Here is a 576,716-nt window from a genome sequence, read left to right as displayed (position 1 = left end):
TGATGTAGTTCCCTGTATTAATTTTTTCCTTTGTTTCTCTTAGGAGTTGTATCAGTGAAAATTCTACTGTTTGTGATGTCTGAAATTTTGCTGCCTATATTTTCTTCTAGGATTTTTATGGATTCACAAGTCACATTTAAGTCTATTATCCATTTTGAGTTTATTCTTGTGTATGATGTAAGTTGGTGGTCTCGTTTCATTTTTTTTTTTTTTTTTTGCATGTAGCTGTCCAGTTTTCCCAACACCATTTCTTAAAGAGGCTCTCATTACTCCATTGTATGCTCTTGCCACCTTTGTCAGATATTAATTGAGCATAATTTCTTGGGTCAATTTCTGAGTTCTCTTTTTTGTTCCATTGATCTTAGTTCTTGTGCCAGTACCAAGCTGTTTTGATTACGATGGCTTTGTAGTATAACCTTATATTCAGTATTGTGATCCCTCCTACTTTGTTCTTCTTTTTCAAGATTGCTGTGGCTATTGAGGGTCTCTTTTGATTCCATATAAACTTCTGGAGTGTTTGTTCTAGTTCTGTGAAATATATCATTGGTATTTTGATGGGGATTGCATTGAGTCTATAGATTGCTTTGGGTAGTATGAGCATTTTAATGATGTTAATTATTCTAATCCATGGACAAGATATATGCTTCTACTTTTTTATAACTTCCTCTATTTTTTTTTTTTTTTTCAATGTCCTGCAGTTTTCTGTGAAGAGGTCCTTGACTTCTTTGGTTAAGTATATTCCTAGGTATCTTAATTTTTTTGTTGCAGTGGTAAATGGGATTGGTTTTTTTTATTTAAGTTTCTCTTTCTGTGTATTCATTTTTGGTGTATAAAAATGCCAGTGATTTCTGGATCTTGATTTTGTATCCTGCTACTTTGCCAAATTCACTTATTAAATCTAGTAGATTTTTAATGGAGTCTTTAGGGTTTTCAATGTACAATCTCATGTCCTCTTCAAATAATGACAGTTTCACTTCTTCCTTTCCAATTTATTTTTTCTTCTTATCTGATTACTGTGGCTGAGACTTCCAGTATTATGTTAAATAAGAGTGGTGAAAGTGGACATCCCTGTATCGAAAAAGCTTCTGCACAGGAAAAGGAACAAGCATCAGATGGAAAGGGAACCCACTCTATGGGAGAGCATATCTGCCAATGATACATCAGATAAGAGGTTAATTTCCAAAATGTATAGAATACTCATATAACTCAACAAAAGGAAAACAAAGAATCCAATTTAAAAATGGGCAGAGGACCTAAATAGACACCTCTCTAAATAGAACATACAAATGGCCAAGAGACATGTAAAAAAATGCTCAACGTCACTAATTATCAGAGAGATGCAAATTAAAACGACTGTGAGGTATCACCTCACACCTGTCAGAATGGCTGCCATCAACAAATCATCAAACAACAAGTGCTGGTGAGGGTGTGGAAAAAGGAGACTCTAGCATACTGCTGGTGGGAATGCAGTTTGGGAATTAATATTCAAAAAATTAAATACTAAGCTGCCATTTGATCCAGTGATCACACTTCTAGGAATATACCCTAAGAAGCCTGAAACACAAATGAGAAAGAATATATGTACCCTTATGTTCATAGCAGCACTATTTACAATGGCTAAGATGTGGAAACAACCCAAGTGTCCATCAATAGATGAGTGGATAAAAAAGCTGTGGTACATATACACCATGGAATAGTATGCAGCTGTAAGAAAGAAAGATCTCTTATCCTTTGAGACAACATGGAGGGACCTGGAGAGTATTATGCTAAATGAAATAAGCCAGAGAAAGACAAGTATCACATGGTCTCACTTACTTGTGGAATATAATGAACCAAATACGGTGATGAACAAAATTGACCCAGAGACATAGAAGTAGGGTTCAGACTTACAAACTTCAGAGGAGGGTGCAGGGAGGGAGAGAAGAGATAAACCAAAGAACTTATGCATAATCAGTGGACATAGACATCAATGCTGGGGGTCGGGAATGGAAATGGGAGGAGGATGTCAATGGGGAAAAAAGGAGAAACATCTGTAACAGAAATAAATAAAATAAATAAATAAATAAATAAATAAATAAATAAATAAATAAATAAAATAACATTCACCAAGAAAAAAAAAAAAGGAGGCAAATATCTTGTGGCCAATGTATAATATGTGCGTCATATATCAAGTGGCAAAACAGAGTAGTATCATCTCATTTGTGTTGACAAAAGAATAGACATAAATGTATGTTTACATTTGTGCAGAAAATCACAGGAAGGTTATGCCAAAAACTGCTAAGTACATTTTTATTCAGGAAGGTAGTTGCATGATCGTGTTCTTCCTTTTTTGAATGCAGGGCATTTTACTCTCAATCCAGTGCTCACTCTTTCATGATACTTTGCTCTGTCTTTCCAGCATATCCATCACCAATTATCCCCAAGAGGCAGCAGTACTATTATTTTACTCAATAAGTGTATTAATTTCTTAGACCTATCAAAACAAATTACCACGAATTTTGTGGCTTAAAACAATAGCGGAGACTTCTTCCTTGCCTCTTCATAGCTTTGGCGTGTTGCAGGCTCTCTGTCACTCCTTGGCTTAAGGTTACAATGTCTGCCTCCTTCGATTTCTGCCCTGCTGTTCTCTTCTCATGTGTCATGTTCTTTCTTTAAACCAGAATTCCCTAAAATAGAAAAAACACCAAACCAGGAGAGTCAGGAAAGGTGTGCCAATTCTATTCCTACCACACTGAGTAGCTGAGTGACTTGTACCAACTCAACGACTCGTTTTTATCATTTAGAAAATAAAAATGATTTCTAATGTTCATCCAACTATTAAATTCTAGGTAACTAACTTTTTACTTTTACCCTTTGGTCAGTGTTAAACTTATTTGTCACATATTAATTTTACTATCATTTCTTTAAATTTAGGAAAAATAGAGGTCAGTTTCTGCCAGTACTTTTGCATTGGTGACAGGGAGTATTTTGGAAGGGAGGGGTGCAATTGGTCTTCCAGATTTTTCAGAAGAAGATCTGCCTTTTAACTCCCCAGATTCTTAAAGTCATGGGGAATGCAGACAAGCCGAGACCCTGAGAAGTGGGATATTTGAAAGCAGAAAGGAGTGAACCCTCACATAAAGCCATTAAATTCCCACTGGTGTGCTCCCAAAAGGGTGTGGCAGGGACAGTGTGAACCACAGTGTACATAGCCTGTTTGGGTAACCTCTTCTCCCCAGCCTAACAGTGTTGGCCTCGGTCGGCCATCACACATTGAAGGGGGCAGGTAGTGATGAGAAGCCTAACTCAAAAGCACAGTCTTTGGCATCTGGGGGTATAGGTTCCAATTTGAGCTCTGCTGCTGACTAAGTTAGTGATGTGACCTTGGGGAGGTCACCTACCCATTCTAAGCCTCTAGTTCCTCATCTGAAAAATGGAGGTGACATCCTCTCAGAGCATTGTCCTGAGGATTAAATAAAAGGTGTAAGCACTTAGCATAGAGCCAGGCACATACAAAGTGCTCATTAGATGGCAGTTTTATCATTATTTCTGCTCCCAATTTCATTTCTACTATGTTGCTATAGTTAATGCGAGTTATTCCAAGCTATTAAAAAGCGATAAAAGTAATAATACCAAAGTAGTGACACAAAGTAATGCTTCATAAAAAAGATACCGAATTTCATTTGGATTTTGTTCAGTAGAGAATCATAGAATTTTAGAGCTGCATGGAGCTTGCACTTCATCTGTTATTTCTTAGATGCAAAACCAAGGCTCAGAATAGCTTGCCAAAATTGCATAACTTTTAAGAGGAAGAGCTGGAGCTAGAAGTCCACTGAAGTAGAAATTCTGATTTCCAGGAGAAGAAAAAAGCATTATTTGCACTATGCAATGTTAAAGAAAACCCTTATCCTACTAGATCCCAACTGGGACAAGAGGGTCAGAATACTGAATAAAATCTTCATCTGTACTGACCTGTGGCTTACACCACAAAAGGCTCTAAATGAAAAGCCCTTCCTTTCTTCCTTCTTTCCCTCTTTCTTTCTCTTATTTCCATGAGGCTACTGGGCATAGCTTAATCAGGACTGCCAAATTGTAGCTGCAAAATGATTGCCAACACAACCAATGAATGGTCCTAAATGAAATGAATAATAAAATATTGGACTCCGTGATTAAATGGCAAGGACATGAACCTTATAAATAGTATTGTGCATTGAGCAATGAGGCCATGTCAATTCTTAAGCATACACACAGGCAATAGGAGCGCAGTATTAGTGCTTAATTGATAGTATTGGAAGATAAAAGCTTCCCTGGGGGTACGAAGGGAAAATGCCAGTATTTGTGAGGACTTGTATTATAGGCTCCTGCTGGAAATTATTGACATCAATAGCATATAAATCTGAATTTTAATATTGAGATCATTATATGTTTTCTAAGGAGCAAATACTGATTACATTGTGGTACAGTGGGTAGAGCTTTAAACAAGAATTGTTGAGACCTGAATTTTGATCCCAGGCCTCCACTGACTTTCTCATTTCATAATTCTAGGTAACTTGACTTGTTATCTTCTGATCTAGATTTCTAATGAATAAAACAGAATAATTTCCTGGATAAGGAGACCTATATAACATATGAAAGGATCCATTTGGGTCCATTCTTCATCTTACCACAGTCCACCTTCTGAGTGCTTTATCCCGAGATGACTGTGGATGCGGGGGAGTATTGTTGATAATGATCATGAAAATCCTTAGAAACCCTGGGCCCTCTACCTCTTCTAATGAGTGGAACTCCAGCTTCTCAGGGTCAGTGTTCTTAGGGCAGGTAAGCTTGTTGGCTCCGAAACGTATTTGTCCCTATTTGAGCTAAGCAGTCTTGTTTTGAAGGTCTATTTGTAACACCTTAGAGAATTGCTGAGAATCATTAATACTTTGTTCTAAGGATCTATTTTTAGACTTCCCTAATGATCTTGCACAAAGCAGAATCTTTAAGTATCCGGTTTTTATAAATTGGTTTCTATGAAAATCTTTGCCTCTCTGTTATTCTCTGCGAAGTGCTGGATGCTCAAGCAGTTGTTAGCAGAAACGCTGTGTGGTGCCAAAGCACACTGACTCTCTAACCTGAATATGCTGCCTGTGGTTTCTTTGGTTCATTTACAAACGCAATCAAATGTGTGATGTTGGCTCCCTGAAAATATCATCCAAACAACCTGTTAAAGAGACAAAGATGAGTTTATTCTCACCATGGCAAAGGTAATAGTTCTAGAACAAATACTCATGTTAATTACCGACCACTATCTTGACAGAATGTTAGTACATCTTAGAGGGCAGAGGGCAAAATCAGGATATTTAGGAAGTTTTGCAGTCCAGTTGAAGGCCAGTCTTGCAATATGGAGTATTGGTTAGGACTGGGTGACAATCATGATATAGCTCAGCCTTGGTGGACACGGCAAGGCAAAGCCCTGGAGCTAAGTACTCAGAGAAGCATGGAGAGTAAGCAGCCCTGTTAGCTGCCTGATGCTGTCTATTGAAGAATTGGAGAATTTAATATTTTTATTTAAATGGTTTCTTAAAGGAAATTCTGAAACAAGACATAAAGTTATTTACAACTTTATTGTCCTGGGCAAGATTTTCCCATAATAATGAAGCCATATTGATTAAGACAGTGGCATAATAAATTTATGTTAATGTAGACAGTATACTGTGTGGGTATGGGTGATTTTGGTTTTCACAACAAATATTTTTTGAGCTCCTGAAGGTAAATCTTACAAAAATAAAGGGGGCAGGTGGGCAATGACTAGTTCCTTTTGAAGTTTTTAACTCTCAGAGTGGTGCACATTAAACTCCCAATAATTTGTCAGTGACATTTTAGGTGTTTCTACCCCTGAGGCGCCCCTGCAGCAGTTTCTGCTCCACTGATTTCCAATCAGACCTTTCTGCTCATGAGTCTGCTCCAGGTAAGTTGTTATTCCCTGTGTGAGTCTGTCTCCCCAGTCTTGGACGCAGTGGTCTGTCCTTGACCGCTGTCTTAAGGATCCGAGAACAGTTGTTGATTTCTCAGTCTGTTCATTATTTCACTTGTTGTTAGAATGAAGTGGTGACTTTCAAGCTCCTTATAGGAATTGGAAACTGCAAGGACCAGAAACTCAGGTTATTTTTAAAGATACTTAGATATAAGAATTTTTCAAGTAAACTTTGGATCTCTGTAATTTGATTGGAGGTTTATCATTATGAAGGGAACCAATGTAGCTATTTAATATACTTTTTTCCCACAACGTCTATGAACTCAGCCTTTTGTTTTTAGAATCAGAATAACGTAGATTCTAAGCAATTTTGGCTACAGTATCATCAGACGGAATTGATTATCATGCTTTTTTCCTATCATATTTCTCCCATTTAGCTGCCCTTTCCTATTTTAATGTTAAAGTTTTGTTGTTGTTGTTGTTGTTGTTTTAGCCGCTACTTAAGATGAAGGCTTTGCTTCATGGACATGCCAGAAACATTCGGTCTATGGCTAATATTTTTAATTGTCAAGTGACATTTCACTTTGACAGTATAATTACATATAGTATTATTACAATGATTATAGTATTATGAAATGTCAAATGACATTTTATTTGGTAGTATAATTGTATATAGTACTATTTTTCACATTTAAAAAGAGGCCTTATGTTATTAGTAAGATAAATGGTTTATGTACCTTACATTTTGTGTAACTTTTGTTATAACATTAAATATACAGAAAAGTTTCAAGAATAGTATAAAGAACTCTTGCATACTCTTTATCCAGATTCACCAGTTGTTTAAATATTGCCTCGATTTACTTTATCATTCTCTCTCCTTACATGTATATATTGAGAATAAGTTTGCCACATCATGCCCTCTGTCCCTAAACACTGAACTGTATATTTTTTAGATAAGGCCCTTCTCTTAAATAATCATAGTTCAATTATCAAAATCAGAAAATATTTAACTTTATATAATATTATTATTTACTCTACCATCTATATCTAAATTTCATCAATTATCCCAATAAAATTTCTTATGTCTATTTTTGATACGGTTAATTAAAGATTACACAGTGCACTTATTATTATTATGTTTCTTAAATCTTCAGTCTGGAAGAGTTCTTAAGATTTTGTCTATCTTGATCTTGACACATTTCAAGAGTATAGGATAATTATTCTTTAGAATGTCCCTCAAGTTGGATTTGTCTATTTCCTTATGATTGGATTTGGATTCTACATTTGGCAGGAGTACTACAAATGTAATGGCCTCATGTATTTTTCACATTTTGAAGTGGAGAATTATACTAATTTATTTGGTCTGCTCCAGTGCTGAAACCTCTTACTTATCCAGATCTCAATTATTGAGACAACTATTTTACCTGGAATACATTCAGTTACCAAAAAGAAAGTTTAAAAGGGCATGTGTGCCAACAACATCAGTGTTATATCATTCATGTGTTTCAGATTTTTTAGTGGCTCTGATTGAATTGTGTGTGTAGCTGTAGAGGAGGGGAGAAATATCAGTGTTATTACACTGGAAGTTTGTGCCAGTACAAGAATCTCCGTGCCAAAGGGTTTAGACTATTAACTTCTGCATCTTCGTGTCTCAGGTTAAGGCCAAAACAAGCTGTCCAAGATAAAAATGTGAATTCTAGTGGTCATTTTGCAGATTAGTTTTCAGGAGGTTTAATACCCCAGAAAAATCAATTTTTGAAGATGTGTTTATAGAGTAAATTAGCAGGAACTAAGAATACTTTTCAATTAGCTTCAGATTTTTAGAATGCCCAAGCATAGACAAAATAGGCACAAAAACCTCAGCAAAATCTAGGACCAAAGATCAGCCTACCCCAGAGGCTCCTCCTTAGGTCATGTGGGATAAGTGTTACATCACCAAAAGAAGCTGAGGATTGATACCAGAACTCTGGTGGGCAATCTTTATAATTTATTGATATGTTTTTGCACATGTTAACTATATTTTAAAAGTATATGGCTCTTTATAGAGAGTTTGATTATTAGTCATTCCCAATGAATATTTTTGTTGCCATAATACCTAGAGTTAAGGAATTCTTTGAGAGCCATGGGGTTGGGTTCAAATCTAACCATTACAACCAAGAGCCTGATGGCTAGACTAGGCTGAATCAGGTAGGCAAGCAGCACCTCTTAGAGGTGACAGATGTAATAAACAAAAATATAAATGTGCTTGCATATTATTCCTAGCAGATCCTCTCTTGAGCCCTGGCTGAGTACCTTTTTATCCAAATGGGTCATTTGGTTTCTAAGCTTGTAGAATATTTGAAGTATTGCTTTGCAAGAGAGAGGGGACTCTCAGAGGTAGCTCTGTAACATGAACAAGAAGTAATTGCTTGGCAGCAAGAAAAGAAACAGCAACTCTAAAAACACAGGAATGAAAACAACACAGGAGGAGAATATATGACCACCACAGAGTAAGAGGACCAAGCATGCTTATTTTCCCAAGGACATTGCCTTATTATAGCCTCATACTGTTACTGGTGTTTGATATGAAGATTGTGAAATTTTTAAAAAGTTCAATATGTTTTGAACATAGTTTCATAGTTCTCTGAGATCTTTTTTTGAAAGTGTTCATAGAATAAATCATAACTAAATAAATACTGCTTAAGAAGGCAAAGCAATGTATATTTGACAAAGATCTTAAAACCAGCTAAATTTTCAAATAAAAACGTTTGGCTATTTAATAAAAGGAAAACCATTGCTATATGGAAAACACAGCTTTCCAAAACAAATTATTTCCTGTAGATGGTTTCCTATTATTTTATTACTGGTGTGTCTCAGGTGAGTGTGTTAACTTGGTTGGAATTATATGAATAATTTCCTTAATGTCTTATTTTCTTTGGCATGTGGGGGCCCGGTTCTCTCCAAACGATTAGCCTTAGAGATTATAACTTCAAGTGACTCAGTCATACCTGTTGCCTCAAGTAAGAGTTTATAACATTTTTAGAGACTTTGGAACTCAAAAATGCTTTCTAAGTCATTTTATTGGGAAGAAGGAGTGAGTGAGTGTGGGCAATTTTAATTTCCAGGAGAATCTTTCTTGTTCAAAAAGATTCGCCCCGGGAGTCTTTTTAAAAAGCTGAGTAACTTACCCAGACTAAAACACCATTTAATTAATACCCATGTTCTTTACATTTTTTATGCCTCCTCTTTGCAAAGAAAGATAATTATGTCACAAAACTGGGCTGTGCAGATGGACAGAATTCTCTTCAAGTAGGTCCTTAAAGAGTGGAATATGGATATAGACACAGTGAGACAGTCAAGTGTCAAAAGAAATCTGTCAGCTTTTTAGCAGTTGAATAATTCAGATGTACATTAAGCCAACTTCTTAATTTCCCATTTCCCCCTTTCTAATTCTTTCCTTTTCATCCTGTGATCTTTCTTCTCTCTGCCTCAAAGCTATTTGTTGCAGTGATGTCCTGGAAAGCAGGTGGTCTTCCTTATACGAAGGCATCTGCTGCTCGGAATGAGAGGCTAAAGATCTAAAGGCAAAGGAAATGAAACCCACAGTCCTATAAATGCCTTTTTAAAATAGCCTTGTTTGGGTTATTTTTTGTTGAATCAACTGGAACACTTTTATTGTTCACGATAAAACAAGTTGTCTAAAGGCAATGATCCTCCTCCTTTTATATTTCTGATGCTGGGGTTTGTTTCTTTCCAACCATTTTCTGGATCAGGTTTCTTCCTTAAGATTTTACAAATGGTGTGGGTGGCTGCAAACCCTCTGAAGGGTTTTCTTAAGCCATTTGTTAATAATATCCTCTCAGTATTGACTCCAGCCTTTATAGTTGTGATTGCTAGTGAAGCTTCAAGGGAACGGTGGTGTTTTTCTATTCTTCTAGCCCTAGGGGTGAAAAGAATTCCCAGGAGGACGTTTGGCTGGCTTATTATCATCCAGAGACAAGAAATCAGAGCGCCTAAGCTGAAAGGCTGAACGTTTTTTAAACCACCCCTACTTGAACGGGCAGTGTGGTATAATGGAAAGAACAAGGGCTCAGGGCTCCTAAGGACCTGAATGAAAATCCCAGCTCTGCTGCTCACTCAATATGTAATACTCGTCACTCAAGATCATGAGCCTGAAGTTCTTACCTGTATATAATGTGTATAATGTGTAATGTTACTATTTGATAGGCAGGGAACATTTTTGAGCCTCAGTTTCTTATCTGTAAGGTAGGTTTAATCATACCTATCTCAAGGTTGCTGGAGGGACTAACTGAAAGAAAAGTGCCTAAAAGTGCGTGTCCTGTGTCCCGTGGTCCTTGAGAAACATTCTCTTCCTCTGAGCATCATCCCCCCTTTTTCCCTTCCTTCCTCTGCTCAAGCCACCTAAACATCCACACGCGCGCACACGTGGAATTAGCATCTAATTTTATTCTCTGCCTTTTACAGGGAAAAATATGAATGAAATATGAACCTGTCCCAGCCTGTCACACTGTTGAAGTAAACTTTGACTCACGAATAAGACCCTTTGTCTGTTGGGGCGATTGCAGGGGTAGGGCTGTCTCAGACCCCACTCTGGGCAGGCGGGCTGTGCAGAGAGGAAGCTCCAGTGACTTGGTTTGACAGGCATTTCCTCTTTGGACCCCTGCCCAATCTTTCCTCTTCTGGTTTTCCCCAAAGCTATGAAATGTGATAGTAAGTTTCTAGGATTCACTGTTTTAGGGCCATGAACCAAATGTTTTCAGTTTATCTGATAATACAAATGGCCCTCACATGTGTCTAGCAGCTCATCAGTTGGATGCTGTGTGGAATAACAGAATCACCAGTAACAAGGTTATTTGCTGACAAGTGCTCTCTCTTCACTTCCTCCAGTCTTCTCTCTTTCTTTTCTCCTCTAGGCTGGTACCTCTTCCCTCACACAGGCTGATGGGCAGATGCACTCTGGTCATCACAGTGGTATTCCCACACTGGGCTCTTTGGGGGCACTGAACAGTTCCTCGAAGCACACCTCCTTGGAATTGTGCATTGTTTGCCTTTGTTCTGTTTTGCCTTCTGGCCCTTCCTGATTTCTGCCTCTGGTTTCAGTGCCGGGTGCTTGAGGTGTCAGTTGTCCAAGACTGATACACTCCACCTAAAGACCTGATGCTGAATAATGTCCCGAATAGTTACCAAATTAATCCATTGTGCTTCTGTTTACATTTCTGGTAGGGAATGTAAGTCAGAGATTCAGGCAGCTGATTTGAAATGAGTATAATTAAGAGCTACAATAAAAGTAAGCAGGCAGACTATGTGATTAAAGAACAGCTTAAGCTTAATTTCTTTTCTTTTTCTTTGCTAGCTTTTTGTTGTTGTTGTTAATCCTCACCCGAGGATATTTTTTCATTTCTTGTTTTAGAGAGTGGAAGGGAGGGAAGGAGGGAGAGAGAGACACCAATTGGTTGCTGACACTCTAACCACTGAGCAAACTGCCCAGGGCTTCTTGGCTAACTTTTCTTCTCTTCTTACAACTTAAAGCTTTACTGGGATATAACATAAGTAAGTATACAATTTAGTGATTTTTAACAAACGTATAAAGTTGTGCAATCGTCAGCACAATCTGATTTCAGAACTTTTCCATCATCCCCCTAAATTTTCCACAAGCCTATTTGTAGTCAATCCCCACTCACACACCCCAGTCCCAACAATTATTTATCTACTTTCTGTCTCTATAAGTGTGCATCTTTGTACATTTCATATAAATTGAATCACACAGAATATATTCTTGTGGATCTGGCTTCTTTCATTTACTATGTTTTTGAGGTTCATTCATGCTTTAGCGTGTATCATTGTTTAATTTATTTTGATTGTTGAATAATATTCTGTTGTATGGCTATGCCACATTTTATTTATCCATTCATCAGGTTGATAGATATTAGGATTGGTTCCAGTTTGAGACTATTATGGTAATGACTCTATGAACATTTATGTTCAAGTTCTTGTGCACAGGTTTTTGTTTCTTGGGTAGATTCAGTCTTAAGAGTAGGATTTCTGAGTCCTTTGGTAAGTTTATATAACTTTTTAAGAAACTGCCAAACTGTTTTGCAAAGCAGATGTGTATTTCCACCAGCAATTTATAAGGATCCACTTTCCAGTTTCATTATATACTCATCAACACCTGATGTTGTCTTTCTTTTTAATTTTGGCCATTCTAGTACTTATGTAATGGTAATTTAAAGTGGTTTTAATTTCTCCAATGACTAATAATGTTGAACACTTTTAAATATATTTGTTACCATTTATATGCCATTGTGTTCATTTTGTAATTAGATTGTCTTATTATAAAGCATTAAGAGTAGTTTATGGCCCGGCCAGTGTGGCTCAGTGGTTGAGCGTCAATTCATGCACCAAGAGGTAGCTGGTTCAATTCCTGGTCCAGGCACATGCCCAGGTTGTGAGTGATCCCCAGTGGGGGCATGCAGGAGGCCACTGATCATGTTCTCTCTCATCTATGTTTCTAGCTCTCCCTCCCTCTCCCTTCCTCTCTCTTTAAAAACAATAAAGAAAAGAATTTTTTAAAAGAAGAGTTCTTTATGTATTTCGGATATAGGGCAAAAATAGTTTTACAGTTGTGAGTATGCAAAACAGTTTATTCTTGTATTATAATTTATTAATTATTGTATTATTTTCCATTCAAAGAACAGTAAACCTACTTTTGCCTAAACCTGTATATATGATTTGCAAATATTTCACCCACTCTGTGGCTTGTCCTTTCATTTTCTTAATGGTGTCTTTTGAAGCACACAATCTCTAATTTTGATGAAGTCCAATTTATCAGTTTTTTTCTCTTATGGTTTGTGCTTTTGGTATCATATCTAAGAGCTCCTTGCCTAACCAAAGGTCATGGAGATTTTCTCTTGTGTTTTCTACTGGCTGTTTTATACCTTTAGCTCTTACATTGATATCTATGATCCATTTTGAGCTAATTTTAGTATATTGTGCTAGTACAACTGTTGAAAAGATCATATTTTTCTCATTAAGTTGTCTTGATGTCTTTGTTAAAAACCAATTGACCATAAGTGCCGGGGTTTATTACTGGACTCAATTCTATTTCACTGATCTACAGGGCTATTTTTATACAAATATCACACTGTATTGTGTAGCTTTATAGTAAGTAAACTTTGTTTTTTGGTTCTTTTCAAAATTGATTTGACTTTTCAAGGTCTTCTCATTTTCATATAAATTTTAGTGTTATCTTGTCAATTTCTACAACAGATTCTTAAATCTTCTAATCAAGGTACATATAATTTTTCTTTATTTATTGATATGTCCTTTGATGACTTTCAGCATTCTTTTGATTTTATTGTACAAATATTGAACTTCTTTTGTTAAATTTACAGCTAAGCATATTATTCCATTTATTTCTTTGTGAATAGCATTATTTTTCTAACTTTACTTTTTAAAGAATTGTTTGTAGAAATACAAGTTTTGTATATTGTGTTTGCATCCTTCAACCTTGGTTACCATTGTTCTAGTAGTTTTACATTGTGTGTGTGCATGTGTGTGTATTCCTTAAGAATTTCTACATATAGAATCATATATATTATCTGCAAATATAAAGTTTACTTCTTCCTTTCCAACCCAGTTGCCTTTAATTGCTTTGGTACACAGATGTCTTCTTTATCCATTAAGTGTGATTTTAGCTGAAGATTTGTCATAGGTGCCCTTTATTAAGTTGATGAAATTTCCTTATATTTTTGGTTTGCTGGGAGATTTTAATCATTAATGGGTATCAAATTTTGTCAAATTTTTTTTCTGCATCTATTAGATAGCCGCCTGGATTTTGTCCTTTGTTATCTACAATGACATATTATAGTGATTATTTCATATATTAAGCCAACCTTGCATTCTTGGGATAAAACTCACTTGACCATTAACCATAATTCTTTTTATATGTTGTTGAATTTTGTTGGCTAATAGTTTAAAAATCTTTGCATCTGTGGTTATAAGAAATATTGGTCTATAGTTTTTTGTTTTGTTTTTTCTTGTGATGTGTTTGTCTGGCTTTGGTAACAGATAATGCCTTCCTAGTAGAATGAATTAGTAAGTGTTCCCTCTGCTTCTATTTTTTTTTTTTTTTTTGGAAGATTTTGAAAAGGATTTATGTTACTTCTTTAAATGTTTAATAAAATTCACCAGTGAAGCCATCTGGTCTTAGACTCGTTTTTATTGAGTGGCTTATGATTACTGATTTAATCTCTCTACTTATAATTATATTCAGATTTTCAATTGCTTCATGAGTCAGTTTTAGTAATTTGTGTGTTTTTAGGATTTGTCCATTTTATCTATGTTATGGAATTTGTTGGCTTACACTTGTTGATAGTATTCTCTTATAATCTCTTTTATTTTTGTAAGTTGATAATAATGCTCCCAGTTATATTTGTGATTTTAGTTACTTATATTTTCTCTTTTTTTTCTAGTCAGTTTAGCTAAAGATCTGTCAAGTTTGTTGATCATTTTAAAGAACCAATTCTACTGTCTATTTTGTTTTTAAATTTTTTTCTGTTTTTTAATTCATTTATCTCTGCTCTAAGCTTTATGGTTTCCTTCCTTCTGCTCACTTTAGGTTTATTTTTTATTTTCTAGCTGTTGTTTTTTACAAACTTGAGGATATGTTTTTTATTGATTTCAGAGAGAGAGAAAGGGAGAAAGACATGGCTGTGTGAGAGAAACATCAATTGGTTGCCTCTTATATGTGCCCCAAGTGGGGCTCAAACCCACAACCCAGGTATGTACCCTGACTGGGAATTGAACTTGCAACCTTTTGGTGTATGGAACAATGCTCCAATCAATGGAGTCGCCTAGCCAAGGCTTTTTTCTAGTTCTTTGAAATGTAAAGTTAGGTTATTGATTTGAGAGGTAGGTTATTATTTATTTTTATTGTAAGCATTTACAACTATAAATTTCCCTCTGACCACTGCTTTTGCTGCATTCCATACATTGTGTTTTCATTTTCATTCTTCTGAAAGCATTTCTAATTTCCCTTCTGATTTATTTTTTGATCCATTGGTTATTTAATAGTGTGGTGTTTAATTTTCACATATTTGTGAATTTTCCAACTTTCCTTGTATTACTGGTTTCTAGTTTCATTCCGTTGTGGTTTAAAAAGGTACTTTGTATGATTTCAATTTTTTTAAATTTGTGGAGACTTGTTTTGTGGCTTAATGGTCTATAGTAGGGAATATTCTATGTTTAGGTGAGAAGAATGTGTATTTTGCTGTTGTTGGATGGAGTGTCCTATAAATGTCTGTTAGATCTAGTTGCTCCACAGTACATTAGCCCACTTGAGTAATTCAGGATAATCTCCCCATCTCAGAATTCTTAACTTAATCACATATGCAATCTCCCTTTTCCTGTTAGGGTAACATATTTACAAATTCCAGGGATTAGGAAGTGGATATATTTGGGGGGCCATTATTCAGCCTGTTATAGTAATTATATAGTCTTGGTTTAAATACTTATCTACAGTTAGCACACTCTTAACTTCCACGGTAGGACAGCAATGACTCAGAAATAGGGATAAGAGTGTGCAACTACATTAGCCTGAGGCAAAATATCACATCAAAGTTCCATTTGAAGAGTTCCAGAATTATCAGAATGATGGTAATTATTTCATCAGATTAAAATGGGGCTTTAACTTATAAGACAATGGAAATTAGGCTGGAAAATTGAATTTCATGTATTTATTGAATTAATTATATTTAATGTGACTTCATAAGAGGTTGTACATGGGGGAGTTGTTTTTTCTTATGCTCTAAGATAGAGACAATCTGAGTCACCCACAAATATTTCCAGGTTTTTAATTTATTTAAAGGGCATGGGTTTGTATCAGAAATACACTTTGAGCTTCTATATAGGAGTTTTACGGTATAGTGTTCTTTCCAATAATAATAGTTGTGGGCCTATTCCTGTGTATATCACACAAAATATGCTTCACAGTTAGGAGATTTTATAAATTAGGAGTTATGTTTTCCACTGGGGTCTTTGTAACTGAAAATTTTTTAAAGTTGATTCATCTGTATTTCTGTTACTCACATTATGTCCAGCTTGAAAAGACCTTGATCTGACTTCTATTCAATTAAGTTTTACTGCTTTGTACTCTAAAGCCAAACCATAACTATAAACCTAGAAGAAAAGTTATGGCTGAAAAACAGAACATCACAACATGTTAACTGCCCTCTTTCCATCATTTAGAAATCTCTAGTCGTGAGCCAAGAAGTTTCTGACCAGTAATTTTAATGTTCAGTGTTGAGCTTCTTTGTTAGATTTTAGTTTAAAGTTTTTGTTCACCAAGATAAGGACTTTTGAAGGATAACTAAAAATTTCAATAGAAAATAACATGGTAATAATTTTGTTTTTTTTAAATTAATTTATTTTTGTTACAGATGTTTCTCCTTTTCCCCCCACTGATTCCCCCCTCCCCCACCCTCCCCACCCTGTCCCCAGCTTTGTTTTGATAACCTACTAGAGTATAGTCAAAGGGTATGGTTTTATATCCCGGATATGGTCCTGATCCTTGCAACCTTTGTAACCTTGGGGAAGTCAAATACTCTCTTTGAGCCTCAATTATCTCATCTGTAAAAAAGGATAATAATATCTACCTCAGACAGTTTTGAGAGTTATTAGACCATGCTTTGAAAAGTGTTATGTAGTAAACAAATGAAATGTATTACCATCCCTCTCAAATGAAAAACACTTCATCTTAAATAGTAATAATGAGCTTGTACAGAACTGAATTGTCATAATCAAGAATGTATTTTTGGGGGAACAAGTGCTCCATCCAAAGGTATGGTAGGTTTCAGATATCTAGATTATGGGGCCAATGGAAAAAATACAAACATTTTATCTCCATTTATCTCCATGTAAGCAAGTGAGATTTCCCTATACATTTTTTGCCATAGCCCAAACTCTGACCAGCCATCTCACAAATCACTGGTAGCTGGTTGCCAACACTGGATGGATCTGACAAATGTGCCCCTGCTACAGAAGAGAGAAACTGAAGACACATATGCCTTCATTGATAAGTCATACATGCCATGTTCATTCCAGTAAAACCAAGTACTTTGTCAAGTACACCAAGAGGCCAGGGATATGATCACTAACATTTATAGATAATTATTTAATAATTTATAAATGATAAATACTGTCACATTCACAAGTTTAGTCTTTTTTAAATTGATAGCATTAAAAGCAGCATGAGCAATTTGGATATTCACAGAGAATATGAATCTTATGTAAATATGTGTGATGTATACACACACATACACACACGTGTGTTTTGTTCAGTTAAGTGAACAAAAAGTTACTTGTGATTTTAAAATTATGTCCTTAATCTCCATGGTAGGTTTAAAATGAAAATCAGATCTCTAGAGCGAGATAATTTCTCCTAGTACTACTGAAGAAGAACTAAGGGAACTGTCTCTCTCCAAATAATTTAAGATAATTTACAGAGAATGTAATGCTGTAGTAGAGAAAGATTTGTTGTTTCCATTTTATTTGAAAAAGGAGAAAAAAGAGAGAAATATAGTTTCTTTATTCATTAGGGTTATTCAAGTGCATGGAAATGCACATATCACATACTGGCATTCCATTGCCGGAACAAAGTCATATGGCCACATCTATCTGTCCTTATGTCTTGGTGTCACCCAATCAAGCTTTAAAAACCAAGAAAGATTGAATTGCCTGAGGTCATGTCATGTACCCTTGCTTTGATTGCCAGCAGATTTAATAGTGGAAAGTAAGTATCTGATTTCCACTTAGATATATTCAATAGGGGATGCTCCCAAATTAGAAAACTTTTGGATACCAATGAGCCAAAATAAAATAAAATAATAAAATAAAATAAAATAAAATAAAATAAAATAAAATAAAATAAAATAAAATAAAATAATTTCCCACTGCTTATTACATAATTAATTTGTTAAGAAAAGGTATATAACCAAGATAACCAGACACTGAGACCTTCAAGTGACTAATGTAAGCATCTGTTGGTCTGCTCATAAAATTGGGACTAGAACATTGTGTGGCAAATAGTATTTTATGATATTTCTCATCCCTCACCCTTGTCAAACAATGTGACCTTGATACTCCTCTCATTGATAGCTGAGTCTTTTCCTTCCCCTTGAATTTGTAAGAAATGCTTATTTGTTTATCTGTTTATTTAATTATTCAGCCAGCCAGCCAGCTATTCATCCATCCACTCATGCATGTGTACAGTATTCAGTTTGCCTTTTGTATCTTGGGAAAAAATAGATGCTATATCAAATGACAGGCTCTTTGCTAAATATGTTAGATAATTTAAATCTCACAGTTTCCTTGTGATAGGTACTAGTCCCATTTTACATGTGACCTTTGTGTGGTAAATATCTTCTAGAACATGTCTGGTTCTTTTTATAATTTGAACACTAAATTTCAACTTCTAAACATTTAAATAATTTGCATATCTTCTATCTCTAAGATAGCATAGCAGTATAGTGGAGTGGTAAGAACATAAATTCTGAAACTGATGTACCTAGGTTAAAATCTGGGCTCTGCCCCTTAAAATGTGTGACCATGGGCAAATTTCTTAATCTTTCTGTGTCTCAATTTTCTCACCTGGAAATCATAGATAAGAACGATACCCTTACTGAAGGGTTGTTATGAAAATTATATATATTAATATTTGTAAGATGCTTAGACTAGTGCCTGGCAAATAGTTGAGCACTATATTAATGACTAATAGTTAAAATGTTAAAAATAAAATAAAATATACTTTAACCCCTCTCATAACATGTTTTATTTTCCTTTAATTTTATCTAATTTTTTTTTTTTTTTATCCTCACCCAAGGACATTTTTGCATTTATCTTCAGATAGAGTGTGAGGGAAAGAGGGAGGGAGACAGAGAGAAACATCAATGTGAGACAGACACATGAGTACTTGCCACCCACACGACCCCAACCGGGGCCGGGGACAAACTAACCGAGGTACGTGCCCTTAGTGGGAACTGAAACCAGGCCTCTCTGGTCCCCAGGCCTATGCTGTAACTGCTGAGCCAAACCGGCCAGGGAAGTTTTATCTAAATTTTAATTTTGTGAATCACATAAAGGAAATTTTACCAAAGAAGTAGCATTTCTTCTTTTACTCTCCTATAGAACACTTGATCTCTAGATGTTTAATGGGTTCATTATGGGATGACAAAGGGCTTGATGAAGGGTAGGAAATGTGTAGGTGAATGAAAAGGAGCTTAACGAGTACCTGAACTTATCAGAATGTTCAGACCTGTAGCAGTCCTAGCCCCCAAATATCTCATATCTAGCTTAACATACTCATAATTGATAAAATTATATTGCTTTTTAGCAGAATGCTTCAAATGTGCTAAAGGTGAACAGAAATGATACTAATTCACTGAAGTAGTTAAAGGAAAATTACTTAGAAAACTGAGTTAATGCAGTTATGGTCAGGGAGGGAAGCAATATTAATCAGAGTTGCTGATTGTCCTATGGACTGTATCTGTTGTGGGAATCTATGTAATTCAACACTTCATTCAGTTTCCTCAGGGTGATAGAATTTCATCAGTCTTGTCTACTCCTGGCACATACTCTGTGCTGTGCAATTGGAGATCTCAATGTAGTCACTCAGCTTATGCCTACCAGGGGCTGGCTCTGCTCTCTGGAGACCTGCATTGAACTGAGGCAGTATAGGAATAGAAAAAGGCTCCAACTGTGAGGATTCCATTCCGGACAGTGGATAAGGGTCTGGGAGAGGAAAGCATGGGACCCTCGGGCATATACAGTAGCAGATGGAGATAAAGAACTTCTATGATGGGGAATTGGAAAGAGCCAACATGGCTGGCTACGGAGAACTCAAGTGGGAGAAATACTACTGGAAATGGAGACCAGAGCAAGAGAATAAAGTAAAATCTAGAGTGTCTTTGTGAAGAGAGTGAAAAGTAAGGCAAACAAAATATAGGAAAGTAAAAAATGTCCAAAAAACGTGTTCTCTCCTCAAAGTTTTTAAATTTTTTATGCTCCTTTATTGTGTAACTTTCACAGTGTGTTGGAATTCCCTGGTTATAAATAACTCTGTCACCTCTCTAGATGTGAACACAGGTAGGACAGAGTGGTGGCCAACATGTCGCTATTTCTAGGACAGAAGGATGGGACAGGCTGGGGGTGTTAATAGGGACTTACAGTGAGGAGGGAAAACCTAAAGGTGAGAGGAGAACAAGGAAGCCGAGCAGAAATTAGCAAGCATGTCATCACTAACCACAATTATATAAGAGACAAGAGGACTATCAGGTATAGGAAAGTGTCTTTCACTCCAATTTGAAATATCTCATTGTTTCAAACATTTTATATCCAGTGAAACTCAGATGCTGAGTTTCTACTTTTAAAAACGTAGAGGTAGTTAGGGAGGATAAAATCCATGTGTTTCTGATTCATTTACACAAATCTCATTGAAATTCTGCTCAGTGCAGGGTGATTGAATGTCATATAGGCCAGTGCACAGCATAGTAATTGTTTTAAACCATTTTTGACGCTCCAGGAAGTCTGCAAGAATAAGCAATATGAAGCCCCAAAGACCTAAGAGTGCCGTCTGAAAGGGAAAGCCAAAAGTATCTGACAGAGGGTCTATATTTTCAAAGTCAACAGTCTGCTGTGAAGAATCCAAGGATATTTTATGATGTCCAGGAGCCCAGGAAATGGCAGTCATGGCAGGACACGTGGGAACCAAGCAGGGGTCTCAGTCTCACCAGCAAATGTTAAAAGGGAGAATTAATAATAGAAGATGAAGCAAAATCCAAAAGGAGGAGAGAGTGAGGCTCTATCTGAAAGTATTCGGAAGTGTATTAAAGCAAGGAGGAGAAAAAAAAAACACAGAAAAAAAGATCAAGATGTTAGAAACATATCCAACCTTTAATGAATAAAGCTTCACAACTATGGTGGTGTAAAGAGCAATTATTTATTCAATGCCTCTTTCTATTTATCTGCTGGTTCAGACATAGCCAGTGCAGACATCCTTTCCATACTTCAGATAATCCAATAGCTTCCTTTTCAGTTGGGGAGAAGGGTAATAAACAAAGGAGGAGGGCCAAGGATGAGTTGGATTCTGATTTGAGCAATCACAAAGGTTGTTGGTTATAGTCGTCATGTTTACGTTCACCCAATATTTATATATCGAAGCCCTAATCCCCAGTGTGATGGTATTTGTAGATGGAGCTTTGGGGAGATCATTAGGTTTAGAAGAGTTAATAAAGGTGAGAACCCCATGTTGGGGTTAGTGTCCTTATGAATAGAGGAAGAGACTAGACTTCACTCTCCCCTCACCATACGAAGATACAATAAAAAGTTGACCATCTGAAAGCCAGGAAAAGGATTCTCACCAGAACCCAACCATGCTGGCACCCTGGTCTTAGACTTCCAGCCTCCAGAACTAAGAAAAATAAATTTCTGTTGTTTAAGCCATTCATCCTATGATATTTTGTTATGGCAGCTTGATAAGACAGTGATAATTAACTCAGTGATTAATCACTGAGATAGGGAAGAGTAGACATGTTATATTTGAGCTGACAGGGATACATCCATGTGGAGATGTTAAAGAAGTGATTGGTTATACACATTTAAGTACCATCAACATATCAAATCAATTATATTAAAACCATGAGAGTAGGTGAAAACTTCAAATAATAATAGCTAATATATATTGAATGCTGCAATGTACCAGGAACTACTTTGGGCATTTGAGATGGATCACCTGGTTAATCCTTACAATAGCCCTGTGAGCTAGGAACAATTGTTATCTGGGTTTACATGAGAAAGGAGATTAAAAGATTCTTATTAGTGAAACTGAGTCACCTCAGAGAAAAGACCATAGATAGTGTCATGAGGGGTCCCCTAGTGAATGATGAATCCTGTCTCCCATATTCAGAGCTTAAAACCAGCTCTCCAGTGTTTTACTCCTACATATTTTAAAAGAATGCCAACGATGACCATACATCAGAAATTTTCCAAAATGCAATACAAAGACCAAAACAAGAAAGCTTAGAGGGGGGACAGGAGGGTATGTAAAATAAGAGAAAAAAAAAATGAAAGAAAAAAGAAATAGACCCACTGTGACAGAGATAAAAAGAATGCCTTTGTCTTAACTTATGGTTTAGTATATAGTAACTTTCAGTAAAATTTTAATGTGTTTCACTAAGATGGGTATGTTGCAGTTGTTGGCAGTACTGTTCTTTATATATCCATTATGTCAAGTTTGTTAATTCTGTGATTCAGTTTGTGAATTATGTTGTTCACATCTTCCTATCCATACTGATTTGTTGTCTGTTCTATTAATTACTCAGATGGGTAAATGTTCTAGAATTTTGATTATTGTCTGTTTGTTCTTGTACTTATGTCAATTTTCTTTATGTATTCTAAAGGTTTATGTTAAGTGTACAAAAAAATTAGACTGATCTCTAATACTGATTAAAACTTTATCATTATGAAGTATCCTTTATTTTTATTTTATTTTTCTGATATTAATATTACTGCTACTTTGGTTAGTATTTACATGGTGTACCCTTTTTTATCCCTTTACATTTAAACTATTTCTATCTTGTTTTCTATGTGTTATTATTAGTAAACAAAATATTGTTGAATTTTGTGTCTTTAGCTAGTTTGATAATCTTTATCTTTTAGCTGCTACTTTAGTCCATTTACACTTAATGTAATTAGTGACATATTTGGGCTTAAATTTATAAATTTACTGTGTATTTTCTAATATTTATTTTACATATTTATTTTTTTCTTTTCTTTCCTTATTTTGACTATTCAAAAAAATTTTCCATTTTCCTCTGTTAACTTGAAAGTCATATACTCTTATGTTATTTTTTTAGTTTAACTTGTTCTTTTCCTCTTTTTAATCACTATAACATTATAATAAATAGCATAATGCAAAGCAAATTAATAAGTTACAGCTTTGTATCAGTTGCATCTCAGGGTATATGTCGTCAGTGTAAAATGTTAAGTCAGATCCACCTATATAAAACTGGACTCTAATATTTACTTCTTGTATTTTCCTGGACCATGTATTCACTTCACTTGAGTTTCTTCACTTGTGCAATAAGGTTGATATAACATTCTAACCTTAAACTCTGTAATAAACCAAAAGGCTTAATGTGAAGATAAAGTGAAATAATCTTTGAGAAGCATCAAACACCGATTCTAACACATGGTAAGAAGTTTACCATAATAGAATTTAGTTTCTATTCTCCCCTTTCTTTTTCTAAGCTTCTCCTTGACCATATTGAAAGAGAGCACGCTGGATTCTTAAAGTAGACTTGGAAAGTTTAATTATTTTGAATGTGGATGGCCTTATTTGTTTCACATTGATTCAATTAGCATCAAATTCAAAAGGGTACAATTTTGATGTGGGAAACCAAGTTTGTGTGTGTGTGCATGTGTGTGTGTGTGTGTGTGTGTGTACACATGTACTTATATATGTGGGTATATGCTTATGTCAGTTCTTGGCCTGTTGATACCAGGTATGTTCCATGCCTCTTTCCTGCTCTGCTCACTTCTACATGGTGACTGATAGCTGACAGCTGTCTTTCGTAGGGCCTCTATCAGCTGGTTTCTTGCTAGGTTTGACCAATGGGATATACTAGTGAGATTGTGGGCAGAAGGAAGGAAGAAGCTGGAGTGTTTTTCTCCTCCCTCTTTTCATCTTGCACCATCTCCCCTGGTGGCTGTGTTGGTTCCATTGCTCATGGTCTCTGAACAGATGCAGTGCATTTCTAGCTTCCACTCAGTGGTTTCTGCCTCTGGTCTCTGGTAAACCTCCTTTAATTCCTCTAGTTCAGAATGGCAGCAATTTCCTTGTATTGCTAGTCTCTCAGTTGCTTCCATGTCACCCATGTGACTTCTCAAGTATTTCATATTTGTAACCTGTCACCCTCTTGCATAAACGCTTAGTGTGGCTTCAGTTTTCCTGGTTGAACCATGATTGAAGCCATGTGAGTGAGCGTGTGTTTGTGTGAGAGAGAGATTATATTCAGGAGTGAGTTCAAGTAGCATCACCCACTTTAGTGACTGTGGCTTCCTATGCACTGCTAAGAAAGGGTAGCTGCTAAGGTACCATTCAGTGAAGGGTGACACTGAATGAGTGAACATTTTCGTAGGTGTTCAAACAAATAGTTGCTGATTGATTAATTGATGTGATGGTTCTGGAACAATAACTTTTACAAAATAGAAAATACTTCATTTTCTGCTTGAACTACGTCCTCATTCTCTGAAAGAAAATAAAATTTGATGCTCATCTTAATATCTTTTCAGTTGCTAGATAATCCCAGGGAAACCCTTGCCACATAAGTATAGTTTCTCTTCAATGACATCTGTCCTTTAAATGGGATAGAAGATCACAACAGTCACCTGACACCTGAGATTGCTGATAAAATACCATTAAATAGTTAAAAATAGGACTGGGATGGGGGGAAATTTAAACCTAAATTATTCTGAGAGGATTTTTAAACTTGTTTTGCTACTTATAAAATTCTTTCACATTAGAAATACTGAAATCCTTGTTTAAAGACAAATGTGCCAAGAGGAACTACGTTAGAGAATTCCATTTTTTCTTCTTTTAGAGATAGCTCTATTAATTGGCCCGTCCCTGTCCAGCGGAGTCTGTATTCTTATTTTGTCTCCATACCCGTTTCAGATTTTCACTTTCCTGTTTTGAATGTTGACTCCTTTAATTACATTGTTATTCATTTGCCAAGAAGAATGTTTTTCAGTCTAGCCCTATGTCACCGTAAAACTTGAAGCAATCTCTCAAAATAATATCTCCTTTGACACATCACTGGTGTGCGCTGCTTTTTTTCCATCTAGGCCAATGTCAAAAAGCCTTCTCACCAACATAGAAAGACCTTGGTATTTTATATATGTTATCCTGTGCTTCAGGTGGTTAAAAGGAAAATGCCTATAGTATTGCTTCCATATTTGAATTGCCAAGCAAATTATATGTATGCAAAAGGGATAATCTAAGAATGCTGCCAAATGTTTCAAAATCAACAAATATTTAGTGAGCATCCTATGTGCCAAGCACAATGCTAGACATTCCAAGGATGTAACAACTAAAGTCATAGTACTATGGGGATTATATTTTTTAAAGTTTTTGAAAGTACTTAACATTGTTCCTGGCATGTAGTAGAGCTCAATACATGGTACTTATCATTAATAACCTGGGGTCTTATATCCGGATCATTGGTTTTCCCTGCTGTAAGAAATCAAGCTAGGCTAAGTTTATATGCCCCATGATTCTGCCCCTACCTATGTTCTCTTCCCATACTCTCTACTTTAACCTAACTCCTAACCAACCTATCTGCTTTATATACTAGTACTATTATCTCTCTACTAACTACCTAACCTTTGACTTTAACCTAAGGTTCTAGTTACTGCTCTTAATTCCTTTATCTTAATAATCATAATAGCTAACATTTAACCCAACTTTTACTCTTTCCAGGTATAATGCTAAGTTTATTTCATTGAATCTTATGCAGTAAGTCCTATTGCCCTCCCTTTTTCACTTATTAGAACCTGTAGTTTAGTGAGATTAAGTGAACTGCCTGCATATCCACACAACTGCAGAACCAGGAGTTGAATTAAGGCAAGTCAACTTCAGAGCTTGTGTTCTTCAATGCTAGGCCATTTCGGTTCTGGTAGGCTCTTGCTAAACATGGCCCCTCCCAACTTCAAATGCTATGCACGAGAGTTATATAACTACCTAGAGGCACAGCAGTTCCATAAGAAACAAAGGCTTCCAAAGTGGTCTTCCTGGTTGTTACATGTGGACAATGAAATGAATTTTACGGGAAAGTAGATAGACAGGATAACACCCTGGAGATTTACTGTGAAGAAACACTGTTTCAAGGGGAGAGAAAACTTTGCTTTAAAAAGTGAAAAGGTAATAAGTGAGGTCAAATAGCAGATGAGACTATCTGGGGATGGAAGAAGATGAGTAGAAACTACTGCAAAGTAGCTTTCTTCTCCTTCACCATGGGCGATATAGGCTGCTTCTAGCTTGCAAGTTCCTTCTTTCTGAAGATTGTCGAGGTTCAGTTGTAACTCCTTGGGTGTTCTCTTTTCCTGTTACTGCCCCCCTTGATTACCACCGAGTACTTGCTCAGCTGTAACCAAGTAAATCCTGAACAGCATTTCCAGCAGGAAAAATGTTGTTCCTACCCCAGAGGACTTATGGCTTCAAGACAAAGATGGGTTTAATTTATATTTCTGTTGACAACACATTGTAAGTGCCCTAAAAAAAACCCTTGGTGTTGCCATCCTGGCTGAAGGTCTGGCTTGGCTCGCCTAAGAACTTCCTATTCTGGGACTCCTGGTCACCCAATGCAACAGAGAAGCCTGCTGGGTCAGCCTTTCCTTTTCTGTTCTTTCTTCTCTTTTTCCAGAAGCAATTAGACATATGGAGATGGAGGCCAACAAGCCTCCTTTTGAGATACTTCCTGGCCACTCCACACAGTGGGCACTTGTCTTTGCTCCTTCATTTCTGGTCATTCATGCTCAGGACCTTGGCTCTAAAAACATTTGTTCATTAGGACCATGAAAGGTGCCTTTCAGATAGAACAAGGTGGAGGACATTGCTCATGCTAGAATTATTCTTAGGGGAGGAGAGTTGTCAATGTTGGAACTGACTTGATATGATAGCAACTGGGAGCCTGTCTAGCTGGGAGGTGAGTAGACCTATTCTTTGTTGCTCACTAAGGCACAGGCCCTTTACATAAGCTGTTCTCTCCACCTTTGAGGAGCATGACTTCAGGGCCAGTTACAAGGTTTAAACTCCATTATTTACTGTCTCTGTGACCTCGGGCAAGTTTTTAACCTCTTCCACCTTTCTCGCCTGTGTAATTAGGTGTAATGATAGTAGTTTCATCCTAGGTCTGTTGTGAGAATGAAATGAGTATGTATGTAAAGCAAATAGAACAATGTGTGGCACATAGGAATTGCTTGTCATTGTTCCTTTTTATGTGTTCCTTCACCATGTTATGTTCTCACCTTAGAATCCCCACATAACTGTCATTTCCTCAAGGAAACCTCTCCACTTTACTTTGTTACATGTTCTCAGAGAAATCTGTTCTAGTTTTACAATCACATGTTTCTGAATGTACTCACTTGGTGTATGTATGTCTTCTCCACTGGGCTGTAAGTTCCCTTTGATCATTGTATACCTAGTACATGGCACAGTGTCTAGCACATTCTAGGTTCTTAAACTTTTGCCAAATGCAAGAGTGAATGAGGTACACATAGAAATGGTGAAAGCAACTAAGTAAGTTTTACCTAATCCAACAAAAACATACTGAGCACTTGCTCTGTACCAGGTGTTGTGTTAGGAGCTGAACGGGCAGAAATGGAAAAGATGGTACCTGCCTTCAGAAAACCCAGTCTGAGCTCAATGACCATGAATTGGGTTAATCACAGCACACAGGGATGAAGCCTGTAGAAGTCACGTGTCTACCATATGCAACTCATTCTAACAACAACCAGGTAGTTGTTGTTGGGATAATTCTTGCTTCACTGGACGTAATGGAAGCCCAATGTGTTACTAATAGATGTGTGTATGGTGGCCTTAGGGCCTGTACACAAATAAAACAGGATAATCAGAAGAATTCTAATTGTGTAGTAAAAAATAATAATTTGCATTTCTTGGAGTTTTATAGTTTTGTCGTTCCACATCAGTTTTCTCTTATAATCTTCTGGGTCATTGCACAACTTTTATCCCCAATTTACTAGATGGGAGAAAACTTTCCCAAGAACCCAGCGAGGACCTAAGCCCAGACTTCTCCAACTAGACCAACTGGCCTCTTGTGACCCCGCAGATGGAATTTGGATTGGGCAGAGAGATGCCTTCACACCCCTGAACACACCCTGCCTCGAAGTGTTAAGTGAGCCCAAGGCTCCTTGCCCTCCCCACAGTTCTGTAGGGGACCAGAACCTGGCTTCATAACCCTGCTCCTGCCTGAGCCAGAGACGACAGGTTTCTCCTCTTGTGCCTTTAGCCCAATAGGCCCTAAAGGCCTTTCTGCTAAAGCTGAGCATATCGCCTTAGTCATGTTGGGCTTCAAAGAACAAATGACAGCATAGACTCGGTGACTTAAAGAACAAACACTTATTTCTTGCAGTTCTGGAGGCTGGAAGCCCAAATTCAGGGTGCCAGCATGATTGCAATCTGGTGAGTACCCTCTTTGGGACTGTAGACTGCTGACTTATTGTATCCTCACATGTGGAAGGAGAGCTAGCTACCTCTCTGACTTCTTCTTATAAGGGCACTAAAGCATTCACTGGGGTTCCACCCTAACTCTATCCTTATGACCTAATTACCTCCCAAAGGCAGCCTACCTTCTAATACCATCACCTTGGGATTAGGGTTTCAAAGTATGAATGGGGAGGGGGAGAGGACACAGACATTCAGTCCATAACCTATATTCCCCATTACTGAAGTAGGGGGTGTTGGAAGACCTCAGCAATGAGTCCTCAGAGCCAGAAGGAAGTCTGCGCCATCTCACTCCTACCTGGAAGAAGGGAGACCTCCTCCCAGAACTCAGTCCCAAAGGTTAGGCAATTTTGCTTCTGCTTCCTTCAGGGACCATAGTTCTAAGGATTATAGAATTTAACTCTAGGCTCCAAAAGTGCTCTCTAGTGTTTCATCCAGAAGGCTCAAATGTCCTCACACAAATGGAATTCCTGATGCCTTCTCAACATCCCAGAGTTCTGCAGGGGATGGACTTAGTTCCAGTTTCTCTTGGGACACTATCTTTAAATGAGCTGTGCTTTTCCTGTCCCTGACACCACAAATTTCCACCATCTCTTCCCTGTTTGCTATATAAATATGCTTAGAGGCTGCCCTCAAGAGAGCGCTGGACTAGTGGCAGGTTGGAGATGCCCAGAGCTTTGCCCTCTTGACCCCAGCCAGTTCCTGCCTCAGTCTGCCCACCAGGGACAGAGCACCCCCTCCATGCCACACTTGCCGGCCCAGGAAGCACAAACAAATGCCCCGCCACAAAACAACAGGCTCCCCACTGTAAGTGCCAGACTGCCCTCCTTTGTCTCGTGGTAGTGCTCAGAGCTGCTGTGGCCAAAGAACAGAGTCTGGCACCTGACGGGGATGGGGGGGCTCTCGGCATCTAGCCTACCTGTCAAGTGCTTCTGGGATTAGGAGTGCCCGTTGCCAGCACTCCCTCTGGAAGAACTTGATGGGTGGGCGTCTTGCCAAGAGGCAGAGCTCAAAGCCCTTCTGTGCCTGTGCTTCTCAGACCCCCAACTGGCTACTTAGCCATTTGGCCAGATACCAACATTTCCAGCAGTGTTTTTGAACCCCACCCATCTTTGGCTTGGCTGGACTGAGCAGACCCACTATCAAATACTATCAATTTTCCTTCATATGCATGCGGCTGACCCTGAAGCAGTTTGTTGGGTTGGGTCCATGTCTTTCCTCTACTCTCATTGCCCCCTCTCTCCCCACCAGTGATTTTGATGATACAAGGCTGGTTTTGTTCTTTTGAAACAAAGCCTCTGTTCTGGGTGGATGTTCCAAGTCAGAAAGCCTGGTTGTGTTTATCCCAGGCCATTGGCTGGGCATTCACATGCTTTTTGTATTTGGTAAGTGACAGTATTTGCAAAAGCTGATTGCCACAGCAGGCGGAACAGAGACAAGACTAGCAAAAACATGTGTCGGTAACATATGCTGTGGTCTTTTCTTCTTTGCTTGGAGGACTGACACTTCCTACAGGAAGAAGTAATTATTTTGCATGTGCATAGATTACACTGGAGTAAAAAAGAGTGGGGAGGGTCTTCTTTATAGATGAAAGAAATCTCTCTCTCTCTCTCTCTCACACACACACACGCGCACACACACACACACACACACACACAGGCGCACGCGCATGTCTCATGCTGGCATGCATACACCTTTAGATGTTGCTTCTTTTTAAAAAGTAAATGTCCTAAAAATTCAGAGATGTCTTTATAGGAGAGATAAAAGCACCACCTTGGGAGTTAAACAAGTCAGGGTCCAAGCCGTCAATCTTTTAGGCTGTGTGATCCAGAGGAAATGATTAAACCTGTGAACTTCATCTGCCACCCTTGGATAAATGACTGAACTCTCAGGTTTGTTGTGAGTATTAAAGAACCAAAATGCATGTGGAAAGCACCTCAAGTGGGCTCTGAGTAGAGTCTTCCTCTCCCTTCCCTGGCTCAGCTTGCCAGGAGGGATGATGATTATAAGGAGTCCTGATGTTCGACCTGACTTGCATCTACACTGATGAGTAGAAGCCCTGGGGAACACTGAGCAATCCCAGATAGGTCTGGAACCACTAAGAACCTCAGGTCTTCATGTATTTTCATGTAGCCACAAAGAACAAGTCTGTCTGAAACTGGAACTCAGAGAGGCAGACCCACACAGAACTCAGATTCCTGTACTTTAAGCAAGTTTTGCCTCGGTCATTTGGTGCAAGTTCAAAAGAACTGGATGACGCACATTGGGATGGAGCCGCAAGGCCCTCTAGTGTCTTGCTGTCAGCTCAGAGCTCCTGGCAACAGCACGGCCAACATTTGACTCATTATTCCATCTTAACCCACCCTCCTTCCCACCCTAAACTTGGAATCATTCTGCACTGTGTGCATCAGCATGTGTTTCTCTGGCTGCTTTATGCATTCCTCAAGAGCAAAATATCTCTGAAACTTCTCACATATACCTGTTTTTATTGTATATAGCGTCAAGATTTCAATAAAATAACAACAAAAAATGTTCCATTTCTCTTGAATTAGACTCATGAGATGGTAAGGATTGAATAAATCTTGACTGAATGAATGATGATAGCTTACGTTTATTAAGCACATACTTTGTACTAGGGTTTGTGCCAAGCACATATTTAGAGACTTCAAAATAACCTTATGAAGTACTCTCAACCTTACTATACAATTGAATGTTAGAAATGTTAAGTCACTCGTCCAATGTCACAAAGCTGGAAAAATAGATGACTCGACTGCAAGTTAGCACAATATTTCATTTTCGCCCTATACTGAGTGAAGGAATAGATGAATACTGTAGCTTGCTCTCAAGATCCCCATATCTGTCACCCTTGTTCCTTGCTATTTCTTCCCTATGGTTCCAACTCTGCCATCTCCTGATGTAGGACAGACTTTTATCCTCATTTCTGTGACTTAGTGCCTACCTTACTCTTCAGTTCTTCTAGCTGTGTCACCATTTCTTCCCCTGTACCCGGTGCCTCTATATTGCCAGCACAGAGTTCCAAGCTGCCCCACCAGTAAGCCAACCCCAGGTAGTGGAAATGTGCCTCCAAACAAAACCTAGGAACTGGGGTCTTAAGGCCAATTAATACAGTGCCAACCTCCTACCTGTCTCATCTGCTATAGTTGGATTACCTGTAGAAACATCTTTGTTATAGCACCTTCTGCCCCCTAGTGCCCATCATTGTTCTTGCACCCTCCAGATACTTGGCTGTGCCCCAGACAGGACTTCCCCTTCCACCTTTTCATCCAACCCTCCCCCTAGCTGCCCCAATACCAGATTACAGCTACTCCTGATCTGACCAACACTCCTGAAATTAACCAGGACAAGTCCAGGGTATCCCTAGATATGGCAGAACCCATCTAGTCCACCCCTCATTTGGATTGAAGGCAAAGGAAGTTCAGGGATTTCATCAAGGTCACAGAGGGACACCCACCAGAGAGAGGACTCAGGAGTCCAGACTTTGGTTCAGCATCTTTCCACCACACCATGCTGCATCCTTTTCTCACTCTGCCTATAGTTTTCTCGTGCTTTCCTTTTCTCCCTCACCCACACCTTTTTAATTTAAGTTTTAACATCTGTTCTCTCTTAGTCCATTATTTCTGTGACATTTTATATTATGTTGAATTTCCATTTCCATTTAAGACCCATTCATTTTTCATACTTAAAAAACACATTTTGAGTCTGCTTTTACAAAATTTTTATATAACTTTTTACAAATTCGGTTTGATTCTTTCATTCTAACACCTTTCTTGGCTTATCTTTCCTGCCTCCCTAGCAGCGAAAATTATTCTCTGCCTTCCTGTGGGTTTCGCTCCTATTACCAGGCCCTATAGTCTCAGGCCTGAAATCCACCAATCCATTTTTGCTTATTATCTGTGAAATTCGTAGTTTTAAATGCAAATGAGGAGACTAGTGGTTTTAGTTTAATTCCTGATATTATATTGGGGGGAAGCCTTTTTTTCTGGTACTTTTTCTGATGTTGCTGAAGGTAGATCATAGAAGGGGGGAGGTAAGAAAAAGTGCTCCACCCGCAGCATTACTGAAAGACGTGTGGATTCTTAGTCATGGGGTCACCAAGGAGCACTGCGTTGAGAGTCGGGCTTCCAGTCTCAGGCCTTCCACCTTTGACTCTGCATAGTTCTGTCCTCAGGAGCAACCAAGGATCAGTCAAGGTCCTTACTGGGGTATTGGGCACAAAGATACTTTCATAATGAAAAGGGTAAGTGCGCATATTTCAGGAGCACTTATACTGTACTAAGTATTGGGCCAAAGACTTTATCTTGATTAGCTCGTTCATCTCTGACAACTTCCTAAGGGCTTTCTCATGATCTCCATTTAACAAACGAAGAAGTTGAATCTTAGAGGTGGAGTAGCTTGTCCAAGCTTAGACAGCAAGTAAAAGGCAGAAATGGAATTTTTCTTACCTCCTCCCTTCTATGATCTACCTTCAGCAACATCAGAAAAAGTACCAGAAAAAAAGGCTTCCCCCCAATATAATATCAGGAATTAAACTAAAAGTCTAGCGTCAGAGCCAGTTCCCCTAATTATACAAGAATATTTTGTGGAGACTCAAATTTAAACAGTTTACCATACTTTGAAATTAAGATGAGATCAAGGGGCTGTAACCCTGGAGTATCCAACCTTTACATTATCAGACAATGGAGAATTATCACATTTTCTCTGAATCTGCCAATTCTGGTATTTTCAAACCTAGCCTTTAATTTGGTAGTATTACATATATTCATAATCCAAAAGTAATATTTTGAGGTTGCATTTGGTCAGGATTTCTAACCTTGGCACTACTGACATTTTTGCTGGATAATTCTTTGTTGTGAAAGGCTGGGTTTATTGTGGGATGTTTAGCCACAACCTTGGCCTCTACCCACTGGAGGCCAGGAGCACGCCCCGTCCATTGCCCTTCTTTTCCCTCTTCCCAGAGTCATGAAGTCGTCATAATAAGAGTCTCCAGATACTGGCAAATATTTCCTGGAGACGGGCAAAATCATCCCTGTTGAGAACCACTGTGTTAGACCTTGCCCAAATCATAAGCCCTCGACATGCAAATGGTGTGTATGGGACCGGTGTCTCACTCACCCTTGCCCCAGAGCTTAACCAAAATGTTCTTTTCACCTGGGCAATGGTGTACACAGCTGTTTGAACCTTTTTCTCTTGATTTTCACAATTTCTTCCCCTCAGACAGAATCACTTAGTTCTTACCAACCTCATGCTGTCCCCACATCCTTTCCCTTTTTCTCTTTTTCAATTACCTTATGAATCATTTTATTTCTCCCCTTTTTTTCTGCTGAGAAGTCTAGCTTCAGAGCCAGTACCCCTAATTATACAAGAATATTTTGGGGAGACTCAATTTTAAACAGTTTATCATACTTTGGAATTAAGATGAGCTCACGGGGCTGTAACCCTGGAGTATCCAACCTTTACATTATCAGACAATGGAGAATGTCTGATATCCTCCCCACTCCTATCTGAGCTAAAATATAACCTAGCCATTTTGGATAAGGCATAACTGTTCTGCGACTGATAATTCCCTTTCCAGGAAAAGGAAAAGCAGATATTTGGACATGAAACTGGGTGAGGTGAAAGCCTCTAGTGTCATCAAGCTTTAAACCTTTTCAAAGTGGACAGGTGTCCTTCTCAATACCTTGACAAAAGGTTTTTATTTTCCAGCTCCATTTTTCATTGCAAGTCTGCTTTTCCAGGAACTAGCATATTCTTAGAAACCTCTGTATCATAATTAAATTTTCAACAGTCCAAAATGAATAATATTGGTATGATGGACACCCTAAGTGCTTTACAAGTCCTGCCTTATTTAATCATCAAAATTTAACTTAACAAAGTTACTCAGAACATTATTTTAGACATTGAGTTAAGGTGTGCATACTTAAGCATTGTGGATGTTCTGAGAGCTTAAATGTTTTCACAAAGTCAGGAAAAGTCGGAATGAGGACTCAAGCCCTGATCATCAGTATTCCACTAAATTCAATGTTGCTATTTCGCACCTCAATTTCTGAAAATAGCATGGTATTGTTTTTCTGCTATTTTTTCTATTTGGTTATATAATATTTAACTACATTCTAGAAAAATGAATCATTTGAGAAAACCTAGGAAATATCTTAATTTATGATATTCCTATAGAAGAAAGGCAATATCATTTTGTACAATAAGCTCTCCTAACATAGAGATTTTTTTTTCCTATTGAGCATTCACAGACAATTACAAGATCAATGCTACTTCAATTTTAAACATTAGCTACTGGTTCTTGAGTCTTAAAGAACCAAAGTGCTTAGGAATAAGCACATTTCCCCTAGTAGTTGAGTCAACTTGTAATATTTTGAAGAATGGGATGAAGACAAATGTAATGCAGTGCCTTAAATAAAGCGTTGCCCCCAAATTGATACAGGCATCTTTTATTTTATCTGAGATGTAGTTCACCAATGAAATTTGTGTAGAACAAATCTTATGCTTTTACATCAACTTCTTTTACAAAACCTGAGCAATATTCCGACAGTAAAGGAAAACATGTGTAAGGAATGAACATGTCCATAACCGAACATGGAGGACTGCCGGTGTAGAGTTGAAAGTGCTTCTGAGACATTTTCTTTTCTTTTTTTTTTTTACACTTTATTGTGAATGTATTACAGATGTCCCTCTTTGTTCCCCCCTAACCCCTTCCTCCCCAATCCCGTCCCTCTCCTGCTTTCCCCACACAGTTGTCTGTGTCTATTGGTTATGCATATATTTATGTAAGTTCTTTGGTTTCTCTCTTTCCGCCCCACCTGCCCCCTTCCCTCTGAGGTTCATCAGTCTAACAATTAATTTGTACTTTTTAATCCCTTCATCTTTTTCACCCAACTCCCTCCCATCTGGCAACCAACAAAAAGTTCTCTGTATTTATGAGTCTGTTTCTGTTCTGCTTGTTTGTTTTGTTTGTAGATTCAATTGTTGATAGATATGCATTTATTGCCATCTTATTGTTTATATATATATATATATATATATTTTTTTTTTATCCTCACCCGAGGACATTTTTCCATCTTTTGTACAGACAGAGTGGGAGGGAGAGAGAGGAAGAGAGAGAGAGGGAAACATCGATGCGAAAGGGACACATCGAGTGGCCGCCACCCGCACGACCAACCAGGGCCGGGGACAAACTGCAACTAAGGCACATGCCCTTAGCGGGAACCGAACCCAGGTCTCTCCGGACCGCAGGTGGGCGCTCTAACCGCTGAGCCAAACCGGCCAGGGCTTATTGTTTATATTTTTTAATCTTTTTCTGCAAGAAGACCTGTCAACATTTAAAAAATTTTTTTATTATTATTATTTTTCTGTTACAGATGATTCTCCTTTTCCCCCCAATGACACCCACCTCTCATTCTGCCCTGCCCGCATCCCCAGCAGTGTTGTCCATGTCCATGGTCACACGTGCGTGCATGTAAGTACTGTGGTTTATTTCTTCTCGCCCCCCAACACCCTCTTCTGAGGTTTGTCAGTTTGTACCCTACTTCTGTGTCTCTGGGTCTATTTTGTTTGTCAGTTTGTTTTGTTCATTTTATTCTACAAATAAGTGAGATCGTGTCATATTTGTCTTTCTCTGATTGGCTTGTTTAACTTAGAATAATACTCTCCAGGTCCCTCCATGTTACCTCAAAGGATAACAGATCTTTTTTTCTTACAGCAGCATAGTATTCCATTGTGTACATGTACCACAGCTTTTATATCCACTCATCCATTGATGGACACTTGGGCTGTTTCCAGATCTTAGCGATTATAAACAGTGCTGCCATAAACATAGGGGTACATAGATTCTTTCTGATTGGCCTTTCAGGCTTCTTAGGGTATATTTGGAGAAGTGGAATCACTGGGTCAAATGGCAGTTCAATTTTTAACTTTTTGAGGTAATACCATGATTTCCATAGTGGCTGCACCAGTCTGCATTCTCACCAGCAGTGTACTAGAGTCCCCTTTTCTCCACATCCTTGCCAACATTTGTGGTTTGATAATTTGTTGATGGCAGCCATTCTGACAGGTGTGAGGTGATACCTCATTGTTGTTTTAATTTGCATCTCTCTGATGATTAGTGACATTGAACATCTCTTCATATGTCTCTTGGCCATTTGTATGTCCTGTTTGGAGAGGTGTCTCTTTATGTCCTCTGTCCTTTTTTTAATTGGGTTCTTTGTTTTCCTTTTGTTGAGTTGTATGAGTACTCTATATTTTTAAAATTAACCCCTTATCTGATGTATTGTTGGCAGTTATGGTCTCCCATATAGTGGGCTCCATTTCCATTTATTATTATTATTTTTTTTATCCTCACCCGAGGACATTTTTCCATATTTTGTTCAGATAGAGTAGGAGGGAGAGAGAGAGAGGAAAAAAAACATCTACGTGAAAGGGACAGGTTGAGTGGTTTCCACCCGCAGGATGCAACCAAGGTTGGGGACAAACTGCAACGGAGGTACGTGCCCTTAGCGGGAACTGAACCCAGGTCTCTCTGGACCACAGGCTACGCTCTAACCGCTGAGCCAAACTGGCCAGGGCCCTTTTCCATTTTGATGCTTGTTTCTTTTGCTGTACAGAAGCTTTTTAGTTTGTTGTAGTTCCATGTGTTCATTTTTTCCTTTGTTTCTCTTGCCTTAGGCATTGTATCAATGAAAATTCTGTTGCGTGTGATGACTAAAATTTTGTTGCCTAAATTTTCTTCTAGGATTTTTATGGATTCACAAGACACATTTAAGTCTTTTATCCATTTTGAGTTTATTCTTGTGTGTGATGTAATTTGGTGGTCTGGCTTCATTTTTTTGCATGTAGCTGTCCAATTTTCTCAACACCATTTATTAAGTAGGCTGTCTTGACTCCGCTGTATACTCTTGCCATCTTTGTCAAATAGTAATTGAGCATAGTGTCTTGAGTGAATTACTGGGTTCTTTGCTCTGTTCCATTGATCTATCTGCCTGTTCTTGTGCCAGTACCAGGCTGTTTTGATAACAGTGGCTTTGTAGTATAACCTGAGAGTTGGTATTGTGATCCCTCCTACTTTGTTCTTCCTTTTCAAGATTGTTGTGGCTATTCGGGGTCCTTTTTATTTCATATAAACTTTTGGAGTATTTGTTCTAGTTTTGTGAAATATGCCATTGGTATTTTGATGGGGATTGCATTGAATCTATAGATTGCTTTGAGTAGTATGAACATTTTAATTATGTTAATTCTTCCAATCCATGAACAAGGTATATGCTTCTACTTTTTTATATCTTCCTCTATTTCTTTTTTCAATGACTTGTAGTTTTCTGTGAAGAGGTCCTTGACTTCTTTGGTTAAGTTTACTCCTAGGTATCTTGATTTTTTTGCCACACTCGTAAATGTGATTGTTTTTTTAGTTTCTCTTTCTGTGAGTTCATCATTGGTGTATAAGAATGCTGTCACTTTCTTGACATTAATTTTGTATCCTGCTACTTTTCCAAATTCATTTATTAACTCTAGTAGATTTTTGATGGAGTCTTTAGGGTTTTCTATGTACAAAATATCATATCATCTTCAAATAATGACAGTTTCACCTTCTCCCTTCCAATTTGGATTGCTTTTATTTTTCATTCATATCTGATTGCTGTGGCTAAGACTTCTAGTACTATGTTAAATAAGAGTGGCGAGAGTAGGCATCCCTCTCAGGACTGCTTTTGCTGTGTCCCATAGATTTTGTGTTGTGTGTTTGTTTTTACTGGTTTCCAGGAAGTTTTTAATTTCTTTCATAATCTCCTTAATAACCCATTTGTTGTTTAATAACATACTATTTAGCTTCCAAGTGTTTGAATGTTTTTGTTGTAATTGATTTCTAGTTTCATGCCATTGTGATCTGAGAAGATGCTTGATATGATTCCAATCTTCTTGAATTTGTAGAGACTAACTTTGTGTCCTAACATATGGTCTCTCTTCGAGAATGTCCCATGTGCACTTGAGAAGAATGTCAATTCTGCAGCTTTGGGGTGAAATGTTCTGTGAATATCAATTACGTCCAACTGATCTAGTTTGTCATTTAAGAACTCTATGACCTTGTTAATTTTTTGTCTAGAAGATGTATGCAGTGGTGTCAGTGGGGTGTTAAAATCACCCACTATTATTGTATTGCTATTGATCTCTCCTTTGACATCCTCCAGAATTTTTTAAATATATTTTGGTGCTTCCATATTTGGTGCATATATATTTACCAGGGTAATATTGTCTTGTTGGATTGATCCTTTTAATATTATGGAGTGACCGGCTTTGTCTCTTATTATGGCCCTCATTTTGAAGGCTATATTATCAGATATGAGTATTGCTATACCAGCTTTTGTTTTTTTGTTTTTTTTTTCATTTCCATTTGCCTGGAAAATTTTTTCCATCCCTTCATTTTCATCCTGTGTGAGTCTTTTGTTGTGAGGTGGGTCTCTTGTAGATAGCATATATATGGGTCATGTTTTCTTATCCAATCAGCTACCCTATGTCTTTTGATTGGAGCATTTAAGTCATTTACATTTAAGGTTATTATTAATAGATACTTATTAGTTGCCATTTTTATTTTATGCTTGTGTTCCTCTTGCTCTCTCTATTTCTTCTCCTTACAGCAGTCCCTTTTGCATTTCTTGCAGTGTTTGTTTGGTGGTGGTAAGTTCCTTTAGTGTATTTTTATCTGTGAAACTCTTTATTTCTCCTTCAATTTTAAATGATAGCCTTGCTGAATAGTGTAGTCTTGAATTCAGACCCTTGCCTTTCATTCCTTTGTACACCTCATGCCACTCCCTTCTGGCCTGCAGAGTTTCTATTGAGAAATCAGCTGACAGTCTAACAGGAGCTCCCTTGTAGGTAACTTTCTGTCTCTCTATTGCTTTCTTTAAAATTCTTTCTTGTCTTTAATGTTTACCATTTTAATTATGATGTGTCTAGTTGTGGGTCTTTTAGGGTTCATCTTGCTTGGGACTCTCTGTGTTTCCTGGACTTGTGTGACTTTTTCCTTCACCAGTTTAAGGAAGGTTTCTGTCATCATTCCTTCAAACAGGTTGTCTATTCCTTTTTCTGATTCTTCTCTTTCTGGTACCTCTAGGATGAGAATGTTGTATTGTCCCAAAGCTCTCTTAAACTCTCCTCCTGCTTTTTAATTTTTTCCCCCCATTTGCTGCTCTATTTGGGTGTTTTTTTCTACCTTGTCTTCTAATTCGCTGATTCAGTCTTCAGCTTCTTCTAATCTACTATTGAATCCTTCTAAGGTATTTTTCATACCAGCCATGTCATTCTTTACTTCCTCTTGATTTTTATGCAGAGCTTCTACCTCTTTTTTTAAACTGAAGTAGTTCTCACTGAGCTCTTCATAATTCTTATTAAGTTGCTTGTAGTTCTCACTAAATTGTTTGAACACCCTTAAAATCATTGCTTTGAATTCTTTATCTGACAAATTGCTTTCTTACATTTCATGTAGTTCCATTTCTGGTGGTTCTTACTTTTCTTTCATCTGGGTGTTGTTTCTTTGTCTTGCCATTTTAGCAGCCTGATAGTTCTAGGCCTGGCGAAGGATGTTGGAATGTGTAGGTAAGTCGATGTATATCAAATAAGGCTGCTGTGCCTCCCAAACAGTGTTGGTGTGTGGTGCCTCTTGCCTGCTGTGGGTTCTGGAGGATTGACAATTGGTGGCTGGTATTGGTCTGTTGTGTTAGGCACTCTTGGGATATGTGAGTTCAGCTGATGTGATGCTGGGGTGCGATGGTCTCGCTATTGCACTGCTGGTGTGCGTGGGTTTCGCTATTGCTCTGCTGGGGTGTGTGAGTCCCACTGTTGCACTGCTGGGTGTGTGGATCCTGCTGGTGTGTTTCTGGGGTGTCCTGCTGCCTGGTGGAGCTGAGCTTGTGATCAGTCACTGCTGGGGGCGAGTGTCAGCTGCCGTTTTGTATTGCTACTGCTACTGCTACTGCTACTGCTACTGCTACTGCTACTGCTACTGCTACTGCTACTGCTACTGCTACTGCTACTGCTATTGCCATGGGTTGCTCTCACCCCCAATCCTGTGCTGCTGTTGGGGGCTGAGGATGCTCAGCTCCCAAGATTTTGCTGCTGCTGGGGGAGGGACTCCACTCCAAATTCACTGCTGCAGTTGTCAGAAGCAGGTCTTGGCTGCCCGAGTCTTGCTGCTGCTTGGACTGGGGACTGCTCCTGATCAGCCTCTGTTGATGCTGCCGGTCTCAGCTGCTGATCTCTGCTGTTGCTGTCTGGGGACAAATGTTCGCTCCAGAGCCTCTGCTGCTGGGGGTGTGTCTCAGCTCCCAAGCCTTAGCTGCTGTTGAAGATGGGCTCCACTCCCTCCCAGTCACTGCTGCTGTAGGGGATGGTGCTTGGCTCCCAGCCAGTTGCAGCTACTGCAGCAGGCACCTCGATAGCACCACTATTGTGTGCTGGTCTGCATTGACACAGTGGGGTCCACTGGTCTGATGGTGCAAGGCACTCTGGTGGACTCAGGTTGCTCTGCCCTAGCTGCTCTTCACTGCCTCCTCCCAGAGAAGACCAGGGATCTTCCAAAATGGAAAGGCCTCCTGGCCATGCAGGGAGAAGCACCCTGATAGGTCACTTACTGTGGTAGCTGGCTGCTCCTGTCCACAGTACAAGAATCCTCTGCCCCACGTTTCTGCACTGCTCAAGGTTGGTCGTCCACACTCATGTCCACTCACACACTTTCACACATTCACTCTCGCTCCAGTTCTGCCTGCCGCCATCTTCCCAACCCCAACATTTCATATAATACTGGTTTGGTGCTGATAAACTCCTTTAGCTTTTTCTTGTCTAGGAAACTCTTTACATGGCCATCTATTCCAAATGATAGCTTTTCAGGATAGAGTAATCTTGATTGTAGGTCCTTGCTTTTCATCACTTTAAATATTTCTTGCCACTCCACCTCACCTGCAAATTTCTTTTGAGAAATCAGCTGACAGCCTTATGAGTGCTCCGTTGTAGGTAACTAACTGCTTTTCTCTTGCTTCTTTTAAGATTCTCTCTGTCTTTAACCTTTTGCTTTTGATGATGTGTCTAAGTGTGGACCTCTTTGGGTTCATCTTGTTTGGGACTCAGTGCTTTCTGGACTTTTATGTCTGTTTCCTTCACCAAGTTAGGGAAGTTTTCTGTCATTACTGTTTCAAATAGGTTTTCAATGTCTTGCCCTCTCTTTTCTCCTTCTGGCACTCCTATGATGCAAATGTTGGTACACTTGAAGTTGTCCCATAGGCTCCTTATACTATCCTCATTTTTTTGGCTTTTTTTTTTTCTCTTTGCTGTTCTGATTGCGTGGTTTTTGCTTCCTTATATTCCAAATTGATGGTTTGCTTCTTGACTTCACCTACTCTACTATTGATTCCCTGTACTCTACTATTGATACTACTATTATTTCAGTTAGTACAGCCTTCATTTCTGACTCATCCTTTATTATGTCCCTGAGGTCCTCACAAACTTCCTTGAAATTCTCACTAAGTTCATTGAGCATCCTTTTAAGAAGTGTTTTGAATTCTGCATCTGTTGGATTGTTTATCTTCATTTCATTTAGTTCTTTTTCTGGAGTTTTGTTCTGTTCTTTCATTTGGGACATGTTTCTTTGTCTTCTCATTTTGGATGCCTCCCTGTGTTTGTGTCTATATATTACGTAGAGTTGCTATGTCTCCTAGGCTTCCATGGGTGGTCTGTTGTAGAAGGTGTCCTGTAGGGTCTAGCCTCCCTGATCACCCAGCTGGGCCCTCAAGGCACACCCCTCCTGTGGACTTTATAGCCTTTTGTTGTAATTGAGTCTTGATTGCTGTTGGCACATCAATGGGAGGGTTTTACTCAGGTTGATCATCTGCAAGGACTGGCTGTGCCCACTAACCACTGACCTCTGACTACCTTGGAAGATCAGCTGTGCAGGGGCCCACCACACAATGCAAGACTTACTTCAGCAGTGCTCTGGTACCCCCTGAGTCCATTCCTTGAGTGTGTCACTTGTGGAGGTGGTTGGGTAGTGTTACTTTGACATGCTCCAAAGCTACCCACTGAGTCTTCTGGCTCTGGGGTCTCCCAGGAGTTGCAGGCCAAGGTCAGCCACTACCTGTGTTCTATCCGGGGCCACCAGGCATAAACTACAAAGTGATCTGCCAATGGCTGTTTCTTATGCTGGGCTTGGAGGTGGCCAGGCAAAGCCAAGATGTGAATCAAGGATGGCCTCTTCTAGTGCCAGATCTGGGGCCACTTATCAAGAGGTAGGGGGCTTGCTGTGGTCAGATGCTGCTTGTTTGAGACAATTAAAAAAAAATCTAAAGCAGGAGCCAAAACCACTGGAAACAGTTTGGGTGGGCCTAAATTTTGGGTGTGGCAGGGCCTCAAGGAATCACCAGGGCAGGGCAAACAGTGTGAGCCAGGTTGCTGGAGTCCCAGATATGGCACCTATGTGCTGGGCCTGTGGGGGAAGGGCTCACCAAAGAAACAATGGCCTCCACCAGCACATCTGTCCAGGAGAAAGCTGCCTCTCCAGTCCTTGCCCCGATGTCAAACCGCTCAGTTCTTCCCTATATGCTTTTGGTGCCTTTCAAGGTGCGTCCCCTCCATGCTGGAGTTCAGAGCCAGCGGGTCTGAGTAAGTCCGTATGGGCCCTTTAAGAGGAGCTGCCTGAGGCTCTAGCAGCCTCAGCCTCCCTCAGCCTCAGTTCCCACTGGTTTTTCAGCTAGAAGTTATGGGGATTCTCTTCCTGACACTGGAACCCTGAGCTGGGTGCCTGGTGTGGGAAGGGGACCCCTCACTCCTCAGGGAGGACCTTCCCAGCCGAGGTGTCCTCCTGATTTTATCCACCACGTGTGGGTGTGGGATCAGCCCATCCACGCCTCCTCCCCCCTACCAATCTTTTTTTTTTTTTTTTAATTTATTTTTTATTGATTAATTTTTGTTACAGATGATTCTTTTTTCCCCCACTGATTCCCCCCTTCCCCTCCCCTCCCTGCCCCTTCCCCAGATTGTTGTCCATGTCCACTGTTCATGCATACATGCGTATAAGTTCTGTGGTTCATCCCTCCCCCACCTCCCCACTCCCCCCTACCAGTCTTAATGTGGCTGCTTCTTTAATTTTGTAGTTGTAGGACTTCCATTCAGCTTGAGTTCAGATGGTTCTGAAGGATGTTTGTTCTGTAGTTTAGTTGTAATTTTGATGTGGTTGTGGGAAGAGGCGAAACATCGTTTATCAGTGCCACCAACTTGACTGGAAGTCTTCTGAGACATTTTTCAATTCCTTTCAGATCTTTGATTAAAGCACTCCCATGTCCATAACTGTCTCTTTGGTCAACTTCATTCTCACCGTTTCAGTCTAGTTTAGCAAAATAGCTACAGCACTAAGATGTTTCCTAATTTTTTGAGCCTAATACCCCTCTTCCTTGACCTGAGTATTTATAATTTACTGTATCAAGGCGAGAATGATTTACTCAGACCGCAGATGCTGCCAACACATATGAAAAGTCATGCGTGTCTTCAGCAACTATGCAGTTTTTCACAGGCTCTTAAATGAGAATTCTTTCCATTGTTACAAACTCTTTCAATCAATTGTGCAGCTTGTCTACTAAAAACTAAAAGGGAGATCACACACATTTCTTATGCCAGCATTTCCCAGTTTATTTTCTTATTTATTTCTCTTAGCAGTCCTGCTGCTAAGTTAGGTATTATAACCATTTCACAGATAAAAACAAAACAAAAAACTGAGCATAAGAACAATCAAATGACATGTTCAGCAATTAAGTGGAGAAACTTGGCTTTGAAACCAGGTCTGTCTGAGTCAGATGCTTTTTTTTTTGTTTCTCACCATTAGCATTCTGCCCAAGAACTTTTTGAAACACTAAGATGGGTTTTTAACCTGCAGAACTACCGGTCATGTTTCTCAAACACATCAGAATTCCCTTAACTGCTTGTTTAAAATATAGATTTCCAAACCCAGAAAATCCAGATCTGTGGGTGTGGAGCTTGAGAATTTGCATTTTAATATGGATCCCCAAATGATCCCCATTTACACTCAAGTTTGAGAATCATTAGATTGGGGTTCATGGATGGACTTCAGGGGTCTATGAACTCTGAAATTGTATTCAACCTTTTGTGCAATTTTTCTGTGTACATTTATTGAGAGAATATGTTTCAGTGAATTCTCAAAAGGGTCCTTGAGCCCGAAAAGGCAAAGAATACCAGCTATGAAAGAAAGAAATTGGAGTTGTGTCTCATCATTTTCTACATTTTGATCCACTGCTGGGAATGAAGAATGGTTAAGTTAGTTTGAAATAGGAGAAGTCCTCACACTATGTGTATTTCCACACCCTGATGCCTAGCCTTACCCCACTTTACCCTACTTCTCTCTGACAGAACAAGCTCCCACCACCACCTCATTCACAGCAGGACATTCTCCCCAGTGACAGAATTTCTTCTATAGCAAATGATGCAGAATTCTCTGTCCCCTCTTCTACATTAACTGCACTGAGTTAGTTGACTCAGTGACCCAGGCTGTTTAACACTTTCCTGTAAACAAGATACCATTTATGTGAACACAGTTACAGTATTTTTCTGTCATGTGCAGTCTGCAGACAACAAAAAGCAATAGCAACCTGACTCTTGGGCAAAATGCTAATGGCTACATAATTGACTTAGCAGATAATTATAAAACACAGTTCTATATTAGAACACAAAAGATGTAATTATTGCACTTTATAAACTAATTAATGGATACTAATTCAATTCAATAATTAATAATTCCTTATTTAACATCTAATTAAATGATCATCCTTCCTTCCCCTGTAAATGTTGCTAGTGGCTTAATTGCTCTGGGCCAAATATACAAGAGAGCTCCCCTTCTCTGTTAATTAAACAGTGAAAAGATTTGAAATCATTGTAACAAGGAGAATTAGGGAATTTAAATTGAAGTGTTTCCTATTTGAAAGCAACAAGAGCAGCTCCGGCCTCAACACCCACCCAAAGGAATAATCGATTAATACAATCCAGGGTAACACACACTAAAGAACCTGACAAGACGGTTGCTTGACAGAAGGGTGTTCAAGGTATAGATTAGGTCTTAGGAGCAAGGCAGGAGCCCTTCAGACTGGACACATAGAGTCCCAGGAGGCAAATGGTAAGGCCTGAGAGCAAAGTCTATGACTCTCTTCCCAGCTTCATTCTTCGACATCACTTTAGCAGCTTGAAATTAGTCTGTGGGAGAATTTACACCATGGAAATTGGGTACAGTACAAATCAGAGCTTTTTCTTTTAAAAATGTTTTTGTTGAATGCTGATTGTTAAACTACAGCAGCAGAGATGACTTATGGCTGAGTCCTAGGTTGATTACGTACAAGTGCTTCAGTCCTAGTCAGCTTTGGGGCTGGCCTGCAACCTGGCTCCTGTCTCTGGGAACCTGGGAGCCAGCTCATGCTGCTGGGTCTCCACTCTAGGCCGGTCCTGTGGCAGCTCTTTGCATCTCATCTCAGCAGATCCACAAACAACTCTGTGACCAACCTCGTGACTGCTGCTAGCAATCTTCTGATTTAAAAAAAAGTACATCCCTCGCCATTATCCTTTATTAATTTCAAGTGTTTATAATCCATTTGTCAATGTATGTTTTTAGTTCTTCTGTGTTTGCTGAAGGCAGAGCGGCGGTGAGAGAGCAAGGCGTTTCTGCACGGCCGAGGGAGCGGGCAGTCTAACAAACACGTTCCTCTCAGCAAGGGTTTCCTTTGGCCAGAAGTGCTAGTGAGGTGAGGTGGGAGTAGCCGACTTGGCAGGGTCATCATTTTGTCACTTAGCTACACTGCCTCACGTTCTAAGAGGTCATACATCCGCTGCCTCCCCGCCTTCCTCCGTCCTCCTGGTTGTTCCTCCGCAAGCGCTCAGTTTGCAGAGTCGTTACTAACGGTGTCCGCATCTACACAGTTGTGATCATGGTAACACCTATTTCATACCTACCTTCAAAGGACGAGGCGGGTTAATGTTTGCAAAGCTCAGGGCAGTGCCTGGCACACTGGCAGCTGCGTGAGCCGTGCTGTCAGTGGCAGGAGAAGAATGCGGTGGAAGCAAAGATAGGGAGCTGGCAGGAACCAGGATGGTCCAGGATGTGGTAGAACCCCCAGGTCTCACAGGAGCACAGAAAACGTGATGAATGACCAGACGACTGGCTCGCCCTGAGGGTGCAGCCAGTTGCTTCCCTCCCACTCTTTATATGGTCTTTGAAGTCCTTCTCAGGAAAGCAGGTGCATTCTCCCAAGGCATTTCTGCGTGGCTGTGTGAGGGGCTCAGGTCCTCCTCCCACTGCCCAGCGCATCCCTGCAGCCGCCCATTCCTCGCCCCACCGCTCCAGACCTCAGGTATCACTTCCTCTTTTGTCTACTCCTTAGATCGTTTAGCTAAAACACCCACGTGACCACCCCACTCCTCTCCTGGCACCCTCAAACTTTCAGAATGGAACGGCCTTTTAGATCTGGCCTCTGCTCCACTCTAAAGCCACTTGTGTCCCGTGATCCCCTCCAGCCACATTGCACCAGCGCTGTCTTAATCCTGCCCGTGGTGCTTCAGGCCTTTGCACACGCTCTTCCCTGTGTCTGAAATGTGCCCTCAAGACAGCCCCCATTGCACATTGCAAGGTGGTGGTTTTTCTACTCCTCCCAAGTTCGCCTCCAACATCACCCGCTCTGTGAAGCCAATCCGAATAGCCTCAAGGTTAATGTAGGTTCTATAGCTGAATGTTTGTCTTTCCAAAATTCATAGGTTGAAACCTACCTTCCAATGTGATGGTATTTAGAGGTGGAGCTTTTGAGAGGTAATTAGATCATGAGGGTGGAGCCCTCCTGCTGGGATAAGTGTCCTTATAGAAGACACCCCTTCACCCATGTGAACACACAGCAAGAAGACAGTGATCTAGGAACTAGGAAGGGGGCTCTCACCAGACATGGAATCAGCCAGCACCTTGATCTTGGACTTCGCAGCCTCCCGAACTGTGAGAAATAAATTTCTGTTGTTTATAAGCCACCCAGTCTATGGTATTTTGTTATAGCAGTTGGAACAGACTAAACAATAGGCCTGTTTTCTGAGCATTCAAAACACCCTTTGTATAACTTTCCCATGGTATTTGTCGCCTGTTATATTTGTCACGCTGTTCACTTGTTTCACCCCACTCCCCCAACACACACACACACACACACACACACCCATATATCCTAGCAATTTTAGTTAACATCAGAAATAAAAGTCATATTGTCTGGGTTCAAAGTCTGTTCTAGATAAAATCACATTTCCAGATTCATCCAATGGAGCTCATAGCGTAATCTGTCCTAGGATTGTTGTGAGAATTAATGCAGGAATCTATGTAGGTTCTCAAAAACTGCCTGACATTTCATAGGTGCTCAGTAAATTTGATGATTATTTTTCCTTGTGATCAGGCACTGTTCACTCAGCACTATGAGGTCAACACCCTGGGTCACGTACAGCACAGCTCAACAAAGACCGGGCCTAAGAGTGCAGACTCTGTAATCACATGGGCTTGGGCTGCAGGGCTGAGCTGGGGCTTCGCTAAAAGTTGTATAACAGGAGTTCTAATCTCACAGGGTTGGTGTGGACAACAAATGAAATGAAACAACTCACTTTGCTCATAGAAGTACTTAGTAAAGGTTAGGGATCATTATAAAGTTGGAAATGAATGGTAAGCATGCCCAGGTGGACACACATCTCCCGCGGGCAGTGACTGCCTGAGACATAGAGACAACTGTCCCCTGATCAGGCAGTGACCCAGAGTCTCTACAGGGACCTCAATGCTCAGCTGTGCAGATCATGCTAGTTTGGCCCCTTTGCCTTTTGAAAAGCTTTGGTGACAAAGATCTGGCTCCTGCTGCATTTGCGCCTGCAGCCCCCACGCAAATCACAGCAAATGATAAATTGCTGGGGAGGAGGAGAGATGGAGGGTATGTGTAGTCTGGCTGAGAGACTCACCCAAACTTTCAAGTAGCCTCCACAATAAATCCAGGACTGTTGTTTGGTGATTAGTTAGAGGAAACAGAAACTGCAGGACAAAGCCAGGAAATGACCTTAGAGACTAAACACGGTGTATTTTATTTTAGGGCTTTTTCTCACTTAGAAGTGCTGCCAGGTTGTTTAAAGAGAATGAGTGTTATCAGGGAAGGATTTGGGGATCTGCCAGGCTTTTGACAACATGTGGTAAAAGATTTACAAAGCCTGGAAACAAAGGAAGAGGATGGATAGGAGGATGCGTACTTGAGAGATGCTGCAGGTGGGCCTGAGATTGACATAAACTTTTTATTGCCCTTTGGGGAGCTTTCTAGTAAGCCCAATGGACCCTGTGGGGTGGGGGCAGTAGCCCGAGCACATTTCTGTGAATGACAGCAGAGGGAAGGTGAGAGCCATTTGGGTCATTTGGGACCCAGGGGAGTTCATCAGGGAAGGGAGTGGAGGGGTGAAGATTGCAAGACAAATGAGACTTTGGGCACTGTCCTGCCCCCCGTATTTAGGCAGATGGAATCGAGGAGATGTTTGTGCACAAAATAACCTGTAACAATTTAAAACCATTCACAGGAAATGGAGAGGAAGGAAGGTTAAAAGTATTGAGCTCCTCTTGTGCTGCTGAGTGCTGGCTGGACAATTAATGCTAACCCATTAACATCCTTCACATAACGGAGGAGCGCCTGAGAGCAGACTGGTTCATTCATCTTGGATGTTGCAAGAGGAGGAAATGGGGATGTACCCAGGTTCACCTGACTCCAAGGACTTCTAATATTTTGCCCTGGAAGGAACAGGCAGCAATTCAATACCAGCTAGCAGGAATTCGCTCTACTGGACTTCTTTAAGCGACTGCCTTGCTATGCCTTGTTGCAGTAGTAGACGGCTACCCAAAGCATGGGCCCAAGGGTCTCCTCGCGGTTTTCCTGCACCCCAGGGATGGTTCTGGCATACTAAACATGAGTCTATTCACATTCTCTCATCTGCAGACAATCGACTGCAGTCTTCTATCCCTGCATTGGCCTAAAGCCCACTTATTTTTAATGATGCCATTAATTGAGGCATGCAAAGAAGTAATTCTGAGGCCATTTATTTTCTCTTTTAAAGAGAATCTGTAAATGGTTCCAGGGATTTTTAAAATGTGATAAAATACTAGCTAATAATAGTTCCAATTTATGGAGTGCTTACTATGTGCTAGGCACTGTAAGAAGTGTTTTATGATCACTGTCTGATGAATTGCGAACTGGTGGCATGCAGGAAAATCTGGCCTTAGGTTGAAGCACAGTTTTCTAACTCTAAATGTGAATGTCTTTACATGGGGTCTGTGCTGTTCGGTTTTCTACCGTCCACACCATTCCCTAAGTGTAACCTCCTTCATTCATTTGTACTATCACCAGGCCCCTGTAGGCCATTGTATTTGTGACCTCTGCTTTCAAACAGTCTGATGACACAGATCATAGATGGTCCCCATTTTGTTGCTGAAGCAAAGAAAGAATATGCAGCTTGGCCAATGCCACACAGTTGGCGAGTGGGTAAGGGTTTGAAAACAAAGTCTTCTTACCAGAGGACAAGCTCTTAACCACTGTACTGTATTCCTTTACTATCATGGTAAGGTTTCCACAGGATGGTATAGTGTCTTTCTTTAGGGAAAAGAAAAGTTCTGAAAATGCTTCAATAACCACCATGCCTCTCCTACTTCTTTTGTAGCTCTCCACTTCTCTGCTCACTGAGTCGCTGTCTATAAAAACTACTGGCTCACGGGTGTTGTCCCTCTCATCTTTACCTCACTTAGAGGCATCACTTTCATTTCCCATACAAGCCAAGGCTCTCATATCGCCTGTGATTAGAGTCCCAGGGCATTTGGTTTTTGGATTGGGAGATGCATGAGAGGCGCACCATAGAGGGAGCTTTTCAAGAACAAAAACTAGTGGCATCCACCTTCATAATTCCATCTCCTGGCCCAGAAACTGGTACATGGTAGTTAATCAATAAGTGTGGGCTATCATCATTGCTATTGTCAGAGCTGTTATTATTATCACTATTACTACCAAGAAGCTGGCGAACAGATAATAATATTCACCCAAATATCTAAAACTACCACTTGAGAATGGCATTTCCTTTTATTTTATGAGTGTATCTTTTCTAATTAATTTGTAAATTAAATAATTTTCCAAGTTGGCCAATATTCCTGTTATTACATATTGAATATAGAGCATTAGCTTTGGTGTATTAATTTATTTCCTCACCACTTATATAGTCAACAAATACTTATTGACGTGACCAAGCATGAGGAGTTGGGATGCAGAGAGATTAGAATTTCAGCACTTAAGGTTAATACATTCTCCTGCCATGTTTTCAGACAGCAGGACACAATTCATTAGTGAGACGTAAGATTAATTTAGTAAGTCATGACAAGCATAAAAAAATAAAAGAGAATGGAATAGAAAATACTGAACTGAACTTCAGCTCTTATGTTATGAATTTATTTCCATAATATCTGTGAATGCATTGTGAATATCCTGAGTGGCATCGCAAAGAACATTCTTACAATAGGCTGACAGATCAAACAGCACTGGAAGCCATTGGCCTGGTGGTCTATGGAAGAGGGTGCAGAAGAACAGATGCTTGAACAAGAAGATGACCAGATGGCTGCATGACAAGAGTTTCCTTTGCCCCTCAGGTGTTTCTCAGTAAGTCAACAGATGTCCACAGATTAAAAGACACTTGAAAACACTAGTCAAAAATTCTCTGATGCTTTATGCTTTGAGACTAGAACTATTTTCTGATTTTCTGGCCTTAAAACCTTCTCCCTCCCATTTGATAGTGCCTGAAATTAGCTACACACACACCACACCACACACATGGGCACATGCACATGCATACATGCATATATTTTTATAATTTTTAAAAATGTATAAGCCCCCAGGCTTCCATATTAGAGAATCCACTCATTTTAATCACATGATCACATTCCCAATGTCACAGATAGCTTAAATATTTACAGGGTGGAGTGGGAATCAATAACTGTAAAAGGCTGTCAAGCTTGGCAGCATTGTCAGTAATTCAGTAGTGACCTTCTTGCTGAAGACCAAAGCCAGGAAAACCAATTCCTGTGCCAAATGTGGGTTCTAATAATGTTTATATTTCTATTCCAGTCCCATCGCTTGTGTGCATGTATTTGTTTGTTGATGAGAGTTCATCGATTGTTTATTTTTTCCAAGCCCTTTGTGCAGCCTCTTGCAAATCGTTTTCCAGGTCTATGCTTGGAGTCTTCTGCCACACATTCTCAAGATTTTCAGCCAAATCCAGACAGCACAGTCCCATTTTGTTTAGATTTGTTTTCCTTTAAGCAGTCCTCCAACGAGGCTTTGAAGCCCACACCCTGGGATGATAAATGGGAGAAACTCACACCTCTGGGAAGGGCTGTGATTCCACTCTGTCTGCCTGGAGCCCAAGCAAAGCGGCTCTAAATTGATTTATAGAGACAACTGGGAAAATGGGAAAGCGTTTCCGTGGAGATGCAGCTAATTAAAGGCTAGAGTAACCAGCTTGGTCTTCTCCGGCTCTTCCTTATGCCTGAGCACCATATTCCTTTACAGTAAAGAAGTTCCCAGATCTCAGATGTCAGAGCTTTAACTCACTGGAAAATATCTTCCCAAGCAGAATGGTAGGCACTCCTAACGTACATCATTTTTTAAAACACATTGGCCAGCCATTGGCCTTTCCCAGTTGAGGGGCAGGAGTGGCAATGGTTCTCCTTCTCAGCTTGTTTCTGAGGAACAGCTGCCTCTCTGGGCATTTGGCTAATTCTTCTCTAACCTGAACAAAATCACCAGGGGCCAAGAGCTGGGTAAACGGAAAAGTAGGTACCTTAAGGCTAAACAGATTGTGCCTTTTCTCCCACAGTGGAGTGTTCTTTCTAAGCAGTATCAGAGAAAAGGTACTTAAATATATCCTGGATTGAAAGCAAATGAAATAAACCAAAACCCTATTTTCAGTCCAAGTAAAATCTGAAGTCACAAATGAGTGACAGCTACAAAGATTGTACAATTTTCAAAAGCGATCATTGTTACCCAGGTAATTATTAACAGTAACCAAGACTGCTAATTCTGTCTACTTTATTACCTCCTGCTCACCTCACGATGGAGTTCCCTTTGTGTTCCCATGGTAATACAGAGTGGTTTACATGAAATATTTCTTAAAAGCAAGCTAGGGAAATCTGTCCTTTGTGTATTAACTATGTTCTGTTGTATCAGCTTGATATCAGGTTAAAATGGATCCTTTCAAACCTTTGAACCATGCAATTTATTTCCATGTCCTCATTCAAATTTGTTGTAAAACTATATACTGGGTGTGATTTAAGAGTCAGTCTGTTGTAGCTTTTATAACTGAGTGGACTGATTTTCAGATCCAGTGTCTAAAGGGCAATAGGTCCACCGTGCCCTTTCATCTTCCCTCAGTCCTTCATAAAAGCTTTAATACATAACGAAGGGGGAAAACTCCACAATCTATTAAATACTTTAAAGAACAAATATAGTGTACACACACACACACACTTCCCTTCTAGTTTATGTAACTTTAAAAAAAATTTTTTTCTTTCTTTATTTTTAGAGGGAGAGGGAGAGAGATAGGAATATCCATGAGAGAGAACATCGATTGGCCGCCTCCTGCATGCCCCGCACTGGGGATTTGGCCCACAGCCTGGGCATGTGCCCTGACCAGGAATCAACAGTGAACTCTTGTTGCATGGGTCGATGCTCAACCACTGAGCCACACTGGCCGGGCTTATGTGACTCATTAAAAAATGAAAATTATTCAATTATTTGTATAAGAATGGTTACTTATTTTAATGTAAAGATGTTTATTTTTTAGGCTACTACTCCTGTATTTAGATATGTGTATACATATAAACATATATAAATATGATATTTATATATTATTTCTATGCATACAGCATGTGGCCTCAAAAGTATATTAGTGTGCATGTGATGGGTGAACTCCCAGTCTCCAAGGGGACAAATTAAAAAATAAAGACTAGCCTGGCCAGTGTGGCTCAGTGGTTAAGCATCGACCCATGCACCAAGATGCCACTGCTTTGATTCTGGGTCAAGCACATGCCCAGGTTGTGGGCCAAATCCCCAGTTGGGGGCATCCAGGAGGTGGCCAATTGATGTTCTCTCTAATTGATGCTTCTATCTCTCTTTCCCTCTCCTTTCTTTTCTATCTAAAATCAATAAAGGGAAAAAAAATTTAGATAAATAAAGACTAGTGGGAAAGAACCATGTGGAAAATATTTTTTCAATACAGTCTTATTTAAATGATGTTGATTTTAATGGAGTCTTTGATTTCAGTGTCTTTAGTTGACCTTCCTAAAATGTAGAGGTAAAGCAGCATAAGAGGAGGAGAAAGATCACCTGCAATTTCCACCTAGAGATGATCACTTTAATGTTTTAGTGTATGGATTATGCTTGTGCCAGTTCCTCTACACACCCATGCAAAAACACAAGCGTGCACATACTTTCTAAAAAGATAGATAGATAGATGATAGACTTGTAAAATTGTAATCACTCAAAGTGTGCTTTTAATATTTTTTTACTTAATTATGTATGATAAATATCTCTTCATGCCCCCAAATAGAAAAGTCCATTATAATTATAATTATTAATATGTATACAGGATTATAAATTATTTTATTTTATTTTATTAATTTTATCCAGATCTGTGCCTTTTAAAATTAAAATCTATCATCTTTTATTTAAAATAGTGTTTGTTTCCTTAAATATACAACTAGGACATAAATACACGTGCATTATAAAAATTGGAAGTAAAGCCTTTGTTTATCTCCCCTACTAGTAAACCATCCCCCTTCCTCTTTTATCTGTAGTCTCACTCTCTACAAAAAGAACTTCTGCTCACATTTGGGAGTGCATCCTCCCACACACTTTTCTAAACATGTATGTGTGTGTGTGTGTGTGTGTGTGTGTGTGCATGTGTGCCTGTGTAGTTGGAGGTTTTCATTACATTTCTTTTTCAGCAAATCAGTCACTGAATTTAAATATATCCTCTATGATTTAGAAATATTTAGTACTTAGAGAAAATATTTACACAGCTTTAGTTAAAGAGTAAAATAAATCATACAAAGTTCCTAGTTTATTTATCTTGAATTATGCATAGGATTAGGTTAAATCTAGAAAATCAGTCACCTCACAGCCTTTGGTAGTGGATGGATATGGGTAAATGCAGCATAAATTGTAAGCAAAACCCACTCAGGAAATCACTTAGGAATCAATGTAAAATATAGTTTATTTAACCTTATAAACTATTTCATAAGTTTCTCTACCATACATCTACATGTATGTCCTGAGTAGATGTCTTTCTAATCCAAACCCTAGCATTAAATATTGTATGTAGAGATTACATTTTCATCTTTTTTTAAATAATAATATTCAGGTGAAAGGATTCTGAATTCTTTAATAATAATATAATCAAATCAAGCTAAGAATAAAATGTTGGTCCCATAGAAATATGATATTTCTAAGCAAGAGGATGGAACATATAGTTAAGATAAACATGGATCTACTTGGTGTGATTTTGTACACTCCTCTCATAACTGAAAAAGCATTGGCTTAGATTTTCCAGTCTGTGGTAAAGAGTTAAATTAGTAAAACTGTCATGTATACTTTATTTATTTATTTATTTATTTATTTATTTATTTATTATTAATTTGTTTTTGTTACAGATGTTTCTCATATTTCCCCCATTGACACCCTCTTCCCCTTTCCTGCCACCCATCCCCAGCTTTGTTGTCTATGTTCATTGGTCATGCATACATGCATGTAAGTTCTGTGGTTTATCTACCCCCCCAAAAGCCCCATCTTCTGGGGCTTGTCAGTCTGTACCCCACCTCTATGTCTGTGGGTTAATTTTGTTCAGCAGTTTGTTTAGTTCATTATATTACACAAATAAGTGAGATCATGTGATATTTGTCTTTCTTTGCTTGGCTTGTTTTGTTTGGCATAATACTTTCCAGGTCCCTTCATGTCGTCTCAAAGGATAATAGATCTTTCTTTCTTACAGCTGCATAGTACTCCATTGTATATATGTACCACAGCTTTTTTATCCATTCGTCTACTGATGGACACTTGGGTTGTTTCCAGATCTTAGCTATTGTAAATAGTGCTTCTATGAACATAGGGTTACATATAGTCTTTCTGATTGGTGTTTCATGTTTCTTAGGGTATATTCCTAGAAGTGGGATCACTGGGTCAAATGGCAGTCCAATTTTTAACTTTTTGAGGTAATACCATATTGTTTTTCACAGTTTGCAGATGACATGATATTATACATAGAAAACACTAAAGAGTCCCTCAAAAATCTACTAGACTTAATAAACAAATTTCACAAAGCAGCAGGATACAAAATTAACATGAAGAAATCAATGGCATTCTTATACACCAATGATGAAATCACAGAAAGAGAAACTAAAAAGATAATCCCATTTACCATCACAGAAAAAAAATTAAGATACCTAGGAATAAACTTAACCAAAGAAATAAAGGACCTATTCGCAGAAAACTACAGGTCATTGAAAAAAGAAATAGAGGAAGATATAAAAAAGTGGAAGCATTTACCTTGTTCATGGATTGCAAAGATTAACATCATTAAAATGTCCATACTACCCAAAGCAATCTATAGATTTAATGCAATCCCCATCAAAATACCAACGATATACTTTACAAAACTAGAACAAGCACTCCAAAAGTTTATATGGAACCAAAAAAGACCCCAAATAGCCACAGCAATCTTGAAAAAGAAGAACAAAGTAGAAGGGATCACATTACTAGATTTTAGGTTATACTACAAAGCCACTGTACTCAAAACAGCCTGGTACTGCCACAAGAACAGGCATATAGATCAATGGAACAGAATAGAGAACCCAGAAATTGACCCAAGACAATATGCTCAATTAATATTTGACAAAGGTGGTAAGAGCATACAGTGGAGTCAAGACAGTCTCTTCAATAAATGGTGTTGGGAAAACTGGACAGCTACTTGCAAAAAAATGAAACTTACATCAACTTACACCATGCACAAAAATAAACTCAAAATGGATAAAAGACTTAATTGTGACTCATGAATCCATAAAAATCTATAAAAATAGAAGAAAATATAGGCAACAAAATTTCAGACATCATATGTGGCAGAATTTTCACTGATTCATCACTTAAGGCAACAGAAACAAAGGAGAAAATGAACACATGGGACTACATCAAACTAAAGAGCTTCTGCACAACAAAAGAAACAACCATCGATCCCACTATATGGGAGACCATAATCACCAATGGTGCATCAGATATAGGGTTAATTTCCAAAATATATAGAGTGCTCATACAACTCAACAAAAGGAAGACAAAGAACCCAATTAAAAAATGGGCAGAGGAACTAAATAGACACCTCTCCAAACAGGACATACAAATGGCTGAGAGACATATGAAGAAATGCTCAACATCACTAATCATCAGAGAGATGCAAATTAATACAACAATGAGGTATCACCTCACACCTGTCAGAATGGCCATCATCAACAAATCATCAACCAAGTGTTGATGAGGATGTGGAGAAAAGGGGACTCTAGTAGACTGTCATGTATACTTTAATATTCCTCCTTAGTGTTGTGAACATTTTCAGGTGGTGATAGAAATGTCTAAACTAACGCTATGTTAGCATGGTCCAGTTCCAATCCCTTCCCTCCCCGGTGATTCATTTAAAATATACTTTTATGTAATGGGGTTGTAAAATAGAATCTTATATAATGCAATAAAATACAATCTTATGTAAATATAATTTTATATAGTGGTACTTTTTCTACTGCTTTGGAAATGGTGACTAGGGCCCAAAGTTAAGAACAGGAGGAATGAAGGACCCCCACATTCAAATAGCTGGGGCTAGTTCCCATCCAGGAGTAGTACTAAGAGATTAGCTCTACTGTCATTTTCCACCCCAATTTGATCCTCATCTGAGTTTATATGGGAAGACTGGAAGTGGGTGGGGAATGAAAGAATCACTGGGGTTAGAAGTCATATGCCTTGGGGTATTTTGTACTGTGTCATCCTAGCTAAGTTGTAACTGTGTTTCCCAGAATTCCCTTCTTGGTATGGTCTGGGCTCAGGATGGCCACAAGCAAAATTCTCATGAAAACATGAAGGCACAAGACAAGCAGCAGCTATCTTGACTCTCAAAGGGTCAGTTGCTATGACAGCTTGAGCATATTGTTAGGAACCTACTAACTTATCTTACATGCATAAAGCAGCAGCCCAGCCCAGAGCCCTTCTATTTCTCATCATTTCCTCCTTCAGCTCAACTCCTGAGTCAATTGTGTGTTTAGGTCTGTGATGGAGGTCCTATAGGACTTCCCCTCTTTGAAGTTAGAGACTTGAGGTGGTGAGACTGACATAGGTTCCAGTCCATTCTTGTGGGTTGCAGTTTATCCCTGCTCTCCCCCACTTTACACCCATCCTTCTTTTCTAATTCCCTGATCTGCTGATGTCAGGCCCAGTACCAGATGCAGAAAGCATGGTTCTTTTGAGCTGGGAACCTGAAGACCACCCTTGTTCCTGCCACTGTGGTGAAACAACGGGTGGAGAGGGAGTAAATGGGAAACGTTGATGCATCCTCTGGAGTTGGGGCATAAACATGGAGTCTGGATTCTACCTTCTTCCTAGGGGTCTCTGATAATAGTAAGCTGGCCCACAACTGTTTAGTGTGCTGAGAAGATGGCAGCAAACTCCCACGCCCCTTACCTGTGAGAGTATATAAGAGGACTTACCTAGGGTTCCAACTCACGAGGCAGAAGCCATGAGGCTACCCAGGTAGCTACCAATGAAGATTGCCCCATCTGGAGATGGGATTGGAGATGAGAAATTATATCTATAAAGGTAGATACAATCACCCTTGAGCAAAGGAGAGTGAAGGTGAACATTACCTCTTAAAACCATCTGCATACACAGGCCGCCAGTGGCGGACAGAACCAGCCCAAACCACAGTGAGACCACAGATGCCTCCCAGTACAGACAAGCACCTGGGGACCCGTCTTCTCCCCTGTTCCCCTTCCAAGTGAATCCAGAGACCCAGAATGGGATGGAGCCATGGAAGAGAAGGCATTCCAGAGCCTGACCTAGGAGAGAAAGGAAAGAGAGGAATTAAAGGACATGCCCACCTGCACTGACTTTTCTGCAAGTCTCTTGAAATACAGACCACACCTGTGCTGCAAAGAAAAGAAGAGGGGATCTGCAATAGTTTTGGGATAAAATTTTCAAACTAGGAAGAACTAATTTTTTTTAAGTAACTAATTTTAACAAAGAGTAATGGGATATGCCCAAAGAGACCTCTGACGTAACAGTTGAGAACAGTGATTAGTGGAAAATAAAGCCATTTCATGTTAGAATTCCCATTACATTCAGATTTTTCAGTCAAGTGGATACTTTACAGACACACAGGTTTTGTACACACATACATTCACATATATCTAGACCCCTCATTTACATGAAGATAACTGAGCTGGAAAGCTTAAGAACCTAGATTAAGCTTAGCACATATCTGGCACATGTGCCAACCACCTCATCCTACCCTCATCCCTTGACCAAGGCTGACATGACTCCTTGGCCATTGCTCTCTTTCACACTGAACCAGCAATCAGGTGCAGATCCTTCCCACCCAACATTGCAGATAGCCACTTCCAAAAGATCAGAGTTGGCATGCAAGATAAAACCTGTTCATCATCCCTGTTCCAGATTCTAGAGCACCGGCCATGAGCAGGGAGTCTGGTTGTAAGCAATCATGAAAACTATGCCTTTTATTTGCCCACAGCCTATTTATTCTTACTGTGCGCTTAATTCTAGTAAGCTTTATCAGCTGTCATCTGATTTATCCCTCCACAGCACGAAAGAGTAAGCTAATTAAGAGTTGGGATTTTACTGGAGTAAACAGCACTAACAGTAGGAAGCCAGGATACGGACAAAAAAAAAAAAAAAGGTGACATAATAAAAATAATTTCTATTTACTAAGCATTTTTAACTTGGTTCCAGGCCCTTTATTTATATTTTCTTTTATCCTCACAACAATGCTCTAAGGAAAGTGTTACAATGTATTCCCATTTTATAGATGAGAAAAACTTAGGCCTACAGAACTCAAGTGACTTAAATAAGAACACACAGACGGGAGTCAATTTCAGGTCTTTAAAGCTTTAGACCCTCCACCCCCGCAAAATTATAGGCTTAAGATTTCCAAGAGCATATTCCCCTGCTGTCATGTAATATAGGAGCAGAGTCCCCTGGATCAGTGGGACCTAAAGGCATGAATTCAGAATAGAATAATACATAATGTTTCTGATGATTACTCTGAATCATGAAGGAAATATTAAATTAATATGTTTTGTAAATAAGGAAGGTAGGTAAGTCTGACATATATTTTTAATTTTTTAATCTAAAATGCTTTAAAATATTATTTAAAAGGTCTATTACAGGTATATATTGTATTACACTATATATAGTAAATCATGTAGTCATTATTAAGCCAGACGAATTGGGTGACTGCACTTACGTTGCATAAGCACATGCATGTACTATAACAGAAGAAATGTATAAATTTCTTAAGAGAAGCTATTGAAATGTTAGTTACCAACTAATCCTAAGCCTTCACCCACCTCCCACCCAACTTCCAGGTCATTTCCATATAACAAATAACCCTAAGTTTTTTGTTTTTATGTGGCTTTATGTTTGATTGGTTGGTTGGTTTTGTTTTTTTAAATATGTTTTTATTGATTTAGAGAGAGAGGGAAGGAGAGAGAGATAGAAACATCAATGTGAGAGTGAAACATCAATTGGTTGCTTCCTGCACGCCCCTACTGGGGAGGGAGCCGCAGCCCCAGCATGTGCCCTGACCAGGAATCGAAGGCGGACCTCTCAGTCCATGGGATGTTGCTCAATCCACTGAGCCACGCTGGCAGAGCTGTTTGTTTTTTAAGAATTAATGAATGAGATCCTAGAGTTCCTGATTGCTGACTCTTTATGTTTTTTCCCATGTCCACTCTACCTTTAGCACCTGATTAAATCACTGATCCTCAGTTTTATAGAACCCCTACCTGATAGTACATTTTTTCTGGGAGAACCCTCCTTTGAAATGCCCCCCTTCCCAATCATTTAGGACCTTTTCCTTTGGCTAGGCAACATACTGGTTGTTCGTAAAAGAGGTTCTAGAATCCCAGAAACCCAATTTCAAGTCTTTGTTCCATAACTTAGTAACTTTGTGACTTTAGTCAAGATGCTAGACTTACTATTTATTTCCTCATCTGTAAAGTTGGTACATTATCAGTGTCCACTCCTTGGGCTACTGTGAAGACAAAACGGGCTAACATATGCAGATCCTAACACACTATTTGGCACAGAGCCAGCCCTCAAAATGTACTTAATTATTATTTTCTAAACCCTTTTACTTTTAGCATCGTCAGGAGATTGAACATCTTTGTCCCAGTGCTTTTCATGAGATAAATTTCTGGACCCAACAATTTGTACAAAAGAGAAGGCCTCCTGATTTGCCCAACTCTGAGACCAATAGTACATAAAGGGAAGATTATCAGATGCATGCAGATTCAAACGAAACAGACTTCTCCACGTACTCTTCTCTCCATGAGTTTTACTGTGACATTTTAATGCTCAATGTGAGTAGAAGGCAACTATTTCTATGACAACCGATAACAAGAGGTATAGTTTGGGAAATCATTTCATTGTGGTAACAGACTGGAGCACTAGAAAGAAAATCTCTTATTCAATATTAGAACTTTCAAGGGAAGAGAAAAAAAATTTTTTTTTTTCAAAAATATGACATTGTTTTCAAGTTTGCCTCATTCAGAGATCTTTTCTTTACATCAACTCAGGTTCAATTATGCAATCCCAAAGAAAGAAAAGAAAACGCATTGTCTTCAGCACATTGTTGGGCCTGCTTACTAAAAGCAATGCCTGCTTTGTTTTGTTATAATCCTTCATTCTTTGGGATTTAATGAGACAAGATACTGTATTTTGAAATGAACACATACACAAAGTTAAGTCGATTTCCTTTGGGGATAAATCCCTTATAAAACTCCGGCTTAACAAATTTAAATATAATAATGACTTTGACTAAACCTGTATATGGTGAAATCCACTAATGGAGACCACCCCATAGTTCAATAAAACAAAATGCAACAAGGGAGTCTTGCAGGCAGGTGGTCTCGTAACGTAAATTCATGATAGCTTATGTTCAGTTATTAACTGGAAGGATTCACGGTAAGAGAGTCGGCATTGTTCTTTTTCCTTCATAAAGAATGTCACTTCTATTTCCTGTATTCCCCACTACAGATTCTTGGGTGCTCTGTGGTGTGCAGAGCTTCCCTGGAAAAGGCCAACACCAGGGTGGCCACAGGCCCAGCTGAGTGAAGGTCAGCAAAGTTGTCCTCCTCTCTGATTTTAGGCTAATTGGAGGGAAACCTCCAAAGGTAGGGGACTAAAGACTTGGGGAACAAAGGCTATTATGCAAATGGAGATTGCATGAACTCAGTCCATACTTTCTCATCATCCTTTGGAGGTTTGGTAAAGAGATGTTATAAGGAAACTGAATTTATGTCTATTTTATACATATTCAGCATTAAACATATGAAAGAGTATTAAGGCTGAGAAAAATCTCTCTCAGAGCAAAGTAAAGAAAATCACCCCATAATCCTAGCTCTCCAGCCCAACGACTTCTTGCAATATGTATATTTTCTTTCCAGATTTTTAAATATATGTAGACTCATACATATACACATATGCACAGTTGGAATCAGTAAAGATACAGTTTTCTCTCCTGCTCTTTTTCATTAACTATCCTGTGTTAATACAGTCTTTATAATTGTTATTTAAATGGTGGTGCTATGAGTTGGCAAACCACTGCTCACTAGCCAAATCAGGCCTATTGCCTGTCTTCGTGAAGCAAGTGTCATGGAAACAGCCACATCTATTCATGTTTGTATTGCCTGTGGCTGTTACAAGGGCATAACTGAGCAGTTGTGACAGAAACCCTATGGCCTACAAATTCTAAAAGCTTTACTCTCTGACCCTCTATGTAAAACGTTTACCAACCCTGGCATACTTCCCATCATGTCGAGCTCCATAATGTAGTTACCCATCCCCCTATATCTAAACATTTGGTTGCTTTCTCTTCTTACTACCACCTCACTGACTATCAGGGATAATATTTGTTTCTTTTTTTTTAAAGGATTTGCTTAGCCTAAATTCCCTTATGTAGAATTACTGCATCAGAAGATATGTACATATTCCCATATATACATATCAATATTGAGATAGCTCATAATTTCTATATAAAACCTCTTAAAACAAAGCAATTTCTCCAATAATGGTACATTTCTCTGACAATAAGGTGCTCACCATTTGGACACAGAGAAGAGATGTGGGTTTGGGCAGACCTGTGGATATAGGGCTAACTGCTAGAGTAGAGTCTTAGAAGCATTATTCTGTCTGTTGTCATGGGCTTAGTTTTCTAACGTGAGTATATATTATGTGTTCAATTGTTTGGCCAGTTGTCATATATCATTTGCAGTGACCATTCTCTATACATTTTGGGGAGAATCCTCTCATAGAGGGTGTGTATGGAAGCCACAGCAAAGAGGGACCCTGTTCACTAAAAGACCACCCTAGCTTTTTAGCCCTCCTGGAACTGTCAGATATACACAGTGGGCAGAGATAGCATAAGAATTTGAAGAAAATATTTTGCTGCTCTGCATCTGGAAGAGAGAGCATCAAGCTACTCTGTGGCCTCCTCGGTGGCAGTCACTCTGAGTGTACCAAAGTGGAATCTTATCACTTACCTATCCCATTGATAGTTAAGAGCATGGGGTTAGAGTCTAACTGCCTGAGTTATCCCAACTGTGACTTCCTGTGATATCCTGGAGAAGTTGCCCTCAGTTTCCTCATCTTTAAAACGGGTCTTATAAGAGTATCTGCTCAGTAGGGTTTGTTTTAATGGTAAGTACTGTGAAGGTCCTTCTGTTTTCCTGTCTGATCATGCCCTTGGGTCATTTATAGATTTCCCTGGTGCTATACATGATCTCTTCAAAGGGATACTAAACGGATAATTTTTCCTGACAAAAGGAGTTGAGATATTGCAGCAAGGCTCTTTGCAGAAGAAAATACTGATTGTTTTTCTAACGTGGAAGCAAAGTGTGTTGCTCAGAGGCACCTTCCAGCTGCTGGACTGTCTCCCGTGCAGACGCAATGCTGATGCGAAGATGGAGTAACAATGTCGTTGCTCTTACTGTTACTCCTCTGGTGTGGAAGTCTTGTGGTGAAAAGCCATGCCTCCTTCTGCACTAGAGATCACACTGCAGAAGATGTCCTTCCAGATTGTGTCAGCATTTACTGACATATGTTCCACAAAACCAGGGCTGAGGGATGCCTCTTGATGTTGAAAAGCAAAGAGCTCAATGAACAGAGAGGTTTGGGAAATACTGTGTTAAACTCATGTAGATAGTATTCCCACCTTTGATAGACTGACGTGTGAAGGGGCTGTATTGTATGCTTTCCATGAAGGACATTTTTCAGAGATTAAATCATGGGACATATGGTTCAAGAAACATTTTGGGAGATAGCGCTCTACTACATATTTTAGTGCTGGATGCGAAAACTCGTTTCTTTGGAACAGGTTACTCTGAGCCAGTGACCTCATGAACAGGAGACATAACTACATAATTCCCAAATCCATGTAGCAAACTGTCTTAAAGACTCAGTAGGAAAATACTCACCAACACTTGAAAATACTCAGCAATTCGTTTTGTGGTGAGGCAGATATCAAAGTATCCACTGCCATTCCCATCCGAGGGGAGACTGGAGTGCCTTTAGTTCGAGTTGCACAGGGAGTCCATTTCTGGTTCTCATGTGATTTACTGAAAAGAAGGCAGGTCTTGGACATCCTGAGGACAGTTACGCTTATTCTCAGCAGAGCAGGCTGGGGGAGAATGATTGGAGCAGCACAGGACAATTAAGTGGCGGCACTGGCTCCTTTTCCTTCCTGACCAACCCCCATCCAGGGTTCCCCCCACAGGGTGGTTCCTCTCTCCCCACGCAGGGCTGAGCTCAGGCTGTGGCTCCCCTGTGGCTGAAGCCTGCTACAGGGCCAAGCTCAGCCAGCGTTGGGGAATAAGATGCAGAAGGGTCAGTGGGTGCTCTCCCTTTATGAATGTGCAGCTTCTCAAGAAAGGGGTTCACACTCCATCAGCCCTCAGCCCCATTCAGTGCCAGGATCCAAGAGGACAGGGTATCTTGCTTAGCAGAGACAAGGTAGACTCTGCCATTGGAAATCAGGGGCTGCAACCCTCATCTTCAACTTGCTCCTTGGTGACCTATGAGATGCAACTGTCACCCTTCATGTGGTTACTTATCTTTAAAGGGAGGATGGGGACCATTAGAGCAATGAATGGTCCTCTCTGCTCTTGGATAACAAGATAACATTCATTTTACTATCTAGTGGGGTCTGGTGATCCTTTTAAACTTAAAAAAATAATAATGGCAACTTATGCTCCCACCTCCGTCTTCACACCCTCTTACACACAACCTTCCTGTCAGCAGTGGTTCTGGTTTTCCCATGAAACATTTATCTGTACATGGAGGAGAAAGTCTCCCATTTCGCTATTAACTCTGTCTCACTGGCATATTTTCTTTCTTTTTGCTTAAGCCCAAATCAAGCTTCATCCTTTAGTTCAAGATTAGAGACTTAAAATGATAAAACCCTGACACTTGAGAAACCCCAAAGCAACAAAGGTTGCAGAAAAGGAAGCCGAGGGGCAAGGGACCCGTGTCTCTTAGAAGGAGTTCCCGCCCTTCTTCTGAGCTCTGGGGAGGTTATTGTAGGTTTTTACACACGTGTTGTTTGCCTTCTGATGCTTCGCTCTTGCCCTGTGACTCGAGACCGAGCACAGAGTGTGCTCTCTGGGCCCCAGTGGAGGACGTGTCCCTGTTACAGCTCTAGCAGAGTCTGGATCCAACCCGCCTGGGCCAAAGCCTGTCTCTGCTCTTTACTCGCTCCATCCTAGCAATATATGGGCAAGTCAGTTAGCCTCTGTTCCTCAGTTTTCTCATCTGTAAAATGGGAAGTTGTTGTGAGTAAAATCCATGTAATGTACTCAGCATAGCCATTGGCATATCACAACACTTCGTAAATATTAGCTATCATTTCATAAGGTGGAAAAATAACATTTGCTAAGTGCCAGCCACCTTCATGCACACTAGTTTACAAAACTCTTTTGAAGTAAGGATATCACTCCCATTTTGTAGCTAGTAAAACAGCAAACCAGACAACTGTTATTTTCTTCTCCCAGTCAGTGATTAGCAAAGCTGGGATCCAGCCCCTGAGACCAAAGTCTCTGCGCATCTCCACACTGTCCCTCAGGCCCCAAGGATTCTGACTGGGGCAGACTCCGTCTGGTCCCTGTCACCTGCCAACATTGCCACCAGTGACCAGAATAAGGAGGGAGAAAACGGGCTCCTTCTAGATGTCACACTCCCAGCTGTGGGTGCTGACTGCTCGCTGTTTGTCCTGGATCTCATGATGAACATCCTTTGCGACTCTGGCTTGGGAAGCTTTGGGGCGGTGGACCAGAGGTCAGCTCTGTAATTCCATCACTGCTCACTCACTGACTGCTTAGGGAGAAGCCACGATGACAGCTGGGATCCTCTCGGTGTTGAGTAATTGCCCCGTCATACAAATCTGTTCAGACCACGTCTTTCTGGTACACAACCACCAGTTGATTTAAGATGCAAACCTTTTGCAGCTCATTGCCAGAAGGATGAAATATAGAGTTTACCCAGACTTTTCTTTGCTGAAGTATTTATTGTAAATCATTAGTTACTGTGAGTTGCTACCCATATATCAAGCAATTCCTACCCAGCTCCGGGTGCTGAAAGAGTTCTCTGTGCTTTTCTACAAAATGTACCATTTGTCCAAGAATATAATTACTGTGTAGTTTTTTAAAATCCCAAGCTCATATATTTACATGGAGAAACTCAGGCCCAAGGACACCCAATTAGCCTGGAACAACCAATGTGGTTTTTAATTCAGGAACCACAAGTCTTTGGGGATGTTTAGGAACATGGATAATAAATGCTTCATCTCCCGTCCAGGCCTACAGCCAGAGGTGGAGGGGAAGGCACTAACATTCAGACAGGCCGCCCTGCTGCAAGCCTTGTGCTAAACCAGTTTATACAACTCCTTTAATTCTCCCAGCAGCCCCACTGGGTGGCTATTATCTTCATTTCATAGAGGAGTAAACCAGGGACCAGCATCTCATGCCATAAAGCCATGGAGCCACAGTCAATAGAAGAAATAATTAACTTTCCCAAATCTCTCTGTTGAGTCACCACACATAGAAAGGCTCCCAGCGTCACCTCGCTGATTCCTGGCTTCTGCTGGTCTGAGTCTCCCGTGGGTGGCTCTCTGACACATAGGGTGGCTGAGGTTCCCCATCAGCGGGGCAGCCGTTGAACATGAAAGAGGAAAGCTGCTATGTATAGCAAGCATTTTCATCTCGCCACCAACAAAGATCAAGCACATGAAATCTGAATCCCCCAAGGGGTGGGAGAAAGAGTGAGCTCTGTTTCCCCCTGACCATGCTATCCAGAGCACACGGCAATATGGGCAGACAATTAAGTATAAACAGATTTGAGCAAAACACCAGATCTGATTGATACTGAAAGCACAGCCATGCAGGAGCGCACAAAGGGGTGGCCAAGGGAGAGACCTGCTTAAAAATTCTAATCCTCGTAAGCTTCTGAGGAGGCTGCTCTTTTCACTGGGAAAGTTTTTAATATTTATTTGCTGAAGGCCCTGTGAATCCTAATGAAAATAGCATGTCCTCAGGAAAAGAAGAGCTGTAGCTAGAAAAAACAAATGTGGCCCCGGTATGTAAATGTTTCTCAAGGCTCATGAAAGTTCGAGGTAACTGGGAAGTGAATCCCTGAAAGGCTTCAGGAAGTACTACCAGAAGGAGGAAGTTGAACTAAAAAAACGGGCATGCATGGGCCAGGTCTGGCTGAGTCACCTGCATGGAAGAGCCATGCTTCCTGGTGGAAGAGTAGTCAATGTGGCTCACAGGTGAAGAGACAGGCTCAGAATACATCGGCCAGGGTTTGAACCCCAGCTCTGCCCTCTCTAAGCCTCAGTCTCCTCATCTGTAAAATGGAGGTGATGAGACTCACATACGCTGTTGATTTGTTGTGAAGATCATTTGAGACAATAAATGTAAATCACTGATCAGAGACTGTAGCACAGAATAAATGCTAAATGAATGAGAGATACATTACTTCTACTGTACTTTTCTTACTGTCATGGCTTATCCCCAATGTTATTGGTTTGCTTTAACAAAAATCAATCAATCAATAAATAAATAAATGAGGAAGCCAGACATGAATGAAAAGCAAGCAACTAGGAGGGCCTGTTGGAAAGAGTCAGAGAAAATGAACGATGCATCTTCTATGGATAAAATTAGGATTCAAATCTAACTTAAGCTGGAAAGGGAAACGAGAGCTTCTCCCTTGTAGAGAAGGGCAGTGGGAAATTAACTATTTATTCAAATAGTATTTTCATTGGCAGATAAAATGTATTGCTTGAATCCAACCATATCATCATGTGGGATCTAAACAGAGTTAAACCTGTGTGGAATTGCAAAGCCTAGAAGTATGTCTGCCAGGCCCCAGCAGCTGTAGTATGCCAATTATTTCATCAATGCAACCATTCTAACCACCTAGTAAATTCTCTTTCTGTGTTTTTCTCTATCAGTAATAGTATATTGGCGATTGGGGAAAACCTTCTGTCTTTGGGCGAGTCCTAGCCTTGAACTGAGTGTGCACACTAACTCTAACCCCCTTCTCTGGTCTGCTCAGGCTCACAAAAGGGGAACTAAGCCACCTCCCCTTATGGATTAGATTAGGAGCTTAAGAGCATCATGTCCTGAAAGATTATAGCATCCCCCCATTTCCATATAAAAATAAAAATGAGCCTGGCTGGTGTAGCTATGTGGTTGAGCATCGACCCATGCACTAAGGGGTCGCTGATTAGATTCCTGGTCAGGGTGCATGCCCAGGTTGGGAGCCAAATCCCCAGTGGGGGGCATGCAGGAGGCAGCCAATTAATGTTCTCTCTCATCGATGTTTCTATTTCTCTCTTTCTCTCCCTTCCTGCCTCTCTAAAAATTAATTAAAATTAAAAAAAAATAAAAATAGTAAAAAACTGTTAAATAAACTCATCTTTTAAAGTGACATACAGCTAAAATGCATGATGACATTATAGTTTTATATTTCTAATTTCTCACACACACACCCCGTCCCCATGGCCCTGCTTTGCTGGTGCCCTAAACTAATGTCTAGTCTGACCTTTGAGAATCTGGCACCAAGAGTATGTGCTGGTGGAAATGCAGACTCGTGCAGCCACTATGGAAAACAATATAGTGTTACCTCAAAAAATTAAAAATTGAACTTCCATTTGACCCAGTGATCCCACTTCTAGGAATATACCCTAAAAAGCCCGAATCACCAATCAGAAAGAATATATGTACCCCCATGTTCATAGCAGCACTATTTACAATAACTAAGATCTGGAAACAGCCCAAATGTCCATCAGTAGACGAATAGATAAAAAAGCTGTGATACATATACACAATGGAGTAAGTACTATGCAGCTGTAAGAAAGAAAGATCTCTTATCCTTTGAGATGACATGGAGGGACCTGGAAAGTATTATCCTAAGCGAAATAAGCCAAGCAGAGAAAGACAAATATCACATGATCTCACTTATTTGTGGAATATAATGAACATAATGGTCTGAGGAATGGGGTAGTCCCAGAGACGTGGAAGTGGGGTACAGACTGACAATCCCCTGAAGAGGGGGTGGGGGGGTGAGAGATAAACCACAGAACTTATATGCATGTATGCATGAAAAATGGACATGGACAAAAAAGGTGGGGATAGGGTGGGGAGGGGGAATCAGTGGGGGGGGGGGGAGAAACATCTGTAACAAAAAATAAATTAATTAATTTAAAAAAATTTGCAATTGCAGGAGAAAGGATAAAATATTTTTTCTACTTAAAAAAAAAGTTATTAGAAAGAAATTATAAAGCTCTCTTCTACACTAAATTCTAGAAATTTTTTCCAGCCTTTAGGACGATGACTCCCTCTGGTTCTTATTCTCAAAAATCACACCCAGCCAGAAGGGCTCTGAATATTTGCTTTCTGATTTTTATACCATCTTTTGCCTATAACATTGGCATAGTCTCCTAACTAGTTGTCTCCCTCTCCCTTGCCTTGCTTCCCTCCACTCCATTCCCCATGCTGTTAACACAGAGTACTTTCTAAAATTCAAATCCAATGATGTCACTGCCTAGTTTAATACTTTTCAATGGTTCCTCATATCTAAGGCTATGATTCTCAAGCCAAGAAATGAGTACTTCTTGGGGTAGAGAGCAACATAAACTGTGCAAGGGCATGGGACAAACGACAGATCTTCTGCAAAGTCATTGGAGATAAAGGTAAAACACTGTTTTTACATTAACAAACATGAATATATTGTGGAATAGAGCACATAATTTTCCTGGGTATTAAAGATGAAACATGGGATTCTAGCAGAATTTCACATTTGGAGCTGCTGGCTCCTGACCCATTGTGGAAATATGCACTCACTCTCCTAAGACTTTAGAATGGAAAATTGGTGAAGACCTGAAGGATAAACTCAAAAGTCTTGATGCAAAGCTCTCCAAGAGGTGGACCCGGCCTTCTCTTCCCAACCTCATATTTATTCCCCCTCCCCACTCTTTCCAAAACTCCATGTTTCCTGCAATTCATGCACCATGTCAGTTACAAGTGTCTTTATTAATTTCACTCTTTCATCTCTATATCTCTGAAATTCCTGTCTTTAGGCACCCATCTTATTTATTTATTTACTCACTGAGGATATTTTTCCATTAATTTTCAGATAGAATTAAAGGGAGGGAGTGGGAGAGAGAGAGACACAACGATTTGTTGCCTCCCACACAACCCCAGCCAGGATCAGGAATTGAACCTGCGTCTCAGGTATCTGCCTTTGACCAGGAATTGAACTTGCAATCTTTGGTTTGAGGACCAATGCTCTAACCACTGAGAAAACAGGCCAGGGTGGAAACCAGCTTATTTGAAAGTTGGAGTGTGATACTCTCTTCCAACCTTTCCTTCTCCTCACCCCAAAAAGCTAGTCCAGTTCTGGCCAGTTGGATCAGTGGTTAGAGTATCAACCCAAACACCAAAGGGTCTCGGGTTTGATTCCCACTCAAGGGCAAGTACCTGGGTTGTAGGTTCAATCCCCGGTCCCAGTCAAGGTGTTTGTGGGAAGCAACCAATCGATGTGTCTCTCTTACAATAATGTTTCTCTCTCTCTCTCCCCCTTCCACTCTCAAAAAATCAATGGAAAATATATCCTTGAGTGAAGAGTAACAACAACCAAAACCAGTTCAACTGCTTCCTAACAGTGGGATCTGAGAGGTTAGCTTAGCAGTAAGCATGTGCCTGTTGATCTCTAAAGTGGGGAGAAGCATAAGCCAGGCTGCCTTGACTAAGCTTATAGTGCCCCATCTTTTGAACATTAGGAAACAGTGAGTGACAGAGGACTGGATGCTGGGTTACTCTGCCGAGGTTTGCACATGGGCTCCCCCACTCACCACCTGGATGATCTTAGGCTAATTAGTTTAGCACTTTGGGCTTCAAATTGTTCAACTGTGAAATGGAGATTAGAGCAGAATAATAATTTAGAAATGAAGGGCAAAGAGTTCAAACATGTTAAGTGCTTCAAAAACTGTTTGGCACCTGACTGAACATCAGTTATTATCATCATAAGCACTCCTTCTATTGGGAGGGAGTTTGCACAAAATACCTAGTGTCCTGGTGCCAAAGATCCTGGCCCCTGGCATCCTCACATGGCCTCCTCACAGCCTGGGCTGGGTCTGGTGTGTGTGTTCACTGTACAAGTGTATTCTGGGGCATAACTTCAGATTTTTTTTTCTTAAGCACATTTTCTTTTTTCTAATTTTTTAAAATTAATTAATTTATTTTTGTTACAGATGTTTCTCCTTTTCCCCCACTGATTCCCCCTCCCTCTCCCTCCCTGCCCTGTCTCCAGCATTTTTGTCCATGTCCATTGTTCATGCATACATGCATATAAGTTCTGGGGTTTATCTCTCCCTCACTACCCCCTCTTCTGGGGATTTTCAGTCTGTTCCCCACTTCCACGTCTCTGGGACTAACCCATTCCTCAGACTGTTATGTTCATTATATTCCACAAATAAGTGAGATCATGTGATACTTGTCTTTCACTGTTTGGCTTGTTTCACTTAGGGTAATACTTTCCAGGTCCCTCCATGTCATCTCAAAGGATAAGAGATCTTTCTTTCTTACAGCTGCATAGTACTTACTTCATTGTGTATATGTACCAAAGCTTTTTTATCCATTCGTCTACTAATGGACACTTGGGCTGTTTCCAGATCTTAGTTATTGTAAATAGTGCTGCTACAAACATGGGGGTACATATATTTTTTCTGATTGGTGTTTCCGGCTTCTTAGGGTATATTCCTAGAAGCAAGATCACTGGGTCAAATGGAAGTTCAATTTTTAATTTTTTGAGGTAACACCATATTGTTTTCCATAGTGGCTGCACCAGTCTGCATTCCCACCAGCAGTGCACTAGAGTCTCCTTTTCTCCACACCCTCGCCAACACTAGCTGTTTGATGCTTTGTTGATGGCGGCCATTCTGACAGGTGTGAGGTGATACCTCATTGTTGTTTTAATTTGCATCTCTCTGATGATTAATGATGTTGAGCATTTCTTCTATGTCTCTTAGCCATTTGTATGTCCTGTTTGGAGAGGTGTCTATTTAGTTCCTCTGCCCATTTTTAAATTGTGTTCTTTGTCTTCCTTTTGTCAAGTTGTATGAGCACTCTATATATATTGGAAACTAACCCCTTCTCTGATATATCATTGGCATTTATGGTCTCCCACACAGTGGGTAGCTTTTCCGTTTTGATGATTGTATCTTTCGCTGTGCAGAAGCTTTTGAGTTTGATGTAGTCCCATGTGTTCATTTTCTCTTTTGTTTCTCTTGCCTTAGGTGATGTATCAGTGAAAATTCTGCTGCAAATAATGTCTGAAATTTTGTTGCCTATAGTTTCTTCTAGGATTTTTATGGATTCATGAGTCACATTTAAGTTTTTTATCCATTTATTCTTGTGTAGGGTGTAAGTTGATGGTCTAGTTTCATTTCTTTTGCATGTAGCTGTCCAATTTTTTCAACACCATTTATTAATGAGGCTGTCCTTACTCCACTGTATGCTCTTGCCACCTTTGTCAAATATTAATTGAGCATATTGCCTTGGGTCCATTTCTGGGTTCTCTGTTCTGTTCCACTGGTCTATATGCCTGTTCTTGTGCCAGTACCAGGTTGTTTTGATTACAGTGGCTTTGTAGTATAACCTGAAATCTGGTAATGTGATCCCTCCAACTTTGTTCTTCTTTTTTCAAGATTGCTGCAGCCATTCAAGGTCTTTTTTGGTTCCATATGAACTTTTGAAGTATTTGTTCTAATTCTGTGAAGTATCCCGTTGGTATTATGATGGGGATTGCATTGAATCTAAAGATTGCTTTGGGTAGTATGGACATTTTAATGATGTTAATTCTTCCAATCCATGAACAGGGTATGTGTTTCCACTTTTTTATGTCTTCCTCTATTTCTTTTTCAATGACCTGTAGTTTTCTGCAAATAGGTCCTTTATTTCTTTGGTTAAGTTTATTCCTAGGTATCTTAATTTTTTTTTGCCGCAATGGTAAATAGGATTTCTCATTTCGGTGAGTTCATCATTGGTGTATAAGAATATCATCGATTTCTTGACCTTAATTTTGTATCCTGGTACCTTGCCAAAATCATTTATTAAGTCTAGTAAATTTTTGATGGAGTCTTTGGGGTTTTCTACGTATAGTATCATGTCATCTGCAAGTAATGACAGTTTTACTTCCTCCTTTCCAATTTGGATCCCTTTTATTTTTTCTTCCTTTCTGATTGCTGTGGCTAAGACTTCCAGTTCTATGTTAAATAAGAGTGGCGAAAGTGGGCATCCTTGCCTTGTTCCTGTTCTTAAGGGAAATGCTTCTAGGTTTTGCCCATTGAGTATGATGTTGGCTGTAGGTCTTTCATATATGGCCTCTATTATGTCAAGATATGATCCCTCTATTCCACATTGCTGAGTGTTTTTATCAGAAATCGATGCTGGATTTTGTCAAAGGCTTTTTCGGCATCTATTGATATGACCAAGTGGTTTTTATTCTTCATTTTATTTATGTGGTGTATCACGTTTATTGATTTGCAAATATTGTACCAGCCTTGCATCCCTGGGATGAATCCCACTTGGTCATGGTGAATAATTTTTTTGGTGTGTTGCTGGATCCGATTTGCTAGTATTTTGTTCAGGATTTTGGCATCTATGTTCATCAGGGATATTGGCCTGTAGTTTTCTTTCTTTTTAGTGTCTTTTTCTGGTTTTGGAATTAGAATTATGCTGGCTCATAAAATGAGTTTGGAAGTCTTCCTTCTTCATGAATTTTTTTGAAGTAGTTTGAGGAGAATGGGTGTTAGTTCTTCTTTGAATGTTCGGTAAAACTCCCCCGTGAAGCCATTTGGGCCTGGGCTTTTGTTTGCTGGGAGAGTCCTGACTACCTCCTCAATTACTTCTGTTGTTATTTGTCTGTTCAAGTTTTCTATCTCTTCCTGGTTCAGTTTTGGGAGACTGTGTTTCTAGAAATTTGTTCATTTCGCTTAGATTGTTGAATTTGTTGCCATATAATTGCTCATAGTAGTGGTTAACAATCTTTTGCATTTCTGTGGTGTCAGTTGTTACTGCTCCTCTTTCATTTCTGATTTTGTGTATTTGGGTTCTCTCTCTTTGTTTCTTGGTGAGTCTAGCTAAGGGTCCATCAATCTTGTTTATCTTTTCGAAAAACCAGCTCTTTGTTTCATTGATCCTTTGAATTGTTTTTTTTTTTTTTTTTTTTTTTTGGACTCTATGTCATTTATTTCTGCTGTGATCTTTACTATTTCCTTCCTTCTACTTGCTCTGGGGTTTTCTTTTTGTTTGCTCTCTAGTTCTTTAATTTGTGAGGTTAGATAGTCTATTAGAGATTTTTCTTGTTTTTTGAGGTAGGCCTGTAGTGCTATGAACTTCCCTCTCAGAACTGCTTTGGCTGCATCCCATAGATTTGTGTTGTTGTGTCTTCATTTTCATTGGTTTCCAGGAAGTTTTTAATTTCTTCCTTGATCTCCTCGGTAACCCATTTATTGTTTAATAACATGCTATTTAGCTTCCATGTGTTCAAATGTCTTTGCATGTTCTTGTTGCATTTGAATTCTAGTTTCATGCCATTGTGATCTGAGAAGATGCTTGATATGATTTTAGTCTTCTTGAACTTGTAGAGATTTAGTTTGTGACCTAACATGTGGCCTATCTTTGAGAATGTCCCATGTACACTTGAGAAGAATGTAAATTCTGTAGTTTTGGGGTGTAATTCTCTGTAGATATCTATTAAATCCACTTGATCTAGTGCTTCATTTAGAGTCTCTGTTTCCTTGCTAATTTTTTGTCTAGAGGATTTATCCAGTGATGTCCGCGGGGTGTTGAAGTCCCCTGCTATGATTGTATTGCTATCGCTTTCTCCTTTGAAGTCCTCCAGAAGGTTTTTAATATATTTTGGTGCTCCTATATTGGGTGCATATATGTTTATCAAGGTTATATCTTCCTGTTAGATAGATCTTTTTAATATTATATAGTGGCCTTTTTTGTCTCTAGGTATGGCCTTCAATTTGAAATCTATTTTATCAGATATGAGTATTGCTACCCCAGCTTTTGTTTTTCTTTCCATTTGCTTGGAATATTTTTTTCCATCCCTTCACTTTCAATCTATGTGAGTCTTTTGTTGTGAGGTGGGTCTCTTGTAAACAACATGTAGATGAGTCATGCTTTCTTATCCAATCAGCTACTTTGTGTCTTTTTATGGGAGCATTCAATCCATTTACGTTTAAGGTGATTATTGATATGTACTTATTTATTGCCATTTTTGTTTAATGTGGTTATATTTTTCTTCCTATTTCTCCTGCTAATTACAGCAGTCCTTTTAACATTTCTTGCAGTGCTGGTTTGGTGCTAATTGATTCCCTTAGCCTTTTTTTTTTTTTTTTTTCTGGGAAGCTCTTTATTTGACCTTCTATATTGAATGATAACCTTGGATTCAGATCCTTGTTTTTTATGACCTTGATTACCTCATGCCATTCCCTTCTGGTCTGTAGTGTTTCCGTTGAGAAGTCAGATGATAGCCTTATGGGGGTTCCTTTGTAGGTAACCTGTTGCTTATCTCTTGCTGTTTTTAGGATTCTCTCTTTGTCTTTAATTTTTGGCATTTTAATTACTGTGGGTCTAAATGTGGGTCTGTTTGGGTTCTTCTTAGTTGGGGCTCTCTGTGCTTCTTGAACTTGAATGCCTTGTTCCTTCACCAAATTAGGGAAGTTTTTTGTCACTATTTCTTCAAATATATTCTCTAACTCTTGCTCATTTTCTTCTTTTTCGGGGACTCCTATGATGTGAATATTATTAGCCAGTTGTCCCACAGTTCTCTCTTAAGCTGTCTTCCTGTTTCTTAATTGTTTTTTTCCTTTTGGTTTTCTGATTGGTTGACTTTTTTCTACCCTGTCTTCTCATTTATTGATCCAGTCCTCTTCTTCCTCTACTCTGCTGTTTAGTCCTTCCAATGTGTTCTTTATTTCTGCTATGTCATTCTTCATTTCTTCTTGGTGGATTTTAATTTCCAATTGGTTGATTTTCAATGTTTCTATGTCTTTACTCATGGTGTTGATGTCCTTACTCATGTGGATGAGCTTCCTGAAGATCATGGCTCTAAATTCTAGCTCTGTTCACTTGCTTAACTGCATTCCATTTATCTCATTTTCGGTAGAGGTCTCTTGTTCTTTCATTCGGGATTTGTTTCTTTGTTCCACTATTTTGACTATCTCAGTGGGTTTTGGAGCCTGCTAAATTTTTTCCTGTGGGTGTTGATGTTCTGCTATTTGTAGCTCCCTCTACTGGGTTTGGATGAGCTTGGGAGGACCCACATTAAACACCACTGTCAAGTCTTACTTTCCTGGGTAGAGTTGCAAGCCCAGGAATGCTTCAGTTATTGTCTAACTTTTTGCCTGGAAGCTATTAATTGTGGTTACTTGAAAAACCTTGGTTTCTCAGTTGAATAAAAAATTCCCTCAAGTGTTCAGCTTAAGGGGATTTCCCAAGGGTGGGGCAGATGCTGGTTGTTAATGAGCTTCAATTTGCATTTCAATGGCCACTGGGTGGGGTTGAATCTCCAAGAGAGGGGCCGCTGCCTCTCCCCAGAACCCTGGGAAGGAGTAAGATGGCCACTGTCCTGTGTGGCCACAACTCAGCAAAAACTCTGAGTGCCCTCCAAATCTCAAGTATCCCCACACAGTTCCAGTCCAGTCCGTCCTCCCTCTGCTGGAGCCCAAGGTGAGTGGCTGTCGCTATTTTAGCACTCTGTCCCCACTCTGTGTTGTGTAGCAGGCTGGGGAGTTTAACCCCCAGGGCACTGCTCACAGCTAAAACCACTGCTGTCCGTGGGCTCCCAGCCCCCCTCTCCCACCTCTGTAATTCTACCAGGATCGATTCAGTGTCCCTGATTATATGGTCCTTGCAAGCTGCTTTTCTGTTGTTTTTTCCCAACGATTGTTTTTATTTTAGTTGTAATTCTAGTTTGGTCCTGGAGATGGTCTGTGTAGCTTCCATTTACTCTGCCGCCATTTTGGGATCTTAACTTTAGCTTTTTGAACATGTTTTTTTCTTCCAGGAGACCAGGGCATTCTGATGTCACACACAACCTCCACCCTCCCATTTCCCCTGGGGCATGTGTGGTTAAAAGAAAACAAAAAGAGAGAAGGAAAGAAAAGAAAAGAAAAAAACAAAAGATAAAGAAGAATGGAAGGAAGGAAGGAAGGAAGGAAGGAAGGAAGGAAGGAAGGAAGGAAGGAAGGAAGGAAAGAAACTGAAGAAGGAACATATTTCTACCTAAGGTAGAGGTCATTAGGGAAAAGTTTTATGTTGGACTGATTAAGTTAGGATTTTTTATCTGAGATATATTCATACACCAATCTTATTATTTTTAAGTCTAAAAGATATTCATAGAAGAAAAAATAAAAAGAAGGGAGCTAATATTTGTTGCAAGTACATGTGCCAGACTTCAATCCTCACTCCCATAATAATCCTGCATAACGAAATAGTTATCCTTATATGGAGGGGGAAAAAAAACCAAAGTCCTGAAATATTAGCCCACACAGTGATTAAGTCTTTTCACCATTTCCCAAATTAAAAAATAATGGCATTTTCTCCTACTGAAATTCAATATCCTTGATATTTTAAAGCAAAAGGTGTTTTTATACTTATTTGTAATTAATGAAATAAATCTGCATTCTCTTAGAAATAGACCCCTCAGGTCTCACCCCTCTGTCTGCATATTTCAAGAGACCTTTATAGTTAAGTGTGTTTCTCTTTTCGAAGTGAACCAGCATAGGCTGGCTCCAGGGAACACTAAAGGAAGAAGCTCTGGGTACACAGGGCCACACTGTCTGCAGGTCAGCAGATGGCAGTCAGGGCCCTGTCCTCACACATGCTGAGGTCCTCAGGGGCCCCTGACAAGTTGCTCTGCTCCCTGCTTGGACATTCCTTTATAACTTGCCAACTCCCACCTGACGTTCAATCCAAGAGTGTTAAGTAAGGCTTTGAACAGAGTCAAGTGACTGGTCATCTCTCCCTCCCAGGCATGACTTGTTAATCCACTGTGAATAAGCCAAGATGAAAAACTTTGCAGCTGCTGCACCCACAGGTGCCCAATCCATTCGAACATAAACCAATTTGCCATGCTCTAGCTGGGAATTTGTATGACTCAGAATGGAGAATGAGAGCCTGGTCAAGACTCTTGCCCATATAATTTATTGTGTTGACGGTTCATTACCCTGGTCATTCATGCTTAGGCTTTCTTTCCATAGTCTTTTGCCAATGGTCACAGTTTGTTATTGACTCTGAATTTAGCACTTAGCAGCAGAGGACTTTTATGTTTTGAGATCATGAGAAATTGCAGCATCTTTCCCTGATGGAGAAGGTTGTGTTCACCCCTTCTCCTGAAGTGTCTTGTTCTACTAGAAGCAGAGTGCAGAAGGCTGCTGCGGTGGAAAAGCAGCTCACCTGAAATCAGCCATATCTTGATTTTGCTTCCAGCTCTGCCATCTGCCAGCTGCATAAACTTTCGCAATCTCCCTGGCCTCTCTTCATCTCAGTTCCCCCACACACACAGAGCTGCTGTGGAGATTAATTACTAATGAATAAGATAATGACAGAAGGGTTCTTGGCATGCAGTGGGGGCTCAAGTACTGTGTCTTTCTTCTTCTCTTCCTGTGTTTAGATCTAATCATTCTCACCGTGGCCGTTAGCGATTGGTGTTCTATCAATCACTAAGCGCAAAGTTCAAGGCTCTTTATTAGTGGTTACAAAGTAATGGTAATACTCTGGAGGGGTTTAACATCTTGGGAAGACAAGACATAATTAGAGAGTAGGACAGTCTGCTGTAAAATGCTCAATTACCTAGTGCACACTCTAGGCCCAGGGTAAAAGAAAAACATCTGTGTGGGCTCTGGTTCTCGGGCTTGGCTACACGGACAAGGTGATAAAGAATGAGGAATTGACATGGCGCACTGCCCTGAACATAGCCGCAGGTGCTCTATAGCTGTTAACTGTGTCGAATAGCTATACACATGGAATGTTTGAAACTTTCTGGTTTACAATGTGAGCTGTTCAGAGGAAAAGTGAATGCTCGTGGATGGTTAGAGAACAAGTTTTAAGAAACACAAAGACAAGACTTTAAAAGAGTTATGAATTTATTTTCATGTGAATTAGAAAAAAATTAACTCACATGAATTATGTGAGTTTACATATCCTATATTCTACATTAAATAAATATTGAAGGTAGTATGTGGTGATATCAACATCAATAGTATGTGGTATGTGAATGACTGAAGTTTGGGCAACTCTACTAGAAATAATATGATTCATCTCTGCATAGCCCATGGATACAATGTATGAACTAAAATCATGTCTCTGCTGTGCAAGGCTGTGTGATTTAGGTGAATGCTTTCACCTCTCTATGCCTCATTTTCCTCATTTATTAAATAGGGATAATTATGATGTTATCTTGTGGGGTTGGAGGTTGATATCTATAAAGCTTTCATAACACTGCCTGGAACATGTTAAGAGTTTAATTAAAATAAAAAATAAAAAACAAGAGGATGATACTGTTAGGGAGCTGTCATTGACTAAGTGAAACAGGGTGGCACTAGATGTTCTAGTGGGTCTTTGAGAATAAGAGTTGAGCTGCTCCACACTGATGCAAAATGCTAGTCAACAGATTGCACTGTGGTTGCCAGGAAGGGATTCCCAGCTCTGGCATTCAAACCCTGTGGGTTAGTTAAGGTCACAAGTCCTTTTACCGTATGACCAGAGAGACCGCAGACTTGGGCAGCTGGGAGCATATTTCTGCCAATGTATGAGAAGCTCACATGATTCAACAAATGATGGCATGGGTGGTTTTTCCTGTGGGGCAAATAAGTCCCTAGTCAACTGAACTTACTCTGAACCCTCAAGCCTACTCCAGTGGAGTCCTGGCATCTCCTGATTCTTTCAGTGGCATGTGACACAACTAACCAAACCCTGTCCTTGGTTTTCTTATTAAGTTGATAAACATTTTATTCCAGCAATTGCAAAAGTTTCGCCAATTTGAATTGGATGGTACATAGTTCATATATAAAGCTAACTGGTTCCACCCAGAGGCAGATTTATTTTAGTATCCACCTATATTGCATTTCCAACTCATGATGTATACACACCAGTTTTGGAATTGTAAAAATATCTTTATTTAGCAACTCTTTTCAAGTGAGCAGTCACTGTGACAAACACAGAAATGTTATAATCAAAGATCTGATGAAGAAAATAATCCTCAAAACTCCACCTCCAGGTCACATCTCTTGAGCATCAGTCACACATCGCCAAGGCTCCTGGGTATCCCCTAATGCATAAGGCATTGTTCTCTGGCTGATTCTCAATGCATGGTAGTGTTTAGCCATGTTGGTAGGTCCTGAATCAAACAATCCTATTTAACCCAATCATGTTTAATAATGGGTTCCTTTTGAGTGATAACCTTAATATTTCTGTTCCCTAATGACAGAATAAGAAATATTGCCCCAACATAGATGGTAGCCATACCATCCCCTCATTTATTGATCTAAAAACCTGGTTGACTTACTCTGCTTCTCCTTTTCCCTCATCCAGCCAGTCCCCGAGTCCTATTGTTTCTACTTGGAGATGTTTCTAGAGTTTCTCTCCACTCTTTGTCACTGCTGCCAAAGTCTCAGGTCTATTTTGATGTCCAGGCTGTTCTTCTTGTCTTCAAGATCTCTCCTCTATAATCCACTGTTCAGAATTATTTTCCTAAATATAAATATTATCATATTACTTTTCCATTTAAGACCCCTTCTGGCTCCTCACTGCCCACACAAGCAAGTGAAAATGATTATCATGGACACCAATTCTATGGCAGAGTATGGCGTGGTGGTTAAAAGTATAGAATTTGAAATTAAATCATCCTGTATAGACCTTGGACAATTTATTTATTTAGTCCTCTCAAACCTAAGTTTTGTTATCTAAAGAATGGGTATAATGATAGAACAGATTTAACAAGATTGTTGTAAGGATTAAATGGGATGATACATCTACAGTGCATAATATAACACCTAAAATATTGAAAATACTTATAACTTTAGCCATTTTTATTAGCATTATACAATACTCTGAGTCCTAGCTCTCCCATCTCATGTACTTTGCTCTACAAGAGTCTTGTATGTTTTTGTTAATCCTCAATGAGGATATTTTTTCCATTGATTTTTAGAGAGAGTGGGAGGGAGGAAGAAAGAGAGAGAGAGAGAGAGACATCAATGTGAGAGAGACACATCGATTGGTTGCCTCCTTGACCAGGGCTTGGAATTGAACCTGCAACCCAGGAATGCGCCCTTGACTGGGAATAAAAACTGTGACCCTTTGTTGTGTGTAAGCCAATGATCTAACCACTGAGTCACACTGGCCACGACTATAGGAGAGTCTTGAAGCTTTGGTCTGATTATTTAGAATTGGGTGGAAATTTAAAGCTACCGATTTAACATGTAAGATTATCCAGTTTCCTTAGTGAGTGGAAGCAAACTGTTCTTAGTTAACAAGGAGATCAGATTAAAAGCAGTAAAGGGAAGAACTCAAAATAAAATATGCTAAGAAGCAAAGCTAAGAAACAAGGCAGATCAGAACAGTGACAGGTCACTTAGCATAAAGCATATCCTATAAGAACATTACAGTATTAACATCCACTTTAACACTTACGTGGAAGGACTGACTGAGCTAGATGCAGTAATTGACATCATTGTGATGACTCCAAATTCATCACAAATAGGTAATATCAATAATAATGCATTCATATCTTTTAGTAAGTTCTTAGGATGTGCCAGCATTATGTTAAGTATTTTTTATATTAAGAGTTTTTTACTCACTCTCATCATAGGAAATATTATCATACTCCATTTTACAAACAAACAAAAAAGGCTTAGAGAAATTAAGAGACTCTTCCTAGGCACTCAGTTGGTGAGTGACAGAGTTCTATTATATCTAGAGCTACTGATCCCAATGATTTATAATATTCTTTTCTTATGGTGTTTGATAAATTGTTTAAACAGACATGGAATAATATCAACATATAGTATGTATTAGCCTTAATGTATATGATTAAAATGAATTGTATTTAAAATATTTATGTGGCATTGTTTACATTTTAAAAATGTTGGTGTGTTAACAAATTGCAAAATTAATAGCTAGGATATCTCATATTTCTCTGCTGGTGGACGGATGACACTTCAAACAGATGACTAACAAAGTTAGATTTCCAAAAGAAAATCTAATGGCTGTGAGCATCTTGGTGCTTCACATGTCTATTGTGAAAATTAAAGTATTAACCAAAATTTTAGGTTTTATTTCCTCCTAGGAGGTTTTCCTTAGATCTGGAGTCAAAAGGATGTGTGTGAATGGGAATGAGTGGACTCAGTGTACTTGTGAGCTTGCTTTTGTTTCAGAGCCAGATTGAGTGTGTGTAAACTTGTTTCTCTCCTGCCTTCTTGGTTCTTCTGCAAAAGCAGAACCATCCCTGTGGAGCACGTCGCCTATTCCCTGTCCATTCGAGCTTGTCCTTAGGGTATCAACCTTTAAAGCCAGCTCTTGCCTCTCTTCCTATTCAAGCCAGATCCTCCCTCCCTTGTCTAATTCTTAGCCAAGCATAGCAAGGCCAGCTGGTGAGAGCCTTAGAAAAACAATGGCACCAGACTCTGCTTAACAGAATGCCGCTTGTGCCAGTCGAAACTTCCTGGGTTGGAACAGTTGATTTTGAGTTGTGGCCCATTCTCTGACCCACATTGTAGCTCTATGTTCAGTGGGGATTAAAAGCCTGTGAACTGGAGTAAGAAGAGATGGAAGAAAGAGGTTATTGTGGGTCTATAGGGAATCAATATTGTCTCTTTGAAAAAGCCTGTGTCTGTTCTCAGACTGACCATCTGGGGCTGTGTGGCTCAAAATCAGCTACAAAGGAGGGAAACAGAATTAAGTTGGGACAGGGGATCTTTGCAAGGGCAGGCTTCCAAGGTGGCTTGACTGGGAAGACTCGGGAGGAGCCAAAGACATTGTAGAGAGAAGGGATTCAAGAAAAGGAGAAACACACTTAAATTCCTATATTTACCTGTAGTTCATCTGTCCCACCTATGCCCCTATTAAATGTTCTCCAGATGTGAATAAAGAACTATTTCTACAGTCCTCACAATTTCTTCAATTCTTGAATGCCTCTTTATCATAACTTTACGAAAGTGTTTTTGTTTTCAATGAAATAGACGTTACTAACGGAGTTCAAACTTGAAGTTGATGGGGGCCTGAACACAGGGTGAAGAGTAGTAAGAATTTAGAGAGATGATGTTTCTGCTTCAGTGCCCCTACAGCAAAGAAAGTGTTTACTCTACTTGGGGATTCATGGCTTCACTTTTTCTTGGGGTAGGGTGTTAACCGTGTGAAGAAAGAGCAGCAAAAGTGGCCGGAAGAAATTGAGAATACAGGTGTGTGATACAGAAGGATGCTATAACTGAGTTTGCTCAGAGCAATAAAACCTGCTCCAGCTAATTTTCTGGAATTGGAAAGACTTTTAGGAAAATAGGTACATTTTCCCAGGAAGCCAACCAGCCTGAGGAGTGATGCAATTCTGGGTCTTTAAATCTGGGATTTAGTTTGATACTGCTGTCAGCAGCGAAATGGTTCCTGGCGAGTGTGATATTGAAGCAAGAGTGGTGAGAGCTTAGTGCTGGACAAATTCTGGCCCTGGGATGGATTTGCTATGTGTCCCTGGATGAATCCTTAATATTATATAATCTCCAGTCTTCACTAATCAACTAAATGGCAAAACTGAATCTACTGAAAGGATCTTGTAAGATAGCAGTAGGAAGGGAGGAAGTTGATAGTTTTGTGTACATGATCAATATTTTGGTTCAGAAAGGAGTTTCCCACATCAGGTCTGTCCACCTGGGTATCCAATAACTCTTCTCCATTATTTTCCAGGAGCCAGTGGTCCAAGTGACTGTGACACTGCTCCACATGCACTTCCACAAGCACCCGCAGTCCTTCTGACCCACCTAAACTCATCGTCTCCACATTTCAAACTTCATCTTCCTCCCACATCCCCATCTACAGCAACACAGCATCTACACTTCCTGGTGAGAAGTTTCCGCATCACCCTTGACTCCCTCTCTCCCACCCTTCACTGTCCAGTTCCACCGTCGTGGTCTGCTTCGTGTCCTCCTGTGTCAGTCACTGCCTCTGCTTGAATTCAAAGCTGTCATTTCATCAGGGCAGCAGCATCCTTTCTTTTTTAGTTGAGTTGAAATATACACAACAGACTTTTAGCCATTCTATTTATTTATCTTGTATTTTTGTCTGTGTATTGTCATTTTTCTCCAGCTTGGTTGAGGCTTAACTGACAAAATTATACAAATGAAAGGTTTACAACATGAATAACCATTTTACAGTGAAAAGTTTGGTATGATCCCAATATTGTGCAACCACTACCCTTACCTAATTTCAAAATATTTCCATCACCCCAAATGGAAATCTGTATCCAGTAAGCAGTCCCCTCCCATCCCTAAACCCCTGGCAACAGTCTGCTTTCTGTCTCTATAAATTTATCTATTCTGGATATTTTGTATAAATGAAATAATACAATCTGTAATCTTTTATCTGGCTTCTTTCCCTTATAATGTTTTCTATTTTCCTCTACATTGTGGCATGAACTAGTGCCTCATTCTTTTTTGTGGCTGAGTAATATTACATTATATATTTACACCACAATTTGTTTATCCATTTGTCTGTTGATGGACATTTGGATTGTTTCCACTGTTTGTCTATTATAAATAGTGCTGCTTGAACATAAATGTACATGCATTTGCTTTGTGATTCTTTTGGGTATATACCTAGGAGTGAACTTGCTTGGACAAATGGTAATTCTATGTTTAACTTTTTGAGGAACTGCCGTACTACTTTTTACAGCAGCTGAACCATTTTAAAGTCCCACCAGCAATGTCAAGGGTTCCAATTTCTCCATATCTTTATAAACACTTGCTATTTTTCAGGTTTTTTTTTTTTTAATTATACTGATGCTCGTAAGTTCTCTAATGGCTAATGATATTGAATATCTTTTCATGTGCTTTTTGGCCATTTGCAGGTCTTTTTTTGGAGAAATGTTTATGCAAGTCCTTTGCCCATTTTTAAATTGGATTGTTATTGTTTTTGTTATTGACTTAAGTGGTTCTTTATTTATTCTGGATATTAGACTATTATTAGATATATGATTCACAATTATCCAACTTTGTATGTTTTTCTATTTTTTTGTTTTCTTTTTCATTTTGTTTATTAATTTATTTTTGTTACATATGTTTCTCCTTTTTCCCTCATTGACACCCTCCTCCTGATCACTCTACCCCACCCCATCCCCAGCACTGTTCTCTATGTCCATTGGTACACATACATGCATATAAGTTCTGTGATTTAGCTCTTCCCTCCTCTCCCACCCCTTCTTCTGAGGTTTGTCAATATGTACCCTACTTCTATGTCTGAGTCTATTTTATCCATCAGTTTGTTTAGTTCATTATATTCCAAAAATAAGTGAGATCATGTGATATTTGTCTTTCTCTGATTGGCTATATTGCTTAGGATAATATTCTTCAGGTCCTTCCATGTCATCTCAAAGGATAAGAGAACATTCTTTCTTACAGCTGCATAGTATTCCACTGTGTATATGTACCATAGCTTTATTATCCACTCATATATTGATGGACACTTGGGCTGTTTCCAGATCTTAGCAATTGAAAATAGCGCTGCTATGAACATGGGGGTACATATATTCTTTCTGATTGGTGCTTCAGGCTTCTTGGGGTATATTGTTAGAAGTGGCATCACTGGGTCAAATGGCGGTTCAATTTTTAACTTTTTGAGGTAACACCATAGTGTTTTCCATAGTGGCTGCACCAGTCTGCATTCCCATCAGCAGTGTACTGGAGTCTCCTTTTCTCCACACCCTCTCCAACACTTGTTCTTTGATGATTTGTTGATGGCAACTATTCTGACAGGGTGAGGTGATACCTCATTGTTGTTTTAATTTGCATCTCTCTGATGATTAGTAAGGTTGAACATTTTTTCATATGTCTCTTGACCATTTGTATGTCCTGTCCTCTGTCCATTTTTTAATTGGGTTATTTGTCTTTCTTTTGTGAGTTGTATGAGAACTCTATATATTTTGGAAATTAACCCCTTATCTGATATTTTGTTGGCAATTATGCTCCCCCATATAGTGGGTTCCCTTTCCATTTTGACGATTGCTTCTTTTGCTGAGAAGCTTTTTAGTTTGATGTAGTCCCATGTGTTCATTTTTTCCTTTGTTTCTTTTGCCTTAGGCATTGTATCAGTGAAAATTCTGCTGCAAATAATGTCTGAAATTTTGTTACCTACATTTTCTTCTGGATTTTTATGGATCTACGAGTCACATTTAAGTCTTTTATCCACTTTGAGTTTATTCTTGTGTATGACGTAAGTTGGTGGTCTAACTTCATTGTTTTGCATGTAGCTGTCCAATTTTCCTAACACCATTTATTGAAGAGGCTGTCTTGACTCCACTGTATGCTTTTGCCACCTTTGTCAAATATTAATTGAGCATATTGTCTTGGGTCAGTTTCTGGATTCTCTGTTCTATTCCATTGATCTATATGCCTGTTCTTGTGCCAGTATCAGGCTATTTTGGTTACAGTGACTTTGTAGTATAACCTGAGAGCCAGTATTGTGATCCCTCCTACTTTGTTCTTTTTTTTTTTTTTTCAAGATTGCTGTGGCTATTGGGGGTCTCATTTGGTTCCATATAAACTTTTGGAGTATTTGTTCTAGGTCTGTGAAATATATCATTGGTATTTTGATGGGGATTGTGTTGAATCTACATATTGCTTTGGGTAGTATGGATATTTTAATAATATTAATTCTTCCAATCCATGAACAAGGTATATGCTTCCACTTTTTTATATCTTCCTCTATTTTTTTAATTACCTCTGGTTTTCTGTGAAGAGGTCCTTTACTCTTTTGGTTAAGTTTATTACTAGGTATCTAAATTTTTTTGCCACGATGGTAAATGGGATTGTCTTTTTAGTTTCTCTTTCTGTGACTTTATCATTGGTGTATAAGAATGCCATCAATTTCTTGACATTAATTTTGTATCCTGCTACTTTGCCAAATTCATTTATTAAATCTAGTAGATTTTTTATGGAGTCTTTAGGGTTTTTTATGTACGTTATAATGTCATCTACAAATAATGACAGTTTCACTTCCTCCTTTCCATTTGGACCCCCTTCTATTTTTCTTCATGTTTAATTACTGTGACTATGTTAAATAAGAATGGCAAAAGTGGGCATCCTTGTCTTGTTCCTGTTCTTAAGGAAAATGCTTTTAGTTTTTGCCCATTGAGTATGATGGTGACTGTAGGTTTTTCATATATGGCCTTTACTATGTCAAAATATAATCCCTCTACTCCCAAACTGCTGAGTGTTTTTTATCAGAAATCGGTGCTGAATTTTGTCAAATGCTTTTTCAGCATCTATTGATAATTTCACATGGTTTTTATCTTTCATTTTGTTCATCTGTTGTACCACATTTATTGATTTGCAAATATTTTACCATCCTTAGATCCCTAGGATGAATCACACTTGCTCATGATGAATAATTTTTTTGATGTGTTGCTGGATCCTATTTGCTAATATTTTGTTAAGGATTTTGGCATCTATGTTCATCATGGGTATTGGCCTATAGTTTTCTTTCTTTGTAGTATCTTTATCCGGTTGTGGAATTAGGATTATGCTGGCCTCATAGAATGAGTTTGGAAGTCTTCCGTCTTCTTGGATTTTTTGGAATAGTTTGAGGAGAATGGGTATTAGATCTTCTTTGAATGTTCAGTAAAACTCCCCCGTGAAGCCAGCCGGGCCTGGGATTTTGTTTACTGGGAGTTCTTGATTACATTTTCAATTTCCTTAGTGTTATTGGTCTGTTCAAGTTTTGTATCTCTTCCTGTTTCAGTTTTGGGAGACTGTGTGTTTCTAGAACTTTGTACATTTTGCCTAGATTGTCCAATTTGTTGGCATATAATTGTTCATAGTATATTTTGATGATCCTTTGTATTTCTGTGGTGTCAGTTGTTACTGCTCCTCTTTCATTTCTGATTTTGTCTATTTTGGTCCTCTCTTTTTGTTTCTTGGTGAGTCTGGCTAAAGGCCCATCAATCTTGTTTATCTTTTCAAAGAACCAGCTCTTTGGTTCATTGATCTTCTGAATTGTGTTTAAGTCTCTATGTCATTTATTTCTGCTCTGACCTTTAGTATTTCTTTCCTTTTACTTTGGGTTTTTCTTTTTGTTTACTTTCTAGTTCTTTAAGTTGTAAGGCTAGAAAATCAATTAGAAATCTTTCTTGTTTCTTGAGGTAGACCTGTAGTGCTATGAACTTTCCTCTCAGGACTGCTTTCGCTGCGTCCCATAAATTTTGTGTGTTCATTTTCTTTGGTTTCCAAGAAGTTTATAATTTCTTCCTTGATCTTTTTGGTAACCCATTCATTGTTTAATGACATGCTATTTAGCCTCCAATTGTTTGAATGTTTTTGTTGTTATTGAGTTCTAGGTTTATTCCATTGTGATCTGAGAAGATGCTTGATATGATTTCAATCTTCTTGAATGTGTAGAGACTTAGTTTGTGTTCTAACATGTGGTCTATGTGTGAGAATGTTCCGTGTGCACTTGAGAAGAAAGTATATTCTGCATCTTTGGGGTGAAATGTTCTGTAAATATCAATTAAGTCTAACTGATCTAGTTCACCATTTAAGGACTCTGTGTTCTTGTTAATTTTTTATCTATAAGATCTATCCAGTGGTGTCAGTGGGGTGTTAAAGTTGCTCACTATGATTGTATTGCTATTGATCTCTCCCTTGAAGTCCTCCAGAAGTTTTTAAATATATTTTGGTGCACTGGTTTTTGGTGCATATATGTTTACCAGGGTTATATCATCTTGTTGGATTGATCCTTTTAATATTATGGAGTGATCTTTGTCTCTTATTATGGCCCTTGCTTTGAAGGCTATCTTATTAGATATGAATATTGCTACACCAGCTTTTTTTTTTTTTTCATTTCCATTTGCCTGGAAATTTTTTTCCATCCCTTCACTATCATCCTGTGTGAGTCTTTTGTTGTCAGGTGGGTTACTTGTAGACAGGATATATATGGATTGTATTTTCTTATCCAATGTCTTTTGATTGAAGCATTTAAGCCATTTACATTTAAGGTTATTATTGATAGATACTTACTAGTTGCTATTTTTATTTTATGCCTGTGCTCCCCCCCCCCCCTTCTTCTTCTTATAACAGTTTCTTCATACAGTGCTGGTTTGGTGGTGGTAAATTCCTTTAGTGTTTTTTTGTTTCTGTTTTTTGTTTTTGTCTGTGAAACTCTTTATTTATCCTTCAATTTTAAGTGATAGCCTTGCTGAATAGAGTAGCTTGGATTCAGACCCTTGCCTTTTATTACTTTGTATACTTCATGCCATTCCTTTCTGGCCTGCAGTGTTTCTGTTTAGAAATCAGCTAACTATCTAATGGGAGCTCCCTTGTAGGTAGCTTTCTGTCTCTCTCTTACTTTCTTTAGGATTATTTTTTTGTCTTTTGTACTATGACGTGTCTAGCTGTGGGTCTTTGGGAGTTCATCTTGCTTGGGACTCTCTGTGTTTCCTGGACTTGTGTGACTTTTTTCTTCACCAATTTAGGGATGTCTTCTGCCATTATTTCTTCAGATAGGTTCTCTATTCCTTTCTCTGATTCTTCTCCCTTCAGCTACCTCTATGATGCAAATGTTGTTATGTTTTATGTTGTCCCAAAGCTCCCTTAACTCTCCTCCTGCTTTTTAATTTTTTTCCCATTTGCTGCTCTATTTTGGTGTTTTTTTCTACCTTGTCTTCTAACTCACTGATTCTGTCTTCAGCTTCTTCTAATCTACTATTGAATCCTTCTAGGGTATTTTTCATACCAACTACGTCATTCTTTATTTCCTCTTGATTTTTATGCAGAGCTTCTACCTCATTTTTTTAAGCTGAAGTAGTTCCCACTGAGCTCTTCATAATTCTTATTAAGTTGCTTGTAGTTCTCACTAAATTGTTTGAGCACCCTTAAAAATCATTGCTTTGAATTTTTTCTGACAAATTGCTTTCTTCCATTTTCTGTAGTTACTTTACCGGTGATTCTTCCTTTTCTTTCATTTGGCTGTTGCTTCTTTTTCTCACCATTTTAGCAATCTGGTAGTTCTAGGCCCAGTGAGGGATATTGGAGTGTATAGGTAAGTTGATGTGTATCAAATAAAGCTGCTGTGTCTCCCAGATTGTTTTGGTGTATGGTGCCTCTTGCTGCTGTGGGTCTTAGAGGATTGACAACTGGCAGCTGGTATTGCTTTCTCATGCAGCTCTCGGATCCCTGAGTTTTGCTGCTGCTTGGGCTGGGGCACCACCCCTGATCAGCCTCTGCTGATGCTGCTGGTGATGGGTCCCAGCTGCTGATCTGTGCTACTGCTGCCTGGGATGTGTGGGTCTTGCAGTATGCTGTTGGGGTGCATGGGTTCCACTGGTATACTGCTAGGGTGCATGGGTCCCACAGGTATTTTGCTGGGGTTTGTGGGTCCTGCTGGCATGTTTCTGGGGTGCATGGGTCCGGCTGGTGTGCTTCTGCGGTGCATGGGTCCTGCTGGTGGGGGTCAACTCCGGATCAGTTTCTGCTGGGGGTGAGTGTCAGCTCCTGGTTTGCACTTCTACTGCTGCTGCTGTTGCCAGGGGGTGCTCTCAGCTCTCAGTCCAGTGCTGCTGTTGGGGGCTGAGGATGTTCCACTCCTGGGACTTTGCTGCTGCTGAGGGGAGGGGCTGCACTCCAAATCCACTGCTGCAGTTGTCAGGGGTGGGTCTTGATTGCCCAAATCTTGCTGCTGCTGCTGCTGCTGCTGCTTGGACTTGACTCCTGATCAGCCTCTGCTGATGCCACTGGGGATGGGTCTCAGCTGCTGATTTGTGCGGCTACTGCCTGCGCATGGATATCCGCTCTCAAGCCTCTGCTACTGGGGGTGAGTCTCAGCTCCCATGCCTCAGCGGTTGTTGTGGGTGGGGCTCCACTCCCACCCAGTCACTGCTGTTGTGGGGGAAGGTGCTGGGCTGTGATCAGGCTTCTGCTGTTGGGGATGGTACTTGGCTCCTGGCCAGATGCAACTACTGCAGCAGGCACCTCCATAGCGCCACTACTGTGTACTAGTCCACATTTACACAGTGGGGGTCCACTGGTCCAGTGGTGCAAGGTGTTCTGGTGGACTCAGGTCGCTCAGCCCTAGCCACTCCCTGCTTTCTCCTCCCAGAGAAGACCCGGGATCTTCCAAAATGGCGGGGCCTCCCACCCCTGCAGGGAGAAACTCACTGATGAGTGGCTCACCGTGGTAGCTGGCTGCTTTCTGCTCACAGCACAGGAACCTTCTGCCCTGCATTTCTGCACTGCCCAAGGTTGGTCGTCCACACTCATGTTCACTCACACTCTCTCACTCTTGCTCACACCCTCACACACTCACCTTCGCTCCAGTCACACTTTTGCTGCTGCCATGTTAGTACCTCTCCAATCAGACTCTCATTAACTTGATAATGCCCTTTGGTTCACAAAAAGTTTAAATTTTGATAGTCCAATTTACCTATTTTTTTCTTTTGTTGCTAATGTTTTTGATGTCAAAGAATATTTTGCCAAATCTAAGGTCATGAAGATTTACGCCTATGTTTTTATCTATAAATTTTATAGTTTTAGCTCTTATAATTAGTAATTGATCAATTTTGAGTTCAATTTTTAAAAGTTTAAAAGTAATCCTTATTAAAGTATAATTTACATATGAAAACTTGCATTAATTTTTATTCCACAACTTGGTGAGTTTTGACAATTATGTAACCGCCACCAAAGCCATGATTTGAACATTTCCATTACCCCTTGCTTCCTTTTATGGTCACCACCCTCTCTGACTCTAGCCCCTGGTAAGAGCTGATTTGCTTTATGTCAATACAGTTTTGCCTTTTCTAGAATTTCATATAAATGCAATCATGTAGGATGTAGTGTTTATGTTTGGCTATTTCACTTATAATAATACTTTTTTAAGATTCACCAAGTTGTATATATCAGTAATCCATTCCTTTTTATTCCTTTTTTTTCTCATTGTATGTTTATACTACAATTTGTATATCTAGTCACCATTTGATGAACAATGGTTTCCAGTGTTTGGCTATTATGATTAAAACTGCTATGCACATTTCATAATGATGTTTTTTTTTTTATGAACATACGTTTTTTATTTCTCTTGGATAATTCCCAGAAGTGGGAGTGCTTAGTCATAGGATAAGTTGTATGTTTAACTTTATTTTTAAAAATTACCTGTTTTCCAAAGCAGGTAGTATATAATTTTTAGTTCCCATCAGCAATGTATGAGAATTTCAGATGCTTGACATCCTCAACAACGCTTGTTATTATCTGTCTTTTTTCCATTTTAGCTATTCTTGTAATGTGTATTGCTGTCTCATATGGAGGGTTTTTTTAATTAAACTTATTTTTTAGAGGAGTTTTAGGTTTACAGGAAAATTGCACAGAAAGTAAAGAGAGTTTTCATATGTTTCTTTCCCCAGTCCTCAAATCTTGCATATGTATAAGGGGGGTTCCAACCTCATTATTTTGCCTGTGCATATCCAGTGGTCCCATGACCATTTGTTGAACAAAATTATTTTCCCATTGAATGGTCTTGGATCCCTTGTTAAAAATAAATTTTGGCTGGTATACAAAAATAAAACTTACTTTTGGGTCTTGATCTTGTATACTTCAACTTTTCTGAAGTGCCCACTAAGTGCCAGAAAGAGTCATTTATGTTATTTCAATTAATTCTCCCTTCATCTAACTCTGCCCATTTTCCTGCATCATCTCCCATGACTCCCTTTACTGAAATTGATGGTCCAATCATTCCAAGCTGACTATTCTCCAAACACACCAGACTGCTTCTTAATGTCACCTCTGTGCTGGTATTTCCTGAATCTGAAATGTCCTGCTCCCTTCCTTCTCCAGGTGTGTGACCAACACTACCAGTGTTACTTAGAGCTTGTTAGAAAATGCAGAATCACATGTCCTGCCCCAGGTGCTAAGTCAAGTACTTTAATTCCAGTGATTTGGATGCAGATTAAATTTGAGAAGCATGCTCTATTCTTCCTTTTTCTGCTAGATAACTCTTCCTACCCTTCAAAGTCCAGCTGACCCTATAAACCTCTCTGGGAAGACTTCGGCTACCTCATTTCCTATGCTATTTCCTTTACATACTGCTACTGTGTCTGATTTCTCTTCTAGGCTGAGTTCCTTGAGTCAATAAATTGAATCAACTTCATTTCTATGTTCTTTGCAGGCAATCGACCTACAAAAACTATTTGCTGAATTAGGTGAATAGCAATCCACATGAGGGAGGCATTATTGTCACCATATTGCAAATGCAGAAACTGGTGCTCAAGGAGATTAAAATTGTGTGTTACGTGACAGAGTTGAGATTTTAGCCCAGGCCTCCTCATTTTAATACTCATGTTCTCACCTCTTTGCCACTCAAGCATTGTAAGAATTTCAGAAAGTAAAGAGAAATACCTTAAAATACTGGGATCATCTTTGGCATGTAGGCAGCTGCCTGTTCTAAAGCCTGCTAGCAACTAAGAGTGAGGAAAACAAGGCCATTCAAAGAGACTGGTTCTGGAGAATGATGGCATGGCTTGGGAAAGCAATATTTTTTAAAGAGGTCCATTTGCAAAGATTAGTCCTAGAATGTGTTCTCCACATGTATATCTATATGTGTACAGTGACTACCCTAAAAAAAGCGCACTCAACATTTGCCTAAATGAATGAGCGAATGTCTTTCTTTGCTCCTGTATGTGTCCAAGTACATACGTGTATGGGCATATTGCACATCTTTGAATATCTGTGTATGTGTGACTGTGTTCCAGGCCCTTGCTCCTCAAAGTGTGGTCTGAGATTAGCAGCATTGGCATCACCTGGGAATTGGTGGCAGTGCAGAAACTCAGGCCACTTCAGATACACTGAACCAGAATCCCCATTTTTAATCAGCCTCCAGGTGATTCATATGCACATGAAAGTTTGAGAAGCACTATTGTAAATAGTTCAAGGTACGCCTGGACAGGCTGTCAGGTCAGGTCTCAGCTGAAGGGCTGCCAGGAAGAGAGACGTTTCAGTTACTCACATTATACTGGGATCATTATCTCATGCCTCTGCTCCTCACGCACCTGTAGACAAAGATCTAATTTACCATTTGGAAAGAGAGAACACATGTGCCACCACAAGCGCGCAGAGCATATTGGAACCTTTGTTGATAGTTTATCATCCGGTTTGGCCTTAAAGTCTTCCTCTGCCAGGATGTGGTAATTTTTCCCCAACATGCAGAGAGACTTAATGCTTTCATTCAGTAGAGATATTCACCTGCCCCTTTCTTCCTCTCTCTCCTCTCTTCTAATTTTCCTTTATCCTCCTCCCCATTCAGTTACCAAGAAAATAACTTTTCACTTGCCTCTCAATTCTGGCAATCATAGAATTATTCATTTTCTCCACTGCCCCCACCCCTGAATGAGATGTTTTGTTTAGAGGGAGTTGGGGAACAATAGATATGTCTAAACTTGTTAAATAGTTTGAAGAAAAAAATACATGATTTTTTTTTCTTGAATTTGTCTTGGGACTCATAACATTAGTTGACTGAACTAACATGTCCACTTTCTTCATCTATTGTCCCCTACACTAAACCTTTTTCTAAGACTGTATAAATAATACTGGGGTCACATTTTCTCTCTCTGCTGAAGTGGCACACTCTTCAACGTGAAAAAAGGGCATTTGAAGCAAGCTAAAGATGACAACTAGGGGTTATTTCTGAACAACAGTGCAATGAAGCTTATCATTTCTTTCTGAAGTTCTCTTCTTAAGGAACTGATAAAAGTGTTTTCTATCTTTTTTTTAAGATGGCATCAAGCAATCATATGATGCAGGTGGTCATAAAATATTATACAAGTATTACACGTAGTTATAAAGTTGGAAAACCAGCTTAGAAAATAAATAGGAGCGCCCTGGCCAGTTGCTCAGTGGTTAGAGCATCAGCCTGCAGTCCAGAGAGACCCGGATTCAGTTCCTGCTAAGGGCATGTATCTCAGTTGCAGTTTGTCCCCGGCCCTGGTTGGGTCGTGCGGGAGGCAGCCACTCAATGTGTACCTTTCATGTTGATGTTTCTCTCTCCCTCTCTCTCTCTCTCTCTCTCTCTCTGCCTCCCTCCCTCCCTCCCACTCTATCTGAACAAAAAATGGAAAAATGTCTCCGGGTGAAGATAAAAAAATAAAATAAAATAAATAGGAGCAAGTATCTGATGTAAGATGGAATTTTATTTGAAAAATACAAGAGTACATGAATATTCACTCCCTATTCTCTGCAATTAAATTAAATCTACTTTTCAGCACCCATCTATCTATCCTGGCAGAATATTTGTTATTAATAAGACTCTCCTGAGGGTCGTGCAAAGACCTAAGGTCTTACACAATAGAACATAATCAGGGAGATCCTTCTGGCCATCACTGTCTGTCCACCCTACCTTGATACACCCATTATGCCAGGCACATGATTGTTTTCAGTCCAATTAGGACATAAGACTGTTTGGTGGCATTGAGAGCACTGAGTCTAGAGCCTGTCTGTTCCAGATCGCTTCTTCCTCCTCTGACCTCCAGCTTCTTTTCATTTTAGGTGAAATCCCTCCCTTTTCTCTCTAAAAACCCTCAAATGCTCTCCTCAGCTAAATCTCCTCATTGGGTTTAGGCTTTTACAAGACAGGAGGTACAAGTGTTTTCCAATAGCTCTTCTTTTTGCCCTGCAAAAATCTCCAAAGCTAAAAAATATCAAGGGGCTGGCCACATGCTCGAAACACAGGGGAAAAGGACAGATTCAGTAAATCAAGTCCAAATTAGTATCTCAGAATAGTTTCCACACTACTCTCTGTCTACGTTCTGGGAGCCACTCTAGCCAATTAATCCAACTCGAGGAGGGTGCTGTGGGAACTTCTGATTTATATCAAATTGGTCAGAAGCACAGGGGATGCGATTGTCAACCGAAATGGGGGATGCGGGCGTCTTGTGGATGACTTCTTAACCTGACAGGGCTGACACCATCTGGGGCAGATAGTATAGAACTGAGTTAAATTGTAGGACACCCAGCTAGTGTCATAGCTTGCTTATTTGAGGTGTGGAGCACCCCCCACCCCTCCCACAGTGAATCCAAATATTTACTCTCCTGTTAGCTGTGCATGAGCATTCCTTTCCCTGAATTCTCACCAACACTTGGTATGACACAGTTCTCTAATATTTTCCCAACTAAAGAGGAAAATGTATATCTAATTTTCCTAATGAGCTGGAAAATCTCTTATGGTTATTTAAGTTTTCCATTTTTAAATTGAGTTTCCATTTTCCTATGGAGTGTCTTGTATTTTTATTACACCCCTTGTATGGTCTAGATGCCTCGTTTATCTTGCACTGCAAATAGCTTGTATTCATCTCCATTTGTTTAACTCAGAGTGCAATGTCCTCTACTAAACAAAGAGGGGCCCATATACTTATAGTATAGAGGGGAAGCTTAAAACCAGTGACGTGAACACTTCTGGAGATATGAAAAACTCTAATCATGTTTGTTAGTTATAGACATTTCATTCTAATGATTATTTATCTTATTTTACAGATATTAAAAGCTCCTTTAAATGCATGTATTTGGGACCTGCCAGACATGAGCAGGGGCCTAGACTGAGGGCTTGTGGCTAGGGAAGTTATCTTGCTGCAGTCCTCCATTACTGATGTACTGTAGACAAGTCACTTAATATATCTGTTGCTCAGTTGCTCATTTAAAAAACTGATATATTTGACCTATTATTTTGCAAGTAATTATTGGGAGGACAAATGAAAATAAATTATGTAAATATCTTTTATAAACCATAAAGCACTATATATGTATAAAGAGTTATAACTGCTATTGATCATTAGAATTATAAAAAGAAGCATTGCTAAAGAAGGCTGGCCTTGAAAACAGTGTCACAGGCTTACCTTTCTATACAGTCCCTCCAGCTTTTTCCCTCAGTTTGAAGGCAAGCAAAGCACCCTTGTGTCTGTAATTATGTAGGTCATAAAATGACTTCACACTTCGGGTGTATGCATGACTGCATGCTTTCTCAGAGCATTATCACACATCTCCATGCATTTTGTTTTTGAGTAAAGTATAGCTTACTTATTTTCACATGAAAAATAAAAAAATCTTTATCAAGCTTTTTAAAATTTCCTGACAAAATCCATAATTATTATATCCTCTGTGATTTGTTTAATTCTTTATACCAAGTACTATCAAAGATCTAGAAGCATGTGGCATAATGCTTAAGAATTCAGACTCTGCAGAATGTACAAGTTTGAATCATGTCTGGCAATTATCTGCTGTGTGATTTTGGAGAAGCTACTTTACCTTTCTGTTTCCCAGTTTCTTTGTCAATGGGGTGGCCATAATGATACCTCAGAAGGTTGGAGTGAGAAGTATATTCATTAACACAGCTGAATGCTCAATGAAAGTTTGCCATTATTATTATGATAATGATGATGATGATTTAGATATAATGAAATTAAAGCTACTTCTCTTGGGATTCCGTGGAAATGAAATTGCTCTCAGATATGATGTTTATACTTGTTTTAAAAGTTAGGGAGGATGAAAATACTAAAGACAGAAAAAAGAAAGTGTTTTCTTAGCAAAGACTCAGTACATAGCTTTGTCTTCACTGTCTCATTATTGAACCTTGTCTTTAAGGACTATGGATCCCAAGAAAGTGGAAAGTTCTGGTGAAATATCTGTTCTCTTCCACTATGTTTTTCCACTATTGAAAATGGAGGCTGTACTAAAACTGAGCTCAGAATCTGGGGAGTCAGTGGAGCTGAGAAGCAGGTCAAATTCTGAGTTTGAAACTGGGAATGAGACCTGGGGGTAGACTGGTACTGAGGGCAGGGATCCACCAAGGATGGGTTCTGTTGGGAAGAAGGCAGAAGCCAGTGAGGAGGGCAAGGTCCAGAAGGCTGGTGACAACTGGAAAGAGACCTGTATACTTGTAATTGAAATCAGAAGAAATGTTGCCACCTAAAACCAAAAGATACAAATCTCTCCATAAATGGTCAGATGAGAGATAGAAGACCCTGGTTGGCAATCAAAACCAAATAAAAGTTACTCTTCAAAAACATAAGATCAGCCCTGGCCAGTTTGGCTCAGCGGTTAGAGCGTCGGCCTGCGGTCCGGAGAGACCCGGGTTCGGTTCCCGCTAAGGGCACGTACTTCGGTTGCAGTTTGTCCCCGGCCCTGGTTGGTCGTGGGGGTGGCAGCCACTCGATGTGTACATTCACATCGATGTTTCTCTCTCTCTCTCCCTTCCTCTCTCTCCCTCCCACTCTATCTGTACAAAAAATGGAAAAATATCCTCGGGTGAGGATAAAAAAAAAACAAAACATAAGATCAGGGCAAAATATAAGGTTAAGAAACCAGTAATCAAGATTAGCCAAGGTCAAGAAACCAGTCATCTCAATTAGTTAAAGTCAAGAAACCAATAATATGGATTAGCCAAGGGCAGGTGTGCAGTCAATTCTCAACAACTTGTGTGGGGCAGAATGACTAGTGTGCAGAATCCAGGTAAACAGTCTAGAATGTTAATGAAAGGACTTAATGACAATGACCCATCTGTCTTATGCTTCTGCTTCTAGGTTGAGCACTGAATGCAAGGTTTCAACAACAGGTGAGAAAAGGTAAATATTTGTAAGACATTTCACCTCACCCTAGCTCTGTATGGGAAAGAATCCAGATGAACCCAACCAGGGATAATCAATGTCAAAGAGCCAAATTGAACCCTATTAGACATTACTAAACTTCTTTTGAGAATCTATATATCCAAAAGCAAAATAAAAATAAATACTTGATGTAACAATACATACAGCACGAAAAAGATTATAACATAAATTGACTATGTAACTAAATTAAACAAATACAGCTAACTGTGTTTCATTATATTTTAAAGGAAATCTATGGAAATGTGTATATCTTTTGGGCTTCCAGGTCTTTTTTCAGCAGTTCATTTACCGCAATGGCTTGGGTCATGCCCAAGTCCCTCTCTCTTTTGATCCATTGTGTTCTCCTGATCTCTCTGTTTCTGTTGCTCTCTTTTACTATACGAGAATATTGTCCTTTGAAGTTTTAGTGTCCTTGTTGCTATTCATGTTGCCAGAGCCTATGTCACCCATTGCAATAAGCAACCTGTCTAGCCTTTGTTATAACTTCAGTTGGGCTATGCTGATCCTTATTGCACTTTCTCATATGTTCATTAAATGTATTTTATTTTTTCATTTTCACAAGCATTTATAATTGCTATGTCTTCCAGCTAGAGCCCAGAACTCCAGGCACCTCTCATTCATAGTTGTGTCAGAATCAACAAAGAGCAGAATATCGGAAGCAATGAGCATGTTTTAAAGGAATATAAATTAAAGCCAGAATAAGTCATCAAAAACCAGGCCTCCAACCCAAGTGAGCCAAGGGAAGAGTTGGAACCAGTCTTAGAAACAGAGCAATCACAGAAAAGATATGTGGTTTGATAATAAAAACAACAATAAATGGATCACTTATTTTGGTTGCCTATTAGGGCCAGGTACTTTTCTATCCTTGTAATTGAACCCTATAAGGCAGATATTTTTACCTTCCTTTTACAGAACAGTTATTGGAGGTCCAAAGAGGTTCAATACTTAACTAAGATGTGATGGAGCCAATGATTCAGATTCTGGTCCATCTGATTCCAAAGCTCATCATTTCCCCCCAATTCCACATTGCCCTGAATAGACGAGAGTTGCAAAGAAGGAGACATACATAAAATAATTAATATGGCAGAATTCAGGCACAGTTGAAGGATTTTTTTTAAGATTGCCAAGCTTCCTTCATGGAAATGATAAGTATATTTTAAGAGGAAAAATCAGAATTTATAATCAAGATGTCCAAGGAGTGTTAAGATGAGAAAAGTATCCATATGGAAGCAGGCTAGAAGCCAAGAAGTTAGGGAGCCCAGAAGAGCCAAGCTAGGCCTTTGAATCTGACCATTTGTGTCCCTTTGGCCTCAACCAATCATGATAATCTTGCTTCTCTTGCTTGAGATGGGAAATTTCATTATCTTCTCTTAGGGATGAATATGTGACCTAGTTTGGGCTAGTGAAAGTTTATGGGCAATCTATCTGCTGGGGTTGGGGCTTCAGGGAAATATTTTCCTGTCTGATAAAAAAGAAAGAAATTGTTGAGAAAACCTCCCAACCCCTACCTTCCTGCTTGGGACATCGTCATATATGTATGTGGCAGTCAACTTGTAACCACAAAGGTGGTTACAAAGGTAACCACAAAGGAACCATGGGAAAGTAAAAGTATCCTATGAATTACAGTGTCTGACCTTTACACATCTTTCATATATTGTTGATAGTTTGGAAAGTTCTTTTATATACTTAATTTCATTTAATGCTTAAATCATTCTGTGATCTGGTTATTATATGTGCTCTGGAAGGATCTAAAATCTGTAGATCCAACCAAAGTGACAGTGGATGATGAAAATCAAGTTACCCGATGTTTCCAGGTGGTTTTCTAACTAATCTTTTATAGTGTTCTGAAATAGTTTCCAACGTTGCCTGAAATGAGCTCCTGAAAGAGGCTTTGGTCATTTGACCCCCAGGGTGTTTCAAGGAATATCAATTAATGGTCTAAAGCACAGGTTTGTGTTTTAGAACAGAACAGAATATTGGAATGGCTAAAGGCAGAAACAGTCAGACAAAACTATAAAGGCTACACAAGCACTTGTTGACACAATTTAGGGGCCAATTACTGAGGAAATGCCACAGGCTCAATACCACTTCAGAAACTGGTTGGAGCACAGACCTTCAGAATCATTTATCATAGAGATTTTATTATTGTTCATTTGGAAAAATTTCAAGGCAAATTCATAGTGGCTTTAAATCATAGATGCCTGAGTACAAAATATTTTATTTTGTTACGTCCCTAAGTAAAAGAGTCAACAAAAGTACTAATCATTGTACATAATCAAATGCTCTAAAGTGACATTGACCTTAAAACAGTAGCACTTGTGAGTAAAGTGGAATACAGGGGAGTTATATTTAATCAGTGCTTATCATGTACCAGAAACTATATTACATGACCTACTTTGACTCTTCCAACATCCTTATGAGATAAGATTATCAGCAATCTATAGAAGTGAGTACATCGCAAATTTAATAAAGCAAGTTTTCAGTGGACAATAGACCAGAATATCCTGAATTATTAGACTCTATTTGGAAATAAAACATGCAGACCATTCAGTTAATTTATTTTTTAAAATTGAGTCAAATGACCTTGTTTTATTCCTTGCTGGAAAAAAAAAAAAAAAAGCGACTTTCTGAATAACTAAAAAACAACAACTTCTAGTTAATTATTTTGAGATTGTACATTTGGAAGGACCTCAAACAAGCTGGTTAAATATATTTGGTTTGGGGGCATCTGATATAATTATCCTCCTACTTCGTACTTGATGAGAACAGTTTATATGAGTTGCCTGATTAAATTATCCCAAAATCCTATGAGGTATGAATTATTCACATTTTACAAATGAGGGGGAAAAAAGTTCAGAATGTTAGCATAATGCCAAGTTTTCAGAGCAAGAAAATTGCAAAGGCAGGACCCAAGTCTAAGTTGGTCTTGCTCCAAAGCCCATATCTATCTACTAGTTCTTGCTGTAATCATTGCATGATTTTATTTTAACAGATGAGATGAAGAAAGTCCTTTGAATTTTAAACCACAAAATGAACTACTTCACTGAATGTAGGGCCTGTTAGACAGTTTTTCTTAAGGGAGAATTTAATATGCTTCTTATTTTTTTGCCTTTAGGGAATTGTAGAAGAAGCAAAGGAAAAAGTTGTGTTGTATATCCAAGTGATACTGCATGAATCGTGTCATGGCTGTGTCGACTACACGAACACACTGAGAACATCATTTTGATTTTTAAAGTCAAGCTCTAACGTCTTGTTTCTATGCTCTGTAATGACATGACTGATCTTTAGTAGAAAGGCCCAATACCTACCACTCTGCTCCCAGCCCCTGACATGAAGCTTAGCATTATTGTTTGAATAGGCAGGTATAGCAGACACAGTATCAGCCAAGTTGGACATTAATTTTCATAAAAATAAAGTGATTTGATGGTCATTGGGTTAAGACAAATTTGAATCCTGCCCTGCCTCTTAATGACTAACGCGTTGGCAAGTTACTTAATTTCTCTGAAACTCAATTCTGTTATCTAGAAATGTTTCCCAAATTGTATTTCTTAAATTTCCCATATATTTGAGGAAAAATACATTTGTAAGATGCATCAAGGTAAGTTACCAGGAAAAAGAAATAGAAAACATAGATTTATAAATATACACTTGCCCCTGCCAGTTTGGCTCACCGATTAGAACATCAGCCCCCAGACCGAAGGGTCACAGGCTGGATTCCCAGTCAAGGGCATGTACCTTAGTTGTAGGTTTGATCTCTGACCCTGGTCTGGGTCATGCGGGAGGCAACCAATCAATGTATCTTTCTCACATAGATGTTTTTCTTTCTCTCTCTCTGACAACCAATAAATGTGTCTCTCTGGAAAAATATCCTCAAGTGAGGATTTACAAAATAATAAAAATATATAAAAAATAAAATAAATACTTATTTTTTAGAGTATTAGATTCAACAGGCAAAAAAACAACAACAACATCACTCTAATTATTAAAAGTTTGTAAACACCCACTTTCGATTTCTCATGTTACTGTGCACTGGAAGGAAAGAGTTCACAATCTGCCACCAGTCCAAAAACTGCATTTTGAATAGCGCTGATCTTTATTTTTATTTTTTATCCTCACCCTAGGACATTTTTCCATTTTTTGTACAGATAGAGTGGGAGGGAGAGAGAGGAAGGGAGAGAGAGAAACATCGACGTGAAGGGACACATCGAGTGGCTGCCACCCGCACGACCAACCAGGGCCGGGGACAAACTGCAACCGAAGTACGTGCCCTTAGCGGGAACCGAACCCGGGTCTCTCTGTACCGCAGGCCGACGCTCTAACCGCTGAGCCAAACCGGCCAGGGCTGATAGCACTGATCTTTAAAAGTAAGGATAAAAATATCTTTAATCATTGAAATGTGTTGTCAGAATTCAATCCATAATGCATATGAAATGTTTAGGAAAGTGCATGGCACATACAAAACATACAGAAAGTCTACTCTCTTGAGTAATACTAAACCCTGAACCTCTATGGAAACAGCATCAGGCAGAGAATCTCCAGGAGAAAGTGAGTGAGGTAAAGCTCCTGTCTAAGGACACTTGACTTTGTCCTGCATCTTGACCTTCCCCTCAGGACTTTCTTTTTGCTCTCTTTCTTTCTCTCATTCCCGCTCTAGGTCTCTCTGTCTATTCCTTTCCTGATGCTACAATGATATTGGCTTCATGTTGGATGAAATTCCTTCCCGTGCAGAGGCAGAAGCAGGGTACCAGCTATAGCAACAATCCAGCTTACAAAGTGTAAAGTTCTGGGCCCACCCCGACTTGTCAGCTCTTTGGTTCCAAAGCCCTTTGGCACAGAGGTTCTTGAGTGAGATTGGTGACCACCCAGCTCTACTCTTTAACTACTATTTGTCTTTGGCAAGTTAACTGAATAGCTGTGGGCTTCAGTTTCCTCATGTATGAAACGGAGAAAAAGTTGTACCTTGTGGAGGTGTTAAGAAGATTCAGTGAGCTACTATATATCACGAGCTGAGTACAGCAGCTGGGACATAATAAGCAACCTTCTCAGTAAGTGTCACCTGCTGTCATCATCACCACAATCATCATCATCACATGGAAACTCCTGGGCTTTCTCTTCTGAGCTCCTGGTCAGTCTCTACACAGCAGAAGTCTGAATAGACCCTAGAGAAACACCCTCCTAAACAAAAGCTCCTGCTTAGGAGAGATCCTATCATATCGCCGTCCTGAATGACCTCGCTCTGAGATATACTTTCTACTTGGAGAAATACTACTTTTCCCTGAGTCACTGGTGCAGGAATGATCTCACCTTTTAAGTGAGAATACTTCCCCTACTTATTTGGATGTGGCTTACTCAGGTAGGACTACAGTCTATTTTAACCCAAATCCCTACTGCCACTTTCATATAACATGCAGCATAACTTATACTTGTTTTGACATCCAAAAACCATTTCTTCACTGTAGGTTTTGTATCAATTATCTAGTGCCACAATGATACTGCATAACAAACCATCACAAACCACAAAACAATAATCATTTATGACTCGTGCATCTGGGCAGTGTGCTCAGAAGCTTTGCTCATCTTGGTTTAGCTAAACCATTAATTCTTCTGGCCTTGATGGACTTGCTTACCATCTGTGGGGAGTGGCTGGTTGTTGACTGATCTAGAATGGTCTCAACCCGGATGACTGGAGTGACTGAGTTCTGTTCCGTGTGTTTCTTATCCTCCAGCAGGCTAACAGACATTTGGCCAAAGTAGGTCACAAGGCTGAGCCCAGAGCAGGAATGGGAGAGGGTTAGAAAGTAACATGGAAATCAGCATTGGTAGTGTGCCCATTAAATGTTTGTTCTGCTGACATTTCCTTATAGTCCTGTCCAATTAGATCAGGAAAACCACTTACTGGTTCATATTACCAAGTCAGGGCCTTATGTCCAGCCAAGATTTTATTGAATATATACTCTAGGAGTTGGTTGGCTGGTTGGTTTTAATGGACTCTGTAGGGTATGTTTTCTTTTCTTTTTTCTAGTAGGCAGAAAAGTAGCAAAAGAAAACAGATTTTTTTTTTTTTAATAATGGCTATCTGAACATTGCATGTCATAATCTTTAGGATGACTTATAACTCCTATTGGGACCAGTCTTGATCCCGTGGAATTACGCTAGCCTCACAAGTGAATTTAACACTCAAGGAGTAATCATCAAATGACTACTTAGTAGAGTGGAATGCTTTTCTCATAAAATTTGCAAAATATAAAATGAGCTTTCCTATACTGGAGGTAAACTCCAGGGAGATTTCCTGTTAGAAATGTGATATTTTGCTCTCAAATAAAAATTAATAATACTGTGGTTTTTCTTTCTGAAAATGTTTCCTCACTAAGTGGAGAATTACTATTTCCATTTCTTGAGGGACAACATTATTTTCATTTGTGTGGAACTTCCCAGGTGACATCCTGGCCAAAGGGAAAGAGGAAATCCTCCTGTAGTAGTTAGCTCTCCGGTGGCAGGCTTGCTGGGAGTTCCTGGACAGCTCGCTGACTAGAAGGGGGCCCTTTCCACTTCAAGGGCAAAACCAGAGTCCCCTCAGGCTCCTTGCAGTAAAGGAACTACTTGGGCATATGTGTGAGTGCGAGGAGGGAGGATGGGGCAATGAGAGGTGCAGGTCCTTGCCAGGCCTCCAGCTGGCAGATGCTTGTGGCCCATTATTTGTGTCGCATCGACAGAAGCGTGCAATGGTGGGATGGTGGTGTTGTATAGAGGCCCTCCCACTCTTCCTGTATTTATGTTGCTGACCTCATATCCATGCATAAAACTTGGACTCTAGTATCAGTCTTAGCTCTGTAACCTTGAAAATTTGAAGTGATTTCTATAAACGCAAGGCTACTCATATGCAAAATGAGAATATGTTTCTTACACCCACAATGATACGTGACATATAGAAAGTCACTATCCAACTTTCTCCTGCACCCCCTTCTTGGTCTTTTTTTGTCATTTTAGCCTCACAGGCATTGAGAGAGAGAGAGAGAGAAAGACTAACTAGCTAAAGCTTGAATTGGAAGCCGAATGCTTCTACAAACATCGCTGAAGAAAAGCAGTCATGTGCTTGAAGTGGAGATGCCAGAAGAAAGGAAGAGGGAGTGTGGGCGCCTTCTGAGAAGGGAGTATGAATTGTTAGTGTTGCCCTGGCATGAGACCCAGGCTTTCCATGAGAGAGGGACACTGAAATTACTTTGATTTTCATGGAAATTATCATTTGACTTTGATCTTGAGAGAATGTCACTGAGCCAAATTATGAAGTTTAGGTTTTGGGGGAGGGAATACAGGTTGTGGGAAAGGATAGATGAAAAAGGAAGAGTAGATTTCATTCTGGGAGCAATAAGTGTGTGTGTGTGTGTGTGTGTGTGTGTGTGTGTGTGTGTGTGTGTGTTGAGGGTAATGGGGCTGTGGATGTAGGAACAGAGAATTCCCTTTTCTTCCCTGCCTTAAGGAATTCAGTTTTAAAAGAGCAGACGTCTTAGAGAAGCTGAAAGAAGACTGTTCTTAATTCCCTTAGTTCCGAACTAGTTATAAACATGGAAAAGAAAATGGGATTGAAGAATGGCTGGTGAAACAGGCACTAGAAACTTTTTATTATCATATTTGTGGCTTCTGGGGCATGGTGTCTTGTTTTGTTTTTCTTTACTAATTTTTAAAGAGAGGTAGAAACATCAATGAGAGAGAACATCGATTGGCAGCCTCCTGCATGCCCCCCACTGGAGATTTGGCCCACAACCTGGGCATGTGCCTGACCTGGAACTGAACCAGTGATCTCTTGGTGCGTGAGTCGACACTCAACCACTGAGCCACACCGGCTGGACATGGGTTATGGTTTTAATGCCATTTTTAAAGATGTTGCTCACTTAAAGCAATCGTGTTTAATTTTAAATTAAATAAAAATGTGTACCAAGTATTTCTTTTCTCCCTTCAATTAATTTTCCATTGAAGTATATGATTTCCTTGCTTAAGAAATTCATGCCCTGAGAGGAATGCATAGTTTAAGTATTTTCATGCCTGAAGATATATATTAATTATGTAAAATAATATTAAGATAAAAAGCAGTGCATTGCAGGGGCAGGAATCCCTGCAGATGTTCTGGTCCGGGCTGGTCATAATTGGCTGGGTGACCTTGGGTGAAGTCCTTATATTCTCTGAGCCTTAATTTTTTTGTATGAATTACATGACGTGTAAAGGTCCTTTCAACTCTAAAAACTTTTATCATAATTAGTCTTGAAGTGAATAAAACATCTAAAATAAAGGCTCTTTCAGTTCTAAAACTGATCAAAATTAGTCCTGAGGTGAACATAACACCTAAAACAGAGCTAACATGAACTATATAAATTCCATCCACTTCTTAGAGTCTGTGGATCTTAATTCTAGAAGCAAAACAGATTCTCCAAACTCCATTTTCCTCATCTATAAAGTAGAGAGTATAATACTGTCTATCCTGTTAGGCTTTTTGTGAGGTTTACTTGAGAAAATGTTTGCAAAGAGCTTAGCATAGTGCTGGCACTTAGGACGTGCTCCAAGAATGTAAGTTTTTTAAAAAGGCAGAAGAAGCTGCTATGCTTTGGAGTTAACTCACTGTTTGTGATTCCATTTTGGGGTACAGTGGGGTCCCCATGTGTTTAGATGAACAATGTAAAGCAGAGTTATATTGACAAAGAGCAGCTAACCAGGCTGTGTTCAAAGTCCTCTATCTGTACTAACTCATTAATCCTCATACCAACCCTATGAGGTAGATAAAATCATCGTCCCTGTTTTATAGATGAGGGATCAGACACAGAGACACAGAGAGGTTAAGTGCCTTGCCCAATGCCACACAGCTGTTAAAAATCACCCTCTGGTTAGTGAAATTCGAAAGTGACACTGTTCCTGAAGTATCTGGAGAGAGGAAAAAAACAGGAAATTAATTCTATTCTAGCCTTTTTGTTTCTTCAAAGATGCTCAGGAAGTTGACTGATTAAATGATGCATAAGCTTGAGTCATCTCCAAAAGTTTCACGCCTGTCTAGCAGTTTATTCCCACCTGGCACTAATGAACATGCAAAAAAGATCTTAACATTTGTTTAATGACATTAAGTAATGCTGCCCCTGCATGGTGATTATGAGCGGAGCTGTGCTGTGGCTTTAGCAAGCAGGTGGTGGAGACTCTTAGTGACGATTGCATACAGATTATAGCATTTCGATATATTTTATGATGAAATTCGCCAAGGGTTGAAAACCTTTCCCATTGGCTGACTTATCTGCAGGGCCAGCACAAGGGCTTGATGAAAGAACTAAATATAAACTGTATTAGAACTACCTCCATGTTGGGGGACCGACTCAGAATGCTAATGAATAAGGCTTCCGTGATGCTTTTGATGAAAGGAAATGAAAGGAGGCAAATAGGAACTCAGAAGACCAATTCTGACTAAAGGGTATTGGATAGATTGAGACTTTTTTTTTTTCTATTGGAGAATAGAAGTTTGCTAAGAATTAAAAACTATCTACACCTGATTGTATATGTAACTGAACATGTGAACGTGTTGAAGGATTGGATGTAATTAAGAAAGATAAAGAAAATGGTGAATTGCTTTCAATACCAAAAGGAGAAATTTATTTATTCTAATGCATGGGAATTGAACTATTGAAAAATAGTTTAATAACAGTGGAACAACTTATTATTTATTCCAGGGAAATAGAATGCAGAGGAATAATTCTTCTTATTCTGTTCTGCTTTGTATACTTCACAAGCATGTTAAATGTATATGTTGATTTTTCTGCCTATGTTTGAATAAGAATATTGAAGCTCAATGAAATACATGTATTTGCTAAATAGGAAAACAAGATAAGCAGAAAGGATAAAAAATAATCTACCTCATCAAATTTTGTTTTTTGCAAAATTTTCCAGGCTTAAGAAGGAAAATTTGCCTCATAGTAATTTCAAAAGCCTTAAGATTTTTATTTGTTTATAGCCATCTCTGTTCAACTCTTTCCCATTAATTTCTTCTACTAATTCTATTGCTTGAGAGGAAGTAATTTGTATTTAAAATTCCATGTTCCTAGCAATCGCGTTCCGACACCACCATTTTGTTTGTCTGCATGTCCACTTTTTGTTTGGATTTAGAATTTTGTTTTAAACCATAGTCCAATATTTTCTTGTGTTTATTTGTCCGTATAATGTTCAGTTTGTATTTCTCATCTTCAAAAAGGGCAGTAAGTTCCACAGGGACATATTTATTAGTAAGAGTGGTCTGCAAAGTGACAGAGCCCAACTGCCCTGCCTCTCCAATAAGAAGAATAAAAATACAGGGTAGGGCAAAAGTAGGTTTACAGTTGTTTGTATGGAAAATAGTACAATAATAAATAATGCAAGAATAAACTCTAAGTTTCGTGTACTCATAAAAGTAAACCTACTTTTGCCACACCCTATATTATTCACCATTTTTTTTTGTTTATGATTTGAATTTTTTTAATGACAAATACTAATTTCTGGTAGTTTGAGCCCATCTAAGAGATATTGGTGGCTCAACAGATGCTGAAATGCTCTTTGTATTTATCCTTACTCATAATTGAACAAGATTGCCTTTTCATTGGAAACAAAATGAGTTAATTTATATACATAATTATATGTTTACAAATACTATTATGGACCTGCACACACAGGGATCCAACTCTATTAATTATTCATAATACAGATGTATACACTATCAAAAATCCTTAAATATTTTAATTTAGAATGTCTTGCTTGATTTACACTTAAAACAGGAAAATTTATAAAAATGATGTATGACTAAGTATTTATTAGGCACCTGCTATATACAGATTTCTAAGAACCATGAAATATTACAGGATATAAAAGGAATACTCAGCCCAGCCAGTGTGGCTCAGTGGTTGAGTGTCAACCCATGCACCAAGAGGTCACTGGTTCGATTCCCAGTCAGGACACATGCCCAGGTTGTGGGCCTGATCCCCAGTTGGGGGCACGCAGGAGGCAGCCAATCGACGTTCTCTTTCATCAATGTTTCTATCTCTCTCCCCTTCTCCCTTCCTCTCTCTTGAAAATCAATAAAGAAAAAAAAATTTTTAAATAATATTCAGTAGATCATTTGCTGAGAGATCAAGGAAATCAAAAGAATGGATAAACTTGGGATGCTATCTAGCAAGAGTAGGGCAATAATGGATCAACTCAAATCAAGCAATTATCAGGCTGAAGTTTTGGTGAGGAGGCAGGAGGTATGCAGCAAGCTTCTTGTTTAAAATGCATCTTGACTACAGAGTTAAGACATAATAGCTGTAATTTAAGGAATGAAAAAACTTTTCAGGTCTCCAAAAAATCACAGACTGGAAAGCCCAGGTAATGTCACTGCTTTCTGGCTTCAGGATGGGCCATGGTAAGTGACTTGCTCAGGTCACAGTGTGCCAGGAGCAGAACAGAGGCTAAAAATCGTTTTCTGCTCTTTCATGCAGTGAAGGGATGGAGTCCTGGTCTTCTATAATGGGATTAATTTGCATTGCTCTATAGATCTGTTTTAATAGCTATTTTGACTATGGCCACATAAGATACAACAGGTTAAATCAATTTCATCAATTTTATTGACTTAAATAACTGGGGTTTCAAACTACAGCCACATACCAAGCCAGCCAATGTCCCAGCCACATTAAACAACTTGCTATTCATCACAATTCCTCACATATCTTCTTCTCAGACCTGGCATTCAGTTGGAATGCATCAGTATGATAGTACAAGTTGTTAAAATATTAAAACATTTCTGCTATACCTGGTAAACAGTCACATCTCTCTGCTAGACAACCCCCCTCAATATCCTTAAACACAATAGCCACCCAGACTTTTCCTCAGGAAGTCTTCACAGTCCAGTAAGTAAAGGGGAGCAGCCAGGGTCCTTAAGGAACCTGCTTCAGCACTATGGCCAGCATTCTTTTCATTGGTCAGTGCTGGTACCACCATTTATTTTGGTTGGTCAATGCTGGGGTCAGCTTTAGTCTGAATAGTCAGTACCAATGGTATGCCAGTCATTAAGCACTATATTACTTCTACCTTTTCCCTTCTATATATTTTTTAAATTATTTTTTCTTTATTGATTTTAGAGAGAGAAGAAGGGAGAGGGAGAGATAGAAACACTGATGAGAGAGAACATTAATTGGCTACCTCCTGCATGCCCCACTACTGGGGATTAGGCCCACAACCTGAGCATGTGCCCTGACTGGGAATTGAACCGATGACCTCTTGATACATGGGTTGACGCTCAACCACTAAGCCACACCTGCCAGGCTCCCTTCTATGTTTTTGTTCACACTATTCCCTCTGCCTGAATGCACTTTTTCACTTCACCTGCTCACCTTTATCTCATGTCTGTCATAGGACACTGGCTTACACAATGGTGGGAGCTGGTGAAGCAGTCTCTGTAAGTCTGTTGTCTCCACATCTGAGGCAGGAGCTTGAAGTCCGTGGGGCAGTCAGTCAGGAAGGCTGGCACAAGGAAAGATTGATCCTTTGTCTCTCTCTAATGATAGCCCTCTATCAAAACCACATGGTGGCATTTAGCATGCACCCAGCATTATTTATATATATATATTAAATTAAAATATATATATATATTAATTTTATTTTATTTTTTTAAATTCTCACTTGAGAGTATTTTTCCACTGAGTATCTTTAGAGAGAGTGGAAGGAAAGGGAAGAGAGAAACATCAATGTGAGAGAGACACATGACCACTAAGCCAAACCAACCAGGGCTGTACCCAGCATTTTAATTGTTAGTCTGCCCATTGAATTTCCACCACTAGACTGTAAGCTCCCTAAAGTTAGTCTCTGAAAGTAGCTCACTAACTGCCTGTCACATAAGGAGAAATTCATAAAAGTTTATAGAATGAATGAGGGAATGAATTAATGAATAATGAACTGACTGACCTAACACAGAGGTGCTGTGGGAAGCAAGATTAAAGGTGGTGTATTCACTATATAGTACTATGAAACAAATCATCCCCAAAACTTAGCCACTTGAAGCACCAGCAATCTCACAGTTTCTGAGGGTCATGGATTTGGGAGCAGATAAGCTGGGTAGTTCAGGCTGGGGCGCCTCTGTTGATGTCGCAATCTATTGACTGGGGCTGTAGTCATTTGAAGGGGCTACAGGCTTAGTTTCCAACCTCACTTATGTGGGTATTGGCAGGAGACTCTGCTTCCTCATCACACGAGCTTCTGCTTGGGGCTGCTTGTTACATGCAGCAGGCTTCTCTCAGAGACAGGGATCCAGAGGACAGAGAGGTGGTGCCACACCGCCTCTTATGACCTACCCTCTGAGTCATGCACTGTGATTTACACCTTATTCTGTTGTTAGAAGTGAGTCATTGCCTAGCTGGTGTGGCTCAGTTGGTTGGACATTGTGAGTTCAATTCCTCGTCAGGGCTCATGCCCAGGTTCTGGGCTCAGTCCCCAGTGGGGGGCATACAGGAAGCAGCCAATCTATGTTTCCTTCTCACATCGATGTTTCTATCTCTTTCTCCCTCTCTCTTCCTCTCTCTCTAAAAAATCAATAAAAACGTATTTAAAATAAAAAAACGTGAGTCGTTAATTCAAGAGGAGGGGATCCACAGAGCACGAATACCATGAGGCTTTGATGTTTAGGGGCCATCTTAGAGGCTGCCTCACGAGCGTGAGAAGGAATAAGGCTTCAGGCAGCAGCTCATCCCGTAGAGTGCTTCAGCTGAGCTCAAGAAAATTAAATCACTTCCCTCTACTTAGTGTATAGAGTCATGTTCTTTCTTTTTCCTTAACTATTTTTTTTTTCGTCTTATCACTGAAAAATAGGTCTTTAATATCAAACAAAAGATTGGATTTTGTGGAAAGACTTTCAAAGAAGAACAAAGAGAGGAATCCAATTTGGGTCTCACCTTTCTTTATTAAATAATTCCTTTGCTGCAGCCAAGTCTGATTTGGCCTCTAGAAGATACTGATGAGCAAAGTAAACAATCTTGATTTCATATGTACACACATACATGCACACTCACAATCCTGAGTTTGTCTCATCAAAATAGATATTGTTTCTCTGACCCATGTGGCTCAACAGTTAGAGAGTCGGCCAGCAGATCAAAGGGTCACAGGTTCAATTCCAGGTCAAGGGCATGTACGTGGATTGCAGGTTCAATTCCTGGCCCAGTCAGGGTCATGCAGGAGGCAACCAATTGATGTATCTCTCTCACATTGAAGTTTTTCTCTTTTTCTCTCCCTCTCTCCCTCCCTTCCACTCTGTCTAAAAAAATCGATGGAAAAATATCCTCAGGCAAGGATTAGCAATAACAAAATAGATATTATTACCTAGTCTAGGGAGTTCCAAGCTAGTCCTTAGTGGTTGGATAATAACAATAGATATACTTGTGGAATAGCTGATATAACCAATAATTTATTGAGCACTTTCTAAGCACCAAGCACTCTGCCAACGACTTTACATGTGTTATCACACCAATTCCAAATGACACTGTGAGACAGGTATTACTATTTCTCCCCTGTTTTTACAGATGAGTAAACTAAAGCTTAGAGAGATTACATGACTGAGAGAGAAGATTAGAGAGGTTTCTTACCTAAGCTCACACAGCCAGCTCATGCCAGGGCCCACCCTCTCCATTCCTAAATGTCTCATTACATTGCTGTCACTTCTGTGAGACACACTAGGTGCTAGAGTAGGCACCTGTGTTCCCTGCCTACTCTGCTCAATGACCCTTTGAGGTCTTGGTATCCCATTTATGGAGAAAGTTAACATTCCAAAAAGATGTAATTGGCTTTAGCCCACACAGTTAATACACTAGCAGCTCAAGCTTCAAGTCCCACAACTGTCTGAATCCAAAGTCCATGTTTCTACTGCCAGTTGCTTTCTAGCTCAGTGGTTTTCAAACTGTAGATCAGCATCTATTCGTGCACAGTGAAGTCAGTTACACGTGTCGCAATCAGCACTTAAAATACTAGAGTAGAATAGAATGGAGAGAAAGGGGAGGGAGGGAAAGAGAGGAAAAGGTTACAGAAAATATTAGTCTGCATCATATATAGCGACAGTAAGCATGGCCTAGTGCAAGTGTTATTTCAGTTATGTACAGTGTGCGTGTGTGTGTGTGTGTGTGTGTGTGTGTGTGTAAAATGCATTTCCTACTTTGGTTGCTCTCTAAAGCATTTGAAAGCCTCTGCCTTTGCCATTCCATCTGTTCTTCAGGTGACTGCCAACAGGTAATGCTTTTAACAATAGTTTGCCCTCATTGTGCACACTTTCTTCTGGCCTTAACTGGTTATAAAAAGGTGGTTATAATTCTTCCTCCACTTCCTAGTGCCCTTTCTGCTAAAATAAAATTGTTTTTTAAAAAAACCATATGCTATTTGTGAACACAATCTCAATATACTAGCTGTGGGATATTTGGCAAGTTATTTAACCTTTCTAAGGGTAGCCTGAATTTTATTTTCCCCATCTTTAAGGTGGGGCACTTACATACTCACTTAGGTTGCAAAGACTGACTGAGATTATGTGAGCTCCTTAAAACAGTGCCTGCACAGCAGTCATCAAGTAAGCACCTGCTATTACTACGTTATTGACGTAGACAGGAGGAGTCTTGACTGAGAGTCTCATGAAGAAAATGAAAGAGTAAGGAGGAAAACTGGTTCTTCCTCCGCCTTAAACCCATCAACCCCATGAAAACATATCAACAAATAGGTCTGCATTCTTTTAGTTTGTTATTCATCAAACATGTATTGAGTGCCCACTGTGTGCCAGGGACTGGGTCAATGTACAATGACATAGGAAGAGTTTCTAAAAGTGAGACCTGAATTTGTAGATGCTTCTTAAAGTTGGGGTATATTAGAAAATCAGAGTGTAAATCACCCTGCCACCTTATCTTTTGTTGTGGGCAACAGTGACTATCACTTGACTCTCACGCGGAAGCTCCTTCAAGTGAAAGTCAGTGAAAATGGCCTCATTTTTCAAAGACTGTGTCCACCTGGCACTCAGTTGACTGAACCTGAGGTCCCCACAACCCATCTTTATGGGTTGGTGCCTCCTGTCTACATGCCATAATCGTAAGGATTGATTTTCCTTGTGTATCGTTTTTTCTTCTCTCCAATGCCCATGTCCCTCCTTTTCTCTTCTACCCTCTCTCCCTCATTTACTGATTCACCTCCTGTGTGCTACCAGTTAACTCTAGCCCAGGGCTTTGGGACCAACATTTTTTTTCTTATGAGAGGTGACTTAGCAAGAATCAAAATGGTGATATTTCGGCCTGTATTTATTATCAAAAAGTCACAGTCATTTTTACATTGGTGTGCCCCTTTATATTTTACAAGATATTTTCACATGCATTTTTTTACTTCACACCCGTATGTTATGCCTCCACTACTTCATAAAACCAATGAGAACAATTGTTTGATGTGATAAGAATCCTGTGAAGTAGACAGAGCAAATATTTTGTCTTTATTTTTCAGACAAGGAAACTGAGGCTCAGGGACATTGTGTCTTGCCCAATGTCACTTGGGTCTTAAAGAGCAGAATTTATGTTAGAGCCTGTGACATGTGGTAGCCAGCACTGTGGACCCATGCCTGAGGCCCAGACAAGCTCAGTGCTCAGCACTCCATGGTTTGGGTCTGAAGGCACCACATCCAGTGACCTGAGCCTTCAGACAGGGCCTTTTAGTGCTGGAGCTCGGGCCACAGGCAGCCCCATAATGACAGAGAAGCAGAATCTCTAGATAGACTCTTCCAGGGGAGCTTGGCTGATTTGCAGCAGCTGGACAATGTTCATGGTCATGTTTGTCAGCACGGTCATCACCTGATTCCCTGTGGTGGCTGGGCCTTACCTCCCGAATTCTGCATACTGAAAGCACCTGAATTCCAGTCAGTGGCTTTGGGAGAACCCAAAGGGCTCACTCTTAAGCCAAGTGGGCCTCTAGACAAGACGACCTTCCCCATCGGGGTGTGCTGCCAGGCATTCAGCTGTGACGATACCTCCAGGACTCTGCCCCATGCCTCCTCCCCCATCAGTCACGACAGCATCCTAGTAACACGGGCAGCATCCAGAGCACAAGTATCATGACCTTGCCAAGGCAGACGAAGAAGGGGCCAGCAGGCCCTCTGCTGCCATGACCCTCCCTTTGGCACCGACAGTGTGAACAAGGTGAACCAGGTCCCAGTGGTGAAGGCTGGAGCTATCCCTGTTATTGTGAATTTCCTGGTCACAAAGCAGACTCAGAAGAGCATTCAGTGTTCTAAGCAAAAAAGCAGGGCTGAGAAATGCTGGCGGCACACCCCACTAGGGCCCTCCCACTGCAGAGATCAAATACATAGCTTTGAGTGGCAGAAGCACCGCACAGTGAAGCTACCTGGTGGAGAGACAGCAAAGAAAGAGAGGCAGCCTGAGTGGGCCCAGTGCACCCCAAGCAGCCTCCCCAAAGGTTGGTACACTTATAATTCTTCCACAGCCTTACCTGGCCCAGTCCCAATACCATGAATTCTAAAAGTGGTATAAGGACAGCAACTCACCAAATAAATGGAGTTATTTGAACCAAGACCCCTCCAGAAGTCTGACTCGAGTTTTACCATCCAGGCTCATAAAGGGGCCTGCAAGTTTCTCCAGTGGGACTGAGCCAGACCCAGGTCGCCTGCATGGCTGAGTATCCAGCAATGTTCAAGCCACCCAAGATGGACATCACAGTGGCGGAAGGGAGGACACAATGACCACAGGCCCATAATCTCAAACTTGTCTACATTCTACAGCTCTTTCTATTCCAGGGACTCTGGATAGAGGATATTTTGTTCCCTTTACCATGGTTCTGACATAGGAGAGGTATGTTTAAAAAACAAAACAAACAAACAAAAAATCTTGTTAAACTGAAGCTAGAGCTGGACACATCATTGGCTTTTCAGAAACATTCGTGCAAAGCTCGTCCTTATTGTATGGAAGACGACATGATCTTAGCAAGGATGTCAGAGGAAACCTCATTATCTATTTTTACATAATGTACCCTACAAAAGAACTTTGATCATTGTTTATCAGTTAAATAGTGTTTGCGTTGTCCCAAAAACCTAAGCTTCTTCATTTCTGTACCCCTGTCAATGCCCCTAAAATCATTGGCAAATCATGGAGTGGAGATGTCCACTGGCTAGTTGGCCCTTTTGACCCTGTGCTGGTCCTGCCTGCTCCGGCCTTGTCAGGGAGGGACATCTACGGTCTGGTTGAGCTATGGGTAGCATTAGAAATCAGACGTGGCAGGGAATTGTGTGCTGACACCACTCCCTGCCCTCTGAGAAGACACAATAACGGGTCACCGGTCCTGCAGCCGGTGCTCGCGGGCCAGTGCTGTCGGAGGGCTGCTCCTCTTCTGCGTAGCACAGAGCCGTGCCAGCCGGACATGCCCTTTCTTTAAAGTGAGATCAATTTCATCTTGATTTGGTTGAAACTTCGCAAGGGAGAAAAGTCAGTGTACTGGCTTGGTGTATACAAAAGGATGCTAAACTTCTTTAAAGTAAAGAAAATGGTAACTGCAGTTAGTTTATCTTCTTGAGGTTCGTGTGAAACCTGTGTCACCTTATTTTGGTTTTCTTGTTCAGCCCAGGGATAAAAACTTTTTTAAAAAAACTTTTCTGGAGGACGGAGGAAATTAAAACTTTTCGATGTAATGGCATGTTCCTCCAAATGAGCCTCACACCTGTATGTACACGTGTGCCTTACTGAGCCAAGAAAATGGGGAAGCTGCCTGTTTTATTTCTCCTCACTGTGTACATGTTCATCATTGTCTTAAACATTGTCTCAAATGCCTATAGTTTTTCAGATATTTTGTCTACATAAGTAACTAACCTTTCCATACAGAGACCCTGAAGTCTAAAATTATTAGAACAGCCTTGGCTGGTTTGGCTTAGTGACTAGAGTGTCAGCCTGCGGACTGGAGAGTCCCAGGTTCAGTTCCCGCTAGGGGCGCGTTCCTTGGTTGCAGTTTGTCCCCAGCCCGAGGTTGGGGTCATGTAGGTGGCAGCCACTCGATGTGTCTCTCTCACATTGATGTTTCTCTCTCTCTCCTCCGCCCTCTCTCCCTCCCACTCTATCTGAGGATAGATGCAAAAATGTCCATGGGTGAGGATAAATAAATAAATAAATAAATAAAATTATTAGAACAATTCATTTATTTTTATCTTCTGTTATGCTTGTATCTCTTATTTGTTCTGATAATAACATCCTTCTTACTTTCTGAAAACAGAAACAAAACAAAACAAAAAGCCCCAAGACTGTCTACTCCTATCCCAGCTTTTTATTTACTCACCACATTTCCCACCAGCAAACAAAATTTATTGTTGAAATTTTACATCACTCCACATATACATTATTATCTTCTTATCACAGATGAACAACTTTATCTCTTTAAATCTAAGACACTGTTAAGCATTACTTTATGTGCAGCCAATCAAGCTGTGACCTAGCCCCAAATCATGGCACATTCCTGACTTCAGAGACAGCCGAGTGTGAAAATACACGTGTCTCAGAATTGATGAAGGAGGATAACTGAAAATGCAGAGAAATGAAATCATTTCTGAGAAGTAGAAATGTGTATGTGTTCGGGATGGTTAATGGAACCAAGAAGAGATAACAGCATCCTGTCTTTTTCCTGGAAAGGTAAAGACTACCAGGCCTCAGAAGGCACAGCTGCAAGAGGCGGGGGATGGAGACTTCTCTTTAAATCTCTGAACTAACAGCCCATGTGAAAACCATTGTACTTGTTAGGTGTCATTCATGGGCTCAACTGGAGCCATTCATTTATTCATCACTCGACAAAGATGTACTCATCCTGTGCCGGGCGCTCTTCTGGGCATCGGGCAGTGGTGCATTGAGTAAACAGGTAAACAGGTACAGTCCCTGTCCTTCTGCAGCCTACAGTCCAGGTGACCAACCTCGGAATAGCCATCCAGGTGCGCGATTTTGTGTAAATTACTTATACTTCAATTTACTGATTTAACAAAATGTAATCGTTAACTTATGGGGTTGTTGTACATTACTAGTTTCAGATTTTGTTTCACACAGATGTTGGCTAAAAGAAGAGAACTTCTCCCAACAAAGAGACAACAACTCTGCATCTCACAGAAGGAAGTAAGGGAGGTTTTCTGACTGAATGGACATTCTGTGCAAAATAAGACCGGGTTGTATTGCTTCCTCCAGAGAAAGGGTTGGAAAGCCCAGGAAAACATTCCAATATTCTTAAAACCAGAGGCAAACATCATTCAGACTTTCTAAATCCCAAAATAAGAGTGAGGAAGTCTAGTGGAAAATGCTGTTTTATTGGCCAACACATGCGTAGTCCTATAGAAATTGCAAAATCAATGATTTCTAATTCTTCTCCGGGGAACATATATGCTTGTTTGCCTGGGCCTGCCCATGTGTACACCTGTCTTCCTAACATTACTAACATTTATATCAAATGGAAAAGGACTTAGAATAGCCAAGACAATTTTGTAAAAGAATGAGGTCGGAGAACTTACAAAGGAGAATGAATACATTTCCAGGTTTGTTATAAAGCTGCAGTAATCAAGATGATGTGATATTGGTGTAAGGATAAATATATAAATCAATAATCTGGAAATAAACTCTTCATTTGTAGTCAACGGAAAAGGATGGTCCATTTTACACATTGTGTTGGACACTGGATATCTGTATGGGAAAAAAATTAACCTTGACCCTTACCTCACACATTACACAAAAAGTTAACTCACGCTGTGTCATAGACTTAATATTAAAAATTCTAGAGGAAAAGTTAGAGGGAAAGACCTCTATGACATTAGGTTAAGCTTTATTAGAGAGGTCACAAAACACCCAAGCCATAAGAGAGAAAAAGAAAAATATAAGTTGAACTTGATAAAACTTAAAAAATATTTACCTATCAAAAGACACTGTTAAGAAAATTAAAAGATAAGTCACACATTTGAAAAAAGAAAATCCAGGGTATATAGTAAACACTGAAAACTTTAAAAAAACAACAGAAGTTTAAAGAAAGGAGCAGAAGATTTGGACACTTCTCAAAAGGTTTAATAAATGGGTTCTTATCACGGTCAAGCTTCTCCATGAGGAAGTGATACTTCCTAGTGATACTCACCAAAGGCCTCATGCAGAAGCCCTCTGCCTGCTCTTCAGCAATGGGTAAGCCTGAGCAGGGACCTTAACTGGAGACAGACCATCTCAGATCCACATTTAGTACAGTCTTCTGACTTTGCTTTGGAATGTAGACTTCCTGTGGTCACAAGGTCTCTCCTTTATGCAAGAAACCTGGTGTTCCCTGGACAGATTTTGTAATAACCACAACCTCAGAGGTCTTAGGAGGTTTCAATCTTTCTCACTTCTTCTTTTCATGCTGCTTAAATTTTCCAGGCTAGTAATCAGAAAACATTTTCTGAACCACCTGCTAATGAGACCCAAACTTATTAGATAATCCCCATTCCTTGCCACTCCCCTCTCTTCCCCTAGAATGTAAGCTTCATGAGGGGGAAAGTTTGTCAAGTTTCTTCACTGATACACCCCAGCACCTAGGAAAGTGCCTGACACATAGTAGGTGCTTAATAAATATTTTTAGATGTAAATAAATTTTATTGTAAGATCATCTTGAAAGAGCCAAGACATATATGATTGTTCTAATTTTTTAAATGGACATAATGTCTACCCTTCTCCAGATCTTCCCACATATCTATTACTTTAATAGTGGACAAAATTGTTAAGATGTTACTTTGACAGCTTTATCAGGGACAAATGCCTTAAACAAGATAGAAGTTAATCTTTTGTGATAATAATAATAGCAAGTCTTTATATAGCTCTGTACCAAGCTGTTTACCTTTATTAACTGATATAATCCTTACAATAACCCTATGAGGTGATTATTAATATCCCCATTTATAGGTGCGAAAACTGAGTCATGGAGAGTATTCATTATTTGCCCAAAATGACACAACTAATTAAACCACAGATTTGCATTTGAACTCAGGATCTGGCTCCAGAATCAATGCTTTCAACCACTAGACCCATGCTTCTCAACTTTAGTGTGTGTACAAATTGTTGGGAGAGTCTGTTTACTGTGATTACAGTTCAGCAGGCCTGAGTTGAAGGCTGGGATTCTGCTTTTCTAGTAAGTTCCCAGTGCTGCTGCTGACCTGAGCAGCACCTTTGATGAGCAAGGCACTGCGCTGAACCGCCTGTCGTGAACATCCCCGCTAGCAGACGGTCCAGAGGCAGATCTGACCCGTGAGATGGTCTAAAGATCCCGGTTTCTTCTTTCTTTTCACCGCTCACGAGGGATTGCCCTCATCTCCCTGGTCAAATGTGAACCACGTCCGCATTTCAGTCTTTGGGAAAGGGGAGAGAGCAAGCAGCCTCTTTTTAAGGGCATGGCCAGACGTCACAATCACTCTGCATGCTGCTCATCAGCCAGACCTTGACACCTGAGCTGCAAGGGAGGCAGGGCGTGTCATCTCCAACAGTGCAGACACTCTGCTAAAACTCAGGATAAAATTCTATCACTAAAATAAAATTTTAAAAATTGGTAGGTGTAGATCGCTGAAACAACCAACAGCTTCTGCCACGGTCGATTTAAAAGTCTTTATTTCATCACACTTGTCTCTTTCTTCTCATGGTGATCCAATCCAGGACCTTCCCTTTCCCTCCATCTTCTGCTGACCTGCACACAAATTCCTTTGTGTCTAGAAAAACCCATTTTACCACTAAGTCATCTCCCTTCATGTTATTCTGATTAAATGGAAAGGAGGAGTCCATTCTTGCATGCCCTAGAGATTGTGGCTTAGGATGAATAAATAATAAACATTTTAAACATCTGAGTTCCCCCATCTTTCTTTAACCTAATCTCTTTACTCCCCATCTCTACCTGAACCTCAAGGAAACTCAATGAAGTTGGAAATAGTGTCCTTGAATTTATTTGTTTTGATTACTTTTTCTTCTTTTTCTCTCACTGGAAATGTTGATAAGCAGTTTCTTGGTTTCTTATCTCTATTATAACCAGAGGAGGGCCTGAAGAAAATATTGTGAAGGTAAAATTCATTCTAAGTAGATGTGATTTAATTTAAGTTTAGGCAAAGACTTGGAGTCTGCCTTCTCTTTTATTGCAAAGGCTGAGCCTAAACCTAGCAACTCAGAGACAGTTGGATCACACAGCTCACACAAGGCATGTACCCTGCCAACAGTCACAGCTGAGTTGGCTGGAAGTAGGGAATGCAGTGAGGGGCTCTGGTAGCCTAATACATCTAGTCACTGGTGCAGGTTGCAAGAAAGGGCTTAGGACTCCTGCATATCACTCTGGAACCTGGATTTTTCTAAGAGAATTTTTATCTTCACAGTTGGGAAATGTATTTAGACTATTGCTTTGTGTACATGCTTTTGATTTAAGTATAAAAGTAAAAGATAGCCAAATAAGAACAAAAGAAGCAAGTTGGGGTGAGGCAGAAATCATCATTGTTGTAACCTGGCACCAAAGTCCATAAACTTTGAGTTTCCGCAACAAGTCTGCAAAATCTACCCAACAGAATATATTGAAATAAAGTGAACTAACCCTTATTATTGAATTTATTGGTGTGGCATTGGTTAATAAAATTATCTAGGTTTCAATCATACAATTATACCGTACATCATCTGTATATAGTATGGTATGTTTACCACCCCAAGTCAAGCCTCCTTCCATCAGAACTAATCCTTTTTGTAGCAGCCAAAATGTAGCAGCACTTTTCGATGGACCCGGGAGTTGTTTCTAATAACTGGTTTTCAAAAGATGACACCTGTCTGTATATTGACAGAGGCTGGAGCTATTGAATTGGGCCTTGGCAGACAGCATGGTCAATCCATTTGTTTCAGCTTTCTCAATAACCAGTAGTATCACTGCAGGCTCAGTTGGTCTGGCTGATTGATTAGAAAGACAGCCAAAATGAACAGCTCGACCATCTCACAATCTGATTTTCCTGCCATGTATTGACCCAGTCCAAGTTACATATGTTACAGTATTTGCAAAGCTGACACTGTTATAAAACACTTATTGGGTGCTTGCTATTGACAGGGCCTTTATGTGAACCCTTTAAAACTAGAAAACAACTCACCCTAGCCTGTTTGAGCTTGAAAACTTCTTTTAAATGGGGAGAGGGAAGTGGTTTATTAGACACCTACACGTTCATACAAACATAGCAGTAAAAACAATGACAAAACAGATAGCTCTTTCTGAGAAGTCCCTTTGATGGGATTCACTGGGCAGTGACTGGGAATGAAAGCAGATGGAGAACAACCTTTGAGAGAGAGAGAGAGGGAGTTGCTTTTAATCTGTCTTTATTTTTTAAATCTCAGAATGTGTGGAGTGGCCCATTCTTATCCAAGAAGAGGAAGTGCTGGCACCTGCTGGCAGAGGTGGAGACTGTTCCTCAGCACCAATTGTCTCGTTAACTCAGAAGATGACCGGGTCTGTCTGCAAACTCTGCATCTGGGACCCCTGGACTGATTTATGGGTAAAACGAGATGGGTCGTTCAAAATTGTGGAGCTAGCAGTTCGCTTTCATTTGTCTTTAAAGCCTTCCGTTGAATTCAGGATAAATCAGAGAGATCTCTTATTGCACTAAATACACTTCTAACGGTACTGATTGAGCTCATCAGATGGGACACTATGGGAATGCAGAAAACTCAAAGCCCATTAAATCACTGAGCGCACTTAATTGAAATTATGATTCTCTGGTCACCCATAGCTAAATGAAGAGCAGAGGTTTAATGAGTTTACCAGGTTAAAAATGAGCCTGTGTCAGGCATGTATCAGACTCATTAATTAGGACTTCACTTAAACTACTGAGTAGTTTTACTTACTAGCAATACTCAGGTGGTGGGAGGAGGGAGAGACTTGGTGATGGGGACAGCCACCTTTGCTCCTGGCCCATTATGAACCACTAAATGATGACTGAGAGGGGACAGTGGTTAGCTAGCAGACCATTTTAGCCAATTTTCACCACTATTCACAATAAACCTGAAAATCCAAAGCCCTCGCAGTTTTACTTTTAAAACTGATTGAGACCTCAGAGTGACTGTCTTCTGCACTCTATTTGCAGGCCATTCACAGAGCATGGACGATCTCTAAAGTGCCTGGCTCCTTTCAAAGCTGCAGCTGCTGTGCAGTGGGAACTTGGCAGGCTCCTTTGGAAAAGATGGACTTTCCTTAGTGCCCAAGTCCCTGAGGGACATATGGAGAAACCACTCTGTTCATACAGTAATGGAAAGGAACTTGTGTTTCAATTGTCTGCAATTAGTTGAGCAGGAGAAACTCAGGGTGTGGGCTTCAGAGAGATATTGGCTCTGCCTCACTGTGAGGTCTTTGAGCCTCAGGCATGTCTTCATCTCCACAATAAGAGTCACAATAACCTGACTCAATTGGCTGTTGTGAGTGTTCTGTGGAGAGATCTGGGTGAGGAGCTTAGTTGGTGCCTGGCATTTACTAAGCATTGCTTAAAGGAAGGTGACTGCTGTGGTCCACCCTCTACAACAAGGGGTGAATTGCTCCTTTTCATTTCTTGTGCAACTGTATAAAGCAATGAAGATGGAACAGGAAAAGGATAGATGTAAAATGTTTGGGGAGTTTAGTCTGATGAACAGCTGCAGGGACCAAGGAACTGTTCTTACATGGAGTCCAATTCCACACACTTTCTTTGCTTTCGCTCCCTCTCCTCTCCTCTTCCTCCTCCTTCCCTTCTCTGCTCCTCTCTCCTCTTTCTTTCTCCTCCTCTCTCTCCCACACCACTCCCCTCTTCTCCTCTATCCCTCCGCCTGCTTTTGTACCAGAAGACCCTGGTCCTGCTAGCATTTTCTTATTAAGCAAAGGCATCTTGTCCCTGATAAAGATAAATTGCAAATAAAATTGTCATAGCTGAGCCTGCAATTTAATGTCTTTATGCTTGTTCGTGACAACTCAATGCTGTGTTAAACATGCTAGTCTTGTGATTTGGGTGTCCTGATTCTTTAATTCAAAGAAAAGCAGCTGAGTTCCATGTGTATGAGTTTACTGGTCGGGACCACTCTGTATGCACACAGGGATATGTGTGGGGAAAAACCAGTGCATCTGTGGAGAGATTACTGAGGGAATATGTTCGGGTGGATCAACCTTTTTCTCCAAAAGGAAATCTGACTAAATGATTCTTTAAGTCCAGCAATTCAAAATGGTCTTCCTCTTCTCTGTCCCCCCCCCCCCAAACTATCAAATACACACACACACCTTTGACCAGATTAATGAGGACAAATAGGAATGAAATAAGGCTTCTGGCTTCCAACTCACCTCCAGCCCCTTGACACCTACAGGCGTATTATACTGGAGTGGACACTGCCTCATGGACCAATAAATACAAAGGGGTCCTGAAACTTCAAGGGGTGCTGTTCCATATGGGATGTTGCAAAGGAATAAGACTGATGGAAAATTTACATTTTTATCTCGAAATATATTCCTGTTAATGAGAAGAGCTATATTATAAGTTAATCACTCTTTCTGATATGTGTTAAACATTATTTTGAAGTTGAACCTGTTCTAATAGCTCAAATGTATTGATTCTCTTCCATTTCTTCACCCTTATTTAAATGGTGTATTGTTTAAATTCGTAGAAAAATGTGGTTTTAGAATTAAGCTCTCTGAGCAAGGATTTTTATTTATTTATTTATTTTTAATCCTCATCCGAGGACATTTTTCCATTTTTTGTACAGACAGAGTAGGAGGGAGAGAGAGGAAGAGAGAGAGAGGGAAACATCGATGTGAAAGGGACACATCGAGTGGCTGCCACCCGCATGACCAACCAGGGCCGGGGACAAACTGCAACCGAGGTACGTGCCCTTAGCGGGAACCGAACCCGGGCCTCTCCGAACCGCAGATGGACGCTCTAACCGCTGAGCCAAACCGGCCAGGGCTGAGCAAGGATTTTTAAATCGTTTTTGTATTGCCAACTTCTAGCTCAGTGTCTCACTGAGTGGAACCTCAACATAATTAGGATAAGTGAATGAAGGGTTATGTTGTGTTAGCTTTCAAACATCAGTGAATAAAATAGGCTAAGTAACTTTAAAATTCTTTAAATAAAAGGGAATGGTACCTTTCTTACCTGAGATACTGATAAAACTGTGAAATGTTGCTAATAACCATTTCGTGTCTTGGATTAGCCAAAAAAATTATACATAAACACACACATACATACATGTATCAGTAGAGAATTATCTGTAAAATGTTCTACTTCACAATTTCCAAGGAGACGCACAAACACACTCACACACCCTCGAGGTTTCTTCCAGTAAGATTCTTGCTGGCAGCTAATAGTGTGTTTGGGGCAGTGGAAGGGCTCAGAAGTGCTGTATATGCTCTGAAACAATAAAGCGATGGCTTGAGTTGCAGTAAAAGAGAGAACTAATGAAAAGGGACATAAGAGATATAATGAAAATAAATAGTTCCTCTTCCAAGTTCCCTCCAGGGAGCAGGTTATAAAAGATAACTAGAATAGTAGACTCTGGAATTAAATTCTTCCAGGGCAGAAAGTAATTAGGGGTGAGTATATGAAAGCCCAGGTTTAATTGTTCTTTTTAATACAGTGAAAGAAGGCATTCATCATACAACTTCAAATGAGCGTCCGATTAATGGAGCATACCCCCAGTAGAATACTATAAATTAATATTTTTATATATCCTGCAATTATTTTGTGAGTAGCACATTTGTTGTGCGTTGTACTTAGGGGTATGTGTTAAAAGCATTCACCAGGGAAATGTCATCGTTTAAAATACACCATAATTGTTGATACCCCACTTAAGCATTTTAAAAATATTTTAGTATTCTAAGACCCTCATAAAGATGAACACTGTTTTCTTAAGCATCTGAAAAGACCCGTTTCTAGCTCTAATTCACTTTCTGATATCAAGTTCTAGATTTCTCTAGAAAGCTCATTTGGAGCCATTCTTTGGATCCAACCAGTGGACGAGATAGTGAATTTTATTTACAACTTCACCTTTCTGTTGGCTCATCAATGCCTGGAGGCTGCACCATCAACCTCCAGGACATCCCCTAGTTACTCCGGCCCAATGGGCTTCACCTGCCTTTGTGTCTAAATTCTTCTCTGGAGTAAATGGAGATTTTGTGACACAGACGACATCTTCCTGAGCACAGTGCCATATGGACATAAAGGGCACTCTAGACAATCTGGCTATATCTATCTTCTAAATTCTAAATACACAGCTGACAAGGTGATTGTGTTAGCTAGGTTCAATTAAAGATACAATATGTTGTTTAATCGTGTTAAGCTGTCCTTTTCTTTCCCCGAAGAAATTCTCATATTCTTTTGCAGTTGGTATGAATGTGCCTACAATCTGGACTGTGACTTGAGATGCAGTTTCCATTCAAATTCATCCTCGAGGAAACATGGCCTGGATATCACCTCGTCATAAAACCTGTACAGCCACTGACTCTCCATGTGACCTTGGGCAAGTTATTTAACTCTCCTGTGCCTCAGTTTGCTCATCTGCAAAATGGCAATGATAACAGTATCTGTATCTTTGAGACTTGCTGGTTAAATTTAATAGTTAATTTTTTTAAAGTTAATATTTGTATTGGGCTCAACATATACTCAGCCACGTAGAAAGGCAATAATATTAGGGCTTACTATTCTTTTTCCCCAGCTCTAGTCGCTAAAAATTATCAAAAATTCTTACTAAATGTTAAGGTTCTCAGAGTGTTGATAGAATGAGATAAAATATGTTACAAGGCTTAGAAAACTATTCAGGCCTATGTAAAGGCTTGTGAAATGCCAACCAAAGTAAAGAATTAGAGTAGTAAATAAAACATAAACTAAGAAATTGTTAAGCTGCTAAAGTAATTATTCTTTGTTTTAAATCTCTACATTTTTGTATTTTATCTTTTGAGAGAAATGCTTATTGTGTATACAAACGTGCACATGCGTACATACATAGACAGCCACAGAGTACTCTGCATGGGATCAAACTTCGAATAATGATTTCTTGTTAGTACTTCCTTGTGTTTATCATGTTTTTAATGGACTAGAAACAGCCCTTTGTGGCAGGTATATTCATGCCATATCTTGTTCTACACAATATCCCTATTAAACTATATTAAAACAAATTTATTTATCATGTGCCTATAGTGAGTAGGGAATTATCAATGCCATATGACGGGCATTTTATCCCAGACGTGTTTAAAAAAGGTGATGCCATCCCTCCTTCCCACAATACAACTCTCTCTTACACACACACACACACACACACACACACACACACACACTTCTCTACAAACCCTGGTAAATAAACTCCCAATCCTCTACAAAATTTCCAAGCAGTTGTTGTGGGGTTTAGAGGGGAGCGGCCTGGGTAGCTTGATTATACGATGTCTCTATACTGAAGTGATTCCTAAGGTAGTCCTGGAGAAAGACGGTGAACACGCTAAGAGCAGACAAAGTGGAGACTGTCGGGGCGGTGCCATCAAGCTTGCTGTCGGTGCATCAACACTAACGATGCTCATGAATCAGGATATCAGCGAAGGCTTCACGTTTCAGTCTTCCGGGACAGGTTGGTCTCAGAGATTTATTTTCAGATCTTTTTTTATTTGTCTCTGCTGCATAGTAAAACTTGGGTGGGCAAAATTCTCCCCATTCCAGGGACCCTGTATAGACTGCTATAGGATTTTATGGGACTGATACTCTGGTTTTTTTAGAGGGCCATTTATGCCCAGTGTCTGTCCTCCTCTTAGCCAGCATACATCAGTCTCTAAATCTTCCTCCCCCACCTTTGAAAATTTATGGCAGCTTTCAGCCAGGCTTGGCTTAAAGCCATTGACCTCTGTGGCCTGCGTTATTGACCAGAACACAGCATCTTCTGCCCACATAATATATGTCTCTTTATCTCCCTGAAAGGAAAGGAAATGACTCTTGGAATGGCCAGGAACACAATAAAAATAAGAGAGGCTTTCCCGTGTTTTTCTTCTCTTCTCTTTTCTTTTTTTCCTCAAAAAGCCACCCTGGGACCAGCATGTGTGCTGGGCAGCGCTTTGAAGGGCGCTTTGAGAGGGCGCCCTTGGGAGCAGGCACTGTAGGACAGAGGCCTGTCCCGAGTAAAGTCACCATTGTGTAAGCTGCCACCTTGAGTGTGTGCAGAGTGAACAGCCCGTTAGCAATGCCTCGGAACCGAACCTGCGGACTCCCTGACACAGTAAGCCCCCGGAGACACTGGAGAAAGACGCAGGACTCACAGGGCCCGAATGCCCTTTGGCAGAGAAGCCCGGAGCTGGGCGAGCCATGAGCACTCATCTGGTTCAAGCTCCTGAGTTCACAGAGGAGGAAACGGAGGCCCAGAGACAAGATGCGGCTTATCCAAGGCAGACAGGTGCTAGAAACGGAGCCCATCACGAATGCATGACTTACTTTGTCCTTAAAAGGACTCCCTATTAATTCGCCACAAAATAAAGACACAACATATAGTAGCAAGGCCTATACAAAGCAGTCAGCAAAAGCCTTTTCCGTTTCCTTTTCAGATATTATTTCCGAAATCCTGTACTGAAGCATCCTCAGCTGCCCTGAAACCGCCACACCAGACGCTTCTCACCGTCACCTTCAGACAGAAGCTGGGAGCAGCCCAGAGGAAACGCTGCAAATATGTGGCCCTTACAAACAGCTCTGCAGCCTGAGACACGTTTCTTACCCTCTCGCCCTTCCCTTCCCCTGGGGACAAGGGGTCTGGGAGTGCCACCTCTCCCAGGGGTGTTGTGAGGAGCGAGATTGCTGGCAGAAGTGCTCAATCAATGCGAGCACTATCCCTGCAGCCTGGGGTTAAGAACTGTCTGAGCCCTGTGCTGCTGCAAAGCACTCACAGTGAGCAGGAGCATATTATCTGAGTGTGTCAGGACTTTCTGGAGAAGACTTTCACAGAAGTCATAATTTTTAGCCTAGCTGTAATTCACTGAGGGCTGGCGGCTTCTGTTCTCCCTTCCTGGAGCATTAGTTCTCAGAGAGGTTTAAAGGGCAGAACACCCCGGGGCGCCATCCTCATCACAGAACATCAGGATATGTTGATACACTCAGTTCTGTCATAGAAACTAGAATCCAGAAACAAGATTACTAGCAGAAGACATACACTAGCTGTTTATATTTGTGATCTACCACAAACAGTCACTTGCATCCATGAAGAAACAGTTAATAGGACTAGCCAAAGCAGGCTCCTTATGAGTTTTCCCATTTTCCATCAATATTTAATCATGGTTTTGTTTATAAATTTTGTAAGGAGACAAGTTGCAGCAGATGCCAAAGTTTTTAGTAAAATCTATGGAAAGAAAACTTTGAAATTAGAATATTCTATCTGGCCACTTTTTTCTCCAGAAATTTGGAGGAAACATTAGAGTATTGAATTTTTGTGATGAAACATCTCAGCTCAGCTCTGGAACACAAAGGAGAAGGATCTATGGAACAATTTAAGAACCACTCACTAGAGTGTTAACAAACCAGGGTAAGTCATCTTTCCAAAACCTTTAAGCATTAAAATAAGGGAAAGGGAACGGGAGACTTGTAGGTCCAGATGAGTGTTCAGTGTTCTGACAAACCGGTACCAGTACAAAACATAAAGCAGAAAGGGCCTCTTTCAGGGTCTGCAGCTAATTCCTTACCTAAGGCATTTTAACAAGCCATACTTCTATTTATAACCGCGAATTCTCTCTCAAAGTGGTAACAAAGTATCAAAGTACTAGGACATTCTACTTAAAACTATGTCCATATAAATCAAATGGGACCTTTAAATATTTTTATCCTGTTTAGAATCTCATTTAAGATTTCACAAATTTTTCTTTTGGGGAATAGCATATTAAATAACTTACCAGTTGAATCCTAAACCCTGAGTTTTTATATCATATTTTTAAAATTGGATGTCCAACAGTAAGGGATAGGCTGAAAACCCAAAAATATAACAAAATGATGGGTGATGCAGAATTTTAAAAAGATATTTTGCATGAATGTCTAATGGCATGGAAAGATGGATACTGTGTTAAGGAAAATACCCTATAAGAGTGGACCTCCAATATTATTTCATTTTTAGTCTATGCAGACAGAAAAATCTTACCAAATGGCCAGAAGTATTAATGCTATTACAGCTATTTTATGTTCCCCTTTTTATATATTTGCATTTTAATAAACATATTGCTTTTGTGATAACCAAACAACAATTGTTAGAGTAAAAATTAAATTTGAGTTTTTGTTCAATGTTATTTAATTGCTGAAGTACTGGAAATATAACCATTTCACCTATAAGGTTGTCCCACCACATGTATGCTGAAGACACCATTAGAACACAGCTTTCATGTCCAGAGACAGCCACAGGAAATATGTATACATAAATGTGGTTGTGTTTATAGTAGTATTTGATGTTTTCACAGACACAAATGTCATATACAAAATATCAGTCTCTCAGCTTGATTGACTGTTAAGATACAAGGATAAATTCCAACAGACAACATTGATTCATTGTTCTCTAGGTGCTCACTGGAAGCTTAGTTTCAAAGCTCATTGTCCAAATAATTTTCAGTAGCTCAGTTGAAAAATTAATTTAATTTTTTAAATTAAAAAATAACTATTCTGCTATTACAAAACAAAATCGACTTTTCCAAATATTCTGTCTATCCCTACATCAAACAGAAATTATTAATCTGATTGCACTTAGGTGTGAGACCACCTATCTGGGTTGAGCATCATTCTGAAGGAAAATAAAATGATACAGTTCAGACACTGTTAATGAGGTTAACCACCTCTCCATGTCTTTTTTAGGAAGACCTCAGGGAAAAATTCTAATCTGGTGTTTCCACAGTAAAGAGCAGGCAAATTGTGCCCCAAAGAATGGGTTTGTTTCCATCTTGTGGACATTATGAATGGACTGACCAGGGGCCCTTTTCGATTGCTCTCGTAGAACTCAGAAACAAATGTGTGGCCCAGCTGTGACAAATGTTCAACCAACGTGACATGTGTATTTTTAAACCCAAGTCTTCACTTAATTTTATGTTCCCACCGTGTTTTCCTTTCTCTCTTCTAACTTTTTGTTTTGTGCTTTAAAAAAATCCACTGAAATAATATATGGGCAAGGAGCAAATCAACAAGGAGAAAACTTAAGGTGAAACCAGCAGCTTCTTGCCCCCCTCCCCCCGCACTCTGCCTCCACCCCAGCCCACTCCCCAGATTCAACCTCTCTTAGCTGTTTGTTTTTAGTTCCTTTAGCAGTTACCTCCATAAATCCAGATAAGAGGCTTAACCTCTTTATCTCCATTCATCAACTTGAGATAGTATCACTAGACACGTTAATATGAAAAGGGAGGATTTGGCTCATTTATTCTAAGCCTCCCCTTCTTCCAAGTGTTCTATATTTACGTTATCATTTTCAGTTCTACAATTCTTATCTTTGCAACTTTCAATTGTATACAAATTTTTTCATCAGAGACCCCAGACTCCCTGCTTTTGGCTAATCTGCACTACTGTGAGCTGCCTAATTTTAAAAAGAGAACAACTAACAGCAAATGCCAGAACAATATGGCCCGTAAGTCGTCATGATGGATCCAAAGCTAAATAATTAAGGAGCCCTAGAAAATATGAAGAATGGTAACACAAGCTAGCTTCATCTCAAACGTCACAGTCCCTTCTAACTTTTATCCCGGCGTCATCCTCATACATTGTTCAACTTAACATTAGGGCTTAAACTGAAGTTTGAGCAATGAGTTGTAAGCATTTACCCTGATACTCAGGTGAACTCCTTTTAAAACATTATGTGGTTTCTTGAATCCTTAGCTTTCAAGGTTTATCTTTCTGAAAAAATTTAAGTCACTTGTTAGATACTCCTTCTTTCCAATACAAATGTTTTTTCATCTCCTGCTGCCTCCCACCCAGATGTTGCTTCAAGGGCTCAGGGTGCTAGGTTGTGTCGACTTCAACCAGTGGGGTGGGGTGTACAACCATGACCTCCTCACCATGGTTTAACGTGGTGACACCCCTCCTATGTGTTCGTCACACTGGGTCACACATCAGACACAGGGTGGCCTTGCAAAACAGCAGTTAGGATAGCTCTGGCCAAGAGAACAAGGGCAGCAAACTGGATTTAGTGTCCCATGCCAATGAGCACAGCCATGCCCGGGACAGACGATATGCCAGGTCCTGACTTCAAGTACAAGGGCTGCTAATCAGACAAAAATTAACCTTCACTCTTGTCTCATGACGAGTAGGTGTGATAGGCAAAGGTGAGAGGCAGTAGAAAAGCAGCAAGGGAGGAGAGCCAGGGAACAGTGGGAGTTATTGCCCAGGAGTTATAGTAGAGGGGCGGGGAGCAGAGGAGGCATGAAAGGATGGCAATAATTCTTAGGTGGGGATATGCATGGATTTGAAAAATTATTTTTAATGTTATACCATTATTTTATGTATGAGAAACAATGAAAAAAGAAATATATTGAACACCTTGCTCAGAAATTTCTTGAGTGAAAAATCAGAAGTTACAAAGGTTTGAGAAGCACTGCTCTGGAGAATCTGTGTAGTTCATTTGAAATACCTAAACAAATCCTTTGACTCAAAACTGCCATAATTGATTCTATTTGCCTGCTCCTGGAGTTTATAATGCATCATTTTAAATACCGAAATATTGCTAAAAAAAAAAAAATAGTATTAACCTTGCACCCAGTCTGAACTTGTTCACAGAGCTGGCGAATGAGAGTGGAGGTGACCGAATGGGCTGGGGGTGGCTAGGGTATGTCTGGTGGCAGTTTTGCTTCGCTTTCTAATTTCTTTTAATAGAATGGGTCATTAGTTTATATTTTCTACTTTTAACACTGCTCTTAAGTGCTGTTTTTGCTTTCTGTTCCTTCACACCCTCTTGAACAACCCTCAGCTTACCCAGAACTAAAATCTTCAGCAGAAGAACGTAGAGCCCAGCAGAGGCTCTTAACTTCAGTTTGCCTAACAACCAGAGAACAAAACTGAAAATGCACATTCTTGTGATAGAACCCCTATCTGGCCCTTCTTGATCTCCAATACAGTAGAGGTGAGGGTCGAGGCTGGGGAACCTATTTCTGCAACTCCAGGATACAATCGGTCCTTGGCCCAACAAGGAGAAATTGTTTTCACCTGACCCTGTTTTACCCCACCTCCCTGTCAAAAAAGGAAAACCAACATTTACCACCAGGAAAACCACATTCTAGGGCCACCAGGATGACTACATCTCACATCTCTGAGATCCCTGCCAGTGTTCTTTCCTCAACTCCAAACCTCCACATTTAAAATCTTCTCTTCCACTACTCCCTCCTTCTCTCCCTAGAGGAGAAGAAAACAAAAATAGACACACCACTCTGCTCCCTGTCAACAAAATGTTGCTGCCACCAGTCCAATAACAACAGGAGTCCCCAATCTGGGGCATGAAAAAAGGAGAGACCTGGATCAGATAAACAGTTTACAAAGTGGAAGCTGCTCCTCTCAGAGGGAGCCCTCTTCTACAGTGCCTGCCCTGGTCTCTGATTGGTCCATTTTTATGCAAATGAGGACTCCAAATTTCACAGTTTGATTCAAATAGCACTGTCCTGATTGGTTTGAATTGGGCATTGGGATTGGTAGTTATGGAGCAGCTCTGATTGGTCAGTAAAGTTGCAACTATTGACGCACTTGAGCAGCTCCAACTGGAGGGAACAGCTCTCAGCCTATTTATCAAAATATATAATTCCAGGAAGCCCTAGGTAAGGTCAGCTCAGAGGCAGAGCCCCAGTGCTGGAAGCTGGTAGCTTAGTCTGTGGCTTTTCCCTGAAATGCAGAGTGCAAGAGAGACCTCTGGCAGCAACGGCTACTAGACTCCGGTTATGAATTTGAGCCCATTTAACCACAAGGAGTCCTCTTGGCAGATATATTCCTTCCCAGGGTCATCACGTCACACACCACACCCCCAGAAGAGCTCCTCCTCCCCAGCCTCGGTTAATTAACCACTGTTAAGAGGCTTGATGAGAATCAAGCAAAAGAGAAAGTTCCCCGTCTTTAAAGCTCTCCGGGCAGTCCAGGGTAATATTTCCTCTCGGAAAGCTCTTTGCCACAATTTTCCCAGGGCTGCACTTGAGTGAAACCCCCAAAGGAAATTACCACTTAGATTAGGCAGGATGTGCCGGCTGCATGTTTGGCCTCTGCTGCGTATGCAGCCCAGCAGGCAGCAGGGCTGGAGCCCAGCGAGGGGCCCCCAGGCTGCAGGCCCCGGAAGGGAGACGTGGCTCATGGGCCTGGGGCCTGGTGGGGGTGGATGCACTCCAGCAAAGTGCCAGCAGGTGTGGTGGAGGTGAAGGTGGGGAGAAATAGGCCTGCGTAGGCCACCGGGGAAAACGGACCCGGGGCAATGAAGCCATCTCCTCCTTTCGGGCCAGGTTCTTCACTGGCCTGTCAGGTGGGGGGATAGAAAAAATGATGGGCCTGCTTTGGGGCCCAGGCACCCGATTTTGAACCTGCCCAGATCGATGCAGAGGCCTCCAAAAAGCCGGACTAGAGGCTCCTTAAGAGCGAGAATACAATCTGGGGTTTTTTCTTCTCATTTTTTCAAAGCTATAATTCAAATACCATTAAATTCACCCTTTTAGAGCATATTATTCAGTGGTTTTCAGTGTATTCAGGAAGTTGAGTTACCATCACCACTCTAATTACAGAACATTTCATCACCCTAAAAAGAAACCCTTCTAAGATTAAGAAGTACAAATTGGTAGTTACAAAATAGTCAAAGGGTAGAAAGTTCAGCATAGGGAATATAGTCAATAATATTGTAATAACTATGTATGGTGCCAGGTGGGTACTAACTTATCAGGGGATCACTTTGTAAATTATATAAATGTCTAACCACTATGCTGTATACCTGAAGCTAATAGAAAATGTTAAATGTCAGTTGTAATTGAAATATTTTTAAAAATTGAAAAGTAGAAAGAAGCCCCTCTATCCATATCAGTTATGCACAATCCCTCCTCCCCCAAACCACTAATCTACTCTCTCTATATGTAGATTTGCTTATTCTGGGTATTTCATATGAATGGCTTTTTGCATCTGGCTTATTTCACTCAGCATAATATTTTCAAGATTCATTCACGTTGTAGCGTGTGTCGGTACTTAATTTCTTTTTATTGTGGAATAATATTCCATTGTATGGATATACTAATTTTGTTTATTAATTTATCAGTTGATGAACATTTGGGTTGTTTCTACTTCTTGGCTCTTATGAGTAATGTATGTGAAGTTTCATGTACAAGCTTTTAAAGAAACATGTTTTCATTTTCTTTGAGTATACCTAGGATGTTCTTCCTGGGCCACATGGTTATTCTGTGCTGAACTTTTGGAAAGGATCTGTTTTTACCCACTGCGGCAGTTTCCAGCTGATAGCCCAGCCCCCCCCCCCCATATTCTCTGACAAGTGGGTGAATGAATGAAAGAAATTGGGAATCAAATAAGTGAGATGAGTTTTGGTGTGTAAGCATTTTACTATCTATGAAGAGCAATACAAATGGGATTTCCTGTTATTAATTAGTAATATCAGAATGAAGTTCCTTATCTGAAATCTATGGGAGAGCTGCAAGAGGGTGGCGAATCCTCCGAAATTGCATGTAAAATTGTGAGTATGTGCACATGTGGTGTTGCCTTTAGAGCAGGCAAGAGGGGTGCTTTGAGGGCCCTGCTCTGGCTGTGCCCCTCTGCACAGGGCAGGGAGTCGAGAGGCCCCGGGAAATACCCACTGGAAGCCCGTCCCCTCCTTCTGTGGAGCGCTGTTTTGCTCCTAAAGCCCGGAGCTCCCTGCCTGAAGAGCCCGAGCCCCTGCCCCCGGTCTGCCCTCCTGAGGGCAATCCCTGCTACTCTGGGCAAAGGGTGTTTGTAGACAGAAGCATAGACAGAAGTAGAATCCGCAGAATAGGATTTTATATCGCAGGTGCCGAGGGGGCTGCACACGGGGAGGGAGGAAGCCAGTGATGGGAAGAGAAGCAGGGAGGCAGGCAGTGGACCGAAGGCAAGAAGCTGAGGCGTGAGGACCAGCTCCCCCCTGAGCCATCACTTTCCAGAGAGAAACTTAAAGAAGCCCAAGATTCTAAGTTCAAACCTAACTTTCCAGTCTTAGGTTCCTTCGAAGAGTTTAGAAGTATGAAGCATCAATGCATTGTGGGCAGGGTCGGCCTGGGTGGGATGAGGAAGAACCTGGTGGCACATGGCATGTGGACTCCGTTCCCATGTGTGCTCCTGTCCCAGGCCGGCCGGTATTAGGAGGAATTGTGCACGTGGATCTCTTTTCAAGCACAGGGTATGTTGCTGTCATTAGACTCTCAAAGGCCTCACAAAGTCCAACCCACAGTGGAATGACTGGAAACTGAAAGGAACACCAGAACAGAAGTCAGGAGTTCTGAGTTCCAGCCCTTCATCCTCCACGGACAAGCCGGATGAACTTGGGTAACATCTCTTGATCTTAGTCACTCACACAATGAAGTGGAAATCATTGTTACCACACTAAGTTTTGCCATGAATCATGAAGGAATGTAGGGTGCCACTTTAATATCTACTTCCTCACCTTTTTGTCTACAGCTCCTTTATTAGCAGACCCATAAAGTTATTAATTTTGGCTCATCACTGCTACAAGCTAAATTTCACTACAATATTGCAAAAGACCCATGTCATACAAAATTGGATTACATAATCTGTCCAAAGTTATTCAGCACTAAAATAGTACAGTGTATATAACCAGGAATCCCAACATTTCTTTTAATAGTACTCTCACCTACGACAAGGCAACCTTCGTGTTTTTCTGATAGCTTTCACAGCATAAATGGTTCCTCTTTTCTCTTATTGTTCAGAAACACTTTTTAGAGTTCCTCCAAATGAGTTTATTCCTAGTATTTGTTTATCCCCATACTCTGTGTTTAATGGGTCCATAAATGACAAATTTCAGCTGCTGGCCATTCTGGCTGATCGTAAATTAACAAAAGTGATTTTCTTAGGGCTGTTCTCGTTATGAGGGGTTACTGAGCCACATCTTGGAGGATAGTCAGGAAGTGTCAAGCTGAGAAGAGGGAAAAGAAGTAAGGGTGTGTGGAGAGCCTTTAGGGTGTGGGAACTCAGCAGAAGGTGGGCTGCAAGTCAGGATATGAGAAAGATGTCACTGGTTAAGTACCTTCTAATGAAGGGCTGCACCATGAAGGGTCATCTGTGCTATGTTAAGGAATTGTATTTCAGCCTGATCCATGTGGCTCAGTGGTTGAGCATCTACCCATGCACCAAGAGGTCACCAGTTTGATTCCCGGTCAGGGCACATGCCCAGGCTGTGGGCCCGATCCCCAGTGGGGGGCATGCAGGAGGTGGCTAATCGATGTTCTCTCATCAATGTTTCTATCTTTCTCCCTCTACCTTCCTCTCTCTCAAACATAAAGAAAGAAAAAAAAAAGAATTATATTTCATCCTGCAGATAAATCTTCGGGAGGATTTTAAACCAAGGACTAATAGAACCAGACTTATAATTAGAAAGGTCATTCTACGTCTTTGGCAATTTCCCTAAATCTCTATTTCCTCACTGGTCAAATGTCAATCATACCCACCTTACAGAAGTGTTCTGAGGATTAAATGAAATTACTATAAATGTTGAGCACTCTGCTCAATTAATTTTGGTGGTTACAATTATTGTAAAGCCTCGTCCTCACTGTAGTCCTCGCTGCACACGAGGTATAAGACATGTTGGGCAGGGTAAGAGGAAGAGCTGACAGGGAAATGGAACACATGGAGCCTCAGGGGGCTTCAGTGACTTGCTCAAGGTCACTCAGCCATGAGGACTAGAAGCCAGGATTCAAGCCCAGGTCTGTCTGACTCCAAAGCTCATTCTCTTAACCCTCTACCCTGAAACTTCTCCCTCCAACTCTTCAGACTCTAGTTCTGTGTTAGGAACATCATTTCAGAATCTCCCAGAGACCATACTGGCTTTTCAGACACTAACAATTCCCTTTAGCATCTCCCTGTCCTGGCCCGAATTCTCAGTGTGCAACAGCTTTTCAGTTCAGGAGGTATCAGTACTTTGGGAAGAGCTAGAAGCTGCTTCCCAGCTGTGGACGGAAGGCCTGCCTAAGCCTCTGTGAGCCTTCCAGCAAAGCCTCACTTTCTCCATGTAACCAGCTCCTTGGAATCCCCAAGACAATAGCCTGCCGGGCCCCTGAGGGCACTGGCACAGGGCCGGCGCCTGGGCTGAGCATTCACTGGCCCTCTGCTCCCAGCCAGGTGCAGCAGAGCCTTTTCAGGGAGCTCAGAAGTGGTACGTTCTTTGTGAGCTGCTGGAGCAAGAGGGAGGAAGGTTTGGTTTCATTCGGTTTGACCCCGTCCTGAGCTCAGTGCGCTGGGCTTTCAGAAGCTATTCTTGAGTTTCAGTTCACACCCCATTGGATTTCACTTCAACCTGAAAACTCGCAGGGAAGGTCAGCTGAAACAACCGAGTTTGGTGGGCTCGCCCCGCTGAGCCGTAAATCACACCGCTGCCACCTAGGAAAGGAAGAGGCCAGATGAGAACCTTGGCCCATCCTGGCCGAATGTACCCCATGCGTGTGTGTGACGTGGGGCGCAGGCAGGGCCTGTCGGAAGGGGCAGGGATTTTCCTTTCGCAGCTGCTTGGGTTTTCACTGTGAAATGTTTCCATCATGGCACCGAGGTGTGTTTCCTGAAAACCAGATTCTGCCTGATACGAGTAGCTGCCAACACCGGCCCCAGTGACTAATAATCACTTACATGCACTTTATATGGGCCAAATAATGCACTAAGCCCTTGACTTTCATTATTCCATTTGATCCTCAAAAGAACCCCATGAAGTGGGTCCCGTTGTTATCCCTGTCTGACAGCGGGGGAAACTGGACGTAGCCAGAAACTGAGCAGAGCTGGGATGCGAACCGAGGCCCGAGAGCGTCACCGCTCAGGGAGACTGCACGGGGAATTCGCTGGCCCGAGGCCCGATTCGAAACAAGGGGCTAGGTGGCCGTGGGCCTGGGGTCCCTCACCTGGGCGGAGGTGCTGATGAAGGCCACCTGCTAAGATCTCTTCTGACTTGAAGCCCCCCTGATGCTCTGGCAGGTCCAGTGGGAGGAGGGAGAACTTTGTCTCTCTTCTTCAGCCCCCGCATTGGGAATTCAGCCCCTGGTCTTCCCTAATCTCGCTCTTCGTAAGCATAAATTCCATTAACATTAATGGGAGTTCCCCCTCTGCCTCACGGGGAACATGAACATCTAATTGTTGGGAAAAGAGGCCCTGGAGACACCACCCGCTGGAGGGTTCCTCTCCTGCTCTCCACGGGGAGGTGGGGCTGCCCGCCGCCCTCCCAGCCTCCTAGTCGGGTGGGGTGCTCAGCATTTGGTTAGGTTTCTTCGATTAATAAGTTATTTATAAAATAAAACTAATGTGCTCTTTAAAGTACCTTAAAAAAAAAAAACAACTATCACAGCAGTCTGCTTTCTCCAGTCTGCTCTGAGATCCCTCCCAGAGAGAGGCCGATTCCTGTACAATGGAGACGGGGCAGATCTGGGACCTGTTTGGTCTGCATCCCCTCTGCAGAATCTCTCTCCTCTCTCCTCCGCCCCCAATCACAAAATTATAATATTCATATTCACAGTCTAAACTACCTGGGTTTTTTTTTGGGGGGGGGGGGGACATTAATACCTGCATAAATAGCACCACCCCTAAGTTACGCAGAGCAGAGCGGTGGCCCATTATGCGGTGCGGACACCTTGACCCGGGCTGGTGGCATCGAACTGCGTGAGGATCTGGAAGCGAACGCTTGCGGGGGGCAGTGGAGCTGCTGTCACCGGAGACCCAGGGTCATCGCAAGAGCCCAGTGGGCTCCCAACCCGCGCTGGCCGGGGCAGGACCAGGCCGGCTTTCCTGGAACTGGGGTGCTGAAAAGAAAGCCACGTAACTACAACGGAGAGAAAGCGAGACAAAAAATGGTGAAGTCGAACAAAGGGGCAGGAAGAAAAAGCAGAGAAACAAAAGTGTCCCTCCCCCTGCGGGGTGAGAGGAGCCGCCACCCGGGCCTCAGCTCAGTCCCCTCCTGCCCCCTAGTGGTCGAGATTCGGGACTGCAGCCCAGACTGCGGCGGGCGATCTCGACTTGGGGAGGTGCTGGGAGATGCTACCTTGGTCAGAAGAAAAGACGCACCCAACAACACAAAGGGTAACTGGAGCCAAACTCCTGACCAGGAGAGCAGACCCTTTTCCGTGGAAAAGACTTGTTTTGATTCAAAGTAACTGTGCAATTAAAGAGCAGATGTGTGTCTTGCTCCATCTGCAGGTTAACGGAGGTTGGAGCTGGAGATTCCCCAGCCCCTAGCAATTTCTTTGAAAGGACCACATGTGTAAGCACATGATTAAAACCTCCCTCAGGAAAAGCCAGTTCTCTATTAATAAAGACAATTTGTTACTTCCATGTCCGGACACTATCCAGAAGTGGGACAGTCTTAAGTTTGGCAGAGGAGAGACCAGGAGTGATGTTACATGGATTCATTGTCCAGAATCCACTCCCAACCCCAGAGTTTGTCCTTATCTAATAATTAGCTCTCTTTTTAAAACGCAGATTCTGGCCATTTTTTTTTTTTTTTTCTGCATGATTTTCCATTCTCAAATATGAAGTCCTTCTGGTTTCTGATGGTCAGTTCTTGGTACTGGTGTTCACAGATGAAGTAGTGTTACAAAATGTAGAGCTTTTTAACAGCAAAAACTGAGGTACTTGGAATAAAATGCATGTGTACATAAAGAGTTGCACTTCTAGAAATATATGTGTATATCCTGAATGATTACGCTTGCCACAGACTTTGATATCTGTCCCTGTCAAAAATTCTCAAGTGGGTTAAATTCTAAGAGATTATGACCAGGAAATGCAGCCTCTTAAAATTGTGTTTCTCTGGACCTGTACATACAAGTGAACAAAAGGTGGAGATCTGAGCATCAGTCTGCTTTCTCCGGGCTCCTCCGTGTTCTTTCCTGATCACTATAAATGTGTATGTTTTTGATTGCCGGACAGATGAAGGTGCAGCCTAGACCTGTCCATACAGAGAAGGTCAGATGTTTGTTCCACAGCACATCCGTGCAAGTCTCTGAGGTCGCCATTCTGGGGCGATCATGTATGCTCCTTTATGTGAGGCAAGCTGTGTTTTACTTTGGTACTGGAGACTGAGGGTCTCAGGGTGCTATAGAAACTTCCAGTTTGATGCATTGGCTTGCTCGGGGCCAAAGACCCAGTGGTAATTGACTCCACTTGAAGCCTGACCTCCAAGAGCACTGAGCGTGGCACGGTCAGAGGAGCGGGCCTGGTTCCGTCTGTGCAGCATTCAGAGGCCTGATTCTTTGCTTTAAGAGCCAAATGAGCTCAAGGACAGCAATTATAGAGCAGACAATAGGTTCTCACAGAGATGGGAGAGGAGGAAGATGCTAAGGGGTTTGGCAGTTGCTTTAGTTAAGAAGTTATTTCATTTTGCATTTAACCCTCAGAGATTTTGTCTTCTTTTTCTCCTCATTCATTCACCCTGGGCCCAACCTTACGAAATTAACTTCTGCAGGCAAGAAAAGGTATTTATCTCGAGCCAAGTGACTTGGGATCCCTGCTGGCTCTTGGGTAGCAGTCAGTTTGGAAAAGAACTCCTCAGAAGCAATGCCCATGATAGATGACTTGATTCACAGTAGCACTTAATTTAGGCTCTTGCAAATCCATCTTCTCATATTTCAGCCTCAAACTGAGCACTAATAAGAACCTGGTATGGCACGACTCTTGATATAAGTACAGACAGGAGTCAATCCCTCTCCCACCCTCCTCCCAGGTGCCCCAGGATCACGAAAAAGTCCAAGTGACCAGGAGGAGGGCACCCTCAGCAGCTTCTGCTGGGAACATATTTGGAGGCACTGATGGACACAGCCTTCTAGCGTAGTGATGCAGACTGGACCAAGATAATATTCTAGAAGCCAAAGGGGTATAAGCCACGGAGAGGAGAGAAGTCGCGGGCAAGACCACTGGTGATGGCAAGAGAAGTGGAGTGGCAGAGTCCCCCCAAGGCAGCCATAATGGCAGAGCTCTCGGGAAGGGAACGACTGATGTGGGAGGCTTTGAATGACACAATAACACAACCATCCTAAGTCACCTTTCCCACCTCTGTTCAGCTGACTGAGAAGGACATTCTATGACAGGCCATGCTCTGTCATTTCTGTTTTCCTGGCTCCTAGGCAAACATCGTGCCAGTAACCCCCATCACCTGAGCATTCTGGGTGTGTGTCCCTGTTTTTTAAAGAACCAGGGATGATTACAGAACAACCAAATGGGCAAAATGTCACTACTTCTTGTTCATGACCCTTGCCACCCTCTATTAATGTGACTCTTTGGGGATGTTTGGCAGATTGCACTCTCCAAAGGTGTCCCTGGTGATCTTCTACCCTGTGGCCCTGCCCCTCCCCCACGATGTGGGTGGCCTGTGACTGCTTTAACCTAAAGCACAGCAGGATTGCTGCTGTGTGGCTTCCAAGGTGGGGTGTAAATGGCAAAGGACTCGCCTCTTGATGTGCGGCTGGGTGGGGAGGGAGGGTGGAGAGCCAGGTTCAGGCCTAGGGTGCCACATCCTTTCCAATTTAAACTGCTGCATATGTGAGAAGTGTCATCTCCCTGCCCTGGCCAGTGTGGCTCAGCTGGTCGCAGCGTGGTCCTGTGCAGCAAAAGGTTGTGGCTTCAATCCCGATCAGGGCACATACCTCGGTTGCAAGTTTGATCCCTGGCCCCAGTCAGAGTGGATATGGGTGGGGGGGCAGCTCTCTCTCTCTCTCTCTCTCTCTCTCTCTCTCTCTTTCTCTCTCTACAAATCAGTGGAAACGTCCTCAGGTGAGGATTATATAAAAAGTATCATCAGCTCAACGACCACCACTACCATGGTAAATGTGTCATCCAGCGTCTGATGCATTGTAAGAAACGTTAAAATATGAAACAAGTGCACAAAATTCAAAGAAATATGGTAAGTCCTTAGCACATTTGGACACCTTTCAGTACAAGGGAGGCAGGGTTTCTGGAATTAATAACCCCCAACTTCTTTGTGTCCGAGCAAGACTGACTCATCCGCAAAGCACAGTGCTCAGGGCCCACAGGGCTTCTGGCATCTCACAAACATGTTTGAATGTTTTTAAAACCTAAAGAAAAAAATGAACTTTTAGATGGAATAAAACATTTAATATAAAATAGGAATATATATTTCTTACCAACACACTGATAAAATATAATTCTAATATTCAAGATATTTAAATACTTATAAATATTTAAAATTGAATATGTAATGTCCTTTGGGGGGAAGGTCATGGTGCAGCTGAGTTGTCCTGCTCACCTGCTAAAGGGGCTCCGACATAGCCAAGCTTCCCTTTCCCACGCAACACCTAGATTTCAAGAATCCTCTAGAAAGGAAACCCAGAAGGGATCTTTTCCCTTCAGCACTTCCCTGTTTGGACGGTAGATGGCGCCGTTGCTCTAAAGTTAACCCTGCGAAGTGCTGATTCACGCTGACTTCCAGAGTCTCCTGTGGAGCAGGCAGAGGTGATTTCTGGGTACAGATAGTATTCTCTGTGCAGGGCTGGAGGCAGGTCTGGGATTTCCGTGGCTGTCATTCTTTTAAACCTTCGGTCCCCAGGGATAATCCATGGAAAGTAAAATGTGGCCATTTTAAGCTGTACTTGAATTATTGAGCATGCCAGACTACATGAAAAATTTAAATGTCTAGAAAAATAAATAGGATCTATACAAATATTTTATTGAACTTCTCCAAATCAGGAAAGAACAGTAAATGCCTGCTTTCTTTCTCCTTCCTTCCTTCCTTCCTTCCTTCCTTCCTTCCTTCCTTCCTTCCTTCCTTCCTTCCTTCCTTCCTCCCTCCCTCCCTTTCTTTCACATCAGAGGAAGTCCCTGCAATTTGTTAAGAGATTTCTTGGCTGCCTTGAAAATAATTTACTCAAATATTTAGGGACACACTAGCAGAAAAAATACAGCTCCATGAGGCAATTTCATACTTAGGGAGATGGTTATAAAATTTTTTAATGAAATACTAAACTTTCCACCTTCAGGATTTTTAGCCCCGTCTAGATGGTCTAGATCAGTGGTTCTCAACCTGTGGGTCGCAACCCCTTTGGGGGTCGAACAACCCTTTCACAGGGGTCGCCTAAGACCATCGGAAAACATATTTCCAATGTGTGCGAGCAAGACTGACTCATCCCCAAAGCACATATTTCCAGTGGCCTTTGGGACCGAGATATGGTTCCTCTATCCATCTCCAGAAGATACGCCCACATACAACATGAGGAGCTGTCTAAAAGGGTCACGGCATTCGGAAGGTTGAGAGCCACTGGACTAGATGAAACAATGAAAATGACCTACATCATTCAGCCGTACTTTCTCCTGCTGCTTGGGAAGGAAGTGCATGCACCTGTGTGTGAACAGAAGCAGGGGAAGCACAGGACGTTTAAATCCACTCCCAGCATCCTTGGAACAGAGGGTCATGTGTTATACATCAGCTTTTAATTTGTGTCTTACATCCAGAGAGGGTTCTTATCCCCTTTATTCCCTCTTGGCCACTTTGAAAAATGATTTGCTCCTATCAGATTAAATTCAAATTCCATGTAAATAATAGATGTGCTTTCTGTAATGTGAATAGCCAGTGAGACTTGGGGGCTCTTACCTGCACAGTGACAATGATGGAGGCTAAAGGAACAAGGCAAGGGGCCTGCAGCCTGGGAGCACAGGGCTCTCTGTGGAGATGCGTGCCTAAGTATTAGCTCCTGGGGAAAAAATGAGAATCAGCTAAACTTTATCAAAATACGCTCAGGTGAGGGGGTTAAATGCTTCCCCAAATTATGAATATATGTTTATGGGTATGAACAAAAAATGAACTTTATTTTCCAACTGAGGTGAGTGGTTCAATACTGCACATGGCATGGTAGGTTCTTAGCAAAGATATTAAAATTGTCCAAAGGTGCCTCATGTCATTAAGTGAAAGTGAAGGAAACACAGGTGAATGGTAGTTGTTTACTGCAGACTCACTCTTGGGAGCAGGTTGTCAATTTACTTTGGAGTCCCAATAATATAAGAATAAACAGCTCATGCATGTGTCAACACTACTCTAAGCTTGTTCCCTGTAATGAATCATTTAGTCCTCAAAACAACCCTATGAGGTTAAGTACTATTGTTACCTCCCTTTTACAGATGGAGAAACAGGCACAGAGAGGTTAAAAGACTTGCCCAAGGTCACAGAGGTGTGGGGCATATCTGGCCTGAATCGAGTTTGGGTTCAGACTCCAGCCTTCCCACTGCCATCTTCTGCCTCTCAAATGTAGCTCCAGAAAGTGGCTGTGCTGTCCGGGTCCCCCGCACTCACAGCTCTTGTCCAGGGAACAGTTCTTCACTGCCCGAGGGTCTCTGGCCAGAGGCACTTGACACAGAAGCCTGGGGGAAGTGCTGGAGAGTGAACACCCACCACGCCCCAGCAGCTTTCCCAGGGACCAGCAGGCGGCGGTGGACCACCAGCTGCAGGCCTGTCCGCCTCCGGCCCCTCGGAGGCTCCCAGCAGCACGCAGCCCACAGTGGTAGCCTGGTCTCTAAGGTACCGTGTCCTGTGTCCTGGCTTCCGGTCCTTCCCTGCCTCCCATCTCTCCCCTGGGACTCCCACCCCCCAAAGAAACATCTTGCACTAAAGTCCTTGTCTCAGAGTCTAGACCTAGAGAACGTGGGCTTTGTAGTTTGAAAAACCATAAATGCTAAATTAATCATTGGCAAGAGTAAGAAACTGTCCTAAAACTGAATATGTTTCTTTGTAGCATGATCAATGTATTCCCCCCTCCCAAAAAGGATCAAACTGCAAGAAATGTCAAAATCCTACCCAATGATCTTAAGCATTCTTAGTAGATAATTTATTTCCAAGCTGCTGTTCTTAATGAATTTGGTAAATTTTTTTCTTAATATAAACTTAGCTTTAATATAACTTAAAAAAAGGGGGACTTTAGCAAATATTGCATGACCATATCCAAGGAACCCAAATTATGTTTAGCCTCTGACCTAAAAGGTAAGAACATAAATACCCATATCAAAGTAAGAAATACCACATTCCATTAAAAGTCTTCCCATAATATATTTTATGTTATTTATTTATTTTTTAAGTGGCAGAGCTTGGATTTTTTTTATTATTAATTTATTTTTATTACAGATATTTCCCCCCCGCTCCCATCGATACCCTCCTCACCCACCCTGTCCCCAGCATTGTTGTCTATGTCCATGGTTACGCATACGTGCATACAAGTTCTGTGGTTTATTTCTTCTCTCCTCTCTCCCAAGCCCCTCTTCTAAGGTTTGTCAGTCTGTACCCTACTTCTGTGTCTCTGGGTCTATTTTGTTCATCTACTTGTTTTGTTCATTATATTCCACAAATAATTGAGGTCATGTGGTGTTTGTCTTTCTCTGATTGGCTTGTTTCACTTAGGATAATATTCTCCAGGTCCCTCCATGTCATCTCAAAGGATAACAGGTCTTTCTTTCTTACAGCTGTACAGTGATCCATTGTGTATATGTATCACAGCTTTTTTATCCACTCATCTATTGATGGACACTTGGGCTGTTTCCAGATCTTAGCTATTGTAAATAGTGCTGCTATGAACATAGGGGTACATATATTCTTTCTGATTGGTGTTTCAGGCTTCTTAGGGTATATTCCTAGAAGTGGGATCACTGGGTCAAATGACTGGGTCAAATGGCAGTTCCCATAATATATTTTTAAATACTTTGGTTTTTTCCCCACAAATTATAGGTTGTGATATTTAATTGTCTTATTTTGTTGTTGCTGTTAATCCTCACCTGAGGATAGTTTTCCACTGATTTTTAGAGAGAGTGGAAGGGAGAGAGGGAGAGAGAAACATCAGTGTGAGAGAGACATATTGATTGGTTGTAGGACAACTGGGGCAGGAATTGAACCTGCAACCCAGGTAGGTGCACTTGACCGGAATCAAACACGAGACCCTTTGGTCTGCAGACCAGCGCTTTAACCACTGAGCCAAGTCAGCCAGGGCTCATTGTGTTTTCACTTTGCCCCATACCTGTTGGTACTACGTTTATTTTGCCAAAATCCCATGTGAACTTCTTCCACTGCTTTTTAAGCTCTTTCCTTTCCGTCCATTTTATCTTTAATGGACAACTATATCAATAAAAACAAATTACAACTAAATCTAAGATTTAGATTAAGCGGTGCATTGCCATCACCTTCCACAGCACAGTTAAGTGGAACATTCTAAAAGTCACTGTGGAAGAGACAGCCAGGAATCCCTCTCAGCATCCGCTCTCCACTTGCCTCTCTTTGGGCCTGTTTGCAGCTGGGCTGACCTTGGGGGCAGCGAGCAGAAGCCAGCACGAGATTTTCCCATAATGCACCGCCGTTCTGCTCTGTGAAATCAGTCCTCTGGATTCGAGCTCGGGTAGGTTGCATAGCTTCCTAGGTACTTTCTGGTAATAGAAGTCCCCCTGCAACTGTTAAATAATTAAAATGTCTTCCAGTATAATATCAAAACTCCAACCTTTGTTTAATTTTGATTTCCTCACCCCCAGTAATGGCAGAGAGAGGCACAGGTGACTTTTCATTCTGCTCAAGATTCAGCTCCTGGGTAAGGAAGAAGGGAACCTGAGGGCTTACACAATCTCACTGGCTTGGGACGTTGTGCCCCGGCAGCGGGTTAGTGTGGCATTTGTGGAGTGGCCTCTGTCATGGGGCTTTGGTGGTTTCCTTGGGTTCTTCCTGGGGGACATCTGTAAGGACAGCTTTCTTGCAGCGGACAATGCCACATCTGGCTGGCACGTCGACAGTCCCCAGTTTGGGGGCTTCTCAAGAACTTCCTGTGGTTGATCTCTGCCTCTTGATTCCTGTGGTCCTCTTGGTGAATGCCTCTAATATGGCTCACACTGGGGACTTCTGACGGCATCGTGATTAGACTCTGCCCGTTTGCAGCAGGGGTTACCAGCCTGCATCTGGGAGTTGTCGTGATCCAAAGCAGCGACATGGGTGAGAAGAGAATAAAAACCAGAGGTGCAGGAATGGAGAGGGGAGTGTGACAGAGGACCAAGAGAGAGGAAGCCGCAGTAGCAAATCTAAAGTCCACAGCGTGTTCCAGAGCACAGGAAAAGACAGTGCTTCCCTGTGTTTTAAAAAGCAAGGAAAAAAAAAAACCAACGAATATCAAACATGACACAAGTAATACCACCACCAACACGAAACCCTCTGGCCAATCTCCTTATAAATGATATTTTTTCAAAAATATCTTTTAGCAAGCCAGGAATAGAAAGATGCTTCCTTAACACAGGAAGAATATTTAATTTAAAATAAGAGCCAGCCATTTTCTTAACGGCAAAGCAAGTACTAGAGGCATTCCCATTAGCAGCATGAATAAGGTCAAGATTCTGTTCCCACTATTATGCAATACTGCCTTCAAGCAGCATATTAATATTTGAAAAATAAAAGAGATATAGCTATTGGAAGTGAAGAGACAACATAACTCTGTAAATAGTATCACCTCATATAACCTTAAAACTCTAAAGCACCTACTGAAAAACTCTCAAGGTAGAGATTTGAGACAAAATATAAATTGAAATATGTATTGAATATCAGTAAGAATATATTTTAAATAGAAAAACAACAAAAAGCTTCTATTCATTATTTTAATGCAACACACAAAAACCTTAGAGATAAGCTTCTGTGCATGACCTTTATGGAAAAAAATCACCAAACCAGGCTATGAGACATAAAAGTAGAAAGATATATGATATTCCTAGATGGAAAAGTTAATATTATATAAATGTCAAATTAATTTAGTATTCTAAATACAATCCAAATCTAAATCTCAATGTGATTTAAAAATATTTGGCAGTGTGATAATAAAATTTATCTGGTGGCAAAAATGCACATGTAATGCCAAAAGACCACAGAAAGGAAGAATTATCAATGAGCATCAACCCTACCAGATATAAATTTTAAGGCCATAAAAAATAAAACAGTATAGCTATGTCACCTTGCAGTTGCAGTGACCAGTGGCAGAGGGATCCCAGGCTATAGAATCTGACCGGCCTGGCTTAAATCAGATATCTCTCTGGTCAAATCAGCTATACCCTGATGGATAAGGTCTCATGGCTGCTATTTATGGGCTGTGGGAAGGCACATTCTCTAAGGAGAGAGTGTTGGCAGACAAAAAGTGACTGTATCTCTGATATAAGGCCGCAGCCAAACATCAGGTGGAGATAAGAATTTGGGGCCTACATTGTACACAGGGCGGCTACAGACCTTGGGGTCGTTAGCAAATAGATAATGGTTGAAGTCATCAGTTTAGAGGAGGGTTATGTAGAAGTGATGGAAAGTGAGTTCCAAGAAGCAGAGAGAAAGAGCCAACGAATGAGGAAAATAATTGACAGAGAGGTAGAAAGGAAACCAAGAGAGACAGACTATAGACTTAAAAGAAGGAGAGAACAGTTTCATGCTAATTTTTTTAAAGGATTTGTTGATAGTTTCACAAGCCTTCGAGTTGAGGAAAAAGTTAGATACTGCTCCGGATATCAGCCAGGCACTTGACAATGTCTTTCATGACATCATTTTGAGACAAGATAGAAAAATAAAAAATGGATGAAGTTCAGATGGAAGGATTATTAATCAAGCAAATGAAAAATCAAAAGATACAGGTAAATGAGATAGAGTCCACTGTTGGAAGCTCTCTGGTCTTTGCAAACATTTTATGAACTATGTAAATATAAACAGGATGATTTATTTATATAATTTATGAATAGCATAATGCTTGCGTGAGAAGAATAGCAAAAAATTGATGTGATAGTCCCACATAAATTTGGGGGAAAAGGGTGGGAATTGTTCATCATTAGATAAATGAAGGGAGGCTGTGTGGTGATGTAGAGTGCGGAGAACTGATGTTCTTCTGACTGGGATGGGAAAACTTGGCAAATCACTGAAACTGATGATCTCCAACCTACACTTGAGTAAAATCTCTGCTGATGGGATGGGAATTGGAAACTCGTATTTGTAAGTCTTTATCCAGGACATTTGAGTGCTTCCTGGCCATGAGCTACATCTTGATGGACTGAGGTAAACACTCTAATAGGCTCAGTTCCTGAATCTGTAAATACAGAGTTCACCAAGACGATCCCTAAGGTCCTTTCCAGCTCTCACATCTGTACCTGTGCTTCTGTAAGAAGAAAGTGCGTCTCTGCACAGGGTTGCCTGGCCTCTAACTGCTGGCCTCGGTCCCACGCTAGGGATTTCAATACCTTCATGACATTACCTAGTCAAGGATCTTCACGCTGTGATCATAGTGAAGCAAGGTGGTGGCTTTAAAAGGATGCTTAAAATGTAAATACATATTTATATAAAATTAATTGAGTGATTGGAAAAATAAAACCTTAGGTCTCAGGCACTTAAAGGCTCAATGACGTATTACACAGATGACTTCTTTCTCAAATTTTTCCATATCTGTGTGTTGAACCCAAGTTGATCTTAAATGTCTGATTTTATTCTCATTGGAAAGAGAAGCCAATGTGCCAGGATAAGGCCTGAGTAGGAATTAAAAACAAGTGATCTCACTTATTTGTGGAATATAATGAACAAAATAAGCTGACGAACAACATAGACCCAGAGACATAGAAAGGAGTACGGTTCAGACTGACAAACCTCAGAGGAAGGGGGTGGGGAGGATGGATGAGATAAACCAAAGAACTTACACGCAGGTATGCATAACCAGTGGACATAGACAACAGTGCTGGGCTGGGGTGGGGGGATGGGGTGGGATGGGGTGGAGGGTGTCTAGGGGGGAAAAGGAGAATCATCTGTAACAAAAATAAATTAATAAAAATTGGAAAAAAAAACAAGAGATAATGACTGCATCTCCCTGCCACAGGTCAAGTTGATTTCCTGCCACAAAACAGGCTAATGGAGTGCTGATCAGAAGGCTAAGGTAGAGGGGTTAACGTTTTATCTGTTGGAGGAGACACTGGCCATCTAATGAAACTGTAGGATAAAACCACAGTAGCCAAGGGAATCTCATCTAGTTGTAGAAATGCTCAGATCATGGCTCACTTGGGTTTCATTCCACAAACAATTACAGAATTCCTTCTATGAGCCAAACACTTTTCTGAAGATGATTACAGCCCAGTGAGAAACACAAATAGCTATAAAATAATATAAAAGCATGGTAATAGAGTGGCGCACACACAGCCACTATGGAAGCATATAGGATACCCATCCCTCCCTCCAGGAAGGGAGACTATCTGGTAAGCATTTCTAGAGTAGACAACAAAAAGCTGAGGCTTGAAGAATAAAGCTAGGAATCTCTTCAGTAAACACAGCTAAGTGTCAGTGGGCACGAAGAGACCAGGACAGAGTGTTCCTGGCAGTGATGAGCTAAAGCACAGACACAAACTGAGCTGTGTGTGAAGACCTTCAAGCACAGAAAGCAAATCAGGGATCTACCAGAGTGAAGTCAGAGAGGAAGGAAGCAACAAAAATGTGAGGTGCCACTGAGGAGCTCGGACTTTCTCCTGGAGGAAATGGAGAGTCTTTGAGGTATGGAACGTATGGGACCAACCACTAAGAATCCCCTCTGCAGGAGGGGTTTCATGGAGCTGAAACCAGGGGCAAGAAGACCAGTTACAATGACAGCTGATAAGGCCAGTCTAGAAATGTGGCAGTAGGAACAGAGGAGGGGAGTACTTTTTTTAATAGTTAGGTAATAGGGCCTGGATTTGGTGATATGTGGGGTAAGAAGCAGGAGGAAACAGATGAATTCCTAGGTTTCTGGTTTGGATGATAGGATTGCACTAATTTAAGGATAGACTATACGAGAATGAGTTAGTGGAGTAGATTACCCCGAGGTTTGGATGCAAAGGAAATGATACTTGATGGTAGCTAGAGGTGGAGATGGCAGACTATGCATTTCAGGAGGACAGGGTCTATGTCTGTATTATTCGCCCACAATGTCCTCAGCACCTAGATCAATGCCTGCTCTTGGTGAGCCCTCAATAAGTATTATTTTGAAAGAATGCAGAAGGGCCACCGGAAAGATCATTGAGATGAGAAGGATTTGAGCATATCTGCAAGAAAAAAGGAAGAAGCAACTGGAAGAGGAAAAGTTATAACAAAGGGAGGGTGTGCTTGATATAGAGAGGGGGGGTTAGAATATGCCACCCCTAAAAATGCCACTCTGATATAAAGATTATTTTGAGCTGAAGGCCATTGAGAATCAACCGGTGCAGGAGGAGTTCTTTCCCATCCTCTTATCTGCCTAAAAGCAGGACCTACATGTCCCTTCAGGAAGGTGCCCCCACCACCACCAAGAAGAAAAGAGCAATTCTTAAACCAGAGGTGGAAAGCAGACACCAAGAAGAGATTGCATAAACAGGCCTTACTAAAATAACCCTTACCTTCCATTAGTTCCCCCAGGTATTTCTAGTCACTTCACTTTTTATCATACATTGAAGCCCAAGCTTCCTCCCCTTTGTTAAAATGGTAGATAAATCTCTGAGTACAATAGCTTTCTTCCCTTTTACTTCTTTTCTGCGAGTTCTCATATATGTAAATATTAATAAAAGTGCATGTCTTTTGTTAGTTTAATTTCCAGGCCCCCAGACACTGAACCTAAGAGGGCAGGGGAAGACAATTAGCAAGGTCCCTAAAGAGGTGGGCAAGGATAGAGTCAAGGGCTCAGGTATTTCATAAAAGGTGCAACATCGCATCTTCTGAGACAAGTTTCCAAGGATGGGTGCTTATAAGGAAATACTGGGAAGTTGAAGGAGGTTATGCCTGACGGGCTCCCCTTTCCTTTGTGAAGTAAGAGGCCGTCTGAATGAGACCCCCCCCTCTGACGCTGCATTACTGGCGGGAATCCTCGGAGCCAGGAGGACTGGGCTCTGCGTCTCCTCCTCCCTGGCGCTTCCTGAGTCGTGCCTCCCTAATCCTACCTGAGACCCAGGAGGCCTGTCCCCTGATCATGGAATGGGAGTTAAAGAAGTTTTTTTTTTAAAGCCGAATTCAAAACTTGCTATATAGTTCGAGACTCAACAATCCTTCTTTCTTCACCCTTACTGTAAGGTAGCCAGGCGCCGCCGGTGGGAGGTGGGAAGAAACCAGAGAGCCAAACAGCCGAATAAGCAGAAATCAGGCTTTATTGGGTACACTCTGGGCAGGTTCACAGACTCGGGGGGTCGAGTCCGAGAAGCCGCGCCCAATGCTGGGGTTTGTGATTTTTATATCCGCGCCTGTGGCAGCGGGAACTTGTTGTTAGGTTTAGGTCCTGAGGGGCTACGCATGGGGGCCCCTGGAATGTGAGTCTATTGTCCTGGAGCAAACAGTTCCTGGACTAGGACAGGAGAATGGGACAGGAGTTGATCTATGAGTTTGGGGCAAACAGTTCCTGAAACAGGGAGGGAGTTTAGGTTGGGTAAGCAAGGTAATGGCTGAGCAGTTTGCCTGGTGCCAGTTCCCAGGCTCTCGGACATTCCTGACTCTGTGATATAGGAACAGGGGCCAGGTCGTCTTTCTGACTACTTCCTGCTGGACGGGGGCGGCGTCAGGGGTGGGGGGTGCCGAGTCGGTGTGGTCCGAGTTCGGGGGACTGGTCAAAGGCTGGTAATGTTGTAGCATCATTTGGTGGACCTCTATTGTCCGTGTGAGCTGTGCGAATTGGTCCTGGATGAAGCGGAGAAAACAGGGGGCAATTAGCAGTATAATTATTATGATGATGGTTGGGCCGAGGAGGGGGAGGAGTAAGGAGTACATGGAGAAATTCCACCAGGAGGAGGCGTCTACTGAGAACTTTTGTTTTTTTAGTTCTGAACTTAGCTGGTGGAGGGTTTCAATGCGGGTTTCTACCAAACCTGATTCGTTGATATAATAGCAACATTCTTCCCCAAGAAAGAGACAGGTTCCTCCGTGTTCCGCTGTGAGGAGGTCCAGGGCCCTTCGATTCTGCATCGACAGCTGGGCCAGGGAGGTGATCTGCCTCTGGAGAGAAGCTAGGGACTCAGCCGAGCTGTCAATAGCAATCTGAAATTGAGATTCTAAGCGTTCTGAGGTGACTAAGGAGTGTGCTAGGGCACCCCCACCCAGCCCAGCAGCGACAGCCGAGGCTGAGAGGGAGAGTCCTACTAAAAGGGGTAAAAAGATTGCCCGCTTTTGTTTCGGGTTGTAATATATGTATTTTTGTTGGAATTCAGCAGGTGTGTAGACCATGAGTTGGGGGGTTAGGGTGACAGGCAGGCAGAGAAGAGTGGGATCCAAGGGGGTCGAGAGGGTTTTCGATAAGGTATGATTACACCAGAAGAAATAGCCTTTAGGGGCAGTTAGGTTGAAAGTGGGAGATTGTGTGACATTGCAAAGGTTGGAAGAACTGTTACTGTAACAAAAGGGAATTTGAGAGAGATCAGGAGGCATATATAGGGCTACATCGGCAAGAGGAGTCATAAGTTTTGGTGCGGTGGATGTGGCAGGCCTCCTGGCTGTTTGTCCTGGAACAGGTAGAGCAGGAGGAATGGACAGCTTGAATGGTTTGCTGGAGGCAGTTGGGGTGGAAGAGGGGAGAGAGGAAATGATAAAGAGCCTTAGGTCCAATATGTAGGGACTTGTGGATGTCAGAGATTATCTGGTATCTCTGAGAATCTGGGAGGATGAGGAGGTTGTCCTTGAATGCCCATCCATCCTTGAGCTGGATTTCCGGGGAAGATTGAAAAAGGTCTTGTTCTGTGGAGGAATATTGTGGTCTGTATGTTTTTGAAAGAAAGCATATAGCAGAGGTGGGGTGTGCACGCGCTATGGAGCGAGCTGTCTTATCGGCGAAGGCGTTTCCCTTAGCAACAGGGGAATTGGAGGTCTGGTGGCCTTTGCAATGCATAATGGCCACCCGCAAAGGGAGTTGGATGGCCTGAATGAGCCTAGAAATGAGTGTGCCATTGAGAACAGGCGTTCCCTTGGTCGTGAGGAAGCCTCGTTCCTTCCAAATCATACAGTGGGAGTGTGCGATGAGAAAGGCATATTTGGAGTCTGTGTATATGTTGACTGTCTTATTTTTGGCCCAGATGAGGGCCCGGGTCAGGGCGACTAGTTCGGCCTGTTGTGAGGTGGTCCCTAAGGGGAGGCTGTTAGCTTCTATGACCTGGGTGTCAGAGACGATGGCATAGGCGGCCCGCCGGGGCCCCGGGGGTTCGGAGATTGAGCTGCCATCTATGTAAAGGGTATGTTGGGCTTCTGGCAGGGGATGGGCCATTAGGTCGGGTTGGGGAGATTTAGATTCCTCTAAGATTTCGAGGCAGGAGTGTGTAGAGACGGGCAGGTCAGAGACAGGAAGGAGGGTAGCTGGATTGAGAGGGCGACAGTTGGAGAGGGTGATAGAGGGGTTTTCTATAAAGAGGAGGTGGTACAGCTGGAGTCGGGAGGGCCCAAGATGGGCCAGAGCCTGGTGTGAGAGAAGGTCTGTAAGGCGATGGGGGGAGAAGACCTGTAATGGTTGTTGGAGGTTGATTTTCAGAGCCTCGGTGGTGAGATCGGCTGCAGCTGCAAGAGCTCGGAGACAGGGTTGCCATCCGTGAACCGTGGGGTCCAGCTGTCTGGAGAGATAGGCTACCAGGACCAGAGTTGGACCCGTCGGTTGGGCTAAGACTCCAAGAGCTAAGTGGTGTCTCTCCTCAGTATATAGGACAAAAGGTCGTGAGGGATTAGGTAAGGCCAGGGCCGATGCTGAGCAGAGGGCCTTCAGGAGGGCCAAGAAGGCCTGGCGAACAACTTCGGGGGATGTCAAGGGCCCCTCGGGCGTTTCTTTGGCTGCCAGATAGAGGGGTTTGGCTAGAAGGGCAAAGCCTGGGACCCAGTGGCGAAAGAAGCCTACCAGTCCCAGAAATGACTGGATTTCAGCCGCCGAGTTAGGGGGCTGCAGGCCCCGAAGAGCCTGTAGCCTGTCGGTGGTAATGGCTCGATGGGTCGGGGTGACTAGGAGGCCAAGGTAAGTGACAGACGAGGTGGCTATTTGTGCCTTCTTGGCGGACACCCGATATCCCTTGCTGCAAAGGAAATTCAGTAGGAGGGTGGTGGCCGTGAGGCAATCGGCCTTGGTTGGTGAGCAGATCAGAAGATCGTCTACATATTGTAAAAGGGTGGAGGGAGTTAAATTGCAAGCAAGTAAGTCTGCAGCTAATGCTTGTCCAAATAGGTGAGGACTGTCCCGGAATCCTTGGGGGAGGACCGTCCAGGTCAGTTGTTGAGCGGTATTGGAAACAGGGTCCTCCCAGGTAAAGGCAAATAGGAAGTGGGAATCCGGGTGGAGGGGTATAGTGAAGAAGGCATCCTTGAGGTCAAGGACCGAAAAATGGGTGGTGGTAGGGGGAATGTGAGAGAGAAGGGTGTAGGGATTAGGGACTACTGGGGAAATGGGAACGACCGCCGCGTTGATGATGCGGAGGTCCTGAACAAGGCGATACTGTCCTGAGGCCTTTTTAACGGGGAGAATGGGAGTATTACAAGGTGAATTGGTGGGGATCAGGAGGCCTTGTGTCTTAAGACTGGTGATGATGGGCAGGAGTCCCATCCTATGAGCGTGTGAGATGGGGAATTGCGGGCGGTTAGGAAAAGAAGGTGGGTCTTTGAGTTTAATTAAAACAGGAGTGTGGTGGGAAGCAATGGTGGGGGTATCCGTGTCCCAGACCTCGGGGTGGACTCCAGGTAGGAGCTGGACGTTGGGGTCTGGGTCAGGCTCAAGGTCGGGGCCTGGCACCAGTGCCAGCAAGAAGGTCTGTTTCGGGGAGAATGAGATGCTTGCCTGGAGTTTGGACAGAATGCCTCTCCCCAGGAGGGGGATTGGACATGAGGGCATGACTAGGAAGGAGTGGGAGAACGGGTGACCCTCAAATAGGCAGTTAAGGAGGGTCGTCCGCTGTGGGGTTGAGGGTGATCCGTCAATTCCTATGACCGAGACCTGGGAAGGAACCGTAAGGCCCGAATGAGAGGGAAGGACAGAGTAGGTAGCCCCCGTGTCTACCAAAAAGGAGACAGACTTACCCACTACCTGGAGCGTGACCCTGGGCTCAGCGAGGGTAACCGGAGTCGAAGAGCCAGGGCCCCCTCAGTCGTCCATTAGCCCCAGCAGTTCTAGGGCCGGGAACGTCTGGTTCTCAGTCCCCCTGCATTGAGGTGCCGAGGGCTGAGCCAGGGTCGGGCAGTCCGACTTCCAGTGGCCCATTTGTTTGCATTGAGGGCAAAGCTTGGTGGGGGGCCTGGGCTGCGGACAGGCCTTCGCCCAGTGGCCTTCCTTTCCGCACTTGAAACAGGCGCCCGGGGGCGTGCGCTGTCCTCCTTTGGAGGTCAGTCTTTTTGCCGGTTCCCCTGCTGGCCGGAGGGCCGCTACCAAGGCCCGGGTCTGGAGGCTAACTTTCTGTTGCAGCCGCGCCTGCCGGGCTGCTTCAGCCGTCTCCTCCCGGGCGTTAAAAACTTTAAAAGCCATTTTTACCAGGTCTCGGATGGGAGTCTCAGGGCCCTCTTCAGCCTTTTTTAGTTTTTTTCTGATATCTGGGGCGGACTGAGGGATAAAGTGAGATGCTAGGATTGTGGCCCCGTTGCGGGACCCCGGGTCTAGGCAGGTATAGAGAACCAGGGCCTCCTGCAGGCGGTTGAGAAAAAGGGCCGGGTTCTCTTCGGGGAGCTGGGTAATTTCTTTCAATTTGTCATAGTTAACTATTTTATTGGAGACTGCGTCCATACCCCGAAGGAGGTATTGGAGCATGAGGTTCCGGCGCGGAATATTAGATCCGGGGCCGGCCTGATAGTTCCATGCAGGATCGTCCTGGGGAACTGCTTCATTGCTTCTCTGAGGAGGGTTGGGGGAGGCGATAGGTGATCAGGGAGGTCATCAGGCAGAGAGTAAGGAGGGGGGTCTATAGGAGGTGCCTTTGGAGGAGGGGAAGTCTGGGCTAGGAGAATCTGGAGAGTGGAGCAGTGTGAGCAAAGGTCAGGGCAGGAGTGGAGGTCCCAAAAAGCCCGAATGTATGGGATCTCAGAGTCCTTTCCGGTCCGCCGGCAAAAATTGGCCAGGTCCCGGAGGACGTTGAAGTCAAAAGTACCCGTAGGTGGCCAGTGAGACTGGTTGTCTAGGGTGTATTGAGGCCAAGCAACCTGGGACAAGAAGATGAGTTTCTTCTTGTGGAGGGTCTGAGAGTATCCCAATTTGGAGAAATTTATAAGAAGACATCCCAAAGGAGTCTTAGGGTCTATTTTGGATTCGGAGTTTCCCATAATTTAGTGGCCTTCCGGAACCCTAAGTGTCGGAGGAGAAAGGGTATGAGGGAGGCGTCCCTTCCAGATACCCGTCTCCGGACAGAGATAGAGGGGTGAGTGAAAGGCGTCCCTTTCAATCAGTCCCCCTATATAGACTCCAGGAGTCGTGGGGGGAGGGCTCTCGGCTCGGCCGAGTCTAGGACGAGAGATCCCGCCGGGGACACAGGGGTCCGACAGGAAGGGAAAGGGATTGAATTACTTACGGTTGCAAGCCGTATCTGCAGGAGCTCCGAATTCAAAGCGGTGGAGGGCGGCACGAGGCAGGGAGAGAGAGAGGGGGGACTCTCGCCTCAGCCTGCAGGGACTGAGGCGGGTCGCAAAACCCCTCTCCCGGGTTTCGGCACCAGATGTAAGGTAGCCAGGCGCCGCCGGTGGGAGGTGGGAAGAAACCAGAGAGCCAAACAGCCGAATAAGCAGAAATCGGGCTTTATTGGGTACACTCCGGGCGGGTTCACAGACTCCGGGGTTCGAGTCCGAGAAGCCGCGCCCGATGCTGGGGTTTGTGATTTTTATATCCGGGCCTGTGGTAGAGGGAACTTGTTGTTAGGGTTAGGTCCTGAGGGGCTATGCATGGGGGCCCCTGGAATGTGAGTCTATTGTCCTGGAGCAAACAGTTCCTGGACTAGGACAGGAGAATGGGACAGGAGTTGATCTATGAGTTTGGGGCAAACAGTTCCTGAAACAGGGAGGGAGTTTAGGTTGGGTAAGCAAGGTAACGGCTGAGCAGTTTGCCTGGTGCCAGTTCCCAGGCTCTCGGACACTTACTCTCTTCTTTTAAGATGAATTCTTTATCTTGGGGAGCTTCAGTCTGTCAAGTAGTAATCTGCGCAGACATGTCCAGACATGACTAAGTCCCAGGGCAGGAAAAACGCCAGGCTTTCAGCTGGGCCCCCGCTATGCAAATTTATAAGAATATTTCATGCCACAGACCCATGGATTCACTCATTAAGAGGTGAGTTGAAAATGATAAACATATAAAGACTATAAAAAGAGGTGAGTAACATGAAGTAGCAAGCGAGAAGCCACCATGCACGCAGATTCATCTTGTCTGATGGAGAAAGAGTCGTGACTAATAAAAAAAAGAGACAAACATGAAAATAATCTTTATTCACCCCTCAAAATGCATTGATCAAAGGAAATGTAGTTTCATTGTTTTCTACCACTGATTTAATTTTAGGGGCCAATTTTGGTCCAATCCAGTAACCTTGATCCAATTCAAGAATTCAGACAGCAGCATCCACATCCAGACTGGTAGGAGGGGCGGAGGTGCGAGGGGCGGTGGCTGCGGTGGTGGCACGACGGGCTGGTCCCACACCCACGTGTGGCGGATAAAAATCAGGAGGTTCCCGCGGCTGGGAAGGTCCTTCCTGAGGACTGAGGGGTCCCCGCCCCACACCAGGTGCCCCGCTCAGGGTTCCAGTGCCAGGAAGAGAAGTCCCCATAACTTCTGGCTGGAAAAAACAGCAGAAACTGAGACTCAGGGAAGCTGACATGGCTGGAGCCCCAGGCAGCTCCCTAAAGGGCCCGCACACGGACTTATCGGACTCTCTCCCTCTAAGCTTGGAGGGGAGGCAGCTCGAGGGGCGCCAGAGTCATACAGTGAAGAACTGAGCTGTTTGGCACTGGAGCGAGGGCTGGAGAGGGGGCTTTCTCGGGGACAAACGTGCTGTAAGAGGCCTTTGTTCCTTTGGTGAACCCTTCCCGGGGGCGGCAGACAGAAGCCATATCTGGGACTCCAGCAACCTGGCTCACACTGGTAGCCCCGCCCTGGCAACTCCCTGAGGCCCCGCCCCACCCACCCAACTTTCAAGCCCACCCACCCAACTTTCAAGCCCACCCAAGCTGTTGCCACTTGCTTAACCATAGGATTGGCCTGTCTTGGATCCTGCTTCAGGTTTTTCCTACATTCTTTGAAACGAGCAGCATCTGGTCTCAGCGAGCCCCATACCTCTCGTTAAGTAATACACTGAAACAAACACAGGGAGACAGCCAAAATGAGGAGACAAAGAAACAGGTCCCAAATGAAAGAACAGAACAAAACCCCAATAAAAGAACTAAGCGAAATGGAGATAAGCAACCTAACAGATACTGAGTTCAAAATACTGCTTATAAGGATGCTCAATGAACTTAGTGAGAACCTCAGTGAATTTAGGGAGGGCCTCAAGAGCATAAAAAAGGACCAGTTAGAAATCATGGATACACAGTTAGAATTGAAGGAAGCATTAACTGAAATAAAGAATCATTTACACAGCTTCAATAATAGAATACGTAAATCCAAGGAGCAAACCATCGATTTGGAATATAAGGAAGCAAAAAATGCCCAATCAGAACAGCAAAAAGAAAAAAGAATCCAACAAAATGAGGATAGTGTAAGGAGCCTCTGGGACAATTTCAAGCGTGCCAACATTTGCATCTTGGGGGTGCCAGAAGGAGAACAGCGAGAACAAGAAATCGAAAACCTGTTTGAAACAATAATGGCAGAAAACTTTCCTAACTTGGTGAAGGAGACAGACATACAAGTCCAGGAAGCACAGAGAGTCCCAAACAAGATGAACCCCAAGAGGCCCACACCAAGACACATCATCATCAAAATGCAAAAGGTTCAAGACAAAGAGAGAATCTTAAAAACAGCAAGAGAAAGGCAGCTAGTTACCTACAAGGGAGTTCCCATTAGGCTGCCAGCTGATTTCTCAAACAAACTTTGCAGGCCAGAAGGGAGTGGCAAGAAATATTCAGAGTGATGAAAAGCAAGAACCTACAACCAAGATTACTCTATCCTGCAAAGCTGTCATTTAGAATCGATGGCCATATAAAAACTTTCCCAGACAAGAAAACGTTAAAGGAGTTCATCACTACCAAACCGTTATTATATGAAATGATGAAGGGTCTTTTTGAAGAAAAAGATAAAATGTATGAACAAACAAAATGGCAATGAATACATATCTATCGACAATGGAATCTACAAACAAAATGAACAGGTAGAACAGAAACATTCTCATAGATACAGAGAACATTTTGTTGGTTGCCAGTTGGGAGGGGGGTTGGGGGAATGGGTGAAAAAGGTGAAGGGATTAAGAAGCACAAATTCATTGCTAGACTGACAAACCTCAAAGGGAAAGGGGTTTGGGGGCGGGGTGGTGGGAAGAAATAAACCAAAGAACTTATATGCATAGCCAATGGGCACAGACAATAGTGTGGGAAAAGGTGGGAGGGGGGCGGGAGTGGGGAGGAGGGGGTCAATGGGGGAAAAATGTGGAACATCTGTAATACATTTTACATCCAACAATAAAGATTAAAAAAAAAAAAGAATTCAGACAGTCCCTTTATTTTTGTTTGTATTAAATGTATTGGGGTGACATTGCTTAACACATTCATATAGGTTTCATGTGTTCATTTCTATAATACCTCCTCTGTATATTGCATTGTGTGAGCATTGCAAAGTCAAGTCTTCCGTTGGATCCCCTTTACCCTTTGCTACCTCCTCCACCCCCTTTCCCTCTGGTAACCACTATGCTGTCGTCTGTGTCTATGGGGGTTTTTGTTTGTCAGACAGGCTCTTTAGGTAACAGTCTGTTTTGGCTCAGACTCAGTCTTTCACATTTTCTCCCCCTGCTTTGCTCCTAAGGGAGCATGTGGCTACAGCATGTGGTTGTGGTATGTAGGCTCTTGGTGGGTTATAAGGGAGAGACAGAGCCCTGCATTCACACACTGTCTTTTTGATCAGTGCTTCTGAAACTGAAAACGTGACATAAATTATCTGTGTATCTTATTACAGTACAGATTCCGGCTCCCTGGATCTGGGGGATAACCCGAGGTTCTGCATGTCTAACCAGATCCCCGGTGATGCTGATGCTACCGGTCTCTGGAAACACTTTAAACAGCGAGGTCCTAGATTCTGGCAGGTCTCTGCCACAGCATGCCTGGTCTGCTCTGCTGCTAGGCTGGAGACCACTGAGGTGTGACTTGTCCCAGTAGACCTTTTGAGGTGACGTGCTGCCTCTCACAACTGACATCCATAGTCTCAGCCACCTTCCTTCCATTACGAAGTCTCTGCACATCGGAGCTTCCTTGCCTCTCCATAGCTCTGGTCCCCTCCCGGAGCACGTGTGTCCACTCACTAGGACACGAGCGAATGTCTGGGCTCCCTGGGTGCCATACAAGGCATGGCGCTCAGGGCAGAGCCTCACACTCACCTATCGAGCTCCTTTCCACCACTTTTGTGCCATCTCCTGGGCCACATTGGAAGAGGTCACATAAGAGACTTCTTCAGACTGACACATGTCCTCCAGCTCCATGCAGGCATCCATTGCAGAGGAGGAAAAATGTATCCTCCCACTGCTCTCCTGGGCTCTCCAGCTGGGGCCTTGGAAATCGTGCTGACAAAAGATGAAGACCCAAAGAAACGGTTAAACCTGAGCTTTGTTTATACTAGGTTAGAGAAAGAGTGAAAAGTCTTGGGGGAAACAGAAGAGGACAAATGAGGTATAAGCTGAGGACAGTAAACTGGGGGAACTTAGCACAGGGTCTCTTCATCCAGACTCCTCTCGTTGCCCCTCCATCTTCAGAGACAAGGATGCTCCTTTCCTCCTGTTACGGGGCAGGCGCCTTTTACATGGGGTCTTATGACCTGCCTCAGCAGAGAAGGGGGGTCAGAGAGTCCTTCCTGCTTCTGCTGTTTCTCAGATTCTTTCGGCTCTAAGTGTCCACTGGCCAAGGCTCCGTATTTTGGTTGCGGGGGGGCATATTCTGAACCCTGTTACCATCCACCTCTAACTCCAGAGTTTCCTCATATGTTGCTGGATGCTTTTGGAGTCTCAGACCACAGTGCAGCTTCAAGACGGGGAAAAGAACCACAAATGCCTCCTCCTGGCCCTTCCTCCGCGCCTCCTCCTGCCTCAGCCCCCCTGAGCTGGAAGGGCTGGGCGCGGTTTCCTCTGCACCGTGTCCTGAGTTCTGCCTCCCTGCTATGTTGAAGGCCCTCAACTCGCAGGTTGGGTCCCTCATCTCCAGTGTGATGTGATGGTACCGGCTGGGGCCTTTGGTAGGTAATTAGGCTAGATGAGGTGTGATTAGTGTCCTGCTAAGGAGATGAAGGAAACACAGCTCTCTTTCTCCAGCATGTGAGGATGGAAGAAGGAAGCGGCTGTGAACCAGAAGGAGGATCCTCACCAAGAACCCAACAACACTGGCATCCTGGGCTCGGACTTCAGACTCCAGAACTTCGAGGAATAAATGCTTGTTTGGTGCCTGAGCCCCCCAGTCTAAGGTATTCTATTATAACATCCTAAGCCGACTAAGACTCTCCCTCAGCTTAATCAAGTCCCAGAAGGTCTGACACTTAATCTGTCGAATAGGAGGCAAAGAAATTGGAAAACTTATTTATTTAAAAAAAACAAAAAGCCTGATTTTCAAGACTTACTATAGAGTTGGCGACTCAACGGCCCTCTTTCCTAGGCAGGATCTATTCTCTCCTTCCTGGGAGTAATGAGCCTTAGAGGTGGAAAGCTACAAGGAAACCCAATTTAAGGAGGAAAATTAAATTATATTGATTTACTAGATCAAATGTATTATCTCTGCAACCATACTCATACATGTCATAAGTGTTAGTTCACGAAGCCCATTTCTGTTCCTCCTTCCCTTCTGACTTAATTGTAATAAAGTGTTTACCTTACCCACTCCTGTCTCCTATTTCAGAAATCTAGCCCTTTCTGGAGACCCAGCTTTCCAGTATCATGTTCACTGATATTATGATCCTGACAGTAGGAGTGTGACAATTGCAATAGGGACACAATCAATAGCCCCTTCCAGAGTGCGCCGTCATTGAGTAGAGAGAACACCTGCTCTTCCTGGACCCCAGTCCTATGAGCCCCCCCTCAACAGCTCTACTGGTATGTTAGTAGTTGCTGCTGCTGCTGCTGCTGCTGCTGGTGATGATAATGAGCTTTTTTTTTTTTTTTTTAAGGTGTTATCCATTTTTAAAATATCTGATTATTGATTGTCTGGGTACACTGATTTCTGTAAGTTCAAAATTAATCAGTTGTAAGGGGAAAGGCTTTTCTCCTTGTCTAGAATGTCCTTTCCCCACCGTCTGCCTTGAAAATTCTATTTTTTAAATATGTTTTTATTGATTTTTTTAGAGAGAGAGGAAGGGAGAGAAACATCAATGTGAGAGAGAAACATCCATTAGCTGCCTCCTGCATGTCCCCTACTGGGAATCAAGTTTGCAACCTGGGCATGTGCCCTGATCAGGAATCAAACCAGGACCTTCTCAGTCCATGGGATGATGCTCAATCTACTGAGCCACACTGGCCAGGCTGCCTTGAAAATTCTTATTCTGTCTTTCAAACCCAGCTGCACTGTTGCCTACTCTGGACAGCCTTCTCTGAGTCCTCCCCTCCACCCAGGAACACTTAAGTCCTCCTTGTTCTGTGCCATTGCTTTATCTTATAAGCACCTGTATTGTCACACCATGCAGAGGGAGTCAGGCGTGTGTGCCTGTCTCACTGACAGGACTCTCTGCACCATTCACGCCAGCTCACTGGCCCCAGTGGACAACCCACAAATGCTTGCTTACTGAGTGACTGAATGAATAAATGAGTGGATCTCAAGGGTCAGGGCCAGAGATCCCACAATAGTGAAAGAAATGCCAAAATTCAACGTCACACTGTGACCCCAAGGCCAGCTTGGGCCCTCCTCCACAGTGCTTTGTACTTTGGGAATTTCAAATTGAGGAAGCATATCATCTACCTATGGTGTAGAGGAATGAACTGCTATGCTATGCTTTCCCCACCCTTTCTCTACTCTCTACCCTTCCTTTGATGAAGAGCAGATGTCTCAGACTTGCCACTGGGACTGGTTTTTAGTGTGAGTGTTAGCAAAAGAACAGAGAGGACTGTCACCAGACTGAGCCCTAAAGAATGAACAATAACAAAAATCTGAGATGTCCTGCCCTGGCCAGTTTGGCTCAGCGGTTAGAGCATCGGCCTGCGGTCTGGAGAGATCCGGGTTCGGTTCCCGCTAAGGGCATGTACTTCGGTTGCAGTTTGTCCCCGGCCCTGGTTGGTCGTGCGGGTGGCAGCAGCTACTCGATGTGTCCCTTCACGTCAATGTTTCTCTCTCTCTCTCTCTTCCTCTCTCTCCCTCCCACTCTATCTGTACAAAAAATGGAAAAATATCCTCGGGTGAGGATAAAAAAAAAAAATCTGAGATGTCCTAAATTAAATTACAGCAGGTTATAGAATGGGAGGAAAAGACAAGAGAGCTTAACAACTACAGGGCAAAACCACCAGAAGACTGCTTGCATTCCTGAATGTATGTATATTGGAACTTTGAATTAACTTCCAGGTGGCTACTTGCACAATTATCGAAAGAACAGCCAGTAGCTGACCACTAGGTACCATGAGCCTCCAGGCACCTGCACATTTTGTTATGCATCATCTTTTCAGACTGTTACCCACAACCCATCATAAAGAGCAAACACCTCTTTCTTATGGACTATGTACCTATCCCAGAACTAGCTCTGCTGTACCTTCTCCCACCCCCTTTATCTGTAGCCAGTGAAAATTCTTCGAAAAAAACTCACATCTTTCTTCCCCAAACTTGAGGTATAAAGAAGCCCACCAGCTCCAGGACGGTGGATGTGTTTGTCTTTTCCACCCAACCCTACTGCCGGTGGTTCAGACTGCTGGCCCCAGGACCTGGTCCTTTTTCTGGCCAGCATATGACTCAGTAAGCCCTGTCTTTTAGAGAAACTTTTGGCTGTGAAAGTTTTTTGTTGAACAAAATCAAGATCAGGATAGAACTCCTTTCCTTGAAGTCTTCCTATAAAAATTGCTTGCCTTTCTTAGATGTTTATTGTGTGCTTGACATGTTGGTAAGTTTTTACATACATTATTTCATTTAATCATAATGATTACCCTTTGAGATTAGTTTTGTTAGTAGACTTTATTTCCCAAATGGGGAGCGGAGATGCATAAGACATAATGTTAATTGCCCAAGGCCACGTGCTTTTAGCAGTTGCAGAACTGCATGCGACCCAAGCTTTCCCAGGCATGCCTGATGCCAAAATCTACTCTCTTAAGGTAATGGAGCCCACCAGAAATAGACCAGTAAGGAAGAGGGAAGGCAAATTAATTATGAATTAATATTTATTGGGGGTAATAGATATCTATCAAGCTTTGTGTCCATCCAACATTTTTTGACACCTTACCTCTATTTGGATAATTTTCCATATTAAGAGTCCTGCCTCCCAAAGGTAAAAGCCAGACATTGGCTCTTGGGTGAAAATGGAAAATGAACACACACACCAGGATGAACTGAATGAATAAATAAATGGAGCTCACAAAGATGGAAACAGTGGCAGGTATGCAGGACCCTATTATCCACTGTACTCTAAGATAGTGAACCAAGGTCTAACAAAGCCAAACAGAAGACTCAGAGAGAAATTCCAGACTTGGGCCATGGGGCTTATGAGCTACATGATCAGGGGTGCACTGATCCCTCCTTTGGGTAATGAGAAATGAGAGTACCATCGTAATGTGGCATGGTAGAACACTGGTGCAGCCCTACCCTTTTCCATGGCTTTGGGGAATATCAGGCTTTCCTCAGGTATAATGTAGCAGCTGGGGATCAAGGCTTGCCATTGTAGTTGTATGATACAGTTAGCTACTGGCTTGCACCCCAGCAACGAAGTAGCGTTCCAGACTGAAGAAGTCTGGACGTGATCAGAGTGCTAGGCACTTAGCCACATGGTTGACCAAAATTGACTGCCTTAAGCACCAGGCTAACACTAATTTCCATTCAGTTTGCCGGGGAGCAACTCATTTTCCAGAAGGCAGCCTGCAGAACAAATTTCCCCTTTCTCTTCCTTCCTTTCCCAGCCTCCCTTGCAGCAAGGTCACAGATGTGTGATTTAGGCTCTACTAGTCAGACACTCACATGTGAGATTTTGATTTAGATGAGAGTGGGGTAAGAATACAAGAGCATAAAATCCATTTCCCGGAGAGGCTGATAACAGAGGTCCCTGGTTTCTGAGAACAACAGTTGTGGTGACTCTGGAGTCCAGGGCACAGCCTCAGCCATGTCTGTTATGGGGTCTGTGCCTAGAGGACGCTGCAACCCAGAGGGTTGTTTCTGAGACAGAGCCATGCTGTAGTTTGATGTCATTTCTGTCCTGTCCACGTGCTCTCTGAGCTCATCTGGTCCTCCTGGAAATTCTCTGAGTTACCTAATAACCTGGAATAAACCTATCCTCTGCCCCAACCAGCTAAAGTAGGTTCTGTTGTTTGCAATTTGATCATCTGTTTTGACTGAGGCACTGTCCCATTTATCTCATGAATTTTCACACGAAACCAACAAGATAAATCTGATTTGCCCTCCTGAAGAAAAATGTTGGTGAGGCAGTGCATGGAATGGGGTCGACAAGATCGACAGAAAAGAAGGCTCTTGTCTGCCAGCTGATGAGTCAGGGTTTCTCCCATAAGCATGCTGCATACACCCCATCCTGCACGTGAGATGTACATCACTACCTGGCTGGAGCCATTTCCATGGGGCACCAGCTTCCACAGACCTTTCCACATGCTTCTCCTTTGTAATCCCACGTCAGCAGCTGGACTTGCAAATCCTGTCTCAGTGCTTGCGAGGAAGTAGCTAGAGATTGTTCTCTGACTGATTCTTTCCTCCAGGCCTTCACACAACTCCCCACAGTCATGCAAGTTCTAATTCCTACACGGAATTCATGACTTTCAAAATACATAGTTTTTCCCTGACTGAACTGTGACTGATACAATCAGTAAAATAAAAACTGGAATAGGCGATAACGTGAGGTAAGAATAAATCTGAATTGCACAATTCTGTTCAAAGCAACCTAGGACAATGGAAAAGATCGGGGCTTTGGGAGTCGTAAAGGATTGGGTTCTACACCCAGCTTTGCCTCGTATAACACTGGGATGTTCTCTATGTCAGCGTAAGAAACATCCAAACCTGTAGAGAATATTTATGGGTTTATTTGAGACAAACTGGCAACAATGGACAGGAAGTCAAATCTCATCGGTCTGGGAAAATGCTCCAGAGAATGACAGTTTGCAGCTTATTTTACATATTGGAATCCTAGGAGGAAATGGAAGGGGGGTTACATGAAATTCATTGGTGGTAAATTAAAGAGGTGGGAGAAAGCAAAATGGGAACATTTCAGAGACTGGATAAAGAGCAAACTGGAGAGACAAATCCTTCCTTTACATTGGTGGACACAGGATAGTTAATAATGAACATGTACAGCACACAGAGATGGAATGTGGAGAATAGATAACAAGGAGGGATTCTGTGGTCTCCGGCTCTGGTGACGGCTATGCCCTGAAGGGTGAGTCTGGAAAATGTCAGATTACTCTGACATTCCAAAGGTAAGTTAGCTTAGATACAAAAAGACAATAGACAGGCACACTTGAGGTCTAGACTGACCTTTGTCAAGGAAGCTACTGGCTCAGCTGTGACAGCTCGCTGTGAAAAATTTTAGTGAGAAATGTTTAATTTCAGACCATCACGTGTGGTTACTTTCAGTCTCTGAGGGTGTAGGGCTGCCATGCAGGCCTCCCCTGAGCTTGTCAGGCTGAGGATGTGGCCCCTTTTTCGTCCACAAGTCAATGAATCACTCAACATCATTGTTAAATGATCTTCATAATACTTACTTCATGGGCTTGGTGGGAACATACTAGACTCAAATCTCAGGCCCTTTCTATGTGCTTGTGGCCCATTTTATCTAAGAATTCTCATTTTTGTACTTATTTATAAAGATTTTCAAGGTAAAAATGAATATCTTTAAAATACATTCTTTTATTTATTTTTTATTTATTTTATTTTTTTACAGACAGAGTGGGAGGGAGAGAGAGGAAGAGAGAGAGAGGGAAACATCGATGTGAAGGGACACATCGAGTGGCTGCCACCCGCACGACCAACCAGGGTCAAACTGCAACCGAGGTACATGCCCTTAGCGGGAACCGAACCCGGGTCTCTCCGGACCGCAGGTGGACGCTCTAACCGCTGAGCCAAACCGGCCAGGGCTAAAATACATTCTTTTAAATAATATGAATCTTCATAAAATTGTGATTGTTCTGGATTTGGACTCCCAAATACTTTTTAAAGTATTCTGTGCTATGCTTTTAATATACTTCCAAATGACGTGTAAGTTTTCATAGGTTATAGGTTTTTGAGTTTTTAGAAAGTAAAGTCTCATTTTTTACTTTTATAAATATAAAAACAATATGTTGAACATAACATATCTTTTATTAATTTATTTTTCTTACAGATGTTTCTCCTTTTTCAACCATTGACACCCTCCTCCTCTTCCCCTCCATCACCCCTTCTTCTAAGGTTTGTCAGTCTGTATCCTACTTCCATGTCTCTGGGTCTATTTTGTTCATCAGTTTGTTTACTTCATTTTATTCCACAAAGTGAGATCATGTGATATTTGTCTTTCTTTGCTTAGCTTGTTTCACTTAGCCTAATACTCTCCAGGTCCTTCCATGTTGTCTCAAAGGATAACAGCTCTTTCTTTCTCACTTTTTTTTTTTTACCATATTAGACATTTTTTATATTAATTAATTTATTTTTGTTACAGATGTTTCTCCTTTTCCCCCCACTGAATCCCCCTTCCCCTTCCCTCTCTGCCCTGTCCCCAGCTTTGTTGTCCATGTCCATTGTTCACGCATACATGCATATAAGTTCTGTGGTTTATCTCTCCCACCACCCCGTCCTCTGGAAATTGTCAGTCTGTACCCCACTTCCACGTCTCTAGGACTACCCCATTCCTCAGACTGTTATGTTCATTATATTCCACAAATAAGTGAGATCATATGAAACTTGTCTTTCTCTGTTTGGCTTGTTTCGCTTAGGATAATACTTTCCAGGTCCCTCCAGGTCATCTCAAAGGATAAGAGATCTTTCTTACAGCTGCATAGTACTCCATAGTGTATATGTACCACAGCTTTTTTATCCATTCGTCTATTAATGGACATTTGGGATATTTCCAGATCTTAGCTATTGTAAATAGTGCTGCTATGAACATGGGGGTACATATATTCTTTCTGATTGGTGTTTCAGGCTTCTTAGGGCATATTCCTAAAAGTGGGATCACTGGGTCAAATAGCAATTCAATTTTTAATTTTTTGAGGTAATACAATAGTGTTTTCCATAGTGGCTGTACCAGTCTGCATTCCCACCATCTGTGTCCTAGAGTCCCTTTTCTCCACACCCTCACAGCACTTGCTGTTTGATGATTTGTTGATGGCAGCCATTCTGATAGGTGTGAGGTGATATATCATTGTTGTTTTAATTTGCATCTCTCTGATGATTAGTGATGTTGAGCATTTCTTCATATGTCTCTTGACCATTTGTATGTCCTGTTTGGAGAGGTGTCTCTTTAGGTCCTTTGCCCATTTTTCAATTGGGTTCTTTGTCTTCCTTTGGTTGAGTTGTATGAGTACTCTATATATTTTGGAAATTAACTCCTTATCTGATGATCGTTGGCAATTATGGTCTCCCATATAGTGGGTTCCCTTTTCATTTGGATGGTTGTTTCTTTTGCCGTGCAGATGCTTTTGAGTTTGATGTAGTCCCATGTGTTCATTTTTTCCTTTGTTTCTCTTGTCTTAGGTGTTGTATCAGTGAAAATTTTGCTGCATATGATGCCTGATATTTTGTTGCCTACATTTTCTTCTAGGATTTTTATAGATTCATGAGTCACATTTAAGTCTTTTATCCATTTTGAGGTTATTCTTGTGTATGGTGTAAGTCTAGCTTCATTTTTTGCATGTAACTGTCCAATTTTCCCAACATCATTTATTGAAGAAGCTGTCTTCACTCCACTGTATGCTGTTGCCACCTTTGTCATATTAATTGAGCATATTGTCTTGGGTCAATTTCTGGGTTCTCTGTTCTGTTCCATTTATCTATCTGCCTGTTTTTGTGCCAGTACCAGGCTGTTTTGATTACAGTGGCTTTATAGTATAATCTGAAATCTGGTATTGTGTTCCCTCCTACTTTCTTGTTCCTTTTCAAGATGGCTGTGGCTATTTAGGTTTTTTGTTTTTTGTTTTTTGGTTCCATATAAAGTTTTGGAGTATTTTTTCTATGAAATATTTTGTTGGTATTTTGAGGGGGATTGCACTGAATCTATAGATTGCTTTGCGTAGCATGGACATTCTGATGATGCTAATTCTTTCAATCCATGAACATGGTATATACTTCCACTTTTTAATATCTTCCACTATTTTTTTTCCTAACGACCTGAAGTTTTCTGTAAAAAAGTACTTTACTTCTTTGGTTAAGTTTATTCCTAGATATCTTAATTTTTTTTGACGCAGTGGTAAATGGGATTATTTCTTTAGTTTCTCTCTCTGTGAGTTCATCATTGGTGTATAAGAATGCCATTGATTTCTTGACGTTAATTTTGTAGCCTGCTGCTTTGCCAAATTTATGTATTAAGTCTAGTAAATTTTTGATGGACTCTTTAGAGTTTTCTATATACAATATCATGTCATCTGCAAATAATGAGTTTCACTTCCTCCTTTCCAGTTTGGATCCATTTTATTTTTTCTTCATGTCTGTTTTCTGTGGCTAAGACTTCCAGTACTATGTTAAATGAGGATGGTGAAAGTGGGCATCCCTGACTTGTTCCTGTTCTTAAGAAAAATGAGTTTAGTTTTTGCCCATTGAATATGATGTTGACTGTAGGTTTTTCATATATGGCCTTTATTATGTTGAGATTTGATCCCTCTATTCCCACATTGCTGAGAGTTTTTATCAGAAATGGATACTGGATTTTGTTGAATGCTTTTTCAGCATTTATTAATAAGATCATATGGTTTTCATCTTTCATTTTGTTTATGTGGTGCAACACATTTATTGATTTGCGAATATTGTACCAGCCTTGAATCCCTGGGATGAATCTCACTTGGTCATGATGAATAATGTTTTTGATGTATTGCTGGATCTGATTTGCTAATATTTTGTTAAGGATTTTGGCACTTATGATCATCAGGGATATTGGCCTGTAGTTTTCTTTTTTTTTTTTTTTTTTGTAGTGTCTTTTTCTGGTTGTGGAATTAAAATTATGCTGGCCTCATAAAATGAATTTGGAAGTCTTCCGTCTTCTTGGATCTTTGGAATAGTTGAGGAGAATGGGTATTAGAACTTCTTTGAATGTTCGGTAAAACTCTCCCTTGAAGCCATCCAGGCCTAGGAGAAACGCCCTGAAGAGCTATTTACCACGGTAGCCAGCTGCTCCCCACCCATAGCACAGGAATCTTCTGCTCTGCATTTCTCCACTGTAGGAGTTTACTGGTCCACATTCACATCCACTCACACTCTCTTTTACACTCGCTCACTCTGTCACACACTCACCCTCCCTCCATTCCTGCCTGTTGCCATCTTCTGCAATTGAATATAACATATCTTTGATGCTAACTAATCATTTACATAATTGCACATTCAAGCAATAAAATAAAAGCAGAAGAGTAGATAAGACTTCACTGAATTCATGTGGAAAGGTTCATCAGCATCTTTGAAAACAGTTCTAGCAAGGGAATGGTACTCTCAGTGTAAGACCCCAAGGATGATTTGTCTCTTTGGGTCTCAGTTTCCTCATCAGTTACTGCAAAGAAAGATTAATGGGGAGTCTTCCAAGTTTTATCAGTCTAGAACCATTAATGTGTTGGCAATAAACAACATACTCACCAAACTAAAAGACTGGGTGATAATTAGTCTTCCCAACCCTTGAATGTAATGATTTGAAAGAATAATAATACCACTGTTTGTGTAATAATGTTTTACATCCAGTATATAATTCAATCCTCACAATTTCAATGATGCAAAATTATTTTTGTTCCCCTTTTTCAGTCAAGAAATTTAAAGTAGAGAAAAGCCAAGTAACTCTGGCAATGGCAGCCAGTTCAAAAAGGCAACAGCTGCAGGAGGACCACAGTGTGATGAAGGATATTGGCTCTGGAAGTCAGACTGACCTGGATTCAAATCTTGGCTTTACCTCTTAGTACCTTTGTGGTTTGGAATTAAATTACTTAATCTTTCCAGCCCTCTTACCTTCAAAGATTGCTGTGAAGATTAAATAAAATAATTTGTGTAGTGTTCAATAAGTGATAACTATGTTGGAGATATTAATGATTTATATTACCTCCCAAATCGTTTCCTTTTACCAATGCCTGGTATCCTAAGCATGCTGGCACTTAAAACCCAAGCACCATGCACTAATGTTGTTAGACAAATGTTAACTTTTCTTTTTTTTTTTTTATCCTTTGACATTTTTCCATTTTTTGTTTAGATAGAGTGGGAGGGAGAGAGAGGAAGAGAGAGAGAGAGAAACATCAACGTGAAAGGTACACATCGAGTGGCTGCCACCCAGTGATGACCAACCAGGGCCGGGGACAAACTGCAACCAAGGTACGCGCCCGTAGCAGGAACCGAACCCAGGTCTCTCTGGACTGCAGGCCAATGCTCTAACTGCTGAGCCAAACCGGCCAGGGCAGACAAATGTTAACTTTTCACTGATTAGAAAGACTAATGATGCATAGTTACGCTGTTTCACATTGTATATGTACTCAGAGACAAAGTCCAAAAAGGCTAACTCTGACAGATTGCCATACATCATATTTACAAACATATTTCCCATCATTCATTATAAGGCACCTGGCAATCCAGAAGGAACTTTTTGACATGCTAATTAATGCAGTTAATGAATTGTCCCTGCATTCAAAAAGGTCAGAGAAATGCATTAGGTCTCTCTTCATCAATTAGAAAATACTGGCATCTTCTTCGGACTTTTCCCCTGCTTTTACCAGAAGAACTGAGGATGCTGTTAGGAATTAGGAGATAATCCTTTACCCCATTGCCTAATAGCACAAATATCTTGATGCCTTTGAGCTCAGCTGTTCTCATTAAGTACAGAAATGCCCTGAGAAGATAGTGAATGTATTTAAATTTTTATTTTTCTGCAGTTTGATGTAACAGTGTTTTATTTTGGGCTCCCAATTGCTCAGCAAAAAACAAAAACAAAAAACCTTGGCTAAGCTACTGATTTCCTCAAAATCACTGAGCGCCGGGATTGTAGCTTGATAAAGTCATTTAGTTGCTGAATGATTATAGTCAAATCATGCCAACAACTCTTACTTTTTATGAAGTTGAAATAATTGAATTTACCAATACTATCTTGCAAGGAATTCTTAAAATTTTATTTTATCTTTAGGGCTTCGAAATATAAAATTCTATTTAGATTTTTAGTAAAGAAAATATCACAGAAAACATATGTAAACTTACACTGAATAAAATTAGTTGCACTTCCTCAAATATTCCTAAATTCTGAAACATTAATACACTGGTCATTAGTCTTCAGTGCAGCATACTCAGGACATCACAGCTGTGCTTATCTGAAATCAGGGGAAAGAAGTTGAAATAGAAAAGCTGCTGAGTTTGCAGCCAGCCAGCCAGCCAGCCGTCTACTCAATAAACATATATTTGTGGAACATCTGTAAAAATGCCAGACAATAAGTTAGAGAAACATAAACAATCCTGGGTTGTTTATTAATTCAGTCATTTATGTAATAACCATTACCAATTAGCCGGTGTTCGATTCATAAAAATCGAAAACAAATAATTATAACATATGGTATGAGTGTATAAAAATATTCAAAATGCTCAGAGTGCAAAAGCTGAGGAAATAACTGAGACGTGACCTGCAATGTGTGCGTGTCGGAGGCTGAGTCTCAGAGGCACACAGCCTCCCCCAGGACACCAGGCAGAGCTGTCTGGAAACCTCAGCTGCTGCCGTGCTCAGGTGGCAGAGTGTGGGATGACAGGTTATGGTCTTCACAACTATACAGCCTTGGATTCTGTCCACATGTGGCAGACTGCTGATTGTCTTCTAATATCCATTTCTTCTTCTTTCTCAATAATATGCATTTTCAATTTAGCTGAGCACATGGTCACCCAGAATAAATCCGTTTTCCAATCTCCCTTGCATCTGAATAAGACTGTGAGATTAAATTCTGGTTGATGGTTTCAAGTAGAAGCAGTGCTGTAGATCGAATGTTTATGCCCTGCCCCCAATTCATAAGTCAAAATCCTAACCCCCAATGTTTCTTAGGAGGTAGAGCCTTTGGGACGTGATTAGGGCATAAAGAATGAAAACCTCGTGAATGGGACTAGCGCCCTTACAAAAGAAGCCCCAGAGAGCTCCTGACCCCTTCTGCCATGTGAGAGCACAGAAGGAAGTTGCCTGCCTAGGAACCAGGAAGAGGGCTCTCAGCACACATTGAATCTGCTTGCACCTTATCTTGCACTTGCTAGTCTCCAGAAGGGTGAGAAATAAACTTCTGTTGTTTATAAGCCACCAGTTTATGGTAATTTGCTATAGCAGCCTGAATGAACTAAGACAAATAGTTTTGTAACTTCCAAAAAGTGTTTTTAAGAGAAGTGGTATTTGTTTTCTCTCTTTCCTTTTTCTTCCTGCTGGCAAGTGGGTAGCCATGAAGGCTGATGGCAGAGCGATCATCTGGGGCCATCAGATGGATGGAAGCTTTGTGTGGAAGATGGAGAAGGAGCATGAAATGAGGTCTGATGGTTGTGAAGCCACCATACCCGCCCTGTGTGAAAGGAAAATAAATCTTGCTTCTTGTTCTAACCACTCTTTGTCTCTGGACTCTTGGTTTCCTGTCACTCATAGTCTAAACTAATCCTACCTGATACCAACGATGAGACCTTAAGCAAATACAGCCTTACACCCTCTGGGAGTCAGTTTCCTCATTTACAAAATTAGGTAATACTATCTATTTTTATAATTGTTCACCTAAAATAATACCATGTATCCAGTGGCTAAGTGTATACCTGTAGTGGTGATTATAGTAACAGCAAACTCTAACTATTATTATGGTAATGTTCATTGTAATATTATTATAACAAAGTTCTTGCTCCACAAGTCTCTAAAACTTAAATAGAATCCAAACTCCTCTTTCCTGATGGTTACACCAACTGTCAACAAGGCCAAGGACCAACTGAAATTGAGGATGTTTTATTTGAGCAGTAGGGCACACTGAGGTAGGAAATGATGGGAGAGGAGGGTAGAGTTGGGAAAAATTAATAGTTCTTTGAGATATGTGAAGTTTGAGATGTTTAGCAGATGTATAAATGGAAATAAATGTTGAATAACAGTTAGATATATATATATGATTTTGTAACTTATGAGAAAGGAACTAGAAGAGCCACAGATTTGAGACTTGTCAGCATATAGCTGCTGTTAAAAGATATGAAGGCCCTGGCTGGTTTGGCTCAGTGGTTGGAGCATTGGCCTGGGGACCAGAGAGTCCTGGGTTCGGTTCCTGCTAAAGGCACGTACAAAAAAAAAAAAATATATATATATATATATATATATGTATATATATATATATATATATATATGAAGTAGAATGAAATCAACTAAGAATGTAGATATCAAAATGAGAAGGCCAAGAACAGAGTTTTCAGGTATTCAGGTATTCCAATATTTAGAGGTCAGTGGAGGAGAAGGGACCATTAATGAAAAAAAATAACAACATAAAAACAAACAAAAAAAATGTGCTCTCAGAAACCTAGAGATTCAATGTTTTAAAGAAGAGGCAATCAATTGTATCAAAAGCCACCGGAGGGTAGGAAATTGCCTATTGTCCTTGGTGAGGTATGGGTCACTGGCTACTGGGATGCAGTAGGTAGCCTCTAAAATGTCCTTCAACAATCTTTGCCTTTTAGTATTCATGTTCTTATGCAACCTCTTCCCCTTGACCGTGAACTGCACATATTGACTTACTTCTAATAGAATACCAAGTAATGCAATGTCACTTTTGAGATTAGGTTACAAAGAGACTGTGGTTTCCATCTTGCAATTTCTCTCTCTCTCTCCAGTGTTTGGCTTGCATGCTGATCTAGATTAAAGAGTTAGATGTGTAAGGCTTAAAAGCATTTGTAATGGAGTAATTACATTGGTGGTCTCTAGACTCTAAGCTGCATACAAAGAGGAGTAGGACATGAAGTACATGGTGGGAAGAGAAGAAATAGTAGAACAAAGGATTAGAAACTCAATGAGATGAGAACTTGGTGGAATACTGGAATAACTGAGGAGGAAGAACAGAGGTAATGGGTAGAGAGAAGAATGCTTCAAATAGATATTTTTAAACGTTTTTGGAGAATGTAATGTCTATAGTACCACCTTAAGAGTAAGTGGCTCAGATAGAGTGAAGGAAAAATATAAAAAGAAACTAGATGCAGCCCTGGCCAGTTTGGCTCAGCAGTTAGAGCGTCAGTCTACGGTCTGGAGAGACCCGGGTTCGGTTCCCGCTGAGGGCACGTACTTCGGTTGCAGTTTGTCCCCGGCCCTGGTTGGTTGTGCGGGTGGCAGCCACTCGATGTGTCCCTTCACGTCGATGTTTCTCTCTCTCTCTCCCTTCCTCTCTCTCCCTCCCACTCTATCTGTACAAAAAATGGAAAAATGTCCTCGGGTGAGGATAAAAAAAAAAAAAAAAAAGAAACTAGATGCAGAAAGAATCATTGGGGTAGGTGTGGAAATCACCCAGGATATAGACAGTAAGACAGATGCTAGTGTAATTAATGTGTAATTAGATGTGACTGGCAAATTGGTAGAGACAGGAGCAAGAAAGGGTTGTAAGTCAATGGCATATGTTTAAGAAGCTGGGGTTGAAAAAAGGAGAAAAAAAAATGGTTTGGAGGCAACACTGGGACTTCATCCCTAACCCTGAAAGGGCTGTAGGGAAAGGAGTGTCCTCAGGGGGTAGCCTTGGTGATTGGTGAGCAGGAATGGAGGTTTATGGACAGTTTTGGAAATATTAAGGCATGGAGTTATATTTTCTTTTGAGAAGTTTGTGCAGGCCTTGGAACGCAGAAGTGGACGCTGGACTCTCCATGAGAAGCTCACCAAATTCTTTGGCAGGGCACTTGTATCACAGGGGTAGGTGTAGTGAGAAACAGATCAGGTTCCAACTGTGTTTGTAAGTTCAGTTCCTGATTGTGCTCATGTGTTCCAGTTATTCTTGCTTCCCCTGTTCCATCCCCTTGCATATCAAGCTTTTCTTCCCAACTGCCCTGCTGGCTGGCCTACAGGGACTTCGAGCCACCACCAGATTCAGAGGTGGCAGGCTCTATAACCAGAGTAAATATTTTATTCCATATCAGTTAGGGTGGATCTGCTTCCCTGACACCCAAATGAGAATCACAAGGTATCTAAATACAAGTCTTCCTCATTTCTACTCTTCCAGGATACCTCTTAAGCCTACAAATAAATAGTATATTTGATAAAACACCACAAAAATTCAAATTAAAAAGCTCACAGATAATATTGGTGCTGCTAAGATTTGATCACTCCAGACAAGGACAGTCACATCATACACTTGAAGTTGAAGATATTGAAGAAAGAGAAGAAAAATTTGAGCTGGTTGATGCATGCTCCTCAGTCATTTTAGGTTTTGACAGTGAGCATGAAATATCAGGAAATAAAGGGACGGTAGAAGGGAAAATAGAAAATTTGGTAAAAGCAGGGAAAGGAAGGTTATGAGTAAATCTTTCAAGTTATTTACACCTGCCCAGGAATGAACTTAAAAAATATACAAAAAACACTGTTACATTATATAAATATTTTTCAGAAATATCAAAATATAATAGAGCTACATTTGTTTATGGGTGATAAGGTGAAAAGCCCACTTAAATTTTGAAAGGATATATTTTAGTTACCCTAAATCTTGATTATTTAATTACCACTACAGAGTGTGCTAGCTGCAGAATTCTGAGCTTGTTTCTTCACCTGTAAAGTGGGGACAATCTAATTTCATAGAGATAGCATCTACAATGAGGTAAAGATACAGCGTTTTATGGACGAAGGAACTGAGTTCCCCAAAGGTGAAACAACCTGAACAAGTTCACACCATTTGCAGATAAATTAGGTCAAGATTATTTGCTTATAAGATAACTCATTGCTTTACAAACTATTACACTATATTTTTCATTTTAATTCATACTTACACTAAGACTCTATTAAATTTGCAAAAACTATTAAATTTGTAAAACTCTTTTAAATTTGTAAAATTTTGATTTGCACACAATTCAGGAAAGTATTACAGCTGCATATAAAACCAATTTGGATCCACTACTTATGGTACCAGAAATTTGGAGTCTTTTCAATGAATCAGTGTTGGGATAGATAAAGTGGTTTATAGATAGCCAAATCTCAGTGTCTTGAAGAAGAGACATTTGCCTGGTAGAAATAATGATGTTCCTGTTAAATGTTCTAGGAGTTCTTAAAGTAATAGATGAAGTCCTCATTGTTGTACCTCTTGGGTAATTTTTAATCATTTCATATTCCAAGTCACAAACACTTAACAACTTTCTCTTAGAATATAATTATTTGCACCAATCTTTCTGCATATCTGATGGAAAAGCTAGAGCCCCAACAGGAATCATACGTCAGCCACTTCAGTGAACTAGCCTTTTCAGTCAGGGGAGCACAGCTCAGTCAAGGAGAATTTAAAGGATGGCATTCTTACATTTTTCATTTTGCTGTTTGCTGTTATGTGAAATACTGAGCTCAATTCTTCAACCAGTGGGTTAGCTTTAGTATATCTTTAGAATGTATTTCTGGGTGAGAGATGATCCTCAATTTTTTGCCACCTCCTATTCCTCTGTTCCTGTAAATTCTCAGAAAGCCACTGCAGAGGGACCACATCTCCAGTGAGTTATAGCTGATAGTGAGTAATGTTGGATATATATTCAGAGCTGTGATTTCTGTATGCTTTCTTGGGCCAACATTTCTTCCATTGCTTGTCAGAAGACTAAGGAAAGTGTGAGGGTTGGGGTAGTACTAGTCTTAAAAGCTATTGATCACAAGGAACAGATGTCATACTTATGTCAAGATAACATATAGCCATAGATACCCCAAACCAAAAAGGTACAAAAGAACAGGAACAGAAGAGTGTCAAAAGAAAAAAATACAATGATTAATAAGCAAATAAAGATATTAGACTTTGGATTGAAAATTAAAACAGCAGTGAGATACCTTTTTTCATTAACAGAAACAGCAACAACTTACATATGTTCAACACTGACCAGAGTATGACAAGATGGGCATGCTATATGTTGGTATATCTTATATCAGTTTAATATTTCTGGAAAGCTATTTAATAGCACACATCAAGAGTCTTTAAAATATTTATACTTTATACCACTTCCGAGACCTTCCCTCCTTCCACCAGCAAGAAAATAGAGATAAGGGCAAAGAGGAATGTATTACTTTTGTGTTATTTGCAACAATTAAAAGCTGTAAACACCATCAATGGGCAAAAGAACTGTTAAATGCATTATGGAACAGTCATAGGCTGAATTATTAAATACTTATTAAAAATGATGGTTCTGAAAAATTTAATAACATGGAGAAATGCTCATGGTTTCACACCTCGGAGAAATTAGGGCACAAGGCAAATGTACAGCAGAAGAGTCCATGAGACCGAAAGTTCCTGCCACTTCCCAAGCTCCAGTTTGAGGAAACCACCCTGAGCAGTTGTTTATGCCTAATGTTACCTTAGCTTGTGATGAGGTAATAGTGTCACCTCATTGAACTCGTGAAAATTTAACTCTGTGCCCCCCATCAGAAATAAAATGAGAAAAATAACTTCTGAAACAGGGCTATCAATGTTACCTGCCTTTCCATTCAATAAATTTATTATTTGCCCCTAAGTGAGCATTAGATGGGAATTGTGAATTTGCTGTTCCATGGGTCAGTTTCAATCTCAAAGGAGTTGTTATTGTGTGGGCACCTTATCAAAATGAGTTAAATTTTAGTGTACCTTTAAAGATACAATTCTATAACATTAGCCTTTGCGTATGAACTCTGTGTTGTGCTGTACTTCTCATCGGGATAGCTCTTTTAAACACCCCCTAAGATGCTGCTAAACTCAGTGGGTGATTCTCAGGCTTTATCATATTAAACGTGTCAACAGTGCTAGATATTTATCACTGCTTCCTCCTAGAAAATTTTCACTGGACTTAAGGGAACACTATTCTCTCTTTCTTCTCATCATATTCACCTTTCAATCCATTCTATTAATTCCTTTTCCTCTTCTTTCAATCTAAAGATTGAAGTATCTCTTAAAAGCTAGTGGTCACAAGGAAGAGATGTCATACTTATATCAAGATAACATATAGCCATAAATACCAAAATCTTTGAGTCTCTTCTCTAGCTAGACCCAGGTACTCTTGATGAGTACCATGGCTTTAAATATCAACTATACTCACATGATAAAAATAGGACTAATGGCTTACACTCCTACTTTGTACCCCATTCTAAGTATGTTATGTATACTAATCAACTCTCACAATAGCACTAGGAGACAGTTTCTACTATCGATCCCATCTTAGAAGGAAAACTGAGGCACAGAGAAATGAAATAATTTGCAGAGTCACAGTTGGTAGGGAGTAGTACCAAACTTGAACCCAGGCATTCTGGCTTCAGTTTGTCTATTCTTAAGAACTATTTTCCCCTACACCACCCACCTTCTCTATGACTCCCAAGTTATACCTCTACCTGTACCTTTCCCCTAAAATCCAAGATTTATACATTTGACATCTTTGGTTTGATGTTTAAGATGAATTTTAAACTTGATATACCCAAAATTAAATTCTTATTCCCTCCAAATCTCTTCTTCCATAGCTTCACCCTCAAATAAATGGTAACCCCACTACTCCAGTTGCTCGAGTCACATTTGACTTATCTCTATCTTTCATTTCCCACATTCATTCCATGAGCAAATACTGCTGACTCTGCCTTCTCAATAAATCAAAAATCCTGCTACTTTTTTCAACTTTTCCGAGCTACCACCCTACAGCACATACTTCTCTCGCCTGGACTCTCACATTGACTTTCTAACCTAAATTCCATATGAGGTGGTGGATCACCAACTTTATCAGATGGTAACTTTGGGGGTTATATAATGTACGCTTGCATACAAACCAGTGATGAGTTACTTCTCTGGTTCTCTGAGGCCTGTTACATAAGTCTAGTCTTACAAGCAATGGATCCCTGTTTTTAGGCTAAGAAGATATCTCATTTTAACTCATTCCATTACACACTTACCATAAATTCTCCTTAGTAAAGTAATCCTATTATCGTGCTTGCTTATCATTTTAAATAGTAAAGTGTGCATGGTAAATGCACAAGAAAATAGTGAAAGAAAATAAATCAAAACATAATTAGTATTTGACTTAAGGCACTCCTCACATGGGTTTTTGTTCTGCTTTGGTTTGGTTTTTGATTTTTGGCTCTACTCTGCAGATAACATCTGGTTTTAATAATCAAGAAAAAAGTTTTAAGAACCAGGTGTAAGAGGAACTATAGAAAATGCATTTTCTTATTCAAAAGGTGGGAGGGGGGTCAGCGTCATTATAAAATACATTATTATTTACTTACTATTATTATTTTTAAATGTATTCATCTTATATACAGATACTTGAGTCCTACAAGTAAACACCTCAGAACCAGCCTCATCCTGACCTCTGCTACTTCAGCAATATTCCTTCATTGCAAACATTGGGTGATTTCACACCTGAGGCTAACTTCTAGAAGATATAAGGCTTTACAAATAAATTTCTATATAGAAAAATAAAAATTTTAGTTAGATATTAAAATGATCACTGCCTCTAGAATCCATAGGCTAAATCCAGTTCAGACCCCCCTTCCCAGCTGCCCTCCTGCTACCAGAGTCAGTCTGGTGGCAGGCTCCGGCTTACTTCCCAAGTCAGAATTTTTACACTAATTTCCTTATGGAAGTTCAAGACCCCAACCTCCACCCAGGGGGGGAAGAAAACCACTTCTTCCTCATCCTCAGCCTCAGGACCATCTTCTAGAAAATAGCATAATAATCTGGTCAGAGGCGAGAACCCTAAAGGAAGGCAGTTTCATTTCAGCCTTCAGAGAAATTTATCTCTGAAATTGCCTGAAGTTCTCCACTCTGAAATAAGATTTTGGCTTTACCTGTGCAAAAGATAAATGAAAATATTTTTTCTAATGTAGAAAATAGCCCTTCTTGCTAGTGAATCAGAAAACAGCTGACAGCTTTAAAATAGCAGCTTGCTCTGACTTAGAGCCATCAAGATTTCAAAAATATTGTCTCAATATTTTTGGTGGGCCACAAATATGGTTCTAAATCTTCTTGAAACCTCTGTAGAGAAAAACATGATTCACTTTGTGTTTCAAAGTGTCCATAAGACAAAAATAAACTTTCCCTGTGACTATCAGGGAAAGAGAGATAACTGTTCAGTGTAATGGAAACATCTTTCATAATATTCCCCTAGTTAACATAGCAACGCGCTTTATGAGGCTGGTTCTTACAGGGAACCACACTCTCAACTGGAGGTGTACTCATTCAATAGAAGCAATTCAATGGAGAGCCAATTTGTTTTTATTTATTTATTTATTATCCTCACCCGAGGACATTTTTCCTTTTTTTCTTTGTTTTTTTTTTTTGTTCAGATAGAGTGGGAGGGAGAGAGAGGGAGAGAGAGAGAGAAATATCGACGTGAAAGGGACACATCGAGTGGCTGCCACCCACACGACCCAACCAGGGCCGGGGACAAACTGCAACCGAGGTACATGCCCTTAGCGGGAACCGAACCCGGGTCTCTCTGTACCGCAGGCCGACGCTCTACCGCTGAGCCAAACCAGCCAGGGTGGAGAGCCAATTTAAAGTGACTTAAGAACATAGCTTGCTGTTGATCTACCTTAATCCAGAGGTGGATTTTTAAAAATTCAGCCAGACATTATTGACCCAAAGTTCATAGCCTTTATGGATAGCTTCTAAGAGTCCTATGAATTAGTACACACACACACACACAATCATTTTCTAAAAGTTTTTTTCCCTTTATTAATTTTAGAGAGAGAGGAAGGGAGAGGGAGAGAGAGAAACAGAAACATTGATGAGAAAGAACATCAATTGGCCACCTCTTGCATGCTCCCCACTGGGGATTGGGCCCACAACCTGGGCATACGTCCTGACTGGGAATCGAACCAGCGACCTCTTAGTGCATGGGTCGACGCTCAACCACTGAGTCACACCAGCAGGACACAATCATTTTTTTTTTTTCACTTCAATTAATAACTATTTCATGATGGTCTTTGTTAAAAACATACATCTTAATATCAATTTATAACGAGATATTTTTCATTCTAAATAAATTTGGGATGTCAGATATTATTGTATAACCTCTGAATCAAAATCTGTGGTGATGTCTCATGATTTCCTATTGCATATGCTCTGACATTTATGGTTTTGAACATTCTTTCTATGTTTATGTGAGCTCTGGATTAAACTGGAAAATATTTAAGAAAATAAAGTGTAATAACACTAATGTGTCCTTTGATTTGGCATTCATAACCAAATTTGCTGGAGTTAAAAATGTTAAAGGAAAACCTTCATTAGCCAGATAGTGGGTTGTTAGTTATTTTTAAGAAAAAGTCTTGGGCTTCTAATAAATTCTGAGATTTTCCCATACATAAAACCTTGTTTTGAAACATTGGATAAGGTTGCTTATGACATTACCAAGCAAAACTGGAGAAACCTCGGCTAACCTATGTATCTTGGAAATAGTCTTGCTAGTGTGTGACTTGAAGCAGAGAAATTTGAAGCAGTGTTTCATTCAAGTGACTTCATCTACCTCCAAATTCCTCTCATATTTTTAAGCACATCACAGAAGAATTGGCAACTACTCATTCTTTTCTTTCAACATGCAGCTGGATGAAACCATTGCCTTTCTCCCTGCATTCCACCACTCATTTTTAGCCTCTGGGTGCAGGCCTGTACTTCAAAAAGGAATTCTTCTTTCCTGAGCCCTGTTTTGAAACTTCAAAGCCCCTCACTATTTTCAAAATGGTGACAAGTTTATTTGCCAAGAAAATGTTCCCATGAGGGTAATCTTGATATTCTTGATATTCTGGGCACAGATGGAGCTCTTGCAGGACTTGGTGAAACATCTGGTTTGCTGCTTTGATGAACAAAGACACTCCGTACATCATCATGACTCATCGCTGTCTTCATCAGCAGGCATTTTGCTCAAAGACTCTGCCAACGGACTTGAAAGAAGTTTTGTCATCATCTACTTGAAATAAGTCCTCAATTTCATCAGACCCAGGGCCTTTGTTCACCTCATTTTCAAAATGATTTTGTTAAGAAATGAGAGCAAAAGAGAAATGTTTTCTGCTAAACAAAACTTCACTGATTTTCTTGAGGACAAGTCTTGAAAGGATTGACTGCAGCATCAATGAGAAATTTCAGCTTCTAGAAAGGGAAAAGAAAAGCCTGTTCAGTATAATCTGTTTGTTCAGTATCCTCTGGAAGGTATTCGTTCATGATGCATTCATGATTTGATTTTCTCAGCAATACTTTTGGCCACAAGTGAGAGTAAAATCTTTCCATTCAATACTTCACGGTCACCATTATGAACACTAGTAAAAACAAACAAAACAAAACATTTTTGGCCAAGCTCTTTTTTTCCCTTCTGGAAGATAAAATTTGACATAGAAAACTGAGCTAACTTTTTAAAACTAGAGGGAGTAGTTCTGTATGCTGAGGAGATAAAGCTTTAGAGAATTTGCTAGAGGCAGAAATCTGAAGACATGAACATCGCAGAAAAATACTTCTACTCAGATAATTACATTAAAATTTTGAAACAAAGAGTCAGAAGACATCCTTTCCTTGAGATAGCATCAATAATGACCTCAATGACTAAAGACAAAGAAAATTATGCAATGTGAATTCAACTGGAAGAAACTTGAGGGAATTCACATGCCCCCAAATAAATCTCTCCTTGCCGAGCAAAGGAAGTTATTGATATACATGCATTTCTAAAATCTTTCATTTTTCTAAAATGGAAGGTTGAAAAGCCTTGGGGTCAAAATCATACTATTCAGAATCATTCTACCTTTCCCCACTTCTTATACAGGAGAATAACAACCTCCTTTATCCTGATATAACCTTTCAAAATTAAATTCTACTTTTCATTTTGATGCAGTTTGGGACTTTTTATAGCAAGTATTCAATTAAACTTATATAAAACATGAGAATGAGAGATATAATTTTTTAGGGGCAACATTTTTTTTTCTATTTATCTATGTGAAAGAAGTCAATTTCCAGTACAATAAATTGTACTGATTGCAAAATGTTGTATGTACAAGTTTACAGAATTTTTGCCTGGAGTTGGAAAATGGAGCTTTTGGTAAAAGTTCAAAACAGTCCATGACTCCAAAACATTTTAGAATTGCTGACTTAGAGAAACAGTTGCATTAGTTACCCCTAAACCAAGCAGTAAATACTATCTGTAAGCTGGGACTTTGATGGATATTGGGAAGTAGTGATTTGGGGTACTGGGAAAGTATAAGGAGTTCAGTCAGACCATCTCACAGTTTGAGTACTGTACCCCTCAGCACTTGGAATTAAAATCCTCATAATAGAACTGAGCTGTCTCTAAGGATTTGTACCTAATAGAAGCCCATCCCTCCTCCTATCAGGTGAGGATTTCCTTCTGAATGTAATTTGGGTTAGCTGTACTGCCCAGACAAATAGATGATTGAAGCCTGAAAAGTTCCGCATCACAGAATACAATAATTTCATCTGGGAAAAATTTTTATGATTTTTCATTAAAATAAAACGGTAAATCTTCTCTCTAATATCACAGAGCCTGAAAAAGAAGGTCTAGGAACGTTTGTGAAATTAGGAAAAGAGTTAGCTCTCTATGGCATGTTGAGTTTGTCTAAATTAAAAGTTAACACTTGGACACTTTCATCACTGGGGTGTAAGCTTGTGGTCAAGTTTAAGGAAGGAAGGTGGAATTCAGGGAAGCGTTGAGTTTTCTATTTTAAGTGCACATTCACTTTGCATAGCATCCAGGTGCAAGATGAGCCTGCTGGTGCAAATAACAAAGGATAAGATGTACATGGCGCACTTGGTGCTGAGAGCTATATGTGTATTATTTCATCAGTGCACACTCCTTAATAAATACACCCTCAGCTCTCTGATTCCAACATCCAAGCCTTTCCCACTAAGACCATACTACTTCTTGAGGCTTGCTGATTTCAGACAACTTGGTTTTTAATTATTATACTTATTACTGTAAAGCTCTGACTCCCTTCACACTTCTGAGTTATTCATCAGAGGGATCTTCTCCCAGTACAGCAATCTAAGGAGTGCTGTCCCAGGTGTCTCCAATGCTGAGTACTTGCCTGGCACTCCAAACAACTTCTGCCTCTATATTTCCCAGGATTGTGGTTTGCCTTCTAATTACCAAATAATGAGACTCTCCAGTGTCCTCTGTGACCCTCCCAGCTTAATCACCAGGTAGGTTCTGCAACTGGGCCTGACTCCCAGGGAACCACATCTGCTGCCACTTTAACATTACCACAGTAAGACTGACTTTGGATGTTATAAGACAGTAAGTTTGTGTTATTTTAAGCCACTAAGTTTGTGGTGATTCGTCACCATTGTTAAGAAGGCAGTTCTCAAACTGATTTCTAGATTCAACAAGATCTCAACATGTTTTTTTGTTTGTTTGTTGTTTTTGTTTTTAAAGAAACTAGCCAGCTGATCCTAAAATTTCATGGAAATTCAAAGATTCTAGAATACACTGAAAATAGCTGAAGGGAATTTGGAGGGATGACAGATATGGTCTAAAACTGGATTTTGGTGATAGCTGCACAAATTTATAAATGGCTAAAATTTATTGACTTATACAGGCATTTATATAATTTTGAGAGAACATTCTTATGAAGGATTGAGAACCAGGCCCTTTCTTACTCAGAAACGTAGCCCTGTTTTGGAACATTGCTCTTATTTAAAAAAAAAAAAAAAAGTTTTATTTTTATGATTTAGACTTGGGCCTCCTCTCTGGGAAAACAACTTGCTGGGAATGTGTTAACTTTTGAAATTGTTCACGTATATCATCTCTCTCTCTCTCTCTCCCTCTCTCTCTCTCTCTTCACAATAACTCTTTAAGAACTTCCTATAAAAATTCACTATAGAAACATTCACTTTAAATATGCTTTATTGTTGACGAAATATCATCTCAGTGTAGTATTCACAGTTTAGGTCGGTGCCTTCTATGGCCAAGGCCATGTGGACACCACACAATGGACTAATGGACTGCAAGTAGCCTAATGTTAGCCCAGACCCAGCTCCACCATGGAACGGAATCTCTGGGTGCTGGTTTTGATTCTAGCTATTCTGAATCCCCAGCTGCAGATCTTCCAGGACTGGATCAAGGGAAGTGGGACATTTCAAAACCAAGGAGTGTAATTCCATGAAAATAAAGCTTGCTACCACATATCATCCTCCTGTGGGGGTCTCTGGAAATGCTTATTCCAATGGTACCCCAAGAACTCCACTTCCACTAGCAATGGAGAAAGACCATCTACACCTTTCTCCAATAACAGAATGTCTTCTTAGAGTCATAACATTTCAAACATAGAAGGATAACAATGTTTCTTGGTCACTTGACAGAAAATCTATCACATAAAAATAAACACATTTCTATGTGATAGCCTAAACATCAATAAGTAACTTTTATTTTCGCTCATATTCATGACTGTTTTATGGCAATGCAACTATTTTTAAGAATAAACATATCTTTCCACTATAGCTTTGTTGATTGAAACATTCTCAAACTAGGGTCATAAATGTCATGATAGTATAATGTATTTCATTAGTTAATATCAGCAGAGTCTCTTCATATGCACACTTAAGTTAACTGAATTGAATGATACAGCCTCAGCAAAAATAATAATTTTTGAAGTGAAAATACTGTAAAATATCACTCGTGCACTTATTATTATATACTTTAAATTACCAGAGACATTTTACATGTGTACAGATATATATTTGTACAGATATATATTTGTACAAGATTTATTCTATATATACTTACTTGCAGACAATTCGAGATTTTGCAAGGATAATGGGCCCTATACCTACGTGGCCTTTTCTTGTCTTATTTGCTGACTTTAGTACTGAAACCCCAAATGCGGAGCAAAGAGAAAGTGAAAATACAAGGTCATACTACCAGGAAAAGCTCCTCTGACACCCCTTCCCCAGGGGCCTCAGTGCCCTGTCCGTGCCCCCCAGACCCTGTACATTACTCACACATGGCGCTTCCCTGGGGATGCAGCTGTCTCCTTACAGGTCTGCCCCCCTGACTAGGGTGTGCTTTCTTTTCAGGCAGAATCCATGGCTTATTGATATTTGCATTCCCAGTGCCTGGGGCATCCTCGGCTCCTTTGAATAGCAACTAGTCAGAATTCAGATTTTTTAGGGTCATGATTTATTGAACATCTAATGTTCAATAAATGCTCTGATCAAGTGGGGAATGCAAGAATGAGTGGATGCATTTTTATTGATGGCAAGGGACTGGAAATGTGTCACAATTCAAATGATCTTTTAGGTTTATAAGATTTCTACTTCTTTTTATCACAGCTACTGCCCTTTAAGTAAAACTGCATGTGACATACGTATTTAGAAAGTAATTATAAAAATATCTGTTTGTGATGCTTATTATATATGATCCTGCATCTATAGTTTAAAATATTAATGATAGCTAACTCCTGCTGGGGACCATCATAAGTACTTTACACATGATACTAGACGTCATTTACACACAGTACTTTCTTTACATACACTACTATGCATAATATATATTCACATTATATATATGTATAATTATATACAATAGCCTCCTTATCAATGGGGGATACATTTCAAGATGCCCAGTGAATGCCTGAAACTGCAAATAGTACCAAACCCTAGATAAATAGATACATAGGTAGATAGATTTAGATATAGATAGATATAGATATATAGATATAGATATAGATATAGATATAGATATAGATATAGATATAGATATAGATATAGATAGATATTAAATGTCTCATCCTATACATACACACCTACAATAAAGTTTAATTTATGAATTAGGCACAGTAAGAGGTTAAAAACAACAATAATAAAATAGAACAATTATAACAAAATACTGTAATAAAAATTATGTGAATGTGTGCGCTCTCTCTCTCACACACACACACACACACACACACACACACACACAACTGATCTGATCATTGAGACAGCTACTAAGTGACTAATGGGCAGGAAGTATGTACAGCATAGATGTCTAAACAAAGAGATGGTTCACATCCCAGGAAGGATGGGGCTGGATGGAGGGAGATTTCATCACCTTACTCAGAACAGTAGGCAATTTAAAAGGTATAAATTGTTTATTTCTGGAATTTTCCATTTAATATTTTCAGAATGCAGTTGACTGTGGGTAACAAACTATGAAAAGGAAAAAATTGCAGGTGGAGGAGGGGGGCTACTATATATATATATATGTATATATATATCGTATATACATTATTTACCTACACTACTATATATTATTTATTCTCCACACAAATACTCCCATTTTGCCCATTTGTAGATGGGGAAACAGCAGCATGGGAAAGTTAAATAACTTGCACGAGTCATTTAACATAGAACATAATAAAGCCTACATTTTAATCACTTGTTTTCTTCCCTGAGTTTTAGCATAAAATTTTCAGCAAATCTACAGTTTAAATTCTTCTGTACATGTGGAAAATTTAATGTTATCAAGTTAACTTACACCAAAATTCAGAAATATCCTTTTGTTCTGAATAATTTAAATAGCAATGCAAGGGATTATAACACAGTCTGACCCACACAAGAATTGCAGTCACAAGGGAGTTGCTGATAGTTGTCAAATTTGAACTGCAGATCCCATGGAAAAAGACAGTCCTTTGACCCTCAGATTCAAAGCCAGGATCAAGTTCTATAGCCCAACCAAGCCTCGCGCTTCTTTCATCCAAACAGAAAATCACCAAATAATTAGTAGAAACTCAATGGACTCACCGTCTATTTGTTCTGAGCAAATTAGGCCACTTTTGTTCACTGGTGTGAAGAAAGAAAGGAATTGCTGAGAATAAACGAATGGGGATTAGGAGGGTGTGCGAATGCTGACACGGACGGGCTCAGTGCGCGCCGTGCTTGCTTTCCTGTAAGCGCCAAGTTTTCCAGCCTATGGGATAGTTCTGTTTATTGGTGATGTGTTTATTATTTTACCTTTCCTAGTCTCTGCAAATAATTGAGACACGTTACCTTAGGAACTCACATATGGTCCAGCCGGTGTGGCTCAGTGGTTGAGCATTGACCCATGCGCCAAGTGGTCAGTGATTCAATTCCCGGTCAGGGCACATGCTCAGGTTGTGGGCCAAATCCCCAGTGCAGGGCATGCAAGAGGCGGCCAGTGTTCTCTCTCATCAATGTTTCTCTCTCTCTCTCCTCTCCCTTATTCTCTCTAAAAATCAATCAATTAAAAAAAAAGAACTCATATATGTAAGGTCAGTTTTTAAATATCTGAAAGAGAGACTAAGAACGAGAGAGAGAAGGGAGAGATTTCTATCAGCAACCACTGAGAAGATAGCTTAAAGCAATTTGAAGTTACATTTAGTGTTGAACTTCTTGGCAGCCAAGGCTAAAAGAGAAACATTATAAATTATGTAGTTCACATTATCTGATAAAAGAATGGAGTTTGTTCTTTGGAACACATACCATTTTTTCTAACATTAAATTCTAAGGAAAACTTCTCCCAAGGATATATAAGTAATGGACAATATTACATTAACAGATGCATAGCAGTTTTGTAAAAGATTCAGAAATTTATACTATTTCTTACCTTCTGAATCATTCTCTATTTTCTCATGTATTTATTTGCAACTGTGTAGCATCAGTCCCTTCCCAAATAATCCAATATAACAATTATATAATGTCAAACAATTAGGAAAGCCCTTTTTCCTTCTAATGAATGATCTCAAAATCATATGAACAAAACCCATGCCAGATTCACACTTCTGTTCCAACATTCAATGCAAGTGGAAATTCCTGAACAAGGACAATTTAGGGTGCTAACAACTCCTTGAGGACAAGACTCATTATTAGTGAAGTTCCAAAGGAATAAACACATCTTAGACCATAATTCTCCTAAAGCATTGCGTTAATAGCTACAAGTGTGCACTATTTTTTAGACTTTGGGGTTTGTTGAGGATTATAATCCCTCACATTTGGGTTGATAGATATAAAACTTCTGATTTTTAAAATTTTGTCATAGAAATGTTTCCAAAAAACCCTACCACCTATTATTAATGCAATATCAAAGAAGAAGGAACATAAGGACCCCAGGAAGATATGAAGGGCATAACTTCAAAATAAAGAGCAGTCCCTTCACTTCAGTATATGAGCTTTTTAAAAACCTGGCTACATAACTCTTATTTTGTTTCCTCTTTGCTGCAGACTGCTGACCGCAACCACATACCTCCTCCCCAGACTTCCTGTCACCAACATTCCCATCCTGTTTAGGGCTCTCTACTGACAAAGCTTCAGTGTGAGCTATCGAGGAAAAAGAAAATATTTAAAGAACGCAGATCCGATTTCACAAAGCAGGCCCAAAAGGGTGAATTCAGAGCTAAGAGGCAGTAAATTGGTAACTTACATATCATCCTACAGATAAGCCCTCTTCCAAATCCATCATCTCGTATGGTTCCCTTCAAGTCTCACTTCGCCTATGCACGTTGAACATGCCAGGTGCACACCTGCCTCAGGGGCTTTGCCTTGCTTTCTTCTACCTGGAATGCTTGCCCCTCACCTCTTGTCAGGCCTTTGCTTAAATGCCACGATCTCAGTGCTAGTGTCCCTGGCTGCCCTAACACCCCTACCCCTCCTCTGCCTTATTGTACTCTATAACACTTACTGACACATACGACACACACATATATATTTCACTTATTCATCCTGCTTTTCTTTAGTCTCTGCTCTAGAGAACAACCTTCACAAGAATAGAGCTTCTTCTGTCTGTTTTGTTCACTGCAGCATGCTCAGAACTTAGAACAGTGCCTGTCTCAGAGCAGGTACATAACAAATATTTGTATAATGAACGGTCTCTTAAAAACTCAATTTTTGGTATACATTTATGTCAAGAATAATGAAAACAATATATTCAAATACTAGATCATGCATGCAAAGACTTATATTCTTGCTTACTACTTTATCTACAATAAGAAAAAACTGTACACCGCCTACCTGTCTATCAACAAAAGAGTTGACACACATTCTTACCATGGAATATTACTCATCAGTAAAAATGAATTAACTACTGATACACAACATGGATAATTTTCAAAATATGTTGAGCCAAAGAAGCCAATTGCCAAATGTATATACCATATGATTCCATTTACATGAAGTTCCGTAACTGGTAAAACTAATCTGTGATCATAGAAATCAGAATAGTATTTGCCTAGAGAGATGAGAAAGGAGCACAAGGGTACTTTCTGGGGTGTAGAAATGTTCTTACCTCATTTGGGGTGAAGGTTACCCAGAAGTACACACTTATCAAAACTCATCAAACAACACACTTAAAATGAGTACATTTCATCCTATGTAAATTTTACCTCAATGAAAATTTCAGTTATAATTTTAATTCAAAATAAAGTCACAAAAACCGTCCGTAATCCCCATTTGATGATAATCTGTTAAATAAACCAAACACTCATGACTTTCCCATCACCAAAAAGACTAAAGCAAAAATATAAATTTTGACCTTATAGAAGGCAAGAATTGAGCTCATTGTCCAGAAGTCAAGTCACAATAGAAAGTAGCTGAGGGACCAGGTTAAAATCATCTATAGCTGAATAGGGATGTGGGAAATCTAATTAAGTTCCTTCGAATCATTAAAAGTTCAAAGACCTATAGTTGCCCTTTCCTTTTCCGGTATGGCTCTGGCTCTCCCAGTCTTGTTATTTCCGTGATGGCTACTGCCATTCAAGGCTGGGTACTGGTTTAATTTTTGAAAAAGGCACAGTAATAAGGATTATAAACTATTGAAAAGTGGTTACCCAGGGAGATGATAGAGTTTCCCTCCATTACTTTTTTTTTAATCCTCACCCAAGGATATGTTTATTGATTTTAGAAAGAGAGGAAAAGGAAGAGCGAGAGGGTGAGAGAGAGAGAGAGAGAGAAACATTGATGGTTGTCTCCCGTACACTCCCCAACTGGGGATCAAACCTGCAACCCAGGTATGTGTCCTCACCAGGAATTGAACCAGCAACATTTTGGTGCCAACTGAGCCACTCCAGCAGGGCCCTCCATTGCTTTTAAAGAAAATGCTTCATGGACAGTACTGTTACAAGAGTCTTGCCCTGGATCGATGTTTCTCTCTCACATCGATGCTTCTATCTCTCTCTTTAAAAAAAAAAGAGAGAGAGAGATGTCCCTCGGCTGTAACTGGTGATAAAGCAAACAGATCAGGCTTTTTAAAATCAGTAAGAAATTTATATCTGTTTATATCATCTTTTTGGCATAAATCAATAATGGTGTCTGAATATAGGTTCTCATAAACCCTTCTTTCAAACATGAAGGAAGATTGATTAGATATAGGCTTGTTCATCACTTAATCTATATCTGCGCCACTGTAGACATCCTACACTAAAAATCCTGTTTATCTGCACTTACACGATGTTTCTCAAGCTTAGAGGTTCATGGAATTTTTTTTAAAAGCCTCATCTTTTAACATTCTAATGAATTGACGTTGCACTGAACTGGCTTTGGAAAAGCCTAGTCTACACAACATGACTTGATCAATCATTCTGACAGAATCAGTTACTACGCACTTCTTTAACTCACAGCTGACCTATACAAGTTTTAAATAGGTTTGTGCATTGAGTGATAACCTTCCTCTGATATAAATGGAAATAGTTAGCAATTTAACATTAACCAAATGATTCTAGGTTGTGGGCCCCCTGTTGAATTTCTAAGTGGTACAGATGTTTGCGGTTACAGCTAAAATCTACTCTTGAGACCAAAATCTAGGATTTCCTCTCTTTCTGTACCAATCGGATTCTGCCTGTTCTGAAGCCAGTATTCCTGACTCTGCTTTGGCATTGAATCAATGAATTGTGGGAATGATTGAGTAAGACACTGCAGACAGGCATAGATATGATCTAAATCTAGCCCCTCGCTTAGAAAAAAAAAAAAAAATAGGTCAAATATGCAACTGATCTTGAATTGGCAGTGCCGTCTTTTCCATTATACTAGAATATTTTTAATTTGCTGTGTATCATGGGCAAAATGTTTGCCTCCAGAATTGCTAATGCTTTTAATGCATACATTATTCTAGTCTAAGTTTAACAAAAAAAAGGGCAATTATGATTTGAATAGAATAACTTTGCCGTAAATGGTTTCCTTATTTAAAAATCAATAACTTTGTTTCAGAAGAAAAATAAATATTTGGCATGTTGATGGTTTGAGATTGTTTTCTCGCTGCCAGAAGACTTTGTCCTTTTTTTCCCTTTGTTTTATGAACCACTGAACACATTTTAAGCAATATTGTATCTTCCTAGTTAAAAATTATTTTTAGAATTCAGTTGGAGAAATAAGAGCCTATGAATCAAATGTAATTGAGAAACCAATGACATTTGTAGCACTACAATTGTTCAAATTGATTTGATTTCAAATTTATTTAGGGACATGTTTTAAAAATGCATGTTTATTTTTTTTCTTCAAACTTCAACATAGCTTAGAAGTGGCTTTATTTTCTGGTCTAGCAGAGAGGAGATATTTAGGTAGAAGGGACAGTGAGAGAGAGAGAGGTGCAGGAATTTTAAAAGAGGCATAAAAAATGGTCTTGATTTTTCACTCTGACTTCTAGGTGAGAGATATGACAAGTAGACCCCAAATGGTCCTCTTCCCAGGCAGCCAGACTAAAATATATAAATGTACTTAACATAGCTGGTGACCAGAATTCATACAGTGAAGCATATGTCAGCCATTCAATGTCCTCTGCTTGGCCCTTTGGCTCATGAGTCAATATCCAAGTCTCTAGAGTCCCTTTAACATCCAGGTAGGAGTCTGGAGTCCACTGGGACTGGATGACCGCCACTTTGCAGAGCTGCTCAGGTGAAACTTTCGAGGCCTCACTGGCCCCCAGAACAGTAGACTCCAAGGAGGGTCAGCTATCACCTTCTATCCTGAGATATCCTAACATAGTTGGGGGTTGAAGCTTTGAATAGATGATTCAGGGCCCAACTCTTAGCTGCGTGATTTGGAGCAAGTTATTAAACCTTTCCTGAGTCAGCTTTCTGATTTGTAAAATGCAGCTACTAATACTTATCTTGCAGTGTTATGGTGAGGATCTAATAAACTGATGCATGTCAAAATCCAGCACAATGCCCAATGACAAATAAACACCTAGAAACTGTTATTGCAAAAAATATGTTAATTAAGGAAAGCCTCAGATTCCTCAAGGCCTACATAGTCATCCTGGTGAGGTGACATGGCACTCTGATGAAAAACTACCAGATAGACTCATCCATCTCCATTGTAGACTACTCCCTCATCACCCATCTACCTCTTCCTCTAGGTGGCCGAGGGAGCCAATTAAGCTAATATTGTCCCAGGTTGTGTTTACTAAAAATATTAAAGTAAGAATAAAAGTGCTGCCCTGACCAGTGTGGCTCAGTTGGTGGGCAGTGTCCCATGCACTGAGAGGTTGTTGGTTCAATTCCTGGTCAGGGCACATACCCAGGTTGTGGGCTCAATCCCCTATAGGGGGTGTTCAGGAGGCAGCCAATTGATGTTTCACCCTCACATTGATGTTTCTCTCTCTCCCTCTCTCTCTCCCTAAAAATCAACTTTTAATAAGTGTTATAATTTTACAAAAGAGAGAGAGAGAGAAGACAGAAAGGGAGAAGACAGAAAGGGAGAGGAAAAGGGAGGGAGGGAGGGAAGGAAGGAAGGAAGGAAGGAAGGAAGGAAGGAAGGAAGGAAGGAAGAAGGAAAAACAGAGAAAGGGAGGCAAGAAGGGAGGGAAGGAAGACAGAAGCTGAACTTTCCAATAGCCAAAGCAAAGTGGGAAAAAACTAAAGATGTAAGTTCCATTCTCTGCTTAAAAAACATTGACCAAATCATTAGAGGAGATACACATTTCCTGGTCTCATCCTCTGAGATTTGTTTATCAGGTAAATGTCAAAATAAGAAATATTGAGCAACATAATATATGGGGCCTCAACATCAAGTTTGGAGTTATTTTTTCAATAAAATGTATTATGTACGACACACATGGCTTTCCTTTGCTTCTACTCAGTCTTCATTAAAAGCAAAAGACAACGTCATAAATATAACTCTATAAATCTAGGGTTGTGGAGAGGTGGATGAAGTCCACATGGAGATCATCAAAGAAAGAGCCAGGGTTCAAGGTCTTATAGGGGTTGAAGCTGCTCAAGATGAAGGTAATTAAAATAGAGGATAATAAAGAATTGTGGAGCTAAGGAATAGGGAGGGCCACCAACTTGGATGTTGAAATACCTTACCAACTCATGAACCAGATTAAAATCACCTAGTTCCCAGAAATCAAAAAAATTTCTAGGGCCCTGACTGGTTTGGCTCAGCGGTTAGAGTATCAGCCTGCAGACTGAAGGGTCACAGGTTCAATTCCCAATCAAGGGCACATACCTGATTTGCAGGTTCAATCCCCGGCCCCTATCAGGGCTGTTTGGGAGACAACATATCGATGTTTCTCTCTCACATCGATGTTCCTCTCTCTGTCTGTCCCTCTCTCCCTTCCACTCTCTCTAAAAATCAATGGAAAATGTCCTTGGATGAGGATCAACAACAACAAAAAATTTTCTAGGAATTGTGCAGATGGCAGAATCGAGAATAGAGGAGAGAGGGTAAGTGAGAAAGTGAACTGAAGAAATATACTGAGTGCTTGCAACATTGCAGGCTCTCTGCTAGACACTTCTCAATAGTGAGTCATTTAATCTTCACAACCACCCAGAACAGTTTTACAGAAGTGGAGGTCAATGTCAAACACATTTGTGCTCCAAGCCACGCTCTCTGCACTCCTTGAAGTGGATCCTAGAAGTGACCCCCTGGACTACCCAGAAGGAGAATCTCAAGAGAGAGAATAGAGCCAGAAAGAAAGAGGCATAGAGGAACAAGAACTATGCAAACCCTTATATCCTATGACTTTCGGGTACACGAAGAAAGTGTGATCTCTACATAAAAGAGCAGCGGGGAGAGCAGAGCAGGCAGTGTGGGGATTAGTGGGCCATGCAGGAAAGGGTTTGGGGAGGCCCATTAATGATCCGGAAGGATAATTGTTGAATTTGTTAAAATAACTCCACCAAGATTGCAAAGAGAATGTTGGTGTAGAGCCAGGGTTTCTCTGGTCCTGAGCAACAGACCCTTCCCTCTTTTTCATTCTTTCTTCTCCCCCCAATTCAGCAAAGCAGCTGGTGCTGGGTTCCCTGCCAATATCCCCTCCCCTCCTCATACCCAGCCCCTCAGGTCATGTGTTCTTTTATGAGACCTGTTCACTTTTTTAAATTCCTTGCATCTGTTCAATCTGTATACTTCAACTATCTAGTTTTTAAAACTCATGAGAAAAAATTGAAGGCAGGGTTAAAAATATTTTCCTAACTCCCATGGAATCTAGATATGAGCCCCTTTCATTCATAAATTTACACTTAGAATTCTAGGGAAACAAACTCATTTCCTATTTTTTTAATATTTCATTCATATTCTGTGTTGTGGGGTATAAAGTCCTCTACAAACATTGCCCCTACTTCTACTTGTAATTGTATCATCATAGGACCATTTGTACATAAAAAAATAATAGCCATCATAAAAAGCAGTCATGTTTTTAAAATTTACTCCCTTGCTGCTCCCTGGGGACAATTAGATGGCAAAAGGATGGGAAATGTTCTGGTGAGACTGGGATTGCAGAGGAAGGGGCATCGGCTCGCAGAAATAGTCTGGACATGTCTTATACATGGAGGAATCCAGAGTTCACAGAATCCTCTGGGAAGAATACTCAACCCTCAGTAGGAAATTTTAAGTGATGACTTTTCCTCACCTAGCTAATAAGAGACAGGAGTGAGGGTTGGAAAATATCAACCTATTCCCTAGATTGAGAGACAGTGATTTAATAGGAGCTTTCGGCTTGTTATTTTGATTTGAGGAAGGGGAAGGAAAGTACAGGGGAAAGAAAACAAAGAGACACTAACAGTAAATACTCCTGTTGAATGTGAGTCATGCTTCTATTTCAGAAATGTCAAAATGCATGAAGATGTGTATCTAGGAATCAAGAAAATATGGTAATAAAGCTAATAATACCTTTTGAAAAATAGTCTTGGTAGGTATTTGCTCTACCTTTATGGTCATTTGAATGCCCCTACAAGAAAAAAAATTAGCATAACTTTTCAGAGTAGCCTTAGTTTGGCATTCTCAAGAAGAAAGCTCTCCTATGATCTCAGATTCTAATATGTTCATCCAAGTTATGTTGGGTCTAGAACAATAATACATTGGGAAGTGAAGGCAAAGAGCACCTTCCATGCTGAATATAGACCCTATACTCCACAGTAGATGAGTCCCCACCGAATCTCCCCACAGACCACACTGCAAACCTCACTCACATGCCAGGTACTAGTGTGTACTCCTGGAGTGGATACGAGCTCCTTAGACACAGGCTTCTTCCCCACCTGAGTCTTTCAGCTCCAGCCTAATACTTAGCAGGCACTTAATAGTTATTCATAAAATTACGTTTCAGGCAAAGTACAACAAGGGAAGACTCTAAAGCCTGATGCATGATTTTCTATCCTGCTAAAAGATATTACAAAGACAATAAGAAAGATCTACTAGATAATAGACTTATTATCTAATAGAATCAAATCAATGTCTATCCTCTGAAAACTGTACTCTATCTATGTAATAATTTTTTTTATTTTTAGAGAAAACACACTGAAGTATTTCAAGGTAAAGAAACATCATGCCCGAAACTTTCTCTTAAAGGATTCAGAAAGAAAATGCGTGTGTGTGTTAACATTTGTGGGATCTGCATGAAGGTATTCAGAAATTCTTTGTGCTATTCTTGCAACTTTTATGTAAGTCTAAAGTTATGTAAAAAGAAAAAAATGGTAGGTGGAGAGGAGGCTCTTTTAGACTGGCCAAGAATCTCTGAGGTCCCCTGCCCACCCTTGCCTTACCCTCAGCAGTAAGAGAGATTTTCAAGTGCAAAGGGCACAAAACCCAAGGGCAAAGAAACCCTACTGCAGGCAGCTGCAGTGAACTTGGACTCTGACCAGCCTGGGATTCTGTGAGGTTTCTTTCCCAACCATATTTGGGAATTCAGAGCCCCTCCAAGTAAAGGTAACCTCCTCAACTTTCTCCTAAGCAGAGAATTCCAGAAGCACTGAAGGATGGTAATAATAATAGTGACACTTATTATTCATTGACAACTTGCCATGTTCCTCATAAAACACATAGACCTTAAATACTATTATTTTACCCATGTTACTGCCGAGAAAGTCCATGTTTATAAAGATTAATCCAAGCTAATAAGTGGTATGTTAGTCTAGGTCCTCCAAGAAGCAAATGCCAAAAGGAGATTAAACATGGAAGAGAGTCTATCGGAAAAAACCCCCATAAAAGATAAAAAATTAATAAACAGGAGTGGGTAGGGTGAGCCTTCAGACCATAATGCTGACAGGTCAGACTCCCGGAAGGAGAGGGAGAAAGAGACTTCCGCCATGGAAGGCTCCCTAGGTCCTCTTCCTTCCCCATTCTTGGATTACAGTTCTGAGATTTTTGCATGAGTAAAAATAAGCTTATCATTTTAATGTGTTAAGAAACTAGGATGTGGCCAGCTGGTGTGGCTCAGTGGTTGAATTCCTGGTCAAGGCACGTGCCCAGGTTGTGGGCCCAATCCCTAGCAGGGGGCATGCAGGAGGTGGCCAGTCGATCTTCGCTCTCATCAATATTTCTCTTTCTCTCTCCCTCTCCCTTCTTCTCTCTCTAAAAATCAATAAAGAAAAATAAAACAATATTTTTAAGAACAGGAATCTAGGATGTGACAGTACCTTTCCTCTGGCTGGAAGCACTCCCTTCCATCCTGCAATGCAATTCTTGTACATTGCAGTCTTATTTTTAAATTCTGGGTTTGTGCTCTTATTTTGCATAAGCATATACAATTACATCATTTCAGAGATACTGCAAAGTAAGCTGTAGTCCAGCAGATTTCCTAATTAATGAATCAGGCCTGATTTCTTTCCTAGCCAAGCCCTTGGTGCTACACAACATGAATCTTTAACCACAGCCTCTTGGGGAAGAGTATCATTCCAGCGATGATAGGTCCACACAGGGTTACCAAAAGTCACATCTAGCACCAGGAAAAGATCAGGCGTCATCGGGGGGGTAAGGGCCAGCATCAGGCATGGGCCCTAAAAGAAATGATTTTACTTAATGCTTTCAGGACTTTGTCAAGAATAAATTTTTATAAAAACTCAAAAAGTTGTTCATCAGCAATTGTATATTTTTATTCTAAACCAGTACTTTCTGGTCTGGCGTCTCGTAGCCCTTGAAGGGTCTACAAGTTTCTACAAAGGCCAAGCATCAGTGGCATAAATAACATGCCCATCATGCACAGGTCTGCTAAGAAACATAATAATATTGTAATGATTACTAACATGAGAATATATTTTAAAGCATGGCTAAGCTCAAGAATTATTAATATCATTAGGTTATTTCTCAAGCCATAGATACTAAAAGTACAGCTTCTAGCATGCAACAGCTTGTGATGTTTCTCTGAGTATCAAAAGGAGCCTTATATACAAAAAGACTGGGAACCTGTACTGTAGAAATGATTCCCTGTTCCATTAAATATAGTGAACACTATAAAGTCCCCCAGTGTCCTTGGGCCAGGCCTTCTTTAAAAGTAATACCATGTTCTCAATAGATTACTTTAGGTACTTGCAAATCCACCCTTTAAAGACAAAAAGTAAATCCATCTACAATATGTAAGATAAATAGTAGTATGGAGTATTATCACCAGTATTTTAATTAATGAAGCGAAATGAAGAAACTGTGTATTTATTTGTGTATTCTAGAAGCAGAATCTAGATTATAAATTCTATGTGAGCAGATTTCATTTGGGGGATCAAATCTGATTTAGTACCAGTCTTTTCCATCTATTTACAAATCCTCACAGCGCAGTATAAATTGGAAACACTCAAAGGGATACAGAAGTGTGGACAGTTAAATTGGTCTTTTTCACACATGTATGTAAAGCTCGTCAATGTTGCAATCATTCAGAAACCACCCAGTACCGAAAAAAACAGAAAAATTCAAAAATAAACCAAAGCTATTCAGAGAGCATTTAAGGTGTTGAAATAACTAGAAGTACTTTTCCAAATATATAACTTCTGAGAAAAATTTTTTGGTTATTCAGTAGAGACCTCTTTATGCAAATATGAAGCTGGGGGTCTAAAATTCACTCTTATCTACATCATAATGAAGCTGCTGCTTCTCCAAACTCTGTACACCAGATATAAAATTGTTATATTACTGCTTGTCACAAACTATTTCAAACAGTTGCATTTATTCCACAAGTATTTATTGAGTACCTACTGGGGGTCTGCCATTGTGCTAAGTGCCAGTGGTACACTATGGTGTGGCAGAGATGGGTAGATGCCACCAAAAATTCATGATCCCTCTTCCAGTATTGAGGTGTACCTAGAAGTGGCTGCCCAACATGGAGTTACACTTCCCAAACCCCCTCACACCTTAGGTGTCACCATATAAGTAGTTCTTACCATTAGAATATGTTTGCAAATGATATATGTCACTTCTGGGTCTAGGTGATTAATTACAAGAGGGTATCTTCTCTATCCTCTTTCCCCTACTGGGAGCAGAGGAGTCTGAGATCCTAGAGGACAGCAGAGCCACAAGATAGAAAAAAGACTGGATCTCTAAATAACTGTGTGGAGGGAAGCCACTCACCACCAGGTGAGAATAGGAGGATTTAATTATGCAAAGAGGGAAAGACAGGCAGAGGACAATGCACATATAGGATGCTCCTGCTAAGAAAGTACACGTGGGAGGGACTAAAAGAGACCACATGTCTCTGTTGATTTCAGCAGCTGGTTACTACACACCATGCAAGACTGGAGAAAGTTATCAGAGCCATCACAAAACAACAAATTCTGATTAAAGTAAAAAGTAGGACAAAAACTAAATGGATAATAATATCTGTCACAACATGGAAGTCTTTGGTATTACGTGTAATCCATTGCTCATTACATTGCCTACCATTGTTTTGTATGTTTCTTTATGTTGTTATCCAGTATGATCTTATGAAGTTGAGATGTCATAAAATAAAACGCTGAAAGTAGGGATACAAAGGAGCCTGATTGTTACAAAGTGTTCAAAATCTAATAAATATATGTTAGAAAAAAAAATGAAAATATGTGTTATCTCCTTTAATTTAGAAGATATAAAATCAGTCCTTGTTCTAAGGAGTCTTCAAATCTCCTGAAATTACAGGCAAAAGTCTGTGGGTTTGTGCGTAGAGGCATTTATCTAGGGATAGATATACCACAGCAAAAATCTGAGTTTACAAGGTTCAGAGTTAAATTGATTAGTGTCTAGAAGTATTTAAAGGGGGAAAAGAGAACCAAACAATACAAATGATGCAAAAAATAAAAATAAAAACAAAACAAAACAAAAAACAACATTAATAAAATTGTGAATTTTAAACCAGCTAGTAATTAGGCAAGTACAGGTTTTAGGGAAGTAAGCTCAAAGTCCATCCAATGAAGTCAGGATCCTTCCAGTTATTATTTCATTAGTAAAAGCAACATATCCTCAGAGGTCAGATTTTAGCTTTCATAAAAGATTGGAAAAGGAAGAAATTAGAGTTAGAAAAATTAAGTGCCCTTTTCAGAATTTGTAGGATAATCCCAAAGACCTCTCCAATTACTTTTTTTTCTCTTTATCATCTGATCATTCTCATAAAATTGAAATGGGCACCAAGAGGGCTCTTCTGTGCATTAGAGCCTGCTGTTTGCAGTGATTAACTAAATAGGGAAATTCTTTCATGTTAGCCAATATGTACATTATGCTCTACCTTGAAAAAGAAGAAACATTTTTTATAACCCCTTAAAGTTCAGAGCAATCAGTCTGAGGGATAATTTTTTAGCATTCTCTGTAATATTCTTTTCCCCAAATTTCAGGATTACATTTTCCAACTGCATATCTGACATAAGTAGAAAATAGTTTTCAGATGTGACCTTTCCACTGCTGTGCTTCATCTCTTTATTGAAAACCTAGATATAATTTGCAAAATCTTTCTAAAGCAAAGATTCATCTTTCATTCCACACACAGGAACCTGCTGGTACACTTAGAGATGCCCAACATCTAAATGTTGACAGTACTTAATCAAATTCTGGAAAATCAAGAGACTACATTTTGTTACTTCATCCAAGGTGAAGTGGGCTAAGAAGATGGGTTCAACATGCAGGTCATGACACTGTTTTTTATTATTTAGCTTATTTACCCAGAGAAATGTAACTGCCAAACTAATTGGCAGATTCATACTTGCTGATTAGTACCTTCTCTCCAAGTCTCTAAGGAAAAGCCAAGTCACTAGCTGGAGGTTGTTTGGTAACTATGGATCCAAACATAGGGAGCTGAATGATCAAGTTATGATTGTATTGTGAGCACACCTAAGGTCACAGGTATGTTCTGCAACCCACAGCCTCAGTGTATGGGAGGACCACGCCTCATCTCACCCTGGAACCACCCATTTTGCAGCAGAGTGCCAGTTGTTTACCCCAACACCCGTTCTTCCCATCTCTCCTAGGGACACAATCCTGATTTTTAATTGGTCATATTGTCACTCAGAATTTTAAAAATTACCATTTGCTGTATGGAATGTGATCATATGACTAAGTCTAAACAATGGTGGGTATAATGGAAAGGCTTATAGCAGACCAACAGTCCCACTGAGAACTATTAGCAAAGCCAAATAAAATTACAGAATAAACAAACATGAATTTATGTTTAAAGCCATTAAAAGGCCGCTAAAGCAACCAGAAGTAGAATGACCAAGACTTCGGAGAGGTGGAAATGACAGAAGTCAGTTGATCATTTGCAACTATTTTTTCTCTAAGGCAATGGTTCTCAACCTGTGGGTCACAACCCCTTGGGGGTCGAACAACCCTTTCACAGGGCTCGCCTAAGACATAACAGTAGCAAAATTACAGTTATGAAGTAGCAACAAAAATAATTTTATGGTTGGGGGTCACCACAACATGAACTGTATTAAAGGGTCGTGGCATTAGGAAGGGTGAGAACCACTGCTCTAAGGGTATTTATCCATTCTGACCTAGAGCAAGGGGCTGAGGATCTATGTTTTGCATACAAAGAGGGCAACCAGCAGAGATTTTGATGGTTTTGTGGGACAGAGAATTAAAATTAGAAACATCATTGGCCAAGATAGAGTGTGGTGGGGGAACAAACCATTCACCAAGTTCTGAAACTACAGACTGCAGGTTGAAATTTCTATGATGACTTCAGGAAAAAATAATGAAAGAATGTAAAAAATAAATAAATAAAAGTGAATAGAGGGGAAAATGAAATGATAAAAAAAAAAGTTTGATTATTTTAAAAGAACTCAAGAAAAGAAAGAGCCCTGGCCAGTTTTGCTCAGTGGTTAGAGTATTGGCCCTGGGACCAATGAGTCGTGGGTTCAATTACGGTCAAGGACACGTATGTTGGTTGCAGTTCCTCCCCAGCCCTAGTTGGGTCCTGTGGGAGGCAGCGAGTCAATGTGGCTCTATCACATTGATGTTTCTGTCTCTCTCTCTCTCTCCCTCCCATTCTATCTAATGATAAATAGAAAAATGTCCTTGGGTGAGAAATTTAAAAAAAAAGAAAAGAAAAATATAGATATGTTGAGTAGAAATCTAATATATATTACTGAGAAGGCAAGCCAGGTGCAGACAACCCCCTTACAGGGACCCTGCCCCTGGCTTTTGTAAGTCCCTTACATCGCCAATTGCCTAAACTACAGCAGAACTAGAAAGCCCCCAAATGCCCAGAGGCTTATCGTGTATAAAAGGCAGCTGGAACCTGGGCATGGGGCTCAGCCTCTGGAGGTGATTCTGCTGGGCAACATTAAACAGTCATTTTCTAATCCTCTGAGTGTGTGCAATCTGTCTCTTCCCACCGACCAAATTTCTGCCACAACATTACTATTATACTAAAATACAATAGTGCCCGGTCGGTGTGGCCCAATGGCTGAGCATTGACTCATGCACCAAGAGGTCACCATTTTGATTCTGGGTCAGAGAACGTTCCCATGTTATGGGCCCGATCCCCAGTAGGGGGCATGTAGGAGGTGGCCATTCAATGTTCTCTCATTGATGTCTCTCTCTCTCTCTCTCCCTCTCCCTTCCTCTCTCTCAAAAATCAATAAAGAAAAATTATTTTAAATAAAAAGAACATGCTACCCACCTTTTAAAAATAAATAAAATAAAAATATAACAATAATCATAAATTTGCAATTAACCTACTACAAATGTAAGTTCAATCATGAAAATGAAGTGAATATTCCAAATATTTGGAAAGATACACAGGAAACTGCTAACCTGACACCTCTGGGGAGAGAAAAGTGTTTGGGAGAGAACAAGAAAAAAGATGTTATTTTCCAAAATTGGTTATTAGAAATGTTCCCAATAAGTGTATTTCATTTTGAATTTAACAGCAGAGAAAGGCAATACCATATTTTATAGACCCTTTTATCTAGCCAAGTAGTCTATAAGTTTTATCCATTTCTTCCTACAGAGCTCACACATTTCGTCAAGATTATTATATGGTTTTAAAAATTATTATTGTGATAAGATTTCATTGTCCATTTTGTTTTCTAACAAGTTACTGCTTGTATACAACAGAGGTATGAATTGTGTCCTGTTTTTTCTTATAACCAGCGACATTGCTAGATTCATTAACTGAAGTAGCACTCTTTCAGACATGAGGACACTCTATCATCTTGGGCATAGCATGTGCCCCTCTTTCCACTTGGTTAGGAATGTGTGTACTGCTGACGAACTGTTGGAACCCATTTCTTCCTGTGACCATTAGCGCTGATCAGCTCTTCGTGTTCTTGACACAGTTCCTATTTTTTCTTGGACTGCTTGGCTTAATCATAGTTCCCTGTGTTCTTTTCTATTTACACAGAGTTTTTAAAACCTAGTCTTTATAAGCAGGCACTTTACTAATAGATTAAGTAAAATATCCACATATATGAACTTCATCCACCAGGTGGTCCCTCGGGCTCTGAGGTCCCTCTGCTCTGGATAGCCAGCTCCCTGTGTTTGGTACTTGTCCTCCTGACACTTGTCTTGCCTGGCTACTGCTCCTAGAGGAGGTGGGGAAACCCGGGGTTGAGGTTCCAAGCCAAACTCACCTAGTACCCGGAACAATCTCTCCCCATTCAGGCCTTCATTAGGATGTATTACTCACTCAGGGATAAATTTCTTCTTGCTGCGTCCTATGATTCCAACCAAATATCTGGTTTCCGTGCTCCAGGGGCTAGAGCAGTTTCCCAAGCTGTGAAATATTCTGGGGAAAATAAGCTTCTGCCAGGTATGTAAGTTTTCAAACTCTTTAAAAATTTTAAGTGTTGATTTATTTTTATTCTGTTATATCTCAGAACATTTCGTCAGTGCCTGTGCGATGTTAGAAAATCCAACAGGGTTTGGTGTTTTCTTAAAAGTACATTACTGATGGATGTTTAAAAACATATATAGGTATAAAGAAGGAAACCCAACACTAGCTTATCATTCTAAGCCCCAGATAAATCATGTGGATATTTTTTAAAAATTAAAGTAATACATGTAATAATTAGAAATTAAATAACAAGAAAAAAAAGGTGAAGGATATATTTATTAATGCATTTATTTGCAAATATATAAGTAGTAGATGTGAATGGACCAGAAGTAAAACTGAGATTCTGCAGTCTTTGGTGGTCAGGGCTTCTCCTCAATAGGTCCTTGTGGTCTGGATGGAAAAACCTTATTAAATAACCTTTAAATATTCATTCCCCACATTGTATAAAAAACAAATAAAAAATAACTTGTTCTTAGAGTTGTTAATCATTATTCTGAAGACAGGCAAAACTTTGGTTCCCTTCAGGTCAAACACTCTCTAAGTAAATGTCATCCATTTCTTTCATGGGATATAAAGTAGTTCCAGTTTCATTACTCATACGCCTTTTAAAAAACAGAATACATTTATGTCCTTTAAACTTAGCAGAGATGAGGAAGAATGCTGCATTAGATTCGAGAACATCTGTGTACTCTGGTAATGCTGACGCTGTCGTGGTGGTTTTATTTCAGGCACCTTCCAGCATTATCTATATATAACTACAAGAAATGGTGGCTATTTCTTTTAGGATCTTGAAGCAAGAGCTGGAAAGAACCCAAAAAGATTACTCAGTATAACTCTTCGTATATAGTGAGTCTTCTGAGAGTAGAACTCAAATCTGCCTACCTGAGTTTCTCCCACAGTGCCTAGCATTTAGTATTTGTTCCATAAATGTTCTCTGACTTGACTGAAAGTCATGATCATTCAGAAGGGACTACTTACACCTTAAAGATTTTTCGGGTGGATCATCATGCTCTTCATCATAAGAAAAGGGTCCCCGGCTCTGACTCAACAAATGAAGAATCAGTCACAAGGTTGGAACTGTGGTAACATAGCCCTTACACAAGGGAACTCAAAGTACTTAGCAATATCACAGGGCAGTAGTTTTCTTTAAAGGATATTCCATCCAGAAGCCACAAAGTACAAGAGGAGGTGTGGGGACTGTCTGCAGTTTGAAATGACAGACTTCCTCCAATTGCAATTAGCATTTAAAAGACTTTTATATCCATCTTTATTCAAATATACCACCTTTGTAGTCATAGTAACACTTTTACATTTAAATTTGGTTACTGCTGCAAGTCTACTTGAGCCACTCATTTCATTTTTCCCTCCCAAATGTACCAGTTCCTTTCCCCTTTCTTCTTTCTAATAGAATCCATTGTTGCACTTTTTTTATTCTAACATATTGCTACTCCCTAAAGGATGTTAGAAAATCTAAATAAAATATCATATGAATAAGGAAAGAGTTCCCTGAACTAATAGGAAAGGCTAGACAATGTTGCTACATTCAGATATATGGCAGACTTCAAGTTCTTACACAAATTCAAACTTACTGCCTCCCTTTTGTTCCTTACTACCACAAAGACACACAACTTTACTGACTTAAATTCCTGGGATTATAAATGGTCCCATTTGGGTTATAAAATTTGAGAATCAGGCCAGCAAGTTTGTTTCCAAAGGAAGACAGAATCCAAATGCTGAAGAGACTTTAAATGTTTTTTTGTTGTTGTTGTTTCTTCTTACTTATAAATGAAAATCTCAAATGAGATATGACGTTATGAAAAATTAGCATTTTCCCTTTTAGGCTCTGTTTTGACATCTGATTTTCTGATTACAGAAATGGATTTTCAAATTTGTTCTATTTAGAAACAGGCATCAAAATTCAGAGCAGAAATAAACCTCAGAGTTTGTCTAGTCCAGAGTCCTTATTTTGCAGGTGAGAAGCTGTGGCTGCAAAAATATGAGAAACCTACTCAAGGTTGCACATCTAGTTAATGGCTCAAGTCAAGCCCCCTGATTCTTGATCTGTATGTTACTTCTATGGTATATCAAGTTTTCACACCATGCTGAATTTCTTATAACCCTAAATTTCAGGATTTTAATTTTTGCTATGATTTTTCCAGATAATTAAATTTGAAAATTAAATTAAATAATATCTTTTAATCTGAATTACCCTAATATTTAATAAATAGCATGCTCTTTCTAATGTCATGCAGTTCAGCCTCCAAAGCCAGAGTGAAATGAGGAAATAAAAAAGTTTGATTTAAGCCCCACACGATGTGGCTCAGTGGATAGAGCATAAGCCCACACACCAAAGAGTTGCGGGTTCAATTCTCTGTCAAGGGCACGTACCTGGGTTGCAGTTTCTATTCCTCCTCCCAGTTGGGCGCATTCAGGAAGCAACCAATCAATGTGTCTCCCTCACATCGATGTTTCTTTCTCTCTCTTCCTTCCTTCCTTCCTTCCACTCTCCCTTAAAAAATCAATGGAAAATAATATCCTCAGGTGAGGATTAACAAAAAAGATTTAATATTTAGGAGGAAAAATTCTTGATTTGTTCATTAGTTATACTAGCATTAACCCATTGTGACACTTTAGAAAGGCACTTTATTGGGAAGCTGTTAATGCTGAAGCCTCAAGGACTCACGCTTGCCCAGGTCCCTTCTAAGGCCCTATAACTACGTTTGATTTGGGGGGGGGGGGGCATGAAAGTGTTTAAGCTTCAGGTCACACAAAACCTGGACTTAGCAAGGAAAAAATTATTGAGTTCATAATTTGAATACACTTGAAGGCATGAGTTCACCAAAATAATCATGGGAACCTAATTTTTTAACCTCTTGGTTGAGTACTAGGTTAGTTCACCAAGGGGTTGAATTCATTCAGTCATATAACAAACGCTTATTAAGAGCCTTTTCTGTGTGAGGCGCAGTTCTGGGGTTTGGTAATAACAACAGTACAGTGAAATTCATTACATATATCTTCATTTAGAGTACCTATCCTAAAATGTATTTTTGAATAAGATACAGTAATGTGCTTTACCTGGTAGTGTTGTTGGGTGGATTTCTTGTTAAAGGAATGGCCGAGCGTTAAAGTACTCATTAATGGATTCATGTAAACTTGGACAGTGGTCTTTAGAGGAATAGCACAGGAAATGTCAATCTGTGGCATTGTCTTGTTCATTTATTTTACTAATGACCTGAATCTAAACCAAAAGCATCCTTATTAAATGTATAGATGAAGATGGTAAGTCAATATGAAGACTTGTCAATATTTTCTATAGAATATAGGCGGGCTTTCATAAAAGGCTATTCCATTATTAAAAAACACTATACCCCTTTGTCATGTTGCGTTGACAGGTATCAAAAGTAATATGATAATATGTGTTCAATCACTGTGATAATTTTTCCAATTAATATGTCAGCTTTAATGATTGAAGCATTTCACTTTTTGTAAAGTTAAAGTACTGGCATCTGTGTTAGACTCTCACTTATTAAAACCAAATCTCCAAACATCTGAAAATCATTAATGTAATATACCATATCAATAGAATAAAGGAAAAAAATGATACAATCATCTTAATATAAGCAGAAAAAGCATTTGAAAAAGTCCACCATCCCTTCATGATAAAAACACTCAATAAACGAGGAATACAAGGGAACTTCCTCAACTCAATAAAAGCCATCTACAAAAAAACCAAAGCCAGCATCATACTTAAGGATGAAAGATTGCATTTTTCCCCTTGAGATCAGAACAAGACAGTTCTTGCTACTTCTGTTCAACATAGCACAGTACTGGAGGTTTAAACCAGGGCAATTAGACCAAAAAAAAAAAAAAAAAACTAAAATAAAAGGCATAATGATTAGTAAAACTCTCTACTTAGAAGTGACATGATCTTGTATATAGGATATCCTAAAGAACCCACTAAAAAAAACTATTAGGATTAATAAACAAGATCAGCAAGTATGCAGAATGTAAGGTAATATACAAAAATTAATTGTATTTCTATACACTAACAGTGGACAATCCCAGAATGAAATTAAGAAAATAATTGCATTCACAATAGTTTTGAAAAGAATAAAATATTTAGGATCAAATTAATAAAAGAGATACAAAACATGTACTCTGAAAAGCTATAAAACATTTTTAAAAGAAATAAAAGAAGACCTAACTAAATGGAAAGAATCCCCATGTTCACAGATCAAAAACTTAATAGTGTTAAACCAGCAGTCCTCTACACAGTCAACACAATCCCTATGGAAACCCCAGGTGGCTTTCTTGCAGAAACCTGCAAGTTGTTCCTTCAGTTCCTATGGAAATGCAAAGGGCCCGGAGAAACCAAAGCAACACTGAGAGCAGCATTCCAGAACTCACACGTCTCTATTATTCCAGAGTGTTAGATGTTCCAGATCATGGTTGATTCTCACTATAATTCCTTCTTCACTAAATATCATTCTTTCTCCACTAAAAACAATTGACTTGTACATTTAAAAAAGATGAATGTAATGGTATATAAATTATATATCAATTAGATCTTTAAAAAAAAACCTTCATTCTCTAATTCATGGAGAATATTTTTATATCTCAAATATTTAACTATCCCCTTTCACAATTCCTAATAATGGCATAATTTTCTAACTACTTTTCAGTTCTGGCACTATAAGCTTCCAATTGAGACTCAAATATTTCTTTAATTTTTATTATTTCATTTCCCATCTCTTCTAAAATATTAGGTAATTCTCTCTGATGTTTATTTGATGAATAATAATAAATAGAAAGTTATCAAGAAAGCATTTATTTTATATCTTTAAATGCATCATCCAGAAATGATTGACTATGGTGGCTTATTACCAAATTAAAATATTCAGAGTTTTAAAAAATTATGGTTAAAACTCCAGACTTTCTCCCTAACATTACATGGTACATCTGTATGCAGTTCGGTCAAGTTTTTATATCAATATATTTCACTGAAATTTTCTTTGTCTGGTGCCACGAACATAAACTTTTATAGCATTTGAGATCTTTTTATGTCAGCTCCCCAATATTAAAAAAAAATATTTCAACTCTCTTCAAAGTATTGAATTTTTCAAAGGAAATTATTCTACTATATTTTCATAGAGTAAATGAAGTTTTATCACTACTAATTGAAATTTTATTGCTTTATGTTTTCCAAAAAGTAGTGTTCTCATTTCAGTAGGTAGATGTCTTTAACAAACCAGGACAACAAATATGGATTATAATTATGTACTTATATTGATATTATTCTTTTATTGTTCTTGTTGAGGTCCTATGAAATATTCATGTCTAAAATCATCCATTATTTTTAAGGATATTCAAAAATTTGATAATTTGAATTTTTTTCTTTATTGTGATTATCAATTTTCTGTTTGAATTATGAGATTTAACACAATTTCTAGTCTAATAAATATTTGTATTTAACATTTTTACCTTTTATTTTTTTTAATCCTCACCCAAGGATATTTTTCCATTTTTGTTCAGATTAAGTGGGAGGGAGGGAGAGGAAAAGAGGGAGGAAGAGAGAAAAACTAATGTAAGAGAGACACATCAACTGGTTGCCTCCCGCACGACCCTAACCAGAGCTGGGGACAAACCACTACTGAGGTATATGCTCTTAATCAGAATCGAACCCGTGACTCATTGGTCCACAGACTGACACTCTAACAGCTGAGCCAAACCTGCCAGGGCCATTTTTACCTTTTAATAATATCATTTTTAGCCCTTGCTGGGTGACTCAGTTGGTTGGAGCGTCATCCTGCACACCAAAAAGTTGCAGATTTGATTCCCAGTCAGGGTACATACCGAGGTTCAGGTTTTGATCCCCAGTCAAGTGTGTACAGCATACAACTAATCGTTTCTCTCTCACATCGATGTTTCTCTCTTTCCCTTCCACTCTCTAAAAATCAATAAATATATCCTCAGGTGAGGACTGAAAATAGTAATAATAATAATTTTTATTTTATTTCTTCTTATACTCCCACAGATCTAAATTATTTATGCTAATTATATTTAACAGAAATTTGTATGAGAAACATACAAATTTTGCTGTACCTTCATTCTAGGTATTTATATTCAACCTTTTGTTATAAATCCTTACATTTCAAAACATTGTGTACATTTGCACAAGAATTACAACACATTAACTATACAAGATAAATAAAAAAACAAACTATTTTAGATGGCAATAGTAACTATAATTCCAGGATGAAAATAAGCTGGTGATACTCCCAAAGCATAAAATGTTTTGTAAAGAATACACAATCTATTTACACTGCTCACTGGACATTGGCCAGCTGGCTGGAGAGTGACAACTATTTCTCAGATGTTGTTATGACAGGTGGCCATTTATCAAGGGTTATTGAGACATTCTACAATATTTCCCTAGAATTTATTAATTTATATTATTGATTATGTTACAAATTAACTTTACTGCTGATCACTGTTACTGAAATAAAATTTACCAAGTGGCATAGGAATACTGCAATATTTTAACGACCAGTCTGACATTAACTATCCACCCTAAGTCTTCACTGGGCCTCTCCATGTAGGGGACAAGAGAATTACCCTAAATAAAAGGACTACCTTCATTATAGTCTCATGTGTAGAGAAGACTGACAAGACAGGAAGTATTTAAGGAAAAATACTTTTGCTAAGAACTTTGACCAAGACAAGGCTGGAGGCCCATTTGTCCTCCCTGCGGATTAATCACAAGGCAGAATCACCACTGAATATGGGAGAAGTGAAGACATCTGTGGAAGAACATCAGCAGAGAAGACTCATTCTCCCACCCAGCTTGTGAGAGGAAGATACACATGAATTCCCAGAGTTTCTAACAGGAAGAAATATAGTTCAAAATAAACAGGAGGGTCCTTCCACTCTGAGTCACATGTATAATAGTGTCCATTGCAGTGTTATTTATTGGGAATCAACAAAAGAGTAATAGGGGAATTGTTAAATAGAGTATGATCCACCTATAATATTCTATAGCCTTTTAAAAAAGTACTTTCAGTAAGGTAGTATTATAAATGCATATTTTCTTTATTTGCCTCACTGAAATTCCTCCAAATCAGTAATAAAACAATAGACACCAACAACAGTATGGTGATTACCACAGGAAAGGGGGGTGGAGGGAGGTAAAAGACAGTGAAGGGGGAATAAATAAATGGTGATGAAAGGAGACTTAACTTTGGGTGGTGAGCACACAATACAATATACAGATGATGTATTATAGAATTCTACACCTGAAACCTATATAATTTTATTAACCAATGCCATACCAGTGAAGTCAATAAAAAAATAAACAAAATCATATAGTCGAGGGAATTTCATCTACAATGAAGCCAAATTAATGTCCACCTAAAACCTCAAAACGTGATCTTCTTTAGAAATAGGATCTTTGCAAATAATCTTTACTAAGGATCTCAAGATGAAATCATCCCAGATTTAGAGTGGATCCTAAATGCAATGACCAGTGTCCTTATAAGAACAAATGACACAGAGAAGAAAGCCATGTGATTTCAGACCATGATTTCAGACTTCTAGCCTCCAGAACTGTGAGAAAATAAATTTATGTTGTTTTAAGCCCCCAATTTGTGGTCATTTATTTTGGCAAAGAGAGGAAACAAATATACCACATCATATGGGCTGTGATGAAGGAGAAAGGGGAGTATTAAGCAGATTTGTAGTGCTGATCAAAGTAGACTGAAAAGAAAGAAATATCAAATGATTAAACACAAATCCCTGGGATCTATTACCCTTTATTATGAGCCCTAAAGAGAGACTGAACCCTGCCCCCAGCAGATAGCCAGAAAGGAAACAAACACCTTGGTCCTGTAACTGCATGGAACTGAATCCTGCCAACATCTGAATGAGCAGGAAATGGAGTCCCCCTGGAGCCCCCAGAAAAGGTGCTCTGCTGACACCTTGATTTTAGCCAGGTGAGACTAGACTGGACTTCTGACCTACAGAACTGTAAGATAATAAATGTATGTTGTTTTAAGGCACTAAGTTTGAGCTAATGTGTTATAGCAGCCATAGAAAACAGAGCAGGGGTGCGAGATGGGGCTGAAAGTAGGAAGCTTAGTGAAAGTCTTTAAGTCACAGTTAGTTCTCCAAACACCCCTGCCCATCCTGTGTAGCCAAGAAATGGCCCCTTTGATCCTGATAGAAGACTGTAGAACAACCCTTTGAAGAAGCTCAACTGGTGTTCTAGAACATTGGTCATAGCTGTGTTCAAGTGTGAGCAACCTTAACGTCTATAAATTAAATAATGAAATCTCTCAAGCTCTTTCCTTGCTCAGCTATCATAATGCTGGCAGCCAGGAATAAATACCCCTGACAGGAGTTTGAAGAACTCCCTGTGGGAAAATAGATCAGCCCAAGAAAATTATGTAGAGATATTGGCACATGTGTTTCTCACAATGGAATGCTTAGGCCCCCACTAGATTACCTACAGTAGAGCCCTCTTCTTGACTGGTCCCATCCAAACAGAAGCTTTGAATTACCATTTTAGCACTTCACTCCTAATTATTAAATAAACAACAAAGTAGCTTGGCCAGTGTGTCTCGGTGGATTGAACAGCATCATCCCATGTACTGAGAGGTCCTGGTTTGATTCCTGGTCAGGGCACATGCCTGGGCTTTGGGCTTGATCCCCAGCAGGGGGTGTGCAGGAGGCAGTCGATCAATGTTTCTCTCTCATATCGATGTTTCTATCTCTCTCTCCCTTCCTGTCTCTTTAACTAATAAATGAAAACATATATAAAAAACCAAAGAAAGCATACCAGACACTTTAGAAAGGCTGTGATATGAAAACTAAGCCATAACAAATAACAAAAAGAAACTTGTAGGAAACCAAAACTGCAGGGAGAAGAAGAAAATATGCAATAGCTATAATAAATATTCTCATTTATTCAGTTATTTATTGAACACCTGCTATCCTAGGTAATCATTGTTCTAGATGTTGAACATAAATGAACGAAGCAGGAAAAGTCCCTGGCCTCATGAGGCTTACATTATCACAGAGATTGACCTAAGATATAAAAACAGAAAACGCTATATAAAATCAATATGCAAAGAAGGAGATGGAGCTTTAAAAAATTTTAAATGTGATAAGCTGAAAATTTTTAACACTAGAAGAGTTCAATGATAGAGTTGAAAATCTCTCAAGAGTTGGAACATGGAAAAAAAAATTCTTAATTACAGGATCAAGCAAGGTTAAAATCAAAACAATGAGATTCCAGAAAAGACAGAGCTAATTGACAGAAAAAAAAATATTCTTAATATTTTTTGTTTTTTTCATCTTCACTTGAGGATATTTTTCTGACTGATTTCTAGAGAGAGTGAAAGGGAAGGAGGGGAGAGAGAAAGAGAGAGAAGCATCAATGTGAGAGAGACGCATCAATTGGTTGCCTCCCCATTCACCTTGACTGGGGCCGAGGATCAAACCCGCAACCCAGGTATGTGCCCTTCACTGGAAATCAAACCTGTTACACTCTAACCACTCGCAACACCAGCCAGGGCAAAAATGATTTTTAAATAAAAATTAAAGTAATCTTCCCAGGTATATATGAGTTTCTAGGGCGGAAAATAACAAATGAGGAAAGACCCACTCAAAGGCACATTATTGTGAAGTTACAGAATGTTGTGAATAAAGGGAAGGTTCTAAAATCTTCTCAAAAGATAAACCAGATCCCATCAGAAATGACCAGGTATTTGAATGGCATCAGGCTTCTCTACATCAATAATGGAACATCAAAGAGGGAAAGAAATAGATGCCTTAAGAATTCAGATGGAAGACCATCTCTAACCTAGGAAGGTACACCAGCCGTACTTTGAATGGAGTGTGGGGGTAGGATAAAGACATACAGACACACGCATTCAAAACTTGTGCTCCCATACCCCCTTCTGAGGGAGGTACTGGAGGTTGTGCCTGATGAACATGGGAGTAAATAAGAAAGAGGATTTAGGAAACAGCTTTAAACCAAAAGCCAGAGGCAAAGGGAATCCCTAGGACGCCCACCACGCAGCAGGCCTAAGCAGCTGTCAATCCATATGACGGCAGGAGGGCAGGGGGCTTCAGGAGTGATGTGTCCTGAAGGGGAAATCATGAAACTGGTAGATCAGCTGATACCTTGGGAAATACTGAGAGAAGCTGACAGTTCTGTCAGAGAGTTTGGGATGGACTAGTATACTATGCAGCTCACCTGATTGTTATGTTTGCATAATTGAAAGGATATATTGCTAAGTACAGAGTGTTAATATTAATTTACTCAAAATAGTGACACAACTATATTGAAAGGATGAAGAGAGGGTTATATTGAGATGAGGGGTTCAGGGAGTTAGTGAGTGGGGGGGGATATTGTAAGAGGAAGAAATCCTTTTCTTTTATAATAGAAACTTTTTTCTTTCTTGTTTTTTTTTTTTTTTTTTTTTTTTTTTTTGGTATGTGCCCCTAGCGGGAACTGAACCCAGGACTCTCTGGTCTGCAGGCCGATGCTCCAACCGCTGAGCCAAACCAGCCAGGGCCATAATAGGAATTTAATAGCTAACATCTAGATCAAAAAATCAAGAGATAACAAAATGAGCCTACTACTTCAAAAGATAGTTGTAAGTACCAGAAAGGGGATAAAAAGCAACAATTAAAACCTTTGAAAATTATTACTTCCAGGGAGCAGGAAGCAGGAGTTGGGGAGAGAAACAATAGCAGTTTTTCAGTATAAGCCATGTAGTGCTATTTGGAGTATTTGGGCAGCTCAGAATGTATCATCTGTCTTCTATCTGGATTCCAAACAAATAAGAAATAAGCAAAAAGGAGTGGCAGGTAGAAGAGAAACTATTACTATTATTTCCAATAAAGGCTGATTTGGGGAGATGGTGAGCGTGAGCACCAAACAGACTTAGTAACTGAACCCCAATTCAGCAGGCCAGGGGAGGCCTGCTCTATGGTATCAAGACCCTCACGCCACACACGTATACATTATTTGAGGGAGAAGGGTGATTGCTGAAGTAGGCAGCTTGAGGCTCCTGAGCTGGGAAGATGACTAGTGATGCATTCATTTCACTGTTACGAATCGAATAAAACTAAGGAACTTATTTCAGCGTTCAAAGCCAAAGATACGGTAGTAGTACATTCCTTATCACACAGTTGAGGCTCAACACAAACACATCTCTTCTTTCCTAATACTTTGAACTATATCTTATATTGAAATTCAGAGCCAGAGATAGATAAAGAGAGAATGTAGTTGAAGAAGGAAGCCAGTAGGAGCACAATTTTTTTTGAGCTCTTAGAAAGAAGTGCTCTTTCTTGCCCTCTGAACGGGCCGTCCTGACACTGTGCCTTTCCAGCCCGTCTCCTTTGCCAGTATTATTTATCCTTATTTCCTTGCTGATGTGGCTCTGAGAGACAGAGGGGGCACCCTGGAGGTCACTCAGGAAGTCATTGCTGGAATCTGGAAGACAGACAGGGTTTTAAACTCCAACTCCCTTGATGAAATCAATAGAGTGTGTTCCCTCCCACCCTCCTCCCAGCCCTGTCTCAGCACTGCTTCTACTTTGGTACTTTGGAGCCCGAGATAAGCTGGTATTGCAAAGAGAAACTCAATTTTTGTGCTTCCTGAGCATTTAAGCCCGGAAAAATTCCTGTCCCTAATATAAAAATCACAGGCATTCATCCTTCTCATCTCTTAAATAGAAAAGAAAGAAGAAAAAAGAGCAATAATTTGGATGTGTTGCTTAAGTGCTGTTGTTGAAAACACCGTCAAACACAAAGTAGTCTGTACTTGTGACCCTCAACCCCACAGAAATTTCTCCCTACTTTTATGATTTTCATTGACCTGGAATAAGAATTCATTAAAAAAAAAAAAAAAAAGAGCCAAATGCAAAGGAAAACAGAGTCAACTCAGGATTGGGGGCCTGGGAAAGACATTTTTTAGAGAACACCAGGATTTTATTTTGATATTTACAACTGTGATTTTTAAATAACTGAAATGGGTCTTCTTCTAAAGTAGATAATTATCCTAAGTTGTAGACCAGCTGGTGGTAGAAAAAAATCCACAGGAATCACCTAAGCATGCAATTCCAAGAGGAAAATGCAACTAACTCTTGATTAGGCAGTGACTAAGAACTTCAGTCATATATAGTGAAGATTAGTAGAAAGAACTTGGCCTTTGGAGCCAATACTGGGTACAAATGAGACCTGCTTGATATTGGGTAAGCTCCTTGACCTAACTGAGCCTCAGTTTCTTCATCTGTAAAAATGGGAATAATGATAGTGATAAAAGTCATGAGAATAAAGAGATAAGTAAAAAAATCTAGTTCATGGCAGGTACATAACATGTTAGTTGCCCACCCACCCCCTTTTTTTGCTCCTATGGTCCATTGTGGTAATCATTAGTGCCAGCCACCAAATCTTTTAATTCTTCTCCCAAGTACACAACAACTGCACTTCCTTCCTCCTTGAAGATAAATATGGCCATGCGATTTGCTTTAGGAAATGAAATTTGAGCAGCAGTAATGCGGCACAAACTGAAGCTTTAGAAACAAATATAAGATTTGCCATGCATCTTTTCTCTCTAGATAGCAACTGGCAATGTTGCAGATAGTGACCTGCATGGGGTCAGGAGTGAGGATGACACAGCAAGATTCACAAAGGATGGGTATTGTGAGTGAGAAACAAAAACCTTTGTTGTTTTGAGCCACTGTGATTTTTGAGCTCTTTGTTACTGCAGCATAACCTGCACCCTCCTGTTGACTCACTACCCTTTAAATAACTTCATCTGCCTGCAACTCATTAATTCATTCCACAGATATGTACTGAACAAATCCCAAGCACTGTTCTAGATGCTGGAAAAAGCATTATCCTGATTCTAGCCCTCCAAGAGCTCACGATAAGGGAAGAAGAAGGTCATTCTCAAGAATCTTTTAAAAATATCCCTTGTTGATTTTAATGCTTAACCAGAGTCAAGGTTGGGAACTACTGTTTTTGTGCATATCAAGTTCTTCATGTATGTCCTGACTACCTGCAGAAATTGATAATAGAGATGCTGGAGATTATAATAAAAGGGTGGTAATGTGGAGGGAGAATGAAAAAAGAGGTGGTTAAACTAACAAAGAACTTAATGCTTCATCTTGTCCCTTGGTTGCCTGCAACATAACTAGATTTAGCTTTCTCCCACCTTTCCTTCATACAAATGTACCAGAATTTTTGTTTCCTTTAGACTAAAAGTCAAGTAAAAACAATGTAAAATTGTTTATTATTATAACTCTAAAGCCATTTACTTTTTTTAAATCCTCACCTGAGGATATTTTTCTATTGATTTTTTTTTCTTAGATAGAGTGGAAAGGAGGGAGGAAGAGAGAAAGAGAGACATCAACGTGAGAGAGACACATTGATTGGTTGCTTCCAATCAATGCCAGGGTCAAACCTGCAGTGGAGGTATGTGCCCTTGACTGGGAATCAAACCTGTGACTCTTTGGTCCATGGGACGATGCTCTAACTGCTGAGCCAAATTGGCCAGGGCAAGCCATTTACTTTTATAAAAAATCCCAAAGATGTAAAAGAAAAAGCCAAAACAATACATTTCCAATGGCTTATGCACAGTGCCAGCTGGGGATGGCATTTTGGTATGTCATCCTATGTTTCTGTGTGAAAACGATATGGGTGCTTAGTAAATTATTAGTATCCTTTGGCAATTTTCATTAAGGTTTTATGTCGTTGGTTTTCTCTTGAGGCTTTGCTTCTTTTTCTTTTTTGGCTTGGGACATATTCCTTTGCTTCTTCATTTTGCTTGACTCTCTGTGTTGGTGTCTATGCATGAGATAAAACAGCCACCTCTCTGGTCTTGAAGGAGTGGCCTCATGAAAGAGATGAACTTTATCGGTCAACCCTTCCCTAGACCATGGTTGTCTCTCAAACCTTAGTGATTGTTCAAACAGCCCATTTTATTTTTTAATGGCTCCTAGTAGGTAAAGACTTGCCAAGAACTCTCAGTGTTCCAGAAGGAAGGGTTTCCATCTGTACTTAGATTCAGGCTAACCGGAAGCCAATCCTCACTCAGGCAGCAGCTTTTCAAGTGTGTAAATATGCACTGACCTGTGGGCCTGTAAGCATAAGCTCCACTGGCCACAGTGCCAGCCAATCTAGAGCATCCCTAGGCCGCAGTCCCCCAAATCGGGGCTCCACACTAGTGTATAAACTCCTCTGGGAGACACAGGAGCTGTATCGAGGCAAAGGGAGAGGGCAAAGATGATGCACACTGGCCAATATTCCCTAGAGCGCATCTGTCTGGAGGCCCCTAGACTTGTGGCAAACCCGAAGCCTTCCCCTCAGGCAGCAGCTCCAGGACCAGCAAATAGGTCTCTTCCAGACAGACTGGGGTGTTTCAGTACGCAGTCTGTGCAGTGGCCTGAGGGTGGCAGCCTGCCAAGAACTTTCTCTCCAATTGTTTCAGTTCCATGGACTTAAGAATGCAAGTACCCCTGGCCCCCAGAACCAGGCAATCAAGGGGCATCCCCAGGGCAGAAGTAAAAATCGTGGCACCAGATACATGTAAAGGCTCCACTCAGGGAGATACCGGCTCTGAAGACAATGCTCACCATTGGAGTGAGGCAGAGGGGGAGTGCAGAGAAAGCATCCCAAGAAAAAAGGGGAAGGAGGGAGGAAGAAAATAAGAGAGGGAGGGATAGAGGGAAGGAGGGAAGGAAGGAAGGAAGGAAGGGAGGGAGGGAGGGAGGAAGGAAGGAAGGGAGGGAGGGAGGGAGGGAGGGAGGGAGGGAGGGAGGGAGGAAGGAAGGAAGGAAGGGAGGAAGGGAGGAAGGGAGGAAGGGAGGGAGGGAGGGAGGGAGGGAGGGAGGGAGGAAGGAAGGGAGGAAGGGAGGAAGGGAGGAAGGGAGGGAGGGAGGGAGGGAGGGAGGGAGGGAGGGAGGGAAGGAGGAAGGAAGGAAGGAAGGAAGGAAGGAAGGAAGGAAGGAAGGAAGGAAGGAAGGAAGGAAGGAAGGAAGGAGGGAAGGAAGGAGCCTAGAACTTAAAAAGAGATGGCACCCTTTGGCTAGAGCAAGGCAGAGAGAGCGCCTAGAGCTGGCACCAACCATTCTGTCCCTAAGAGCATTCCAGCAGGCCCCACCTGTGAATGTCAGTCAGATGCCTGCCCCTTGGGGCAAAGCTCCAAGACCAGCAAAGTGTTCACTCCACACAAACTCTGGTCCTCCAGGCACTTCTGCTGGGCCCGAGGCAACCGAGGCCAGGGAGCAGGAGCACTTCAGGTTTCTCAGGTCGTTGTAGCTAGAGGGTCTCATGGCTGCGAGCCCCACTGGTTTTCAAAGCTAAATGTTTTCGGGGCATCTCTCACATGCAGGTCTTAAAAGTCAGGGATTCCCAGTGTGGGATTCAAGCCCTTCCTTCCTCAGGGAGAAGCCCCATGTTTGGAGTTCCCTACTGGCTACACCAAAGGAGAGATTTATGGTAAGATTGTGTCCCAGCCCCTCCAAGTTGATGCATAGGAGTCTTGGGCGGGGCCAGTGTTTCAGTGTTTATCACAGGAAGTTGTTTCATCTATAGTGCAGATTCAGTGTTTTATTGGGACGAGGTGAGTTCATGATATCTTACTCGTCATCTTGAATCAAAACCTGGTTCCTTTCACCCCCCTTTTTTAACTATTCAGTTTTCTATTCAAATTCCCTTATTAGTTTAAATATGACCCCCATGCTTTTTAAAATTCATTATTATTTTTTAAAATCTCTTCTCTCGAATTACAAAAAGAGCTCTACATTCTTAATTGATAATCACCAATGACTCCCATGAACTCTATGTTCAAATGAATCATACAGTTAATAGAAGAGTAAATATGATGATAATCAATGTTTATACTTATGCAGGTATCTAAAAATAAATAAGGAGCTGGCTCTCTAATAACAATATACACAGAGAAACCATTTAATACTTAAATCTCTTAGCAAAGGACTTGGTCGAGGACACTGATAACTCGTCATTCGGTTGTAGTAAATTTTCTCATAAAGTTCCCTTTTTATTCATGACCAGACAATAAGGTCTGTGAATCTGGGAGACCTACAGTTACAGGTGTTGTTCAGATGTACTATTTTCATACCAGATGACTTAGATAAACGCTAAGCCATGCTACTCTCCATTACTCTGATAATGGCAGTTTTAGCCTTCTCAGCTGTCATGCAAGTAGAACGCCAAATTCAGCTGCCAAGTTTTCCGTTCAATGTGCGTCTCACCCAGGTACTCTGGAACTGTCTACCAAATACTGCTAGTTGCCCACCAACATTTGTTTCACCCTTCTATATCACAAAGAGAAACTTGGTTTTCTAAATGGTGACTAATAGCCAGTTAAAATATTCTTTTAACTCCCTTGCAGAAAAGTCTGACCATGTGACTAAGTTCTGGCTAGTGACATGTAAGTGTCCCTTCCTAAATAAAAAGGCAAAGCCTAGCAAGGAGGCCTTCTGCCTTTCACCCTTCATCCATTCCCTCTTTCCTGCCTGGAATACGGATGTAATGCATGAAAAAGGCTATGAGGATAAAAAATGATACAACAAGGAAGACAGATCAAAAGATTTGGGCTTCTTGATGGCATCGTTGAGCTATTATATAGACCCTAGAAAGTCTGCATTCAGACTTCTTTTTACATGAGACAAATAAACTCCTATTTGGTTAAATCACTAAATATGAGTTTCTATTATATGCAGCCAAGTACAAACTCCAACCAATACAACTTGAAAACTGATAAAGTCTTTATCTGGACCTCATCTGGGCCCCATTCCCCTTCCCATCCTTGGAGATTCTGGATTATTTCTGGGCTTCAGGAGGAGTTAACATGATAACATTTATAAAGATCCTAGTAGAAGGAATGTTACATGGTTATGCGGACAATAGTGTGGTGAAGGCCGAGAGGAGGTGAGGCAGGGAGTGGGATGGAGGGTGTCAATGGGGATAAGGGAAGGGGGGGGCATCTGTAATACTTTTCAACAATAAAGAAAAGAATTTTAAATATATTACAGTTTTTCTTTTAAGGCGAACCTACAACATCTCTCCTGCCCCACCCCACCCACCCCTATGTGGCAAGAGCCATCTACTGCATTGAGAAGATTAGAGTTGTTAGACCAGGAAAGTAAACACAAAGGCAAGGTAAAAGGAAAGCCTAATTGGTTATCCTGAGGTCCAGTTTGAATAGAAAAGGCAGAATAAATACATGATTGTTTTCTTTTTTAAAAACAATTTCAAAATAATGAGTTAAGTCCCTAACCCACCAACAGTGACCATCCTTGCCTAGTGGGAGCCTATTTGAATTGGTTCTTAGTCTTTTTGAAACAATCCTAGTGGTTGATACTTTCCTTGCTTTCTGTAAATATTAAAAATAAGATGATATGATGTCTGGTAGTTGATAATTGTTCAAGCTGGGTGGTGGCCCCATGGAGGTTCATTATACTATATTCGCTTACATTTGTAGATGTCTGAAATTTTCCAAAATAAAAGGTAAAGATAAAATATGTTCAGCCTATGACTTCCAAAAGAAGACCTTGCAATCCTTAACAAAATAATGGTCTTAAGTGCCTGACTCAGATGGGAGAAAAAGAGATTTCTGAGGCTTCTCTTGACGTATCAAGAGTAAGTGTAGATAGAGGTCTGAGTATATACTCAAATTCATAGGGAACAAGCTTTCTAGATATGACCCACATTCCCCCCAGATCCCAGGAAGGCATTTTTTTTTTTTTTAATGGCTGGCTTGAGCTCATTGGTTCCTTCCAGTCAAGCCTTCATTTGTCAACCACTCTTGCTTACCAGGGTGGTTCCAGACTTGTAGGCACCCTCCAGCCCTAACAAACACACACACACACACACACACACACACACAATCTTCCTCAAAAGCCCCACAGGTTTCTCATGGGTATCTCTTGGTAGTTTTGGTGGTGGTCACACAGCTGAGTAAAAGGGATATCCCTCACCAACCGGTTTGGCTCATTTGCTCCCACTCTTTGGCCCATATTCTTGCCTCTAATCTCCAACAAGTGTGACTCGTTTTCTTGTGGTCAAGGGGCTTTTGCTTTCCAGACAGGGCAGGAAAGAGCACTGAGCTGGGAGTCCAGAGGCCAGCATATGAACCCTGTCTGTAACTCAAAATGACACTGTGTTGGGTCTCAGTTTCATCATCCATAAAACTGATGAACACGTCAGTGTTCCAACCATCCAAACCCGAGACTGCAGGAACAGACAGCCCTCTCGGCCTTCATGCCATTTCACCAGACACTTTTCCACCTTTACACATTACATCACCTGCTAAAGAAATATGTAACTGTCGTCACTTTTTGCAGATAATTGGAGAGGAGGTGCCCGGCGGCGTAGATGACACCAAAGTTGGCAGCACTCTCTGGCTTTGGGAATCAGGTACGACATCGACCTGTACGATTTCTCCCCTCTGTCCTTGCTCTCCTGCAAATCCTGACCCCAGTTCCCACTGCGGAGAAATCTCCTAAGAGACGGCTGCCTTCGTCTCCTCTGCTCCCAAGAGGCGTGGAGCACAGGACGCGGGAGCTGAGTGCGCGGCGGCCACGCTCCCCGCGCAGAGCGGGAGGGAGGGGCCGGAGGGGGCCGGGCAGCTCCGGAGGCGGCGCGCGGGACTCGCGGCCGCTCAGTCTCCTTCCGAACCCTGCCCGGGCTGGCGGGTGGCGGCGAGCGCGAACCGAAGCCAGAGCCCGGGCCTCCGAGCGGGAGGCAGAGGGCCGGAGAAGACGGTGGGCTGGAGCGCGGAGCGCTTAGCTCCCCGCCGAGTGCGCGTCCTCCGGGCGATTCCGGTAAGTGCGGGAGGCCGAGCCTCTGCCAGTCTCCGGGCTTGATGGCTGCACTGGTCATTGTCCCCGGATCCTGCTTGCGCGCATCCCGTTGCTGCGCTGCAGGCTTACAGGTGGCTCCGGGATGGACGTGGGTGCCTCAGGCCCCGCAAGGAGTTAGCCAACTCTCTCGGTTCCGGGGTGCAGTTTCCGAGCCTTCGCTTCTCCCACCCAACCGCCCTTGCTTCCGGCTTGGGGTGGGGAGAGCGCAGAGGGGTGCTCCCTTTCCCCACCTACCCACGAACGATTCGGGGAGTTGCGGGCCAAGCGCCTCCCCGAGCTGCTTCTCAGCTTCTGGCTCGATACTGGGACGTCTGTGCTTTAGTTTATTTTCCTATTAACCCACCAGGGAAAGTTTGGGACCACACAAGGCAAAGTTGGGGCGCGGCTGGGGGCGCACTTCACCAGCGGAGGCCGCTCCCATGGAGCGGAGCGGTGGGTTTGCAGGTCCAGCCGGGCTCTGGCTGGAGATGATAGTGCACCCTGGGAGTTGAGTGGATCTCTAGCGGTTGCCCAGGCTCAACGCTGTCTGTGACAATCTCCAGAGAGCTATGAGTCGCTCAATTGTCCCTATTATGAGTATAGACGTCTGCCTGCCAGCCAGCCGGGAATCTCTGTGATGGCTCGGTTTATCTTAGGGATAAACAGCATCTCCACCTGGTCTGACTTGTGCTCTTGCTCTGCAAACCCGAGCTCCAGCTAATCTCTGTGTTTAACTGGCGTGTGTTTAATTAGCTTATTTTACACCTGAGATGATCTCAGCGAATGTCACTAAAGTGAAATTGTTGATATAGGGGGGAAAAAAACAAACACTGTTTTTAAAGAAAGTTAGAGAGAGGAACCTTCAGAATATTAGCCGTGGTGTCTGGATATTTTATCCATCTCCTCTGTGGGCTAGAGAATGAAAACTGCTTGAATATCTCACTGACTAGGAGTGGTGTTGGGGCTATTTTGGGCAGATTTTGTGGATGGAGGTATTGCTGCAACTTGCTTATTGTTATGAAGTACACATTTGGTCTCTTGAAATAGCTTACTTGTTAAGAGTTGTTTGGTTTACTAAGTTGTCTTTTTAAATTATGACTAAAGATTGTTTTTTAAAATGACCTTTTAGCTGAAAACAATATCTAGATGTTCAGGGAAGACAATTTGTTCATGTCGCTAGAACATTCTTTTGTAAACTTAAGTGTTTTAAGGGCTACTTTTCTGCATCGGATGTAGGAGGAGCTTTTCATGAAAAATAGGATCCTGAGATCTTTATGTGTTCAGAAAAAGATTGCTACCTCCTCCAACCCTCAACCCTTTCCGAATGATAGATTAATTGAGAAAGGTGTACCTGCATCTGAAATTACATAATCGGACTAAAAGAAAACAGTGAACAATTGTTGGTTGTCAAGTACATAGGTAGTTCTAAAAGAAGTGTATATTTTTAGCACTAGGAGGTTGTTATATGATTTAAGGTGGAATAAACTGATTGGTTTTTATCTGTAAAATGTTTATACATAACACACACATCTACATAGTCTATACCTAATGTTGGATTTACCAAAATGTTTGGGTTTGTATATACATTATTGTAAGTGCCTACTATGTGCCACATCCTGCTTCTAGTACTTCGTGCGCTTTAACTCATCCTCAAAGCAATCCTTGGTGGTAGTTGCTGTAATTGTCCTAATTTTTGAAATGGCATAACTGAGGCACAGAGGAGTTAAGTAACTCACAGAGCTATAGGATAGGACTGTGTCATATCTACAAAGTTCTTTTGGTTAAAAAAAACAAAAAAACAAAAAACACCACCTATTTTAAGATTTACTTATCCTTGTTTTTATTTATTTTTTTTTAAGCATAAATGTCAAAAGTATTTCCTGTGAAGCATAAGAATCCCTGACTGTGGAAGTGCCTCACAAGCACCATTAACTATAAAGTGAGGCAAAGTATGAAAGAACCATCTGGTTGAGCTTACAATTGGAAGACCACCGCATCCACCAGAAGACCCAGGATGGATCTGCACCAGAGCGCCACCATCACTTTCCTTGAGAAATGGTGTTCAGATAAGTCACCATCTGTCTACAGGAAACATTATAATGTCAGGAAAAAATTGAAGTTAATTAGAATCTTAGGCCTTTTCATGGGCCTGGTAGCCATCAGCACTGTCCCATTTTCAATCGGTGTCTTTTCTGAGACAGAGACACAAAGCACAGGAGAGGCCAGGGGTGCAAATGGCCCTAGGGTAGCACAAGGTTACCATCAGAGAACTCTCTTAGATTTAAATGACAAGATTCGGGATTATACTCCATTGCCAACTCATTCTCAGGAAGGCAGATCTGAGAATAGTACAGATCATGACCAAGGAAACTACCCAACAGATCTCTTTTCCCTCGAGGATCGAAGAAAAGGTGCCATCATTCTCCATGTCATTGGAATGATCTACATGTTCATAGCCTTAGCCATTGTCTGCGATGAATTCTTTGTTCCTTCTTTGACTGTCATCACTGAAAAGCTGGGCATCTCTGATGATGTTGCTGGAGCCACCTTTATGGCTGCTGGGGGCTCAGCCCCTGAACTTTTCACATCTCTTATAGGGGTGTTTATTGCTCATAGCAATGTTGGCATAGGCACAATTGTGGGCTCAGCAGTGTTCAACATCCTCTTTGTTATTGGCATGTGTGCTCTGTTTTCTAGAGAAATCTTGAACCTGACATGGTGGCCGCTCTTTCGGGATGTGTCATTCTACATCATTGACTTGATCATGCTGATCATATTTTTCCTGGATAATGTCATCATGTGGTGGGAAAGCTTGCTTCTCTTAACAGCTTATTTTGCTTATGTGATCTTCATGAAATTCAACGTCCAAGTGGAAAGATGGGTGAAGCAAATGATAAATCGCAATAAAGTCGTCAAGGTGACAGCACCAGAGGCCCCAGCAAAGGTTGGTGGTGGTGAATGTTATTTTAATGTTCTGAATTATTATGTTTTGGGATCTGCCTTTTTTTTTTTTTTAATGTGATTGTATTTGGGGCTGCAGTGGTTAGTAGGTTGCTTTCTATAGTTCTCTGATAGCCAGACTTGCAGTGAGAAAAAGAATGTGGGAATATTCTTGCGAATGTTTACTAAATTCTCAAGCTGTTCGCTTCAGAGTAAAGCACTTGTAAATATAGGTTACATAAGTACCCCAGAGCAGCCTCAGCAAACAAAATAACTTGTCTCTTATTTTCTGCAAGTAGGTGTAATGATTTTGTGAGCAATTTAATTTCCATGGGAAAATATGTTGTGTGCCTAGTGAGTGGCAGGGCCTTTTCATTTTAAGTGGGCACATGGCAATTATCATGAACCATTTCTTTAAAAGTGCTTAAGGAAGAAAATGTGTTTGTGTCACCAAAGCTATACCTTTAAATCTACAGCCTAGGACCTAGCAGGACTGGTCGTTAGAGAAGGTCATGTCTATTCATTATCCACACAATAATGCTTCAGACCACTTGGCCAGAAACTGATCCTGATTCATTAAAGAGAGTCATTGGTTGCATAGTATTTCATTGTGTAAATGTACCACAGCTTTTTTATCCACTTGTCTATTGGTGGGCATTTGGGCTGTTTCCAGATCTTAGCTATTATAAATAATGCTGCTATGAACACAGGGGTTCATATATTCTTTCTGGTTGGTGTTTTCAGGATCCTTAAGATACATTCCTAGCAGTGGGATCAAGAGGTTAAAAGGCAGTTCTATTTTTAATTTTTTGATGAAACTTCACACTGTTTTCCATAGTGGCTGTAAAAAAGAAGGATCTATTAGCTTTGAGACAGTGTGGAGGGACCTGGCGATTATTATGCTAAGCGAAATAAGCTAGTCAGAGAAAGACAAGTATCACATGATATCACTTATTTGTGGAATCTAATGAACAAAATAAACTCATGAATAAAGTAGAATCAGAGGCATGGAAGCATGAAGTAGACTGAGGAATCTCAGAGGGAAGGGGCTGGGGGCAGGAAGAGATTAACCAAAGAATTTATATGCATATATGTATTGCTCATGGACACAAACAATAGGGTGGTGAAGGCCTGAGTTGCCATGGGAACCAGGTGGAGGGGCACAATGGGGGAAGGGGGGGAACATCTATAATACTTTCAACAATAAAGTAAAAAGAGAGACAGAGAAAGTCATTGGCAAGCCCTGCAGACTGCTTTCATAGCTCCATGGTCCATTTTGCACACTTCTGTGATAAACATGACCCAAAATATTTTTATGGTAAACTTTGAGGATTTTTAAGGACAATAATGGTCATCCTGCCATTTAGATGGTAAGCCAATTGATAAAGAGCTTTGAAGAAATTGATCTGCAAAAATGTAAATCCTAACATTGGAATGTTGTCTCTGAATGTGATTTTAAACAGAAAGCCAAAATACATATGTAGACTTCACAATAGCATCTGGGGAAATTCTCATGTATGTAAAATACAGATGTTGAGTGGAGGGTGAGATATTTTGTTCAGCATGAAAAGGGAAAAAAATTATATCAATTTAGTGTAATTCCTTTATAGTCAAGTTTGATAACCCATCCATCTTTTTTTGTAGCAGCCATGAAATGAAAGCAAAATGCAGGGAAAAAACCACCAGTAATATTTCTATTTATTACAGGCAAAAGAGAACTGTCTTTTTTTTTTAACATTTTACTCGGTGTATGCTTGTTTGTTAGGAACTAGTAACAATAATCACTTCGCAATATACGTGCAACTAACCATTCAGATTTGATACCTGAGTATACCTGGGGGCCTAAGACAGGGTCATCACTGGCCCCTCTCCCTGTTCTAATTTTGTAACCAAGAGGGTGACCCTCAAGCTCTCTCTTTGAGCCTGATTGTTAGTTTGAGTGGTTTGCATTAACAGTCTGTGTGTTTATTCCAACTATAGTACTGAACAATTGCCAAGGGAAAAGCATATTTTTTAGGGGCAAGGAAACGGTTTGGTGTCATAGAAATATTCTGGGCACATCAAGGGTAAAATGTCTTTGTGAGAACTGAACACTTTTTGTTCTGTTACCCCATGGTGGGACTTCATTGACTTAGATACAGACTCAGCTTAAAGTTATGCTGGCAACATTTATGAAAAAGGAATTTGCAGGGCAATGCAATGGTATATTTAAGATTGCAGCAGCATTTTGTATTCTGATGGGTTACTTCTGTTTCTGACGCCCCCTCCCCAAATGTGTTCATGTATTATTTTCCTTTTAGTGCCAAATAGCTTTAATTTATCACTTTTAATTAGTATTATTTCCTTCAATATTCATTAACTAGGTTGGAATATAAATATCATGGAAACAGAATTTTTTAAACATAGCTATGTCTTGTTCTGTATTCGAAATGCTCATTCAGTAAATCAAAAATGCTAGCCCTGGCCAGTTTGGCTCAGCAGTTAGAGCGTCGGCCTACAGTCCGGAGAGACCCGGGTTCGGTTCCCGCTAAGGGCATGTACCTCGGTTGCAGTTTGTCCCCGGCCCTGGTTGGTCGTGCAGGTGGCAGCTACTCGATGTGCCCCTTTCACGTCGATGTTTCTCTCTCTCTCTCTCCCTCCCACTCTATCTGTACAAAAATTGGAAAAATGTCCTCGGGTGAGGAAAAAAAAAAAAAATGCTAGAACACAGTTAAACATTTTTAGTAGAACAATGCATAATGGTCTGTGATTTCCTTCAGGAAATTTGACTTTGTCAATTTCCCTTTTTGAATTATTGCTAAAAAAGTTTTTTTAGCACTTTGTTTTTATCGTACACCTGATTTTAGAATCTTATGGAGATATTGTTCCCCAAGTACTAAATATAAGGTGTTCCAAAGACAGATGAGTCCTTGAGTGTGGCCATGTAATTCTCTGATCTGCAAAGTTGACTTCTGGCTGTGCACACCACCTTTCCTGCAGAAGCCAGTGCTTCTAACATCATTAGAACACTCAGAAAGCAGACCTTGCACTGGCCGGTGGGGCTCAGTGGTTGGGCGTTGTCCATGCACCGAAAGGTTGCTGGTTTGATTTCTGGTCAGGGCACGTGCTCAGGTATCAGGCTTGATCCCTGGTAGGGAGCGTGCAGGAGGCAACCTATCAATGTTTTGTTCTCACATTGATGTTTCTCTCTCTCACTCTCTCTCCCTTATTCTTTCTCTAAAAATCAATTTAAAAATCTTTTAAGAAAAATTTAAAAATTAGAAAAAGAAGACACTAAGCCAAAATGCAGCCTTCAGTGGAATCTTCATAGAAAGGAATCTGCTTACATGAATTTAAGAAGCAGAAATACTAACCATGTTTCCATGCAAAGCCACTGCATTGTCTTATTTGCACAATTATGGGAATAGGAGTTTGGGGAAGTAGAGGAAGCATTTTAGATATTCTTATACAAATCATCAAAAGTTCTTGCTGAAAAAAAAAATCATCAGCTCTGCTGGAGTCTAGTCAATGAAATATCTTTGAAACTATTTGCTTTATAGACAAGTTGAAAATCTTAATTTGATTCTATTATTGGTGATGTATATCATGGGGCAACTGGAAAACATGGAAATGTGAACTGGCATTTTTTTCATAGTTAAAGTGATAGTTTATCATCTTCTTTATTTGCTTCACCCTGGGTATGTTTTATTTGTAATTATTTCTTTTAGTGATAATATTATCCTTTTAAAAAGTTGTGTAGTGCTATAACATAGTAAAGGTACCCTGGGCTTTGACTCAGTGAAAAAAAGAGGTTTAACCCCATTTGTGTAGAAGTCACATAAACTCTCTGAGCCTCCTAATGAAAATAATAGCACCTACTTTAGAAAGTTCGGAAAATTATTAAATGAAGAATGTTAAGGAACTAACATAGTCTTTGGCAAATGTGTGTTGTTCACTAAAAGTTAGCTTTCTTCTTTTTATCTTTCATTTTTAAATGAAAAGAGAATCAGGATAAATTATTTCAAATTTGAGAATTTCAAAACATTTGTGAAGGTTGGAATTTACCCCAGTGAATCACTGAGTTAAACAGGCTGTCGTCTTCCTTAGATACTATTTGTCATACTATTTATAAGCCCTAGATCACATACAGTGAATATATGCAGACCACATATTAATGCCTTTGTTGCCCTAAAATTTTATTGTGTAGAATTTTGCTTTAAGTAGTAGACCATTAGCTGGGGTTTAGAAAGATCTATGCTAAGCAGAGATTTTTTTTTTTGTAAGGGTATTTTTATTTATAAATGAGTGAGATTCTCATCTAAAAACCTCTCCATAGCTGGTTAGGAATAAATCTGAATCCTGAAAGGATATGAAGCAGTGGAATTTCAGGCCTGCAGAAGTATTTTGCAATGTGCCTGTCCGGCTGCTGAGGTCTGTTGATCTGTTATGGTGCTAGGCTGTCATTGGCCTAGAAAGCAGCTGTCCATGGTATTAAATTCTTAGACTTGGCACTGTAATCTGACAGCAACTCAGCACAATTGTAATGAAGGGAATGGTCTAAATAAAGATGCTTAAAGCTGGATAGTTGAGGAGCAGGCTAGTTAGTAATTTAGGTGTGCCTTGCTTTATTCACTTTGTGTGTTCCCGAAAAGTTGTCTGGAAGCAGAATTTTTGCAATTCAAATTGTTATGAATGTTCATGTGAAAATTGTAATTGAAATAATGTTATAAATATTCCTCATACAATGAACTATTTCTTGTAAACCATAAATAATTTCATAAATACAAATGTATAGTCCCAAGCTTGCTTAAAGCACAGAATATTTTATAAAACTCAACCTTTGCTTCCCCTCCAAACCTAGTAAATAAATAGTAAAATAATTGTATACATTTCAAGGAAGGTAAGGTAAGATCCTCTTTATAATAATTAAAGGATAGTATTACTTAATAGACTTAGAAACTGTCCTTCTCAAAAGAAAATTTTGGCATTAAAAATCTTAGCAAACTAGCCCTGGCCGGTTTGGCCTGCGGTCCTGAGAGAGCCGGGTTCAGTTCCCGCTAAGGGCACATACCTCGGTTGCAGTTTGTCCCCGGCCCTGGTTGGTTGTGCCGGTGGCAGCCACTCGATGTGTCCCTTCACATCGATGTTTCTCTCTCTCTGTTCCTCTCTCTCCCTCCCACTCTACCTGAACAAAAAATGGAAAAATGTCCTCGGGTGAGGATTTAAAAAAAAAAAAAAATCTTAGCAAACTAGATGCCTGTGGATGTACCTTGTTTATCTAGGGATCAGAGTGGCACTATTTTTCTTGTTTTGTTTTCCTCTGCTTATATTAAAAACAAACCTTTCAGTTACTGCATGTGATTCAAAGAGTGGAAGAGCATTTTGAGAGATCCAGAAAGCCAAATGGATTTTAATGCACAGAGTCTACATTCCCTTCACTGTTTCTCCAGCCGGAAATGACCTAAACGTTGTGACTCTTTCTGGCAATGGTCAGAGGAGGCATTACATACCTTCTTCCCTCCCTTCCTCCCTCTTCCTCTCTCCTCTGTGCCTTTATCTCCTTCCTCCTCAACCCCCTTTTCTTTCTTCCCTTTTCTTTTCTTTTCTTTTTTTTTGTGGAACCAGATAATTTGTATTTTAACTTTAACAAGAATTGGGATTGTTATGTTAAACTGCTCTCTGGCTGTTGAAGAGACAAGTACAACTACAGTGTGGATTTGACTGTTTGGTTTTGTTTTGTTGTTTTATTTTTTTACTTTTGACACTCTTTTGTTTTAGGTAAGTCTCTAGTAAACAGAGGAGACTGGCATTTTGTTTAATTCAGTTTCTTTTTTATTTAATTCTCACCTGAGGATACTCTTTCCACTGATTTTTAGAGAGAGTGGAAGGGATGGAGGGAGAAAAAGAGAGAGAGAGAAAAACATCAATGTGAGAGAGACACATCAGTTGGTTGCTTCCCACTGGACCCCAACCAGGGCGGGGGGGGGGGGATCAAACCTGCAAACCAGGTACGTGCCCCTGACCAGAACCGATCCCACAACCCATTGGTCCAATGCTCTAACCACTGAGCCAAACTGGCCAGGGCTAATTCAGTTTCATAATCATCTTTTACCTGGAAAGTTTACTTAATCTATTAATCTACATTACTGTGATTAGTGTTATATTTGGATTCTTTTCTATCATGCTACTTTATACTTTCTATTTGTTTTGATCTTTCTGTTTCATTTTGTAATTTTTTTATTGCTTTTTCTTTTGGATTTATTTTTTCTAAATCTGTTTTTCCCATTAATAGTTTGAAATTTATATTTCTATTCTCTTAGTGTTTACCCTAAAATTTAACATGTATATTTAACTCAACATAGTATAAAGTAAATATCTTTATGCTCCTACTAAACAACCCTAAGATCTTAGAACATTTTAATTCCATCATCTCTTCCCCAATGTATCAGATTAGAACTGCATGATTTAAGTTCTACCTTGATAATTTTATAAGAGTTTTATTGAGGTATATATATAATCTTTTAACCCTACTAATTAGACAGTGTCTTTATGCATCAATATTTTTATATTTATCCACATTTGTACCAGTTTTCCCTTCCTCATTACTTTTGTCTTGTCAGACTTTTTTCTTGATTTTTTTCCTCTACCAACCTTCATTCTTCATAAATTCCTTTAGTAAAACTCTGTTAAAGTAAATGCTTCTGGTTTTTATTGCTTAAATGTATTATGCTTTTGTTCTTGAAAGACAGTTTTGATGGGTAGAAAATTATTTTTTTCATCCTAGTTTGAAAACAATATCCCACTGACCTCCATTTTGCTCTTCAAAAGACTGCTGTTGGTATAAATATTGCTCCTTTGGAAGAAATCTGTCTTTTCTTTTTGACTACATTTAAGGTGGGGTTTTTTTTTCCTGTTTTTGGTGTTCATCATTTCCCTTATGCTAGGACAGGTGTACTTTTTTTCACTTATTTATCCCCTGTTTGTGATTCATTAGCTTTCCTGAATTTGAGGATTAGTACCTTTCACCAATTTTGTCTCTACTTCACTCTTATAATCTTCTAGAATTTTGATTAGATATACCATCTCAACCTATACTTCATGTCTTTTAACTACTCATCTTAAAAATTTTTTTTTATTAATTTATTTTTGTTACAGATATTTCTCCTCCCCCTCCCATTAACACCCTTCTCCCTATGCAACCCCCCCCCATCCCCAGCATTGTTGTCTATGTCTGTTGTTACACATACATGCATATAAGTTCTGTGGTTTATCACTTCCCTTCCCCCAACCCCCTCTTCTGATGTTTATCAGTCTGTACCCTACTTCTGTGTCTCTGGGTGTATTTTGTTCCTCAGACTATTATGTTCATTATATTCCACAAATAAGCGAGATCATGTGATATTTGTCTTTCTCTGATTGGCTTGTTTCGCTTAGGATAATACTCTCCAGGTCCCTCCATGTTGTCTCAAAGGATAAGAGATCTTTCTTTCTTACCGCTGCATAGTATTCCATTGTTATATGTACCACAGCTTTTTTATCCACTCATCTATTGATTGACACTTGGGCTGTTTCCAGATCTAAGCGATTGTAAATAGTGCTGCTATGAACATAGGGGTACATATATTCTTTCTGATTGGTGTTTCAGGCTTCTTAGGGTATATTCCTAGAAGCGGGATCACTGGGTCAAATGGAAGTTCAATTTTTAACTTTTTGAGGTAACACCAATATAATCATAGTAGCTACTCATCTTTTTTTTTTTTTTTTTTTTAACCTGTATTCCTTATTGTGGTCATTTCTTCAGATCTGCCTTCTAGTTTCTAATTTTCTCTTCAAGTTTGTCTAATCTGTTCTAAAGCTCATTGTTTATTTTCTAATGTTAATTATTATATTTTTCATTTTTAGAAGTTTTTTGTAGCTTTCTTTCACATTTGTCTAGCTGATTTTTATTGTTTCTTTTTCCTTCATGCCTTTTTTTATTTGTCTAACCATGTTAAATATATTTATATTTCATCATTGATATTTCTAGTATCAATATCCTTGCAAGTCTAGTTTTGTTGTTTATTGAGTCTCAGTTGTGTAAGGTTGCTTTTTTATTTAGTGGTTCTTTTATAAAATTTTGAACTCATATTTCTTGAAACTTTACCTGTGGGAAGTCATTGAGACCTGAGTTTTAAGTGTATTCCTCCAGAGAGGACTATATTTTTCTTTCATCGAGTGTCTGGGAGCACAACAAGCCTGGATGTATTCCAATTTAAATGTATTACTTTTTTTACACAGGCATTGTGAATTCAGACAACAAACCTCCCACATAAGTGAGTCTGTGGTTAGAAATTCTTAAGAGAAACTCTTTTTCTTTTTTTCAGTACTACTCAAAACCAAGACTAAGCTAGGCACATCTTGCTATCTTCCTTTGCTAGGCAGAATTTTTTCCTTTGTTCACCCTCCAAAAGTGTCAGCCCTTCAAGATTTTCAGCTAATCAGGAAAGAATGTTGCTGAACTACCTCCCCTGTATCAGGCCTTATGTTTATAGCTTCAAAAACCTAGATTCCAGGCAACTAAAGAATGGCAAACACCTTGAAGGCAAAGCAGTACTTGTGTTTACTTGGTGTTCTGGGTTCTGTTCTAAGAAATTCCTCATTCCTCATTAACATAGTTGGGTCATTTAAATATATATGTGTGCAACATGTTTAGATATAAAGGTTTCCCTGGATGTCATCATATTATCAAATCTGTACTAGATTTGTGAAAAGATAATGCTTATAACAAGGGAAACTGATATAGAATTTTAATTGTGTCCTCTCAGAATGTTTAGTACATCCTGAGCATCATCTCACAGGTCCTAATCAACAAAATGCTGCCAATAACAAATTCTGAGTCAAATAAAATCTAAGAGGTAATTTTGATAGTAAGTTATATAGGGCCACTTTAAATTTGCCTTTTAAATAATATTTTTTACCAAATACTAATATATCTAACATATAAGATTATAAAAACACATCAATATAAAATATTAAAAAGAACATTTAAAATAGTCCTTGATCTCTCCATCGTACCATCCAAAATAACCATGCACATTTTTGCATGTATTCTTCCAGATTTCACTCTCTGTTTCTCACACACACCTTTACATATATCCCTATATATTTAAATAAATTGGAATGATATTGGATATGCAAAACTTTAAACTTGTGGGTAATAACATTTTAAAAATTTTTAAATAACATTTTAAAAAAATTTCTTTATTGATTTTAGAGAGGGGAAGGGAAAGGGAGAGAGAGATGGAAACATCGATGAGAGAGAACATCCATTACTCACCTCCTGCACATCACCCCACTGGGGATTTGGCCCACAACCTGGGCATGTGCCCTGACTGGGAATCAAACCGATGACCTCTTGGTACATAAGTCGACACTCAGCCACTGAGCCACACCAGTCAGGCATGGGTAATAACATTTTAATAGTGTTTTTAACTTGACTTATTATGAGCATTTTCTCATGTCATTAAATATTCTTCTAAAATGTTATTCACTATTTAACATTATCATAAGCTAGAAAGTCATTTTCATATTATAAATTACTGCAACATATAAATACTATGAAAATGCTACAATTAGCCTTACACATGATTTATGATGTTAGAGAAGCAGAAATTCTGAATCAGAATTTATGAGAATTTTAGTTTCTGCTACATTGCAACATACTTAGTAGTGTTGCCTATTGTGTTTTTTTTTAAAATATTTTTTCTTTATTGATTTTAGAGAGAAAGGAAGGGAGAGGGAGAGAGAGATGGAAACATCGATGAGAGAGAACATCGATTGGCTGCCTCCTGCATGCCCTGCACTGGGGATCGGGCCACAACCTGGGCATGTGTCCTGACCGGGAATTGAACCCATGCACCTCACAACCACTGAGCCACAATGGCTGAGCAACTATTACAGTTTTTAATATTTTTCAATTTTATAGGTGAAACATAGCATTTCATTGTTTCCATTTGCATTTATTTGATTAATTGGGAAGTTGAGTAACGAAAAATGTTTTTTGAGAGTTAAATTCACGTGATATAGATTGCCAGTTTCCTTTGTGTCATCTTAAAAGTTTGCTGTGATGACTCCGAGATCTCGCAAATATATGCTTCCTTTAACTCTCCTCCCTTCCCACAATTCCACACCTAACTAAAGCCAGGAGGCTTTTGCATTTTTTTTTTTTTGAAGGATGAGTTATTCTGAAGCAGGAGGCTCCGTGACCCAAGAGTTGGGAAACAAGGTTCCAAGAACTGGGATGTGCCCCACAGCATATGACCTTGGAGGATCCTGTACCAATTAGGGCCTCTGTTTTCTCATCTGGAAAATGGGAGATTTGACCTAGATGACCTAAAAGATTGCTTTCAGCTTGTCATTGCTGTCCGAAGAGGCTCTAAAACCTACTATGTTATGTCAAAGTAATAACCGAATACATTACCTAAAACAAAAGACCAGATTCTAACCATACTCATATCACCAAACTCTTTTTCTAAACTGGCTTACATGTATTATTTTCATGCAAGTGATGTGTTGGCTTGGCCAAGCAATAGTTCTAGCGTAAGCGTATGTGGGAGGTAGCTCTTCCAGACAGACAGGAGAACAACGTGCATGGGAGAGAGTCATTTAAAGTTTACTGCAGGATGCTGGACCTCCTCAGCATTTGTGGTTTCGGGCAGTGAAAACCCCAGTTGGCAGCTGCGTGTGCTCCCTGCACTGCTGGTCTCTCTGGAGCCGAGAGAAGAGAGGGGTCTGAAAACCATGCCTGTGCTTAGCACCAGGCCCTTGAAACATACATCTCATCAGGAACCTGAGCATCAGAACACAGAAATGATTGCCTAAGGTCCAAATTTAGTGGTATTAAACTCCATTTGAACTTGGGTCTGTCTGACTCCTAAACGCAGGCTGTTCTCTCGGTGCTTTCTCACTGGACAATTGGAAATGAAGACAACACAAACCTCCAAATTAGATTCGCATTTCATGTTGGGCTCTGTTAAGTCAGTGACTTTCAAATATTTGTTACCATCACCTCCACTAAGAAATATATTTTATATCCCAACTCAGAATAGACATGCTCATGCATGCACACATGCATATATACACATTTACATTCACATACAAAAATAAAATCTAAGTGTGAAACATTTTATGTCTTATATTTTGTATTCTATTAAGAATACTAGTTTCACCTTGGCCAAGTGATTCAGTTGGTTGGAGCACTGTCCATACATCCAAAAGGTTGCAGGTCGATTCCCAGTCAGGGTGCATGTGGAAGGCAATCGACTGATGTTTCTCTCTCTCTCAAAAATCAATAAAAACATATCATTGGGTGAGGATTTAAAAAAAAGAAAAAAGAATACTGCCCAGCCAGTGTGGCTCAGTGGATTGTGTGTCATCCTATGGACTGGGAGGTCTGGGTTCAATTCCCACCAGGGCACATGCCTGGGCTGTGGGCTCGAAAGCCAGTAGGGGGCATACAGGAGGCAGCCGATCAATGTTTCTCTCTCATATAGATGTTTTTCTCTTTCTCTCGCTCCCTTCCTCTCTCTCCCTTTTTCTCTCAAAAATCAATGAAAACATTTTTTTAAAGGATACCAGTTTCAGCCCTCTAAAATAATTTCATGACCCACCAATGGGTTGTGACCTGAGTTTTTTTAAATATTATGTGAAGAGATTTCTTTTTTCTCTTCTTCCTTTCAGCAGGGCTGCCCTGCAAACCTGTGCTAGTTTACTGCACCAAGTCATCTGTCTGATCAAAGGGATGGAGAGGGTCAGAAATCCAGACATCACTCTGCTGGACAAGCTGTGTTCTTTAGTGGGGGACCGAGGGTGCCCAGAGGAAAGGGTGTCTTTTCTTCATTTAACAAAGGTGCCCTTTGGGCTGGTGGTAGCCTTCTTCTTACCCTCAACTTCTCCCTTCTATACTTGACTAATTAGACTTTCAGAGCTATGGATCCACAGGGACCATTAAGTACATGTTGCAGTTTCCTCCCCAAACACACACTATGTCTATGTCCAGTTAGGTAACTGACCAGTGCATATTTCTGCAGAGCCCTCATGCCAGCATCTACCAAGCGCTCTTGCTCTCTGGCTCTGACATAGATTGATTGCAGCGTAAGGAAAGTGCAGATCGGAGCATGATGTGCTCCCTGAACCTCAACTCATCCTTAGTCCCTGATAAACTTGTCCTCAGGTGGAAAAGAAGTGTGGCTGAAACAGGGAGGTATGAAACCAGAGAGAAGCAGAACATTGACAAGACCGAAGCTGCATTTCAAGCACATGGGATTCCTTTTTATGGCAGATTGGATTTGTAAACCAAATAATGTACACGGTTCTTGTGCTAGAAAAACTGGTGGGTTTGGACAAGGTCTGGGCACCAGGCCATGTTAATACCCTGTTTACAGCTTTAAAGGGTGCACCCAGAATCCTGCATTGGCGGGAGCCAAGCCGAAAGAGATGCAGTCCCTTTCATCCCCACACTGGCTGTCTAAACCTGGTCTAGCCCCTTCGCCCCAAGCATCCTCTCTTTAAAAACAAAGGGGTTACTTTATCTTCAAGGTCCCCCCACCAGCTCTGATAATTCTGTGCTTCTCTGTTACCGGGAAAGAAACAAATATATGTCTGCAATTACGGACTGGGCAATGAAAGAGGTGATCAGGTAATGAAGCCTGGAACTTGCCTCCTTCAGAGTTCTTCTCCAATTAAGAAACCCAATTAAAGGGGATTAGTTTCTTTGGATGGGTTATCAGGGCTTCTTTACCCATCTGTAGGACCTTCTTGGAAAAGGGCCAAGGGAGTTTCTGGTGCTCTGTAACTTACTTCCTCTTTTATTGCTTGATGGACACTGAGCTGGGCAAGCAGGTGGAAATACAGGTTTGACCCTGAGCAGCCCTATTTCTCCCACTTAACCTGTCATCTGTTTCCCTAACACTCACGTAGGCTTTCGGCTTCATGTCTCCCTGCCACCTGACAGCAATTTAATAGATGCTGAACTACTTCTGTTTTTTTAGGCCCATGTTATACACTGAATATTAGTACGTTCCAAGAACTTGTGATTTAATTTTCTGAGAGGGAGAATCATGATTAAGGTTTAACACAATGGAATTATTATTTAAGCCTGGAATAGTGTGACCCTCCTAGCTGTTTGATCTTGGGCAAGTTACTTAACCTCTCTGGGTTTATGTTTGCCAGTTTATAAATTAAGAAAAATAATAGAATTTCCCTTGTAGAGAGGCTGTGAATTTTAATGAGTTTGCACAGGAAAAGTGCTTAGCAGAGGACGAGCCCAACCACCTACCCAAAGATACTCTATTCTTGGTCTCTTGTCTTCTAACCGCTTGCCTGTGGTACTAGCCTGCTCTCCCTGAGTCCTGTGTCCCCCTCTCCCCGACTTTGTTTTCCTCCTGCCTCCCTTCCTGGGCTGTTCTCTCTATGCCTCCCATGCAGCCATATGAAGGTGCGATTTCCCCACTAATCCTTAACTAACAGTCAAATCCTCAGTGTTCGGATTTGAACCTGCTTTCCTGCTGTTCTTGCACAGGATTAAGAGAGAAGCAATTTCTCCATCTATGAAACTGAACCTCACTCAACCATGAAATTCTCTTGAGCCCTCCTGTCACTGTCCTATAAATGTACTTACTCTTTTCTTACACACATCATCAATATTTCATCTAGCTTGTCACACCTCCATTCAGTGCCGGCTATGCTGGAGGTTGGTTTGCCAGTGCCTGTGTTTCCGGCCTTGGATTAAACCAGTCCCCTTGAATCAGGGACTAACCAGTCCCATTTGCAGTGTTTGGTACCTGGTTCATGGGTAAAAGGGCAAAGGACCTTCAAGATGTTGATAATAGCCCTAGCCAGCATGGCTTAGTTGGTTGAAGCTTCGTCACCCTGTGCACCGGAAGGTCAGGGGTTCAATTCGTAGTTAGGGCACATACCTAGGTTCAATTCCCCATCAGGGTGCTTAAGTGTGGCAACCAGTCAACTTCTCTCTCTCACATCGATCTCTCTCTCTTTCTCTCATTCTCTCTCTCTTTTTCCCTTTAAAAAAAAAAAAAAAAAGAGCCCTGGCCGGTTTGGTTCAGCAGTTAGAGCGTCGGCCTGCGGTCCTGAGAGACCCGGGTTCGGTTCCCGCTAAGGGCGCGTACCTCGGTTGCAGTTTGTCCCCGGCCCTGGTGGGTTGTGCGGGTGGCAGCCGCTCGATGTGTTCCTTTCACGTCGATGTTTCTCTCTCTCTCTCTCTTCCTCTCTCTCCCTCCCACTCTACCTGAACAAAAAATGGAAAAATGTCCTCGGGTGAGGATAAAAAAAAAAAAAAAAAAAAGATGTTGATAATGGTGGTGATGAGTGTTCAAGATAAAAAGTCTGGACCTGAACCAGTCACAAAATGTATGGTTTATGTATTAAAGTCAAATGGCAACAAATTTCCGATTTAGGAAATAGGAGTCGTAAGGAATTCCCTAATCCCCTCATGGCAAGTATGGGCGGCAGGGCACGTAAGGGCTCTCAATAAGAGAAGCCGATCGCTCCAGCTGTGTCCTCTGAATAGTTCTTGTCTTCTAGCATTATATAGTGTTTCTCTATTGACTCTTTAACAGCCGTTTTTTTTGAGATTTAATTTACTTGCCATGGAATTTCCCCTAAGTGTACAATTCAGTATTTTTTAGTATATTCAATATCTATTCAAAACTATCACCACTATCTAATTTTAGAAAATTTTCATCACCCCCCAAAAGAAACACTGTACCTATTAGTCTTTGTTCCTCTTTCCTCTCTTGCCCAGTCCCTAGTTGCCACCTCTCTATTTTATATTGCTATAGATTTGCCTTTTCTGGACATTTTATATAAATGGAATCAAATAATATGTGGCCTTTATGTCTGACTTCTTTCACTTAGCATAATGTTTTCCAGATTCATTCATGTTGTAGCCTTTCTATGGCCAAATATTCACATTTTGTTTATCCATTCATCAGTTTACTGACATTTGGGTTATTTCCAATTTTTGGCCATTCTGAATAATGCTTCTATGAACATTTGCTGGCACGTTTTTATGTGGATATATGATTTTAATTCTCTTTGATGTAACTTAAGAATGGAATTGCTGAATCATATGCTCATTCTATGTTTAACAATGTCAGGAGCTGCCAAACTGTTTTCCAAAGTGGCTGAACCATTTTACAGTCCTACCAGCAGTGTATGAGGGTTCCCGTTTCTCTACATCATTACCAACATTTGTTATTATATGTCTTTTTTATCATACCCATCCCAGTGGATGTGAAGTAGTGATTTGATTTGCATTTCACTGAAGATGCTGATGTGGAACATCTTTTCATGAGCTGACTGGCCATTTGCATTTCTTCTTTGGAGAAATATCTATTCAAATTCTTTGCCCATTTTAAAATTGGGTTATTTGCCTTACCGTTGAGTTTAAGAGCTCTTTATGTGTTCTGGAGACAAGTTCGTTACCATATATATAATTTACACATATTTTCTTTTATTCTGTGGGTTGTTAAGGATTGTGCTCCATGGAACAGGCAACTCCTTGACTGAGAATCCCTGGGTCTCCAAGTTGTTCCGTATTGTTCTCTTGGCGTTCTAGCATCTAGAGTGACTTGGGATCCTCGGATCAACCCTAAAGCTACCTCTTCCCTTGAGTTGGTTTTGGGAAAAGATTGATCCATTGAAGCTAAGGACTGGAAGAAGATTCAAGGTATGGTTGGGGGCCAGGAATTCTTGATTAGGGGCAACCAGGGAACATGAATCTGCTTGAACATGGGACCCAGGATGTTTGTCACCTGGTGGCTGCATCACCCTTCTTTACCTGCTCCCAACTCTTCTCTGTGCTCTCTAAGAGTCCCTTGCCCTATGTCTTGTTCAAATCCCCTACGTCTTGTTCAGAAGCCTGTCAGGGAAGCAGTTGGGCCACCATCCTTCACTTCCAAATGGGAATTTTGCCCATTTTGCTGTCTGGACCTTGGCACTTAGCTTTGGACATCTTGGTTGTGGGCCCATCCACTGCTCTCCCTCAGTATGGCCACTCCCACTCCAGGCCCTGAGAATATTTGCATCCATCTCAAGCAAAGCTCTGTAAATGTTTGGAACTATGTACAGTAAATAATAATACTAGTAATGATCTACTTCGTCATTGTCTAGCGTGAACACTAATTACACACCCCTGATTAACGAGCACACACCCAGGGTAAAGAGAACTTACCCAAGATACCATGCTTTGTACAAAAAATTCACAATTGATGGAAGCTGCCATGGTTTCCAAGGTGCCCAGGAAATATCCTCTCTCTGGCTTCTAGCTGGCTTCAGCAGCACAGTCACGGGTGACATGTGGGTGCAGCTCTGTGGCCCCGAACAAGAGGCTGATCTATGTAAATAGGCTCAGAAGCGCCAGGCTGCTCTTTTGATGCTTCCTTTGAAGGGCTGTGACAAATCGGCTGTTTTCTGCTGCCTTTTATTTTAAGACCAAGTAAGTGGATAGCCACAAATAGCTCTGACCTTGAAAGTCTCCGTGAAGGTGAGACGTGAGAACAGGATTAGGAAACATATGTTTTGGCACGTTAGTGCTCTGCAAGTTACATACACTTAAGGAAAATAAATAGAATAGGACAAGATAGTGTTGTGTGTTAAGAGGAAGAATTCGAATGCCCTAGAAAACAGCTCCACATGCTTCACTGGCAGATAATCATAAACTGTGCTAAAAATTAATCCAACTCCCTCTCACTTCACTGTGGCTCTGGGAGACCAGCCCCAGGTGAATGGTATCGCCACTGACGTCAGTGCATAATCACCACGCCTGAGCAGTGCTGCCTTCTTCCCTGCAGCCCATGCATGCCTTCAGTGATTTATTTTTAGTAAACAGTGCTGGGAGTAACACACCACCATTTCAGTCCAGTTTCCTGCAAATGTGGATCACAGGACAAACTTTCTGTAATTGAATAGGTTGTTTTAAAAATATTATCATCATGGGGCCTCATATTAAAAATTTTAAAGTCCTGGAGTCGAGCTATAGAGGTTTAAAGAGATTTTTTACAGCATCTTAAAAAAATAAGATTAGGTATTTTGTGATGTGCTATGAGTTGCTTTTCTCTCTTTTTAGCCGCAACCTAACTAGTCCAGAGGGGGAAATATTTGCTGGTCCAAGAATTGTATTGATTCACTGGATGGTCATTGTTAAGTTTTAGTTCTTATACACCTATTTAAAAACATTTTTATGTTCCTACTGCCTCATTAAATGCTCCAGTATCTCATGAGTTATATATGTGTTGATCTGTCCCCAATTTTCTACATCGAGAAATGGGAGCAGATGGCTTTTCCCTCGTCTCGTGGGATAGTGTGATAATTAATGAGCTGATAGGAACGGATCGCTGTCTGAGCCCACGTTCGAATGAAACTGGAGACACGGTGGCAGTGGCAAATGCTGAAGGAGAATATTAGGAAATAGGATTAGAATGATTTCAAACACATTTTTATTGCAGGGTTCAAATAAACTGTCTTTAGAGAAAGGATTGCTCTAATGTGAATATCCTGAAAAAATATTCACATAGTCACCTTGAGAGTAATAGGTCACTTTCTGGCAATCTGTATTTGTATATGATTGTGATCTCACAAACTTACATTTGTCTGGAAGTCCTGTATCCAGATGTCCAGAACAGAACCAAGATCCAAAGCCACAAGGACTTTTGAGCGGCCAAATAGATACCAGAAGATTAATGCTCTAAATTTTAGGCATTTAACATACAACAACTTCTTGAGACTCTATAAAATTCTGTTTACTTTTGCCATATACAAAATTAAAATAAGTTAGGTTGCTTGGTTTTTTGTTTTTTTTTTATCCTCACCCGAGGACATGTTTCTATATTTTCTCCAGATAGAGTGGGAGGGAGAGAGAGAGAAACATCGACGTGAAAGGGACACATCGAGTGGTTGCCACCCGCACAACACAACCAGGGCCGGGGACAAACTGCAACCGAGGTACGTGCCCTTAGCGGGAACCGAACCCGGGTCTCTCCAGACCGGAGGCCAACGCTCTAACTGCTGAGCCAAACCGGCCAGGGCTAGTTTGCTTGGTTTCTAAGCACACAAAGAAATTGAAAGCAGCCAACATGGTCTTATTTATGGGACACAAGATGGTAGACTCCTGAGTTGGTGTAGGCTCCTTTGTATGCACTGATAGCCTGAACTGCTGCTGGCCTATTCACTGCCTTTAAGCAGATTTTGGAAGGCTTCCTGCTCTGAGCAGACCCATTAGAAGAGGCACAGACCTTCCAAGTATGAAGGACCCTATGCGTGCGGAACGTGATGAGCAGAAGACATCTTTGTGCAAAGAGAAAGGTGCCATCTCCTGTAGGTAGGACTCACAGCTGGGCTTGGAACACAGGCTCCGCTCGCTCCTCAGTCACACACCTCTGGACAGTGCAGATATGCAACGCATACACCGCTGCCCCACAGATTACATCAGTAAGACAGCCGAGGGCAACAAGAATCAGAAGAACTATAAAACCACTCATAAGTACACCTGTCTGGGGTAACTATAGGTTCAGAATAGTACTTTGCCTTCTCATGGCACCTGTGAGCTTAAAAGTGGTAAAGTAATTAATATTGACAATGTCGATAGAAATGTTGAGTCTGAATCATGTCCACTGTACCTTGTGCTAGAACTAATGGAACTGTTGAGACAGATGGTGGGTGTGAGAGGAGTGACCTACATGTTCGCATAACTGATTCAGGTGGGTGATAGTGGCCTGGCCAGGGTGGTAACAGAAGCAGTGAGCAGTGATCGCATTCTGGACACATCTTGTAAGTAGAACTAACACCATTTGCTGATGCATTAGATTCAGGGTGAGAAAAAAAGAGAGAAATCAAGAATGATACCAAGATTTTGGGCCTGAGTAACTAAAAGAGTGCAATTGCCATTAGTTGAGATGGGGAAGACTTCAGAAAGAGCAAGTTTCCAGGGGAAGTTCAATTCCGGGTTTAAGTTTGGGTATAAGATGTGGAAGCAGCCACATCAGTAGATGACTGAATAAATAAATTGTAGTAAATTTGCACAATGGAATACTACTTAGCTATAAAAAGGATGGAAATCTTACCTTTTGAAATAGTACAGATGGACCTGGAGAGCATTATTGTAAGTGAAATAAGCCAGTCAGAGAAAGACAAGTACCATATGATTTCACTTATATTTGGAATTGAATGAACAAAATAAACTAATAAACAAAATAAAAACGGACTCATAGAGAACAGATTGACAGCTATCCAAAGGGAGAGAAGTTGGGGGACTTGATGAAAAAGGTGAAGGGATTAAGAATAAAACACTCAGACACAGACAGCAGTATGGTGATTACTGAGGGAAAGTGGGGTTGGAGGGATGTAGAAGAAGGTAAAGGAGCATAAATGGTGATGGAAGGAGACTTGACTTGCGGTGATGAACACACAATACAACATACAGATGACGTATTATAGAATCAGACACCTGAAACCTGTATTTTTATTAACCAATGTTATCCCAGTAAATTCAGTGAAATAGATAAACAGATATAGTAATGAGGAGGTCGTTGGTGACTGACAAAACCTGTAGAGGTGGAGTGAACGCAGTAAAAACCTGGGTGAAATGGGATCAGGAAATGGGAAGATGGGAATTAGAGATGTGTGTAAAGGGGAATACGCAAATGGGTGCAAGCCAGCAGAAAAGGTAGGGTCAACAGATCTTTTTTAAGTGGGAAAAAAACATTACCCATTTGTGTGGTAATGGGAATGACACAGCAAAGTGGAAGTTCAATGAAGACACTAGGGGAGAGTCGCTAGATTGATGTCCTTGAGTAAGTAAGGAGGGGGAGGGGGAGGGGGTTCCCAGCACAAAGGGAAGGCATGGCCAGGTAAATGCATGGCTGCAGGCAGTGGTGAATTGTTGGAGGGACTTGTGGAAGTTCTGTTTCTGTTTTCTCAGTAAAATCGGAAGCAACAGATTTCCAAAATTTTATTGGAAAATACTTTGATGAGTAGTAAATGTAACCGTCGATCACACTGACATTCAACAAAATAAAGTTTTGTGGCTCAGATTGAATTCCAGAAACCTGTACTGCTGGGAAGCCAAAAAGCAGAGTGGTAAACATCGCCTGTCTTATTTTTATTTTTTTTTATCCTCACCTGAGGACATTTTTCCACCTTTTTATTCAGATAGAGCAGGAGGGAGAGAGAGAGAGAGAAACATCGATGTGAAAGGGACACATCGACCCGCACGACCCAACCAGGGCCAGGGACAAACTGCAGTCAAGGTACGTGCCCTTAGCGGGAACCAAACCCAGGTCTCTCCAGACCACAGGCCGACGCTCTTACCGCTGAGCCAAACCGGCCAGGGCTTGCCTGTCTTATTTTAAAGATCATATTATTGTTACTTTACAACAGGGTGTAACGGGATTTATCTGAGTCCAGTGGCCCTAAAGGGTGGCATTCTCCCTCCCTAGGAGCCCCAGTTATACCAGTTATATGGTTTATGATAGAAACACAGAAGTCAGAGGAATACAAGCTTCATTATGGCAGGAATTTATTTTGTGCACACATAAATTCCTAATACCTAGGAAATTGCCTGGCAAGTAATGGGTGTTTAGTAAACAATTACTGGATGAACAATTGATGCCAAATGAAAGGCAGCCAGAGTGTTTTTCAATTAAAAGGATGGTTATCAATAATTTTAAGTGGTGTGTTTCTACATTCTCGATTTTTCATCATTCAGCTGAAAGTATCCATATGGCTACCATGCTGCCTTTTTCCTCCAAACACTTTGTTCTTCAAAACTGACTGAAGTATATTGCGTATAGCTCCATTTTAATGGGATAATTTCAGAGGCTTTTCATCTATAAATTCACTGTGCAGTTGAAAAGCTTGTGGAATGAAAATCTGCTCCCTGATCTCATCTTGTCCAATCTCACTATTAAATGGTTATGGAGATCATAGAGCTTAATGGGTAAAATGCTGGGCACCATCTGTCGATGAGTTGGACACCTACACTGAGGAACTAGATATGATGGAACTTCAAAACAAGGTCTTTTGGAATTTAAGTTATGCCAACTTGCTACCATATGGCAGGTGTAGTACAAATCAGAAGCTAAAGAGAGAAGCATTATGCTTTTTTTGTTTTACAAATCTGGGTGCCTGCTTGTAGTTGTCTTTTGTTTGATTTTCTTCGTAAACAGTGGGATCTCAAAATAAGCTAATCATTCTTTATTTCCCCTTGCTTGGCAAGATGAGTGTCTTCACATAAATCAATAGGCTGCATACTGATTGCCATGCAGTCTTGACACAAAATAGCTGTGCGAGCAGTCTCTCCCAGAAGCCTCAGAGGAGAGGTGCGTTGCAGTGTCGAGTAAGCTATTGAGTCAAGGAGAACAGATCATTTTACCTTAGTAGAGCAAGATGTATTTTAGCTCCAACTTGTCCAGTTAGCAGGAATTATGGACAGATACTAATGATAGTAGGGAATAAAATGGCTTTCTTGAGGTATTGGATTGTGGTACCTTTAAGGGGAATTATCTTAAATAAAACCTCATAAGGGTCTCCCTCATATGCACAACCCAACTTCACTGAATGACCTTTAAGGTGGACACTACTCCCATGGGACTTGCTAATTCTATGGGCCGACAAGAAACCATGCTCTCTTGTTCCCTTTTAGCAAGAAAAATGTATTTTCCAAATAATGTTATACTCTCTGATTTTTGGGTTGGTTGGTTTGTTTTTAATCAAAGACCTAATGGAAACAAAAAGGGAAGCTCGGAGTTTCATAAGAAATAGCCCCAAATGCAAAGTACAGTGCAATTTTATGAATCTGCCAACAGGTTATTTATCATCTTCTTCCCACCTCTTCCAGAGGAGGGCTCAGCTTGTACTCATGTGGACAAGCAAATGGTGTTGAGAACTGGGGCTGATGGACCTTTCCTGTGTCTATCTTCTTCACCAGTTCAGTTCAGGCAAAAAGCTAGATACCATGTCTATTAGCAGGTCATTGGTTCTTTTCCTTCCTGCTCTGTAAACTAGTTCTTCCTGTTTGACATGGAAATTACCCTCATATAGACTCAGTGGTAAAATTATCAAGTTTCCCTGCTGGTATGTCTAGATCTTTGTCAAGATCTTTACTAGGTTGTATGTGATTTTAAAAGACAAGGATATCCCATTGGCTAATTGGAGTATTTGGAATGATTCTTTATTTAAATCCTGAGCTTCGCCTTTTCCTCAAGCTATTTTTTAACTATCAGAGGGATATTTCTGTTTTGCATCTATTTGCTAACAAGAAAAAAAAATAACCTTCTAGAATTTTAGGTGACTATTATTTTAAAGCAAGAAGGAGAAGAGGAAGTGGAGGAGGAAGAGAAATTTTCGAAGTATCAATCATTTTTTTAATGCAGCCATGTATTTTGCTACCATGTTTAGTTTCATCAAAAACTCTCAAATTTATCAAACACAGTGTGGTAAATGCAGGACAGACACCATGCCTGCTCTTGGGGTACAGAGATAAACAAGGCAGAGTATGCCTTCAAGAAATGCATCATCTATCATCATTTGGCCAGTTGTTTCAGTTGTGAGTTGGTGAATCGAAGAGGTTGACTCTAGAATTTTGAGTTAAGCATTTCTGTTTTTAAGAGGCTTCAGTGGAAGCCTGGGGCATGGATTCCAAGATCTAACATCAAACATTTCTGGTACCATCAGCCACTGTCCCCAAAGTCTCCCCAGAACTTTAGCATTTGCTAGAAGGACTACAGAAACATGGTCTTTTTTTTTTCCTGAGTGAAGTGAACACAACTCAAGACTCCTTTCAAAGAGCCTAGTGTGGCCCTGGCCGGTTTGGCTCAGCGGTTAGAGCATCGGCCTGCGGTCCTGAGAGACCCGGGTTCGGTTCCCGCTAAGGGCACGTACCTCGGTTGCAGTTTGTCCCCGGCTCTGGTTGGTTGTGCGGGTGGCAGCCACTCGATGTGTCCCTTCACGTCGATGTTTCTCTCTCTCTCTCCCTTCCTCTCTCTCCCTCCCACTCTATCTGTACAAAAAATGGAAAAATGTCCTCGGGTGAGGATAAAAAAAAAAAAAAAAAAGCCTAGTGTGAAATGGAGCCAGGCAAAATCTGCTTTTCCAGTTCCAAAATTATCTGGATATCTAGTATAATCTTCAGTGTTCCCAAAAGTGAATTCGTTGTCACATAATAACATGCTTGCCAAGCAAGAACCCAGCTGAGCCATGCTGTGGCCAGACTTCTAACCTATGGAAACTGCAAGATAATAGATGGTTATTGTTTTAAGCCACAGAGTTCATGGTAATTTGTTAGACAGCAATAGAAAAGTAATATGAATACTCATGATATGAACATTATATAAAACACTATCCAAAAATGTTGGAATATGAATAGCTAAGCTTTGGGTATTTTCAAAGAATCACCATTAAATATTTAACTCCATGATTCTCCTCTTCTTGGAGTTTCTGTAGAATTGTTTCATTTTTATCTTTGTTCATATAGCTTTAAAAAAATTTCTCTGCAGAAGGACACATCCACTTGTTTATGGATTTATAATAAAATATTTATTACTTATCAACTATGTATATGCCTGGCACTCAGTCAGTCATTTAGAGGTAAAATCTGACTAAGGCCTGGTCATTGCACACCAGCAGCTCACAGACAAGAAAGCAGATTATTTCACACAGTTTGGATGCTCAGGTTTGAAAGTTATAGCTAGTTGCACAGGACACTGGAATCAGGTAGCATTTACCTTGGTGAATTTTCCATGACCAGGAGCCTGGCTCTTAACCAGTGGACTCATAAACCGATTGTGATGGCCCATTGCAAAAGGATTGTCTCCCAGAGGTGGACTTGAATTGGCTGAGCTCATTATGACTGCTGTCTATTAATACAAACCCCATTAGAGCCCACAAAAATACAGTGAGAACTACATCTCTAAAACCAAACGGAGAGCTCAGATCAGCACATCAGTGCCTTATTATCCCCCAGTAGGCAAGTACATGGAAAACAAAATTATAATAATCAGGATGACAATCTATTAATTTACACTGAGGAATTAAACTGTCAAGTAGACTGGTCTGACCAGCATTTTGGCTCTAAATAGATAACAAAATGAGAAACCAGATTACGGTGTCGTGATGGACTTAAGAAGTGTTGCTGTGCCTAAATGCTTGACAGATTCTCACCGCAGCAGGGATGACCTTACACTTGCTCAGCCAAGATTTCCCTACCCTTGAGAGCCCTTGGACAGGCCTGGCAAACTATCTCAGAGCCATACTTTTTGCTCTTTGTTATACTTCCACACCTGACCACGTGTTCACACTGCTTCTCCATAACAGAGTACAGTATAGACAGTTATGTTTCCACTTAATTACAGTCACTTTTAAGTTCTCCTTTAAGGTTACCCGTGAGTCACCTTGATTAGAATTGGGGATATTCTTATATAGTCAGATCTCAGTTCTCTAACCTCTCCCATCTCGAACAAGTCAGTTCTCCACCAAATTGTTCAAGGAAAAAATATCTCAATGGAAAAAACTTCAGATGACAAAAAGCATCTCTCAGGCAACAAAGAGAATGCTTTTGTTGCTGGTGAAATAGAGGATGAGCACAATTTTAAAACATGAAGCCATCAAGAGTGCTAATGTTGTGAAGTGTGTGAAAGAAACAATGATCACAGGCAATTGAAGAGGTAGAAAAACTATTGTTGACTTGGATAAATGAGAAGACAGAATTTCGGGGGCAGTGATATGTGAAAAAGTGAAAAAGCTGCACACTGACCTTCTGAAAGACACCCCAGGGACGAGTGCTGAAAGTGATTCCTTTAAGGCTAGTGGGGGGACAGGGTTCGCTAAGTTTATGGAAAGAAGTGTTTACTTATAGATTAAACAGTACATTAAACATGTCCCAAATAAAAGAAAAGTTAAAACGGAATCATTTGTGGGTCTGGAATGGGATTAATTCAATTTACATTATTTCTAATGGGAAAACAGGATTCCGTTTTCAAACAAATTGCTTATCTAACTGCCTTCCATTCCAGAATTAAGTTTGAGAACCAAGGTTCCACCATGCTCTTTATTCCCACATTATAGACAGTGCTCTAGGTCTGTTTTCACAGAGGGCTAATCGATACAATATGATAGGTGCTGGGATAGAAGTGGACAGAGGGTCCTAGGGGAACTTGAGAAAAAATGAAACTAATATTTATTAAATTTCTACTAGGGACTATGTACTGTGGCAAGCATTCTACAAGAATTACTCATAAAATCTGTAATAATCCCATCATATAGGAACTAGAAATTACGGATCATGTCATATTACAAAGTGAGTAGGAGGCAAGACCAGGATGTAAGCCAGGCCTTCTGCGCCCAAGGCTTATGTTCTTAACTGCTGTGCTCAGCTACCTTCCCTTAGTCTTTAGTCCTCATACCTGCTCTGAAGGTTAGAGAAGTATGTCAGTCTGGGCTCAGTTGCAGAAAATAGAAACCACTCTATTATTTTAGAGAGAGAGGGTTTTAATGTAGGAGCTGGGTGCTAACAGACTCATTGGGATGGCTGCAGGAGCAGGCTGGTTCTCGATGAAGGACTCCCACAACAGTACAATACGACGGGCCGGCCCAAAATGCTTCTGTTTCTGCCCCAATCAAGAAGGTGGGGAATCAAGAAGATGCCACTGGAACTGTTGCATTCTGGAAGAAGCACCCAAGTGCCCTGCCTCTCAGCACTATGACCCTAGTCACTAACTACTACAGGTTAATTTTTTTTTTAATCCTCCTGTGACTGCCAGGAGAAAAAGCAGAAGTATCAGAAGCATAGTCTCCACTTTCACCTTTTAAATCTAGTTTGAAAATCTCTGAATGGCTAAACGTAAATGATGCCCTATACTATAGCTGCAAGGGAGGCTGAAAAATGTCACTGTTAGATTTTCCAACCCCTGTGGTTCAGGAAAGCTCACTAGTAGGAAGGTGGGACAGATGCTGAGCACCGGTCCCTGTGTCACTGGGGAGGAGTCCCAGGCTGAGGTCACATAATGCGATCACACACTGATCTTGAAGGAGTGCACTGTGGTCCTGCGAAAGCAGTGAGTGGAGCAAGACCTGTAATGGCAGGTAGATCCTTTCTCTTACTCTGCCACCGTGAGTGTGACCCCTTTTTCAGGATCTCTGAGATAATACACCTCTATAATGTAGTTTAAATTTTTAATGTTGTGGAAAGGTTAGGGTCCAGTTTTTTCCTTATTTAGTTTTTAAAGTGTATCTTTCTTGCATGCATGTTCAAATATATGATTTAATTAGTCATTTACACACCTTGGCTACTGGAAAGACTATTGGTTCTCTCAAAGAAGCTTAGTGGTTGATGCAGATGGGAGATACTGGCAGATGCTGATTGTTGGAGTCCAAACAGGCTTGTGGGAAGCATCTCCTGCCCCTTCAGTGACAGAGAGACAGGGAGACTGATTCACTCTCCCCCTAGTACCCATTTAGATGTCATAGGATGCCCATTCAGTCCTCAGCTTGGTTTTCTCACTAGTACATACCTTTGGTGGGATAGTAGTTTTGAAGGAGTATCTTATTCTAAAGAGGTGACTGAGTGGGTAAATACTGTGCTTGGTGAAAAAAAAATGAGAAACTACTAAAGCAAAGACATATAAAAGAACACTTGAAACGTTGAGGTTTAGATATCATTGTTCACAGTAATGTAATTTAATTGATTCCTAAAAAATAGAGGTGAACACAACATTATAGGAAGATGATGGTTTAAAAACAAAGATTGATCTTGTGCCAGTCTGACTGAAGCACCCAATTGCATAGGAAATGGACAAACTATTTGGGGATGTTAGTGGTTTAAGGACATTAATTTTTTTTCTCTATGTTTTTAGCTCTGCTCACCAGCACTTAGAACTCTCCAGAATAAGAGCTATCTCTATTTTTAAAAGCTTTATTGACTGTCAACCCAGATAAAATTCAAAGTTTCAAAAATGCTGGGACTTGGGAATCTGAGCAATCACATGAGCTGCCCTTGAGGGGCACCAGTTGAGTAGAGAGACGTGGTTAGACGAGAAATGATACCACTGTGTGTTCTGTCCTCTGCCTGCTGAGTCAGGTGGTCTAACACATCAAAATGGGTTTTTTGTGTCTTCATACAAGGCTCTTCTCTATCTAGCCAGAGTGTGCAAAGAAACGGAGAAGACGTGGCCCGGCCAGTGTGGCTCAGTGGTTCAGCAATGACCCATGCACTAAGAAGACACATGCCTGGGTTGTGGGTCAAATCCCCAGTGAGGGTCATGCAGGAGGCAGCTGATCAATGTCCTCTCTCATCGATGTTTCTCTCTCTCTCTCTAAAAAAAAAATCAATAAAGAAAAAAATTCATTTTTAAAAGAAAAGGAGGAGACGTGATAAAAAATGAATCTAAGTCAAATCCCACTCTTGTACCTGACAGATCAGGGGACTCCTCCTTTGAACACTGTAACTTAGGGATTCTGGCATTTCCATTTATCTTGCATCTGGTGTTTGTCCTCATTTTGTCTGATAATCTATATAGAGAACTTTGAGTGTAGTACAGCGGTTGGGAGCTTAGTCTCTGGTGCCAGACTGCCTTGGTTCAAAATCTGACTTGGCAGCTTATTATCTGTATGACCTTTAAGAAGTCACTTAATTTCTCTGCTCTTCTGTTTTCTCATCTATATAATGGACACGATAATAGTACTTATGAGGGTTGTTGTGAGATTACCTACACACGCACCCTCTATAAGGGTTAGCTATTATTATTAAGAACATAAGTTCTTTATTTCTTCCTCCCCACAACCATATGAGGTAGGTCTTCATTAAGACTATTTTATATATAAGGAAATGGAAGCTCACTGAGTTTGAATTTTCCCAAATTGACAGGGCTCGTAAGGGGCTGAGCCAGGGTCTAACTACCCTGGATTACATGACTGCATGGCCCATACTAAATGGCATCTTCATTCACCGTGATGGCCACCTTGACAAACTTAACCCTTAAAGAAACAAACATGTTTTTATTCAGCCATAGGGAATCCTTGTCTTTTTCAGTGGGATCCATTGGTAGCTGCTCACTTTCTGGGCGAGACTCAATCTCTCCTTCACTTGATGAAGCCCCATCATCGCCCCATGTTTGATTCCTGCTAATCCACAGTAACTCACCTTTCCACGATTTTATGTCTGCCAAGAAAAATCCCCTGCCTTCTTATTCCTATGTTGGATCAAGTCCATTATTTCTATACCTAATTTTTCTTGTTTCTGTTCTTTGTTATTTCTTCCCTGGCGAGCAGCTAGCACTCATGTCACATAACCAAATACTTGTCAGGCACTCATCAAATGAACATTTTTAAGGTCAAATTCTATGACAACTTTTTAACTACATAGAAAGTGATGCACACTCTAATTTTGGCAAGGGATGATTTCTTTGCAGAGAAGCAGCTGGTGCAGAGAGGAACAGAACCAGTTCCGCCTTTGAAGAAGATTTGGTGGAATCATGGTACATGTGCTCAGAAATGTCTGGTTCCGCCAGAGACTCCCTCTTATTGCCTGGCAGAGTGCATCCCCAGGTTGGCAAGGAGTTGTCTCCAACCCCTTTCTCCTGATCTCACCATATATATGCTAAGGAAACAACCATGGTTCTGTCTGCAATGCTCAGACACTCCACTCATCTGTGTGAGTCAAATGCTCAGGAAACTTAGGGGCAGAGCTGTAGAGTTATGGAACTCTCAGCTGCTGGTGTTTGAGTCCCTTCAGTGTGGGCTTACCGCTTTGTACTGAGTATGGCAAGTATGTGGTTGTCTCCTCATGGGATTATGAGCTTGGGGTCAGGGACTTGCTTTACTCACCTTTGAGTCCCTGAGACTTTGCACAAGCACTGACTCTAATAATTATAGCAGTCATAATTATTATGGCTTCCCCATATTCTTTGACTTCTCTCCCCTCCCCTCATTGTTGGTTGAAGTATTGTAGGATGAAGCAAGCAGATTAGTGATTCTCAAAGCTGCACCTTGGAATCATCTGGGAAGTTTTAATAAGATCCTCCAGGACCCAGCCCACCAAAGATTCTGATTCAGTGGTTTTTCAGTGGGTCTGAGCATCAGTAGGTTTAGGAGGTTTCTCAGGTGTGTCTACTTTGCAGCTGAATTGAAACCACCTGTTTACTAGCGATGGCGCTTTGGCTAGCCCTTCACATCTTTGCCTCAGTTTCTTCTATCAAACAGAGATAATACTGGTTTCATAGGGTTGCTGTCCTGATTAAGTAGATAAAGAGCCTAGAAATTTTCCCAGCACACGTACTCAGCCACATTAGCCATAATAATTATGACTGCTATAATTATTATAGTCAGTGCTTGTGCAAAGTCTCAGGGACTCAAAGGTAAGTAAAACAAGTCCCTGCCCACAAGCTCATAACCCTCTGGAGGAGACAACCACATCCCTGCCACACTTAGTGCAAAGTGGTAAGCCCACAGTGAAGGCAGGTATCACGTGTTGTGGGCAATGGAGAAGTGGTTTACCGGAAGCAGGCCCACCACTTGAGCAGGGTCTAGAAGGACAAAGTTGCCAGATGAATGAATGCAGGATAGACCGAGGACATTCCAGGTAAAGGAACAGTCTGTGCAAAGTCATCTGGATGGGAAGAGCATCAGATGGCAGACAACCAGCCAGTAGTTTTGCACCATCTGTCGCTGGAGAAAGTGAGGTCGGTGGAGAGGCTGGAAACATGACCAGTGCCAAAACTGGAAGGACCTGTGTGTCTGCCCAGAGGCAATTTGGATTTTGTTCTCTAGGCATGCAAAGCTGTTTAGGGTTTTAAGAAATGGAAATGTGTCCTCAAAATTGCATGTTTGCAAGCTGACTCATATAGCCACGAGAAGAGGAGATAAAAAGAAAATAGCTGGTTGGGGTTCAGGAGGGAATGGCTCATGATCACATCTTGAACAAGGGAAGAGGCAGGGGTAGGACTTGAGGGTCAGCCTCACGAGGATGTGGCATAAGACCAAAGGAGGGAGAAGTGGTTTGGGGGTGCTGGGAGGCTGCCACCTGGGGCTCTTGGAGTCTTGCTGTGCTGTCTGTAGTTGAGGCAGAACTTAAGCGAGGACAGTGGGTTATGAGAAGGGAATGAATTAAGTGTGGAGCATGTTGCCTGCGAGACCTCTGGGTGTCTAGGTAGGGGATGTTTAGGTGGAGGGGTTGTTTTGGCTGCTGGAGAGGAAAAGAGGGCTCCTTGTACCCCTGGGCCTTCCCCATCTTCCCAGACAATCTTTCCGTATGCTGGACCTCTGCGAAACAGTATTCATCAACCAGCTTCACAAATTAGAAATTAGTCATCTTCAAAGACTCTTTTAAAAAAAAAAAAAAAATTTTTTTTTAATTTTATTTTTGTTACAGATGTTTCTCCTTTTTTACCACATTGACACCCTCCTCCCCATCCCCCCACCTGGTTCCTGCCTTTGTTGTATATGTTCATTGGTTATGTATACAGGCATATAAGTTCTGTGGTTTATCTCTTCCCTCCCCCCCTACCCTCCCTTCTGAGGGTTGTCAGTCTCTACCCTACCTCCACGTCTCTGGGTCTACCCTATTCCTCAGACTGTTATGTTCATTATATTCCACAAATAAGTGAGATCATGTGGTATTTGTCTTTTTCTGCTTGGCTTGTTTCACTTAGGATAATACTCTCCAGGTCCCTCCATGTCATCTCAAAGGATAAGAGATCTTTCTTTATTACAGCTGCATAATACTCTATTGTGTATATGTACCACAGCTTTTTTATCCATTAGTCTACTGATGGACACTTGGACTGTTTCCAGATCTTGGCTATTATAAATAGTGCTGCTATGAACAAGGGGTACATATATTCTTTCTGATTGGTGTTTCAGGCTTCTTAGGGTATATTCCTAGAAGCAGGATCACTGGGTCAAATGGCAGTTCAATTTTTAATTTTTTGAGGTAATACTATATTGTTTTCCATAGTGGTTGCACCAGTCTGCATTCCCACCAGCAGTGCACTAGAGTCCCCTTTTCTTCACAACCTTGCCAACACTTGTTTGATGATTTATTGATGGCAGCCATTCTGACAGGTGTGAGGTGATACCTCATTGTTGTTTTAATTTGCATCTCTCTGATGATTCGTGATGTTGAGTATTTGTTCATATGTCTCTTGGCCATATGTATGTCCTGTTTGGAGAGGTATCTGTTCAGCTCTTCTGCCCATTTTTTAATTGGGTTCTTTATCTTCCTTTTGTTGAGTTATATGAGTACTCTCTATATGTTGGAAATTAACCCCTTATCTGATGTATCATTGGCAATGATGTTCTCCCATACAGTGGGTTGCCTTTCCATTTTGATGGTTGTTTCTTTTGCTGTGCAGAAGCTTTTTAGTTTGTTGTAGTCCCATGTGTTTATTTTCTCCTTTGTTTCTGTTGCCTTAGGTAATGTATCAGTGAAAATTCTGCTGTGTATGATGTCTGAAATTTTGTTGCCTACATTTTCTTCTAGAATTTTTATGGATTCACGGGTCACATTTAAGTCTTTTATCCATTTTGAGTTTGTTTTTGTGTATGGTGTAAATTGATGATCTAGTTTCATTTTTTTGCATGTAGCTGTCCAATTTTCCCAACACCATTTATTAAAGTGGCCGTGTTTACTCCATTGTATGCTCTTGCCTCCAGTTGTCAAATATTAATTGAGCATAATGTCTTGGGTCCATTTCTGGGTTCTCTGTTTTATTCCACTGGTCTATATGCCTGTTCTTGTACCAGTACCAGGCTGTTTTGATTACAGTAGCTTTGTAGTATAACCTGATGTCTGGTATTGTGATCCCACCTACTTTGTTCTTCTTTTTCAAGATTGCTGTGGCTATTCGGAGTCTTTTTTGGTTCCATATGAACTTTTGAAGTATTTGTTCTAGTTCTGTGAAGTATGTCATTGGTATTTTGATGGGGATTGCATTGAATCTATAGATTGCTTTGGGTAATATGGACATTTTAATGATGTTAATTCTTCCAATCCATAAACCAGGTATGTGCAAAGACTCTTTCCCAACACCAGTCTACACCAGCAGCATCCAACAATAGATTCTCCTTGTCCGGGAGGCACTGGTAACAATGATTCCTCTTGGCTTGAGTTCCTAGAGGGTCTAGAAGCCTCATGCATTGTTCCCCAACTTGGTATAATACTGGGCTTGATAACAAAGCAAGATCCCAGATGAAAGAATTTGGTTTCTGGTCTCCATAGCAGAATGCTGCACAGTAGTGCAACATGGACTTCACACTGTTAAAGAAAAATGTTCTAAATCCAAGTGTGGTGAGCATGATCCCAAGCCCCCCAGAGCCTCACCTAATAAGGATTGCTAAATAAAATATAGGCAGCTGGTTACCTTTGAATTTCAGGTAAACAGTGAATCATTTCTTCAGTAGAAGTATGTCCCAAATATTGCATGAGACAAATTTATACTAAAAACGATTCTTATTTATCTGCAATACACATTTAACTGTGCATCTTGGGTTTTTATTTGCTAAATCTGGATATCCTAAGCCCAGTCTACCTTGGACATTTCTTGTAATGCAAGAATCTCTTCTTAGTAACAAGTTAATGGCCATTTTTGCCTTTAGCACAAGAGGGCCAGCTGAACTCAATTCTTGAGTGACCTGGCTCTGGTTCTCCCTCATTCAACATGCAATAAACTCAGCTTTGTTTCTTGTTTTGTTTTTGAATCTCCAGTGATCTTTGTTTTAGCCTATGAACACACACACACCTGAAGAAAAGCAGACATCAAATGAGATGTGACAATATAGCCCAAAAAGAGTACGGTTGGTTTTATGGAATTCAAACAGGAGCATGAGCTAAAAGAAATAAATTACATGATGTTTCTCTATCTCCCTTAAACAGAAGTAGTGAATATCTATGTTTTGCTGAGGATTCTGATGATTTGTGAATTGTGCGCCTATTTGTTATTTATTTTAACCTTTCTCTCAAAAGTAGCCTGAGCTGAGGGCGAGGAAGAAAGGTGACTTGGGCTAGTATCTGAAAGGCACATTTTGGTCTTGCTGATTCATGGCCCTCTCAGAGGCTCATTGATGGCATCTGGAAATAACTCTGGAAGCTCATTGCGCCAATCAGATGTGTTTCATCCTTCACCAAAAGGTCTTCAGAGACAGGGAGGTTGCACAATCTGGTGCAGCAACCTGTTCAAGATAGAAGGAGGTGCTTCTTGTTCCTAATTTAGCATAAACCCACTTCCTCTTGTACTCTCTCCATTTGAAATGAAGAAAGGTGCTTGTCATCCTCCCTGTGACTAACTGAATGTATGATTCTTCCTTCTGCACCTAGGGGTGCCTTCTCCCTTCTGGTTAGGCCAGTGCTATAAGGAAGCCAAGAAGACTTTTTTTACTGTGTTCTTAAAACCAAAACAACAAAATACAATTGGGCCTAGCCTATCTAGATAAAGAGCTAACGAATATTGTTGAAAACTTAAAGTTAAATTACAAAGATCAGACTCCATATGAGTATTAAGTCTATGGGTACATATTAAAACTAGTCAATGTCTCACACAACATTGTGAGAGAAATATATTTACAATAAAATTTACAAAGATCATAATTGTGGCACTAACCAGCCACATCTGGCTTCCAACCTGCCAAATCCTCACTGCTCAGCTGTGACTTGACAGAACTTTAATTAAACAGACACCTTGACAGTGTTTTCTCCCACTTACCCCACTGCATCAATAGAAAGCCAGTCTTAAAAACTCCTGTCATTTCTTGATGTAATTTATGAGGGAAGAGAATAATGTTTTGTTATTTTGTTGGGCATAAAGAAGCTAGTTTCTCATGGTAAACAGGAAAATCTGTCTGCTTGTTTGTGAGCATTGGTGGGACAGGGAACCGAAGCCTCAGATCTGCTTTCCTGCACACTATTGATTGATTGATTGATTGATTGATTGATGTATTTAAATCCTCACCCATTTTTGCATTTATCTTCAGTTAGAGCAGGAGGGAGGGAGTGGGGAAGAGAGAGAGAGAAACATTGATGTGAGAGAGACACACTGACTGGTGGACACCTACATGACCCCAGCCAGGGCCGGGGACAAACTGCAACCGAAGTACACGCCCTTAACAGGAGCTGAACCCGGGCCTCTCTGGTCCGCGGGCCGACGCTCTAACCGCTGAACCAAACTGGCCAGTGCCCTGCACACTATTTATATCTACTTCTGCTGAGCTGAGTGTAAGCTGCTGTCAAATGTGAATGACTTTGGGTGGGTCTTTTTTTGTTTGTTTTCAGTAAATAATTCAATAAATACCCTGAGATGCACACATGATGGTCACTGTTGCATATCTCTTTTGTGAACATGTAGCTTTTGCAAAACCAGATCACAGAGAAATCTATATGGGCTAAGAGGTTGAGAAGCAGCTGAGTGTCAGCCCCAAGCACAGGCTCAGGAGCAAGGCTGCTTGCATGTAGCATCCTAGTTTTGAGATCTCTTGCAATTTAGTAACCTCTTTGTGCCTCAGTTTCCTCACCTGTGAAACGCATGGAGTCATGTAGGTGAAATGGATTGATACCGAGCAGCTGTGTCAGTTCCTAGCACACAGCCTTCCTGCATATGGTATGTGCATACGTACATGTGTGTGCAACACGCACGCTGCTGTTCCAGCAGTCTATGATGCTATGCTCATTTGATCTGTACTTGGGCCGTGGGAAGCAGGTAGAAGTATGAGTTTATAGAAGACATCCACCATAAAAGTTACTTTTCAGATAAGGCAGGAAGAATTTGCTTTGGCTAATCTCATCAAAGGCAGCATGGTATGTCAGGTAATAATCATTTTTGTAATTAACTTCTGTCAAATGCCTATTATATGTTGGACACTGTGCTAAATACTTTACCAGAATCTCAGTCCTCTTGTAGGTAGGGTTATTACCCTGCTTGGCAGATGAAGAAATTGAGACGTAAAGAGGTTAAGTGTTTATGTACCTACTTGCATAAATTAAGGCTGAAAAAAAAAGCACGTTGCAGATGTGTATTATGAAATCTTGTATAGACATGTTTTAGAGATCTGTACATGAATATAGTGGGAGAGAGAGGAAGTGAAGGTATAAAAAGTGCCTGGGGGTGATAAACAGCACCCCAGGGAGTGAGGGAAGGGAGAGAGGAGAATGGGAGGGTGGAGGGAGCCCAGAGGCCTTCCACTGGATCTGTAATACTTTCTTTCAAACAAGTGTCAGTGTGCAAAATGGCAAAACCTGAATGTCAGGCAGTGGATTCACAGCTGATTAGTGTATTCTCTATACGTTTTTGAATGTTTAAAATATTTCCTAACTGTAGAAGAGATTCTATCATTGTGATCTGGAGAATGTCAACACAGTATTGGCATACAGCAGACAATCAACAGATGGCATTGTTCCTTTTTTAAATTTTTTTCTTTATTAATTTTTAGAGAGAGAGGGAGAGAGAGAGAGAAACATCAATGATAGAGAACATTGACTGGCTGCCTCCAGCGTGCCCCCCACTGGGGATTGGGCCCACAACCTGGGCATGTGCCCTGACCAGGAATCGAACCAGTGACCTCCTGGCACATGGGTCAACGCTCAACCACTGAGCCACACCGGCCGGGCAGAATTGTTCTTGATAGTAAGCTGTTTGCCCCTGTAAACACCGATATGAAATAAACTTGATTTCATTGTTGGAATTACATTCTGAAGCAGGTTAGGAGCTCTTACAAAATCCCCAAAAGGAATTCAGAACACCTTTTGCAGATGTTCTTGCTAGCGGTCACATAAACCAACTGTGACTAAAAAAATAAATATCTACAAGTGTACTAAAAAATGTTCTCAGTCAGAAATAGCACTTAGCCCCATGAATCTTCTGCAGGCCTTTGGCCGTCACTTTTGAAATATGTGAGTTAAGGAAGTGAGGAAGGGAATTACTGGATTTTAGAGTATTACCAGAATCAGGGAAAAATCATTTTCTGGGTCGGTAAAAAATTAAAAACTTCCCATTGCATGCCCTTGAGTATATTTTATAATTTTTGAGTTATTGCAGAAGCAGTATCAATTTTATTGACATGCTAGACTGTTACAGTAATGGAGTTTTTATTATTGAATTCCATTACAGTTAGAGTGAGCCTGCATGTGTTATCTGTGGTTGGAGCTGCCTCAGGCACCCCTCGTAGCACAAAGATACTGAGTATTTTCATGTCAGTATTAGCAATTTCCCGTCCATTACGGCTACTAGAAAAAGCAGCAATGCTGGGTTTTTGTTTGTTTGTTTGTTTGTTTTTCTATTTAGGTTTTGCATCTACTTTCAGAGTTACATACAACTTTGATGAACAAAAAAATAGATAAAATATTTTAATTTTTCATTGATGGTCCCACTGGAAAGTCGCCATAGGCTCTGAAAACCAGGGAGCTACTTATCTCCTGAGAATACCGTGCAATTGGAGAGAGGGTAGCATTTGCACAGGCGGCGTGCCTGCACTTGTAAAAGACAAGGGCAATGCCCGGTAACGGAGGGGGGAACTCGGATGTCCTTACGTTCTTCTGTAGTCGTTTCCGTACTTCCCAGCTTTTCTGCAACGAATACACTTAACTCTTACAAGTAGAAAGAAAATGCTCTTTCTAAAACACAGAAAGAAAGAAAAGGCTGAGGTTTATGTTAGGAAACCAGACTAATATCTTTAACTCTGACACTTTGTAATTATGATTTAACAAGGTCACTTAACTTTTTATGACTAGTGTGCACATTTATAAGACGGCTAAATGGGGATAATAAGCTTATTTGGCTTGATTTGCCTAACGTGTAGGATTATCATATACAAAATTATATAACATGTGAAAATCCTTCGATAAAAAGTGCTCCATCATCAGGGGCTTTGCCAGCATGTAGAAAAGGGAACGGAGTTGTAAGATGAGACTCAGTGAGGTAAATTAATTCCCTTCAGGCAGAATTTCTCCCGCCCCTGGACTCACAGGGAGGGATGTTTAGGGCAGTGGTTCTCAAACCTGCAGCCTCACAGTCCCCTGGAGGGCCCACTGACACACAGATGCTGGATCCAGCCCCAGTCTCTCATCTGATAGGTCTTGGGAGGAGCATGAGATTCTGCATTTTTAGAAGGTTCCCAGTTGTTTCTGATATTGCTTCCACTGTGATCACTCTGAGAAGCACGGTTTCGGGATATATAAAGGTATATACGAGGGAAAGGTGGCGGCAGGCAGTACCGGAGAAAGAGTGAGTGTGTGCGAGTGTGAGAGAGAGTGAGTGGAAGTGAGTGTGGACGAGGAACCTTGAGCAGTGCAGAAACGTGGGGCATAGCATGCCTGTGCTGTCGACTGGGAGCAGCCAGCTACCACAGCAAGGGCTTGTCAGGGAGCTTCTCCCTGTGTGGCCGGAACACCCTGCCATCTTGAAGATCCCTGGTCTTCTCTGGGAGGAGGCAGCAGGAGCAGCTAGGGCTGAGCGACCTGAGCCCACCAGTGCACCTGGCACCATCGGACCAGTGGATCCCACTGTGTCAGCGCAGACCAGTGCACAGTAGTGGTGCTATCCAGGTGCCTGCTGTGGAAACCGCAAGGGGCCACAAGCTGAGCACCATCCCTGACAGCAGCAGCCTGATCAGAGCCTAGCACCACCCCCAGCAGCAGTAGCACCAGCACCTTCTCCCCCAGCAGCAGTGACTGGGTGGGAGTGGAGACCGACCCCAATAGCAGCTGAGGCTCTGGAGCCAAGAAACTCCCAAAAGCAGAGGCTCAGGTATGGACATCCATCCCCAGGCGGCAGCAGCACAGATCGGCAGCTGAGACCCATCCCCAGCAGCATCAGCAGAGGCTGATCAGGAGCGGTGCCCCAGCCCAAGCAACAGCAAGGCTTGGGCAGCTGACACCCACACCTGAAAACTGCAGCAGCGGTTTGGAGTGGAGCCCTCCCCCAGCAGCACCAACGTCCCGGGAGCTGAGCATCCTTAGCCCCCAACATCAGCAGAGGACTGGGAGCTGAGAGCACCCTGGTAAACATATATGCACCAAATACAAGAGCACCAAAGTATATTTTAAAACTTTTGGAGGCCTTCAAAGGAGAGATAAATAGCAATACAATCATAGTGGGTGACTTTAACACTCCACTGACACCACTGGATAGATCTTTTAGACAAAAAATTAACAAGGACACAGAGTCCTTAAATGATGAACTAGATCATTTACACTTAATTGTTATTTACAGAACATTTCACCCCAATGATGCAGAATATACTTTCTTCTCAAGTGCACACGGGACATTCTCAAAGACAGATCACATGTTCAGACACAAACTCTACAAGTTCAAGAAGATTGAAATCATATCAAGCATCTTCTCAGGTCACAATGCCATGAACCTAGAACTCAATTACAACAAAAACATTCAAACAATTGGAGGCTAAATAGCATGTTATTAAACAATGAATGGGTTCCCAAGAAGATCAAGGAAGAAATTAAAAACTTCCTGGAAACCAAAGAAAACACAAAACAACGCAAAATCAATGGGACGCAGTGAAAGCAGTCCCGAGAGGGAAGTTCGTAGCACTTCAGGCCTACTTCAGAAAAACAAGAAAAATTTCTAATTGACTTTCTAACCCTACAACTTAAAGATCTAGACAGTAAACAAACAGAAAAACAAGAGCAAGTAGAAGGAAAGAAATAGTAAAAGTCAGAGCAGAAATAAATGACAGAGAAACTAAAAAAAAAAAAACAATTCAAAAGATTAATGAAACTAAGAGCTGGTTCTTTGAAAAGATAAACAAGATTGATGGACCCTTGGCTAGACTCACCAAGAAGCAAAGAGAGAGAACCCAAATACACAAAATTAGAAACCAGAGAGAAGAAGTAACAACTGAAACCACAGCAATACAAAGGATCATTCAAACATACTGCAAGCAATTATACGCCAACAAATTGGACAAGCTAGGTGAAATGGACAAAGTTATAGAAACACACAGTCTCCCAAAACTGAACTTGGAAGAGATAGAAAACTTGAACAGACCAATAACAACTAAGGAAATTGAAGATGTAATCATGAATCTCCCAACAAACCAAAGCCTAGGCCCTAAAGGCATCATGAGGGAGTTTTCCAAACATTCAAAGATCTAACACCCATTCTCCTCCAACTATTCCAAAAAATCTAAGAAGAAGGAAAACTTGCACATTCATTTTATGAGGCCAGCATAATTCTAATTCCAAAAGCAGATAAAGACACTAAAAAGAGCCCTGGCCAGTTTGGCTCAGCGGTTAGAGCATCAGCCTGTGGTCCGGAGAGACCCGGGTTCGGTTCCTGCTAAGGGCACGTACTTCGGTTGCAGTTTGTCCCCGGCCCTGGTTGGTCGTGCGGGTGGCAGCCACTCGATGTGTCCCTTCACGTCGATGTTTCTCTCTCTCTCTCCCTTCCTCTCTCTCCCTCCCACTCTATCTGTACAAAAAATGGAAAAATATCCTCGGGTGAGGATTAAAAAAAAAAAAAAAAGACACTACAAAGAAAGAAAACTACAGGCCAATATCCCTGGTGAACACAGATGCCAAAATCCTTAACAAAATATTAGCAAATTGGGTCCAGCAATACATCAAAAAAATTATTTATTATGACCAATTTATTATTATAATGCAAGGATGGTCCAATATTTGCAAATCAATAAATGTGATACACCACATAAACAAAATGAAAGATAAAAACCATATCATCATATCAATAGTGCTAAAAAAGCATTCAACAAAATCTAGCACCCATTTTTTATAAAAACGCTCAGCAATGTGGGTATTGAAGATCATATCTCAACATAATAAAGGCCATATATGAAAAACCTACAACCAACATTATACTCAATGGGCAAAAACAAAAACTGTTTCCCTTAAGAACAGGAACAAGACAGGGATGCCCACTTTTGCCACTCCTATTTAACATAGTATTCAAAGTCTTATCCACAGCAGTTAAACAAGAAGAAACCATAAAAGGGATCCAAATTGGAAGGGAGGAAGTGAAACTGTCATTATTCACAGATGACATGATATTGTACATAGAAAACCCTAAAGACTCCATTAAAAATCTACTTGATTTAATAAACGAATTTGGCAAAGTAGCAGGATACAAAATTAACATCAAGAAATTGATGGCATTCTTATACACCAATAATGAAGAGAAACTAAAAATTTACCATTGCACCAAAGAAGTTAAGATACCTAAGAATAAACTTAATCAAAGTAGTAAAGGACCTATTTGCAGAAAACTACAAGTCATTGAAAAAAGAAATAGAGGAAGATATACAAAAGTGAAAGTATACACCTTGTTCATGGATTGGAAGAATTAACATCATTAAAATGTCCATACTACCCAAAGTAATCTATAGCTTCAATGCAATTCTCATCAAAATCAATGACATATTTCAGAGAACTAGAACAAATACTCTAAAAGTATATATGAAACCAAAAAAAGACCCCGAATAGCCACAGCAATCTTGCAAAAGAATAACAAAGTAGGAGGGATCACAATATCAGTTATACTACAAAGCCACTGTAATCAAAACAACCTGGTACTGGCACAAGAACAGGCATATAGACCAGTGGAACAGAACAGAGAACCCAGAAATGGACCCAAATCATTATGCGCAATTAACATTTGACAAAGGTGAAAAGAGCATACAGTGGAATCAAGACAGCCTCTTCAATAAATGGTGTTGGGAAAATTGGACAGCTCCATGCAAAAAAAATGAAGCTAGACCACCAACTTACACCATACACAAGAATAAACACAAAATGGATAAAAGACTTAAATTTGACTTGTGAATTCATAAAAATTCCACAAGAAAATATAGGCAGCAAAATTTCAGACATCACACACAGCAGAATTTTTACTGATACAATGCCAAAGGCAAGAGAAACAGGAAAAAATGAACACATGGGCCTACATCAAACTAAAAAGTTTCTGCAGCCCTGGCCGGTTTGGCTTGGGTGGTTAGAGCTGCGGCCCAGGGACCAAAGAGTCGTGGGTTTGATTCTGGCCAAGGGCATGTACCTCTGTTGCAGTTCGTCCCTGGCCCTGGTTGGGGTCGTGCAGGAGGCAACCAGTCAATGTGTCCCTCTCACATCTATGTTTCTCTCTGTCTCTCTCCCCTCATTCCCTTTCACTCTATCTAAAGATAAATGGATAAAATATCCTCAGGTAAGGATTTAAAAAATAAAAAATAATAAATAAAAAGTTTCTGCACAGCAAAAGAAGTATCAAAACGGAAAGGGAACCCACTATATGGGAGAGTATAATTGCCAATAATACATCAGATAAGGGGTTAATTTCCAAAATATATAGAGTACTCATACAACTCTACAAAAGGAAGACAAAGAACCCAATTTAAAAATGGGCAGAGGTTGCCTGGCCAGTGTATCTCAGTGGTTGAGCATTGACCCATGCACCAAGAGGTTGTCAGTTCAATTCCTGGTCAGGGTACATGCCCAGATTGTGGGCCAAATCCCTAGTGGGGGGCATGCAGGAGGCAGCCAGTCAACGTTCTCACTCATTAATGTTTCTATCTCTCCCTCTCACTTCCTCTCTAAAATAAGTAAAATAAAGAAAAAAAAAAATGGGCAGAGGACCTAAATAGACACCTCTCCAAACAGGACATATGAACAAATGCTCAACATCACTAATCATCAGAGAGATGGAAATTAAAACGACTATGAGGTATTACCTCACACCTGCCAGAATGACTGCCATCAACAAATCATCAAACACCAAATGTTGGCGAGGGTGTGGAGAAAAGGGGTCTCTAGTACACTGCTGGTGGGAATGCAGACTGGGGCATCCACTATGGAAAACAATATGGTGTTACCTCAAAAAATTAAAAATGAAACTGCCATTTGACCCAGTGATCTCACTTTTAGGAATATACCCTAAGAAGCCTGAAGCACCAATCAGAAAGAATATATGTACCCCCATGTTCATAGCAGCACTGCTTATAATCACTAAGATCTGGAAACAGCCCAAGTGTCCATCAATAAAGGAGTGGATAAGAAAGTTGTGGTAAATATATACAATGGAATACTGTACAGCGGTAAGAAAGAAAGCTCTCTTATCTTTTAAGATGACATGGAGGGACCTGGAGAGTATTATGTTAAGCGAAACAAACCAATCAGAGAAAGACACATATCACATGATCTCACTTATCTGTGGAATATAATGAACAAAATAAGCTGATGAACAAAACAGACCCAGAGACATAGAGGTAGGATACAGACTGACAAACCTCAGAAGACAGGGACAGGGGAGGAGGGAAGAGATAAACCATACAATATATATGCACGTATGCATAACCAAGGGACATAGACAACAATGCTGGGGGGGGGGGATGGGGGGAGGGTGTCAAGGGGGGGAAAGAAGAAACATCTATAACAACAATAAGTAAATAATAAAATAATATATAAAAAAAAGAATGTAAGAAAAAATAAAAAATAAAGGTATATACATGCACACAAATATTCCAGACTATTTGGTGACTAATGCTTCCTGGTGACCTTCAGAGTGAAATTATATTAACTGAAGAAATTGTCATGGGTGTGGAAAAGAAGTCAACAGTTAGAAACTAGATATTTGGGAAATTTGAATGGGAAACAGAGTCAAATGAATATTTAAACAAGAGGTGAAACTTATGGTTGGGGCCCATGACATATTTGGTTGACCATTTTACAGTGTAGTTCAGTATTTTAAATTAGTGGCCAATATTTATAAGTTATCACATTTCAGATGGAAATCCAGATTTCTGCCTGTTTTTGAAAAATTAGATGTGATGTCCAGCCGGTGTGGCTCAGTGGTTGAGCATCGACCCATGCACCAAGAGGTCACTGGTTTGATTCCCGGTCAGGGCACATGCCCAGGCTGTGGGCCCAATCTCCAGTGGGGGACATGCAGGAGGCAGCCAATCGATGTTTCTATTTCTCTCTCCCTTTCCCTTTCTTTCTTTCTAAAATCAATGAAGGAAAAAAATTTTTTAAAAGAAAAAAATAAATGAGATGCGGTAACTTGGGGTTAGCATTCTCACATGACAGCCCTTGGCTGGAGCCAAGTGACAGCTGTCCCCCTTCCCTGAGGCATATGCAGTTAAATAATCTACATAGAACATTGCAGATTATGCAAACAAGAAGAGACTATGGAATGCAAAACCCCTCTATCTTTGATGGATATAACACAAATTTCAAAGAAATTGTGCTTCCCAGCAACTGCTTTGGGCTATATGCTCTTACCCACACCCACCCTGTGCTCTGCTCCGGGACAATTATAAAGTCTGAGAAATACCACTAAAGGAAAACACTTCCTTCTTCCAAGTTAAACTTATAGTAGTATAGGAAGTGATCATTGTTTTTAAAATGTAGAAAATCAGTGTTGCCTGCATTTCAAATACTGTTTCCCCAAAAAGCATCTGTGTAGTTTATAAGGTGAATTACAAATTAATGTGTGGTCCACTTCCCATGAACAGAAGTGATAAACTGACCTTATGACATAACCTCAGGCATAAATATCCAATGTAGCAGTAACTGCTTTCCTAACCCAATACTGACTTTTGAATTTTTAACTTTTTACATGCTGTTGTTTTGTAAGAGATACTAAACACAGATTTTCTCTATATTTCAAACTAACAAGTTTATCTCAGACTTATGAAAAAAATCAGAGATATTTAAGAAAATGTTAAGTCTTTCATTGAAACACAAAAGAGTTCTTTGGTTTTCATTGGAAACACCCATGTCTCGTTGGGATTTCAGTCTGTTGATTAAGGGTCTTAGTTGTTCACTCCAGAGGCAAGATGGTTCCATGAAGTTGTCACCTATTCCAAAGGTAGAGCTGCTTTCTCACCACCGAAGTACATTTGTGGCCCATAGAAATCATCTGACTCAATGTCCTGTGAGACTTTTCTGAGGACAGGTATGTGTGTTGATTCTTTTCACAGGTCACTTCTTAGTTTGCCTTCTTCTTAAAAGGAGAAACGTTCTAATACTCCTTAGAGTACATTTATGAAAGGGGGACCGGACTAGGAATCAGAAAACCAGGGTCCAGTCCCTCTGGCCACTTGTCATGTACTTGAACTAAAAAAAGGTTCCAACTCCTTGTATAAAAAATGATAATAATAATTAGAGAGTAGGTCTGGGGCAGGGAGCATAGAGAAGAGGAATAACAATACCAGGTCTTTTCCATAAGACTAATGTGAGAATTCAGTGGGGTCATACTATTGAAAAGCTTTTCGGGGAGAGAGTGTGTTATATACAAATATTACGTATCATTAAATAGAATACAAGATGGTTGTGTTTAGGGCATGACTCAGAAAATTATTCAGAGAAGATTTCTTCTCATAAGAATACTGATTGGGCCCTGGCCAGGTGGCTCAGTTGGTTGGAGCATCGCCCTTTACACCAAAAGGTTGTAGGTTCAATTCCCAGTCAGGGCACATACCTATGTTACGGGTTTGATCCTCTCTTGGAGCATGTACTGGAAGCAACTGATCAATGTTTCTCTTTCGAGTCAGTGTTTTTCTCTCTCTCCCTTCATTTCTCTCTAAAAAAAAAAAAAAAATCAATAAATATATCCTCAGGTCAGGATAAAAAAACAAAGAAAAGCATATTGATTGGACACAGCTACTTGTGGTCTAACAAAAATAGAAAATAAAAATTTTCTAATTTAGGAAAATACCAATGTGTTGATTTAAGAAGGCTCTGAGATAAATTTTATACTATTGAGAACTTTATTTCCTGTTTTCACACTATCTGAAAACATGGGCAACTAAAGAACAGATACTAATATGAAATAGATGAGCTGCCAATTTCTTGTCTTTCATTCTTAGTCTAGTTCAAGTGAATTCATTAGCATTTACTGGATTTTTTTTTCTTAGGATAATGCCTGTTCATCCTTCCACCACACATTTTTACTAAATTCCCAATAAGTTGCCCTCTGTTTCTGGCAATATCCACTCATATAACATGCAACTTTCTTCTCATCTGCTTTTAAATTAAGCACTTACCTTATAGTTTTCATACACTTATGGCATCAACACTTCGATGGCGGTTTCTTCTGAGATGGAATTTGGCTTTTTTGCGTCTGACATTCAATATTGCCTTATCAATTTTGTTCACCATGTGAGGCTCTACGGGAAATAATGTAAAACATGTGAGAGATGTGTGGCTTGTAACTCAAATTTACTTAGTTGAAAATTATCCCATTACACATTGCTAATCACAGAATTACTGGGGCAAAATTCGAGTATTTTGTTTCAGTAGTTATTTTTGAAAAATTAGAATTAAGGTAGCTGAATATTCAAATAGTTGAAATTGTTGTTCCTCCACTTACCTGGGATGAGAGTGGGAAAGAGCAGGGTTGCTGATTTTTTACACAAATATATGCTCAATAAGAAAATAATCAATACTTTTATGTCAAGCAGGGGCAGAGTATAACTCTTGAAGCTTGTCTCAGTCAGAATCCAGTCAGGAGGCAGAAACCTTATCTGTTATTTGAACAGAGCAAGCTTAACATAAAGAATAGCTAACTAGGTAGAAATGTGTTAATTACCTAAAGTGTAAGAGAACTTTAAGGTCCAGGCAGGTAGAATTGCAGGAAGCAGCTGCCACTCATAGGACTGGCAAAACAGGAAAGAAGCTAGAATTATTAAAACTTAGAAACTGGAAGGATGGATATTCTCAGCTGATTCACTGTCTTGGAGCAAAGGGCCATGAGCCTGGTTCTGCGAAATGTCAAGCTGGATTCAGCTGCTGCAAAGGGAAGGAACTGTCACCCATAAGGTGAAACTCAAAGGATCAGGAAAAAGACAGGAAATGCACAGGAACTAAAAGGAAAAAGTGAGTCCCTTCTTCCTCCTACAGGCTTCCCATCTCCCTCTAGCACCCCTTTTTGGCACAACCACAGGGTCAGCTGGCAAATCAGAAACCTATTTGCTGAACAAACAAAACAAAAGCAAATTCATAGATACAAAGAACAAATTGACAGTCACAAGACAGGAAGAAGGTTAGGGGAGTGGGTGAAAACGTAAAAGGGATTAAGTACTATTGCCAGTTATGAAAGTAGTCACAGGGATGTAAAGTACAACACAGGGAATATAGTCAATAATATTGTAATAACTATGAATGGCGTCAGAAAGGTACTAGACTTACTGGGGTGATCACTTCATAAGGTATACAAATGTCTAATCACTCTGTTGTACACCTGAAACTAATATAGTATTGTAAGCCAACTGTAATTCAAAAATAAAGTAGAAAAAAAGAAACCTGGCTTGCAGAGTCCCACTCCCAGCTTCAGAAAGCTAGAATATAGAAAGGTGGGATTGGAGCTAAGAGGCAGTAATAGCTTAATCACCAGCACAAAAGTTTCAGACCAGAAGGTCAGCAGCAGAAGCTGAACCTGTGAGCTCTTATGAAGAGTGAGGCAGCACTCTAGATACCAGGAAAGTCGTACAAAATGTACATCGTCTTAATTACTGTCCTCGAATGACATTCATCGGTAACAGTGTTTATTTACCTTCAAATAAAGCCAGTAAAACTGTGATTGAGTCAGAAAGGGCAATAAACCAGAATGAGGCTGTTGTAGGTCTTTTTGAATAGTTCTCTTTTAGGGGACCTTGTTTAAGTTAAATTTATTGGGGTGACATTGGTTAATAACATAAGTTTCAAATGTACAATTCTATAATAAATGATCTGTATATTACATTGTGTGCTCATCACCCATAGTCTAGTCTCCCTTCATCACCATGTATTTGATCCCCTTTACTCTTCCATCCTCCCCCGACCCCTCTCCCCTCTGGTAACCTTCGTTCTATTGTCTGTGTCTATGAGTTTGTTTGATTGCTTTGTTTGGTCATTTGTTACTTTTTGTTTTATGTCCCACATATGAGTGAAATCATGTGGTTCTTGTCTTTTTCCATCTGACTTATTCCACTTCAGCATGATAGTCTCAAGATCCACCAATGTTGTCACAAATGGCACTATTTCATCTTTTCTTATGGCTGAGAAGTATTCCAATGTATATATGTACATATCTTCTTTATCTAATCATCCATTGAAGGATACTTAGGATGTTTCCATGTCTTGGCTACTATGAATAATACTGTAATGAACATAGAGGCACATATATCTTTACACATAAATGGGGGGCGTTTTTATAATGGAAAACTTCAAATGTACCTAAAGTACATAGAATATTGCAATGAACCCCCATGTACCTATCACCCCACTAGAACAATCGTAAGCATTTGGCTATTCATGTTCTATTTATCCTCCTACACCTTCTCTCTATTCCCCCAGCTTCACACTATATATTTCATTTCTAACAATTCAGTGTGGTTAATTATAGCTCAATGAATTTTCCCAAATCGAACATGCCCACCTAGATCAGAGAAAACAATATTACAAGCATCCAGAGCCCCTTTATGGGTCTCTTCTGGGTCCTCATCCCATTCTTTCCCAAAGGAGTGACTACCACCTGTTTTGAACTTTGTACATATGGACTCAGGGTATGTGTGTTTTTGAGTTTGACTTCTTTTGTTAAACATTGTTGGTGAGATTTATTTATGTTGTTGCATGTATCCATAGTTATTTCTTTTCATTGCTCTGTAGTAATTCATCATAGGACTACACCACAATTTATTCATTCATTTTACCATTGATATATAATTGAGTTGTTTCCAGCTCTTGACTATTACAGATAATGTTGCTATGAACATTCTTGCAGATGACTTTGGTACACACTTGCATATATTTTTGTTGGGTACATATCAAGAAAGGAACAGTTGGGTGTTAGTGTATATATTTTCCCAACATAACTGCCTAATAGTTTTTCAAAGTGGTTAAATCAGTTTATCTCCCACTAGTTCCTTGCTCTATATCCTTGTTAATACTTGACATTGTCTGTATTTTTTATTTTAAGAATTCCGATAGGTATATTATAGTATCTCATTTTCATTTTAAGATTCATGAGCACATTTACTGATGCTTAGTTGGCCCTTTGGATATATTTTATAAAGAGTCTGTTCAAGTCTTTTGCATACTTTTATTGAGCTGTCTGCCTTTTTTCTTACTTATTTGTATGAGTTCTTCATATATTCTGTCTATGAGTTCTTCATTGGATATACACATGGTAAATATCTTCTCCCACTGTAGCTTGCCTTCTCATTTTCTTGATGGCATCTTTGATAATAAAAGCTCTGAATTTTAATGTAGTCCAATTTGTCATATGTTTTCTTTATAGTTAGTGGTTATTGTCTCCTGTTTAGGAAACTTTCACTCATCCCATTGTGATACAGATATTCTCCTCTGTTATAGTCTAGAGGCCTTTTTTTAATCTTTCACATTTAGGTCTATAACCCATCTACAATTAAACTTTGTTTATGATATGAAATTTGGACCAAGATTCTTTTTTCCTCTATATGGATATACAATTAACCTAGCACCATATATTTAAAAATTATGATTGCCCTGGCCAGTTTGGCTCAGCGGTTGAGCATCAGCCTGCGGACCAGAGTCCTGAGTTCGGTTCCCGCTAGGGGCATATACCATAAAAAATAGATAGATAGATAGATAGATAGATAGATAGATAGATAGATAGATAATTATTTCCTCACTGCACTCGAGTTTCACCTTTGTCATAAATCAAGCGTTGTCATCGGCGTGAGTGTTTATGGTTTCTCTATTTGTATATCCTTGTGTGAATGCCATGCTATTTTGTTTGTAATAAGGATTAAGATATTTAATTGTGTACATTCTTGAACTTTGTTCTTCAGAACTCTCTTGGTTATTCTCTGCCTTTTTTTTTTTTAATCCATTTCCAAACTACCCAATAGGGTTTGGATAGAGAGTACATTCAGTCTATCTCTATTGCTTATTTTCTTTTGTTTTTCTTCAAGGACTTATCACCTGAATTCGTCTTTTTTTCTGTCTCTTTTATTAGAATGTAAACTTCACAAAGGCAAGGCTGTCTTTTTGAAGACAGGTATTTTCATCAGGACTTGGCCCAATAAATATATGTTGACTCACAAATGTAGGTCAGTGTTGCCCAGTAGAGACCATAGCTGCTGACTCTCAAGAACGAGGGAAGCGGGGCCTGTAAAGCACTGGAGATCGCTGCAAACCATGTGGAAGGACTTTTATATCCAGAAAACTTGGGAGGGATACTAGGATCACTCCCGAAATAGCTAAGTGAGCAGATTTCCTCTATTCATGTTCTTCGTCCATTCAAGATTCCCTGAACACCTGTTCTAATCTGTCGCCAGGCTAGGTGCTGAAGACTGCTCAGCTGCATGCTGTGTGTGGTAAGCAGCATTCTCTATAAAACTCTCTCATAGATCATCATTGGAATCCAGACCTGCCTAAGAGGTGAAGGGTAGTGGGCTGGATGACTGCAGAGAATGTGGTGACAAAGAGGAAGGGAGATTGCTCTGCTGGTTCCTGGGCTGCAGGAAATCAAGAGCTTTGGTCCTGGCCCCCTTCAGTCAGCAATGCTAAGACATGATGCAGAAGGGCATTCACACATAAAGGTACTGAGAACTGGCCCAAGAGAATTCTAAATCTGGAGCCCCTGGATCTAGAGTGCCCTGTTGTCCTCATTGCTGAGACTCAAGGACCAAAGGCCACCAGGCCAGGAAACTTGGACGAGGGTACCATCCAGAGAGAGCTCAGATGCCCAACGTTTGCTTGGAGCCATGTTAGCCTTTTTTTATTTTTATTTTTGAAGCACTAGTCACATCTTAAGACTTCAAACATGTCCCATCTTTATGTGACTTTATGGTCACTGTTTTCTTCCCTTGTAGCAATTAGGCCTGTTGGTGTAGGTGATACTTCCCTCTGGCCTTTGCCCATATCTGAAATTCAAAAAATAAGGTCACAGGTTAATTCCTAGGTTTTACTCACAGAATGGCAGCTGAAAGAAAAAAAATAGGATTTTTCTTTATAGTTAGGGCTGTATTATTTGCACATTTTCAGCTCTCGGCCTTTTCTCCAGCCTGACAAGCAGATGGGAAGGCAGCTGGGCCTGCAGTATAAAGCGACCTAGCAGCCTGTCCCTCTGTTTCCTGGTCAGCTCTGAGATAGGACAGGCCCGGGTTCTGCACATGAACAGCGATGGGCATTTGCAGGCAGAGCGACTGCACGGAAGAAGCAGCCCGGGCGTGAGGAGAGGTCGAGCTCGGGCTGGGACATTAGGATGGCATCCTAATGCATGCCCAACTTTGCGGAAGCCTCCTTCCCAGACTGCCAGCCCTGAAGGAGTGGCGCGGATGGATGTGCTCATGCCTTTTTTTTTTTAATCTTCACCCGAGGACAGTTTTGCATTCATCTTCAGATAGAGCGGGAGGGAGGAAGAGAGAGAGAGAGAGAAACATCAACGTGAGAGAGACACATCGAGTTGCTGCCACCCACATGACCCCAACTGGGCCCAGGGACAAACTGCAACCGAGGCACATGCCCTTAGTGGGAACTGAACCTGGGACTCTATGGTCTGCAAGGCATAACTCTAACCACTGAGCCAAACTGGGCAGGGCACTCATGCCTTTTAGCAGCCAGTATTTCTAGTGTTTCTGCAAAAGCTGTCCTCAGGATGCCCTCTCAGTTCAAGCTATTAATCAGAGTATTTTGTGAAAGCTCACTGGACTGTGGGGAGATGAATCCCACACCTCTGCGTCTTCAAGGCCAGCTAGTGGAGCTAAGCCACTCGGAATGTTTATTGGGGAAGCAGACATAACTGGGTGATCCCTGGGATGAGGTACTGGACTGAATGTAACTAGACAGGTATCTTTTTTTTTTCAATTAATTTATTTTTGTTACAGATGTTTTTCCTTTTTCCCTCACTGTTTCCCCCTCCCCCATCCTCCCCACCCTGTCCCCAGTTTTGTTGTCCATGTCCATTGTTCATGCATACATGCATATAAGTGCTGTGGTTTATCTCTCCCCCACCACCCCTTCTTCTGGGGATTGTCAGTCTGTACCCCACTTCCACATCTCTGAGACTACTGCATTCCTCAAACTGTTACGTTCATTATATTCCACAAACAAGTGAGATCATATGATACTTGTCTTTCTCTGTTTGGCTTGTTTCGCTTAGGATAATACTTTCCAGGTCCCTCCATGTCATCTCAAAGGATAAGAGATCTTTCTTTCTTATAGCTGCATAGTAGTCCATTGTGTATATGTACCACACCTTTTTTATCCATTCGTCAACTGATGGACATTTGGGCTGTTTCCAGACCTTAGCTATTGTAAATAGTGCTGCTACAAACATAGGGGTTTGAAAGAACATACATTCTTTCTGATTGGTGTTTCAGGCTTCTTAGGGTATATTCCTAGAAGTGGGATCACTGGGTCAAATGGCAGTTCAATTTTTAATTTTTTGAGGTAACACCATATTGTTTTCCATAGTGGCTGCACCAGTCTGCATTCCCACCAGCAGTGTACTAGAGTCCCCTTTTCTCCACACCCTCGCCAACACTTGTTGTTTGATGATTTGTTGATGGTGGCCATTCTGACAGGTGTGAAGTGATACCTCATAGATGTTTTAATTTGCATCTCTCTGATGATTAGTGATGTTGAGCATTTCTTCATATGTCTCTTAGCCATTTGTATGTCCTGTTTGGAGAGGTGTCTATTTAGTTCCTCTGCCCGTTTTTAATTGGGTTCTTTGTCTTCTGTTTGTTGAGTTGTATGAGCACTCTATATATATTGGAAATTAACCCCTTCTCTGATATATCATTGGCAATTTGCTCTCCCATACAGTGGGTTGCCTTTCCATTCTGATGATTGTCTTTTTCTCTGCAGAAGGTTTCGAGTTTGATGTAGTCTCATGTGTTCATTTTCTCTTTTGTTTCTGTTGCCTTAGGTGATATATCAGTGAAAATTCTGTTGCATATGATGTCTGAAATTTTGTTGCCTACATTTTCTTCTAGGATTTGTATGGGTTCATGAGTCACATTAAAGTCTTTTATCTATTTTGAGTTATTCTTGTGTAGGGTGTAAGTTGATGGTCTAGTTTCATTTTTTTTGCATGGAGCTGTCCAATTTTCCCAACACCATTTATTAAAGAGGCTGTCTTTACTCCATTGTATGCTCTTGCCACCTTTGTCAAATATTAATTGAGCATATTGCCTTGGGTCCATTTCTGGGTTCTCTGTTCTGTTCCACTGGTAGACAGGTATCTTCACATGCCTTTTTTTGGATATATCCAGACATTCATCAGGAAGAGAACTTTTTTTTTAACCCAGCAAACAACTCTTTAAGGTTTTATATTGGACATCCATATAAAATATGGCAATGGGTATAGTTTTTGAGCACCTGCAATGTGCCAACATTATCTCATTGCTTGTCTCCATGTTCTCAAATTCTCACAGCCCTGAAAAGTAGATATTGTTATACCCATTTCTCAGATCAGGAAGATAATGCTTGCTGTGAAAGAAATTGACTCACAATGAGTAGGTTGCAAAGCTAGAGTTCATATGTAACTCAATTTGATAACACTAAGTGCTTTTAGAAACTGTGTTGGTGACAATTTACATCACGATTTAGTTCCCATAACTATTAAATTATGAGTGTTTGAACTGCTCCTCTTTTCCTCCATAAGCAGTTGTACAATTGGGGCTTCCATGTCTCCTGTCCAGCTTGGGCTGCAGCCTGTGTAAAGGGATCACAACCCAGTCACAAGTTTATCTTTTTTGTAAGTCATCCCTAAAGTAATGTTGAGGTGCAGTCAGTTTTCTTTCTATAATATTTCCCCTTTCTTCAAGACAAGAAATATAAAATGCTAAGATAATTCAGCTAAGAGGTGAATTTCCAATTCTTTTGTTCCTCACTTTGAACATGCACAGTGGTCAGAGATCGTGGTATCCACTTACATCAAAGCCAAAAGCGGTTTCATTTGAATGGACTGATGACAACAATCTGTATCTTTTATTTACTTATTTTTTCAGTGAGTTATCATCATCATCATCATTTGATAACAGTGTTATTGTTACTAACAATATAATTGTATATACTTTTGTAAATACATTTTAAATACAGATTGCAATTGCAATAAATGATTATTGTAAGAAATATATTGATTATAAATATGTAGGCAGCCTTACTCTTGACATTTCTTGTGTAGCTGCCGTGCAAAGAGACAACACAGTTCCAGTTCCAATATGCACAAGGGTCCACTAACAGGTTACTGTGCAAATGAGAACTACCTGTCATCATCATGTATTCAGTGTCAGCTATGCCCCTGGTACTGTATTTGATGTATATCAGTCAGCTCTAGCTGCTATAACAAAGTACCACAGACTGAGTAGCTTTAACAACAAACATTTATTTTCTTAAACATGTGACTTCTGGAGACTAAAAGTCCAAGATCGAGATTTCAGTTTCTTCAGTTTCTAGTGATGGCTCCTTCCTGGCTTGCAGACTGCATCCTTTTTATTGTGTCTTCACATGGTGAAAGAGAGAGAAAGTGGGGTCTTTGGTGTCTCCTTAATAACTTCCTTATAGACCCTATCTTCAAATATAGCAGGTCCTCAAATAACATTGTTTCATTCAGTGTTGTTTCCTTATACCATCGATGAAATATTTATATTGATATAAATAAAAACTTAACTCTTATCTCAATTAGCCTATGGGAAAATTGGTTTCTTTATACATTGTTTCATAAGTTGCAGAACCTATGGATGATGTTAAGTGAGGACTTACTATACAGTCACATTGGAAGTTAGGGCTTCGGCATGTGTACTGGGGGGACACAAACATTTAGTCCATAACACTATGTATATAATCCTCATAAGAAACATATTTTACAGATGGAGAAACTGAGGCACAAAGAAAGTAAATCATAGTGGCAGCTCATAGCAGAGACAGTATTCAAATTAAAACCTTATTCTAAAATTCATACCTTTTATATCAGCTAGACCACTTTCTAAACTTTATTCAGTTGCTCAGTATTAAGACAATATATAAATACGAAGGGTAGCTAAACTTGGCGTATCAGTTGCTAGTTTGTTTTGTGCTGTCTTGTTTTAAAAGATGTACTTCAATTTTTAACTTTTTGAGGTACACCACATTGCTTTCCATAGTGGCTGCACCAGTCTGCATTCCCACCAGCAGTGTACTAGAGTCCTCTTTTCTCCAAACCCTCGCCAACACTTGTTTGATGATTTGTTGATGGCGGCCTTCTGACAGGTATGAGGTGATACCTCATTGTTGTTTTAATTTGCATCTCTCTGGTGATTAGTGACGTTGAGCATTTCTTCATATGTCTCTTGGCCATTTGTTTTTTGTTTTTTTTTTCTTTTCTTTTCTTTACTTTTTTAAAATTATTATTATTTTTTTAATTTTATTTTTTTTACAGATGTTTCTTCTTTTTTACCCCATTGACACCCTCCTCCCCATTTCTTCCCCACCCCATCCCCGGCTTTGTTGACCATGTCCATTGGTTATGCATACATGCATATAAGTTCTGTGGTTTATCTATTCCCACCCCCCACCACCCCCTTTTCTGAGGTTTGTTAGTCTGTACCCTACTTCTGTGTTTCTGGGTCTACCCTATTCCTCAGACTGTTATATTCATTATGTTCTATATATAAGTGAGATCATGTGGTATTTGTCTTTTTCTACTTGGCTCATTTCACTTAGGTTAATACTTTCCAGGTCCCTCCATGTCGTCTCAAAGGATAAGAGATCTTTCTTTATTACAGCTGCATAGTACTCCATTGCGTATATGTACCACTGCTTTTTTATCCATTCGTCTACTGATGGACACTTGGGCTGTTTCCAGATCTTAGCTATTGCAAATAGTGCTGCTATAAATACGGGGGTACATATATTCTTTCTGATTGGTGTTTCAGGCTTCTTAGGGTATATTCCTAGAAGCAGGATCACTGGGTCAAAAGGAAGTTCAATTTTTAATTTCTTGAGGTAACACCATATTGTTTTCCATAGTGGCTGCACCAGTCTGCATTCCCACCAGCAGTGCACTGGAGTCCCCTTTTCTCTGCACCCTCGCCAACACTTGTTTGATGATTTGTTGATGGCAGCCATTCTGATAGGTGTGAGGTGATACCTCATTGTTGTTTTAATTTGCATCTGTCTGATGATTAGTGATGTTGAGCATTTCTTCATATGTCTCTTTGCCATTTGTATGTCCTATTTGGAGAGGTGTCTATTCAGCTCCTCTGCCCATTTTTTAATTTGGTTATTTGTCTTCCTTTTGTTGAGTTGTATGAGTACTCTATATATTTTGGATATTAACCCCTTATCTGATGTATCATTGGCAATGATGTTCTCCCATACAGTGGGTTGCCTTTCCATTTCAATGGTTGTTTGTTTTGCTGTGCAGAAGCAGTGATTCCACTTCTAGGAATATACCCCAAGAAGCCTGAAACACCAATCAGAAAGAATATATGTTCCCCCATGTTCATAGCAGCACTATTTATAATAGCTAAGATCTGGAAACAGCCCAAGTATTCATCAGTAGACGAGTGGATAAAAAAGCAGTGGTACATATAGGCAATGGAGTACTATGCAGCTGTAAGAAGGAAAGATCTCTTATCCTTTGAGATGACATGGAGGGACCTGGAAAGTATTATCTTAAGTGAAACAAGCCAAGCAGAAAAAGACAAATACCACATGATCTCACTTATATATGGAATATAATGAATATAACAGTCTGAGGAATATGGTAGACCCAGAAACATGGAAGTAGGGTACAGACTGACAACTCTCAGAAGAGGGGGTGGTGGGGGGTAGGAATAGATAAACCACAGAACTTATATGCATGTATACATAACCAATGGACATGGTCAACAAAGCCAGGGATGGAGTGGGGGTGGGGGGAGATGGGGAGGAGGGTGTCAATGGGGTAAAAAAGGAGAAACATCTGTAACAAAAATAAAATTTTAAAAATAATAATAATAAACAAAAAGATGTACTTCAAGACAAATCAATACCATTTAATATCTAAACAAATATATTATAAAGCAAAATGACCTGAAAAGTGTGGCAGTTTTTCATTATGGTCAAGTGCTTGAAAGATGAGTATCTTTTTTTCATATTGCCAGAAATTTTTATTACCACTGGTCAAAAATAACCCAAGAGCTATAGGGTTTAAGTATAGACAGGAGTGGGAATTATAGTTTAAAACACTATTAAATGTGAATTTAAATGCACTCATATATGCTTAGAAAGGATATGCATCAAATGATCATTTAAAACTGTGTAAAACTTTACACAAACATAGTATAGCCATATTTTAAGAAATTCAAGCAATGGAAAATATATAAAACCCTATGTAAATATACATGTGTGTTTTAAACAAAAATGACTCACACTAGACATCACATTATATAGCTAGCTTTTTTTGTTTAATATTTAAATGGAATATATATTTTATGTTGCTACATATAGATTTACCTTATTCTATGTAACAATGGCCTAGACATCCACAGTAAGGTTGTAACATCATTTGTTAAACTGTTTCCCTATTAATGGACATTTGTGGTGTTCTCTACAATCACAAATAGGTAGCATTGAACATTTTAGCACTCCTGTCTTTAAACATGAACAGATAGATAAATTATATTATTTATCTGTAGGATAAATGCAATTACTACATCAAAAGCATGCACTTTAAAGATATTGATAAGCATTGCCAAATTACCTTCAAGATAAATTTCCTTATTTCACATTTTCCGAAGGCTCTTTCTCCATCGAGTAGAATGAAACATTGTCATTGTTCTCAATTCATATATGGAAAACTGGGCTTCGGCCATGAGAATGGAGTCCTCAGGATGGAAAGAGTGCTCTTCGGAAAGAGAGTCCACAGAGCTCTCCCGGCCTTTCCGCCGTGTGAGGACTCGAGGGAGAATCTGTGGTGGGGAGAGGGCCTCACGGACCGTTCTGGCACTGAGCGCAGACGTCCAGCCTCCTGAACTGTGAGAAAGAAATGTCTGTTGTTTGCAAGCCATGGTGTTCTGTTAGAGCAGCCAAACAGACTAAGGTAGCTTTATCCTGTTAGTGAACAAAGTCGTCTAGCTTGGAGTTCTTTGTACCTCTGTACAAAAAGCGAGGAGCCTTCCAATGTCGGGAGTTTCCTAAATCAACAGTCTGTGCAGTTAAATTTATTTTTTGATGGAAAATGTGAGTTGCGGTTGTTTTGGTTTGGGTTTGGTTTAGTTTTGAGGTAAGCAGAATGTGGCCTTCTTAAAATGTGCCTGCCTGTCCTCAGTCCTTCTCCCCCATAATCGAGAACCTTCTGTAATCATTACATGCGACAATGTAAGACTTTTTCATTATAATAAAGCAGAATGAATAAAAGAGTTTTAATGAAAGGCATTGTCTTCTGAGCTAAAACTATATCACCAACCTGGAGCCCTGGAAAATGTTAATACTCAGTATATTAAAAGGACAGCCAGCTTAGCCCTCTTAATGCCCATTTGTCTGAATTTATGAGATATTCTTTTCAGTTTGGCGTTTTTTAAATTATCCAGCTGGGAATGAGTCAAAAAAATTTTTCTGTTACTAATTTGTTAAAAACCGCAGTCATACAAAACAACTCAAGTGAGGCCATCTGCCTGTCAAAGGAACCTCAAATACCCAAAGAGCAAGAGAGACTGCACTTGTTGAACCTGAGCTGGGACTTAGCGTTTAGAGAGAGGGCAGACTCCAAGCCCTGTGCACTGGCCCCGCTCCAGCCCCACAGTTCGCCTGAGGAGCAGTGAACCATTTCCCTTGAAAGGGGCTAATGGCACTGACCCCCCATGGCTGTTTCGGGCCTTAGGGTTAACCCACTCTCTTTCCCTTTTGTGAACTTTTAGAGATGTGCTGTGAAGGCTGGAAGCAGTTCCTTTACCCACTGACAGAGAGTTGGGAATGATGTTGGTTTATAATTTCTGATTTCTAATAGTAAATGACCGTGTTTTCAAATAAACATAGGCCCTGGAGGGATGTAGTGTAAGTTATAATAGGGTTTTTCAGATAGAGTCTCCTTTTCAATACTTAGGATAAGTAAATTTTTAAAAATGATTTCTCCTAGCCCTGGCTGGGTGGCTTAGTTTGTTGGAGCATCTCCCCACACACCAAAAGGTTATGGGTTCAATTCCTGGTCAGGGAACATACCTAGGTTGCAGGTTCAATCCCCAATCTTGGGACATGTATGGGAGGCAACCAATCTCTCTCTCTCTCTCTCTCTCTCTCTCTCTCTCTCTTCCTCTCTCTCTGAAGTCAATAAGCATATCCTTGGGTGAGGATAAAAAATTATTTCTCCTAGAAAAAGCAAAATTACTTGAAAACCTAAAAAAAAAATTGTTGGAGAAAGAGTGAAATATGCTATGTTCATTCTTCTGACAAATAGGTACAAGTATCTTCAACATGCTAGCCAATGTTATAATTGCTTAGGTTTCTGCAGGGAACAAAACTGGCCAAAATCCCTGCCCTCTTGGCGCTTACCTTCTCATAGGGTACAAAATAAGTAAATGATGTAGTGTTGGGACGATGCAGCGTGTTATAGACAAAAATAAATAAAAATTAGGGAAGAAGGTTGGGAAATTATTAAGTCAAACTCGAATGCAAAAAGGAAATGCTGGTTATGAGCGAGCATGGAAAGCAAGTTATTTCAGGCTGCCTTTAAAAATCTGGATTGTATCGGAAGCATTCTTTTTTTTTGTTTGTTTGTGTCCTGAGGAGATGGTAGAAATATCACTGTATAAAGATCTCTCTCTTCTTTGCTTCTATCTTCATAAAATGTCTGGTATTTATGCCAACGTAAGCTAGGACTAGACAGCATTAAATCAAAGCACCCGATGAGAAGAACAAGGTCAGAGTGGCAGTTTCTGCAGACACAGAACTGACGTTCTTACTTTATAAATAAGATGAAAACATCTTTGCTTCCTTGATGGTGAAAGAGCTTTACCTGAAATTATTCAGGTGCCTGATTTAAACGAGAACAAGTAATAAACCTGGGGTTGACTTCACAGAGGCATCTAGCAGAATGATGAGCTGTTGTGCCCCACCCAAGCAATAAATACAACACGATCTTTCTGACATGAAGAAAAAAACCCAAGCTGTATCCAGGAAAGTCAGTATAACTTGAAAAGTAATCAGAAAAAAACTTTCCTTGGTTTGAAAGACAGACTCTATAGATTAGATTGGATTTGCCTTGGGTAAACAGATCAATTCTGCAGGCTGCAAAAATATTCTGTAGAAGAGTGGATAAGCTGCAGGTGAATTGAATTAAGTTAATCATATGTGGATCACTCTATCCTGTGATGACTTTAAGTGAGTCATCTGCATGACAGCCAGAGGATATTTAGTGCCAAAAGGTGTATTCACCAACAGGGATTCGGTCATTACGAAGGGAGAGCAATCACAGTTCGCGTTCAGTTCGGTTCGGAGATGCTGGCTGAGGTCTCCAGGCCCGAAGCACAGCCTTCTTGTCTGCATCTCTTGCTGCTCTAAGGGGGTGCTGCGCCTTCTGATTTGCCTTCATACTAACAGAAAACAAAGTGGACACACAGAATAGAATAATATGGACTCATACTATGTCCCATTGTTTATGGAACCAGATTTTGCCCTCTTCTTTTACATTTTGTGGTTGAATATAAGATATTCTTGGAGTTGTATTGTCTTCCAGGCAATTAGAATGTTGTTATTGTAGCAAGGAGACTGCCTGTGGAGAGGAAATAACTCCTTGGCCATGGTTAGTGTGAAATGCCTGTCTGCACGGGGAAAGGTCTTGCTAAGAAGTGACTCCAGAGAGACTAATGTATCGCTTAGGAAGCAACCTTGAGAGGTGCACATAGGCCTAGACGCTGCTTCCTGTCTTCAGTGAGGATGTGGATTCCCTCGAGCTGGGCTGGCTTCAAGAATCAAGAGAGCAGAGTGTTTGTAAATATTCCTTGTTACACAGAAGCCCTTACACTAAACAAATAAAGCCTCCCCCCGCCCCAATACTATGTAAGTTTGAATATAAAAGGGCCAGGATATAGCATGAATTGGACTTTGCTTTCAGACCTGACATACCTCTACCCCAGAAGAGAATCCTTGAGGGAGCGGCTGTGATTCCTGGGAGGGAGGGGAAAGCTGCTCTAAGCTGTGCTGCCTCTAATGCTGATCTTTGGACCCACATCCATCCAGTCTGTGTCTTTAGGAATATGGAAATGGAGTACATGTCAGCTGTCCCCCCACACTCTCACCCCTCAAACACCACACTAACAGTGGCCTTCATATGTATATTTAAAGCTGCAAGCTTTATTCATACACCATCTCACCATATTCTTGTGTGTTTCCTTTAAAATGGCAGAAATAAACGTGCATATAAAATAAAACACTGTGGCATATAAACATGAAGCCCTGGGAAGATAGCTTACTTTGTAGACAACTTACCTCCAAATCAGAGAGATTTTATTCAAAACAGTCAACAGAGTTTACACACATTCCATGCTAAGCCAAAACAGTGAAAATAAAATCTTGAGGCAAATTCTCTTACCTAAACTATTTGCTTATTCTGAAAGAGGCATGTTTGGATTGGCATTAGCTCCTTAACTGCTAAAGAAACAACTGGTTGAATTGTATGTAATTACAGTGTGCAATATGAAACTCACTACTTATCAGATGTACATTGTGCAGGCTATATCAGGGCACTGTTGACATTTTGGACTGGATACTTCTTGGTGTGGTACTGTCCTGTCCTGGGCACTAATGTTGAGCAGAGTCTCTAGTCTCCACTCTCTAAATACCAGTAGCACTCGACCCTCCACTTGAGACAACCAAAAATTGTCTCCAGACATTGCATTTCCATCTTTAAATGAAAACGGAATTCTTTCTGCACTTGATAATGTGGGTGTTTTGAAATTAGAGCATATGGAGGTAATTGGATTGGGCATAGACTCACTGTTCTCTACTTATAAATGCCACACACAAGCCACTTGGCATTGTCTTACTGAAATGGAAGTAATATGTCAGACCTCGTATTAATAATATTACGTTTTGTCAGGACCTCCTCCCAAATTCCCTCTCAAAAAAAAAAAAAAGTGCATGTTAAGTCATTTAGAAATTTTATTCTACTCCCAACTCATCTTTTTCAGATCAAAATTGTACAATTTTTAAAACTATTTGTTGAATCTTCAGTGTAATTTAACTTTGACGACATCTTTCACAAAGGAAATGACTTGTCCAAACTGTGTCATGCTCGGAAAAACAGAGATCAATATGTGCTGCTGTGTCCGAATATCATTCTCTTCCTCCTTGCATTTCTTATTAAGTCTGACTGCCAATGAGCTGTGAGATTCACCAAACTTCGTGAGTCTGGGTTCTCCAAAAAAGAAGTCTTCTAGGGAGACTTGCTCTTAAAGTCTTCATCAAATGAACCCCTTCTCTCTCAGTTATAATTGTGTCGGTATCAATATCACTGTATAGCAAATTATATTGTAAGATTATGGCAGAAGTAGAAGTTGTGTTTGGATATTAATCTCATATAGATGTGCTACAAATCATATTATATCATAAGTTAGAATATTTTGTAAATTAAAGCCATCTAAATAGTTCAATGCATTCAACCAATGTAAATTTATGAATTGCAAATTCTCAATATGGCAAAATACATCGTCAGAGATGTACTTAGTAAAGGACTCAGTACCTAATAAGTTCTCAATAAATGTTGTTGAATTAAGCTTTTTATTATAATTTCTGTACTAAAGTCTGATAAAGTAGACTTTATGAACTGTGAATTTTGTTTTAATAGTTCTCACTTTGACTCTGGCCCTGGACTTCTTTTATTAATTATTAACAGAAATTCTCTTAAAATTAGTTTCAAGGAGAATTCCATGAATAAGACAGTAAATGATCTGTCTCTATCTGACTCAGCTATACTGGAAGGTAAGTTAACACCCCTAATATTTTTTAGGGTCCCTTCCAGTTCTATAATTAATCCTAATGTCACCTGGCAAAAATTACTTATTTCAGAGAGTATATATTGAAATCACTATAAGAAGATGAAGGATTCAGTTTATGATTTTAGACAGAGTTTAGGAGAGAAAACTTTGACTGTAAATTAAATGGAAGGTGATAGACTGGAATATAAACTGCTTGTATTACATATCATTTTTTAAATGGAGGAGGAGTACCAGATGTGCTGTGGGGTCATTCTTTTCTGGTGCATCTTATTTTTCTTTCTTGTTACCAAAAATATGAAATAAATTAAAACTACTTCACATGTGTGTAGCAAAAATAGGAAAAGAGAGTAAATTACATGATAAAGCAGCACCTAAGATCATTGCCACACACTATTTGGAGATTTATAATGAATTAGATTTCAGGAGTGGGCATGATAAAAGTGGCATCTGTCATTTAAAAACAATACACTTTGTTTAAAATTGGATACGTGTGTACTGCTTAGATAGACAGGTTTTAAATTTTGATGATAATTTTATCACTGCCACCCCCAAGCTCCAGTATTTTATGTGCCGTTTGCTTTGGGATTTTCCTTGAATTAAAAATTGAACAATCTTATTGTGGTGCAGAGAAGATTTCATTACTTTCAGAGGTGACCTTCCAGATTCTATTAGGACAAGAAAATGGCCTTTAATAACATCACTCAAAACCTATCTTCCCATAGGCTTTACGTCATTCTAGCAACTCCAAATAATCTAGAAACCCTTCCTTTGACATCTCTCCTTCCCTCTGCCCTTCCCACCCAGAGTCAGCAGTCGATGTGTGTTACGGTTGTTGGGTAGTCTTCTGTATTGCTTTGTTGGTTTGTTTGATTCTGTGTCTGGTGTTTTGGGTGCCCCTACTCTTTAAGTTGAGAGCATCTTGAAGATATGGATTGAATACCCTATTCCTTTGGAACTGTGAAGAGCCTAAGTCATATTTTGTGCCTAAAGGGTATCTGGTGATAGTATTAACTGGTTCTTTCTGATAAAATACCCCAGGAGTCCTTTAAAGACTATCTTTAATTATAATACATTTTTAACTATTTTACAAGAACTACAAATTGAATATTAATCAACTCATTTCAGAATTTTTGTTGAAGATGTAATAGCTTTAAAGGAGACAAGGCTTTTATTAATGTTACTGTGTAATAAGTCATAATACTTTTTTATTTTAAAATGATACCAAAACATCTGTCCAACCTAGCATTCTCAGCTCAGCCCAAGTAACTTCTATAAGGGGTCACGTTTTTTATTTCTTCAATAGAATTCTTGATCTCATAAACTTTCCCAAGTAACATTCTTGAAGATGGTATCTTATTTCACCTGCTCCAGGATGCCTTAATCCAATTTTTTCATCTAAATAAATCTATGCACACCCACCTCCTACTATACATGAAACCTCTTAAATACTTAAATACTTTTCTTTATAATTTTCATTTAAATGTAAACAAGGTCATGGAAATAACATGTGCAAAAAATATAATCACAGTTGGCAGGTAGTTTCTGGAATGCTTTCTCCTCTAGGAGGGATTATATATCCAATGGGATGTGAGGAATTTTATAAAGTATCATGGAAAATAAACTTATATTAGAAAATGAAGAGGAAAGATGAACAAAGTGAAGATGAATGAATGAGGTCTATTTATCAGAAAAAGAGCAACAAACCGTACTAATTTTGTGACTGTTTTCAGTGGTGTAAAGAATAATGACCAATGTTTTTGCCATGAATTTACAGAGAGGATGACTTATTTAAAAAAGGAAATAAGCTTTAGATGGCAAAGATTAAGGTTAGATAGGATGAAAATATCTCCCAAATGAAAGCTATTGTGTGTTAGAATGACTTATTTAGAAGGACTGTGGAAGTGTTTTATTAGGAAGTCATAAGAATGAGGAAGACACAGTGTCTGAAATGATGAGCTAAATGACATTTTAAAGAGCCTCCTATTTAACAGCTTTTAAGAATTCTTTTCATTTATTATTTAATTTCTTTATTAACTTCCATGACTCCATTAGATTTATCATTGTCTTAAGATTAAAGCTTTTTAAACCTTTATTGTGAAAGAAGGGAGAAGACTTTAATGTTTGATTATTTCATAAGAACAAACATTTTTGTCTGCCGTTCTCTGTGTTTTTCTTCTTGTATTGTTGTTACTCCAATCAATAAAAATCAATAGCTCTGAAATAAAAAGTTATTCTAGATTTGCACAAAAATGTCTCTAGCCAGTATCAACAGAGGGTCAACATTTTAGAATATTTATAATGAAAAAGGATAACTATAACTGAAATTTAACCAAGATCATTTTTCTCTGAGTCTTTAGGAACATAAATAATTGATGTTTTGATTTCAGAATAAACCAGGTGAATTGTATTTTAAAAGTGGGACTTTCAGAGTGGAAAAATTTCCAGACTAGATGATTAGATGCTGTTTTCCAACTGTGTGTGTGTGATGTGAAGAATTTAAATTCACATTACAGTGGGACATCACATTTCTTGAATTTGTAAAAGAGAATAGTTACCATGGACTGAAACTTGTAGAAAATTGGCATTCTCAAATTTCAGAACTACACACTCCAGAGTAGAATTACTTGTATCAAGCACTGTATTTTAGAAACTTAGAGAATCAAGTCAGAATAATGTTAACATCAGAGAAATATGTGGCACTGGTAGAACCTTTAAAAAGTATAACCCCCCCCCCCCACACACACACACACACACTGCCCTACACACACAAATTGTTTCAGAACTACAGAAAAGAAATTGTGGACATGAGTTTCTATTTAAGTGTCAGAGAAAGACAAGTACCATATGATTTCACTTACATGTGGAGTCTAATGAACAAAATAAACTAATGAACAAAGTGGAGACAGACATGGATACAGAGAGCAGACTAACAGTTGTCAGAGGGGAGGGGGTTGGGGGCTGGGTGAGAAAGGTGAAGGGATTAAGCAAAGAAAAAAAAAAAAGACTTATGGTCACAGACAACAGTATGGTTATTGCCAGAAGAGAGGGGGAAGTTTGGGGGAGGTAGAACAGGGTAAAGGGGAATAAATGGTGATGGAAGGAGAGTTGACTTGGGATGGTAAACACACAATAAAATACACAGATGATATATTGTAGAATTGTATACTTCAACCTATACAGTATAATTTTATTAACCAATGTCACCCAATAAATTATTTTTAAAAATAATACATTGAGTGCTCTTGGGCTACACCAATATCATTTAATAATAATAACAACAACAAAATAATAATAAATAACAATAATAAGAATAATAATAAGAATACTTTCAGTGTCAGGAATCCCCATACTACACACTGAGAAGCTTCAGCTTTATGGAGAATTCTTAAGCACCATGGACAGCTCGTTTCTTTCTGCTGTTATGGAGTTTAACACTCAGGAACAAGTTAAGAACAAATTTAGGGCTTATATGGTTCACATGTTCACTGTTAACTTCTGCTCTTGCATTTTCTCACAAGGCTGTCTCAGATGAGCACTTCCATCTTCGAAGGGACTCTTCCCACTTCATTGTTGAATAGTGTGCATACCATCTTGTGCAGGTCCTTTTGCAGTATCTGGTAAATTATTGTAGATTCTCAGAAAGATTCAAATTAATGGTCCAAAAGCCCTAAATAAGTTTCATTCAGTTTTGCTTGGCGCACGCAGAGGTTTTAAGATACAATATAGCAAGGCAAAAATTGCTTGTATTGGTTCATCATGGGACTGGTAACACAGCATCTACAGGTTTATCTCAAGCCAGCTTTACCCATTTGTGTTCCTTCCCTGGCCACTCTAGGAATTTGTGTAAACCTTAACATAGAGTGCCAGTAGAATTTGGAGGGACTTTAGAGTTGTCTCAAATAAAGACTAAGACCCTGAACGATGATGTGGTTTGCCTGAAGTTACATAAAATTATATATACATATACATACATTTCTTTGTGTTATAAACATGGGTTGTAGGTGTAATCAATTCTATTATATGCACTAACTAAAATCCAGAGAGAGCATAATTCAAAAAGAAGGACAATAACATGAGACAAAACACTGAGTCATTGAGGTGGTTATATGAAGTTTGCTTATGCTTGAAATATGTTTTGCTTAATCATTGAACTTGGTGATATTCTTGTAAGTACTCAAGATTTTATTGTAATGAGAAATGAAACTTTCCATAAATCCCTAAACTCAACCCAAACTGGTTCCTGTCTTTCTCTGCTCTGTTTCTTTCCTTCTGGGCTCTTTCTCTTCTGCCATTGGTGGGGGATTAGATGCAAAACCTCAAGAAGTCTAATTCCTCCCATTTGTCAGCCTCAGCTCTTACCCTGTACAAAAAAGGTCTGAGAACCAAGATGATAAAGGCATCTTCAGAGCATTGAGCATCATCAAATTAAGCAAACAGCGATGGCCCTGGCCAATGTGGCTCAGTTGCTTGAGCATCATCTTGTGCACCAAAAGGTTGCCAGTTCAATTCCTAATTAAAGCACATACCCGGGTTTTGGTTCAGACCCTGGTTGAGTGCATACAGGAGGAAACCCATCAATGTTTCTGTCTCACATCAATGTTTATCTCTCTCCCTTTCTCTATAAAATCAATTTCAAAAACATTTACAAAATATTTTTAAACAGCAAACTATGTGAAATAGTGTAGATTAAATGTGAAACAGAATAACAGTGCTAAGGATATTAGTACTGAATAATGAGTCATCTACAAGGTTCAAGTATTAGCTGTACTTCCTCTCCTACTAATTCAATGACAAGAGTGCTGTAATAGGTCTCTAGAGGAATAGTCAGACTCTTCTGACATGAAGCTTGATGCTGGTAACCAAGGAAAAGAATGTCTTGTGACTGTGAGCACCAAGATAGAAAACTGTGCCTCAGAAAACTCCTTCAAACAGTAAAATCTTAGCAGTCCATGCCCAGAAGGGAAATTCATCAGGAACCTTGGCATTTTGGATCAGATACGAAGTGGGAGTGGAAAGGAGCTGGTGAGACTCACTTTGCAGATTTGATTGCGTTCTGCCAATATTCCATTTGACAGCTTGTTGCAGATGGGTTCCTCTTTCTCGTCCAGCTTGAAATGTGCCCCACTTTCCTCCGACCAGCTCTAAAATTTCAAAAGGCAAGACACTGGTATAAATTCAGAGATAGTCATGAGGGAAATAAGTTGACACCACACTCTAAAGTTCCAGAAGTTAAATAGGAGTGAAAGTGGGTCATCTTTTAATGGGCTAATAGAAAGGCATTACCACATTGGGAACTGATGATCCGTGTATTTGAACATGCGTGAGATTCATCTCAATTCTTGTCATCCAGTGTCCCTGACATAGTGACCATAAGCCTGGCTGGCAGTAAGGGACACAGATGCCAGTCTAAGTAACACAGTGATGTGATCACAGCATTGTCATCTAGTTGTCATCATTGCCTTCATCTATCCCAATGCAATTAGATCTTCACACATGCGTACATTGTCTTTTTTTAACTAAAGTTTTGAAAATTTTCATGTAGTGGAGTCATTGGAAAACTAATTCTTTGACCCTTTTAGAGAAAACCTTATCTAGTATAATCACAGCAAGAGGTGTCAGATGATATTAGTCGCAGAAAAAGAAGACAATCTGTAGAGAAAAATTAAGAAAATAATTTAAAAACCAGGTAAAATATTCAGAATATCAAGCATTATATTGGGCCAAGATCAGGTAAACTGATACTGGATGACTTTATTATTCACTAGTTTAACTTTTAAATTTAGATTACCTTGTATAGACTTCAATATTTCTAGAATTCTAAAAAAATAAAATAAATAGGCTTTCTTGTTGTTACAATGTTCTTAATGACCTCCGAGACACATATTTTGGTCGCATCTTTTTATTGATAAATGCATTTTATCCTCATTGTTTGAAAAGTAGGAATCCATATATATTGCACATGCCAATTCTTGGTTAATCAAAATATTAAATTTACCTAACCATTTTATTCTACCAGTTCCAAATAAACGGGAGTGTACTGGGCTGTTTATGAGGCATCTTTCTCCCATAGAGCCTTAGTGTAGGTCTCTTTCTGATCTAACATTCCTGTTGTCTTTTCTGAAAACTTAAGAACCAGTGAGTCAGCACAGTATGTTCAATGTTGCAGGGAAATATACTGCAAAGCTTAGAGCCCTTTGGCCCATTTTCCAGGGTGCTATTCATTAGTTCTAACCTTCTGATTCTGCCTCTTTATTTTATCAAGTAATGTGACTGTACTTGGTGTCTCAGGAGAAGCTCTCACAGTCTTTGGCAAAGTGAACTGCAGTAATTCATCCATTATCCAGAACTCAGATGTCATCTTACAAACAACTTTAAGCATCTGGAATAGCACCAAACCAGGTTTGATGGGAGAGAGGAGAAGTGTTGGGGACATATAAATGTGCATTTTAAAGGATTTTTTTGTCTGGATTTTGGGCAGAAAAAACTAGCAATAGTAACTAGGGGTCCTAATCCTGAAACTCTGAGATCATTCCTGCATTTGTTAATGCAAAGTTTCACAAAAGGACTCCTGTTCATAAGGATGGCCATGGGTCATCAGCACACAAACACACACATACATGCACACACACACACTCACACTCAATGTTACAATATTCTATTGAAATTACTTAATTTTTAAAAGTTCCACTTAATGTATTCACAAGTTATTTCCTGGAGATTCTTGGGAGCTGAGGTGTTGTGGAACTTCATTCAATAGGTAACTGCATTCGGGTTTTATGAGAGTACACCGGCCACTCACAAAGATCTACCAGCAGTCAGGAGACATCTGTACCTCCTTTCCAAAATGTGCAGTTTTCTTGGCACTTGTAATTTCTCTCAAATATTTGCAGTTCTTTCCATAAGAAAGCCGGAATCTTAGAAATTTCTTAATATGTCTTAAGGAATTCGGGAAGAACATAACAAATCTTCAGGAGGAAAAAGCATTCAATCTTATGGCTAAGTAAGGATTTCAGTACATGAATAAATGTACTAGGGATGGAGTCAGGGTGATACTCCCTGAATTGATAGGCCTAGAGACTAATGCTAATAAAAGCCTCTTGAAACACATTTGGTTTGTAAAGGACAAGTGCAGATCTTTAAGTAAATGCTTTTCTAATTACGAGAATGCTTTTTGTTAATGGCACACAGATAGCAATGTTTATAATGGGTGAACATTGTTTCTTGATGATATGCAATGACTGTAATTTTAGGTCTCAAAAGTGCATACTATTCATAAATGTGGATGACAAATACATGTGAAATGTTTTATTTCTGCATTCAAAGCATCCTTTTAGAGATGGTGAGTAAAAGTGTGCCCATTATTAGAAAATTTTCTAAAAACATGTCATTGTTGTATGTAACAACTAATACAAGTTTTTTTGTTGTTGTTCAGGTAGAGTGGGAGGGAGAGAGAGTAACAGAGAGAGAGAGAGAAACATCGATGTGAAAGGAACACATCGAGTGGCTGCCACCCGCACAACGGACCAGGGCCAGGGACAAACTGCAACCGAGGTACGCGCCCTTAGCGGGAACCGAACCCGGGTCTCTCAGGACCGCAGGCCGACGCTCTAACCGCTGAGCCAAACCGGCCAGGGCCAACTAATACAAGTTTTAATAGCTAATAGAGTTGAAGCTTTTCTCTTGGTGACACATCTCCATTGCCCTCCAATGAGAAGGTGTGTCTCTCTTCCAGCTCTCCAGTGGGTACCTTCTTCCTTCCTTCATTTGTTCAGCAAGTATTTACAAACCATTTACCAAGTGTCTGTGTAGTAGATGCCAGGGTTACAGCAATGCACAAAACATGTGAAGACAGAAAAGAAACAAAGAACTATCTGATATCATATTAACCAGTGGTAAATACTTTGAGGAAAAATAACACAGGGAAAGGGGACAGAGCAAGATGGGTGTCTGTTTTGGCCTGGGTTTCGGAGAAGGTTCCCTAGAGATGACTTTTGAGTACAGACCTAAATTAAATGAGGGAGTGAATCATGCCAGTATCTAGGGCAGTGACTCTGAACTGGGGGTGATTTTGCCTCTCAAGGGACTTTTGGCACCCAGAGACCTTGTTGGTTGTCACAACCTGGCCAGTGTGGGAGCAGGGGTAAGGAGGGCTGCTTCTTGCATCTAGAGAGTAGAGGCCAGAGATGCTGCTAAACATCCCACAGTGCACAGGGCAGCCCCTGTAACAAAGAATTATCCGGCCCAAAATGTTAATAGTGCTGAGGTTAAGGAATGCTGATCTAGGGAAATAGAATTTCAGGCCAAGAAGGAACTAAAAACACAACAAGGCTCTGAGATGGGAACTTGCTTGGAGCATTTGAGGAAGACCTTGTGACTGGAGCACAGTGAGAGGGACACTTAACTAGGAGAAGAATTTAAAGGACAGCTGAGGGCTAGACCATGTGGGATAACGACTTCCACTTTGTTCCTCACCCCTGCTTCCTGCTCTACTAAGCTCCTGTTCCACAGCTCTCCTAGGAGGACTACTGGCTTTGCTAGCAGATGTCCATGGAAGCTGGCTCTTGCTTTTTGCAGGAGGAAGGGATTTCACATACTTGTTTACCTCAAGAGTAACTTCTCCACATCCACCTTTCCCAGTGACGGGGGATATTAGAATTGGCTCTCCAGAGATCAGGAAGATCAATTCTCTCACGTTCTAGAACGGAGCTCTCCAAAATGGTTGTCACCAGTCTCGTGTAGCTATTTGAATTTAAACGAACAGAAATGAAATAAAATAAAAAATTCAATTCTTTCGATGTAGTAGCCACATTTCAAGTGCTTAAGTGCCACTTTGGACAGCTCAGATGTGGAGGATTTTCATCATTGTTCTATGGGGAAATACTGTTGTCAAATAATTAATGATATAAGGAACCTCCGAACTGAGCAAGTATTTCCTTTTGTGAGAGATAAGAAAACTAGAACCAAGAAAGGTCACCAGAGATGCCCAAGGTAACTCTCAGTTTTTGCCCCATAATAAAACCCCAAAATGTACTATTTCAGAAAGAAATCATTTAATTAGAGTACAGTTCTGTGAGTCATCACTTTGGGCTAGACTCAGCATGGCAGTTCTGGTTTCAGCTGGGTTAGCACATGTAACTGCTGGGTCAACTGCAGAGGTAGCCGGGAGTGACTGGCCTAGGGGAGCCGCAGCCATGATTCCCCATTATCTACTCTTCATGTCTCTCGTCTCTAGAAGACTACTCAGGGCTAGCTTACATGGTGGTGGTGGCAGGGATCACAGGACGAGCCAAAGCCTAGGTTTCGGACACCCACATTATTTCCAATTCATTGAATTGGTGAAAGTCATAACAAGTCCTGATGCAAAGGGTAGAGAAATTGACTCTTACTGGGAGGAGCTGCAAAGATTTGTGACCATCCCATAAGTAAACAAATAAATTGAAAATTGGACCTCAAACCCAAGTCTGATATGTCTAGTGTGTTACTCTAACATTCTCAGAGTTCTCCCTTTCTCTTTCTCTAATGCCTTCTGAGTCCTGTTCCATTAAAACTCATGTGTTTGATTTCCAGGCCATTTAGAAATTTTAAACAACAAAACAAGAACCTTGGATTCTAGCAAATGGTATATACTCAGTTAGTAGTCAACTCATTTTTTTAGTATCCTACCTAGGAAAATGACAGATACTTTTAAGTCAATAAAGAACAAATTTTATTTTATAAAATATATGAGGAATTTTGAGAAAATATTTCGAACCTTTGATGCAGATGATAACTGCCCCTCCCCCTTCCCCCAAATGATCATCTAAAGCACAAGCTTAATATTGGAAATGGAGGCACATTGAGGGAAATCAGGCTAAGAAGCTGGAGCACAGGGAAGTCTCAGACTATTCTAATTCTAATTTTAAATAACTATTTTTTATATTTTCCACAATGAAACAAATTATTTTTACAATCAGAAAATAGGCTTTAAAAATCTATTTTTATATAATATAAATATTTGAAAACCATTTACCCCTGAGGAGAGTTAGATTCACATGCTATTGATTTTAGACAAATGGCCAGAAATTTACAGAGACATAAATATGTAGATCCAAAGTAATTCATGAATTTATCTAAATCCTTCCCAATGCAACTTTTAAGGATGGTAAGTTGATGAGATGTTTTTTCTACTAAATAGAGTTCTATTTAATTTTTTTGAAAAATAAAAGAAATCTTGAATCAACCTTTTTAGAAACTTTAGGGATGGATCTGTTTTACAGGGGGGCTTCATGTGTTTCAGTTGTGAGCACTTCTGCGTCTTCATAGTGTTTCCTACTAATGAATCTTTTTTTTTTTTCCCCATTCAGAGGTTTCATTTTCACTGTAACTCTTTCTTAACAAACTCTACATGGTTAAAAAATTTAAACAGTACAAAAATAGTCACAGTAAAAGATAAGTCTCCCCATCCCAGACCTTCAGTCCCCCAATGTCCTTTCCCACCAGGACACTGCTAGATGTATTCTTCCATCAATAGTCTGTGATTGTACAAATATTTTTATATGCATAGATTCAGCCTCTTATTTTCATGAATGAGACCATATTATACACTCAGTTCTCCAGCTTTTTCAGCCCCTACTTTATTTATCTGGAGGTGATTTCATATCGGCACTGAGAGAGCCCCCAGTCTTCCCAGGGACCCTATGGAATCCTGGTCTTCAGTCTTGAGCTTTAACAGCCCCTAGTCTCCTGGACAGTTTTCTGTGTCACCCTTATCCTAACCTTCCTCGGGCTTTTCATGCTAAGATGGCCATGACTTCTTGGAAGGACAGAGTCCCTGGTGTCATTCAGGGGCACAATAAAGGTTTCTTTACTGTCCCCTGGACTCTTCAGATGGTGAGTAGGTGACTGCCAGGTTTATGCTTAATTAGCTAGCCCGTTTTCCTCAATTATGTAAATGAGTGGTCCATAGGGGATTCTAAAGTCCTTTCAGGGGTGGAAACTTGATTTGGGAGCTCCTGATTCTACGTCCAACTCGCATCTTTTCTCCTGAACTGTGTGATTTCCACCAGCCCACACCGCAGCTTCTGCTTTGCTGTTCCGCCCACACACCAGAGATCTTGTTCTGAGCTCTGGGTATTACTCAGTGACTCTGTTTTCTAACTTTAAAAACAGGTTTAAAGGACAACGTCACTTCAGAATGGCAGATACAGATTTCATATTTCTACTTAGTACACTGCATGTTATGTGCTTTGATTTCTTTAGTTAGATGCCATCCTCAAATCCCAGGTGTTACCCTTATATTGTATAGGCAATAGCTCTGATTTAAAGGGACAGAAACTCAGATAAGAATCAGGCTCCTCAGTCAGCAGAGTTTACCCTTACTCATAAATTTGCTGAGATCGTGGTAGAGGATGCCTTTAAAATCTTCTCTAAGAGCTTGTGGCAGTAGCTCTCAAATTTTGTGGTCTCAGGTCGCCTTTATAGTCTTAGAAATTATTGAGGACACCAAAGAGCTCTTGTTTATGTGGGTTATTTTTTCCATATTTACCGTATTTGAAATTAAAAGTGAGAAAAACTTAGAATCCAAGAAAAATCCATGCATAAGTAATATTAGCCATCAGAACAATGACATCATTACAAACATCTGGGCTCTGGAAAATCCCACTATATGCTTTCAGGAAATGAGAGCAGAAACGGCAAATACTGTCTTAGTATTAATGTGAAAATAATTTTGACTTCTCAACCCCCTACATGGAAATGCAGTAATTGTACAGGATCCCTAGACTTCACTTTGAGAACTGCTAGCCTGTGGTATACATTTGAAACTATCGTTTTTTTAAGGAGAGCTGGGTATTTTATGTCCAGAAAATATTTTTTCCACTGCCACTAAGTTAAGCATCCCGTGGCCTAAAGTGACCTTAGATCTCCATGGAGAAGACAAGAAGGAAATAAGCATTTATTAAGTATATTATCACTGTCCCTTTCATCGTCCCCCACTTTCATTTAATCGCCAATATCACTTCATTTGCAGTCATCCAAATCCACTGATGTTGGCCTAGTTCAGACCAGGACCACCTCTCACCTGCATTAATGCAGCAGCCTCCTAGCTGATCGCCAGTCCTCCTGTTTGGCCTCTATCTCTTCCTCCACACTGTGGCCAGAGCATTCTTCCTAAAACCTCAAGCAGACCCCATCAGAGTCTGACTATTCACTGTGCCCTGCGGATGAGTTAGACTTCCTCTACAAGACTTTGAGGGCCTCTTCATGACTGGGCTCTGCTCACCCCTCCAGTGTCATTTCTGTTCTTCCCACTGTGCCCACTCTCTACCCGAAATTCACTTCCTAACTGTTTTAGTGGGCCGATCACCTGAATATGCTCTTTAAATGTGGCATCCCCACTGTCTGAAACCTTTTCACACTGACTAAGTCCCTGTGGGGTGTTTTCTTGCAATTCCTGTTGGTTCATGTTCATTTTTCTAGAACGAATTCAGTGAAAACATAAAAGAAATTTAAAATATAGTTTTCTTGCTTTTATTTTTTTAAAGAGTCATGTTCATAGCAGAAAATACAGATAAGCAAACACAGAAGAAAGTTTAAATCTCCGTTAATTTCTTTAATTCCTTTAATTCCGCTACTGTTGGGACTTGAGTATATAATGTTATCTGTCTGGCTTGTTGTCTTGCTGTCTCTCTCTCTCTGTATGTCTGTCTCTCACAGGTATGAATTTATACCTATTTTAAAATTTTTACCAATGTAATATCATACAGAACTAATTCTTGTGAAATCAGCCTGTTTATTTGCCATTTAATTGCAAATAGCTTTCCATGCCACTAATCATCCACCTTGGTGCTTCTCCAACTTGAATGCTCTGTGAATCACTGGGGACCTGGTTAGAGACGCAGAGTCTCAGACCTGGCTCCAGATCTGCTGAATCAGAATCTGCTTTTTAATAAGTTTCAGGTGAAGGTGATGGCATTGTTCCAAGGACCACATTTCAGTAGCAGAGGCTGACATACTTTCTGAAGACGGCTGTGTCCCCAGTGTCAACGCATCAAAGTTTTTGTAATTAAGCCCCTTGTTGCCAAACATCAAGTGGTATTTCCAATTTCCTTGTAAGTCTGAAGCATATCTAAACAAATATTAGCACACAGCCATCATTACTTCCTTAGACAAAAGCCCGTAAGTAGCTTGCTGGATCATACATCTTTTTAAGGGAAATAATTTATTTTTAAATAGTCCAGATCAGTCATTAATTCCACCTCAGAAAACACAAGGTTAAAATGTACCATGGCCCCTCCTGTCGTCTGCCTTTTCCCTTCTCTGCCGTGAACCAGGACAGAGCTTTCTTTGATATTTTCGGTAATTGTGGTCACAGTGGTGTCATTATTTGAAATGCCTTCCCTCTGTCTTCTCTTCAACTCATCTCATTTTATTTACCTTTAACATGCAGTTTTAATATCACTCCAGACAGCCTTCCCTAACTTTTCAATTTATAGTGTGCTTACTTGCTAAATATTTTCACCATTATTCTCTGGGCCAAATATCTCAACGCATATTTATTTATTTTCTCTTGATGCCATTTAAATGTATCACTTGGCATCTCTCATCCCCTCAACTAGATTACTCCCTGCTCAAGGGAATGGACCTTCAGTGCACTTGGTCCAGGTCCTCTGCAATCTACCCCAGCAAGGGTTTTGGTGCAGTAGGAAGAACACATGCCCTAGAATGAGAAGGCCTGTGTTTGAGGCCCAGCTCCATCATTTACTATCTGTGTGATCGAAGAGCAAGTCCTGTAACTTCTCTGAGCCCTAGTTTTATCATCTGTAAAATGGGAATAATATCTGTGGTGCTTACCTACCAAATCACTTAACAAGGTCATTGTGCAAATTAAGATTATAAGCCATTATATTGTTTCCCAAAATCTGAATAATTCACTAAAAAGTCTTAATTTGAAGCTTATTTGTCTCTATAAACTCTGTCTCATCTTTGAACTCACATTCTTTCTCTCTGCGCCCCCCCCCCCAACCCTTTCCAAGAAAGACCACAGTTCAGGTACCTTACCCGACAGAATATCTAACAGGAATTAAGCAGTGTTATTTTGTTTTCATCGCATTTATTCTTTCCATTTATGTCGAGCAATATTGATTCTCTAGTTACAGTAGTGATATGAAGCTCACTTTTTAAATAACATTTAAGTTAAAAAAAATAAGCAGGTTAGTTTAAAGTCAAAGGGTTGGTAAATAGTAGGACCTAAGTTTTGAAAATATGGCAAAATATCGTGCTGATGTTCTAAAAATGACTGAAGTTTGAGAAACTTCCTTCCAACTGTAAAGCAATATATGGATGTCAGTTGTTACTTTAGCTATTGTGTAAGCTACTGGAAGACCAGTCGTGTGGGTTGTTCTCCAGTGGAGCCCTCGGCAAAATAGGTTCTCAAGAAACATTACACAGCTGTGGTTTAAAACTGACCAAAAAGTCAAAGTTCTGTTGTTTCTGACAAATGACGACCCATTGTTTCAGCTTGCATACACATCCACAGAGCATAGAGAAGAGAGTTTGTTTCTGATAAAGTAGCTACATGTAAAGGTAGTAAGGGAATTGATCGAAGTAACTGGGACGGCTCCACATACACCAGCTACAACTGGGAGCGAGTGGACAGCATGTTACTTGGCAACAAGACCTTTCTCTTTATTATCAAAAATAGTATTTGAGGAGCTCAAATTGTACAATTTGCTTGAAAGGATTTGACAAAATCCTGCATTCATGGAAAAACAAAAGGTTTACTGTGCTCTGAATGAACGTGATTACTACTGTTGTATTAGAACTCACAAGGTCACATAGAAATTTTCGTTTAACTGCTATAATACCTCTCAAAGAGGGAGCAAGTCTTATAGTTCTACCTCTAGAGAAAGGAATGAAACCAGTCAGAGAGAGATTAATGATTAGACTAAGATCATATGGTTATTTATTGCCAGACTGAAAATCAAAAGATTCTAGACCTCTTGTAATTTCGTCACTGACACCCATCCAGGGCAGGCTTCTGGGACACTACATCCTACATCTTCTCGCTGCTCTGAGGGATCAGATGGTTTGACTCAATGGTTCTAGACTCGGATCACACAACCATGGGATTAAATTAAGTGAGATTAAGTAGTGGTATTAAATTAATTTAGATGGGATTAAGATGAGGCCTGATGTCTTCGGTTTCAAGAAAGCAGAGAAGAATGAGTCTTAAATTTGAAGGACGCTGACCAAGTCACTCCTTTTTATTTTTTTGAAGAATTTCAATTCTTAATGAACAGAATATGTTGGTGGCTCCTTACAAAGCATCATAACATATTTACATATTTATTTATTTCCATTTACTATTACTGTTACAATTTCTTATGGACCCAAAGCCTGATAAAATATGACTTAAATACAAGCTATAGAGTGTGTTGTTTTTTCTCTATTTGCATCTCTGCCCTACAGGCAGTACACTTTCTGCTCCTCTCTGTCCCTAAGGATGCTGAACCCTGTCAAATAAGTAACCAGGGCTCCTTGCCTTCTGGCTTCGAGTTGAATTAGGCTCAGGACAGAAGGGAGGAGGATGGAGGAGAGAGCAGCTCCTGGAGAGCCGCCCCTCTTGCATGGCCACAGCTCCTACTAGACTCTTATAACATTATTTTCTGCCAAACATTATTTTTGCTAGTGCTGGCTGCTGAGTGCCCACTCCTCTATAGATCACTTCTTGAATTCCTCTTCTCTTTGTAATCCAGACCAAAGCAGGAGAATGTGGTGATTAAAATCTAAGGCCCTGGAGTTGAACCAATTTAATTCAAAAATTCTACCATTATCCACAGGATCATGAACAGTTACTTCATGTCTCTGATCTTTGGTCCAGTTATAAACTAGGAAGAATAACAGTCCTTATCTTATATGCTTATAATAAGGAGTGTGTGTGTGTGTGTGTGTGTGTGTGTAAGAATGTATTTAGAACAGTGCCTGCCTGTGGTGTAGAAAAGTACTAACAAGATGAAAAACATTTCTGAAAGGGAAAGTGTGAGCTAATATTTAGACATGTCAGGCCCCTCTGGGATTTACCTCTAGAGTATAAGTTATTCTCTTCCTTCAAATGATGGCAGTACCTTTTAGATGTCTTGTTTCTTTCATTAACAAATTGTTATTGTCAAAAAAGTTCTGAGCATAACCTTTTCCATTATGTCTCAAGGCCTTTGTCTCATAGGAGACATTCTGCTCCTTTAACTGACATTTCCACTCTGTTGTCTTAATGCCACCTCAACTAAAATAGAACTCGGTATCACCTCCTCAAACTCAGATTCCCTTCTGACTCCGTTTTTATCATTCTCCCATACTGGCCCAGTCCATCTTGATTTTGAGTCTTCTCTCCACCTACCTTAGGCTTCTGCCCTCATTATGTGTTTAAGTTTGGGCTCCCCTACAAACAGACCCCAAGACAAGACTCTGAGGGCAAATAGTTTATTTGGGAGGTCCAGAAGGCCTGAGAGAGTGAGGGAAGTAGGCAGGGAAGGGAGGGCAAGCAAAGAAGGGGAGTTACAGCGCCGCCACCACTGGAGGTGATCAGAGTTTAGTCCTTAGAATTCTGAGACGTGGTGTAAAACACACACGTGGAAGCCTGAATAATGCCCACCCCCCATATATATCCATTTCTTATCTGCAGAATCTGTGAATGTGTTACCCATAAAAGTGACTTTACAGATATAACTAAATTAAGAATCTTGAGATGGGAGGATACCACGGATTCTCCAAGGGACCCAAAGTAATTTCAAGAGGGAGGCAGCAGAGTCAGAGAGAGAGAGATCGGAAGTGCTGGCTTGGAAGATGGAGGAAGGAGCTAAGAGCCAAGGAACGCGAGCAGCATCTAGGAGATAGAAAGACGAGGAAGTAGATTCTCTATTAGAGCCTCCAGAAGTAACACAGTTCCAGTGACACCTTGATTTTAGCCCCATAAGACTCATTTTAGAGTTCTGACTTCCAGAACTGTTAGATAAATTTGTGTTGTTTAAACCTCTAAACCTTTTTGTACAGCAGCAATAGGAAATGAATACAACGCACCTCACAGTTCTTCCACCCAAAGGGCAAGTGAGCTGGGGTGTTCATGTATTGACTCCTATGAGTCATTGGCTGAGGGCAGCTGGGTGTGGGGGTCAGTGCTCCAGCTGTCAGGTGAAGGGCGGACACGAGCAGAAGTCAGCCAGAGCACACTGAAGAGGTAAGACAGGGAAATGGATGGGGCACCACCAGAATCTGCCACGATGTGCCCTTTACCGTCTCTTCCTGTCTGGTCTGCCTCCACTATCATCTCCCCTTTGGATCAACCCTTCCAATCAATCTCCCAGCACGTTACAGATTAATCTTCCCAGAACAGGGAGGGCCTTAAGTGGGTTGCTCCCTTTCTCAAACATCTTCAATACTTCCATAAGGAAAGATCTTTACAAAAGGAAGCCCAGAGGTCAAATAATACATGTTAGGTCCTGATAATTTCATCTTGATCCTTGACCTTAAACGTGTGCTTGCAGACAGGACAGTGGACATGCTTGGGTGTCTATTTGTGTACAGAGTTCCAGGCATATGAACCTTTGGTGCCTTGAAATGTGGATCCCTTAGGTCTGCAATCCTTAGAATAGCAGTAACACCTTGAGGAAGTGAGGAAATTGATTTGAAAATGGAGAAGGTTAATTAAAGGAAACATTTAAGATGTGAGGTTGTCAACTGACACTAGCGAAACGGAGCCTGAGAAACACTGAGTTCTGCACCTTTACGCAATGTCACACATATATTTAGATAAACTCAGAATCTAAGGAGACCTAATAGCTGAAACAAATTCAGTACCAAAGCAAGGACGTCCACCCTTCCAGCTCCGCCTGCCCTACTGGGAAATGCTGAAGCTTCAGAGCCTATGTATGGCAAACTTCAGGCCCAGATGACTGCCTTAAAATGTGTCCACAGTTCTCATACTGACTTTCCCCAGCTATCCTGACTTTGTGCTAACTATGGGTCCAAACCATAAAGGGTAGAGAAATGAAAAACAGAGGTTATACATTTTAAACATATCAAAAATAAATAGACTGCCCTGGCCTGTGTAGCTCAGTGATTAGAGCAGTAACCCATGCACCAAAGGGCATATACCTGGGTTGCAGGTTCGATCCCCGGCACAAGTCGGGGTATGTGCAGGAAGCAGCCAATTGATGTGTCTCTATCACATCAATGTTTCTCTTTCTTCTTCTCTCTTCTCCCACCTCCCTTCCACTCTCTCTAAAAATCAATGGAAAAAAATATCCTTGGGTGAGGATTAACAAAAATAAATAAATAAATAGGCTTTAAAATGAGAATAGGAAGTGCTGGTGCTGGAGTATTTTTATCCTTGTTTCATAGTAAGGGTGGGGTGCCGAAAGGCAGAGCTTAAGGAAGGAAGGAAACTAACTTTTCCGAGCTCTGCGCAAGGTGCTTAGTTCTCACTGATGCTCTGAAGAAGGGGTCAGTATCTGAACGATGAGGCTGGGGTTCAAAGAGGTTACGTAATTCAATGTCATAAATCTAAGCAGTGTTCATTTGGGATTTGAGCCTCAGTCTGATTCTAGCACCTGTACTGTCATCTTACTCTCATGTGAGATATAACTTGGCATTTATAGAGTGCTTTTCAAAGCATTTTTCTTATGCTCTCCTTAAACTTCATCTGTGAGGCAAATGTCACTTGCCACATTTTATGGATAAAATTACAAAGGCTCAGAACTGTTTTTCCCAAAGAGATTCAGCCAGTAAGCAGTGAAGTAGGTCTGAATCATGAGGCTCTGGTCTCATGGCCTGTCTGGTCTACTGTTGTGTCCAGACCAGAAGAGGCCAAGTCATAGTGGCCTGAAACCAGTCCGTAGCAAGCAGTCATTTCAGAGACTCAGTCTGGTCAGAAAAAATTAAGATTTACTGTGTTTTTTGTTTTTTGGGTTTTTTAAAAAATTATTAAAGTAATGGAATCAGCTTAAAGAAAATTTGGACAACACAGAAAAGAAGAAAATAAAAATCACCTTCATAATCACAAATATTTTGATACATGTAATATAGATATGTATGTATATTATATATTTAGAAAAGTAGGATCATGCTATTTATAATTTAATATCCTGTTTTCTTATTAAATTGGATGATAAGTAGTTCCCCAGGTCATTAAGTAATCTTTAAAACTGTCTTATATAATGTAATATTGCATGAACATAACCTCAATTTAGTTAAACATGTAGATATCATTCCTGGTTGTAAACTATACACATGATGCTGCAATTTGGGTGTCTAAACATAAAATTTACATTTTCAAAAGCAGTAGATGAAAAGGCCAGTTTTTCCACACAGAATGTTATTTTAAAACTTTTTCAAGATTAATAGATGCAAAAAGTCTTTTAGTTTGCATATCACAGATAGCAGCCAAGTTGAACTTGCTTCCCAATGTGTACTTTACCAGATGTTCTGATCTGCGTGCAGTACCGGGTTTGTTTCTGTTCTGCCACAATCCTCAGAGACCCAGCAGGAGGTACCAAGATGATCAAATATTAAAATAATTCCCAGAACTCCTGTATCAAGCCAGTGCCAGCATGAGAGTGTAAGCACCTCTAGACAGGAATAGAGTGTTATTTATTTTTCTTGTTCCCAATTTCAGGCTCTGAGCCAAATACCTGGCAGGTTCTCAACGCATTAACTGAAAACATTGCAATAGAGCATGTTCTAATTTTGGATTTCTAACTTGCTCTGTGACTTTCAACAAGTTAGGTCACTTCTCTGCAACTATAAATGAATGGAAACGTGTTGTGACATGCTGTGAGGACTAAGTGTTAGAGAAATGCTGCAACTTCCATACAAAGGTGTGTGTGTGCGCGCGCGCGCGTACACGCGCATACCTGTCCCTAGACAGGATTCATTTCCTACTCCACAGAAGATGGTGAATTCTATGTGTATTAGAGACTTGGGTGGATATATAGTTCCTTCCCAGCTTTCATGCTGATGGACTGTGGCTAAAGCCCAATTTATTTTGTTTCTCTGACTATTCTCAGAGTCTAACCAAGTGCATGGCACATAGGAAGTATCTCTAAGGAATGAATGAAGGAAAAATATCATTAACAATGAAGGGATGGGTGAATGAAAAACTAAAGCTGGAGGAGATCACCTGAGAGGTCCTTTTCTTGGTTACTGTTTCATTTTTACAAACATATGTACATTAGCATCCTCACCTTAGATGCACTTGCTAGAATAAATTTAAACTAGCCAGGTAAATTTAATTTGATAAAAATTTTCCATATAAAACATGTTTATTCCTTTGTGTTTTGCTTTATTCTGTGACTGGTCATGGTCTTAGTGTTTACTAATCAAAAGGATAGAGTTTTCACTTTTAAAAGAAGTACACCAAGTGTGAAATAATGATTAGATTACACCTTTATCTTTCAGATGAACTTTGCAATCATATAGAAAAAATGAAGTTATTTGTTTCCACTTCCAAAGTTAATTTTTTATTTGTAGTATAGTTGGTATACAATATTCTATTAGTTATATTAGTTTCAGGTATATAATATAGTGATTCCATATTTTTATACCTTACAATGTAGTGCATACTTATGAAACCAATGAAAACTGGAAGTATAAATTGTAGTCTTTAAAGGCCTTTTATTTCTAAATATTTTAACCTACTAAGTATGCATATTTTTTTAAGTTTCACTACTTGCTACACAATATTTCTAAATATAGACTATTTCTAAAATTTAAGGAAATTAAACTAATCCACTCCCAACTTTTCTTGTATCATTTATTTATGCAATTAAAACAACAGACTTTTTGTGCTTTTCTCAATTTCCAAAAGATTTTTCTACTTAGAAAAGTCAGTACCAAAGAAAAAAGGCATTTGTTATATGAGTGCAGAAGTTATTACAATTTTAAAAGCCTTTGATGCAACCACTTATCTGAAGGATTTAATTCACTGATGAAATCTTAAAACATTGATAAATATGTCTTTAATTTCTTAGTGTTTCTATTTTGGACTATAACTGCTAAATGCCCCATATATCATTGGTTTCTCATCTTTAACAATTCATAATTTTCCCCAATACTTGGCATACACAGCATTTAGAAGAAAATAGCTGGACACAGCATACAACCTGTTGGGACCTATTTATGAAACCTTCCAAACAAGCGCATGACTCCATCACCTCATATACTGTGTTATTAGAAAAGAAAGACTCAATTCATTGAAGAATGATGCCATTGAGGTTACATTTAAATTAGACAGTTAAAATTTAATAACATATATTTTTAAAGAGAGTCTGTGCATTTCAATTTATATTTTAAAGCATGCAGTTACTTGACTACACTTTAAATTTTATTAGAACAACTGATTTTAGAATTGAATTCCTAATTCATAAATGAGACTCATTACTTTTTTACTGGGTGCAATATTTTCTTTTATATTTCTGAAGATATTAAAAATAGTTTTATGTAATATAATTTAAAACATACCGAAGACATAAAAATATATAAGCACTGTAAACCCAAAGTACACCTTAAGAAATGAAACATTACGAAGTTCAAATTCTCTGTATGACCCTCCCAGTCACATTTCCTTCCCGTCTACCTTCCAGAGGGAACTTCCACCTGGAATTTGATAGATACTAAAATGTGTTGATTTCCAGATTTAGTAGACAGGTACAAAATCCTTGAATGATATACTAATAACATTTTATATGTTTCTAAACTATTATATAAGCAGGGCCTTAATGAATGAGGTCTTCTTGAGTTTGCATTTTAAGTCAACATGTGTTTATAAGATTTATCTATATTGAAATATATAGCCCTATTGTTCATTTAAGCAATTTATGGCATTCAGTTATATGAATAACCTGCAATTAGTGTATCCATACTCTTTTTGGTGAACAATTAGACTGTGTCCAGGTTTTTTTCTTATAAATCATGCTACTCTGAGTGAAATATGCACCTCTCCTAGTGATGTGTGCAGGAGTTGTTCTGCAATACATTCCTACAAGTAGAACTGCTGGGCACCAGTGTGTTCAGCTTCAAGCTTGCTGGATATTGCCAAATTGCATTTCAGGGTTGGTCGTACCAGTTACAGTTTTCTTTTTAAGTTTTTTGCAATATCACTGTTTCCTCCAATTTTTCTTCTTAAGTTGTTTTTAATATTAGGTTGATGTTTGTTTGTTTTGTCTCTGACTTCCATTGTGGGGCTTTTCTCAGATGCATGGTGAAGGATCAGCCATTTGTATTTAACTTCAAAAGAAGTCCTGTATGAGTGATGGGGACAGGGGGCCGGTGCGCACTGTGGGCTTCATTCTAAGATAGGGTTCTTTAGTAGCAATATTGTCGGCATTTGGAGCTGGATAACTGACTGTTGTGGAGGCTGTGTGCATTGTGGGATCTTTAGTAAGTTCCCTAGCCTGTACCCACTAGATGCCAGGAGCACCACTTACCTCTAGTCATGGCAATAAAAAAAAAAAGTCTCCAAATGACCCCTGGGACAAGCTCTGCAATACCCCAAGGCTGAGAACCACTGCGTAATATGAATAAGTAGCTGGCTGGCCTTTATATTTGCCCCAAATTTCAGTCTCTAGATGCATTTTCTCTAGGACTCGCCCAGTCTTTGTCCTTGATGGAAGGGGAGCAGAGAAATCAAGCTGGTGAAGGGCCTGGTACAGTCTTCTCCTTAGTCCTTCATTTTCAGCCTGCACTCCATGCTAACCCTTGGCTCTGTAAGTTTCCTGACACTCAGCCTCCCGTCTCCATAGGCTAGTCTCACCTGCCTGGATGGTGCAGGAAACAAGGATTTGCAATGCGTTGACTCTATAACCAACATTGGCATCATTATCCTTATATAGTGTATCTTTGTACACATCTGAATGCTTTATAATCAATTCCTAAAAGTGATATTGAAAAATATGTGCAATTTAAAATGCATTTATCACCTGAGAAATATGTTCTGCATATTTACCTAATCACAGTTTACTTTTTTCCTTTGGTCAGCATCAACCTTTACAAAGTCTTTAGCCTCTTAGTTTCCCTGTAACCTTTTCTTTACCAGAGAATAAAAGGAAAATCAATTGTAAATTCTCAAACAAGTATTAGAAAAATATTTTGTCTCCTCAACCCCTTAGATAACAAATCACTTCTTAAAGAAGATATTAAAGTGGAGAGGAAATTTTTCATTGGTAGGGAGAACAAATACTTATATAAATATCTGTAAAAATTTCAGTGTGAAAGCCTCTTATTGAGGTATTTAAACCAAGTGAGAAGCAATTGCTAAGATAATATTCTGTAGAAATACCTTTAACCCATCAATTACATTTTTATCATTTATTATTTTCCTGTACAAATAGGAAAGGCCATTATTTTTCTGATGTTTTTAAAACATGTTTATTTGTAATAAACATTGTAATGATTCAGGGATTTGTTTTTAAAGCATCTTGTTTAACCGTGTTTCAATGGGCAACTTTGTCATAGTTCAGCCAGTTCTTTCTGCCTCAGTGGTGAAAATTCTAATTTGAAGAAGATTTAATATACATTAATCTTTTAAGAAAGCATCTATGGCCATATTTTTTTCTTTCTCTGACCTATTTTTTGTATTTATCTTATGTGAAAAAGACAACCGAAACCTTAATTTAAGTATAACTAATGAACAAAGAAACTTAGAAAGTAAGAACAGAGGGAAAGAGGAAGGAAAGGAGAGGAGGAAGACAGGGAGGCAGACAGGCAGGAGGCAGTCTGACTTGAAAGAAAGGGAAGGAGAGAGGAGAGAGAGGGAGGGAAGGGAGGGAGGGAGGGAAGAAGGAAGGAAGGGAGGGAGGGAGGGAGGGAGGAAGGAAGGAAGGAAGGAAGGAAGGAAGGAAGGAAGGAAGGAAGGAAGGAAGGAAGGAAGGAAGGAAGGAAGGGAGAAAGAGAAAGAGTGCCTTGGAAATCATCTTTCTAAAATTCAAGTCCCTCCTTTTCCTAACACTGTTTCCTTATGTGAGAAGCATCTGAAAAGCAAAACAGACTCTTTAGGAGGAACAGAAAAGACCACTTTAGTGCTTATCTGTCTTCTGTGTCCTGGTCTATTGGTTCTCTAAGTTTACTTCGCTGGGGAGAACACCATGTTCAAACCTCTTCATATTGGAGATATGTGAAAGGTAAGAGTTACGGTATTTGAAGACAGTGCTTTCATCTATTGATTACTTGTCCTTGGTTTTGGATAGGGCCACCAATGACTAGAAGGGAAATAACTACATTTGTAGTAAAATAATTAATAAAAAATTAATAAACCAGTAAAGAGTGATGGTTCACTTACTGTGGGTCAGATCTTGTGCCAAAGGGTTTGATTCATACATAGACAGACACATGGGTAGATACACAGATGCTTATAGAGAGAGATCAACACTTTCACAAATGCTACCTCACTTTCTTTTTATAACTGCCCTATCAGTTGATGGTGTCTCCATTTTATAGACAAAAACATAAACCGTGAGAGCTTATGTGGTTCAGTGACCTTGCCAAAAGTCAAATGGCTGACAAGTATGTATTTTTTAGATCTGAAAGCTGATGGGTAGAGCTTGAAAATTTAGAGGATTTGGTAATTGTAAAGTTTAGTTACTAATCCACTCTCATTCATTTGACATTGTTATATTGAGCACCTTCTGTGTGCTGGAAATTTTGCTAGGTGCTTGGGAGACTATGTGAAGACTACAGAGTCCCCACCACATACCGCTTATGATCTAGTGCAGGCAAGAGACAATATAGCGAGTTTGACAGTGACATATAACGACAATGCTAGGAAGAAAAATAAAGCAGGTTGAGCTAATAGAGAATGATCATCAGGATGAGAAACAGTCCATTTGAAGTCACAAAATCCATTAAGTATCTTTTTCCTTATAATTCAGAAAGGAAACCATGTTTTATCTTTTACTACTGGCATATTTTATCCATAGAGAAACTAAAACTTGTAATTAAAAGAATAAAAATGAAATGAAAAAGAAGCCCTGACTGGTGTAGCTCGGTTGGTTGGAGCATCATCCGTGCACCGGAAGGTCACAGGTTCAATTTCCTGTCAGGGCGCATGCCCAGGTTTCGGGTTCAATCCCCAGTTAGGGCAGGCACAAGAGGCAGCAGTTTAATGTTTCTCTCTCACATCAATGTTTCTCTCTCTCTCTCTCCCTCTCCCTCTCCCTCTCCCTCTCCCTTTCTCTCTCTAAAAAACAATCAAAGCAGATCCTTGGTGAGGATGAAGAGAGAAGAAAGAATAAAAAAGAAAAGTCAATAAGGTGGCTTGAGTTTTCTCATGCAGTACTGCAATTTACCATCAAATAGTGTCTAAATTACAGTCCGACTTTCTCAAGCACGACTGAGAAAATCTAATCAGGCCATTGTTAGTGTCTGTAAAGTTCAGATGGGAGAAAATATTCTTGAAATCTGCCTGTGAAAGTCTATTTTCAAAGTTCAGGTGCCAACTCTTCTATGGCTTTTCAGAGATAAATGACTTGTTTCTGATTAATAGGGTTTTCTATGAAGCCTAGAAATAATTTTATTTTATTTATTATTTTTGTTGTTGTTGTTAGTCCTCACCTCAGGATACATTTTTTCCATTGATTTTTAGAGAGTGGGAGGGAGGGGAAGAGAGAAAGAGAAACATCGATTGGTTGCCTCTCGACTGGGGCCCAGGATCGAACCTGCAGTCCAAGTATGTGTCCTTGACCAGGACTCAAAAATATGACCCTTTGGTCCAGGGGCCAACACTCTATCCACTGAGCCATAGCAGCCAGCACAAGAATTTTAAAATTATACTTTTAAACGTGTACATAATTACCATCCATTTATGACGTAAGTTTGTCATAAGGTAGCCACTGCTTTGAGAGGTGGGAAAGTGCACTGAACTCTTTGGTCCTTTTTCATTCTTTTCTGGGAACTGGAAGTAATAATAGTGTACGTACCTCTTGCAAAAAGCCCCACAGTTGACTGTTTTACTCAGCTTTGTAATTCCAGTATTTGCCTGCAAGCTCGTCTTCCCTCGGAATATGAGGCTAAGACTTTGAAGTGGTCTGAGCAGAGGGGAGGAGAGAGGAGGGGCCTGTGAAAACAGCACCAAGCTCAGGCTCCCTGGGTAGTCTCAGGGGAGAAACTGTTTTTTTTTTTGTATTAGTTTCAGTCTTTATTATTATTTTATTAATTAATTTTTGTTACAGATGTTTCTCTTTTTCCCCCCACTGATTCCCCCCTCCCCCTCCCTCCCTGCCCTGTCCCCAGCTTTGTTGTCCATGTCCACTGTTCATGCATACATGCATATAAGTTCTGTGGTTTATCTCTCCCCCACCACCCCCTTCTTTGGGGATTGTCAGTCTGTACCCCACTTCCACGTCTCTGGGACTACCCCATTCCTCAGACCGTTATGCTCATTATATTCCACAAATAAGTGAGATCATGTGATACTTGTCTTTCTCTGTTTGGCTTGCTTCACTTAGGATCATACTTTCCAGGTCCCTCCATGTCATCCCAAAGGATAAGAGATCTTTCTTTCTTACAGCTGCATAGTACTCCACTGTGTATATGTACCACTGCTTTTTTATCCATACATCTACTGATGGGCACTTGGGCTGTTTCCAGATCTTAGCTATTGTAAATAGTGCTGCTACAAACATGGGGGTACACTTATTCTTTCTGAATGGTGTTTCAGGCTTCTTAGGGTATATTCCTAGAAGTGGGATCACTGGGTCAAATGGCAGTTCAATCTTTAATTTTTTGAGGTAACACCATATTGTTTTCCATAGTGGCTGCACCAGTCTGCATTTCCACCAGCAGTGTACTAGAGTCCCCTTTTCTCCACACCCTTGCCAACACTTGTTGTTTGATGATTTATTGATGGCAGCCATTCTGACAGGTGTGAGGTGATACCTCATTGTTGTTTTAATTTGCATCTGTCTATTGATTAGTGATGTTGAGCATTTCTTCATATGTCTCTTAGCCATTTGTATGTCCTGTTTGGAGAAGTGTCTATTTAATTCCTCTGCCCATTTTTTAATTGGGTTCTTTGTCTTCCCTTTGTGGAATTGTATGAGCACTCTATATATATTAGAAATTAACCCCTTATCTGATATATCATTGGCAATTATGCTCTCCCATACAGTGGGTAGCCTTTACATTTTCATGATTGTATCTTTCGCTGTGCAGAAGCTTTTTAGTTTGATGTAGTCCCATGTGTTCATTTTCTCCTTTCTTTCTATTGTCTTAGGTGATGTATCAGTGAAAATTCTGCTGCGTATGATGTCTGAAATTTTGTTGCCTACATTTTCTTCTAGGATTTTTATGGATTCGTCAGTCACATTTAAGTCTTTTATCCATTTTGAGTTTATTCTTATGTAGGGTGTAAGTTGATGGTCTAGTTTCATTTTTCTGCATGTAGCTGTCCAATTTTCTCAGGGGAGGAACTTTTATCCTCACACTTGGGGTTTCTTACTTGAAGCCCAGTACTTGTTCCAGATACTAGTATTCTTCATTGAGTCGCATAAACACTGCTGCGGCACTTAAAAAGATCTTAGGTGGTACCACAAACATTTTTAATGAGTATATGCTTATTTTGACACATACAATTAAAAATATATAACTTGTATACTAAACCCATGATTTCTCTAAATTTATTGCCTAGAGTCATCAAGAAGGTATTTAAGTGAAAGAATAGTGAGTTCACGTTTTTAAAAAATTTTTTTTTCTTTATTGATTTTAGAGAGAGAAGAAGGGAGAGGGGAGGGAGAGAGAAACATCGATGAGAGAGAACATCGACTGGCCACCTTCTGCACGCCCCACACTGGGAATCTGGCCCACAACCTGGGCATGTGCCCTGACCGGGAATCAAACTGGCGACTTCCAGGTGCATAGGTCAACACTCAACCACGAGCCACACTGGCTGGGTGTGAGTTCACTTTTTAAAAAGTATTAGGTTAGTAATAATATAGGTAGTCCACAGATATGGCAAAACCATGATGGCAGGATGACAAGAACTAGGGTTGAGTGAACACAACCTTCCCTGTGGCCTTCGCTCACCATGAGCCCTCTGAAGACTCTTTGTAGTTCTAGGCTTTCAGATAACCTCCTCCACCACCCCTCTCTGTGCTCACAAAAATGGTCTTCTCTTCCCCGCTAAAGTGACTTGCAGAGGGTTGGCAGGCAGCCACACTGAGCATTATTCCATCCTGGAACCTCTGGCTCTGGAACTTCCCTTTTGGTTGTGTGAATAAAAGACTCTTCCAAAGTCTCTCTCATAAGCAGGTGCACCCTACATTTGTGGGGTTCCTCTCATTCTCTCTTGGGAGTGTTCCATGTTGCCAGTGGACTGAAGTTGAATAAAACATCTTCTTGAGTTAGGCATCCAGCGTCTGAAATTATCTTGGGCCCAGCTTAAAAGGCATTTATTATCTAAAGATTTGTCACATGATTATGCTGCTTGAAAGTGACACTGTTTTATCTTTTGCCAGGACACATGCATGTGTGTGAACACACACTTATGTACAAAGAAAGGTCACAGACCTCTTTGGAGGTGGCTGTACTTAGTGGAGCTATACTTTAAGTTCTACCAAGGTCCACTGTGCACTGCCATTATTTAACTAGGTGTTGTGTTATACAGTGAATCACAGCGGAAAAGGATTTGGAACCAGACTGAATTCCAGGTTCACCACGTACCCGAGTTTCAAAGTGGCCTTGTTCAAATGATTTGTCTTTGTTGAGCTTTCATTTTCTTTAAAATGGAGGAAATTATCATTACCTTATAGGGTCAGTGTGAGGATTGAGTAAGAATATATCAAAGCCCAGTCATCGTCTAGTCCCTGCTGGCATAGCTGCATCTGAGGAGCACCGAGCAGTGCATCTGGGCTTTGCCACTCTGTGTGTCTCACTCAACAATGCTCTCCTCTCGCCGTGGCCGGTTTGGCTCAGCGGTTAGAGCGTTGGCCTGCGGTCCGGAGAGACCCAGGTTCGGTTCCCGCTAAGGGCACGTACCTTGGTTGCAGTTTGTCCCCGGCCCTGGTTGGGTCGTGTGGGTGGCAACCACTCGATGTGTCGCTTTCACGTCGATGTTTCTCTCTCTCTCTCTCCCTCTCACTCTATCTGAACAAAATATCGAAAAATGTCCTCGGGTGAGGATAAAAAACAAAACAAAACAAAACAAAAAACAATGCTCTCCTCTCGGTCGCCTTCCTTCTCAGGCTGTTTGTACAGCAAACGAGAAAGGCACCAGCAGCTCTTAGCTTTCATTGCATCAGCTTAACACCCCTGTTTTAGTCTATTCAGGCTGCTGGAACAAAATGCCAGAGACCAAACAGCTTAAAAATTCATTTCTCACCATTCTGGAGGCTGGGAGGTCAAAGGTCAAGGTGGTGGCAGATTCAGTGTCTGGTGAGAGTCTGCTTCCTGGCTCACTGGTGGTGACTTCTCACTGTGTCCTCCTCACATGGCAGAAAGGGTTCCGGATCCCTGGGGGAGGGTCTCTCTTATCTAATCCCATTCATGAGGACTCCATTCTCATGATTCAACCCCACCCTCCCTGAGGCCCCACCTACAAATACCATCACATGGGGTGCTGGGATTTCAACATATGAATTTGGCAGTAGGGTGAACACAAATATTCAGAACATAGAAATTCCCAAAGGGAAGTCAACTCCTCTTTCCAGTGGTTCTTCCAATAAACCCAACATTTAACCAGCTTGATTTAAATGCCCAGGCTCCTGCCTGCCCCTTTGGCCAGATGGTGGATACGCTGACTGAACTGGCCTAAGTTGCCTATTCCCATGACAACTGAGGTGGGGTCCATCCCCTCCCAAATCAAATGGACTCACGATGGAAAAGAGTGGGGTCCTCTAAGACACCTGAGGTACTGTTTGTAAGAAGAGGAGCAGTGGATGCTAGCAGGAGAAAATGTCAGATCTAGTATAAGGCCTTATACAGAAGAGGAAGTCTTCGTTTATGATCATTACATCAGATATGCCCCACTGACGAGCCCTTCCCCCGTTCACATCAACTGGCCTGTGGCACTTACTCCTTAAAATCTATAATAAACCTGATGTCACCTATCACATTACCAGTCTCTATAATACTGAGCATTAGTCAGATATGTTGAAAGAAGTCCCCAATAATTCCTTAATATCCAAATCCCTTTCATGAACTCCTCTTACTAATGAAAATATCAAGTCATCAGAGTTTGATCAGTGTTATTGAGACTAAATTGAGCCAAGTTAAAACCTGACCTTTAGAGAGAAGTTCAAACCTTTAAAAATAATTATAGGGTGAGTGGCTAATTCAGTTGTCTTTTCCCTCTTTGGGGAGTCCTGGTCTAACCGCCGCATTCCCTCCTCTGGAGAAAAGAATACTGTCTAAGAAACCAGGAAAGTTGCACCATGTGTGACTTAGACCACTTAACTAGCTACACTGTTACCCAATCTTTAAAATGACAGTGATGATACTTGTTTTATTAGGTTGTGTTGAAATGGAATAAAGTAACAAATAATAGCTGATATCAATGCAGTGTCTAATATATGTTTTTTCTCTTCCATCTCAATAAAGGGCTCTTTTATTAGAAATTCATCATTTTAATAAATTTACATTATTTTTGTTTCACAAATTTAAAGTCTCAAATTTCTGTAAGATGTGACCTGAACAAATGTACATTAGATACTCGGTGGTAGCACTAACAACCTGCCATAGCTGAACCCTCTGAGATCCTATATTTATTCGAATGAACAGACTCAGAGAATATAAATTCTGGTAGTTTTGAGTGTGGCATCAGGGGACATGCAAAATAAGAGAAATTCCCCTGGCTTAAAGAAAGTTGTGAATGTTGGAGACAGATAAGAAATCTAGAATCAGTGAAATGATTAAAACATTTTTACAAGTGCATTCCAAGTATATTTCCTTAGTGAAAGTTGCTCACCAGGGACACAATCTGATTTGTGTCTTTAAACTGAAGATAAAAAAACAAAACTCATTCTAAGGAAATTTGCTTTCTAGTCAACTTAACTGAAATGCATCTCTTCTTTGAAACAGGAGAATTCCCCAACGGTTTCCTGTAGACCTCAGTCACTATTTGCAATCACTTTTAGATTTAGCTTTCAATTCAGATATAACAAAAATGTATCTGTCTGCCTGGGTGCCCAGCATCTTATCAGCAACATTTTTGCATGTCCCCTCATTTTGGTTCTGCCACAATGCAACAAAAGGGAGATATATGATTTCCTCATTATGCAGTAAAAGAAACTGAGGTTCTGGAGCAGGTAGATGACAGGCCTGAAGCCACACAGGTGGCAAACCAGAAAGCCAGGGTGATCAAACCTGGGTTTTCCCTACTCTAAATACAAGGCTGTTTTCACAGAGTGTTAGTACCACCTTTTAGACTAACATGGAGGGTTTTTATTTTTCATATTTTACAGCACCTTGTTTCATTAAGATTTCTACAAGCTGAACAAATTGATTTACGAGTTATTTATAGAAATCATTGCGAAAGCCGCCTTTGCCGAGCTTTTCAAAAGCACACAGAAATATTGCGTGGCAGTTTAATGAAATGGGAAAAGAGAAAGAAATTATTGGAAACTACAGAGTGTTTATGCATAAATGCTGGAAGACACACCTGGAGAGCTAGGGATGGCTCCCACTGCACTGCTGGGGCAACATTTAAGTAGTGTGGGCTTTTTTCATCATTTTTCGGGTCCTTGTGAGGTCAGGGCTCCTGGCTAGAGCACCTGTCACTCAAGTCACAGGGCTCCAAAACAGCCCGGTAACTTGGAGCGTTAATCCAGACAGCTGAAAGTAGTAACTGGTGAGGACCTGAGTCAAACTCAAAGAAGGGAGCAAAGGGCAAAGCCAGTGAGTAAGTCTTAAAGTCACGCGAAAGGAGCAAGGGAAACCCCAAACAGGAAGTGAGCCAGGGGCTGAAAAACTTGGAAGCTCCAACATAAACTGAGAAACGGCCTGGGCCACGCTGGAACAGCTGTTTCAGAATGAAGAGCATGAGCAGTGTGAGAAAGGCAGAAGTCGCTGCCTGGTGTGCAGAGCTACCCAAGTGGGCCAAAGGGACTTCCTGTTTGCTCCCTAGTGGAGCTCACCTTCAGGTCTACCTCATGAAGCCCCACAGAGTTTCGTAATGGCTTATAAAATCTAAGTAACTTTCAGACTATGTACACATGGACAAGTACATCCCCTTCTACCCGTCCCATACTCAAAACACAGGGAGTTGGTTAACCCATCCAGGCTACTGCGATAGTCAATAGACAAGGTTAGAACTCAGCTCTGCAGTACTGCCACCCTCTTGTCTTCTGGGATGGATTTTTTTCCAGGTTTCTTATTACCTGCTCTCCTAACCATTGGCTTTCATAATGGGAAGAGCCATGTTCAACAAGTGTATAAGGAACTCACTACCCCGGAGCCCAGATGTTCATGGTGGCCTCCACCTGTCAGATAGGCCCAGGGTTTCACCTTCCTTAGTTATTTAGCATTGACATTCAGCAATAGCATGGGTTTGTAAAGTGCTACTCCCCCTAGCTACATGTACTGACTGCTTGAGGAAATGTCTGCTTTCTCTCCCTGACCATCAGAAACTGGTTTTGACCGTCTTGGCCAAAAGGTATCATCAGGACTCCCTGAATAGAGGTTTGCTCTAAGGATGTCACCCTGATTCTATAGGAAGACCCCACTGAGGAGGGGCTTCTCTTCCCTTAGATGCAGCATCCTGCTTTCCATGGTCGGGGGGTGGGTCTCAGCTTCTGGGTGGGTCTCACCCAGTTGACTCAGTGTCTCTCCTCAGCTTTGGAAACTTGAGTAAACAACACAGAAATGGGGGCGGGTGGGATATCTTGAAGCTGATTGGCCCTTCAGGGAGATGGCCCATCAGTTTCTGCTTCCCAGCACCCCAAAAGAACCAATGCCTATTGTTTATAAATATGATTCTTGATTTTCTTTCAACCCGGTGAGTCCGTCTATTTCTTTCCAATAAATTCCCATCTTCACGTTAGCCAGGAAGTTTCTTTTGCTTGTAACCATAGAATCCTAAGGGCTACCATCCAAGGAGAGATGGTGAGTAGTCAGCCACAGGGAGGACTGCCAGGAGGAAGGAGAAAACAAATAGGTGTGAGGAGCCCATGTGCCCAGGACTGGGGGCCCCCAGCCTGGTGCCTTGGGCATCAGAGTGCCAACAGCTTTCTTAAATGTTCTCCTGCAAAATGCCCCCATGTAACACAGGAAAGCTTCCCTGTCTGCATAAAATTCCAGTTCCCTTTGCTCTTAGCTAGATTTCCATTGCCCAGTGTAGTGATCCTGCTACTTACTTCAGAGCCTCTAATAGGAAACCTCCAATTAATAGAAGTGGGAAAATGAACTAAACATTGTTTAATTAATGAACAATTGGTTGGCCACATCTTCCATGAAAAAAAAATAAAAAGACATTTCTTGGAGATTTAAAAAAAAAAGTTCAAAGCACAATTTAGAGGCAGTACTCTGGCTGCTGAATGTGTAACGCAAGTCACTTGACCAGAATGGCTGCGTGTGACCAGACCAAAGGGCGGTCACCTTCTTTGGACCTTTCCATTTCCAGAAGAACAGTGAGGTCTTCTGCTCCCTTCGAGATACGGCTCAACATTCATGTCATCTCCCTGACCCCTTCGCTGTGCTGAGGCAATCACTCCTTCCCCTTAGCTCCAATCGCACTCTTTGAATGAAAACCTCTCTTTCTCACTGTCCAGTTTTGGAATGGTTCGTGTCCATCCATCTCTCCCACTAAACTGGGAACTCCTGGCCTGTGGGGACTTCGCTCTCGGGGTTTTCACCGCAATGCTTAGTATAGTGTCTGGCATGCAGTGAACACGCAGTAGTTAATGTATTGTTCTTTAAAGTGATTTGCTCTCCTCTCTGCGGCAAATGCCCTGCGCTAGAATTTTGTATCAGCATTATACTAAAAAAGAGGTTTGTGAAGCTGAATATTCGTCCTGAGTCCCTTGCTTTACTGCAACCTTAGTTAATCTGCATTTTTTAAGAAACAGCTGCTTTCAGTTTTGCTTTTTAATCCATCTCACTCCAAGATAGTGCAGCCAATCAATACATATAAAATAAAAAGAATGGAAAATGGATGGAAGCCATTGCTTTTTCTGGGTTTTCCCTTCGAGCCCTGTCTTCAAAAACCTTCCATCACTTGCTTAGAATAAGTACAACTTTGTTTCAACAGTTACGTATTTTAAGACCCAACTACGTGTATCTCTGTGATCCCAGTTAATGAGGCTCATCCTTCCGGTGCGTTTGTGTTTACTTCTGCTGTGTTCGCCCGCTCCCTGCGTCACACCAGGTAAACGAGCAGGCTGCCCTTTGCCATGGAAACAGGCCTTTCCTTGGGTATTCTGCGTACTGTGGCCACAGGGATTGAGATTGTTCCACTTATGGGGTTTTTCCCCCTTTGGCATCTTAGTTGAAATTTATAGAAAGGAAAAAATAGCTCTAAAAGAGAGGATTGCTATTAAAGGAAACGGATATCTTTAATCCAGTATTCATTTGCAATTTAATTTAAGGCAGTGCTTCTCCCATTTGGGTTCACAGAACAGCCCAGGTTTTTGCACTCAGCTACCTACATTTTATGTGCAACTCTGCTCCCAGTACCAAGAACACTGAATGTAACTTCATGTGTGCTGCTTTAGACATTGAGAATCTTACTCCAGGCCCCCCAAACATGATGGATATTTATCACTGCAAGTCAGCGTTGTTAAAATTAGAATCTCACTTCGGGTAAATGTTCACATAAGCACATCCATGATGCAGGATAATGAGTTTCGGAGGCCCCTGTCTAAGGTCCCAGTTCCAATTAACATATGCCAGAGAGAACTGCTTGGGAAATGTCAACAGTACAATAAAGCTGGTGGATGGGGGCGGAAGAAATGATGATAAGTCACCCTGGCGGAACCCATCAATCAGTGCTGTTTCTGTTGCGTGAGGAATTGTTTTTGCAAACTAGTATTTGTCATTCGCTTCTCAAATACTCTGCAAACATAATGTACTATTTCCCAGTCAAAGGTTGACTGAATGAATCTGTAGAGAATAAAACTAAATGACCTCCCCACTCATTAATCTGTAGATCCTCAATATGGGTTTGTGATGTTCCTGTTAACTGAGAACAAAGATAATTGCCAATCTGCTTTGTTATGTTAGTAGGCTCAGTTCTTGCCCACCACTTTTTTTTGGGGGGGGGGGGGGCATGGTTGTGCTACATAGAGAGTGTCTTGTCTCCAAAGCTTTCTTTAGCTGAGCAATATGAACCATGGACGAAGGAAAATGGAGACACCAAAATCCCAGTGAGACCCAGTTTCTCCTCTAGACCGTAGGGTTACTTTCTGCACTGTACCCCAGACCCCACCTGAGTCAAACTAGGGAATACGGCACGAACAAGAGACAGTAAGAATTCCTGCCCTCTTGAAGATTATCCTCTAGAGGAGAAAGTCAGAAAGTAAACAATGTAAGTTAGTAAATGAAGCTGTTGGCAGGTGGGAAGGGCTGTCACACACAGGAAGCAGAGAGGAGAGCAGGGAATGCTGGAGAGCAGGGAGGCTGCAATTTGAAAGAAGGTGGTCAGGGAAGGCCTCCTTGGAAAAAAGTGCCATTTGAGCAACGACTTGAAGTAAATATTCAGAGATTACTGAGAAAAGCATTCTAGAGAGGGAAATCAAGGTCAAGACCCTGAAGTGTAGCTGGGGAAACATGAGCCAGGGCCGATGACTTCAGAGAGGTAAGGTGGGAGTGGAGGGCTCCGGTAGATCTGGAGGGTCTCACATTTGCAGGAACCAATAAAGTTCCTTCCTGTGCTGATAAGAATGACAACCATTTATTACGAACATGCCATGTCCCCAGTGAGCTGGGCACATGACAAAGATTTCTCAGGCCTCTCTCAACCCTATGAGGAAGGTATTTTTATTTCTATATTACACATCAGGCTATTATGAAAGTTCAAGAACACTTGATCCAACAGACAAACTTGGGGATGGAGAGAAGGAAATGAGTGAAGCAATAACCCGGGAGATGGAGCCATCAGAATCCAGTGCCTAGTCAGACTGGGCGGTGAGCTTGAAGGCTCAGGATGGCTCCAGGCCTCCGGCTGGATGCTGCCGTCATTAACCAAGAAAGGAAATGTGGGGAAAGAATGGGTCTGGATGGAGGAATAGAGAAGATAAATCACAGTGCGTTCAGTTTTGAATATTTTTACTTTGAGACACCTGAGGAAAATACAGAGGGAAGTAAGCAGGTTGAATAAGGAATGGTTTCTGCAAGATCTCAGTTTCTTAGTTTTATTTTTAGCGATTCTTCCTTTTATTATGATTCTTAAGATTTTATTTTCTCTTCTTATATGACAACTCATTTCGGCTGTTTTTAAGTAGCAGGGAAATCAAGTTATTTCTCACTGTGGAGGCATCTCGATTTATCAGCATCTCAGCTGAAAGAACTGATCCCAACTCCACAAGTATAAAAGTGCTTGATTTTTATTAATTTGTCCTGAGTGTTTTGTTTTATGTATTTTGAGAAAGGAATGGAAATTACTGTTTGTGTAACTCTGGGAGCGTGCACATAAATAGCACCAGACACACTGTGCTTTATAATAGATGAAGTGTACGGGGCAAAGAACAGAGCCCCACCGAGAAGCAGTTCACTCTCTGAAACCATGAAAGGCACCAAGTAATGTAACCTCAGGGGAAGGACAAGATGTCCTGTATTGAACACAACTTAATGGTTTTAGTAGCTCTTTAGAAGGGGGAAAAAAAAGTCTGTTAGGGAAAAGGAAGTGCTATTTTATTACTGGTACATGCTGTTCCCATGAATTGGTGGAAATAAATATATACTCTCTACACTGCTGGGCTTTAATTCATTTATATTCCCTTTTTAATAAAAAAAATAATAATATCTGCACTAAAAACGATGGATACTTTATAGTGGCATGAACACAGCCAGAAAGTCATTTTTACTTTTTTGACCCAGTAGAGGGACTTGCACGGGCCCTTACCCACTGCGGACCAGCTTCCTCACAGCCTTCTTACCTCTCGTCGAGGAGACAAAACCAGCTTCCCTCTGCCTAGTGTGGAAATAATGAGAATTAATAAGATGTGTCAGTGAAGGGTTCCAGAGAGAAAGCATTCTATTAATTACAAAATGTTTTATAAAAACCAACCATTCATCATTTGCTTACCATTGTTCTTTGCTTATATTCAGTGATATCATTATGCTCACATTTTATGGATGAGGAAACTGAAGCCCAGTGAGGTTAAATGATTTGCCCAACATCTCATAGCTAGCGCGTTACCATATCAGGGCTCAAACCTGCTTTTGCCTGATGACCTTAGAGAACTCTGCGACCAATGCATTTCAGTTTGGGTCTGTCAGGTCTACATAAATCACAGTAAACTTCTCTTCTTCTCACTGTGGCTCCACCATCCACCCAGGCCAGAAACCTGGCTTCACAGGCAACAGCCCCAAATCCAGTATGTTGGCAGTCATCGATTTCTTCTGACCCCCTCACCCCCCGTCTCCACATGAGTCCAAGCTGCCTCACTTTCTCCTTAGACAATGGCAGCCCTTCTGGATAGAAGCCCCTGCCTCTGTCCTTGTGCCTCTTCAATCCCTTTACCCACAGCCATGTTTGGAAAACTCGACTCCATTGGCCATTACCCTGCCCAATGCCTCTCACTGGCTTTCCCCACATACCAGCAAGAATGGGAGCCTGCCGTGTCAGTAACCACGCACAGGCAGCCTCGATGCTCTGGGAGGAGGACAGTACATCTTTAAATCGGAGAACTTGGTGTTTGAGTCCCAGGTGTGTTGGTTTTCTAGGGCTACCATAACAACGTACCACAACTGGGTGGCTTAAAACAACAGAAATGTACTCTCTCACAGTTCTGGAGACTGGAATTCTGAAATTGAGGTGTCAGCAGGACCATGCTCCCCGTGAAGGCTCTGGGGAAGAATCCTTCCTTGCCTCTTCCTACCTTCTGATGGAAGTCAGCAGCCCTTGGCAGTCCTTGGCTTATACCTGCGTCATTCCCATCTCTGCCTCTGCCCCCATCTGGCTGCTTCTCTCTGTGTGTCCTCTGCGTCACAACCTCTCTCTCCCTCTAAGAACATCAGCATATGGATTTAGGGCCCACCCGATTCAGTATGACCTCATCGGCACCTGAGGACATCTGCAAGGACCCTATTTTAAATAAGGTCACCTTCACAGGTGCCAGGGATTAGGACTTCAGCCTGTCTTTTGTGGACACAACTCAGCTCACCATCGCAGGTTTACCCCGTGACTTTGCACTTCTTTGAACTTTGGATTTCTCATTTATCCAACAGGAATGCCAATATCTAATTTAGGGGTTAGTGGGACCAATCATTGAGATAAGACATGTACAGTATTTTTCACAGTGCCTATCTCATAGAGACCACTCAATAAATGGCAGCTGTATTTATTGCCAGACTTTTTTCTTTAAAAATGATCTGTAAGCGAATCTCTATTCTAAGTGCACCAAGGAAACTTGCCATTTAAAGAAACCCTGCATCAGATCCCTTGTGAAACAAAGCAAATAAGTGTCCCTAACTTATGTTTTTATCGTAATTTCTGTATGGACTGTCGTAAAACAAACCAAAGTCAACAGGTTGGTTTACCCAGGGGTGCTAATCAGACTGAACTTGCAGAGAAACTGAGGAAACCCATCCGTCCTCCCCGCCGGCTCACATCCCTTCGAGGGGAGGAGTCACAGCGCTCTGGACAGCAGATGCTTCTAAGAGCAGCCCCGACAGTCTGTTGCTTCCAGCTGTCCAGCTGCTTATTAGAAGGAGAGACAAGAGATTGGAGGGGAAATCAGTCCCCGTTTGCAAATTCAGATCCACACGCCGGCGCTCTGCTCACCGCCAGGTTTGCTGCCAGCAGCTTTCGTGTCTCGAGGCTGGGCTCCGCGGCCCTAGGATGGCCTGTGGCAGCACCGGCCGTGCTGCCGGGCATGTGCGTGCAGCTGGGTGCTGTGCAGGCAGACTCTAGTACAGGGTGGCACCAATGCTTAATGAGAGAGAAAGCAAGAGCCTTGGTGGAGAAGCAGGCTGGGCACGCTGAAGCTGTCTTTTGTTCTCAAAAGCTGGATTTGACCCCTGCCCTCTGACAGCCGGACTGCTGTGGGATGTACACCGGGGCCTTCCCTGCTGTTCTGATGCAGCCCCCGTCCCCGGGAGCCTATTCTGTTGCCAGGTCAGGGAGCACCTTCTGTTGCTACCCTTTATGTTGGACGGGGTGGACAAGAGATTATCTTGGGTGGGGAACGGAGAGAGAAGAGCCTGGCTCTGTATTGTGCTTTCCTCCACCTCCTGTAAAAAGAGCACAGCTGAGCTAGGGTTTTTGTGAAGCTGTCAGAAGGCTGTTATTCTAGAATTTGTTGTGACTGGGGCACCAGTGCAAATATCAGCTTTGGGGACAGACCTGGCCACACATGTGTGGCTCACATTATATTTCTACTGGACAGCGCTGGTCTTGAGGTTAGAAGGTCTTGTGCGGGGTGGCAGGGAAGGATGGAGCTTTAACCCGGCTGTGAAGAATGAGCTGGGTGCAGGTGCACATCAACAGAGAGAAGGATTTTCCAGAAGGAGAATGATGAGTGTGTAAGCACCAAGGTGGCATGTGCAAGGTGTATGTAGGGAATCGTGAATAGATTGTCTGGATAGAGCAGGTGAAAAACTCTTAGTGGTATTACGGTCAAACGACATATATTGTCTAACTCAGATATGTTGATAGGCTTCATAAGGGTAATCAACAGGGGGAAGTGTCCATCACTTCCAGTAATAATGGAAAAATTACAAAAAGGGGTTTTCTGATTTTTTTGTTTGGGATGGTTTTATAGTCCAGGGTTGCTCTAGACAATGTTAAAATGTTATCTCGTGATTTAAATTGTGAAAAAAATGAAAATGTTGATTATTCTTCTTGTGCCTTTTATTGAGCTTTCTCAACTGAATGACTTCCTAGAGCTATAAATATAAATGTGTTCAAGGAAGATATGGATGAAGGCACAAGTGACAGACCCCTACAGGAGATTTTAACAGGAGAATTAAGAAGTGTCTCTAATCTTCCATGATATTGTCCTGTGTGACAACTAGCTAGGGCCTCTGTGACAAGAAATATTCAGCTGAATTGATCCAACATGGTATTTTTTATTCTTGTGTTTAAAGTACTTAGAAAAAAGATATCCCTGGACATGATAATTTGAAAATAATTGCTTGCTTTTTCTAAATCATCCAAAGGATGATAAAACAAGATCCTGTCTTGATACTGTGTTGAGTACTTGATCTGGTGATTTATGCAGAAGTCTCTGCAGTATTTAGGGATCCATAGGCTATAGGAGGCAATGTGGTAAGGACTGGTCAGCAGAGGGAATGTCAGTTGAATAATAAATGCACAAAAATACATGAATATGAAAATATATAAGTCATGAATATGAAAATATATGTTACTTTGTTGCATTAAATGAGGAATTACAAGAGAGGTTGCTTAAACCAAAGTGCTTGTAATGGCAAAATTTTTACTGTTTCTCTTACCTAGCAAACCCATAGAATCACATAGATGGAGTTGCTCATGGCAGATGAAGGCAATTAATCCCATATGGAAAGTTCTGCTGAAATGTTCAGAAACTAGTTCTTAAACAGGATCATTCACTGATAGGCTCTCATGTACTAGCCACATCCCAGGAGGGCAGAATTATTGGGTGTCTCAGCTTAGACAGACCTGAGTTCCACACCTGGCATGGCCATTTCTTAGTATGTTCCCTTTAGGAAAATACAAAACCTCTCTAAGCCTTAGCTTCCTTACCTGTACAATGGGGTAGTAACAAAACCTGTCTTCTGAGAGTGTCGTGAGGACTACATGAGATCGTCTGTGTAAAGTGCCCAGTGCCCAGGGCTGGTTATTTTGGTGGTGGCGGTGGTTGTGAAGGTGGTTCTAGTAAAAGCTTTCCTCTTTTTATTTTAATGTTTTCTAATTTAATTTTTTTTTCTTTATTGATTTTAGAGTGGAAGAGAGAGGGAGAGAGGGATAGGAACATCTATGAGAGAGAACATCGATTGGCCACCTCCTGCATGCCCCCCACTGGGGATCGGGCCCACAACCTGGGCATCTGCCCTGACCAGCATTCAAACCCATGACCTCCTGGTGCATGATCGATGCTCAACCACTGAGCCACACCGGCCGGGCAAGCTTTCCTTTTATAAAAGGAATCAGGAAATGGTTTTTCCAAATGAAGTACTTTCGTCCCAGGGTTTCTATATTCCAGTTCCTAACACAGGGGTTTCCCTGCTGCTCCATGGGAAAGCCTGACTCATTCTGAAGGAGAATTTCTCCCACCGTTCTTTCCACCTCTGGACAACGCCCTCGCCTGCCATCTCTGGAAGACTTGGAGCTGTTTCTCCTTTCTTGCTTTCACTCATAGCTACAGAGACTTCTCAGAACGCACTCATTTCTGGGTGGAGAACCTTTAAAATTATTTCAAGGGGGAATTGATGTGTTTTCATTGGTGCCCCAGATCAAAATCCGCTTACATTACTCATCAAAAGAACAGATAACGCATGAGGATAAATATAAACACACCCTGAGGCAAGGGTTAAGTCGTCACTGAGAATACCCCCCCACTAGTGTACCTGCTTATATGAATGAGTCACTTCTACTAAAAATAGAGACATCCTTAAGAAACTCTAGAGCAGTAATTACTCAGACAGCAGCTCCCTCCAGCTGCTTTCCTGGGACTGGAACCAGGGTCCAGAAAGACAGAGGCCCTGAGATAGTTCAGAGGGTAGAACAATCAGAGAGATCCGCTGTGATCAATACCTTTTATCTGTTGGCTTTTTATTTCTTTTTCATCTGGAAGAATTGCAGCTTGCCAAGTAGCCAATCTATTTGCATGTAAGAGTCTTGGTCCCCTCACAATTCCCTGCCTGTTCACTTTAAAAATGAAGATTACATGTGCAATACATTCAACAATAAAGATCAATTTTAAAAAAATGAAGATACCATCTTCTATCTGTAGGCTTTGATGGTAATGAAGGTCAGGACCTGAGCCTCTGCCTGGCTGTCCCCTGAGGGCATTCATTAGAAGTTATGAGTATATTTGAAAATCTAAACCTCCACAGACACTGGCTTCCCCTTGTCCCATTCTGAGTATATTTGTGTCTCTTCAGGAAATCAGCTTTCTCAAGAGTTTATTCTTCACCACTGCTCAGCCAGTTAACACAGACCTAACTAGTCTAATAGCAAAAAAATCAGGCATATCATCAATGCTGAAGATACAGTTCTATGTATGCAGTTCTGTGCTCAGACCAAATGGCATTAAGGGAGATAACATAGGCAATATATTTTACCTTAGGAAAGTCGGGGACTCAGCAGAAAACATGTTTTACACTCAAAATAAGTCATTGAGAATTTAAGGAAGGGTCTGTTTCCAAAGTATTAGACAGGTGCCTTAGTTTCCTAGGGACGCCTAGTACCACAAACAGAATGTCTTAAAACTGGCGAAATCTATTGTCCTATAGTTGGGGAGGCTGAGAATCTGAAATCAAGGTGTCAGCTGGGCTATGTTCCCTAGGAAACCTGAAGAGTTCTTCCTTCTCTCTTCCCAGCTTCTGGTGATGGCCAGTGATCTTGGGTGTTCTTTTGCTTGCAACGGTGTAACTCTAACCTCTGTTTCATTCTCTGTCTCTCTGTCTTAACATGGCTTCCTTTTTATAAGAACATCAGTCATATCAGATTACGGACCACCTTAGTCCTTCACTAATTACATCTGCAATAATCCTACTTTCAAATAAAATCCCATTCAGAGGTACCACGGGGTTAGAATTGCAACATATTTTTGGGAGGAACACAATTCAACCTATAACAGCAGGATTCAAGGAAGCACCTGGGTCCATCTCTTGCCTGAAGGTCCCTGGAACACTCTAATACTGTGGCTGTGGAAAAGGACTACCTGACAGGAACTGTGGCCTTAGGGACAGAACTGTAGCCACTGGCAATGGACAGCCAGGCGGGGGGAGCTCTGGAAATAAATGTTCTGACCTCTCTCTCCTCCCAACCTCTGTTCTCCTGGGTCTGCTGCGGGTACCTGCTGCTGAGTCCAGCAGGAAGCCCAAGGGTCGAAGCCCACTGATGCAGCTCCTAATGGTTGGCCTCCCAGAGCATGGAGCTGGGTGAAGACTGGATATGGAGGGGCCAACAGAGAATAATTAGCATAGCCTGTTAACCTCTCCAAGTCTCAGTTTACCTGTCTGTAAATTAGGGATAATAGTGCCTACCTCATAGGATTATTAGCTTGGTTCCCACCACATAGCAATCACAAATGTTAGCTATGTTTCTTTATGAGTTCTGATTATATACAAATGACCCAGCTTTCATGCAGCTACCTTATGAACCTGATAAATATAAGCAGTACAGGTGTCATGTGTGTGAATGAACACAAATATGCACACAGGTCTTTTTCAACGTTCTCTGATTTTTTGAGTCATAAACCCAAATGAATGTTGTTCATCACCTGGACTGGGACTGGTCAGAAGGCTGCTTGGACAAAGGCCGGGATGATTTCCATAATGGACGTGAGGCCAATAGAGTACCGATGTGCATTGTTTCGGTGGAGCTATGACTGTGTCCTCAGAAGCTGACAGTCTAACAAAACACAGAGAACTCTCACTGCATGTAGAGATCAAAGAGGGTTTAAGACTAATAGGAAAGATTGATAGTTCTGCAGTGGGACATCTGAGAGGATTTTGTGGAATGGTTAATATTTGGGCTTGACCTTGGAAAAGTAGGATTTGAGCATGTGGAGACTGAGGATCAAGGAAGGCAACAGCCTAAGCAGAGTCAAAGTAAGGGAACTCACAGAGACTACTAGGACATGAATAGATCTGGTGGCATAAATGAGGGTGTGGACAAAGGTACAAGACAACCAAGAGGATTATAGGAGATATGGGACTCAAAACAGTGATGATAGCGAAGGATCTAGAATGCCTGGCCAAGTTTCCACTGAAAGCATAGCACTCAATACCTGACAGATATTACGACTCTCTGGGTCACAGCTGTACATCTGCCATGTTCTGACTGTGCGCTACTCTCTTCCCTCCTCTGGATGGCCCTGTTTGATACAGGTAGTTGTTTCAAGGTCCTTCTGAGATCGAGCTGAGAATGTATCCTGGAGTGGAGAGAGGCAACACATAGAAGCCAGAAGTAGCTCAGGCCACTGAAAAGGGAGAAAACCCAATGCCACCAACTAACAAACTGTTAACACACAGAAGGCAGGTACCCAGGAGTGGCAGAAGAACCAGAGAGAGCGCCACCCTGGTGGAAGGAAGCCCAGGAAACAAAGAGGCCCCCCCAGATTGGTGTTAGGAAGATACCAATCCCTGAGAAGATGGGAGAGGGTGGATGGTAAACACCAGGGAAGGGACTCAACTTCATCTGGTAGGTTACAAGTCCCAGTGGTATGGACTCAAAGAAGTTGAGGGAAGGGTTCAGGTGAAAAAAGAGAAATGGAGGCATTTCAACTACCACAGTTGCAAAGAAGCGGGAGGAGAAGGCAGTGGGAAGTACAGGGAACCCAGCTGCATATTGGATTTGGAAAGAGGCACAGAAGAGAAAATGCAGAGAGAGAAGAACAAGGAACATAGGAGCAGTGTGAGTCTGCTGTGAGGGCTCCGAAGGTGGGAAGAAAATATAGGAATCTTCCAAATGGAAAAAGTGGGAATCTGGGAAAAGACTGAAGGCAAATCAATGCATGAGGAAGGAGGGTAGGAAAAAGGTCTTAGACAGGATATTTGGAATCAAGTGGTGATAAGAGAATTGAATGAAAAAAGAGAGACTTGAGATGGAAAGTGAGACACCAGAATAAAGATTTTTTGGCTAGCCAAAAACACGAGAAGATTATCCTAGAGTTCTGAAGGCCAAAATAAATAAGACAGGCTGTGGTAGCTGCAAATAGGGGATAAAATCAGACCAGTGAAAGGTCAACAGAATTAACCACACAGAGCAATTTAGACTTCCCAGGTATAAATTTTTACTTTTTCTATTTTGCCTTTTTTATATTGGTTGTAGTCTTGGCAACCGCAGAGACTCTGTATTCTGTTCATTGTGGTATCTCACATAGCAATTTGACTTAAATGGAAGTTCTCTCTATGGAAACAATCCATTCCCCAGTTTCAGAGAGAAACACAGTCCAGTTCACCGCATTGAAGCCAGCGGTCTGAGGTCTTGCACAAACAGTTCTGAAAGGGCCCACTTGTCATAATTACAGACCAAGCTTCCGAAATCCAGCAGGGGAAAGTGATTCAGGCTCTGCAGGTGCAGTTAGAACTTGTAACCACCGCGATCCTTTTTCATAATCAACTCTTGCTCGTTCAGATTCACTGTTAAACGTGTGGTTTTTCAAGCCACTGTGTCCCCCTCCCGTGCCCACCAAAGACGTCACCGGACATGTCAGCAGCCCTCCCCAATGAGCGCAGCCAGATGTGAATGAACTCAAATCCTTCTCAGCACAGCACTCCAGGTCACCTCCACCTGCCAACAGTGATTTGCCACCAGCCTTTGGAGAGTCATTCCTGTACTTCGTAGAAGTTTGTGTGACTGGAATTTATATCACTGGGGAACTCAATAAATCGGTAGTGAAGAAACCCTTCACTAATTAATGCAGTAACTTGAGGCATGTTACAGATGTGTGAGGCCCTGGATTTTATCCAGCCTCATCACTGAACAAGAATTATGAACAATTGTGTTTTCCAGACCACTACCTGCTCGCTTCAAATACCATTTCTGATGGAAATCTTTGTAAGGAATACTCAGTACACACTCTGTTGGTTGGGAAACAGTACATTAGATTTAACCTTTGCATTTTTTTAACATATTTTAAAATATTTTGTCCACTTCTACAGATGTCTCAGAAGACATTGTCTTCTCTTCCTATTAGCTCTTACATCTTTGAAATGCCACTAGGTCAGCTTCTGATGGTTGCGATCTTTTGTGATTCCATATAAATTTTTGGAATATTTTTTCTAGTTCTGTGAAATACGCCATTGGTAGCTTGATAGGAATTGTGTTGATTCTTTAAATTGCTTTGGGTAAGATGGACATTTTAATGATGTAATTCTTCCTATCCATGAACACGGTATATGCTTCCACTTACTTATATATTCTTTTTTTTATTATTATTTTATTTTTTAATTAAAAAATAATTTTTTCAATTGCAGTTGACATACAATATTATATTAGTTTCAGGTACAAAGCATAATGATTAGACATTCATAGGCTACTATTACAGTTTTATTTCTTCTCTTCTATAGCAACAGGAGAACTTTATTTTTTTATCTTTTTTGTTGAGAGTATTACAGATGTCTCCCCCTTTTCCCCCATAGCCCCCCACCACCTTGTTCCTACCCCACCCCAGACCTTCACCACCCTACTGTCTGTGTCCATGGGCCATGCATATATGCATATAAGTTCTTTGGTTAATCTTTTTCCCCTTCCTGCCCCACTTCCTTCTGAGATTCATCAGTCTGTTCCTTATTTCCATGCCTCTGGTTCTATTTTATTCATGAGTTTATTTTGTTTAGATTTCACATATAAGTGAGATCATGTGATATTTGTCTTTCTCTGACTGGCATATTTATATATTCTTCCATTTTTTCAGTGTCTAATTACCAACTACAGGTCTTTTACATCCATGGTTAAATTTATTCCTAGTGTTTTTGTTTTGTTTTGTTTTGAAGAATTATAAATGGGATTGTTTTCTAAATTTCCCTTTCTAACAATTAATTATTGATGTATGACAATGCAACTGATTTCTGGATACTTATTTTTGTATTCTGCTACTTTACTGAATTCATTTATCAGTTCTAGTAGTTTTTTGGTGGAATCTTTAGGGTTCTCTATATACAGTATTGCGTCATCTGCAAATAATTGCAGTTTTACTTCTCCTTTTCATTTTGGACCCCTTTTATTTCTTCTTCTTGTCTGATTGCTTTGGGTAGGACTTCCAGTACTATATTGAATAAGAGTGGTGAAAGTGGACATCCCTGTCCTATTCTTGATCTTAAGGGAAACGCTTGTAGTTTTCCCCATTGAGTATGATGTTGGCTGTGGGTTTGTCATTTTTATTATTTGTCATTTATTATTTTGAGATATGCTCCCTTTTTCTACTTTTCTGAGAGTTTTTATCATAAATTGGTGCTGGATTTTATCCGATACTTTTTCTGCATCTATTGATATGTTCATGTGAATTTTAGTCTTCATTTTGTTTATGTGGTGTATCACATTAATTGATTTGCAAATATGGTACCAAGCTTGCTTCCTTGGAATAAATCCCACTTTATCATGGTGTATGATCTTTTTGATGTATTGCTGTATCCAATTTGCTAACTTGCTGTTGAGGATTTTAGCATTTATGTTCATCAGGAATATTGGCCCATAATTTTCTTTTCTTGTAGTGTATTTATCTGGTTTTAGAATTAGTATAATGTTGGCCTTGTAAAATGAGTTTGGGAGCCTTTCCTCCTCTTGAATTTTTTGTAATAGTTTGAGAAGGATAGGTGTTAGTTCTTCTTTGATATTTGGTCAAATTCACCTGTGAAACAATACAGTCAAGGACTTATGTTTTTTGGGATTATTTTTTTTATTACAGCTTCAGTTTAATTAGTTATAATTGGCCTATTCATATTCATATTTTCTGGTTCTTTCTGATTCAGTTATGGAAGATTGTATATTTCTAGGAATTTACCCATTTTGTCCATATTCTCCAATGTGTTGGCATATGATTGTTCATAATATTTTCTAACAACCCTTTGTATTTCTTTGGTGTCCATTGTTACTTTTCCTCTTTCTTTTCTGATTTTATTTATTTGGGTTTTCTCTCTTTTGTTCTTGATTAATCTGATTAAAGATTTGTTAATCCTTTTTATCTGTTCAAAGAACCAGCTCTTGGTTTCATTGATCTTTTGTATTATTTTTTAGACTTTATTTTATTTATTTCTGCTCTGATCTTTATTATTTTCTTTCTTCTACTCACTTAGGGCTTTGTTAGTTGTTCTTTTTCTAGTTCCTATAAGTGTAGTTAGATTGTTTATTTAAGATTTTTCTTATTCCGTGAGTTAGGCCTGTAATGCTATGGCTTTCTCTCTTAGGACTGCTGTTGCTGTGTCTCATAGATTTGGGGTTTTTATGTTCTCATTTTTAAGATGAGTTAAGGTATCTTTTGATTCCTTTTTTGGTCTCATTGTTAACCCCATTCATTATTTAGTAACATGTTATTTTGCCTCCGTGTGTTTGTATGTTTTTCAGCGTTTTTCTTGTGACTGATTTCTAATTTCATATCCTTATAGTCAGAGAAGATGCTTGATATGATTTTAATCTTATTAAATTTATTGAGACTTGTTTTGTGTTCTAACATGTGGTCTGTTCTAGAAAATGCTCCATATGTACTTAAAAAGAATGTATATTCTGCTGCTTTTGAGTGAAATGCTCTGAAGATATCAATTAAATGTATCTGATCTGGTGTGTCATTTAAGTCCACTTTTTCCTTATTGATTTTCTGTCTGGAAGATCTATCTATTGATGTCAACGGGGTGGTAAAATCTCCTGCAATGACTGTATTACTGTCATTCTCTCCCTTTATGTCCATCAGGAGTTGCTGTACGTATTTAGGTGCTCTGATATTGGGTGTATCAATGGTTATATCTTCTTGTTGGATTGCTCCTTTTATTGTTATATAGTGTCCTTCTTTGTCTCTTATTATAGCCTTTGTTTTAAAGTCTATTTTGTCAGATACAGGTATTGCTACCCCAGCTTTTGTTCCTTTCCATTTCCATTTAAATATCTTTTTCCATTCCTTTACTTTTAGTCTGTGTGTATCTTTTGTTCTGAGATGAGTCTCTTGTAGACATAATATATATGAGTCTTATTTTCTTTTTCATTCAGCTACCCTACTTCTTTTGATTGGAGCATTTAAACCATTTACATTTAAAGTGGTCATTGATAGATATGACAGGTATGTATTTATTGCCATTTTATCCTTTTAACTATGTTCCTCTGGATTGTTGTTCCTCCTCCTCCTCCTCCTCCTCCTCCTCCTCCTCCTCCTCCTCTTCCTCCTCCTCCTCCTCCTCCTCCTTCTTCAAGCAGGCCCTTTAACATTTGTTGTAATACTGGTTTGGTAGTAACAAACTCCTTTAGCTTCTTCTTGTCTGGGAAGATTTTTATTTCTCCTTCAATTTTAAATGAATACCTTGCTGGGTAAGTAGTCTTCATTCTAAGTCCTTGCTTTTCATCACTTTGAATATTTCATGCCAATCCCTTCTGGCTTGAAATATTTCTGTCGTGAAATCATCTGACAGTCTTATGGGAGCTCCTTTGTAGGTAGCTGTCTTTCTCTTGCTGCTTTTAAGATCCTCTCTGTCTTTAACTTTTGCCATTTTAATTATGATGTGTCTTGGTGTGGATCTCTTTGGCTTCATCTTGTTTGGGACTGCCTGTGCTTCCTGGACTTGTGTGTCTTTTTCCTTCACAAGGTTAGAGTAGTTTTCAGTCATTATTTCAGTCAAATAGTTTCTTAATCTCTTATTTGCTCTCTTCTCCTTCTGGTACCCCTATGATGCAAATGTTCTTGCACTTCATATTGTTGCAAAGGTCTCAAACTATCCTCAGGGTTTTTTTTGTTTTTTTTTTAATAGTTTTTCTTTTTGCTGCTCTGATTGGATGTTTTGTTCTACCTTGTTTCCCAAATTGCTGGTTTAATCCTCTGCTTCATCCAATTACTCTTTATTCCTTCTAGTGTATCTTTCATTTCAGATATTGTATTCTTCATATCTGACTGGTTCTTTTTATGGTTTCAATGTCCTTTTTATGCTTACTATTTCTTTGTTTAAGTTCTCATTGATTTCATCTATTCTTCCCCAAAGTTCCTTGAGAATCTTTATAACCATTGTTTTTAACTTTATATCTAGTATATTGCTTGCCTCCATTTCATTTAGCTTCTTTTCTGGATATTTCTCCTGTTTTTTCATTTGGGGCTTGTTTTTATCCTCACTATTTTGGCTGCTTCTTTGTGTTTGTTTCTATGTATAGATCTGCTATGTCTCCCAGTCTTAGTAAGGTGGCCTTATGTAGTAGATGTCCTGTGGGACTCCATGGCACAGTCTCCTTGATCACCTATGTTGGGTGTTTCAGGAATGTCCCTTGTGTGAGTTATGTTGGCTCTCCTGTTATAATTGAGTCTTGATTGCTGTTGGCCCATTCATGTGAGGGGTTGAGCCTCAGGCTAACTGACTGTGAGCATTAGCACCAACCACAGTATATGAGGTGCTGTGCAGGTGCTGACCACACAGAGCAGAATTTGCCTCAGCAGGATCTAGTGCCTGCTGAGATCTCCCTTTAGACATGCTGTTTGTAAAGCTAATTAGATCCTGCTCTGATGTTGTCTGAAGCTGGCCACTGGGTGCATTGGTTCTGAGGCTCTTGAGATAGACTCTGGTGCAGGCCAATGTCAGACACTGCCTGTGACTGGCCCAGGACCACCTGTTGGGGTCTATAAAGTGATCCACAGTTTTTGGATGCCTCTGCTGGTCCTGGCTGTGCACAGGAAGGATCCAGTTGCACACCAAGGCTGGTTTTCACCAGCACCAGATCTGGAGGCAGGTCAGCAAATGTCTCTAGGAACCCTGAGGTCCACCTCTGCCTGCCTCATTAGTTTCAAGTTGAAACACCAAAGGTGAACCAAAGCCAGGTGAGTTGTCCCATAGTACCACTGAATTTTACCTGTCAGATATTGATACAGGGCAAAAAAAAATTGGAAATAATGGCATGAACAGAAGTGGAAAAGGACATGTCATATCACATCATGTTACTCATATCATCATGGTGCCTGTTGCATAACAGGAGGTCAGTAAATATTATTGACATGACTTTAGTAGATGAACTAATCATTGAAACTGGTATTATAAGTGACAAAGAGGAAACACTGAAGTCAAGGACACTAGTTTTGAGCAGGCACGAGGATTTAAACAAGGGTGATTGTATTAGATTCCTATGAATCCTGTAACAAAGTACCACAAATTTTGTGATTTCACCTGTTTATTACATTAAACTTCTGGAGGTCAGAAGTCTAAAACTAAGACATTGGCAGGGTTGGTTCCTTCTGGAGGCTTTACAGGAAACTTTATTTTTAAGCTTCTAGTGGCTGAACTGCATTTCTTAGCTTGTGGCCCCTTCATCCATCTTTAAAGTTTATCACGCCAACCTCTGGTTCTGTAGTCAGAACCTTTTGGGGGGCGGGATATTCCAACTCATTTTCCGCTCTCATTTATGAACCTTGTGATTACATTGGGCCCAACCAGATAATCATGATAATCTTTCTATCTCAAGATTTTTGACTGAATTATATCCACACAATTCCTTTTGCCATATAAAGTAACATACTCACAGATTCCTGAGATTGGGGAAGATCATGGACATCTTGGAGGTCATTATTCAGCCTACCATGGTGATACAAATTTTAATGTTTTTTTTCTTTCACCAAACAAAAATCCAGAAACTAGAGGAAGAACCCTACCATCAAAACAAATAAAAGAAAGGTGAGACTATAATAATCAATAACCTCTAATCATATGCATATTAAACATAAGGTACTACTAATTAGCTTTAACATTAGAGAGTTAAAAGATCTAGAATTCCTCTCTAGCACAAGGAGAGTAATCTTAGGGAACAAAGTTGTGTGGGTATCTCCTTCTATCAAGCAGTTTACTTATAGAAGGATTTGTTGACACCTGCTCACTAAGGACTTCCCAAATGGTAGAGTGCAGCAGATTTGCAAGGGAAGGTAACTTGATTTCTCTTTGAGAGAAATAACTATGACCAGAGGTGTAAACTAAGTTGTAAAAAAGCAGCTGAAGGCCCTGAATTTATCCATAGGGACACCTGTAATAATTGGGAAGGGGTAGGTACTTTTCAGCATACACTGTCATCAGTTGATGATCCCAGTGATTTTTTAAGACTCATTAGCTTGATGCCTCACTCTTCTCATCTGCAAAATAAAGGCACTGGTTAGAAAAGACAACTTTGTTATTTTTTTAAAATCTGATTTTACAGAATAGTAATAGTTTACTTATGCTCATAAAGTAACACTCTGGGGAAGGCTTGGTGGGGCAGGGAAGGGGGTAGTAAGGGGAAAAAAGAGAGAAATCTAAGAGAGGAGGAAGGATTTCCCATGGGCAGACTGTGTGCTCCTTGGTGCCTTGGTGTCATCTCTCATTCTTCCCAGGAACACGCACTGGTTTCAGAGGGTAGTGGTGTTAAGATTCATGGCTTCTAAGTTAGATTCTACTCACCAAATGACCTTGTACAAGTTCCCTCATTTCTCTCTGCTTTATATTTTTGACAGAAATAATAATAGCATCTTTACCACTGGGTTGTTGCAAGAATTAGTCAATATATGTAAGGTGCTTAAAACAGTAAGTACCACCTAATAAGGACCATTGTAAGTATTGGCATCATTATTATTAGATGCTATTATTGCTGATATAGCTCCTAGTTGGAGTGTTATAGCTTTACTAAGAAAGTTTATTTCAGCCCTGGCCAGTTTGGTTCAGTGGTTAGAGTGTCGACCTGTGGACCAGAGAGTCCTGGGTTCAGTTCCTGCCAAGGGCATGTACCTCGATTGCAGTTTGTCTCTGGCCCCGATTGGGGTCATGTGGGTAGCAACCTCTCACATCGATGTTTCTCTCTCTCTCTCTTCCTCCCTCTCTCCTTCTTGCTCTGTCTGAAGATAGATGCAAAAATGTCCTTGGATGAGGATAAAAAAAAAAAAGGGGGGGGGGGAGTTTATTTCACACCATTTTGTAAAAGCAATTGAGGTAATCAGGGTTTCAGATCTGTGCTGTACTGCTAGGTCCCGATCTGAGCTTGATTCTATACAGGTACTCACTTTTTCAGTTTTCATATCTTAAAAAGCAGCACATTATTTATCTTTGAGTCATGTAGAATTCCTAGCAATGTAAGTTGACCACTTAGCTAAGAGGTCTCTTCATATGTAAATTATAGTATAGAGTTCTCCATTTCAGAAGCATTTCAACTCTGCAACCCAAATTGGCTATTAATGCTGCACCAGAAAAAAACAGAAGCCAATTTTGTATTAAAAGAGAGAGAGAGAAGAAAGAGAGAAACTGTGAATTAATTTCTAGTTCAGTTGTAAATCTAGTTTTTGTATTTTTATTTTTGTGTGTGTGCATGCCATATTTTGTTTTGCTACAGATGGCTTGGCTGTCTGTAAAAAAAAAAAAAAACTGGTCTACTCGAGGACATAGCTGACAGTTTTAATGAGGCCAAGGTCACAGTTTCAATTCCCATTTGACCAGTTAGCTTTGTTTTCTTCTCCCTTTCATAGCCACAGGCTGCTCTCTCATCATCATATCCAAGGCATGTCCCATGGGATGGGAGAATGAGGGGAAAGGCAGATTATCCAGGCTGGTCCACAACCACAGGTCAAGCTTATGGTAAGACAGAGTCCTCTGGAAATGTTAGTTATGATCACTCATTAGGTTGTTCTTCTTTGTTTCCATGTGATCATTTCATAATTTTCCCTGCGTTGCATCTCTACAGAAATCTATTTTAGGCTCTGTTTCTCTTAACCAGTAGACTAGATCATTTCAGCATCCATCCTCATTACTGCCAGAGGAGTCTCCTAGGACCCAATTACTACCATTATTTTTTGTCTTCTGGAGGTATTACTTCTTTAGTTCCTTGCATTTTCAACTCTAGTGTCTGTTGCCAAAGAATCTGCTAGTAACAGCTTACATTTATTGAGTACGACCCTGTGTCAAAACCTTCTATATGAGTTATCTCCTTTAACCCTCAAAATAGCCTGTGAGGTAGAACCTTTTGTCCAATAAGCACTGAGGTTGAGAGCAGTTATGTTATCAGTTTTACCATCAGTCAGGATTCAAACTCCTACCCTTGTTTTCAGATCCTGTGCTCTTTAGCCACTGCCATGACGCTTCCCTGCAAACACGACACTCTGGACAGAATAACTAGCAACTGGGTGATTACTGCATATCCTCACTGCTCTGAATTGGTACCTAATCTGGGTGGGTGCCATTATATTGTGTCACCCTTCTTTAGAACTGTATCCAATTGGCCACCTGGCAAACTGTGCTGATTGCACTTGAGTCTCATTCCTATACATTGTCCACATTCTTAATGGAATCACATGCCACTGGGGTAAGTAGACTATTGCCTGGAACTCAGAGATATTTTATTGAACAGAGATGCTTAAACATCCTAGTTCTTGTGACCAAATGAAACCTTATGTGAGGAAGCCTTTGATCCAGATGTACTCACTCTGAGTGTCAGTATGTACTAAACCATATTTTTGGAAGCGACTTTCAAATGCTGAAAGAAACCCCACATTGAAGTTCAAATGCTGTGTTCTTACTGACACCCCTCCACCCACCCACACCCTCCCTGCCCTTAAATGAAGTTATGGTTCTAGTGGCTTAAGAAGCTGAATGGTATAATATCAGTGCTTTAAAAAAAACAAAACTAGAATTTCAGATCTTCCTATAGATTTTAAAATACATAGCCAATATATTTTTGTGCAAGATAATTCAAGATGCAAATCAACAAATATTACCTTTTAAAAAAGCAAAGAATAACCTAATACTTCTCAGTGCTTTTCCTAAAACTAAATAAAAAATGCCTACTCCCCCGCCTCATGAAACAAAGTTTTATGTACCTCGATTCTCAAAACTACTTAGCCATAGCTCCAGATCTCTAAATATTTACAGTGTTTACAAGTTGGGTAATATTAACACTGATTCTTTTCTAGCATTTTAATGGGTCAGACTGAGCCCTGATCTTGAACTTTTCTTGATGATTTCCCCATTTCCCATCATTCACGTCTTCTGAACAATTCCCAGGATGGGGAGGGTTGTTTGTTTTTGAATCAACAATGACCAAATTTACTAAGCCCTCTTCTTTTGGAATGAATATCTTTAGGCCTAGACAATCTGAGTAAAACCAGTTTTATTAAATAACTTGGAGTCATTTCCTTCCGTGTTCTAGCTTCCCAGTCTGCCCACACATGTGGGTGGTACCGAGTATGTGAAACTAAACGCAGATCAACCCTTTTTATAGGTTGTTTTATAAACATAAAGCCAATAACCATCCCTCAAAAAAATGTCCCTTTTATCAGATGTCCCTTCTTGTCATTGAATCACTTGATCTACCCAGTACTTCTCTCCCCAACAGAATTAAATAATGCTTTCCTTATTACAAATAATGCTCTTACAAAGTGTCTCCTATTTGGGGCTTTCTTCCTACAGGTGAATTTTTTTTTTTTTCACATCTTAAATAACTTTGCTTAATTTTCTTGTTTGTAGCATTCTGTTGCATTGGTGCAGGTTCTAGTCTTAGCCAATTGGATTCTTTTTCTTATCTTCACTTTTTCTCTCTCTCTGTTCTGAAATTCTTTCCATAAGCAGCATCGAACACGGAGAGCTTGGGGGATTTTTGTTTTTGTTTTTTGGTTTTGTTTCTTAATTTCCTCATCTAATCTCCTGCTATTTCTCTGAATTCATTAAGTTGAACGTGTTGAAATGTATTATCCTTGTTTGGCAGATTTCCCTTCTTTATTAGAATCAGACAGATGTGGTAATACCACTTATTAATTGGATGGCCTTAAAACAGGTTGTTTAGCCTTGCTGCCCATCTGGAGAAGGGAGATAATGATGTCTACCTGACAGGGTTGCTGTCTCTATTATAAGAACTAATGACTACCTGCTGCCTAATACGGTTTATGACACTTCATTTAATGTTAGCACCATTTTTATTTATGAGAACTCGTTAATAGGACTGTCTTGGAAAGTTGCTTTCATCTTTTATCCTTCTTTCTTGCCTTCCACAAATACCCCTTACCCCTACCACCAACACGAGGAGGAAGGAGGGTCAAACCCTGGGATCACAGTGCTTGTATGAATAGCCACTATGAAAGAGATGTTATTTAACTCAAGTGAGACACCCAATAACCTTGTTTATCATAGACCTTTTTTTTATGCTGCTTGTGAAATCAAGCATTTTTCCATCTACCAATAGGAGCTAATAATTCTTATAAAGAGGTGAGAATCTACATTCACTTAAAGGATTGGAGTTAATAGTAGATACATAAATGATACCCATCCTTTATGTCTTTTTCATCCTTCCCACTTCTCCTTCTCTAATTTTAGAGAACTGTTTGTATCTTGTTTTCTTTGGCCAAATTTTCAATAAAAGAGATATAGGAAATGCCAACACAGACCATCTTTAAGTCCCCTGAAATAAAAAGGGTGACTTTAAAGAGTTTTGACAGCTAAATGTCCCTATAAATACCTTTCCTAAATCCTTAGGTTCTATGGGCGAGATATAGATGACTGTGGCTTACTTTTTGTCAAGGACAAGTTCACAGTATTAGAGGGAAAAATAAATAAAAACAAACTGCTAAATCATGGAAGGCTATATAATACTGCTATAATAGAGGAATTCTTATAAGATGGAAAAGGAAATTCATTTTATCTGGGAAAATCTTGGAAGGCTTCATGGAAGAGGTGAGTCAAAGGATGGAAGGAAATTCAACAGGGATGGGCCAAGGATAATATTCCAGACAAGTGATAGAACTAAACAACTAGCAACTTCTTTCCCTCTACTTGTGTGGGAGGGTGTATGTGTGCACGCACATATGTGGTTACATATATGTGATTGAGGCTGAGGGAAGGAATTGTGTGAAACACCTGCCTGCAAAGATTGTTTGCAGCCATATTTTTAAGGCTATAAAAGCCACAAAAACTTATTTTTACTCCAAACGTGCCCGAAGAGATAATATTAGAGAGGGAGAGATGGAGGGAGAAAATTGGGAAACAGTGTTTTCATCCGGCTCTGTCTGATGAGCACATCCTTGAAAAAGGAAAGCTTGTCATTATCTATCAAAACCTGTCTGGTGGAACTGTGTGTCTGTCAGTCTTTTCCCACCCATTGCGAGGCCCCACACACGGATCCATTCCTCCCAGCCGTGACCTTGCTTTAAAAGGCAAAGCTGTCCTGACATCACTGAGGTTTTGAATTCAGCATTCAGCACTTTAGAGGAATTTCTCTCTGAAGGAGAGACAGTGTCAGTCCTAAAGTGACAGCCCCGTCCCTCTTGCTGCTGAGACGGATGACCGTTTTGTGATCGGCAGCGGCAAGGGCAGTTTCAAAGACAAGAAATGATCTGGGGTGAAAGCACCCTTTCTCTTCAAATCTTGAAGGGGAGTCTGAGAACAAGCAAGAAGTGAAATGTTTCCATTTTACTTTGTGAGGAAAAGAAACATAGGAGAAGATTTATATGTACCAGAACATATCTGTTTGACTCATAGTTATATAGATAGCTAGAATTTCTTGCATTCTGGCTAAAACTCAGATTCTGCTGAACTATTGGGCCTATCAGAGATTGTATTGTTCTACATCTTTTAAAGTGACTTCATTTACATTATCCCATTTCCCCTTCCCAGCACTCCGAGGAAGAATTCTCAGAATGTTCTATCTGGGAAGGGTATAGCCAGAGAGGTGAGAACTTTCCCAAGATCACACAGATGGAAGATTGTGAGCAAGATCCCAAGTAGGTCCTCTGACCTCTGTCCAGTGCCCTTTGCATTTCAGACACAGCTGCTTCTCTAGGGGTCCATGCCTTTCATTTTAATTTTATTTTCTTTTTTTAGCTTTATCTTTATTGTTGACATTGTTACAGATACCCTCATTTTCTCCCCCTTTGCCCACCTCCACCCAGCCCCCGCCCCCTTCCCTCTGGCCACCACCACACTGTTGTCTGTGTCAATGGGTTATGCATATATGTTCTTTAGCTAATTTCTTCTCCTTCTTTCATCCAGTCCCACCCGCCTTTCCGCCGACAGCTGTCAGTCTGTTCCATGTAGCCATGCCTCTATTTCTATTTTGTTTGTCAGTTTATTTTGTTCATTAGATTCCACACCAACTGGACAAGGGGCATTCCCTCAGAGGTTCCTTACAAACTGAAAAGTTAATACAGGGTGTTCCCCCCTTAAAATGTATACACCACTTTGACTAATTATAAAGCTAGCGTTAAAATACACTTCATTTTCAAAATGTAATAGAATCTATAGACACCCTGTATACATTTGGGGGGGGGGGGTACACTGTATTTGTGATTTATAGGGAACAATTAGAGCAGTCTTCTTTCTTTTAGAACCAATGTAGGGAACCCCAAATTGAGGTGTGGAGTTGGCCAGAGATCTGGGTGCTTGGCTACTGGAAGTACCCCACCCTCATCATCACCAACCGCGTGCTGCTCTTCAGACCCCTGTCGTTGGAACCCACTTAGAAAATGCTCATCCTTTCCACCTTCTGTGCCGAGCCCCACTTCTTCCACACCCTTCTGTGCCATTGTGTTTTAAAAACACATTTGTATTTTGCTACCATATTTATTTTGTTATATGTGGAGAATTTACTCGAAAGTAGAAGATATATTCTTATTTTTCTCTTACAGCCATAAACTCACAAACTAAAATATGCTAAATAGTCCTGAATAATTCATTGTAACAATGCAGCATATTTCATGGAGAGCAAAAAAAAAATTAAGTTTAAAAAAAAAATGTCAATCTACAGTCAACCACCAATGTAACCTAGGCATTTTTTATGTCCTTGGTAACTTGCCCCCCCCCCCCATCTATATCTATACAGATATAGCTTGGATACTAAAATTATTTTCATTGATGGGGGTGAAGAGGATCTGAAGAAGCTATGCACGATGGACTGTAATAGAATAGAATGTTTTTTCTCACCTTTATGTATTATATGCATTTTCTTCTCCTTGTTTAGTTGGATGCCTGTTCAAAATTTGGTTTGAAATTTTCAACTCATGGTTAGTTCATGAAAAAATCATATTTAGGTAAATGTACCTTTGACTTAGAGATCACAGAGTGAGAACACTAATAGTTATTCACCTTCAAAACTTTCAGTGCAGACAAGTAACCTTAATGATGACAAATATTCCTGATGAAGAATTCTATTTTCGGATATTTATAAGTATTCATTAATCAAAGTATGAAAAATGACATGGTTCGTTTTTTCTTAAATACAAAATAAATATGAGCATTTTATGCTTCAAGCATATTTCTTATGTAAAAATATAGAGCAGATATGTGTAAGTGAGGGGCAAGTGAGGAAAGGCAGAACTGCAAGGTAAAATTTTTAAAGCTGGAATCAATAATGAAGAGTGTGGACCTTGGGTCTAGACTACCTGGGTTCTGGTCTCGGCTCCTTCACTTATTAATGCACTTTGGGCAAGTGGTTTCATTTTCTGCTTACTCAGTTTTCTCAGCTTTCCCATTCTGTCACATGGCAAGGAAAATAGAACTTATAGGCTGTTATAAGGTTTCAATGAGTGAATCTATGTGAAACACATAGGCCCTTCCTGGCCTAGTAAGCACGTAATGTCACCTTAAAAAATTATAAACATCTCAGTTGAGTCTGAATGTTCTTATACTTCAGAATCCAATCTCCCACCTACATTCATTTGAATCTGAATGTCCTAGTACTTCTATTTACTTATTGTCAGAAAAGCAGAAATCAACAATTCTAAGCACCATCTCTACCCACCACCAATAACACCAGTACTTCCGCCATCGGCATCTCCAACTCTGCACCTACTCTCACTTTACATAAACCTTTGATCTTTAGATGAGAGATGCATTCCTCACTAACCTCCAAGTCCCAAGTGTAGTGTTGAGATGGACTAGTGTGTTGTCATGTGTGAGGTATGTCATCGGCAGTTGATTATTCACAATGATGGAAGTACCCAAGTTCATAAACTTACTTTTACCAATGAGAGTAGTTTCAGGTTATCTCAATTACTTCAACCTCAATTAATTGCATTCAGATAAGCTTCCACAAATAGAAAGGAGGCAAAGATGTAAAATGCTGGTGAGTCCTATACTTTGTGGACTAAGCAAGTCACTGGTCCACAGCTGTGCAAGTACCACACGAGTCATCTTCATGTGCTTCAGAAAAAATTAAAGTGGAGAACTGCTGTCCTAAGCAACATGTTGATAGTGATGCAGTGCAAGTGCTTTGCAAACTGGAAAGGCATACACAGATGTTTGTAGTTATTTTCGGCAAATGTATGTTGCAGAGAAAAGGCTCAGACATGATAAGTGCCCCTTCCAAAGGATGGAAGAATGTTTGGCACAGTTGTTCTAGGGCACAGTGTCCATGGTAACAAAGTCTTCTCATCTATTCTCTGGAGCACATCTGGATTAGACCCACTTGCTAGCCCCTCAGTAGCAAACACTCCAAATGCACAGAAATATACCCTAAAGCTTCTCTGCTCAATTTGCTACCATTTTAAGGACGTTTCCACCAGTTATTTAAATTTAATGGTCGCAGCAAAGTGTGGAATAGCAGGGACATATAAAAAAATAAGCTAGACACCAGGCTGGTGTGGCTCTGTGGTGGAGCATCAACCCATGCACCAAGGGTCACCAGTTCGATTCCCAGTCAGGGCACATGCTCAGTTTGTGGGCCTGATCCCCAGTGGGGGTCATGCAGGAGGCAGCCAATCAATGTTCTCTCTCATCAATGTTTCTAGCTCTCTCTCTCTCTCTCCCTCTCCCTTCCTTTCTCTCTAAAATCAATAAAGAAAAAAAAATTTTTTTAAATAAGCTAGAGATTCTTCCTACAAACAAGATGAATAAAAAATATAACATCTGTCCTGAATAATGGCTCCTTTGATTGCTACAAACAGTTCAGTGGGAAAGAAATATTAAATCTAATATTTTCATACTATAGAATTCATTGAATTTTATAAAATGCAGGTGTAAGTAAAGCAAGTATTTATAATTTTTAAATATTTAGAATTAAGATAAAAATTCTTTATCTTAACAGAATCAGGACAACTTACATTTGATATGCAAAGAGCATTCAAAATTAGTAATTACTGCCCTGGCCGGTTTGGCTCAGCGGTTAGAGCGCCGGCCTGTGGTCCTGAGAGACCCGGGTTCGGTTCCCGCTAGGGGCGCGTACTTCGGTTGCAGTTTGTCCCCGGCCCTGGTCGGTTGTGCGGGTGGCAGCCACTCGATGTGTTCCTTTCACATCGATGTTTCTCTCTCTCTCTCTGTTCCTCTCTCTCCCTCCCACTCTACCTGAACAAAAAAAAAAAAAATTAGTAATTACTAAATCAAATTCACTGATGTTTTATAAGTGGGCAGATGATTTATTAATTCATTCAGATCTGTAGAAAAAAAAAATTAACATCTCTAGAAGCAGAATCTTACAACTAGGAAGCATGAAAAGTCAGCGTCACAATCCCTTATAATATGCCACCCTCAAAGCCAAACTGAGCAACAGCAAAGCCAGCGGATTCCATTCAGTCTATGTTAGCGGGACTCCTGGGCATAAGCTGTATGTTAGGTGGCCTCTGCGTTATCGAGCTGGGCTCCCAGAGTGTACTCAGCCTGGAAAACTGACCCTGTGGTTTCAGTACACTGCCACCTAGTGTCAACCCTATGCCAAGCCATGGCTTCTGAACTGTACATGTTGAACTCTGGCTGAGCTTTGTCATCAACCCCCTTTGCCCAGGCCACCTCCCAGATGATGACTAGACACAGTGTTACTAAGATTACCCTTCTCCCTCCAAGAATGACTGGCTGCATCTCCCAGGGCCCACTGTAGTGCTCCTCCCTCTGGTCCCAGATCCAGATATGTGGACCTGATGGAGTATGTAAGAGTGTGTGGTAGGCCTAAGGCTGGGACACCTTCTAGCCTCTGCCCCACCTAGGGAGGACCAGGCACATGAGGAACCAGTTCTTTTCACCTGCATCTTCCACCTTCCAAAACCCCAGTCAGTCACCCTCCCTGCAACCTGTCCTGGGAATTTAACACTCCTATTCACACTCTTTCCCTCCCCCCACCACCCCAGCTCCTCCATCTGAGGCACATCCTACTCTAGATTATGTGGGAACTATGTCCTCCCTAAGCCTACTGAGGATGGTGCCGAGTTTATTGAAAGAAAAATGGAGACACATTTTAGCATTAGAATTGGTGGGATTTGCTGGTGGATTGGATGTAGGGGAAAAAAAGGAGGAGAAAAATTAATCTAGACTCCTAATTTTGGGGCTCAATTAGCAGGGTAGATGGTTGTGCCATCCTCTCCTAAAATGTAGATGGAAAATTAACAAGTTTGTGAAGTAGAAATAAATATTTCCAGTGAACATGTGTTGCTTTTATAGTCCAAACACATGTGTGTTATGTTAAGTGTTAAAAATGTTTAAACAACCTAAAATAAACCAAAGAAATATGAAGATGTTTTGTAACATCTAAATTTATGATTGGACCAATCCCAACAGCACAGCGAGAAAGACACCTACCTTTACATCTACGAAGGTGGACTTGAGCCTTCTGGAATCTGTTGTGCCCACTAAACATCGAATGGAGATGGCAAGTTGGCAGGCGGATGTGTGGGTTTAGATGGGACAAAGCCAGGACTAGATATGTCTGTTGATGGTATTTAAGGCCAAGGGATTGTTTGAGAACAGAAGAGGACAGAGTCCTTGAAGCTGAGGAAGAGAAGTCAGTGAGAGGAGAGGAGGGAGACAAATGCTGAGATGTCCAGTGAGATATGGGGACAGGGAAGTAGCCACCATCTTGATATCACACTAGTCAGTGGTGACTTGGACAAGAATAGTATCACTAGACTAGTGCATCAGCCTCCTGACTAGTCTTGCAGGTTCCACCTTTGACCTCCCTCCCATCTATGTAGCAGTGAATGCCATATTTTATTTTAATTAATATATTTATTTTTAGAGAGAGGAGTAGAGAAAGAGAGAACTATCGATGTATGAGAGAAACCAATCAGCTGCCTTTCACATGCACCCACACTGGGGATAGAACCCACAACCCAGGCACGTGCCCTGACCAGGAATTGAACCTGCAACCCTTTGGTACGCGGGACACCACTCCAACCAACTGAGCCACACCAGCCAGGGCTGAAAGCCATCTTTTTAAAACAAATCCCATCAGCCACCTGCTTGAAAACCTTCACTGGCTTACTTACCATTTGAATTTAGAATAAAATCCAAACTCCTAGAGCTAGACATAGGCTGACGTGAGTGAGGCACAGAATTTAAGAGGGCACCTGAAATCTCAGTAATCAAGATAAATAATATCTTAATGAAGTAGTTTTTAAAAAATCAAATAGGCAAACTACAGGCAAGGGGCCAGCTACTTGTTTTTATAAATAAAGTTTTATTGGAACCAGGACTGGGATTGGGGTGATGTGAGTGAGAAAGGGTCATGTGAGTGCTGGGTCAAAACCCTCCTTATTTAAAATCTTGAACTTTTGGTTCATCATGGAATTTTTGCTACTGTTGATTTTTGAAATACTGCATTTATATCACTTATATTACTGAGTTTTTTGGTGCTCCCTAAATTTCGTGCATGATGTAAATGAGACATTTGCTTCATCCTTGCAAACCCCATGTCAAGACCTGCATGTACTTTTCAGTGAACATGTGTTGCTTTCATGGTCAAAAACATAAATACAAGTTTAAGTTTTTAAAAATGTTTAAGCAACATAAAATAAATCCAAAACACACAAAGATGTTTTGCCCAGCAGCAAGAGAGAGTGGCACCCAACTTTAACATCTAGAAAGATGAAGATTCAATCTCTTATTTTCCAAATAGATCTGATCGTATGTAGTGAGTGCTCAGCAGGAGAACCACTTTAGATAAAACTGATGATGCTTTTATGGAAAGATTCCAGGCAGATTAACGTCATGTAAGACATAATGCTTTTTGACTACTTAAACATATTATGAAAATAATTTTATTTTGTGATCTCTTAACAGAGAGAAAAGGTTTTTCTTATCTACCAGATTACCAACCAAAAGACCAGGCAGCTTTAATTTCTTTATTCATCTAATAAATCCACATTATTATACTGAAGCAAGAAGGACCTTAGAAGTCTATTAACAAACATTTTTAAGAGTGCATATGGTTTGAGGTTTGATTCATAGAATAAATATTTGTAGGCTTTCCAAATATTTTGTTTCTCTTAGCTTCTCCCCCTTTTCTCTCATCACTGTGCCTTATGTTTTAAAGATCGGTTTGCTTCCTCTGTGAATAACTGGATAAATGGATTCAGCAGGGCCTAAAAGCTATGACTGTCATCTTAGTTAAGCTCTTATATTACAGGAAATATGTATATCTCAGTTTTCCTATTCAAGATTTAAGAATTCTCTAATGCAAAATGCTGTCATCATTACAGTTAGAGTCCAAACAAGATCATTGGGAAGAAAGACCTGGGTGTGTTCCACACACATAAATGTCTCCAAAGCATTTCCCTCACTGCTGAGTTGTAATTTCTGTCATCTGGCTGGATGATGGTTGGTACAGCTAGTAGGTAACATGCTGTTCCTTGTCATTGTGGCTGGGCAGAATTCTGAGGGAACGTCTAGATGCATGCAAGGCCCCTTTAGGCCTAGGCCGGGAACCTCCACCACATTCTGTTGGCCAAATCAAGTCACAAGCCTAGCCCAGATCAAGGGGAAGGGAAAAACTCTGCCTCCTGATGAAAGGGGAGGAGTGGGAATGGGGTGGCCTACAAAGTCACTGTTGCAAAGGTACATGGATACAGGAGGAGAATACTTGCAGCCATTTGCAAACAAACTACCACAATTAATAAAGTGGGGAAACCCATTCAATTACCTATAACATAGTAGCTTCACCTGGTGACTGACATGGTTATATGGGGGAGGGGATGAAGAGCTGTGGAAGAGAATCTCTGTGTTGGTAAAACCACTTACAAATGCAAAATGACAGCTGTTTGATAGAAAATGGAGAAACTGAGGATTACATTCTCATCTCTCTGGGGTGGCTAATGACTGACTTGCCCAGTTCTCCGTGGTTGTATGAACTTGAAATTCTTGGCCAAAGCCTCTGAAAGAGTCTGAATTTGTTCAGGGGGCAGGAATTTCAACCTATCTTCAGTCTCTGAGTTTCGGTATCTAACTGTTCCAGTTGTAGATTCTTGTAATTTTTTTATTCTCATGTATGGTTTATTAAGTGCTTGTATGGATCCAGGAATTTTACAGATGTCATCATATTTAACTGATAACCAAGCAACCCTCTGAGACAGCTGGCGTCTACATATTCCATGTGTAGGAACCAGTTGGAGGCCACAGTGCTTGTCATTGGCAGAGCCAGGGCTCTTTAAACACCACTGTTCTGCAGTGTCACTTCATGGCTTTATTCTCCTGACTCATACCCTGTTTGTTTTTAATACTTAATGTCAGAAATAAATGTCAAAATCTAACTCATTGGAATACAATTAATCCATTACCAAAATAAGCAAAATGGGGATTCCCTTAGATATCTGAGGATATTTCAATGCTTATTTGTGAACCTCTAATTTGATGGTGGGAACAGGTAAGAAGAAAGTGTTAGAATCATCTGCCTAATGAATACTCATTGGCAATAAGGATAAAGTCAATTTACTAAAACTTGATTTCCTACAAAACTTCTTAAGAATGTATTAGATGAAAGAGGGTCTCCTTAGAAGAAAATAACCTTTCCTCATTCAACTAAGTTCTGTCTAGTGGCCTGAAAGTCTATGCCATCCCAGGTTTTAACACACTTACTATCCCACCTGGTCCATCGCCTCAAGCCTGCAAAGAAGAACAGGGCGAGATAGTTCTGGGAGTGAACCCCAACTTTATCCAGTACTACATCTGTGGCTGTGGGCTATTTACTGAGCCTCGCAGAGCCTCATTTTTCTCAGCAGTAAAATGGGGTTGATGATGCTTATGGAGCTACAAATATTAAATGAGATTGTGCATTTAACTCAAGTTGTTCAAATGCAAAGTGCTATTGATTTGTCTCTCACCTGTATTTTTCAACAAAAGCTTCAACAAAAGCTAGCACAAAGCAAAGCACAGCAAGCAAGACGCTACAGTACAGCTGACTTCACTTTGCATCATTTATTGTTCTTTTACATTTATGTATTCCACACCTATCCGCCCACACTGAATAGTTACAAAAGCAGATGTGATGGGAAATGACATTCATCAGACAGGTTCTAACCCCAGCCCCTGTTCACTGAGTAACTTGAGTATCCAGTTGCTTCATCCCTTTGAGCTTCACTTTCTTCCAGCTGCGAAACAAAGGCGATGCTCATAATTCTGCTCATCCATGAGACAGCCGTGTGAGAACACCCAGCATGGTGCCTGGCACTTCCTCGCTCCCTTGTTTTACTCCCGTTGGCTTTTACAAAGACATGTACCCATTTCCAAAAGGTCCTGGCAGGTAAAAAGGATAATTTCTCCTTTTTCTCACTCATTTATTTGGGGTTTTTCTGCTTCCCTGTTCTGTGTTGCTTCAAGGTGAGCACAATCACCGTTGTAAACCACCTGAAAAGCTACCAAAGCCTTGAAGCAAGCACAGTTGGTCAAGATGAGTGCCTATCTCCAGAGGGGTCCTTTGGCACTCTGCCCAGCCTCTGCCCACTGAATAGAATTGGACCATCTGCAGTGACATTCAAATCTTTTTCCTGAAGAGTTGGAACTAATTGAGAATGTGTCAGAGTGTGTAACATGCTTTGTGCTGCCTTCTGCTCTGGCTGGCCCCTGCCAGAACCCACTTAGGCAGCATCAGGCTTTCAACTGGTTAGACTAGATGGGTCCTTTAGGAATTCCTCCTTTCTGTCAGTTAGCAGTCAATAGTTTGTGTCCTTTGTAATATCTTTCAGCTTCCAAGGGCTATATTTTTAAGGCATTAAATCAGTGATTCTTAATCTTTTTAGGGTCATAGACCCTTTGGGAGTCTGATGGAAACTATTAATACTCTTTTCCTCTTTCCCCTGAAAATTCATATACATAACACAAATTTACACACGGTTTCAGAGGTTTCACAAACTTCCCCAATCCAGACTGTGAACCCCAAATCCCAGCACTAAATAGAATTTGTATTTATAAATTGTATGGTCCATATTGCCTACCAATAAGTTAATACCTAAAAGCAGTCAGGAAATGAGTACTTGTGTCTAGAGCAACTTTTTTCTTAAAGAACAAATGACTTTTATTGATCTGCTCTTGTGGGTTGATGGGATAAGGAGGGAACATTGGAGATCTTAGCAAATAAAACACTTTGTTTACACTAGCCTTGGGACAAAACTGTAAACACAAACATAATTGATCATATCCAAAAAAAAAAAAAAACAGCCCATATTAACGAGTTAAGGCAACATGTTACTTGTTACATACATACAAAATGCACACACATGGTATTATGATTGTATAGGAGAATGCCCATATCCTTAAACAATAACATGTGAATGTTTAGGGGTGAAGATAACCTAATCTCCGCATCTTACTGTAAAGTGATCTAGAAAAATTATAAATATATGCACATATTGATAAAGCAAATATAAAAATATGAACTACTGAATCTAAGTGATGGGATATATATGGCTACCCATTGAATATTTGGCTGACTATCTTATCAATAGCTCGTTGCTCCATGTGATAGTGGTGCAGTTGGATTCCCAGAGCATATCCATTCTATTTCTATTACTGCAAGGCTACATCTGTTTTTAGTAGCACACAATTTCCATTATGCTATTGACAGATAACAGATAAGATATGCCTGAGGAGACCACAAGCACTATCTAGAACCAGAAATGTTATATTAAGATCCAAACCTCCAACATCATCAGTTCATCACTTCTTCCTCAGCAAAAATAGAGCACTATCTTTTTTAATGGCAGATCTTGACTTCATCTCTATTTTTGTTTTACACTTTGTCTCTTATGACTATAAGAATGCATGACATTGGAAATTATAGTTTGTTTTTAAAATAAATCAAGTCACTCATATCTGATAAAATAGATTTCAAAATGAAGACCATAACTAGAGACAAAGAAGGCCACTACATAATATTGAAAGGATCTATCCAACAGGAAGATATAACCTTGATAAACATATATGCACCCAATATAGGAGCACCAAAATATATTAAAAATATTTTGGAAGACTTCAAAGGAGAAATCGATAGCAATACAATCATAGCAGTGGACTTCAACACCACGCTGACATCACTGGATAGATCCTCTAGAAAAAAAAAAAATTAGCAAGGAAACAGAGACTCTAAATGAAGCACTAGACCAAATAGATTTAATAATATCTACAGAGAATTACACACCAAAACTACAGAATTCACATTCTTCTCGGGTGCACATGGGACATTCTCAAAGACATACCACATGTTAGGATACAAACTAAGTCTCTACAAGTTCAAGAAGATTGAAATCATATCAATCATCTTCTCAGATCACAATGGTATGAAACTAGAAATCAATTGCAACAAGAACATGCAAAGACATTTGAACATATGGAAGCTAAATAGCATGTTATTAAATAATGAATGGGTCAATGAGGAGATCAAGGAAGAAATTAAAAACTTCCTGGAATCCAATGAAAATGAACACACAACACAAAACCTATGGGATACAGCAAAGGCAGTTCTGAGAGGGAAGTTTATAGCACTACAGGCCTACCTCAAGAAGCAAGAAAAATCTCTAATAGACCACCTAACCTCACAACTTAAAGAACTAGGAAGCAAACAAAAATAAAACCCTAGAGCAAGTAGAAGGAAGGAAATAGTAAACATCAGAGCAGAAATAAATGACATAGAGTCCAAAAAAACAATTCAAAGGATCAATGAAACAAAGAGCTGGTTTTTCAAAAAGATAAACAAGATTGATGGACCCTTAGCTAGACTCACCAAGAAACAAAGAGAACCCAAATACACAAAATCAGAAATGAAAGAGTAGAAGTAACAACTGACACCACAGAAATACAAAAGATCATTAACAACTACTATGAACAATTATATGGCAACAAATTCGACAACCTAAGTGAAATGCACAAATTTTTAGAAACACATAGTCTCCCAAAACTGGACCAAGAAGAGATAGAAAACGTGAACAGACCAATAACAACAGAAAAAAATGAAGATGTAATCAAGACTCTCCCAGCAAACAAAGGCCCAGGCCCAGATGGCTTCACAGGGGAGTTTTACCAAACATTCAAAAAACAACTAACACCCATTCTCCTCAAATATTTCAAAAAATTCAAGAAGAAGGAAGACTTCCAAACTCTTTTTATGAGGCCAGCATAATTCTAATTCCAAAACTAGGAAAAGACATTACAAAGAAAGAAAACTACAGGTCAATATCACTGATGAACATAGATGCCAAAGTGCTGAACAAAATACTAGCAAATCAGATCCAGCAACACATCAAAAACATTATTCACCATGACCAAGTGGGATTCATCCCAGGAATGCAAGGCTGGTAAAATATTTGCAAATCAATGAATGTGACATACCACATAAACAAAATGAAGAATAAAAACCACATGATCATATCAATAGATGCCAGAAAAGCCTTCGACAAAATCCAGCATTCATTTCTGATAAAAATGCTCAGCAGTGTGGGAATAGAGGGATCCTATCTAGACATAATAAAGGCCATATATGAAAGACCTACAGCCAACATCATACTCAATGGGCAAAAACTAAAAGAATTTTTCTTAAGAACTGGAACAAGACAGGAATGCCCACTTTCGGCCCTCTTATTTAACATAGTACTGGAAGTCTTAGCCACAGCAATCAGAAAGGAAGAAAAAATAAAAGGGATCCAAATTGGAAGGGAGGAAGTGAAACTCATTATTTGCAGATGACATGGTACTATATGTAGAAAACCCCAAAGACTTCATCAAAAATTTACTAGACTTAATAAATGAATCTGGCAAAGTAGCCCGACAAATTAACATCAATAAATTGATGGCATTCTTATACACCAATGATGAACTCACAAAAAGAGAAACTAAGAAAACATTTCCATTTACCATTGTGGCAAAAAAAATTAAGATACCTAGGAATAAACTTGACCAAAGAAATAAAGTACCTATTTGCAGAAAACAAATTGAAAAAAGAAATAGAGGAAGATATAAAAATGTGGAAGCACATACCTTGTTCATGGATTGGAAGAATCAACATCATTAAAATGTCCATATTACCCAAAGCAATCTATAGATTCAATGTAATCCCCATAAAAATACCAACGACATATTTCACAGAACTAGAACAAATACTTCAGAAGTTCATATGGAACCAAAAATAACCTCAAATAGCCACAGCAATCTTGACAAAGAATAACAAAGTAGGAGGGATCACATTACCAGATTTGAGGTTATACTACAAAGCCACTGTAATCAAAACAGCCTGGTACTGGCACAAGAACAGGCATATAGACCAGTAGAACAGAACAGAGAACCCAGAAATGGACCCAAGGCAATATGCTCAATTAATATTTGACAAAGATGGCAAGAGCATACAATGGAGTAAAGACAGCCTCTTTAATAAATGGTGTTGGGAAAATTTGACAGCTACATGCAAAAACATGAAACTAGACCATCAGTTTAAAACATACACACGAATAAACTCAAACTGGATATAAGACTTAAATGTGACTTATGAATTCATAAAAATCCTAAAAGAAAATGTAGGCAACAAAATTTCAGACATCATACGCAGCAAAATTTTCACTGACACATCGCCTAAGGCAACAGAAACAAAGGAGAAAATGAACACATGGGACTACATCAAACTCAAAAGCTTCTGTACAGCAAAAGATACAATCATGAAAATGTAAAGGCTACCCACTGTATGAGAGAGCATAATTGACAATGATATATCAGATAAGGGGTTAATTTCCAATATATATAGAGTGCTCATACAACTCAACAAAAGGAAGACAGAGAACCCAATTTAAAAAATGGGCAGAGAGCCCTGGCCGGTTTGGCTCAGCGGTTAGAGCGTCGACCTGCGGTCCAGAGAGACCCGGGTTCGGTTCCCGCTAAGGGCACATACCTTGGTTGCAGTTTGTCCCCAGCCCTGGTTGGGTCGTGTAGGTGGCAACCACTCGATGTGTCACTTTCACATCGATGTTTCTCTCTCTCTCCCTCTCACTCTATCTGAACAAAATATCGAAAAATGTCCTCGGATGAGGATTAAAAATAAATAAATAAATAAATAAAAATAAAAAATGGGCAGAGAAACTAAATAGACACCTCTCCAAACAGGACATACAAATGGCTAAGAGACACATGAAGAAATGCTCAACATCACTAATCATCAGAGAGATGCAAATTAAAACAACAATGAGGTATCACTTCACACCTGTCAGAATGGCCGCCATCAACAAATCATTAAACAACAAGTGTTGTGTGGAGAAAAGGAGACTCTAGTACACTGCTGGTGGAAATGCAGACTGGTGCAGCCGCTGTGGAAAACAATATGGTGTTACCTCAAAAAATTAAAAATTGAACTTCCATTTGACGCAGTGATCCCACTTCTAGGAATATACCCTAAGAAGCCTGAAACACCAATTCAAAAGAAGATATGTACCCCCATATTTGTAGCAGCACTATTTACAATAGCTAAGATCTGGAAACAGTCCAAATGCCCATCAGTAGACAAATAGATAAAAAAGCAGTTGTACATATATACAATGGAGTACTATGCAGCTGTAAGAAAGGAAGATCTCTTATCCTTTGAGATGACATGGTGGGACCTGGAAAGTGTCATCCTAAGCGAAACAAGCCAAACAGAGAAAGACAAGTATCATATGATCTCACTTATTTGTGGAATATAATGAACATAATAGTCTGAGGAATGGGGTAGTCCCAGAGATGTGGAAGTGGGGTACAGACTGACTATCCCCAGAAGAGGGGGTGGTGGGGGAGAGAAAACCACAGAACTTATATGCATGTATGCATGAACAACAGACATGGACAGCAAAGCTGGGGAGAGGGCAGGGAGGGAGGGAGGAGGGGGGAAACAGGAAAAAAGGAGAAACATCTGTAACAAAAATAAATTAATTAATTAAGAAAAATAAATAAAATATCAAGAAGACAAAATAAAATAAATAAGGTCATGTTCTTTTTATTCAAATTGAAACTAATGATTTTCTTAAATAGTTCTATGAAGATGAGATGGCTTCCACTCTCTCAATAAGTTTCTTCTGGCCTTCATGGAAGGTGAATTCAGAGTGTTTTTTGCTTACTTGGAGAATACAGAGAGAGTAGTACATGGGACCCAGTGAAGTATATTCATCAGAAATGTGGTATTTGTGTCCCACTGCCTCCACTTACTACCTGTGTGATTTGGGGCAAATCAGTTAACCTCACTAGGCCTTCTACTTCTGATCTTTAAAATGGACATAATAGCATTTGGACTTCCATAGGCAAAAAAAAAAAAAAAGAATCAGAACCAAAACACATATTATACAAAAATGAACACAAAATGGATTATGGGCTTAAGCATAAACCATAACACTAACATTTTCCAGAAAAAAAATAGGATAAAATTTTTAGGACTTAGGACTAGGCGAAGGATTCTTAGATGTATTATCAAAAAACAATTCATCAAAGAAAAAAATGATAAATTAAAAACTTTTGCTCTGTGAAAGACCATTAAGAGACCATTAAGAGGATGAAAGGTCAAATTACAGTTGGGAAAACATCTACCCAGAAAAGTAAGATTTCACAGTGGCATTTAATGGGAATCCTCTCATACTGATCCAAACCCAGTAGAGGAGCAACAACCAGAGGAACACCAATACCCACAGGGAAAATTTGGCAGTCTCCAAAACAAACAGACAGCCAAAATGGTGAAACAAAGAAATCCTAAATGAAAGAACAAGATAATTTAACAAAAGATGAAATAAGTGAAAGGAAATTGAGCAAGATATCAGAGGAAGAGTTCGGAGTAATAATCATGAGGAAGCTCAACAGCATGAGTAAAGATATAGAAGCATTGAAAACCAAACAATTACAAATGAAGAATGACAGCAAAAATAAAGAACACATTGGAAGGAATAACTAGCAGAGTAGATGAGGCCGAGTATCGGATCAGTGAATTAGAAGACAGTAGAAAAAATTATGCAATCAGAAAACCAAAAAGAAAAAACAATTAAAAAACAGGAACACAGATCGCTGTTGAGGATGATAATGGCTCACAGGACTGGAGCAAGAGTGAGTGTGTGAGAGTGTTAGCAAATGTGAGAGTGTGCGTGGATGTGAGTATGGATGAGCAACCTCAAGCAGTGCAGAAATGCAGGGCAGAAGGTTCCTGTGCTGTGGACAGGGAGCAGCCAGCTACCATGGTAAACAGCTCGTCAGGGTTCTTCTCCCTGAGCTGCCATTTTGGAAGATCCCTTGTCTTCACTGGGAGGAGGCAGAGGGAGCAGCTAGGGCCCAGTGACCTGAGTCCATGAGTGTACCTCGCACCATCAGTCCAGTGGACCCCATTGTATCAACACAGACCAGTGCTCAGGAGCAGTGCTGTCAGGGTCCCTGCTGCAGAAGCCACAAGCAGCTGAGAGCCAAGCACCATCCCCTACAGTAGCATCCTGATCAGAGCCTAGACACACCCCCAGCAACAGAGGCTCCAGAGCAGACATCCATCCCCAGGTGGCAGCAGCATAGATCAGCAGCTGAGACCAATCCCCAACAGCATCACCAGAGGCAGAGCAGGAGCTGAGCCCCATTAGGTAGCAGCAATCCCCAACCGCCAGCAGCAGGACTCGCAGCCCCGGTGGGGCCCACAAGATCCAGCTGCCTGTGGCACCAGTGGGGCCCGTGTGATCCAGCAGCTGGTGACACCAGTGGGGCCTGTTGCTCCAGCAGGAGCACCTACCAGGACAGACCAACACCAGCCACCAGTAGTCAATCCTCCAGGACCCACAGAAGGCAAGAGGCGCTATGCACCAAAACAGTCTGAATGGCACAGCAGCCTTATTTGATACACACCAACCTGTCTGCTCATCCCTTCCTGGGTCTAGAACTACCAGACAGCTAAAATGGGGAGACAAAGAAACAACACCCAAATGAAAGAAAAGAAGGAATCACCAGAAAAACAACTACATGAAATGGAAGAAAACAATTTGTCAGTTAAAATATTCAAAGCAATGATTTTAAGGGTGCTCAGACAATTTAGTAAGAACGACATGTAACTTAATTAGAATTATAAAGACCTCAGCAGGAACTACATCAGCTTAAAAAGAGGTAGAAGCTATGAATAAAAATCAAGAGGAAATAAAGAACAACATAGCTGATATGAAAAATACTTTAGAATGATTTAATAGTAGGTTAGAAGAAGCTGAAGACCGAATCAGCGAGTTAGAAGACAAGGTAGAGAAAAACATGCAAATAGAGCTACAAATGGGGAAAAAAATTAAATAGGAGAGTTGAAGTGAGCTTTGGGATGATACAAGACATAACAACATTCACATCATAGAGGTACCAGAAGAAAAATCAGAGAAAGGAATGGAGATCCTGTTTGAAGAAATAATGACAAAAAAACTTCCCTAATTTGGTGAAGGAAAAAGTCATACAAGTCCAGGAAATACAGAGAGTCCTAAGCAAGATGAACCCCAAAAGACCTGCAGCTAGACACATCATAAATAAAATGGCAAACAATAAAGAAAAAGAATCTTAAAGGAAGAAAGAGAGAGACAAAAAGTCACCTACAAAGGAGCTCCCATTAGACTGTCAGCCAATTTCTCAATAGACACACTGCAGGCCAGAAGGGAGTGGCAAGAAGTGTATAAAGTAATGAAAGGCAAGGGTCTGAATCCAAGACTACTCTATCCAGCAAGACTATCATTCAAAACCGAAGATAAAATAAAGAGCTTCTCAGACAAAACAAACAAACAAAAAAAAGCTAAAGGAATTTACCACCATCAAACCACTGTAAGAAATGCTAAAGGGACTGCTGAAAGAAGAAGGAGGAGAGAGAGAGAGAGAGAGAGAGAGAGAGAGAGAGAGAGAGAGAGAGAGGCATAAAATAAAAATGGCAACTAATAAGTATCTATCACTTAAATGTAAATGGCTTAAATGCCCCAATCAAAAGACATAGGGTAGCCGATTGGATAAGAAAACACAATTCATACATGCTGTCTACAAGAGACCCACCTCACAACAAAAGACTCACACAGGATGAAAGTGAAGGGATGGAAAAAAATTTCCAGGAAAAGGGAAATGGAAAAAAAAAAGCTGGTGAAGTAATACTCATATCTGATAAGACAGACTTCAAAACGAGGGCCATAGTAAGAGACATACAAGGTCACTACATAATATTAAAAAGATCAATCCAACAAGAGGATATAATCCTGGTAAACACAGGAGCACCAAAATATATTGAAAAACTTCTGGAAGACTTCAAAGGAGAGATACATAGCAATAAAATCATAGTGGGTGACTTTAACACTCCACTGACACCACTGGATAAATCTTCTAGACAAAAAATGTACAAGGACACAGAGTCCTTATATGACAAACTAAATTAGCTCAACTTAATTGATATTTACAGAACATTTCACCCCAAAGCTGCAGAATATACATTCTTCTCCAGTGCACACGGGACAGTCTCAATGACAGACCGCATGTTAGGACACAAAGTAATTCTCTACAAATTCAAAAATATTGAAATCATATCAAGCATCTTGTTAGACCACAATGGTATGAAACTGGAAATCAATTACAGCAAAAACGTTCAAACACATGAAGGCTAAATAGCATGTTATTAAACAATGAATGGGTTACCGAGGAGATCAAGGAAGAAATTAAAAACTTCCTGGAAACCAAAGAAAATTAAAACACAACAACACAATATCTATGGGACTCAGCGAAAGCAGTCCTGAGAGTGAAGTTCATAGCACTACAAGCTGACCTCAAGAAACAAGAATAATTCCTAATTGACTTTCTAACCTTACAACTCAAAGAACTAGAAAGTAAACAAAAAGAAAAACTATGAGCAAGTACAAAGAAAGAAATAGTGGCCCTGGCCGGTTTGGCTCAGTGGTTGGAGCATCAGCCTGTGGACCAGAGAGTCCTGGGTTCAGTTCCCGCTAGGGGCACATACCAAAAAAAAAAAAAAGGAAAGAAATAGTGAAGGTCAGAGTAGAAATAAATAACATAGAAACTAAAAGAACAATTCAAAAATCAATGAAACAAAGAGCTGATTCTTTGAAAAGATAAACAAGATTGATGGACCCTTAGCCAGACTCACAAAGAAAGAAAAGAGAGGACCCAAATTAACAAAATAAGAAATAAAAGAGAAGTAACAACTGACACCACAGAAATACAAAGGATCATTAAAACATACTGCAAACAACTATACACCATAATTTGGACAATCTATGCAAAATGGACAAATTTCTAGAAACACATAGTCTCCCCAAACTGAACTGGGATGAGAGAGAAAACTTGAATAGACCAATAACAACTAAGGAAATTGAAGATGTAATCAAGAAACTCCCAGGAAACAAAAGCCCAGGCCTGGACGGCTTTCTGGGGGAGTTTTACCAAACATTCAAAGAAGAACTAACACCCATTCTCCTCAAACTATTCCAAAAAATCCAAGAAGAAGGAAGACTTCCAAACTCATTTTATGAGAACATAATTCTAATTCCAAAATCAGATAAAGACAGAACAAAGAAAGAAAACTACAGGCCAATACAATATCCCTGATGAACACAGATATCCAAATCCTTAACAAAATATTAGCAAATTGGATCCAGCAATACATCAAAAACTTATCATCATGACCAAATGTGATTCATCCCAGGGATACAAGGGTGGTCCAATATTTGCAAATCAATTTATGTGATACACCACATAAACAAAATGAAAGATAAAAAAACATATGATCATATCAATAGATGCTGAAAAAACATTTGAAAAAAATCCAGCACCCATTTTTGATAAAAATGCTCAGCAACGTGGAAATAGTGGGGTCATAGCTTGACATAATAAAGGCCATATGTGAAAAACCTACAGCCAACTTTATACTCAATAGGCAAAAATTACAAGCATTTCCCTTAAGAACAGGAACCAGACAGTGATGCCCACTCTCGCCACTCTACTTAACATGGCACTGGAAGTCTTAGTCACAGCAGTTACACATGAAGAAAACATAAAAGGGATCCAATCCAAGGAGGAAAGGAGGAAATGAAACTGTCATTATTTGCAGACAACATGATGCTGTACATAAAAACTCTAAAGACTTCATCAAAAATCTACTATATTTAATAAATGAATTTATTAAATATAGATTCAATAATTTATATTAAATATAAGTTCAGATGGCAAAGTAGCAGGATACAAAATTAACATCAAGAAATCAACAACATTCTTGTACACCAACATCAAACTCAATGAAAGAGAAATTTAAAAAACAATCCCATTTATCATTGCAGAAAAAAATTAAGATGCCTAGGAATAAACTTAACCAAAGAAGTAAAGGACCTATTCGCAGAAAACTACAGGTAACTGAAAAAAGAAATAGAGGAAGATATAAAAAAGTGGAAGCATATACCTTGTTCATGGGTTGGAAGAATTAACATCATCAAAAGGTGCATACTACCCAAAGCAATCTATAGATTCAATGCAATCCCCATCAAAATACCAATGACATATTTCACAGAACAAGAACAAATACTCCAAAAGTTTATATGGAACCAAAAAAGACCCCCAGTATAGCCACAGCAATATTGAAAAAGAATAACAAAGTAGGAGGGATCACAATACTAGATATCAGGTTATACTACAAAGTCATTGTAATCTAAACAGCCTGGTACTGGCACAAGAACAGGCATATAGATCAATGGAACAGAACAGAGAACCTGGAAGTTGACCCAAGATATTATATTCAATTAATATTTGACAAAGGTGGCAAGAGCATACAATGGAGTAAAGACAGCCTCTTTAATAAATGATGTTGGGAAAATTGGACAGCTACATGCAAAAATAAATAAAACTAGACCACCAACTCCCACCATACACCAGAATAAACTTAAAATGGATAAAAGACTTAAATTTGACTCATAAATCCATAAAAATCCTAGGAGAAAATGTAGGCAACAAAATTACATATATCACACAAAGCAGAATGTTCACTGATACAATGCCTAAGGCAAGAGAAACAAAGGAGAAATTTAATACATGGGACTACATCAAACTAAAAAGCTTCTGCACAGCAAAATATACAATCATCAAAATGGAGAGAGAACCCACTATATGGGAGAGCATAATTGCCAATGATATATCAGATAAGGGGTTAATTTCCAAAATATATAGAATACTCATACAACTCAACAAAAGGAAGACGAAGAAGCCAATTAAAAAATGGGCAGAGGAACTAAATAGACACCTTTCCAAATAGGACATGCAAATAGCCAAGAGATATATGAGAAAATGCTCAACATCACTAATCATCAGAGAGATGCAAATTAAAACATCTATGAGGTATCACCTCACACCTGTCAGAATGGCTGCCATCAACAAATTATCAAACAACAAATGCTGGCGAGGGTGTGGAGAAATGGGGACTTTAGTACACTGCTGGTGGGAATGCAGACTGGTGCAGCCACTATGGAAAACAATATGGTGTTTCCTCAAAAAATTAAAAATTGAACTTCCATTTAACCCAGTGATCCCATTTCTAGGAATATATATATCCTAAGAAGCTTGAAACAGCAATCAGAAAGAATATATGTACCCCTGTGTTCATAGCAGCACTATTTACAATTGCTAACATCTGGAAACAGACTAAGTGTCCATCAATAGATGAGTGGATAAAAAACTGTAGTATATATATATACAATGGAATACTATGCAGCTGTAAGAAAGAGATCTCTCTTATCTTTTGAGATGACATGGAGGGACCTGGAGAGTATTATGCTAAGCAAAACAAGCAATCAGAGAAGGACAAATGCCATATGATCTCACTTATTTGTGGAATATAATGAACAAAATAAGCTGATGAACAAAATAAACCCACAGACATAGAGAGTAGTATGGTTCAGACTGACAAACCTCAGAGGAGGGGAGTGAGAGAAGAGAGGAGATATATCAAAGAACTTATATGACATATGGATAACCAATGGACATAGACAACAATGCTTGGGGGTGGGATCCGGAGGAGGGTATCTGGGGGAAAAAAGGAGAAACATCTGTAATGAAAATAAATTAATTAAGAAAAAATGTTTTTAATAAATAAATAAAAATTACATTTCAAATTACAAAAAAAAAAATTTACAGTTAGAAAGAAAATATTTACAAATCAAATACCTGGCAAAGAGTTGTATCTAATTTTACTTATTTATTATTAAATAAAAATTATTATTTATTGAGCATCTAACACCACTATGCTAGGTAATATGGAATAATATAAATTGAAAAAGCATGGTCTCTGTCCTCAGAAGGGTGCTCGTTAATTGGAAAGAAGGAGATGAGACAAACAATACAAAAAAATGAATTAGGGCCTTGGCCGGTTTGGCTCAGTGATTAGAGCATCGGCCCGTGGACCAGAGAGCCCCAAGTTCAGTTCCTGCTAAGGGCACGTACCTTGGTTGCAGTTTGTCCCCGTCCCCGATTAGTGTTGTATGGGTGGCAACCACTCAATGTGTCTCTCTCATGTCAATGTTTCACTCTCTCTTTCTTCTTTCTTCCTCCCACTCTATCTGAAGATAAATGCAAAAATGTCCTCATGTGAGGATAAAAAAAAAAAAAAAAAGAATAAACTAGGGAGCAAATGTGGGGGTCACACAGAGTGTGAATGCAGTATTTGAAATTAATGTCTCTGTGTCCCCTTTTATTTATTTATTTATTTATTTATTTATTTATTTATTTATTTAGATATATCTTTTTTTTTTTAAACATCTTTATTGTCGAATGTATTACAGATGTCCCTCTTTTTCCCCCCACTCCCCTCCTGCCTTCCCCATACTATTGTCTGTGCCCATTGGTTATACATATATTTATATAAGTTCTTTGGTTTATCTCTTCCTGCCCCACCTCCCCCCTTTCCTTTGAGGTTCATCAGTCTAACAACCAATTTGTGCTTCGTAATCCCTTCATCTTTTTCACCCAACTCTCCTCCCATCTGGCAACCAACAAAAAGTTCTCTGTCTCTATGAGTCTGTTTCTGTTCTGCTTGCTCATTTTGTTTGTACATTCAGTTGTTGCTAGATATGTACTTATTGCCATTTTATTGTTCATATTTTTCTTCTCCTTCAAGAAGACCCATCAACATTTCATATAATACTGGTTTGATGGTGATTAACTCCTTTAGCTTTTTCTTGTCTGGGAAACTCTTTATATGGCCATTAGTTCTAAGTGATAACTTTGCAGGATAAAGTAATCTTGGTTGTAGGTCCTTGCTTTTCATCATTTTAAATATTTCTTGCCACTCCCTCATGGACTGCAAAGTTTCTTTTGAGAAATAGGCTGTCAGCCTTATGCGAGCTCCATTATAAGTAACTAACTGCTTTTCTCTTGCTGCTTTTAAGATTCTCTCTTTGTCTTTAACCGTTTGCATGTTGATGATGATGTGTCTTGATGTGGACCTCTTTGGGTTCATCTTGTCTGGTACTCTCTGTGCTTCCTGGACTTGTATATCTGTTTTCTTCACCAAGTCAGGAAAGTTTTCTGTCATTATTTTTTTCAAATAGGTTTTCAATTTCTTGCCGTCTCTCTTCTCCTTCTGGCACTCCCATGATGCGATTGTTGGTACACTTGAAGTTTCCCCACAGGCTCCTTATACTATCCTCATTTTTTGGATTCTTTTTCCTTTTTGCTATTCTGATTGTGTGTTTTTTGCTTTCTTATGTTCCAAATCAATGGTTTTCTTCTTGACTACACCTACTCTATTATTGACACCTTGTATTCTTCATTTCAGTTAGTGCATCCTTCATTTATGACTGGGTTTTTTTTATGCTCTTTAGGCCCTCACTAAGTTGGTTAAGCATCTTCATAAGCAGTGTTTTGAATTCTGCATCTGTTAGATTGCTTATCTTCATTTCATTTAGTTCTTTTCCTGGAGTTTTGTTTTGTTCTTTCATTTGGGACATGGTTTTTTGTCTCCTCGTTTTGACTGCCTCCCTGAGTTTGTTTCTATGTATTAGGTAGAGTTGCTATGTCTCCTAGGCTTCCTAGGGTGGCCTATTGTAGTAGATGTCATGTAGGGTCCAGTGGCACAGCATCCCTGATCACCCAGTTGGGCCCTCGAGGTACACCCGCCGTGTGGTCTCTACACCCTTCTGTTGTAATTGAGTCTTGATTGCTGTTGGCACGTCAAATGGAGGGTTTTGCTCAGGCTGATCCCTGCAAGGACTGGCTGTGCCCACTGACCACAGACCTCTGACTACCTTGGATGATCAGCTCTGCAGGGCCTACCACACAGAGCAAGACTTACTTCAGAAGGGCTCTGGTACCCACTGAGTCCATTCCTTGAATGTGTCGCTTGTGGAGGTGGTTGGGTGGTGGTTCTTCCATGTAGTCTGAAGCTTTCCACTGGGTATGCTGGCTCTGGGGCAAGGTCAGCCACTATCTGTGTTTTACCCAGTGCCACCAGGCATAAGCTACAAAGCAATCCACTGATGGCTGCTTCTTGTGCTGGGCTTGGAGGTACCCAGGCAAAGCCAAGCTGTGAACCATAGCTGGCTACTTCTAGTGCCAGGCCTGGGGCCACTGAGCAGGAGGTATGGGGCTCGCTGTCACCAGATGCTGCTTGTTTGAGAGAATTTAGGAAAATCTGAAGCAGGAGCCAAAACAGGCCAATTCTGTGGTAAAGCCACTGCAAACAGCTTGGGTGGGCCTGAAATTTGGTTGGGGCTGTGCCTCAGGGAATCACCAGGGTGGGGCAAACAGTGTGAGCCAGGTTGCTGGAGTCCCAGATATTGAGGCTGTCTGCCAGGCCCATGGGAAAAGGCCTCACCAAAGGAACAATGGCCTCCACCAGCACATCTGTCCAGGAGAAAGCTGCCACTCCAGTCCTCGCCCCCATGCCAAACAATTTAGTTCTTCTCCATGTGTCTCTGGTGCCTTTCAAGCTGCCTCCCATCCGTGCTGGAACCTGGAGGGAGCAAGTCTGAATAAGTCCGTGCACGGGCTCTTTAAGAGGAGCTGCCTGGGGCTCCAGCAACCTCAGCCTCCCTCAGCCTCCCTCAGGCTCCCTCAGCCTCAGTTCCCGCTTGTTTTTACAGTCCGAAGTTATGAGGACTTCTCTTTCTGGCACTGGAAACCTGAGCTGGGAGCCTAGGGTGGGACAGGGACCCCTCACCCTTTAGGGAGGACCTTCCCAGCCCAAGGTATTTCTCCTGATTTTCATCCACCACATGTGGGTATGGGACCAGCCCGTCCACACCTCTACCCCTCCTATCAGTCTCAATGTGGCTTCTCCTTTAATTTCATATTTGTAGGACTTCCATTCGGACAGTTTTGAGGGTGGTTGTTCAGTAGTTTAGTTGTAATTTTGATGTGGTTATGAGAGGAGGCAAGACTGCGTTTACCTACACTGCCATCTTGACCGGAAGTCCTCTGTGTTCTCTTTTTAAACCCCATCTCCATGGCATGAATGATCTTGGTTTCCACCTGGCCTCTCTTGGGAACAGGAGAGCAGATCAAGGAATAGAGCCGATTCTCAATATCAGTACATTTGATACATGTATTTGGTATATCTGTACATTTGTTATATACTTGATATTTGTTTTTACAAGGTTTAATTACACTTTCATTTATACCATTAAATATTTAAATTGTGTTTACATGATATTCATTTGCTTCCTGAGAATTCCAAAACTGAGTTTAGCAAATCTGGCATCCTATTTTTCTGCATGTATGGAAATTGTATCAGAGTTCTTTAAGAATCAGGTGCCAGTGTGGTGCCAATGAAATTTTTAGGATCACATATTAAAAAGTGATGGAGAATTAATATGTTGTATTAATGAGGTTGCACATTATCTAGGAGACTGTAATAGTAAAAAGATACACGTATTAGAGTCACAAAATTACATTATATTACATTATATTCAAATTATAGGCTTTTGTCCTTTGAGTTCAGGATTTCCTTTTGTCTTTAATCTTAAATCTGTGAAAAAAATGTCAGAAATATTGGAAAGAAATTTTGTTGCCAATAATATTGTCAAATATTAAATTACATCTTCAATCTTATCAGTTTCAAGATGTATGTTAAATATCTAGTGTGCTTAGCTATATGATGTTTAAAATTTTATAGAAGATATGTTCTCTATAGTCTTTGCTAGCTTCTCCCCAAACCAGAATGCATACTAAATCCACCATTAATAAATTAACCATGAAGTATGATTACAGAATTGGTGGTTAGGCCATAGTTAATTCACATAAGTATGTCCCTAAGTAAAACACTTATTATTAAGTGATCTAATTACTACCTATTCTGTCTAGTTAATTTTATAATAACATTCTGGAATGTTACTTCATAAAAATAGATATTTTATGTCAATTTTGGTTACATATTTATCTTTAGAACCTAGAATACCTGGTATATCGTAAGAGTACAGTAATATTATCAAATAAATATTGTTAAGTGACCGAATGAATTGCCTTTATTCAAAACTTGCTATTCAGTCTTCCTGTTGATGCTTCAGACACAGTAAAATGTGATTATTTGATATTTTGAGGTGTTTTTCCCTGAAACAAAGAAACAACGCTAGTTCTTCAAGTGACAGAAATAAATTGAACACTGGGCACATGTGCTTCCAAATAAACTAAATATGGACCAGTATCACATGGCTACAGTGATAAATAGGACCACCAGAGGCCCCCACTTGAACCTTATGAAAGTCATAAAAAGTACCTCCATGACCTTCAAGAGACAAAAAGAATAATGAAAATTCATGACAATTGTAGGTGAGTCTAAATAATAATGCTGGAAGAGTCAAAAGACAAGAAAATAACTGTACTTTATTCCCAGACACCAACTTTTTGTACCATATGAACACCAATGAAATCTATTGTTCTTCATTCACAGCAGTCACTTAGCAACTATTATCTGGCCTCCACTGAAAGTCAGAGTTCATAAATAGTTCTTAATATACATAAACTATTTTTACTGTATTTGCAGTTCTTATGTCTTCAGTCTCTTTCACAGAGTCCATTGCTAGGAAAATTCTACTTTCTTGTTTCCCTAACACTTAGGCTGTGGAGCCCAGCTGTCTGAGTTTATATCCCAGCTCTACCACTTTCTGGCTATGTGTTCTTGGACAGGTTGTCTAACCTCCATCAGCATCTGGGCCCTCATGTATTAAAGGGGGTGGGAGTGGTTATAATACCTATTATTGTGAAGATTCAGTAAGATATTATATATGAAGCACTTGGTACATACTGAACTTTCAATAAATAGTATTCATTATTACTGGAATCTGCTTTATTTGTGGCAAATTAATTTTGTGATGTGTCCAGCATCAACATTTGTTGGACATTATTTTTAAATTCAGATCATCTTAGTCACTTTCCCTTTTTAAAAAATTAAAAAGTAAGGCAATCCAGAATTAATATATGAATGCATTTGGGGTTCTTTACCAGTCACAGGAAATGTGGGTAACCTGTCAGAACACCACTAAAAAAAATGACATATCAAAATGGTTCATTGGCAGTTTTGAGAATTGCTCAAACAGTACCACAAAGTATATTAACAACATCTGGCCTCTAGGGGCCAGTGAGAGATGGCAGTGGTAGTTGGGTTGTTAATTCCTAAATTAAGTGACTTAACCAGGTGCTTAGTATCCTGAGTACAGAAACAGCCTGAAGCACTTTCTGCTTCTCTCTGTCCATTTATAAAATAGGGATTACTGTCTTCTATGTACCTACTTAATAAGAAAGATTAAAATAGGGTCTCTAAGCGGTGTATCTAAATAATTATTAAGACTGTTCATTGCAAGTGGAGCAAGCATTGGAAGAGCTTTGGTTACTGACACAGGAATGCACAATCCCCATTCTGCCTGGATGGCCTCACTCTTCCATGCCACCTACTTGCATTTTAAGTAGTCACATTAGGGACCCATGGAGACATGAGGCGAATACTGTTCTTAAGGATCTTACAACTTTCACTGTTTAAGAGACTGGGTAGAAGAATTGGGTGTAGTATGCACCCAATACAGCTTACCAATTCTGGGAAAAACATTTAAAAGTTATTTTTATTTTTCCAGCTACATTGATATAATTGACATATAGCGTCCTGTAACTTTGAGGTATACAACTTGTTCATACATTTCTGTATTGTGAAATGGTTACCACCAAAGGGTTAGCTAACACCTTCATCATGTCATATTTCATTACCATTTTTGGGGGGGATGAGAACACTTAGGATCCATTCTCTTAGCAACTTTTAACTATATAATGCAGTATTATTAATCAGAGTCACCATGCCATACATTAGAGCCCCAGAATTTATTCATCTTAAAACTGAAAGTTTTTACCCTCTGATCAACCTCTTCCCACTTTCCCAACATGCAGCCCCTGGTAAACACCACTCAGCAGAACTTTTTAAATGTCTGTACTAATGCTCCAAAGGGGTATACTATACAATTATTTAGGATGTAAGAAGAAAATACTAGGATTCTTCTATTTATTTATTTTTTTTAAAGAAAGAGAAATTGGTTTGTGTTTACTTAGTAGTTGAGAGTAGCACATAAACTGGATGGATGGATGGATGGATGGATGGATGGATGGATGGATGGATGGATGGATAGATGGATGGATGGGCCTTCACTATAATATATATAATATAATATATATATAATGTGTGTGTATATATATATATATATATACACACACACACACACAGTTTGCTAAGAATATTTTTGATAATGGCATATAATCAATACAGTTTGGAGACACTGATTATATTCAGTTGGGTAGATGCCAACTTGTCAGTTATAGTCCAGTTCTGCATCTTGAAGTCACCCTGGCCTCTTGCTTACTGAGTATTCCCAAATCATATTTCCTAACAATTTTAGAGAAGATCACATCAGATTCTTCATCTCATCTCTTAGAGTAGCTGCCTTCTCATGAGATCAACTTGTTTGCAAGTTTTGAAGGGAACTCACTTTACCATTTATCCAAATTGTGACTTTCAGCAATTACCCAACACACCCAGGTACTCACACTGGACGTGTTCACAAACCATCCCTGCACAGCCTCGTTTCCTGGACTCAAGAGAACTTCTAGTCCAAAATGCCAGCCACCAGGGGTTGAACTCAAGACTAAACCTGTGGCCATTTTCGATCCAGATATTTCTCTTTTTATGCTCACAAGCAACATCCTATCATGTGAAAGTATCGACCAGAAACCTCTAGAATTTCATGGGAAGTGAGATCCTTTTGGTTCAGGTTTGGGTTCTACCTTCTGTGAGTCTTCCAGCCTCCGGAGCTTCCTGATCAAAACCAGGCCCAGTAAAGTATATGAGATATGAAATGCTGACCTAGCATTGCCAATCCTGTATCCTGACAATGCTGATTAGTAGTCAGAAGCCAAGTCAGGAAACATAATCTGTTGTATGTCTCCTCCTTTCTCAGCTGCCAGCCTAGGACATGTCCAAATAACCATCCTGTAGTGTCCTACACAAATCACTTCTCACCATCCTAATCGATGGAGTTTTCCTACTTCCCATACAAACCACTCTGCTCTCTTTAATCCAGTTCATAATCCTGAACCTACTTTGTCATGTAAATTGACATTCTCTCTTGTGGCTCCTAATAGTAAAAGTAATGATAATAGAGCTAATATGTATTCTTACTATGTACCAAACATTGGTCTAAACACTTTTTTAATCCTCACAACAACCTTCTGAAATAGTTACTATCATCATCCTCTTTTTACAGATGAGAAAAAATAAAGCATAGATAGATTAAGTGACTTGTCAAACAGGTCACACAGCTAATAAGTGACAAAAATAGGAAAATGAACCTGAGCAGTCTGGCCTGAATTTTATATTTTTAATAACTATATAACATCATTTTTCATAACACATTACTTCTTCTCTTGTAACACTAATTAAAAGGCAAAATGTTGTTTCTTAACTTCCACTTAGTGATTCCACTGCCATTTCCTCCATTTTGGGGCATGTCTATTATTCTGAAATTTCTTTGTACTATCCCAACTATTTCGTGATCATGGGAATTATTCAAATAAATCATCAAAATGCTTTGCTTCCAAAATGTGAGCTTCCATTACCGTACTTTTAACCCATCACCATACTTTTAACTTAATTTCCACCCTTTCTAAAAAGCATTTGACAAAATTCAGCACCCATTTATGATAAAAAAAAAAACAAAACTCTCAACAAAGTAGGAATAGAGGGACCTCAACCTAATAAAGGCCATATATGACAACCCACAGCCAGCGTCCTGATCAATGGGGGGGGAAATTCAAAGTGTTTCCCTTAAGATCAGGAACAACACAGGCATGTCTGCTTTCACCGCCTTTATTCAACATAATACAGGAAGTCCTGGCCACAGCAATCTGACAGCAATAAATAAAAGGCATCTAAATTGGAAAGGAGGAAGTAAAACTGGCATTATTGGCAGATGACATGATGCTATATAGAGAGAACCCTAAAGATACCACCAAAAAAAGTCTAACTAGAATTGATAAATGAATTCAGTCAAGTAGCAGGATACAAAATAAATATTCAGAAATCAGTTGCGTTTTTATACACCAATAATGAAACATCAGAAAGGAAAACTAATAATCTTATTTACAATTGCCACAAAAAACAACAATTCAGTGCCTAGGAAATCAATGGTAGCATCCTAGTGTGTCTCTGTAAGCCAGTTGTGAAGGGGGCATTCTTTACATCGGGCTGCCACCATCAGCACTTCATCAACCTGTGAGATCCTTACTTCCCTAAAGGACAGTGAAACTGTGATAATTACCCAGCAACCAGTGGTAAAAGTTATTTGAATTTAAATCTCAGGTTGTTGTTTTTCTTGAATTTATTTAATCCACCCCCTTTATGTTAGGACACAGTAAAGGGAGGGAGAGGGAGATGGTTTTGTATCTGATTAAGAGGTTCTAGGATTTCTTTCCTATTAGACTCCAGATTTCAGGCTCTTGCACTTTTTATTTTGTCTTCCTATAGGCTTTAAGATTTATTCATCTTTAACCAGGAGAGTGATGTTGAATGTTTTTGCTTATTACAAGTAAATGTATTAAAAATAAAAGGAGACATCATTTTATACTTCCTTGTTAATACTTGAAATAGAAATCAGTCATTCTAATTGTCCCTCACCTACTCTTTCTAAATTCTAAGACATTAAAATTAATGTCAATTATATATTGGATTGATATTTCTAATCACTGGCATATGTTTTGGATCACAGTTATGACAAAATATTTATACTTTTAAATTTGTTTTTTGTAGACCTTATAGCGCTTCTGGGTCCTTGGCCCCATGAATTTAGGCACATCTCACAGGACTTAGTAAGCAGTTATGATGGTGGACATTTATGGTTGTTATTTGACTATTGAGCCAAATTGCTTCTTTCTCCATCTGTTGCCAAACCACTGGCCAGAAAAGCCACCTCTTATTTTACTCGCTGTTTATTGGCATATAAAATCCTCCCAGTGACCTGTTTGATTATGTGATTTGCAGGTGGCCAATCACCAGCCAAGGTAAAGCGGGGGCCGTGTGGCTCTGATGCGGCCCAGTGGTGCAGTGCTTGCTTTGTGTTTGTGTGTGAGAGGTGAGAGTGGAGGCCTGTATGTGGGGTAAGAGTCTGTGAAAATTCACATCACAACTGTACTTAGTAGCCAAGGAAATTATTTCTCAATCAGTGGCTTTCAAGGGTCAAAGGAAGTAAGATGATTTAAGAATTTGTGAATGATTTATGGTGTTAAAAATGCTTTCTAAATGGGCTGTATGTTTTATTACATGAGAGATGAGGCACTCTCAAAACATAGCAAATAGGTAGAAAAAATCCCATATGGAATTTGGGTTTTCACCAGGGAGAACAACAGATATTAATGGCAACATCCCAGTTGCTCAATTACTCAATTACTTGCAGTAATTAGGGAGGGGGCCAGTTTAAATTACATAAAGGATTGAATTACACAATGCTTTTTATGCAAAAGATGTATTTCTAACATCCTGGTCTGGTGGGTGTCCTGCTTTCATGAATGAAGAGGAGGTCTGTGTTGGGACACCAGAGTCCCAACTTGAGCCCCTTCAGGGTGCATTTTATTTTTTTATCCTCACTCAAGGACATTTTTGCATTTATCTTCAGACAGAGTGGGAGGGAGAGAGGGAGGAAGAGAGAGAGAGAAACATCAATGTGAGAGAGACACATCATCTAGTTGCCATCCACACGGCCCCAACTGGGGCTGGGGACAAACCACAACTGAGGTATGTGCCCTTAGCGGGAACCAAACCCGGGACTCTCTGGTCCGTGGGCCAATGCTCTAACCACTGAGCCAAACTAGCCAGGGCTCATGATGCATTTTATGAATTTCTTTAAATATTCTTCAAGAATTGCTGTGTATACTATAGATTTGGCTTAACAGATCTTTCCTATAGCTGCACAGCCTTTGAACTGACCGCCAGGAATTGGGCTTTCAGATTAGCACAGCCCAAATGTATGATATTTCGGTGTGTTTAAAATTAAGGAGATTAGAAATCAAAATGCATGCTAAGAATGCCAAGATCAATCCTTAAAGTCACATTGGGTGTTTTTGTTTTGTTTTCTTAAGAAGCTGTCTTCTGTTAAATCCAATGGGTTAGAATAAACTTGTCAGATATTTAGTGACCCTGAAAATGAATTCACAACACCAAGGCCAGCCCAAAATCCAAATGGTTAGCAAAATAATCTAGTTGTTAGAAGCCCTACGGGCTCTCCACAGTTGGGTTGTTTCTTTGTCATGTACACTAGTTTCTACTTCAATGTTATTAGACCCCCTTGAAATTGAATGCCTAACATAATCAGCAGTCCATTGCCAAGAGCGAGGCTGCGTCAACATGTAATTAAAGTGAGGCTAGGTCAGGTGAGCCTCAGGAATTACCAGTAGATGTGGGTAAGCCCCTGAAAATGAACAATTACTATCACATGTCACATTTCTCCTGTCTTTTGCAACAGGGCGACATGAAAGGCAAGTGGAGGGGTGTTTAATGGCCTCAGCTGCCATTTGTGCATGTACCGAAATGTATGTGTTGTAACCTGACGTGTATTCACATCTGCAAATTACACTTAAACAAAAACTAACATTAATGTTCTGTTGACATTAAACAGCGGGAGATTTTGTAAAAGATTTCAGACTTTCCTCTGCACTCACTTTCTTTGTAGCATCTGTGTACAAGGCATTTCTTTTCATTTTATTGTGTCTCTTGATCCTCCTTGTTTGGGAGAGAAAAAGGAAGTCAGTGGATAGATATTTTCTCTTCCTTTCAAACCAAAAGACAGGCTTGGATTTTTTTATTTCTTCACATGTTTTCTTTAAGTGTAGTTTTTAAACCAAACTCTCAGCTGGTGATGTATTGCTCTTAGAAAAACCACCCTTTTCATCCTCTTTCTTCATGCTCTCTGGTGTCCCTGTGTATCAGTCCCAGTTCATAACTACTTGCCTCCCACTTAGCCACAGGTGTACATTTGCTCACTGAAAAAGTGTGCTCTGCCAGTTAATCTCCACATATGTCCAAAGGCTGAGCTGGCCACACTGGGAAATTTCCCTGGGGGATTGTTCTGTTTAATGTGGGGCCATTTGTTGAGCTGTCTGATGTGGAAGAAGAGAAAATGAAAGGACCTGCCAGACAGAAACAGGATCATACAGTGCCTTTGAGAGCCAAAAGGGGCATCAAAGAGCAATTTCAGGTCCACTCCGGTTCCCCAAGCATCAGCTTGGGAGTAGAAAATTGGGATTTTTTTTTCCATTAGTATTTTTAGAAAAGTCCCTAAGAGAAAGCCCCAAATCAGGCGGTTGTGCCAAATTTAGTAATGTTTATGGGCTGTGTCCAGAAATCACCACCAATTCAGAATACTTCTGTCAGTGCCTGAGAGTTACTAATTCCTCAAGAGTCGACAAAAAATGTTTGAAACTAGAAAACATATATATACGTTAATATTGACTCTAAACTCCAAAAAGTTATCTTCAAGTTAACTAAATGTTTAATTGACTGTCTACAAAATGTTTATTATCAACTTAATTAAGTATTAAAGTTAGTCTTCTTAAAAATGACTTGAAAAAAATTGTAAATTCATTTTTTTCACTTTTCAAAGTTTTGAGCATGCCAATCATAAATTAAATGAATTGCGGGTAGCCAATAATTTGAAATGCAAAGCTATAAGAATCCTTTTCATTCTTTTAGCCAAAAATGTGTATTTTAGGTGGGATGTTGGGGCCACTTAATGTCCCTTATATGACGTGTGTGGTAGGACTAAACTCGAGAGCATGGGGCCAATGAGGGTTTTAGAACGGCTCTGCACCCGTCTCATCAGCTCTGCTCATCTCCAAGAGTGTGCTTATTCTTGAAGATGCAGATCAGCAAAGACTGTAACGGGGAGGACCAGAAGGCAAGACGGGGGAAAAGGTCCAGTGTTTTCTTGCTCTGTGCATTCACAGTTGAGATAAAGCAACCGAGGTAGTAGTCTGTGCATAAGGAAACTCACAAGACACCTACCTCTACATCATTGGAAAGATCACAGGAAAGCACCCCAGTTCTTTTGAAGAAGGACTGTTCATATTAAGTTGGGTTATGTTGGTAGAACTCCATTGTCACCTGATCTGAGTTGTGTTCTCTCCCAGCAGATGGCCAGGCCCTCACATGCCCCTGTATTTTAGTCAACTTTTTGCAACTTGACAGATATTTCTATTTTTAGCATGAAAAAAGTGAAGTGTCTGGGGGTAGGAAAGATGGTGGATTACCTGAATTCCATTTATGATGAGCCTCATCTGATTCAGCAACCTTATGACTTCTTCAGGCTTTATTTATTTGCTTAACCACACGTGTGGCCATGAATGTTGTTTCCCTCCAAAAGATATGGAAAATGACATGTCCTTGTAACCCCATTCCCAGCAATAACCACTAATAGCACTTGGGGATAATTCTTGCAGAGTTTTTTATCTTTACATATACTAAAGTATTATTGATTTTTTTAAAAAATAAAATGAGATAATAAGTAAGGTTTAATTTTTTTTTTTTTTTTACTTAATATATCTTAGTTTTCCATGTCAATTCATGTGTACTCCATTTATTTTAATGACCACAGGGTATTCCACTGTGTGCCTAGGCTCTGATTGATTTAACTGCCTTCTATTGCTTGGCATGTAGGTTGCCCATTCACCTTTGATCTTTCAAGAGAATGTACCCTGTGCCTAAACAAACCATTATATATTGGCTAGAGATATACATTCTTGGTGCCCTGTATTAGCATAATCCATAATCCTTCTTAGGAGCAGAAAAAAAAAAAAAATATATATATATATATATATATTTCCCTATACTGATGATTGTTATTAAATGTAAAATCTATATGTGACTCATCATTTATTGATTTATTTGTCTTTGTTTTTGCCTTTTTCTCTTACGCAGTCATCTACAGCCAGGGACAAGGATGAACCAACTCTACCGGTAGGAAGCAGTGGCCTTGTCTATACTTGTCTATGTGCCTGTGGAGAGTGGGGGGTGGGGGAGGAGGGGCTCATGTGCTCAACAAATCACCCTGTCCTTTGGCATACTAAGTGGTTTAATCTGCTGCTGTGTGGGTGTGCTCTGGCCTGCAATTAGTGTCAACTGTATTCTGACATCTGCTGACAAATTATCTCTGGGACTGGGTTTCAAAAAGTGTGAGTTCTCTCTTTCATTTGGCACGAACTTTTATAGGAGTTGAAAGAGTGAGATAGTCCCAAATACATTCCAAGGGATGGTGAACTGATATTTGGTGACAATGGTGGAGGGCGATGGGTGGGGGGTGGGAGGTCCTAAAGCTTGATATCTGTTTTCTTTGTGTATCTGCATGCAATGAATTTTTTATTGGAAATTTCTTTTGGTTTCATAAAAAGAAATACTGCATGAGACTTGTATATTCAGTATATAGATAATGCCCCAAAAAAATGCTTTAAGTTCTTTTGTAGATATAATCCTTTTCTAATGAAGATCTTCATAGCAGAGTTCTTCCAGTTTCTCCAAATAAGAACCATAGTAATAATGGTCGTGACCAATTATTAACAACAAGCACATGTCTCAGTTCCTGTCCAATTAACACATCACATTTTATAGTGTGGAGCATGACAAGGAAATGACCTTCAGAGTTTTTTGTGTTCAGCCATCACACAGTGATTACATTCCAAATCTATTCAAATCTCTTAACCTTGCCCCTAAAATATTTTGAACCTTAACCATCTGAATCAAATAACACAATGCATTAAAAAATGTTACAGATTTCCAAGGCAGAAGGGACTAGGAATGAAATACATACAGCCCTATCCTTCCTCCACTCGTGCTCAAAGCAAAAATGTATGACTTTCACTGAGAGCCCATAGGATATACTGGTTCCAGTACTGGGCTAGGGGTACCGTCCCTGTCTCTTTTCTTGAGGAGCTCATGATCCGGCTCACCACTGAGACACCAGTAGTCCCTCTGATTCTTCTCCAGACCCTGTAGAGTCAGGAACATAATTTCTATTAAAATATCAATTCTAATAAAACCACACTAAGAAATTTAGACCTTTCCATGTACTTCATACTGACACTTTACCCATACTTGAAACTGTGGGTTTAATGTTTGTCTCCAAACATGCAGACTATGACTGTTATTACGTATTCTTCAAAGTAAGGCTCCATGGGCAATAGTTCAGAAACACTGTCCAAGTTCACCAAGTTAACCAGATTTTTTTAAAACTTAGTGGTCTAATGTGTATATTAAAACTCTAGCGGTGCTTTAGTCTGGGGTGTAGCACTCATCCAAAGTGTTTGAGCATGGCGTCTCTCCTGGGACTTTTCTTGGGAAGCACCCTGTGGATCTGGAGTATGAGTGAATATTTTGGAAAACCTTGCATTGTAGAGGGTTGGAAGGCAATGGGAAATAGTATTTTATTTTTACCTGACCCCAGAAAAATCTCATGTCAAGATTTTGGATCAAAAGTTCAATAAGAAATTCATTCCTGTACATTACGTTTGCCTCTCTTAAATCTTCCTGTCTGTGAAGCTTGGCCTCTGGAGCGTCTTCCCCTGTGATAACCAACACAAAATCAGTCACAGTTCTTACTCAGGGTAAAAATCTATCCAGATGATTTTTTTTTTCTTAATTATTTTTGAAGATATTTTTTAAAAGAATTTGTCGGGCCCTGGCCGGTTTGGCTCAGCAGTTAGAGCATCGGCCTGCGGTCCCGAGAGACCCGAGTTTGGTTCCCGCTAAGGGCACGTACCTCGGTTGCAGTTTGTTCCTGGCCCTGGTTAGGTCGTGCGGGTGGCAGCCACTCAGTGTGTCCCTTCACATCGATGTTTCTCTCTCTCTCTCTCTTCCTCTCTCTCCCTCCCACTCTATCTGAACAAAAAAAAAAATGGGAAAATGTCCTCGGGTGAGGATAAAAAATAAATAAATAAATAAATAAATAAATAAATAAATAAATAAGAGTTTGTCAGTAATCTCACCTCTAGAGCTTCATTCTTCCTCTCTTGCCTGTCAGTTTCTTTTATTTGGCCAAAGCATTACACCAGTAGGAGTTTATGTAAAAGAAATCCCCCCTTTGAAGTTAGGAAGTTTCTCTGTAGATTCATAATAAGTGGTTCTCTCTCTCTTTAAATTTCACTTAACACAGACTATAGGCTTCATGGAGTAGATCTGTGGTCCAGAGTAGAGAAGAGAAACCCCATGAGATGTATGAGGTGGTCTTTTGGGGAGCAAGGAGAAAATACTAACACCTCTACCATTTACTTTCATTATTATTCTTCATAATTTCCACTTTTTCAAATGCTTCATAATATATATGCTCATATTTTAGTAATTTATAGATATATAGATACAGATACAGAGAGAGAGAGAAAGAGAGATAGAGATAGAGATAGAGATAGAGATAAGGAGATAGAGATAGATGGATAATATATACATATATACTCAAACATTTTCCCAAAAGGGTACACAATCCAAATGATGTAGAGACCACCCACTGGTTCAGATAACAGATTTTGAGAGAAGCAAACCTGAGATTCATTCTTCTGTCTTCCATTTTTTGTCTCTATGAATTAGACACTTCATTCACTTCTCTGAGACTAAGTTTCCTCATCTGTCTAAAGGGAACAATAACAGTATCTGGTTCATGGAGTTCATTTTGAGAATGAAGCATATAGCACATCAACTAGCATTTATGAAGCTCTAAAAAATGGTAGCAATTAGTTTATTTAGTAGGAAAGGATGTGAGAAAGCCAGTCCTTTAGAGAATTTGAGATGTACCTTGAAAATCTTTGGTCAGTAGTGTGTGATCACGTGACAGACACAAGTGACCACCAGGCAAGGTGAGAATCTCGTCTGTACCACACTTGCCTTTGGTGTCTGAGAACTAACATCTTTGTCTGGTTTCTCTGCTCAGGCTAAGCCACGTCTCCAACGAGGTGGAAGCTCTGCCTCCCTCCACAACAGTCTCATGAGGAATAGCATCTTCCAGCTCATGATACACACCCTTGACCCACTCGCTGAAGGTAAACATCAGGCTTTAGTTTGGGAGCTTGTTTGGGGGGAAAGAGGATGAATTTCTAATTGTAAAACATGTTGACACTTCCCTCACACCTGCCAGCGGCCTCATGTTCAGCATCTTCCAGAGGAAGCCTGGCCTCTTGGTGTCCTCTATCTGCAACAGCTCAATTCATTATTGGAGATTTTTGTGGAATCTGATATCCATGTGCCTTTTGATTCTGTCTTTTGATTCTCCAGCATAAATTCAGTTTGTTATGAGACAGAGAAGACAAAGAGGTTTCTCTCCCTTCCTGCTAGAGTGACAGTTCTCTTTCATCATCCTTCCTAAGTTCCAAAACGAAGTTGCATGCTAAGATAAATTGTGCATCTTAAAAAAAAAAAAAAAGAGTGAGAAGAGAATTCATGACATAGGAGGGCCAAGAGTAGTTTTAGGAATGATGTTCACTGCTGAACATTGAAATTGTAGTGATTCTTTGGGATTTGGAGGGTAGGAGGTGAGCTTCTAAGCATCTAAAAAACTCTCTCTAAGTCGTGCCTAGGATTAGTCTCTGAAGCCCCCAAAAACCTGTTTCACCTCATCAGGAAATCAATATGAACCATCCTAAAGACTCCAGCATTGAGTTTTTTCAGTTTTACTCATTCACAATGAAGTCAGATACAACAAGTTTCTTAAATTGTTAACTATCCTAAAAATTAGTGTTTCAGGTAGGTAGATATCTGAAATACCAAATAAATACCAGAGTTAGGCCACTAGCAAGGGGTTCCCATATAACCAAGTCTGTTCTCCCTTCAGCCGTGGACCTTGTAATTGGGCCTAATATTACACAGGGAGTAATAGCCTGGGGGAAAGGTCTCTGCCCCTGAATAACAGGTGGGAGGAGACTGTCAGATAATGTCACATAACTCAGAGCTCTTACCCAATATAAAGCTTTGCTAAATAATGTCCAGGGTGCATGCAATCGGGAGATTCAAATGAAGTAAAGAAAACTCTGGAACCTCAAGAGTGGCTCCCCAGGTCCTAACTCCCCTCATCGACACACATCACTCCCCTAGAATAATAGGGGAGGATCAAGGGGTCACCACTCTTTGTGGAGATTTTCAATGATGAAAATTTTTCCTCTTGTACCCGAGAGTTGTATAGCTGACGTGATGTTCTCCAAGGAGCCCTGCTTCATAGACCCTGAATCCTATATACTCGCCTGACACATCCTAAATATTATTACTCTGCTTACCCAGAGGCCCCCTTGACAAGGAAATTAGACCTGGTCACTAGCCTTCTTTTCCTTCTCCCGGGCACATCCCCCGAGAAGGGAGTGAAGGACCGCAGGTCAGCTTCCTGTCAGCCACTGTGCCATTGTGTGACTTTGGGCAAGTTCAAGTCTCTCTGATATGTACCTGGTTTCTATAGTAATAGTCCGTTACCTCTGTTTAGCACTTCATAGTTGACAAGGCATTTTCACAGCTGTGAATTTTTGCTTCATAATAACACTTCACAGCTAACGTTATTATTCTAATTTTATAAAACATCGTACCAGCAACACATCTCAAATATATCTGCTGCTCTCGGTGCTAGCACTTTATTCCAAGCCATCATCATTGCGCACCTGGGTTCTTGCAGTAATTTCCTGGCTGGTCTTCCACTTTCTTCATTGCCTTCTTCTTTGTATATTTGCCACACAGCAGCCCATGTAATCTTAAAAAGCACGCCCAATGATGTCCCTCCTACTTGTAACCTGTAGTGGCTTCCCATGGCTCTTTGGAAAATTGTGAAATACTCACCATGGTCTACATGATCTGCCTGTTTCTCCAAACTCAATTTGACACACTTGGCTTTCACCACAGAAACCTTTCTGTCCTGAAACAGGTACTTCTTTCCTGCCTCAGGGCCTTTGCTTGGGCTGTTGCCATCTCCCAGAATATTCTTCTTTCCCCACCTCTTCTATTTTTCCTGTTCTACCCCTGTCCATTCTACAGCACTCTAGATGACATTTCCTGACCGTCCAGTATAAATCAGGGCCCCCATCCTCATCTCTCAGTGCAGCCTTTAATGTTTCTTTATTGTTCACATTACAGTTGTGTGATTATTGGTTTACTACCTGTCTTTTAAGTTCTCAAGAGCAGAAACTCTATTTTATTCACTACTTGTCCCCAAGGTCTAACATAGCACCTGGCATATAATAGCTGCTAAGGCTGAGAAGGATTAAGTAACTTGGCAGACTCATGCTTTTAACCTGATAGTCACACAATTTCAAAGTCCCCCACAAGTTTAAGATAGTATCTTGGTTATCTCGAGCCACCATCTGCTTCACCCCATCTTTGTAGAGGGCCACATGAGAAAAGTAAAGAGCTATTTTATCTGCTTCAACTCTCTTCTGAGCAGGCAACTGAGGATATTGGGGGGGGGGGCAGTATCACACAGTAATTAAGAGGGCAGACTCCAGAGCTAGACTCTCTGGGTCCAGATCCCAGCTCTGCATCTACTAGCTGTGTGACCTTAAACAAATTATTTAACCTCTCTGTACCTCAGTTTTCCTCATCCGTAAAATCAGGATGATATAGAGTTAAGTGTACATCACAAGGTTAGATTAAAGGAGTGAATATGCATATAGCATTTAATATAGTGTCTAGCAGACCATAAGTACCATATACAGGTTTGGAACTATTCTGTTTCATTATTTTGAAAAATAATACAGCACATGAATTTTTTTAAGTCAAAATATTCAAAAGGCTTTAGTAAGAAAAATAAGTCCTCTTCGTCCATCAACCTCTCAGTTTTCTTTAGTCCTTCAGTTCTTCCCAAAAGAAACCACAGCTACCAATTTCTTGGGGCTCCTTCCAGAAATGTTCTATGCATATACAACTCTGTGTGTGTGTGTGTGTGTGTGTGTGTGTGTGTGTGTGTGTGAGAGAGAGAGAGAGAGAGAGAGAGAGAGAGAGAGAGAGACCTTGCCAACAGGGTTCAACAATCTAGATTTCTGTTTTTTTGTTTACAGGTGTTCAGTTTCTGGTAGTGCCTTTTTTTGTTTGTTTTTTCTGTTTAGTGAGGGAGGTTGTTTTGTTTCTGTGAGATAAGAGAGAGTGAATCTCGGTTGCCTCGGAGCTGGGCCAGAAGGATTTCTGAAACACCTGGCATTGCGGGGCTGTGCTGCAGTTGAAGTGTTTGCTGCTGCTGTATCAGTGAGTGCCTTCTGGATCCGGCACCGCCCTTCAAGGTGAACCCGCTGCCTGAAAGACGTGGAGCGCTCCGGTGGTGTGGATCTGAGAGAGTGCTGAGAGCTGTAATCAGTTCTGGACTTGAGTGATTAGAAAATATGGAAAGCACTTCAATGCTTTAAAATTGTTCCACAACACTCAGCCAAGAAAACAGATTGCTCTGGTATTTATCCCCCAAATTCACAATCATTTTCTATTCCAAGAATAGCCAAAAAAAATTAACCCACAGCTCGCAGAAATAGTCCTCTCTCTTTTAGTTTGCATCCAATCATCTGAATTCACACATCCTTCGCCAAACTGTCACCTTTAACAGTATAGAGCGTGCATCACCAAGTCGACGGCATACACGCTGCAGTAGCTTCCCTGTGGCACTAAAGGACAGTTCACTGGTCCTGGCATCCACCCAGCTGAGTCGCGCATTGGTACCGTGGGGTATCCAGTGAATGTTCTCAGAGGGAAGTTTTCTACTTCATTTGAAAACATCATCTAGGACAGATGGGCTGTAGAAGGACACTTCCTCCCTTCATCTCATCTGTGCCCATCAGGTGCTTTTGTCTTCCAAACCCCAGTGTTGAGTCCTCCCCAAAAGCTTTAATTGGTGGTTGGTTCGGCCTCTGAGCCTGAGTCACAAGACCTAGCAGTGTTTGCATTCGGTTCTCTATTGATATGTAACAAGGCACTCAAGACTTTGTGGCTTTAAACCACCATCAAACTGTTTTTTGCTCATGATTTCATGGGTCAGAAATTTGGACCTGGATCAGCAGGGTGATTCCTCTGATTTATCAGGTACCAAACAAGGTCATTGGTGTTATGCAGTAGATGGGCAGGTTAGAAGGTCCCAAAGGGCCTCACTCACAAGTCTGGCCCCTTTGTAGGCACAGCTGGAAGGCTGGGCTCAGCTTCACCCTTCTGACTCTCTGGGTTGTCTCGGGCCTTCCCACGTGGTTGGACTTCTTACATGGCAGCTGAGGGTTCCAAGAACAAACCCTCCAAGAGGCTCAGGGGAAGCCACAAGGCTTGCAGTGATTTAGCCTGGGAAAGTCAGAATGTCACTTCTGCATTCTGTCAGTCACACAGTCACAAAGGCCAGCCCAGACTGAAGGAGATACCTTCACTGGGAAGATACCAAAGACTTTGAAATCACCTTTATTCTAACCCAGTCTGTCTCAGGGACACACATCACTGGTTGGTTCATCTGTTCAATATTCATTGGGATGCTCTGGGCAAACCACATTGTGTGGAAGGGCCAAAGCCATGGTCAGCCTTCAAGTAAAGGTTTAGTCCAAACAAGGCTGAGCAATGGCTTTTTAGGGCCACAAAATTCTGAACAGGACATTGTTTGTGAGAAGAAGGAATCTTATATTCCTTTCATAAGAAAGTCCTGGAGAACTAGAATTATCAGTCTTTTAGATCACAGTATGGCTGTCTGAATTGATCTTTCTAATAAATTTAGTGTCCCATATTGATTTTAACACTTTTTCTAAACAAGCCAAAAAAAGGTGTACATCTTTATGAATGTAGAACAGGGACACTGGAAGTAGCACTTTTGGAGTGAGAAGTAGCTTTTACTAACAATCTGTCCAATAATAATAGCACCAAGTAACATTTGCAGAAGCCTTATAGCCCAGGCACTGTGCTCAGTGCTCTACATAAACCTTCTCATTTCATCCTTGCACTAGCTCTACTCCATTGTTCAGAGAAGGACATTGATGTATAAAGAGGATGTGTCTTCCCTCACTAAATGACACAAGAAGTAAATAGCAGAGCCAGAATTCAAACCTGTAACTGTCTGATTCAAGGTCTGGGTTTATAATTCTCATGCTACTGTGCTTCCTTGTGTAACCTCGTCCAACTTAGGGTTCTCTATTCTCTTGGTGTAGACACCAGCATACATACCAGGAGCCTGGACCTATCCCTGCACCGATTATACATTCAATGTGTAAGATGTGAATTTCCGTACATAAGTCTTTGCAGCAAAATCTGTCGTAGCCTTGGCTCTCCCAGCATACCCAGAACTGCAGCACCGCACAGGAATCCCCAGTGCTCCTTGCTCTCATCACTTGTCTTTTGCTCAAGCACATCCGATAACCATTGACCTACCTCTTCAGGATGTCATGAGTACTAACCTACACAGAAAAAGGAACCCCACAGCCAACTCTGCATCTCTGGCAGAGCCCAATGACTGGGTGATGACAGTGGAGAGATTGATGTGGGCACAAGACAAGTGGAATAGCATTCGAGTTTGGCCATGAGCCTATGTGGTCAGCATGTGATCCAAGAGTCAGACTACCTGGGTTCAAATCTTTGCTCAGCCTCTTATTATGAGATCTAGAGTAAGTTTCTCAATGTCACCGGGCCTCAGTTTTCCACTTATAAAATGGGAAAATGGTAGCACCACCAGCATAAGTTTATGATTACTATTACTCAGCCTTTCAGGGCCTTGGTTTCTTCATCTGTAAAAGGGATTAATGGTAGTTCCACTATTAGAAGCTTATGGTGAGTATTCAATACAGTGATACCCAAAAAGTATATAATTACTGCTCAGTGACTGTTGGCAATGTTTTTTTTCAGTTAAAATTGTGTTCAGTGTCAAGCAATAAAATTCAACTGCAGTGGCTCAACTTAATAGTTTTTTTTTAAGACTTTTTTAGAGCAGTTTTAGGTTTACAACAAAGTAAGAGGTAGGTACTGAGATTTCCCACATACTCCCAGCCCCTACACATGCATATGCTCCCTCATTATCAACATCACACACCAGAATGCTACATTTTCTAACAAGGATGAACCTACATTGATGCATCATAATCACCCAAAGTCCAAAGTTTATTTTAGGGTTCATTCTTGGTGTTGTACATTCCATGGGTTTGGAAAATTGTATAATGACATATATGCATCATTGTAATATTATGCAGCGTATTTTTACTGCCCTAAAAACCCTCTGTGCTCTGCCTGTTCATCTCTCCCCCACATCCTCCCAAACCACTGATCTTCTATCTCCATAGTTTTGCCTTCTCTAGAATGGCATATATTTGGAATCAAACAGTATATGGCCTTTTCAGATTGGCCTTAATAGTTTTTGAGAGTTTTATTTTTCTTATTTAACAGGAAGCCCAATAGTAAACAGTCCAAGGCTGGTAACAAGCTCCACCCTGCCACTGGGGACCCAGTCTCCTTCTGTTTATTCATTTTTTTATCCAGAGTGTTTTTCTCTCATTCTCATCCTCATTGGACGGCAGCTACTCCCCCTATCATATGTGTATTCTGGAAGGAGAAGACAGTGCAGCTGTCTTTTTATCAGGAAAAGCTTTGTGTTCCCAGAGGCAGACTGCTGCTTCTGTCACATGGGCCACAGTGGAGCTGTGTAACCGCCCTGACTTCCAGAGGAGCCAGCACTGGGCACTCTGCCTCCCTAAACATGGGACTCCATGGTAGACCCCAGTGCAGGTCAGATGTGTTCCCTTCTTTTTTACCATCCCTAGTAACCTTCATCCTGTCTTCCCAAATTCCTGATTTACAGAGAATAGATGTGATGTTCCCCTTCTTTCTCCCTTTTAAAGGGCTCTCTGCTGACCCATGAATCCAACTTTTATACAGTGGCCCTGAATTCTCCCCCAGAGAAGATATGCCCTAAAGTTGGTCCTCTAAGAATCCTAGTTCGCCTAAAACACAAGTATGCCTCTCCTCTGCTAAAACCGTCTCACCAATAGTAAAGGCCCTGATGTTTACAGTGGTCCTAAGGCCTCCTGGGATCTGCCTCTCTACCATCCTCTGTCTCCCCTCTTCCCTTCCTCTCTGCTTTATTCTGCTCTACGCCACTCCTTCGTCCTCTCTCAACCCTGCTCTCCTTCCTGTCACTCCCTTTGCTCCACATCTCTAGCTGCCGAGCAGCCCCTTCTCACAAACTTCAAGCACACTCCTGCCTCAGGGTCTTTGCATATGTTCCTTCTTCCCCCAGACAACCAAATGGCTTCTACCCTTCTTTCCTTCAACTCAACCTTCAATTGTCACCTAGTCAAAGAGGCCTTACTCAGTCAACCTTTGAAAAATAACAAAATCAAAACAATGATAGTAAACAGAGTTCTGGATCTTCCTGGCCTTGCTCTATATTTCTCCATAATACATATCACCATGAATATATTTATTTGTTGTCTGCTGCCTGTTTTCACCCTTATATCACCAACATGGCAAGACATGGAGCAGGCTCTAATCTGTCTCCAGGGCCCAGCACATATGGGTCCCAATGGGCATTTGTTGAATGGATTGATTGAATGTTTGCTTGTATAATTTTTCTACTAGAGAACTGTATGTCTTTGGCCACGTATATTGTCTTTACCCATGTCCTGTCAAAGGCTCTTTGGTTGTGACCAACAAAGTTCCGTTCAGTTGATGGTTGTCTGTGCAGTGGTGAACAGTGGCCATGTCTGCTGTGGCCACCATTGCATCCCCAACCTCTAGATGGCATGACATTCACTAAGTAGCTGCTCAGTCAGTATTTGCTAGACGACTGGATAAATCTCCTTCTAGTTCTGAAATTGCTGCTGTAGTGAAATTGCTGCTGTACTTTCTGCCTCTCATCTTCTTGAGTTCTCCTATTCACTTCTTCCTCTTTTCTTTTCAACCTCTTTGTTCTTTTCTTATTTCCTCTCCTTTTCTTCCCTCTGATATACTGTTGGATCTTTTATTTACTGCATTTCATAGGCCTAATTTTATATATTCAAAAATTATAAGATTCTAAGAAGTTAACTGTTTTAACCATTTCTTTATTTTACAAATTCAAACACCTATAAAACAGCATCTAGCACATACTTTAGTATTAAGTTGTGTTTGAGAAGGAAACTTCAGCAGAAGCTCTTCATTCCATTTATATGGATTTTTGCATTCTCGCTACAATTCTAGTCATTTCTACTTTTGGATTTTCAAAATTTGATTTACATTTTTTTATTACAATATCAATTTTATTAGTAATAGCAAAATTTAACCCATAAGTGAACTTGATACCTTAAGAAACACAAAAGTGGAAATAATACTTGCCTAGTGGGCCTGAAATTGAACTGAAGGATTATCTAACTACAGAACTTGAGATAGTTTAGAACAGCAGGTCCCCATGCCTGATATATAATCTTTCTGAGGCTATTTTTCATGACAAAACCATCAGAGTCCTATAATGGGATGTCTGAAAATGACATCATACTCATAGTGTGATACCTGCCTTATTTGTTATTATGAAGACAGGAAAATTTCCCCGTGGTAAATTTGCTTCCTGTTATCAGCTGGTCTCTGTGGTTTTCACTTTAATCCAACACATGTATGTTACATTCAGATTGGGAGCATGCTCCTGCCTGTCTGAAGGACAGTTTTGCAGCTCACTCCCTCCAGCAGCCACTGCGGCATCCTGATACCATCTCCCCCGGTCCTTTATCAGCCGGCTCAGCAGTGGGATGTGAACCCAATGCTTCAGCAACCTGAATTTTAGGTCATCTTGATGAGAAAAACCTCACAAATGAGTAGCAAATATCTTTTTTTTTTTTTTACCATCCTTCCTATACCCTAGACCATGGGTTTTCAAAAAATATATTTTTATTAACAGCATAACCTCACTGATAAAGGAATTCCCACAGGGAAGAATTGTTTTTCTAAACTGTTACAACTATTAAGAGTTTACTTTCCAATAATTTTAATTTTTAAAATAAAAGAGTTCACTCAGGTCAGATCCTGTATCAGTGGGTTCGATTCAGCATCCTTCATCCAGGCCAGCGACAACGTGAAAGAAAGTACCAAGGATTTGCCCAAAGAAAATGTTTAAGAACTTTATGGCAAAACAATAAATAATCATTTCTGGAAAACATAGAAAACTATCTGAACAATTTTTGGTAGAAAGTTCTCCCCAAATTAAACTCAAAATGCACTTTAGTGAACTCCAAATCCTAATTGAAATCCCAAAAACGATATTCATGAAACTTAACTCAATTTGTGAATTTATATGTAATAAGCAAGAAGAGCAAAGACTCTTTTCACAGAGAAGAACAAAAAGGGAAATTATGCCCACCAGAGGCCACGATGTACAAAGCATGAGTTTTGAGATGCTTTGGTGGAAGTGTTTGGGAGGAAGGGGAAGAGGCAGTGGGCATCTGCGCAGAGGTGGCCCCTGAGCACTAGGAATGAGGGGTGAGCAGTACTGTCCTGTGGAATCTGTTAGCTGCTCTTGCTGAAGCCCTGTAGGGGAAGGGGGGGGGCTTCCTGAAGCACTAGCATCCCTGTGTGAAGGAACAAGGTCCTCTTTCCTGAAGGAGTAAAACTACACATGTGTGGGTGCAGTTTTATATCATGACAAGTACAGATTAATAACCCAAGTTGGAAACCACGGTGGTGCTCACGCAGCCTGGCAGTGGGCACAGAGTAAACTCTCAGTGCAGTGGACTCTGCTCACCAGATCCTGACAAAAGTCACCTTGAGTATAAACGCTGAGAGCAGGTCATCCAGAAAGCATTTCTAGAGAAAGGGAGCATTGAGCGCAGGTCTCCAAGGAGGTGAGGAGCGTGGGCAGGTAGAGATGTGGAAGTTCAAGCGCTGGAACTGGCTGGCTCAGAGAGATCTGAAACTACGATGTACATTTGGCCCAATCAGAGTGAGGGCTCCTTGGAGATGAGTAGGCATGTGGCTGTTTGCCTGCTGAACTAACGTTCTAGCAGCCTCTCCCCTCAGGGGCACGAGGGCACTGTGTGCACACGCGTGTGTGCGTGTGTGTGCGTGTACCATACCTATGTGTGTGACTGAAGTGTAGGAAACCAGAGGACTAAGAAATGGTGAAAAGGAAAAACAAGAGGGGAACTTAAGTGCCTGCTTTGTGCCAAGTGCCTGGTAGTCACCTCATGCTTCCCTGTCAGCAGCGGCTACGGGAGTTACTGTGCTTCACCTCTGAGGAAACCGAGCTTCAGAGACTGACATCACTTGCTCAGCCACCCAGCTCCCCATTTTGCCTTCAGAGCCACACGGGACTCTCATCGTAGTCACACATGACCGTCTTGTGTGCACAGAGCCATACGTATCTCCATTCCAGATACTCTTTCCCGTTCTTCAGCATCTATATTGAGTGTTAACTTGAAGCTAACACTAAAATTAAACCTTCGCTTGCTTGCTGGGGTTTCTTCTTTTCTTACCAAACAGCAGGATTTGTTATTTCCCCCGCTTCTACTCTTTTCATGTAATGGAGTTTTATCTCATAGTATGTTCTATTAGGAATGATCAGAAACCATGCTTATTATTTGCCTGGAAGGATGTCATCACTATGAAAAAGAACTCAGCTTGTTTCCTGGCAGAACCTTCCAGCCAGGAGTCAGTAGCACCATGGGTCTCCCAATGGCATCGTTTTCCATGTAAATATGCAGCCCTGGCCAGTCTATGTTGAGGTATTTTTGTGAGGTTATCTGCATTTCTTTTCCACTGCACAGGCTTTTTATTTCTTTCATAGGCTTTTATTTTTAAAAACAGCTTCAATATGAGCTTTCATAAATTGCCATTTGATCCCAGAAGAAAGTCATTTTCATGCCTGTTGTAACCAAAATGTGGAGAAGTTGTCCCTGAAAGGCAATATTGCACCCTTTCTTTTTATCCCAAATCATAGATCAATCCAAATTAGCAAGAAAGATGTGGCACACAGCCTCAGCTGGTAAGTGAATAGGCAACGGAGTGAAAATCTTCTCTAGGAGAAGAATAAAATCCAGTCTACTGGCCATGTTTTTAATAAGATGACAGTAGTTTCAATGCTTGGCTAGAGGAAGGAAGAAGGAAGGCGATTAATGCCTCTCGGAGCAAACGTGGGGACGCGTTAAAGAGCTTCTCTCTTTGGGGAATGGTAAAGCATTACGCTCAGATTTGAACGTCAAAGATGGTTGAAATTGAATCTGTCTTTGTGTATTGTACACATTATAAATAAATTTCACTTGGGGCATGAAGAGAATGTGAATGGTTTACTAAAATAAATGCTTTTGAGTATGGGAATGGCCTCTCTCTCTCTCTCTCTCTCTCTCTCTCTCTCTCTCTCGTCTGTTTTTGAAATAAAGGACACAAAGACATGTTTCCAGAAACTTGATTTTGATGGCATTTGAGCATAAACATAACACAAAGATGGAAAAAGACAAAAGGAACATCCGTAAAGTTAAAGCTCTGTCTGTGTTCTCTTGAACGCATCACATGCTCAAAGATGCAGCCAGAACTCCTCGAGGGGGAGGACTCCAAGGTCCCAGGATAGCAGCAGTTGTCACAGGTGCTGACGGGTGGAGGCGGTCACTGAAGCTGAAAAAGCACTTTCGTGTTACCATCGCCTGACCCATCAATGCACGTTGACGTGTAAGCATCAGTGGACCGTGTAGACTGGTCCTGCCGCTGCTTTCGTTCTTTGTAGGTATTTGCCAAGCAAATTGCTTTCAGTTGTCCTGTTTTTCGTTTTTCTTTTTTGCAACCATTATATTTTTAGGCAGTTTACAGTGGTTCAGTAGTAAGTCAGTGAATTATCTTTTCTACATTTTTCCTTAAAAAGAGGCCCGTTCACCATGTGCCAGTTTTTAAAATCCTGCTAAACCTGTCTGTAAGATAGCACGGGAGCAGGTCTTTCGGGCAGTCTGGCTTTCAGTTGGGCAAACGTTGTTCTGAAGCTGTGTAATTATAACGTCTGTATTTACAAAGTTCTCCTGTCCTTTGTGCAATGAGAAGACAGTCCGTGTTACCTGGTACTTAATTCATTTCCTTCCCAAAAGTCCCTACTGTATCTGGGTCCATACCTTTAACACATTGGGAAGACTAAAAGACAAGTTCTTCCCAACATATTGATACAAATCTAGAAAAGTAATTACTGTACTAATTTAATTTTTTCAACCCTGCCAAAACATTTCTATACTTGAGGGTTAGAGACCCTGCGTCCTCCTACATCACCAGATTTCGGGTTCGCTGGCAGACATTTGCTATTTAATCTGAGGTGCGTAATGGATTTTTGTGAAACATGTCTTAACTTTCTGCCCTGTCTTTGCATCCTGGATTTTAAATTCACTATATACAATATGGTACTTAAATGGAATAATGGTAAATGGCACTCAAAACCAATGAAATGTAGAGGATTTATGAACATTCATTCTACTTTCAATTTGATCCTTCAAGTTCTTGGTAATTTGGAGTGATTGTTTCTGTTGTGGTAGGGATGCATGTATTCAGTAAAATGCTCAAGTGTTGTGAGCCTAGTTTTTCATTTGAATCACTTCCACATCAGTGGCATTGATTTCCTTTCTATCTTCCAGCCTTTTTTCCCTCGATTTCATTCTGCTCTCCAATGCTCTTGCTTTCTCACACTTCTGTCTTTACCCCCTTGCCTTTCCCCCTGCCCCTTGGAAGCTTGGAGTCTTTTTTCTTTTTTCATTTCATTGCATTTTCCTTCTCCCCTAGGACACTTTTCCTGTATGCTTTTCTGATATTGTCAGGTGCTCAGTGCATCGGAGGGTGAAACTCAGCTGTGCTCACCCAATAGCTAGATATCATTTATCACTGATCCTCTCTCTCTGACAGAAGCCACGAAATCCTGCCAGGCTGCAGGGTGGGATTCAGGAGAGCGTCCAGGCTGGTCTCCGGCCAGCATGCTGCAGCTGTTCTGTGGGCCAGTGGTGTGTCCATCTCCAGATCTAAGGCTGCCGCCACTGTGTCCTCTGTGTGCGGAGAGCACTCTTGATGGCGCTGTTGCACGAGGCACATTCTCCTGCTGTACAGAAGCAGTGAAGGTCATTCCAAGAGTTGAGGCCGAATACATTTTCTCTTCACAGGCTCCCTCCCCACAGCAGTGCTGAGGAGAGAATATTCCAAACTACAGTGATAGAACCCTAAAGTAGAAGAAATCACAGGGCATCAGTACTGAAGGCAATTAGGCTGAAGCAGATTAAGACAGCACTATTAAAGAGAGATTTAATTCAATTCAGCAGCACTTAATCACCTGCAGAGTGCCAGGAACTCTGCTGGGTGCTGGCATTAGCAGAAAGGGTACTTGATCCCTTACCCTAAAGGGCAGAAGGCAAACAGGTGAAAGTACATTTGATGAGCACACCGCCCGGAAGTGACTTGCACCTGGGGTAGGGGACATTCAGGAGTGCTGCCCGCAGGAGGGAACCTCAAAACTGGCTTCTAAGTGAGTAAATAAATTAGGAGACCTGGTGAAATTCCTCACACAAAAAGACAGTATGTGTGGGATTTAGAGGTGCACTTTCAGTTTGTGTTTTGGAAGGCTTACCCTGGTAACAATGTGAAAGATGGGTGACAGGCGTCGGGAGACAGTAGGGAAGAAAGATTAGGAAACAAGAGTTCAAATGAGACGTTGCAGTCACCTCAGCAAGACTTGTGTGTGAGGCAGGGGCAGTGGGAATGCAAGAGAAAAGACAGAGTTGAGGCTGTTTGGGGGCAGAATTGATAGGGCTTTGGGACTGGTTGGGTTGTGGGTGTGGCTTATAGAAGCAGCAGTATGGCTTTAGGCCCCGCCCTGTGTATCTTCCTCACGTGTACTGTAACCAGGCTCACATTTCTATGAAAGAAGACAGTAGGCCTATCTGTATGCACCACCTCATAAGTTCTTTTAAAAAGGGGGGCAGGGAAAGAGAATGACATATTTTGCAACTTTTAAGACTTAGCAATAAATATGCTATATTCCTCACCCCAAAATTGATAAGAGTTCATCAGAAAGTACCTTCTGCTTGATTTTACAAACAGAATCTTTCAATTTACAGAAAAGCAGAAATTTCCCCAAGATGTTAGAAGATGTAATTAGTGAAAATGTTAGCTTTCTAACCCCCTACCCACACATATACACACGCAAAGTTATTAGGAACATGTTTTAGAAACTTGCTATTAGAAGAACTCAAACAGATTTTCTGAAATAAGTCCCAAATGTTGCATGGATGGTATCTGATATTCTATATTCTTTGCTATTCAAACCATATTCTTTCACCAGGTTTGACAATATCATTTTCTCTCTTGAAACTTCAACTGAAAAAGAAGAGACCAGAAAATGTATTGACTATTCATCCAGAGCTGCCAATTCATGGCCATGGAGGCAATAATAATGACAAGTGGAATAACCTACCTTTATTGAATACTTACCACATGCCAGACACTGTGCTGAGCATTTCATAGAGATTGGCTCATTCAGTTTTCACATCAGTACTATTATTCTATTATATTAAGACCTTATATATTATAACCTCTTCTATGATAACCATTTTACAGATAAGGGAAGTAATTGATGGAGTCAGGTTCAAATCCAGATTTGTTGGACCCCAGAACTCACTCTCTTTTTTTTTATCCTCACCCGAGGACACCTTTCCATTTCTTTTTCAAATAGAGTGGGAGGGAGAGAGGAAGAGAGAAGAAAAACATCAACGTGAAAGGGACACATCGAGTGGCCACCACTTGCACGACCCAACCAGGGCTGGGGACAAACTGCAACCGAGGTACATGCCCTTAGTGGAAACCGAACCCGGGTCTTTCTAGACCGCAGGCCGACGCTCTAACTGATGAGCCAAACTGGCTAGGGCCAGAACTCATTCTCTTGACCACTGGACAATACCACTCTGCCAAACAGCTGAAGTCCCTTTTGAGCTTTCTTTTAGAAAATAAAAACTTAAAGGTCTTTATATTATCTTTTTCCCTGAGTTGTACATTCTTTAAACAATGTCAATCATCTCCATGTGTCTGATATCAGATAATACAAAAGAATATGACCTTCATAGACTTCCTTTGGCCTAACATAATTAGTCATTATTTTGTCAGTCTTCTTTAACCTGTCTCTCCTACAATAAACTTATGAAAAGAATCCTAGAACAAGGTTCTAATCCTGGTGGTCGCTTATTGTGACTTATGACATATATTGAGGACTTCTAATGTTCCAGGATTGCATAAAGCTCCTAACAGCAACACAGTAAGGGAATACTAGGATTAACCTCATTTAATAGATGAGGAAACTAAGGCTGAGTAACTTACTACAAAGTCACACAGCTAATAACTAAAATCTGGATTAGAACTCACATTTCTTGTCACCCAAACGTATGCTGTGCTACCAGATCTCCTTCTTCAGCACCACGGTGACAGTCTCCTGAAAACAGGTACACTCTGATCTTGTGAAGATCAGAAGAATGCTGTCTATGGGAGCACCTTGATTTATTTGAAGAAAAACCAATACATGTTTTAAAGCCTTTAACAATACCTACTATATATTTACAGTCATCCCTTGCCACTTCATGCTTCGACTTTTGCAGCTTCACTCTATCACAGTTTTTTCAAACATATTCTTTAAAAAGTTGATCGAGCCCTGGCTGGTTTGGCTCAGCGGTTAGAGCGTCGGCCTGCGGTCCAGAGAGACCCGGGTTCAGTTCCCGCTAAGGGCACGAACCTCGGTTGCAGTTTGTCCACAGCCCTGGTTGGTCGTGTGGGTGGTGGCCACTCAATGTGTCCCTTTCACATCAATGTTTTTTTCTCTCTCTCTTCCTCCCACTCTGTCTGAACAAAAAATGGAAAAATGTCCTCAGGTGAGGATTAAAAAAAAAAAAAAAAGTTGATCAAGACAGTGGAAATGATACAGATGATACAGCACACACGCTTGGTTGTCTGAGTCAATTATACACCCCTGTATTACAATTAAAATTAAAATTACTGTACATATGTTCTAGAGACCTATGTATTTGAGCACCCCTGCAAATCCAATGCCAGGTGCAACCACTTGACCACTCCTTGTGTGTGGGCAATAACTTTTTTTCCAAAAAATCTGGTGTGGTAAAACCAAGCCAATCAGAGCATGCTGTTCACTGATTGGCTATCCTTTCCTCTTCCTATCCTGGCCACTGATTGGCTCAGACTAATGCAAGTTTGTTTCCCTTATACACGCTTCTACGTCGCTACGCATGGGAAACGTCTTTGTTCCTGTGTTTGCCATTTCTGAGAACTTTTATCTGAGCCCCACGATGGCTCCAAAATGTGCTGCTTCTTCTAAGCCTTCTGATGATGAAACTAAGTGCCAGAGGAAGATGTTTACCATCCAGGAGAAGGTGAAACTCTTGGATATGATCAAAGAAGGCAAGAAAATCGTGGAGGTTGCCCGCCATTATGACTTGAATGAGTCTACCGTTTGTTCCATCCATAAAGATGAAAAGAGCATCCGTGCAATGGCTGCTGTCTCTCTCAACAAGGAAGCAAAGTGTGTCGTGACAAGTTGTAATAAGTTCACATTGAAAACGGAGTCTGCCCTGGCCATTTGGATCAGCAACAACTGCAAGAAAAACATTCTGTTGGATTCGCTGGTCATCCGGGAGAAGGCGAGGCAGCTCTATCAGCTTTTTACTGTGGATGAACCGCAACCAGGACCCTCCTCTGCTTCATGGATTTCACAGTGAGCAAGGGTTGTTTTGAGAAGTTCCAGAAGAGGTATCATCTGAAGAGTATCGTTCTCCATGGAGAAGCTGCCTCTGCTGACCAGCCTGCAGCAGAGGACTACATGAACAACATGTTTTAGAAGATCCTTGAGGAGGGCAAGTATCATCAAGAACAGGGGTTCTTAACTCTTCTTCTGAGGTCATGCCTTCGAGGAGTAGTAACTTTGCTCTTCTTTGCTGTGCAATACATCTCTTCATCTTCATCACTTCATCATCAAACAGGTCACACTATTTTCATAGGTTAGTGGTTGTGTGTAAGAAGTGTGTGTGTGTGTGTGTGTGTGTAATTAAATGTACAATAATAATATATTTGTAACATCTGTGTCTTATTTTCTCTTACTTTGTCTAATATATTGGGTACAATGAGTGTAATGGTGACTAAAGGGTGTTATTTAATGTCTAGAGGGCTCTAATAATGTTAAAAAACGTATTTAGGAGGTTGTAAACAGCTTTTCTATGCTCTACCTGTGAAAATATTCTATTTATAAATAAAGATTCCTACTTCATGGAAATTCATTTATCGCGGTAAAGTCTGGAATTGATTAATCATGATAAGCAAGGGCCGACTGTAATGCATATTATGTGCCATTATGTGTTAAGTACCTGTAGTTCTCACTACAACCCTACAAGACAACTGTTTTGTTCCCATGTTACCTAAATGTGGGAACTGTGTGTCAAGAGGTTGAGTAACTTGCCCAAGGTTTTATGACTAGTGAGTGGCAGTCCCAGATGTCAAGTGAAGGTCTGTAAGGCTCCACACTATAGTGATGGTGCTATCATACTATCCTGTCCTTTGTTTTCTTTCATCTGCTTGGGAAAAGATAAACATTGTGACAGTGTCAGTGTAAAAATGATCGTAAGGTTGTTACTGGGTTTTTTGTTTGTTTTGTGTGTGTGTGTGTGTGTGTGTGTGTGTGTGTTCATTCTTTTTATTATTATTATTAATTTATTTTTGTTACAGATGTTTCTCCTTTTTTCCTCCGCAGACACCGTGCTCCCTATCCCACCACCTGCCAAGCATTGTTGTCTATGTCTATTGGTTGCACATAAATGCATATAAGTTCTTTGGTTTATCGCATCCCTCTCCCTTGCCCCTCTCCACTGAGGTTTGTCAGTCTGAACCATACTCCTTTCTATGTCTCTGGGACTGCGTTGTTCATCAGCTTTTTTTGTTCATTATATTCCACAAATTGTGAGATCATGTGGTATTTGCCTTTCTCTGATTGGCTTATTTTGCTTAGCTTAATACTCTCTAGGTCCCTCCATGTTGTCTCAAAGGATATGAGATCTTTCTTTCTTACAGCTACATCATGTTCCATTGTGTATAGGTACCACAGCTTTCTTATCCACTCATCTATTGATGGACACTTTAGCTGTTTCCACATCTTAGTGATTGTAAGTAGTGCTACTATGAACATAGGGGTACATATATTCTTTCTGATTGGTGTTTCAGGTTTCTTAGGTTATATTTCTAGAAGTGGGATCACTGGTTCAAATGGCAGATCAATTTTTAATTTTTTGAGGAAACACCATATTATTTTCCATAGTGGCTGAACCAGTCTGCATTCCCACCAGCAGTGTACTAGAGTCCTTTTTTCTCCACCCTCTTACCAGCACTTGTTGTTTAATGATTGCTGTGGCTATTCAGGGTCTTTTTTGGTTTTATATGAACTTTTGAAGTATTTGTTCTAGTTCTGTGAAACATGCCATGGGCATTATGATGGGGATTGTATTGAATCTATAGATTGCTTTGGGTAGTATGGACATTTTAATGATGTTAATTCTTTCAGTCATGAACAAGATATATGCTTTCACTGTTTTATATCTTTTTTATTTATTTTTTCAATGTCCTGTAGTTTTCTGCAAATACGTTCTTTACTTCTTTGGTTAAGTTTATTTCTAAGTACCTTAATTTTTTTGCTGTGATAGTAAATTGGATTGTTTTTTTTTTTTTTACTTTCTCTTTCTGTGAGTTCATCATTGGTGTATAAGAATGCCGTCAATTTCTTGATGTTAATTTTGTATCCTGCTACTTTGCCAAATTCATTTATTAAATCCAGTAGATTTTTGGTGGAGTCCTTAGGGTTTTCTGTGTACAATATCATGTCATCTGCAAATAATGACAGTTTCACTTCCTCCTTTCTGATTTGGATTCTTTTTATTTTTTTCTTCCTGTCTGATTGCTGTGGCTAAGACTTCCAGTACTATGTTAAATAAGAATGGTGAAAGTGGGCACCCCTGTCTTGTTCCAGTTCTTAAGGGAAATGTTTTTAGTTTTTGCCCATTGAGTATGATGTTGGCTGTAGATTTTTCATAGATGGCCTCTATTATGTCAAGATATGATTCCTCTATTCCCATATTGCTGAGCATTTTTATCAAAAATGGGTGCTGGATTTTGTCGAATGCTTTGTCAGCATCTATTGATATGTTTATATGGTTTTTATCTCTCATTTTGTTTATGTGGTATATCACATTCATTGATTTGTGAATATTGTACCAGCCTTGCATCCCTGGGACGAATCCTACTTGGTCATGGAGAATAATTTTTTTAATGTATTGCTGAATCCAATTTGCTAGTATTTTGTTCAGAATTTTGGCATCTATGTTCATTGGGATATTGGCCTATAGTTTTCTTGCTTTGTAGTAGTGTCTTTATCTGGTTTTGGAATTAGAGTTATGCTGGCCTCATAAAACGAGTTTGGAAGTCTTTCTTCTTCTTGAATTTTTTGTAATAGTTTGAGGAGAATGGCTGTTAGCTCTTCTTTGAATGTTCGATAAAACTCCCCCGTGAAGCCATCCAGGCCTGGGCTTTTGTTTGCTGGGAGAGTCTTGATTACATCTTCAATTTTCTTAGTTGTTATTGGTCTTTTGAAGTTTTCTATCTCTTTCCAGTTCAGTTTTGGGAGACTCTGTGTTTCTAGAAATTTGTCCATTTTGATTAGATCGTTTAATTTGTTGCCGTATAATTGTAGTATTTGTTAATGATTCGTTGTAGTTCTGTGGTATCAGTTGTTACTCCTCCTCTTTTATTTCTGATTTTGTGTATTTGAGTCCTCTCTCTTTGTTTCCTGGTGAGTCTAGCTAAGGATCCATTGATCTTGTTTATCTTTTCAAAGAACCAGCTCTTTGTTTCATTGATCTTTTGAATTTTTTTTTTTTTTTTTTTTTGGTCTCTACATCATTTATTTCTGCTCTAATCTTTAATATTTCCTTTCTTCTATTTGCTCTGGGGTTTTCTTTTTGTTTTCTTTCTAGTTCTTTAAGTTGTGAGGTTATTCAATTAGAAATTTTTCTTGTTAATTGAGGTAGGCCTGTAGTGCTATGAACTTTCCTCTCAGGACTGCTTTCACTGCATTCCATAGATTTTGTGTTGTTTTGTGTTTATTTTTATTGGTTTCCAGGAAGTTTTTAATTTCTTCCTTGATCTCCTTGGTAACGCATTCATTGTTTAATAACATGCTAATTAGCCTCCATGTGTTCATATGTTTTTGCTTGTTCTTGTTGCAATTGATTTCTAGCTTCATGCCATTGTGATCTGAGAAGATGATTCATATGATTTCAGTCTTCTTGAACTTGTAGAGAATTAGTTTGTGTCCTAACATGTGGTCTATCTTTGAGAATGTCCCATGAGCACTTGAGAAGAATGTAAATTCTGCAGTTTTGGGGTGTAATTCTCTGTAGATATCTATTAAATCCATTTGATCTAATGCATCATTTAGAATCTCTGTTTTTTTGTTAATTTTTTGTCTAGATGATCTATCCAGTGATATCAGCAGGGTGTTGAAGTCCTCTACTATGATTGTATTGCTGTCAATGTTGGTGCTCCTATATTGCATGCATACATGTTTACCAAGGTTATATCTTCCTGTTGGATTGATCCTTCCAATATTATGTAGTGGCTTTCTTTTTCTCTAGTTATGGCCTTCATTTTGAAATCTATTTTATCAGATATGAGTATTGCTATGCCAGCTTCTTTTTCCTTTTCGTTTGCTTGGAAGATTTTTTTCCATCCCTTTACTTTCAACCTATATGAGTCTTTTGTTGTGAGGTGGGTCTCTTGTAAACAACATATATGTAAGTCATGCTTTCTTATCCAATCAGCTACTCGATGTCTTTTGATCAGAGCGTTCAGTCCATTTACATTCAAGGTGATTATTGATATGTAGTTATTTATTGCCATTTTTGTTTAGTGTGGTTATATTTTTATTCCTATTTCTTCTACTAATTACAGCAGTTTTGGAGGTTTTTTTTGTTTTGTTTTGTTTACCATTTCTTGCAGTTCTGATTTGATGCTAATATATTCCCTTAGCTTTTTTTTGTCTGGGAAGCTCTTCATTTCACCTTCTATTTTGAATGATAGCCTTGCTGGATAAACTAGTCTTGGATTCCGATCCTTGTTTATCATGACTTGGATTACTTCATGTCATTTCCTTCTGGCCTGTAGTGTTTCTGTTAAGAAGTCAGTTGATTGCCTTATGGGAGTTTCTTTGTAGGTAACCTGTTGTCTTTCTCTTGCTGCCTTTAGGATTCTCTCTTTGTCTTTATTTTTTGGCATTTTAATTATTATGTGTATTGGTGTGGGCCTGTTTGGGTTCTTCTTACTTAGGGCTCTCTGTGCTTCTTGAACTTGAATGCTTTCTTCCTTCACCAAGTTAGGGAAGTTTTCTGTCACTATTTCTTCAAATATATTCTCTAACACCTGCTCCTTGTCTTCTTCTTCTGGAATTCCTATGATGTGAATGGTGTTACATTTCCAATTGTCCCACAGTTCTCTTAAGCTATCTTCCTGATTTTTTAATTGTTTTTTTTTTAGTTGTCTGATTGGTTAATTTTTTTTTACCCTGTCTTTTAATTCGCTGATCTAGTCTCTAGCTTCCTCTACTATGCTGGTTATTTCTTCCAATGTGTTCTTTATTTCTGCTATGTCATTCTTTGTTTCTTCTGGGTGGTGTTTCATTTCCAATTGGTTGATTTTCAATGTTTCTATATCTTTATTCATGGTGTTGATATCCTTACTCATGCTGTTGAGCTTCCTCAAGATCATGGCTCTGAACTCTACCTCTAATAACTTGCTTAACTGCATTTCATTTATCTCATCTTCAGTAGTTTTCTTGTTTTTTCATTTGGGATTTGTTTCTTTGTTTCACCATTTTGGCTATCTCTGTGGGTTTTGGAGCCTGCCAAATATTCCCTGTGAGCATTGATGTTCTGCTGGTTGTGGATCTCTCTTCTGGGTTTGCATGAGTATGGGAGGACCCATGTTAAACACCACTATCAAGTCTTACTTTCCTGGGTAGATTTGCAAGCCCAGGAAAGGTTCAGTTATCCTCTGGCTTTCTGCCTAGAGGCTATTAGTCTCAGTTGCTTGATGAGCCTTGGGTTTTAGCCCTCAACTCGATAAAAAAAAAAATCCCTCAGGTGTTCAGGGTAAGACGATTCCCAGAGGGTGAGGCAGATGCTTGCTGGCTGTTAATGAGCCTCAATATTCATTTCTCTGGCCTGGCTGGGTGGGGGTAAATTCCTGATGGAGGGGCTGTTGCTTCTCCCTGGGGCTCTGGAAAGGGGCTCTTTGAGTAGGGTGGCTACTGTCCTGTGAGGGAGTGATTCAGCAAAAAACTCCACTGCTGTCCCAGCTTCCCAAGCTCCCAAGTCTCCCCACACAGTTTTAGTTTAGTCTGCCCTCCCTCTGCCCAAGCCCAAGGTGACTGGCTGTAGCTAATTTAGTGCTCTGTTCCAGCCCTCTGTGCTATGGGATGTTAACCCCAAGGAAGCTGCTCACAGCTAAAACAGTTGCTGTCCATGGCTCCCAGGCTGTTCTCTCACACCTCCACAGTTCCTACCAGGCTCAATTTTGTGTCCTGTTTCTGACCATGGTTATATGGGTCCTCTCCAACTGTTTTTCTGTTGGTTTTTTTCTGACAATTTGTCTTTATTTTAGTTGTAATTCCAGTTTTGTCCTGGGAGTGGTCTGTGTAGCTTCCATTCACTCTGCTGCCATTTTGGAATTCTGTTACTGAGGTTTTTAATCACACAATTAAAAGGATACTCATAAAAAGCCCAGGAAATCTTATTTTAGCAACAGTTTTGGGTTGATTTACTTAGGTTGCTCATTATTTTTTTTAAAAAAATTCTTTACAGGAACCTGCCTGCTCTATCCTATACTCTCCACCACCCCTGCCCCAACTCACTGCAAAAGGAAAGCAGCAGAACAGCACATTCAGGTCCCATTTTTCTTGCTTTATCATCCAGAGCATGTAAATTACAGTGAAATATGGCCTGAGTCAGCTCCTCAAAGGACAGAAATCAGTAACCACTAATATTGCTAAGCAACATCACAGAGGAGCAAGGCTGCAAATTAGGCGACAAGTTTATAAGAAGTCAGAGTGTCTGGGGACTCACTCGGGCATTCCATTATGAACCATCTGGATGATCCACAGTAATGACCACACATTATTATTCACTGTTCGAGAATGATAATTCCCATATAATTATATAGTACCTCCCTCTGTGATCCTAACATACTTTGCAAAACCTTCCACTGTATTTTCCATTATCCACACATTTCCCTATGAGGTAATTGGGAACAGTTACACCTACTGGGCAACTTCCATTCCTCCCCAAAATAAGATTTAAACCAAACAAAAACACTCTGTTGGCTTGTCTGATGGCAGAGCTGGCTGGGCAAGAACATGCATAAAGAAAGGAGTTAGTTATGGGGACCATAGCAGCTCCATCAGCCTGACATAGGCTCCACCTTGGTGGTCCCAGAGAAGCTGGAGGTGATGAAACACAGTCCTTTCCAAAGCCAGAGATGAGCAGATTGTATGCCTACACCAGATGAGATCTATAGGTTTTGAAGGAGAGGATAAAGTGAGCCAGAGTCCTTGACCTCCTAGAGAAAGGTTGCTTAGCAAGGACCCCTCACAGTTCCAACAGCCTAGTTGGTCTCATGTGTTCATTCATTCATTCAACTAATATTTACAAGAAAATTACACTAAGCAACTTGATTTTAAACCAAAGGTTACAAATTTATGTGCCAAATAGGACCCAGAGTGCTTTTTTTTTTCAAATTTGGAATTAGTTGCCATCATTTAAAAAGCAGAATTTTTCACATAAAAATCCAAGTATCTGGCTTTACTTGAATAATCAGAAGATCTATCAACACTGCGCTCACTCATGGAGCTGGAGCTGAGGGACTGCGCAACTCTGTCCAATTTTCCATAATCACCACCACTCTAATGTTCCAACCCACTTTGCTCACCTACATACCTGGCTCCTGTGGCTCACTGCTGCTTTGTCAGAATGCCTACTATGTTCCAGGCACTGGGCCAGATGCTGAGGATCTTACTGACCCTTGATTTGACCTTCCATGTAGCATCATCATTTCTTGGGGGTTGGGGCCTCAGAATGATATCAACAGATGGAAATGAACAAGTAAATGCATGTGGAGAGTGGAGAAGACCAAAAAAATAGTACCAATAACAAACCAGCATGTCTTGGTTTGCAGGAAAAGGAATAGAGAGTGGTCCTGGCCAGTTTTGCTCAGTGGTTAGAGCGTTAGCCTGCGGTCCAGAGAGACCCAGGTTCGGTTCCCGCTAAGGGCACATACCTGGGTTGCAGTTTGTCCCCGGCCCTGGTTGGGTCGTGCGGGTGGCAACCACTCAGTGTGTCCCTTTCACATCAATGTTTCTCTTTCTCTCTCTCTCTCTCTTCCTCATTCTCCCTCCCACTCTCTCTGAACAAAAAATGGAGAAAATGTTCTTGGGTGAGGATTAAAAAAAAAAGAAAAGCAAGAGAGAGTGTTTCACAAAGGGGCTAGATTCTGAAGGCATGAAAATCAGATAATAAATTTCTAAGAGTTAGCCCTGTGTGTATGTTCATAAATTTTACTTGAAACTCAGTAGCTGATAGAGGATTACCCACAAGTTCGGCCCTTTATTTTCATTTGCAAAAGTTCTTGCCTTGCTTCCAAAAGCCTAAGTGAGAGATTTTAATCTCATAGAAGAAACAGAAGTACTCATTAGCATAGATTTGGAAGAATTGGACGTGAAAAGAACTCCATAGGGCAGAATCATCTCTGTTAACACCTTGGGTGTGACATATATGTGTTACCACATGTTGGGTACAGCTGTCCCTGGGCAAACGTGTACACAGTTAGGAGCCTCTTAGGGAAGTTTGACACATGAACATCAACCCCCATAAAATGTTAAGCAGAGCTGCTGCAATGAGTCAGTACTTGCAATGCTTTTTATGAGTGAGATTTTGAATTAGAAGGTTAATATATTCTTTTCCTTCTGACTTAAGAAGTGAGAATATGTGGTTATTCCCTCGCGTAACCTCAGTCTCTTAACGTTTCTTTTTTTTTTTTTTTTTGAGGGTTCAATTTTTTTTTTCCAGTTTTAAAGTTTATTTTAAGTTAAAAAATATTACTTGCCTTGGCATGAGCATTTTATATGAAAGAAGAATGACCCAAGAAAGCCTTTTAATGGAAAGCAATTAATTTTGGTGGTCCATGTATTTTTGAAATGAAATCAAACAAAAAGCTTAAAATTGGCCTGCTTTAGAAAATATCTAATTCATAATTTATGTTTATTTTGATGAAAATTTTTCACAGGAGGAGACAAGTGAAAAATGTTTAATCCAGAAAGCCTGCAAGAAATATAAATAGTGTATAAATCTACAAATATAAATGCCATGTTTGTAGGGAATGGAATGGGAAATTACAAATACTCAACTCATGCTACCATTCACAAAATTTTAAAACAAACAGTTTTACCCAATAATAAAAATAAATTCACAAATTAAAAAATATATATAAAAGAATACCTTCAGTCTCAAATGTAAGTACTGCAAACATGGTTCTGGAAGTTAACCAGGATAAGCCTTTCACTAAACTGAAAGTTCTTCTGTTGACAGTCTTTCTTGTGTTTAAAGGAAGAAGTCTAGGGGGTTTTGTTGACTTGCACATGTCAAGACTAGACATTGACATAGTGCCCACCCACAGAGATAGTTTGGGTAGGATTTAATTACCTCATCCTGGGCTGTATTTGATGTTCATGTTGGGCCTGTAGCAGAAAATGAAGAGGGGTACTAATTATTATGGATGTCTGTGTCACCCCAATGTAAAGTGCTTAAGAGACATTTCTCTCATCTGATCATCCCAAAAGCATCCTAAGAATAGGTATAGACAGTCGGCCCTCGCCACTTTGCGATAGAGTGACGCCGTGAAAGTCGAAGCGCGAAGTGGCGAGGGATGACTGTGTATGAATAAAGAATCCTACTTTGTGGAAATTCATTTATCGTGGTAGAGTCTGGAACTGATTAACCGCCATAAACGAGGGCCAACTGTATTGCTCTTGTCCCCATTTGACAGAAGAAGGAACTGAGGCTCAGAGAGGATCACCCAGTTTATCAGTGGAAGAGCCAAGCTGTTGATTAATTGCCTAGTCTGTCTCACTCAGAAACACACTTAACCTTGATAGTGATGTCATGGTGTCAACAATCAAGAGATTTAGGCTAGTGTCTGTATTCCTGACTTCAGCAAGTCCAGGGAAGTTCTACAAACCAAAGCACCCTAAACCTCAGCTGTGCATTTGTATACTTTATTAAGAAATAGGAGGGAAGCACCCAATATGAGGGAAGCACTGTTCTAGGTTCTGTTGGGATGGATCTAGAGAGGAATAGGGTCTCTGCTGCCAACATATGGACAACATGTTAGAAGGGAAGGTGCCTAGGTCCTAACTGGAACTCTGGTGGTCAAATGAATGAAGAGTCCATTTGACATCCTGCTCCATGGCTGTGCTCTACGTTTTGACATTGTCCATACATCTGAGAGTAGAAGAACAGGACTGATGAAGAAATTTCTTTCAAACACCATTCCCGACATAACAGGATATCTTTTGTTGCTGAACATGTATCTACTTAAACCTCTGTAAGTAGTGTAGAATTTGTTTTAACAAACCAATAACAAATACCAAGTTGTCTAAGTACTCTGCTCCATAGGCTGTGAGTTCTCTCTCACTCCTCTTGCTGGTGCTTGCAATAAAAATGCTGCCCATTATTGATGGCTTAGTGGGTCTCATTATCTCATCTACTCTTCACCACAACTTCCTTGGGGAGATACAGTTATACCCCTTTATAGCTGAGGACACTGAGGCTCAGAAAGGTGAAACCAATTTGCTCAAAGTCACACAGCTAATAAGTAGCAGATTTAGAGTTCAAATCTATACCTTGGCTTCAAAGCCCATGTTCTCAACTTCCACTCCTGAAAATAATCCTTCCAGGGTGTGATATAATCCAGTATCTGTACCAACTTCTTTGATAGGTATTAGTCATTACCAAGAAACTACTATCTGCATTGAGAAAGCCTTGATTTTTAGATATTTATGTGCAATTAAAACCAATACCAAAGTAAAGCAGCTCTTTGATTAAAAATAAATAAGTAAATCATATATTTCCATCAGCCACTTAAGTAATAAGTACTTATTCTCATTTATTTCTCTACCTCTACTTTTCATTCTAATTAAATGAACTCAGAATAGATCCTTCTACTGACTTTCTGTTTTATATGCCAGAAGTTGGGGACCTGAGATGTGAAAAGTCATTTTTCTGCTGCTTCTATCTGGGGAGATTGGCTGGAAAAGGGGTTGAGAATGCAACAGGCCTCACACAGGAGCTGAGAAAGTCGATGCTGGAAGGAGGATTCTGTGCCCACACCCTTCTTCAGAAAGGAAAATTAGGAGCCCAAAATACTAGTTCTTATTCACAGATCCTTTGAGACCAAAGACAAGACCCTTCCCTTGACTTGTCAACTATGAAGTATGAACAAGAACTCTAAGGTACCTTAAAGCCAGGTAGTGATGTTGCTGACAAGAGCTGGAAGAAGTGGGTGGAGGAATGAAAAGGTTCCTCATTCCTAGGGAGCTTGGATGCTTGTGGCCCGGACTGTCCGAACGGCAGGGAAGCAGTGTGTTCTCCATGATAGGCAGCGTGATCAGCTTACAGGCTCATCCCAAACCACTGGTTCTGGAATGTTTTCTTAGGCTGTGTGGGCTTCTTAGAGAAATGTTATAAAGAAGAGGCACCATGTGGCACCCAGGATGAAATGCCCTGGTGATTCATTCCTCTTCTGATCCTGGCTGCCTCTTAGTTGATATAATGGACATTACTAGATAGTATTCAACGACACTCTCTTGAACTCCCTCATTTCATCTCTCCTATTCCGAAGAAACTCAGCTTGGATTAAGATCAGTTTGAATCCTAATCCAGTGATGCTCAAGGTGCCTCGGTTATTCTCCATGGGGAGTGTGCTGGCTGGAAGCCATAGCTCCGTGGAGGTGAGTTTTCACTCATGTCTCTCAGGCCACAGTGGCTGAGACCACTTTCCATGAGGCATCCATGGCTATAGGACACCAGCCAGGTGCACCATGGGCTCTGACTTATGTGTGCATGTTGTATTCGTCCTGGTCGCAGGCCACACCTCTCTCCTTGCAAACCCTGAAGCCCTGGTTCCGGGCAGAGAGCCTGGGCTCTTGGAGATGCTGCCCTATCCACTTGAAAACATTGGAGCGCCGAGTTCACCATCTCACCATTCCACTGTTGTTCTACCAAGCTGGCTTTCTTCACGCTCTTCTCTGCCTTTTCTTTAGTCAGCAACAAACACAGTTCCCTTCACATGGGTAGGTATCGTCCCCTAGCCCGCCTTCCTCACTGTGCTTTGCATTGCTATGTTGCCTGTTGTTATTCAGCTTTTCACTGTTCTTATTCCTTCTCTTCCACCATTCTTAGCCCATTTTTGATATGTTCTGTTCGGTTCTTGTCCCTCTGTCCCACTCACCATCAAACAAAGCAACTCAGAAACAATCTAGACATTGTCACAGCAGTAAGAACGTGTGAGCTACGCCAGACACGAACAGTTTCAATTTTGACTACATAAAAATGAAATAATTAAAGAATACAATTGTGTACCTGGTTTCACAAGAGATGATGTAAAGAATAATCACTTCTGCCACAAGTGGATGTTTGACATTTGGGGATTGAGACAGGAAAACAGGTGCGTGCACACAGAGAGGCTGCATTGAAAAAGATTCATAAAAATGCAACAACAGTGCATCTTCACTGTGGAATATGCTTTACACCCAACTTTGCAAACACAGAGCCGCCCACGTTCTATTTCCTGAGCAAATAATAGATTATGCCAGCTGCTTATTTATTCTACTGTTTTACCTCAGGGAAGGGGTAGAGATTTCAAAAAAGTTAGTTGGCTGATATAATCCATCCAACTTACTGCAAGACCACACACACACAATATGTAAAATACCACCGTGCACACATGTTAAGATTTATTAAGGTATTTAGATCATTTCAGAATTCTAAACTTGTGCAGCGTCATTATGTAACAGACTGCTCTTCTTAAAATACTAGAAAAAAAATTACACATTTCACTGAAGGCAATCCCCGGAAGTCGTTTATTTTAAAAAGTTCTTGTTATTTACACAAAATTCAATTTTTTTGAGGCATTTGCATCCTTTGTCATGCATCTTACAGAATAGGCCACTTTTTGCAGAAACATAAAGACAAAGTGATTTTTCCTCCCCAAAGCATACTTTTGTACTGGTGTCTTAAAATAGCTCTCGGTGAAATTTTATGCACATGGAAAAAGAATATACAGGGAATGTATGATATAAATGTAAAATAGAAGGGTATTATTGTGTTTGGAGCTGGAGCTTTCGTCTTGGACACAAAACCCATCAATTATTAGTTGATTGATATGTCGATTTTCCATGGCTGCCCAAGTTAATGAGCCATGGAAGCTTCCTGCAGAACTACAGGGATGTCTCTTGAGTCTAATTAATTTTTTGAAGTTTGTTGGGAGAGTGTTGTTACAACAAGAAAAAAATATGTATTTTTTTAACCTGCTCACAATGTTGCTTTAAAACTCTGGAATTTTCAGATGAATGATAATAAAGTTTTTGTTTTAGAACTGAAGTAAAAAATAAACAGAAATGATGCATCCCCATCTCCTCCCTCATCCCAAACCAAGGGGCCACTCCCACCAGCTGACAGAACTGCTTGCTCTCAGCCAGTGGTCTCCTTGCAGAGGTGCTCTGGTGAGCTGTGCACAGGAACGGCTGTGGTCCCCTCTTGTCACCCGCACTCACACGCCGCAGGCGATGCCTTGATCTGGGAGTTGTGGCAGCTTTGTCACCTGTCTGAGCCAGGTGGCCTTCCCTGGAAGTATGCTTCTCTCTTCCTCCCAGAGCACTCTGCACTTTTCACAGCTGCCCCTAGTGTACTGTGTCGATGGTACTCAGTGTTTTCAGCCTAAAATGCTAGATGAGAATTTAAGGGGAAGTTTAGAACCTGGTTTTTCATTTTTAGTTGTCCCTGGTGATCTTCCTTAATCTCTAGGAAGTTGTTCTGTTGCGAAAGAACTGTGAAATGAATTTCTGGGACTGCTGTTCATGGCGCAGAATCCAGTGTCCACAGGCCTCAGTGGCCCAGGCCTTGTCCTCACTCAGCCCTTCCTCTTGGAATGTCACCTCTGTAAAAATTACAGGGCTCGGCTCGACCTGGTATGAAGTTATCTTTGCCAAGTGTTCTGTTTCATCAGGTACTAAAGTCACTGTGCCCTAGTCTGTGATGCAGGGCACATCCCACCCGCAGTGGAATCATATATTTTAAGTGATTTCTGAAAATGGGCCATGAACACTGTCTGCCACGTGGCCCATGTTTGCACCTGTCTATGTAGTTACAATTGAGGGATTTGACGGTATAACTCTGAATCTGATTAATTAAGAATGTATAAAAACAAAGTTCTTCATTACAGCTCGTTCCTTATCTTTGTGTCTTTTACTGTGATGTTGTAGAACTTGGATCATATGGAAAACTAAAATATTATGACACAATGACTGAAGAAGGTAAGAAGATTTTAGAATTGTATGCATTGGCTTTCTTTTATTTATGGTGTCTGTTGCTTGCCCATTTTTTTTTTAAGTCATTTTTTTCCTCTTTGCATGAATTCAGTGACACTGTGTGAGTTATTCTTCTTTCTGCATTTTCGTCTAGTTTTTGCCATCCTGTATATTTGGAATTGGAGACATGCAATACCTTGGGTAATCATGTTATTCCATTCAAATGATCCAAACCATCGTAACTGTGTAACATACTCAGAGAAATGGTGTCAACAATGTAAACACAGGCAACACCCATCGTGTCCACCTTGGTTCCTCCACATGCTCACAACAATGTAGAGAACCACATCCAGCCAACACTCCTGCACGATGCCCTAATTTCAGAGGGCGTATATATTCTGGTGATATTCTAATTTATGCAAAGAAATAAGAGGTCTAAAGTAACTCCTAGATCCCAAAACAGCTAGAGACCTGTTTCTGATTTGGGGGGCTGCCAGCTCATGTCCTCGGCTCCCACAGTTCCCATTGGCTCAGTTCAGGGCATTACTCTGAGGGGCCGGGGTCACCATTCCAGCCAGTAGACTCGTATATATTGAGATTCACCCGCTGTGAGCTTGGGCATTTCATTTTAAGCACTTCCCCTGGGTAAATGAAGTCTGACAGAGATTTATTTCTAAACATATTCACTAATGAATTCCAGGCACCATCCCAGAGCACAGCCTTGCCCCAGTCAGTCTCTGTTCTGAAATAAGTTCACCACAGATCAGCAATTTGAACATTTTGCATTCTTCTAAAGGGAGTGGTCCTGGTGCCCGCTCCCCCATCTCACCCCGCACCTACCTCCACCTTTTGAATAATAGTACGTGTAAGTTATGAAAATATTTGATATTTTTACATGAGTTTTAACTGATGTTGACAAGGTATCAAAAGGGGAGTCAGCTATTTTTATCCTTCAATGTGAGAAATACTCCCAAACGTGTTGCATATCTTGTTTTCAGCCTCTAGTATTTCTAAGTTGCCTTAGCTTGCCAGAGAGTTCCCAGGAGCTGCGCCTGCAAGAAGCAGAACATCTGACAGCAAGAGGAAGCCCCTCCGCAGCCCCTCCGCAGCCCCTCCCCACTCTGGCTTCTGCACAACACGCAGGTCCTTCTCTTCTGCTATCCCTGTGCTTTCAAATAACCACTGTGATGTTTTCTAAAGCAGCAGGCTCTGGGGTTAGGGTCTCAGACTGGGTCCATTTTACCCCAGGGCCGTCCCAACAACTTGGGGAAATGCATACCCTTGGGGCAGAGAGAGCCCCCAAGGCAGATACTATCTATGGGAATAAGTGTCCTCCCACCGAGAGGATAGAAAGAGCAACCCATACCTCAAAGGAACACCCCTGTCCCAGCTATTCTTTTCATTCCACATCTTCAGACCACTTCAATTTTTAGCAGTGATTGGCTTGAGAAGTCAAAGCTTAGGACTCCCTGACTTTATCATTTGACTGCTCCTCCAGTATCCCCGTAGCCCCCAGCCCTGGTTTCATGGCTCAGGTGGCAGGTAGGTTTGTTAGCTTCTCCCTGACCTGTCACGACCCTTCAACTCTCTTTACTCCTTCCTGTCCTGTGCCTTGCCCTGAGGTTCCGATGACCAGGGCAGCGTCTGCCTCCCTGTTCCCTCAGTTGCCCCATTTCTCCCTTTCTCAGTTTCTTTCTTTCCTATTTCTACATCCATTTCAGCAAGGGTTGCTGTCCAAATACCCTCTTTCTCTTCCTTCCTACACCAGATCACATGAAGATGTAAAACAGCTCCTACCAATTGGATTATTCCACTTGGTAATGGCTGGGCTTCCTAAGCAGGAAAACAAAGTCAAGATCAAGTCTACAGTGGTAGCCATGGCTGGCCTGGCCCTGGCCCGGCTATGAGATTGTGTTTGTGGGCCTCACTGGTCATGTTAAACATTTCTTATTCTTCTCTTGACTTTCCTCTTTCTTTATGCATATCCCTCTGTGTCCTGTTCTTAGCTAAACATGTATTCCATCATGGAGATAGCTAATAGTAACTAAAGCAACATTTTAAAAGTGTACTCTATGAGCTCTGGCCGGTTCGGCTCAGCAGTTAGAACTTCAGCCCACAGACCAAAGAGTCTTGAATTCAATTTCTGGTCAAGGGCATGTACCTCAGTTGCAGGTCTGATCCCTGGCCCTGGTCAGGGTGGTGGGGGAGAAATCTCTCGTTCTCTCTCTCCCCCCCCCCCCCTTTCTTCCCTTCCCCTCTTCCACTCTATCTAAAAATCAATAATCAATGAAAAAATAGCCTTAGGTGAGGATTTTTAAGAAATTGTGATCTATGAAATACTAGTTATATATGATGTCAATAGGAATTTTGTAACAACCTGGGAAAAAAAGAACGCGAGATTGATTTCATAGCTGAGAAAGTGGGAGAGCGTCTGAGTTCAGTTAAACGGGTTTCTTGACCAGGTGGCTTGGAGCTTTCCGTGGTACTGGGCGCGGCGGCACCCACCGTAAAGAGCAATGGAGTTTGCAGCGTGCCCCAGATTTCCGTGGCTCGAGAACCTGTTCTTCCACGGAGCCTGTTGTGAGACCATTTTGGAAATGTCAGTTAAGGTGTTACCTTTCACTGGGAATAGGAACCTCTGAAAGACTGGTCTTCTGGACACAGCCGTCCCTCTCGGGTGCTCGTAGAAAGGGAACTTTGGGACAGGAGGTCTCCATCTGGACACTTCAAACCACACCGTTTGGCAGCTGTTGCCATGATGAGCCAGGCTTGTCTTAACCCTAATCCCAGCACTCCACCTAAAAGACTCAGAACTAGCTCAGCAACCTCCGACCTGGCAGCCGCCACATGGGATGTCTTCAAACTCCCAAGGGCCTCTCCCCTCCCACTGAAAATAACAATAACTGGGATTCATGTCACTCCCAATTTGGACTGTTTAAGGAAGTATAATTAAGAGGGAAATGTTTGGGGCAGTAGTGGGCTAGCCAGCTTCAGGAAATAGCCCCCTTTGTGAAGCATTTCTTTTCATGATTTCAGAAAGGTGACGAGCCCTGAGCAGAGCTTCATTGTAATTGTCCATGGGACTAGTCATTATTTGTAACTGTTTTCAGGGAATTCTCTGGATGTTGGATGATGTCAGCTTCTTGCAATGAGGTCTGGTTTTTTTGTGTGTGTTTTTCCCCTTAAGTGGATAAAATAGAAAAGTGGACTATATAAGCCACCCCATCCTAAGAGAAATTGAGTGATGATGTCCTAAATATAGAAATTGTTCTGCACACATCCAGTTCATTATTTTAGCACCTACTGTATGCGAGTTACTCTGCTAGGTGCTTTGGGAAAACACAAGGCTAAAAGGTGGGCAAGTAGGCCCCAGGAGACTTGTAGACAGGCAGAGAGATAAAACATGGCTATCGCTGAGCCACCAGGAAGAAAGTGGTAAGTACCATAAGTATTCAGAAGAAGATGACAGATACAGGAGGAGGGAAGACTGCTTTCAACTGGGGGGAGATTTTGTGGAGAAAGTGATCTTTGGATGGGCCCCTAAGGGATCAGTACATATGAGTTAAACTGAGGAAGGAGGAGGGTTAAGTTCCGACCCCCAGGCTGAGAGGGAAGAAAGGATGGGGCACACCAACCTCAACGGGGTACCTCCACCTGCCAGGTGCAGTGCTGTGGGCTTTATATATTTAATGTGATCTAATCCTTAAAATGATGCCGCAAGGTAGATTTTATTGAAGATGAGAAAACCTAAAGCTCAAAGAAGTATTTTATTAAGATGAGGACGCTAAGACTCAGAGAGACGGGGTACCTTGCTCTGGGACTCAGAGACAGTAGGTTGAGATGTAGGACCTGTGGCTTACCCCAGCCCTGCCCTCCCAGCTCTGCTGTGGTTGGCTGACAAGGTGGTGTGAGGACAGTTCAGATTGGCTGCAGTTTAGGGAGTGGGAAGTAAGGCTTGATGGAGACCACATTTAGGGAAGGTTTGAACTACAAACTAAGAATAAGGACATCATAGAATGAACAGTAAGGAGCTATTGAATAAAACATAAACCCCTACTTGAACACTTCACCATAAAAAGTTTATTTTAATAAAATAATATACTCACTCTTGGGCACTGAACAAAATCATGACTTTTTCTCAAAATTTGTTCTTGACCTTAGGGCACTTTCCCTCCCTTCCTAGAACCTACACTGGAGTAGCTCACTGGGCCACACCCCACCTCCTCCCCACACCCAGCCACTCATTCATTCATTCCCTAAGGCACAGTGCTGTGTCTGACATCACTCAGCATGCCCCAGGTGCTGGACTGGGTACAGGGCCTGTGGAGGGTAAAAGCTGTCCTTCTCCTAAAGAACTCACCCTCTGCTGGGGGACACAGGCGGAGAAGGAGTGGTGGGGTGGGCATCTCCACTGCCTCAGTCCTGCTTCCCAAGATGACAGCTGTCTCACCGGCCACCTGATACTAATGTGTTCACTTAATAGCAACTGAGCACATGTTCCGTATGAGACATTTTACTAGACTGGCTAGATTAGTGAACTTCACTCCTCCCAAGGACTATATTTTCTTCTGCAACAAGATGTTTCCAGAGGTGTAAATTTCTACGAAGTAGGCTTTTGGTGAGTTCAGACCCCCTACATGAGCAGCCACCCCTCTGTCTCCTCATGGAGTGATACTGCCTAGTCTTGGAAGAACGACATCCAATTTTACCTAAAGTTAATAATCCATCATCTAGTTTTCATCTGCAGATAGTCAAATTTTATACCATTGAGACGCTGGACAATTCTCAATAAATTGAACTTGGCTTCCTTACTAACGTACTGTAGATGAAAATATAAAAAGCTAGTTGAAAACTTATACAATAGAACAAGATGAATTAAAAGGAGAAGAGACCCTTCCACCGATAGCATTATCAGGAACTAGAAATGTTTGCTAAATAAATATTCATAGAAACATATCTTGCAAAGAAGTGATGTATGGGGAAAGTTGCCTGCAATGTATTACCCTATACTTATTTTCGCTTAACAGAAACCATTCCAGAAAAATAATTTCTCCACTATTTAAAAAGTTAATTTTTGTTCATTTGCATAAGAAAAAAAGATAGAAAAAGTAATATCAAGGGCAAAGTTTATAATCTTTTCCTTAATGAAATTAAACACTGTTTTATGGCCACCAATAGCCCCTTTACCAAGCTGAGAAATTAATAGTCTTACATGAATGAATCATGGGGTCCTAAATAAGGCATGTGGCTGAGTTTTTAAATCCCATTATCTCTAAGAAACAAAAGCATTTCCAGGTCACCAAGTCTAGCCAGTCATTTGATATTCTTAATTGCAGTGAAATAGTCCAGTGCTTTTTCAAAGAAAAAACACATTTTGGAATAGCATTTAACAGTGTTTTTCATTGTCCAAGTGTATTCTCTGGAAATGTAGTCCTAAATGTAGTCCTTGGTGTTATCTGTGGCCTTCACATTATATTTCAATCCTTGCTTGAATAAATAAGACTCTATTATATATACACTGATATATTAGGTAGGGTAGGTTAAGCTGAATATAGCAGAAAATACAGATTAAAACTGGTTTAAGTCGGAAGTTTATTTCTCTCTCAAATAAAAGCAGTCCAGAAGCAGGCTATCATGGCAAATGTGGAGACTCCACAATAACCCAAAATCCAAGTTCCTTCCATCCTTCTATTCCACTATCCTTGTATTTGACTTTCAACTTCAAGGGCACCTCATGGTCCAAGATGGCTGTTGCTACAGCTCCAGCCATCACATCTGTATTCCTGGAAGGAGGAAGAGCCAAAATGATTTTCCCAATCTGTTTTTTCCTCTTTTTAGGGGGACTTCCTTCTAGATTCTCCTAGTAAAACTACTGTCAGTTATATGCTACATCTAGTTTCAAGGAAGTTTGAAAATAGAGATTGTTAAACTGGAAGGTTTATTGTCCCCAATAACTTAGGTATTATGTCATTAGAAAATGAAAGGGAATAGATATTATATAGGCAACATGTAATGTCTCTACAAAAGAGAAATGTCACTTTTGTGTAACTATATGTTGATGAGGAAGACTGAGAACAGAGCAAGCTCTGTGAGGGATGTTGAAAACTCATGTTAAGTTTGAGTTATCTATGAGATATCCAAATGGAGATGTGGAAAAAACAATGGATATAGAATCTGGAGCTTGGGAAAGAGGTCAATGCTATAGATGTCAATTTGGGAGTCACACAATACAGGTGTTATTTAGAACTACAGAACTGGATAAGAATACCTAGCTAATGAATAGGGAAAAGAAGTCCAAGGATTGACCCTGGGTACCCCATAGTTTAGAATCTGGGAAGAACAGGGAGTCCCAGCAAAGAAACCTGGGCTGGGCAGAGATCGGGAGAGAATGGCATCCCAGAAGCAGGAGAAGAACTTTTCCAAAGGAGAGCAGTGGGAAAGTAATAGCATCAATGAATTGACCAATGAGATCGAAGAATTGTTGTACTAGATAGATAAAAAGTGATGGACAGGAAGTGAGATGCTTCAAATCAGGAGTTTGGGAGTGGTGCAGTTATTGCTAATGAAGAGGTTGAGGGTCTGGCTGCCGGAGTGGATGGATAAGGTAAGCTGGAAAAGGATAACTGGAAGTGAGTAGGTTGGGATGGTGAGGAACCAAGCGTTGCAAGGCCCACCCTTGTAAAATTACCAAGGATGGTGATCGGAATAACGGTGGAAAGACGATAGTAAACTGGGTTCTGATATCTTCAGGAATGCAGGAAGGGTGGCGAGGACGTCAGGAGAGGTGGTAGAGGTTACTGGCTTGTGTTTCAAAGGAGGGAGGAAAATGATCTAGATGTCCTGAGAAAGGGAGGATAGAATGGGGGGTGTTTCATTTAGAGAGACAGGGAGCTATCACTTTCAAGACCGCAGGAGAAAGGGGGCCTTCAGAAAGCAGGCAAGTTTCATTTGGAACAAAAAGGGAAAGAGAATATTCATAGAAGATGTTAAGGACAAAGAGAGATTCACTGATGTCAGGGGTGGGAGATTGAGTCAGGTCTGGGATTTTCAGAGCCACATGGAAATTGGATGGTGATGAATGATGACCCAGAGGCTCTGCTGAAGTAGATAAGGATGTAGCATGGAATGAGAACAATCTAACAATGTGTTAAAAGTACTTACTCGGGATTGGCCCATAGACAGTTTGCAGTGATAAAAAGGTTCTGTCTTTACAGGAGAAAGGGGCTCCAGGAAGCCCTTGTAAGTCCAGCTTGGGGGGAGAAGGGTGCAGAAGGAAGTCAACCTTCCTCAGTTCAAGGAGAGAACATTCATTCCAGCATAGGGAGACCTTTCCTACAGATATAGCCAAAGACACAGTGCCTGACTCAGAAGGGAATGAATCTCCCTTATCTGGAGAAGCCAAGGAAACCTCAATCAAAAGAGTGTTTAGATAATGGACACTTTGATGCCCCTTCCAGCCCTATGTCCAAGATTCTGTCCTGGTGCCTGTTATTAAATGTGATGGCAGGCACTGGTTTGCAGTCTGCTTTCAAGATTAAACCTTCTGAAAATAACGATGTTGCATTTTAGTTAAGCTGCCACCAAAACTGCAGTAGGTAGGTTCCTGGGCTATAGCTTCTGAATTAAAAGGCTTGTGTATTATGTGATCCAGCTAATAAACAAACTCTTTATTAATATGGTTATATATAGCAACTAGTCCATTAGAGAGTTCCTGCGAAATAGACCTTTAAAAGAAAAACAAAAACTATATTTCCTTTTAGTTACAAATCCAAACTTTTAGGACAGTAGAAATTTTAAATCACAAATTAATTGTAACTATTTATTTTTGTTATAAAAATATTACATGCATACACAGGTAGGTAAAAAGCAAATTCTAAGACAATAAAAGTGAGTTTCCCTGTTACCCTAGATTACATTCATTCCTTAGAGTTAACCACTTTTATCGGGTTTTTTAACATACTCTTTTTTTTTTCCTATACATGGCTTTTGTTTATTAATTTATCTTGGAGATGTTTCCATATCAGCACTTTTAGAATTTCCTCATTCCTTTTAGCAGCTGCATAGTATTCCACTGCATGTTTCTGCCATGGTAGGTTCTATCAGTTCCCCGTTGATGAACATTTAGGGTATTTTCATTTTTGTTTATTTATCTACTTAATACAACAATGTTACATGAGCATCTTCTTTGCCCACATAATAAACTCTACTGAGAAGATGATATATATAATAAACTCCTAGAAATAGTAATACCAGATCAATAGATGTACACATTTCAATTTTTGAAAGATATTGCCAAACTATCCTCCAAAGGAATTGTACCAATTTACACTTCCACTAACAGGGAAGATGAGACCCTCAAACAAATTTAAATAAGTCCTTTGAACAAATGGATTTTATTACAACGCAGATGAGCCTTTGTAATGTAACTACCCTCTAATTTACTTGTTTTAGAAACCTGAATTTCTACCAAAGTTGATTTAAAGCTAGGGTGCAGTTAGGATGTAAGTCTTTGTCCTCTCTAAATTAGATGACAAGGCTATTCTTCCTTCACAGAATATCCAGTTTCCATGCAGCGTGAGAGCTTCTTACCTGCAGACCACTCCCTGAGAAAGCCTGAGCAGGCTCTGCAGGTTACCCTGCCCTTCCAATGACCTGAGTGGAGCCCGCTGTGCACAGACACCATTTCCAACACCATGTCATGTTTCATTCATTCCAGGTTTATGGTTTAACTTACTCAGTCCAACTTTGCGTAACCAGAGGATTCTTCTGGGCTCTTGAGAACAGATGCTCTGTGTAAGCGGGGCCTTATCCAAAAAACATGTGCATTTAACTCACCAGTTATTAACCACATTACATTGTTAGAGATGTATTCTTTAAAGTATCTCCCTGGGGCTGGCTCTTAGGAAGACAGCAGTCTAGTGAAGATGCGTAACCAGACTAGCCAGCTAGTAACCAGCATCATATCTGTTAGAAAGACCAAACCAGCTGTGTGGGTAAATCCACAGTCTTCCTGAAAACCAGGACCAAGGACGTCTTCTAATTAGAATACATCCAGCTTTTCAGACTTCATTGCATCTTATTTTCATGATCCAAACTGTCAGCAGGAAAAGCAGAAAGACTGGACCTGGCAAGTAAAGGCAGATTTTGCCACGATGCATATGTAGAAGGTGTGAAGTGGCAGCAGAAGGCAAATTGTGGATGCTTCTTTTTGTCAATTTCTGACATCCCTAGAGTTGAATCTGTTAAGTTGCCTTCATCAGTCAGACTGAAATACTGTTATTATATGTTAATAATATAATTCCCACCCACATGAAGTTGTCTCTTTTAAAAAAAAAAAAAAAAATGGGGATCTGTTTGACCAGAAGGCTGAGATGTTCAATTAAGCATGGTAAGTTTCTCTTCTGATTAAATCTGCACTGAACTGAGTCATCTCATTTTAGTCATGGGCCACTAAGCCTTCAGTCATTTGGTTAAGAACTCTCAGCATGTGTTCACACTTCTGTTGCAAACCCACATTTCAAGCGAGATATGCAGTCATCAGTGTGCAATATAAAGTTGAGGATTCAAAAAAATAGAAACTGGAAAGTCAGATTAACTGACAATTCGCAGACACTGACATGAAATCCAGATGACAGGAAGTGATGTATGTACATGAGATAGTGGCTGCTACTGAATAAATATTAGCCAAATCTAAAACCTTTCACTTTGCATCTTAATAAACAGTTGGGTAACATATAGACTCATCATAAGAAAACTGTTTTTGTAAGTATACACACACACACACACACACACATATATATGCATGCCAGAGTAACCATTCAACACATATTTATTAAGCACCTACTATCTGCCAGGTTCTGTGAACAAATGAAAACTCTGCCCGAATGAATAGATTACTATGACAATCCATCTGTAGAGAGGCAGACCCAAGAAATGGGCTTTGACAAACTGATGCAGAAGAGATCTTTCCACCATTAGCTGGTAATGGGGCTGGATGTTGACAAATCTTGGAATCCGAGTCCTGCCTTAGTAAAGTGATTCTTTATTCATTTCCCTCATAGATAGCCACAGGGTGCAAGGTATGGGAACAAGAGAAAGACATCCATCCATTCAAACCTTTTATCTGGCAGCCCCAACCTGGCTCAGAACTCCTATGCTGAGATCAAACAAACCCCTTTGAGAATTTCTGTGTGAGCCATTTGTATCTGCGTATATGAGATAGAATTGTTCAGAAAATTAAGTTCCTAAAATAACAAAGCAGGTGACCTAAAATGATAAAGAACATTAGCTCTCAAGCAGTGTCAGCCTCAGATAAGGTCATTAAATTGGCCCTTTTGCTGAAGCAGTGAATGGTACCATCTGATACCTACTGTGAGTTTTTTGGTTTGTAAAATTCCAGTGTTGCCTGATCTTGAATAAATTATCTATTTTTTTTTAAAGCGGGGTCTCAAGAAAGATAAACATTAACTGTAAACACTACCAGACATAGGACACTGAATCACAGCATTAAGCAAGAAGGGAGTCTGGTGAATTTCCTGCAGTCTGCTTCTGGCCCTTCCTTCTTCCTCTGCCCCACAGGGAAAGTAGACTCTGGGTAGCTTTCACATAGCCAGCACTCCCGGCACGTCATACACATACACACACACTCACTCACAGGTTTTCTTCTTCGTCATCTGTGTTAATGTTATGTTCATAAACACTTACTAAGGATCAGCCTAAGAAGAGCGCTGGGAATGGAAGGGTGAAAAACAGCGTCCCTGTCCATGAGGGCCCCTGGCTAGTTGGGGAGAGGGTCAGCGAAACGCCTCTGGGGCTCTATGATAACTGCTATGACAGGCTAGGAATCAGGGCGCTATCACAGAGAAACATGACAGAGTGCTTTGCCAGCCCAGAAAAGGGGCTGAGGGAAAGTTTCCTGAAAGATAAGATGCCTCAGATAGAGTCTTAATGAGGAATAAGACAAGTGAAACAGAAGAGTGGAGCATTCCAAGACATCCATGTATTTGACAACAGGGAGACCAACCAAGAGGTTGTAAGCCACATCCAGGCTGGAAAAGTTGGATCTAAAGTGTTCAAACTTAGTGTCAAAAGGGACTTGGCAACTAACTGGATGAGGGTGAGATGGCTGGAAAATACTGGGCACGTGGAAATCACCAAAAGAAAATCCAAGCAGAAGAGTCAGTTCCTAGAAAGGAAGATAATGTGTGTGTTTGAGGCATGTTGAGTTTATCCATCAGAGGGACTTCCAAGGGTAGATGTTCAGAAGTCCATTGGATCAGAGGATCTGGGCCTGAGAAAAAATTTGTGAATCATCGACATGCAAGTGGTGGTTCATTGGCTCCTTTGAGAGAACGTGAGGAACGAGGAAGGGAGAGCAAGGAGGGAGCCCCGAGGAATCGTGACAGTGAAAGCGTGTTCTCTGGAGTCCATGAAAATCAAAGAGGATTTCCAGCAGAGGCGTGAGGAATATCAGATGTCACTGAGACATCCAACACATGGAGGCAAAAAGTGGTCGAGGGTAGGTTCAGTAGAGTAGGGCTGACAAATGGCAGAGATAAGCAACCGTAGGACATGGAGGCAGCAGCATAGATCTGTCTCTCTGCAGCCTTGACAGTGAAGGGTGTTGAGAGAGGGCAGCACAGCAGGAGACCTGCAGGCAGGAGAACCTCAGAGGTAGACTTGACTATGACTCTATGCAGAGGCAAGGGGAAGGACTGAAGATTCGAGAGGGTGGATTCGGCCAAGTCCCTGGAGAGGAAAGAAATTGGAAGGCAGGACAAAATATTGATCTTTAAGATGTCAACTTTTGAAAAACATTGGAAATCTTCCAAAATATTTATGAAAACACTCTCATATTTCCAATGATAAAGTGACCCTGCTGGGAGAGATCATAGAAGCACTTTATGTGTCAACAGATCTGTTCTCTACACATGACTCCAAAAGTCATTATGGAAAATTATTTTTTAATCCTTAATAAGGAAATGTGGCTGCTTCATTTTATTATATGATGTGTTTGGCCACCACTTGAGATACAATTATGTATATATTCTCATTAATTACAGGAACTAGCCCTTTGATTATGTCTATCAATATCACTATAATTAAATTATGTTAATCATTTTTATCATGTGGCACATTCACAGGAAATTTACTGAAGACAAGTTTACAAAATACTTCATTACAGTACTAGTTTAATTTCCATTAATGCTATTGTAGTCTTATAAAATGGTTTTGCATGCTGTTTCACAAAAATTAGAAAAAATTATTTAGGGGTTGTACTTCAAAAATAGATTTAAGAATAAATGAACTCTATGTTCTTGGACTTTTTTGTTGTTTAAGATGAAATTGTTATTTTTAATATTTATCTTTTAAGAATAAAAAGTAGACAACCAGATTCCATTATGTGACTCTGCTGCCCAGGGAGAACAGTTCGTAGACTGGAAAAGGAGTGTATTCCTTCTAGGTGCAAGGTGGCGTGTGGCTCTGTGGAACTTTCTCTGTTCTCTGAGTTCCCATCACCTCCTGAGAGGGCCCCACCATCAGAACATGACTCCTAAGTCCTTGTTTCTTGTCTGTCTCTGGCTCTAGGCTGTAAACTCCAGGCTGCACCCCTGGACCTACCTTACTCACCAAATACTGCCTGGTACATAGCACAGGTTTGGTTAACATTTGCAGAGTGGAGGGTTGTCTGTGATTTGTACTGACTTGAAAGGAAAGCTCAGACTTCCCAGGGGAGTCTCACTGCAATTCAGCGAGTGAAGGTGATGTGCCAAGCACATTCTAAGACACTTCTTGAGGGAATCAAAGATGGCAGAGAGAAGGTCCCTTCCCCAGAGAAGCCTGCCCTCTGGTGGGGAACAAACTGAAATAAGGGCTGTGACGGGTGCAAAGTGCCATGAGAAGGGTGGGTTTCCACCTAGGAAGGAGGGGTGTGGGACTCCGTAGAGAAAGCTTCAGGTTGGGCCTTTAGTTAGGCCTTAACAGTGAGGAGCATATATATTTTTTTTTAACTAAAGGAACATCTTAATAAAGAAGGAGAAGCCAAAGCCCAGCTTCCTCTGCTCTGCCCTCTGCTGTGCTCACCGCACCTCGTCTTCTAACACTAAGGCTCCCTTCAGTCCTCACCTTGTAGGCCCTGGCCATGTGCAGATGGGGGTGACTGATGTGCCCCTCTGGAATATGAACATCTGACCCCCCCCCCATTTTCTCCTGTTTACCTCCAGAAGGTGCCTGGGGTCATGTGGACTCAGGGTAGACCTGAAGGGTTTACTTTGGGTTGTTAGCCAACCAGAAGCATCTTAAAGAGTTATCACCTCATCTATTCACCCTACTGGGTGCTGGGGATAGGACAGTAAACAAAACCGATGGAAGTCCCTACCCTCCTGGAGCTTGGCTACTGATGGAAAGCAACAAATAATCAAGAGTGGTAATGATATAGTCTATTAGACGGTGATAAATGCTTCAGAGAAAATAAACTAGGGATCGGAAATGCTGAGAGAGAAGCTGCGAATTCAAATAGGCTGCTCAAGAGAAGCCACGATGAGAGAGTGACATTTGAACAAATACTTGTGGGTATTGAGAGAGAGAGCCCAGTGGATCTCGGGAGGAAGAACATTCTAGGTGGAGGGACCCGCCAATGCCATGGCCCTGAGGTGGGATAGTGTACCGTGTTTTCCAGAAATAGCATGGCTGGAGCAGGCGAGCTGGGCAAGGGGGAGGAGACAGGGCAGGGTGGTCTAGGAGAGCCTCTCTGGACAGAACCTTACGGATCCTGGTGAAGACTTTGACGTTCGCTTTGACCTGGGGAGCCACTGTGGGATTCTGCACAGAGAAATGAGTGACATGATCTGATTGACTGATTACTAAGGATGCTGGGATGAGATCAGCCAGGGGGTGGAGTAGTAAAGGTGGGAGGGGAGACCAGTTAGGAGACTAGCAGATTTATTCCTGCCAGACCTGATGCTGGTGGGGGTAGGGGCAGTCAGCTTCGGAAATATTTTTAAAGTAGAGACAACGAACCTGCTAATGTATTGCATATGGGGTGTGAGAGAAGGAACCAAGGATGACCCCAAGGTCAGTGTTTGCTCTTGCCACATCGATTCTGTTGCATGGCTTCTCAGGTTAATGATGGAAGGTCAGCCCGACTAGAGTCTGTGCTTCCAGGGAAAAAAGAAAAAAAGGCAAGGAGCCAACAGAAGGAAAATTCCGGTGCACTTTTGCTTTTTAAGCTACCTTCTAAGCCTTAAACTACAAAGCCAGAGACAGGAAAGGCAGAACTGAAAACACAAAAATAGATTCAGATACGCTATTTTCAAGTTCCCCTTCTGCTTCCTTTCTTTTCTTTTCCTCTCCCGAACGGAGACCTGTCCACTGAGGTGCGTGTGGGTGCCCCCCTGCATCTACAGATCCCTTTGTCCCATCTCTTCTGTGTCGCTGATACTCAGATTGTTCTGTGTCAGCCAGGAGCTAATCTGATCGCCAACCCGAAGGCTCCCTTTGTAACACTGCCTATCCCGGACTTGGTGGGAAAGAAGTAAAGAAATTTCCAGAGACCCTTTTCATTCATTAACAGCATAACAGAAGCAAAATTAATTTCCTTTGAGTGAACAAACACTCCGAAGTTTATTTTGCGAGGCAGCTTGGCGCTTCTGTTTTATGTCAGAGTGGTTAAGTCAGAGCTTTTTATTCCTGGCTCTTTTTCAAAATTCACTCTTATTCACATTCGGCTCTTATATGCTGATTCTTTCCTCCCACCCCCTCAGCACACACTCTCCTGGGGACACTCAGCTGATATTCTTTTGCAAATTGCAGACCAAATTAAACTGTATTAAAATTGCGCACCGGGTTCTGACAGTAGGTGCCTCATGATTTAAACAGAATTTGCTATTTTGAGATTTTAAGTATACAGATATCTATTGGTTGATAAAAATACACTTTAGCCCTGGCCAGTGTGGCTAAGTGGTTAGAGCGTTCGCCTGTGGACCAGAGAGTCCCGGGTTTGGTTCCGGCTATGAAAACGTACCTCGGTTTGTCCCCGGCCCTAGTTGGGGTTGTGTGGGTGGCGACCACTCGATGTGTCTCTCTCACATTGATGTTTCTCTCTCTCTCTCTTTCCCCCCTCTCCCTCCCGCTCTATCTGAAGATACATGCAAAAATGTCCTCGGGTGAGGATTAAAAAATAAAAATACAACACTTTAAAGGTTTACACTGAAACAAAGTATGTTTTTTAAGGTTGCTTTAAAACATGTTTTTAAAAACACTCCTTTACTCACTTGGAAAAGTACTCAAAATATCTGGATTCTTTATCCCCAGACACAAAGCTACAGTTGTTTCTTAGGTCTCTCCCTCTGTGTTGGCATCAATCTGTCTGCCAACATGGAACCCATGCCTACAACAGGTTATTGAATCTCTTTGCCACCTAGGTCTCCTGCACCTGAGGCTGCTAAGCCTCAATTCAGTTTGAATATCAATCTTTTTATTTCCAGTAGTTTATGGGAAGAATGTCCAGTCATCCACTTCCACAATAACCACCCTTTCTGAGTCATTCCTGAGCATTCACAGTGTCAACACCCATCTAAACCCCCGATGTGTGTTAATCGCATTGAGCATCCAGCAACTGTATGAGATGGATGCATCATCCCCTTTTTAAAATTCAGAGCCTGAGACCCAGAGGAGTTAAAACTGGACGTTAAAACTTGGGAAGTTCTGCCCTGGCCGGTTTGGCTCAGTGGTTAGAGCATGGGCCCATGGACCAGGGAGTCCCGGGTTCAGTTCCCGCTGGGGGCACGTGCCTCAGTTTCAGTTTGTCCCGGCCTCAGTTGGGGTTGTGCAGATGGCAACCATTCGGTGTGTCTCTCTCGTGTCGATGTTTCTCTCTCTCTCTGCTCCCCTCTCTCCTTCCCACTCTGTCTGAAGATAGATGCAAAAATGTCCTCAGGTGAGGAGAAAAAATAAAAAAATTTGGGAAGTTCTTCTGAGCCAACCCAAATCCATTGTGCAGCCACAGTCGTTTCTTGCCCACTCTACCCGCGCAGAGCATGGGGAAAAGCTGATCACCATCTTTCCCATTTAAGATTGCAAAGGTGTCAATGTTTAAAGCACAGACAGCCAGCTCCATCATCTTGACCTTCTCAATTTCTGGAAGATATCAAGTGATCCTTTTCCTAATCAGTTATGGAACTGATTTTGGAGGACTCACTCAAACCTGAACCCCAATCCAAAAAGGCCCCCTGGGCACCTTAACTGTTTGGTCGGATGTAGCTAATTCCCAGTCTGCAGCTGTGCACTGAGAAAAGGGAAGATGTCAACAGTTCTCCTAAAGCAGCTCAGGCCCTGTCACTCTTACCCCAGAGCTTTTGGTTATTTTTCTTTTTCCTCTTATTTACAGATTTCTTCCAATGCCAGGCATGTGATAAGCCCCTTACACATATGTTCTCACTTAAACCATGCATTTGACTCATGAGCCAATGCCATCAGTATCCCTGTTTAACAGGAAAACTGAATCTTAGCAATATTTAAGAACTTACCAAAACTCACTCAGCAGAGCAAGTAAGAGAGATGGGCTAAACTCAGATCAACTTGCCTCTAAGTCACATCCATTTAATCATAATATTTGCTGTCCCCAACACACCCCCGCTTAGTGTTCTCCCCACCTTGTAGCTTCGGGCTAAACAAATCCTGAAGGTGCCCTTGCTTCTTACCGCAAGGGTCACTTTGAGAATCACAGGTTCTGTGATGACTTCCGCCCCAGGGACCGCATGCTCACTCTTGTCCCATTTGCCTCTTCCTCACAGCTTCTCTCAAGTGCCATGTGGCAATCCCAGGGGTGTCTGTTGGTCTGGGATGAGCGCACCTTGCTTGTCAGGCTCGGCCCACCACCCTCAAGGAGCACACCTGTATAGTGTTAAATTCAACTGCTGCTTTTCTGGAAACTAATCTTTAAGGGAAAGTCCTTTTAGGCTGTGGCACCACCCTTATCAGCATTCAGAGTGCAGGACGGTGGTCAAGTCACGCTAACTGGGACAAAGGTTGAATCAAAGCAGTTGATGGTGGAGGTGGAGGAGCCAGCGCCCAGCCAGCCTCTGCAGCCGTGCCTTGGGGTTAAACCCGGAGAGAAGAACTGAGGTGATCCCTCCCACCTTTCAGTGGCTCAGGGTGTCGCGGGGAAAGTGCTGACAGTCTAGAAAAGCCTCCATGACCCATTAAAATGCTTGAGAACCTATAAAATCTCAGTTCTACAATCACTTCCTTCCCTATCCTCCCAGCCTTCCTTCAGAAAATTTGGGGAAACCATCCCATGCTTGATAGTGACCATCATTGTGACATTTCCTGGCAGAGGGAGTGGCCAACCCCTTCCATGCTTTGTGGTCTCTCTTATAATCATTTCTCTCTGATATACATCTAACCTCTGAAAAGGTTCTTATAACCACAAACAATATGCAAGTAGCTGGTTTCTATCAAATATTCTCTCTACCATGATTCATGACTTTGGGGCATTACTTGGAGTGGGTTATTTCAGGTTTTATTTCCACAAGCTTATTTGTTTTCGCTTTTGAATGCTTTGTTGCTTTATTATTATTTTATATATAATTTTTAAATAGCAATTATTGATTGTCTTTATTTCATAATGTTGCTGAATGTTCCAAGTTCAAGAAATGACCCTGAGACCATAGAACAGTTTTATTAGTAGAAGCATCATGTCCTTGTCCTATAAAGTTTCAGGACTTCTTTCTCTTCCAGGTTTTTTCAGAGGACTTCTTGGAGTTTTCTTCTACAAGAAGTACCCCTCTTTGGGCTTAAGTCAGGAAAGCATCTTGCATCCCTGCATCCTGGGCAAACCTCCAGACTGTCACAGCCCCCAGCCCCTCCTTCCCTGAATTCTTAAATCTTTCTCTCCTTTTTCTTTCCCTTCTTGTTACCTTTGACCTTCTTTTTCAAGTCCCCAGACTTTATGTTCTTTTCCTTTTTCTTCCTGGAGTTTCCCTTAGAGATTAAATAGAAACAGCTGAATTCGGAACACTTTTCAGCATGGTAAACCCAATGCCGACCTTCAGCATCCCTAAGGGTGGACATCGCTCCCATCACCTCATCCTTCTTTCTCGTTGCTCATGAAGCCCAAGCCACACGCTGACCTACTTTTCTCCGTGTAAGGTTGTCCTTCCTACTTCCTTTGAGAGTGCGCCCCCTGGAGCACATTCGTTACCTAGACTAAGGTCCTTACATCCTGAAGGCTGCCTTTGTGGTGTCAAGGCCTCCAGGACTGTGATTAGTGGAGCCTGTGAGCAGAAAGGGCTCTGTCCCTGTCATTTTCATCATTGGGAGCAACTGAACTCACTCTCTTTTACAGCTTCTGTCACTCTCAACCAATCACACAAGTCACCACTATGACCAAACCCCCTGATTTCTACCCATGGGGGGGGGGGGGTGGCTGCCAACTTTCCATCCCAGGAAAGACTCTACCAGAGAAACATTTTGGGTTCAGTTTGGCTTGGTTTTGGTCTAACTGGAAAAGTAGAATGAGATCCCTTGTTAATATGCTGCTAGAGAAGCTAACCCCCAGCAGATACCTAGTGGGAAAACTGGAGGGGTTGTGATGTTTTCAGGGACACGTTGTATCTGAATCAGCCAATAATCAGTTAGTTTAAAATGAAACTCCTCTGTACCTTGAATGTCACGGTGGGAGCATGGTCCAGGGTTAAAGAAGAAAAATGTATTATGGTTCACTAATCTCTATACTTTAGCATGCTTTTTGTTTTCTCTGCTTGTTGCATGCACTTACCCATTAATTATGTCAATAATGGAAAAGAAATGAAGTATTATGCTTGTGGTACACCTGTTTAAAATGAATACTTTGAGAAACATTTTGTTTCCAGCACCTTCCTCTAAGCATCCCGTCATCAACAGAGGTTACTTGCTATGTTCGGTTGATCATTCTTCGCTCCAAATCCCCCCAAATGAAATCAGTTGCCTCCCTGATGTTCTCATTGTAGCTGACTCAGCTAGTTTGGAAACTTGGATGCCTGCTCCTGACTCGTTTAGATACTGCAATGTTCATTATGATACATATTTGAAAACCAAATTCAAATCAAAGGATCCCTGGGCATGGCTTCCCATGGTCAAAAGCTAGTTCTGGGATGAGCATTTAACCCCAGAGGCGGGCCATGCCTCCAGGGCCGCTCTGTCTTTGGACTTGTTTGGGATCTCAGCTGCAGGGGCAGCTTTGGTGATTGGTGCTTTCATTTACTATTTTGTAAGCAATTGGGAGAAAGGGAAGAGGTCCAAGTTAAACCTTTTGTCTATAGTTCGGCAGCTTGAGATTCTCAAATGGAGGAGTGAGCTGAGGAATCCACAAAGGTGAGAAAGTGCCCTTCGTGCAGGGCACTGGGCACTTGGACTGGACAGAAAGGAGCGTCACAGCTGCGTGAGGGGAGTGCGAGCCCGCGTGGCCACTGCTTCGCCGTTCGCCACAGACTTCCCTTGACTTTCCTCCTCATCCTGTTTCCTTCCCACCACTTTCTTTTGCTTCAGGGAGGTTCAGAGAAAAGGCTTCCATTCTCCACAAGATTGCCAAGAAGAAATGCCAGGTGGATGAGAATGAGAGGCAGAATGGGGCTGCCAATCACATGGGTGAGTCCAGGGAGACTTGGTCCGGAAACTCCCCTGGAGTGCGTGAGGGGAGCGGAGAGCAGGACCCCGTGTGGGCACCCCGACTCAGTGCAGACACAGAACCCCGCAGCTCAGCCCTCTCCTGCGTGTCAGGAGGCGTCCACTCCCCCTGGTGGGTACAGGCCACGGGTAGACACTGTGCGCCACCTACCCTCGGGGAACCCAAGGAGAGTAGAATGAGTCTGTGAAGAACCTGAAATAAAACCAGTTCCTAAACCAGGCATCTCCCTTGATGATTAGAAAATTACTTTACTTTAGGGATTCTATGTAAAGAGGGGACACGAACACACACACACACACACACACACACACACACACACACTCTTCATTTACTGTTTAACAAAAGGTGAAACAGGACCTCTTCTGAAAGTCTTGCCTGGTGACCAAAGTTGATACCTGTGACATTGCTTACAGCACACCCACTGAATGTCCAGATGATTCGCTTGGTGGCTCCTGACCTGAGTGGCAGGTTCCGTGCCAGGTGACACAGCCTCCCCTTTCTGAAGACTTCAGCAATACTAGCCCAGGTCTTTTCTGGCTGACTTTTTCTGAGCTCCCGTGTGACTAGATCGGGACATTCAGCCATCTTATTTTAACTTGGAACATGATGTTCCTCCTCCTGTTTGTAACTATAATATAACTTTCTAATTCTAAATTCAAACTAAATTTAACCTAATCTGGATCTATGCTATAAATGATGCTATTGCCCAAGATACTAAAATTATCTGAAGGCAGAATTAAACAGTGTTGCATTCAAACTACATGCCACTCCTTAGAAGAGTTTCTGCCTTTCCTGTAACCCTGACTTCCAGCTCAGGGAAAATCTTTGACCAAGAAACAGTCAAGATTCTATTGGGTATGGAAAAAAAAAAAAGAAACCTGAAAGGACATACACTAAAATAAGAACAATATTTATTGGGATTGGGATTATGAATTATATCTTTTTTCTCTGCTTCTTTATGCTTCTGTGAACTTGGACTAATTTTTTGGAATGAGCATGTCTTGCTTTTATATTGTAAAATGCAAAACCACACCACAAAAGTCTAATTGCATAGGCCGAGTTTTGTTTGTGATATTTACATTAATTTACACAAGTTATTTTTCTGCACCACTTGTTGATGTTTATGGAATTCTTGTGGGATGAGGCAGCTTGGAGTACAGGGACCTAGATGCCTGGGTTCAGTCCCAGTCCTCCTCCTAATGACTGGATGACCTTGGACTTGGATTTAACCCTTCATGAGGAGGTAGGACACATAAATCCAAGGATGCGTCCCATGCAGACGAGGTCTCTGAACAACTTTGTATCTAAAAAAAAATAGAATATGTCCAAAACCTTTTCCAAGTGAGTTCAAGGTTTATTTTCACATGTTCTTTGGTGATGAGACCTCAACCTGCCATGTAAAAGCACATCACAAGCTAAGACGTGCATACTGCACTAGATATTATGCCTGGGAAGTTGTTTCTTAACCAGTCTTGACTTTTCTTGGACATCTTAACTCTATTTTGGTTTCCAGTATCCTGTGTTGCTAGGCTCAAGTTTGGCCATTGCAGGCTGATCCTAAAGTTGTATTACTTCGGCCGATTAGACTCCCCAAAGCAGTTTTTATATTCCCCCATACTTAGTACTTTTTTAGTTTCAATAACTGAGCCAAGCATGCTAGGATAAACTGGCGTAGCCACACACAGCAAAACATCACGTACATCACTGTCACTAATGAGAACACAAAAGATCAAGTAAATATAAGTGTCAGTGGCTTTCCATATATAAATATTTTTATGCCTCTGTATTTCACAACTAAATACATAAAAGAATTAACACTTCCCTTTGATTTCCAAACGTTGGCCACTTCAAATCCAACGATTTCTGTGTGACTCAAATTATTTTGTGTGTTATTTTACCAGTGAGGGGAATGTTTAGTTCTTCGGAAGCTGCTAGAGGTGAAAGCAGTTTGATGCTCTGTGAACAGCCTGATACTGCTCAGGTCTGACACTGATGAGCACCCTGGTACTCCCGGCGACCCTGACGCTGACCACATGGCGTCCTTGTCTCCTGAAACCCAGTGCTTGACTCAGCACAGCCAGAGGGTCTAGGAAGCGTTTCCCTTTCTTCCCACTGAAGTCATGGTGCCTGAACCCTCACCTGGAGCCCTTCAGGGAGCAGGGGGCTGCGTGTGCTGGAAGCGCAGGGAAGGTGGTACAGCCCTGTTTCCATCCGGTGCAACCCCAGCCTCCACCCCTCAGACCCCGCCAGCACCTCCCTGGGCCAGCATTTCAGAATGTTCTTTCCAGTGTGGTTCTTACCCCCATTGACTCCAGTTGCTTTGTGTGTGTGTCCAAATTACATCACAGAGAAAATCGAGCTCCCCAACAGCACCAGCACGGAAGTCGAAATGACGCCATCCAGCGATGTCTCAGAACCTGTACAAAATGGAAGTCTCTCCCACAGCATCGAAACTGTGGAAGCCCAGGTATGGCTTTTTTTTTTCTCTTCATTGCTTTTCTGGGCCGCTGGTTTATTTTGATATCATAGCAGAGCAGGGCAGAACGAGCCTACATTCTCCCTGGGAGCCCCAACTCCCAGCAGGGAGGACACAGGCCGAGTCTTACTTACCTGTGTGTGAGCTTCCCAGGGCCAGCCCAGGGCCCACAAGCATCACGCTCTCCACTTACTGAACTAACACGCTTATTCTCTAAACTACCATTTCTCAGGGTGAGGTGGGAAGACTCAAAAATTCAGATCCCTGGGCCACACCGCAGACCTGTTGAAACAGAATCTCTGGGAAGCCGCACCCAGGAATAAGCATTTTTAAATTTGCTTCCCAGGTGATTCATAATGCATGGTAAAGCTTAGTAGCTGCTGTGGCCTAATCCTTTCCCTGTGTCTTTAAGGTCAGGATTAAGTGACAGAGAAACCACAGCCATCACACCTCAGTGAGCTCCGTTTGGCCTGCCCGGTCCCTGGGGCTAAAATTAATCGATATTGTCTGACCCGATCCACCATCGGGTGCAGCAGTGGATAGCTGTCTGACCTAGTAGTTCTAATACTTAACATTTACACGTACTATGTGCCATAGATTTGGTGCTCAGCACTCTATATGTGTTACCGCCTTCAAATCTCACAGCCAAAGCTATAGTCATTTAGTTTCTCCACTTTATATTTGAGAAAGCTGAAGCTTAGCAAGTTGAAGTCGTCTATCAGGATTACCTCGCTTGGAGGCAATGAGCTGAGATCTGACCTCAGGACTGTCCAAATAGAACACCTATACTGTTTCCACCGTGCAACTCTGCCTCTGTGACTTAATTGCTCAAAAAATAGGCAGAAAGAAAAAGTAGGTGATACTTGTTAGATTTCTGGATCTTATCCTCATCAAGTGAGTCAGGATTTTAAGGCATAGAGTGCCAAACTTGCATTTGAATCAGGCACCCTAGGTGCATGTTTCTCAAACTTTAATATGCTTATGAATTTCCTGGGAGATCGTGTTAAAATTCACATCTGTCAGACCTGGAGTGGGGCCCAGAGTCTGCCATTCTAACGAGGTCCCAGGTGATTCTGGTGTTGCTAGTCCGAGGACCACACTTTGAGTAGCACTATCCTATTGTTTGAGACCCACTTCTCTACCCAGAATTTTCCCAATGGACTGAAAAGTCATACAGTGCCCTCAAAGAGAAGCCAGACTAGAGTACTCTGCTCCTCTGTATCCCCGGATACGCTCTGCAGAAGGGGGGTCTGCACTTCCTAGGGAAAATGTAATGTCAAGAAAGTTTCTTTCCCTAAAACAAAGAATACAGACATTGAGCACTTTTCATATACCTTTTGGTCATTTGTATATCTTCTTTGGAAAGACATCTGTATGGGTCCTTTGTTCATATTTTTTAATCGGGAGTTATTGTTTTTTGTTTTTTGGATTTTTTGTTTGTTTGCTATTGAATTGTAAGCATTCCCTATATTTTGGAGTTTTTTAAAATTTATTATCTGGGCCCTGGCCGGTTTGGCTCAGCGGTTAGAGCGTTGGCCTGCGGTACAGAGAGACCCGGGTTCGGTTCCCGCTAAGGGCACGTACCTCGGTTGCAGTTTGTCCCCGGCCCTGGTTGGTCGTGCGGGTGGCAAACACTCGATGTGTCCCTTCACATCGATGTTTCTCTCTCTCTCTCTTCCTTTCTCTCCCTCCCGCTCTGTCTGAACAAAAAATGCAAAAATGTCCTCGGGTGAGGATAAAAAAAAAAAAAAATTTATTATCTGGTGTGCTTTATTTATTCATTCATTAACTCCTTTAAAATAATTCAGCTTTCAAATATGTTCTCCCGTGAAAGGTTGACTTTTCATGTTGTTGATTGTTTCTTTTGCTGTGCTTTTCACAATGTACACTCATATCAAGTCATCGCGTAGTACGCCTTAATAAGAGGACTTTATTTGTCAATTATACCTCAGGAAAGCTGGAAAAAATAAATAACTAAAGGAAAAGATAAGGAAACGGCAGCTCTTTCTGCCCTTGTCTCCTCTGCCTTCTGAGCTCTCCCGCCCAGAGCCCTGTGGTCTCCGCATTAGCGCGAGGGTGAGCTGGCAGAGCGGCTTAGGTCCACATGGACAAGCAGCATGTGGCAGCAGGAGACAGCCCCAAGGACATCTGGTTGCCCTTGGGGATGACACAGTCACAGGTATGTGGAGGGCATCCTGGTTGCTGTGCCTCTCCATTTGGCTGACAGAGGGACATCTGTGTCCCCCACCAGGGAGCACCTTGCTCCAGGGGAGTGAGAAAGTACCAACTGATTCCTCTCTGAGCAAAGCTATGGCCCCCAGGTCCCACACAGGGAAATTGGACAGATCCGTGCACTACCCTGACATGCTGAGAGGTCAAGAACGAACAGACCTTCAAACAGCCACCTGCCAGTGGCCGCAGAACAACCTGCGAGTGAATTCCAGATCCGCCAGGGACAAGTTACCTAACCTCACTTTCGTCTCCTCATCTGCAAAGTGCAGATGATAATAGTACCTGCCTCGTTAGGGTTATCAGGAAAGTTAGATGAGATAATGTACATAAAGTCCTCAGCACAGAACTAAGTGCTTCTATTTATATTATGTGTTTATACTTACACATAAACACCATTAAAGGTAAGGTATCCCTGCCCCTGCCCCGAAAGAACTCAGTGTAGGCAAAATAAATATTAAAGAAAAAAGAAATATATATATATATATAAAGCTTGAGGGTAGTCAGGGTGTAATAAGTAAATAAGTAAACATTTGTGGTACCTAAATGATTATGGCCCAGTGTTTGTACATATTGCTCTGGGAGGAAAGTATAAGTGCTTTGTAGAAGAGGTAACATTTGAGCTGGGTATTGATGGACGAGTAGGAGTTTGTCTCTCAGAGAAAGAAGAGATGACCAAAATGACAATATGTGTAAAGGTATAAAACCTTAAGAGAGAAATCCGTGTTCAGTGACTGGGGAGAAGGCCAGCGGACTGGAAGTATAAGGTGGAGAGTGAGGAGAGGCCCACCAGGGAAGGTAAATTGGGCTGAAATTCTTCAACTGTTCAATCAAAAAGTTTTAGTGTTCATCTAATTAATATATGTCAGTTGGTATGCTAGGGCACTGGGGAAGCTCACATGTTCTAGCAGAACCGAGAAACTGCGATGACAAACCACGACGTAATGTGGATGGCCATAAGGACCATGAAGAAAACAAAGCATGATCGTGCGATCGAGGGCAACTGGAACGGCTCCTGAGCTTGGGAGATGACGGGACACTACACTAAGCAGTGGGGTTTGAACTGGGGCTGAACTCCAAGGAGCCAGCCAAGGGAACAGCACCCACAGAGGCAGAAATGAGCTCGGCTCATTTGCAGAACAGAAAACTCGGCGTGGCTGGAGAGTACAGAGCAGGGGAGTGAGGAGGGTGGCAGTGAGGCTGGACGGGAGGGCCAAGCAGAACTGGACCACCTTGTAGACTATGCTAAGGAAGTTGACTTCCTTCTCGGACAGCAACAAGCCATTGGAGGTTCCCAGATGTGATCTGCGCTTGTAAAAGACCCCTCGGGCTGTGTGGGATGGGATTTGGGGGCAAGAGGTTGTGTAACAAGAATACAGCAAAGAGGTCACTGCAGGAGCGGAGCTGATGGTGGCACGAACAGTGCAGTGGACACGTGGTGAGAAGTATGACTGTGAAGGGCACTGTAGGCGGCACTACCAAGCAGTCTGAACTTCCCCCGTCGGGAGCGGGGAGCAGTGGCAGCCCCAGACTTGTACAGTAGGAAGCTGGCCCTTTCAGAATGGCCAAGAAGGGGCCAGAAAGGAAGAAGACTGGATACAGGTGGTGAGGTAAGAGCCTGGTGGGTCAAGGGTCAGCAATCTATGGTCCGTGGCCCAATCTGGCCTGTGGCCTGTTTCTGTACAATCCATGAGACAAGAATGTTTGTACATCTTGAAAGGTTTTTTGTTTTTTTTTTAAGCAGCATATATGACAGAGACCATATGGATCACAAAGCCTAAAATATGTACTATCTGGACCTTTATAGAAAAAGTTTGCCCACCCCTAGTTTAGACCATCTGCATTCTTTCAAAAAAAGGCGGGGTAGGTGAGGGTACTCTTCATGTACTGATATGGAATTTCCTTCAAAATACGCTGTTTAGTGGAAAAGCAGTATGTCAAATTACATCCAGTGTACTATATCTACGTGAGAGGAGGAAAGGTGGGAAATAGCATAAGCATTTACTTGGGATGCTACGGAAGAAACTGGTCATGCGATTAGCTCCAGAACGGGCCTGGGTGGTGAGGAACTGTGAGAGGAAGGCTTTTCAGTATGCACCCTTCTGTAGCTTTTGAATTTTGAACCAGCTAACTGTATTACCTATTTAAAAAATACAACAGAGCCCTGGCTGGTTTGGCTCAGCAGTTAGAGCATTGGCCCACGGACCAATGAGTCACGGGTTCGATTCCAGCCAAGGGCACATACCTCTGGTTTGTCCCTGCCCCCTGGTTGGGGTCGTGTAGGAGGCAACCAGTTGATGTGTCTTTTTCATATCAATGTTTCTCTCTCTCTCCCTCTCTTCCTCTCTTTCCCTCCCACTCTATCTGAACAAAAATGGAAAAACATCGTCAGGTGAGGATTAAAAAAAAAAAAATACAACGACATAAACAATAGTGGACTAAATTAAAATAGAAGCAGTATGCTTTAGTGGTTTAAGAGCAGAGACTGGAGACAGACCACATGAATTCAAATTCCAGATATGCTACTTGCCAGCTGGGTGACTTTGGACAAGTTACTGAGCCTCTCTGTTCTCCACTTTCCTCTCTGTGAGACAAGGATAATAGCAGGACCTACTTCATATCATTGTTGTGAGAATAAAAGGCTCTTAACTGTTCTTGGCACTCCGTAAGCATTGCATAGGATTTTGCTATTATGAGGCACACTTAGTAAAACTTTTTTAAATGGCTATGGAGGCCCAGATGACAATGGCTGCAGCATGGATGGCGGTGGCTGGATTTAGATCTGTTTCTGAGGCTGAATTGAGAAGATTTGATAATAAATTGGGTATAGAGAGTGAACAAGAAAAGGAGTGACAGGTGATGTTTCTGAGCTGGGAGGATTGAGTGACAGGGTAAGTTAGGGACACGACCCCAGAGTAAGAAAAAGTATGTGAAGTCGGACTGCACAGGCCATGCAGAGCCCAGTTCCCCAGAAATGATTCGGCGCATTTCCGTTGTGGTAGTTTTATTTCTCTTTCTCTCCCAGCGGTGTTTTTATCGAACTACACGAACAGAGGGGTGTGCATCCGACTTTACTCTGGATGTGCTGAGCCCCATGCACCACGCACTCATTGCTGGGATTCTCCTGAGAGTCTGTTTCATGTAATTAACCTGCTGTTTTAAAAACCCTATTTACAAGTGAACTAATTTTAAATTGACACCTCATCTCTGAGAGCTTTCCTTCAGTATAGACTTGCTACCAGCAATGAAGAGCATTTTAAAATATTCTCTCATGAGGACACCCCTTGGCAGGAGATTTTTGCTTCACATGTATATTCTGTGGAACCAAGAAAATAATTTGACTTCTTAAATGGCTTAGTGCTAATTATCTTCTTCCAATGACTGCTGACACAGTATCATTGATTCTGACGGAAAGGGAACTGATTTGAGCTGCTACTGAAAATGTACCAACCTTCCAAATGTTCAATGGTGGGAATTTATCCAGGTTTCAAGACAATTCAAAGAAATATTCTCTCCCACCCAGAAACCAGCCTTTTCTTACATTTCAATGCTGCCAGTCTAGACAAGAGCCAGGTGATGGCGCATGGCCGGCTTGCTCCATGAGGCTGCCTGCCCTGTTGCATCATGGTCCTTGATGTCGCGTCACTGTCCTCCATGCCACATTATGGTCCTCCATGCCACCCCCTCAAATCCTTTGAGTACACACTCTCAGGGAGAGGAGAGAAGGGGAAATGCCTTGCAAAGTTTGTAGATTTGGAAATCAAAAAGCTACCTTATTTTTTGCATCCTACATTTTTATGTATTGTGAGATGGCTTTCTTTGTTGTTGCTAATCCTCACCCATGGATATTTTTCCATTAATATTTTAGAGAGAGTGGAAGGTGGGAAGGGAGATAGAGAGAGAGACACTGATGTGAGAGAGACACATCAATTGATTGCCTCCTCCATGACCCAAACCAGGACCAGGGATGAAACCTGCAACCCAGGTATATGCCCTTGACCGGAATCAAACCAGAGACCTGTCAGCCCACAGGCCGATGCTCTGAGTACTGAGCCAAACTGGCCAGGTTGAGATGGCTTTTTATGTGTTGCAGCTTTTATTTCATTTAGTCTTTAAAAGTTCTCTCTGTCCTCAGGGAGATCAGAATCGTCCTAGCTTTGGTTAGAGTTGCCCAGTGGGCAAACAAATTTATATAAGAAAAGTACATTCCTAGAACAAAGAAATACGTTTCTGAGTGTGGTGTGTGTGTGTGTGTGTGTGTGTGTGTGTGTGTGTGTGTGTGTGAGTGTGAACATAGATAGATATTTAGATATTTAGATAGATGATAATGATAGATAGATGATACAGAGATAGATAGATAGATAGATAGATAGATAGATAGATAGATAGATAGATAGATACAAAGATATGTGTGAAAGTCAGGCTTTTTCTTATTTGCTCACTTTGCAACTTAAATAGTACATTACATGCAGCACTTCCTGTGTCCCTTCGGGAACTCATCCTGACTATTTCTCCTCAGTCCAGCATCAGTCTTCACGTAACCTCAATAGAGCGTTTGAGTCTGCTGTCACAGAGCCTCAGAGCGCTGGTGAAAATGTGGGCGTGTTATGTGACCCCATAAAGGATGAGTAAGGAGAGATGATGGAAGGGATTGTGATTTTAGATTCCTCTAAAATAAAATGCACAAAGATACCTCTCTTCTATTAATTTGGATCTCTGAGCGAAAAAGCATCCTTATCAAGGCCTGCAGTTTGTTTTGGATTATTGTTGTTTGAAGTTACAGCCCTGACTTTAGGGCTCCTTAGAGAGACTTCATCATCAACATTGGTCAAAAACGTCAACTCCTATAGGGATTTCCAAGACTATCTAAGCAGATGGGACCTACAATCTATATGATTCTTTCTTTCTAAAATATCACCTTTAGTTAGGAAATGTTTACATTCCTACCAGTGGTGAATTTTAAGAGAGAATTTGCAAACTTCAAACCCTCCTATGATTCAAAGAGCAAGTATCTATTCTAAATGATTAAGGTGTAATAACCAGGCCCACCATTTTGAAAGCCGAAAAACAACCAAGGACTACATATCTCCTTATTAATGAGATGATTCAATCTCATGGAACATAGTAAGAGATTCTGACACCCAAGAAATGGAGGCTTTGGTGGGAAGTGGGGTGACACTACCAGGGCCCAGGGGCAGTGTGGGGGCAGAGAAGCCAAGGCCTAACAGTGAAAGAAAATCATATCCAAAGGTTTTCCATCCCACTTAACTTTTCAAGGCCTAAACCATGTTAGATTTAGGATTGCTTTAGAAAACAAACTCATTAGTTTCAGAGAAAACCCAATACAAACTATAAAACAAAAACATAAATTACAGTGTCTTACCTACCAAATCTTAGCACATGGGTTCCGTGTCTAGAGGAGATAGGATTTTTTTTTTTCTTTCAATCTATGTATAGATTTTTGAGGAAAAGGTAAGGTTTGGTTCCCCTATCTGACATTCTGGCAGAATTTACCAGCTACTTAAAGGCCTCAGAGGCCTTGTGAATACATTTAAAAATAAAATAAATATAGATCCGACTCAAGGTCCTGCCTAAACTTGAATATTGACAAAGAATTATGTATTCACTAAGGATCTTACTGTTAATTATACCATTTGTCATTGTGCTTTCTGAAAGTTTGAAAAATGTCTATTAATCATTCATCTAAGATACATTAAGGGCTGACTGACTATTAATAAAAAGGAAAAAAAAAAAACTCCATTACCACTCTGGAAAAAAAAAATACTGACATTAATATTACTGTTCCTATGAGTAATTCTAATCTAATTGATAATAAAATGATGAGAATGATTTTTGAATTTTTTTTATGATTCTCCAGTTGCTTTTATGTTGGATAAATTTTTATGATTTGTATCAGCAGGATTTACGAAGCCCATGAAAACTATGAGAAAACCAATTTACAACAGCAATACAGAAAGAAATCTATCTTGTCAGTGGGACGCACCTCAGAATTATTTGGGTAAAATGCAAAGTGAAGGAAAGCAATTGCATCTCACCAGAATCTCCAAGTGCCATTTCCATGATAATAAATGGTTTCTCCGCTCCTGGGAAAACTGAAGTCCAGACAGCTTCATCACTCAAAGTAGATATTCTGAGACCTTGATTTCAATTCAAAGTCATGTAGAAGCAAATTAAGTTTACCAGTGCTTAGGCAAAACCTTATCATTTTGTGTTTAATATGCAAAATTCTTGATGTTTGATTTTTTTTTCCATCTATATGTAAAACAAATCGTAGAACAGTAATAGAAGAGGAGTGAATTATTTTCTACCACTAGGCGAGCAGAGATTTATCACTTTTTAAAAACTCTGTAACTTAAATGTTAGCTCTGTTGGTTTAGCTTGTCCACACAGAAGGCAAGACAATGGTCTTGGGCGGTGCTCCCTTCCAAAAAGAGATGCTTTTTGACTTACCTGTTTTCGACGAATCTCTTGGAAAAAGATAAGTGACAGAAACATAGACAATAAGAACAGAGTGGAGAGAATGAGGGATATTAGTTAAAAATACAAATGCAAAGACATTCAAAAACTAAGAGAACAAAAATAAAGAGATTTTTCTAAGGCACTATAAAGAATGAGTAGGGGGAAGTGGATCATTTTAAAATAAATTACAGCAGTGAACCCAATAATTTATTTCAATGACAAAAAAGTATTCAAAAATGAGATCATTAAAAAAGATAAATACAAGCCCTGGCCAGTTTGGCTCAGTGGTTGGAGCATCAGCCTGAGGACCAGAGAGTCCCAGGTTCAGTTCCCACTAGGGGCACGTACCAAAAAAAAAAAAAAAAAAAAAAAGATAAATTCAGTATTTTGTTATGGTAGCCCTGGTAGAATAATTCAGCGACCATATGAATATTTATCTTTTTAGCTTATTTCCTTTGTACTAAAGCACTGGTGTCATTTAAGATTACAGAGTGGAAAGAACTCTGGAATGTGTCTTGGGAGGCACTTTTCACTTGCCAATAGTTGATTTTAGAACCTTTCACTCTATTAAAGTGTAACTGTACATTTTTGGTGATTTACCTTTGAGGGTTCCAACTTGACTTGTTTTTAGCTCTGCACAAAACATAGAATCAAGGTGTCACAATATTTGAGTATCGCCATCTGTTTGGAAGTTTTGTTTCTGATAGAAAGTCTACTTACAATCTACCTCCTGAAATAAAACAGCACTTTCTCCTTAGGGCTGTGAAATTTCCCTTTCATGTTATTTATTCACTGTACCTAACAGGAAAATAAATTAGATTGTCAACATCACTACAGTCAATGAATGCTCAGTAAATAGAGTGGATAGATAAAGGAACAAAAGTATTCTTGTTTCCACGTTCGCATCAAATAATTGAATTATAGAATTTTATTGCTGGAAGTATCATAATCCACCTTCTTGTGGATATCTGTGAAGAAATTATTTTCCTGAATATTTATGAAACGTAATAATAATCACCAACTTTTATTGTGTTTACTATGTGCCAAACAGTGTCATAAGTGCTTTTTATGGATTATTGCAGTTAATTTTGTCACAGCACTAATGTTGTAAAAGAACATTCTGGAGCTGAAGCGGGTCTTTGTCTTAAATCGCTTCTCCAACAATACCTGCATTAGGTAACACCCTGCCAGGTTCCTTCTCTCCCCGGGAGCCGCCCACACACCATTTCTCCATTTCTCAAGGAAACCTAATTGGAAAAGTAAAACCTGCCACCTCTGTCAAAGTCAGTATTCTTAATGCTTCAGTGATGAAAGAGAACAGAGGTAGGAGGAGAGCCCATTTAAAGACGATGCTGTTTTGTTCTGCTTCTTCGGCTGAGGTTCTATTGGCCTTTGGACACTGAATGCTGGAGTCTGCAAATAACCCACCTCCTATTTCAGTCCTCGCTAAAGTTAGCCTCAGGAAAGTTTATCACTGGAAAGGGCGTAATCCATCTTCTGCAGTTTCCCCTTGAGATTCATTTTAGAGGTAGCCGGTATAGGATTATCCGTGGTTATGGGAATCAGGGGGGACATCAAGTAATGAAATACACATAAATCTCAAGGCCTCATTTTGGCCATTGGTATACTTGGTTGTCCCCTCCTTCTGCATCAAGCCAGGGCTAAATTTCTGCACTTTTTTCCTGGACAGAAATGCTAAGAACAATTCTTTCTTCTTTCTCTATATTTGAAGTCCTGACATTCATTGATATCTTGTCAGCACTCACATTTCTTTTCTTTTTTTTAATTTTTTTATTAATTTATTTTTGTTACAGATGTTTCTGCTTTTCCCCCATTGATACCCTCCTCCTGAGCCCCTGCCCTGTCTCCAGCATTGTTGTCTATGTCCATGGTTACTCATACATGCACATAAGTTCTGTGGTTTATTTCTTTCCTCCCCAACACACACACCCCTTCTTCTGAGGTTTGTCAGTCTGTGCCCTACTTCTATGTCTCTGGGTCTATTTTATTCATCAGCTTGTTTTGTTCATTATGTTCTACAAATAAGTGAGATCATATGATATTTGTCTTTCTCTAATTGGCTTGTTTCACTTAGCATAATACTCTTCAGGTCCCTCCATGTAGTCTCAAAGGATACGAGATCTTTCTTTGTTACAGCTGCATAGTGTTCCATTGTGTATATGTACCACAGCTTTTTTATCCATTTGTCTACTAATGGACACTTAGGCTGTTTCCACATCTTAGCTATTGTAAATAGTGCTGCTAGGAACAGTTGGGTACATATATTCTTTCTGATTGGTGTTTCAGGCTTCTTAGGATATATTCCTAAAATTGGGATCACTAGGTCAAATGGCAGTTCATTTTTAATTTTTTGAGGTGACACCATATTGTTTTCCATAGTGGCTGCACCAGTCTGCATTCCCATCAGCAGTGTACTAGAGTCCCCTTTTCTCCACACCCTCACCAGCGCTTGTTGTTTGATAATTTGTTGATGGCGGCCATTCTGACAGGTGTGAGGTGATACCTCATGGTTGTTTTAATTTGCATCTCTCTGATGATTAGTGACATTGAGCATTTTTTCATATGTCTCAGCCATTTGTATGTCCTGTTTGGAGAGATGTCTATTTAGGTCCTCTGCCCATTTTTAAATTGGGTTCTTTGTCTTTCTTTTGTTGAGTTGTATGAGAACTCTATATATTTTGGAAATTAGCCCTTCATCTGATGTATTGTTGGCAATTATGCTCTCCCATACAGTGGGTTCCATTTGTACCTGGCTCCTTGGAGATATCACCCAAGAAGAAAGAGGAGGAAAGAGGACATTACAATGCCCCCTTCAATTAAAAAAAAAATAATACGCTTTCTGCTTCCTCTCCAAAGCTGCCCTGGATATTATAACAAAAATGCCATAGACTGCAGAGCTTATAAACAACAGAGTTCATTTCTCATAGTTCTGGAGACTGTCGGGTCCAATATCAAAAGTCAGGTGACGGCCTGCTTCCTGGTTCATAGATGCAGTATATTCACGGTGTCCCCACATGGCAAAAGGGGCAACTAGGAATCAGATATTTCACCCAGCTGGTATGGCTCAATGGATTGAGCGTTATCCCATAGACTGAGAGGTCCTGGCTCAATTCTCTGTCAGGGCACATGCCTGGGTTGCAGGCTCAATCCCCAGTAGGGAGTGTGCAGGAGGCAGCTGATCAATGCTTCTTTCATATTGGTGTTTATATTTCTCTCTCCCTTCCTCTCTCTAAAAAAAATCAATAAAAACATATTTTAAAAAAGAAAAAAATCAGATGTTTCTGATCAGCTTTTTACAGAAATTTGTACCATCCAAACTACCAGAATTAGTTCCAGGCTGAAGAAAATTAAGCAAAATCATGTCAATTAAGTGCTTAGTATTTGCTATAGCTGGCATTTTTGGTTTAATAAATTACATTTATTATAAAATAAAGCTGGGAAGCCTGGTGTGATTGGGCATAAAGCACATTTATACCTTTTTTCTTATGATAAAGCAGCATTTTACTTATTTTTTCTTCATACCTACTTTTAGGATTGAGGACTAGGGGTATCATAGAGTAGCGGGGAAGCCTTGGGCTGAGAATGAAGAGGGGGTGTCACTTGGACCCAGCCTGGCACTGTGAGCTTCCTGCAGCACATCACCTCATCTCGGGGTCCTCATGTGTCAAACGAAGGAGTAGTCTCAGTGAGTCAGGGCTCTTCAAGTCTGGAGTTCTGGGACTCCTTTTGAAGCCTACAGCTCCTGCTCTAACTGATTGCAGAGGTCTATGGTTGCAGCTTGTCTATCCTGATCTGTCGCTGTCTATACAGTGAACTGAATGACAAGTTCTTGGACAGGAGGGTAATCCCACGTTAAAGCAGTCCAGAGCAGAAGCTCTGCCTCACGACGGCATGGTTTTTAAGGCCTACTGGAGCTGAAATGGCAATGAGGTACACCGGACCAGATGCCCACAGATCACACATGGTGTGTGTTCTGTGGCTGCTCCAGCATTTCCGTTGATTTGCCTGAGGTCCCACAGCCGGTTAGTCACAGAGACGAGAGTAATGGCAGAGGGGAAGACAATGAACATGTACTGATCCCCTGGTCTCTAGCAGGCACTGTGCATCCTTCAGTTGCCTGACTTACTACCCCACGCTGTAGATGAATGCCTCACACATCATCTAGAAGTTTCACGTGTTTTATTAGTGTCTTTTTTTTTTTTATCCTCACCAGAGGACATTTTTTTCATTTTTGTTCAAATACAGTGGGAGGGAGAGAGAGGAAAAGAGAGAGAAAGAGAAACATTGACATGAAAGGGACACATCAAGTGGCTGCCTCCCGCATGACCCCAACCAGGGCCGGGGACAAATCACAACCAAGGTACATGCCCTTGACCGGAATCGAACCCGCAACTCATTGGTCCGCAGGCTGACACTCTAACTGCTGAGCCAAACCGGCTAGAGCTTATTGGTGTCCTTTTAAAAACTTTGTTGACTCTGACATTTTTAATATTCTTGATGCACCTACCCAACCTCATTTGTTAGGCTCAGCAAATGTGTTTATGATTCTCTATTCCCACTCTTAGCTCCCCCAGGCCTGCTGGTGATTCCTAGTGTGAACAGTACTCTGGAATCTTTGTCACATTTGGCCATTTGTGTGGGCATCTTTGTTGAACAATGTGGAGATTTTTTTCCTACAGATATAAGTTATAGAAATAGCAACAACAAATATGTTTCCTTAAGAAAATAAAAATCACTTAAAGTCTTCATCTTCACCCGGCTTGACCAGAGCCCAGTGTTTTAGAGTAAATGAATTCTAATTTTATATAGATATTTAAGTGCTGGCACTTTATTTTATTCAGCTCCATGCCAAACTGAAGGGGCTCCCCAATGAGAAGAGGTGGCACTCCTAAGTGCTGAAGTGCATGGTCCTTTTGTGGAGGGATAGGGAACTAAAAACTGTACTTCCAGCCTGAATCAAACCCCAACTGAGCTAAGATCCAGACAGGTCCAGGCTATCCCCTGAGATCACTCCTCATTGACTGGAGATGCGGTGTTATTACCAATCAATAAAACTGAGCTTGAAGATGGCCTATTTTCAGATGCCTCTGGGTTTTCATTTTAATTCTCTGATAGAAAAGATGGCATTGAAGTGGGCTCAGCCTCACATTGAAACCTTGCACAGTGCCCTTCACAGACAAGAATAAGAAACCGGGTTGCTTCCAGGAAACGGTTTTCTGGCTGTAGAGAGAAGCTCTGGAGTGAGGAGTCCAGCTCAGGCCTCGCACGGGAGATCCCGTGTTTATTCTGGGGCGAAGCAGCCGTACCAGGCACGAGTAGGGACAGTGGCAGATGCCCATACGAAAAAGCTGAACAAGTTCTCATGCTAGTAGGACACAGACAGGCTGCTGCTACTTCTCCCATTCACTAGATAAATAAAATTTAAAATAAGTCGATTGCATCAGAGGCCCCCCAGCAGATGCTTCTGACTCCGGGAACTGTTTGTTCTCTCTGAGCTGTAGATGTTCTGTGGTCTGACCTCCAGATACCAACCTTCAGTATTGATAAGTGAATCCTAGAAGGTGGGTGTCCATGTGTCACAAGTTGGCACTTAGAATAACATCTCCAGCCCCACCATCTCTGCTGAAGCTATCATCCCCAAAATTCCATTACAGTTCTGAGGAGTTTTAGTTGTGGGTCTGCCCCACTTCGAGTCACAAAGGTTCGAGGCTGCTTGCAAAAGTGCATCTGATGAGAAAGGATAGAGTGAGTGGTTCTGAGAGAGCTCAGGAAAGGACGTAAAAGGTATGGAAACAAGTGAGGCTGGAGGGAGGTGCGCTCGGATCCCAGGGCAGTGGTTCCCGGCGCGGGTACAGATTTGGCTGGGAAATTCCCCGTGCAAAGCAAAGGAAAAATTAGTCTCATTTACCTGACTCACAGTATCTCTAAGATTTATTTCAAAGTTTCTCAAAAGGGGCATGACTTTTTCTAGTGCTGAGATGTGAAAGCTACTTCTGCCTTGATTCCTCGTGAAGAGGACGCTGGGCCAGTCCAGGGAAGGTTCCAGTGTGAGCAGCCAAACCCCGAAAGGACTGTAGCTTGAGTAAAACGGGATTTTAGCGTAGGCAGCCCAGGGCTGGCATGGCTCCTGCTGGGTGTCAGGGGCTCAGGTCTTCGTCTGTTGTTTCTCCACTCCATGGTCCGAGAGCGCCGTCCAAGCTGACCGAAATGGCCCCACTCCAGCCAGCAGGACTTGGGAAGGAGCGATGAAGGACACACCTCCACCCTTCACAGACACATCCTGGACACTGCAGATGACACTTGTGATTACGTTCCAATCAGCCAGAACCTAATCACATGGCCACACTTAGTTGCAAGAGAGGCAGAAAATGGAGTCTTGATCCCAGGCCTAAGTGAAGTGGGCTTCCTGTCACTAGAGCAGGCGGCAGTGTATTTCTTTGCTAGGGCTGCTTGGGAAATAACTCACACTGGGTGGCTTAGACAGAGATGTACTTCCTCACAGCTCTGGAGGCTGGAAGTCCAAGATCAAGGGCTGGCAGGGTGTTTTCCTCTGAGACCTCTCTTCTTGCCTCACAGATGGCTGCCTTCCTGTCGTACCCTCCATGGCCTTTCCTCCCTGCGTACAAATCCTTGATGTGTCTCTGTGTGTGCTGGTCTCCTCTTCTTTTTTTTTTTTTAATCCTCACCCGAGGACATTTTTCCATTTTTTGTTCAGGTAGAGTGGGAGGGAGAGAGAGGAACAGAGAGAGAGAGAGAGAAACATCGATGTGAAGGGACACATCGAGTGGCTGCCACCCGCACGACTGACCAGAGCCGGGGACAAACTGCAACCAAGGTACATGCCCTTAGCGGGAACCGAACCCGGGTCTCTCAGGACCGCAGGCTGGCGCTCTAACCGCTGAGCCAAACCAGCCAGGGCTGGTCTCCTCTTCTTATAAGGACACCAGTCATATTGCCTCAGGACCTGCCCTAACGGCCTCACTCTAACGTAATCACCTCTTTAACGGGGTCCTGCCTCCAGAGACGTCACATCCTGAGGTGCTGGCAGAGTAGATACTGGAGAACACTCAGAAGCTCTCACCACGTGTTCTGCCAGCATCCCTGGAACAGGGTCAGTTCGTTTCTCGGAGCCAGTTGTTCTGTCTCCCCTTGTAAATTCAAGTCTCCTCGAAACCGAGCATCCAGAACGCAGCACACTGCTCTGCACCGAAAGGCACTCAGTGAGTACCGGCGTGTGGCGGCGGCTGCTGCCCGGGGAACCACCACGGAGCAGACTGGCGGCCAGGAATCCTGAGTCTACCGCCGAGGCTTCCCACCAGGCTGCGCTGATTCCGTCGGCGCCTCCTGGCCAGCAGGCTGCTCTGTGGGAACTTGGAGTGGTGCGTTTTAGTCTCAGATGTTCCAAACCAGCGAAGCCCTAAAGCAGTCATTTCTGGCCCTCGTTGGGCATAATTCTAGGGCTTCCACAGAGATCCCAGTAGGTACCAAACTATTTGAAACCCTCATATGAAAAATTGTTTGAATTTTTTCTGGGTCACTTTGCATTGTTTTGTTTTCTATGGTCACCATAGGAATTTTAGGAGGTAAGGAGAGATTATTGCAAGGTCAAAGCCAGGACGCCCCAACTCCAGGAAAAGTTGGAAAATCAGTGCCCTAACCTCAGCAGGTTCTCCCCGAGGCTGAGACTAATGAAATGCCAACAGCCCCAGCTTGGCAAAGACAAACGGGCCCCAGACTTGGAACGGTATTGTTTTCCACTTTCTAACCATTTTGCAAGCTGTTGCCTATTGAACCACAGTGAGATTGCACTTGGAGAGAAGGGGAAAAAATTCCCCTAAAATATGCTGACAGCCTTGCTACCAAGACCTCTCGAATCCACCCCAGGGTTCTGGGCTCTTATTCTTTTCTATAGCAGACTGATCCCCCAAGAGGCCATGAAGTCCCCTGCAAAGAGAACTATTTATACAGCCCAAGACACAGTCTCTGCTTGTCCATTTCTGCCCTAGCAACAGCCACCTCAAATGGCACTTTTGGAAGCCATACAACATAGCTAACTGTTTGTGTTGGACAGGAGTGTATTTAGGGCTTATGCATCTAAACAGACAATTATTTTCTGCTATTTGCTGGTGGCACTGCCTGCCTGGTGACTTTGGCAGATGGGGAAAGGAGCTAATCCGTAGGTTATAAGCAGAAGGGCTATTGATGAAATGTCACCATCTGTTGGTGTCATTAAAATGATATGAGTCATAAAGGGTCGCTTATGTTTTTTTTGTCACAAAAAGGTTAGCTTAGAGTTTAGAAGAAGTGGCTAAATTGCAGATGGTAGTGGGAGACCAGACTGGAGTGTCAACCCTGGAATGGGGAGGAGCCTTGAGGAGCTCATCCAATCAGCTTGATGAGTGTTCAGGGAAGCTCTGGAGTCCTCCAACTGGATAAAACCACCATCTCCTCTGAGACGGGGTACCTACTCAGCATGATGCAGTGCCCCAACTCTGCCATGGTCTTCCCCGTCTCTGGGCCATCTGTCAGGTGGGGAGGGTAATGTCAATTATTTGGTTTAAACAAAAAAGACAATCATATCTGGGAGGGAACAGTTAAAGTGCACCTGTCTCCTTAATTGGTATGGGCCTCATTGCACAGAGATTATTCATGTAGTCAGCTGATACCTTGAGAGGCTGGTGATCTCAACAGGGAACGATATGTTCTACTCAGCTGTTCTCCTGGGTGGAGAAGGAGGCGGCTCAGAAGGGGAACCAGGGACAGCACGCCCATGCTTCCATCATGATGGGAGCCCTCGGGGCGGAGTACAGAAAGCAGTGGGTGGACCACATCAAATTGCACAGCAAAGGAACCAGCTTTTGCTTTTGTGGACTTGATTCATTTTTCTGGTTTCAATTTCATTGATTTCTGCTCTAATATTTTAAAATATTTTCTTCCGCTTACTTTGGGTTTAGTTTGCTCTTCTTTTGTTCTAGTTTCCTAATGTAGAAATGTAGACTATTAATTTTATATCTTTCTTTTTTTCCAACATATTGCACAGCAAAGGGATGGAGAACCTGAGGAATATATTAAATGAGGATCTGGATGACCAAAATAAACTGCACCAACTTCCTAATTCTGCCTCATTACCTAATCCTCTTAATTCCCCCCGCCCCCATTTGCTGTTTATAAACTATTTTACCCACTGCCAAGGACATAGGCCCAAAGAGACAGAACCCACTATTTCCAAACTTGTCCAGTATGGCTTAAGCTTCCTTTTTAATTACTGTTATTATTTTTCACTTGAACTCCTGGAAAGAGTGTGGGTGATTGTGTAAACCACTACAAATCCTCTTGGCGCTACTCGGATTTAAATTGTAAGAAACTGCAATGAGTCGGGCCTCACACCCAGCCCTGCCTCTGGGTGAGTCCTTATGCCCTACCCCACTGGCCTGAACCTGCCTCACCTGCCCACTCCTCAGGGAGAAGGGCGCTGCTGGGAGTCAGTGCTGCTGCTAGAAATAGTGCAGGACGCTGGAAGCAAGAGCCACAGGGACAGGAGCTGTGTGGAGCCTCTGTGGGTTATTTATATGGTCTCAAAGGAAGCATCCTGGAAAAGTTCCTGTTGATATTTTTAGATCTGATGCTTTGTCCTGCTGCTGCACTTTCATTTTTAAATAAGCAGGGATGGAAGTGATAGATGCTGTCTGCAGGGCTGTTTGAAGACGCAGAGGGCCCATCTGACAAGCTAATGGCCATCCTGCCAGGGCCCAGGTCTGCCTTCTGTCTCTTCCAGCTCTGGGATTTCAGAAGCCGCTGACTTCAGCAGGTGACGAGGGAAACCTTGGCCGCCTGCTGCCAAGCCCAACGCTCTGCCCTTTGCCTCTGGCTCTGAGGCCCTGAGCAGTTGACAGCCACAGATTTAGTACTCTTGTTTTCTCGGAGAACGGGACGTATGTTTGCACAACAAGCCAAAGGCTGGAAGTAGAATGGTTTAGAATTTAACGAGGTGATTAAACTGGTTAAAATTCACAACCACCCAGTAATCCATGAGCTTAACTCTTCCAGGGCCAGTAAAAGGACTTGAGTATTGTTACTGAATGACTGCTGTGGTTACTTTCATTTGCCTGTTCAAAATCAGTGCTATAAATTAATTAATTAATAAGTTTTTAAAACTTTTTTTTAAGGAATTCTTCCCCAGGGTTTCTATAATGGATTCTGTGGCTTCGTACTCAAGGAGAAGGGAGGAGGAGGAGAAGGTGGGCTTCGCGATCTGTTGCTCTGCAGCTATGATTTCTCATGAGAAGCTCACGGATCGTAGCTGTAACCCACTCCAGATGAATGACCAGTTCATTTGAGATGCTGAAGAGTGCTTAGGGAAGGAAAAGAAAGTTCTTAAGTCCTCATGGCTGGGTACTGTATTGTTTGTCCCTGGGACTCAGACTGGAACAGATGGGGTTCTCTTACAAACCTAAAAAATACAAGCATGAGGCTGCTGGGGTGATCCAAGAACATGCCTGATGAGGCCTGGAGTTTCCACCTTGCTCTGTGCTCTTACTCTTGTGGCCTGTGGACATTACTGTTGTTTTGTTTTGTTTTTTCATCTCTTTCTACAGCAGACCATAGAAACGGGTGAAGACGAGGAGGACCAGCCTCTCAGCCTGGCCTGGCCTTCCAACCCCCGCAAGCAAGTGACATTCCTGATCGTCCTCCCGATCGTGCTCCCCCTCTGGGTTACCTTACCCGATGTCCGCAAAACTGTGAGTGAAGCGTCTCTGAACCGATTCCTTGTTAAAAAGCAAAGTATGTAACAGTATGCCTAGTCTGCTTCCATGTGTCTTAAAAGGGAAAGGGGGTAACATATATATGTATGTATGCTTATATATGCCTGAAACTTATCTGGACAGATGCAAATAATAGTGACTCTTCAGGTTATTGACTCCACATAACAAACCACCCCAAAACTTAGTGTGAAACCACCACCATATGATGCCACTCGTGGACCAGGAGTTTGAATAGGGCACATTGGGGACGGCTGGTCCCTCTGCTCTGCCATGTCCAGGGCCTCAGCTAGGAAGACGCACAGGGCTGGGGGCTGGAATCATCTGGAGGTTTCTCCACTGACGTTTCTGACACCTGGGCAGAGATGATTCAGAGGCTAGACTCAGCTGCAGTTATCTACTGGAAGGCCTAACATGTCCTTGCCACATGACTTGGGCTTCTTCATGGCACGGTGGCCTCAAGGTAGGCTCCAAGAGTGAGTGTCCCGGCGGCACACGGTGGAAGCTGCATGGTGTCTGATGAGCTAGTCTCAGAAGTCAGGTAGACTCGTTACGTTACTGGTCAAAACTGTCAGAGCTTGTCTTGATTACACCTGAGGGGACAAAAGGTTCACCTAAACTGTATCAGGGTTGAATAATACATGACACTCTGCTTGTTTTTAATCCTCACTCAAAGATATTTTTCTGTTTATCTTCAGATAGAGTGTGTGTGGGAGAGAGAGAGAGAGAGAGAGAGAGAGAGAGAGAGAGAGAGAGAGAGAAACATCAATGTGAGAGGGACACATCGACTGGTTGCCTCCTGCATGACCCAACCAGGGCCAGGGACGAACCTCAACCAAGGTACGTGCCCTTGACCGTAATCGAACCCACGACTCATTGGTCTGTAGGCCAACGTTCTAACCACTGACCCAAACCAGCCAGGGCTAGCACATGACACTCTTGATAGGAGGAGTGTCAAGGAATTTGCAAATGTGTTTAAAACCAGCAGTGTCATCCCTGAGAAGGGGAACCGAAGGTCTGGTTAGGAGGGCAACTCACGTTTTGTTGAATATTTGTGTATATGGATTATTCATTCGCTTCAAAAAAATAATTTCAAGAAATGCATTCATGTAGTACAAATGTCTGCATGTCTAATCTCCTTCCCGTATTGTTATCATTACTGTAATCAATATCATGTTCTCCCTTATCATGTACTGAGTGCTATGGACATCCCCTCTCAGTGTTATTAAACTGCGGGCTAAGGCCCTTGCCCCAAAGGGTGAAAGGACTAGTGAAAGATAAGACGAAAGGCTCTACTTGTTATTACGGCCTTATAGACACATACTCATTTGGCAAAAGTGTGCACCTGCAATGTATCAGACTCTGCCCTAGGTATTGTCAATAAAATATATTGTGGAATCTCAGGAAACAGCTAATGTAAGAAAGAAAGAAAAAATTATATATATATATATATATATATAGTTATATATATATATATATATATTGACTTAAGTAGAAAAAAATTTAAACTTGGGTACAAAGAAGTTAACTAACTCGTGCCTGGTCATGTCCCAGGGGATGGAGCTGAGATTTAGTTTCAGGTCCATGTGACCACACAGCTTGAGCCTCTCAGATGTCATGATGCCAGGAGTGGAAATCTGAAAACATCATTTCTAAAAGTATTTGGAATAGACTCCTGTGGTAACATCCAACATAATTTAGCATAAGTCTTAAGAGTCCTGTGATGATCCCACTTTCCTCACTTGAAAAGAGACAGAAGAGAACCCAGTCCCGTTAGCCTGGCCTGCACATAATCTAGTCTGGTAGAGAGCCATGTCTTGTCAAGTTCAGGCCAGGAAAGGACCCCCTTGTGTAAGGACCCCCGACATTAGAAGTTTCCTAGTAAACCTCTGCAGGACCATTGACAGGTCATTCACTGTGCAGACAGCGTGAGAGCCCGCCCCTGCACCCTGGGCCAGGTTAGCCAGTGGGGCTTCTGCTCATTGCAGCCCCAGCTGCCATCCCTGGGGTGGACTGGATGTTTTCTGTCTGTGTCTGAGTACACTATGTGCTGTCTCAAGCATAAATGAGACTCTCAGACAGAACACTTGATTGTTTTTAGATTTCTTCGGCAAATACTTATTGAGTACCTATTACATACCAAGTATCATGCTTGTGCCCTAAAAGAGATATGAAGACAGAATTAAGGAGTTCTACACTGAGGAGAGGGAACAAAACATAACCACATGTAACTACAGAGCAAGACTGCGCAGCTGTGGTGGGAGAGGAGTCAGACCCGAACCCGAGTCTGCTGACTCCACAGCATTCTCACTCTACCGCGCTGACAGCAGTGGTCTTACCCACACACCTCATGAGCTGTGCAACCTTGAGAAAGTCACTTCTCAACCCCAGACCTCATTGTTTCTCGTCTGTGAAATACAGGGTGGAAGATCTCTAGATTCCCTGGTAGCCATGATCTTCTGTGATTAAGGAAGGAATACAGAGACAACCATCAGCCCTGGCCAGTTTGGCTCAGCAGTTAGAGTGTCGGCCTGTGGACTGAGGAGCTGTGGGCTCGATTCTGGTCAAGGGCACGTACCTCAGTTGCAGTTTGATCCCTGGCCCTGGTCGGAGTCGTGTAGAAGGCAACCAACCAGTCGATGTGTCTCTCTCACATTGATGTCTCTCTCTTTCTGCACTCTATCTAAAAATCAATGGAAGAGTGTACCCTCTGGTGAGGATTTTAAAAAAGAGAGACCGTCAATACGATCCTGCACATTTAAGGAGACCGCACAACCCAGTTTGCCCAGGGTGGTCCCAGTTTACTCTGGGTACTGGTTTGGAAGATAAGTTACGTGTTTATCCTTTACATATACGAAATGCCACATGAAAGAAAGCATGCCACTTCTTGTGCTGCTGCGAGGGCCTCTTAAAAAACTATCCAGGAAAAGAAGAGAACAAGTCAAAAATCATTAATAAATAGACCTTTGCCACTCCTCAGAGCCCGGCAGCTGCACCTCCTCAGTCGTTTTTGAATTACTCACAGAGATGAACATCCCAAACCTCAACAATAATTCCAAAGAAAACATAATTTTTTAAAAACTTATACATCTGGCTGTGGTCCATGTCGCTCAGTTGGTTGGCTGTCATTCTGTGCACCAAAAGGTTGCTAACCAGCAATCTCTGGTCAGGGTGCACGCCTGGGTTTCAGGCTTGTCCTCCCATAGGGGACCAGCCCATCGAAGTTCCAATCTCACCTTGATCTTACTTTCTCCCTCTCCCTTCCTTTCCCTCTCAAAATAAAAAAAAATAAAATAAATTAATTAAAAAATGAATTTTTAATTAACACCTATACATCCAGTTTCAGAGTAAATGGCACTCTCACTTGTTTTTATTTCCACTTCATTTATATGCAAATGATATGACAGTGTTCCTTGTATTGTGTACACTTCCAGCTCAGATAATTAGCATGGGCTTGACTTTTATAGTTTTCTTAAATTAATGGCTTTGTTTTGAAAGTAAAAAGAAACTAAAATGTAAACTTTAATGAGGAACATGTCTTTGATGAAAATTGAAAATAATAAAAGAAATAAAGACCCAAAAGATATATTCTCTCATGACCCAGGATGGGTGTTCTTGCAAATCTGGAACTCATTTAATGAGACATCAAAACATGACTCATCAGAGCTAGGAAAATACCTGAGAACCCAGCAAGGTTTTTGAAATTTTTATCATACATTGATTCATTTACCAAGTAGATTTATTATGTCTACCATGTACCAAGCACAGTTCTAGCAAGGATTAAGTGGTCATTAACCCCAGAGAGCTTGTCCAAGCACACCCATCTAATAAAAGGCAAAGCCAAGACGCTAGGCCAGGCCTCTATAGTCACTTGCTCCTCCCTGAATTTCAGTTTCCTCATCTCTTAAAAACCAAACTGAGAATAATATTATTGAATAACAATTGCCATTATTGTCTGAGCACTTATTGTGTGCCAGGCACTTTGCTGGACAGTTCATGTGCATGAAATCCTCAGAATAACTAGATATTGCTATTCCCTCATTTTATAGATGAAGAAATTGAGGCTTTGAGAAATTAGATCATTTATCTCCAGGCACATCACTGATAATTGGTGAGCAGGGATTTTAATACCAGCCCTATTAATCTAGAAACCACATTTTTAATCTTTAATAGGATTGTTTTGGAGAACTTGGTTAAATATGTATGCCCCAGAACCATATACAGAGTAGATGCTCGGTGAATATTTGTTGAGTTTAAATCAGTAAGGATGTGGCTAATCTGTGCAATGAGCTAATGTTCAGCAACATTTTACAAGCCAAGAAAATATCACTCTGGTGTACTAAAAGCTTCTAATGAGAACATTAGCTGTCAATTATACAAGGAAGCCATTACATTGGGAACAAAATGGCCAGCACACGGACACAATTTGCTTTTTGCTAATTAGTCTTAGGCCCATCCCAGCAGATGTCAGGATGAGCCACCATAAGTTGACGTGGCAGACCTTGGCTATGAGGACTCTTTTCTTCCTTCCATGGAGACTGGTAACTAAATAACTGTCCAGGTGCTACTGGGCAGTGATGTCTGGAATGAGACCGTAGTGTCCAAATAAGGGGAATAGTTCGGAAAAAAAATAAAAAATGAAAGAAGAAGGAATAACCTGGGCTGTGAGTCTGGAAATGGTATGGTAGTTTGACAGTTGAGAAACACTAAACCAAACTGCTGAGGCATGAAGGGAGATGCTTCCAATGCAGGAACAGCAGGGGAGGTTGAGTGCGGCAGATGGCCATACAGCTGCAATGCTGGTCTGTATTTCCCTGATGCTCTTTATATTTCCTGGCATTCAGAGCATAGGCCAGTATTATAACGATGATGGCCATTATGTTTCTGTAGCTGGGTGTATTTTGAGTGTTATCGGCCCTGGTTTTCTTTTGAAAGAGTCACTATAACCTAGATGTTAGGAACACATGCTGTATAGTCAGACCCAGATTTGAATTTTATGTCTAGTTCAAGATCTGGGTACAGAGTAGGTGCCAGTCTTTACATACACATAGTTAATTATGAAGACCTGAAAAGTTATAAAGAAAACTTATTTTTAACTTTTTATTAATGAGTTCCTAATATAAGAGTAGACCAAGGTACATTTAGACGTTCATTCATTACTATTGGCTTTTTGATTAAGAATCATAAGCATCAAGTTTTGAATTAGAGAGGTTTTCACTAATATTGATTTGAACTTAGTTGCTTTAAATCTTTAATCTAATTGCTTAATTTCTACCTTTTGACTGGGAATGTTCTGTGGTTCAGGGAATATTTTTAGATGAGAAATATATTCAAATGATTTGATTCTGAGTTGTGACATGTCAATGAACAGATATACAAAGGTACAAAAATTAAAATGATAACTACATACTTAATAAATGAGTTAAGCTGGAAAGGGCGTGATCTATGAAATGAGGGCTCTCCCAGGGTATCCAGTGCATGTGTCATTCCATCAGGTGTGGAGATGGTGCTCCATTGCCCTCAACAGGAAGCTCAGAATCAAGCTCACTGATTGCTGTTCAATCATATGTGCGGCCACGCCCTCCCAAGAAGGGCCCTTCTCTTCCCTCTGACAGACATGGCCATGGGAGATGAAACCCTCATCGTACTTAGGGTCCTGAAAGAGTGACTTATGAAAAATTGGGTATACCTTAATCTCTAAGGAAAAGGATGAGGACTGGAATTGGCTAAATGCTTTGCAAGGAAAACTTGATTTCTTAGCCCTGGCAATTCCAAAGCTCAGGAAATCTGGTCTCCAGAATCCAGCCAACCTCCCAGCTTTAAAGGAATTTACTTTCAAAAGTGAATGTCTCGCCCTGGCCGGTTTGGCTCAGCGGGTAGAGCGTCGGCCTGCGGTCTGGAGAGACCCGGGTTCGGTTCCTGCTAAGGGCACGTACCTCGGTTGCAGTTTGTCCCCGGCCCTGATTGGGTCGTGTGGGTGGCGACCACTCGATGTGTCCCTTTCACATCGATGTTTCTCTCTCTCTCCCCCCCCCCCTCCCACTCTATCTGAACAAAAATGGAAAAATGTCCTCGGGTGAGGATAAAAAAAAAAAGTGAATGTCTCAACCTCCACTTTGAAAAATTGGTTATTTTTTTTCCTTTAACTTGGTAAACTGCTCACATCCCCAGGAGGGATCTGAATCTTTGACCAAAATAGTTTCCTTCTAGGAAAGGGGAGGGCCCTCACTGGTTTGACTCAGCAGTTAGAGCGTCAGCCTGTGGACTGAAGGGTTTCGAGTTTGATTCCTGGTCGAGCACATGTATGTACCTGGGTTGCAGGTTCAATCACCGACCCCAGTCAACCAAACAGTGTGTCTCTCTCACATCAATGTTTCTCTCTCTCTTCCCCTCCTTGGGTGAGGGATTAACCAAAAAAAGAAGAAGAAGAAGAAGAAAAGAAAAAGAAAGGGTAGGGGTCTGGGGAAACATTTGAGAATAAGGCTGTGGCTACTCAGTGTGGCCTGCTGCCTCCCCAATTTGACCAAGCCTGTTGGTCCTCCAGATAGCCCAGCTAACAAATGACCCCCCAAAAAGCAGCAATCATTTAAAAAAGAGAAATTATTATTATGAAACCTAAGAGAACTATGCAAATGATAATGAAAATATATTGAAAACTTGAAAGTAGTAAAGAGAACATAAGCCTGGTTTGGAACGATAGAGACTGTGTTCATTTTACGTGTATTAAAAAGATCGCCGGGTACAAGTTTATCTTTTTTCCTGTAATGGATTTTTCAGAAGCCATCAAAAAAAGTGTTCTACATGATTGCCCAAGGTCAGCCCTCAGACAATTGAGATAGTTTTCATCCCAGTCAACTCCAGGGTTCATTTCTCTGGACAAAATTGGATGACATTATCAAAGCAAAAATTAGATTGTGTCTCAAAGTGGTAAGCTTTGAAATAAAAAGTGTTTGGCCATAATAGGTGATAGGCTTTCTGAGAACATTTGCAAAAAGGCCCTCCACAGAAAATCACTGATGTTAGCACAAGCCTGGATTTCCCTGTGGTGGGGTCAGGTAAGAAACACTGCACTTTGAGTGTCTGATTCTGGCTGATGTTTGAAGGTAACTTTAAAAGTGCTCATACTATAAGCCTGAGACTGCAAAAAGTCCAGTGGTAGACACAGAACTGGACACAGCACAGTTAGGGATGGAGAACAGAACAGAAAATACCCCCAGGAGCGTGTACTCTGCCACCCCATGGAGAGCAGCACACTGGGCAGCTGTCTACTTCTAGCTACATCAGTGGTTCAGGTGTCCTTGACTGGCCATCATCAGGGATCTATAGAAACTGTAGTAATGGCTTTTTCTGTGTGGCTTTTCCTGACCACTCATGGGACTGTAAGATAAGCCACTCTATTTGTTGTATTCTTTCTGTGTCTTATAAAATGTAATTAATTCCATAGCTTTTGTGGCATATGGATTATCATCTTACATGGGTTGACATAATAGAAACTGATTCTCGTAAACTTGAGCAGAAAAAAGAAGAGGGAGCAAGAGAGGGAGGGAGGATACGGGGTAGTTGATAGATTGAAGGCAAGGCTGAGAAACCAGGCCGTGGAACGTGCATCTGAGCATCCAGCCACAGGAATACACATTCTCTTCAAGATCCATCCCGGGCACTAGCTTTGCAATGATTTGGCTCTAATCGAGTTCACATCCCCAAGAGAGAATCTTACTGTCCCAGCTTGACCAGGGGTGGTTAGGGCCTTTTGATTGCCAGGGGTGGATTTAGCTTTGGACTCTCAGATCCACTGACACTCACCTCTTCCTGGTTCTCTTTCAGTCATCAAGGAAGTTTTTTCCCATCACGTTCTTCGGCTCCATCACCTGGATCGCAATATTCTCTTACTTAATGGTCTGGTGGGCACACCAGGTAAGACCTTGATAGTGACACCATCTGCCTGTGTTGCTAAGTTGTTCATCAGCGTGTTTGCTTTCTGGGACTGTCATAACAGTATTGCGTCTGACGAGACAAGTTAAATATTCCAGGACTAAAGGAATTGACTCCACTTAACTTTCCCTCATCTCCTGCCCTTTCCCTGGAGCCTGGTGTTGAATCTTCACGGCCCTGGTCAGGCATGCGGAGGAAGGAAGGCAACCCTGGCTGCTTCTGGCCCTCTGCAGCCTGAAGCCAGGCCAGGTCAGGCCTGGGAGGAATGTCAAGATGTTGCCTGACTCAATGGCACATACTTTCTCTTGGGCAGCTACTCACCTCACCAGTTTTGGGGGTTTTTTTTTCAATTAAAATTTACAATCAATATTATTTTACATTAGTTTCAACTGTACAGCATAGTGGTTAGACTATCATATATTTTACAAAATGTTCCCTGTGATATGTCCAGTACCCACCTGGCACCAGACATAGTCGTTACAATGTTATTGACTGTACCCGCCATGCTGCACTTCACACCCCCATGACTGCTGTAACTACGGATCTGTACTGCCCAATCCCTTCACCTTTCACCCAGTTACCCAACCCCTCCCCTCTGGCAACTATCAGTCTGTTCTCTGTATCTATGTGTCTGTTTCTGTTTTGTTTGTTCATTTATATTATCTTTTTAGATTCCAAATATAAGTGAAATCATATGGTATTTGTCTTTCTCTAACTGACGTATTTCACTTAGCATAATACCCTCAAGGTTTATCCATGTTGTCACACATGGTAAGATTTCTTTTTTCATTTTATGGCCAAGTAATTTTCCATTTTATATATGTACCACGGCTTTTTTATCTGCTCGTCTATTGATGGGCACTTGGGTTGCTTCCATATCTTGGCTATTGTAAACAATGCTGCAATGGGCATAAGGGTGCATATATTCTCTCTAATTGGTGTTTGGGGTTTCTTTGAATAAATACCCGGGAGTGGAATCACTGGGTCATAAGGCAGTTCCACTGGCTCTTAAGAGAAGACCTGAAGCCAAAATGGTCTCTTCCTTGAGACTGTTTATAAAAATGATGCTGTAGTTCACTTTTACCACTTTTAACTCAATACCAGTCATACTGCCCATCACAAGAATAAGCTCTCAGGAACTGTTTGTTGTAACACACGAATGGAAGAATGAGATGCGAAAGAAGAGATGATAGTGGTAACCGTTATTGACTGAGGACTGTGTGCCTGGCAGTTCTCATCCCTTTGTCCTTGTAATCTTGACAATAACCCTTGACAATTTGTACATAGGTACCCATCCTATGAAGGAGGTACTACTATTATTTACAGTTGACAGATAAAAGAGTTAAACTTATAAGAAAATTTCCCAGGATCAAACCCAGGACTCTGAAACTCCAAAATGTATAATTTTAATCTCAATTATAAACTACCTAACTTACAGACTGCCCACTTGTATTCTTTGTTTCATATAATCTTAAAATTATTATACTATTTAATATAAGTAAAATAAAGCAATTTGAAATAAGGAAATACATACCAAAAACATATATAGAAAGATATCTCAGCAATTGGTACTGGAATTACTGCATTTCCATATGCCAAAATAAATGAACTTAGATGATAACCTCTACCCCATACTGCAGTCAAAAATTAACTCAAGATGTATCACAGTTCTAAATGTAAGAGCTAAAACTATCAAACATCTAAAAGAAAACATAGAAAATCTATATATGATCATGGGTTGAGCAAAGAATTCTATGATATAACACCCAAACATGATCCATAAAAGAAAAAAAATGATTAATTGGACTTCATCAAATTAAAACTTGACTCTTCAAAAAAACATTTAAAATGAGAAAACAAATGACAGATTGAGAGAAAATATTTGCAAATCATATATATACCTAATAAACCACTGTATCCAGTATGAATAAAAATCTCTTAAAACTCTATAATAAGAAGGCAAGTGTCTTCAGCATCCTAATTCTTAAGATGAACCTAATTCTTAGGTTGAGTAACTGTTTCACCAAAAAAGATATAGAAATGGATAATAAACACAAGAAAAGATGCTCAACATCATTATTCATTAGAGAAATGCAAATCAAAACCACAATGAGATACTTCACAACTCAGTAAGATGGATATAAAAGCCAAAAACAAATGTTGGGAAAGATGTGCAGAAACTAAAACCCTTTTATATTGCTGGTAAAAATGTAAAATAGCCTGGCCAGTGTGTTCAGTGGTTAGAGCATCGACCAAGCGTCTCCGGTTCGATTCCCTGTCAAGAGCACATACCTGGGTTCAGGTTCCATCCCCAGCCCCGGTCAACGCATGTGCAGGAGGCAACCAATTGATGTGTCGCTCTCACATTGATGTTTCTCTCTCTCTCTCTCTCTCTCTCTCTCTCTCTCTCTCTCCCTTCTACTCCCTCTAAAAAAAAAATCAGTGGAAAAAAATTATCCTCAGGTGAGGATTAAAAAATAAACAAACAACAAAAAAAAAGAATGTAAAATAGTGCAGTCACCTTGAAAAACAGTTTGGCAGTTGCACAAAAAGTGAAGTATAGAATTACCATATGATTCCACTCTTGTTCTGTCATTTACGTCTATCAGAAATCAAGGACATTCCCCCCAAGAGACTCCTTTTTTAGCTCTAACCTTCTCTGATGCTCCCCAAGGTGACCGTGGATACCATCCCATCCATGCCCCCTTCACCTTGCCTCTGAGTAGCCAGACGTCCCTTCTGTAAAATATATTCAAAATGAGCTTATGTAGAAGTTCTCCTTCTGTGAAGGTGTTTCTAGAGCCACACAGATTCTACAAGGCTTGATGTACAATGAAAATTCTTTATTATTCATGTGATTTACCACACTGTGGACTGACCCCACTAAACCAGTTTCTGTCTCTGCTGCCCGAGCCCTGACGGCCGCACACTGATCAGTGGGCGAGGGAAAGCAGTAATGTCTGAGTTATCACAGCTCATATTAATTGAACTTTTACTTTATGTCTGACGATGTGCACTTGCTTTATAAGCGTCATCATATATAATTACCACAAGGGGTGAATATTATTATCCCCATTTCACAGATGGAAAAAGTGAACCTCAGGGCAGTTGGCTAGCTTGCACTGGAAGTAACAGGCTAGGATTTGCATGCAGAGTTCTCTGGATCCTGAGCCAGTGCTCTTAACCACACCACCCCTCTTAAATCCCTGCACTTTTCTGTCTGTGGTGGCATCTCAAACTCCAGGCATAAATGGTTTTTGAAATAGTCAGTCTTTAGAACTCCCTCTAAGAATTTAAATTATTAAGAATGTATTAAATAGATTGGAACGTACTGAGAATGACAACCATTTCATCAGCCTCTTTACAGTCTCTGAAAATGTTTTACTCCAAATCTAACAAAAAAAGATAAGTCATCAAGGAGAATATTTTGCTCACAAAGGGCGCTCCTGTGCAAAACTTTTATTTACGTTTTTCTAGGAGAATCGGTGAAAAACATGCTAGTAAAATCACCTACATATGCAGGCTGATTTGTTTATTCAGCCTACTTTATGCCAGGCTGTGTTCTGAGTAATAGGAAGACCGGACTGATCAAGGCAAGCACCCTGCTTACATGGAGCATGCTCTCTAATCGCGAGCCAGGAATCTGTGCTCCATGAGGACAAACTAGTTCAACTCACCAGCCTCTAGAGCGGTCTTGACCATCAGAATAAAAATAGCTCCCAATGGTGCTTTTAAGCTAGTAAGAATTAATTTATCACTGATAAATCAAAAAAGAGATTTAGAGATGAGTTCATTCTATTCCCTGAAAACCTTTAAATTTATATGCTACTTCAGCCCTTTAAGTTCTTTGGGTTCTTTTGTTTTTATTTTTCAAAAATGCTGGACATCATCAGATAGGCTGTTGGAAACCAAATTAAAAGCATTACCTTAAAGGTTTTCAATTTACCAACTCCAGAAAATATATAAAGCTTTTAAAAGTCCCAAAAAGACAAGTTGCTCAAGAGAAGGAAGGAGCTTCCTTCTGAGGCTGGACCAACTGTGCGTGGTAGAATTCATCAGTCTTTCAAAGCCAAAACCAAAAGAAAATATACTTTCTTCCCTTGCTTTTCAACAATGTGTACCATTTACTAAGGGCTTTTCCCCTAATTACCACTTAGTCCTCACAACCACCTTGAAGGTAGGTATGACCATTGCAACTTTATAGATAAGAAAGTGAGGATCAAACACACTGTACAACATGTTCAGTTAGCAGTAGGTCAAGAACTTAACAGATGCCGGAGCCAGCCCTTGGACCCAGGTCCTCTGATTCCCTAAATGATGGTTTCTTCGCTGCTGCCTTGCTGATGACCAAAATGCAATCACCCAGAATCAAGTTTCCTGTGGAAATGGTAGTTCTAAGTGTTTAAGAGGAGGTTACAGACACTAGGATATGTTCAGGAAAAATGGGGATGCTGGGTGTTAACTCCTTACCCTTTCATGGCAAATCCAAGGACATTGCCATAGGATTCAGTGCCATTGTCAGGTCCTGGCTCCAGGAGTCTCTGACCAGTTGGCTTTTATAGCTAATTTTCTGCTTCCCCTGCCCAGTTTTAGTGAACACCACATAGAGGCTGCCCTCTAGCCCTCTATAGCTTTTTTGCAGATTATCTGTTTAACCCTTAGGTGAACATTCCCAATCTCTTGGGTCTGAATATCATTAAAGTATAAGCTCTATGGCAATGATTGTGGCTAATTCTTATTTATTATTTCAGCACTCAGCACAGCCCAGAGGAGGAACTCATTAAAAGGGAGTTGCATTGAGCCCTGGCTCTGGCCAGTTTGGCTCAGCGGTTAGAGTGTCGGCCCGTGGACCAGAGAGTCCTGGGTTCGGTTCCCGCTAAGGGCACATACCTCGGTTGCAGTTTGTCCCCGGCCCCAGTTGGAGCGTGTGGATAGCAACCACTCGATGTGTCTCTCTCTCATCGATGTTTCTCTCTCTCTCTCTTCCTCCCTCTCTCTCCCACTCTATCTGAAGATAAATGCAAAAACAAAAACAAAAAAGGGGGGGGGTCGCATTGAAACATTCGTGGTTGTGATGGTTTTATCTACAAACACTCACCTGAATGTCCCTGTCATCACTTTTAGGTTGGAGAGACAATTGGCATCAGTGAGGAGATTATGGGTCTGACCATCTTGGCTGCTGGGACCTCCATCCCTGATCTTATCACCAGTGTCATAGTGGCCCGGAAGGGGCTGGGGGACATGGCTGTATCCAGCTCTGTTGGAAGCAACATTTTTGACATCACTGTAGGGTAAGTAGAGATAGTTCTATAAAGGTGCATGCCAGCCTCATTACTGTCTTTGAAGCTGTGAAGACATGAGCAGGATCTCTGAGCCTCAAACTAACCAATATCAATAGAAAGTAAAGACTGGGAGTCCCATTTCGTTCTACCAACTCCATTTTTCATTTCCAGAGCACTTAATGAAGAATAATTTATCCCTAGACAAGCAGAAACACATACCTGCATACAGAGTGGATGCTGCAGGACACACTTTAAGAGAATTTCACTTGTGTGATTGCATTGTCTACATGTTATGGTTGTTCAATGTTCAGTCATGTCTGAGATGACCTGGTAGCACCACTTTATATATTTTCATATTCTAATTCTAAATTAACTCCCCACCAGCCTCAGGTGAGATTCGTATTGTAAAGCAGATTGGAACAAACATAGGCTCAGCAAAAGTATCTCATCTCCTTCCTTGGAAAATGCTGGAATATTTGCATTATCATTTGTTTATCTGTGCCAGCGAAGATGTGCTAGGTGTTTTAAATGTCAGAAGATGAGATCTGCTCTTACAGTTAGGCAGACTGGAGTTCTCACTGTGAGTAATCTCCAACATGGATCAGACTGCACAGGGGTGCTGTTACTTCTATCATTTCATTTCATTTGTCAAAAGTAAAATTAGTCTCATAAATAACCTGAAATGGCAGACCCCTGAGAAAGTAAAACATAGGATGTTATCCTGCATTCCCAGAGGAACTGGGATCACAACACGAATTTAAAAACTTACTAAAATGGGTCTGCTCTCTCATTGAACTTCTTAAATATTGCTCTCTCTTATACCTTTCCATTACCTAATATAGATGATAGTATTTTTTTCATTCAGTGTCTACCATGTGCATTGTACAGACATTTTTATCCATTTAAACCCCACAGAGATCCATGAGGTATTTTATCATCCTTGTTTTTCAGGTAAGGAAACTGAAGGGCACAGAGTTCATACACCTAGTAAAAGACATAGCTAGGATTTGAACAGTCTGTGCTCTCAACTGTAGCACTCTCTGTGCATAAAGTCCTGCTTTGAGCTTCCACTGTCTGAACCACCTTTAAGCTCCAAAGGTGCCCTTTTCTGCTGTATTTCCCTTCTTCATTGGCCCCTTCACTCAAGAGCCCTCCCTGCTTGGGAAACTCCCACTTGTCCTTCCAGTGTCAACTGAAATGAGGGCTTCTCTGATTCTCTTGGGCCTGACCTGGGAGCTTTTGCTCCCCGATACTTTCTGCACATCGTACTCTTGTCATGGTCATGGCCATCAGTCTGCCTGCTGGACGGTGAGCTCCCTGAGCTAAGAACTCACCAAAACCTAATGCATTGCCTAATGCGTGGTAGTGGCTTGACAAATGTGTGTAGGATGGATGGATGGACAGACACCTTGAAAGGTATGTTTTAAAGGAAGGATATCACTAATATAAATAGTGTTTCTCAGTTCTAATGTCTACACATTTAGAGTAGTTTTCCTGGTCAATCTCTCGTAAAAAGGAAAACAAAATGTTTTCTAGTATCAAAGAGAAAATCCTAAAACTTGGGGGAAATTACAAGTATTCTAAGTCATATTTGTCATGTTTTTGAAAAATAAATATTTCTAGGGAATTGCAAAATGCTGTTTGTTCATTGTTCTTAAATTGTATATTTAGTAACAATGAAAACTTAAAGAAAAATCAACCCTAATCCTACTACCCAAGAACAACATTAGCTTTTGTATGTTTTGTATGTTCTCTCCCAAATATTTCACAAAGTTTTCCTAGGAAATATTCAGCTTTATTCTCTTGGAGGGCTTTGCTTTCTCCATTTTGAAGGCATTTGTGCTAGACATGGAGTGGGCATCTATTAATAAATTAGTCAATCAACCATTTTTCTAAGCTTCTTCATAGCTCTCATAATTAAAATTTTATGGCTTTAAAATATCCCATCCTGTTGCTTTTCAGTTTAACCATTATCCTTTAATAGGACCTTTCTATTTTTTCCAATTGTCTGCTATTATGAGTGTTTCTATTAACAGTTTTATGCAGAGAAACCTCCTCTTTTAATCAGGATAAGTTCCTTCAAGAAATATTAATGAGTTAAAAATTATGGACATTTTAATGGCTATTGATATATATTTTTCCAAAAGTCTTCCCCACAAATTCATACCAACTTATAAAGTCTTTGGCGATAATTGAGTATAAAATGTCTTTATAGTCTTGCCTGCATTTCCTTTTTGCTTGAGATCAATACATACTTGTGGTGAGAGATTTAGACAGTGCATATGCACCATAAATAAAAATCACTGATCATGCATCACCCTTTTTTAATTTATGTATTTTACATTATTAACATTGCATTGTTATTTTGATATGGATCCTTCATTTTAAATATAGAATTATATCATGAACATTTGCCTGCATCTTCATAAGCTTATGACTTTTCATAACTACATCACATTACAGCAAGTTAATAGTTTACTATTTAACAACTCTCTACTATTAGAGATTAAGGTATACCCAATTTTTCAGAATAACACTAAAATTATTATTTCCTGGATAAAGCTATATCTGCATTTTGAACTATTTATGTGATTCATCCCTGTCAATAGAACTGATAGGTCAAAGGTATGAATAATGTCATTTTTCCCCAAAGGCTTTTTACTTTGTAGTGCTATTAACTGCCTCTTCATCGGAATTGTGTATATGTGTATGTGTCTGTGTGTGTCTGTGTGTGTCTGTGTGTGTCTAGCTTAACAAGCAATGGGAAGTGTGGAAGAAGAGTCCCCTAGGACAAGTCCCAGGAGAGGTTTTAGTATCATCACCACCAGGAACTCCCCTTCCCTTTGCTGACTTTCCATTGCTGACTACAGGGCACCAGGGTGCCCCCTCCTGCACCTGTTCCCTGCAGTGGTCCTGTGGGACCCTTCCCCCCCCGACATCACCACTGAAGTAAGCGCCTCCCAGCCAGGCTCTTGTGGGCAAAGTGCCTGTAAGTGGTCACCTTGAGGCAGTCACATCAATCACGTCAGCTTGGCCCAGGTTAACACATGCACCTGGATGGCGGCCCGCACGTGCCAGGTCCTAGGATTTCAAAGATACATAAGGCGAGGGCTCTACCTTGCCACGCACTCTCTCACCAGCAGAGGAAGTCATGTGTACATTCCCTGCTCCTTTCGCCTCAGTACTTCTCTCAAGCTATATGCTCTTCTTTGGGAGAACTTTGTGTTTGGAAAGGGTGCTTCCTCTTCCGCACGGCTACCCCAAAACTGAATCTCCCTTGGCCTTAGGCTGTGCGGAGGCTCAGCCCACCGGGCGGCGGGGTTTCGGTTCCCGGAGCAGCATTCCACCGTCAGACTGAAGGGGGGGACGTGGCTGTGTCTCACTCGGGGCTCCAAGGACACGCGAGCCCTGCGTGTCCAGCCACGCACCTCTCCCAGGGCCTCGCCCGCTCTCGTGGTGCACTGGCAGCTCTTCTGCTGTCTTTAGAGTTGCCATTCTGGGTAGGAAACAAAGGTTTTATCATATTTTAAAAGCCAAATGCAAAGGGAGAGAACAGGTATTAAAATTCATAATAAGGCTTTTAAAAATCACATCACAGCCCTGGCCAGTTTGGCCTAGCGGTTGGAGCGTCGGCCTGCGGTCCGGAGAGACCTGGGTTCGGTTCCCGCTAAGGGCATGTACCTCGGTTGCAGTTTGTCCCCGGCCCTGTTGGGTTGTGTGGGTGGCAGCCGCTCAATGTGTCCCTTTCACGTCGATGTTTCTCTCTCTCTCTCTCTCTCTCTCTCTCTCTCTCTCTCTCTCTCTTTCCCTCTCACTCTATCTGAACAAAAAAATGGAAAAATGTCCTCCGGTGAGGATAAAAAAAAAAATCACATCACAGATGTAAGATACTGTCTTCCTCAAACCTTTCAGAAAGGTCATTTTTAGAGTGCAAAGGGTGTCCCATCTTTTCCATCGTAAATTTTAGGCAGCTTTTATTGTATTGGCCCCACCATGAACATTTATTCTCACTTGCTTTAGGGTTGTTAATTAAGTCATTGCTATTCTCTCTCTCCATTTTAAAAAAGTAAATTTTCCATTTTTGCTGCTGATTTCCATATCGTTTCTCCATTTGTCTTCTTCCCCTCTCACCCCAATCTTCCAGCTCACTTCTTTAGGTCTGAGAGTGACGTTTTCATCTCCACTAGGAAAGAAACAAAAAATTATTTCAAATCCAATTCAGAAATCACCTACCACCGTTATGTCTTTGCTCTTATTCAAATGGAGAACAAATTCTTTCCATTCTCCCTCATTCGGTCAGAAAATAGAAAAAGGTTTTTAAAGCTCACCTAACTCCCTTATTGGTTTCTGGGCCAGCCAAGCCCGGGTCATAGTGAGCTACAGAAGACACCCTATTCAATGAGAGGTTCCAAGAAGCCAACACTATTTCCTGTGCCCGCGCCAGCGCCCTGCCTGCCCCCTGCCAACCCTGTTCTGTCCCTCACAGGCTCCCGCTGCCCTGGCTGCTGTACACCATCATCCACATGTTCCAGCCTGTGGCCGTCAGCAGCAACGGCCTCTTCTGCGCCATCGTCCTCCTCTTCATCATGCTGCTCTTCGTCATCCTCTCCATCGCCCTCTGCAAATGGCGGATGAACAAAGTGCTGGGCTTCATCATGTTCGGCCTCTATTTCGTGTTCCTTGTGGTCAGCGTCCTCCTAGAAGACCGAATTCTTATGTGCCCGGTCTCCATCTAGCCGGAAAAGCCATATCTTGAACCAACAGCCTGGATGGTCCCTCCCCGCTCTGGGTTTTAGTTTCCTTGACATCTGGAGAAGAGGCAGCTGGCCCCCAGCCCGGGCATGGGGAGTGTCCCTCGTGGGCAGCTGTGAGGAGGGTGGACTCACGCGGACCCCTCGCTTCTCAGGCTGCTCCCACCCCCGCCTGCTGAAATGGCTTCATGCAAGAGACAGAACTGTCCACCTGAGGCTTCTCTCCACTCCCCACTGACAGGTACTCCTCGCTGGTCGGAGGTACATTTGTTGTAATGATGCGCACAATGACAGAGGCTGTGTATATACATAGAAAATATACATAATATAAATAGAAGCATATGGATACACCCGCCTGTTCCTGTACTATACCTCTCCTTCTTCCACGCCTATAGAGTAATACAGACCTGTGTACAAACACAAAGAAACATTATATATATAAAGTTATATAACACACACACACACACACACAAATGCATCTTTTCAGGGATAGCTGTAGTATATTTATTGTATCTATTTGAAGAGGGGCATCAACCTTCCGTCTGAGCTTTACCTCTTAAGTACAAGAAGTAAACTAACAGAATCATTGCTGTGACCTTCAGCCTACTTTAGACTAACTGGGAACCTGCCGAGTAAGGGGGATGCTTTCGGGACATAAGTTTCAGGAGAGAGGGCTGGGTGGAAAGGGTCTGAAGGGGCCCTGAGTTGAGCCCTCCAAAACATTTCCACAAGCCAAACAGAGAAGACTCTCCACCCACCCCCACTGGGACACACTGGCCAGTCTGTTGCTTGGGACAGACAGAGGTAAAACCCAGACTGGGTTTCTCTGGTTTGGGGGCAGAGGAAAGGTAACCAGGGTTGGGTTTTTTGTATGGATATATATATATATATATCTCCCCAGCATGCAAGTAGAAACTATGATTATAAGCCAAATTAGCACTCTTCTAAGACAGTGAGGCTACATAAACTGAACCTCAATTGTTCCAATGCATGTCCCATTATCATCAAAAGAAGGGAGGCAAGTTTAGCTGTGATTGTCATTTAGACATATTTTGATACTAAGGGCTCACATATAATCAAAATGCTGCCAAAAGAGCCTGGGTTATATAATAAGAAATTCCATCCAGGAGAGGTGCTTAGTGAGACTTGCCAACTAATGGGAATGTGAGGGCAAAGTTCTTTAAAGCATCTGCCAGTGTCATCATAAAGGACTTTGGTGTCTGAAGAAATCATTATTCCTTAAATAGAACTAAATGGACTCTGATCGATACTGCTTGAGTAGAGGCAGCTTAGAGATGTTTGGAAAGGAATTTGCACACTAGGAAGGTTTCTGAGTCCAATGTCTAGTGGTGTCAGGACCAGTATTTAGCCCAAGTTCACGCAACATCCATGTTTCCCCTGCCATCAGGACTCCATCTAGGACTCTGTTTAGCCTACGGAGCACACTGAAGACTATACTCAACAGCTTTTTCACACTGGCTTCAAGCTGGTCCCTCCAAGGTTTTGATTTCCTGATTTTGCTCAGCATTCATGGGATATTTTCATTCATTCCATTCAATCAATGCCCTAGGTTCTGTTTGTATGATTTCTCAGATCCATGTGAATAGAAAATAAAACCAGCAGGGGGGATAAAAAGACAAACTAAATTGATTAAAAATACAGTCTTTCATTTCTCTAAGTTATGCTTTTCCTAAAATCAGTTCAAAAAGTCAGTAGAGGATGGCTCATCGTTGGGTACTCATCCTACACCTAAGTTGGCACACACCACTTATGGAAGCTATACCATATGTGTTCTTGTCTCCAGTCTATGGAGTCGGTGATGCTGCTACGATTTCATTGGGAACACAGATTTCCTAATGTAGAGAGACAGGATGAAGAACTCACTGCTAAGAAAAAGAGGGAGGGGGACCTGAGAGCCCCAAATCAAGCCCAGTGTTCCTTCCACAAAACCTCAGTTCACTCCACAGAGCCTGGCGATCATTGCTCTTCGCCCACGCTCAGAAAGCACTCTAAGTGGAGGCCCACTGGGAAAACAAGAAGTCAGGACGGTACCACCCAGGAGGCTGGCTTTCAAGTCTCTCCCACTTTGCAAAGTTAGCTTTTCAGATGTGTGAGAGCAACCTCATCCCATTCAGCAAGGGCAGCATTTTGAATTGAGGGAAGAATATGTGCTAGTTCCTCAGAGTAAAAGAGAATAAATGAACTTTTAGTTAAAAACTCTGCTTGTTTTCCCTGTGCGTGACTTGAAGGGGAGCCAAGTTGGTTATTTCAAGAATGTGTATTATTATTGACTGGTTTGTTATTTGAAAGAAGGTTTCAACAGGTGACTTTGACTTCACAACAGAGAGACTATGTAAAACCATAAAGGATGAGGGAGGTCCAGTGCAGCCCTGTTCTTACTCCAGAACTTCCTGACGATGCCCACACCTCCTCGCTTAATTCCCAGATCACCGCAAAGACTCATCCAAGCAGCCATAGAGCCTTTTACTTGCCTGGAGCTCCATTTCATAGGGAGTGCTGGGATCATTCATGAAAAGTTGTACTTGAGAAGACAGTGTTTCATGGCCCCAGGCCCACCTCAGTGGCATGCACGGATCACGGCCTACAGCTGCAGCGTCCCCCGCCGGCTGGTGCACGGCTGTCCCCCTGCCCCTTGCTTTCCTTCGTTATGTGTCTGTGAGGTTATGTGTTGGGCTATGGTAAATCCAGAGGGAAGTGTATGGGATACAACCGTAGATCTTTAAAAGCATTAAGATCATTCACATAGCCCTGGCCAGTTTTCTCAGTGGTTAGAGCATCAGCCCTGGACCATTGAGTGGCGGGTTCAATTCCAGCCAAGGGCACGTACCTCAGTTGCGATTCCTCCCGGGCCCTGGTTGGGGTCCTGCAGGAGGCAGCCACTCAATATGTCCCTTTCACGTCAATGTTTCTTTCTCTCTCTCTCGCTCTCGCTCTCTCTTCCTCTCTCTCCCTCCCACTCTATCTGAACAAAAATGGAAAAATATCCTCAGGTGAGAATAAAAAACAAGATCGTTCACAGAAGAAAGAACTTTCCACATCACAATTTCTTTCCTATGTAGGTCATCTCTATTGCCTCTGCTGCATGGCTGTGAATATACATATATAAATAGACATCTTTATGCCAGATCTGTATGTACATACACAGTATCTCTCACATCATCACCCTCTGGCCCAATCACACGCAGGATTCAAAAGCAGGGAGCAGCAAGTCTGCCATAGTGAAGGAGGAGCCATGCTCATCAACGACCTCACAGCGTTTGATCTGTGCACACACACTTTCCAGCACACACATGTGTACCCACTCCATGTGTTTCCCCCGCAACAGGATAGATTTACAGCCTTACAGAAATGGCCAGCCATGTCCCTAATGCTGGCAGAGAGGCAAAAAATATACAACAGAAAAATATGAGGGAAAATTTTGGACTTCAGATACTCTCTTTGCTTCCCTGGAACAGGCTATAAAATAATATCAAAAACTCAAGAGCCAACTTCTTACTGCTCAATCTAAAATAAACGAGCTGCCCCAAATCGTCCCATTTGCCCACAGCCAACCAAGCAGGTCGTGCTCGCTGTCACTGCCCGTCACCCTAGGCAGTCTCAGGACAGGAGAGCAACTTGGCTCAAACTGAGAATGCCCAAACAGAACCTTCCAGATTGCATGTGGGCGTGCCCACGCTGGGGCCAGCTGCCCTCCGGACCTGGCTCGCTCCTGAAGAACTGCAGCTGGAGCGCAGGTGGTGCTTACCAGCCTCCCGGGCAGGGACAGGTGAGGCGAGCACAGCGCACGCGCACGCGCAAGGAGCGAGGCAGGGTTGTATCAAGTTGGCAGATGCGGAAGAATATTCGAAAGCCTTTTCAGAAGGTTATTAAGAGATTATAAAAATATTTCATATTCAGGAAAAATTCTCCGTAGGGCTTCTGACAGGTGTCACCTGACAAGGGCCATTATTATTTACTTTCCAGGGAAGACAAGAATCAGGTGGTTTGGAGCCTTGTCAGCAAAACACAGCTGCCCCGCTGATGAGACATTTGATAATATTAATATACGTCCTGGGCAGGGAGAGAGTTGGCAAATGACCCACCATTGCTCACAGCTCTTAAACTGTCTCTTCTGCAACAGGGAGATAGGGGATGAGCTCTAAATGGAAGCCTCCCTCCCCCACCACCTTAACAGAAAGCTGACCGAGGAAATGACAACAGACAGAGCTGCTGGCCAGGCAGAAGGTGGAAAAGAGGGGAATTCAGTGTCCTGCTGAAATGACGGGCTTGGAATATCTGGCATGGGTCTGATCACCTATCTGAGTGCAAGCATTTCAAAAAACTTCAGTTTGCTTTCTTCTTTACATCAACACACACACTCACACACACGTTTATGAGAATGCCTCACTTTCCCACAGCTGGACAGATTGTTACTCCATTAATTAAATGGCCTTATTATAGGAGGCAGTTCTGTTCCAAAACAAATAAAGGGAAGCCCTGGCCAGTTTGGTTCAGCAGTTAGAGCGAAGGTCCGCAGACTGGAGAGTCCCAAGTTTGTTCCGCTAGGGGGGTAACTCAGTTGCAGTTTGTACCTGGGCCTGGTGGGGGTTGTGTGGGTGGCAACCACTCGGTGTCTCTCACATCGATGTTCCCCCGCCCCCAACTCTATCTGAAGATAAATGCAAAAATGTCCTCGAGTGAGGATTTAAAAAAAAATAAAAGAAGAAAGAAAGGGAAAATATCCTCAGGGTGATTTCTGGAGAAATCAGCTGTCTCCTGAATGCTCGTTATAGAAGCTAATGCTCATCCTTGCTAAGAAAGATCTCACATAACCACATGGCTTAATATTTTTAAAGACACACCCTCAACTCTTACAGCTTCCTCAGCAATATTGTCTTCAATTAAGGCTTGTCATTAAGAGAGGGTTTAGGGGGGCAGGAGAAGAATAAGGAAAGGAAAGGAAGGAAAAGTTAATTTACTTTTACTGGGATTCCCAAGAAAGCAGGTGTCACATTGATATATATCCCCATGTAGTTTAAAATAATTACAAAATTCAGGCTTTTTCAGAACAATTACAAGAGCCTATATAGAGTCCCAGATTTAAAAAATTGTCCCTTCTCAACAAGGCCTTGGAAAAGGTAGGTAAGATGCTTCTGGGTAACTGCCTATTTAACGTTTGCTTCTTGCCTCTGTTTCTTTGTGTTTCCTTTCTAATCTCACAGCTTCATATTCTTTGAAACGTGTAGCAGACAAGAAAAGCAATAAAGGGCACACTCACAGCCAGCTAAACTTCATTACTTAACATGACATCATCACAATTTCACATCACTGGGCTGGGGCGATTGGAGAATTTAGGCATCTGGAGAAATCATAGGCATACATGTTTGCTATAGAAAAGCATGCTTTCCACTGAGACCCCACCCCCATACTGTGTGCACTGCCATTTGACATGCCTGTCCACACACGGGGTCAGGCTTGCTCAGAACCACCTGCATTCCACAGTGGTCTTTAATCTGACTCGTGACAACAATTGTCTTTCAAAAGAAAGAGAAAGCTACACAGGACAAACCAATCCACGAATCAGCTGGATTTTTTTTTTTTTTTTTTAGAGACAAAAATGACCCTGTAATTATGATTGGATAGATAACTATGTTCAAATGTGTGAGACACTGTGCAACAACACATTATCTAAATCAAAGCACTTTTCGCTAAATGATTGATGGACAGACTGGACAACCGTAAATCACTTGGTATAAACAGATAAATACGTAAGTCTGAAAAAGAGTCATGGGATTTGCATGGAGCTTGCTAAAGGTTTGATTCTGTTAAGAGAGTTTGTCCAATTTCAGACCTTAATCTAAAGGACACCCCCTTGTGGAAGAGCAAAGACATTTCTGCTGTAACCCACTTCCATCAACCACTAATGTTAACAATCATCAGCCATCAGAAAAGTCTCCTTCTGGGTGAAACCACACCCTTCACGTTGATGACTTAACCTATGTTTTTTCTTTTGGGCAGAAAAGAACTGTGTCCTCTCACCCTTTCCTATTTACTCTTGACATACTTAGGAGTCACCACCGTGTGACCCTTTATTTTCATCAAAAGTATCTTTAGATTTGTATTTCTGTGTCATTTTTCCTAACCTTCTTAATAATTTTTACAGCCTTCTCTATTAAGCCTTTATAAATGCGTTATGTTGCTCTTAAATTATGGAAACTTATGACTAATCATGACACAAGTATGACGTCTGAACACAGCTGAATTACAGCCTCCAACCTAACACTCTGCTCCCTTTTTATGCACCCCTCTGTCGCCTTTACCTTTAGGAGGTCACACTTCATTACGCACTCGCGTTAATCTTGTGTTCCCTCTGACCCCTGTGTCTTATTCTAAGACTGGGCGAAGCCAGGCAGTTCTGTCTGCCCCGTGCATGTGAATAGGCGTCCTACCTGCCATGAACCTGTCCCCACTTGGCCTCATGGAATCTCAGTCCATTTATTCTAACGCCATGTCCAGTTTTCAAGTCCAGGTTGGACCCAGGACTTACTCCCCTTCAAGGTTCTCACCACCAACTTTCCCAGTTTACTCGCATTTGGCTAGTTTAATGAGCATTTCTCCATCTCATGAATGTGAATGTTCAAAAACGCTAGACTCCTGCCCATGCAACCTACATTTTGTGTGTCTGACTACTTCTTATGGGGCAATCCCTCCTAATTGCTACTAAACTGTGAACAGATTTCACAACCACAAGATAGCAGAGTCGCAGAAACACCCTAAGTGCACAGCAGGCATTTATCCTGCAGTGGAAAGTATGAACACTGGGTGTAGCATTATCACGAGGCCCTGGGGAGGTCAAGCTTATGAGCTTCGTGTGAAGGTTAAAACCCCCACTCACAGAGCACTCAGAATAGGGGAGGCACCACCAGACACCGTTCAGAAACTCTGGACCCGCACTTGCCTGCATTGATTGACCCCAAAGCAATTTATGTTTTCCCTTTAAATAGGAAACAGGGGAAATGGTTGGCCCTCCTCTTATCACTCAGTACTGCAGTGCATTTGCTTCCTTGTGTGCTGGGCTGGATGGGAGCTGTACGGCCGTGGATTGGTTCCTAGCCCAGGGCAGTGGGCGACGGTTCACCAGCAGGATGGGAATGTGCTCCCGTTCACACACACTGGGTTGCATATTCCTTCAGTGGGTCCTTAAGGAGCCAAGGCCATGGGACTGACAGTGTTCTACATTCAACCAACCGAAAGAGGATATTTTTAATATCATGTGACACACACAAAAAGAATGAATGAAATCTGAATCCCTGAATAAAAGAAGAAAATTAGTTTAAGGATGAAATTACATGTGTGAATTAAGAGTAGATAATTCCTTGCCATTTAACTAAACATATCTTCAATTCTTCTCATCAGGATAGAACAGTAGGACAATGGATGCCTTTTGGGTTTTTTAATTTTTTAATATTGCACTTTATAGTACTTCATAGGAGACAATTGTCTTAATTAAAGCCATAAAATACCAATAATACATATAGTTAGGGTTTCTGAATATAGTCCATTAATAAGCAGTCCATGAGTCATTCCTGTTTTGTATTATTTGTTGTAAATTAGAGTTTATCTGTTCTGTTTTTTATTGCATAAAATTATTGTTCTAGATGATCCTAATCTACATAAATTTTAGATGTGTACTTTAACAAACTCTGAAGATCAAAGAAATAATTCGCAAAAGCATTCTTCATTTTCAAAAGAGCATGTTACACAGATCCTTCAAATAGCCAGTTCTGACACTATATTTAAAATCTTCCTTTTTTCAGGAATCCATTGGTTATGTAAGCAAGGTTCACCCACAGGGAGAGTGCAATGGATAATTAGCAAATACATACCTGGGAAATTTAAGGTTTGTTTCAGTTTTTATATAAATATAGGATGGGTCTAAGAAGTTCCCTTATAAAAATGGCAGAGACATACATAATTTATCAATAATTTCTTATGCCTAAATGTAAAAAACTTTTAATGGAAGAGCATATAAAATGGCAAACTTCATAATGCTTGGGTTTTTCTCCCCTTTCTGCCAAAACACACAATTTCTGACCTAGTGGGACAGACTTCCCTGTATATACAGATATCCCCACAACTAAAAATTCTGATGTTTCACATTATCACAACTGTTTATTGAATTTGAGTGACGGCTAAAAGAATGACTAAAAGCCAATTAATAGCCTAGAAATATTTGCCACAACCGGGTAACTAAATTACTGGTATAGAATAAACCTGCACACTAAATTAGATAACTCCTTTGATTTTCTGCATAAGTGGCCATTTGCCCTGAAGAAAGAGCCAGTGATGTTCCTGTGAGGGCTCTTTTATTGTCTGAAGCATTTCTCCAAAGGGCAGAGCCTCTCCATCCAGAAGAGAGAGCCTCTGTTGGCATATTGCCCTGTTGAACCCTGCAAACAAGCCCACACTTATGCCCTGCCACTAGCCTTTTGAGGAGGAAAAACTCTAGAAGCAACAGCTTCCAGCTCCACGTGATCTGTATTCTCAAAGAGCCATCAAAAATAAGAGCAAAAGCTACCTTCCCAGTTTCAAGGAGTTGCTTCTAGCACTAAAGCAAGATACATTTCACTTTTTTCCTTTGCATATTTTTTAAACAGACATGTCAACATTGACCCCCAACATAGACATTTGCCCTAGAACAAGTAGACTGTTTTTCGTACAGGTTACATTAAAACTATCAGAATGCCATTTTTGTAAAGGATCTTTTTAGGGGTAGATGTCATCTGATGCTTCACCGTTTGCCTCCATTTTCAAGAAGCATTTGAGCACCTATCTTTATCCCTACAGGAATCCAGCGGATGCACTTCCAAGTTACTTTTGTCATTTTATGTGTGTTTTGTTTCTTATGAGCAGTTTTCACTGGACGACGCACTGTATAGAGACCCTGCGTCAGTTGATTCTTGTGAACATGTCTGTACATAGACTGAATGCTGTATTTATTTGCACTAAGGCTGTTCGGAATAACGTGTTTATGTCACACGAAACACCCTGGTAAAGGGTGTTTCTTCACTGTGTTCACGTTACACTTTCCACACCTTTGTGCTTCTACTACTGGTAACCAACTGAGCATCACTTTATGTAACTAAGTCTCCTCCGTGTGAGATATAATAGTAATAAAATTGACTCCAAAAAGTGTTGTTTTGTTTTGGGAATAATCTTTACCTTCAGCTAATCAGGACTTTCAGGGACTCAAGAAATGACACACCACTGTGGAAGCTTCGCTGCGAGAATTCAAAGACAAGGACGAGCAGGGGTTCGGTCCAGTATCACCCCATTTACCGGATGCTCACTCATGTCGCTGAGCTTTTAAATGTCTGAGGGAACCTTGTGCAATAAAAGGAATTCTCTAACAATTGGATTTTAATTAATTAAATATATTGAATTTGTAAATTCAAAAGCCTAGTGTTCCCTAAGCCTTTAAGTTCATTTTAGAAATCTTGTAATAAATCTAATAATGTTACGCTAAAATAAGAATTCACAGCCACTTCTTCTTTGATTATACTCAATTCACTGATAAGTTTAAAAGATTAAATTGTAAGTAATTAATCCAATTTATGACTTAAATTATCCCGAGTGCTTTTTAAATTTTACATATGTAACAGACCAATTGTCTCAACCACTCCAAAAGCTCGACAGACTTACAAACTGAAAAGAACAAAATCTCCCTATGCAATAAAGAGATTCCTATTAAGCTATCAAACGGATAAAAATATAGTCCATATAGTAGGTTATCTTAAGCATTTAAGTATCACTTACAAACTTAATAAAAGTCTATGCCTTTAAAATCAATATCATGAGTCTAATATAAATTACACATTTCAAATTGTAATCAGATTATCTAACAAGTCAGATTTATTTCAAACACTTTAAACTAAAAATACATACAACATATCCCAGTGATTTTAAAACATACCTGAACCACATCAAAATATTCATACTATGAATTTTACTTACTTCATTATCTCTATATTTCTATGTCTTCCTCAGCTTTGAAGTCATTCAACTAATGAGCAGATTTACCGTCTTGACAGGATAAGATGTTTGAGTCCAAGCCACAATATCGTTATCTATCATTTAAAGAATCGACCACAGAACGTGGCATGTGGTCCCTACACACTACCAAAATGGTTCTACTGGAGCCCTCAGACTTTGTCGGATCTATCTTGTGTCCACGGAGGGTCCCGTCCTCACCAAGCTCATGCCTCTCAGCCGGAGTTTTTCGCTACCCATTTTTATTTTATTGCAATTTCCATGGAAACATTGCTTTCTGTGTAAATTTTTTAATGGGGACTCAATTCGTCAACTAAGATTTGTTTTTTGTGTTCATATCAAATGTTTTACCAATCACAGATGTTATTGGGAATCTTCCCCATTTTTTCTACTGAGCCCAGTTTTTACTGGTACAATTTTACAGACCTAAACTTCACCAAAAAATTTTAAGTTTTTCATCAATATTTCATTCACAACTCTAACAGATGTCACAACTCTTTGGAGATTTTATTGCTGAAGAAAATGCTATAGTGCACCATAGAACTGCTGTATTTTTCCAGAATGCCTTCATTTTTTTTGGAGGGTTGGTTTTGAAGTTTGACCACAGTGAAGATTTGTGGCAATGATAACACCTGGTTTCCTAGAGCACAGCAGACCTGATTGGGTTGTTTTTTTCCTACTTCCAATCACTTAGAATTCCATTTTCTAAACTTATTTTTAGTACAATCTCAGCTTAAAGTCATGTATTACTAAAATCATGAGATCTCTACTGAAACAACCACCAAACTATCTATTGTGGTATGTATTTGACTGACATAAAATGTTAAAGGAAAACCATTTCACATGAGTTAATTTTTATTACAGGTTATCATGGTATAATGGTATAATTTGTAAACATAAAAATAAACTACAAAAGAAAAACATGCACACGACTATTTATGTTAGCAATTGATCTGCAAACATCTGTATAGTGAATGGTTTTGATTTTTTAATGTTTTTTACTTGATTTTAGAGAGAGAGAGAGAGAGAGAGAGAGAGAGAGAGAGAGAAACATCAATGTGAGAGAGAAACATTGATCAGCTGCCTCCCATACCCTGACTGGGGATCGAGCCCCAAATCTGGGCATGGAATCGAACTGGTAATCTAACAGTGCACAGGACAACACTCAACCAACTGAGCCACACCAGCCAGGGCTATAAAATTAAAGGTTTTTTAAAAAAAAAACTCCCAAGTTGTCGCAAATACCAAGATACTGGGATACAAATGCATTGCCAGTTCCCAAACATACAGAAGTCTTGATATAAAGTGTGCTGTTATCAGAGTCCAGAACTGTTAGAAAGACTGACTTTGGTCCCTCTCTTACTATGCAGCTGTGGGCAAGTTACTCAATGACTGTATATCAGTCTATAAACTAATACTAGTGTATTTCTACCCCACTATGGGTTGTCGGTAAGAGTAAGTGAATTATAACTCCATAAAGTGCCTGGCTCATAGTAGGCTTTCAGTATAAGTTAGCTCCCACCTTCCCACCTTATGTGATCTTAAATAAGTTAGGTAAGCTAAGACTGAGAAAATCTCCTAAATGGGTCCTTTATTGGGATAGCTGAACACTTTCTAAGCTTAAAGGTTACAAGAATCCTAATTGTCGGTCTTGGTATTCTAATACTACACACATGAGAAAACGAGACATGTCACCCTGGGATGCAGCTGATCTCGGTCCCCCACCTACCCTCATCTAGAATTGTGCCAGGTGACTGGGGATCTAAAAGCCATACCAGAAAGAACTCTGAGACTCCATGTCAGGCTCATCCGGGGCATAACAACTTCTGGGGCACACCAAAGCCCCCAGGGTTTCCACATCTTTTGGAGGCTTTGGTGGTCTATACATATGAATAACATCCTGAAATATTAAACTGTTGCCTGGTTGATCTTGCCTCATGGGCCAGCTTACACATGAAACACATTCTGTGTGTTTCCACAGGGACAGATCTAAGGCATTTCAAAAGCCAGAGTTGGCCAGCACTTGGTGAACAATGCCACTTTTGCTCCCTCACCCACAGCAGACATCAACAATCAATCACAGCACCATTGTCAGCCTAGCACTCCAGGCAGCCACTAGTGACCAGTGCCACGGGGATGCAAGAGAAACCTGATTGCCACACTGTAGCCTAAGCTGCAAATGAGGAAACCGAAGATTCAGCAGGTTACTTTCCTGAGGTCACAGTAGGCAGTTGAATTGGATATTAGGGTCTGGTGTTTGCTTTGTGTATAGTCTTTGCTGCAATAGCCAAAATGCATCTGAGGTGTTTCACATGTTGCCATGGGTGTTTGGCACATCTAGCCATGATGCACAAGGTCAAGGGGTTAAGGGTTTACCACTAGAGAACTGTGATAAACATTCTCATTTAAAAGGCTTAAGTGAGTCTGGGTGGTGTGGCTCAGTAGTTGAGCATCATCCTATGCACCAGAGAGGTCCCGGTTCAATTCCTGGTCAGGGCACATGCCCGGGTTTTATGCAGGAGGCAGCCAACTGATGTTGTTGTTTCTCTCTCATCGGGGTTTCTATCTCTCCTCCTCTCTCTCTAAAATAAATAACAATAATAATAATAAATAAAAGGCTTAAGTTGGGTCACTATTTATGTTATAAATAGTCCAATGACTCCGAGCCCTCTGCCACACAGTGAACAATTAGCTGCTGTCAGAGACCGGGGGCTGCAAGGGGGGTTTCGGCGGTGAGATACCCACGGTAAAGAAAGCACGCGGAGCCCACATCAGGAGGCTCAGCAAACAGCAGCATCTTTATTCCCAGCAGCAGCAGCAGCAGCAGCAGCAGCGTTATTCTCAGTAGCGGCAGCAGCTGCCGGCCCAGCAGCTTTTATAGACTCGTGCAACAGGATGATCTACATGGGGCGGTGCATGGCGAGTGTGTCCTAGCTTTTGCTGTGTCATGCTTATGTAAGAAAGCAGGGTCTGTGCCTGCACAACCAGTTTCAGGTCATGTCCCGAACCATGGCCTCTATCAACAACAGGCCACATTCCTAGGCCCCGACAGCTTCTAATTGGTGAGAATGGAGTAGGGGGAAAAAAGGTCATTGCTGCTAGGATTTACTAATTGGAATTTTCAGTAAATAATAACAATCACCTCGGGGACAAAAAAATAGTTACGCGCAAATCTGGTCACAAACTGGGAAGGTATGCATGCTGTCTGCTGCCAAGAGCTAATGACCCAAGTCCTTGAAACAGAATCAGGTCAGGGAAGGTTGTAAACATTCTTGCCTTCCCGTCTCCTCCCAGAGCTCCCTCAAATGTGCAATCAATTCCAGTAGCTATCCACTGGACAGCAGGGAGAAAGAAAAAATGTTTTCCACAAGGAAAATAATGTTGTTTGTTCTCACTGGCCTGATTTAGGGTAGCCTTTAGGAAAGCCTGGAAGGTGGGGGAAGACCCTGTCTGCAAAGTCCCCGAACACCCAGTCCATCCAGACTACTGCCTAGAATGTCACTGTAGTGCTCCAGCTCAGTGACTCTCAAGCCAGAGGCTGCGCCCGAAGGGCAGGTCAGAAACACCTGCGGGCTTCTTCTAACTACATGTGCAAAACCCACCCGCCTCCAGGTGCACCTCACCCTCTCAGAAGTGTGCTCTGCCAACTGAGAGCCATAGAGAGCCCTGTAGCAAGGGAGTGCCCATAACTGGCAGCAGTGTTAGGTGAAGAAAGACTGAGAATCCTGTTTAGCCTATGGTCCTGACCCCTATGAAAATTATAACTGGCTCTAGGAGGAGTCCATGACTTTGTTTCTACAAATGACCAGGACGAGTTCCTTGTATTTATTCAATGATAGGTGTTCAGGACACAAGCATTAGCACGGGAAAGTCCAAGCAGGTAAGTTCAGTCAGTGCTCCCAAAGGCTTCGTGGTCTGCAGAGGAAGACCCCTATGTAACAGATGCAGGGCTTGTGCCGGAACAAGCAGCCGAGGATGGTTAAAAAGCCAGGTTGCCTGGGTTTGAGTCCCAACTTAGGAATTGGGTGATCTAAACCTCTCTGTGCTTCACTTTCCCCATCCATAACCTTTGGAGACGTGTTTTATGTTGGTTACATCAGTTAATGTTGATTCGGAACATCCCTAGAATGATGCCTACCTTATAACCAGCAGTACGCCCCTGTTTGACAATAAATGCTGTGACTAGGTGTCTCCATGCCACTGGAGACCAGAGCAAGGCCTGATTAACTCCATCTGAGGGCTCAGACAAAAGATGGCCCTGAGCTGGGGTTGAAGGATGAGAAGCCTCATAAGGGGGAACACTGTACCAAGGGAGAGATGAGGAAAATGCAACATTTTGGGGTAACAGTGTTCAATATGTCTGGAAGGGTTGGGTCTGTTGGGGAGTGGATGGATAGAAGCCGTAAGGTGGGGAGTACCAGATTGCATAGGGCCTTGTCCCGCCACCCCCCAGTCATCCTGGACTCTCTCTGGCCACTGAGGGCTCTTTACCAGCATATGACAGGGTCAGATTGGGGCTTAAGAAAGCCCTCTGGAATGCAGGCTGGTGTAGCCACAGTGGAAAACACTATGGTGTTACGTCAAAAAGTTCAAAATTGAACTGCCATTTGACCCAGTGATCCCACTTCTAGGAATATACCCTAAGAAACCTGAAACACCAATCAGAAAGAATGTATGTACCTGCATGTTCACAGCAGCACTATTTACAATAGCTAAGATCTGGAAACAACCCAAGTGTCCATCAGTAAATGAGTGGATTAAAAAGCTGTGGTACATGTACACAATGGAATACTATGCAGCTGTAAAAAAGAAAGATCTCATATCCTTTGAGATGGCATGGAAGGACATGGAGAGTATTATGCCAAGCAAAACAAGCCAAGCAGAGAAAGATAAATATCACATGATCTCACTTATTTGTGGAATATAATGAACTAAACAAACTGCTGAACAAAATTAACCCAGAGACATAGAGGTGGGGTACAGACTGACAAGCCTGGGGGGGGGGGGTTGTGGGGGAAAAGATAAACCACAGAACTCAGATGCATGTATGCATGACCAATGAACATAGACAACAAAGCTGGGGATGGGGCGGAGCGGGGGAGGGAAGGAGGGTGTCAATGGGGGAAAAATGAGAAACATCTGTAACAAAAACAAATTAATAAATAAAAAAAATAGCCCTCTGCACAGACTGAAAAGAAATAATGTCTTAGATTTATTTCCAAATGATGAGTGGGGTATAGAAGAAACTAGATCAGCTATGAGTTGACCGTTGTTGAGGCTGTGATGGCTATGCAGGCATACCTCATTTTATTGTGCTTCACAGGTGGTGCGTTTTCTCATACTGAAGGCAAGAGTGACTTTATTGCAACAGTTGTGTAACAGACCGAACCTGCAATATCTCTGAGGTATGCCTGTATAGGGGTTCATTATCCTAGTCTGTTTCTGTGATTTACAAATGCATCATAAACGATTCTCTTGAAAGGGTGGCTGGGAGAAAGGTCTGTCAGTCGTTTGCACCTCTGTGTGGACAGAGGAAAGTTTGGGTGGGGATGGTGGGGGCACACCTGAGGTGGGAGGGGCCAGAAAAGTAAAATTGGGGAGAGGAAAGACAGTCAACAGGGCTGGGCTGCCGCGCCTCCTTCCCACCTGTGTGCTGTGCCTCAGGCCGCCCTGAGCCCAGGCGGGCTCCTGGGTGATGAGTTTCTTCTGAGGTGAGCTGTCGTCTGAGGTCTTGGGTCTAAGGAGTGCCACATCTTGTGTGACAGCCTCAAGGGCGTGGGCAGCAGTAGGGTTAGGGCAGAAGGGTCCCGGGCAGAGTGACCTCCAGACATTCATGGAGAAGTTCAGCCTCTCTGAGCTCCAGGGTGGGGCTGTCAGGAGCCACTGATGATTGGCAGGCGCTGCCTGTTTCACGGAAAGAAGATAAATTGAAGGAGGTGTGTGAGAGAGAAGCCAGGAGGGAGCGATCACGCGTGGGAAAGAAAGCACTAGGGGTCAAGCCCTCCTCAGAAAATCTGTGCAGGCCAGGCCCCAGCATCTTTCAAAGAAGGGAAAGTATTCTGCTCTGCAGCAGCATTAAGTGCGGTGGCTGAGCCCTTCTGCCGGGGAGTGAAAGCCAGCGATTCCCAACTGCTCCTCCAGGCCTCGGGCTCCTTCCCGCCTCCTCCTCCTACTTCTGCAGGAACCGGGACAGTGCTGGAGGGGCCGACACAGCCTTCTCGCCTTCTCCGAGCTTCTTCTGACCCCTCCCCTCCAGTCCCTTACTCCCCTTTGCCTGTTGGTGTGGGGACCTGAGAGCTGTCATCTGTCAGCTGCTTTGACATCTGCCATAGTTTGGCAGGAACTAGTTTAATGACTCGGATTCTTTCTGGGGAGAAGCACTTGGGGGACAAGAAAGCGAGAGAAGACACGTGGGCTTGAGGCCCAGGAGGAGGGCAGCGGGCACAGGCCTCCCAGCTGGCGGCTCCTGCTGCCGTGGCTGAGCGCCAGCCTGCAGGTGCCCAGGCTGTGGCGAGAGGAGCGCTGTCCCCACACCTCCCGCTGGCACCGGCTGGGCTCCAGCTCACACCCCTGCTGCTCCTATGGCCTCCCTCCTGGCCACGGAGCCAGGGCAGCAGGGCACTTTGAGAGTCTCTCTTCTCTTCTGGGGTGACTGCGGAAAGAAGGGCGAGGTGAAAGAGGGAGGGAGGGACGAGAGAGGCCAGGCTGACGGCCCCCTCACTACGGGAAAATGAACCGGGAAGTTCTTGGGGCTGCTGTCCTCTCCCGGGAGACCCACCGGCTAGAAGGTGGCCCCACCAAGTATCTGAAGATGTGCGACCTCAGTGTCCTGCAGGAAGCCTGGAAGAGAGAGTAGAGACTGGGGAGGCCCCGGGGCAGAGGCTAAGCTGTCTTAAGGCAAACCCAATGACCTATGGGTGCTCAATGCTTCTCACCTAAAAGGAGCAGTACCCGCCTTAGGGGAATCTGAAAATGTGTGCAAATGGTTTGGGTTTGTTGCAGGGCTCGGGAGCACCACCTGGCATTTAATGGGCAAAGCCCAGCAATGCCAAAGCTCCTTCAAAGTGCACAGAAGTCCTGCCCAGAAAAGAATCATTCCACTCAAAGTGCCACAAGCTCTCCGGTGAAAAACACTGATAAGACCAGGCCACTGTTTCTCAAACACAGGGACTCCTGGACTTCTACATGTGTGTCCAGCGACAACCACAGAACCCAGGTTGAGAAACAGCTACGTCAGAAGTGGAAGTTTGCCAGTTCTGGAAATTGCTTGGTGGTAACATATTGTAAATACAAGTGCAAAAAGCAGGCACTAAAATCGCGTTGCAGTTGGATTTGAGACAATCCAGACTAGGTGTTGATTCATCTTTTCTAATTTGGAGAATGAAGTCACAGTTGTCGCTGTGTTGTAAGGAATGCTCACACCCTCAAGACCCTGCCTGTGGGCCTCCTCAGCGTAGCCCAAGGGTGCAGACAGTGAACCTTCGCTGGTAAAGGTGGCCCAGCTTCACAACTGAGGTCACCTGGGACTCACACGCACCTTCTCAGAAACTCCGGCGGGCGGCCAGCTCTCTGTGGTTTAACAAGCCCTCCAGGTGGTTCTGATGCTCATTAAATTTGAGAACCACTGAGCGATATAAATATTCATTTGAAACTTAGGTGTCATTTCAGTGACAAATGTTGCTGGTTTCGATGCACCCGCTTATTGCAGGCAGTGGCTGAGAGCCTAGAAGAGTGAGAGGTGAGGCGGTGTGGACAGGAGGAATCAAGCCTGCCCCTTCCCCTGAAGTTCCCGCAGGCTGCCTGGGCAGGCCTCACAGTCAGCATCTCAGGACTTCCGCTAGCCTACCTCTGAGGGAGGGTGATTCTCTCCACCCTTAGCCAGACTCAGAGCTCAGACCCCGTCCCACTACTGCAGGTGATCCTGGGGTAAAGAGAAATGGGCTGTTTGGGCAGAAGGAGCAGGGGACTGCTGGGTGAGCATTTATGCCAGCCACTCTCAGAAGGACCTTCTCTCTTCATCCGTACAACTACCCTGTCACACAGGGAGAGTTACCCCATCAACAGATGCCGAAACTGTGCCCTTTGGGAAGTCAAATGACTTGTCTCAAGTCATCAGCTACTTGGGAGAGATGAGATTTAATCTCAGGTCTATAAAATCAGCACTTCTAACTCCTCCTGAGCCATGTCAGCGCTGCCTAAAAGAACTGTCTGCGATGACAGGAGTGTCCTTTATCAGTAGCCACATGTGGCTAGTGAGCACTCGACATGTGGATGGTGCAAATGAGGGAGTAGATCTTGGTTTTATTTATTTATTTTAATTTTTTGTATCCTCACCCAAGGACATTTTTCCACTTTTTGTTCAGATAGAGTGGGAGGGAGGGAGGGAGGGAGGGAGGGAGAGAGAGAGAGAGAGAGAGAGAGAGAGAGAGAGACAAACATCAATGTGAAAGGGACACATCAAGTGGTTACCACCCGCACAACCCAACCAGGGCCAGAGACAAACTGCAACTGAGGTACGTGCCCTTAGCGGGAACCGAACCCGGGTCTCTCTGGACCGCAGGCCGACGCTCTAACCGCTGAACCAAACCGGCCAGGGCTACTTATTTTAATTTTTAAAAGCTGCATGTGGTTAGTGGCTGACCTTTTGCACAGTGGAGGACCATACAGTTTTGTCCAAAAACACCAGGAGAATGGAAATTTCACCCAATATAATCCTCGGGGGGAAAAAACACACAAGGACACTGATACCACTAGCAATCATTATTACTCATAAATATTTTCTTCATGGATATGGTGACAGATTCTCAACAGTATCTGAGTTTCAGAAGTGTAATTAATCTACAGACTCGGTCAGTCAGATTTAAAGAAGCCTACCTTCTCTAAATGATGGCAGCCAGCAGAAGCCAGGGATGGCAGCTGTGAGGTGCCCTGTGCCCCCAGCTAGTGGGCTGAATGAGGACAGTAAATGCAAATGAGACCATTTCAACAGGTAATCTTTTCTTCCTTTGACAGACTTTAGCGACATCCTGTCTTGTCTCTTCTAATGACTCTTCTTCTAAATGCTACGAGGACATAGTCAAATGGTTGCACATGGAGTCTGACCCATAGCAATGACACTAGCTGGCATAACAGTGATACAGCCCTTACTCAGAGCTGGCAAAGCAGTCTTCCAAGGTGTCAGTCTAGAGCAGTCAGCCTTATGCAAGGAAAAGATTAGTGGGCACGTCACCTGGTTAAGCATAGCTGGCATCTGTCACTTGGCCATTCAGTGCCCACGTAGATGAGAATCCCAGCCCAAGGGCTGTCGAACAGATTCCAGGACAGATGAAAGACCCCCAATTAAGGGACCAGTGGAATAAGACTTTGTCTTCTCTTATCAGCAAATAAGATCCACTACACGATTCTACGCCAGATCTTATTATTTGCCTTTTGAACTAAGATTCTGGGCCATTTTGAATGGGAAAAGCAAATCGACAATAGCTGAAGTGGAAAAAAAGCCTCATCAGGGTACTCTGCAAAGCCAGAGCCTCGGTCAAAACCCTGAGCCAGCAGGAAAGTGGTGGAGAAGCAGAGAGTGAAAATGGGGAGGGAGGGGCTGAGATGAGCCCCAAACAAACCAGGAGGATTGGACGAAATTCTGAGAGGCAGATATCGGGGGTGCCTGTCATGTGCCCGCCAGACATCTGCCAAGGAGTCCAGGACGTTTCTGGGCACACGGAGACCCTTAAAATATTAATCAGCTTGAAGTTATTGTGCTGTATAGTGAGTTTTCTAAGCCAGTGCCTCTCAAACTCTTACGTGCATACAAATCACCGGTATAATGTGAACATATGTTAAATTGCATTGCTATTTTTAGTAGTTCCGGAATGAGGGCTGAGATTCTATATTTCTAACCAGTTCCCAAGGAGGCCAACGTGCTGGTCCTTGGACCCCACTTTGAGTAACACATTCTTCTTTTTGTGTTGATCACAAGCTAGTGCGGTTGGTTGAGAATTGCACTAGGAAAGCCGAGGACATCAGCTTGCTCGCCATCAGCAGAGTCACTCTGTTCTATAGCGACAAAGTAAACCTACAGCTCGGTGGGTTATCGCGGGTCTTTCACACACACACACACACACACACACACACACACACACACACGGGGCCAGAGGAGATAGAATGAGAAGGGACCCGCATGGCTGGCTGGAGGCCAGCATGTCACACCAGGGCTGCTGCAGGGAACCCGTGAGCAACAGCCACGCTCTCGTGCTCTCTCCCTCTGCACGTCTTGTAAGCCCTACTCTCTGCATGTCAATTTCAGCATTTCTTTTGGACGAAATCACTGAGAGCAGGATTGCAAACAAGTCTCCTCTCTCACGCTGACTGGATGATCCAAAGTGGCTGCCTACAGAGCTATTTTGAGAAAGACTCTGAAACCAGGTTCTGGCTCCACTGAAATAACTATCATAATGGATGAGTGATGTGTCCCGTGGGAGGAAGATGGGGAAGGAAGGTGGCGGCGTAGCCAGCACTTTGCCGACTCCCAGCAGGTGTGAAGTTCTCACAGGGAGGCCTTTCCTGGCTCCTCTCGTTCACCTCGGATAGAGAGGCTGGTGGGAGGACACAGGTGACTCCACCGCACAGCGCGCGCAGCAGGAAGTCCCCTGAGGAAGCCACTGCGCACGCTGCGCCCTGACAGCCAGCCCCGGGCTCTGACTGCAGCCCAGCGCACTGCTGTCAGAAAGCGGCGCCAAGAAATCCTTGGGGCGTCCTTTCTTCCACCACCAGGCGGCTGTCTCACAAGAGAACATGCCCCCATAGGGCTTTCGGTAGACTGACCACTGCAGACACTACTTTTTTTCTTTTTCAAGAAAATTGACACTCTTTAGAGAGTCAGAAAGTCTGAGGTTTAGTTTCGTCTCTGCCACTTTAGAGAAGACACTTCGGTTTCTTTATCCATAAAATGAAGGAGTGTAACTGGATGGCCTCAAGTTCTCTGTGCGCTCATATGCTACACGGATCTACGACCCTGTAGGAAATTCACAGCTGCAATCACCCCCCTTTGGAGAAACTCGGATTTTTGGAGAGGCATTTTGGCCCTCAGTCAGTTACTGCTTTTTATATCTCAAGTTCTCCGTAAGTTCAGTCCACATGAGACAATTAGGTTGGCAAAGAGTCAGCTCTTTCTGAACGATAAGGAAAGATGATGTGTGAAGGTCCTGTTAATTTGAAAAAGCTTTGTTTCTGAAACTAAAACTTCTCTTTCTAAAATAAAGGCGTCATCCTCAAAGGTTGACCCTGGCCATCTGTGGGGAAATTACCTGGGAGAATTCGCAAAATGAGGGGTAGAGCAGAGAGGAAAAGAATTTCATTTTTATTTTTTATTTTTTTATTATTTTTTTTTTTTATCCTCACCCGAGGATATTTTTCCATTTTTTGTACAGATAGAGTGGGAGGGAGAGAGAGGAAGGGAGAGAGAGAGAGAAACATCGATGTGAAGGGACACATCGAGTGGCTGCCACCTGCACGACCAACCAGGGCCGGGGACAAACTGCAACCGAAGTACGTGCCCTTAGCGGGAATCGAACCCGGGTCTCTCCGGACCGCAGGCCGACGCTCTAACCACTGAGCCAAACTGGCCAGGGTAAGAATTTCATTTTTAATAAGAATTATTCCCCACACCCCATCCAGGTGATCTTATACAGGGTTTGAGAACCAGGCACCCAAGGATCTCCCTTCCCCTCGGTGATTCACCTGGTTGGGGAAAAGGGGAGACACAGGGCACACAGCATGTTCTTACGGCAAACACTTGACCTTTCTGTCAACTGTTGCTGGCATGGCCCACGCTTGCTCTCACAGGTGTTTACTCTCGAGGGAGTCAAAACAAGCCCCTCCGTTAAGAGATCCTATTTTGTGGCTATGGCTTTATTTTTGTTGGTTTCACATCACTCATTTTAACAAGATGATTTTCTGTCTAAATGCACCTGTGTGCGCAGATCCCCAGTGTGCCTCAACAAAACTAGGCACAGTTGGAACGTTGACGACGTATTCTAAGGCAGACATGTGGCTATATAATTAATTGACTGTGTGATATGACCAACAGCTTGGTGGATGTGATATTTATGCATCACTCCAACTGCCTCATTGATTAAAAAGTAGAATGTACAGTCTCCGCATCGCACCAGACATGTGACTCACTGAAGTGTTTCAACTGGCATTACTAAATTTTCATGCTGTAAAATGTAAAAATGTTACTAAGAAATAGAGAGAGACAGAAAGAGAAAGAGAAAGAGAGGGAGACACCTTCTTAATAGTACTTGCTATAGTTTTCTCCCTCTGACCAGACTATGAACTCCTAAAGGGCACTGAGCTAGTCCATTTGCAATTAGCAAATGTCACTGCTTGTTTCTAGGTCTCTTTAGCAATGACTGTGAAGAGGTGTTGACCTCTCCCTGGAATCTGGCCTGGACTTGTGACTTGATTTGAACAACTAAATAGCTAAAGGGACATTATGTCTATTCAGAGCCTAATCCTCAAGAGGCTTGGCAGGCTTCCCCTCATTTATCCTCTCGGACTTGACCTCGCCACCACGTGAGTAAGTCCAGGCTAGCCTGCTGGAGGAGAGAACGGAGAGGGCAGAGATGGACCACCCAGCTCAGAACCTTCTAGACCAGTCAGCCGAAGTGACCCAGCCGCTGGCTGCAGAGACCAAGTTCAGTCAGGACCAGAAGAACTGGCCAGCTGAACCCAGGCCAAATTGTGGACCCAGAGTATTATAGACTAGTCCACAGTTTTTGTCTTTAGCCCCTACGTACTGAGGTGTTATGGAGCCAGAGCTGACTGGTATGAGGAGAGGTTGTGTTTGAGTTTCATCTATTTTTATACATCCCACACCCAGCACAGTGTCTGACACAATGTGGCACTCAATGAAGAAATGTTGAATAAGTAAACGAAGGAAAAAACAAATTAATGTGACTGGGCAGTAATTAGCCTTAATGTTTCTCACTGTTCAGAGTGCCATGGGATAAAACATCCTTCTTCCCTGAGCTGTAAATATAGGAGCCTTTCAGAACTCTGCCTTTTGGACAGCAGCAAGGTCCCATTAAGTAACAGAGAGACTGGGTACCTCCTGCTCCGAAGCCTAAGGCACATGCCTATAATTCTCTAAAGAACTCGAACCATTAAGTAATTACCTTTGAAACCACGTTCTCTGGAAATATACTCCTTTAACCTCTCTGCAGAACAGCCCTGAAATGCAGACTACCCACATCTCAGAAATGAACCCCCTGTTGTCTGTCTCCTGCGGAACTGTTGGCTACATCTGCTCAGGGACACATCGGAGGCTGTGAGAAATAGGGTGAGGTGTCTGGCTGTGCTCGCCCGCCACCTGCAGACTCTGACGGTCGCCAACCTGCTGTTCGTAGAGAGCTAAGCCCATACGTAGAGGGTAAGGGTGCAGGGTTCCAGCTGGCACCCGGGCAGCAGCATGTGGGCATCAACATCTATGAAGGAACCCAAAACAATATTGAAGAACAAAAGCATGATCTTAAGAAATTTTTTCACTGCATATTTGTTACTATACTTAGTGTTCATAAACTGTTGCTATGAGCAAGGGTGGAATTCATGTAATGTAACTGCTCAATGTGACAACAGGCTGTACTATTGTCTGCTATGTGATGATTCAGCTTAATCCTTTTACCACTTGTCTGTATTTGCACTATTTGTGAAATCTTCATTCACTTAGAGGTTTAAACCTTTACTTGGATGGAACCCATCATGTGTATGTTAACATTTTCTTGCTAGGGTTCTTTTATCACTGACCTGTAACAAAGTAATACATATCTCAAAAAGAAAAAAAAAAAACATGAAGTAAGACACAGAAAAGACAATTAGTCTGGATCTTCTTGGAAGAGCTTAATAATTCACAACTCAGGACCTCTTGAGCCTCCTGGGAAGGGAAGAGTGTGGCAAGATCTTGAGCCACATATGTACACATGTGCACAGGGGTCCATGGTTCCTAAGGTGGCTACTAGTATCAGAAAAGGCTGGAGAAGCACTTGATAACCAGAAACCCACCTTGGAAAGAGCAGGTAATTCAGATACAGATCAAGGCTCACATCTGATGTTGAACCTAGAAATTACACTTCTAGGAATCTAGTCTACACATGTACAGGGAAGGATGTTCAAGGATGTTCAATGAAGCCCTGGCCGTGTGGCTCAGCTGGATGGAGTGTCTTCCCATACACCAAAAGGTGGCAGGTTCGATTCCTGCTCAGGGCACATACCTAGGTTGTGGGTTTAATCCCAGTTGGGGTGCACATGGGAGGCAACCAATCAATGTTTCTCTTCACACTGACATTTCTCTCTCTCTCTCTCTTCCTCTCTCTTATCAATAAAAGGATATCCTTAGGTGAAAAATTTTTAAAAATATATTTTAAGTATGTTCACTGCAACATTATTTATTACAAAAACTAGAATCAGCCTAAGTATCCACTGGTGGGGAATGTGGTTGACTGAAGCATGGTATATTTATCCCATTGACTTCTCTGTAGACATTAAAAGGAATGAAGCATGTCTGGTTGTGCTGCTATGGAAAGAGCCGTTAGCTGTATTATTAGGTGAAAATAATAAAGAGTGGAACAATGTGTATACTAACCAGACTCCCATCTGTGTACATGCACACACAAAAATGTATCAAGATACACAAGAAACTCTTAATGGTGTTTACACGTGGAGAACGGGACTAGAAAACCCATTCCAAGTAGTGGGCTCTCAGCTGCCCTGCTCCCTTGGATGATCCCAGAGGAAACGCTCTCTCCCTAGGGGCCCTAGGGAGCAGCTCCATGGGGTCTTGGCCCAACAGAACCAATCAAGCAGGATAAAGGAAAGAGAGTCAGCCTGTGCCTGAATAGTCTTCCACCATCATAAGGGAGGCCTGAGGGGGGGCAGAGGGGATCACTCAGCCTCTTTGCAGAGAGAAGACCTTGAGAACTAATCCTGACCCACTGCGGGGACTGGAGGAACTGGAAGCTGATAGGACGCGGGCCGGCTTCTTCCTCGCAGGGGATGAGCACAGACTGTCAGCCAGTGCTGGGCCCCCATCTGTTCTCAGGTTTGTGTCCAGAATTCCATCCTATAAGTCAGGCTGGGTGGGAAAGGGAGGGAGGAGTGTGGGAAGGGCATCCTAAGTAAAGAGAGGAGTGTGGAGAAGGGCACAGAGACGCAGGAGGGCCTGGAATGATTACAAAGAATTTGGAGTGGCTGGGGCTTCCCAGCATGTGGGTGATGGTGCTAGCGGGGGAGCGGGTTGAGGAGGGAGGGGGAGAGGGCAGGGGGAGCCAGCTTGACCTAAAGAACTTGAATTTCATCTTGAAGGCAATATGACCTTTTACTTTCAAATGGGGAGGAAGAAGTTTTCACAGAGTCCAGGAAATGCTCAGTCATTGTTGGATGAATGAATTAAAGAAATGAATCTGGATCCTACAATTTTAAATAGTCTATTAGATTTCTGAAGGCTTCAATTTCAGCAGTCTATTAAACGTGGGGAATTCTCACTCAATTTTTAATTATAGTAATAAAAGCAGCTACCATTCCTTGAGTGCTTACAACGAGTACTCTCTCCCTGGCTCTCAAACTTGGCTGCACGTGTATTTACCTAGGGAGATGTAAAACACATTAATGGATGGCTCCCACAACCAGGAATTCTGATTTAATGAACCTGGAAATTTTTAACCTCTTCCAGCAAGTCTAATGTGCAGCCAGGTTTGAGACCCAAGGCCCTATCTCATTTCATTGTCACAACATCCCCAGGACAGAGACTTGGTCATTACCTCTGTTGTGTAAAATCACTGTGCAAATATTCCTGTTGGAACATTGAGTGACCTGTGTGTTTGTGAAAGAGAGAGATTAGGGGGCTGTTCATGAGTCCAGGTGGAGTTTATCGACTGTCAGACTTGCATAAATCTTAGGGTTGAGTCTTATACGGGTTTAATACGGTCGAAGAGCCAGGCTGTTGTGTTTACCCAGAGCTGGAGACAGGGTAGGGTGATGGCCCTCCATTCCCAGACCAGGAAAAGTGACAGATAAAGAGGGAGATGTTGGCAATTCAGCTGAGGAAGGTTCAAGGGTGACCGCCAACCTTTCATTCCCCTGCTGGTACAAGCAGCTAGCTGCCCTTTTAATAGTTAGTTGTCTTCTCCAGAAGGACAAGCACACTCTGCACAGAGATGCTTCTTTCAGCAGCTGCCGCGTCCGGTTTCAAAGGCAAGGGGAAAGAAGGAAAGACAAATATTTCATGATTTTTTCCCCTCAAATTCGTGAAGCTGATGTGACAAGAAAAAGATACATATTACTAATGCATTACTAAATCAAGATGGGGACAGCATCAGATAGTGTGTCCCATCACCACCGTGGATGTGGTCAGCAGGGGACATGGGGGGGGGGGTGTTCCTTCAGTTCTGTTGCCTAAGCTCTAACTCTACCCAGTAGTTTATACAAATTACTCCTGTGTTCATTAGGCCTGCTTTTTTAAAAAAGATTATTGATTTTTTAGAGAGAGAGGAAGAGAGAAACATGGATGTAAGAGTGTAACATCGGGCTGCCTCCTGCATGCCCCCTACTGGGGATTGAGCCCACAACCTGGGCATGTGCCCTCAATCAAACCAGCAACCTTTTGGTACAAAGGGACACCACCCAACCAACTGAGCCACACGGGCCAGGGCAGGCCTTCTTTGATTTTAAGTGACAGAATCCAGCTTCACGAAGAATCAGCAAAATGTACTAAACTGGCATGGGTGCATCTCACCTCACAGGACCCAGAAGGTGAGTTTCCCAACCCCTGCTCAGAATCACCTCAAGAACTTGAAAATTTCCAATTGCCCTGACCAGTGAAGTAAGAATCTCCAGGGGTGGGAGCAGAGCATCACTATTTTCCTTTAAAAGCCTCCCAGGTGTTTCTGATATATAGTTGGGTTGAGAATCATTGGGCTGGAGTAAGAATAAAAGCTCAGATGTATCAAGCCCTTGTGCTATGCCTTAGTCTAGGTAGTCGATCATTTAAATTTCACAACTTGGTGAGGTGGATACACTTCTCCCCATTTCACAGATGAGAAAGCTGGAGGACATGGAGGCATAAGTAATCCAGGAAGGCTTTCTGTGGCCGGATGTGGGTGTTGAAGGATGTGTGTCCTGGAGAACAGCCGGCAGGACAGGAACGAGCAGGGTACAGTGGGCCATGGGGAGGCAATATTTGATACTGTATGACCAGGGGATAAAGAGACTCTGGGGACACAAGCTATCTGGAGGGAGGACTGTACCCCTGGGAGGAGATAGCTTCCACAGGAGCCCATGTGACAACTGAGAACAGGGAGTGAAGAAGGGTGTTGTTTTTAACCAAAGCTGCAATGGAAGAACTTAAGTGGGTAGAACACCATCGCTAAGACCAGAGTTTGGCACAGATTGCAAAACGGACACCCTCTCTCATAGAGAACACTTCTGTGCTGAAGGGCTTGGGGTGTTATGGAACAGTGACAGAGAGCAATTCTGAGCCCCTCACCGGACTTTCCAACCTGTCCACTAGCTCTGTCCACCGGAAAGGTTGGAAACAATGACCAAGCCACTAGCTGTGATCATCCCCAGACTAGGTCTTAAAATACGATGTCTCACTAAAATACACACACACACACACACACACACACACACACACACACATACAAGCAGGCCTTCTTCAAGTGATGGCTGAACACAGGTCTGGGTAGGAAATGTCCACAATAATCATGGAACCTGTCCGATTGGATAACAAGGAAACTACCAATTTCTAGGGTCAGGTCACAAACATTCAAGACCAGTTTGAAGAGACTCTCACTGGCCAAAGGTGGAACAATTTGAGTACAAATGATAATCATTGCAAGGGCTTGAAATCCATTAGGTATGTTGAAATGCATGAATTCATAATTACATATTCTTGGAGGATGACAGGAAACCAAATTTTTAATCTTGAAAAGCACTAAATAAAGGAGGGAGGGAAATAAAGATGTATCCTGCTTTCCCTATATGACTCTATCACTGGGTACCCAATAATAGATGAAGGGAATTTTCTCTTTATAAAAGTATTCTGACTATTAATGAGAAGGAAATCATAGAATTAGGATTTCACCATTTTGCAAAACGAAGTGAATTACTGGGTACAGGCATTCAGGGAGCAGTGTCAACAGCTGCTAACATCACTCATAGAAAGAGAGACGCCAGACGTCACGTGCCTCCTGTCGTCTTGCCAAAGAAATCACACTCGATCCCAAGCCCATCTCTAGGTCCAGCTACCAATCTGCAGGAGCCTCGTGAACTATTCAGGAAAATGCGATCAGCAAATCCACACCGTGGGAACTTCCAGAGGCCAAACGAACCAGGCTCCTCCGCAGATAGGTTACAGGAAAAATAAGGAGATGGCGAGAAAACTCCAGGTTATAAGATAAACGTTGAAAGAGACTTAAAAGACATATCAAAGCTTTTTAAATGTCCAAAACTCAACCACAGTGTCTGTGATGCACAGTTGGATTAAACACACACACACACACACACACACACACACACTATAAAAATGGAATATTGATCACTTGTCAGGAAAGAAGAAAGGGAACTGTGGTTGGGAGGGGGGACTTTGACGGTCCTCTAAGTTGGTGGCAAAGGTCCATTTCTTGACCTAGTGGTTGCTACACAGGTGTTTGCCTGGGAATCGTTTAATAAGTCACATTTGTAGGGTTTTCTGTATTTGTGTTTGGTTTACTTTATTTTTTTAATGTTTTCACGTAAGAAAGCAGAGCGTTGCTGGTGAGTGGTAGCCGGGGAAGGAGGGAAGCTGCCCCCTCGGAGGAGAGGCTGGAATGCGGGGTGGGGGACAGGTGAGCCCGCTGGCAAGGCCACCGTGGAGAGCCACAGTGCCGGAGCCGGAGCCCGAGGTGGATCAAGTTCTTGAAAAACCCCAGTGCCGGGGCCCTTAGGCAACCGCTTAAAGAGATGTTAAAAATATAGAAGAGTATCTCTATTTCAGTGACTCGGGAATGCTTCTAGCCTTCTGGGGTGCACCCCCCCCCCCGCCCCCCGTCACCACACTGCAACCTCTGCTTCCTGCTCATTGATTATTTTTACAGCTATTTATTGCGAATAACTACCTGAGAGGCACTGTGCTGAGCACCGGGGAGTCTGTGGAGAGCAGACCCGCTCTGCCCCTGCAGCTGCCGCCCTGGAGAAGGAGACAGTCAGCTCCCGGAGGGCGCCCGACGGCAGGGTGAGGGCCTCCAGCGCCGAGCGGCGACGCGGGTGACCCGTGGCTGGTCGGGAGGGGGCTTGACCTCACGTGCAATCCGGGTCCTGAAGCGTGAGTGGGGCTCAGTTATGGGTAGAGCAGGCAGAAGAACATTCCTGAAGGCAGAGGGACAAGGCCCTGAGGTGAGGAAAGGGTTGGCCGACTCGAGGAGCCGGAAGAAAAGCCTGGTGGCGACCGAGCGAGAGGCAAGTGGTGCAGGAAGAGGATGAAGAGGCGACAGAGACCTGGTCTGGAGGCCACCCTGAGGATCTGCATTTTACTCGAGGAGCAGGGGGCAGCCACATTCGTCCTGAAGCGGGGCGGCGGCGGGACACCAGTTACGTTTTCAGACACAAACTGCTGCCATGTAGACAACAGATTGCACAGGAGGGGCAGCCAGGGGACAGGAGGCCGTGGTGCGGCCGACAGGAGAGGTCCTGGTGTGGGGACAGTGGTGCCCTGCAGGTGGAGAGCACAGTGTCATGACAGCAGAACCAACGAGACCTGCTGACAGACTGACGGGCAGCAGAGGTGCAGGAGGGAAAGAATTAGCCGCCCAACAAGAGGAGGCTGGACGTATGATTTTGTAGCTCAGTACAGTCGTCAGTCAACATGCAGAGGACATTACGTCATGGGACCAGAAGGGATCACCGAGAGAGAGTACAAAATAAAAAATAAAAGCAGAGTGTCAAAGGACAAGCCTCAACAAACACCACCATCTGGACCAGGGGTTGGCAAACCTTTTCTGTAAAGGGCCACAGAGTACTAGTTGGGGCCGTGTGAGCCGTACTGCCCTGGGCACTACTGAACTGCCGCCGTCGCGTGGAAGGGGCCACAGGCCGCACGTAAACGAACGAGGGTGGCTGTAATCCAATAACATTTAACTTATGCACAGTAAAACGTGGATTTTGTATAATTTTCACGTATCATGAGATATTATTCTTGTCTATCTTCAACCCATTTAAAAAGGTAAAAACCCATCATCGGCTCACGAGCACAACAGGCTGCAGGCCGCTTCAGTCCGCGGCCGTCGTGTGCCAACCCCTGATTTTGAAGTCAGAGGAGAAAGGCCAGCAGGTGAGACTCAAGGTAGCATGAAAAGAGCTGTCCCAACCCTCTCTGAGAGGGGGACCCCATCAGTGGCTAAGGTCACCAGGTGCTAGAAGAGAGAGCACCGACATCAGCTGCAGAACGACTCTCCTGATGGCCTGAGAAAGGCTGGGCCCTGGGCCCTTTCAGGCCGCCGGTGGGTCAGAGACCACAACCCCCTGTTCTGGTTCTGCTGGCTGAGAATTTTGAGTCAAAGGCTATTTTCATGACCAGGACAATTGCCCCACACTCTTCGTTCTTTTCACCCTCGCTGATTGAAAAGGGACAAAGAAAATGTAGCCCAGCCTGTGTGGCTCAGTGGACTGAAAGGTCCCAGTTCAATTCCTGGTCAGGGCACGTGCCCTGGTAGGGTTGCAGGATCGGTCCCCAGTAGGGAGTGTGCAGAGAGATCAATGTTTCTCTCTCAGATGGATATTTCTCTCTCTCCCTTCCTCTCTCTCTAAAAAAAAAAAAAAAAAATCGATGGAAGGAAGGAAGGAAGGAAGGAAGGAAGGAAGGAAGGAAGGAAGGAAGGAAGGAAATATTGTAAATCTGCCCAGCAAGAGAGTGGCTCAGCTGACTGTCATCCTGTGCACCAAAAAGTTGCTGATTTGATTCCTGATCCAGGAACAACCGTGTGAGGAAAAAGGCCGAGATTGGGTTGACACTTCTACATGCCAAGAAATGTCAAAGATTGCCACCAAACCATCAGAAGCTAGAGGAGAGGGATGGAGCAGATTCTTCCTCACAGCCTCAGAAGGAACTCACCCTGGTGACACCTTGATCATGGACTTAAAACCTTCAGAACTGCAAGGCTGCCCTGGCCGGTTTGGCTCAGCGGTTAGAGCGTCAGCCCGCGGACCAGAGTCCCAGGTTCAGTTCCCGCTAAGGGCACCTACCTCGTTGCAGTTTGTCCTCGGCCCCAGCTGGGGTCATGTGGATGGCAACCACTCAACTTGTCTCTCTCACATCGATGTTTCTCTCTCTCTCTCTTCCTCCCTCTCTCCCTCCCGCTCTATCGGAAGATGAATAAAATCAATAAAGAAAAAAAAAAAAAAAAACCTTCAAAACTACAAGGTGATAAATTCTGTTGTTTAAACCATGCAGTTTATGGTAGCTGTTAGACAGCCCTAGGAAACAAATATAGCATCCAAGATTCCTGCCCCCAAGTGTCCACACTATATATAATTGAGTGGGAGCGGGGCTTGTGAATATGAAGGATGTCATCCTGTCACTGTTATATCGCATGGCAGAGGGATTTTGCAGATGTAATTAAGGTCCCTAATCAGTCAACACTGAGTTAGTCAGAAGGGAGATTTCTGAAGATGGGCCTGACCTGGTCAAGTGAGCCATTAGGACCTGGGCCCTTCTCTAAGAGAGCTGTCCAAGCATGAGAGCACTAGGGCCTGTGGAGTGGCCCAGGCGGCGAGGGTCTCGGGGTGAGCTCCAGGAACTCAGAACGACCCCAGCCAACAGCCAGTAAGAAAACAGCCCCCTCGGTCCTTCAACCACAAGGAACTAAATTCCACCACCAACCTGAAGACCCCTGGAAGAGAACACAGAGCTCCAAATGAGACAGCAGCCTGGCTGACACCTTGATATCAGTCCTGAGACCCTGCGCAGAGAAGCCAGCTCCATGCGGCCAGGACCTCTGACCTACAGAGCTGGCAGATGACACATAGGTGTGTTTTGAACTGCTAAGCTTATGGTATTCTGTTGTGCTGCGGTAGAAAACTAATGCCGAGAACAAGCTCTAAACTGTGAGAAGGATAATAATAAAATTGTTTAACGTGACCTAAATGCAATAGTGTAAGTGGGGCTTTTTATTATAATATTAATCATAAATAGGAAAAATGTTAACAGTAGCAAAGTACTTTAGATTTCCAAAGTGCAATAGGGAAAAGAAAAGTTTTCACATATGCTAAAAATAATTCTAATTGCTATCAATTAGCTGAAAAGAGGTCTTCTGTATCTGAAGAGGCATAATGAGCCACCCCCTCACCTTTCAGACTCCAAACACACATGTAGCTTAATAGAGACCATTGTTGAGGGGAGACTGGATTATCTTCTTCCTCCCACGCTCACCCACCCAGAAGCAAGAGTGACAGAGAACAGAACGAGCCGCATGCCTTCTCATTCTAAGACTTGAGAAAATGGAGCCATGTGGGAAAGAGCAGTGTCCTGAGAAATAACTGCATCACAGGAAGAATACTAACAGACTGACCAGTGAATTTCTAGGCCCAACTTCTAAGTGTTCTTCTTCCCCTGTGACGTCTAGTTGATTGGGAGGCTAGCTAACAAAGTAGTAGTGAGTACCTACAAAGCCCTGGGTACTGTACCAGATACTTTTACATTGTAATTCCAGTTCATCCTCATGGCCATCTGTATTTGTCAGGGTTTTCCAGGTAGGGATGTGTGTGTGTGTGTCAATATATTAATGTATCATAAGGAATTGGCTTACATGGTTATGGAGGCTGTCAAGTCCAAAATCTGCAGGGTGGACTGGCAGCCTGGAGACCCAGGAGAGCCAATGTTCTAGTTCAACTCCAAAAGCCATGTGCTCTAGAACCAGGAAGAATCAGTATTGAAGATGAAGGTCAAAGGCAAAGGCAGTCTGCTGGAGAATTCTCTCTTGCTCAAGGGATAGCCGGTCTTTTGTTTTATTTAGGTCTTCGACTACTTGTACGAGGCCCACCCACTTTATGGAGGGCAATCTGTTTTACTCAAAGTTTACAGATATAAATGTTCATCTCATTCAAAATACACTCACAGAAATACCCTGAACGTTTGACCAAATATCTGGGCATCCCACAGCCCAGTCAAAATGACACAGAAAATTAACCATCACACCCTCTGAAAGGTAGATATCGCCCTCATTTTGCTTATGAGGGAACAGGCTCAGAATTAAGTCACATACTCAGTAAAGTTGCTGGTTGGAGTTTAGGCTGCAATCAAACCTAATCTCTCTGACTCCGAAAAGTTGGGGGCAGGATAAGTATCATTGAATCTCACCTGGAGAGAAAGTCCAGTCTCCCCCACCTACATGAATAACTCTCAAAGTAGTATTCAGTCAGCTCTCAAGGTCTGAGCCTCTACTGTGCTGTCAGGAAACTAAGATCACCAATTGGAGACAAAATCAAACAGATGCAAAAATATGTGGCAGGTCTATTTTCTCTCTGGTACAGGTGCTCAGGGGGCTTAAGCCACTGCCCTGAGTCACACTCAAAGTGGGTGGCAGTGCCTAGACCGGGCCCAGGTCTGTTCACCTCATCCTTCTGTGACCACAGAGAAGAGTAAGCACTCAGATGGCTGAATGAGCATTTATATTAAACAATGTTATGAGCAGGGTTGCCTGCCGAGGTCCATCGAGGCAAGAGAACAGGTGTTCCAGAGCCTCTTCTTTCAGCAGATGTAGGACAAAAATATCCCTTAGGACAGACACAAGGAGTATAAGAAAAGTCAGGTGGTAAATGTCTCAGGGTCCCACCCTGCTTTCCACACACTCTGCTCGTACATCAACTCTTGATCTGTGCCTCTAGTATGATCCACCCGAGTTCCACCCTCTCAGGAAGTCGACTTCCTGTCCACCCCCAGCCCCTATGTTGTCCACGGGTCGACTCTACCACCCAGTGCCTGCCTCCTGCCTGGAGGTCGGCTGCGGGACCACTGGTGACACCTAGTGGCCAAGGCGGCTGCAGCAGCCGACGAGCCAGGCTTCCTGGTTTCAATCACCACAGACAGACTTGGACGGAGAAAGCAAAGCAGGAGTCTGAGATTTCCCAGGAGGGAGAACCCCTGAGCAGAGGAGAAAGAGAGGGCTCAGGCTCATGTGGTTTGAATATTAAAACTGATCAAGGAGCCTCTGTGTGAAAAAAAACACAGAAAGACTGGTGGACTTTTCTTGATTCTGGACCTCAGAAAAGGACCGGTTGAACATTTCAGGGTCAGGCCCCTGTTGAAGCCCCCTCCTGTCCCTCCTCTGTCTAGCGGCACTGTCCACTGTCCGCTGTGCTTGGTTGGCACGAGTCATATGTGGCTGTCTAAATCAAATTAATGAAAATCGAGTGAGAAGCCTCTATTGTTCCGTAGGAGCAGCCGCAGTTCCAGTGTGCTGGACAAGGCAGATGCGGCACAGTCTGTCATCCCAGAACAGGATGAGGGGTAAACGCTGGTCTACGGGCTAGGAAGTTTTCCACAGGTGTCTTTTACATTTTTTTCATTAAAATTTTCTTTGGCAAGAAGAGAAGCCAGGAAACTGGGTGGAACTGTCATCTTGTGTTATACTTCATTAGCAGCGAAGCACAGACTGACAGAGAAGGAATTGACACAAATTTGGCTTGAGCTGCGGTTTCTTCCAGATGCCACGTTACTGTGTCATCTCTCCCAAGAACACGAGCCACGTAGGCGTGTTTGGGGTTCCATTTGTCGCTGGAGCTTAAGACACGCCGTTCTCTCCCTTCCTGCTTTCTCTTCAAGAGAAACAACTTTTTCTGGGAACGTATATGACAAGGAAAAGGTGCCTGATGAAAATGTTTGGCCTCCTCCAGTTTGGGATGAAGGAAGGATCTTTGGGGATATAGACTAACCAGTTTCTAAGGCAAAAAAGAAGTCCTGAACCAGGGGCCATTGGACTGGCCACCAAGATCCAACCATCCCACAGGGTCTCTTGATACTTCCTTCATTCACTCATTCAGCCAAAATTTCCTGAGCGTTTAGCATTGCAAGGCACTCTTCTAAGCTATGAGGATACAGCCATGAGCTCAACATGGACCTTGACCAGTAGGGCTGACATGGAAGGGAGTGACCCCACAATGTAAATAACGATGCCACTCAGTAGAATGGATCCAGGTCAGCCATATATGGCAATGACAGTTGCCACGTTTGAATTCATATCCCCAACCCTATTCTTTTATTTAATCCTCACCTAAGGATATGTTTTTATTTATTTTAGAGAGAGAAGAAGGGAGAGGGAGAGAGAGAAAGAAAAACATCGATGTGAGAGAGAAACATCGATTGGTTGCCTCCCATATGCAACTGACTGGGGATCAAACCCGAAACCTAGGTTTGTGCCCGGACCTGGAATCAAACCCACAACTTTTTGGTGTAGGGGATGATGCTCCAACCAACTGAGTCACACTGGCCAGAGCTCCCTATCCCATTCTGTACCAAGCACTCTGCTCGCCAGAGATGAGTGAACCCTCACAGCAGCCATGTTGGGTCTCAGGTGCTGTTATTCTTGTCTCCCACATGTGCAGAGAACCCAGGACGTGAAGCAAGGTGCTGGGTCACAGCCCTGGTACAGGGAGGAGCCAGCTTCCAAACCATGGTCTCACTGACTCCACATGGTAGGGAAAAGTGCTGTTGTCAGGAGACCTGAGTTCCAGGCTCAATTCTGTTACCAGCTCTCTAAGTGGCCTTCAGAATAATCATGAAATCTTTCTGGGCTCATATTTTCCTCTGTAAAATGAAGATGTGCTACGAAGAAATATTTATGATCCCTTCCAGTTCAAATATTCAGTGGTACTAGAATGCTAGGAAGGACCTGTAGCTCTGCAGGTAGAATGAACAAGCCACAAACTCTTCCAGTGGTAAAGACAGATACAGCGGGATGCACCCCTGCTAGAAAAACAGAACTTGCTATGGAAACACAGAGAAAGGGAACATAAATCAACCTTGGGGATGTAGCGGAGTAATCAGGGAAAAATTCCTGGAGGAGGTGATAGGTGAACAGAGTCATGAAGGGCAAGTAGAAGTAAGAGTGTTGAAAATGTTGAGAGGGAAGAAAGACATACTGGGCAAAGGGAATGGAAGTGCCAGAGCCTAGAAGGAGGGTATTGGGTGTGATGGTGTGCAGTTTGAAAAGAGAGACGTGTTCACTCGACTCAGAGGGTGGTATTGGACACTCACTAAACTGTGCTGCAGAAGACGGGATGGCCATAAATGCTTCTCAGGATCAATATCAGCAAGGTCACTTGTCACTAGCTTGAGCTGCCTCCACTGAAGAGCACCGTGAACATTCACCCTATGCCTTCACACACCGCCCTTTGTTTACAGAGCAGTTTAATTGGCTCGAACTCCCTAAGCTGTTTGCTGCCCAGGCCAGGACGCCAGGACAGCAAGTGCAAGGCAGCGCTCCAGCCTCTATTCCACAGCCAGATCCAGTAGCTGGTTGGCTGATAATCCTGGGAACACTAAAAGCAAGAGAGTTTCTACTGGGGATGGCTTTGAAAGAAATGGGGGGGGGGTGCCATCCTGGGATCCAGGCGAAGGGAGTGGAAGTCGGGGATCAGAAACTGCTCTGGTGAACATTTCTTCCCCTCTGTTCTTCCAGATGGGGCAGGTGTCGGAACCTATCTGTGGGCTTATCAGAACGTCCTGCAAGGCTTTTCCACACTTGGCATAGCCTGTCCCTGAGATTCCGTGCACCACTCCGCACCTTGCCCAAGGCCCTGCCCTCTCCACAGGCTCCCTGCTTCCCCTCCTTAAAGGGGCGTCTGTAACCTCCCTCGGGAGTGCTGGGTGGGGAACGCACTAGGAACCCCCGCCTGGATCGTCAGATGAGCACAGTAGACGTACCCACCTCAGGTTGTGAGGGTTCAATCAACTAAGGTTTGGAAAGGATTTAAAAGGACAACTGTGCCTGGATGCCTGGCATGCACATGGGTATTTGCAATTTTTAAGGAAAAGATTAACAAACATGACCCTTTAAACTTTCCAGTATTTGCATATTAAATAACAATAACAGTAAATACCATATTCAATTTTTTTTATTATTTTTTTTAATCCTCACCCGAGGACATTTTTTTTTGCATTTATCTTCAGATAGAGCAGGAGGGAGAGAGGGAGGAGAGAAAGAAACATCGATGTGAGAGCGATACATTGAGCCCTGGCCGGTTTGGCTCAGCAGTTAGAGCATCAGCCTGCGGTCCGGAGAGACCCGGGTTCGGTTCCCGCTAAGGGCACATATCTCAGTTGCAGTTTGTCCCCGGCCCTGGTTGGTCGTGCAGGTCGCAGCCTCTCGATGTGTCCCTTTCACATGGTTGTTTCTCTCTCTCTCTTCCTCTCTCTCCCTCCCACTCTATCTGAACAAAAAATGGAAAAATCTCCTCGGGTGAGGATAAAAAAAAAAGAGAGAGAGAGAGATACATCGAGTAGTTACCACCCACACGACCCCAACCGGGGCTGGGGACAAACTGCAACCGAGGTACGTGCCCTTAGCATGAACCGAACCCGGGACTCTCTGGTCCGCACACCAACGCGCTAACTGCTGAGCCAAACCAGCCAGGGTGTAAATACTGTATTCAAAGGGCCCACTTCATTACCCAATTCAATTAACACACACACACACACACACACACACACACACACACTAAAGTCCCACAGTTGACCATTAAAGAAGAAACAGAGGGTGATCTGGTCACTGACCATATGTGGATTATCTCACCCAACCTCGCACAACCCAACGAACTCCACAATTACTGCACCCAGTGAACACTGACCCCTACAATGGGCTTGAGATGTTTGCATTTAACATTTCTACTTTACAGCACAGTCTGGAAAGCACAATTTTCAAATGATGGATTTATGTCTGGGACCCCATTTCATCTGTGGCGTAATTCCTTCCCCAGTGGCTCAGCTGGCTGGAGGGAGCTGACACTTTTAACCCTGCAGCACCAGCAACATAAAACCTCACATGTTGTTCTCGATGATAGCTACCAAATCCCGGCTAAGCTCAATGCAATATACAGCCTAGCACTGCAAAGTGGGAAAGATTCCCGAGGCCTCTGGCTTCGGGTTCACATGCTTCCCTATTCCGTGAGAAGAAGCCCTGAGAACCGGGGGCCTGGAGGCCCAGGAACTCAGCACCACGAGGGCTTCACGCTGCCCGTGGACACAACCTGGGAATCGGTCAGTTCTGTGCCTTTCAAACTGTGCTCCCGAGAAAACTCCAGAGTCACCCCAAAGCCGTCTGGGGATGGAACCAAAAGGACAGGATGGGCCAGACATTCTGCTTGTATCTGTTTCACATGTGGTTTCTGTGTGACACACAATTTCTGCCGCTAAAAACAGTCTGAGAGGTCCTGTGCTAGCCCAGCCTCTCTCCGTTACAGGAAGTAAAACGGAGCCCGGGAGAGAAAGGCTGAAGGTATTGTTATTGGAGAAATGCCTTTCTCTGTTGCTAATGGGAGTGAGGTTCTTGGGGTACAACTGGAATGAGAATTTCCAGAGGCCCTCAAGGGACAATGGGATGTGTAGAAAGTTGTATTTGCATGCATTTACATCTCTCTGTTTGCAAAGTCCCATTTCCCTTAATCCAGTCCTGGAAGAGGTGCAGCTGAGGATTTAGCAGAGCTGCAAGCAAAGCCAGTGTTCGGAATTTCCATTCCATGGTGGAGCGGAGTCCGGTGCAGTACCAAGCTAATTCCGCTCTATCAGTCCGCTGGGTGTGGGGTCCACATGGCAGGGGGCCCTGTGGGCGAATGCAGGAGTGTGAGGGCCCCCGCAAGCCAGGAGTCAAGCACGAGCATGGAGAGCAAACCGAGAGGGAGCTCCCTTGTTCAGAAGCTCACTATCACAGCTTCCCACACTTGCCCTGGCCATGCCTACTCTGGCCAATGACCTGTGGCCAGGTGTGCCTAACAGGCAAGTACCTTCCCTGTGTCACCCAGACCTTTCTGGGCATGCAGCTATTTTCTCTTTGTCCAGTCCCTTCCCCCAGGATCTGCAGGGAGCAGACATAGAGAGTGTTAACTGCAGCTTCTTGGCAAAGCTGTACAAACGACATGCCTACACTGTCTGGCCTTCCCCTTGCTCCTTTCCAGTTATTAACACAGGAACTGGATTTATTATGATAGTGTCAGTATGACCCGGGTCTCCTGGCCCCAGTGCTCTGTCTCCAGCATCCTGGCCACCCTCTCTGCCCTCCATCTCCAGGCTGTGCAATTTGGTTGTCTGCTGTGACCCCAGCTTTGAATTAAGTCACTTACCAACGTGCTGAGCACCTCCAAACTACCAGGTACTTGCTAAGGATATAATCAGGTAGTATGTTAAGCTCATCTGTAGGAGCCAGAAAACCCAAATAACAGTAGAGTAAACAAGATAAAAGACTTTCTCTGCCCCCTGGGTAGTCCAGGGTTGGTATGGTAGCTCCACAGAACTTTCAGGAACCCGGACTCCTTCCCATCCAAGGGCGTGATGCTTGTCCTCATGTTCCAAGAGGGCAACCGGAGTTCCAGACACAACATCCACATTCCAAGAAGCAGAATAGAGGAAGGGTAACAAATAAAAGAAAGAGATGGAGATAGTTGTTTTTAAAGGAAGTATATTAGTCGGGATTCTCCAGAGAAACAGAACGCTAGGAGATGATAGATGATGATGATAGATAGATAGATAGATAGATAGATAGATAGATAGATAGATGATGGATAGACAGATAGATGATAGAGCGATTTATTATAAGGAGTTGGTTCATGCGAACAAACTGGGAGCCCAGGATGCCCGGGGTGCAGTTTCGGTCCAAGCCCAAATGGAAGGTCTGAGAACCAGGACCGCATGCAAACCTCAGAGAAGAGTAGCACTGGCCAAGCCTTAGCGGACCGGCCGCTGGCACCTCGCAGACACACTCAGAAGTGGTGCTTTACCAGCTGTCTGGTCACCCTTAGCCCAGTCCAGCTAACACATAAAATTAACCATCCCAGGAAGTTTCCTGAAATCTCTATCTCTTAAAACAGAACTGACTGAAAAAAAATAAAGAACGGGAAAAGTAAACTTTTATTTCAGACAGCCATCTTCACAACTAAAAATTAGAGCTTCTCTTATAAAGAAAGAAGTAACTGACCTTGGGGTAGGCAATTGGCAATCACTACCACTCAAGAATTATTTCATTAACCTTCGTAACAGCCCTAGGAAGTAACTTCTATTCTCCCCATTTTACGGATGAGAAAACTGAGGCTCACAGATCCTTGACAAGATCTCATACTCAAATCCCCAGCAACCATCTGACAAACTCCAGAGACCCTGGGCCAGAACGGCCCAGCCAAGCCCCTCTTAACTCCTGACCCACAGAAACTAAGATAGTAAAGGTTTAGGGGTGTTGTTGTTGTTTTGTTTTGTGGGGTTTCTTTGGTTTTTTGTGGTACGTGCCCCTAGCAGGAACTGAACCAAACCCGGGACTCTCTGGCCCGCAGGCCGATGCCCAGCCGCTGAGCCAAACTGGCCAGGGCGATGTTTGTTTTCGCTATACACCACTGGGTTCAGGGTAATTTGTTGTGCAATCACTGCTGTGTCTTCCAAGGTAACCGCATTTTAACGGGAGGCTCTTTGAGAAGCTGCCCACGTAGTGGGAAAACCCTTGGCTCGAAGTCCGATAAAATGGATGTGGTCCTGCTTCACCCTCAAGCTACCTAACCCTGGAAGGGGGCCCTGGGGGCTCTGGGCCTCCGAGGGGAAGGGGCAGCTCTGGGACCCGGTGGTCTCTCCCGTCCCTTCAGCTTCGGCTGCAGCGGGTGGAGGACAGAAGCCGCGAGGGGGAGGCCGGAGGCCAGGCCCGCGGCAGCTTGCCCACCGCCCCTGCGGCTGCAGCCGGAGGCGCTGGAGGAAGGAAGCCCAGGCCCCTCTGAGCTGGGCCCAGGCTCTCCGCCCTCTGGGCCCAGGCTCTCCGCCCTCTGGGCCCCGCCTCCTGAGCCCCGGCCTTGGACCGGAGCTTCAACTGACTGGTGGAAGCTGTGGACGCTGCCAGCCCTCGGGGTGGAAATCCCTGGGAAGAGGGTTGTATGGGCCACAGTTCAAACCCTCTGGGAAAGACTTGGGACCAACTCACAAGAAGCAGTGGAAAAGGGCTGCTGGGGTTTGTCTGGCCTCCCGGCCAGAGACAGCTCTAAGTCGAAGGTTCTCGGCCAAGGGCAATTTTCCTCCCAAGGCACGTGCCAGTGCTTGGAGACAGTTCGGGCTGTCACAGCTGGGCAGGGGGTGCGAGCTCTCGGGGCGCCAAGGCCAGGGACGCTGCTCAAGGCCCTACCATTTGCAGGACACCCCCACAACGAAGGGTCGCTCAGCCCGGAACACTGCAGTGCCGGGGTTGGGAGACCTGCTCTAAATGAAGGTGTTTCGGAGAGCGAAGAATAGAGGCGCTCACAAAATACAAACTACCCCCAAAAGGTCCCAGGGCACTATCTCTTGAGGATGAGAAATGTATAAATAGCTCAAGGTGAGGCTGCACTGCAGAGAGCACGTTCTCTCACTCACACACACACACACACACACACACGCACACACTTGCACACGCACCTGCACATGTACACGCACACGCACCAAAACCGCTGTGCTCTGTGTCCTGCTGGCTCCATTCTGGCAGCTGCTGGCAGGTCTTCAGAGTCAGGGATGGGGACCCTCGAGGCAGGGACCAAGGTGAAACTTGGGGCAGAACCACCCAGATGCAGAGCCTGATTGGTGGGGGGGACTGACCTGTACACATTTTGGGGGTACTCCTTAAAAAAATGAGGAACAAGGCCTGGGAGCAGCCTTCTGCAAGAAGAGCGCCCTGCTCGGTCCAGCACGGAGGCTGGATTGACAGGCGATGCTGGTGTCCCCGCCAGAATGGAGAGGAAGGGGTGGGTGCCACGTGGGGGACGTGGAATCAGGAGGGCTTACTGTGAGGTGAGACATGGACAGCCGAGGCAGAGGGCACCTCAGGCACCTGGGAGCGGCCCAGCTTACTGAGAAGGCGCACAGGCACCATGGTAAGGGAGGTATACGTTAAGTAACACGTGAGCTGCCTATTGGATGTCCAAACAGAGATGGTCAGGGAGAAACTGGGTAGCAGGTCTGTCGCTGTGGAAGAAGGAGAGCTTGGACTGTGGAGCCAGAAAAGGGAGGAGCCCAATGTGTACACACCCCCTCACCATGGGAAAGTGTAGGGAATGGGGTGTGGTTCCCCACTGTGGCCACAAGAGAGCGCTATCATGGGGACTGTTGGGTGGTAGGGTATCTTGATTATTAACTGCCATTAACTGAGCACTTACTAGATACCAGCTGCTACTCTATATGTAAATCATTTGTATTAATGGGATGGTCTTGAATCCCATCATTCCAGCTTCGTACCCACCTATACAAAAACCTTTACCTCCTTTGCCATTTTGAAAATAAAACTAAGTCCTTTGTGAAAAGAGAACCAAACTTAAGGATTGAAAGAACAGTAAAACCTCGATATAATGGACTAATTCAGGCGAGGGCGTGTCCGTTAGAGCCGGAAGTCCATTATATAATAAAGTAGGTTTTCCAAACGTGTATGTTATAAAAGAGACATATTAGTTAGTTTGTTTTTACTTATGTAGACACATTTGTGTAATTAAAATTAAGTATGTATGAAAAGTTTAATTTCACAGAAAAATGTTCTATATGTATGACAGTAATTTTAAATCTATGGTGAATAGGTCTAGTAAATGCATGGATTCACCAGGCACCACAAGTAAACAAATGCACACGGCAGGGGCATGGCTCAGCACATGTGGGAACATCAGCCAGCACACATTAAAACTGCCACCAAAGCCCTAGCCAGTTTGGCTCAGAGGTTGGAGCATCAGCCTGCAGACCAGAGTCCCGGGTTCGGTTCCGCTAGGGGCACGTACCAAAAAAAAAAAAAAATACTGCAGCCGAAGTCACGCTGTGCAACAACAGAACCAATTACCAGGCACAATGTGGTGTCATTAGCACGATGCTAATCATTCATTAGACATTAAGAGCAGTGACTCTTGGATTTAAATATGTAGACTGTAGTTGTAGATACGTAACATTTATGTCGGTGAAATTACTATAGTGTTTTTTTCAACATATGGTCTATTCACTAACATTTAAAGATAACTGAATTAATAAAAAATTACCTGTTGATTTAATTATAAGCAAAATTGGTTAAAAGCATTTTAAAATTGACAGGGTGCTCATTTTCACATATCACATATGGACCGGAAACTTTGTGTGTTAAAGCCGGAGTCCATTCAATCGAGGTCTGCAAAATCTAGGATTTACTGTATTGGGTTTAAGTCCTGATTCTCCACCTAATATCTGTGGTCAAAATATATTTCTGAGCCTCAGTTTTATCATTCAAACCAGAAATCATAATAATCGCCTCACAAAATAGTCATGAGCAGTAAATGGGACAATTTATATGAAAGATAACATGTCATGGGCTCTCAAATCAGGTTTGCTTTAAGAAAATCATAATGCTCTGAGGGAAAAGGCCAATTCTTTCACTGGCTGAAATGATATATTATCAGTTAAAGCTTAGAATTCTCAAACCCCAGGCCCTCCGTGGTCAAACCTCCAGCTCTCCCTGCCGGCCTCCCAGCTCCGCTAATTCCTCTAGTTGGTGAGGGTTTCCACGAGCCAGAGCCCTTCTCCCCATGCTCATGGCAGAGCCTCCGCAGCTAGCACAGCGGGTACACAAAGGAGGCACTTGCTACGTGTTGGTTCAAACTGTATTCAGTCTGAAAGACTGTGGGGTTGTACTGGCATTTGACTTGTGTAAATGAAACTATCAACCCAAAAAGTTAAATTTAACTCCAGTGAATTAATGAAAAAAAAAAACTCCTTTAGATCACATCTATGTTCAGTTGGTTTTATATGCAGGAAAATATTTGTTTTATGGCACTTGGCAGATATTTTAAAAATTGAATAAGATAAAAATAAAAAACCTAGGGGTGAAGAATGAGTTGGCAGGGTGAGAAGATAAAGGCATAAAGGTGTTTTTAAAAGTCCGTATTTGAGAGGGAGGGAAAGGAAACATATTTGGACCCAGAAAGAGGTTGCATAACTTGTGGGCGTTTTAAAACAATATTGAGTTCTGGGATGAGGAGCAGTTGGGATGGGCTTCTCATGTGCCACTGATAGCAATACCCAAAGAGGCCACAAGATGGCAATATTACTCCAGAAGTCTCTCCTAGTCTCTCCCACCCAGTGGCCCTGGCTTTCTTTGTTCACAGGCAATCTCTCTCCAGCTAATGTCATTAATGCCATTGTGCATTTTCTGTCACTTCATGCTCCTGGCCTTACCTTCAGCTACTTTCCTATCACCAGTCCTAATATAAAAATTAACTATACTGACTTTAGTGCTATTTGTTACATTTTAAAAATAGGTTTATGGTCTGCTCTCAATTGTAAAAGCAGCTTAAATAAAAGATCTTGCTTTAAAACAAAACAAAACAAAAAAACCTCACAGGAAGTTGATATTTTCCTTTCTATAAGTTAATACACAGAGAGACTTCCCAGGTAAGCTGGGTGTTGCCAGGCCCGGTGGTGGTCAGAGACAGAAGTGCCCACTTGAGACAAAAATAACTTCTTAAGCTGGGGCAAGGGCTGCTGGCCCCCTTAAAACTGGCGAGGCTGAGCACTGCTCCAGAGAGAGTGGAGAACAAAATCCCAAATACAGTACCACACTTAGAAAAAATGTTGACTTCCGGTCAAGATGGCGGCGTAGGTAAACACGGGATCGCGTCCTCCCACAACCACATAAAAGTTACAACTAAACTACAGAACAACCATCATTCAAAACCACCTGAATGGAAGTCCTACAACTGCGGAATTAAAGCAGCAGCCACATCCAGACTGGCAGGAGGGGCAGAGGCACAATGGGCTGGTCCCACACCCATGTGTGGCGGATAAAAATCAGGAAGATACCTCGGCAGGGAAGGTCCTTCCTGAGGACTGAGGGGTCCCCGTCCCACACCAGGTGCCCTGCTCAGGGTTCCAGTGCCAGGAAGAAAAGTCCCCATAACTTCTGGCTGGAAAAACCAGCGGGAACTGAGGCTCAGGGAGGCTGAGGCGGCTGGAGCCCCAGGCAGCTCCTTAAAGGGCCCGCGCAGGAACTTATCGGACTCTCTCCCTCTAAGCTCGGAGGGGAGGCAGCTCAAGGGGCACCAGAGACATACAGGGAGAACTGAGCTGTTTGGCACTGGAGCGAGGGCTGGAGAGGGGGCTTTCTCTGGGACAAACGTGCTGTCAGAAGTCTTTGTTCCTTTGGTGAGCCCTTCCCTGGGGCAGCAGACAGTCGCCATACCTGGGACTCCAGTAACCTGGCTCACACTGATAGCCCCGCCCTGGTGATTCCCTGAGGCCCTGCCCCACCCAACTTTCAGGCCCACCCACGATGTTGCCACTTACTTAACCACAGGATTGGCCTGTCTTGGATCCTGCCTCAGGTTTTTCCTAAATTCTTTCAGACAAGCAGCATCTGATGTCAGCTAGCCCCATACCTCTCGTTCAATAATACACAGAAACAAAACAGGGAAGCAGCCAAAATGAGGAGACAAAGAAATAAGTCCCAAATGAAAGAACAGAACAGAACCCCAAGAAAAAAAATAAGCAAAATGGAGATAAGCAACCTAACAGATGCTGAGTTCAAAATATTGCTTATAAGGATGCTCAATGAACTTAGTGAGAACCTCAGTGAACTTAGGGAGGGCCTCAAGAGCATAAAAAAGGACCAGTCAGAAATGAAGGAGGCATTAACTGAAATACAGAATAATTTACAAGATTCAATAGTAGAGTACGTAAATCTAAGAAGCAAACCATCGATTTGGAATATAAGGAAGCAAAAAACGCCCAAGCAGAACAGCAAAAAGAAAAAAGAATCCAACAAAATGAGGATAGTGTAAGGAGCCTCTGGGACAACTTCAAGCGTGCCAACATTCGCATCTTGGGGGTGCCAGAAGGAGAAGAGCAAGAACAAGAAATTGAAAATCTGTTTGAAATAATAATGGCAGAAAACTTTCCTAACTTGGTGAAGGAAACAGACATACAAGTCCAGGAAGCACACAGAGTCCCAAATAAGATGAACCCCAAGAGGCCCACACCAAGACACATCCTCATCAAAATGCAAAAGGTTCAAGACAAAGAGAGAATCTTAAAAGCAGCAAGAGAAAGGCAGCTAGTTACCTACAAGGGAGTTCCCATAAGGCTGTCAGCTGATTTCTCAAAAGAAACTTTGCAGGCCAGAAGGGAGTGGCAAGGAATATTCAGAGTGATGAAAAGCAAGAACCTACAACCAAGATTACTCTATCCTGCAAAGCTGTCATTTAGAATCGATGGCCATATAAAGAGTTTCCCAGACAAGAAAAAGTTAAAGGAGTTCATCACCACCAAACCGTTATTGTATGAAATGATGAAGGGTCTTTTTGAAGAAAAATATAAAATATATGAACAAACAAAATGGCAATGAATACATATCTATCAACAATGGAATCTACAAACAAAATGAACAGGTAGAACAGAAACATTCTCACAGACACAGAGAACATTTTGTTGGTTGCCAGATGGGAGGGAGGTTGGGAGAATGGGTGAAAAAGGTGAATGGATTAAGAAATACAAAGTCATTGCTAGACTGACAAACCTCAAAGGGAAAGGGGTTGGGGGGTGGGAGGAAATAAACCAAAGAACTTATATGCATAACCAATGGACAGACAATAGTGTGGGGAAAGACGGGAGGGGGGCAAGAGTGGGGAGAAGGGGGTCAATGGGGGAAAAATGAGGAACATCTGTAATACATTCTACATTCAACAATAAAGATTTTTTTTTTAAATGCTTATTGTGGACACAACAATGCAAAAGTCCAAAGAATGGTATACTAGACCCAGACACCATCTGAAGGTGTGTCTGAAATTATAAACCATGAAAGAGGCTGTGAGGAACACGGAAGCTCCCAGTTTGTTGAGGACACTTAAGATGTAAGTTCGCAGCCCTCTGGCCCCTTATAATGTCAAGTCTTTACAAGAGGAGGAGGTGTGGGGAGCCCTGGCCTCTGAGGGCAGTCGGGAGGGCGAGCTGTGCAGACACCTACTTCAACACCACACCACCACAATCCTGGCTTCGTGTCTTGTCCTGGGAGTGGGGGTGGGGGCTGCTTGTTTGTATGTTTGTTTTGTTTTAAACCTGGGTTGCTTCTAGGGGCATCTGAAGGCCCAGAAAATTACATGTCTGGGCATTTTCCTAGGGAGAAAATCCACTGCTTCCCCCAGATTGTCACAGGGCTCTGTGGCCACACATTGTCCCCTCACCGTAAGGGGCCCCAGTCTCTGAGCCGCCGCCGGAGGATTCAGCAGCCTCCTCGAGTCCCCCTCGCTTCCCGAGCCTCCTCACCCCCCCACCCCCGCCTGCCTTCTCCCCCCCAGCCTTCAGCAGGCCGTTTCCACCCAGGAAAAGAATCGTATAGTCTGTCCGCTACCCAGAACCTCCCCTTTCCACCCCTTTGCTGATGCAAGTCAGGGTGATGATCTGCTTCCTGCTGGCACTGAGGATTCTATCCTTATAAGAATTCAACTGAGAAACGGCAGGAAGACCCTTACTACTGTCCAGGGAATCGCTGATGATTACGATGAAAAGAAACTTTTGAAGGCGTTTAAAAGGAAATTTGCCTGCAATGGTACTGTAATCGAGCGTCCAGAATATGGACAAGTAATTCATCTACAGGGTGACCGGCGTAAGAAGATATGCCAGTTCCTCCTAGAGACTGGACTAAGGACGACCAGCTGAAGGTTCATGGGTCTTAAGTGCCTTTGGCTCCCTGAAGTTTAAGTGAGGATTTCCTTGCAGTGACTAGAATGTCCCTTCTGTCCCTTGTCACAAGTTTAAAAACCTCACAGCTTGTGTAATGTAACCACTTGGGGTCTGCATTTAACTTGGACTAGTGTAACTCCTTCATGCAATACACTGAAAAGCCATGCTGTCTAGTCTTGAAGTCCCTCATTTAAACAGAGGTCAAGCAGTAGGCACCTGGCAGTGTCCAGCCTGAAACACGGCAATAACGTGGTTTCCGCCACGCCCAGAGCCCCAAGATCACAGCCGGCTACGTCTGGCCAGAAGCTCCTCACCGGAGTCCCCTGCCCTGAGAACGTCAGCACCTCAACAGCCTTCGTGAAGCTGGGAGGAGGGGGTGAGGCAGCAACGGCATCTGTACCACTAGAGGGAGCCTTCGGTAGTCAAAGATCTCCAGCCTGACCAGGTGCATCTTCCTTCTAGTGATTAGATGAATTATTTTCTATATTTGAGATTTTATATCCACATGATGTAATTATAGAACTTTTAATAAAAGTAATCTGCTTTTAGGTATGATATAGTGGAAATGTTTAGATGTATTGATTTCATAGCTCTGAGCAGAAACTAACAATTAACTACACTAATTTTAAGTATGTTTAATAACAATAACTCAAATTCATTAATAAATAAATTTAGGCAAATGTGTTTTGTTCTAAAATCCATATAATGCATTTTTACATAGATATTTCAAAATCATTGTGGAAATAAACACAAACATACGTATTCACAGAAAATGCCATCATGGCTTTAATATCAAACAAATTTGACAGAGTTCACAGAAAGAGCATAAAGTGCGAAAGCTCCATTTCAAAAGGCCTTAAATTACTCCCAAAGCAATGGGGATTAAATGCTACCACACCCTGCATAAAGTATAAAGTATAGAAGGAATGTATCTGAAAATACTATATTTGCTCTAATTACATATTACTGTTATAAAATACTCTTAAATCCGGTTTAACATACAAAGATACAATTCAAACAATTAGTCCCTTAGAGTAGGAGGCCATTTTTTTTAAAGTCCATAGGAGAATGATGTCTATAAAATCCACTGGGAATCCCCACGTGGCCCAAGAGAAGTCTCGGACCGGCCGGAAGGCAGCACCCATGCAAAGAGCTGGTTATGCATGAGAGGTTCCAAGTCCATTTGGGGAAAAGAAGCTCTGATCAGGGCTCTGGGTCGGCAGGCTTCAGCCCTTACCTGTCCCTCAGAGGTGGTTCCAGGTCAACCCTGAGGGATGAAGAACCAGGGATGGCTCAGATCCCAGTCCTGGAGCCTCTAAGATGGTGCTGGCTCACACAAGCATGATGGGCTGGTGAGAGACGGTTTTACACACCTGCGAAATCCAATCGACAGAACAGGTGGTGGTATTTCACAAAGCCTGTGTTTGACGACCATCAAGCTTAGTTACTCTTCAGAGGGACAGAGTTCACCCAAATGTAGCTCGTTACCAAATAGATTCAGATACCTGCTCCCCACGCACCTTAAATGTGTTCACTGAAGTACTTGTTTCATAATAATATACTCATAAAGGGAAAAACAGATTTCTTTTTCTCAAAATCAAACAGTATTAAACAAGAATCATTGACTAACCATTGTGGTAACATTGTTTTTTAATATGCTAAATCCAGTTCCTTCTAGATAATTGATTTTTCGGCAAATTCTAACCAGCACAAAAATCTGATAGCCACGCTGAGCAACTGCTGCGACCTAACTCCTACATGTCCAACCTCCACTTCCCGGCCTTCACAGGGTGAGGAAAAAGATTCTCAATTGCACATTCATCAATGAAATAAGCCCCTTACTTATTTTAAATTGGAAAACATCAAAACCTGTAGAGCATATATTTAACAACTATTTCCTATTACTCATCAGTCCAAGTGCAGAAGCATGTCAGAAAGTAGATTTCAGTCCATGATTTCTTAGGGCCCGTTCACGTCAGGCCTGATTAACAGGGAAGACTCAGTAGTTGGTCTCAGAATCCAGTGATGAGCTCTCAAGTGTCCAGCTAACTCGAGTGTACTTCAGAACCTGCTCTTCATGAAAAATACACAATTGATACTTATATTCCATTCAAACTACAGGATAAACTGTCAGGTCTAAAAGACATCTATTTACCACTATAGTAAGAAAAAAAAGAAAGGAAAAAAAAAAAGATGAGAAGGAAAATGGTTGTCCTTGAGCTATAGAAAAAGATTTCTTTGACTTTTTTGTAGTATCCCAATTTTCTTTAAAGAGCATGTAGTGCTATCAAAGCATTATACATATATATGTAACTATAAATATGAGTGATGCCATCAACCTAGCTTAAATAAGATGAGTATATATATCCCTACTCTCTTGATTTTACTATCCACGTTGGCAAGCTATAGTGATTGCTATTCAAAAGAAGAGTTAATATACCCCATTCCACACTTCTTTCTCCGCCCTCATTTCATTAAAACTAATCTCTAGTAAGGCATTGTGTTCTTCATATCAAAAGCATTCCTCTGACATCTGAACTTAGTCATGTGTCCTGTGGTAGGGGCATGGAAATAGCCCTGAGAGTCAGGGCACTTTCTTCCTTACTTCTAGCAGTCACATTTTATTCCTATTTTCAAAGGACACCCAGAAACTTCCAGAAGGTCAAAGTCTTGGGAGCTGAAGATAGTGTTCCCCAGGGAACAAGCCCTTCATCTGATAGGGGTAAATGGTCCACTCTTGACTGAGGAACTCTCAAGACAGAAATTACACCTCACACATACAAAAAGCATTTCCTACTCTCCTCTCTACACTTTCAGATAAGATAGCTGGGCTTAAAACACATCAAATCCCTTACAGAATGGATGAAACCAGAATCTATGCCTGCTAAGTCAACCTGAAGTCAGGATAGTCTGATATTTCCCTTTTAAAAATTCTAGACTTCAGCCCTGGCCAGTTTGGCTCAGCGGTTAGAGCATCGGCCTGCGGTCCAGAGAGACCCGGGTTCGGTTCCCGCTAAGGGCACGTACCTCGGTTGCAGTTTGTCCCCAGCCCTGGTTGGGTAGCGTGGGGGGCAGCCTCTCAATGTATCCCTTTCACGTTGATGTTTCTCTCTCTCTCTCTCTCTCTCTCTCTCTCTCTCTCTCTCTCTCTCTCTCTCTCTCCTCCCCTCCCTCTCTCCCACTCTATCTGAACAAAAAATGTCCTCGGGTGAGAATAAAAAAATAAAAAAAATTCTAGACTTCAAACCCAAAGGACTTAGCAGTTTTCAAATTCTGTTTCATGAACCACCTAGGTCTCACAGACATGTATTAGAGGTTCTTGAAATACTTAATTCAAATATCATTTATCAAATATCAAATAATATTTTTAAAATATTTTTTACACTATAACAACATGTGTTCTCACTCAGTATCAGATTTTTCTACCTTGAAAACCACCAAATGGTTAATTTGCATTTTCACTGCCTGCTGTATTATTAAGGAAATTCTATACATTTAACCTTAAAATAAATGTAAGTGAATTAAAACCTATTTCACACATTAGGGTTCCATAAAGATTTCTTACTGCAAACAGGGTTCTGTTGCTAAAATAATTTGAAAATCACAGAAGTGGGATGAAGTCATTCATTTTTAAACTCTGAATTCTGTTCTTTAATGATGTCTTCACCTTAGATCCTATGTGATCTAAGCCAGTGCAAGAGTTTCTGGACATGCCAAAAACTGCTGCTGCCCAACTCTTAGCTACTTAGAACAGCCCCGCGATTCCTTTCCACACAAGGACAGCCTGTTCCTCCTCCCACTGCAAAGCAGGAAGTGCCTGAGTTCAAGTGAGCATCCCTGAGGTCGTGAATTCCCACCTCACACCTTCAGGGGAGTTTGGAGTCTTCCATTCATCCCAACAAGGAGGAGATTTAGCTGTAGCCAGCGTTACTTTAGGCGAGAAAAACTCAGAAGCAACAGATTGGTCCTGCTGTCCCAGCCAAGGACCCAAGCAGCCAGTGCGTCCTTACTGCCAGCACTTAAAAAAAAGCGACCAAATGCTGGGAGAAGCTACAGGAAGCCCGTCACACTGCGAGAGCACGGAGTGTAACTCCCACAGCAAAAAAATCAGAGAAAAGACGGGGGAGATTCTTGAGGATCATTTCCAGGCAGCATACAGGTTTCCAGTGATAACACGTTTCCCAAACTTCGTGCTTGCTCCCAATTTTGAACCAGGCTCCCGTCATCGCGATTGTCACAGCCCCTTGGCCATGTTGCGGAGGTCGGGCAGTGAGGAAGGGGCCTGTGAATGTCTGAGGCTGGGGTGGGGGACAATGTCACCATCTTAAAACGTTGTCATCTTCGACAATGGCTTAAATGGAGCGGAGAGTCGTTTTTGGCATAGAGGGCTTTTCTCGTTAGCTTTACCCTCGTCTGAAGTCAAGTCTCCATCTGTCGGCAGAGGTAGAAGTGAACGGATCCACAAATGCGTGTATAGCCCTGGTGCCTGAGAGCTGTGCGTGGGAAACTAGCTTCCTTACCCACGAGCCTCGCGTGTGATTCATTTGGTTGGTTTTTGTTTTAAGATGGTTTTCGCAAATGAAAACCTGGCATCTTTCCATCAGACCGTGGGGGGCGCTGTGCGTCGCAGGCGCTTTCGGTCAACTGGAACCGCGGCGGACAGACCCGCGGGAAGGAGGCACCGGGCAGGGGCCCCCTCTGCCACCGAGCGCAGCCCCTGGAAGGGGGCCCCGGGCAGGGGCGCAGCCCCACGGGAAGGAGGCCCCCTGGGTAGCACAGCCACGGGAAGGGGGCCCCGGGCGGAGCGCAGACCCGGGAAGGTGGCACCGGGCAGGGGCGCAGCCCCGCGGGAAGGTGGCACCGGGCAGGGGCAAGGCCCGCGGGAAGGAGGCACCAGGCAGGGGCCCCCTTCGCCACGGGGCGCAGCCCTCGGGCCGCCTCTCACAGCGGCGCTGAGAACACACCCAGAGCCTCAGCCTTCTGCTTCCACCTCCCGGACAGTGGAGTCCCGGTGGTCCAGACACACCAGTGAGAGCCCAAGGGAACAAAATTTTTTAAAAATAGACCCACCCCCCACTCTGAGAACGGGGAGGACACCTACGGGAACAGCCCGCCACCACCACCCCATCACGTGGTCTTGACCGGAGATTTCTTGTGGGCGCACAGGAGGGACACGTAGGGGACACCGATGAAGGCCCATTTCTCGCTGGGCCAGAACCTGATGACAGGGCCTTGCTCAGGGATCTCGGAGGCGGCGTCGAAGTAGGCGAAGCACACGCAGCCCAGGTAGGCCGCCAGGCAGATGAGCACGTGCCTGCGGAGGGAGACGGAGGGGAGACAGGGGTGAGACCGGCCCTGCAGCTGGCGGCTGCCCTCGGCCCAGCCCGCCCTTTCCGGCTGTAGTGAGGCTGTAATGACCACCGGGGCCTCTTCTCATTAGAAAGGGGTGAAGGGGGCCAATAATCCCCAGGATACCAGGAGAATGATAAATCTGGAGCAAACAGAGCCTGTTTTCAAATGTCCCAAAATGTTCCGGCTTGATGACAGGAACGTGAAAATGCCTTTGGGGTTCAACAAAGAAGGCTGAGACTCAAGGACTTCAAACAGGCGCTAAGAGGATGGAATTATAAAGTACCCACACTGTGAAGTGTACCCACACTGTGAAGTGTTCGTCGGACACACAAAAGAAATGAAGATAATATATAGGCATTGGTAAGGAAAGTTGCCCATGACCTAGCATTTGGTTTAAAGAACAAAAAGGATCAGTTTGCATCATGTATAGAATGATGCTATTTTTGTTCTTAAAAAGCAGAATAGATAGATACATAGACAGATGGATAAAATCAGGAAGGATATAGCCCAGCCACTAACTGTTACCTCTCTTTGGTAGATGGAGTTATGATAGCTTTTCTTTATTTCTGTTTAAATTTGTTGTAAAATTAAAAACAAATATGTCATTTTATAACTGGGACAAAAAAGATGGTTCAATTTTGACAAAGCAGAGAGTACACCAAATTTAGAAACCAATTAAGTTTAAGCCAGAATTATTACCGTGTAATCTTTGAGTTTTACTTAAATTGCTAGAGTGCCCAGGTAACTTGGATTGACAATGTACTAGATCTTGAATGAGGTCATATTCACACGGGTGGATACGTTTATCAAAACTCATCAACGTATACACTTAGATCTGTGCATTTTACATCGTTTTATTTTTAAGGGGAGAGAGGGAACACAGTCCCCACTTCCACAAAGTGTCCCTACTACCACAAATTATACAGTAGAGTTTCCCACATTTGGGGAAATTGCAGGGGTCAGCACACCTGGAGTGCAATGGAGAAGCTTCACCCTGGGAAAAGCATCTTTATGATCATGTTATCCCCCTGCTGGTAAGTATAAATCTGTGCATTTTATTATCTGTAAAGTATAATTCAACAACTATATAAGAATGTATAAATTCACTACTGTAAATCAAGGTTGAACCTAAGAAATATCAGGCTGGCATCCCAATTTGACCTGTTTTATTTTATTTTGCCTTTTGCAAAAAGTCCTGTACATCCCCATTCCTTATTTATTTATGTATTTTCAATTGCAGTTGACATGCAGAATCGAAGTCCCCAAGCCTTACACTGAGAGCAGATTGGGTCTTGTGGTAGAAATATACAAGGTCATGTGTTCAAGGAAATGTAAGCAAATTCTTTCAAATCATACAGTTTTTGGCATCTCCTGATAGAAATCAAGCTGCACCTGAATCTAGAGCTAATCAAGTTTTTTCAGCTCATTACCAAGAGAATTCCCTTCTGGATGCTCTCAATTTGCAAGGGACATTCTACACTTGGTCCTTGTTGTTTGCAATTAAACGTCCCAAAGGACAGCGAGGGAAAGATGACTCTGGGTTTGGAGCTGAAGTGTTTCCTAGGAAAGAAGCTACTCAGTTTCCTCCTGAGCTTTCTGCATGCAGGCTTCTGCACATTTCGTAACCTGCTTCTTTGTTTTATCTAACAGTGTATAGTGAGCATTCCAGGGATAGCTGCTCCAATTCCCTCTTATCGAACTCCTAGGCTGGTTTTATATAACCAGCTGAATTCACTTTACTTCTCTGGGCCTCTGTCTCCACCTGTAAAATGAATGGGTGAAACTGTCCCCAGATGACCTGGGAGGCCCATGCCTTCACCTGGTCATTAAACCCAAAAGGGGACATGGGTTAACAAAAATGTACTATATCTTGAAAGAGGTCATATTTACCTCATTGTAGTGCCTGGTTGGACGTCCCTGACCTGGTCCCCACATCTGTCCCAAGCCTTCCCCACCCTAGAGATCTACCCAGCGCTCAAGTGACAGATTCTGTTTTTAAGCTCCATTATGCTTTAATAATGGAGCTACAGGTCAGAGATCTGGACTTGAAGCATAAACAATTAGGTCTTTTTGTTCTGGCTAAGTCAGCACCCCGGAGCCCATTCTGCTTTTGACAATAGTTTCTGTTGCTCCTGAAAGGTCTGACAATGTCTGAGAGAGGGGCCCTCGGGCTCTGCTCTGTCCCCTGGGCAAGCCTGTGCACCTTAAAGAGAGAACGCACCCTAAGGAAAGTGCAGACCCCCATCCCGCAGCCCCCCCCCCAATGGCAGGGGCTTACCACACACAGTGCAGGTAGGGGAAGTGGAATGACGACAGCAGCTCACAGAAGGCTCGGTCACTGATCCAGCAGAAGAGGGCGAGCGTCCACCAAAGGCCCGAGAAGAGGCCCAGCTTAAATACACGCACGTTGTCACACCTGCATGGGATCCAGAGAGCCCCTGGCCATCAGTCCTGGTTTCCACCATCTCACCGGCCACTCGTCATGTTCCTCACATCACCCAGCCCCCTGGCACTGGGATTACTACCCCCCAGCTCGTGGATGTGAATCCTCTATGTACACACGTGACTCGGAGCCATGCCTCTCAGCCAGGCCCTCCCGACCTTCCTGACATGTCACCCAATGTCTAACATAGGTCTACATTTAACATGTCCACAATGAACCCCTGACCTTTCCCCCACCCTAAACCTGTTCTACCCCAGCCCTCTCAGGAAAAAGTCATTCCATGCTTTCTGAAGCTCAGGTCAAATATAAAGGCAATTTATTATACACTCTAAAAGACAAAATAAACAGGCCTCTAGCCTTGCCGTTTTATTTTATTTTTTTTTTTTTTTATTTTTTATCCTCACCCGAGGACATTTTTCTATTTTTTGTTCAGATAGAGTGGGGGGTGGGGGGAGAGGGAGAGAGAGAGAGAAACACCGATGTGAAAGGGACACATCGAGTGGCTGCCACCCGCACGACCAACCAGGGCTGGGGACAAACTGCAACCGAGGTACATGCCCTTAGCGGGAACCGAACCCGGGTCTCTCTGGACCACAGGCCGACGCTCTAACCGCTGAGCCAAACCGGCCAGGGCTAGCCTTGCCGTTTTAAAAGATAAAATGAAAACTGATTTTTTAAAAATATCAACAAATATATAGACAATTAGTCTGGTACCGATCAGTGTCCACTCAATTTAAATAAACCCAGGAAGTCTGGCCTAAGGAACACCAGCACAGAGCGGGAGATGCAGTGTGTGTGCTGAGTGGAAAAAAGAGGTGGACCGTCACGTGGGGGTGGGCGGGGCGCACACCTGTGATGGGGGGGTGGGGGGTACCCTGCAGAGTCAGGGCTGCAGGGCAGCCTGGTACTGTCCCTTCCTCTGTTGGTCAAGGGGCAGACGCTGCTATATGCTGCTGACCAGGCTCATTGGTACTTGGGGCTAATCCAAACCTGACCTCCATTAGGTTTTATTCCCACTTTTCAGGGCTTGTATCAAAGTGTCAATGTGAGATCAAGTGGAAAAGCAGGACCCTATTTTAGGATAGAAAAATCTGAGAGGATGTCTACCATTTCTTCTCCTCTTGACCCTTTGTTACATTCTCAAAGTTTTTCTTAACAATCAACTGACTCCTATGATCAGGGAAAAAAAAAAATGCCTGTTTTAAAATATTTTAGATGTAGCTGAGTCACTTGGTAATGTGACACCACCACAAATTTCAGTAAATGTCAGATCATGACCCCAAGTCATAATAAATTTTATTATGTGGTCTGAGAGCAGGCTCAGAAAGGACAATGAGAATATGAAAATACTGGAAACAAGCTCTAGGAATGAGGCTAAGGAGAAAGAGAAGGCAGAAAGTGTCCCTCCCCTACGTCCTCTGAGCAGAGGGAAGATCGATGAGAAACATTTAGCGGACACGTGACAGATCGGTGCTGATGACAAGCGGAGAAGATCCTGGCAGGAAACGGAAAGAGCGGCGGGGCATCCTGTTGGCTGGGAACATTGTGGACATGTTGATACAAGCCAACCACCACCTTTTCTGTCCTTGCTGGGACTCGGATGGGAACGGGGACATGGCAGTGAACACGGGGACAGCGCCCCTGCCCACGTGGAGGCTGTGTCCAGCAGACCAGTCAGGTATGGATCAAAACAACAGCACCAGTACTACTCAAAGACAACCAGGATGAGCGCCACACGGAGACGTCCGGGTACTGTGAGAGCATGCGAACAGCTGAGCCCAAACCTGAAGGGTGAGCAGACAGGAACAAAGCAGGAGGTCAGAAAGAAGGGACAGCATGAACACGGGCCTGGGGCTGGAGGAGCCAGGCCACCGTGGGGACATGGGAGGTCAGAATGGCTGGAAGAGAGAATATAAGGGGGAGCTTGGTGTGGGAAAGATCAGCAGGCAGGGGCCATGTTGAGGATTTGGAACTTTGTTGAAATTTTAATGTCAACTAATAGAAAAATGACTGTGAGCAGGTGAGTTGCTCAGGGAAGGAAGAGAAAGCCAGGCTTCTGGCTTGAGCAACTAGGTAAATGGTGCTCAATTTACCACGGCTAGAAATACTAAGAGAACCAGAACTGCAAATGGCGGATCGGGAATCTAGTTTTGGACAAGTTGAATTTGAGATGCCTGTGATACATGGGCTTGGAGAGGTCCGGTCAGCAGCTAGGAAGCAGGAGGAAGGACTGAGTGGGAGACGTAAATCTGGGAGTCACTCATACATGGACAGTGATAACACCCTGAGAGTGGATGAGATATTGTGGGGGGCTATAGAGGGAGAAGAGCAGAGGTGACATTGTACCTTAAGAGATCCGTACATGCAAAGGTGCATAGAAAAGAAGAAGCGTACACAAGAGGCTAAAAAGAAGCTGACATCCTAGGAGCCACGGGAAAGAACAGTTGAAGGATGAGGGGATGACTTGTGCGAACAGCTGAAAGAACAACACACAAGACCCAAGAGGCTGAAAAATTGTCATTGAGTTGACAACCAAGAAGGGTTTGGGTACTGATGTGGGGGCAGAGGCCAGACAGGAGTGGGTTGAATAGTAAATGAGAAGTGAGGGCTGGAGACAACTTTAACTTAGAAGTTTGGCTGTGACATACAAGAGAGAGAAAGGGTGCTGGTTGGAGACAGACATGGACTGAGTCCAGGTGAAGTGTTAAGACAGGAAACACAAACCTTTTTATTTTTATTTATTTATTTATTTTATTTATTTATTTTTTTATCCTCACCCGAGGACATTTTTCCATTTTTTGTACAGACAGAGTGGGAGGGAGAGAGAGGAAGAGAGAGAGAGGGAAACATCGATGTGAAAGGGACACATCGAGTGGCTGCCACCCGCACGACCAACCAGGGCCGGGGACAAACTGCAACCAAGGTACATGCCCTTAACGGGAACCGAACCCGGGTCTCTCCGGACCGCAGGTGGACACTCTAACTGCTGAGCCAAACCGGCCAGGGCGGAAAGACAAACCTTTTTAAAGGCTAATGGAAAGGACCCTTCAGAGAGGAAGAGATGACACATTAGACAATTGACAGGAGTAAAGAAGACAAAGGAGAATGAAGAGAATAATCAACAGATAGAAAGACTGACCTTATATAGGAGGAGTATTTCCCATGATGCTGCATTTGCTAATGCCATCATGAAGACCAAATTAGCTATAGTGGTGACTAGCTTTCCAGGGACAAAGATTTTAAGCATGGGACAGAAATTATGTCCTTAATAATTACTTACAAGGATTCGAATATTGGGAAAATATGCCTCCCTGCTTAAAGATTACAATTTTGAAATAGAATTTATTTAAACTATAAAGTAATCTGCTCTAACCTCTTGTCTTCCCCTCATTTCCTCTTTTTAGGTATTATGAATTTAAAATATTTTCTGCCCTGGCAGGTGTGGCTCAGTTGCTTGATTGTCCTCCTGTGCACCAAACAGTTGCTGGTTCAGGTCCTAGTCAGGGCACATGCCCAGGTTGCAGACTCAACCACTGGTAGGGGGCATGCAGAAAGCAGCCGATCAATGTTTAACTCTCACATCAGTGTTTCTCTCTCTCTCTCTCTCTCCCCTTTCTCTCTCTCTAAAAAATCAATTTTAAAAATCTTTAAAAAAAATAAAATTAAATAAAATATATCTTCCCCTTCCTTAAGCTATTTTTAATAAAATTATCAGATAAAATATTATTAGACTCAAGAGTTAACATGAAACTGATTGCAGAGAATTCTCAGGAAACATAGTCCAGAATATTCCCCTCACTTCAGACCGAACATAAGCCAACACCACTGGAGTCACTATTACAAACCCATTTCAGATGTCTTTATCAGCTATTTATTTGTGTTTCCCAAATAGCTTCAAGATGTTAGTGCTCTGACATAGGTCTCTTAATTCCCCAGTCCTTAAAGGCTCCTCAAAGAAATCAAGACAAGATCTGACAGTGTCCCTCCTTGGCTAGCCAGCTGCTTAAATACCTCTTCAACCACCTCTGACCCTGCCTGGTATTACTGACAACCCCCAGAGGGAGAGCAAAGGAAAGAAATTACATACATCTCCTCTCAAAACAAGGACTGAGAGAAAGCTGACTAAACACATTACATACAACTTTCACGAAAAGGGACAGATATAAGACTTCGGCTAAGACACTCCATGTCCATAACACTGAGAGAATCACGCATTTCTAAATGTGAACACACACACACAACACAAAAGAAGCATTTTCTAAAAGTATTAAAATAATGCCATAGTCAGAGCTATATTATTTGGGGCTAGAAGACAATTGTGTACATACAAGAGCTAAGTAAGCTAAAATGTTTCTGGATTATCAACCTGAACTCCGAGTATACAACGTCCCAAAGGAAAATACTTATGCACGAGCAAAGGCTTTGCCTGATAGGTTTTAATAAGAAACTATGTCTCAGAGAAAGTGTCAACATTACCTTGTATATAGAAATTCATTTATTTTTCCTTCTCTGTGAATGCAACAGCCTCATTAGCACTTTTCTTCTTATTCTTGTCATGTGAACAAAACTATTCTCCTTTCTACAGAGCTCACTCATTCTAGGCCGCTTGGTGTAGGAGCACACCAGGTATTTGAGATGCTCCTGCTACGCTGGCTCTGAGCCTTAGGGTGTATTGCACCCATGAAACAGCTCCTCCCCTCTCTCTGAAAATGAGACCAAGCCTATGTTCAATCCAACAGTCAGAAACTAACTCTTCACCAAGAGTCAAACTCCTCCACACTCGGGGATAGTAAAGGAACCAGGAGCTGGTGTGCCCTAGCACAGGGACAATCTAAGGGGCAGGCAGGGACAACTGCACCCACCTCTTTAGCTCTGCGATGAGCAGTGCAGTGCAGGGAACCCCCAGAGTCATCAGAGAGATGTTGTTGATGGCGGGCTTGACAAACGCCAGGCACGTTGTCACTGCAGACAGGACGCAGACCACCGCCTTGAATCTGCCCCTGAATGGGTGAAAGCAAACCAAATCCATTAGCGAAGGAGGTCTTGTTTGTCAAACGTGGACAAGGTGCAAGCCCTGCTGGTGGGAGTGGAGGCTGAAAAGAAAATATGCACTAACTACCCAGAGTCTAAAAACCATCCACACTCACGGGCTCAGTAATTCCACTTCCGAGAAATATCTGTAGGAAAAAATCACAAATGTCCTAAATATTTAGCCATGAGAACGAGCAAATTAGAATCAACTAAGTCCCTGAGGGTGAGATATGGATACTTGTTTTCTTAGTGTTACTTTTCTGTATTCTTTTCACATGTTTTGCAGCAGGATTTGCAAACGTTTGTGGAAAGGCTCAGACAGTGAATGTTTCGGGTTGTGGGGTCATGAGCTCTCCGCAGCGACGCCTTCACTCGGCCTCTGTCGGCAGTGAGTGCGCGTGCGCACCAGCAGAACTTCATCCGCAAGGACAGGCAGTGGACCAATTTGGCCCACAGAACAGAGTTTATCAAACCCTGTTCCACAGGCTTCCTGGTTTAAAAGAAAAAATATCACCCTGGCTGGTGTGGCTCATTTGTTTGGGGGTCATCCTGGGCACCGAAAGGTTCCCCATCAGCGCACCTGCCAAGGTGGCAGGCTAGATCCCTGGTGGGGGGCACACAGGAGGGAGCCAATCCATGCTTTGCTCTCACATCAATGTTTTTCTCTCTCTCTCTAAAAATCAATAATATATATATATAAGAAAAAGAAAGACACATCAAAATTACAACCAAACTACAGAACAACCATCATTCAAAACGGCCTGAAATCGAGCTGAATGGAAGTCCCACAACTACAAAATTAAAGCAGCAGCCACATGGAGACTGGTAGGAGGGGTGGAGGCGGGCAGGCTGGTCCCACACTCATGTGTGGCAGATAAAAATCAGGAGGGATGCCTCGGCTGGGAAGGTCCTCTCTGAAGAGAGGGGTCCCCCTCCCATACCAGGCCACAAGTTCAGGGTTTTAATGCCAGGAAGAGAGGTTCCCATAACTTCTGGCTGTAAAACCAGCGGGAACTGAGGCTGAGGGAGGCTGAGGCTGCTAGAGCCCCAGGCAGCTCCTCTTAAAGGGCCCGTGCACAAACTTACTCGGACTTGCTCCCTTTGAGCTCCAGCATCGGGGAGGCAGCTCTACAGGTACCAGAGACATACGGTGAAGAACTGAGCTATTTGACATTGGGACGAGGGCTGGAGAGGCAGCTTTCTCCTAGACAGACGTGCTGGTGGAGGCCGGAAGCTCTTGTTCCTTTGGTGAACCCTTTCCCCACAGGGTGGGTAGACAGACAGCCGTCATATCTGGGACCCCAGCAACCTAGCTCAGATTGTTTACCCCACTCTGGTGATTCCCTGAGGCCCTGCCCCACCCAATTTTTGGGCCCACCCAAGCTGTTCCCAGTGGCTTTACCTTAGGAATGGCCTGTCTTGGATCCTGCTTCAGATTTTCCTAAATTCTCTCAAACAAGGGCATCTGGTCTCAGTGAGCCCCATACTTCTTGTTAAGTGGCCCCAGGCCTGGCACTAGAAGCAGCCAGCTATGGTTCACAACTTGGCTTTGCCTGGGCACCTCCAAGCCCAGCACGAGAAGCAGCCATTGGCAGACCGCTTTGTAGCTTATGCCTGGTGGCCTTGGGTAGAACACAGGCAGTGGCTGACCTTGCCTCAGAGCTAGCACACCCAGTGGACAGCTTCAGAACACTGCGAAGCACCACCACCCAACCACCTCCACAAGTGTCACACTCAAGGAATGGACTCAGTGGGTACCAGAACCCTGCTGAAGTCAGTCTTGCTCTGTGTGGTGGGCCCTGCACAGCTGATCATCCAAGGTAGTCAGAGGTCAGTGGATAGTGGGCACAGCCAGTCCTTGCAGCTGATCAGCCTGAGTAAAACCCTCTCATTGACGTACCAACAGCCATCAAAACTCAATTACAACAGAAGGCTGTACAGTCCAAATCAGGGTGCACCACAAGGGCCCAGCTGAGAGACCAGGGAGGTTGTGCCACTGGACCCTACAGGACACCTACTACAATAGGCCATCCTAGGAAGCCCAGGAGACATAGCAACTCTACCTAATACATAGAAACAAACACAGGGAAGCAGCCAAAATGAGGAGACAAAGAAACAGGTCCCAAATGAAAGAACAGAACAAAACTCCAGGAAAAGAACTAAATGAAATGGAGATAAGCAATCTAGCAGATGCCGAGTTCAAAACACTGCTTATTAGGATGCTCAATGAACTTAGTGAGAACTTCAGTGAACTTAGTGAGGGCCTCAAAAACATAAAAAAGACCAGTCAGAAATAAAGGAGGTACTAACTGAAATAAAGAATAATTTACAGAGATTCAATAGTAGAGTGGGTGAACCCAAGAAGCAAACCATTGATTTGGAATATAAGGAAGCAAAAAACACCCAATCAGAACAGCAAAAAGAAAAAAGAATCCAAAAAAATAAAATAAAATAGTGTAAGGAGCCTCTGGGACAACTTCAAGTGTGCCAACATTCACATCATGGGGGTGCCAGAAGGAGAAGAGAGAGAACAAGAATTTGAAAAACTATTTGAAACAATAATGACAGAAAACTTCCCTAACTTGGTGAAGGAAACAGACATACAAGTCTAGAAAGCACAGAGAGTTGCAAGCAAGATGAACCCCAAGAGGCCCACACCAAGACACATCATTATCAAAATGCAAAAGGTTAAAGACAAAGAGAGAATCTTAAAAGCAGCAAGAAAAAGCAGTTAGTTAGCCCTGGCCAGTTTGGCTCAGCGGTTAGAGCGTTGGCCTGCGGTCCTGAGAGACCCGGGTTCGGTTCCCGCTAAGGACGCGTACCTCGGTTGCAGTTTGTCCCCGGCACTGGTCGGTCGTGCGGGTGGCAGCCACTCGATGTGTTCCTTCCACATCGATGTTTCTCTCTCTCTCTGTTCCTCTCTCTCCCTCCCACTCTGCCTGAACAAAAAAATGGGCAAATGTCCTCGGGTGAGGATAAAAAAAAAAAAAAAAGCAGTTAGTTACCTATAAGGGAGCTCTCATAAGACTGTCAGCTGATTTCTCAAAAGAAACTTTGCAGGCTAGAAGGGAGCAGCAAGAAATATTCAGAGTGATGAAAAGCAACAACCTACAACCAAGATTACAACCTATCCTGCAAAGTTATCATTTAGAATTGATGGCCATATAAAGAGTTTCCCAGAAAAGAAAAAGCTAAGGGAGTTCATCACCACCAAACCAGTATTATATGAAATGTTGAAGGGTCTTCTTGAAGAAAAAGATCAAAAATATGAACAAACAAAATGGCAATAAATACATATCTATCGACAAATGAATCTGCAAACAAAATGAACAAGCAGAACAGAAACATTCTCATAGATACAGAGAATTTTTTGTTGTTTGCCAGATGGGAGCAGGGTTGGGGGGATGGGTGAAAAAGGTGAAGGGATTAAGAAGTACAAATTGGTTGTTAGACTGACAAACCTCAAAGGAAAGGGGGGTAGGGAGATGGGAAGAAACCAAAGAACTTATATGCATATATGCATAACCAATGGACACAGACAACAGTGTGGGGAAAGGCAGAAGGGGGTCGGGAGCAGGAAGGAGGGGGTCAATAGGGGAAAAAGGAGGAACATCTGTAATACAGTCAACAATAAAGATAAGTTAAAAAAAAAACAGCAACTTCATATGTCTAATATTAATACAAAGTAAAACAACATTAAGGTTCTAAAAGAAAGAAAAGAAAAAACATCCTGTTTCTAGCACACAAAAGTGAGTCTGAAAACATTCTAATAGTGTCTGTGTCTACTGACAACCCACAGTCTAGCATGCACTGGGATTCTGTGTTGACAGGTTTTTGACAGGACAAATCTTAGAAGAACAGCTGATACCACCCTGCCGATCTCGAGTGGAGGTGGCTTCCGTAGAAAGAGCCAGAAACAGCGACGTGATCCTGAGCACGCTCCTGCTTCTCTCCCTGGGACTCCATTTCCTTATCTATAAAGTCAAAAGTCTGAACTAGATTATCACTAAGGCCGCATCTATGACTAAAATTTAAGAGCTCGCGATTTTCCTGAAGTTTCTGTTATGAGCACAATTTACTTTGGCCAAGAGATCTGGAACAGGTCACAGTTAGGAAACTAATTTGAATGAAATTCCATCATAAAAAAATCAAAGTACGTTGAAACCTTAAAAATACAAATGTATCTCTTAGAGGAAAGCCATTTATCATCAAGGCACAGGAAATCATTGATCAAGCTGCCAACTTTCCGAGTGGAAGGAACAGGAATTGTATCCCTGAACTTTGACCAGACGGAAAAAATATATATGGGAAAGGATCCAGGCAGCAAACCCCAGGGGAACCGTGTTTTTCTCCTGGCCTTGGCTGGCATCCTCCAGCTACCAGATGAAGGGCTGCCTGCTCTCCCACCCCCAACATGTGCCTAACCCTTGGAGACCCACAATAAATCTCTCACTGGGCCTAAGGTTCTGTGACATGCGCCAAGGCTTTGGGCCTTTTTAGATTGGATAAACACATAATTGAAAACTTCCAAATTATATCCTGTTCCTGTGTCCAGTGGTTTAGGATTCAGACACAGGTTAGAGAGAGCCACTGTGATTCGAAGCACAGGCGTTCCAGTGTGCCACGTGTGTGTTCACATTGTGCCCCCTCGCTCAGTAGCCGTGGGATCTGTGGCAAGTCACTGGACCCTCCCCAAGCTTCAGGGGAGGTTAAGACACCTGCCTTATAGTGTTCTTGTAGGCATTAGAACACTTCATACAGTGCCTGGTACATGGTGTGTGCTAATAAAATCCACTGTTACTAGTATCATTACCATCGTTTGAGAAGTAAATGCTATTTAAAATATTATTATTAATAATAGCATACTCTCAGGGAAAATCTAACTGAGCTGGTGCTGCAGTCAGCAAAGACTCTATATAGCATTGCCAGAGTTCAACGGCAGCAAGCTTGACAAAACATGCCTTCTTTAAAGAGAACATGGGCAGACACCTCTCCCATTGGTCCAGTGGGTGTGGAGGAATGTGCTTCGGGAAGGCAGCTTAGTCAGGGAGGACGTCCTGTGAAAGTGTGATTTTGCAACCAGCAGAAGCCAGGAGAAATCACATGGCCAGCCCAGCTGACCCGAGTCAACAGAGGCCCTGGGTACAAGAGAGCAAGAAATGTCCAGCAGATTGGACTAACGGAAATGTTCTAACAGAAAATAAAAGGTCTCTTTCTCATATAAAATAAGGGAGACATTTGACTTTCTGTCCCTAATGTTACGTAAATTCTCCAAGCATATTAGAATTCCCCCTTTTATCTGTCATTTTCTTTATACTGTCAGAATCTAAATAATCAGTGGATATTAAACACGTATGTGATAAGCTCATCACTAGGCTGGGTTTCATTATGTGCTATTTTCTTGATCTATACATTATATTGAGTATTGCACCTAGCAGTAAAGACAAAAATGTTTAGCACAAGTTTACCTGTCATTCCGAAAGATCTTTGGTAGGTACCTTCTGGGGAACCACATGGCCAGAGCACACATCAGAACCCAAAGGATTGCAAGTTCATCAAGCATCTGACCCAGGAAACTCAGAGTCGCGTGGAAGTAGACAGATCCAATTCCTAGAATCAATTACAACCAACAGAAAGGGTCACCAAAGAAGAAATTTACACATTCAACACACTGCTTAAGCTAGCCTTTTCACCAACCACCTGTCGCAATCACCAGATCGCTCTTTCTCTTTGAAAAAAGAAAGTGAAAGAAGAAACTCACACCACCTAGTCATGCAGACTTCAAGTCTAGAAAGAGGATTTCAAGTAAGGCCTCCTATCAGCCCATCAGAATTTTAATGATTCCATAGTTGAGCACATTCTGTCTTCATCCACTAGCCTTCATGGGAACAGGCAGTAAAGAGAAGTCAACATTCACTGTTAAGTGTTCCCAATCTGCCTGTGGAAGGAAATGGAAATTACCCAAGTATTTCCCAGAACAATGAAGGATCAAACTATTAGAATTACTTTTTTTTTAACCTTTTAGAAACCGGTCTCATCAGAGTTCAATTGTTTCACAAGACTTTCTTCAGAAGTCCTCGGAACTTGCAAATACAATTAAGTGAGCATGACACCTGACCTTGTTATCAAGCCCATTTGCAAAAAAAAAAAAAGAGTCCTTTTGGCATCAAGCAAGCAAAATAAAAGTTTGCTAAGACATCAGAGTGACTTTGGTTTATAAAACAAAATGTTCAAAGGAGAAAGGAAGTGTTGGAATTCCATTTCCTCCCTTTCTGTCCGTGCACCCAAAGGAATCCACTTACCCACTACAACTAAAAGAGTCCATATTAAGTAGATGCCACTGTTGAAGCAGGTTGCGTACTGACGAAACAAGCACATGCAGATGGGTGGTAAAATGAAAAACAAGACGTTGCTGATCTGGGGGGAAATGCAAAATGAAAAGATAAATATTAAGTAAAAGGGCAAAAACAAAGCAGCTTGTTCCAAGTGTGTCCTGTGCAAAGTGAGATGAATGTGGCCATCACCTCGCTGCAGCACTCACACTTCTTCCAGCAGACACACCGCCAGGAACAGGCAGCGTTTGAACAACGCGAGGGCCCCTCTGCAGCGCAGTCCGTGAAAGCTGCTCGGGCTCCCCCGGAGTCAAGGATCAGGGACGTGTTCTCTTTCCACACAGATAGACTAAGAAGCGTTCTGATTTACTTACACATACGTTTTTATTTTTATTTTTTAATTTATTTATTTTTTTGGTACGTGCCCCTAGCGGGAACTGAACCCAGGACTCTCTGGACCGCAGGCCGACGCTCCAACCACTGAGCCAAACTGGCCAGGGCTGCACATACATTTTTAAAGATAAGGTCTGTACTAAACGATGGTAAAAATAAAGCTTAATAAAGGTGAGAAGGACTCGATGAGTTGCGCCCCAGCAATGTGAGGGCCACCCTTTCCTCCCAGGCCCACACAGACGCAGGATTCTTCCCAGATTCCCCGTGTTGCCCTTGCTCACGTTCTCACCTTATACAAAACCTACTCTCAGGTGAAGATCACATTTGTGGGTTCTTTCCCAGCTTTAAAATGATACCATTTTATCTTTCAGACTTCAGTGTAGATTAAAGCCTCTCTCTATTATCTCTCCAGAAGGCATTTGGCTTTTTAAAAAACATATTCTAGCCCTGGCCAGTTGGCTCAGCGGTCAGAGCATTGGCCCTCGGACCAAAGGGTCGTGAGTTCAATTGCCAGTCAAGGGCATGAACCTCAATTGCAGATTTGTTCCCAGGCCCCAATGGGGGTCATATGGGAGGTAGCCAATGGATGTATCTCTCTCACATCAATGTTTCTCTCTCTCTCTCTCTCTCTCTCTCTCTTTTTCTCTCTCTCTCCCTTCTTCCCTTCCACTCAATTAAAAATCAATGGAGCCCAGTGGGTGTGGCTCACTGGTTGAGCATCTATCCATGCACCAAGAGTTCGCCGGTTCGATTCCTGGGCAGAGCACATGCCCGGGTTGTGGGCCCGATCCCCAGTGGGGGGCATGCAGGAGGCGGCCAATCAATGTTCTCTCTCATCGATGTTTCTATCTCTCTCTCCCTCTCCCTTCCTCTCTTTCTAAAATCAATAAAGAAAAACAATTTTTTTTTAATCAATGAAAAAATATCCTTGAGTGAGGATTAACAACAAAAAAGTTCACAAAACATGAAATTAACCATTTTAAAGTATATAATTCATTGGCATTTAATACATTCATAATGTGCAACCATCACCTCTATCTAGTTCTAAAACGTTTTCATCACCCAAAAGGATTCCCTGTGCCCATTGAATAGTAGCTCCCCAGTCCCTCCACCCCCAGCCCTTGACAAGCACTAATCTGTTTCTGTCTTCATGAATTGATCTATTCTTGATATTTCATAAAAGTGGAATCATGCAATATGACCTTTGATTTATGGCTTCTTTCACTTAGCATAATAATTTTGAGTTTACCCACATTATTGCGAATATCAGTACTTTTTTTTTTATGGCTGAATAATATTCCATGGTATGGATACTATGTTTTGTTTATCCATTCATGCATCAACAGACTGTTGTGAATGGTGCTGCCATGAACATTCGTGTACAAGTTTTTGAGTACTTGTTTTCAATTCTTTGGGGTATACAGTTGGCATTGCTATGTCATATTGAGGCAGGTTAGCGAGAAGCTAGAAAATCCCTTGACAAGTGGAATGAAGAAACTGAGACAAATGGTTGAACAAACGGCCGAGCAATTAGCAGGCCAGCTAATTGAATCACAAAACCGTATCTTACCTAACTAAAGACACCTCGGAACAGAGAGTTTAAGTCTATCCTCCCCATCCAAAGAGTGGGTGACTTAAATCACCCTAATCAGGGAGACAGATACCAGAGACCCAATTAGTGCCAGACTAACCCAAGAATGGATGAAGTCGGGGGACTAGATAACAAACAAACAAACCAAAAAATAAAATAAAAATAAAAAAATTAGAGCCAGACAAATCCAAGACAAAGGTAAAACTGACCAGAGAATGATCCCAGACCCCACTATATGCTCATTTTGATGCATCAACATATCAAAGGACACACCTGAAAAGCTTATGAATATTCTGTTGAGACCTCCCCTAAAATTCCCACCTTTAGAAAACAGATTAGGGAGAAAACAGATTAGAAACCCTAAGACAAAGGACCCAGTGTGCAGTCTTTCCCCAAGCACACCTGCACACCACTTTCCTCAAACACATACTTTTACCTTTCTTTTTTTTATCCTCACCCGAGGACATTTTTTTGTTCAGATAGAGTGGGAGAGGAAGAGAGAGACAGAGAGAAACATCAACGTGAAAGGGACACATCGAGTGGTTGCCACCCACACGACCCAACCAGGGCCGGGGATAAACTGCAACCAAGGTACGAACCCGGGTCTCTCGGGACCGCAGGCCGACGCTCTAACCGCTGAACCAAACCGGCCAGAGCCATGCTTTTACTTTTCTTTCTCCTAAACTCTAAGGGTTCCAGTGAGTCTTGCAACTAGGGGAGCAGTCGGCAGCAGCTCGTCCCAGGCTAATCCCCTGATCCTGTCACTGTGACTTTTCTCTGAGCCGGTGATGCCCTGCCTTGGCTCAATCCTGTTCCTGTGACTTTGCTTCCACTATCCTAAGTTCTTTTTGTTCTCACTGTCCCAAGCTTTAATAAAATTACTCACATAATGACCTGGACTCTTGTCTTGAAATCTTTCCTGCACGAAGTCAAGAACCTACACATCCCAAAATGTGCTAGCTAGGGCAGACCTGTTTCAGCCTGGCCCGTTTTCAGTGACAATATGGCAATTCTATGTTTAACTTACTGAGAAACCACCAAACTCTTTTCTGCAGTGGCTTAGCCATCTACAGTCCTACAAGAAATGTACAAGGTTCTAATTTTCACTTCCTTGCCAACACTTATTTTCTGAGGGTTGTTTTGTTTCGTCTTATGAAGGCCATCCCAGTAGGTATGAAGTGCTAGGGATATTCAGCTTTTGAAGTGTCATCTCTAAGTGCAGAGTGAGGGGCTCCTCATAAAGGACTATGCACACAACCCTGGCTAGTTTGGCTCAGTAGTTAGAGCATTGGCCCACAGACCAAAGAATCAAGGTCAAGGGCACGTACCTGGGTTGCGGTTTGGTCCTGGGCCCTGGTCGGAGTTGAGTGGGAGGCAACCAGTCAATGTGTCTCTCACACATCAATGTCTGTCTGTCTGTCTGTCTGTCTCTCTCTCTCTCTCTCTCTCTCTGTCTCCACCCCCCCCCCACTCTATCTGAAGATAAATGGAAAAATATCCTTGGGTGAGTGTTAAAAAAAAAAAGGACTATGCACACAGAAGTGTGCAGAAGGTGAAGCCAACAGCTAAGTCTATATGTTTGTTTGTTTTTATTGATTTTTTTAGAGAGAAGAAGGGAGAGGAAGAGATAGAAACATCAAGAAACCTTGATGTGCTGCCTCCCACATGCTTCCCCCTCCCCCCACTAGGGATCGAGCCCACAACCTGGGCACGTGTCCAGACCAGGAATCAAACGAGTGACCTCTTGATGCACGAGATGATGCTCAACCAGCTGAGCCACACCGGCCAGTACTGCAATTTTCTTTTTTCATTCAACATGCCTTACAAACCTTTTCATCTTGGTTCATACAGATTTATCTCACTTGCTATAAGTGCTGTAGATGGCAGGACTTTTTCTTAGCCATTCCCCAGTGGAAGGACACCAATTTACAGCCCCACCTACAATGTTAGAAACTATAACACATTTGTTTTTTACCCCAGTATATCTTTATTGCCTCAAGTCCTCTCAATCTCTCTTGCTTCAGCCAAGTGTAGCTAACTGCTGCCAAGCTGCCCCCAAATGGCTCTGTGGATTTATATTACCACTAGCAAAGTACACATGAATCACTTTTTTTTTCTTTATTGATTTTAGAGAGGGTAAGGGAGAGTGAGAGAGAAACAGAAACACTGATGAGAGAGAACATCGATTGGCCGCCTCCTGCACGCCCCCCACTGGGGATCGGGCCCACAACCTGGGCATGTGCCCTGACCGGGAATGGAACCTGTGACCTCCTGGTGCATGGGTCAACGCTCAACCACTGAGCTACATCAGTCAGGCACACGAATCACTTTAAAATGTGAGTACACAGTATTCACGAAAGCATGAGGTTGTTTATTATATCTGTAGCAAAATTATGATACTTCAAAACATTTTTTAAAGCATGTATTAGGGAGTTCAATATAGAAGCAACATTTAATCAGATGCTCCCAAATTACATGAAATCACATTATTACTTCTGCACAGCCCATCTATTCACCTCTGCTGGCCTCCACCAGGCCTTTTAAACAAGTCAGTCTACGAAAAGGAAAAGATCAAATTAGAGGGAGACCCTCCCCCAGACAAAAAGAGGAAGGAACTCCCAAAGAAATATGGAAAAGCAAATGAGTCGTGGTTAAAAGACAGACCCGCCCTGGCCAGTTTGGCTCAGCGGTTAGAGCGTCGGCCTGTGGTCCTGAGAGACCCGGGTTCAGTTCCCGCTAAGGGCACGTACTTCGGTTACAGTTTGTCCCCGGCCCTGGTTGGTCGTGCGGGTGGCAGCCACTCGATGTGTCCCTTCACGTCGATGTTTCTCTCTCTCTCTCCCTCCCACTCTATCTGTACAAAAAATGGAAAAATATCCTCGGGTGAGGATTAAAAAAAAAAAAAAAAGACAGACCCAATGGCTCCATATCTCCTGAGAAATGAAACTCCCCCTCAAAATCATGTGGGTCACTCAAGTTGAAGAACAGTTCAGCCAAAGGGTATTTTTTAAAGCCTATTGTTGGATTTTCCTTTCAAGAACTGGATTATTGAATGCCTGCAGAACAGATTGTTTTAATCAAAAGGGCACCACTATTCTTAAATGTTTATTTTCTTAGAAAGTTCCTCATTCTATAAATTCCCAGGTAACATTTGCACCAAAGTAATCTCATGAACTCTGCAATCTCATCCTGATGCAGGTGAATGTGCACTGTCCCAGCAGAGGGTAGGTACCGATGAGGCAGTAGGCTGTGAGAGTTTCCCAGCAGCAAGTTCATAAACAGGTAAGGGCCATTCCCCTGGCTAAGAAAAGTATCTGTGTATCTCATCATATGCATATTCCTAACGATCCGTCCCATTGTTCCCCTCCTGTTCTGAGATGACTAACTGTCCTGGTTGGCCTGGGACTGAGGAGGGTTGCCAGGACATGAAACTTTCACTTTTAAAATCAAAGTCCAATTTTGTCCTTGAAAACCAGGACAAGTTGTTCACTCTACACAGAAGTCTTCATGCAAGAGTCCACCTCCCACAGTGCACCAACCCCAAGCAGAGTTCTAATGGCATCTGGGTGACTTGTACAAACCTTTCCTATGGCCCTCACCCCCCACATGGCTCTGGATCTGGTCTCTGTGATAGGCACACAGCTGTTGCCCAGTAAATGCATGGATGGATGGATAATTATGTCCTACAGATAATGGGATGTGAGCCTTGACATATAAAGAGAACTCAACTTTCCTCATCTTGATGGTTGGGGCAGAGCTGATGTGGGGACAGAGCATGGGCTGATTTTATGCATGTTTTGCTTCAAGACTTTTTTCAGCACCAGTTGATTTCCTTCTGTCCCACTGAGTCAATGCCCAGCATCAGAGTCCTCAAAGGCTAAGCCCAGTGATTACAAGGAAGACCCCACTTTTCTCTAAAGCAGCTAGGTCTAGAGTTTTTCTCTTTAGTGTGGGTAGGGCCTTCCTTAAAACTAAAAACAAAAAGAAACTCAATTCAATAAAACTTGTATTTAGCAGCAATAGTACAAAATGTGTTCAAGCAAAGGGCTGCGTTCTTGGAAGAGATATTTGGGCTTGGCTGAAGCAAAGGATGATAAGATTTGGGGCAATAGAGATTTGCAGGGCCCAAAAACAAAATGTCTTCTTGGAAAGAGATAGTTGAGTTGGGCCAAAGCAAAGGATGGTAAGATTTGGGGCAAGATGGGAGGGAGAGCTAGGGGAATGGGTGAAAAAGGTGAAGGGATTAAGTACAAATTGGGCCGTGGACAGTTTAGCTCAGAGGTAGAGCGTTGGCCTGTGGACCAATGAGTTGAGGGTTCGATTTCAGCCAAGGGCACGTACCTCGGTTGCAGTTTGTCCCCGGCCCTGGTTGGTCATGCGGGTGGCAGTCACTCGATGTGTTCCTTTCACGTCGATGCTTCTCTCTCTGTTCCTCTCTCTCCCTCCCACTCTACCTGAACAAAAAATGGAAAAATGTCCTCGGGTGAGGATAAAAATAAATAAATGAATAAATAATTAAAAAATTAAAAAAAAAAAAAAGAAGTACAAATTGGGCCATGGACAGTTTGGCTCAGAGGTAGAGCGTTGGCCTGTGGACCAATGAGTTGAGGGTTCGATTTCAGCCAAGGGCACGTACCTCAGTTGCAGTTCATGGGCAGGGTTGTGCAGGAGGCAACCAGTCGATGTGTCCCTCTCACATTGATATCTCTCTCCCTTTCTCTCCCTCCCACTCTATCTAAAGATAAATAGAAAAATGTCCTCAGGTGAGGATATACCAGAATAAAGAAGTACTAATTAGTTGTTACAGGATAGTCATGAGGATGTAAAGTACAGCATAGGGGATATAGTCAATAATATTCCAATAAAATTCTAATATTCAATAATATTCTAATGTATGGTGTCAGATGGGTGCAAGATTTATTGGGATGATCACTTAGTAAGTTATAAATGTCTAATCACTGGGGTGTACACTTGAAACTAATATAATAATGTATGTCAACTATAATTGGAAATAAAAATAATTTTTAAACAATAGGGATTTGCAGAGCCCCAACACAAAATGCTTTGTACATTCAAACATTGTCAGTGGGAGCATAAATCTGTTTCGTGGTCCATTTAGCAATTATTATCAGCCTTGAAATTGAATATTCCCCTTGACACAGCAATTCCCCACCTAGGATTAGCACTTACAAAATACATTCAGGTGCGTATATGAGGATATTCATTGCATCACTGTTCAGAAACCAAAATGAAAACAATAAAACAAACAGAACTGCCCTAAATAAGGAATTGACTGGATAAATAAATCATGGCCAGTCCATTAAATAGAATACTGTGTAGACATCGTAAAGAGGAAGATAACTCTGTAAGAACCAATATGGGACTATCCCCAAGACACAGTAAGTGAAAAAACCAAGGTGCAGAAGAGTTTATGTAGTAGTACCTCAATTGAGTTGAAAATAAACTTAGATTGGGTTGTGTGTACACTATACATATATATTTTATAGCTCACACAAATAATACAAGTGCTTTTTATATGCCTAGAAAATGTCTGAAAAGATACAGAAGAAAAGGTATTTTTCACTTTATAACATGAATATTCTGAATTTTTTACCATAATCACGTATTACTGTACAATAAACAAATTCAATAACCTACTTTAAAGAAACTTTTCTTTTTATATCATACATCACAATTAGCCTACAGATCAAATTGTCCCAAGGCAGGAGTTTAAGTTAAAGAACAACTGAATGATAAATACGTGTATTATGCCACCTAAATAAATCTAAGGTGCTACAATGGCACTTGTATCTTCATGAGTAGTATCTTAGTAGAGTCAGATGGACCAAGTCCTAACTCTAGCTCTGCCATTTTCTTGACCTCAGCAAGCTGCATAGTCTAACTTGGCCCCAGTTTCTGCCTTTATCAAATGGGCATAGTAAATAGCACCCACTGCCTACGGTGACCCTGAGAACTCCCATACCCAGCAAACAAGTAATGGTAGCCAGCAGCAGTAATTGAAGTTGTAGTGATGTGCTACCCCAAAGACTCATTAAGAAGGTACTGGATCCCTCTCCCAGGATTCTGATGTTACATCTTCAATTCCTTAAACTTCTTGAAATTAGTAATAATTATTATTTTCTTATATAATGGATAATTAGACCTGCTGCCTTACAATGAGAATTTAATGAGATGTTAATCGCCAAGTAATAGGTCACTGTCTTCCTCAATAAAGGAGTGACAGGTTTGTCCTGACATATAAGCATGGGAACAGAGAAGAGGCTTTGGTTTTTGCTAAACTCTTTGGACCTACACTCAACAAAGTCTGGTGACCAACCACTTCTCTGAGACCTTAAGCTCTCTACTTTGCTAAAGCAAGTTTTACAGTTTACAAGTATACCATAGAATAAGGTCTGTCAAGCAGACCAGCTGGGCTAATCAGCCACAGACACCACAGCTAAAGATCAACAGTTTGTTTCCAAAAAAAGATTTTGGCACTCTCGACATAACTGCTCCAATGGAGCTAGATTAACAGTAAAGACAAAATTAATTCTCCCCCTCATCCAGCACTCCGGGGCTTTTCAAGGCAAGCTCAGAGCAGTTATGCACTTTTCGGCAAGATAACCAGGCTGGACTTTCTGCTGGCCTCAGATTCCACAGACAATTACTTTGCAGAGTATGAGAACCTGTCCCCAAGTTGCCACTTCTTTAACGTTGGTGAAAGTACCCAGCCTCGCTCCAGCCGGTCCTCTGTGGGCACCCATCTACACCTGATAGTATGCGCTGAAAAAGTTGTACAATAGATGAGGTGTAGCCACTTCCAATAACTGTATCTACGAAGAGCAGAAGACCAGGTTTTCCTGAGGAACTAACCTGGGCATATAAAAGAAGCAGAAATGTGTGTATAAAGGTCAGCCATGGATTCAGCAATACGAGGGGGGAGAGCGCAGACTTCTGAATTGTGGCCCAGCATCGCCAGAAATGAGAGCATGACAGCTCCCTTCTCAAGAGCTCAGTTTCCTCAAAGACTAGGACAGGGACCGGTTCAGCAGAGATCCCTCCAGGCAATAAGCATCTGACTGATGCCAACACTCCCTCCAGCAAATCTAAGGTGAAAACCCTTAAGAACAACCTCAAATTCACAATGAACCTTAAACCAGGAGGTCCTGTTTTCCCTGTTGTGAAAAGATAAGTTACAGAAATGACCGTGCAAAGTCTTACCTTTGGTACAAGAATCCTGATATAAGGGCACAGTGAAAAGAAGAGATATTTCCCCCCAGGTGCTAACTTTCCCTCCCACAGACTAAAAGCACACAGGATTCTGCGGTGGGGAAGTTTCCTCTCTAGAGACCTCCCAAGTCCAGAAAACATGTACACAATCACTCCCGAATGTCCCTTCCACTCCCCAGGCTTAATAACTGGAGAGTGCACAGGCCTGGAGGAGTTGAATTTGGAGCTGGAATTAGACTAGGTACTAAGTAAGGCAAGGAAATAAGAACTAATCGTAGTAATTAACTCGATTCTGGCCAAAAGTAACTCGGCCTGTTATTGATGTGTTCGTGGGGTAGTGCAGTGAGCATGTTGTAGTGGCCCAGCTCCTGAGACCTGCCAGGGTGTCGCCCCTTTTTCTGGGACTCCTAGAGCAGGTATTCAGAGCAAAAACGCACAATGCGACCCAAGTGAGTTACGCCATTGCGATCCTAGAGGAGGAAGGGAGTTGTCCTGGCAGGTTCACGACCCACAATGGACCTGACTGGAGATGGGCTGACACGGATCACTGGCTCCAGGACTGGAAGGGACCAAACAACACAAAGGAGCCATCAGAAATGATTAGGAGAGGGAGCTGAGCCCAGAAGACGGGGGAAGGGTCAGGAGAGTGGGACAGATGGAGAACTGGACAGAGATCGCAGGGGAGGGGGCGTGGGTCGACACTAGCCCTGGAGAGAGAATGCCCCAGATACGCGGAGAGAGCCACGTCCAGGTGCCAGGCACTGCGGCGCTTGGGGCCAGCCTCCTCCCGCCAGCCCGCTCGCCAGCCCCACTCCCGCACCGCGCACCGTGTTGTAGAACTCGGCGATGGCAGGCACGATGGTGTAGTTGTCCTCGCACCAGTCCACCTCCGAACTGCCAGCCTGCAGCTGATCCCACCAGTGCGGGGCGCTCATGGCCGCTCTGGGGCATTGGAGCAGCTGCTCCTGCAGCCGAGAAGAAGCCAGAGCTGCTGCAACACGCCTGCAGCGGCGGCGGCGACGCGGTGGCTTTATACACAACGGAGCAGCCGCCGGATGTGGCGGCTCCTGGGCCGGCCTCCCAGCGCTTCGCTCCTGTTGGACTTGACTCTCTCGGAGACCCCGCCCCCGTCCCCGCCCCCCGAGGGAGCCCGAGGACTGCGAGCCGACCACGCCCACGCCAGGGACGGGATGTGCGTAGGAGGGGGCGTAGGGCGGCGGAACCCGGCCTGGAAGTTTGCAGGCGTCCTTACTCCCTGCAGGTGTCAAGGGCTTCGCCTGTCCTTACCCGGCCCACCTCCAGGCTCAGGTTCGCAGGCGCCTCTTCCACCCCACCCCAACCCCAATTGTGCAAAGAGCGCCGGAGCTCGCCCTGGCAAAAATTAAGTATAAGGAAACCCAGGAGTGGAGTATCCAGACCACTGCGGAGTCTTGGGGAGTTTGCACCAATTTCCCTGCTCAGCGCATGGGCGCCCGAGCTTACACCTGAGAAAGGCCCTGGATTCCTCCCAGGCAGGTAAGGACTGGCTTGGTACCGTGGACTACACCAGGAAGACCTGAGGGCTGGAGTGGCAGACTCTGCCGCCCACTCCCCGATAGAGCACTAATGCAATTTTGAATATGTTCCTAGCCTCGGTCCCGTGGGTTAGGCTTTAATCTAGTTTAACAGTAGACATTGGAGTCAAAGGTCAGCCATACCAACCCGCAAAGCATGTAGTGTGGCAGGTCTGACATCTCCAGAACATCCAAGGAACAAGAAATGATGACATACACCTAGCTCTTTCTATGTGCCAGGCGCTGTTTGAAGAGCTTCCATGTATCGCTCACTTGGCGCTCCCAGCCGGGATCCTATGAAGTGGGTCTATGGGCAATACCATTCCTGATACTAAGTAGCAGAGCTACAAATCAAAGTCAGGATGATCTCAGACCTGCCCATAAGTACTTTGCTTTGCAGCTGTGACTATTCTGCTGTTTTGAAATCAAAGCTAATCTGGTCTCAGCAATTCCTGGAGAAAGTCAGTCTCTCTCTCTCTCTAATTTTTTTTTTTTTTTTTTTTTTTTTTTTTTTTTGCTCTTGAACTCATTCCTTGGGCAGTTTTAGGATTTTAGGTCAGGACAGTGGCAGTAGCAGAAGAGGCCCGGTCAGCAATCGATGGTGGCTTCACCAGGATCTCCTTGCTCAACCCTGCATGGTACCCTGTACAGTGTAGGTGAGACCTGCAGCTGTCCTGTACAGTGGGAACCTGGCTGGTGCTCCAATGCCCTGTGTACCTAGTGTCCATCTTCTACAGCCATTTGCATGTCTTCCCAAATCTCCATCACTGGCAAGAACTGCAAGCCCCAGCTCCCCACCTAGTCTCCAGGAAACCCAGCTTTCTCCCCTGAGTTCAAAAACACACTCCTTTCATCTTTGTCCCAACCTCTATCCAGTCCTCCCCCTCAACAGCCTTCTCCTAAGGCCAGAACCCCCCAGAACTGCAGGATGCCCAGTGTCTGAGTGCTACACCAAGTGTTCAACAATAGTTTTTCATGTTGTCAAGATTTTGCTAACATTTTAGATAGAAATATACCCATATTCATTAACCCTAATAGTGTAAAACATCACTATTTTGTATGCCAGTGGCTCCCAAAGTGAGGTTCCCCTTTCAGGGGATCACAAGGTTAAAACTCTTTTCCTATTAACACTATGACATTATCTGCTCTGTTTGCTCTCATTCTCTCACCAGGATACATTGATTGGAGTTTTCCAGAGACTGTGTGTCATCTCTCTGACAGCAAATGGAATGTGTGATTGTGTATTCTTCTGTATTCAAAGTCTTTTTAAATTTCTAATATCATAAATATTGATAGATAGTACCACATAAACAAAAGTTCTTTATGGTCATCAATAAATAAAAGGCATCCTCAGATCAAAAAGGTTGAGAGCTGCTGTTAAAAAGATACTCCCAATTAAACTATTTGTAATGCTTTTTTTTTTATCATTTAGAATGAGCTTTTAGACTTAGACATTCATTGTTATCATACATCATTCTTGTGTAAACATAAAAAAGGAAAATATAAGCAAAATAAATTAAGGAATTGCTATCATTTCTTCACACTCAGAATCTGTTATTCTGAATCATTTTCGACTCAGTCATTGGTGTCCTTAATTACCAGGTGCTGGTGGTGCAGCATTTCTTAAGACTGACACCTACTGTACACGTTTTGATGATGGCATATTCTTGACAGTGGAAGGTTTTCAGACAACAGGTAGCATGTTTCTTTTCCATATGGTGCTCATGTGATCTGCTGACAGAAACATGGAGATTACAGTTGCCAAGTCATCCCACCAGGAATTACCACTGAGTTTGTACATGTTCAGGCAGTGACAACACATCTCAACCTCCATCTGGCCAACCATGATTATAAAAAGCCTTTCATTGTAAGATGTGTCTGGACTTCAGTGATGTTACAATGCAAAATGTGAATTTGGCATCAGTGAAATACAGAATTCACTGGAGAGAATTCGCCCTTCTCTCCAAGTCCTGCTAGAAGAACGCTAGGGAGTTTTTCTTCTACACAGGAACTCTTATTGTCAATGACCATTCTGTTTCAAAATAAAAAACAACACTTGGGTTCCAATTACAACTGCACAGAGAGCGTTCAAAGGCCATTCATTGGTGAGTAAAGAACACAAGTTTCATTCCTCTAAAGACACCTGTGTTGGTCTTGCAACTATTTTTAAATGTTTCTGCTATTTTTGACTCACTCCATTATTAACCTTTTTTAACTTAGTAATTTAACATTAGGACCTATCTTTGGGTAATTACTTTTTTAATTGATTTATATTAATAGTATAATGTCTTAGTGACTACTGTTAGTGGTTTAATACAAAATAGGATATCTGGTGTAGACAGAGTTTGGGGAGATGGAGGCGGGGGCTGGGGGACAGGAGGGAACAGGGCTGACAGCGAGTTTGCTTGTGGTGCTTTGAGTCTAAATATGAGTCAGTGCCACTGATCCCTGAGACAGCAGGTTTTGGAGAAACACCCTTGCAGGGAATTCAGGATGCCAGCATCTTGTTTTAACAGAGTTTATATCAATATTTATTTGGTATAAGTAAATATCTTATGATAAATAACCAGTTCAACTGGTTCCACAAGTGGAAATCATCAAAGCACAAAGCTCCTTAGGAAAAAAATGCGAGCACGTGTGCAAGTGAATCAAGGTGAAGCAGCATCCACATCAACTAGGAACTTGTTAGAAATGCAAATTATGAGGTCCATACCCCAGACCTATTAAATCAGGAACTCTGGGGGTGGCATTTAACAGTCTCTGGCTTAAAAAGCCCCCCAGGTCATTCTGAGCCACACTCAAGTTTGAGAACCACCGTTTTACTCAATGTGTGGGGGCAGAAATTCACCGTGGACTGGACATTTTGCTTCGCTGGAAAATCAAATCCAAGCCAAGACTACTGATGCATCAAGGAAAAGAGGAAGTCATCCTTTCATTGGGCTTATCACCAGGAAACCAGGGGCTCAGGGCTCAGGGGCTGGCCTGCCTCTTCAGCAAAGAAGAAATAGAAGAAGTAAGGTTTTGTTTTGTTTGTTTTTGCTTTTTTTTATTCAATTGTTGAAAGTATTACAATTGTCCCCCCTTTTCCCCCATTCCCACCCCCTCCTGCTTTCCCCATCCTAATGCCTGTGTCCATTGGTTGTGCATATATGCATATCAGTTCTGTGGTTTATCTCTTCCCACCCCCCCCCCACCCCCCATCCCCCTGAGGTTTGTCAGTCTGTTCTATGACTCTAGATCTATTTTGGTCGACAGCTTATTTTGTTCATGATGTTTCCTAAATAAGTGAGATCATGTGGTACTTGTTTTTCTCTGACTGGCTTATTTCACTCCGCATAATACTCTCCAGGTCCCTCCATGTCATCTCAAAGGGTGAGAGATCTTTCTTTCTTACCGCTGCATAGTACTCCATTGTGTACATGTACCACAGCTTTTTTATCCATTCGTCTACTGATGGGCACTTGGGCTGTTTCCAGATCTTAGCAATTGTAAATAGTGCTGCTAGGAACACAGGGGTACATATATTCTTTCTGATTGGTGTTTCAGGCTTCTTAGGGTATATTCCTAGAAGCGGGATCACTGGGTTAAATGGCAGTTCAATTTTTAATTTTTTGAGGAAACACCATCTTGCTTTCCACAGTGGCTGCACCAGTCTGCATTCCCACCAGCAGTGTGCTAGAGTCCCCTTTTCTCCACACCCTCGCCAGCACTTGTTTGAGGATTTGTTGATGGTGTTTTTTGTTTTTTAAATCTAAGACAAAGTCTCCAGGCCTAGAAGTGTGGGAGAGGGCTGTAGGAAGCGTGGCCTCACTAGGGAAACAGAACGACAACCCCTCCAAGAAGGTGGCCACATTTGCTGCTCGCTGCTTGTTTACTGACGAGCCATGAGGCCACTTCCTGCTGTTGGCACCAGGCTTGTCTTTAAAAGTGCCCTTCTCCTTTCTTTAACATGCGCTGGAAAACCACCAACAGTGTTAGAACTGGGTGTATGATAAAAGTAGGTTGATTCTGATTGGAAGTCTGAGGCTTTGCCTGTGCCTGAAGTGCATGGAATTTATTGATTTGTGTTTTGACTCCTGCTTCTGGATAGAGAAGGCATTTCTGTGATAGAATTGCAGCTGGCAAAGGTGTAAGAAATTTTGAGCACCTGCTCTGTGTAAGCCTCCACATTAAGTGTTGGGTCATATAAAGACAAAGTATTGTTCTTGGCCTCATGGAGCTGCACTTAGCAGAGGCACACAAACCATGAGAAGAGCACGTGATGATTGTTGCAGTGGAGGGACGTACACGGAACGTGGGAACGGCCGGGGGCCCCAGTGCCCTGGGAGCCAGGGAAAGCTCAGCAGAGGAGGTAGTGACAGGGCGCAGATGTGCAGCATGAACAGGATTCTACCAGACTGAGCACCGAGGGGAGGGAATTCTCCAGAAAGAACAGCATGTGCAAAAGATGGAGTTCAAAGAAAGGATAATAATTCAGGAAACTTCTGATACTATGTTTCAGCTGGAAAAGTGGCAGAAGAGGAGGCTGGATTAGAAGACAAGTAGATGATATGAAAAGAGGAGGAGTTCAGGAAGGAAACCTCGATGGCGGAAGAATAAAACACGTCAGAAACTACAGGTAAGGTCTTCCAGTAATCCATGTGAGGGATGATAGGGACGTGACTAAGGAATGCACTCATTCATTTTGGTATGATTACTGAGTCCTTGCTGTGTACCCAGACACTTTCTGGGTGCCAAGGATAAAACAGTGAGCAAAAGCGATGCCCTCATGGACCTTGCAGTCTCCAGGGGAAAAGTCAGACATTAAATATTGCATAAATAATTTACTACCGTTGTGCCACATGCCATGAAAAAGTACAGATACCGTGACACTGGAGAGCGGTGGGGGTGACCTTGTCTGAGACCATCAGGAAAGGCTTCCCAGGATTCTAAGCTGAAGGGCGGAGTTTAAGGCAGGGCTAAAGGGAATTGAAGTAAGAGATGTGATTGAGATATAAAATAGGAATCGTGATAGATTGTACTATTGAATCCAGATGTTTAAACACACTTTCCCAACCTACTGCCATGGGACTTGACCTGGTCATTGGCTGTGACCAATGGAGTGTGCACGGAGGTCCTTTGTGCCGTGGTTGAGCAGAGGCTTTGAAAGCGATTGCTGGTTCGGCCATTCTTCTTTCCCTCCACCACATCCCAACTGGGACTTTCTTCAGCCTGGATTCTGGAATGAAAACACATAATGCAGAGCAGAGCTGCAGTCAGCCCCCAGACAACTTACAATGTGAGCAAAAAATAAAACTTTGGATTGTTGTGAACCACTGAGATTTTTTTTTTTTTGGGGGGGGGGGGGTCCTTACTCCAGCATAACCTGAAGAAGGCTGACAAATACAGAAGGGGAATTAATAGAGGTTAACTACTGGTTAGGGGGAGACAGAAGAGTGGAAGAATAGAAGACAGCTTCAGACAGTTTAGCCTGAGTGATCCGAAGATGGCAAGTTACTAACCCAAAAGGGAAGACAGAGGGAAAATAGTGATCTTTGATCTGTTGAGTTTAAAAGGGTTGGCTGAACATCCAAGAAGGTATATTCTTTCAGTGACTGAAAAGGCAAGCCAGGACACCAAGGAAAGTCAGGATTAGAAAGATTTGTGAGTCACAACAATAAAGTGATGCTTGAAAACCCTGGGGAAATGAGCTTGCGAGGACTCAGTGGGGGGATGGAGGTGGGTGAAGGGCAGATCCTGGGTGTGACTACATGTACAGGAGCCCGAGTGACAAGAGGGCACCAGCCCTGGCAGGCACCAGCCGTCAGAGAGAAGAGGTCTTGCCAAAAACATAGCACCTAAACCGGATCAAAACCTTATCTCATCACCAATTCGCAGAAGCAAATCTGGTGATCTTGTTAAAAATGCAGATTCTGATTTAGTAGGTCTTGAGTGGAGTCCAAAATTCTGCACTTCTAACAAACTGCCCCCGGTGATGCAGATAATGCTGGTCCATGGGCCATATTTTAGTAGCAAGACTTTTTTTTTTTTTTAATGATTTTATTGATTTTTTTAGAGAGGAAAGGAGAGGGATAGAAACATCGATGTGAGAGACTAACATCCATTGGCTGCTTCCTGCACACCCCCTACTGGGGACCAAGCCTGAAACCCAGGCACATGCTCTGACTGGGAATCGAACCCGGACCTCTCAGTCCATGGAATGAGCTCAATCCACTGAGCCACACAGGCCTAGCATCAGTTTCTTAAAAGATGGGGCCCTGGCCAGTTTGGCTTAGCAGTTTTGAGCATTGGCCTGTGGTCCTGAGAGACCCAGGTCCAGTTCCCACTGCGGGCACGTACCTCGGTTGCAGTTTGTCCCCGGCCCTGGTTGGGTAGTGCGGGCGGCAGCCACTTGATGTGTCCCTTTCACGTCGATGTTTCTCTCTCTCCCTCTCACTCTATCTGAACAAAAAAATAGAAAAATGTCCTCGGGTGAGGATTAAAAAAAAAGAAAAGATGGGGAGGAAACCTATACATTTTCTATAGAGACATAATAACCAATTGCAATGTAGACACTTTGTTTAGCTCAAAATCAGAGTGTTAACAAATAATTTTTAGGACAATTGAACAAATGTAAACACTGAGTATGTGATGATATTGGGGAGTTTTTGTTGAGTAGGGGAGATGCTAATGATGGTATGATTGTTTTAAAACATGAGTCTTCAAAAGGCTATGATTTCATTTGTATGACATTCTGGGAAAGGTTAAAATGAAAGAATAGAAAATAGATCTGTGGTTCTGATATTGTAGGCACTTAGACATGAGCAGAGTCAGAACCACAGGCCAGGTGAAGGTCACCAGGGCAGAAAACCCTGGAGGCCTAGCAACAGGTAAAACAGGGAACACAGTACTGTAGGGGGGGTCTCGCGCTCAGGGTGACCTTTCCTCCCCTTGCATATCACTGGTTCTGCAGTTTAGACCCCTGACTTTTCATATCATTGATCATGCAGTTCAGACCCTCCCCTGACCTTTTGTCCCCTGGCATGTCAATAGTCATGTGGTAGACCCCCTAAGAAGAGGAACAAAGGGGCTAGAGAATAGCCTCATATGACCCCTTTGTACCATTCCCTTAAGCCTTAAGCCTTAAGCCTTAAGCCCTCAGGACAGTGAGTTTCTGACCCTCATCAAATAATCTTAGGAACAAAGCCTCCAGTCTGCTGACCAAAGAGCCAGAGTTTGGGTCAAACTAGTGATAACATCTGGGCCTCAGTTTTATTTCAGCTCTGGGCCCAGAAAAGCAGCAAGGCCAGGAGGGGTGATGCATGACATCTGGGCTGGCTGCAGTGGCTAATGACCCCCTACCCTGGTGCTGACCAATTAGTAGAGACCATGACCCTGAGGAGACACACCTGGAAAGCTGATGAATTTTTTATTGAGATCCCCCTCTGAGAACTCCCCTGGAATCCTCCCCTTTAGAGAAGCAGATAAAACACCTTAAGACAAAGGACCCAATGTGCTGCATATTATGTTTTTCTCTCTTTCTCTTTCTCTCTCTCTCTCTCTCTCTCTCTCTCTCTCTCTCTCTCTCTCCAGTGACTGTCCTTCCCCTTTTCTTCCCTCAAGCTCAAGGTCCATAACTTTGCTTGCTTTCTCCTAAGCTCCAAGGGCCCTTCTTTTGCCTCTCTAACTTGTTTCCTGTGTCCCTGCAGCCTAGTTGGCTCACTTCTTTAATGGCTCCTTCTACCTCTGTGACTTTCTAAATAAACCTTTGCTTGTATTTGAGTTCCTTGGCTCTGAATTTTCCTAGCCAAACTCAAGGACTGAGATCTAGAATTTGGTGCTGTTTTCTGTTAAGAGTTACATGGAGGTGGGAGAGGGAGTATTTTGAGGGGTGACACAACTGTTCTGTATCCTGATTGCAATGGTTATGTGACTAAATGAGCCTATAAAACCTCAGACCTGTACCTTAAGAAGGTACATTTTATGGTATGTAAAGTATAAACCTGACCAAAACCAAAAAATAAGCCATAAAGGAACCATTGTTGATCAGTGACACACACTGAAATATTTACAGACAAAATATATGAGATTTGCTTTGGAATAATAGGGGAGGGGTTGTTTTGGTGGTATAGGTGGAACGACGCTGCCCTTAACTGGGCAACCGTTGAAATGGGGTGGTAGACACACAATTAGTCTTTCTACTTCATATGTGTTTAAAAGTTTCCATAATAAAAAGTTTTTTTAAAAACGAAGGAAGCAGCCCTGGCCAGTTTGGTTCAGCGGTTGGAGCATCAGCCTGAGGACCAGAGAGTCTTGGGTTCAGTTCCTGCGAGGGGCACATAGCCAAAAAAAAAACAAAAACAAAAACAAAAATCTAAGGAAGCAAATGGATTCATTAAACAGGGTGTCCCCACAAGCACCCATGTAGCCAAGAATACCAGAAGGTAGGCTGGCTCAGCCAGTGCCCAGGACTCGGCCTTTAGGAGTGGAAACCCTTAACGCAGCAGTTCTGGTCGAACCTGTGGTTGTTACCTGTCCCCTTCATTCCAGAAGGCACAGGACTGATAGGGAGGTTCTCCTCATCTGAGGAAGTAAATGGCAAATGGTGTGAGAGGGCACCGTCCCGGGTCTCCGCATGAGAAGGCCCTTTCACCAAGGGAGGCTTTGGTAAACAAGATGACTATCAGCAGCCTGGGTGGCGTCCAGGTAGTGTTGTGGCCCCAGACTCTCTGGAACCAGGAAGCTAGAAAGGTCAGGGACTGGTCAGTGCCATGCCCCACAGTCCAGGGGGCCCCTTGGGGCTGGGCCCTGCGGTTCCTGAAGTGTGCCCTGGTATGTCTGAGACATCACTCCCAATGGAAGGGCTGTGTCACAGTGGCCTATAAACCTCATGCTTTCTCCACTCTGCCTTGTCTTTAGCCTCCCAGAGACCAAGAAACAACTTGGGGAAATGGAGGCAGGGAGATTCAGGAGGGAGGAGGCCAGGGTGGGGTAAACTGTGAGTAAAGGACAGATGAAATTTACTTGGTGGAAGAAGGGTTATGGGAAATTCCTTTAGTATAGGAGAGCCTTGAGAAAATTTATGCCTAAGGAAAAGGCACTCAGGCAGAGGAAAGATTTAAAATATAAAAGAAGCCCCGGCTGGTTTTGCTCAGTTGTTAGAGCATTGGCCCATGGACCAAAGAGTCACAGGTTTGATTCCAGTCAAGGGCATGTACCTTGGTTGTGGTTTGGTCCCTGGCCCTGGTTGGGGTCGTGATGTGTCTCTCTCACATCAGTGTCTCCCTTTCTCCAACCCCCTCCTTCCTTCCCTCCCACTGTATCGGAAAATAAATGGAAAAAATATCCTTAGTGAGGATTTTTTTTAAAAAAGGACTATGCACGCAGAAGAAGTGTGCAGAAGGTGAAGACAACGGCTATGTCTATGTGTTTATTAGTTTGTTTTCATTGATTTTTTTAGAGAAGAAGGGAGAGGGAGCAAGAGATAGAAACATCAAGAAATGTTGATCTGCCACCTCCCACACACCTCCCCCAAAAAGAAAAAAGGGGTAAAGATCCTGAAGGAGAGGAAAAGAAGTGGAATTGAAAACTCAGGATCTTACAGTTTTCTGGAGAAAAGGAATGGTATGGAATAGACACATTGTTTTGTCTGTTGCAACATCCTCTCTTTCTTGGGGGACCTTCTGCTGGTTCTTCCATTGCCCCCAGCTCCATTCAGGTGGCTACCTTAGGAAAAGCCGTGCTGATACACTGTGACCCGTCTTTGCGGCTAGAGCTCAGTGGTCCAAGAGTGGGTCTTGATCCAAGCTGGCTGATCGGAATGTATCGGTGGGAATTTAGAATCAGAACTGAGCTCTTCCACCTCCATCTGGCTGCCTTGTGGAACAGAGATGTGAACCTGGGCACTATCTGTGACCCGTTCTGCCAGAAGGATGGAGGAGCAGGCAGAACTGGTCAACAGTGCGAGGGAGTGTTGCAGCAGTCCCAGTGCGGGCTGCAAAGTCAGGAGATAGTCCAGCTGGAAAACCCCTGGCTCCAGCTCTGCCCAGGCCTCCAGCCACACGCAGATGTCCCCAAGATGCCTAGGTCCTTCAGAGTAGTCACATTTTTGGTTAAGCCAGTTTGAGTTGGGTTTCTGTGACTTAAAACCAAGTCCTAACAGAACTCTATGCTAAGAAAGGGAGATGTGGAGAGTAGATACGCACATCAAGACATGTTTTTAGAATGAGAGAAGGTTGAAGCAGTTTATATTTCTGAATGAAGTTGGAGAAAAAGTTGTCTACTGAAAGAGGCCTTGGAGTGAAAAAGATTGGGACTAGAGGGAAGATCACCCTTTTTTATTACATTGTCCAATCATTGTAACAGTTGGAAGCAAGGATCTAAAATGTAGTACGTTCTGTAGATGGGACAATCATTGCCAGGAAAATTCCAGAGTAGACACCAAGAAGAGCCACAAATCTTTAATCTTGTTCATTAGCAATGCAGCTTGGGGAACAAATGATACAGAAGTTAGGTGAAACTTCACTCTCTTCTTAAGTATGAAAATTTGAAGAAATAGAATTCTAAAAATATCTGACAGTTTCCCAAAGTGAATGGACAGAACCATAAGGACTTAGATTTCTCTTCATATGAAAAAGTTACTAGTTTATTTTAGGTTGAGCATTTGAAGAAACCTTTTGACAGGATTTGTAGTGACAACTTTAGAGAGCAATTTGGGCATCGCTTGCATATACCAACTAACCACAAACAACTCATGGATTGTCATAGGGGCCACCTTTCCAGCCCGTCAGTTAGGAATAAGAAGTGGGTGAGGTCCAGGTTGTCTCTGAGCCACAGCCTCCTTTGTGGTGCTCCTCCGGTGCTCCTGGAGTCTGTGTGGTTTCCTACTGGATGATGAGCTCAACCAAATTAAATCCCACTCAACTTCCAACCATGGAAGAACCTGCCAAAACCCAGCGCCAGTTGTTGCCAGAATTGCTGCCTGAGCTCGTCAGGCCCAGAAGGGACATCCTCCGGGTTCTAGCTGGGCAGGGCCTTTATTTTCCTAAGGGGATCAGAACCTGAATTTCATTTGTGTGATCAGAGTGACCAGAAAGCTCTGCCCTCAGTGATTCCTTAGGGCAGTGAATTGAAAACAGTTTTTTACCACAGCGCACAATAAGAAGTATTTTAGATAAAAATATCAACATATAGTATGTATAAATATGTAACTGAAAAAAGTTACAGTTAGTGAAATTATTGATATGTTAGGGCTTAATTATGCTCTCATTTTTGGTTTTGTGTGTGTTCTCTCTGCTTTTTGTTTTTCTGTTTTCTTTTTCCTGTCTTCTTGTAGGTTATTTGAGCATTTTCTAAAATTTCATTTGGGTTTCTCGCCCTGGCCGGTTTGGCTCAGCGGTTGGAGCGTCCGCCTGCGGTCCGGAGAGACCCGGGTTCGGTTCCCGCTAAGGGCATGTACCTCGGTTGCAGTTTGTCCCCGGCCCTGGTTGGTCGTGCGGGTGGCAGCCACTTGATGTGTCCCTTCACATCGATGTTTCCCTCTCTCTCTCTCTTCCTCTCTCTCCCTCCCACTCTGTCTGTACAAAAAATGGAAAAATGTCCTCGGGTGAGGATAAAAAAATAATAATAATAAATAAAATAAAATTTCATTTGGGTTTCTCTATAATGTTTTTTAGTGAAGTATCTCTTTGTTCTTCTAGCAGTTGCTTCGGGTATTACATTTTGTATACATAACTTATCACAATTTACCAGCATTGTCCTTTTACCTATTCACGTGAAGTATAGAAACCTTACCTCCTTTTTATCCTTTAGTTCTCCCTCATTTATGATATAACTGTATTAAATATTTTCTCATACATTTAGGAACACATCAGTGTTATCATTTCTGTTTCAGCCATCAAACATTACTTAGAACACTCAAAAGGAAAAGGAACGTCTATTGTATTTACCCATATTTTTGCTTACAGTGTTATTTCTTCCTAATGTCCCCTGCCTCATTCTTTGATTACTTTCTGTTTAGAGAACATCCTTTAGCCATTCTTTTAGAGTAGGTCTGCTGGCAACAAGTTCTTTCATTCTCTTTCATCTGAGAATGTGTTGCTTTCCTCCTCATCCATTGAAGGATATTTTTGTTGGTAAAGGATTCCGAGTTGACAGGTTTTAGTTCTTTCAGTGTTTGAAAAAAACAATGTGCCACTTCTTTGTAGCTAACGTGGTTTCCGATGAGAAATCCACTGTCATTCGGTCGTTTTCTCCTATAAGTAAATGTTGTTTTTCTCTGGCTGCTTTTAACATTTTCTTTGTCTTTGGTTTTCAGAAGTTGAAGTATATTGTGTCTTTATGTGAATTTCTTTGAATTCATACCATTTTAGAGTTTGCTCAGCTTCTTGAATCTATACGTTTATGGCTCTTGCCAAATTTGGGAAATTTTCAGCCATTATTTTTTTAAGTACATTTTCAGCCTTGCTTTCTTTCTCCTCTCCTTCAAAGACTTTGATGGTATGAGTAACATGAATAGTAGATCTTTTTTTTAGTTCCTGGTTCCCTTACGCTCTGTTCATTTTTTAAAAATCTGTTTTCTCCATTGGTCAGATTGTTTTATCTACCAATTCACTGATTCTTTCATCTGTTCCATCTATTCTGCTTATAAGTCCATCCACTGAGCTTTTTGTTTTGGTTATTATACTTTTCAGTTCTAAAATTTCATTTAGTGCTTCTTTATAACTTGTATTACTTTGCTGAGACTTTCTATTTCTTTGCTACATCCTTTTTTTTTTTTTTTCAAGCAAAATGTTAATTGCTCATGGAAGCCTTTTTATCATGGTTGCTTAAAAACGATTGCCAGATGCCCGGTCAGTGTCGCTCAGTGGTTTGAGCATCGTCCTATGGACTGAGAGGTCCCAGTTCGAGTCCCAGTCAGGGCACATGCCTAGGTTGTGGGCTTGATCCCCAGTAGGGGGCGTGCAGGAGGCAGCCAATTCATGTTTCTCTCTCTCCCTTCCTCTTTCTCTAAAATATCAATAAAATCATATTTTAAAAAATAAATAAAATTATTGCCAGATAATTTTAACATCTCTATCATCTCCATATTTACATCTATTTGTTTTTCATTCAGTTTGAGATCTTTCTCATTCTTGGTATGATGAGTGATTTTCTATTGAAACCTTGACACTTTAATATTATATCATACAACTCTATCTTATTTAAACCTTCTGTTATAGCTGGTTTTGTTTGATACTGCCTTACTTCTGCCAGGTGGAAACAGATGTCCAGATCACCAAATTGACACCTGAGAGCAGACTCCTCTTTATTGATGGGGAGCGTAGAAGTCCAGGCTCTTCATGTAGTCTCCACTGACAACAGAGGAGGTGGGGGAGTCTCATTGCTGTAAGCAGGGATGAAACTTCAACTCCCTACTTGGCTTTCTCTGATACCACCTGACAGGATTGTTGGGAAACATCATTACAACCTCATAAGGGTAGAAATCTAGGTTCACATTCAACCTTTGTTTGTGTGGTCAGGTTGTAGTTTTTTGCCTGTTTGTTTTCCTGTAGTGTTTAGATAGAGTAAAATGTTATTATCTTAAATATCTGTCTTCTGACTAGAGAAAGCAGGCTATTGTTGAGGACTTTTTGGTGTATGCTTGTTGGCCCTTGAGTTGCTGACTTCTTCAGTTCCAAGTCTAGGATGTATGAGGCACAAAGAAAACCCGGGGAACTCACCACCATGCTATTACTCAGATCCTGAGGCCTCTAGCCCAGCCTGCCTTCTTTCCACATTTCAGATGCTTGTTTTATATATAATGTCCGGGATTTTTAGTTGTACTTAGCCGGAGGAATCGTGAAAGTATGTCTATTCCATATTCCTGGTAGCAGAATTCTATGGGAGCAGATTTTTACAGCAAGTTAGTGGTCTCTCCAATACCAAGGGACCAAATGAGTGGCTGAGAGGGGGTGCAGATAGAAAAGAGGAGCAAGGACTGAGTTCTGGGGTCTCCCATGTGTAGAGGGACAAGGAGGAGGAACTAGCAACGAAGCTAAGAAGGCACAGATTGCAAGGTGGGAAGAAAAACAAGAGAGCAAGGTGACTATTGTTAGTCACGTTTTTTAAAGGATAGTTTAAGTGGGGACATAATCATGACTAGAGCAAGTTTAAGAAAGTATGGGAACAAAGTGAAAGAACTAAGAGACCAAAGCCACACATTGTGTGATTCTATTTATATGAAATACCCAATACGCCAGTCTTTAGAGACAAAAGTAAGTTTGTGGTCGCCTAGGGCTGGGGTGGCGCGGTAGTTTCAGGCAGTGAGGATGGAGAATGACTTCTAATGGGTACGAGGTGTCTTTGGGTGGGGGTGATGAATATATTTTTACATTAGATTGTGGTGATTGTTGCACAACTCTGAGTTTTTTAAAAATTTGAATTGTACACTTTAAATGGACAAATTTTATAGTATATGAATTATATTTCAATAAAGATGTTTGAGAAGGAAGTAGAAAGAAAATGACACATACTGGCAAAAGTGTGGAACATTTATGCAGGACTAATTTCCTTTACATAGAAAATGTTAACAATTCAACAAAAAATGGTAAAAGATTAAACAGGAAAAAATATAAAAAAGATACTTAACTCATAGTAGTAGAGCTATAAATATAACATTTATTTCACCTGTCAGACTGACAAAATCCCACCGTTTGATAACATTTGGCAAGACCTTAGGGAAACAGGGCTCTCATGCATTGCTGGTAGGAGTGTAAATTGTAACAACACCCTATGAAGAGTGATTTAGCAGTATTTATCCATCAAAATGCAAATATATGTATATACTTAGACCAGGCATTCCTACTTCTAGTAATTACCTTACATTCTTACTTCCAGACATGGGAAATGTCTTATGTGCAGGCTTGTTCAGATCACTGCAGCTTTCTTTGTAACAGCAAATAACTGGAAACAAATGTGCATCGGGAAGAGACCAATAAAAGGCAATGAGGAAGTTCTTCATGTATTAAAAGAGAAAGTTCCCCATGATGTATTTGTTGTTAAGGGCAAACTACAAGGGGCATCATGACATATATAATATGTTGCCATTTATCTATAAAAGAAGATAGAATATATTTGTGGCAACCAAAAAAAATCTCTAAATGTATAAACAAAGAAACTAATAATTCTAGATAACTGAGCATTCTAAGAGGAGAAACTGGAAGGTAGGGTGAGAAAGCTGAATAACTTTTCATAATTTTTGAAACTTTAGGCATATTTTTTTAAAAAGGAGAGAATGTGTAGTGAGAAAGTGGAAATAATAAATATAGCAATTTATTTTAGTCTGTTTGGGCTGCTATAAAAATACCATAAACTGGGAAGCTTATAAACAATACAGATTTATTTCTTACAGTTCTGGTGGTCTTGAAGTCCAAGATCAAGGCTCCGGCAGGTTCCGGGTCTGGTAAGAGCTCACTTCCTCATAGATGCTGTCTTCTTGCTGTGTCCTTACATGGCAAAAAGGCCATGGACATTTTTTTGGACCTCTCTTATAAGCACCTTAAGACCATTGATGAGAATCCACCCTCATGACCTAATCACCTCCCAAAGGTCCACCTCCTAATACCATCACATTGGGGGTTAGGATTTCAACCTATGAAGTTGGGGAGCACACAGAAATTCAGTCTATGGCACAGTTATTACAGCTTTACAATAAGGAAGAGGGTGGGGATTTGCAAAGAAGTGGTAGCCACTGAAAAGAAGAAGTTGTGGGGTCAAATGGAATTTTTTAAGATAGGAGATATTCCAGCATGTTTTTAGGCTGGTGAGGATGATCCAGACATTTAGGTTTTTTCCTGCCTTTTGGTATATTATTGAACCTTTTAGATACCTCCATTGTATCTCTATTTGCTTATACATTTCTTTCTTCAGTAAGTAAAAAGTTCCCTGAAAGCAAGGACCATCCCTTTTCACTTCCTGCCCCTCGCCTGGAGCTGGCACAAAGTCGGCGTTCAGCACATGCTGGTGGAATGATGTTTAAGACCCTGCCTGTAGCTGTCCACCATCGCGATCAATCCCAGACGCTCTCCCGCAGGTGCAGGCTTCCGTCTCCTCCTCGTAGAGACGTCAGCTGGGGTTGGAGGCCTATGGAAAGACTCCCCAAAGCAGCACAGCTTAAAGCAGAGGGAGAGGAGAAAGGAAGGCTTTGCTGGCAGTGTGAATGACATTCATGAGCAAGGTTAGAGGGGGATGGGCAATGAGCGACAATGACGGGGTGGCAGCGATGGTAACAGCTAACATTCATTGAAAGTCTATTGTGCAACAAGAACTGTTCAACTTTGGTCACACATTACATCATTTATCCATGACAAGGACTCTAGGAGAAAGGTATTGTCACCACTTTACAGCTGGAGAAACTAAGGTACAGAGAGAGCAAGCAAGTAAGGTCACATAGCTATTAAGGAAAGTAAATGCATGGGACCAAAAGAAGATAGCCTTGAAATAGTGACTTCATCTGATTAAAAAACAAACAGGTTTATTCTTGTACTTTTCCTGTCATCCCCTTTCCTTCCTGCCCACCGCCAATTACTTCGTAAAATATATACCAGCGCTATTTTCCACCACTCTGCAAAAACATCCCGCAGTCCCTGACCCATGGGTGAGAAACCCATTGTAATTCTTGCTCCTGAATACAGTTACAGAAAAAAATGCCAAGGAGTTTTCCCAGCTTCATTTTTAAAAATTTAACTTCCGTTCCCAAACACAGTGTGACATGTTTTAAAAGTAGTTTCTTCCTATAAGTAGAAATTGCCCTTGAAATTTAATTTTTTGTGTCTAAATGATTTTTTTTCTTGTTTCCTTGACTTCAGCCAAATATGAAAGAGCTTACAAAAATGCACCAACGCATTTCCTCCCTTACTGCTTCTCTTTGTTTCTGTATGTACACCTCTCTTTGGAAAATATCCCTTTTCTGAAACACACTTGAAAAACTCACCAGTGAGTTAGGGGAAATTTTACTTTTACTGATTGCTTCTAGGATTACTTTAACTTAATGCTACTGAATAGAAAAATGTGTTCTGGCCCTGGCCGGTTTGGCTCAGTGGTTAGAGTGTCCGCCTGCGGTCCGGAGAGACCCGGGTTCGGTTCCCGCTAAGGGCATGTACCTCGGTTGCGGTTTGTCCCCGGCCCTGGTTGGTCGTGCGGGTGGCAGCCACTCGATGTGTCCCTTTCACATCGATGTTTCCCTCTCTCTCTCTTCCTCTCTCTCCCTCCCACACTGTCTGTACAAAAAATGGAAAAATGTCCTCGGATGAGGATTAAGAAAAAAAAAAAAATTAAAAAAAGAAAAATGTGTTCTGTTTAGTCAGGATCCTTGTAGTTGAGGGACTACCGGGGGCCTTTCATAGGATGAATTGCCCCGCCCCGATTCTTATATTAGAATCCTAAGCCCCAGTACTTCAGGATGGGGCTGTGTTTGTGGACAGGCTCTTTAATATGAGGTCATTATGAGGGGCCTGAATCCAGTCTGACTGATGCCCTTATAAGGAGAGGACAGGAGGACACAGAGACACACAGAGGAATGACCATGTGAAGACACAGATCCCCGTCTATAAGCTAAGAAGAGGCCTCTGGAGAAACCAATCCTGCCAACATCTTGGTCTCACTTGTAGCCGCAAAATTGTGAGAAAATAAATGTCTGTTATCTAGCCACCCAGTTTGTGTCATTTTGTTATGGGAGCCCTAGCAAATTAATACAAGCCCACTCAAAATACACCTCTTTTACTCTGTCAAATAGCCTCCAAACCTGTGTACCCACAGCCTGTCGGATGTCTCTACTTGCGTATTCCATAGACACTTCACACTCAGCGTCCAAAACCTCTCCCCATTTCCCCCACTCCCTGTTCCTGGCAACCACTATTCTAATCTCTGTTTCTATGAGTTCAGCTTTTGTTTTTTTGCTTTTTTATCCTCACCTGAGGACATTCTTCCACCCTTTGCTCAGATAGAGCAGGAGGGGGGAAGAGAGAGAGAAATATCGCTGTGAAAGGTACACATCAAGTGGCTGCCCCCCGCACAACCCAACCAGGGCCGGGGACAAACTGCAACTGAGGTACATGCCCTTAGTGGGAACCCGGGTCTCTCTGGACTGCAGGCCGATGCTCCAACCGCTGAGCCAAACCGGCCAGGGCCAGCTTTTGTTTCTTTAAGACTACACATATAAGTGAGATCATACAGCATTTGTCTTTGTTTGGCTTATTTCACTTAGCATAATGCCCTCGAGGTCTATCCACATTGTGGCAAATGGCACAATTTCATTCTCTTTTATGGTTGAATAATATTCCATTGCTGTGTACACATTTTCTATATCCATTCATCTATTGATTGGACCCTTAGGTTGTTTCTGTGTCTTGGCTGTTGTGAATAATCCTGCAATGAACACGGGATGCACATGTTTCTTCAAGGTCCTGTTAGTTCCCAGGCTGATGGGATTACTTCCAGAATCACAATCTGGTTAGGTTGGAGCTAGTAATGAGGATATTGCTGGATCTACAGTGGGGCCCATGGTTGCAGGTTGTCATCGGGGGCTTGGGCGGCATAGATGCTGTCTGGTCCTGGTAGTGTGGGACTGCCTCCAGTACCTTGTTCAATAGGGTGGTGCTGGGACAAGGGTTTGCTTCAGGTTTCACAGCACGGTCCTCCGAAAGTGAACCTATTACCAGATGCTCGATGTAGGTAGTTCCCACCAGGTCCCTGGGAGGACCTGGCAATTGGATGGATCCCCGAGTGAGCAGGACTGGCTCTGGACTGTGGCTAAGGGCTGAAACCAAGGCCCGGGCCTGTTCAGGTGTCACAGCTAACACTGAGGTCCGCAGATGTGGCTCTGGAGGCATGGATTGGCGTGCCTCCTGCCCGGTTCCTGGGCAGTCTGGACTGGTCCATACCGTGACTAGAGGGGCCTGAGCAAGGATAGGGCCCTTTTAAGATCTCTGGGGCACAGGCAGGAGTGTTTCCCACTGGGTCCTTCTGCCACGGATGGGCTGGAGCCCAGTTACCTGGCCATTTCAAATCTACAGTTCAACCAAGTTTGGCGGGCTTTCTCCCAGGGCACCCGATTACAGCTGAGTGGCTAGAGCTAGTTCATGGGCCACTTCAGGGTCCACAGCCAGGACTGAGGTCTGTATGCCTATTACCCAGTGCACAGGTGGCATGACTCCACCTGTGTCCCCTAACATGTGATGTTGGTGACAGAACCAAAGCCGAGTGGAGCTGTAGCCAAGACCTCAGGGGTTTAGAGCTGTTTCTGGGTCTGTAGCCTCAACTATCGTTAGTGAGTCAGCTGTCTGGGTGCAGGGCTGCCTTGTCAAAACGGCTCTCCTTGGTCTTGGATTGCAAAGGGGTTGCACAATCTACCTTGATCACAAAGTTTCCACAATGGCATTTTTGTCCCTGGATGGATGCCAAGTTGTTGGGGATGGGTGGATATGAGTGTGCAATAGTGTCTTAACCCAGCCACCTTGCTGACGTTACTACTTTGAGTATCCCTTTTATACAGTTTTGATGTCTATGTAAATGTTGTAAATATTTTTTAAAATAAAAGGATTAAAAAGAAACTACAAAATGTAATATGTATTTGGCCCTCTGTATCTGTGAGTTCTGCGTTCATGAATGCAACTAACTGCAGATCAAAAAATTGAAGACTGTTAGGTTGTTGCTGATGTGCACCATGTACTTTTTTTTCTTGTCACTGTTCTCTAAAAAACACAGTATTAACAATTACTTACATAGTATTTACATTGTCTTAGGTATAATAAGAAATCTAGAGATGATTTAAAGTACAGGCATATATTGAGGCTATTGTGGTTTTGGTTCTAGGTCACCACGATAAAGTGACTATCTCAACAGAATGAGTCACATGAATTTGTTTTGTTAACAGTGCATATAAATTTTATGTTTCCACTATACCATAGTCTAATTGAGTGTGCAGTAGTGTTATGTCTAAAAAAATTAATTTTAAAATGTATTGCTAAGTCTGGCCAGTGTGGCTCAGTGAATTGGGTGTTGGCCAATGCACCAAGAGGACACCAGTTCAATTCCTGGTCAGGGCACATGCCCAGGTTGTGGGCTTGATCCTCAGTATGGGGCATGCAAGAGGCAGCTGATCAATGTCTCTCTCTCATTGATGTTTCTATCTCCC

At 41.4% G+C, this 576,716-nt stretch overlaps 2 protein-coding genes, 1 long non-coding RNA gene and 1 other non-coding gene across 6 annotated transcripts; 2 read left to right on the top strand and 2 right to left on the bottom strand.

Annotated features, from left to right (window-relative positions):
• The first annotated feature begins 227,870 nt into the window (after positions 1–227,870).
• On the top strand, positions 227,871–481,445 carry SLC24A2 (solute carrier family 24 member 2). Of its 2 annotated transcripts, XM_036261926.1 has the most exons (11): positions 227,871–228,011; positions 229,889–230,973; positions 385,405–385,443; positions 388,400–388,508; positions 419,036–419,086; positions 438,608–438,706; positions 441,095–441,213; positions 460,548–460,691; positions 468,537–468,626; positions 473,769–473,935; positions 478,413–481,445. In XM_036261926.1, the coding sequence occupies exons 2-11, from the start codon at positions 230,044–230,046 to the stop codon at positions 478,660–478,662; spliced, it is 1,998 nt and encodes a 665-aa protein (XP_036117819.1). In that variant the 5' UTR covers positions 227,871–228,011; positions 229,889–230,043; the 3' UTR covers positions 478,663–481,445. The 2 variants fall into 2 exon arrangements, with proteins under 2 accessions (XP_036117819.1, XP_036117820.1); XM_036261927.1 differs by lacking the exon at positions 419,036–419,086.
• Positions 481,446–531,600: 50,155 nt separating this feature from the next.
• On the bottom strand, positions 531,601–556,027 carry ACER2 (alkaline ceramidase 2). 2 transcript variants are annotated; one of them, XM_036261072.1, is made up of 6 exons: positions 555,839–556,027; positions 545,768–545,882; positions 544,934–545,075; positions 539,297–539,434; positions 534,270–534,407; positions 531,601–531,953 (listed from the first exon to the last, which is right to left on the bottom strand). In XM_036261072.1, the coding sequence occupies exons 1-6, from the start codon at positions 555,944–555,946 to the stop codon at positions 531,767–531,769; spliced, it is 828 nt and encodes a 275-aa protein (XP_036116965.1). In that variant the 5' UTR covers positions 555,947–556,027; the 3' UTR covers positions 531,601–531,766. The 2 variants fall into 2 exon arrangements, with proteins under 2 accessions (XP_036116965.1, XP_036116966.1); XM_036261073.1 differs by lacking the exon at positions 531,601–531,953 and adding an exon at positions 533,642–533,753.
• LOC118630381 lies at positions 532,863–533,033 on the bottom strand. Its single transcript, XR_004959616.1, has one exon. It is a non-coding gene; the product is annotated as a U1 spliceosomal RNA (small nuclear RNA).
• Positions 556,028–558,174: 2,147 nt separating the features above from the next.
• On the top strand, positions 558,175–561,842 carry LOC118629785. Its single transcript, XR_004959509.1, has 4 exons — positions 558,175–558,669; positions 559,338–559,577; positions 561,066–561,182; positions 561,598–561,842. It is a non-coding gene; the product is annotated as an uncharacterized LOC118629785 (long non-coding RNA).
• Positions 561,843–576,716: the final 14,874 nt, after the last annotated feature.

Source organism: Molossus molossus, unplaced genomic scaffold (genome assembly GCF_014108415.1).
Source record: "Molossus molossus isolate mMolMol1 unplaced genomic scaffold, mMolMol1.p scaffold_m16_p_14, whole genome shotgun sequence".
Lineage (NCBI taxonomy): Eukaryota > Metazoa > Chordata > Mammalia > Chiroptera > Molossidae > Molossus > Molossus molossus.
Note: the sequence above shows the minus strand (reverse complement) of the source record. Positions and strands in the feature narration are given on the sequence as shown.

Bases quoted from the DNA above. Each gene is read 5' to 3' on its own strand.
- SLC24A2 (XM_036261926.1), top strand. From the start codon at position 230,044: ATGGATCTGCACCAGAGCGCCACCATCACTTTCCTTGAGAAATGGTGT. The intron at 419,087-438,607 runs GTAAGAAGATTT...CTTTTGCTTCAG, and splicing joins TGACACAATGACTGAAGAAG to GGAGGTTCAGAGAAAAGGCT. The intron at 438,707-441,094 runs GTGAGTCCAGGG...ATTACATCACAG, and splicing joins TGGGGCTGCCAATCACATGG to AGAAAATCGAGCTCCCCAAC.
- ACER2 (XM_036261072.1), bottom strand. From the start codon at position 555,946: ATGAGCGCCCCGCACTGGTGGGATCAGCTGCAGGCTGGCAGTTCGGAG. The intron at 545,883-555,838 runs GTGCGCGGTGCG...ATTTCCCCCCAG, and splicing joins TCGCCGAGTTCTACAACACG to ATCAGCAACGTCTTGTTTTT. The intron at 534,408-539,296 runs GTGGGTGCAGTT...GATCCCATGCAG, and splicing joins CTCATCGCAGAGCTAAAGAG to GTGTGACAACGTGCGTGTAT.